This window comes from Cervus elaphus, chromosome 4 (genome assembly GCF_910594005.1).
Source record: "Cervus elaphus chromosome 4, mCerEla1.1, whole genome shotgun sequence".
Taxonomy (NCBI): domain Eukaryota; kingdom Metazoa; phylum Chordata; class Mammalia; order Artiodactyla; family Cervidae; genus Cervus; species Cervus elaphus.
Window position 1 is genome coordinate 38619147 of NC_057818.1, and position 576716 is coordinate 39195862.

At 43.0% G+C, this 576716-nt stretch overlaps 2 protein-coding genes and 3 long non-coding RNA genes across 6 annotated transcripts; 2 read left to right on the forward strand and 3 right to left on the reverse strand.

Moving 5' to 3' along the window:
• Positions 1-68812: 68812 nt before the first annotated feature.
• On the reverse strand, positions 68813-84317 carry LOC122692738 (collagen alpha-1(III) chain-like). Its single transcript, XM_043900576.1, has 6 exons — positions 84052-84317; positions 83459-83679; positions 75257-75264; positions 73814-74273; positions 73257-73510; positions 68813-69061 (listed from the first exon to the last, which is right to left on the reverse strand). Exons 1-6 carry the CDS (start codon positions 84315-84317, stop codon positions 68813-68815), a joined length of 1458 nt encoding a protein of 485 aa, XP_043756511.1.
• On the forward strand, positions 73413-323584 carry ZFHX3 (zinc finger homeobox 3). 2 transcript variants are annotated; one of them, XM_043898963.1, is made up of 10 exons: positions 73413-73541; positions 161921-164727; positions 169601-170097; positions 224078-224309; positions 279038-279145; positions 296353-296486; positions 296638-296838; positions 306775-306877; positions 308115-313550; positions 317647-323584. In XM_043898963.1, exons 2-10 carry the CDS (start codon positions 161967-161969, stop codon positions 319314-319316), a joined length of 11142 nt encoding a protein of 3713 aa, XP_043754898.1. In that variant the 5' UTR covers positions 73413-73541; positions 161921-161966; the 3' UTR covers positions 319317-323584. The 2 variants fall into 2 exon arrangements, with proteins under 2 accessions (XP_043754898.1, XP_043754899.1); XM_043898964.1 differs by lacking the exon at positions 73413-73541 and adding an exon at positions 83853-84230.
• LOC122691914 lies at positions 180664-181912 on the reverse strand. The gene is made up of 3 exons (XR_006340536.1): positions 181784-181912; positions 181542-181634; positions 180664-180893 (listed from the first exon to the last, which is right to left on the reverse strand). It is a non-coding gene; the product is annotated as an uncharacterized LOC122691914 (long non-coding RNA).
• LOC122691913 lies at positions 314017-452802 on the reverse strand. The gene is made up of 4 exons (XR_006340535.1): positions 452614-452802; positions 392098-392161; positions 328909-329051; positions 314017-315344 (listed from the first exon to the last, which is right to left on the reverse strand). It is a non-coding gene; the product is annotated as an uncharacterized LOC122691913 (long non-coding RNA).
• Positions 452803-452911: 109 nt separating this feature from the next.
• Positions 452912-469473, forward strand: LOC122691911. Its single transcript, XR_006340531.1, has 3 exons — positions 452912-453047; positions 468102-468149; positions 469287-469473. It is a non-coding gene; the product is annotated as an uncharacterized LOC122691911 (long non-coding RNA).
• Positions 469474-576716: the final 107243 nt, after the last annotated feature.

The window sequence follows — 576716 nt, forward strand, 5'->3', positions numbered from 1 at the left end:
TTGTTTTCTTTAATGGCCTTCACTACACATATCTCCCCCATTCTTCACCTCTCTTTAGTCTTACAAGGTTTTTTGAAGGTTGAACATTTTGTATCTGACCTACAGCTTTTCCCCAGAACATATTTCTGTTGACCAAAAATCTCAAATTACTATGGTAACTATCAAGAGGCCCGAAAAAATGTATTTGCTTTTTCTGTACTCAACCTACGGCAGAGTCACCACAAATGGCCCCAGAAATTACATAAGAATTACATCCAGGACTTCGAAAGGAGCCACCTACCCCCATGTCATTCATTTCTTTCCATTTTAGTGTGTGTTGGGGGAGATCGAATGGCAGTCCTTGGAGAATAAAATCATCCGTGCAGATTCTTCTTGTTATCTCACAGACAGGGAGAGACTGTCCAGTCGCTGTGTGTGCCTGGTCAGTGGTGCAGGAGAGAGAAGAGGAAGTGCTGAAAAACGGAACAGGAAACAGATGGGAGATGTGATCTCTTAAAACTCCCCAAATTCTGAAAAACCTCAGACAAGCCTGGTTGCTTGAAGATTAGGACAAAAATGAGGTCTGCACATTTACCAAAGAGAGGCCAGCAAAGCCGGCACAGCAGGGAGCCGTGTCACGTGGATGCCAAATCCAAGTTTCGCGGTGCGGCCAGTGGCACCAGAAGGAAGTGAGAAAGTTGGACCATTTTTGAGTTAATTTGGCCCAGAAAGGTGGGGAGCAGACTCATGCTCTTACAATGACCTCTTCAACTCTAACTGCACATTGAGGTCTGAAATCTCTGCAATCATGTGATTCAGCATTAAGTATACTTCTTTCTTTACTAAAAATTGGGAGGTAATTTACTAGGAATGAAACCTATAAGAATGGCCAGAGGGAAAGGACTCAGTCTTCTACATCTGCAGCCTTTAGGGCTCCTGTAAGGGGGGCTCACATATGAGAAAGGAAGTAAAAGGGTATGGAATCAGTGGGTGGGGGTCATTTTCAGTGACCCCCCCCAAAAGACAGAACTATCAAAGAAATCTAAGTGGTTTCATTAACATTCATCCCAAGGTGCAGTGACTTGTCTAAAAATGATTCCTATGCCCAAGTTCAGAGCTCTGGGAGAAATGGTGATGCTGATTGTTTTCCCAGGTTGGAATCCAGACTTCATTTGTTCTTTTTTTTTTTTTTTTCTTTTTGATGGTTTGGTAAGTGGGGCGCAGGAGGAGGGGAGCGAATGCTCCCTAACCACCAGAAAGCCGAACCTGCTTCTTGAGGAGATGCTAAAATCTGACAATCCAGCTGACGTCCTCCTCACAAAGCCCGATAGCAACGCCATCCAAAAACCCCGGACACCCCTCCCCCTTGCAGGCAACTGCATTTCGCTTGTGACCTTGCACAGCCTGCGGTCAGGAAAGAGCCTTTGAACACATCTCCAGAGCAGCGGCGATTAAAGGGTCTTTGATTACTCAGCTCAGCTGGTTCTCCCTTCTCTGTGTTTCCTTGTTCCCCTCTCTTAGCCCCCTTCACGGCACCCAGTAGCTCAGACGGGTTTTGTTTTGTTTTTTTAATGCAACCAATTTTTTTTTCCCCTCTCTTTTCATTTTCCTATAGCATCCTAAACCTCAAGATGCGGTTAACACTAATCCTGATTTATTTAGGGTTTATCTGCATTATTAATTCTAATCATGAAAAAAGTACTCCAGGCCTTGGTTTGTATACAAAGTTTGGGTGTTTATTAAAAAAGACCAGCGATCCTTAGGAAACATATTTTTCTTTAGATATGTTTTAAATCCAAACAACTTTCTTTTCTAGACTGAAAATATTCCTTGAGATGGGTCCCCTCCTTCACAGTTTCATTTATTATTATTTTACCCCCAGTCGGTATCCTTTGAAGCTGCTTCCTGCTTTAATCTGGACTTAATATGGATTTAAACATTTACAATGGAAAATAATTTGGGTTAAAAAAAATAATCTCCCTTGATAACGCTCGAAAACTCCCACAACTGTCACCATCTCTGACAGCCAGGAATGGAATGAGATTCTTGAATATGCATATTGAAGAAAAGGAGAAGCAAGACCAACAGGGTGTGTGTTATATTTTATATTCATCAGCTGTTATGACTGACTGCAGTTGAGTGATATCCAGGGTCTTGACTTGTTGTTTGAATGAATTCATCATCACTCACAAAATATGAACAGTTATTTGGTGCCCAGGATGTACTAAAAATATCTCCACTTGGCGTAAGAGAGGGTTGTCTTCTCAGAGGCAGCAACCTGTATCCATCACTCACAGAAAGGCTGCTCACTAATTAACTCCAGCCCCTTCCTACCCATCCTTCCCGTGTTTGCATTCTTCAGCCTATTAACTGGTATAACACTAGATATAGAAAGTTCACATCACTTTGGGTAGCCGCCACCACCACCACCCCCCAGCCGTAGCAAGACCAGTGTTATCAAGGGAGTTCTTCCTGGATTTGACTCAGGCACACATGAGGATTAGAATATTTTCATGGGAATTTAAAGGAATTAAGATTAGACCTCCAAGTCTACTTTGTGAGACCTCAGCACTTAAGACATGTTTTGATTTCTTGCGAAATGAATCTCAGCTGAATCCAAGAAGCACTCCTCTTCCAGGGATGGAAAATAGCATGGCATGGTTACCATCACTTTCCATTCCTATACCCACGGCAGACATCACTAATCAATCACAGCACCCTTTTCCACTGAGCCAGGGGAGAGCCTCTGTATCTTTCACAACACAAAGCCACCTTCAGTGGATCCAATTTTGGACACATGTTGAAAGCCAATTGTCATTCCTGCTGGGCCCTGAGACTCTTGGCTGATCTCCTGGCTTTTAACATTCCCTTTCAGCCTACCCTGTACATTGCTGCTATCTCCTATTTCTGTTCTTGTTTATATGGGGACATGGTGTGGGGAACAATTCCAGAAAGAGGAACTTTAACCTTTGTGGCTTCCAAAATCACTAGTACTAATGAGGCATACTGGAAACCTTTACTCAGGAGGAGCCACCCCACTCCTGTATCTGAACCCCAGAAAGTCTGTCTCTTATGAACTTCCTTCAGCATCCCTCAGTCACTTGGGCCAGGATGGAAGGTGGCTGGGGTCATCTTCTAGGACTCAACCACTCAGAACCAATTATACCAGAGTCAGGGCCTTCATCTAATTCTTCAAGACCTTCTTCCAATGTGCCTCTGAACACTTCATCAGCTTCATTCCTCTTAAGGCCGCATGTGATGTTTCTTTCTCATCCAGAAAGCTTTCCAGCCTTCACACACCCTCTGTTCCCTGCTAAGATATCTGCCCCAGTTAACTGACTCTATGTCCTTCACCAGTTTTTGCTGTGTACTTTATTCAAATAACATTTACCTCTTTCCAAAGTACTATAAATTCATTATAGAAATTTTAGAAAATGTAGATATACCAAAAAGTAAAAAATCAAATTGACTTATAATGTCATTAGGATATATACATACCACATTGATGTATATACTTCTCTTTTTATGAAATACTTCTTTTTATTGTAAAATATATATATATACTTAAGGTGGGTGGATTTTATAATATCTTATATAGAAATTATACCTTAATAAGCTGATCATACATCTATATATTACACATAGAGAAAAGTATATATACTGTGTATCTGAACTTTACATGCATTTAAAGAATTTTTAAAATATGTTAAATATTTCAAATATATATTTCACATTTAATGTACTCTCTTGAAAAATCTCTAAACTTTATTATCTGTAAATGTTTAGAGCCTAAAAAATGCAACTAAATAACCTTAGGTGATATACCTACATTTCCAGTATTCCAAAGATATCTCAATATGTTTTCCCATTCTTTTTTAAATTTCGTAACAGCTTTATTAAGATGTAATTTACACACCAAGCAATTCACTCAAAGTATAGACTTAATGGGTCAGAGTGTATTCACAGTCATCACATTCAATTTTAAAACACCTTCATGGCCCCAAGGAGAGCCCCCACAGCCACCAGCGGTCATTAGCACTCCCATTTTTCTCCAAACCCCCTCAGCCCTTGTCGACCACTAATCTACTTCCTATCGCTATGAATTTTCATATGTTGGATTTCTCATAAAAATGAAATCATTCAATATGTGGTCTTGTATGACCGGCTTTCACTTAGCATGTTTGCATGTTTTCAAGATTCATCTAGGCTTTGTAGCATTCCCTCACTCATTTTTTTTTTTAACATTTTTAAAAAAAATTATTTGTGCCTGGATCTTGGTTGCAGCACACGGGATCTCAATCTTCGTTGCAGCATGAGGGATCTGTAGTTACGGCCAGTGAACTCTCAGTTGTGGCATGTGGAATCTAGTTCGCTGTCCAGGTATCAAACCTGGGCCCCCTGCATTGGGAGCATAGAGTCTTAGCCACTGAACCACCAGGGACAATACTCCATTATTCCTTTTTATTGCTAAATAATATTCCATTCTGCTTACCCTTTTTTTTATTAAAATATAGTTCTGTTTTTGTTTTAGTGATGTTAATTTTAGTACCTTACTGAATTGATTGGCCCTACATCTCCCATCTATGCACCCTTTATTCATTCCAGTGATGATTTTTAGTAGGATTCTACTGAACTTACCAAAAAATCCAGTTCAGTTCAGTTCCGCAGATATAAAATGCTGGGGATACAGATATAACTAAACACAACCCTTGTCATTCAGGAGTTTGCAGTCTATTTACATCAAATCATGTGAGCAAACCATGTCCATTAGTCTTTCTGATACCTTTAGCTTTTAATTAATATTTTGATTTACATTAATTGGATGTAAGCATATTAATGTTTTTTTCAAGTTGTGTTCTTATGTTTATACCCACACTATTCTGTAAACTATCCCAAAACAGGATCTATGCTCCTTTATTTTCTATTATAATATTAATGACTCTATTATATTAATTAATATTAGCAGCTACCATTTACTGTATATATAATATGATCTACAAAACAGTTCTGTGAAGTAGTCATTGTTATTTCCATTTGCTAATGGAGAAATTGAGGTTCAGAGTGATCAGGCAACTTGCAGAAGGTCATTCGCATGGTAAACGTGGTCTCTAGACCATGCTACCCCCAGTTGCATGGAGGACACTCTAAGCAGCCAGTAGGTGATATTGTCTACCTACCACTCTGGCAGGCAGCTCTACACCTCGGTCTGGGCATCCTGAACTAGTCTGTGGGCATAAAAGCTGAAGTCAGAGTCTCAAATCTTTATCCTATGATATCCGTTAGTTGTGTTCATTCCATTATTCCCTTGACAGTGATAGGAAACCTACCTGCTACCCCACCCTGCCAAAGAACTCCCTCTGCTTGGTACTGAAATCATTGGATGTCGTCTCTGGAATTCATCATTTTTGAATCAAAAATTTGATACACCTAACGATAACAAATTAGGAAGCTCTCAACACCCAAGATGTGCCATTTCACAAAGTAGCATGACGAAGGGCAGGATTTGTGAACTCAGGCCTCCCATTTTGGGTCTCCAGAACTGTCCGACTACCTTCCTAAGACATATTTGACTAGTGTGCTATCATCTTCAACAAGAAGGCAAGTTACCTCTGTGAATCTACATATCACAATGAAAATGCTTGATAAATATTAAATAATAATTATTGTTTCCTTCACATTCGCTGACAGGATAAAATCCCCATAAAGAGTCTTTAAGGTCTAATTACTTTGTAGGTATTGAAACCAAACTGATAGTTGAAAAATTAATTGTGGAGCCTTTGGAGACGGAGGAGTAGGAAGTTGTTTTGAGCAGTGGTGTCACTTTGAAACTCCGTTTAAAAATGTGGAGCAATAAACACCATGCGAGCTGCCAAAAGAGACAGGGCAAGAGGAGACTAGGTGTGCAGCTGGCATTTACTGGCTTCAGCACACAAAATATGTGTTGAGTGAGTGACCAACTGAATTAACTAATTAACAGTATATGTTGCTAGGGATATTTAGAGCAATACATAGATGGACTCTATGATGCACATGAAGGCCCCCAACAGTTGCAATAATATGTAACATTAATATGTAATAATCAACATAGCTACGAGCCAGGCCCTATTTCAAGTGCTTTATATTACATCTAGAGAAGGAAATGGCAACCCACTCCAATATTCTTGCCTGGAAAATCCCATGGTCAGAGGAGCCTAGAAGGCTACAGTCCATGACGTCACAAAGAGTTGGACACAACTGAGTGACTTCACTTTTATATTACATCATTTAATCCTGACAACAAATTGTGAGGCCAATATCCTCATTTTTAAAATGAGAAAGTAGAGGCTCAGAGAAGTTAACTGACTTGCCCAACATCACATGGTTAGTTAATTTTTTTTTTTACTATGCCATTCTCTAATCTCTCAAGAGATCACTGAGTTTCCAGGAACTTCCAAAAGATATCCAGGGATTTTTCCAGTCTGTAGTCTTCAAAGTGGTTCATGGAACCATGAAAATTGCTTCAGAAGTTCCACCAACAGCATTGTGTTTGTTAAACAGGGTTGAGTTTAGCTCCCTGAAGAAAAAGAAATTTCAAGAAGCAAGTCCAAATTTGCTGCTTGAACCTGCTTTGCATGTTGGATTTCCACATGGCGTTTTGTTTTCAAACGAAAGAGAGAAAGAGTGTTCCTTCGTCACAGGTTTGGGGCTGGTCAATGCTTTCTGTAATGGGTCAAATGGCAAATACTTTAGGCTTTGCAGGCCACACCATCTCTATTACAATAACTCAGTTCTACTATTGTGCAGAAACAGCCAAGGACAATATGTAAATGAATGAGCATGGCCGTGTTCCAATAAAGCTTTATTTATAAAAGTAGGGAGTGGGCCATAGTTTGCTAACTTCTGGTCTAGGTCATCCTCCTGTGGTCAAGCGGACCTAAACTTTCCAAATACCAGTTGTCTTGATTACTCACAAAGAGAAGGTATGTAGTTCTAGACCCCCATATTTATTAATGCCTATTATCAGAAAGCCCAGGCCACAGTTTAACGGAAAGGAATCTAAAACGTACTGAATGCAAACTTTGTGTCAGGTACCCTGCTAATGGTTCAACAGCTGAATTAATCCTCCTCATAACTGTGAAGGGTCAAGAGTAGGATTCCCCTCAACAAAAAAGAAAACTGAGACTTGAAGAGGTGAAAATAATAATGAGAGTCAGGCCAGAGCCTCACTGTGTGCAATTCTACCATGTTGACCTGGTTGAAAGCCACATGGCTTGCCCTGTCATGTAATAAACTGGAAGGTTATCAATAAGTCACCCTCGGTTGATTCTTTTCTAGGAAAAACCCTTCAAGTTCACTTTATAAGCTTACTTTTCTCCCCACAAAATGTGTCACCATCTCTATTAAGTCAGAGACTTAAAGAAGAGTGCTACCATATCTGTATGAGTTTCCTCAAGGCATCACACAAGTGGAAAGTAACCTTGCAACTTCAATAAGCTGTTCTCCTATTTATGCTTTCTAGTTTTTTATTATCTATCTTAGCAGGCTGCAATGAGGGTTGTATTACCTGGTAATCCTCCATGATCCATATGTATTTTATAAAGATCCTTTTTTATCTCTAAACTTTGTTCTCTGCCTCCTGTACTTGTCTCTCTTGAACTCATACTATTCTGGGAAATTTTGGAGCTCTAAGTCTCAGTAACTCCCTTTCATCAAATGTTTAATGGTACCACTAACTTAGTTATATGGCACCACTAGATAAATCTAATGTCCTCCTCCTGCATAGATAGGATAGGTTGAAAGTTTGAGGCTGAAATGTTGATGCTTACAACACTAAATCTCTTTAGAACATGCATTTGTTGTCTTCTTTCATATTCACCAAAATGCCTTGGAAGAAAAGGACCTCTTCCATCTATTGTCAATTCATTCTGGATTGGTTTCCTCTCAAGAACCAGTCAGCCCCATTCAACCAGCAGTAGGTGGTTGGTGCTTTCCCACAAGTCAGTGAAGCACCACCTTTCATGGCTCTTGATTCCAAAAAATCCCATGTCCCTGAGCCACCGCAGCCCACCTTCACAACTGAATGGTAACATAACTTCTTGTGAAACAGAAGAGAAGTCCATCACATGTAGAAAACTCAGCCATCAATAAGCAGCTCTGTAAGCGTTTCAGTTGGGGACCAACCACAGAACGGGCTGTCCTTCAACAATCAAACAGTCTTTAGCTGTGATCAGCCGCTTCCATCACCTCTGAGACTGGCAGATTTCCAATAAAGCCAATAGCACCCCCTCCCCCAGGGTAAGGTCATCAGCAGGAGGCAGGCATTGTCGTTCAGCCCAGCAATTTGACAACAGTGTTAGCTTACACTCTATTAGCCAGCAGCTACACCCTGACCCCTGACCCTGACATTGGCCTCAGACGGCCCTCTCCTGAGGTAGACTCTGATCACTTGAGGTGGCCCGCCCTGCTGGTTAGTATGGGAGGAGGCCCGTCAGGACCAAGCCGGGCTCCTCACTCAGCCCTGCTCCCCACAGGAGGCTGAAGGCTTGCAGTACAGAAACAAGCCAGAGTTGAACCCAAGATGGCAAAGGTGAAAGTTCAGAAACATATCCATCAGCAGTCTGTCACCAAAGGACGCTGTGAGAACCATGGGAGCTTTCAGCGTAGGGCTAGCCGTTGTCTCCAGACAGTCCCGTTCCTTAATGGAAAAGACATATCAAAATATGGCTTACAGAATACAAAATAATGGACTGAGATGTACATTATATGAGGGTGTTAGATTGCGATGTACTTTACAGTTGGGGAATTAGATTGAAGTGTTATGCCGGAGTAGTTAGGTTGAAATATGGATTATCCTAGGAATGTTAGCCTGAGATGTGCTTTATAACACAGTTGTTAAATGAAGACGTGCTCTTCAACGCAGGCATTAGTCTGAGATGTGCATTATAGCAGAATTGTTAGGGGGAGATGTGGATTCCACTTGGGGAGGGGGATAAGAGCAAGAAAAAACACCTTGTACTGAATAGTACTCGAGGTTACAAAGAGTCTTACGCATTACATGGATTCAGAGGTTTGAAAGCAGGGGGAATGAGAGCATGGCAAATATGTATGCCATGTATATATAAAATATGCATATAGAATGTTCTTCCCTTCTCCTTTCTGCCCAGCCAATCTGCCACTTTGCCCACTTTTCCTGTTAGGGACTTAAAGGCCTCCCCGCCCCCCATCAATAAAAACATTAGCTCACTAAACAGCCTGACGGCTTTTCCTTCCCTGGCTTAACCCTTCGGGAGCTGGGGTTTCCTTTGGATTTGTAAAGATATTGATCCCAGATAATGTTTGCCTTTCTAACTCTCTCTTCCCTCGACTTGATGGATAGGTTCAGGGCGGCATCTCGGCAGCCAGCTCACCACAGCTACCCAGGGAAAGGGGAGTGGAAAGCGAGGCGAGCGTCCTGTAGTTTAACACCCTCAGAAGGCCTTCCCGGGATAGGCAGGCAGTTATGTGGTGGCTGGGGACAGATGCAGGCGCCGCAGTCGCTTTCAATCAGCGCGGGATTTCACTTTCGATTTTCCTCATTCTTGTCCTGACCCTTCTACCAAAATTTCTTTGGTTCAACTTTTAGACTGTTGTATAATTTCTAATTAATATCAGATGTTCTCTTGAGGCTAGCAGCCCTGAGTCGCCTTTATAAAGTCTCCTTTTCCAGTGAAAGAAGGTGATTTTCTCCAGCTTGGTCAGCGTGGAATGAACACAGGTAGCTGGGTCGTTTGCTGGTGGCCCAGGTGGGAACGACGAGGTTGATAAACCCTCCCCTTAAATGCAAATCATATCCAAGAAAAATAAGTGGGAAAGGATGGGCTCATCCTCTCTCTCGTTTCCCACTTGGCCTATGAAGGTCCACCGAGTGTCTCCCCAGCCGTGTTTTTGTTCTTTCTTCTCTCCCTCAGCTCCGAAGATATAATTTACAGCCTCCAGAAGTCTAGCCGAGCGTGATTGGATGGTGTCCAGCCTTGCCGGAATCAGAGAGGTGAGTTCCAGCCTTCTTGTTTCTCAATGAAAGAGAATGTTATACCAGGTGAGTTAACGCAGTCAAAAGGCTAACCCGCCAGACAAGGACACCAAACAAAACCAAACAGTTCAAAGGAAATAAAAGTGTTACTAGACACCTCTGCATTGTGCCCTGAGGTTCCGGGAAAGAGGCAAGCAGGCCATTCTGCGTGCGTTTTGTCAGGCCCTGTTTGTCTAGATAGAAAAATGGGGCTGAGCTTACTATGGGCGGGACACAGGAATGTGACAGAAATATGCTGCCCAGGTAGGAAGGCAGTTCCATCTCCCCCGTGTGTCTCTGCCAATTTTTCTCTCTTTGTCAGCCTTCCTCCTCCTGGTCTCTCTGAGCATTTCCTGGCTAAGCACTCCTTGACTCCATTCTGGTGTGTTCTTTTTCATGGTGTCCATCGCTGCCTCATTTTCTGACATCACATTTCCCTTAAAAATAGGCTTTGAGAGCTATTTCTAGCCCCTGTCAAGGGATCTGTCCAGCCAGACTCCCACGGGAGGTAGCAATGAGTTTAAAGCCAATCCTGGGGAAGAAAGAAAAAGAGAGAGAGAGAGAGGCTTGGCTTAGTCTCAGACTCCGTTTTAAAACAAATCTTCTGTTGGGTCAAGTGAGATATTTGGGGACTCTCCCTAATTGCATTATGGTTCTCTGGAACACCACCTAAAATCCCACCCTGAAGAAGAGACCACGGAGTATCACAGCAGGATAGTGGTGGCCTGGTGGTTGGAAGCAGCTTTGGAATCTGCACTCCTCTATCACTGAATTGCTCTGGGAATTTGGGCAAAGCACTGGGCTTTTCTAAGCCTCAGTTTCTCCATTCATAAAATGGGCTTAATGGTAGCATTGACCTCCAGGTTATTATGAGGTCCAAATGGCCTAATGTATGTAATGCTTAGTCTGACGTCTGCCACAGGGTAATCACTCAACAGATGGAGGTTGTCAATTTTACAATTTTAGCACCAGGCCAATGCCAACAACGCGCCCATTTACCGTCGGGCTCCCATGGTATTGACTTATCACATAACCACGCCCACCCTCATGCTCATTAACACATCTGGTTTTAGACACATGCTGCATCTCTTAGCCTCGGTCCTTTTCAACAAACCCTGCTGTTTATGAGGATTTTTTCTGTACAGGAAGAGGGACATCCTGGCCAATGAGGGCAGAGACAGATTAGAAGGGCCTTCCTGATGGAATATAACCCCCCTCTTACTCACTGGGAACCAGCCATGATTGTATGTCAAAGGTAACAGTTCATCTCCACCACGGGGATTGGCATTCGGTTCCCAAATAGGGCCTAATGTGATCCGACAGGCCTGATTTCTCTAGATATATATTAAAACAGCATGCCCAGTGCTGATGGCTCCAAGGTCCTGACCCTTAACAAGGGCTTATGACGTAAGGCAACCTGCCCAGGAGAGCCGGCGGGGCCGGAGGCCAGAGGGACAAGGTCGTCGGCTAATGAAGTGGTCAGCATTGAGTTTCTGTCACTCAGCTGGTTAACAGGAAACTGAGAGGGAAGTAGAAGAAAATGGGAACATTTAAGAAACAAAGGAAAAGACCACGTTTCGGCTAAGGCTCCAAAGGTGAACTGTTGTTGTCAGAAGGCAGCGGGGATGAAACACAGCCGGTCGGAGCCCTCCTTGTGGACTTGTTTAGTTTAACCTGACAAGCACACACTGGTTGAAAGGGGATTTGGAAGAGGCTAACTCTATAGATCTTCCCTTGTAGTTCAGTCAGTAAAGAATCTGCCTGCAGTGCAGGAGACCTGAGTTCGATTCCTGGGTGGGGAAGATCCCCTGGAGAAGGAAATGGCAACCCACTCCAGTATTCTTGCCTGGAGAATCCCATGGACAGAGTAGCCTGGCAGGTTATAGTCCATGGGGTCGCAAGAGTTGGACACGACTTAGTGACTAAACCGCCACCACAAGCTCTATAGAAATCCCAAGTCAGAATGAAAATGAGCAGGTACTAAATCAGACTGTTCTTTGGCTCAAGTTGGTTTCAGACATGGCCAGGAAAAGTGGTCAAGAGCACTGGCTTAAGAATGGATTCCAGACTGGTTATCTCTGGACTCCAAGCAGACTGCCCTCTGAGGTTCAGCTTCAGTATCTGGTACCCACCTCAAAGGGAGGTTGGTGGAATTAGATGAGAAAGTTCATGTACTGGGCTTCATGTGCAAATCATCCCTATTCATTCATTCAGTTGGGCACAAATTGTCACACAGATGTCAGCAGTTGTTATTGTTATTCCACATGCTCTTATAGCCTTAGAGAGAGTGGAGTGGCGTTTTAAAAAAATGGATAAATAGTAAGTCTGTTGCACAGAAAGAGGACAGTTCCATCAGTTTTACAGTGACAACTCCTGACGCGTCCAATTGGGGGAGCACTTTCGAACCACTCATCTGGTCAACAAGCTTTAAAGGAAAATACTGCCTGCTGTGTGTTGTGCTAGGTCTTGGGATGGAGTTGTACTGAATCAGAATCGTTCTTTTTTAAGTATTTATCTATTCATTCAGTCATTCATTCATTTGGCTGCACTGGGTCTTAGCTGCAGTACTCAGAATCTTTGATCTTCATTGTGGCATGCAGGATCTTTACTTGTGGCATGTGAGATCTAGTTCCCTGACCAAGGATTGAACCTGAACCCTCTGTATTGTGAGTGTGGAGTCTTAACTACTGGACCACCAGGGAAGTCCCCAGAATTAGTCTTTTTTAAAAAAATTATTTAATTAAGTTATTTATTTATTTTTGGTCATGCTGGGTTTTTGTTGCTTTTGTGCGAGCTTTCTCTAGTTGTAGCGAGTGAGGGCTACTCTTCGTTGCGGAGCACAGGCTTCTCATTGTGGTGGCTTCTCTGGTTGTGGAGCCCAGGATCTAGGCACACAGGCTTCAGCAGCTACAGCATGTGGGCTCAGTAGTTGTGGCTCTTGTGCTCTACGTCTCGGCCTCAGCAGTCGTGCACAGGCTTAGTTGCTCTGGAGCATGTGGGATCTTCTCAGACCAGGGAACGAACCCATGTCCCCTGCATTGGCAAGTGGGTTCTTACCCACCGCACCACCAAAGAAGTCCCCCCAGAATCATTCTTGACTTTGTTCTTCAGAGTCTTGCTGGGGAGGCAGAAATATCGAGACCTATAGCATAAGTGGTAGCCTGTTATAAGAACATGGCAAGGAGTGGGGACAGCCAGCTCTTCTAGAGACGGTCAGAGAGAAGTCAAGAGTTGAGGACGTTCACATCTGTTATATCATTTGATCCTCCAAAGGATGACTTGGGACAGGTAAGACTGCTGTAGCTTTCCCCCTTCATTGTATGTATAAAAAGGTTGAGACCCAGAGAAGTTAACCCTTGCCTCCTTTACAGCAGCTCATGGTAGGACAAGACTGTTGTCCCAGTCTCCAGACTTCCAGAAGGAAGCCTTCTCGGCAGCATCAGAATGGATTGGGATCACTGATAGCCTTACGAGGTCCAAGAACGTTTCTCCTAACTGGCACTCTCCTCAGAGATAATCCAGTTCTTAGACATTTGAATGCACAGAAAGGGCAGAAGTTTTCCATTCCATTTCCTGAGTTATTAAAAAGATTCTTTCAAAGCTTTTCCCTGTCATTTCTGAAAGTGAAGGTCTATGGGTTAGGCAAAGAAGCACTGAATCTCCAGAGAGATGGAGAACAAGGACGCTGGTCCCAGCAGTGCTACGGTTTCCCTCCAGTCCCGGAGCCACGGGTTCGTCAGGTCCCCAGATTAAGAGTTCATATTCCCTGCCCTCTGCTGCCTTGCAAAGGTCATCTAAGGATAAACTGAAAGCATTGATCTGAGGAAACACCTTGAATGTTTAGTAAGGAGTATAAAATTCCAATGAAAATGATCAGTTTAGACCACAGTGGCCTGGGAATAAGGAATTGGAGCATCACTGGGGCAACCAGCTCCCTGTTCCCATCATGACCCAGCAAAGCCCCTTTATCCAGATTCAGTTCCTTATGACTTTTTTGGGTTTAACAACACTAGCAGAGCAGCACAGACACTCATATGCCATTAACCCAAGGCTGATCTCTCAAATATACACCTAACATTAAGCTTTTTTCTGATTATAAAGAAAATATATAACCTCTTTTCAAAGCAATTGGTCAAAGCAGACAGAAAATTAGCATTACCCCAAATTCTACCACCCAGAATAAACACTGTTAACCTGAATGGCGTCTTATCAAATGCTTAGTCTGTAGACGTATACTTGTATGTGTCTTTTATTTTATATCAGTGGTATCATAGTTACTTGTTGTCCAAAGCCATGTACCACACCAGTGAAGTACAGATTTGCATGTTTCTCTTCAATGACTGTGTTGCATTCCAGTGTTAGATGTACTGTCAGTTATTTGACAAATACTCTGTGGATGGGTGGTTATGGTATTTTCAGAAATACTCTAACTGAACATCCTTGTGCTTGGTGAATCCTCCCAGTTATCTGCTTGGCATAAATTCCCACAAGTTGGAATTTGTGGGAAAGCTGTCAACCCAATGTTAAGAAAGAATTCACGTGGAGCATTGGGGTAATAAAAGGGCAATGACCAGCCAAGCTGAAGAGTCCCATTAATCCTAGTGGCCTGTGACGGTTGCAGAAACCCTTCTCCATTCATCTCTGGGGACATGGGTATGAGAGAAGGTGAATCCTCACATCCCTGAGGTTAAGCATCGAGCCAGGAGGGTCTAGAGCTAGATGCTTGTTTTCTGTTACTTCACACCTCCCATGCCTTTCACCCTGGCCTTTGGATCCTCTCTGCCACACTGTTCATGCCCTGACACTCTATCAGCCAGTGGGTTCCATTTTCCCTTGACTGGGTTTTCCTCCTGCTTTTCCCCATATGGGGCCCTGATGAACTCCTTTGAGTAAGAGTAGGCACCGAGACCAGCCAAGCAGTGAGTTGAATTGAGTGATTACATTGCAACGTTTTAATTTGCCTTTGGACAAATTCTCATAAGCTTTCCTGAGAAAATCTCCCATTAGACATAGTCATTTAATTTAAGAACAGTTGGGAGAAGAAGATGAGCTAAGATGACAGATGGAGGAATGCAGATGTGTGTGCGTCTTAGAAGGACTCGGAAGCGCTCTGAGGATTTGGCATTCAGTGCAGCGCAGTGTCAGCCTCTACTGCTTGTGTCCACGGACTTGAGAAATTTTCAAGAAATCATTAAAATACAGTGATTTTTCTCAGAGGACAAGCAGGTTTTTTTTCTTGTCTACAAAATCATAGCAAGGTAGCCCCTGCACACACCCAAAGTCCACCAAATGCAAAAAATAAAATTTGACTAGCCTTGGAGGAAGGCAAAAAAAAGGCTGCTGTTAGGGAGAAATTTCCTTTGGTCACATTGCCACAAAGATCATTTTTTTTTTTTTTTGTAATTCCATGCTTACCCTGGTTTCCTTCAAACAGATTTTCTGAACATCCTAATTTGGTGTTCACATAATTCAATGTCTATTATTGTTTTAGGTACACAGTTATTATTTTAATTATAATTTAAAGCTGCCTAATATACCCTGAGGTTACCGGGCACCTAAAAGAAATAAATAAAAACAACGTGCCATTTTTAAAATCAGCATGTTTATTTGGAAGTCCCATGAGCCGCTCAACTAAGATATCATAAAACCTTCAAATAAACTAAATCAGAAACAAAATAAAATATCCAGTCTTAATCTCCTTAGAAGGCATGCCAGAGAAGGTTGCAGCTAGCTGAGTGCTGGCGTGAGAACTCTCAGAATGACTTTATTACTGAGTTTGGGAACCCTAGTGTATGTCTTTTTTTAAGTTATATAAGTGCTTTTTCAAATTTTTATTATTTGCTTATTTGGCTGCACTGGGTCTTAGTTGCAGTACATGGGATCTTCCATTTTCGTTGTGGCAGGCTGTATCTTTAGTTGCAGCATGTGGGATCTAGCTCCCTGGCCAGGGATCAAACTTGGGCCCCCTTCATTGGGAGTGTGGAGTGTTAGCCACTGGACCACCAGGAATGTCCCCTCAGTGTATGTCTTGATGCCTACAGTCCATGTTGCAGTCTGCACAGTCCTAGTCCTTGGTGTATAATCCTTAGTCAATGAGGAGTTATTGGTCTAGCAATGAATCTGGTGAGGGAAAGAACAGGGCATGCCAGAAGTGTAGAAACACCCATCCACCATGTGGAGGTCTACTTCATCCACATGGTGTCGGATGGCTTCCTGCAGTGGGGGTGTCAATAAAGCAGATGCAGTTCTCATTAACTCTGATATTGTAAATGTGGAATTGGTGAAATATCTAAGTCTAGTGATTTTACATTTGGAAGGCTAAAGACATTTCAAAAACAGTTCCATAATGTTCCTACATGTGAGTTTCCATAACAGAAAACAGTAAAATCATTTTCAAACCATTTACTGCTTGTATTCTGCATGTAATCAGAGCTGTTATGGTTTGTTAAGCAACAGAATTATCTAGTGGGCAGGAGGTTTATGCTGTTCCAAGACCTTAGAGCTACACAAGTATGCAAATCAGTAAATATTATAGAATCCATTGAATAAGCATAGTCAGGATTTCCAGAGGGAAGCACCCATTCCCTCCATCCCCAGAATGGTCTTAGATAGTGTTAGGTGACTCTTTTCGGGACTCAAAGAGCTGGACTGTCAAAGCTGGGTCACTTCAGTTTCTAAGAACAAGGCAGAGAGTAAGTGCCCTCAGGGTGGCAAAGAGAGATCTCCTTCCTTACTGTGGACATAGTAAGAGAAAAAAAAAAAAGAAAGAAAGAAAATGAAGATAAGGCCAAAAGAGAATTTTAAAAAGAAGGAAGTTGATCCACAGATTGGCAAACTGCAATGACAGCATGGATTAAGCAAAGAATACAAGTAAATGAAGTGGGGATAGTATAAGGCAATAGGGAGGGGTGGGGACGGTGGAGAACACGCTCAGCCTTAGGGGGCAGCAGCTGCTCAATTCTAGCCAATGGTTTCTAGGCCCAGTGAAACCAGAATTTTTTATTTTTTCAAAAGAAGCTAGAAATATCCTTTTTTTTTTTTTCACTTGAAATATCTCAAATTTTGAATGTTGGCACTCAATTTGATGTGAACACCAATACAACACATGAACCAAATCAAAGATTCAACATTGCCACATTCAGCTCATGGGCTGTAACTTCATAAACTATATGAAACAGAAGCAACTAGTTGGGAGTTAAAAGGAGCAACAGATTCTGAAGCATGGAACAGAGAATTTATATTAAGGATTCTTTCTTTCTCTGTCTCAGATAAGACAGAGGCTTATCAAGTCTTGCTGCTAATTCCCATCTATAAAGAAAAATATATACTTTTTCTCTCCCATGCTATCCAATGCCCTCGAACCTAAAATAACTTTTAATTTACTTCATCCTTTGTTTCTGATTCTCTTTGTAAATATTAGACTGGTGAATGAATTCTGGATGTACTGAGCCAGACAAATGCTTCCCATCTCTTAATGTTCTGAGATGGGGGTGGGTTGATGCATAAGAAGTATCTGCAGAAGGTGGAAAGCTGTTTTGAACCTCTTTGCAATATTTCTTTTACAGATTAGAATGTATTTAATTGGTTATTTAAGAGTATTATCCTTAGAGCATTTCTATCATTTGAGCTTAAAAATTTTGATATTTAGCACATGGATATTTAGTATCCATCAGTTTTTACTAAATAATGCTGCATTTGTAAACAACCCCCAGGTCTTAGTGACTTAAAGATATATATATTTTTTTCATGTACAAAATTGCACAAAAGTAATCCTTCCATTTCATCTTTCTCCATTTCATCCAAATTAGATGGTTGTATCTTTGTTCCATTTCATCTTTATTCTGAGTCCTAGGCTGAATGAAGGAGCAGATCCTCCCTGGCTTCAAAACCATATCCTGCTAGAAGGGAGAAAAGAAACAACCAGATGGCTTTTAAGGCTTCTGCTCAGAAGTAGCATATGTCACTTTCTCTCACATCTTACTGGTGACCAAGTCACATAGCCAAGCCTGATGTTGATGAAGCAAGAAAGTGTTACCCTCTGACAGGGAAGGGCAACATTTAGGAACAATGAAACCATCTCCCACAGAGGGTGCTTCCTCAGGGACTTTGAAATGGAAAAATAAGAGCAAGTTCCCCAACATCTCCTTTTGGAGAAACAAAACCAGCCCTCAGGCTCCATGCTGCCCTTGGTAGGGACCATCGAGGTCATTTGATTAGTGAATGGTTAAAAGATGGTACCTGAAAAAAAAAAAAAAAAGATGGTACCTGGAGTCAGACTTCCTGAGTTCAGACCTTGGCTCTAAGACATTAGATATATTATTCAACCTTCTTGTGTCTCGTTTTTCCAGTGTAAGCATACCTGCCTATAAGGCTGTTTGGAGAATTCAATGAGTAAAGATATGTATTTATATGTGGAATACTTAGAACAGTGTTTTGCTCATAATAAGTACTGACTATTACTACAGTGATGATGGCTAGAAAGCTATTGGCTCAAATGCATCTCAGCCACCTTGTCACCCCTCTAATATAGCTAGATTACTTCAGGTCATTTTGACTTTAAGAATCCCATATGAAAATGCATGCACTTCTAGAAGGTCTAAATACTTAAGTTTTTATCAACTTATTCCCTGTTGGGGAACACTTTGAAAGCAGGTTTGAGCAGAATGAGATATAGAAGAGGGTCCTGGAGACAGTGAGAGAGAGAAAGCAGAAGTTGGGAAACAAGGACCACCCCCCCCCCATAATAAATTTGCCATACTGGATGGTTTTACGAAGAGCTACTCCAGAACCAGACCAGTGGTTCTTATCCTTGGCTACACATTGGAATCAAGAGGATGCTCAGACCATACCCTAGACCAAAACATCAGAATCTCTGTGGGTGGGATGCAGGACTCTGAACATCTTAAAGCTCCCCAGGCCCTTTTTGTGTAAAACCAAGGCTGATTAGCCCAGGAGCAGCGTGTCTTCCACTCCGAGCACCTGATTGCCTGCTCCTTGGTTCAGAGTTGCTCTGCCGTGGATCTGCCTTAACCCCGGTTTCTCCAGCGTGGTCCAGATGAACTGACCAGGAGAGGAACATTTGCTGACAAAGAGGAGGGAGAGATATGGCCAAAGCTGAGCGTTTGTCTTTCCTTTCCTCCTGATTGATCACTTTATACAATAATAAAACTTTTAAAAGGTTGAACCTGAACTGAGGCTGTGACTGTGACACAATTAATCAAACTCTTGAAGAATCATGTTACATTATGTGCTTCAAGCATTGATCCAGTTCACTAAAAGTTGGCCTGAAATACAACCGAGACACAAGATATTGGATCCATAAGAAATGGCCAGGATGCTGTCAATTGCTTTGAGCCTCCATGTGATATGTGGCCATGCAGCTGGCCAGACATTAAAGCAAGACAAATTTTAACACATCAGAGAGGATGTCACCAGCCCCCACCTTGCCCCAAATTGCTGAAGTATGGAGAAGAAAGGGCTGACTGGAGTATGATCCCCAAACCTGCTATCACTGCAACTAGATAACGATGCTGCTATCCATCCACAAGGCTCCAAGGCTCCCTACCTCGTCTTGAATTGATCACAGACAGTACCAGCATCCCCAGTACTATAAACTCTTCTTCATGGAGGAACATTCTGTGGTCCTCTCTAAAGCTAAGTTTTATAGAATCAAATGCATGCCTCATTTTAACTCACCAGTAATCATCAAGTCAGTAACAGTAACTAGCGTCTCTGAGCAGTGCTTTCCAGTTAGCCAAACACTTAAACATCCCCAGACTCACTTGAGCCTCATAACAGCCCCAAGAGGTAAGTAGGTAAGCCAGGGTTCCTGATCCACATTTTATAAAACAGGAAACTTTCTGGGGAAGTGAAGTGAGTAACCAGGGTCATGGAACTCCTGGTGGAACAGGAACACCCAGGTTTAGGACTTGAATCCTATTGTTGCTGTTTAGTCACTAAGTCATGTCCAACTCTTTGCAATCCTATGGACTGCAGCACACCAGGCTTCCTTATCCTTCACTATCTCCCAGAGTTTGCTCAAACTCATGCCCCTTGAGTCAGTGATGTCATCCAACCATCTCATCCTCTGTCCCCCCTGTCTCCTCCTGCCCTCAATCTTTCCAAGCATCAGGGTCTTTTCCAATGAGTCGGCTCTTCAAATCAGGTGGTTAAAGTATTGGAGCTTTAGCTCCACATCAATCCTTCCAGTGAATATTCAGGGTTGATTTCCTTTAGAATCGATCTCCTTGCCATCCACAGGGCTCTCAAGAGTCTTCTCCAAAAAAAAAAAAAAAAGTTTTCTCCAGCACCACAGTTTGAAGGCATCAGTCCTTCAGTGCTCAGCCTTCTTTATGTTCCAGCTTTCTCACATCTGTACATGATACATCTGTACAAAAAATCATAGCTTTGACTAAACAGACCTTTGTCAGCAAAGTGATGTCTCTGGTTTTTATTATTCTGTCTAGGTTTGTCATGGCTTTTTTTTCCATGGAGCAGGTGTCTTTTAATTTAATGGCTACAGTCATTATCTGCAGTAATTTTGGAGTTCAAGAAAATAAAATCTGTCACTGTTTCCACTTTTTCCCCCTCTGTCTGCTGTGAAGTGATGGGACTGGATGCCAAGATCTTAGTTTTTTGGATGCTGAGTTTTAGGCCAGCTTTTTTCACCCGCCTTTCTCACCTTCAGCAAGAGGCTCTTTAGTTCTTCTACTCTTTCTGCCATTGGGTGGTGTCATCTGCATATCTGAGGTTGTTAATATTTCTCCCAGTGATCTTGATTCCAGTTTGTACTTCAGCCAGCCCATTTGGCGTGATGTACTCTGCATAGAAGTTAAATAAGCAGGGTGACAATATACAGCCTTGATGTACTCCTGTTCCAGTTTTGAACCAATCTGTTGTTCCATGTCCAGTTCTGTTCTGTGGCTTCTAGCAACTTCCAGGCAACGTGGGAGAACACAGAGGAAATCAGCTCTTGCACTGTCCCCAGGCAAAATCTCATGACAGGCACAGCTCCTTGGATGTCTTCTTCATCCACGCACCAGCCTTTCCCTGTCTCCTCCAGTCATCCCTCCCCTTCTGCACTGCCCCCCATTGCATACCCACATTTCCACTAACATCTCCAGAAGTCTCTCTGTGCTCCCCTCTTCAGTTTGTCCTGTGGCCTTAGCTGTAAAAAGATGGATGTGCCCTCAAAGCCCAGCTCACCCTTGAGGCCTAGCTGTATGACTTGGGCAGGTTACATTATGCTTTTGAGTCTCCTTCTCTGTAGAATGGATGATTTCTAGTACCTACTTCTTAGGGCTACATGGAGAATTATATGTGTTATGTACATGAGGCACTCCAAACCATGTCTAACATGTATTAGACACTCACAAAGGACACTTGCTTTGGAACTATTTATATTTAGCTATTAATTTTATATAATAGATATAGCAGCTAGTATCTTTCAAGACCTACTGTGTGATGGCATGTATTACATTGTACTTAGTACTTTTCTTTCATTGATTTCTTTAATTGATTTCTCATGACAACCCTAAGAAGCATGTACTATTACTGCCCCACCTTACAGATAAAGAAACTGAGACACAGAGAGGTTGCATAGAGTCAACAAGGGCTAGACCCTGGATTTGATCTAAATGGTGTAACTCCAGACCCAGAACTCTTTATTCAGACATTATCTCCAATTGGAGGGAGGGTGGGTAACAAACCTTTAATATTGCTTTTTGCCACTTGCATTTTTATTTTTTATTTTTTTTGCAAGTAGAAGTAAGAATTAAAATAAACATTCAGTTCAGTTCTGTTCAGTTCAGTCACTCAGTCGTGTCCGACTCTTTGCAACCCCGTGAACCGCAGCACGCCAGGCCTCCCTGTCAATCACCAACTCCCGGAGTCCAGCCAAACCCATGTCCATTGAGTCAGTGATGCCATCCAGCCATCTCATCCTCTGTCGTCCCCTTTTCCTCCTGCCCTCAATCTTTCCCAAAATCAGTATCTTTTAATGAAAAGAAATAGCTAAAGGATTTCGAAAGGAGTGAATCTGTAAGGGTGAAATATCAGCCATGATCACAAAGAGGACAGACAATAAGTAGGAACAAGGGCTTTCTGGGTCCTGCTAAAATTATACCATGAATATATTTTTTTAATTGAAGGAAAGAATTGCAAGAAAACATTAACAGTGTTAGTTTTCCTGGAGAGGACCAAGCTTGGGTGAGGAGACAGGGTTTTTCATGTTCATTTTGCACTTTTCTGTATGATTTGAGTTTTCAAACCAGCTTTGCACATTGATTTTGTTTTATACCAACAGAATTTATCAGAGCAATAAGAGTATTGCTTTATTTTGTTATTTGTTCTTTTCTTCCATGTATTCTCACAGTAAAAATTAATGAATGTCATGTTTAAAAATTATACTGTAAAACCAACCACCTGCCCCACTCCAACACCACATCCTCAAACTGCTGATCATCTCAATGCAGAGATAACGTGGAGCAGAGTGAAGAACTTGAGCGCCCAGCGAGACGGGTTATAATTAAGTGCCCGAGAATGCAGAGCCATCTCTTGAGACCGTAGGAGTCCTGCTCTCTTCCCAAACATGGTATTTTCCCTGATTTTTTTTTTTCCTCCACCAGAAACTTTCCACTTTAATTATGTGGGTTAGGTTAGAGGAGTTCACCTTCAGAACTTTAAATGCGCAAACAGCTAATCCCTTCCATAAGACACATTTCTGGGAAAGCCCAAAGATAAATGTTTACAGCCTGTGCTGGGAGAACAGAACCCAGTGAATTTCGAAGTGAGTTAAGCATGATGTGCCCACGCCTGAAGAAACAATTTAGAGACTCTAGCCTCTATGTTCTGAAATTCTGGCCTTCGTTCTCACAAAGAGTGGAATCGCTGGCAGTGCTCATAGGTTAGATTTTTTTCCCTCCTTTTCCCGGTTTTGCCTCCAACATGAGAAAGATGGTAATTAAAACCATACTTAAAATATTAAGTCTACTACCTAAAGGAATGAAGTTTATTAAAATTGCTAGGCATTAAGTACAGAAACTCAAAATAGCTGGGGCACGCTCCCCTCGGCATATACCCAAATTACTGGTTGCAAGGAGCCCAGGCATAAAGATGGTATGCACACACACACACATATCAATACATTGATATGTCAATAAATGGAAGTCATTTCTCAAGTAACTAACCTTTGACAAGAAGAGAGCAAAGATGATCCCCCCAATTAAGGTACTTAGAATGGCCAGTTACTCAGAAAAGTTATAAAACAGCCTCAAAAGGGCACAGAGAAAATAAGAACCAATCCTAGGTATCATTTAACTTCTTTGAAACAGCTTCTCTTCAATCCCAGGGGGTCAGTGATGGATGGACGGATGCAGGGTAGATAGAAGGAAATACCGGGCGTGATCCCCAGAACAAAGGCAGGAGGTATGTAGTGTCAGGCTCCTTATTCCTGGGGATCTTATGGTGGTTCAGTTGACAAAAGATGAACACTCTTCCTCCTCCCCATGGGGCTGGCTGGAAGCTACAGGTCAATCCAGGTAAATTCCAACCATGATCGAAGAGTATTCCATCATCATCCTTTTCTCGTCACCCAAGGTTATAAGGAAAGGGCAGTGTGGTGTAGTGGATGAAGCTTGATCCTGGGTTCAAACACCAGCTTTGGATATGAGACAACTCACGTGGCCTCCCCAAGGGTTGTTAAGAGGCGTGCCTGCAGTGCTGAATGGCGGGTGCTCATCGGGCAGCAGGGTCTTAACTGCTCTGGGTTGCTCCACTCTCGAGGGGCTCACTCACACCTGCACAGCCGTCCGATGGCCTGCAGGCTGGCTGTGGACCCAGACCACTGAGAAGGCTCACCAGTAGGAAGAGGGCTGCTGCCCCTCCCCATCTCCCATTGCTCGTTGGCCTGGGATCCCCTCTGTGCAGTGCTTTCTAAGGATTTGGCATTGCAGGAAGCCCAGGAGTATCTTGAAAGGTAGTATGGACAAGAAATGGTTTCCTTATATGTTTGTTCTCAAATTCCTTGAAGAATTTCTTGGAGCACACTACCTAGTACAGAGAAGCTGCTCTATAAATGTTGATGGGGTGTTCCCTGGTGGTCCAGTGGTTATGACCCACTGCTTTAACTGCCAAGGCCCAGGTCCAATCCCTGGAGAAGGACTAAAGTCCCACAAGTCATGCAGCAAATAATAATAATAAATAAGTTAAATAAATGTATGTTTATGAATGAGCCATAATTAGTGCTACCATGTGCCAGTCCCTGTACTCCAAGAGAATCTTAACTATCTTGTTCTAGTTTAACTCCACAAGTGGAAGAAAAACTCAACCCAGAGATCAAACCCAGATCTCCCTCACTGCAGGCAGATTCTTTACCATCTGAGCCACCAGGGAAACCCTTCACATTAAGTGCCAGGCCCTGTACTCCAAGAGACTCTTAACTGTCTTGTTCTAGTTCAACTCCACAAGTGAGAGAAAAGCACTAGAGTTTAACAGAAAAAAGACCAAGCTTTGGAATGATCATGGAATTTCTCAGGCAAGAATCCTGGAGCATGATGCCATTTGCTTCTGCAGGGAATCTTCCCAGTCCAGGTATTGAATCCACGTCTCTTGCATTGCAGGCTGATTCTTTACCACTGAGCAGCCAGGGAAGCCATTTGGAATTGCAATTTGAACTAACTCCCCACCCTTCATTCTAGCCGGGTGACCTCTGAGAAAGTATTTAAATTCTCTGAGCCTCAGTTTTCTCATCTGTAAGGTAAACATAATATCTACCTCCAAGGATTGCTGTGAAAATTAAAAGATAGGTAGGTAGGTAAATAGATAGATCTATCTTTTATGTATATGTGTACAAACACCCACACACATAAAACCGCATAGCACAGTGTCTAGAACCTGGAATACAACATTAAAAAACAGATGAAAAATGGTATAACAACCCAGTGAGATGGGTGTTATTACCCCCATTTTATACAGACGAGAAATTCCTCAGAATAGCATCCACTGACAGAAGTCCATTCAGTCTCTTCCACTGATAAGGAGTTTCCTTGCTTATATCACGAGTGAGTAGGGAATTGATCTGGAGCTTCAGAGATACCCAAGATTGAAGTAACAAACGGAGAAGTTTATTCCAGACAGGCTTAAACCTTACAGAGGCTTGTGGGAAGGGGTGGGGTAGACAGAATAGTGAGAGCGCAAAGGAAACACTAGCTACATTTTTCTCTTCTCCTCCCATACAGAGTGCTTGAGTGCAAACCTATTTGTGAATTTAATCCCAAGCTATGCTGGCAGTTCTGCTATATATTGACCACCTAAGCTGAGAACCAGGATAGGAAAATGGTTAAGAAAAACTGCTCTAAAGTGACCTGGCTAGGCTTGAATTCCTACCTGTCATTTACAAGCTGTGTGACCATGGAAAATTCTTTAAACCTCTCTGAACTTTGAGTTCCACGTCTCTGAAATGAGAACAATAATATTAATAGATCCTTTGCTTTGAGCATTACACCAGTTAATATAGGCAGAGCCTATGCCATGCTTATATGTGGTAAGCTTTCAACGCATCATAATTTTTATTATGGTTGTTACTGTTTCTATATGCTTTATATGAATAGTCCAATCAGATTAGGATGGATTAGGTAATGAACCAAATCATGGTTCAACTACTATGCAACTACTAGACACAAGATTCTAAAACCCAATCCCCTTGTCCCAGTCAGAAATAGTTTCGTTATGCTGCGTAACAAACAGGCCCAAAAGTTCAGCATTGTGATATAGTCAAAGTTTATTCCTCGTTCACACAAATGCAGTTCTGGACAACTGTCCATGTATTAGCTTAACATTACAGGGGGTGTTTGCTCTTATCCATATGAACGCAAGAACCTATGATCGCAGTGGCAAGCAAAGAGCAGGAAAGTTGTGTACTAGTGATTAAATGTCCACCCAGAAGGGACACATGTCTTTCCTGCTCACATTTCACTGACCAAAACAAGTTACATAGTCACACTTAGTTCAAGAAAGAAGCCCAATCCTGAGCACAGGCAAGTTCAGAAAACAAGTTATTAGTGAGCACCAACCCCCCAACACCAGTCTCTAAGCAATGCAAAATTGATTGCACTGTTCTGCCCATGAATGGACAGGCCATTGGTCAACTTTCTCTTACTGCAGCAGTTAATTTTAATACTCTTTACATGCAGAGAAAAGCATGGAAGTTTTAAATGAACTAAGTAATCAGAGACTGTTTTACAAACCCAGCCTGGCTCCTGTCCCTTTCCTGCCCATCAGCATCATTCCATGGTCCATGGCTGTCCTCCTGTGTGCCTAGTCAGCTCACTCAAGACTGAGGCTGCCCATCCCTCCATCTGGGGGCTCCTTTTCTTCCCCCATCCATGACCAGGGCCCTGCGATCTCACCTGTCTATGCCCAGCTCTTGCTTGATATCTCAGTTCTGGAACAGAGATGTGCCAGCCACTACCTGGGAAGGCTCTAGCCCCCCAAATATTTAGTTAGCAGCCATTCAGTTAAGTGGAATTGACTTTTTATCGGCTTTCCTCTGTACGGCTGCCACCAGCGAAGTCTGTTTCCTCCTTTCCTCTTCTCTGCCTGTCAGTACACTCCACATTCCTATCGGCAGCCTTTAGCTCTGATCAATACTAACCGCTGTGTAACAGCTCACGCACGGCTGCTCTGGTTTGCATCGATCAGACCCTTCTTCCAACAGGTAGTCAGCTATTTGAGGCAATGACTTGAGATAAACACCTACTTTTACTTCAGGCTAATTCATTTCAGGTGGATTTCAAGGAGGCTCCGCACCCCATCTCTGTTAGACAAGCTGAAATCATAGAGTCAAGACCAACTCCTCATGTGCTCAAGTTCCTAGGAGGCCTTTCTTCCTCTCCCCTTTTTCCCTCTTCCCTTGTATGTTGTAAGTGCCACTTATAAACAAGGTACCAAGACTTGGGACATTGAAAATGCTTCTTCAGGAAATGTGTCAGCCAGTCATCTCTCTTTCCTTTTAATTGAGATGCATCCGGACCACCGGAAACCTAGGGCTACCATGGAGGCAGCATTGTCGCCAGGCAACCAAGCATCCTTCCACCTTCCCCAGAACTAATCTCACTGTATCCTGCAACCTTGGTCTCTCACCACATTAGGGGGCAGTGAGTTAACCCCCATCCTTGTTCCAGGCTCACCAGTGAATCTGCCAGGAGTTGATATTGCAAAAACAGTTGTTATTTTGCAATTAATTAGGGATTGGTACAACTTCATGGCATTTGCACTATAACTCAAAAACAGGCAAGACTGGATTTTATACATTTTTTTCCCAACATGTACACCAAATGTGGCTGAGTGGTCCATCTGATACCATCATGACCCTGTCACCTGGGTCCCAAACCTCCTGTCTTGTTTCTCTCTCTCCAGCTCATTGGTCCCCTTGTTCTGTTGAGCCTTCCCTTGCATGCAGTTGGGCAGTTCCAGTGTCCTGCATTTCATCTCAATTGCTATCATCTTATTGAAGCCCTCCTCTCCTGATGCTTGAACCACTGCAGTACCTTATAGCCTGGTTTCCCATTGTTCCCTGATTTGTTAGTTTCACCCCACACCTAGATTTATCTTCCTTGCATTCTGCTACAATTGCCTTTCTCTTCTTGAAAATTCTCAGTGGCTTCCCATTGCCTACCAGAATGCAGGTAAATTCCTCAGTCTCTCATTTTAGTCTTCAGTGGTCTGGTCCTTACCTCTCCCTCTAGACTGTCTCTTGCTGTCCTCTAGAAGAAACCCCACACCCTATTCCATCTGGACAATTCCCTACTTCCTCTACAAGAGTTTTCTAGCTCTGTGCCTAAAAAACAAATGTCATGCCCCACACTGCCTTTGAAATGAGTTCAAATCCTGGCTCTACTACTTATTAGCTGTGTGACCACAATTGAGTTATCTAACCTCTCTTGGAGAAGACTCTTGAGAGTCCCTTGGACTGCAAGGAGATCCAACCAGTCCATCCTAAAGGAGATCAGTCCTGGGTGTTCATTGGAAGGACTGATGCTGAAGTCGAAACTCCAATACTTTGGCCACCTCATGCGAAGAGTTGACTCGTTGGAAAAGACCCTGATGTGGATTGGGGGCAGGATTGGGAGCAGGAGGAGAAGGGGACGACAGAGGATGAGATGGTTGGATGGCATCACCGACTCGATGGGCATGAGTTTGAGTAAATTCCAGGAGTTTGTGATGGACAGGTAGGCCTGGCATGCTGCAATTCATGGGGTCGCAAAGAGTCGGACACGACTGAGCAACTGAACTGAACTGAACCTCTCTTTGCCTCAATTTCTATTCTATGAAATAGGGATAATGACAGTACTTACCCCCATAAGTTGGTTATGAAGATTAAATAATGTATGTAAGGCATAAATAATGGTACCTGTATATAGTAAATTCCAAGTAAACATTTCTATCATTTTGTTATTTTTCCCAACCCCTCCAAAGTATATATTGTCCATGAACATTTGCTAGGCCATCCTAGTAAATAATACTCCTTTCCTTTTCTGCCTCTTATAGCCCTTGGTTATACTTGAATGATAATTCATCATAATTACTGGGTGCTGGGTACATGCTCAGTTCTTTTATAGGCATTATTGCTTTTAAATCCTTAGACTGGATACCTACCATTTGCCCCAAATCCACTCTCCCTCTTATTCACCTTGCTTTTTGCCACAAGAAGCTGATCTGTATGTCCAGTGGCTCCTAGTTGTATTTGACCAACAAGGAACACTGAAAAGAAGCAAGCAGGAAAATGTGTGGGTCAGAGTTTTTATTCCTCCAGCTCCTTCTCAGACATGTCACTGAAGAACAGCTTCCTCTCTCAACTCAAGGTCACATAGCTCCTGCCAGGTGGCCCTCTTAGTCCTGCTGTGTCCCTCAGTCTCTGTCATCTCCTTGTCTCTTCACACCTGGGATGATAACATAGCCCTAGGGCACTGCACTCCCCTTTTGGGTCCCTGAACCCTGACTGCACCTTTGGAAATACAATTGTCCCTCTATAAACTATCCTCTAATTACCCCATGTGTCACACTGGTTGACACAGTTCTCATTACAACCCTACAAGGTAGGAACTATCATTTTTACCAAATTTGCCCGAGATTATAGCCCATACTCTGAATCAGTCTATTATAATAAAGAGTAAGTAAGGTGGCTATTTCTCTGTGTACTTCCACACCTCTTCATCAGAATACATTAGTTTGCTTTTCACCACATGAAAAAACACCCCAAAACTTAAAGACTTCTATAACATTTATTAGCTCACCATTCTGGGGGTCAGCAATTTGGACTGGGCTCAGCTGGGAAGTTCTTCTGCTGGATTTGTCCAGGTTTGCTGGCATGGTGCAGTCAGCTGGAAGATTTTCTGAGGCCTGGTGGTCCCTGGTGATGTCGCATGCATATCTGGCATATGGGGGGGTTCCACAGGGGTGACCAGCCACATGTCCCCAGTATCTAGCAAGTTAGCCTAGGCTGCTTCACAGAGTGACTGTTCTAAAATAAGCAGAAGAGAGCAAGCCTCAATGTGCAGGCACTTTTCAAGCCTCTGCTTACATCAGGCTGTATAACGTCTCATGGGTATAACCCAGATTCAAGGCCTGGCAAAATCCACTCCACTTCTTCGGTGAAAACAGCTGCAAAATACTTCAGCCATTCTTTTTTTCATTCTACCACAGGGGCACTTCTTTCTGGAAAGATCTATGCCTTGACAACTTCATATCCTGTATCCTCATAACCCAAGTCAGAAAAGCAGTATGGTCAGGTTCTGTGTTTAGGGGGTGGGGAGTATCCGCTTTACAGCTTGGTGAACATCTGACACTCTTCCTGCCTGTTACCACCAGACTGAAAATAATTCTGAAAGGGAAGTCTCTTAAAACTTAGCATGAGGGAGTGGAATTTTTTTCTAATTAGGCTTCAGCAGAATTTTTAAAAGAATCTTTCTTTTCTTCAGTGGCCTCTCCCTTGTTATAAATCTTAACTCCACCCAGTGGCATACCACAGCCAGCCTTGCTTCTCCTCCCCAGGCCTCCTCACCACTGTTTGCTTGGCAGCAACACTCAGCTCACTTTGCCGCAGACAGCAGTAGGAGAAGTCTTGCTTCCTGCTCGCCTCACTTCCTCCTTTTCCCCCTCCATTCCTCCTGGAGCTCATCCTCTTCTGCTCATTCCTGCTCTGCACCCATCCTCTCAGGATCAGGATTCTGGGAAAGGAGGAAAGGTTAGCCTACAGAACTGCTCTATAAATACATCCCCCCAGGTTGAGCACTGCACACAGTAGCCAAGAGACTCAGCCAGAAAACTGGCCTTCCAGGAAGCCCTAAGACCGACTCTTAATCTAGAAAGTAGCTGTACTTGAAATTTTCACTTTGAAATATCTGTGATATCATGAAATTGATGAGGTCAGCCCTTTATTAATTTATTTCACAAGTACTTATTGAATACCTACTATGTGCCGGGCACTGGAAATATAAAACATGGCCCCTGCCCTTGAGAAACTTATAGTCTGGGGATGGGTGGGAGGAAGATAGAGACATGAAGAGATATATCAGTTAACAAAGTTAAGTGTTGAGTTGGCCAGAAAGCTCCCTCATGTTTTTCTGTTATATCTAATGGAAAAGTCAGAATGAACTTCTTGGCCCACCCAACTCGTACTATGTACGAGGGTGTCATGAGAAGCCAGGAAGCCATTGCACCCGGCCTGGGTGACCAGGGAAGGCTTTCTCAAGGAGATAACACCTGATTAGGTCTAGTCCAGCACTGTCCAGTAGAAGTATATTACTGGCCATGTATGTTTAAACTTCCCAGTAGCCACAGAGAAAATAACCTTGATAACATTTCATTCAAGTCAATATATCTAAGTTATTGCTATTTCACTACCCAATCATTATAAAAATCATTAATGAAATATTTTACTTTTTTTTTTTATTGTACTAAGTCTTTGAAATCTAGTATGTGTTTTATAATGACAGAACATCTCAATTTGGACACTAACTTTTCAGCAGTTAAAGTAAAATGTAGTCCTACCAAAGCAATAAAGTTGTGTTTAATAGAAACGCATTTTGTCTTGTTCCAATTTAAAATTTTTAATCTAAATTAATTTAAATGAAATAAAATTTAAAATTCAGTTTTTCATTTCCTTTAGCCATGTTTCAAGAACTCAATAGCCATGTGTGACTTGTTGCTACCATATTGGAGAACTCAGGTTTTAAAGGATAAATAAATGTGAAGCAAACAAAGAGAGGATTAAGCATTCTTGGCAGGAAAACAAAAAAACAAAACCCAGTATCAGCAAAGGCACTAAAATCATATGGGCTTTGGACTGTGCAGTTTAGTAGTTTAGTATTACTGTGACAGAATGGGCAAGGCTAGTGATGGGGAAAGAACCAAATGTGGAGGGGTAGGCAAGACAATCAAAGCGAGCCTTGAGTGCTCCTGAAAAATCAAGGATCATATCTTTCATGAGAATGTACTTAATATACGAGGGAAGCTGCGCACAGAGAGAAGTCTCAGGTTTAGCCCCTGCCTAAGGCCACTAAACCCTATGTGAAGGAATCTACCCTCCTGGCAGCCTAGGAAGCTCAGCCAGTCCACACCTGATATGATGGAGCTTGGCAAAACAAAGTATAGAGTGCACGAAGTGTATTTGCTACAATCAGCTGAAACATATTTCAGTGACCAGTGGTTAAATGATAAATTATTTACCCCAGGTACACCCAATACAGTGAATAAAGAGCAGGATGTAGACAATAAAACCTTGGTTTGGAAGAAACAGGGGGAAGAGCATAGCATATAGTGTAGAACAGAAATAATTAAGAATCCTGGCAGTAGAAGGAATTCTTTGTATCCAGTATGGATCAAGGAGGATCATCCTTTTCCGGTTGTACTCCATGAGCGTATCTGAGAAAGGAATTGGAAGGACGTGATCTCTGGGAATTATCTGCTTTAGCAGTTCACAACCATTTGGTGCAGGTTTGTAGGCTAGGGAATATCCTAAAGTTTGTCCTAAGATTTGAGCAATTTCAGACTGCTGTCCTCCTTTTATGGAGTTTCTGTGGCGATGCACACCTCAAGAAAAGCTAATGGGCTTTCCATCTATTGCACTGGGTAACAACCACAGCCAGAGGTTTTGTTTGGTCATGCTTTTCAAACCTAGAAATTTCTATTTTCTAGTCAAAAACCTCTATGCTTTATTGATACACCTAGACTACTAGCTTTCAAACTTTTAGTGTATAACTCATAAGAAATGAATTTTACTTCACAACCCAGTATATAATTATGCATGTATGTTATTAATATGTATGCATGTATAACCAAATCACAAGTGTCATGCAGAAGTATTTACCCTCACTGCATGAGGCGTTTCCTGATATTTTCTATTCCATTAGGAATAAAGAAGAACGGAGAGAAGAAAAGCTGGTCACAATCCACCAAATTGATTTTGCAACCTGCTAATGGGTCACACCCAGAGTTTTAAAGCAATACCTTAGTTGAGGCCTAGTTTAATAGCCTCTCCTTTCATTTTAGCCTCTGCTTTGAAGGAAATAAACACCAAACCCTTGGGTAGAGATAGTCTCATAATTTCTTCTATCCCTCAGATTGCTACCAAATACAACTACACAAAGCATGTGAGTCTCCCCTGTCTTAGAGAATGTTTGACATAGAATGTGCTAGGAGAGCCTAGGAGGGAGGGAGTCAGAATTTTTATCATGTCCCAAGCTCATTTCCTGGGAACCCTCTGCCCTCCCTGTTTCTGTATATGGAAATTGAACCCATCTGTAGTAATCAAGACCTCCCTTCCGTATTTTATTCCACTTCCTGTTATCTTTTCTAGAACATTCCTTCCTGTGCATTTGGGGCACTTGCCTCCTTGCCCCACCCCAGTAGTTCACATAGTGGATGTATGTGATTATAGCCCACAGGAGTTCTTGCTTAATTGTAATTACTCACATTAAAGCAACGCCTTGGATGATGCCTCATTCTCTAGGCTGTAATGTGGACGTGGGTGTGGATAGATGTGGGCCCTGCACACTGTGACTGGCCCTGGATTTTTAATTTCTAGGAGGCAGCTTTGTGTAACCTGGTAAAGTTCTCATACTTCCTCAGGGCTTTTGCTAACCCTCAACTAGAACTTGTTATTTCCCAGGTTTATTGACCTTCAGGATATGAGGAACAGTCTTATATTATTCTTATGTTCTTATATGTTATTCTTATATATTATTATATGTCCCTTCCTACAAATATAAAATACCTTCCTTCCTCCCTTCCCTCACCTTCCCTGCTTTTTACCAGCTTCTCTCCCTCTCTCCTTGTTTCTTTTTTCCTCCGTCTTTCTTTTTTTCTTTAATCCTCTCTTTTTCCTGTCATCTTTCCTCTTCCTTCCTGTTATCCTCCTTCTTCCAGCTTGTTGCTTGTCCTAACTGCTTTTTTCTCTCTGTTTCTCTCTCTCTCTCCTTCCCTTATTCTCTCTCCCATGACTAATGTACCTAGTTTGCTGCTGCACTGTGTAATTTGTTTTGTCTTTTTGCATGGATGCCCCAAGACTTTCAGGCCAAGGGCAAACTTTGAAATCCCCTATGACAGTAACACCCAAGGTGCAGGGCATCTGTGAGTGGCTGGGCCTGGGAGCATGTTCCCAGGGCGTGGAGGAGCCCTGCCACACGTGAATCCGGAGGGGCTGCAGACCTCCCTCATGGTCAGCCAGGACCCAGGGAAGTGTTTGGGGACCCTCCACCAGCTCCCCTCAATGCAGAAGGAAAGTGGATGATGGCTGGCGTTCTCTCCTCTTCACTCTTCGCTAACCTCCCCCTTCCCATCTTATTAGGAAAAGTGTTCATTTTTTTAAAAAATCCTTCCAGCGTGGCTTTGTTGTCATTCATGAAACCAAGATTCCCATAGTTGGTTGTATCACAGGTCCATCTCCACCCCGCCCCCCCCCACTTCTCCTCCACTCCTTTTCTCCATCTCCTGCTTTATCAGCTCCTCTGTGGTCTCCGCCTCTTCTTCTCTGACTACCTCACCCTCTCTTCTTAGTGGACATTATTCCTGTTTTTCTCTCTCCTCTCTCTTGAGATGAGATACGGCGGGCAGATGAGAGGAGAAAAAAATGAGGCCCTCTGGAGAGAAGTGTGTCAATATGCCTGGGCATTACCCAAAGCTTGTTCTAGAACATCCATAAAAACAGAGGAGAAGGACATGCAGATACACAGACCCACAAATCTGGGGTCCCGCAGCTCCAAACCTGCTCTCCAACCATCCCCAAGGGATTCCGTCAGGAAGGACAGAGGCTTCTATCCTTGGGAAACCATCACCTGCTAGTTGGCTCCATCACCCACTAGTTGGTATATTTGAGACTTTGCACAAGCATGTTAAACCTTCTGAGCCTTGGCTTTCCTATCTGTAAAATGGAGAGATAGTAATAATTTCTGAAGTTCCAGGCACAGGGTAAAATAGTAAATAGGACAAGTGTTCGGAAAGTGATAAGTTTACAGTGAATATTAATTTCCTACTTTCCTCCCAGAGAATATGGAAACTGCTAAGACTTAGGAAAAATAATAAAGCTCGGCAATTAAAGCTGGTGAGAGCACAACACTTCATGTAATGGTTGGTGCTGTTTCCTGTGGATAGCAGGAGCCTACAGGTCAATTTTTATTCTGGCTTTGCTGTAGTAACTGCATTCGTTTCTTTAATGTTTAAATAGTGCCTGCTTTCGCTTAGCTGGCGTGATGGTTAGACCTCCCATTAGTGTGCTTATTTATTTATTTTTAATTTCACTAGCAATGTGTGAAAGCATTCTCATGGGGAAAAAGCAAAATCAAACAAGATAGGATAAAACGAAAATGCCCCTTGGCCATCCCCAGAAATCCTAATTCAGTCCCAGAGGTAATAACAGCTTGGCGTGTGTCCGTTCAGACCAAAAGGAAAAACTTTCATTCACATGCATATGTGTACCTACAGAAATGTCTAGATTTATTTTATAATTTTAGATATAAAATGTATCCTTACTGTTATTATTTTGCAACTTGGCTGTTTGTTTCTTTACTGGTTTAAAGTATGCTGGAGATCTTTTCTTGTCATTATGTAGAGCCCCATCTCATTTTTTCTACCTACTGCCATGCACCCCATAATCCTTCTAGAATTATATTCTAGCTAGAATATAATAGACTCAATAAGAGGTGTTGTCTTTTTCATCTCTGAACCCCTTAAACCTCTAACATTACCTGTCATATAATAGGTGTTTATTACTATGTTAAGTTATAACTATTTCTGAAAAGATTTTAGATGAATTAATATGCATATCACCACATGCATTTTTAACCATTCCCCTACTGATTGACTTTTAGGTTATTTCTTTTTTTCCTATTACAAACAGCAGTGAACATTCTTATATTTGTTTTGTTGTGCACATATGCGTGGATTTCTCTGGTGTAGGTCCTAAGAAGTAGAATTGCTGGGCCAAGAAAGACATCTTTTTCTAAATATTGATTGCCACAGTGTCTTCTAAAGAGGTGGCACCAGTCTACAGCCCCACATTAATATCTTTGTTTAGGTGTCTTTTTGACAGTATCTTTCCAAAATAATCCTATGTTGCCCTTCTCTGTTTTTATTTCAGGAAAGGAGGAGGTATGATGATTATAATGATTAGAATTAGAATAAAATAAGAGGTGGTACAGAAATTCATTCATTTATTCATTCATTTTTCCAACTATTGATTTCATTGTAGGCCCTGCTATAAATGCTGGGCATAGAAAGATAAACAAAAGCTTCTACACACCCCAGAGGATTTCACAGTCTGGACTGAATACTTAAATTCTTAATTCTTAAAATGCAATAGCATAAAGAAACATGACAACTAAATGCAAGGTCTGATCCCAGATTTGATCCTGGACCAGGAAAAACAATGGCCATGAAGAAAAATACTGGGACTTTTGATGAAATTCAAATGAGGTCAGTGGCTTAGATAATGTATTGATGTTAAATTTCCTGATTTAGATCATTGTACTATGGTTGTATAAGAGAATGTCTTTGTTATTAGGAAGTACACATTGAAGTGTTTAGGGGAAATATACATGATTTCTCCAACTGATTCTTCAGTGGCTCAAAAATATACTTTCATGTAACTCAGAGCTTTCCAGTGGAGCCTGATGACAAAAATGTTCTGTACCTGCTTTGACAATATGGAAGCCAAGAATGTCATGTGACCACCGAGCACTTGAAATACGGCTAATGCGACTGAAGACTTGAATTATTAATTTTATCCAATTGAAATATAAATAGCTACATGAGGCTAGTGGCTACCATGCTGGACAGCAAGGATACAAACAGAGAGAGAAAAAAATACTAAAATAAATAGGATGAAATGTAAAGAATAGATGAACTTGTATAAAGGGAATGAGGAAAATTCTTTGGATTATTCTTGTAATTTTTCTTTAGGCTTGAATTACTTATTTTTAATTAAATAATAAATGCAGTGTAATCTTAGGGAAGTTCAAATTAAAATCTTACTGAGGTATATTTTATTACAATTAAAGTGTCACAAATAAAATTATACTAACCAGGAGCCACTAAAAGGACACACTTAGACATTACTGTTAGGTGTGCAAATAGGCACAACCTTCTATCATATACACTTGCACAAGTACATGAGAAAATGTGTAAGGATTTCATTTTAGCTTTGTTCGTAATATCAAAAAATTGGATGGAGTGGAAATATTCACCAATAAGAGAATGGCTAAATGTATTTTCTTTGTTTTTATTCTAGATTACTATAAAGCTCTTTACCACACTGAGACAAAACAATTTTTTAAATTTGTTTTATTGAATTATAGTTGATTTACAGTGTTGCATTAATTTATACAATATAGAAATTGTAGAGCAAATAGAAACTGTATAGCAAAGTGATTCAGATTTTTTTTTTTTCATACTCTTTCCATTATGGTTTGTCATAGGATATTCAGTATAGTTCCCTGTGCTATACATTGTTTATCCATTGTTGTTTATCCATTCTGTATAAAACAGTTTGCATCTACTAATCCCAAATTCTCAGTCCATCCCTCTCCCAACCCTTCTCCCCCTTGGCAACCACAAGTCTATTCTCTATGTCTGTGAGTCTTTCTGTTTCACAGACAAATAAGTGATATGGTATTTATCTTACTTCATTTAGTATGATAATCTCTAGGTCCACCTATGTTGCTGCAAATGGCATTATTTCATTCTTGTTTACAGCTGAGTAATATTCCATTGTGTGTGTGTACTATGTCTTCTTTATCCATTCATTTATTGATGGACATTTAGGTTGCTTCCATGTGCTAGCTGTTGTAAATAGTGCCACAATGAACATCAAGGTGTATATATCTTTTCAAGTTATAGTTTTTTCCAGATATATGCCCAGTTGTGGGATTGCAGTATCATATGATAGCTCTAGTTTTCATTTTTGGGAAAGGAACCTCCATAGTGTTTTCTACAGTGGCTGTACCAATTTACATTCCCACCAACAGCATAGGAGGGTTCCCTTTTATGTACACCCTCTCCAGCATTTGTTATTTATAGACTTTTTAGTGATGGCCATTCTGACTGATATGAGGTGGTACCTCATTATAGTTTTGATTTGCATTTCTCTAATAATTAGCAATGTCCAGCATCATTTCATGTGTCTGTTAGCCATCTGTATGTATTCTCTGGGGAAGTGTCTGTTGAGGTCTTCTGCCTATTTTTTAATTGAGTTGGGTTTTTTTTTTTTTTTTTTGCTGTTGTTATTGAATTGTATGAACTATTTATAAAAAAAAAAGCAATTTGCTTTTTTTTAATTAAAAAAAAAGATGTTTGGTATGATTGTATGTTTGTAATAAGAACACTGAAACTACACACACACACACACACTCACTCAATCACTTATTCACCTTTATATGCACATAGGAAAAGATTTGGAGAAATACACATGAAACAGTTACCAGATCATTCTCCAGAAATTTCCTCAAGTCCTGTGGAAAGACCACCCAGCTCCATCCCTCGAGTCCTTGGGCTGGGCTGTGGAGGGTCCTCTGAGCGCCTCTTGCTATAACAACAGAGGTGCCTCCAGCCAGCCAAAATTCTCAAGCTGGTGCCCATCAGCTTGTTAGCTGCACCTCTGCGCCTGCCCCACGGAATCTCCAGGAAACGCCCCTTAGCTCGACCTGCCATTTCCAGGCACACGCAGTTCCCCTCCCCGTAGCCACCAGGCCTACGGGGCAGGCAGGGTCATTACTGAGTTCCAAGAAGGGAGTGTTTATTATTGTTGTCGGTTTGATGCTGATCCCAAAAGGACCTAATCAACAGGTAATAAGACCTCATGGGAGCGATTAGAAACCTCAACTTTAACCCTGTTATAACCACAGCAGAGACGACCAGAGTCCTGGCCTGACTCTGCCCTTCACTGAACAGGGCCTGATGGAGAGGAGAGGGATGGGGAAGCTGGAGAGGTACTGGTGGGTGTGCTCGGTGGTGGGCTGAAAAGGGAATCTGGGAGAAGAGGACACATCTAAAATCAAGTCTACCCAACAGCATACATCATCATGCTTAATGGAAGAGCTGTGCTAGGTGCATGAGGTACAAAAACAAATAAGCCGGGGTCCTGCCCCCAAGATGCTCACAGACACAGGAATAAAGATTTGCAATATGACAGGAGCTACACTACAGGATAGGTTTATTCAGGGCCCAGGCTGGTACAGAGGCAGGAATTATCAGCCTTGTTGGGTGGGTCAGGGAGGGTAAACACACCCAGTCAAGTGAGATCTCGTAGTACATAGACGTGACAGCATCTGTTGGTTGCCTGAAGGACTTCCGTTTAGTCACCCACTTGTGAGCAGACCTCCCTGTGTCTTTCAAGCTGCCTTAAATCCTATTTCTTTCTTTATGAAGTTGGATTTAAATAAGTAAAACTTAGTAGTAATTAATTTAAAAACAGATACTTAAACACTTGTTTTTGGTGTTGCAAGTGGCTCTACCTGCCAACCAATGAGATAGAAAGTTAGTCTCATCCATTAGCAAAACTTAACAATGCCTGATAAGATAACACTGTCATGAACCATTTCTCATTACCCACATAGTGACCAAGGGTGTTGTTACATAATCATCACATGAGAACACCCTTGGAATGGAACCGACTGACTACACATAGGCACATCACCATCTTTGTCGATGGATAGCTGATAGATGTTTTAATTACTTCAAGTTCCCAAAGCAGGGCCTCTGTGATGAATGATGGAGACAAGGAAATGAAGTCACATCTTCAAAGGCCAAATCAGCTCCCAGTTTTTTCCAGCTTGCACAGAATTGCAACAGCTTCTCTCGTTAATTGTTGCACAAGATTCTGCATCTTGCATAAAACTAGCTGCAAATGTCACATCGGCCATCCTGATTAGGCCCAAGATCACAATCAGGAGGGTGAAACTGGACAGCAGCATGGCCTCCAGCTCACTGCTCAACCTCTTCTGGCCCTTAGAGAAGAGCAATTTCTACCTTTGCAACCTGCTTAGTCCTGGGTTCTCATTTTGCTAGAACAAAAGTCCTGGACACCAAAACCTGATACCATACAAAAACCAGGGTATGCTTAAAGTCTCAGAGCTGGTAAAGAACTTCAATTTCTTTAAATGAAAAAGAAACATAAAATTATACAGGTTCTTCTTTCACAAACACTCATCATCACCTAGCACCAGGTACTGTGTGTGGGGGAAAAAGAACAAGATCTTTGCCCTTAAAGAGCTTGCCCTCTAATTAAAGGAAACAGAAATGACCAGAGCATGATGAGAAAAGTCAGGCAGTAGCAGAAGTTCAGGGGACTAGGGAAAAAAACCCTCACATGACTTGGGGCCAAGGATCCCAGAAGTCTGAGGAGGGACATTTGAACTGGGTTTTGGATGATGGAGAGGATTCTCTTGGTTCTGGGGCCAGTGTTCTAGGCAGAGGGGACTGTGTGTGCAGAAGCACAGAGGTTGGCGATGGTAGGTCAGAGTGTACATGGTGAAGTGAGAGAGATGAGGAAGCAGAGAGAGACTGAATCTAAAGAAATCTCAATCGTAAAAGTCTTGAAGGCCATGAGAACAAATTTTGACCTAGAAGACCATGGGGGTGTTCAGGTATTTTTAGAATTAGCAAACAGGAAGTGTTTAAAAAAAAAAAAAAACACCAGCCAAGGATATATTTAGGTAAGAATTTGTGTCATCAAACAGAGAGTGATACTTGGTAGTCATGGCTCCTCTGCAGGACACTTCGATCATCCTACATGCTCACACAATGGCCCAATGACAGACATCCTGGACAGGCCACTGCCTTCAGGGAGCACACCATCACGCAAGGGACAGACTCACGTTCAACCCCTCAACAGTGTAATGATAGAAATGAACATGGAACACGGTGGGAGCACTTTGGGGGACAGAAGGCAGGGTCTCGGGGGTGGCCAAGGAAGACTTCTTCAGGAAGTCTTGAGCTGCATGCTGGAAGCTGGCTAGGACTTAGCCAGGTGGAGAACTATTCATAGGACTAGCTACCAGTTCTTAATCTGAAGGTGCAGGAGGGAGGCAGAGACAGGAGAGACCGAGGAGGTGGCACCAGATTAGGAAGGGATGTGTTGGGAGAGATGGTCACCTGTGTGGGGGTGATTGGAGGGTTGAGGTCTGAGCCTGTGGCCTGCAGAGCAGTGGTGTCATGAACAAAAGTAATGTAGTCAGAAAGAAGCCCATCTCAACACGGGCTTGAATGCAGAAGGAATGATAAACTTCTGTGTGGTGCCAAGTTGGATCTCTGTTAGAGCAGCAGTTCTCCACCGGGGCAGTTTTCCCCCAGGGCAATTTCACTTTGCCTAGAGACTCGTTCAGAGGTCAGAGCTCTGGGAGGGTGAGTGCCCCTGGCATCCGGTGGGTAGGATTTGGGGATGCTGCACAATGCACAGGAGAGGCCCTGAAACAAAGAAGTATCTGGCCCAAAATAGTGCTGAGGTTGAGGAACCCTGTCCTAGAGCATCCCCTCAAGTGTGACCTGAGTACTCTATGAGCAAATGGAGAAACAAGGGTAATTCAAAGACCATTAACAAACAGATTGCTTTCCAATGTACAGGTTTGTAGTTGTAAAAATCTTAGGAAGGGCAACAGAAAGCTTTGGTCAGGGTTCTGGGATGCCCACTTACGCTGACTACGTTCTACACCTCCAAAGAGATAATGTCACTTTGCCTGGACTCCTCCTTTCTCCTGTCAACATGTTTGGTGGGATGTCACTTTCAGATCACCCCAGTGCCCTGTTCCTGGGTCCTCCTTCTATACACATGCAAGGAAAGAGTAACCTGACAGAATTTCACCCATGCTCGCTATGCAATAGAACAATAGCCTGTTGTTCATGACAATTGTATTACTCATGCCAGAAGACAGTGTTCCCAACTTTATGAGCAATTCTGGGGGGTCCAAAGTCCACCTAGAAACCCTGGGTAGTTCTTGGATGGAGCTTAGAAATGTACATAGTTAGCTTAATATTTCCAGGAACCCTGATAAGGGGGGGGGGGTCAGGGGCCATAGTTGAGAAATTCTTTCTATAAGAGTGCAAAGGGGTGGGTGAAGAAGGGAATGAAGTAGAGGGGTTTATATCAGATCACACAGGGCAGAGGCAGGCATGACTCTGAGCTGATGGAAGGTAGATCAGAAGAATAGGAAGGTGCTGGGTACCAGTAGCTTTCTGAGGTTTTATCCACAGAATCCTTTCTTTAGAGAATCCAGGGAAGTCTAACCTATAAACCAAAAAACCGGGGGATGTTCTGATTTAAGTAGGGTGAAAGGGCTCTCTTAAGCTTTGCCACTTCCTGATACTTCTAATAGCGAAATTCTACCAAAGATTTGTGAAGTTCATCAAACCCAACAGACTCCAGCAGACTTTATATTAGGAAATACATCCATAACATCAAGTTTCATGACAACAAAGAGGGAAAAAGGCACACCCAGTTGGTCAGTTCAGTTGACGCTTGAGTATCTGATGATATGACCAATGTTTATTCATTCATTTAGTAAATATTTTTTTGAAGACTGGCTGTGGACCAGGGACTGTTCTAGAATATGAGTAGTGTGGTTGGGCCACCTATATGCTGTCTTTCTTCTAATTTTTTCTCTGCTCATCAGTCCAACTCTAAGAAGTTAGGGAAAGAAACAAAATGAAACTCACAATTTGGTTACTTACTCAGGCTTTTAGTGAGCTACTTGATGGTGGAATCCTGGAAATTACTAACAGTGAAACCAACGGCTTCTCTCCAGGTCCCTTGTTTGAATTCTCCTTGCCCTCATCCTCAGGTATAATGGGCTGAGTAGTATAGTAAGATGGTGAACATGTGGGCTTCCCAAGTGGCTCAGTGGTAAAGAATCTGCCTGCAATGCAGGAGGCAGCTGGTGATGCCAGAGACCTAGGTTTGATCTCTGGGTCAGGAAGATCCCCTGGAGGAGGAAATGGCAACCCACTCCAGTATTCTTGCCTGGGAAATCCCATGGACCGAGGAGCCTGAGGGGCTAACATCTTAAGTCCTCAAGACAGTATTCCCAGGGAAAGGAATTCCACTGAGGGACCCCAGAGAGCAGAAGCAAAAAGTCCATTGCAATAATACCGAGGCATGGCCGATGATAACAGCAGACTGAGGGATCCAGGTCAAGATGAACATGTGACCTATCCCTGCTCCCTCCCTACCCACCCCCCCACTTCTGTTTCTGCTTAGAACAGGACACACAAAGCTCACCTCTTAATATTTCCAAATAGTGCCGTTTTAAGAATCTGGCTGGCTAGTGTGTGACAAAAATTAAACAAAGACCTGACAACAAAAATTACCATTCAAAGTAAAGTATTATTTTAGGGTGACATTATTTTTTAAATTCACATTTTTCATTTGTTATAACATGTAGCAGTTCTGTGAACACATAGATAAGAGGATACAATAGATATTTGACAGTGTAGTTCTCAGAGTATTTGCATATCCAAGAGATTATTTCAGCAAGTATACTTAGACTGACCCTATTAACCATTCACAATATTTTGTCTTGAATCCAATTCACACTCTGTAGACATGTCCAATTCACATTTCAGCTCTTAATGCTGTTTTCCCTCTTAGACTTTATATTAGGAAATAAATCCATAACATCAAATTTCATGACAACATCTACTCTGGCTGACATGATTGAAAGAGAATTTCACTCATGCCAGGTTATTCTGTTTCTTAATTTGTTCTTTATCATACCTGGAGAAGCAGCATCTTTTATCAAGTCCAAAATAGAGAATGGAAGCTACTGGTGAAGAATTCACAACTGGCAGCAGCCTCAGCAATGCTGGAAGGTGACTACAAGAAGTACTCTGAGGCAGCAGAGTTGACGGGATGGCTGGAGACTGATTTCCAGGCATGAATAGCTTTGCCACACATGCCCAGGCCAGTTCTGCCAAGCTAACAAGGAGAGCATTCAAGATGAAGGTAGATCATTGCCTAAAACGGGCAGTGAACTTTAATGAGAAAAATATATTAGTCCCTACGTACTAGGGACCCAGTCTCTTATATACCAGTGTTCATAGCAGCATCATTCCCAATCGCCAGAAGCTGAACAACCCATATGGCCATGAACAGATGAATGGGTAGACGGAATGTGGTATATCCATACAGGGGAACATTATTCAGTCATAAAAAGGAATGGCCTCCCATACATGCCACAACATAGATGAACCTTAGAAACATGCTCAGTGAAATAAACCAGACACAAAAGTACAAATACTGTATGATCCCACATATATGAAATAACCAGAATAGGCAAATCCATAGAGGCAGACTGTAGATTAGAAGTTTCCAGGGCTAGGAGCAGAAGAGAGTGGGGAGTTGATGATTAATGGGTTCAGAGTCTCTTCTGGGGATGATGAAAAATTTTGGAAATAGTGATGAGAGATACGCAACATTGTAAATGTAATCCCATGATTAACACCACCGGGTTGTGCAATCCCCAAAAAATGATTACCATAGCATGTTTTATGCTATATATATTTCACTGCAATGAAAAATTAAATAGTTTTATATATATATAATGATTTAATTAATACATATTTTTTAAAAGCTGATATCCTAATGTCAGGAGGTTGAGGACTGTGTTCTCAACTTCTAGGTACAGACAGAGGGAGACCATAAGCCCAACTTCATGTGGTCATGGGCCCCATATGGTTCTCATGCTTACAACCTCCTGACATTAGGATAGCAGCTCTTTTTAAAATCTAAAACCAGACAGTCAGATTTTTTTTTTCATTTATTTTTATAGACAGTCAGATTTTTAAAGAAACCTATGAAAACTGTACCTGGGAAATTAAACAAACTGAAGGTAGAAAATACAGTAAGCAGCCATCTCAGAGCTCCACAATTCAAACTGTCTCGGAAAGAAATCCATTTCTTATCTCGTCCTTGCCCAAACTTCCCGGTGGACATGGGTGTTTGTTTATAGCACATGCTGGTGGCCACCTTTCTAGACCTCATCTCCCATGTGTGGGGCGATGGCGCCTGTCTCCTCTGGCCAAGCACGTCTCCATGCTAACACGCCTGAAACGAGATGAGGCTCCAGAATGTTCTGGAGGCAGAGCTGTAACACAGTGTCACCTTCTCGGCCAGCTCCTGGCTCCACTTTCTTCCCATCAGCTTCAGCTCCTACCTACTGGCGGTTCCATGTTTTCAGTGGCAGGAGAGGGCCTATGGAAGGCAGGGAGGTCTCCTGAGCTCTGCGGCCATGAGAGACCTACTCACCTCTCAGCCTCCAGCTCTTCCTTGTTGCCAGAAGGAGAAAAGGCGACTTTCTGGAATGGTGATAGGAGCCCAAAGGCAGCACGGGCAGCAGGAGCAGGCGGGCGGGTGGGCAGTAAAGTTTCCAGATCCCCAGGGGACATAATCCCATTCTCCAGCCAGGTGCTGCAAGTGAGGTTGGTGGCTTCCAACCTTCTTGGCCCGAGGCCAGAGTTTCCAGGCTTCCCTCCATCCTGAGCTCCTTCCCATCATCTTTCCAACCAGAAGCTTGTTAACTGTTTTCCTGTGCTTTTATCCAGATTTCAAGGCACCCTCTGTGTGTTAAACTTCAAAGAAAGTTTGCTACAGTAAGTGCCATGCTGTAGCAAGGGGAAAGCTGCAAACAGCTCTGTTGAAAATGGTTTTGTTCAAATGAATAGGGCTGGGACTCTTTCCTCTCGCACCCCCCTCCCCACACACACCCTATTTCTTTCAGATGAAATTGCATTTGTGTCTGGATTAAGTTGCCTGGTATCAATCCTGAAATTTTTAAAGATGAAAAGCAGAACAGCCGCACAATATTTAAAATGTGAAATGATTACGGGTTGGCACCGGGCCAATGTTTATGAATCATTGAATATGATCATAAAATCATAAAAAATAATCACCAAAAGGTAAATAAATTACCCAGCTTACTGCTTATTTTCACGTAGGGTCTGACACAAAAGCGGCAGCCATGAATGATTTATACCTGTTTTAACAATAATACTCATTTTACTGAAAGATGGTCAGCACTTGGACTGCTGTGGGCAGCGTGCCAGTTGTCGAAAGGTTAATGTTTCAGCAGCAATACATTAAATTATGAATAATACCAGTCCCAAAATGGAAGGTTATTAGCTCAGTATGCTTAATTAGCCCAGCTAGAACTTTGCCATCAAGTAGCAGTGCCCATTACTGCAGCACTTGCCTTGATGGGGGATGGCAGCTTTGGGATTCTAACGGCAGGAGCCGGGGCAGGTAGAGGTGGGAGGGGTGTGGGCATGTTCTTTCTTTTCAACTCAGGGCACAATTATTAGAAGCATCTCAAAGCTGGTTTTCAGGATTTTGAGCTTTCCCATGGTTTACCCAGGAAGTCTTCCCAGCAAGAAAGGGCAGAAATGACCTGGGAGGGGCATGGTACTTAGTGTTGTGGATACAGGGGATGGTTCACAGGCTGGGCGAAGCCATCAGCATTCATCCAACATGGGCATTTACTGAAAAACTACTGCCTACCAGGCACGTGCAAAGCAGTTAATGAGACCAACAGGTTCTCACATCTAAGACAGGGGAGAGCCTTTAAACAACCAACTATGCAATTAGTGCCTTAATTACAGCCTCGTGACTGCTAAGAGGGGCGGGTTTAGAATGCCGCTGGCACCTGGACTGGAGTCAGGTTAAGGGTTTTTGGAGAAGGCTTCCCGTAGGAGGTACCATTCACTCTGATCTCTAACGGGTGAGTAGAAATGAGCTAGGTGAATCTCCAGGAGAAATTCTTTCAGGCAGGGACTAGCTAAATCACGCCAGAGCCTCCAGAAAGGATGGTGCTAGAGGAAGATGCAGGCTTTAGGCAAAAGGAGTATTGACAGTGTGCTTGCCTGCCAGGCCATAGCAATGCTGTTGAGCACCTCGCTTGTGTGGTTGCATGAGTCTGTGTGTGCATGTGTGCCTACACCTGGCCCACGGCCACCCGTCCTCCACTCCTCCTGCTGTCTTTGCCCTACTAGGTGCTCCCATTTTACACTCCAGGCCCACAGACAGGGGTAGGGCCGGACCCGCCCCTGGCCTTCCTGCTACATCCCTGCTGTCTGCACCACCGCCCAGCTCTACTTAGTACTATTAGTAGCTTGTTTTTCTAAGCCCGAAAATTCATTTTCTTTTCCCGCCTCACTTCCAGAAAAATAAATAAAAGTGAACACATCACTCATTTAAGACGAGGAATGGAATTTAGGTTGCGTTTTTCTTTCTATTTTTATGATTAGTTAGAATTTTCCTGGGAATGCGGCCAGGAGGGCATTATGGTGAGATAATGTCCTGTATTTAATCACGGCTGCAATGGCGAGCCGTGTTCTGTGGGGAGAAGCCGAGTTAACGCATCTTCCCTGTCTTGTGTGTTTTCAGGGTACCGTGGGTAGCCCAAGATGAAGACTGGGCCGAGAGGCAGCTGGGCTCCAGGCCTGTGTGACAACCCACAGGTGGACAGGATGCAGCCATGACTCTCTTCATGCGGGACCCATCAGCCCTGAGAACCCTGAAACCCCCAAAGGAGTCAAGTGCAGGAAGCCCCAAGACTGATCAAAGTCAGTTGCATCCTTGGTCCTGCACCCTATGGACATTTCTGGCATCGTCCATGTCCGCCTCTGCACAGCCCCTTGGCCTGGATGCATTTCTTGTTTTCACGTGGGCATCCCACCCCTTTGTGACCCCAACGTCATGTGCGCAGGGGGAGCTCAAGGCTTCTGAGTGAACCTGGAAGTCAGCAACAGGTAGGACCCATCTGTTCCTTAATTCCACGCATGCCATCCAGAGACCCACAGTCCTCTGCGGCGGGGGGGCGGGGGGGGGTGTCCGTGGTGGTTGACAGTTTTCTGAGTCACTCTTGTTTTCCAAGATGGTTGATCCATCACTGAAGAATGAAAGAATTGCTGGCAGTGGTAAAATAGAAATAGATATCTTAGTGAGATGTCTTAGGGAGATGTCTGGAAGGCAGGAAAGGGAGATCAAATTTAACCTGGAAGAAGGGAGCCCGGAGGATAGGTGGATGGATGCGGATCCACTTTTCTCAGCCAGGAAAACCAGAGCAGGTGGGGAGGGGCACATGGAACCTTTCACATTCACTGTTGTCCTATTAAATGTGGCGTTAGAAGGAGTAAGGTAAGGGCAGTGGAGAGAACAGGATGCCCCGAGCAACCCATAAATAGCAGGGCGAAGACAAAGTGTTTATTACTTAGCTTCATGAAGCCCATATAAGCACTCTCCCGGGGTGCGAGAGCGCGGGAGCATGTGTGTCCAGGGATGGGGAGTCCCAGACCCACTGTTCGCGCTTGGCTTGATTCTATGAAGGCGTCTATTTGATGGAACGTACTGGAACAGTTCATAGCCAGCCCAGCAGACCTTGTGCGGAGACAGAGCTTTCTTTTTCTCTTTCCTTTTCCTGTTTGCAGTGAGAATGAGGCCTTTCTCTTCTCGGCCCTTTGCTCTCCCCAAAGTTGTCTCACGAGGTCACTGCCAGCTGACAGGCTTGCCTTTCAGTGCGAGGTTGGAATGGAAACAATGCCCTGTGTTCTGGGGGGCTGGTGAGGCTCTGGGCCTATTCCTGACCAGGCTGCCCTGAAATGTAAATGGGTTATTGTTTTAGCAGGACTGTCAGTTTCTATAGACAATTTGGTGTATGTGATGCAAGACTTGCTCCTTCTAGTTTGTGTGTATATATATATTTCCATAGACGGGAAAGAGTCCCTGGTTTGATCCCTGCGTCAGGAAGATCCCCTCGAGAAGGGAATGGCTACCAACTCCAGTCTTCGTGCCTGGAGATTCCCAAGGACAGAGGAGTCTGGCAGGCTTACAGTCCATGGAGTGGCAAAGAGTCAGATAGGACGGAGCAACTAACACTTTCAATTTTGTACATACATATATACATACCACCAATATGAGCGGCAGAAAGGTGATTTAAGATCATCATGTTTACTTTCAAACCAGGTTTGGCCCCTCACTCGCTGTGTATCCTTGAGCAACTAACTTACCCTCTCAGTAAGGGTATTAGCAAGGCGTTAGCATCTCAGTTCAGACAAGTCTACCTACAAGATCCCTTCTAGTTCAAACATACTCTGACCCTGTGATTGCAAGATATTACATTACCATGTTCAACAACAAGCGTAAAAGAACTTCCTTTGATTAGCTTATCCATTGACAGACCTGATTTCTAAGAGCAGTCAAGGATGTGTGCTGAATGTTCTATTGAATCTCCTGAATGCTGAAGTTAGTGGTTTGCAGATATGAATGGCAAGAAGTGGAAAGTAGAAGAGATCTGTGTTGTCAAGTTCTGGGATCTTGAAAAATCCTTAGAGTCATACTCAGGATTGTCAGTTACAATACACTTTGTCACCAATGGATAATATTTGGAGAAGTAAGAAGCATTTTCAAAAGCTATATATTGGAGGTTTCTGAATGAGGACCCAGCTCTGAAAACTCTTTTCATTGGATGAGGAACAGCAAATAGATAAGAAACAATTCACGCAAACTAAGGTTGACTATTTTTCATTATTAATAATGGTCAAGTAACAATAATATTGCCTATCAGAGGCCTCAGAGGAAACCAGTAGGACAGGGACAGAACCAAGCCAGGGCCAGCCTCTGGGATGCTAGGAGCCCTCTGGCACAGCCAGCCTCTGGCTGGCACTGGCTGGCCGGCTCTGTGAAAGTGTCACCAGCACAGAACCGTGTGCTGGCCTTCCAGGAAGGTGAGTGACTAGCTGGGCCAAGAAGGAGGGGTTCCCCAGGGTTCTACAGAAGCTTCACTGAGAATCACAGCCCTGCAGCCACTGATGGCCATGGCCCACCCCTTAGTAGATCTCTGTGAGGGGGTTCTCTCCCCGGCTGGCTGGTCAAAATCCCTTTTGGAGGAGGCTGACACTACCATCTACCTGGCTAGAGGTCTTCACTGCTTCTTTAACCTACAATTTTCCTTCCTTCCTTCCCTCCACAAGCACTGACTGGATATATACTGTTTGGCACTGGGGGAGGCCCACAGTCCTCGTGTACTAACAAATGAGTCTGAGCTGGAAGTACTTTCTGCCTCACAAGACAGATAATCACAAGCATAGTTTAGAATTCCATACACCGAGCTGGAGAGCACAGAGAAGGAAGAAAGTAGCTCAGGCTATAGAGGGTCTCAGAAGAGACGTTTATGGTAGATATCAGTAGAGGGGAACAAGACATTCCCAGCAAAGCAAACACAGCCTATTTAGAAACCAGGGCTCGGTATTTTTTGGGTCACGTCCAAGACTTAGAGAAGAATCAACACTGGGGATGAGTTTGAGATACACAGCTTCAAAGCAACCACAGCCTGGGTTCAGGAATATCTCTTCAACTTATACCCTGCAGACAATCGCCTAGGCCTGGACGTTGGTGAGGAGAGGAGTAGGGAATATCCAGACCCTGCCTATCATCAGTAAAAAGCTTGATGATCATTTTCAAAGGCTGCAGGCCATTCTCTCAGAGTGACATCCCCCCTCAGACGCTGCGTCTGTAAGGACGAGAGCTCTGCCTGGTGCATGCATCCTATGCAGGAACGAGTCTTACGACCTGTATCCTGATTCCTAACAGTACAGTCAGTGCAGGGTCCATGGATGGTGTGGGCACCATACACGTGATTTAATCACCGTGGAGTCCTTGATGTTTCTTGCATTAGCTCCCCCACTTTGTTTTCTTTTTAGATTTTAATTTTATTGCAGTGTGATCAATTTACGATGTTGTGTTAGTTTCAGGTGTGATCCAGTTATATATATACATGTATTTTTAAAATTCTTTTTCAGGTTCTTTTCTCATGTATGTAGGTTATCACAGAATGTTGAGTCTCCTGTGCTATACAGTAGGTCCTTGTTGGTTATCTACCTTACATGCAGTAGTGTGTGTGTGTGTGTATTCATCCTAAGCACCTGATTTTTCCTCCCCGCCACGTTGGTAACCTATGGTAATCATAAGTTTGCTTTTTACATCTGTAAGTCTGTCCCTACCTTGTAAATAAGTTCATTTGTAACTTTTATTTAAAATTAGATTTTACATCTGAGTGATCACGTGATATTTGTCTTTCTCGGTCTGACTGACTTCACTTGTTATGATAGTCTCTAGGTCCATCCATGTTGCTGAAAGCAGCATTATTTCATTTTTATGACTGAATAATAGTCCATTTTCGGGCTTCCTTGGTTGCTCAGTGGTAAAGAATCCACCTGCCAATGCAGGAGATGTGGGTTGGGTCCCTGGATTGGGAAGATCCCCTGAAGGAGGAAATGGCAACCTGCTCCAGTATTCTTGCCTGGACATGGACAGAGAAGCCTGGTGAGCTACAGTCCTTGGGGTTACAAAAGAATCAGATATGACTTAGTGACTAAATAACAACAACATTCCACTGTATGTATGCACCACATTTTCTTTATCAACATTTCTCGATCAGTGGACTTTTAGGTTGCTTCCATGTTTTGTTTATTGTAAATAGTGTTGCAATGAACACTGGCATTCATGTATCTTCTCGGATTATGGTTTTCTCCAGATAGAAAACCATCCCATTGTTCAATGATATAGTTGATTTCCTATTGGCCCATCTCTCTCCTTTTTGATCTCTCCTTGCTAAAAGATACACATTGATTGAAGAGATCCAAGTGCATATGTAAAGATGAAATACCACCTTTGCCTTTGAAAGTAGGTGTATGGCTAGGCAGGCTACTGAGATCTAGGTCTATTATACCCACAGGCAGAGGCCCCACCCAACCCTAAGCCTTCCCATGAGCCACATTCTGCCTCTGGCCCTCTCTGCCTACACCCCACCTTCACAGTCCTACCATGGAGATTAAGTAGAATTACCTCCCTCTTAGGACCTAGGTACGGCCAAGACTCTCCAATGACTAGCCCACATGGCCAGCACTCTAGGGATCAGAAGACCAGCCTTCTTGTGATAAGGCAAGCTCCTATTACTGACCTCCTGAGCTTATAGATTGGACAGCCCTGAACTTCAAACCCACTTATTCATGCATTAAATCTCATGTGATTACCTGGATTTGTGGCCCCCACAACCTACTCTGAGGCCTAATATTTGTTTGCCCCATTCATTTCTCCTTTGTGCTTCTTGACACAAAGGAGAAATGAATGGACTAGACTTGACACTGACTTCATAGGCTATATGTAATCATGTAGATGGTAAGTACAGGTATGTGAAATGAAAGAAATTAAAGTCTGGCTTGGCCAATAAAACTTTCTTGTCCCTTACAATTTAAAACATTTCCTGATCTTTGAACCACATTAAATTTCATAGTGTTAGAATTTGGTGACACTATCCTTTACCACTGGAAAGAGCTCAAAGACTGCTTTGACATGAACAAAGTAATCTTGTCCATGAAAGAAGATGTATGAATGCCACTTGCTTGTAGAGCCCCATGTGGTTCTTGTCGGTCATCCTCCATTTAATTAGAACTGCAATCATCTCTCAAGGGGCACCTGGAGGCTTCATTAAATCTATCAGCTTCCCTATGATATATAAAACTGGTGATGTTGAAAATCTTGGCTATATAAAAAATACTAGGAAGTTGGGGAAAATGTATATATCATCTGGGTTGTTGTCGTTCAGTTGCTAAGTCATATCCAACTCTTTGCGACCCTATGGACTGCAGCTTGCCAGGCTTCTCTGTCCTTCACTATCTTCTGAAGTTCACTCAGATGCATGTTCATTGAGTTGGTGATGCCATCCAACCATCTCATCCTCTGTTGCCCCCTTTTCCTCCTGCCTTCAATCTTTCCCAACATCAGGGTCTTTTTCAGCGCTCAGCCTTCTTTATGGTCCAACTCTCACATCCATACATAACTACTGAAAAAACCATAGCTTTGAGTATGAGGACCTTTGTTGGCAAAGTGATGTCTCTGCTTTTTAATACGCTGTCTAGGTTTGGGAGCTTCAGGTAAAATGAGTTCCCGTTATATTCCTGTAGGACCAGGGCTTTCCTGCAGTCAGCATAAGAACAGCATTCTTTCCAGTTGGTACATTTGCTTCATGTCCACCTCACATTCCTGGAACCTTCCCATGTTCAGTTACATCTTTTAAAGCTGTCATTCCGGGCCCTTGAATGACCATGAACGTGGCTCACTGATGCTTCTTGTGTGTTTCTACTAGGCCTGCCTTCCTCCATCTGGGGAAGAGGAAGTTGCCCTCTGAGTGGAGTTCACCCAGGGCCTTTCCAGTAAGCTACTTTGAGGTTAAACTTACAGCTATCAGAAGTTATCTAGAACCTCTCTACTTCCATTCAGGCTGCTGTCCAAACCAGTGGGCTTAGGAGGGCCTTCCAGCCTTGGTACCCCACCTTACCATGGAGCCACAAAGTATCTTATAGTGTTTGTCACCTGTGATTTACAATGGTGTGCTAGTTTCAGGTGTACAACAGTGTGACTCAGTTATACACACATGAGTATCCTTTTTCAAATTCTTTCCCCATTTAGGTTATTACAGAATATTGAGCAGAGTTCTCTGTGCTATATAATAGGTAGGCCATTGTTGGTTATCTGTTGATATTTTAAATACAGTAATGCGTACACGTTAATCCTGAAACTTTTTATTGAGATAATTGGTTCTTGACATTTTGAACCAGATAATCCTTTGTTGGCAGGGAGAGGCTGTCGTGTGCATTGTAGGATATTTAACCACATCACTGGCCTCTCCCCACTAGATGCCAGTGGCACCTGCCCCTCAGTTGTGACAAGTAGAAATGTCTCCAGACATTGCCAGATATCCCTGGGATGAGGAAAAAAAATTCACCCCCTTAGTTGGGAATCACTGCTCTAGGATTCATGCTGTGTGGGGCTTTGTGGCTTTTCCAGTGGAGGGAATGTTCTGGACTGTTTGTGGCAATCTTCTTTGGCTTATAAGAAACAGGAAAGACAAGATATGACTACAGGGAAAATCACTTGACCCAAGGAAACCACAAGACTTAGCACCATTCATTTACAGTTCTCTACCCCCACTATCTTATATCTTCTATATGAGAGTTGCTCAACTGTGTTAGCAGTTCTGATGTGGAGCAGGGAACGGGGGCAGTGGCTAGATCTTCTTGTCCAACCACCTCCTGTCCTGTGGAAACATTTGTCTCTGTCATCACAAGAGGTCTCATTAGAAGGCCCATAAGAAGCTTTATCTGCTTGCTATGCTGCAGTAAGCCAAGGGTTTTCTGAAACGCCCTTTCCTGTGCCTCACTTGGCCATTGCCACGGATTCTAGTAAATCCGCGATGCCTCAGAAACTGTGTCATCATTTCTCAGTGTTTTCAACACACTTCATTTCAAAGAAGGCCTTTATTCTAACAAGCTCATTTGAATGACCAACGACTAAGAGAAACAACTGGACGTGTGGAGATCTGTCCTGGCCCCACTGCTTCCTTCATGTCTATGAAGCATAGTCTCCCAGTATTCACTGCAGGGTCTGCTTCCATTTTGCACAAAAAGTGAAAGTAAATTAGTGGGAATAAAATGCAAAATCCATTCATTCATTCAAAGAAAAGTCACCATTCATTCAAAGAAAAGTTAACCCAAGTTACCATCGTGCTAGTTACTGTATTCAAAGAAAAGTCACCATTCATTCAAAGAAAAGTTAACCCAAGTTACCATCGTGCTAGTTACTGTAAGGTATTTAGAGACACGTAAGACACAAAGTTCAAGAACTGTTTGTCCAGTGATAGAGTCCAATGTGAACAAGAACATTCACAGTACAAATTAGGGGTCCTAGAACATAAGTGCCATAGGTGTCCTGGAAAAGGTCATGGGAAGAGAAAATGTATTCTGTACACTACAGTCCTTTGCCTGGCCACAGTTTCCAGAATACTTGTGTAAATGGCCTGTGAGAATGCGTCTTTGCCGTCTTGGACAGAGTTGGTACAGACCAGTGGATCAGGGAAATACGGAAAATATTTCATGGAATATGGAAAGTGCAAAAAAAAATATCTGGGCTTTCCTGAGGCATTTGGCAAATGACAAATTGTCCATTTATCTCATGGGAAAAGAAGACCCAAGTATGAGTGTGTTAGTAATTAGTTGATAATCGTCATTGGTATCAGTGTGGAAAGAGACACCACCTGATGTGGAGAGAGTCACATCTGGTGCTGTGACTCTAAGGTGTTTCATCTTGATCATGTGTGGTTGTCATGAAGTCATACGTTGAAGATAAAGAACTCAACAGATTTTGATAGGCTGGGGCAATGCACCAAACCTAATGAGATGAAATCTAAAAACAAGAAAATACAAGGGTTTGACCTGGATCCAAAAACCTATCTGCACAAAGGCAGGGGCAGGGGGCCAGGCTTGGCAACAGATGTTGAGAAAGCATTTTTTTCACCAGATTTTGTGTGTATTAGGAATCATCTGGCATACCTGTGTAAAATGTGGGTTCCCAGGTGCCACCCTCAGATTGTCAGATTCAGTGAGTTTGAGGTGGAGCCCAAGAATCTGCATTTATTAAGGCTCCTCGGCCATTCTGTGGTGGAAGGTCTGGAATCCACAGTTTGCAAACTACTATCTTAGAGGTCTGAGTTGATAGGAAGAGAATTCAACAATAGTATTGAGTAAAGTGTAATAAGGAAGACAAAGGAGGTGAGAATCTTGCTCTACTGGGCTTGGCAGAGCAGACGTGAACAATTTACATTTAATCTTGGGCCATGACCCTTGAAGAAGAGAATCAAACTAGAAACAGGGAGGTGGGGGTACTCAGAACCAGGGCATGCAAAGAATAGTTGAGGGAACTGACAGTGCCTAGAGAGATCAGAGAGAAGAGGACAGAAGCAGAGAAGGATGATCTGCATAAACTTGCTCTGTGTGGCCTCACAGAATGACACTGGCATCAGTGTCAGGGGCATCAATTTCAGCTCAGAATAATGACCAACGTCTCCAATAGGCAGAGGTGCACAGGGCTGGAGGTATTCAGTAATGGACTGGAGAACACATTTAAATAATTCTTTTAGGAAGCTGGTGGTAAAAGGAAGAGTGGGACATTGAACAGGTGGTAGGATCAAGGGAAGTTTTGTTTGTTTTATTTCATTTGTAATAGGAGAGAATAGAGCATGTGTAGATTTCCAAATAAAAAGTGGATTGATTATAGAAAGAGAGAAGTGTGAATGAGGGCAGGCATTCAGTGGGGACAGGAGCAGAGAGAGAGGAATAAATGAAGAAGCAGGGGATTGGATGGACCTGGAAGGGTGGTCTCTAAGACCCAGGAAAGATTTGCAGTGGAAGCAAGCAGAATAGAAGAAAGGAGGTAAAGATACAAAGGCATTTTATGAAGGAAAAGAGGATGCCCTGTAAAGGCACCTTAAGGTCACACGGTGGGCAAGTTGAGGTTCTTTCCAATTATGGTTTCTAGAAACAAGGGGTTGAAATGTTATCCAGAGTTAAGAAGGAGTAGGGTTGGTGAGGGCTTGAGGAATGTGGGAGAAGTGTGGAGTAGCAGGTTTGTGGAATTCAGTGAGGAGTCAACAACCATCCCCGATTGGCTTGGCTGTTGCATTGTAGAACTTTCAACTGGTTACATTCAGCTCAAGTTCCTTGCATTCCCAGCAGTGTTGATCAATCCAGAGGCTTAAGTGAAGTGAGCAGGCAGCTGGGGGAAACCTGGGCTGCAAATCGGCATGGTGGACCTAGATAGGTTAAAAAACTTGAATTTCAGGCTCACAAATATTGGTAAATGCCAAGCTTTGACGGTTCCAGGGCAATGGGGTTTTCTTCTTCAGAGCCTCTGAACAAGCACCTGTCTTCATGAAGTGTAGAAACTCCACACTCCAGGGATACTTATTCATAAGTACTTAAGATATCTGAATTTTATTTCAAGGGTGTCATCTCTGTGCCTCCATCTTCATCTTTACAGAACTGGGGCTCTTCTGACTTAGAGATGGCATCGTGTGATGTGTGTTCTAGAAATGTTGGGCTTTTATAAGCCCTGAGATTTTAGGAAGTGTACAGACTCCATGTCCACTGTAATTCATGTTAAGCGATATAAGCTACAAGACTTCTTACATGTTTTCTTCTAGTTTTCTCATTTATTTCCTAGTGGATTCACAATATATTTATGGAAAATAATGGCTCTGACTTGCCTGAAACTTGCAAGACTGACACAGTCTGAAAAGTCACCATAGCTATCTTTGACCTCAAACCCATTCAATATAGAAATCTCTTCAGATAATACCTAAATCGGTATTTAGAGGGGGTGGGGAGACACGAAACAGGCCTGTCAAAGTGGAGTCAAGCCTTGACCATTTGCTTCCTCATTGTTTTTGCATGATCAACTTTTAAGTAGTCCTTAAACGCTGGTAGAAATACCTTCTTTTTTTAAAAAAGTAGATTCTTTGCAGGGCAAAGGTTTTTTTATAAAGGAATTTCATTATTGGCTAAAATCATGGGAGAGTAACTTTGTTTTTAAAAACTTGGCAGGACTGAAAAGAAGCAGGATTAATGACTCTATTTTTAAAAAGCAAAAAGGAAGTTCGTAATGTCCCAATCTGGAACTTTACCTGAAAAAAAAAAAATTACCAAATCATTTCTAGAATAATCTGTAGTGAATACAGTGTTGGGAACTTATATCACTTGACAGAATAAGTCCTGTCAAACTGATTCATTTCCTTCCATGAAAGAGTAACAAGATTTTAGTAGATTGAGGGGAAATGATAAATGTAATCTATATTTTATTTAGCAAGATGCTTGAACCTGTTCCATCCAACATCTTGGTCGATAAATTCAGAAAATTTGGGGACTGGCATTAGATGTCTGGGGGCAGCTGAGCTCCCATCCTGGGGTCTGGATCTAATAGCACATCCTTTTTGAGAGGCTCTGCAGCAGGGGAGAAGTTACCTGATCTGCTTTAAGAGGAAAAAATGACGGCAACTTACTCCAAAATTATCCTTTAAGCCCTAAAAAATGTATCTGATGTGTTTGTCATTCATGGTTTTGATTATTTAGATGTGCTGGGAAGATCGGTTATGAATATATATTTTTATCAAGTGAAATGGATGCTGGCTGCTCACAGTCATTCATACACCCTGCTTTGTACATCCTTCTGAAAATTCCCCAAGAACTTCCTGACAGAATTGGTTCTCAGGCTTCTCTGTCACCAAAGAGGAGGGGGGAAAAATAAGAGGAAACAATAACTCTGAAAGCAAGTGAGATGTGTGGAAATAAATCTGTCAGACTCCGTAATTCCAAAAAGGGAAAGATACTTCTGGAAATTCTATTCCAGGCTAGGAAAGCGTCTGTTGCTAGAAATGGTGATGATGTTATGCCAGTGATTAGTCCTCGGATTTACATATCCCGTCTGCTGCAGGGCGCCCAGGTACTTTCATAACTTGTGTCACTTTTAACTATTAATCTTCACAAGACCCCGCCTGAGGAAGTCTGGTGGGTGCTTGTGTTCCTCACATTTCAGTAACTTTATGGATGGGATTAGGTATATCAGGTACCCATATACAGAGAAAGTGTGTCCTTGATGATTTCTTAATCTCTGCCTCATTTCCCAATACTAACAGACTTAACTCAGAGCCTAATCTTAAAAAGAGTAGCCCTCTATTTTAGGGCTACTCAAACCCCCTTTGTTGAGGGCCCTCTATTTTATGCAGCACTTTCACCATCATTTGATCTTCACATTCCAACCCAGTAGTGCAGATAGGTAAATAGTATTGGGATGATGTTCCCCATTTCTGCCATGCATTGAACACCTGCCACGTGTCAGGCATTGTGCTAGGCATGTTGCATGTATCATCTCATTTAATCCTTCAACAACTCCGTGGGGGTGTGTACTGTCATCTCCACTTTATAAAGAGAAAACACACTCTGAGGATTGACTCCCCAAGGCCATCCAAATTTTAGTGGGCAGAAGCGGGAGTAAGTAAGACCCAAGTCTTATGTGATCTACATTTTAAGAAAAGATCTTGATTCCTCAAGGTGGTTAAAGAGTTCTTTCTTATATTTGTTTCCTTTTCTGTATGCTTTAAAATCTGTTTACTGATTTATGTGTCACACATCACTGCAAGGTGCATCTGTCTCTAGCTCACAATCTTTCTTCATGTCTTGACCATAAGGCACATCTGTCTCTGCTGACCTGCCCCAAGCAGATCAGGAGAGAAGGTCTCTAATTTAGGTACCAGCAAAACACTTTCTGTTCTGTGGTCATTTGCCTTAAGAGAGAGAAATGCTAGGTAGCTAAATCATGTTTTTAAAAATAGACTGATGGTAAAAGAAAAAAAGCAAGCAACTGTCAATCCACTTTGTACTATTGTTATGCCATTTTAGTCCAGCTCATAGGCTCCGCTGTTGAGGTTGGTTCTTTTAGTACGTATTGATAATCATAGGTAAATATTTTTTTTAATAAAAATAAAGAGCCAGATCTCAGAAAAACACGCAGTATAAGTCGTAAACATTATGCATTCGTTCTGTCTTTGTTAAGTATATCTCTATGCCCAGAACTGTTTTCCTCCTGGAATGATTAGCAATTCAGTATCATCACTGGCGTCATCATCACCATCAACATTATCATTATCCTCCTCTTCATCATGGGCACATCACTGAGCACCAATTAGCACTGTGGGCATTTATGGAGATGTGTTCAATGGAAGCTCCATATGCTACCCTTGCAGGGTGGGGCGACCCATAACAAAGAATACAGACCTATTCATAAACCCATGTGCATTTTCACATCGCCACAGGTACTGAGTAGTCAAACAAATGGATCTTAAGGATGCTATTTTGGCACCTGTATAAACTAATCCAGGAAGTCTACCCAGAGAGGGAATATGAGAAACTGGATGAGGTCAGCTTTAACATTGGGCCAGGGGGCAGGATTCACATGAGGAGGTGAGCCTGAGCTAGGCTCAAGGATGGGGAAATCCTTTCCCAGATCCCTTCAAAGTTGAAAGGTGCCATGTTGAAAGATCGAGAACCCATATATATATATATATACATATATATATATATATATATATATATTTTGCATAATTCCCATCATGCTTTCCACTTCTCTCTACCACTGTGGGCTTCAGTGGGGTAGTATAGAAACCTGCCACAGGTGTCTCAAACCCACAGCCGGGAACCTGTGCTCCATCTTAGCTCTTCTGTACTTTAATTCAGGAAGGGCTCCATAAATATTCATGGAGAAGATAAGAATGACATTGAGACTCTCAACACCACTTTATGCGGGTTCTAAAACCACAAAAATCATTTAATTGACCAACAGAGCCATCTGCCTAATTGACAACTCAAAGCAGCAAGTCCTTGGCCTATAACATTTAGAAGTTTAAAATTGGAACTTTCACAATGTATCCAAAGCTTGTCGAAAGTTCTGGATTTCCAGCATGTCTGAAGAGGATTTAGATTCCAAAGAGACAAAATCTATCAGTGGACCTACTAGACCAGACCCTTCTTCTAGCATTGTACCTTGATTGGTGACAGGGTCTCCAGAAGGTCATGATATGACTTCCATAGTACTGGAAAGAAAATTCCTATTTCTCAAGAAATAGGCATGCATCTGAACATTGAAGACCAGTACTATCTTAATATTGTTTTATTATCTTAATTGCCTTAGTACTGTCTTCATATTGTTTTAGTATCTTAGTATTGATTTTACTAGGGTCTTCCAACAGGATGTTGCATTTCTGATTTTCCATATAACCCAGTGGTAAACTTGCCCACAAAAGCATGTTCTTCCAGTAGAGTCCCACCTTTATGCCTATTGGGGATTGTACGCCCTCACCTTAAGTAATGATTACTTAATGCCCTCATCTGTGCATGACTGTCCCATTCCTCCTCTACCTCACTGCCCCATCCCAACCTACAAGGTGTGTGAACCCAGGAGAGCACAGGCTGGGCTGGCAGGTGGGAGTAAAAGGGGAGATGGCCTTGGCCAGGCCAGCCGTTCCCTGTGATTCCCCCCGGTTGTTTCACCCTCCAGTCTCCCCACCTCGTGGTCTATTTTGGAGGCAGTTTCCAGGGACATCACATCTCCACCTGTCTGTAAGGATAAACAGTTTGAGGCTCTCATGTCTTTATTAAACATTTCCTCTAAGCAGCATGCTTTGGCTCTGTGCCCATGTGCACCAAGAAAGGTTTCTGGGAGCAGCTGAACCCCAGAGCCTTGCCACAGACAGGGTTGCTTGTAAAAAATAGTCCTTTGAAGAGGTAGGAGGCACCTGTGCTGATCACTGGCCTTCCTCCCTGCCCCCTGGGTCTTCCCAGCTCCCCCAGATCCTGGCTGGCCAGAAGAATGCGAGAAGTCTCCTGGGCCCTGGGGCAGAATGAAGAGCAGCAGCCTAGAGAAGACCAGGCACCAGTTACACAAGCTGCCTCCGCCAAGGGCTGCTGGGACCTGTGGTCTGGCTGTGGGGTGGGAAGGGCGCCCCTGCCTGCAGAGAGGAAAGATGGAGAAGAAATAAATAAATAAGGCCTGTCTGACCAAACTCCCTGCACCTAAATCTCCAAGCCCACTGGAGCAGGAAATTGAGTGGCTGGATGGAGCCACCTTGCTCTGTCCTCCCCCACCTTTGGTCTGGAAGCTTTTCTGGGCCTTTCTGACTTTTTTTTTTTTTTTTTTTTTTTTAAGAAATGTCCAACCTATAGAGAAAGAGGAAGTGTATTTTTAAACCAGAGCGAAGACTCAGTAGCCACAGATCTGCGAGAGAATGAAAGGGGAGAAAAGGCTTGTTGAAGAAGGGAAAGGAAAAGGGCACCCGAAGTGTGTGTGTGTGTGTGTCCAAGACAGTCTAGGAGACAGCCTACAAGGAAAAAGAAAACAAAGGAAAGTGTGGCACAAGGAAGACAGAGAAATAAGTGGGAGCAGGCGTGAGTGGTGGGGGAGGAGGCCGGGTGGTGGAGAGAGGCCGGACGATGGATGTCGGAATGCCGGCGAGCTGGGAGGGAGGGAGGGAGGGAGGGAGGCCGCACATGTGTGAGAGAGACAATGATGTCAGCATTTCCTTCTGGACTGGTCACGTGATCCTTGCCAGGTAAACATACTGGAAATAGACTCCATAAAGGCCGAGCCTGCTGGGGGAGGCGGGGGCGCTGCCACTTCACCCTTTCCTCTCTGAGGAGTCCTGAACTAGCCGGGTTTTTTTCATGTTTGTGACAAGGTGGTCTCTGAGTAGAACTGCCTTTTTACAAGCCAAGGAATATGACTCAGGGAGGGAAAGCTATTTGCTTTTATAATTAGCTCGAGGAGTTAAAGAGACATTTTGATTTTAAAAAAGGATGGAGGTGGGGATGAATATAAATTTAAGCTCCCATGCTGTGTCTTGGGGGGGGGGCTGGATTGCTTATCCTCATTTGTCTCCTTTGGAAGAGGGTCAGATGGGTCTAGATTAAGGATGGATTGGAAGGCTGCAGTTTAGAATGAAAGGATCAGATGCTGTGATTATCAAGATTAGGAAAAAGAAAATGCTAACAGACTCAAGGTGAATATATTAAAGGAGTTTGATACAGCTCAGTATATGACTGTGGTGCCACCAGAGTAACAGAGACCCCATGAAAGAGATTAGGTGAAAAAAAAGACAACTTACTGTGACTTTCAAACAGAGTTCCTTCCCCCTCAAAATACTGCTTCCTGACCAAAGCAGGGCAGAGCATCTTAAGAGTGGCAAAGGCATATCTGGAAACTGTATCTGAAAAACGAAGTGGGTGAAACAGATAATTTTCCCACCTGGAAAGCTCTAGAATCCACAGTGGGGCTGGGGTTGGGAGAATTACTTGGCTTTCTTCAAATTCCTGGAAATAGGGCCTTTGCATCTATGTTGGAATAGCTTATTTGGGTCATTTTTTGAATAATTTTGAAGTGAAAGGAACTCCTTTATTTTGATCATAATTTTCTATGTCCTTGTGGAAATTTAGCCAAAGCCTGTGAGAGGGAGGGTGGCCAACTATCTGAGTTCTCCAGGGTTGAGGGTGTTCCTAGGATGCAGTTTTAAATCTAGGACAGTCTTGGGCAAAGTGGGACTACCAGTTGGTCACAGTAGTAGGAAGCCTAGCCTCGTGGACATAGAAATAGTAACATAATTCATCCTCACCCTGTTCCATCAACAAACAAAACAATACTCTTTTACTCGTTTTCTACTCATTTCTTCCTCTCTCCCCCATCACTCCTTCCCCTCAGCCTTCCTTGATTCTTTCAGAGCAGGGACCACTGCGAGACAAATTTGAGGATATGTGACTGATGTCTTGACTTGGATAGAATGGAGCTGAGGTGAACAGTTGGGTTTAGTTGTACCTGGAAAAAGGAAGGAAGAAAAAAACATGCCTCCTTGCTGCATCTGCCTCCTCCCTGCCTTCCACTTCCCCCATTCATTGTGTGTCGAGGGGAGGGGTCCATCAGTGCCACAAGTCTACTTTTGGCCCTTGGGTTGAAAGATAGATATTTGATACCCCACTCCGTTAGCAAAATACGTCACTCTGACAAGACTCCCAGGCCAGAGTTATTTTTGCAGCATTATGTAATTGGATTGTCTGGTCAAGAGGACTTCTTAACAAGGCTTTCAGCAACCCCTCCATGGGGGCCTGGCCAGTTTGCTGCCCAGTTACCCACACTTACTCTTGTGCAGTTTCAGCCCAGGTCAACCCAGAGAAAGACAGCGAAGAGATGTCAGCTGTTGCTATTGACCTGCCCACTGCATCCTCTTGCTGCAGAGCCCCTGGAAGGAATGTTTTACTGCCCGGTGGCCAGAGTCGGGGAAGACTCACTCCCACGGCAAACCTCAGTGTCCACAAAGCAGGTACTCCTCTTCTGAGGGGGCTGCAGGCTGGCTGAGGCACAGACCCTCCCCTGTGCTCCCCCACCCCCACCCCACCTGTAACACTGAGCTCCCAGGGCCAGGCCTGGGGGGACTAGGAGACCCTCCCTCCAAAGGCCTGCCATTTGGATGTCATTACCCAGTCTTCTTCCTGGTCTTGAGATTTCCTCATATTTGTTCATGAGTAACTGGTCATCTGATCATTCCTTCCTGTTAACCTGCTGACTCACAGAAGTCACAAATTTGTCTGAGCTTCAGACACAGTAAGAACATTTACAAAGGAAAAAAAAAAAAAGGGTCAGTGGGAGCTTTTCCTGGTGTGGCCAGTGCAGGCCAGCAGATCCAGCAGCATACTGGGCAGCTGTCCCAGGGCCCCAGTATGTGGCCTTCATCTGGGGGGCGGGGGGCTTGTTCATGCTCTCCTGTTTCATTATCACTCCTGCCTTTTGGCCCTAAGACAGTGTCTTCCGTGGCCTTCAGTACCTGTCTCTCAGCATTGGATCCAGTCAGGAATCCATAGCAAAACCAGAGAACCCATCCCAGAGTGTCTTCCTTTTCCTTCCTTCAGCCCATAGCATGGCATCCCGTTTTTATTTTCCCTTGGGTCCCTGATCCTTCTATCTTAACAAGAGGCTGACGGTATAGTAGAAATAGCTTTAAAGCCAGATGGAGCTGGTTCACATTCAGGCTGAGCCTTGAATAGCTAGCTATGTGATCTTAATCTCTGAGTCTGATTTCTCATCCATAAAATGGGACTAATAATACCCATTTCCTAAGGCTACTGGGAGAGTGGAATCCAAAAACCTACAAAGTATCTTCCAGGAGACCCACACACAGTAGGTGCTCAATAAGTGGCAGGCCTTTAGGGAGGGAGGGAGGGGAAGAGAAGAGAGCCAGCTTACCAGGTTCCTAAGAGCCAGTCTCCAACCCCTTCACTCTGCCATCCCTCTGTCCCTCTCCCCGGAAAGGCCCTGTTTCAGGCTGCTGGGGGTGGGGGTGGGGTGGGGGTGGGGTGGGGTGGGGGAGGTGGGGTCAGGGGAAAAGCTGAGAAATGGTCTGCTCTTGGTCCTGGGCTCTCAGCACACCAGCATAGGGTCCCTGGGATACACCCCTGTGCCCCCGGGAATGTTCCTTTTGGGAAATCTTCGCACTCCCCACTGCGCATTATAACCAAGGTCTCCTTGCAGCTCCCTCGCTTTCTGGGCACTGCATTCAGTCTATTAGCTCTGGCTTTGTCTGCACCGAGCTGCAGGGACCACTAAGTACCCCAGCAAAGGGAAGAGGGACACGTATTCACCTGTATGAACTAGCTGGAACCAGCAAGTCCTGCCTGCTGAGGGCAAACTGAGGCATAAACAGCCATGACAAGATGATGAGGAGACCAGGAAAGAGGCCCCCCAGAGGTGGGGGAGGGACGGGGAGAGCTAGCACCCAGGCCCACCTCTCCTGGGGTGCAGGAAGGCCCCAAAAGCGTGACTCTGGCTGTACCTGGAGTGGGGGCAGGGCGGGTGGAGGAGAGCCTGTGGCGGCCACACCACTGTTCCAGCTGGCAGGAAGCCCTTCCCTGAAGACTGTAAGTTTAACCTTTAGCATTCAAGTGTCGAGGCTTAAGTGTCGTTATGAGCAATTCTTCCTGCCGCAGCATTCCCAGACTTGGGGAAGAGGGGTCGGCGCAAATCCACCCGCTTTGCTTTTCCTTCCCAGACAAAAACGAAAGGGAGGGGGACCCACAGGACCCAAAATGCAGACAGGGCGCTCCTCAAGCGGACCACGGCAAACCCTAAGCATCCAGTTCCACCCCCTTGGCCAGCCGAGTTTCTGCAGGCCCGAGTGTCTCCCAAGGGGTCCCTGGCTCCCAGACCCCTGGGACTGTAAAACCACCCTCTGGTCCCCCAAGCCTCCACTGGGAGTGTTGTGTGGGAACTCCACCCCTTGCCCTCCTGGATGCAGAACCCCCCAACTGCCCCCACCTTGATGCCCCCACAGGATGAGCTTGGGGCACCTGTGTCCTGAAGGAGCTGGGCAGCTTGGCCAGGGCGGTAGAGAGCGGGTGCCACCATAAGCGCCGGCGTGGGGAGTGGGAGGTCATGGGAACCGACGCTGGGCCTGGGCATCTCAGGTCGTGCGTGAGCAAGAGGTGCCTCCGCCGCTGCCCCCCTTTCCTTCCCAGGTGGCCGCAGGGGTCAGCACGCGGCCTGGTGGTTTTATGGAGGCGTCCCGTAGGGTCGCAGTGGGGGGGCTCCAGTTGTTCCTTGGGGATTCATTTCCCCGCGGAGCCAGCCGCCAGTGTATTGCGCGCACCTGTGAGGGTTGCCCAGCCCGGGACAGCGGTTCTGCGCCGCTGTAAGTTCCCCAGCTGGCCTCTCCAGGGGCCTGAGCGCCCCGCGCTTCCTGTCAGGAGCTCAGAGCCGGCAGGAGAATAAAGCTTCCCCGAAAGGGGGCCGGGTGTGCCAGGCATGAGGGATGCGAGCCCTGGCTCAGTCAACTGTATGGTCAGTGTCTTGGGAAACTGTCGGGATCCGCGAGGTTTATGGTTCATGGGGAGGAGGGAACAGCGCTCAGTCTATACCGAGCCCCGAGGAGAGGAGAGCAGCCTCGAAAAGCGTGCGCCCCATGCCGGAGCTAGAGGAAGGTGGCGTCGAATGTCCCTGCTGCCCCGCTGGGCCCTGGAATTAAACAGGGAGGTGGCTGCGTCCACAGGGAACCACTGCCCTGCCCGCTGCCCCGGCAAGAGGTGGGGGGTGCGCAGAACGTGCGCGCAAAGTCTAGCTAGCCAGAGCCCCCTGCCCCGCCGGCCTGGCGTGCGCCGGACTCTTCCAAACCCGTGGGGCCGCGCCGGGTTCTCCGCCCGCCAGCCTTAACCGAGCGAGCGCTGGCTCCAAATTTCGTGCCATTCTCCTCGTGCAGGAAGATTAGGTTTGCCTTTTTTCTCTATTTCTAATAGGAAACAAACGAATTGGAAAATTTTTGCTTTGGAAAAATATCTGTTCGATGTCGTTTGGTGCTTAAATTGTCCTTTGAATTTTTTTCCAGCTTCATTTGAAAAAGAAAAGGAAAGTTGATGCGCGCCCCAAACCTTGTTTCTCTTTAAACCGTCCCCTTAGACGTGCAGTCGGTTGCCACAGATGTTTTCTGGGGCAAAGAGAGTGAAATGGAACGGGAGGGAGGATGAGGACTAGGAATCTCTCATTTTAAATCCCATTACTGGCTTTGAGGAGAGGCACAAAAAAATCAGGAAAAGATGGTTCGTCCCCCACTGATTTCCTTCACTTCAAAGATTTCCCTCGCCCCTTAAATCAGAAATATTATGGCGCTAGGTATTTGTCAAAAAAAAAATGCACATGTTTCTTCAGAATATGTACACTGTATAGGTCCCTTTTACATTTCTCAGCAAAAAAAAAGGGGGGGGGGGTTGGATATCAGGCACTCAATTCCCAGGCTATTAAACAAGCCATGCAGGCATCGGGGACTGCTCATCCGCGCATCCCTCCATTAGCGCACGCCTGCGTGTCTGCGTGTCAACAATGCACGTGCTACCATGGGCACCGACTCCCCACACCGTCCTAGCGGGCTCAGGGGGGAAAGGCGCCAGGTCTGTTACCCACTCGCCGCCTTGCACCCCAGCCCACCTCACGTTCCTCTCAAGGATTCCTTTTTCCTGCCTCCAGCTGGCAATCAGAAGCCTTGGTCATCATTCCCCCACCCCGCCCAAGTTATGCTCTTGGAATTCCCCAAAGCGAATATAGCCTGACGAGGGTCTCTTGTCCTCGAGTTGTTCACTTTGTTGCGTTAAGAGGTTAGTTCTCTCTCTCTGCTTCACCCGCCCCAGGCTTTAGATGTACTGCAAACTTCTAGCACCAGGTCACCAAAAGGGGAATCAGCGTTTGCCGCTGGTGTGGGCGGTGCAAAACCTAGGAGAGCCACCAGCTCCCAGGCGCCTCCTGCTCCAAGGTTGGATTTCAGATTTCCATTGCAAAGGTGCGGAGGAAACCGGGAATCCGACTCAAACCCTGGAACTGTCTGGTTGCCCAGCATTTTTACAATGTGCCATGTATTGGAAATGAAGGGCAGGCTTTATCATTTAGAACTATTTCAAGGACCTGGGTGCTCCAAGTTTGGGGCTAATTCTTTAAAGGTTTTTACTTCTGAGAAGTAGGAAAAAAGAATGAAAGAATGAAATATACCCACAATCCATGTAGTGGGGATGGCACTCCAGAGTAGGTTGTGGTCTCTTTTGAATCGGGAGTTCAAAAGGAAAAAAAGAAAGTCTGTTCCCTCCCCCTTGCCCCAGGGATGAAACCTCTCTAGATTCTAGCGGCCAATTTGGTTTGATTTCCGTGGTTTGGAGGCTCTGGCGGGGTAAGGGGCGGTGGGGCTCTGAAGACATCCCTCAGCTGCCTTCTGGACCAGCTGGTCCGCGCTCTTGGCCCTGGAAGCAGAAGCTGAAATCGGGGTGATTCGTCCTCGCTCTGCTCTGGCAGCTGGAGGGAGTGTCTGGGGAACGAGTCGCAGAACCTCCCCGGCCGCGCCCTTGTGTGTGGACATCCTAGCTCCCTTCTCTCCCTAGCTACTCTCCACACCTCCCCCCTCAACCACACACACACCTGCCTTCTGTCCCCCAGGGATCTAGTTCCCCTGCCTGTCATTTCAAGCCAGATCTTTTCCCACCAGAAACTCCTTTTTCTTGGAGTAACTTTCCAAAAGAGCGGTCGTTGTCCTGAAGTCCAGCCTGGCCAGGGTGGATTTGGGAAACTCTTTCGCAGTCAGAGCTCCTTCTCTGGGCACCATATATGTCCCCCTACAGTCCCCAGACATCACCTGGGCTCTGAGACCCATCCCTTGGCGCACCTGCAGGGCGCCAAAACAAAAGGGGACTCCAGTTGCTTTGCTCTTTTCCAGTGAAATGCCTCAGAAATAAATCTGAATTGGGTTTTGGTTATCTTTCAGGCATGACAGATATTTTCACAAAAGTATTCTCCAGGCTGCCTGAGTTGGGGGGGAGGGGAAGCTTTGACCAAGAATATGGGCACAAAGCAAGAAGCTGCCATTAATGGGCACCACTGTGTACATCTGTCCTCCACTGTGAGGAGCACAACCCGAGTCTGAGGAGCTGGTGCCAACATTCAAAGTGCCCCATTCTGCCAAGGGCACCCCTGATTTTTTATAAACGGGGAGCACTTTCTACCCATATCTAGCTGCTCACTATCTGATGCATTAAGAGCAAACTTTCTCATCGGTGGTTGAGGTTCAGGGCACAGTGGTTTTAACCGCAGGACAGACTTGCGGGTGGAGCCGTTCTAGATGCCCAGAGGCACCTAGCCCTGCACCCTTAGGAGAATGGGGGAACTGTTCGATTTGTCTAGGGGTCAGGAGGTAGGCTGCAGGGTGGGGGGAGGGAACGGATGGCTGGAGCGCCAAGTGCCGCTCCAGGCTGTCTCTCTCTCCCTCCCTACCTCATCTTCTGCCATTTCCAGAGGCAGGAGAAAGGTGATCTCGGACTTGACCCCTAAATCACAGCTGCTGGTGGCTGCACCTCGCTCCGGAATGAGCGCAGCCCCTTCCCGAGGCTCAGGCAGCTTAACCCTTTCCTCCCCACGCGCTCAGGGGCCGGCGTCAGCGGCGCCTCTGACCTCGGCACTGCCGAGCAGCCCGCCTCCTCCGCGCGGCACCTTGGATCCCACCAGGAGACCACAAAAGGGCAAGACTGCGGGGCGCTGTAAGGCTGGGGCACGGGCCGGTCGGCCCGGAGTGCTGCCTGAGAGCTGGAGGAAGAGCCGGAGTTAGCGGAACGAAGAGGGATGTTTGGATCGTGTTAACTACCCAGACAGATGCACTTCGGCATGTCTGCATTTATGGAATCCATATGTTGTCGTGGCAAATGAAAGGACAGTAACACGTACATACAATAGACTTAGAATAACAATACACATTCAAAAAGGGACCGCACATTCTTCACCCTGCAACCCTTCTCTTAGATCTAGCTCTGGAGTTGTACGGAGAAGCGTCCTTTCAACCTCCCATGCCTCCACACGAGGTTTTCTTTTTTTCTTTCTCCTCCCTTTTTTGTTTTTGTGTCCCCAGTCCCCCAGCAGCAGAGAACCCAGGGCCCAGAGCTAGGCTCTTTGGGAGTGAAATCTCCTAAGATCCCGTTCCCCTCCCTTCCCCCTTAAAAAAGACTGGCCCATCGCATCTTTGAGCCCAATGTGACCAAATAACAGCTGCTCACATTGCAACCCCAGACTCTGAAAATTGCAGGGGAGCAGATTCTTAATCAAATTTACCATCCACATCTTCAGCATTAAACCGACATTTCTATATTATAGTTGCGAAAAAAGGAGCTTCAGACAGATCTGGAAATGGAAACCCCCAGCCCGAAAGCACACCCCTGTCCAGTACCTGCATCTGCGTACACCTTGTATATCTGTGTGCACATGTACTTATGCACACACAGGGATGCACAGACATCTGAAGTCATTCAAATGTATATTTATGTACTCATTTATGCAGATATCTTTGTGTTTATATATACAACCATGCACTTGAGCGAGAAGCAGGGAAATATACACATCAATGCAATATTTAGCCTACTTTCCACTTTCCCTTCCTACTGTAAATTGTTTAAAAACAGATTGGTCTAAAATTTTCTATCTCCTTGCCAGCTAAATGAAGGATTTAGATTCTGAATTTCTTGGTTCCTTTTTTCATTCTGTACATAAAGTAATCCATATAGATGCTGGATTATTGCCTAAGCATTATTCAGTGATACGAGCTTGGTACCTCTCCTCCTTATAACGAATTCACTCAGTGAAATTAGCATAAGTATTTACCAGATTAAGCTGACATTTTCCTATACTGCAACACGAAATACATTTATATCCAGAATTTCCCTCAAATCGTCTGTACCACTGGAGAAACTGATTTCCTCCATGCCGTTTTGTATAAGAAACAAGCTACAAGTTCGTTTCTAGTACTACTTACATTAAAAAAAAAAAAAAAAACAAATACATAGCATTTCAGTGAGATCTCAACATTTACAAGGAGAAATTGAATTCTGGTACACCCTAAAAAAATAAACAGATTTATGAAGATTTGTGAAGACAGATAAAGAGGAAGCAAATATACTCCTGAGGGTCTGAACAATTTTCCTTACCTGATGTATAATGGAAAAATTCAGAATTTACCAGTCTTCCTTCAGTCAGCTACATTTTACACTGACCTGCACTTTGGACTGAAAGGGAAAAAAAAAAAAAGATTAACTGTTGCCAATGAAAAATTTAAAATAATAATCAGAAACTGGACAAACTGAAGGTAAAAATATACAATGGCTACAATAAAGATAAATATTTATTTAATCAAAGTAGAAGTTGTGTTTGGACTGTAGGAATGTTTCATCCTTCCCTTTAGAAAAAAAAAAAAAAATCAAGCAAGAAGAAAGCCAGAGTCTTTGCAGACTCCTGGAGAGTTCCCATTGTCCAGGGCTATCGAGAGCCCAGAATGGCATTAACCTCACAAAAGACACATTGTGCAGAGGACAAAAAAAAGCCCCTTCTTCTACAATAACTTTTAGCTTTTTTATTTTTAGAAAATGACAAAGGTTTTGCAAGCACTGACTGGTGAAACCTGTAGCAAGCCAGGCTGGACTTGGCTTTATTGATCTACTGTCCCGCATGGAAAGCAGCCAGGAAAAGTTTGAATGGCAATCCAGATTTGGCTCAGAGAGAGGAAACCCCCGATTTCTCTAAACGTATTTTTTTTTTCTAAATAAAACAGCATTATTCCCAGAGTGAATTCAGAAGGATTAGATGAGGTAACCCTGCAAAATCCTAAACCGGTTTTCTCCTCCTAGTCTTGACTAAGAAGCTGTATGCTCTTAAGAGCATTGGGAAATCTCTCAAAATGAAGAATTCCCTTCTGATCAAACAGATTTCCCGATTAATTCCCCAATTCCTTCTAAAATAAATAATCCAGCAAGGCTGGGACAAAATTTTTTTTTTCTACAAAAAAATAAGTTTTAGTGTGTGTTCTCTACCTGATGTTACAGGGTTCATGAATAATGCCTTCAAAAACATAAATGTTTTTACATTTGTTTGCAGATCATTTAAAGTGCAAATTGCATTTTATTTTATTCCAGACATTGTAATTTCAATGGTACTAGTTTATATTTAGAACTTGCATGAATACATACTTGTCATTTAAAAAAATCTATTGCAATAGCAGTGACGCTAAGGCTAGGATTTAAAAGGGAAAGAAAGAAAGAGAGGGAGAGAGAGAGACTCCTGTTCTTCCTGCGTTTGTTTGCTTGCTTTTTGGAGGTATCATGCACCCGCCTAAGTGATGGCTTTGATGTACTAGGAATCGGTACAGTAGCAGGGTCCCTGGATGCTGTCTTTGATTCTAGGGATCTCCTTCCGGCTCTGGTGGGATGTACCGTGCCTAGTCTTTATCTGAAATCCATCCTCTCATTTCAAGCCCTTTGGCTTCTGAGACTCTGCTCCAAACTCTTGGAGGTAGCTGTAAGACTTTTTTTTTCTTTTGGCATTTAGGGAAAGAGTTTGTAATTCCCCCACCCCCCACCCCACCACACACACACACACTCTAGACCTTTCCTCTCTATTTAAATATATTGGCTTTCTTTCTTACGAATTTAGTCTGAAATTATTTTCACTGCCTTTATTACATCCCTGCTTTTGATGGCAAAATAGCTTCCTGTGTTTTGAAAACATCTGCTTTCCAGGTTTTACACGAGAAAATTGATTTTACTTTTCTCTTAAGTCCAGAAAGGTAGAAAGTTGGACTTGTTTCCAAGTCTTTCCTTAAGTTACCCCCTTTCAGTTCTGATTCACTTTCCCCCTTTTATTTCTTCTAATCATCACTCCCCTCTTCCCCCTCCTTCTAAAGAACCAGAGAAGATTGATTGCGTCTTATTTCAGAAGACAAAATTAACATATTATATCTTTTTGTCTAGTCTATGGTACGTGTTAAAGTTTTCTCCATATTTTCTCCATTTGTCCTCTGATTGGGGGGGGGGAGGTAATTTTCTTCCTTTTAAAAAAAATCTCCGATTTGCAATTTAAAGTGGTTTCTATTCTAAGTCTCTGCTCCTTCTCTGTTCTTTCACTTAAATCTTGGCTTTAAGCTGTCCCACTCCTTGAATGCCCCCCCTCCTTCCTCTTTGAGGATGCTCTCTTCCTATTTAATTTAAACATTTCTGCGTTTGCCAAAAAATGAAAGAAAAGGGAAGGGGGAAGGAAAAAACAAGAGCGAAAGAAAAGAGAGAAAAAAAGAAAGGAAAGAAAAAAAAAATCTTAGCCAGGTTCCTATTGTTGGTTCTCTGCATTTCACTTCTCGGTGTATGTGTGTGTGTGTGTGTGTGTGTGTGTGTGTGTGTGTGTGTGTGCGCGCGCGCGTGTGTGTCGTGTGTGTGTGTGTTTTTAATACATGCATAAACTTTTGGTGCCTCTCTCCCTCTTCCTGGGCTCTTCTCCCATCCTCTCTTCCTGCTCTCCTCGCCCTGCTCATCACTTTCCCCTGTTTTTTTTTTTTTCCCTCCCTTCCTCCCCTCTGCCTCCCTCCACCTCCCCCTTTTCTTTTTTGCTGAATCTTATTGATCCAGAAGGTGGCTAATTAGCCCTTCCCGTCGTGCCTGGGTAATGAAGCACATGCGCACTGAATTAATCACAGCCATTTTTTGCAGGAAACTAATTAGCAGAATAAAGATCCAAAGACTTTTTTTTCTTTTCACTCATCAGCTCCCACTTCCAGCGCGTCCCCTCCGACCGCTGCAGCCGCCGCCGCCGCCGCCGCCGCCTCCTCCTCCTCCTCCCGGCCGCAGCCGCCGCCGCCACCGCCTGCTTTGCATCCCAATTACAGCCTAGAGCCGCTGCCGCCGCCGCCGCCGCTTCTCCTCCGTGGCCCCTGCCCGCTCCGGGGGCTGTAAACTCCCCGCCAACCATGCTGCTCGGCGGCAGCGGCGGCGGCGGCTCCGGCTCCCCGGCTGCGGCCGCCTCCCGCCCCGGGCTCCGCCGAGCGCGCTCCAGCTCCGCCGCCGCCGCCGCCGCCGCCGCCAGCAGCGCGTCCTCCGCCGCAGCCGACCCCCGCCAGCCGCCGCTGCTGCCTTGATGGGCTCCGCGGCCCGAGCGCCTCTTTTCGGGATTAAAAGCGCCGCCAGCTCCCGCCGCCGCCGCCGCCGCCGCCAGCAGCGCCGCTGCAGCCGCCGCCGCCGGAGAAGCAACCGCGTAAGTGGCAACTTTTCCCTCTTTTTTTTTTTTCCCGCCGCCGCCGCCTGCTCCTCCTCCTCCTCCCGCCGCCACCGCCCGGACGCGGGGCTCCTCGGGGCGCCGGGGCTGCTTTGCATGGGGCTCGTCCTGCCCCCTCCCGGCTCCCGCGCCCGGCCGCCGCCGCCGCCGCCCGCGCTCCCCGCGCCCGCGCCCTGCTCGCTCGCTGCGTCCCGCTCGCCTTCCCCCTGCGCCAAACTTTCTCTTTCTCTTCTTCTTCCTCCTCCTCCCGCCGCCGCCGCCGCCGCCGCGGAGCCCCGGGCCGCCCCCTCCTCCCCGGCCCCCGCGCCGCCGCCGCCGGCTGCCGGCGACCCCCCGAGAGGGTGGAGGCGCCCGGGGCGAGGCCCGCGCGGCGACTTTGGAGGCGCCTCCGGGCAGGGCCGGCCGGGGCGCGGGCTGAGGGCGGGAGGGTGGCCGGGGTCCGGGCGCCGAGACAAAGGCGGCGGTCGGCGGAGTGGGGGGGGTTTCGCGGTGCCAAGTGCCCCCGCCCCCGCCGCCCCCGGCCCCCAACTTTGCCCCACCCCGGGAGGCGCCGGAGCCCCCGGGCTGAGCCGCGGCGCGGGGCGCGCACCCGGCCGGGAGCCGTCGCCGCGGCCGCCGCCGCCGCTGGCCGGCCGCTTGGCCGGGCGAGCGGCCGGGCGCCTTCCGCGCCAGTGCTCCACTGGCCGGGGACACGGCCGCCAGACTGGAGCCCTGCGTTCCGAGAGAGGGCGAGGGGGCGACGTGGCCGCCCGACCTTCTACCTGCGCGCTCTTCGCCCTGCCCCACTAGCAGCGCCGCGAGCGCCCTGAGGGGGCTCTGCCCTGGACACTAGGGGCTCTCGGGGGCTCGGGGCTGCGCCGCGGGCCGGGACCAGACATCGCCTGGCCGGCCTCTCCTTGCCGAGCTGAGTTGAGAGACATCAGAGGATTCCTTCTTGGTTTTTTTTTTTTTCAACTCCCCCTTTTCTCTTTCTTTTCTTTTTTTTGCTCACGCGAATCTGGGATTGTTTACGTTCCGTTCCCCACTTTTACCCCTCGTCCTGTTTCACTCCTCTTTTCAGTGTATTTTCCCCATTAGATGCAAAAAACACGTTCCTGATTTTTACATTACGCATTTTCATGTACATCTTTTTGCGTATCTGTTGGAGAGTAGAGCTAAGTGTATTTTATGCCGGGTATTTAAATTGTGTATGGAATCAGTAGGCTTTTTGTGGAGCTATTAAAAAATACATTTTACTTTGCAAATTAATCTGTTGCTCAGACTCTGACTTTGGCAAAATGTTGTGCAGTTCTTTCGAATGTGGCAAATTCTTTGATTACGAGTGCTTGCAAAAAATCACCCACTCAACTTTTTCCCCCTTGTTGCTTTGAAGCAGGGTAAATATGACAATTTTTATTGGTCTCAATTATTGAAACTTGATCTAAGGACTATATGGAAGAAGAGGGCTGATTGCCTTTTTCTGGCCTCCAGTTCTCGTGACTTTTAAAAGGGGGATTGTTAAGTACCTTTGAAGAATATGACATACGGTGATCGCTTGGCTGTAATGCAAATTACAGAACATAAATTCACTTTGAAATTAAAAAAAAGAGACTTGAGCCCTTTCAGTGGGGACACTTGAGGATTTATTATGTTTTTTAAAAAATTACTTTTTTTCTCCCTACTTTGGGAGAATGGCTAGCTCCACATCAACTTACTTGGAGGTCTGTGGAAAGAGGCTTGGGGAATGGGAGAGGGGGAGTGGATTGATCACAATCTGCATAATCGATAGGGAAGCGTGCTACAGTCTTGTACCTACATTTACTGTAAATTTCTACAATATTTGCAGCGTGGGTGCCCTAGTGCCTTGCTTGGCTCCTTAGAGCAGATTTAGAAACAGTGCAAGCAGAATTTACTGCCAGCTCTCCGGAATAATATAGAGGAAGTCCACTGGATTGTGGCTCATTTGAAAACTCCTTCATTTTACTGTACATTTTTTCTGGTGAATCTGTTTACATGTGGGGGTTTCCGGTACTGAACCCCCAAAGTGTAGGTATCCTATAGGTTGGGAGTGGAAAGTACTGGCGGGGGGGGGGGGGAGGAAATGAGGGGATAGGAATTCACTTATTGAATTACCACTTCGGCGGCCCTCTGCTTATCTTATAATGTGAAAGATCTTTTAGTGCAAGGAATTTAGAGAGAAGAATCCAAGAGAGAGTATTCCACCAGAGACTGAAGCAGTGTCAAAAGTAAGGATTGCTGTGTGTGTGCATATGAGAGAGAGAGAGAGAGAATACAGACACTTATCTTACAGTCAGGCTTGAAAGCTTGGTGGTAGGTGAATCCATATTTGGAGATGATTTTGAAATAGTCTAGCAAATGGTGCACGAGCAAGATTTCATAAAAAGTGTACACTGAGTCAGTTTTGAAAGGATTGCGGTTTGGGGAGATGAGGTGTGGGCAGGAAAACCCACTGTAGGCCAGCCGCCTTCCTCTGTCTGGGTGTCTCCTCCCTTCCCCCCTGCCTGAGTTCTAGTTTTTAATTACTTAATGCTGAAACGCACAGGGCTTATATAAATATTTGCAAATGCTCTTTCCTATTGATTTCTCTGAATAAACTGCCCTGCTCAGGTCCAGAGAGGAGGCAATTCAGATCTGCGGACTTTTTAAACATACAGAATCTCTGGAGGAGGGTTGGTCTGTGCACGCGTGTGTTTATGGGTAGAATTGTAGACATGAAGATTTTGGGGCGCTGCAAGAAGAGTCCAGGGCCTCTGTGTGGGAACTGGCCCCAAGACCTGGCAGTTCTGACACGTGTGCACGCATGGGCGTGCGTGTGTGTGTGTGTACATTTATGTACTGTGTGGGTGTCTACACTGTGGGAGTCTAAATGCATTGCAGTTACACTACTCCCCCCCCCCACCGCCCCCCATTAAATATGGAGCAGTTTTCCAGGGCTTGGTGACTGCCTTCTCCTCAGGGTCACATTGAGTTTGAATCTGACCCAAGGTGCAGGAGTCCTGCAACAGGGAACTAAAAGAATATACAGAATGGGGTCAGGTCAGCTGCTCAGAGGCCAAAACCCCTACAGCTGCTTTGATTTTGTTTTTTCTGTGTGTATATTTTAGGCTCCTCCTGCCATGTTACAAATTGGGCCTCCCCCTCTCAGGTGTTTGCTCTGTAGCTTAAAGGCACCAGAGCCTCTGCCTGCATAGATGTCTGCTCCCAGCAAGAACAGAAAACCTACAATACCAAATCCAAAACAAAACAAGGGAGGAGGGGGAGGGAAAAAAAAAAAAAAAACCCTATTGAGTTCAGGCAAATAAGGTTGGGTCTCCAGATCCGATTACAAAGCAGCTTTGAATATGCAAGACAGCACACAGGACCAGTTATTCCAGTTACAACAAACTATTAAAAAAAAAAGAGAGAGCGAGAAAAGAAAAGGCATGTTTAGGTCGTAATTTGTTAGTACAAGGAAAAGAATCCCACATAAAGCTGCCTTTCCCCCCCCCTCCCTCCCTTTGCTGGCTTCACAGAATTCACTCACCCTTTCTCGATTTGTCTACTGTATAGGTTCCTTTATTAAAATCTTTGGATTTAGGAAGATCGCTGCAAGCAACGCATTTTCTGTATTTTTTTCCCTTTATCTTAGAGGAGAGTTGGCAGGGGTTCTGTGGTTTGCAGTTACACAATATGTTATCATGTTTTTAATCACTAAATCATTGCAGTGGTTATAGATTTACAGTCTTGGGGTATTACAGAAAGAAGCAACGGTGGCTATATATATATATGCTTTTAAATTACACCCATGTAAACTGAGTACAGTGGCTGTGAATATGGTCGGCAGACTTCATCTCTTCCCCTACCCCCCACCCCCAGCATCTTATTTCTTTTTCCCTCTGTGATTTTTTTCAAATTGTTCAGTCTGCTTAAAATAAACTATACCCCCCTCCTATGTTCCTTTTCTCTTCACACCTCCCCCAACACACACAATTCTTATTTTTTTTTTTTTTATTTTAGAACTCTAACCCCAGATAAGGTAGAATTCAAACTCTTAAAATAAGACTTTGGATCAGGGAGGAGAGTAATAATAATTTAAAAAGTAGATTTCCTAAGAAATCCTCTTGGTTTTCATGCCCACCTCCAGTATAGGGATGGAGGGCCAGTGTGCAAATCTGGAGGTGGGGGTGGGCAGAGGGGAGAGAAGGCAGGCCCGTGGCGCTTGCCTGCCTGGAACCTCCAGTGTCCTGTCACCGTGAACCCACTTTCAGCTTCTGTTTTTCATATTATTATGTAACAGAATCCTTGGCAGCATTAAAAATTCAGTATTACAAGCTGATTGTAATGCTGCCTCATTAGACAGCACTGTCTGGCCTTGTATTAAGTGAAACACAGAGGATGGCTTTTAGATTATAAACACCAATAAATATTAAGGATCAGCAGAGGGGGGACATAGTCAGCTGGGTTTTTGGCCCCTTCTGGTTTTATATCCCCTCCCATCGTCTTCCCTTTATCATCCCTGCCTCCTCCCATGGCACTCCCCGCCCCCCCCCCCCCCACGGTAACTGTCATCCGTTTTCTTGGGATGTTGATATGTCGACCCTGGTGACATTTTAGGAGGGCTTTTTATAGAGTTATCTTGTGTACACAAAAGGTTTGGAAGTTTGTTTTGTTTTGATCTGCAATAAACAGGCCCTTCACTTTGCTGATGTCATTTCCGTTCATATTTGAGTTGTTTATTGTGCTTCTTTGCAGGGCCCTCACATCCCTACCCCCACCTCGCATTTCAGCCAGAGCCTGTGGCTGCCTGGGGAAGGGGGGGACACGTTTCTAAGCTGCCAGGTCTGGGTTCAAAGGCTGAGGGTGCGTGTCACTGCTTCGTCCTAGGGTCCGCCCGCTGGGGAAGATGTTTCCAGCTTCCAATCTGGTTAAACACTCCGACATCCACTTGCCCTGGTATTTTCATGGCATGTAGTCATTCACCTCAGCTTCCTTTCTTTGAAGGATCCCCCATACACACACACCTTGTCTCTGTCTTTAGTACATCCTTATTGTCCACATCTCCATGCAGCAACTCCTCCCTCCAAAAAAAAAAACCCTAATCTCATAATGATGACTTTGATTCAGTTGCAAATCTGAAGCTGACTTTAGGGACTTCATGCTGTGAAAAAAAGAAAACGTTTCCAGGCGTTGCCCCACAGTCTCTCCTTCACCACCTTCTATCCCTGTTTAGTTTTTTTTTTTTTTTTTTTTTCTCATTTTGCGTTTATTTTTCTGTTCCCTGCCTTTTTGTAGACATAAAGGCCACTCTGGTGTTACTGAAAATGACCGCAGTGCCCAGTGTCTCTTATTTCCATGTGATCTACAATCGGAATGGAACCCCTCCTCCAAAAGGGAAAAAAAAAAAAAATAGAGTGAGGAGAGGAAGGAGGAAAAACTGAGTGTGTAGGCCCCCAAGGCTTTCCTCTAATAGGATGATGGGTTTTAGGTTAAAAAAAAAATATTATTGTTTTGTTCTTTTAGCTTTAGAAATAATAGGGAGAGAGGGAAAAGCAGTCATTAGGAAGTTCACTGAGCTGCTTTCCAACTAAGACGGGTGAAAAATGAAGCTGCATTGACACTTGGCTTCATGTGAAAGCCCCAGTAACCTCTCCCCCCTTCCGTGGCCCTGGCCTTTTGTTCCTGGAGAACGGAGCTAAGGTGCTTTTTCTCCCAGACCAAAGGCAGCAGGCAAGGAGTCCCCTTGTGTGCGCATCGCCTTTAGATGGCCTTCTCATGGTTATTGTCAATGCAGACTCCCCCAAACAATTGCTCCAGGGAGACACAAAAGCAAAAACATTTGTCCTATTTTTTTAACCTCTTTGTTTTAGATTTTTTTTTTCCCACCCATTCTTTAAATTTCACAGTTTCTATTTGTCTGCAGAGAGACAAACGGAACAGCATGAAGCAAGCGCATTTTACCGTAGGCCTTACTGGCGATTGGAATGGCCTCAATAGAAATCCAGATTCTCAAAACACCGCCTGACTTGGAGGAGATGTGAAATTTCAGCTTGGGGCTCTTAAGTGAGCTTACCACAAATTTCGGACAAAAAATGCACTAAAAGGAAAAGATAAGACAATGGGATTCTGGGATCATCGGGGGAAGTGTGAAAAGGGTCATCTTTTGTTTCTCTCTTAGGATCCTGCCCTGAAGAAGTGGTTGCTTGGTAGGAAGGAATCACAAATCCAAATGCAATTTGGATTCATTAAAAAAAATTTCTGGTTCTGTTTTATTGTGCTCCTGGTGTATCATTTCAGGGACTGTTTTAATGCACGTATGGCGGGGGCTGTTGGTGCGCACTGTGAATCTGAGGCTGTGTTGAGAATTTTTTTTAAACTATGATTTTATATAGAAAGGCCACATCCCCCTCCCCCCTTTTCTTTCCTCCCTCGTTTCCTTTTTCCTTTCTTCTTTCAACCTGCTTCCCCTCCAAGAATTCAGCGGTGTGCATCAGGCTGAGGGCAGAGGGATGTGTCAGACCGTGGGGATGGCCCATGAGCAGAATAGCCCACCTCTTTTTCCTGAGCGCAGACAAAGCACCTCTCTCCTGTAATGTATGGACCCTGATTTCGATGCTGTCCTTAAGAATCTGTCTGCCTTTTCATTAAAATTCTCAATTTCAAGGTTTAGAAACACAAATGTAAGAATCCCCCTGGGTATAAAAGTCTTGCATGGCAAATTCTCATGGCCCTTTCAGAAATAATATATATATATAAGAGCAAGCTCCTCACCTAATGTTTTAAAGCTGTTTTAAGGCAAGTTCTTTATTTTTGCTTTCTGAAAACTTGGGCTTTTTAACTGAAATTTGAGGAAAGCTCTTCTCTACTACAGTTTTTTTTTTTTTCTCTTCTTTAAATGGTTCCTCATTTGTATCTTTTTAAAATTGTCATTGACGGGCTTAGGTTCTGAGCTGGGGAGGTTGGGGAAGTAAACCAGATAGCATTCCACCTAAGATTTGGGGGGTAAAATTAATCTATGGAATTAGCATTGTAGCAAGAGATGGAGGCCTTGAGGTTTGTGACAGAGAAATGTGAATCAGAACATCTGTTAGGCCTTGGCACACCAGCCTCTAATCCTTCTGGAGGTGAGTGTGGGCTGTTCTGAGGAAAGCGTGCATTCTGTACCATACCCAGGAGGGCCTGGCCACCCAGCGGGTACCAGGCCCCTAAATATAACTGCCCAGAAAGAATGGGGTGAATTCAGGGCATGCAGTGCAGTTCAGCGCCAAATGTTTCCTTGCTTATTTCAGGGACTTTTGTTTTTGTTTTGTGCCCTCTTCTGGCTTTTTCTTTGTTAAAGCCTCAAGGTTATTTAAGCACTAGTTTTAAAAATCAATGTGTATGTATAATTTAATAAAAATAGAAGGCTCTGGAAGAATACCCAAATCTGCCTCAACCCAGTTGTGTTGTGAAGACAAGAGCCCAGGTTTAGCTGCAAGTTAGAATGCTGACATTCGCTGTCTCTTAGCTCAGAGATCACATTTACCTTTGATGAAGTAAAAGGAGCAGCATTGGCGGCGGGGGAGGAGGGGCGGGGAGTGTGTGTGTGTGTGTGTGTATAGGGGAGAGAGAGACAACCAGTTTGGCTGGATGGGGTCTTTGTAATTTACCAGCCAGCTCAGTAAGCGCCAGGGGACTGGCCTCTGACTTGAAAAGTGGCTAAGGGGAGGAGTAGGGAAGGGGTTAGTGTTCCCTGATTTATTTTTAAATGTTTATCCTTTTAGCTGTTGCCAGTTACGCTTTCCAGATGAGACAAGACTAGTTATGGAGAACTGGAAGAGAAGAATTGCCTTTCTGAGAGTGGGTTTATTTGTCAACAGTGTCCGGGAAGGAGCGAGGACAGCGCCCGCCCGTCACTGCTGGGTAGGCCGCGGGTGTCACGTCAGACAGCTGCCCCGGGAAGAGCTGGGGCCTTTCAGAGCCGGGGGACAGAATTTGCAACATGTATGTCAGAAAAACTGTTGATTCCATATGGAAGTGCGAAACTTGCAAAACTCTCTGAAGAGGTATTGTTTTGGTTAGTGAAGAAAATAAGTTTTGGTTGCAGTAACATGCCAACTTGTGTGTAATCCTTTATATTTCTGATGATGCAGAGGCCGTAGATCACCTGCCTGTGGGTTACCTGTTAAGTCTGTGCCTGAAGCAAAGGCAGGCCTGACCAGGCCTTTACCTCGTCTGCAACTTGGTGTCGAATTAAAATAAAGGGAAGGAACTCAGGGTCCTTCTTGGTTGTACCTGTCAGGCCTCTGATGTGGTGGCAAGTGTCTGCCACTTGGGATGGCAATTTCAGACTGCCCAGACCTCCACAATCCTTCCAGGTGTCTAGATGGCTGGATCTTTGGGCTTTCCAGTGTTTATTTTGTTGAAGATACCTATCTGTTGGCCCACCCAGTTTATGATGTCACCGGATTAGGAGGTTTTCGCCTGTTAATAAAAGTTAAGACAAAGCATCAAAATTAGATTTTCTGGGAGTAGAAACATTTTTGTATTGTCTTTATCTGCTGGGCTGTGGGTTGCTTCCAGGTAAGACGTGGAGGCCTGAAGTCTCCACTTGCCTGAAGATATTTCCAGAGACATCTCTGAGTTGTCTGTGCCACGTTACTTGCATTATTGCTAGCATCATCATCTTCATGTATTATTCATAGTCACTTTTTCAATTAAATTATTAATTGGTTTTCTTTAAGGTGTTCTCAGCTTATGTGGCTAAAATAAATAATAGTGTTTTGAAAATACCACCTGTTCTTGGACCTGAAGTCAGGAGGTCTGGAAACAGCTCTGCAGAGGCCATACTCTGGTTTAGAAAATCACCCTCTGCTTGTCCCTTTTCCGTCTCCACTCCCCCTGCCCCCCTCACTCTCTCATGTGTGACAGAATTTGGCTTGCGCTGTCCTTTGTCCCTAATCGGACATGATTCCCTAGAGGCAGTCTTTTCTCCCTGGACTCTGGCTGGAAAAAAAAAAATTTTTTTTTTGGAGTCTCTTTTTTGAAGTAAAATGTAGAGAGGGGCTGTCCTTCCCCAACAGGTTAAGGTAGTTGTATTAATTTGAGCCCAAATTATACTGTGCAGAAATGCCTTCTAGTTTTCATTGCCCCTTTCCCTCCTGCATCAGTGTGTGCTTAACGCTAATGCGATTCCATACATACAGCTCTTTCGCCTCGTGAGCTTATTATATTTCTAACACTTGCACGGTTCATTATTGTGCAGTCAGAAAGGACTCTCAGGGCTGTGGGGCCAGCCGGGGTGGGTGGCTTTCAGAAAGGGCAAAAGCAGGTGCCTTTCTGTGCTGAGAATCCGGAGTGAATTCAGACTGAGCCTGGGACTCCAGCAGGGAGGACAGGGGACTTCCGGTGAGATTTCTGTGGTGCTGCCTTTTGCGTATCTGAATGGAGAAGACGAACCTGGGGAGATACAAAAGTGTCCAGCGATTGCTTTGACCAACTGGAGTGGCCACATTAAATCTGCCCCAGGTGGTAGAATCTCCCTAGGAAGGGACATGACATGCTTTTTAGGCATGTTGTTAAAGACACTAAGGTTAATTGCAGACTGGACTTTTTCTCTCTTTCTGTCTCCTTTTTCTTTCTTTCTCTCCCATGAAAAACTCTATCCTTAAACTCTCAATAGAGAGCAGGGGATTTTTTTTTTTTTTTAATAAGTTTCTGCAGCTGAAAAACAGAAGTGCTCTGTAAAGCAGTTAATAGGTTGGGTGTGTGTTTCAAATAAATTCCTGTCCACATTGGCTAATGTCCGTACGCTGGAGTGGCCTGGCTGTGACGTGGCTGGGGCCCGGAGACCCAGGACTCCGGTTCGGAGGCCCCAGGCTTCTTGTTTTGGCCGAGGGAGCGTCCCTTTCTTCTCGCCCGACTCTAGGCCGGCCCCTGACTTTTGATGAGTGAGGGGTCAGCGCCTGGGGAGGACCAGGCTTTGTTCCCGCCGGGCTGGTTCTTCGAGCGGTGCAGGCCGAGCCGCCCGGAGCTCTGTCTCCGGGCGGGAGGCCCGGCCTGCCCGGAGGCCCGTCCCCGGAGCGCAGCCGAGCGCTGGGGCCTCGCGCGCCCGTGTGTGTCCCCGTGTCCCCGCGGGCGCGGCCGCCGCGGAGCACCCGGCCTGCGCCCGGCACGACTGTAGATGTCAGGCTTTGCCCGGGGAGCCGAGCGGCGGCGGGGCTGTGAGTTTCAAATTAACCTTCCGCTTTGTTGCTGTGTAATGTGGATCCCCGAAGGCCCCCCGCCCCGCCCGCCCCCCTTCCCCGGGCGGTGCGCGCTGCAAACTGCGAGTTGAGCTTCATTTACATAAAGCGATTCCGGGCGGGAGGGCGGGCGAGCCGGCAGCGGGCAGGCCGGGGACGGGGACGCGAGCGCCGCGCCCCGTGGGTGAATCCCCGCCGCGCGCCCGGGGACCCTCCCTCCCGGGGAGGAGCGACCACCGGCCCCGGCCGCCACCATGAGCCCCCCTCCCCAGCCCCAGGCACCCCCGCACCTAGCCAGAGCCACCTTAGAGCCCCGGGGGCAGCGGGAGGTGGGGAGAAGGCCGCCTGGGGTGGTGGGTAAGTTCGGGGCTCCGGTGCCGCTGGAATTTCCCATTGTCGCTTCCGCCGAGGCCCCCGGACCTGCGAGTGCCTCCTCCCTCCGGAGGTGTGCGGAGCCTTTGTGCGCCAGGTGAGTGCAGCCTCCCGCCCCCGGCCGGTCTGCGCAGCCGGCCGGGAGCTGCGGGCAGGTGCTGCGAGTCTTGGCTGAACTTCCCATTCTCTTGGGGCGTGTGGGGGAGGGGCAGGCTGGATACACCTGAACTGCTAGACTCTACTTGGAACCTACCTGGGGTGAGAGCCTCTGAATTCTGCTGGGCACAGAGTAAAGCCCTTCCTCCTTCCCTCCCTTCCATCTTTTCCTCCCCTCCCTCCTGCCTTCCTAATTTTGCTTTTGGATTAGTTCCTGCCTTCTGAATATTTGCGGCGCTGGTGTCATTTAGAAGTTTGAGTTCCGCCGCCGAAAAATGCACTCTCTTTATCGCAAGAGAAGTCACTGGCCAGTTGGAAACAGCGTGAACAGTGCGCTTATTGGGGAGTAATTAAAGGGAGAATCAGAGTTTTGGAGCCGGAAGGCACCTTTGGAGATTGACTAGCAGGCACCTTTGGAGATTGATAGCCCACCCTCTACTTTGAGTTGGTTGGCCCTCTGGAAAAACCAGAGCAGCCTTCATGTCTGTAGGGAGGAGGGGTGGGAGAGAGAGAGAGAGAGAAGTTAGATGTTTGTCCTGTTAAACAGGAGGAAGGCCTACGTTAGGTCAGTAAAAGAAGAAAAAATCTAAAATAATCATGGTGAGCTGGAAGGGAAAGAACTTTCTGGAAAATGGTCCTTTCTGCCTTGGACATACCTGTGTTATAATGATGAGAAAATGCCTGGAGGGCAAAGATTACAGCTCATTGCCTGGTGTAGTCTTAAGAGTGCTTTGCCTGGCACAGTGGTGCATGGTATATAAACTGGCTTAAATGAAAAGAGCTGGCAGATGAACCCAAGAGGGTCTCCCCTCCCACCTTCTATTTGTGCCATTTAACTGGCCTTGAGGACTCTGAAAACCACTGACAGATAATCTCAGCGAGGACACATGGCCCCACTTGGGCACAGAGAGAAAGCTTCTCTCTCAGACCAGGGCCTGCCATGGTGGAATGCATAAAGGCAAAACAAGGAAAACAACCTTGAGCCTTGAAGGTAGATAGTGAGAAAGTTACACGTCATCTTATTTCATCCTATGCTTTGCGATCCTTGGGGAAAGGTCACTAAATAAATAAGAGTATAATTTTGAGCTCGCACTAGCCGGGGAACTTCATTTCTCTGCCATCAAACAGCAGGTGTGAGTTTGCAGAGTTGGCCCCCGGAGTCCCCTCATTCCTAAATTCAGGAGGTGTCAAACCCTCATGTTCTTTTAATGCCTGTGGTTTCTGGATAGGTTTCAAGGGGAAACCCTAAAAATCACAAGCTCTAGTAGACCGGGCTGGAGAGGGAAGCGTGAGTGAGAGGGCAGAGGCTGCATATGAGAGGAAATCATACACCTTGCAGGGTAACCTGATCAAGAAAGGCCGAGACCAGCCTGTTCCTTGTTATCAGAACAGCCATTGGCAGCCTGAGGTTCTGAATCCTTCTTGTTACCCAACCCAAAAAGCAGTTAGGGAACAGAGATGGTGGAATGTAAGGGAAGTCAGCAGACAGGGTTCTAAATAATCTAAGGGTTTCAAGAATAGGGTCATTGGAGAGAGGGCCATACCTGGATGTTTGCACACCTGTATTTGTATTCACTCTCCTTTGCTGAGACCCTGAAGGCCCCCTCTCAGAGACATGTGGCTGTGAAGGCCAAGAGAAACTTTCCCCCTCTCTCTTCCTTAAATTACAGGACTAAGGAGGTTGTCTGCATTTAGTTTCCAGCATGTTTTCAGAGAGCATGTAAGTGCCTCTCAGAATGGGCTAGGGTCACATTTTGCTCTTTTATTTAATTACACAAGTGTTATTTAACAACATGGGGCAGAGGCAGAAGCAAGCACTTTTACACTTTAAAAACAGTCCTTTTGGAATCACAAGGAATTAAGTGACTTAGAGACCTCCTGTCTTGATGACATGGGTCACCTCCCTTTCCCAACTCTCTTTTGAAATGGCTGCATTTTCTTTGGGATAGAGCTGCTATTTTCCAGTTCTCCTGAGAGCAGTTTTGATTGACAGGAAACTATTGAGAAACACTTGCTAACTCTTCCAAAATAGAAAAGAAAAAAAAAAAAAAATCTGAGCTGCTTCCCCAGCCACCTGAAACTTTAATTTTGGTTTCTTCCCCTCTGTCTTTTATTTGCACAAACGAATACTCAGGGAGGGTGGAAGGGACCCAAATAAAACAGAATTCTCAGCAGGCCTCTGTTTGACTCTTCCCAACAGGACGCTGCCGCGCCTGCCTTCTTGCTGCTCTAGGGTTGCATTTAACTGCCATATCAGTTCAGTGCCAATTGGGCTGTCCAGTGGCCAGGAGCTAAACTAAGCAAGATTTCAGTTTTCATCATTATGACTTTAAATGATGATTAGTAAGACACTCCCTGGCTCAAGACACTCCCTGGACAAGCCTGGCTCACCTTGGGTGACCCAGAGGTTGTTAGTTCCTTAGAATAAATCTGTGATTGTAGACTGCTAGTGAAGTCTTATCTGGGACTGCATATGCTTTAGCTTGGTTCCTTCAGTTCTAGCCATTAGTGGTGTCCAGGGGTGTGTCCTTACTGTCATGGTGGGCTATTGTTCCTTTTGGACCTTGGGACTTTGTTTTTTTTTCCCCCTTTCTTTTGAAGTGTTAGTGTGAGAGCCTAGAAATACTCCAGGGCCCAAAGCAGATCTTTACCTAAGAAATAATTTTTATTACAGGGTTGCAACCGTCTCATGTTAAAAAGTAAATATTCAGGTGACTGAGCAACATTTTATAAAAGGATAGGGAGTTGTTCTAAGGGAAACTCAATTGTCTTGACATCCACTTTTTAGAGGAGCTCACCTTGCCTCTTAACTGGAAGGGTTTGCCTCCTGGTCTTAAAGGGGAGGCAGCAGTGACTCTGGCCTGAAGAAGCTTGCAAGCTCCATCTCACACTTGCCGGTATTCCAGAGATAATGTACCTGACACTGAACATTAGTAACCTCAAGAAGTACAATATGTGCTGTGGTTTATACTTGTGTTTGTTATGAAAATCGTTGCTTGCTCTTAGCCTGGCCTATTTCTGTAGTGCTTGGGCCTGCTGGTCTTCTCTGGTTCCCAAGGCTGGTGTAATTAGCCAGGATGGGGCGTTACCTTAAAAACACAGCAAGAAGGCAGCTTCCATTACAGTGGGCTTCATAGGGGTATTGAAGGGTTCTGGTATGAGATTTTGGTTGTTAAAGGTGGTTGTTTTGGAAATCACAGCACAGCTCAGAACCACCATCCTCTGCTTGCGTTAGAAACTGTGGTCAGGGAAATGGGGACTTAGTTTTAATAGAATCCAGGCAAGGGAATCCCTCTGCAGGAGCTAGTCTCAATCAAATATTAAAAGGTGCCTTTTCTGTCCAAAGCAGTGTGCCGAGTCCTCAGACTGCTCACATTGAGGAACAAACACACAGAAGCTGAGATTGAGTCAGACTGCCCCGAGGGAGAGACCCAGGCAAAAATCTTGGCTCATTGGCAGGCCACTCTCAAAGTCCAGATTAAGGAGGAAAACTGCAAAATCAACAACTGTCAGATTTCTCTTCTATATGATTTAAAGTTTGCTGCCAGATTGTTCTCTTTGAACATGTGTGGACTGACAGTCAGATGTTAGAGGGCTTTTTTTGTTTTTTTCTTCAGCTAATAAAGTAAATGACTCTTATATGGATAGGAACTGGGGAATTGACAGCAGTATTGTGCCAAAGCTTCAGAGGCAGTGAGACAGCGTGAATGCTTTTTTTCTGGTTTTCATTTTTTGGGGCCAGGGGACAAGATGGTGAGGACAAGGCAGTGAGTGGTCAAAACAGTGATGGGTGTGTTTCCAGAGAATTCTTTGCCCAAGGAAGGTGGCTTGGCTTATTTATCACTTTTAAGAGGTGACTTTTTTTTTTTGTTTCCTTAGATGTTGTTGCCCTTCTTTAACCCTTAATTCCTGGAGTTTCTTGCTTTTGCAAGAATAAGGGTCTGAGTAAAAATAGGGAAAGAAACAGAGAGTTTGCTAGGTGGCAAATTTGACTTCATTTCAGAAGACTGCTGTGTTGTTGGTTTTAACCCCAGACAGGGGCCTCTTAGCAAAACGCTGGGCCTTAATCTGCCTTTGGGTGAGCCCTTCTCCCTTCGCACGGGAGGGTCGCCATGCAGTCTTGTCAACACCGGGATTAATGCACAGGGGTTTTGATGTGTACCCTTCCAGAGGGGCCTTAACCAGCCTCCGTGTCCTGGGGGTGGGGTCTTAGAAGGTTCAGTTCCTCCCTCTTTGAGTTTGGGTGTTAACACATGTGTCGCCTCCAAGACTTTGCCATCCTCTTCCCTCCCTGAAGTTGGTCTGAAGTTGGTCTAAAATTGGTCTAAAGTTGGTCTAAGGCTTCCAAGGAAGGGAGGAATGGGGTGTGCAAACCATATACTCCCCTACCGCCCGTTGCCCCTTCTGGCTGCTGCAGGTTTGGGACGGAAGCCATCAGCTCCCCTTGTAGGCTGTGCCTTGGGAAGATGGAGAAACCCCGAGATCCCTCTCTCCTCCCATCCTGCTAATCACATAATGGCCTTAAAGGCTTTCTTCAATGATTATCTTGTCTTTAATTTTAAGTGGGTCTTTTGGGGCAACAGTTGGGAGTTTATGGAGTATCTTCTGTCATCTGTAGGCAGACTCTGAACTGGGGAAGCTGGCTCCATTGGACGCTGTGAAAAGACGGCGGAATTTTCATCTGCTGCCGATTTCACGCGCTGTCCTGAAAGTGATTTCGGCCACAAACCTTTGATCTGGGAGTGAAACTTGCCCCCCCCCCCCCCGCCCCCACTTCTGTGCTTCTGGAAGCAGGAGTTGGTGACTACTCAGACCTCCTACTCTGTGTGTGTGTGTGTGTTGGGAGGGGTGTTAGCTAAAGAGAAGGGCTGAACCAACTACTTGTGGGGCTTTGGGAGTGGGCAAAAAGAAAAAGCAGCTTTGCTGCGTTCTTAGTTGTGCCGACTTTATCCAGGAATGTGACTGCAGAAAACTTCTGAGCCTATTGGTTGAGCTAGATTTTGAATGACAACTGTTGCCCATGCACATCTCTGCTGTAGGCTCTGCATTTCTGTGTTACAATTCCAGGAGGCTCTCTGTCTTCTTTGAGTCTCCTTAGTCGAAAGGCCAGAGTCAGATGAGCTGAGTGAAGAAAAGACTAGGGTTGCTTAATTTGATCCTTGATTTCAGGCCTCAGCCTATCCCCCCACCCCCACCCAACCCCAGTCATATAGATCCCTGTTCAAATGTGGGAGCCTTGATTCAGTACATAAAAAGCTCTTTACAAAAGAGTTTAAACTCCTGTAAGCCTATAAAAAGTACAGATGTGTAGTCCTCAACTTACTTACTTTCCACACTTAACGGTTTCTCAGCAGCCTGTTTTGGACAACTTTTCCTGATGAAAATATGCTAAGGAACACATACATGTATGCCTTTTCCCCCCCTCCTCCTAAGCAACTTTTCCTGTCTTTTTTTTTTTTTAAACAGTTTTTCTTAACTGCTCAAGAAACAGTGCAAGCCTCTGCCACCATTTCAGGCCCTCTATTTCTAAAAGGCTGTTTGGCTCAGGGCCTTGGTTCTTAATGTGCATTTGGCTGGTAGGGGGAATGTTTTTTGCTTTCCCTGTAACATCGCCACGTCTCCCCGTGAAACATCTGCCTGGTTGCTAAAGTGTCAACTTGCGGACATAAAGAGGAGGCCCGTGGATTCAGTGTGTGTTAGAAGGTTGATGTCACTGCGAAAGCAACCGGTTTCAGTTGCCACCCCTGCTCTGCCAGGTTCTGGGATGGTGTCACTTTTACACCAGGTACAGAATGATTGTCCAGAGAAGGCTGTCAGTCTGTGTACCTGACTCCATGAGTACATGTTACTTGGGCCCACCTGCCTTACTTTTAAAAGGTAGTTGCAGGTGAGGAGTGTAGGCATGAAAATAATAAGGCTTCACCTCCCCCTAGCTTTTTCAGAGAGGTCCAAGCTGATTTTTCTTGCAACAGATACGAAACCAAAGGTAGAAGTGTCTTTGGGAGAAAGCACAGACCTTTTACACCTTTTGGGAAAGGACCTTTGGTTTATTTCTCACTCGCTGGTGAATCTAACATTTGTCCAGACATTGAAGATGCTGGCTGCTGAAGGAAATCCTGGTGCAAACTCCTCTAAGTGTCTTAACTGGAGGGAGGTGCGGTCTTGCTTGTTGGTGGAAGGAGTGAGATAATTATGAGTATGACAGGTAGGGGCCAGGTCAGGATCAGAGTGCCGCTTATGAGTCAGCCTTTGAAATGGGCATGCTGGTGTCCACACTCCATTGTCCTGGGAGAAGCAGAGAGAGATCAAATGAGGCTGCTCTTTGGGAAGCCAGCTTCTATTCTCCACTCTGCTCTAGCCCAGACCCCTCTGCGGGGGTCGCAGGCGTGGAGGCCCGGCTCTGTTCCAGCCTGGCAGCGTGACTGTGCACCCACCATGCAACCTCTCTGAGCCTTACTGCGTCCTTCCTTTGTGAAACGGACATAACGCACCCCTCACTCCTCGAGTGGTAATGAAACGAAGTAGAAAGCAAGTCTTCCCGGAGCGTTTTCAGTAGCCTCTCCATGAATGTTCGTTCCCATCTGCATATCCTTGCCTTTTTGTTTCTTTTGTCCCCACTGATGGCCCTGGCTCCCTTCTGCTTCCCAACACCCTGGAAGAAAGAAACTCAAAGGTCCAGCATTTCTTCTGCTCTGCCTTTAGGGGCTGGGAATAAAGCCAACTCCTTTTGACATCCTGCAACTGCGTTCAGGAGTGAAAGGGTCTGAAATAGACGCAGTGTCCCCGTCCTCCCCTCACGTGCCCCCCACCCCAAGCTGACAGGCGGCCTTCGAAGTGAGCAGCCCACTCAATGACCCACCTAGAGAGGCCTTCACGGGCTGGCTTGTATATGCTAATAGGCCTGACTTGTCCTGGCTTGTTTGTAGTGATTTGTGGAGGCATTTATATGCAAATACTATCAACTTGCTGAGTTAATTATCATGTGCCCTCCCCCCCACCCCCCTTCCTGCCAAGCCTCCCAGCCTGGCTCCACGGAAAGGGGCTGTTCACGTTCATCCCTGAGCTCTTCCCGTCTTGGCCTTCTCCACGCAGCCCTGTCCTCTTCCTGTCCCCGCGGGGTCGGTCTCAGTTCCTCCACGGCTCTGTCGCCCGGCCCAGGAACCTGTGTGGTCAGGGCTGGAGAGCTGAGCATGTCAGGGGCTTGCCTCATTCAGAGCCTCCATGGGAGGTGTCACTCTGCGTGCAGGGGCTGGTGGGGGGGTGGGGGGGTGGGGGGTCTGGCTCATGTTGCACTGAGCTTTTTTCTTTTTTTAATTTTTATTGGAGTATAGTTACTTTACTGCACTGAGCTTTTAAACCCCGTTTTCTATCAAATAACCTGAAAAACAGCTGCCCAGACCTTTCAGCCCTTGAAACTCAGTTTTCAGTCTGGTGAGAAAGTGAATATTGTTTTAACATCATTATGACTTTCATATTCCCACGTTGTGGGTACCACTGAAACCTGGGCCCACTTCCGAGCCCTGCAGAGAAGCCATTCTGCAGAGAGATGCCCCCCTCCAGCCCCCTGTCCCTGGAAATCTTGAGTGTTAAAAGTGTGACTGTGTGGACCTCAGATCAACCTTGCCTGATTGTGTGTGGGCCATGGTTGACATTGGAGGCTGGAAAATTTTTGTTGTCAGGGGTGTCCCTCATTTCTCCAGGTCAGATACCAGGAGTCCCTGCTCCCCCACCCCGACTCCCCATCAAAAATGTCTCCAGGAATCACCCAATGTCTCCTTGGGAGGCATGGAGAACCACTGGGCTAGAGACTGCATTTGTTTTCTCTTGGATAAAAAGATGGCAGATTCCTGCCGCCTCTGAGTTACACATATTTGTTGAGTGTTCTCTTAAGTTTATGATTTGACCTAGCTGATATCTGTTGTTGCCATTTGCTTAATTTCATGGTCACTTTAGCATTTAAACATTAAGACTCTTTCCTTTAAGGGCACGGCCATGGGCTGGTGTTCGAGGCTGTGACATTTTCGTCCCCAGGAGGGCCATCCTGTAGAAATAGAACTCAGGCCCCATATGGAATTGTCCATTTGCTAGGAGTCACGTTAATAGAAAAGTAAAAAAGAAGCAGGTGAAGTGAAGTTTAAAATGTCTTTTTCCGCACAACGCACAGCATCGGCATGATTTTCTCACCTCACCAGTTGGGATTTGCCTTGTTGCCGGTGCTCGGGAGCGGTAGATGAGCAGTGGCCACCATATTGGACAGCTTGGCCCCATCTGGGATGGTTTTGTGGTGGCCACCATGTTGGACAGGTCAGCAATATCTAGAATGACTGTGGCCCTTTCCAGCTATGGAATCACACCACGGGAGCAAGTTTTTTTTTTTCTTCTTTACTTAAAAAACAAAAAAAAAGGGCTTTGTGTTTATTCTCTGCAAAGTGGGGCCTTGGCTGCACAGATGCAGCTGTGTGGAGCTGTGGCCCAGGGAGCCGGGCCTCTAATCTCTAGGGAAGCTCCCCCGGCCACCGTGGGGGAGCACCCTGGGCCAGCCGGGGAGGAGGGTAAGTAATTCCAAGGGCTCAGTGTACTCTCTCACACCGCACAGACTAATGGTTCGGGTTAATTTTGTGTACAAGGTCCCTTTTGTTGGAGAAGGGGGTGAAAGTCCGCAGCTGTGACCGGAAACAGGGGACGGGCCTACTGGGATGACCTTGTTTTGGAAAGTCTAAATGGAACGCTAATGGCAGAGATCTAAGACGGGTGATGTATGTGTGTGTTTGACTGGGCCTGAAGATAAGGTGAAGAGTATTTTAAAAGTTACTTTAGTGCAACCTCCCAGATAACCATAGGCCGAGGGCCAGTTACAATTTATGGCAAGCTAGTAGTCAGGCCTGTATGTTGGCCTCATTTTATCTTCTGAGTCCAGACTCTGTAGCTTAACTGGTGGTGCTCTCTTTGTTTATTTTATCTTTTTTTTCGGATGGGGAGGGCATTTTGGGGGGGGGGGGGGCGCGGCTGATCAGGTTCTGCAGTGAAGCTTAGCGGTATTTTATTATGCAGAGAGCCATTGGTATTCCTGCTCCGGCGTGCTGTTGGTGTATCACTCCTTGCCATCCCTAATTAGAATGCCGCTGGGTGTTGCGCTGTAGTTTCCAGTAGCCCGGGAGTGCAGGCCCACACCTTGCGTGGTGACACAAGCCTGCCAAAGATGTGACCTGGGAGGAGGTGTGGAGTCCTTAATATAGCCCTGAGCCCCAGGTTTCGTTTCATCTCTGAGGTCAGTCAGCCTTTTCCTGTTGCCTCTGGAGTTCTTGAACCGGTGTGGCTGGGCTGGGCCGGGCCAGCACCCCTGGCGGCACACTTTGCTAGTAAACAAGGCAGCTTTGAGCAGTGAGTTCCCGGCCGTTTCTGGACCACAGATGTGCCAGGGGTATCTTCTGACACCCTACAAGGTCCTTTCATCCCCGAACCGAGCCATTCCCTCAACACCCCCTTTCTTAGACCTTAAAGAGATCCTCAAGTTTACCAAGTCCCCACGACTGGATGCTTTCTCCTTCCTACCCCAGAATTCCAAGGAAGGATTTTGCAAACTACTCCCAAACTTTGTTCGTGAAAAATGTATGTTCTTCAGTTCGAGGGGACTGTACTGCCCATAATACATTTTATAATCAGGTTTGCAGCTCCACTGGCAGCGATGTCTTGCTTATTTCTCATTTGCACTTTGACTAGATACAGGTTTGTGGAGGGGTTCTTTCTTGAGGGGTGATAAGAAGAAAACAGGAAGTTCTTCTGAGTTTGGAACCTATCTATAAAAATAACCTCTTGATTGATAGATTGGAGTAGGTTTGTAGATAGCTTTCTTTTTTTTTAGAGTGGGGGGATGTGGTCAAATGTTCTGAAGGAACATTTCCACGTTACCTATCCTGGAACCCACTGCCATCTGCTTAAAATTTTTTTTTTTATTTTTTCATTTTAAATCCTCAAAGACAAAGGGACCTGGAAGCTCAGACCTGTCCTGCCACATTCCTGAGTAATTTGGTTTTGATTAACCCTAGGAGAAAAGTTGGTTTCTCCTAGCGACCGAGGGGATCAAAGCACCAGGAGGGGCAGTTCTCATACACACAGTACCCACCCCCCACTCCCCCTCCTGGCCTTTTCACCCTCCCCCCTCTTTAGAAAGCCTGAGTAGGAGTTATTTCCACTTTCTGACTCTCAGAGAACTGGAAGTGTATCATCAAGCTTTGGATGGACAGACTGGGGAGAAACAGCCCCCCGCCCCCATTTCTTTCTTCCTAAACTCCTTTTCCCCCCACAAAGCTGCGAAGCACATTCCTGTGCTAATCCTGCCTCTGGAGGAATGCAAATGGCTGTAATTGTGTGCCCCAGGATGGGCCTTCCGCATCTGTGCAGCTTTTCTTCTCTGAGGAGGTGGCCAAAAAGTTCATTTACATGGAGAAATGAGACTGGCCCGGGATCCCTCCTGGTAGGACGGGTACAGTCTGAGAGGCAAGGGGCCGTGTCTGTGTGTTCTCTGCCCCTTGCTCCCCCTTCCCTTCTTTACATACTTTACAGTGTGTGTGTATGTGTGGGGGTGGGTACCAGCATCCTGCTGGGCATATTTTATAGGAAGAGCAGTTAAAAGGGAGAGGTCTGCTCTCCATAGTGAGAAATTCAGCCGGAGGAGGAGGCAAGCCAGCCTTGTAATGGGCAATCCTTGAACCAAACCACAATAAACAACTTTTTACTATTTTTTTTTTTCAAAGCAAAAAGATCGGCCTCAGATGTAATTGATAACATTTTGAAAGAGGGCGTGTCACCCCACTGGCCTTGTCCAGCCTCTAATGCACAGCTGACTTTATTCCTCCTCCTCCCCTACCCCGCCACCCCTTAATCCATTGCCAAATTGAAAGTATAAATGATTTGATTTGGATCCTAAGATTTTTCAGCACAATTAGAAGTATCACTTGGGAGTCAGAACGTTGTAGCTTTAGGGGGGGTGTTCAGAATAGACGAGGAAATTCTTAGTCCTATTCAGGAACACCGAACTGCTGGCTGAGTCTGAAGTTGAAAGCCAGACTGAAGTTTTAGGAACAGTGCTGTCCAATAGAAATACAGTACAGGAGTCACATACATAACTTAAAAGTTTCTAGTATCCACATTAAAAAAAAAAAAACTGGTGAAAGGAATTTTAAATATATTTTCTGTAGCCCAGTATATCTGAAATGTTATCATTTTAACATGTAATCAATATAAAGAAAACTACCAATGAGACATTTTGCATCCTCAAAAAAAAAAAAAAAAAGAAAAATCCCACGTGTATTTTATATTTGCAGCCTTCTCTCATTTTGGACCAGCCCCCTTTCGTCGGCTCAGTAGCCCTGAGGGCCTAGTGGCTGACTATCAGACAGGGTAGAGCTGGCATTTCAGGTTGCCGCCCTGGGCTCTTCTGCGACATTATAGTGATGGAGCTGAGTCACCTCCCGTCTCTTCTGACCAGCTGCCTCCATTTACTGGGGTGCTGCCTTCATATACTGGTGTTCAGGGGCTTCAGGCTGCATCTGAACACGGTTTCCTCTGTAAAAGTCACCCAAGCCTGCTGACATCCTCATGGGATGGTTAGGAGGCAAAATGTGCGATGCTGCCGTGCAAACCTTTCACAAACTGTTTCTCGGTTAGCGGGGGGCCAGTGGAGGTAGCCACCTGGCTCTGAAGGCCATTCCAAACAAAGAATGGCAGAAGTGGCAGCAAGGTGGTCCCAGCCCCAGAGAGAGGGCAGTACAGCTTGCAGCTGTGAGCTCCGGTGTGTTTATGCGTCACCCCCTCTTTGTTTGTGTCCTCAGCATGGCAGGGCTGCAGGGAGCTTCTGGAAGCCATCCAGTTCGCTCTGTCCATGGCGGCTTACTAGTCAGTGGCAGGACAGGGGACCTGGACTTGTGGGTGGTCATTGCGTTCTCCTCTCGGACCTCAATCACAAAGGCTTCCTGGGTTGGTTGGCCTGGGCCCACGTGGCGTGTGGCTTAGAGGGGCCTGTTTTTTGGGGGGGGCTACTCTGCTGCCCATGTACTGCTATTGACCTGGTCCCCAATCCCAACAAGAGACTCCTTCCTCCTCTTCCCCTGGTTGTATTCAGGGTTCTGGTTTCTCACGTTACCATTTTCTTTTCTTCCTTTTGGCCACACTGCAGCATGTTGGTCTTAATTCCCCAACCAGGGATCAAACCCACGCCCCCTGCATTATTGAAAACACAGAGAGCCCTAACCACCGGACTGCCAGGGAAGTCCCTCTCATGTTACCTTAAAGGCCACACAGTGGAGAGGCCTCTTTCACCGTCTGGGGCCAGTGGGCCGCTCTGGTTGGAGGCAGAGAGAGAGAGAGGCAGAGGGTGATAAGGAGAAATCAGAAACAGCCTTGCGCGTGAGGATAAGGGAAGGGATATGATAGAGGCAAGGAGTCCCAGCCTAGACTCATTTGTGTGTGTGTGCATTTTTTTTTTTTTCTTAAAGGCTGGTCATATTTTTCTTTTGTATGCTCCTGAGGGACTTCTTCTCAAAGTTAGACAAGTCTGACTAACAGTGCGACCCCAATGAGTAGAATAGCAAGGATGGCTGTCACCCGGCTTCTGCCGCAGAGAGCAGCTGGGAACCCTGTCCCACCGAGGGGAGGGAGCGTCTCCTTGCTGAGCGGTGGCTGAGCGCTGGGGTTTCCTCACTATTGATCTCAGCATTCCTTAGTCGACGCGTGAGATAAGGACCCTCTCCCTTCGCAGTCGCTGTGTCCAGGGCGCCCAGCTAGCCCTGGCCCATCCCTGGGCCTCCAGTGGGATTTGTGCCCCTGGTAAGCTGAGAATCGAGTGTGGGTTTGGGGTTTTAGGGAAGGGGGGTATCTAATTCCTTCAATGGGCCGACCTCCTGTGCAGGCAGGGGGGGAAAAAAAACTGTGAAAGTGTGAGGTTGAGTGGCTGCGGCGCCGGCCTCTGCTGGGGCTGGAGGAGCGCAGCTGTCTGACCCCGGGTGAAAAGTTCAAATCTGCATTTAAAAGGAGTGCCAGGACCCCCCCCCCGCCCCCGCCCCTTCCCCCCAGTCAAGTTGAAACTATTGGAGTTTAGAGGATATGGTCAGGCCCTGCCCTGGGACATGAAACAGCTCCTGGTTCCCTTCGGCCACAGCCCGATGATGTGGGGACGCTGGGGGCGGGGGTCTCTCCTGGGGTGTCGTTCTTGGACACCAGTGATGTTGAGGGACCCCACCCGTCCACCCCAGTCGCCAGGAGGAGAGGAAAGTTCCTCCCTCTGTCTGGTGCTGGGTGTTTAAGCCCTTTCCCCAGGCACTCTTGGCCTGGCCTTTCCTTTTTCGACCTCCTTCCTCCAAGGCCACTGTGGGTGGTGGAGGCCCTGGCCGGCCAGGTTGGGGGTGGGGCAAGGCCCCTTCTCCAGCGAGGGGCTCTACTCCCCGTCTTGGTCTTGTGGCTTAAAATGCTCTGCTGGGCCCGGACGGGGTCGGGTCTGCAGCCCGCTCCTCCTCTGTGCCCACTGGCAATCCTGAACCAAGGGCGCCCTGTGCTTTTCTGGAAGCTTCTGTGGCCTCTGTGGGTGCAATCCTGATGGGCTGCGTGGGATCAAGGAAGGTGCCGACCTGCCGGTGGGGAGAAGCAGGGGTGGGAAGGGGAGCCCGGCCCCGATGGCAGAAGTGCCAGCAGCAGGCCGTTCCCTCCCCTCCCCCTGCCCTGCTGCCCTGCTCAGGAGGGGGTCTGGCCACAGCCTTGCCCGGAAACCCATCCGCTCGGGCCCTGATTTGTTTACTTGAGCATTAGGTGAATGTAAACAGTTCATCCTCTCCGATTTTATATCCCTAAAGGCTCCGAGTGTGAATACAAATGGGTATTAGGCCCCTGCGGTTTCAATGGCTGTCCCCACCCCCTCTTTTGCTAACTAGCAGGTCTTTAACCCGCCTGGGGGAAGATAAGGTCCTCTGCAAGCCTCAGGGCTTCGGTGACTCCTTTCTCTTTTTTTCTTTGGTTTCGAATGCTGAGACTTAAAGAGTGGTGTTGGGAGGCCTCCATCCCTAGGACTGAACATGGACGAGAGCAGAGAGCACGGCTTCTGGCTTCTGTGAAGGGGAAGCCTGGTTATTTTGATCTCTCATTTGGGGAGGAAGAGACGTTTTCTATGTCCCTGTTACTATGTTAAATGCACTATGAATCTTGACTGTTTGGTCAAGTTAATACTTTCTCACAGATCAGGTGGCATCATATACCTTTGCTTCATTCTTTCTGAATCTTTTTTTTTCCCCACAGTGTAGTTGGATATTCCTGCCGGTAAGAAGGGTGGTCTCTGGGGAAGGGTCTCTCAGGTCAGTTTCACACATCTTGTTTTCTCCCGTAATAAGGTCAGACACTTTTTTTTTTTTTTCTTCAAGGGATCATGTGAACTCCTGAGGGTCATGCCAGGTTACTTCACCCACAAGGTTCTAGAACGCACGTTCTGTTAAGGAGCACCCTCACACCCCCATTCCTAACTCCTCCCACTCCCCTCCCCCCACCCCCATCTCCTTCCAGTAAGGAGCTTCCTTCTTTGCAACCAGAGGGCATTGTGACCTGAAGGAGCAGTCACCCATCACCTCCACCCCTGCCCCACACATTTGCGTTCTGGTTCATGCGTTCAAGGCCGGGGCAGTTCTGGTTCCTGTGGTGGCTCTGAGTCCAGTCACGCCATCACAGGGGCATTTTAATTAGCAAGGCCTTAGTCATTAGTGAGTTATTGTTTTTGTCTGGAAACACTTAAGTACTGTTTACTCGATGTCTCAACGAAATGCAAAACAGCAATTAAGCAGAAATTTGTTGTATGAGGCAGGAACCAAAATGGATTGTCAAAAGCAGGTCGTGGGTCCTCCAAGCCAAGCTGCTCTTCCCTTCAGCCTCCTGAGAACTGTGGTGCAGCAAGTCCTCTCTCTCTTCAAGACTTGCCCCCCACCCCCCACCCAGGGTTATCTGATAGAAATACTGACAAACTTCCTTTGCATCTTCCTGCATCCTGCCTTCACTGATGTGGATGGTTAGGTTTGGTGAAGTGTTAACGTTTACTTTCTTCTTCCTTGGCGTTTCCACTACCTGGATATTTCAAAACCCTTTCCAATGAAGATTAATTATTCACGAAAACTTGCATATCCTTGCTGGAACTTGAGTCTCTTTTCTTTATGCTTCTGAGACCAAGTGCCATGGTTAGTTTGATCGGTACTTCATGAGCCCTAGAGAGGATTGGGTGCTAGGATAGATGTCCCTTTTACTTAAAATCTTTTCTATGGATTGGTGGGAAAGAAGCTAAAATGAAGAATTCTGGCTAAGGCAGACCTGGAGAAGCACCAGAATGTGAAGAAAACAGAGGTGCATGTAAATTGCCTGCAACTTGGATGGGAAACATTGACCCCAAAGAAGGAGTATCTCCTTCCTGAGACTAATAAACAAATGGCATCTGCTTTGGTAGGGTTCTAGCCTACCGAATGGAAAATGGAATCATGTGAGAAGGCTGAGGGGGCTGTTAGGGGGTCAGGTCAACTCTGAGTCGCATTATACCGGCTTCCATTCCAGGAGACAGGTTGATGTAAAAAAACTCTTGGTACCAAGTTCATGATCGGGGACCCCATTTTCTAACTGCTCGGGCACTTGTCTTGTTGCTCCCTGTCTCTTTTTTTCTTCTTTTCCCTTCAAACAATATCTTCTGACTTCCAGATTTCTGATAAATTGATAAGAGGCATTGCGTGAGTCAATAGAGCTGTAGACACTTTGCCAATATAACCCCGGCTCTATTGATCTGCCAGTAAATTAAAGTCTTACTTAGAGGCTGCCGATATTTCTAATCTCCTGCCTCACCAATTACATCCTCCCAGCTACCTGGAAGGGGGACTTGAGCCTTTGAACCTTTATTTGTTGTTGTTGTGAGCAGGCCGCTATCCTTCCATGAGCCTGGGGGCCTTTGCCTGCCTAGCCAGGTAGGAGAAGGGGGAGCGTGGAGGAGAATGAGCCAACTTGACTCCTTGCCTGGGATTGGTTTTTGTGCTCCAAGGTTCATTAGTAAAAATTTCTGAAAAACAAATTCCATCATGGTGGTCACGAACATTTTATCCACAAGCCTGCAGGTCACTCTTACCCTTGACTTTGCCTGGAGTTTGGAGGTAGAAAAAGTTGAGAGTAGCTGCCATTGGAGAGTCTCCCTGGCCTGTTTCATGGCTGTCTCTCACTTGGGGGGAAAAAATGCTGACAGCTTTTCTCTTGCACTGGGAGAGAAGGAGAGTTAGGATCAAAAGCTGGATTATTAGTGTTTATCACTTTTAAAAAAAATGCCCAAGAGTTTGGAAAAGGAGAACAGAGGACGGGTGCCCAAAATAGGAATGGCTGGAGGCCTGTGTATGTGCTTGCTGCTTTTTTTCGGGTTTTGTTCCAGAGCCGTTTTGTGTTCTCACTGGAGCAGAGGCCTGGGGGAGAGAGAATTCCCTTCTTTGTCCTTTGTCACTCTTGCCCACGGCGTCCCCTCTGCCACTCCCCTCTCTGCCTTCTCGCTCACTCATTTGAAGTCGAGTAGCAATAACAAGGGCTTCAAGATGTCACCCTGGAACCGTGAGGCTCATCGAGTCCCCTACCGGGGTGCCCACTTTCCGCAGTGGTAGTAGTTGCAGATAAGCTCTTTCAAGTCCCGTTGATGTGGTTGGCTTTGGGAAGAAATCTCCAGATAAATGCTGTGTTCTCTCTAATACTCCAGAGCGGAAAATCAATGGGAGGGATAATTCCTCCTTGTCCAACACACACCCCTCCTATGTTTCTACCTGGTGAAGTGAAAGTGAAGTTGCTCAGTCGTGTCCGACTCTTGGCGACCCCATGGACCACAGCCCACCAGGCTCCTCCATCCATGGGATTTTCCAGGCAAGAGTACTGGAGTGGGGTGCCATGTTTCTACCCGGAGCAGCACTCAAAAAATTTTTAATGACAAATCCAGTCCCGGAGTCTTATCTCTTCCCCAGCATTCAGCAGGAAGATGCATTAGGACTTGCCCATGCCCCGTTTAGGAGAAAGAACGGCTCAGACCCTGGGACCTGGGGGTCTCCCCTCTGCCTTCCTCCTCTGCTTACCTCTTGTGTGGAAGAGCCGAGCGCTTGAGCTAGGGACCGGGAGTGTGGGAAGCTTGCCAGAATGGTCCACCAGCTGGCCGAGTTAGGGACAGATGGAAGATGTGTGCAGGGGCCCAGGATTGCATGTGAGGTGTTCATGGCCTTGCCTTCTGCTAGAGGGTGACCAGGCTGGTGGCCTGTCTGGAGTGGCAGAGGGACCTGCAGGGCTGGCTGGGTCTCCTTGCCCCGCCTGGAGACAATCTCTCCACGCGTTCACTTGGCTCTCTTGGGCTGAGTGAGTGAAGAAGATGTTAGACAAGGTTCACCCCAGGAGGTTGGGATTGACTTTCTCCTTTGTTTGGATTGCATTGTATTGTAGGAGGTGTTTAAATCTTGTTCACACCTGTCGAGGCTGAGGCCTGGCTTTAGAGAGCGGTTTGTAACAAGACTTCTGTTGTTGCTGAAAAGGTTCCTAGCTCACAACAGAGGAACTTTATTGTAGCAACTTGTTAATGTTCAATTAGGCAAATTCTGGGTGTCCCGGGGCAGTGGAAGGGCGTGCTGGTTCTCCCTGGCTGCCCACAGCCCCTTGTGGGCCAGCTGGATGGGGCGGGGGAGACACAGTCTTGTCCACCGGCTCCTCCAGGGGCAATAGGTGGGGTCCCGCTAGTCGTTCGGAGGCGTCTGAGGTTGATAGCGGGGAACGGAGGAGGTTGATGCCAGCTCTTCGATGAAGCAGTCTCTTCCTGAATCTTGGCACTTGCTGCTCACCCACCCTTGGGTGTGGCACTGGCTGCACCATGCCCGGTTCGCCTGTGGGCTGGGAGGAGAGAGGGAGGACCCCAGGCCCGTGTGTGGCTGCTCCAGCATCAGGCCTGCCCCGGGCAGTGGAACCCTGTTATCTCTCAGAATCAGAGCCTGCCTGGCCACACCTGGCTATGTCTTCTGGCTCTGGTCCTGGCGTGATTCCTCTCGAATGACTGTCCCTCGTTTCGATGGTTAGTGTTTTCCAGCTCCTGATTAGACTGAGGTCTTGACTGTGCAAAAGTAGAAACAGGAAAGCTCGTTTCTCCGGTGGGAGGTTTCACTCGGAGGCGCGTCTGTTCTCATGAACCTGGTGGGCTGGCGGTTGTCTTTTCAGGATGGAGGTGAAGAAGCCGGGGCTTGAAGGGACTGGAGGTGCGCTTTTTAAAAGGGCGAGCAGGAGATGCTCAGAGGGGCCCTGTCCCCCACCAACACCCCGGCCCACAGTCAGGGTGCACCTGGGGCCCAGCAGCCTGGTGGGAGGTGGGTGCGCCCTCCCCACCGCGTCAGGGAGTGTCTGCTGGCGAGGCCTGGCTGTAAAATATCAGCCCCTGTGGCAGCCTCGCGCCGCGGTGTTGAGCGATGAGGAGCGCGGGGCAGCCGGCAGTGTATTAAACACTAGTTGAGCACAGGAGGGGCAGTATATCACAGGAGAGAGATAAGCAAAGTTCTCTGATAGTGGATCAATAAAGGTTAGTGACATCATATCTCAAAGTGAGGGAACCTGCTTTCTGCACAGCCATTTATCAGATCACAGCCTGGAAGGGCCTTAACCCCTCTCTGGCCGGGTTTCTTCTTCCTGAGCACAGAGAGACCGAAACTCCTCCTTGGGCCGCGGGGGCTGGGGGGTTGGGGGGTGGGGGGCGGTAGCGCAGGGCGGGTCACTAATCCCAACACTATATTTAACGACACTGTTAATACATGTGTGCTGGTTTTGAAAATAAATGACTTCTGCCGTTGGTGCATTACCCCAGCAGTGGCTTGGGCGTGTGCGTCTGTGGAAAGTTTCTTAACTTTGAAATTTGTGCAGAAATTCCCAACAAAAGGCAGCACTTCTATAGAAGTGTGGAGACTTGGCCAGTGTGTTTTGGGTGCGCGGCTGTGTTGCGGTTGGACACCTGGGGGCTGGACGTTGTGTTTGGCGCTGGGGGGTCAAGCAGTTTCACTGGACGGGACTATCACAGTTGTAATGAGCCTGGGAATGGTGGTGCCCATTCTGTTTGACTGTGTGGTGGTCTGGATACTTCACATCCCCCAGTGGGCTGGGATCGGCAGACTGCAAACACGCCTGCAGGCCACATCTGGCCCAACGCCTGTTTTTGTATGGTCCGCAAGCTAGGGATGGTTTTCACCTTTTAGAATGGTTGGGGGAGTCCAAAGAAGAATGTTGTTTCGTGACACATGAAAATATGCAAAAAATCTTACTTGTGTCCGTAAGTAAGATTTTATTGGAAAACAGCTGGGCTTGTCCTTTTACATGTCTGCGGCAGCTCCATGCCACAGTGACAAGAGCTGAGCAGTTGCAGACAGACACTGAAAGGCCCCAAAGCCGAAAACATTTACCTGACTTTCCACGGAAAAAAGTTTGCCGACCTCTAGTCTAGCCTCTAAGATCAGACCCGCCGCTAACTAGCTGTGTGACCCTAGGTAAGCTGCTTACCTTCTCTGTCTCATTTGTCTGTAATATGATCTTGTCCCTTACCTCCTCCATGGTGTTCTGAAAGTCAAGATTGGTGAGAGATGGATTTGGAAAAATAGCTTGTGTTTGCGTCGTGTTTATTTTTGAATTAGCAGGCCCTTCAGTATGTAAATCTATCTAAGACTGCTAGGGCGTGGGGACTTGCCTTGTGGAATCCTCGCGTCTGGCGTGATTGTTAGAGCTCGTCTCATCCCTCTGTCCTGCTGGGTGAAGTTTGAGTTTCTTTGTCTCTGAAAACTTCAAGACATGCATCTTCCCAGAGTGAACATCTCTTGCTTTGCAAGGGAACATCAATTTTCCTCAGCGACTGCTGAGATTTTTATCCTTAAAGAGTTGGATCACTTTTCTTTCCTGCCCACCAGTGATTTATAGATGGAGAGAGCAGGCCTTTTCCTGTAGGTCTCCGGCTGTTTATCTTTCAGGTTGGGCCCTGACAATACACGGGCTGGGATGGTCACATCGGCCAGGGCGTTTGGGGGCAAGATGCCAGTTCCAGGGCACAGGGGTGGTTGGGGGGAGCAGAGGAGGCCGGAGATTCCAGCCCAAAGCTAATGGGCTGGTGTCCAAGTGGAAAGTGTATTTTCATTGAGGAAGTGTAGGTATTAGTGGAGCCTGGATTACTGTGTGATTGTGCTGTCAATACTGCCGTATTGAGTCTGCGAGAGCCCGCACAATACGGGGAAACACTTAGCTCACTACTGCTGCTTATCGAGAAGCCAATAGCAATTTACTTGCTGACACTTGACATCAAATCCATTCCCAGAGGTGGAGCTCCCGCAAACTACCACGGAGCTCCCTCCCGTTCCTGGGGCCTTCCCGCCTTGGGGGTCTGCCAGTGTGCTGCCTCTCGGCTTCAGGGGAGAAGACAGGGTGGGCCGGGAGGAAGCAGGGTGGGGGAACGATGGGAGAGATGTTCCTGTTTAACTTTCAGAGCTGACAAGAGGTTTTCTTCTGCTCCTCATCGTTCCTGTCCATGTCTTCTTTCAACAAGTGCTCAGTGAGCCCCCCTCTTCATTCCTCCCCAGGGTGTGAGCTTTCTACATGTGGGAACTTTCTCCTCCTCTTCTTCACAAAAACATTGATTCCTAAAAATGGATACATGAGGAAATCATATGTGGGAGAAGGCCGAGCAGGGTCTCCAAAAGATGGGCGGGCATCTGGGGAAAGGCTGGGAGGATGCCGCGCTGGGGAGCAGAGACACCCCGTGGTACCCCGGGGTGGGGGACAGGGCCTCCCAAGCGCTGATGGGGGGGAACCTGTGACTCCAGAGCTGCCGGGATGGGGCACAGCTGGACACGCCGTTCCTTCTGCAACTGGTTCCTTCTGCAACAGTCTAGAGTCTGTCTGTGGAGTGTGCGGCTGCTTGATTTACAGAGTCTTCACTTGGCCAAGCCACTTAGATGCCTTCTGACCCTGGACTCTTCTCCCAGGAATTGGCTCCCAGATGTGGCTAACTGGATTCTGGGAGACAGAACCTACCACACGAGGATTTGGGGGTGACCAGTCCATGGCTCCCACTGGCTGCTCTGGCCTCGCTGAATGCTGGTGCCTCTGAGTTTTGTCTGTGTGTCCCCAGGCCTCGGGGCCCAGCCCAGAGATTTTTTTTTCCTTGGTGTCTTATGTGAGCTTCTCTGCAGCCCCTTCTTGCTGGCCGGGTAAGAGGATAAGATGGTTGGAGACGCTCTAACCCCATCAGCATCGCTGTGGATGGTGTGGTGGCCACGGGCAGTGGGAGGGACGGCAATGCAGGGAGGTCCACACCTATGGGGTGTCATGAGGCTCGTGGAGACCAGCCGGCAGTTCCCCAGAGTCTGCTGCCTTCACCTGCAAGGTGCTGCCCATGGGAGTGAGTCCTGCTTCCCTCCTTCCTTGTCCCTCCCTTCCCCTGCTCACCCAGCCTCCTCCTTCCTCTGCCAAAGACTTGGGTGTTCCACTCACATCAAGCAAAGCAGAGCAGCGTGGAGGTGAGATTAGGGGCCTCTGACCGTTTTACCTTCTCTCCAGTGACCTTGATCAGACCGAGCATCTGATGCTGATCAAGGCAGCCTTTGCCTCTGTGCTTGATGGTGCACCATGCTGGGAACGGTGTTCTTTAATTATGATCATGCTTTGTGGTAGGGTAACTCTCTCTGAGAAGATGACAGCAATTAAAGGAGGTCATTCTACCCAGTTTACAGATTGGGCAGTGAATGCTGGCGTCGTAACCCACCCCCACCCCAACCCTGAGCGTGTCCAGAAATGGACGAGTCACTCAGAGCTCTTTTGCTTTCTGTCACAGTCTAACGTAGATGAGACCACAGTGCCTTCGGACCAACACCATGATATGTGTTGTCAGAACGACCTTCTCATTGCTCCAGATTCCGGGACTGGTGTGGATGGGGGTCAAACAAGTCAAAATGCGCTGGTGGTGGTTTGAGGTTGTGGAGCTGACCTGTGATTCCACCAGGCTTCCTGACGCTCACTTGCTTAAGCCCCGTTTTCTTTAACACAGAGGGATTGTCTTGAGGGATGCCTTGGGGTCCTTCTCAGGCCAGATTATCATGGGAGGGAGCCCAGAAGGTGCCTAGGCCTGGCTGGGGAGGCAGGAAGCAGTCTCATTAGCACAGTGACATTGCTCCAGTTCTTGGGGGAGGTTGATCTGAATCTGGCTGCTCCTTGGCTGGTGGTCTGGGTGTACTGAACATCGGGGAAGGTCCACACAGGTGGTAAGGCTAGTTCCTGAGCAGTGTGAAGATGGGGAGGCCTTGGCTTTGTCCAGGATGGGTTTAAGGCTTATAGGATCATGTGGGCGCAGGCTCACTCGCCTTTTCGAATTAAGGGTGGGACCTCCCTGCATTCACTTTCCTCTTCAAGGAACTCTCCAAAGTCAGCAACTGTTAGGTTGACACTTGCACTGAAGACCTGTGTTTCAGGAACATGTGGGCAGTTGTCCCGGTGTGCTTATCTCATTTCAACTTAAGTTTCTGGGACTTGGCCCTTTTCTTCAGCTCATTCTCACAGGCCTTGTCCAGGGCCCCATTTCCTTGTGGCTAAATTCCTACAGGTTCTAAGGAATCTCCAGGCTGCCCCCGCTTCTGCCTCTAGGCAGCCTCTGTGCCGGAGATTTCAAAGTCATGGCCTGTGGGCAAAACCTGGGCTAGAGTTGAGTTGGTTCAGCAATATGGTATTTTAAAAGCAGATATATTTCGACATAAGACTCTAGACTGGAACCTCCTCCTGGAAACAGAGGGGATTTGGCACTTCTTAGGCCTTGAGAACAAAAGCCAGCTAGCATGGTGACCTCCGCTTTTAGAAGGGGTGTGTGCTGTTTAGGTCACCAAGAGTGGGCCCTGTCGCAGGCACACCTGGTGTCCGGCCAACTCGCCCACCTGTGCTTCCAGCTTTTAGGTCCGTGCTTTCAGGGGTCGCTCTGCGCACACACCACTACCACAACTCTCTTGGTTTTCAAAGGGGCTGACTTTGCCTCCCCCTCATCCCACAGGGACCCGTGGGGACATTTGGGGTTGTCGCAGCCTGGTGGGAGATGCTCCCAGAAGCTGGTTGAGAGAGGTCAGGGATGCGGCTAAGCCTCCTCCAGCGCACAGGACAGCCCTCCACCCCCGTAAAGAATATGCGGGGTGTCAGCCGTGCCAAGGTCAAGAGACCCTGCTCTCTCCTTCCTCTCGTTCTCCTGATCCAGGCCTGCAGGCGCTTCATGACGCCCAGCACTTTCCATCTGCCTGCAAGGACTCGGGAGCCTCTGGTGCTCAGCCTGCAGACTCCACTGGAGCTCCCAGAGTCCTGGCTGACCTCCACACCGCTGCTGCCCCTGGCCTCAGGCTCCTTCCTGCCCCTTGACCCTGTGTCCACCTTTTCATCAAACGTTTGGGGACATCTCGGGTGCCAGGCACTGCTGGGTGCTGGTGCTGCTGCAGTAGGGGAAGGGGAAAAGGGAGCCAGCCCTGTCCTCGTGGAGTTTAATACACCCTCCACCCCCTCAGTACATGTAATTGGTAAGAAAAATGCAGTGTTTGAAAAGAAGTGAAATGCTACAGAGAAAGAGCCCGGCGGGGGAACAGGGCGTGCTGTGGAGGACAGTGGTTTGCAGGTGAGGAAGGTGACCTGGGAGCAGAGGCTGGAGGGAGTAAGTGATGGAGACAGCTCTGGGCAGAGGGGAGACTCGGTCAGAAATGTCCAGGGAGCAGCAGGAGGCCCGCGTGGCTGGAGCAGGCATGGGAGGGGACAGGGCACGTCCTATAGGCCCAGGAGGTCATGGCAAGGCTCTCCCTTCTGTTCTGAGCCGGGTGGAGGGTGGGAGCGTGGAGACCACAGGGAGACGATTGTGGCCGGCCCAGTGAGAAGTGGCTCTGGCCAGAGCCCTCGTGGGGCAGGGGTGAGAAGCGGCACTTCCGTATGCTGTGACCGCCAGAGCGAAGGGAAGTGTCACAAGCCGAGTGGCTTACAGAATGCGTTTCTTCACGGTCCCTCTGAAGTCTTAGCCGAGGCTCCTCCCTAGCTTCCATCAGGCCCTGGCAGTCCTCTGAATTCCTTGGCTTGTAGCCGGATCCCTCCAGTTCCTGGGTCTCCGCATGGCCTTCTTCGCCGTGGGTCCTCTCCCACTCTCAGCGCAGCAGTCCCGGGGTCTGGGATCCGCCCTCATCCACTATGACCTCTACTTGGTCGTACCCGCAGAGACTCGGTTTCCAGATAAGGTCACACCCTGGGGTTCCGGGTGGACAGGAAGTGCTGAGAGGTGCTGTGCGCACTCACTTCTGAGTGTGTTTTGAAGGTGGGTGTGGGAACGAGGAGACAGTGATGCTTTGGGTGGCGGGAAGGATGGCTGTGAGCTTGGCCAGGGCCCCTCCTCAGCGGTGGCCCCCACCCTTGCCCCAGTGCCTCCAGCCCCACCCAGTGGGCTGTGTCTTTCCTCAGCTCTAAGCCCCATCAGTGTTTTCCTGAGCTACTACATGTGTACTGGGTATCACTGTTGAAGCCCCTGAGTTAGCCACCCAAATATTTAATCGTTTGATTCTAAATAAATTCTGAATAGAAGGGAGAGGTGCTACATCTGTCTGAGGAAGACTGGAAAGGAATTTAAGCGGCTTCATTTTTCAAAGCCCTGGGGCCTGTGTCCCTTCCACTAATCCCCGCAGTTGTTCTGTGAGGTATGTAGGGTGGGGGCGCGTCATCTTTTTTGGAAAAACTGAGAGGCTAAGTGCCTTAAGAGGATCGCCTAGCAGTTGGTTGAGATCTGACTTTGAACTCCAATGGGCAGGCAGGGCGTCAAGTGGAAGAGTGTTGAGAGGATGGAGTCGGGGTGGATCGTAAGGAGATGTTCTCTGCTTTCCGACCCCAGGATGGCTCAGAATCCAGACAGAGGGAGGCCTCAGAAGCAGCCACCTGAGTGCACGGTGGGAACCCAGCCCAGTGGCTCAGCAGGTAAAGAATCCGCCTGCAATGCAGAAGGCACAGGAGACACGGGTTTGATCCCTGGGTTGGGATGATCCTCCTGTAGGAAGAAATGGCAACCCAGTCCAGAATTCTTGCCTGGAGAATTCTATGGATAGAGGAATCCAGCGGGCTACAGTCCGTGGGGTCACAGAATCTTACAGGACTGAGCGTGAGCCCGAGGGAGGGACAACTTTTCCATAGCGAGCACAGTGTGTGGAGAAGAGGGACAGATGGAGACGCGCTCCAAGCCAGGAACTATTCCATGTGTGAACCAGACTTTCTGCAGGCAGTGCTCATGGCGGGTGTATAGGCGACCCTGACAGGACAGTGTGTGCAAAAAGCTCTGGTGTTTTGAGGAACCAGGCACTGGATTCTCACTCTGCTGTTACCTAGCTCTGTGACCTTGGGAAGTAACTGGGACTCCCTGGACCTTGATTTCCTTGTGGGCAAAACAGAATCCATGATAGTGCCCGCCTCATAGGTCGTCCAGAGAATGAAACAAAAGTATGCAGGAAGAAGATTTACCATAGTTCCTGACACTATGACAGCGCTAACAGGCATCAATCGGTGTACTTGTACTTAATGAATTCTAATGTTGTCCCTACTTTAACAAGATTGGGTAAGAGAGAAAAGAACCAATGACCATGCCTGTGACTACTCCCTAAGCTTACTTTTAAACTGGTCAGTATTGAGTGGAAAAATGCCTGACACACATAGGACATTGACAAATCATTGTGTGGAACCCAGCACTGGGGGTCTGAACTGATCAGTTCCACTTGATTTCAGTTTTGATAACCGACAGGCGCAGCCAAAGTCAGCACGGTGGGGTCTGGCTGGGGCAGCTGGTTCCGTCGTGGATGTGTCCTGCGCCTCCCACTTGCTGTGTGTTGCTGCACCGCACCACGAGGCCACTCCCGGCCCTTCCAGGCTGCGGAGGCGGGGGGATGGATGTTTTTCTTTCAGAGTATTAAGATGGAGACCTCTCGTTATGAAACTCCTTGTAGGAAATCAGAACTGTATCTTTTCGATAGAAGGATAGTAATGGTAGGCCTCTTGATGATTTCCCTGGGCAGTCTCCCTTTTGATCTGATCTGAAGTTTGGTCTTGATCACCAAAGAAATGGTCTTCCAATGTAAAGTCTTTGTCTGTGGGTCGTTACATATATTTAAAAAAATTTTACAATAAAGTATGCTGACATCTCTGAAGAGTAATCGGGGCCCTGGTGCCTCTTGTACTGGCGACAGTGGCCTTTCCCACGTTTCTGGGGTTTCCTCTCTCTTTCTCTCACATGCTCAGCTCCCAGACCAAGAATGTGAGGGGTCCATGTGAGATGGGGCAGGGTAAAGTGGATTTTGTCTTTCAGCGATGATAAGGAGCGGCAATAGTCGGTTCCCATGGAATGCCTTCTGCTCTTTCAGAAGGTTAAAGGGCTCAGTTTTGGACCCAAGCAGAGCTGGAACATATATTTCTTAAAAAAGTGTTTATGCCCTGCCAGGAATGGCAGACAGCTCTCTCATTTTTCTTACCAGTGGACTAAACAAACAAACAGTCCTGGTTGTGGCTCCATGGAAGGAGAGATCTTGAAAAGGCTGCAGAGAGAGGGGATGGGGTGGGTGAGCCCAAGCATGTTATGAGAACCGGGGCGCGGGGCAGAGGGGTGGAGGCAGAGAAATCTGTCTAGGAACTGGGTCAGGCCTTAGATTGAGCGTTGTTTCCTGCTAGCACTGATGACTCACGCTCTTCAGGTTCATGCCCTTTAGAGCAGGAAGGTCTACACAAGGAAAATGCTAATCTGAGGCTGAAGATGGGGGTGGTGTGGAGCCCAGGGTCAGTTCAGGTTTGGATGGGAAAGTGCCGCTCGCTCCATGCTGCAGTGAGGCTGGGAGGGGTCTGGGGTGGGGGTGGGGGGTCCAGGTAGAGACCCTTGGTAGGCACATCAGTGGGGAAGGGGCATGTGTGTTCAGATGAGGTGGGAAGATGGCAGTGGCCTGTCAAACACGCGTGCATGAGCGCTCACACACACACACACTGTTGCTGATGGGAGAAGACTCCAGGCCCTGCACACACACACACACACACACACACACTGTTGCTGATGGGAGAAGACTCCAGGCCCTGCACACACACACACACACACAGTTGCTGATGGGAGAAGACTCCAGGCCCTGCACGCACGCACACACACACACACACACACACACACACGCACACACACACACACACACACACTGTTGCTGATGGGAGAAGACTCCAGGCCCTGCACGCACGCACACACACACACACGCACACACACACGCACACACACACACACACACTGTTGCTGATGGGAGAAGACTCCAGGCCCTACACACACACACACACACACACACACACACACACACACACACACACACACACACACTGTTGCTGATGGGAGAAGACTCCAGGCCCTGCACGCACGCACACACACACACACACACACACGCACACACACACACACACACTGTTGCTGATGGGAGAAGACTCCAGGCCCTACACACACACACACACACACACACACACACACACACACACACACACACTTGCTGATGGGAGAAGACTCCAGGCCCTACACACACACACACAAACACACACACACACACACACACACACACACTGTTGCTGATGGGAGAAGACTCCAGGCCCTACACACACACACACACACACACACACACACACACACAGTTGCTGATGGGAGAAGACTCCAGGCCCTGCACGCACGCACACACACACACACACACACACGCACACACACACACACACACACACTGTTGCTGATGGGAGAAGACTCCAGGCCCTGCACGCACGCACACACACACACACACACACACACACGCACACACACACACACACACTGTTGCTGATGGGAGAAGACTCCAGGCCCTACACACACACACACACACACACACACACACACACACACACACACACACACACACACTTGCTGATGGGAGAAGACTCCAGGCCCTACACACACACACACAAACACACACACACACACACACACACACACACACACACTGTTGCTGATGGGAGAAGACTCCAGGCCCTACACACACACACACACACACACACACACACACACACACACACTGTTGCTGATGGGAGAAGACTCCAGGCCCTGCTGGGGTTTAGTGCCATGCCTGAGACCACTTCCCTGGGTGTATAAAAACCCAGTAGGAGTGAGACAGATGTTCCCTGGCTCATTGGGCCCAGGATGAACTGGCCATAGGATCCCTGCCTCATAGGGCTAGCTTTGTAAAGTCCCAAGCGAGTGAATCCCAGCTCCGACTGGAGGCAGGATGAGAAAGTGCCATATGAGTTACTGTTTTGCTCTGATATCCAGTGATGATTCTTGGGAATCTTGGGTGACACATCTAAAGAAATAGTTACAAGAGTGTGATCGAGGTGGGCTCTAGATCTCCCAGGTGCCTGTTGCTGGAAGTCGCAGTGAGAGTCTTTTGGGGGCTGGAAACTCAGGCATGAGCAGTAGGGCACCTGCAAGGCCAGAGGCCAAGTTAGCTTGGGGTTGGCTTGAGGAGGATAGCCTTTGAATGAGAAGAACTGTAGCTTTGGGGATAAAAGCATGGCAGACGAGGACTGGGGAGTTCAGCGCTTAGAATGAATGGAGACTTAGAATGAATGGAGAATGGCTTCTGTCTTCAAGGGAAAGAGCGACTTCAGGTTTCCAAGGTGAGGAGAATGTGACCGCATAATCAAGTGTGGGTTGATTTGTTCAGGAACCCCTGAAAGTTTTCAATGAAAGAAAATTCTTGTCGTTTACTGTCTAATTTTTAAAATAAGATTTAAATTCATGAAAACATCTTCCCTCCCAACCCTCGTGAAAAAGAAAAGAAAAATTCCAGCTAAAATGGGGAAATCCTTCCCAGAACAGAAGGGAGTAAAAGTAGAGACAGAAAGAGGGTCTGAGGAGCTGAACGGGAGCTCTGTGTGGGCAGTAGGCATCTTGTTCTGTTGGCCTCACCCCATCCTTAGCCCACAGGACAGTCCCTGGCACACCTGGGCCACTTGGATGTTTGAGTGGCTGGACTGACTGTTCTCTAGACAGGCACCGACTATGGAATGCTAAGCTGGGAAGACTTCATGTGGGACCAGGTTTTCTAGCACCCTGGCATCAGAGAAGCCAGCTACAGATCAGAGAGGCTCAGGGCAGCCTTATTGAACAGAAGAGAAGGCATTTTTGAGACTGGAGGACAGCCAAGCCGTGGGTGGGGGGGCCCAGGGAAGTGCGGTGGAGAACAGTGTGGGCAAAGCTGTGGTGGCTTGGCGAGGGGGGCCTTTGGGGTGGGGCCTGGAAACAACTTGGAGCACTGTCAGAAATTCCTTCTAAGTATTCCTCCTCCTGTGGCCCGTGGAGGATATTTTCTGGGACATCTTCCCATACCCCCCCCCCCCAATAAAAACAAAAATCAAGACCTTCCCCCCACTCCCTTTAATCCAAGTGAAAAAAAAAAAGAACAAAACACAAAAAAACCCAGACTGTGTCTTGAGATTACACACTAGTTGCCCACCCAGCCTTTTTAGTCTTGCTTTGTCATCTTTAAAGGCGTTCTACCCTAAAGCAAAAGCATACTCACCCACCTCTCTGGGGAGCAGGACTTGGGTAGGGTGCCGAGTGAGCTCACGCTGTAGTGGAGAGGTGCCGCCCCTGAGCACCCTGCTCCCACCCGGGCGGGGTCCCACATCCGTGGGAGGCCCGGAGAACACGCTCGGTTCACGTAGAGGTTACAGAATGGCTGTAAATGGACATGCGTATAGAAGGAGAGGAAATTGCTGGAGTCGGAGCTCTGGTGCGAGGGCTTTCAAAGAAGGCCATAAATTAGTCATGAGAACTAAGGAAGATGGGATTCTATTCCTAGGGCTGCTTTATTTTGTGAGGGGGGGGGTAGGGGCATCAGAAGAAGCAGTAGGTAAAGAGAATCTGGCCAAGTAGCATCAAGATTTTGAATCTTGGGCATGTTAGATGTCAGTTTTGCCACAAGTCACCTTCTCCTGGACTTTGAATATTCAGAGTTGCATCTTTATTATGCAAAAGCTGAATGACAGCCCTGTGTGGAAGGCTGGTAAAACTGTTTTTTTTTTTTTTTTTAATTGTTGACAACTTTGTTTCGAGTAGCGTCTTGTACACATATGCACCGAAATCGCGTGTTTAAGTCCCACTGACAAAGCCTAGTTGTCATGACCCTCAACGTCATGACACAGTCCTCCACCTCACGTTCCTTGTGAAGCATAAACAAAGTGGGCTAGACTGGGAGAGTAAAAGCAGTTTGGAGGAGAGGGAGAATTAAGTAGTGTATGGGATAGAGGGTTCAGAGAATGGAGGATCTGACTTGTGATTGAAGCAAGCCCAAGTAGACCGGAGTAGGAAGAAGACCCAGGTGGGATGCTGCTTGGTCTAAGCAGTGAGAAGAATGTCCTTGGCATGACGGCCCACATGGAGTGCAGATGTGTTTCCTGACTCTGCAGCAGGTCAGTCAGTCCACGTGTGGCCAGTCCCTGTGTGGGAAGTTCTTCAAGGTGCGTGTGCCTCGATTCGGTCAGCAGCGGCCTGTACCTGTGTAGTGTGTAGAGCCCAATCCTGGAAAGCTGGCTCCTGCAGAGGTGTTGGGCAACGGGGGCCGGCTGGCAGCCAGCTTCTGATGTGGTTGGCTGCCTGGCTCACACCTCTCAGGTGCTGGAGAGATGGTGAGATCCAAAGGCCCCAGGCTACCACTGAGGTGGGCAGGATGCCACCACCTTCCAGAGCCTTCCTCTTCTCTTTGTCTCCAGGAGTCACATGGACCAGGGCCCTGGCTTTCCAGGGCTTTGGACTGGCCCACCTGTGGGATCCGTTGGACAAGGTTGGCTTGGCCTGCCTTCAGTCCAATAAAAGAACCTTGGATCTGACCCTAATTCTTCCCTGTAGATATTTTTTTTTTTAGCCCAGTGTCGAATCAAAATGTCCTACACATATATTCTTGAGTTAGCTGCTGTGTTTCTGTTGTTCTCATGGTTTATTGTGGTTATTTGTGAATCTCAAACGCAGTAGGCTGGGATGGGAGTTCTTCTGTCTAATGCTGAGAAGCTCCGCTGAGCACCACCCACAAGTCATAACACTTGCTTGTTGCATCAGACGCCTTTGGTTTTCGCTTTTTGGTGATGAAGAAAGAGAGGATTCAGCTGGCTCTTTGAGTCCAGAGAGAAGGTTGTGTGGATCCCAACAAGGACGACTCATTCTTGAAATTCCAGGGCATTCCTGGTTTTGTGTGTGTGTTGTCACAGTCCCCTTTCTCCAGAGGGTCATATTAGCTTCCGATTGATGCCATTATAAATGACTGCAAACGTTGTGATTTAAAACAGCTTTAATTGACGTCTTAACTGTTCTGGAGTCCAGGAGTCCAAAATCAGTTTCAGTGAGCTAGAGTCAAGGTACTGGCATGACTGGTTCCCTCTGGAACTTCTGAGTGAAGGGAGAATCAGTTTCTTTGCCTTTTCTGGATTCTGCAGGCTGCCCTGTCCCTGGCTTATGACCCTTTCCTCACATCACACCCCCTGTTGCTTCCATCATCACATCTCCTGTCTGACTCTGAACTTCCCCTGCAGTCTTGTTACAGGGACCCCTGATACTGTGTCCAGTGTCCCCTCCCAGGTCATCCAGGATAATCTTAATCCCTTCTGCAAAGTCTCATTTGCCAAAAGGGTAACACTTTCAAAGGCTCCAGCCATGAGGATATGGACATTTTTGGGGACTCTGAGGCAGCCCACCATGGAATCAGTACAGTCTGCAAAGAGGGGAAGCCTCACAGGGACCAGGATGGTGTTGGATAGCAAAGCTCAACCAGTGTCCCTGTGAAAACTGAAGCAAAGGCTGCCTCTTCTGGCAAAGGAGGTTTCCTGGGGTATAAGGGGGAGGCTTTGTGGTGAAATTTGGTAGCCTCCCTTCTCTCCAAAGGCTTCCCCTGGTGGCTCAGTGGTAAAGAATCTGCCTGCCAATGCAGGAGACATGGGTTCAATCCCTGGATCAGGAAGATTCCCTGGAAAAGGAAATGGCAACTCACTCCAGTATTCCTGTCTGGGAAATCCCATGGACAGAGGAGCCTGGCAGGCCCCAGTCCATCAGGTCGTGAAGAGCTGGGAGACGGCTGAGTGACTAACCAACAGCTCCTCCCCAAATGATGTGATCCTGTTCTGGTCAGATTGTGTTGAGGCACCAAGAGTAGAACTTGAGCGAGTTTATAGAGAGTTCTTCCAGAAGAACCCTGATGTTGTATGCTTAAGAACAGAGGTTCAAGGGAGCCCACCAGCACTGAGAGGTCAGTCGGGGGGTACAGTAGACTGCAGGTGTGGGTGGGGTGGAGGACTCCTGTCTGTGATTCTTGCACAGCTTCTCAGGCTGGGTGCCTCCTCTACGTGAGAACCAGGTCTGCTGCATGTTGCTCCTGGGTGCCCAGTCACAGGACCATGGCTGTTTTGGCAACATCAGAGGGAAGCATGTTCATAGAATGGGGACATGTTTTTCGAACCACCATGGATGCATTTTCCTCTAGAGGTGATAGTGCACTTTACTATGGCACTTCATTCCTTGGCTGGTCCCTGGAGGTGGTAGTTTAAACCATGTGGAATTGCTCTTTTTTGGATTGTGTGGACTTAGCACTCAGTTGCTGAGTCATGTTTGATTCTTTGCAATCCCATGGACTGTAGCCCGCCAGGCTCCTCTGTCCATGGGATTCTCCAGGCAAAATACTGGAGTGGATTGCCATTTCCTTCTCCAAGGGATCTTCCCGACCCAGGGATCGAACCCATGTCTCCTGCATTGGCAGGCCGACTTTACCCATGAGCCACCTGAGAAGCCCCTTTTTTGGATTACATGAGAGTAATTAAATATCATCGTGGAGGAATGTGTTAAGTTCTAGGTAAGGATCTTGAAGGTGAAGATTTTGGAGTGACTATAGGTGATTAGGTACCCAGATCATTATCATACCATCTGTGCCAGAATCTCAAACACTTGAGGTCAAAATGATTTCTGTCACACTCCTCTTTTTTATATCCAGCTGCCAAGTTTAAGAAATAAGTGGTTGTACCAAGTTCCAAGGAGGACTTTCAGGATGGAGGCCAGTTGCTCCCATAGCACAGGGCCACTATCCGATGGCTGCCATGGGCTCGGGGCCACTGCGAAGCGTGAAGACAGGTGGAGCTGAGATGGTGATATCAATGCGTAGAGCAGTTGAAAAGGAGTTCAGGGCTCTCCTCCTACTGTTGGCTGTACCTGTTCCACCAGATAGGCAGTGTTGGAGACCTGAGATCAAGTTCTTAGTTGGCGGTGGCTTCAAAGCGTAGTTGAGAGGACCGCTCCTTCAGGCGCCTCTAGCTTTAAGCGGCGGTGACGTCTGTAGCTTGAATGTGCTTGATGAGCTAATAGCATGCCTCTCTCTAAAGATAGTATTTTAGTCACAATGGAAGAGGCATCCTCCCTGGGGCTGGACGGCACAGCCAGCTTCTGCTCCTTGATACAATCTCTCCTGGTGCCCCCATAGTTTGTAGGAAACTCTCAAAAAGGGCTTCCCACCAAACTGAGTTGAAGGGAACCCTAATTCCCCTTGTATCATCCCAGCATTGTTTTGGGGAGTCAGGTGAAATCTTAAAATTCCATCAAGGACCTCATGACACTGAAGTGTTGTGTGTTAGCCAGAGACTCTATGACTTGATTTAAACGACTCCTCATTCTGCGGAGCCCCGGTGCAGGATGGCCTGCGTGCGGAGAGAGTGGTTTCCAGAGACAGAGTGCTGGGCTGAGGGGCGACTTGTGGCTGCCAGTTCTGTCTTTTTAAGAAGTGTCTAGAGTCAGCTCCCCAGAGAGGAGGAGGACAAGGAGATGAGGTAACCTGGTTCCACAGGTCAGCAGGGGAGGCTCTGCCTTGGGGCAATGCGCTGGCTCTCTGATAATGCAGCATTTTCACTTTAATGCATCTTAAATGTGGATTATACTATTAATTACTGCTGGACAAAAAGGGATTAGTGCAGCTGGCCCGCTCTCCCCCTCTGCACTTTTACACTTCCCCTGTGCTCCGAACGGCCAAAGGGCAGTAGGTTTCCCTGTCGCCTGTCTTTCGTTTTAGCACAGCCGTGGCTGCTGAACCTCCTGTGCTTACCAAGTCAAAGGTCAGTGGTTGGGGCTGCGTGTAGAGCCCTGAACTCCATCTGGTTCTTGGTCGGTCAGCGGAGGTGGGACGCTTTCCTTCCCCGGAGTTGGCCATTCTTCCTCGGGCTCTGGGGGGTCTGTCTGGATGGCATGCCCCAGCAAGGAGAGCCTTGTAGCTGTCAGAGGGTCTTGCCAAGTGCTCCTTTCCCGCAGTGCTGTGCCTCCATGGGTGTGCTGTCTCTGGTAGTCCTGCGGTGCCGGGCCCCCACCTTAAGAGGTCCTTCAGTGGTCTAGGAAAGTGGAGGATGGCTGTGACTCCCCCTGTGAGCCTCCTCTGGTCCCCACTGCCAGGGTGGAGATCTCAGTAACTTGTGGTGAACTCGTATCTTGTAATGTGAGACATTCTGAATTCCTAAGTTTTGGTTGTATCATCTTGTGCTTGTATAAAATGGTACAGATTTTAAGAGATCTATGATTACATCCCCCCCCCCAATACTCAGGCTAGTATACTCATTTTTCATCCATATGGAATGAATTTTTTTTAAATAGATGAGGCATTAAATAACAACATCTCAGTAATAATACTCCCAGGAGTACATAACGTGGTAGTGTTTGCAATTACACACAGTGTAATCTGTTGTGTGTACAGGCGTGTGGGCTTTCTGTTTACTGGCATCCTTCATTATATGGTAACATAATATACAGAATTTCCCAGTTGCAGAAATTAGAAAGTGGAAAACAGATTTCTTCCACATAAATTGGAAAACCGATTTACAGAGTTGTTTTTTTTTTTTTCCTTTCCTTTTCCCTTTCATTCTTTGTTTTTTTTTCTAACTTGATATTTCAAAGTTTGTGGCAAATGAGTTGACAGTGATATAATGCTTAAAAATCTTCACTTAATTGAATTAATTTGGGATCTGAATTCATTTCAAGTGATAATGGAGAAGACTACAACAACCAAGATGCATAATATGGAGCATTCCTAAAAGGGGAATGCCATGGTGAGGAGGTGGAGGAAACTAGAAAGTCTGCTATTCTCTCAGCTGTACTTTCAGGAATTTCAGGTTTCAAAATTGTAGCCTGATTGAAACCTGACTAAACTTTTTTCCCCCCCCTTTATACTTTCTTTGCCTTGAAAGTCTTAATTCTTCTGAACTTGGAGATTGCAGAATTAGGGATCATTTCTTTTCCTCTTCCCTTTTCTAGGCCCAGATGTTTTATCATCTTGGATCCAAGTCTTGTTTAATTAAACCAATCTCGAAATTTCATCAAAGAAAGTATGGAAATTTACTTGGTTATATACTTAGTATATCTGGGATGGTTTCATTCCATTTATTGAGAGATGACTTTGCTTTTTAAATTAATTTTTAAAGAGGCAATATACCCATAATAAAATTTTCAGAAGGTACGGAAGAGCATTCCTTTCCCCTCTCCTCCTGTGCTGCCTGCCCCCCAATCACTCAGTTCCCCCAGAAACACCTGCCATTAAATCCCTTGGGTAAGGCATATACTTGGATGCAGCCATCACAGCACTATATAAATAGTTTTTCTTTTTTTAAAAAACTAAGCATTAAGTAGTGTTTTCTACTTAAAAGATTTCCTCGCCTTATCAGAGTTTCTCCATCTTATTTCAGAGATGTATTTGTTCTCTGTAGAATACTTAATATTAAAAATATTAATGAAATCCAGTTACTTGAAAATAAAAAATACTCTCCTGAATCACTTGGGTCAAAGAGGAAGTGAAATGACTGTTACAGAATCATTAGGAAATACTGAGAACTCTGTGTATCTAAATGTATTGGTTATTACCAAAGTTTTATTCAGGGATGCGTTCATGGCTTTAAATCCTTTCATTATTAAATAAGAGAAAATGAAGATAATGAATTAAGCATTCAACTGAAAGTTGGAAAGAGTAAAGCAAGCCTAATAAGATGTAAGTGATACTAATGAATTAGAAAACACACTGAAACATTAAAGTGATCAACCTAAGAGCTATTTGTTTGGGGAAAAAGTCAAGAGAATAGACTAAGCAAGTACCATATCTAAAGAGAAATAAAACTAAAAGTAAGTTGACATGTTAGAAAAAAGAGTTAACAAAAGTTACACTTGAAATAATTATTTTGTTATAAAAATAAAATTTAGTAACTTAAAATACAGCATTTTTGAAAAATCTCAGTTGACGTGTCTGTTCTAGATGACTCAGAAGTCTGAGTCTTTAAACTAGGAACTAGGGAGCAAACTCAGCCCTAAAAAAATTAACACTTCCAAAATGGGCTCTGGATGCAAGCAGTTTCATGGATGAATTCTTTTAAACTTTGGGGGACAAAATAATTAATTGCTCTGTAAACTGTTTCAGAGTATAGAAAAAGAGATAAAACATCCTAGTTGATTTTACAAAGTTAGCACAACTCTGTAAAAAAAGAAGGCTGAAGATTTAGGTCAGGCATGAGGATGGATGCAAAAATGCCAAATAAAACAGTCATAGATTGAATTCAGCAGTATTTTAAAAGAGTTGTGACCACATAGGGTTTATCCCAGAAATGTAACAGGGACTTAAGATTAGAATGTCTAGTCTCCAAATACATTGTGTGAGTAGAACAAAGAAGAAAAACATATATCCAAAAATGGCATTTGGTAGTTCTCTATTCTTATTTCTAGTTTGCTTAGAATTTAAAAAAGCAAAACAATTTTGCTACAAAGAGATTGCATTAATTTGATCAAGAAACGAGCAGCTACAACACTTGGAGATTTAATGGCAAATCAAAAGAGGCAGCATAATGAAACTGGGAATAAAGCAAAGATTGCCCATTGTACTTGTTTCTTTTTCCTGCCTTATTGAATTGGCCAGGATATACAAACCAAAGTCAAATAATGGTTAAAAAGAAACAATGACAATTATTTGCAGATGTTATTGTCTTCCTAAAATACCCAGGACACATTTACATGGAATTAAGTGTGGAGTCAGTTACAAAGTAAAATTTCAAAAATCATTAGTTTTCTCCTATACCGGGAAAACTTGGTTGGAAAATATTACAGAGGTCACACAGTGGGATGGAATCAAATAGAAATGTGTCTGGGAAAGGTAGCATTTCAAATAAATGAGAGGAATTAAAATAGTAACAGCTCACATTTTCCCATACTTGTATGTGCCAGACAGTATGTTAAACACTTTTACATGAGCTCATTTCATCTTCACAAGAATTGTATGAGGTCAGCACTACCTATAGTTCCATTTTATAGATGAGGAAACTGAGGTTCAGAGAGCTACATAACTTACCCAAAGTCCTGAAGGCTTGAACGCTGATCTGATTGGCAGTAAAACCAGTGACCTCCCTCCCTGGGCTTTACTATCTCTAGTAAAGAATTATAGGGCAAATAGGAAAAAATTAATTTAGATAAACAGGGAAAACTGAGTTAGAGCCACTCTTCATAGCGTATATTATCATATATCTACATGAGTTAGAGAGCTGTTAGTAAACCTGAAATCACAAAAGAGCTCAAAGAAAAGCTGCTGCTGTGGCTCTTTAGCCACTATGTTGTGTCCAACTCTTTGCGACCCTCTGCATTGTAGCCCACCAGGCTCCTCTGTCTGCGGGATTTCCCAGGCAAGAATGCTGGAGGGGGTTGCCATTTCCTTCTTCAGGGGCTCTTCCTGACCCAGGGACCAAACCCGTGTCTCCTGCTTGGCAGGCACAATTTTTACCACTGAACCACCTGGGAAGCCAGAAGAAAGTGTGAAAAGTGAAAGTGAAAGTCACTCAGTCCTGTCCACCTCTTCGTGACACCATGGACTGTAGCCCACGAGGCTCCTCTTTCCATGGAATTTTCCAGGCAAGAATACTGGATTGCCTGGTTGCCATTCCCTTCTCCAGGGGATTGTCCCGACCCAGGGTTTGAACCTGGGTCTCTTGCATTGCAGTTAGATTCTTTACCATCTGAGTTACCAGGGAAGCCCATACTAGAAAGTATAGGTGAATGTTAATCTGTATATGGAAGAGGGAGGGACATCAGGCCTGACTCTTCTGGCAAAGAAATGATAACAAAAAAGATTGATGTACTACATTTTTAAAAGTTCTTTATGCTGGACACTGATAATCAGTATTTAAAGACATATGATAAACTGAGAAAAGATACTGAAAACACATATAATTGTCAGTTTGTCCTCAATATCCTTAATATATAAAGAGCTTTTAAAATCAACAATAGAAAAAGATAAAGAGAAAAATGAGCAAAGAATACTAAATAATCAAACTTGAGTAAAGAATAAATTCAGATTGCCTATTTGAAGAGCCAAATGACAGCTCATTATTTTCACTTATTTACTAGGAAGAGTGTGCTTTCTTCTTTGTTTTTCTTTATAGAGCAAAAAAGGAGTGGTTATGATGAAGGAGTGGAAAAATTGGTAAACTCTTTCTGGAGAGTGCTTTGACAATACATGTCAGGAAGCTTTAAAATAAGATTTATTTAAATTTGTAACTTGTATCACCATGAATTTCCTGATTCTCCTTACTCTGACCCACTTCTCCTACCATAGCCTATTTTTGCCTGATAAAATACTAAATAATATTAAAGAAGTTTTGAGTTTATTACCCTTGATTTTCTCTCCTTCTAAAGACCGTAAGCTTCACAAGGAGGAGAGATGTTTGCATTTTCACAAATTTATCCTTAATGTCTAGAATAGGACTGGTAACCCAGTTCCTTCATGTATAATATAATATAGAGATCTCCAGTTGTGCAGAAGATATTTATAAATAAAGATTGTCATTACAGATGTCTATCATAGTGAAAAATAGTAGCCATCTAATTCTCTCACAGGGGACTGATTTAAACTGTGGTGCATCCATATGGTTGATTCTTAATGTGGTTATTTAAAACTCTTGTCTCATGGTTAGGAATGTGGGAAAACAGTGGTGTTAAATGAAAGGAGGCTGTGTGTACTATAGGACTTCAGCTTAAGTTTTAAAAATATGCATAAGGGCAATATTGAAGGATACCTGTAACAGAATATTAACTTGAGTGGTTACATTCAGGTGGTAGAAGTACAGGCTGCTTTTAATTCTCAGTTTTCAGAACCCTGGGTAGTGAGTATCTGTTACTTTCGTAATAAAAAATATACATATATATCTCAATGTTAGTGAGAATGTAGGATCACTTGAATTTTACTGATCTGTGGCTATGCCTAGAAATATTTTAGGGATTTAAAATTTTTCGAATTAGCAAGATCCTAATTAAAAAAAAAAATCAGCAAGAATGCTTCCCACATGTCCTTAGGCTACTTTGTCTTAATTATTTATGATCTTTACTGTAAGTGTCTAGGGCATGTGTTTGTAAAAATAGTGGAAGTCTTAGTCAGTTTTGTGCATGCTTGTGGAGTCCTGCTGGAGATTCAAGAATACCTCTTTCTGTTTAGCTTTCTTGGTGGAACTGGTGCGTTGTCTTCCTGGTATGTCACAGAATCTCAGAGGACACTTGGATTGCACGTGGGCATGAGCTGAGGCTGGGAATTTTCAACTCCCACATTAACCAAGGGGCAGACAGTCTACCTGTTGTGACCCATCAGTGTGGAAGGACTTTGGAGGACAGGTGCAGAGGAAGCTGGCAGGTTAGAGGGGAAACGTCAAGGTGGGGGCAAGATCCACAGCGTTCACAGTAGTGCCAAAGAGAGGAGACCAGGGCTCCTGATGGAGTTTTCCTAGCCCGCAAATCAAAAGTGTGTCCAGAATGTTTGGGCTGAAGTTTCCCAGATCCTTAAAGAGTCACATGTCATCCTGGCCAGCATTTGAGTTCCGTCTCTGCTGCTTTATGACTGTGAGTGTTAATTTCTTTATTGGTAAAAGGAGATTAGACTGGCTCCTCTCTTCACTCTACTTTCATATCTGCATTCTGCAGGAATTTTGTGGTTTTTGGTATTAAAGCTTGTATTTTAGGTATGGATTTGTGATGATGGTGAGGCCCAGTGAGTGTTGTCACTGCCTGTCTGTGTGGGCCCAAATGTGAGCATGAGCGCAGAAATTGCATGGTGAAAGGAAAGTTGGCAGTAAATGATCAGTCTGGCCTAAGTGAGAATCTCAGCCCTGCCACATTCTGGCTAAAACTTTCTCCCTTTCATTTTAACATGGAAAGTGTATTTGTTATCTACTGCTGTGTAACAAACTACCCCTGAACTCAGTGGCTTAAAATAACAGTTATCATTAATCTCTCAGAGTTTCCATGAGTCAGAAATGTGGGTGTGGCAAAGCTGGACCCTCTGCCTCCAGATCTCTCATGAGGTTGCCATGAAGATGTTGAACAGGGCTACGCTCTCATCTGAATGTTTAGTTGGGGAAGAGCCCATGTCTGAACTGATTCACGTGCTTGTTGACTGGACTCAGTTCTGTGTGGGCTGTTGGATAGGGTGCCTCTTTTCCTTGTTGGCGGGGGAACACCCTCAGTTTCTGGCCATATGGGCTCCTCCTCAGAGCAGAACACAGCATGGCAGTTGGCTTCCATTAGGGAGAGCAAGGAGTGTTCAGGAGACAGAGGCTGCAGTGTCTTTGTAACCATGTCTCAGAAGTGACCTCTTTGCAGTTAGAGGTCATTGTGCACAGCCCATGCCAGAGGGGAGGGGACTCCTCAAGGATGTGGATTCTAAGAGTTGGGATCAGAGGGCCTTGACCACCTGAAGCTGTAAAGATTGAGACTGGAGGTGGTTTTTTTAAGGTCTCAAGAATGTCTTATATGCTCAGAGTTACTCCTGTCTGTCTCTCAGGTTTAAAAACTGCTTTTCTTAAGGATAGTCTGTGGGGTTGAGCAGAGTAGGTTAAAACCAGGAGGGCGTCTCATCACATGATCTAATGTCCACTCATTGTCTTCTTACACTGAAGTCTTGAAGTGCCTGTTAGGCCCATGACTCCTCACCCTGAGCCTGCTGGGTGTGGCGTGTCTAGCATAATTTGAGAGGGAAATGGGTATTTGGCTGATGAAAACGTTCAGTGTGTGTTTCCGCGGGTTAGGCAGCCATTCGGGGGAACGCCCGGGAGCAATCTGGGAGCCTGCGGGTCAAAACATAAAAGCCCTCCAGGGCTGCCCCTTTTTGTGTCTGAATGCCACCACCTCTGGAGTCAAGAAGGTCTGCCTGGCACAGCCTCTGGGTGAGGGACACTCCAGCGGGTTGCGCTGGGTGCCAGACATTGCCACAGCCCTCGGAAATGAGTAAGAAAAAAATTCAAAGCAGAGACCTCCCCCTAGAACAAGCTGAGCTTTGTGCAGAACAGGCTCCAAATATGAAAAGACCATTGTTCCCGGATGGCTTTTTAATTAATGCTCACCACTCACACCCATCAGCTCGCCAAGAAGAGCCGCCTCCTTCCTTCCTTTCCCCTCATGCTCGTCCCCTACTCCTCTCCCCAGGGTCTTGGGGACAGGTTGAGGGCCACTCGGAATGGGAGGATGTCAGGAGCAGCATTGGCTGAGAGTGTTCCCCTCCTGCCCCTGCCTGGTGTACTTGCATGGGGGGGGGCCCCACCTGTTGGAGAGCAGCCCTCTGCATTTCCAGGTTCAGGAGCCAGGCCTGTCCCCTGGGGGTTCCTGGAATGAGTCCCGGCCTCAGCCTGTTCCAGTCCTTCCTCCCAAGCTCCGCATGCACCTTCTCTTGCCTAAAGCCAGAGCAGTGAGCCAGAAGTGAACTGTTTTCTGTATGTTTCAGGTTTCCCCTGGTTATCCTGCTCTTAGAGCTGAATCTGGATGGAGGAGCCTATTAAAAAAAAAAAAAAGTCTTTAGCTTTCTAGTAGTTCTTTCTAGATCACCCCTCTATTCCTCTGGGTAGGGCCGATGTAAATGCAGGGGACAGGGCTGAATGGGGAGGCGAGGATTCTACCACTGACCCAGCAATGGCTTAAGGGGGTTGACTGAGGAGTTGCTGCGGGGTCAGTGTGGCTGGTGGCTCAGTGGGACCCTGCCCCGGCCGTGCCCGGCACTGGGAAGCATGCTGTCACAGACCCACTTACACTGTGCTGAGTGTCTCTGCAGGCTGGGGTTTCAGATCTCTGAGCTGTTTGTTGTATTTTAAGTAGCTCTGTGACCCTCTGCAATAGATCTGGACTGAACTTAGCAAGTTTTCTGGTTACCAGTTGCAGAGAACACGGCGTCAACATTTTATCTTCTGTGGAAAATTTTCCTTCTGTTTACAGGCAATTCCCAAACCTGTGGATTTGTCCTGCACCTCCTTGTGCCTTAGGATTCTGCAGACATGACCTCAGTCCTTTATTCTGCATAATTTTGTTAAATAACGTGTAGATTCATCATCTGCGACCAGGGCAGAAACCATTGAGCGTGATCTGGAGTTAGAGATGGGGTCTGTCCTAGTGAGAACGCATCAACAAGGGACTATGGACGTGGGCACCAAGGAGTTAAATATACATCACCCGGAAGATGGTGGATTTTCAAGTTACAGGGTTACAAGGATTTAAAATTAAGAAACCCTGGGGGTTTACTTGAATGGTGGACAAGCCCTGGAGAGAAGATCTGATTGACCAGATAAGTTGTACGCGATTCCTTGAAAAAATCTGTTCACTCCAACCCCAGCAGCTTAACTTCTTGACATGTCACCCAAATGTAATTGTAAATGCCGTGGGAAAGAATCTTGAGTAGGGGTGAGTTCTGTGAAGTCTGTGAGTGGGAAAAACAAGCATGAATTATTACAGCACAGCCAGATTAGAGTTCTGCTTTAGGCTCTCATCGGCAGAGGAAGGCAGTGCTCTTGAGATCCCTGCAATATGGTAGCCACCAGCCACGTGTGGCTGCTGAGCCCTTGAGATGTGTCCACTCGGCGTTGATCTGTGCTGTAAGTAAACACGTATAGGTTCTCAAGGCTTAGTGTGAGAATGGAGGGGTGGTGGAGGGGGAGATAGGTTAGTAACATTTCAATGGATTACACTGGAAGGGATATTTATTTATTTTTGGCCGTGCCACGCAACATGTGGGCTTCCCTGATAGCTTAGTTGTTAAAGAACCTGCCTGCAATGCAGGAGAGCCTGGTTCTATTCCTGGGTCAGAAAGATCCAGTGGAGAAGGGATCGGCTACCCACTCCAGTATTCTGGCCTGGAGAATTCCATGGACTGTATAGACCATGGGGTCACAGAGTCGGACACGACTAAGTGATCACACCTACGCGGCATGTGGGAGCTTAGTTCACTGACCAGGGAGTGAACCTATGCCCCCTGTAGGGGAAGCATGGAGTCCTAACTACTAGACTGCCACGGAATTCCCTGGAAGTGATATTTTGGATATACTGGTATTAAATAAGATATATTTCAATTTTTACCTGTTTGCCCCCAACCTCCTTTTTTTTTCTTTTTTTTTTAACCATGACTACTAGGAAATTTAAAATTACCTTTGTGGCTCCTATTTTCGATGCAGGTTTCAGAGGAAGGATAGCTAAATAAGGGAGACCCAGAGATGTGCTGGTTTGGGTTCTCTGACTGTAGACTCTGAGGAAAGTCACAGCTGGCTCCACTTGGGAGCACTGTGGGAGACGACCTGTGTTTGTATTTGGGGGTTAACCCATCCTAGTCAGAAATTCTTTTAGATTCTGTCCTCCTGGCTGTGGTCAGACTGCAAAGGAGTGCAGCAGAGTCTGTGGCTGGGAGGATGAGTCTCCCCAAGTAACTGGGGAGGCCTGGGTGCCCTGAGATGAGCAGAGGCGGTGGGTCTTAACCATGGCAAGCCCTCAGAGGGGTGGGGGGATGATTACTCAAGAGCTGGAGCGGCCCTCCAGGGCACAGAGCTCTTGCTCAATGGCGAGACCTTTAAGAGAAGACAGCTATTGCTCAAACGGACCTCTGGACCTCTGAATCCAATCATTCCAGTTGCACAGGCCCACAGGAAAGGCAGCACCGGGTAATTCTTCCGTGGTGGTAGACCTTACCCCACTGTTGGCACGGAGCCTGCTGGTGCAGTTGTGCCTTTATGTAAAGCAAAACTGGATTCCTGCGGGTGATTCCCTTTCTCAGCATGTTTGGGGAGGGTCCCTTTGGGAGCAGAGTCCACCGGCTGTCTCTGTGGAGTGCCTGGGCTTGTCCTCCTGGATGGAGGGAACCTGACAGGCTTTCTCACTGGCACAGAATGTCCAGCCTCGCTATGGGCTTCTACCAGTCGAGGGGTCAAGAGTTCACCATACCAGTTGTCAGTAGTAATATCTAGAGGGCTAGCAAAATGAGATTGACCTTAAGCTCCTTTTTAAGTTTCTCTCTCTTGTGATCCTGCATCCAGAGTACTGGTCAAACCAGTCCGTATCTGGCTGATTATTATCAATAAAGCAAACTTAACTCTGTGGCCAGAAAGTTTCTGGCATCCGGCAGCTTAGATTTACCTGGTGAAACTGCCATAGTGACAGGTTTGCATTTCACGAAGGGCAGTGCCTCTTAAATATGAGAAGCTGGGTCCACTGTTTCCCCACAGAGAAGGGGGGGACCCGAACCCCCATCCCTCTTGTCGCCTCACTGCCAGTGCCGAGTCTTTCATGAGGTTGGTCTCTCATAGAGGGTTGACGGATAGTTGTTAGCTGTTGGTGTTTGAGAATGAATGGGTAACTGTGGGGGCTGTCGATTCCAGCCGTGTATGGAGAACCTCCATGGTACTGATTGGTGGTCTGCACACACTGGTTTGCAGAAGGTATAAAGCCGCAGTCCCTGCCTGGCAGGAAACCGTGTCTAGTTGGATTGATAATTATCCACACAAATAATTATGCATATTTAGGGGCACAGGAGGAGCAGAAGAACCTGTGAATAAATATGCATAGTGAAGAGGAAGGCAAGGCTAGCACAGTGCCTCTTGAACAGAAAATTGAGAAATTCCGGAGCCTAAGGGCTTTGGCGGCTGGAATAATATGAATGTTTATTTGCATTTTCAGTTTGCACTGTTCTCCAATGTGCCCATTGACCCTCTTAATAATCTCGGAGGTCGTTTGGTCAGACCAAGACTTTCCCGGTATTGGCTGGTGAGCTGCTGGGGCCCCTGTGAAGTTCACGTGATTTCACCCAGGATCCCGCAGCTGGACTCCATGGCAGGACTCCATGTGGGGCTGGGGGGGCTTATGAGTGTGTTTTCACTTTGCACCACACTACGACCCTCACCTATGGTTTCTGCAGAAGCCTGGCGCGCTCTGGAGGCCTACCGGTAGCCTCAGTGTGTTTCACATGAGAGGAATTGGGGGGGTTGACCTCGGGGAGAAGACTGTGACAGCTGTAGTTATGAATGCGACTGGAGGGACAAAAAAGGTGTCCATTAGAGGGGTTTGTGCCAGCGGTTTAATTTCCTTTATTTCAGAACTGGAAGTTATTTAAATTACTTTATAGACTTCCTGTTTCCTTGCAAGAGCTCATTAAGTCCAGGCGTAGCTGCGGCCTCGCCATCACGGAGCAGCCGGACCCGCAATTCCCATTCTGTCCGCTAGGGCCCCCACGGTGGCAAGGACTGACCCTTTTACTAGATGTCCAGTTATGACTCGACGTCGTCGATGGTGTCCCTCAAGGATCCAGAATTACCCGGTACTCTGGACCCTATAGACTACTTTCTGAACTTGTCCATCCCACCATTATGTTAAGGAGAAGAGGCAGGGTGGTCTCATCTGGCCAGAGGACGGGGGCCCTTGCCTACATCTTTGGTGATCAGATGTGATGTTAACGAGCTGATGTGTGTGCAGTGAAGGCTGCAGATCTCCCTGGTGATCAGGAATACAAGTCAGGGTTAAGTGTGGATTCCCTTAGCCGTCTCTGTTATCTGTGGAAGAGGGCTTCTGACAGGGGTTCCAGAACTGCACTCTGGCTTTTGAACCCTGCTCCCAGGCAACTCTTGAAGAGATGTGTATTTGACTAAATGACTTACCTGTAAACTTGCCAAGAAAATAATTTGAGGTGACTAGGAAACACCCCTCCTGTTGAACATCTGTGACTGTTCCGTCATGGGGACATTCAGGGCTGGATTTGTGGGCAGAATACTAATGAGGAAAGGTAGGTACCAAACAGGCATTAGGAGGGAGCATACATGGTGTCAGCATCCAGAAGCTGTCACTGGCGCCCTGTGTGGACCAGTGGTGATGCCGAGAGCTCACGGCTTACCTCCATCCACCTGGGGGAAGGTAGGGAAGGTGGAGGTGGGATAAACTGCCACATCCAGGCCTTCCTTGACTCCATGCATGTTGTTCCTGGTTTGGAGTTGTGTTCATGCATGTTGTTCCTGGTTTGAAGTTGTGTTCCAGACCATGTATCTCTTTTGGTACTCAGTGGGTACCCTGTTTTGGCTGGTCCAGAAAGTCTCGGTGGAATCCCGCACCTGGGATTTGGGGAGGGACCTCATTCCTTACTATCAGCCAGACAAGAATCTTTCTAAAAAGGGAGGTAATACGGCGGCTTAAGTGTAACCTGAGTCAGACTCGCATGCCTAAGTGAGCGCTGAGTCTTCTGTATTCATTTACAACATTAAGGTCTGTAATTTCTTCATAAAAAATTCTAAAATAATGAAGATGACCTGGTAGGCAAAATTCACTGGTATTTTCTAAAAGCTTTTGATAAGGTCCCTCATAAAAGATTAAGAGAGAACAAAACCACAGTGTGGCGAAAAGTTCTTGTTGTGGATTAAAAAATGATTAAGTGATAGGGAACAGAAGAATTCCGGTGGAGACCCACTGCTTGGAGTGGGGAGAGGTTAATAGAGGGGTGCTGAGGAGTCTGTTGTTGGGGCTGGAGTTATTAAGTGCATTAATTGTTTGGAGAAGGAAATGGAGGGTGAATTAGTGCAGTCGGCTGCAGCGACCCTGGTTTTTGTCACTGGTTTCAACCCAGAGAGTCTGTACTGCCTGGAACCTACTGGGGGAAGAGACGGTACAGGGAAATGAAGGTTGCGGAAGTCTGGCCTAAGTCTTATGGCTTCCCTTGTGGCTCAGTGGTAAAGACTCCGCCTGCCACTGCAGGAGACGCGGGTTCAATCCCAGAGTCAGGAAGATCCCCTAGAGAAGGAAATGGCAACCCACTCCAGGATTCTTGGCTGGGAAATCCCATGGACAGAGGAGCCTGGCGAGCTACAGTCCATGGGTCTGTAAGGAGTTGGACATGACCTAGCAGCTAAGCGACGACAACAAATGGCGTAACTCAGATTGGCAGAAAGTCCAGTCCACACAGACGAGCTGTGAGCTGCGGTGCCCCCTGAACTCGCCACCTCTCCTGAGGAAAGAGGTTCAGACGCTATCAAGGGCAGCTTTTTTGGATCAGACAGAGGAAATGGGGATGGGGTGGGGCTGAAAAATAAAGGGTTTCCTTAGGAAGGATGAAGCAGGCTATTGTGCTGTCCCGTGTCTCACTGGCTTGCTGCATTAGAAAGGAGGGACACCTTTTCAGTCTTTCTGACCATGTTATCTTTTGTGCTGTTAGATTTATTTTTAGAGTCACAATGAGGGCACCCTGCCGGTCACGGACACACTGCCTCTTGAAAGTTCTCGGTAGGGCCTTTGCACACTACTCTGACACACGTTACATACGTGTGTGGGCTGCTAGTGGGGATGGCCTGTTGGATGGGCCTGGTTGAATTACAAGCAGATGATCACGCAGAACCAGGCTACCGGCCCGGCATCTCGAGTATTCTGAGTTTGAGGGGGGGGCGCCCAAGCTGTCTGGGGAGGGGAATGGTTCTGAGCTGAGTGGAGCGGGGTGGGGTGGGGTGCTTGTAGGAGCTGCGGGGCCATCCTGTGCCTCCCGACCGTGTGCGTTTCTTGTTGCTGCCTCTTTAAGGCCACTTGCTGTGTTCCTCCTGAGGCCGAAATGAAAGTTTCTTTTCTTGCTCGGGGCCATCCGCCTCCAGAGCTGGTGCTTTCCTGAAATGGCTCTTCTTCCAGGCAGGCCCTGGATTTCTTGTTTTCTCCCCTCTTCTTTACTTTCTGATTTCCTTGTGTCGCTGTCTCCTAACCTGTCCCACTTTTCATTAAAACCTGAAAGAATGCCGGCCTCCCTCAGAAATGTCGCTTAGTCCCTCCTTTCGGCTGTGAGCAGATGCTCTGTGTGGGTTGGGGTCCTCCGCAGCTCCATGCTCCCCCCCCCCCAACTCCATCGCCCCCTCCCCAGGGTAGGGGGGCAGAATTTTCGCAATCTTGGTCCAGCGTAGTTAGAAGCTGCAATTACTACTTGGTCGCTAATTACCGGGCCTCACATTAGATCAGTTTACAGAGGGAGCTTGGAGCCTGTCAGCAAAGGTCAGCCTGAGGTCCTCTCACTAAACAGCCCTCTTGGTGATAGCTGTACAAGGAAAAAGGCATTAAGAAGGAGGACTGGGTACCAGATCCAGGCTGCAGGGTCTTTGCTGGATGGGGGCGTGGGGGATGGGAGAGGGAAAAGAGCCACAGCTGACTAAAGGGGTCACGGAGGCTGATAACCCTTCTCACAGCCTTTCTCAGAGAGCCTGGAGGAGGGCACAGCCCTTTCATTGAAAGGCTGTGCTTTAGAGAGGGTCAGGCAGACACACCGGGAACCAGGATGTGCCCGCCGCTGGCTTCTCATGCTTGACTCTGTCAGAAAGATCCATTCGGCTCCAGCTTCTGAGAGGGAAAGCAGGGCCTCAGAGAGAGCACCCCAAACGTGGGTATCCTTTTTCTGTCTTTTTATCACCCGAATTACATTATTTACTTAAATTTTTTTTTTCATGAATTCCTGTATTAAAACCGTAAATACCTGCTCTAGCATCATCCCAAGCAGTGATATCAGGGGAATCACAGGTTTGGGCTAGTCATATTTGCTCAAATAAACATTAAGTAGGTAATGATTTGAATTTAAAATGTCTACCCACTCATCATCCAGTGGTGTTGGTTGGACACACTGGGAAATAATGGTGCGAAAGACACCAGTCCGGAAGTGTGAGCACTTGTTTTCCAGGCCAGCCTTACTTTCTCATGAGATGTGAGACTATGGGTGAGTCTCCCCTGCTTCTCTGAGCCTTAGAAATGAGGATTTGGCCTCCGTTAGATTTTATGCAAGTGAAACGATTTTATGCAGATTCTCTCTGTATACGTATGTGTGTATAAAGATTAATAACTGACACTTACTAAGCATTTACTGCGCTAAATACTTCAGTTATTAATCCTTACAACCATATGGGGCACACATGATCTCTCCAACCATTATAGGTATGATAAACCCAAAGTGGGTTAACAGTTTGCAGCTTTTCAGTGGCCTCCGTGCTGAAATGCCAGCCCAGGGCATATGCTTGTAGTCGGTTCTATACTATGCTATACTGTACTGTGCTATATATATAGGTTTTCTTTATTTTATTTTTTGTCATTGACCCACTTCAAGGTGTTAGTTTAGAGCCTCTCTGATAGCTGCTTGTGGGGCACAGCATTAGAGAAAAATCGTTGGAAGTGATGAGTGGAAAGAAGAGGGCGTTCCGATCCACCCATGAGGAGGAGTGGAACGGATCCTCCTCATGGGTGGATCTCTATGTATTCCCTGCTCAGGTGTGGCACAGTCCTGATTGCTCAGTCCCAAGTCGTCTGTTCAACCCTTCACTGGCTGGGACAGACCTGGGCTTCACTGTAGCTCCCTCGCTTCAAATCAGGGCCAGATCAGTATGCGGTCGGCGGGGGCCTGGCAGGCAGATGTGGGGGACGATGCGTTATGTTGATAAAGGGCTTTGCAGCCCCAAGCCCTGGGATTCGGAGCCGTTTCAGAACTCCGTGTTCAGTCTCACTGCAGATACAAAGCGTCTCCCCAGCACCAGAGACTCTGGCACTGCCAGGACCCAGGAGGACACGGTGCTGTCCTGACCCTGCCAAGCAGTCGAGGGGCGGTGGGTGCTGGAGGTTCCCTGGGGGCCCTCCCATCACCTTGAGGGGCAACACTACCGCCTCACCACTGTGGTCCGGGCTTTGAGCCTCTCTCTGGATTGGCTGAATCTGAAAGGAGCTCTGCCACGTTTTGATTTATAGGACAAATGTGCAGAAAGGAAAAGGCCCTTGGGTATTTTGTATGTTAGGGAGTTTGGCTGGGTGGGGAGGTGGGGTTGTCTACTGAGTGGGCTCTAGAAGGTCTATGCACAGAAGGTTTGGAGGTAGAACCCAGACCTCTGCTTCATGATTCCTCTTCTCATCCCGAGCCCAGGGAGCCCCGGGCCTGCGTGTGAGACATGGCTTAGAAAACCATTTTACTTAACTTCCACCCCCTGGGTGCTGACTAACACCACTTCCCCTCATATAACTTCACATTCATGTAATTAACATATAATTTGATACCTGGAAATTCATGCTGGGTGGAGCTGGAAAGGATTACTCAGCTCTTAGCAATTCAGACTCTTGGCTTACAGAATGCCATGTGTTGTGTCCGGGGTCTCCTGTTACTAACTTGCTTTGCCAGTATTCTTGCTACTTAATTCTTCCTTCTGCCTCTGGAAGATGAGTGCAAATGATGACACAATATGATTTTTTTTTTTTAATCATTTTAACAACTGAAGGGCTGTAGGCTGCCTGCTTCTCTAGTCAACATGTTCTTAACTCTCTTCTCCCATGGGCTGGTGGAATTCGGGGGTGCCATAGTTTATTTCACTTCCTGTTTCTTTGTCAGGCAGCACCATCAGTATTAAAAAATGTGCTAAGTAATTATCAGGGAAGAACAAAGATGAAAACTTAGGACGATTTTGCAATTTAAATTTAGAGCGTATGCTGGTGGTTCTAAGTTTTGTTGGAGAAATTCCTTACTATGTTGACACATACTAATGGGACGGGGTCGGGGGGGGGTATCACAGTTCTTAATATACATGATCCCTGCCTATTGAAAGATAAAAAAGGCTGGGTGAACTCTGACCCAGAGTAGAGAACCAACATAGTTGAAGGCCAATCAGGATATCTTGAAAATATATCTAAATGTTCACATACTTTGAAAGAGGATGTTTAGCGCAGTACAGATGGAAAATTGTACCTGATGGGAACTCGGAGGGAGGAGAAGAGTGAATCCCTTAAACCTTGATAGTCACAGCTTCCTGATCCAGTGGGTCGAGAAGGATCCAGAACCCCCCAGAACCCCGGTCCCAGGTGAGCGTGCTCTGTGAGCTACAGGGAAGGTAGGAGTGGGGAGAGTATTCCAGAGACTGGCCGTTTGGTTCCTGCCATGGATTGAGCTTGTGAGCCTTTCAAGGATTGAGAATTTGACTTTGGAAAGCTTCTAAATTTGTTCCTAGTGGGTTTGATTTATTTTGTTGAGGTCAAATTAGTGCTAATGGCCCTAATGGTTTACAATGCTCCTAAATGGTTCTTAGCACTTATGCAGGCTTGGCTGGCCGTTGTGGGCGGGTTTCCAAGTGTGGACCATATGATTCTGAGGGTATATTTTTTGTTGTTGTTGAAGTTACTGTTGAGAGTATAACTGTTTGTGTGAATGACGTTAAAAGGTAACAGCAGAATTAGTCACACTTAATATTCTACTTTCTCTTGGTATCAGATACAGGGATGTGTTTGTGAACATGGGCCCCATGGGCATATGGTGCGTGAGCAGGGCATCCAGCTGGACATTTAGTAGTTGATGATTGTCCTCTGCCACTTTCCCTGGGAGTGTATTGTTCATGAAATGCAGTAATAGGGACGCCTCAGATTTCCTCCTGCCGTTCCTGGTTGCCAAGCAGTTCCTGTAAGAGCGGGTAACCAGGTTAAAGTGATCTCGGTGCATCCCTTCCAGCCATGCTGTGGTATCTGTGAGTTCATGGCAAGGTCTTTGGCAAGGGGATTATACTCCCCATAAAACTGGCTCCAGTCTTCTGATTTCTGTGTGATTGTGAGTAGGCGGAGCAGACAGGTGTCTACAGAGGAGCTGCGTGTCTCTACTCGTCCACAGAACTGAACCGTGCGTGTGCACACGCAGGCAGGCTATGCAGGCAGTGAGCTCCCAGGGCTGCCGGCGCAGCTGACTCGGGAGAGAGTCAGGGCTTCAGTGCCGGAGCTGAGGTCTTGGTGCATGGTCAAGACAGGGGCGTTGGTTAACCATTTCTCCATGCTTTGATGGAAAAGAAAGAAGCTACCCCCACATCATAGTTCTTTGGCCCACCAACTCTCAGAGTAGTGCTCCTGAAAGTAGCAAATGTGGTTTTGAAGGCCTGTCAACTTCTGTCATGGGGAACATTCTGCTCGTTACTGTGGGCCGAGCCAACGCTGTCGAGGGTTGAGTGAAGGATGGGGCCTTCACCTTCTCCTTTCTAATGGAATGGCTACTGGCTTCTTCTCAGAACTCGAGTTCCTTTTTTTCTTCTTGCACATTCTGCAAACACACTTTTAGTCTATTGTCAGGCTTTGGCATCCTGAAGCTACCATACTTATCCTCAGGACCCAGTGAAATTTCCCCTGGAATGGTTTGAAGAGCATTCACGCTACCTGTGAGATGCTTGCCTCTATTGAGAAACATTTCCACATTTGTCTAGTTCATCTTGAAAAATAATATCATAGCATGTGAAAATATTATTACAGTCATTATTAACAGTGCTGTTAATCCAAAGACTTGGGTCTCAAGGCAGATGGCTGTATTTATAACCAAGGAGTTAATTCCACTGTCAATAAAAATGAAGCTGTTGCGTTGGGCGTGATAGAACTCGAGACATGAGCCCAGTGTAGCAGAGAAAGTCACCACTGAGCCGTGTCTGCAGGAATGCATTCTAGAATCAGCGTTTGAACATCTTCAGTTAGTTCCATGGCCACCAAGTCCTCCAGAGAAGTTTTAATTACAAACCAAGGTGATGTGGTTTCTTAAATGTGCTATAACAAATGGATGTTAGCTCAAGTAGCCCTGAGCAGCCCCCTCCATCAATAAAACCCCATAATTATCACATGGCGGGCTCAGAGGAGGAAATCTTCACGCCCTGAGTGTCTAGTCGGCTGGGCTTCCGGCCTCCCTTTCCTGAAGTTGGGGGCAGGGTGAGGGTGTGGAAGATCAGCCCTTTCCTCAGAGGCCCCCGAGGGTCATGACACACCCAGGACAGGCTCTAGTGCTGGCCCGGGAAAGAACATGTTCATAGCCCAGGGGTGTGGCCTGCTTTTTGGTGGTGGCCCAGGAGTTTGGGGGAGGAAGGGTGGTTTAAATGGAAGACCTTGAAATGGCAAATCTTTATTAGTTTTGTAAACAGCTTTAGGAAGCACTGGGAGCATCTTGCAGGGACCCTGCAATTATCATAATAAACAGTTTTATCATCTACTTGGCAATCAATATTGTGGCTTATGCTGCTTTAGTATCTCAGTGGTATTGATTACCTTAACAACTGTGCTGCGGTCAGCTTCCATTAACCCCTGCTCTGCCAGCAGGGCCTGTGCTTTCCCTGGTTGGATGGAAAACTGCTCTGGTCCCAGACCAGCCAAGTGCCAGAATTCAAAGGCTGGCCAGAGTCAAACACAGCTTTTATCTCAAGGCACTCAACAGAAGGAAGGGTTTTAAACAGGGAAGTTAATGCAGGTTTTTAAAGGCATCTTGTGTGTGTGTGTGTGTGTGTTTGTGTAGACAGTGTATAAAACAATTATAGCAGTGGGATTTCAACGTATACTCAGGAATTTGAATGTTAAGATCAAAAACCCTGATTTTTCCCTGCCATGGCCCTGTCCAGTGGTCATGTCCATTCCAGCCCTCTCGCCGCCATGATGGAATTGAGCACTGCAGTGCTGAGGCCCTTATGTAACAGGCATTCCTGGGACATTTGGAGCATTCTGCTTTGAGATCCACAGTTTGCTTTTAGAGAGTAACCACTTACTTGGGGACATCTCATTCTAGGATTCAGATTCCTCCAGACCCAGTGAGTGTCTGAAGTGAAATGGTTGATCATAAGATGACAGAATGCTGGAGATAGATTTTGGTGCCACTTTAGATTACATCACTCTCACTGGCTATCCCCAGTCTCTGGTCTGATTCATGTTTACACCCCCCTTTTCTCCTGATGAAACAAAAGCAAAATGGATTCTTAGCTCTAGGGAGCAAGGGATGGAGTCCCCAGACCCAGCCAGTAGTTAAGAATTAGGCAGTGGAGGTGATGGGACCAGATGCCATGATCTTAGTTTTCTGAAGGTTGAGCTTTAAGCCAAAATTTTCACTCTCCTCTTTCACTTTCATCAAGAGGCTTTTTAGTTCCTCTTCACTTTCTGCCATAAGGGTGGTGTCATCTGCATATCTGAGGTTATTGATATATCTCCCGGCAATCTTAATTCCAGCTCATGGGAAATAGATGGGGAGACAGTGGAAACGGTGTCAGACTTAATTTTTTTGGACTCCAAAATCACTGCTTATGGTGACTGCAGCCATGAAATTAAAAGAGGCTTACTCCTTGGAAGGAAAGTTATGACCAGCCTAGATAGCATATTAAAAAGCAGAGACATTACTTTGCCAGCAAAGGTCCGACTGGTCAAGGCTATGATTTTTCCAGTGGTCATGTATGGATGTGAGAGTTGGACTGTGAAGAAAGCTGAGCACTGAAAAATTGATGCTTTTTTGAACTGTGGTGTTGGAGAAGATCCTTGGGCTGCAAGGAGATCCAACCAGTCCATCCTGAAGGAGATCAGTCCTGGGTGTTCCTTGGAAGGACTGATGCTGAAGCTGAAACTCCAATACTTTGGCCACCTCATGCAAAGAGTTGACTCATTGGAAAAGACCCTGATGCTGGGAGGGATTGGGGGCAGGAGGAGAAGGGAACTACAGAGGATGAGATGGCTGGATGGCATCACTGACTTGATGGGCATGAGTTTGAATAAACTCCGGGAGTTTGTGATGGACAGGGAGGCTGACGTGCTGTGATTCATCGGGTCGCAAAGAGTCTGACATGACTGAGCGACTGAACTGAACTGAACTGAAGTGACAGTCATCCAGAAACTTTAAGGACAAGGTCTTTCTAGCAGCAGTGGGGACGGTGGTGTGTGTGTGTGTGTGTCTGTGTGTGTTGACTGTCTATGTTGTTTTTCTCTTAATAACTACTCTTTGTTTTAAATGAGAAATGTGTATATGTGTGTATGCATATATGTATCTGTATGTATATATGTGTGTGTTTATATATATATTCACATATAAAATAAGTATAAATGATGCTGGGGGTGAGCTTGCACAGCATATCTGGCAACATAACCCCTTTAAACCAATTTTACTGCAAACTGCCATGGGGTCTTTACCTTTCTAGACCAAACAACACAGGTGTGCTGTTCAATCTGAGTGACATTGATCTCTAGTGAGAAGGCAGCAGCTACATCTAGGACTCAGTTTTTAAAGTTGGTGAGTTTCATGGAGTCGCTGGGGAGCAGAGGAGCAGGAGGAGGTGGTGGCAGTAGTTGGACTGGGGGAGGGTGAATCGCTTTGGCAGCTGACATACAGAATATGTCTGTATTCTTGCCCTCCTTGCCAGGCTGCAGCCTCTGGCTTCCTAATCCCTCAAGAGGATCCAGGAATCAAAGTTTATCAGATGGGGAGGAGGCCAGTAGGTGTGTGATAAAGGCAAGGGGCTTGGCTTCAAACTGAGCTTGGAGAAGTGTAAGTAGGTAACAGGCAAGAGGGGGTGCCAGGTGTATGGGATTCCAGATCTTGGAATTTAAGTCCCAGCAAATAAGGGTCCATATAAGAGAGGGTCAGAAAGCCAGGTCACAGAGTCTGGGCAGCAAGATGTAAGGCCATAGACTCTATCTGGTGAGATCTAGGGGAGTAATAGCAAGACATGACCACAGTATCCAGCCACAGGCTTGACAAGCAGGGCTGAGCCCACAGATGGTCTTGAGTAGACAAGAGACCTGTGCGGGTGAGGGAATGGCCCCAGGGAGTAATGGTGGGAAGTTGGTGGGAGTGGTTCTCTAGGCGTGGTTGAGAATCTAACCAGGGCCAAGCTTACCCTCCTGACTCCACCCTACCAGGTCACCATCTCTCCCACTGGGAGGTCGAGGGATCCCCATCACTGTCTTGTTTTCTGCACCCACCTACTTTTGTCCTCAATCTCCCTGCACCCAGACTACCTTGGTTCCACAAGTTGGTAAGTTTTGTTTTAAGCATAATGTTTTTCCTAAGTAGGCTTCCCTGGTGGCTCAGCGGTAAAGAATCTGCCTGCGAAGGCAGGGGACGTGAGTTCCATCTGTATGTCGGGAAGATCCCCTGGAGAAGAAAGTGGCAACCCACTCCAGTATTCTTGCCTGGTTAAGCCCATGGACAGAGGAGCCTGGTGGGCTCCAGTCCATGGGGTCACAAAAGAGTTGGACACGTCTTAGCAACTAAACAAGAACAACATTCTTCCTTAAATATTAGCTACATCAGTCAGTCAGACTCAGAGGGTGGGCAGTGGTTAAGTTGACCCAAGTTCCATTACTTTCCATTATGATCGGGACAGTAGCTCAAAGGGCTCCATTGTGACAGCAGAGGGTAGACCAGATGGCCCTTACTTTGTCACTATAAGCAATATTCATGGTGGGGATGATACCTCCATTTTTTAGTTTTATGTAGATGTGTGCATCTTGATTGGATTATAGTGCAGTAATATTGTGGCCCAAATCACCCTTTCTGTTACCTCACCTCACTGGTCTTAAATTGAACTCTGCATTGATACTAGCTCTTCTAAGCTTGACCTTATTCATGAAGAGCTCCTAGATGTTGACAACTTTTTACTTTTTTCTTTTCACCAATAGCTTTTTGAGCCACATGGTCAGACTTCTGGGCAGCAGTATTGTCTATGTGGTAGAGGATGTTTTAGAGGGAATCACGCTCTATGTAAAATTTCAAGATTTAATGTCTCACATCAAGGTTCTTGGCTGTGTGGAGCAACCCGGTATTCAGTGTTATTTATAGTTCTGCTTTTTAGGTGTGAGCAGAGAAGTGAAAATCTTTTTTTGGGTCTTCGGTATACTCAGGTTTTTTTTTTTTTCTTTCTTATTTAGAAGATGAAATGTTATCTTTGAAGGGTTTGGAAAGATGATTCTTTTTCAGAAAGTGGTGTCTTCATAGAGAAAAGAACCCTGGAGTAGAAACCAGAGAATGGATCCTGGTTCCTGATTTGCTGCTCACCAGCTGGTGACCTTGGAAAAGAATGACTCATAGTAGTCACTCTGCTGTTTTAGAATCTTTTTGAACCTGTAAAATCTGAGTTATGGTTCCTATTCTGTCTACTTAACAAAACACAATTGTTGGTGGTCAAGTGAGAAATGAATATGAGTGTTTCAAAATGTATAAACCACCGTATAAATTGAGGGAGCATTGTTATTTGTTCCTAGGGAAGTTGGTGCCGGGTGTGACTGTTTTCTTGGTCAAACACCAACGCTGTTGTGAAAAAGTGCTTTACAAAGAGTATTTCCCAGGAAGCTGCAGCGTGATGATGGGCGTGTAAAGGCCTCCATGCGGCAGGAAGCCCACTGATCGCTGGCTCAGCCTACCTGAAGATGAGCACAGAGAGCTGGCCCCGGTGGGAACCAGCTCAGTTCAGACTTTACAAAGCAATTAAGGTGACTTATAAAACATTCATACTGAGATGAAAGACAATGAGCTCAAAAACAATGGTTGGTAAATATCGTCTGATTTCGTAAATTCACTGGAAGTGTTTAAAGTTATTTTTTAACCCACTAAAGCAACCAGTGGGGGCTTTTCACTTATCAGTGGGTGTGTTTTTTCTTTATCATGAGTTTGACTCCAAACTCTAAATCAAGCTCTTATGTAATCTTAGGCTGTTACATTGGGCTCATTTTTTTTCTCAGCAGTGGTACTGATAGTTGGCCATGTATAAACGGGTCAGGGACTGTGCCCAATGCGTGATGCCTCTTACCCTTCCTGTAATTAGTGGTCGGATGGTGCCTTATACCTTCCAAGGGTAGGAGTAAGGGTGGGGTCAGCAAATGGTGAGTTTTGAACAAGATTTAGAGGTGGCTGGGGCCTAAAGTACTTCTTTGGAAATCTTTTAGCTCTTCTAAATAAAGAAGAATCCATATTTCCTTGATAAAAGGCTTAGCTTGCCATGAATATGTCAACTCAAGGCTGAGAAGTTTGGCTCTGGCCAGGGCCATTCTTTTTTCAGAAGGTGCTCCTGAACTGGATAAAGACAGAGCTTTCTTTTTTTTAAAGGAAAAAAAAAAAAAAAGTGTATTATGTAAAAAAAAAAAAAAAATATGATGATGAACTCCATCACCTACACTTGACAACAATTTACTTTTTGTTGGATTTCTTTAATCTTTTTGTTCATTGACTTTGATTTTAGAGCTAATCAATGGTATCATGAGGCTTCATCATTTTCTTAGGTGGTAGTAACATTATGTCGACAAAACAAACGTAACACATTCTTGCATGCAATCAGATATCAAAGTGCTCTCCACACTTACCTGATTGTCCCCAGAATAGCTTCTTACAGTTGATTTGTTTGAAGGGGTTTCCAGATGAGGTCTACCTAGTGCATTTAGGTGTTCGATTCTTAGCTCTCAAATCCAGATCAGTCCCCTCACTCCTCACTGTGGCCTCCACCTGTGCCTCCCTGCTAACCATCCCATGGATTTAGAACAACGATGGGGAGTAGGTCCATGTTGTAGAAGAGGCACTGTCGTGGTGTGACGATACATCCTCTTTCTGACTCTGCCACTGACCTTGGACAAGCCACAAACACTCTCTGGGGTCATTATTCTTGTCCATCAAAGGAGACAGTGAGTCTGAATGACCTTAAACTCAAGCCGTCTTATTATGACCTCCTCAAAGGGAACACTTGCTACCTGTTCCTTATCCCAGTTTTTGTGATTGAGAAATTGTTGGTGCTAAATAATCCTGAGTGATTAACTTGTTCTTTTTCTCTTGACCATTGTGAATAGTATACCTTAAACAAGGTTATTATGTTTTCCTCCTGAACTTTCAGAAAGCTTAGAGCCAAGTTTATGGCTCAACGTGTTATTATTGTATGCATTTTTTCTGAAATTTTAAATTTAAACTTTTTTAATGTGGACCGTTTTTAGTCTTTATTGAATTTGTTACACCATTGCTTCTACCTTATCTTTTTTTTTTTTTTTTTGGTCAGGAGGCATGTGGGATATTAGTTCCCCAATAATGGATCGAACTTGCCCCCCTTCACTGAAAGGCAAAGTTGTTAACCACTGGACCACCAGGGAGGTCCCTGTTGTATGCATTTTAAGCCTCGTTTTTGGCTCAGATTTTCTCCACTGTTGTTTATTCTTTCTTCTTTTGCCCTGGCCTCAATTTATGCTATCATGTTGTGTTGTGTATTCTTGTAAGCAGTGTGAATAAATGACTCCATGCTGGATGTTCTCATGTGACTCTGATCTGGTCTGCAAGCTCATTTACCTAGGGTCCCTGTCTTACCTATTTTCTGCTTTGTTGAGCCACACATTAGGTGCTCAGTAAAAACTTAACCAATCGAGTTTAAATTTGACATATTGTCATCACTTGTGCATTTACATTTTTTCCCATTTTAGTGGTGAAGAGTTGTTTGGAGCAGTATTGATTTTTTGAGTGTGGCCCCAGTCCTTCTCGGATTCATCTTTTTATGGCGAAACTGCCAGAGGAAGTCTGGCAGTTTTTAAATGCAGTGGACTGGGCTGTTGATGTTTATTTTTCGGTAGAACTTATCTTTGTCAATATCTCCTTGCTACCTTTTCCCCCCTAGGCTTTTGGTGAGTGAAGCAGTATTTGCTGGGCAAACAGTTGGGGACAGGGGGTTTTAATTCCTGACACAGTAGCCATTCTGTGTATTCAGAAGAGTTCACCTCTGGTTCCAGCCTTGGACACCAGGAGCGCTGTTGTGGAGATGCACAGGGTGATGGAGGTGGACGTACACCTGGGAGAAGGCAGGCCGGGCAGGCAGGCAGTGAGCGAGTTCCCCCCCTGGCTCTCGGCGGCCTGCCTTGCCCTCTGGGGAGGCTGTGCCTGCTCTCCTCAGCAAGGCCGTGGCTCTGGTGGGCTCTGTCCCTTACCCACCCTCCCCCCAGGACCTCTGCTTCCTTGATTGTCCAGGAGAGGTCGTTCCTCCTGCAGCTTTAGGGGAGGGTCCGAGTCTGTGCTTCTTGAGCCCCCGGCACACAGTAGGTGCTCAGTAAACACACGGTAAGTGCCTTCCGGAGCAGCTCTACAAGTGATCAGAGGACATATTTACTTCTGCTAGTGGCCTCCTTTTTTGTTGTTTCTGACACTTGGGAAGGCAATCTAAGCACTGGTTTTGAGGGGCTGTGGTTTTGAAGGCTCCTGTTCTGGGTCCCTGGATGACTTCTGTCTCAACCACAGAGAACCGAGGTGCCCTTGTTGGTTGACGGAGTCCTGCCCATGTTCTTCTCCCAGCCAGACACCTTCCCAGGCCAGCGGCTTGGCCTTGATTCTCTCATCCCCACCAAGGAGACACTTCCAAGCCTCTGCTCCATGCAGACCTAGTCCAGAGGGACAGTGAGACCCTTGGGTGAGGGGTCCTGGGTGTGGCGAGGAAGTTGAGGCTCATGGCTTGCAAGTTTTCTTCTAATGGAATTTCCCATCACTTACTGCCCTGCTGATTTCTGATCAATGAAAATGAAATTGCATCACCTCCTCAGAGGCTCCACGTATGCCTGCTGCTTCCAGCTGTGTCAGTTCCGGTAAAATAATCTCATCAGGCGTGCGAGAGGGTAATAGGAAATAAAAATAAAAACCCACAATTAGCAAGAGGCCTTGCAGCTGAGTAACACTTTCCATCCCGGAGGCAGAAGGCCAGGGAGTGAATGCTTAGGAAAGATTCCCTCAAATAAAAGAAAAGAAAGAAGATTCCTGGTCCTTTTCTTCTCCCTTCTTCCCCTGAACTCTGCCCACCGCGCCCCGCGCCCCCCCCCACCCCCACCATGTGTGGATGGTTTAAAATCATTTGTCCTGCCCTCCAGGTGAGGTCAGCAGAACAGCTGTGAGAGGGACACACACGAGGAAGGGGGCTTTCACTTTTCTTTCTCCCTGGCCCGCCTCCCACCCCAGACAAACACCAAACGAATTACAGAAATTTCAGTTTCTCCCACCAACCTGTGACAGGAAACCAGATGATTGCGGGGTGGGGGGGGTGGTGGTGGCTGACAACTTGAAGCTGAGTTAAGGTTGGTGAATAGGCTTCTCAGAGCTGGTTTATTTTAATTCCTAGACTTTATGCTTCAATTATCAGTCCATTAGGAACCAGACTCCCCACCTCTGCGTTATTCTCTGAAACTCTCAGGACCATGTCATGAATAAGAAGAAGGAAGGTCTATTGAGGGGCATGGCTTGATCACATGGAAGCAGGGGTGTGGGACAGGCCAGCCCTAACACCTCCGGGTAAGGCTTGGGGATGGTGAACCCAGGTATCCGAGGAGAAGCCGTGCTCGTGTGAAGGCCGGTTCAGTGTTTCTGGCAGTTTTTCATAAGTTGTTTGGGGGACAGCATGCTTTCCTCTTGGGTCATCAGGAAATCTCGGACATCTGTTAAGTTTCCTTTAGGAATCTGACTCCCTTTAGGTTCCTGACTCCCATGTAGGTTGAGGATGAGACCCCTGAGAGAGAGATGAGCATGGCTGGGGGGCATGGCAGGGGCAGACCCAGTGGCAGGGGCGTGGAGAGGGGCTATGGTACCCCCAGCACCATAGGGGCTCGGGCCAGTTGCGCAGCTTGCCAAACCGTGTGTTGCAGTAGTTGAGCCATGTTTTTGAATGCAGTGGACATCAGAGGTCGTCACTGGCCACCTCTGGTTCATAGAAGGACAGATTCTGCCTTAGAGCAGGAAGGGTCAGGAATGTGGGGAGCAGTGGTAACCCAGATAACTGTGTTGATGCTGTGAATCCGGCAGCACGTGAAGTTCTGTGCCTCCTCGAGCTAGCACCCCGCCTGGATGGTTACCACTGTCCAGGTTCTTATTTTGCATTTCTGGCCTCTAATGAGAGCAAGCTAGTTGGGAATCTGTATTGATAAGAGGGCCGCTGTGCATATTGTAGGCACTCAGTGAACATCTGTCGTGTGAACGGATAAAAATCATTAAGAGCAGCCAGCGAGTTTTTGGCTAAGTATGATTCACAGGCGTTTAAAGCTAAGAGCACCAGGGCCAGAACCACAGTAGCCTCTTCATTATCATGGTCTAAGAGATGGGCCCTGTTAACCAGCCAGGTTGGGTACCCCCATCTCAGCATGGCTTAACGTTGGGGCCTTCTGGAGCTGCGGGAACAGTTTTCGTCAACTTGTTCTGGCACTGCCCGGGATTAGGACTGCTAGCTGGAAGTTTTGAGGGGATGACCCGAACTCGAGTGGGGAGAAGACAGAGGGTGTCCCTTCAGAAGAATGCTGAAGTTCTTGACGTCAGCATGAATTTTTCATGTGTCTGTGTGTTTGTATAGATATATTTCTTTTTTTTAATTATTTTTTAATTGAAGGATAATTGCTGTACAGAATTTTGTTGTACAGGTATATGTCTATCCTCTCATCTCAGACACTTAGCACAAGGTCTTGATCTACATTGATCACTTTTTATGACTTGAACTGGCAATTCCCCACCAGGGATCAGACCTAACCAGGGTGTTCAGGAAGCCATTAAGGAAAAATACATAACCACACTCATTCCCAAACTCAATTGTTTGGTCTTAGTAGTGCCTGGATAAGAGACTTTCCAGCATGATTAAGCCACGTCCTATTTAACATGGCCTCAATGATTCTTCACAGCAGCCTTTGACCCAAGAGCAGCATCTGGAGCAGTGAGAAGAGAAAGATCATCTGGGCCACTTGTGCTGAATTTGTGAGGGTGCCATTGTTACCCACCATCACTTGCTTCTTCAGGTGGCTTCTGGAAGGCTAGGGCAGTGCAAACTCTTGGATCCTTACGTTTGAAGAAGGAATTTTCTTTTGTTGATTTGCCTAATTACCAGGGCCACTCTTTGAAGTGGCTAGTGGTAAATACATCTCAATCTGTTTTTTTTTTTTCTTGATTAAAAGTAATGGTGCACATAATTGGCTTTCTGATTACCACTTGGGATGGAGAAGGGGCTATGAAGAGTAGGGCACACAAATCAGTTTCACTACTCCCACCCCTGCCACCCACACACCCCGCCACCCAACACCTGGTTGGGTTTTAAGCTTCAGAGTTTGGAAGTCCTTCACATACACTCAGAGGGCGAACAGCATCAGTACCCTCTTCAGTCTGTCTTGAAGTCCGCCAAGGTCCCCATGGCTGCTGGTCCACTTGGCCGTAAGGAAAAAGGAATTGTCAGTGGCTGGGCCGGGGACAGCCTCCATCCCTGCTCCGTTTAGTGGTGCCTCTTGCTCCCTGCTGCTTGAAAAGCTGTTTATGCTAACGAGCCCGGGAAGATCTGAAGCGCGCGCTGTGCCTGCGCTGGTGAGAGGCCTTGTGTGTGTGTTGCCCCATTAATGAGCCTTCCAAGGGCAACCCTTGTTGGTTTTGTCCTGGTGCCAGCTCCCGAGCCGTGTGCCAGGGCGCGCTGCCGATGGGGAGCCCGCCATGTGGCTTTCTTCCTGCTGAGAGGAAAACACACTCCTTTTTCAAAGAGTCATTTTGGAGATGCGCATTGAGGGGGACATTCCTTCCCCAGGGCCACCTCTCACACCTCGCCCTTGCCTGGCTTCCTGACCATCCCAGCATCAGCATGACCGTGTCCGATGGTGGAGCTTGTGGACAGCAGAAGTTCCTCTACTGGGAAGGCTGCAGGACCAGAGAAAGGCAGCTCACAGGTTGATCCTTTGTTCGCACGATCAGATCGGTGTAGAAGAAAGCTCGAGGCCCATGGCTGCTTCTTCCTGCGTCCCAGAAACAGCACGTGCAAACAGAGAATCTGCCCAAGTCAGTTTCTCTTGCGTCTGTGCAGCCTTGAACCCCTGCAGTTTCTCCTGCGACTCAAAAGTTCTACTGACCAAGAACTAGTTCATAAGAATTCAGGAACCAGTAGACTCATGGTCCTCTTTTACTCATGAGCATAGATGGCTTTATAGCTCTTTCCACAAGGAAAAAACTTTGTCCATACCTGATTCCCCTCACTCTGCCCCCCAAACCCAGATATTTAGGGATTTGCTTGGCTTTCTGAATTTCTGTCTCCTTGACCAGTCTATTTAGGATGACTGGAATGAGGGCTGCCCTTGTAGACTTCAAACCTTCCAGATTATTTGGAGTGGGGCATAAGAAGTCACAAAATACTGAACTACTCAGGTGTTGTACCTGAGCCTCCAAATTAGGAGGAATGGGTCTTTGGTGGTCAATTATATGTAACGTTGAGATCAGCGCACTCCCAATAATATTATTTAAGAGAGAGTGCTCTTAATCAAGTTTTTGGTTCATACTACCTGCTTAGCACTGTGCTGGGAGATGAACAGAATTATAAGCTGATTTTCACCTTCAAGCAGCTTATAGTCCATTGGGAGAGCTAAAAGTAACCCAGGTGGTACAAGGAGAAGTTGTTTTAATGTCAGTGTGGTGGTGATCACTGTTGGAGTTCAGCGAGGAGAAATAGTTTGGTGGGTTTGAGTGATCTGAGTGTTGTTCAGTCACCAAGTCGTGCCTGACTCTGCGACCCCCATGGACTTCAGCATGCCAGGCTTCCCTGTCCTTCACTATCTCCCCAAGTTTGCCCAAACTCATATCCGCTGAGTTAATGATGCCATCCAACCATCTTGTCCTCTGTCGCCCCCTTCCCCTTCTGCCCTCAGTCTTTCCCAGCATCAGAGTCTTTCCCAGTAAATCCATTCTTCACATTAAGTGGCCATAGTACTGGGGCTTCAGCATCAGCATCAGTCCTTCCAGTGGATATTCAGGGTTGATTTCCTTTAAGATTGGTTGCTTTGATCTCCTTACTGTCCGAGGGACTCTCCAGAGCCTTTCTCTAGCACCGCAATTTGAAAGCATCAATTCTTTGGTGCTCAGCCATCTTTTGGAGAAGGCAATGGCAACCCACTCCAGTACTCTTGCCTGGAAAATCCCATGGACAGAGGCGGCTGGTGGGCTGCAGTCCATGGGGTCGCTAAGAGTCGGACACGACTGAGCGACTTCATTTTCACTTTTCACTTTCATGCCTTGGAGAAGGAAATGGCAACCCACTCTAGTGTTCTTGCCTGGAGAATCCCAGGGATGGGAGAGCCTGGTGGGCTGCCGTCTATGGGGTCGCACAGAGTCGGACACGACTGACGTGACTTAGCAGCAGCAGCAGCCATCTTTATGGTCTGAATCTCACATCCATTGACGACTATCAGGAAAAACCATAGCTTTGACTATGTGAACCTTTGTCGGCAAAGTCATGTCTCTGCTTTTTATTACGCTGTCTAGGTTTGTCAAAGCTTTTCTTCCAAGGAGGATGCGTCTTTTAATTTTGTGACTGCAGTTTGAATGATAGGAAGGGAGTTTTATTGCCTCTGTGAAACTGGAGCTTGTGCTTTTTAAGGGACGTCCAAGGTTTGGATGAATGTTGAGGAAGAGGGACGCCATCCACCGGGTGTGGGGCTGCAGAAACGGAGGCAAGAATGTGTTGATGGGGTTGAAACTGTGCTGTTGGGGAAGTGAGAGCTGACTGATTCGTAGTGTGGGGTCGATTTTAGAGTGTGTTAAAATCAGTCTGGGGAGCACCTGTTTGAATATTTTGGCAACTGTCTCTTGCATGGGAAAGGCACTGGATGAAGATGACAGTGAGAAGGCTAGGAAGATCTTTCCTGTTTTCTGAACTCAAAGATGGTACCAAGAGTTCCGTCCAGAGAGCCCAGGGCAGTCGGTGAGGGGCAGTTCCGCTTGGACATGTCGAGCCACGCCAAGTGTGGCGTGATGGGAGGCCAACCGCTTACAGACATCTTGTGGTCTACTGAAAGTATGAGATGCACATTCAGGTGATAAGTCAGGAATGGAGATTTTTGCTTTGGGAGTCAGCTCATAATTTCAGTAATTGAAACCACAGAAGTAGTTAAGGTAGTTGATGTACAGAGATAAGAGCAGAGAACCAAGGGAGGTGGTGAAGTATGATGCTGGATAATTCCATACAACAGAGAGGAGAGATTTCTGGGGGTCAACATAGCAGGGTATTTTATCAAGTAACTGGAAAAGCGCACCCACGTATGGTTAGAGAGGTTGGAGGAAAGCCAAAAAGCCATGTAAGAAAAGTGAGGTGGGGAAAAGATTGCAAGGGGACAGTCAGCAGTTCTGAATGCAGGGGAGACGGAAGAAGATGAGGGGGAAAGAGGAAGAGCCATTGGCTACCCTGAGAAGGGCATTGGTGACCTTGGAAAGGGAGCTGCATCTTGGAGGCATGGGACCTTCTAACACCCCTTCCCACAAAAATAGTGTTTAGTACCCCCTCCAGAGAGCCTGAGACTGTGTTCTGGGGTGGGGGGGGTGCTGGCATCTGTGTGTATCTTCCCTTGGGTCTATGGTTGGGTCTGCTGCTCAGTAAAGCTTGAGAATTGCTAATGCGACACAGTCTCGCTCTCTGTAAGGACGTAGAGCTGGTGGAGTCACCTGGCTTTAGGAGATTGGTGATGGGAAAGTGAGGCCGTGGTCACAGTCCACTTGTTGAAAGGAGTTGAGCCCCGAGGAAAGGACAGAGCAGCATCATGTGCCTGACGATGTGAACAGTCAGGTTCCCATTCAGAAGCTTACGTGGGAGTGGAATGTGGTAGCCTGTCAAGTGGGAGGGGGATTGGCCAGTGAAACCCTATGAAGCCCTCCTAGTAATCATCATGGAAAGGACAACACACCCCTGCCGTAGGAATAACAGGCAGTTTACAAAAGAAATAGCCAGTAAGTATCTGCAGATGGGTTCTGTCTTACTGGCAATAAATGGAAGTGAGAATGAAATGCCATTTCTTGCCTGCCAAATTGACAACTTTTTTTTTTTTAAATCAAAATAATACCCACTATTGATGAGGGTGCAGGAAAATTGAGGCTCTTGTGCCAGTGAGCATGTGTTGGAAAGGCTTTCCTAGAGGGCTGCTTGGCCTATGCCAGGCAGCCTGAAATATTCCTAGCTTTTGAGCCAGCAGTTACACTTCCAGAAATGTGTCCCACGGAAATAGAGATGGAACGTTATGGGTGAAAGCCTAGGTTTTAAAGTAGGAAGGAAGGCTTATGGTTTCAAAGGTTGACATTGGTAGTATGTAACTTGTATAAGGTATTAACATTTAAACCTCTAGGCCTCAATTTCCTCATCTGTAAAGTGGTCTGTTGAAAGGATCGAAGGAAATAATGTCTTTTTAAAAAGTTCTTAGAACTCTGCCTGGCCCTACTAAGTGGGTAGTAATTGAGCTACTGCTTATTTTTATTATTTTGCTATTATATGTGCAGAAAAATTTGTGAAGAGTTTATTGTTGTGCAGCATTAACAGCAAAATATTAAGGATTGCTTAAATGTCCAGTAATTATGAATTATGCTGTGTCCATAGGATGCAGTATCTATGTAGTCATTAATTCTAACCTGTGAAGAATATTTCATGTCCTGGGAACACTTCAATGCCTAAATTAAGTTAAAGGGGCAGTTCACTTAAGGAGCAGTGTGATCTGAGGTTGGTAAAGATCTATAACTATAGACATGAAGAAGGAAAAAACCTAAAAACTTCATACCTCCAAGTGGCTCTCTGGTCAGTGATATTGTAGGTGGATTTTATTTCAGATATTGAGTTTTTCTACAGATACCCCAAATTTTTAAAAACAGTGTGTTCATACTGCTTTAGTCAGAAGACATTATTTAAAATAAGTCTTAACATCATGAAATGCCAGACTGAAACTCTTAACGGGCCAGATGGTACATTTTACATCATTTCCTAACTTCTGCTCCACAGCCCAATAGGAGAAACGGAGAGATCAGAAATGGGATCTTTCGAGATGGATTTTTAGGAAATTGGAGTTGAAAAGTTTTGGGTGCTGGCACAGAAGACGTTGAAGTAGTTGTTCACACTTAGCAGGGATAGCAGGGAAGGTATCCAGTTGAGCAGAAAAAGCGCTGGCGGTTGGGTGAGGATGGAAGGGAAGAGGCACCTACTTGCCGGTAGGAGGGGCAGGTGATCCAAGTGGGAAGTTCAAGGGACTGCATTTGCTGGAAGGAGAGGGAGATCCATGCATTATGGTGAATAAATTCAGGTCTGGAGAGAACCATTCAAGCCAGTGATGGACAAAGGATACTGGCCTGTTGTTCTCAGGATATGGGGGAGAGGTCTCAGGGTAGACACTGAAGGAAGTACCTAAGTGTTAGATACAAATATTCATATAGCTGGTTAAATTGCCCCCAATTCTGCGCTCCCCCCCCCTGCTTTATTTTTAAGAAAAACACAGAATCAGTAAAAACTGAATGGTTTCACTTTTCATTACTGTATTATGGGTTTGATCGTTTTTGAGCTTTGGGTGTGTCTGCATACATAGTAACAAATCTGTTCCGGTAAATACCAGCTCCTCTCTCCTGATACCCACAGCCTGGCCTGTTAGACCTGGCTCTGCTTTGGATCTCACGACTTTCTCCTCCTCCCCTGCGTGACTCTGTCAGAGCCAGAATATCGCGGTAGTTGTGGATTCCCTGCAGAATGGACTGAGCTAGCAGTTTTCACTTCCAGGGTGATTTATGTTCACGCTGGAAAGAGCACAGATGCAGTTATTAGCAAACATGAAGCCCAGGGCCTGGACGATTCTCTGGGCCTTCCAGGCAGTGGTCCTCCTGCAACACAGGAGACCTGTTCCAGCATGTGTGTGTTCCCTGATCTCGCCATAGTTACAGAATGATTCTCAAGGCTACAGGGAAATAGCTACCAAGAGGATGGAATCTCGCCTATTTATGGTTTAACACTTACTGACTTACACGCAGCAGCAATATACAAATACCGTTGTTGTGTAAAGCACAGAATGGAATTGGATTTGATTCTTCAGTGGATTCCAGGCTAAACAGTTGAGGGTATTATTTCTTTGCCCCTAGAATGAGGTTTCTACTTATCTCCAAACCTAGGTTGCCCTTGGTGCTCTCTCTTTTTTTTTTTTCTTAGACCGTGGGAATAGTTTATCCATCATTGTGTATTTTGCAAATATGTTTTAGTCTAGGTTAAGCGCTGCCCACTCTCTGTAGGTTGCTGGATTTCTTGCTTTCTGTGGTGGCTATCCTTGCCATTATATTTAGCATTGCTCCTCACCAGGTTAGGGAAATCTGTCTTGAATCAGGATGCCACAGTAAATAGCTTTCAGCATGTGTTATTTGAAATCCTGCCTGAATTAGAATGGCCATTTGTCTTCTCCAACCAGGGAGTTCTATCTAGAACCTTTAGGCTGAAGAAGGGGAAGACCAGTTTTCTCTATCTGTCTGCACCTCCACATCGAAGCCTCCCTCCTGTCATGAAGCTGTGCCAGGAATGGATTTCAGATGAAGATAAGGATGGAGGATCAGGCTGGATTGGCTGTTTATAGGTATTTTGGGAGATTCAACACGTAGAGGTCCCACACTGGGCAATTTATTATTTCTTTTTCATTTAACGTAATTTCAGATGTACAAGAAGAAAGTTACAAGAATAGAATAGAGAATTCTCACATATATTTCATCCAGACCTCTTGCATGTTATTATTAGCATTTTCTCCCTTCTATCTGTATGTTTGTCTTCATGCATGTCTGCACAGAGACACGCTCTCACACATGTATTTTCTAAGCAGTTTGAAAATGGAGACAGCATGCCTCTTTACCTCTAAATGGACCCATGCCTATTTCTTAAAAACAAAGATACTCTTTTATATAACCACACTGCAGTTATCAAAATTAGGAACTTAACATTCATCTACCACTATTTCCCAATCTACAGACCTTAATCAGATTTTGCAAGTTGTCCCAACTGTGCCCTTTATTTGGGAAAAGTCCAGATTCTGTGTTTTGTTCATTGGTCACATCTCTTTAGTCTGACTCTTTAATCTGAAACAGTGTGTCTTTCTGCCTCCTGACACTGAAATTTCTGAAGAGCCTAGGCCATTATGTTGTCCCCAGTTTGGATTTGCCTGCTGTTCTCTTGTGATTAGACTTGGGTTTTACTTTTTTGGCAGGCATTTCACAGAAGGGATGGCATGTTCTTCTTAGTGCATCCTCTCAGGAGGCACAGGATGGCTCCTTGTCTCATTCCTGGTGATCCTCGCTTTGACCACGTGGTGAACGGACGTGCTGCTGCCAGGTTTCTCCAGTGTAAAGTCACGGCTTTTTCCTTCTGTAATTAATAAGTGTCTTGTGAGGAGATACTTTGAGACTGTAAATATTCTGTAACTACTCAAACTTTCACCCACTGCTTTTAGTATTCATTGATTCATTGCTGAATGGGTTACTATGATGATGATTACCAGATGGTATTGTTCTAACTTTATCATTCCCTCTGTATTTGTTAGTGGGACTTCCACCCTAAGCAAGAACTCTCCCTTCTGCCACATTTTAAAAAAAAGAATTATCAGAGTATGGAATCATGGATTCTAATTTCATATACTGGGTTTGTAATCCTTTACTCTCATGTAACTTTCTTGCTGAAATTGTCCCAGGCTCGGGCAGTGAGAGCCTCTGAAGATGCTCCTGGGCCTTTGGGCACACTCTTCATTCATTCCTAGAGCACTTCCTTCTGTCCTGGCTCAGAAAGGTGCTCCACACTCATCTTGCACTCTCCTTGCCTCAGCCCAAAAATTGGCTGGCTCTCCAAGGAAACCTTCCATTTAGAGGAGAAGGATTACACCAGACATTTCTTTAGTTTAGAGGAAAAGAAGGAATGTGTCCAGGGATCATCTGTTTTTTTCTCTCTCTCAGTGTTATCATTTCTCCCAATACGTTCATTTTCCCCATGGTTTTATTAAGCACCTGTTACATTGTGGATGTGGAAGATACAGAGATAAATGAGACATGGATCTTGCTCTCCAACTACTCATAGCCTTATGGCAGAAACAGACAAGTCAACATATCATTACAGCAGTGTGATAACTCTAGAATTGCAATGTGTCACCATATGCAAAACTGTGGGATCACAGAGGAGGAGGTTAAAGCTGATAAAGCTGACTGAATAACCCAGTGGATCACCAGGAATGAACAGAATCTTCACCTTGAAAGAGGCTGCCTGATGTGGAACCTCCTGGCCATAGAAAAATGCCCTTCTCCACGCATGAAACCAGGGTCAGCATTCCACTTGGGAACTCTCTCTAATTAATCCAGAGACAGATTTTTGTTTATATTGAATTGAACTCTAATTTTTAAATAAATTGCCCCTCATTTACTCCTAGTTAAACCCTAAAGCTCAGTAGAAGATGCGGAACTAATCCTCATCGTATGTGGCAGGCAGGCCTTCGCGTGGTTGAAGATGGTTGTCTTGCCCTACAAAGGGAACCTCGATTTTTTTTGCTCTTGAGCTGATCATGGTCAGCCATTCATTAGTCAGTACACCTCTTACCAGATTCCCCCACATGGCTCGTAACACTCTTCATACAGATAGAGAAAACGAGAGGGCTGTGATCCTGCTCAGTTGGAACAGATAGAGGCACCCCTGTAGCCCAGAGGCCACATCTACATCGTTGGCCGTTGTGTCAGCTTTAGGCTGCCTCTGAATGTGTAGTGAAGGAACACCTCCAGGTATGTTTTTTGTTTTTTTGCATGAACTCCTGTTAATCCAAGTCTCTTTCATTCCCTGTTGGTTTTACTGCTTGCTTGAAGTTAAATACAAGGCTTCCTGTTTCTCCTTTCAAATTTTCATCTTGTTTGTTTCAGCCTCTTGTTCCAACTTACCGAGATTTTTTTAAAAAGTCTTGATCCCACCATTTAGCATATCAGTCCCCTCAACTGATGTATGTGCTTGGTCTTGTCCACCCCCTAAAGTTGTCGATTTAAGTGACGGGAACCAGGGAAAAGGCAGGACTTTAAGGCATGTCCCTAGACACATTGACCTTTGAGTGGGTACTTTAGGTAATAACGTCCTCCAGCTATAAGAGTGGGCAGACTTTATTATCTGGAAGACATTTTGCTCCCCTAGATACACAGAAATGATAAACTTTGGGATACGTTATTAAAATCAAAAAGTACCCTCTACTGTGTTTCTCAGATTGTTGAGTCTAAGTGAAGCTATTTTTCAGTTTATTTTATGTGAATTTTCTTACTGAACCTACAGCTAATTGCTGAGTCCTCAGGACCTTTCCTCCCCCAGATGCTATTCAACAACTGTCGACTCTCTTCTAAAACTGTGAGGAACTTGCAGTATATAGTCTATAACACATCCTTTTAAATCTAATATATATACTTAATCCAAAATGACGATACACATCTTCTTCCCCTTTCTCTTGTTTTATATTACTTCTGAGTGCTTTTTCGCCATTTAACCTTATATTTATTTGTTTGCAGTCTTTCCCCACAAGAATGTAAGCTGATTCTTATTGTTGATTCTCTAGCATCAGACACATAATAGGTGGACAGTAAATGCTGAGTTAATGGATGAATACATTTTTCGATCTATAGTTTCTGGAACTGCTTTTTTTTTTTTTCTTGAAAGAAATCAAGATAATGGGCCTTTTATCCCTTCTTTGCTGTTGAAGATATCCAAGTAAGAGTTCATTTTGAACTCTCCTCTCCTCTATCACTCCCAAGTTAAAAAAAAAAAAAAAAGGAGGGAGGAATGTGTCTGTGAACTGGTAGTGTTCCTTTACATAGTCATCCTGATAGCCCATGATCTTAGAACAGACCCTGGTACCTAAAGATTGAATGCGACTATCAGATGTTCTGAAGTTCTCTTTGAGAAACAGACATTAAAGTAAAACAGAGAAGACGGGACTTCACCGGTGGTCCAGTGGTTAAGTTTTGCACTCCCAGTGCTAGGGGTACAGGTTAGATCCCTGGATGGGGAACTAAGATTCCGAATGCCACATGGTGGGGCAAAAAAAAAAAAAAAGAGAGAGGGGGAGAGAAATAACTAAAAAAAAAGACAAGAAAACATAGCAGAATGACTGAGAACACAGGCTCTACAGCCAGAATATGGTTTTGTCATTTAGGCTTTCGTTTGTTATTTGACAAACACTATGTCATTTGTCATTTAGGTCAAGCAACCTCAGTTTTCCCAGCCTCAAAATGGGGCTAAAAATAGCACCCGTCTTATGGAATGTTATAAGCATCCAGGTGGTGTTGGACCCACAGGCCTTACCATGATGCCACACTCAAGAAGTGATGGCTTCCCTTCACATGGTTTTCATTTTTAAAAAGCTTTGGGTAAAAAAGGTGCAGAGGAGGACATGAAGTTGCCTATAACCTCATCCCCTAGCAATTGCCTCTGTAAAGTTTTTTGACGTAAATCTCACGTATTTCCACATGCAGAACCTACATAGGCTTTGTTCACTCAGCATCCTGTGTGATCATTTCCCCACCCACCCCTGCAAATAGTTTCTTTTAAAAGTGATATTTTATAACATCCAGTGGAATGCTATGCACTGTAATTTAGAAAATACCTTGTTTCTCCAGATTATTGCCATCTATTTTTTTTTTCCTGTTACAAACATTGTGATGAATAATCTTCTATCTCTGTGGGTACCTTAGATTGTTTCCTGGAACGGGGGAATTGCTGAGTCAAAGGGCACGTGCATTTTTGAGGTTTTTGACACCCACTGCCAAATCGACTTCAGGAAGGTGGTGCTCACTGAAGTCTCCTGCAGCAGAGCAGGGAACCCCCGGGAGCCCGCCCATTCACTTCTCCCTGGTGATGCTGCTTGGGTTATTCACGGAGGCAACAGTTTCTCCCATCTCTACTCTCTCTTTGTTTTTCTTTTCTTCCCCCCTTTGTTTCCTTTCTTGGTTTTCTGCCAAACAGCCTCTTGTGAAAGGACCGCCTAATTAACCCTGTGCTAATTAACAATTTAAAATTACACAGTGCGACTGTTGGTGTTAATTCTCCAGGAGCTGGAGCAACAGCAGAGCCCCCTCCCCTTCCTCATAACTGCACCCCCTGTAACTTCACCAGCTTCCCCCGTAACTCTTGCATGGAGCCCTGGCCTGTCTCCCTAAGGGAGAGTGATAAAGCTGTCACTTCACGTCTTCTCAGTTGAAAGAGGGAGATGGATGACTTTGTTAATGGGGGGCCCCCGGGATAACAGGGTGGAGTCTTACCATTTTTTAACCATCTTCGAAAAATAAGGACTGAGACTGGCAAAGATGCAGGGGTTTTACAGGGAGGTTCAAGGAAACTCTAACCTGTGAGAGGAGCAAGAATGGGGGAGGGGTTCCTGATGAAAATGTTAGAACTTTTCTGCACAAGAGGACTTTTCAAATGGAGGAAGGCACTCAGCAGAGAGTGCGTGAGTGCTAGGTCACTCCTGTATCTTCCCTTTAACTCTCTTACTGAAGAGATGCACTCTGTTGAAATCTAACTGAATTCTTAAAACCGCCACCACCAAAAAAACCCCCCCAAACCCACGCTGAGTCCAACACTGGTGGTCTTGTGTTTAAAGGGGATTCAAGGGTGCAAATGGCTGGAGAGGAGCAGGCGGCCAGAAGGGGTGAGGGTTTGTGGCGTGTGAGCCAGCCCCAGCCATACCGAAGGATGAGGAAGGGGCGCAGAGCCGGGGGTGGGGGGCCGCCTGTGAGAGCACGGGGACCCGCTGGGTTCCCAGGCTGCCCTCTGTAACTGAAGATCATTGATTTTACGGGAAACCATGTTTACAGACAGAGTGCTGATCGACCTCGAGTTGACTTCTGCCTCCTTAAGTAAGAACTACCTTTTTCTTATTGACTGGCTGATAAACAGAGCGAAAGGAACTGCTGTCCGGGTGGGAGGGTGGGAGAGGGCCTGAGGTCCTGGGGCCCAAAGGTGGGGCAGCGTTAAGAGATTCCTGCATCTCTGTGCTCTGGCCCTCTCCTGGCCGCCCCATCCCTGCACCTCCCAGGGACTGGTGAGTGAGCCCAAGACTGACCCTGCCTGATTACCTGGCAGCACAGGCTCCAAGCACAGAGGAGCAACGATCTGTCCTAAAGCGGAATGTCTCACTCAAGCTTTAGTAATGCACAGCCCCTGGGGACGGTATTAAAAATGCAGATTCTGATCTGGGGTAGGGCTGAGAGCCTGCATTTCTCACAGGCTCCCTGGTGAAGACAGGCTCTTTGGCCCTGAACCATACGTGGCTTAGCAAGGTGGCAAAAGCCGTCTGCTTACCCTGGCCAGAAGGCACTGAGAAGAAGCCCAGAGCAGGTGCTTGGGATCCCGAGCGGGCTCCTTTCCCACCAGCATCTCAGGGGGCTGGTGCCCCCTTGCGAATGAGGGGTCCCCCATGTGTGCTCCCTCATGGGGCACGTGTCACCACCAGAGGCTGTCTGTCTTTGCCCATAAGGTCATCTTTTCTTGACACCTTTTGCTGAGGAATAGAAAACAAAGTTGGGTGACTTTTTAAAAGTCCCAGTCCCTTAACCAGATGATTTATGAAGGAGGAGGAGGAAGAAGAGAGCAGAGCAAGAAAAGCCCACCAATTAATTGGTAAACGCTTTGCAGACTTCTCAGCCCAGTCCAGGCTGGAGAAGAGATTGGCTTTGCTGTCAATACACAAGTCCCTGGTGAAGCATCAAAGCTGTTCTCCTTTATCAATCGTGGCCTCCCCTTCCCGCATGTTCCTGTAACTTACCAAGCATTTATGACATTGATTTTACAATCGGGCTGTTAACCCTCCCGCCCCTTCAGGCCTGCCAACCTTTTTGGCCCAAGCTGTCAATCAGATGTCATCCAGCCAATCACACACGTCCTTAGGGAAGAGCCACCCTGGATTCTCACCTGTATCCCAACCTGAGCCTTGTGAGGATGTCTCATGGCATTTGCTGTTTGGTTTGGTTTAGTGTAGTTGTCTTTGTTTAAAATCAATATATCTTTTCTAAGGTACACGAAACTTTGTTGTAATGGAATTTGAGGTTATAAGCTGAGAGCTGGTGTGTGTGCACGTGTGTGCTTGTGTGTTACAAACAAAACATGACATATTCTTCCAAAAAGTTGTTTCTCCTGAAACTTCTGGTAAACCTGCTTTCCCCATCTTTTCCCGAGAGGGAGCTATTGGCTCACTGTGCGGTGGAGAATCAAGCAATGAAAAAAAGAATGGGAAGATGGAGAGGGGGGAGGGTTGGGTGGAACAAACCCAGCCAAAACCTTCATCCACTGTGTGTGAATGAGATGGTGGGTGGACAAGCAGCCAAGTCTTCTCCAGGAAGGAGGCGTGGTGGGGAGGGTGGCCTGGGATTCACAGCAAGCACTCTGAAAACCTTGCGAGGCGCTGAGTCGCCTGTAGGAGCGGGGCCAGATGGAAGAAATGCTCCTGTGATGTTGTTGTCACAGGAGCAGAGCAGAGGCAAGCGATCTAATGTCTCCCTCCCCAGGGACGTGAGGTCTCAGAGGGCAGATTGAGCTCAGTGGCACTTTGGAGTCGGAAACGGAAAAGCCCCAGGGCTGAAGGACAGCTGCTTGGGTAACGACTAATAAGTAAGAGGCAGGTGTGGAGCTGGGGCTGGCGGAGCCCAGCTGCCATCTCGGCTCACTGTGAGATCCTTGACAGCAAAACCCACCCAGTCAGTGGTGAACGCGCTCCATTCAGGCAGGGTGAGATCCTCCCTGCTGGTGGCGGACTCGGCCCACTGAGTCTCGGTGGATCTTCCTAGAAACATCACGCTCACGTTTTTGCACCTCTATATTTTAAGTCTGAAGCCAGCTGAGTCACAAGCAAGGGTGTTCTGTGGGTTGTAGGGGGGAGATGGGAACTGGGAACACCACCTTTCTCAGTGTTCCAGTGGCTTTGGAGTCATTTTTTAGATCTAGGGTCTCAGTTTTACTGCTTGTAAAATGAGACGGTATTTTCAAGACTGGGACAGGGTGAATGTAGCCATGGGGCCTTTGAGGGGCTTCACAGAGCTCGACCAGGCCTGCATACTTGCCCTTGACCCCTGCAGCCCTCAACCACTTCTCCGTGAATTTCTCAAACTAAAAATGTGGACAGTAAGAGCAAGAGCACAACTTCGCTTCTAAATCAAATGGCATGTCCCCGCCCAGGTTCATCATCCTTTCTCTAAGGGCTGCAAAATCATCTTTCTCCTGTCCGTCTGTCTGTCCCAGGTGTTCCCCTGGCCCACAGACAGTGTGGGCGACAGGGGTGGCTTTGTGTTGCCATCTGTATGTGGTGGGGCCACTGTTCTGTGTCCCAGCAAGTTGAAAACAATCCTCCTCCTGACCCCTGCCTGATCGCTGGGCCCTAACTCTTCAACGCTGTGCTTGCAAAGAACTCAAATTCAAACTGGTCTCCAGGGGTGCAGCAGCTGACAGTCTGGACAGAAAGGGCTTCTCCTGATGCCCCTTTCCCCACCCCCCCTCCTCCTGTGACACCCAGGGGCACCGCCCGCCCGCTGAACCTGGACGGGGTGGGGCGACGGCCCGGGGTCCCGCTGCCCCGCCGTCTCTGTTGTGGGTGTGGAAGACAGAAGCCTGCCAGGGCAGAGTGCTCTGTGCAGGACCTTAGCCTCGGCCCTCCTAACCTCTTTCCTTTCTCTCTCTCTTCCCCCCTCTCTCCCTCCTCTCCCCCTTGCCTCCGCCCTTCAGGTCCAATCCGTACTGGGTGCAATGAAAGCTCCACGCAGGCCTTACCATGGAAGGCTGTGACTCGCCCGTCGTCTCGGGGAAGGACAATGGGTGCGGTATCCCTCAGCACCAGCAATGGACTGAACTCAACAGCACCCACCTCCCCGACAAACCCAGTAGCATGGAGCAGCCCACAAGCGAGAGCCACGGGCCCCTGGACGGCCTGAGGGCCCCCTTCAATGAGCGCCTCGCGGAGAGCACCGCCCCGGCCGGGCCCGCCGCCGAGCCCGCCGCCGCTGCCGCCGCCGGCAAGGAGGTCAGCTGCAACGAGTGCTCGGCCTCCTTCGCCAGCCTCCAGACCTACATGGAGCACCACTGCCCCGGCGCCCGCCCCCCGCCGCCGCCGCCGCCGCCGCCGCCTCCGCCCCTGAGGGACGAGAGCGGGAGCGACAGCAGCGAGGAGGGGGACGAGGAGAGCGACGTGGAGAACCTGGCCGGGGAGATCGTGTTCCAGCCGGACGGCTCGGCGTACATCGTCGAGAGTCTGAGCCAGCTGACCCAGGGCGGGGGCGCGGGCGGCGGGCCTCTCCCGTCCCTCTTCCTGAACTCTCCCGCCGCCGCCGCCGCCGCCGCCGCCTCGGGGGGCAAGCAAGGGGACCCTTCCTGTGCGGCACCCGTCTACCCCCAGATCATCAACACTTTCCACATAGCCTCATCCTTCGGGAAGTGGTTTGAGGGCCCAGACCAGGCTTTCCCGAATACCTCAGCCCTGGCGGGGCTCAGCCCCGTCCTGCACAGCTTCCGCGTATTCGACGTGCGACACAAAAGCAACAAGGATTACCTAAACAGCGACGGCTCTGCCAAAAGCTCCTGCGTATCCAAAGATGCTCCCAACAACGTGGACCTGTCCACCTTCGATGGCTTCGTGCTCTACGGCAAGCGGAAACCCATTCTGATGTGTTTCCTCTGCAAGCTCTCCTTTGGCTACGTCCGTTCGTTTGTGACCCACGCGGTGCACGACCATCGAATGACCCTGAGTGAAGAGGAGCGGAAGATTCTTAGCAATAAGAACATCTCCGCCATCATCCAAGGGATCGGCAAAGACAAGGAACCCCTTGTAAGTTTTCTGGAACCAAAAAACAAAAACTTTCAACTCCCTTTAGTTTCCACCGCTAACCTCATAGGCCCCGGACACAGTTTTTATGGGAAATTCAGTGGCATTCGAATGGAAGGGGAGGAGGCTCTCCCCGCCGGCCCCACTGCGGGCCCCGAGCAGCCCCAGGCGGGTCTCCTGACCCCCAGCACCCTCCTGAACCTTGGCGGGCTCACCAGCTCCGTCCTGAAGACCCCCATTACCTCAGTCCCCCTAGGGCCTCTGGCCTCCAGTCCTACCAAGTCCTCAGAGGGCAAGGACTCTGGGGCAGCAGAAGGAGAGAAGCAAGAAGTGGGTGATCCGGACTGCTTCTCGGAGAAGGCGGAGCCCGCTGAGGAGGAGGCGGAGGAGGAGGAGGAGGAAGAGGAGGCGGAGGAAGAGGAAGAGGAGGAGGAAGATGAGGAGGAAGAAGAGGAAGAGGAGGGCTGCAAAGGACTCTTTCCAAGCGAGCTGGACGAGGAGCTGGAGGACAGGCCCCCCGAGGAGTCTGGGGCCGCGGCAGGTAGTAGCAGCAAAAAGGACCTTGCTCTCTCAAACCAAAGCATTTCTAACTCCCCCTTAATGCCTAATGTGCTCCAGACCCTGTCCAGGGGCACAGCTTCTACTAGTTCTAATTCCGCTTCTTCCTTTGTTGTCTTTGATGGTGCGAACAGGAGGAATCGTTTAAGCTTTAACAGTGAGGGCGTCAGGGCCAACGTGGCAGAGGGCGGCAGGAGGCTGGACTTTGCTGATGAAAGTGCCAATAAAGACAATGCCACAGCACCAGAACCAAATGAAAGCACAGAGGGGGACGAGGGGGGCTTTGTCCCCCATCACCAGCACGCTGGCTCCCTCTGCGAGCTCGGGGTGGGGGAGTGCCCCTCGGGGAGCGGCGTGGAGTGCCCCAAATGCGACACGGTCCTGGGCTCCTCCCGCTCACTGGGCGGCCACATGACCATGATGCATTCTCGCAACTCGTGCAAGACACTCAAGTGCCCCAAGTGCAACTGGCACTACAAGTACCAGCAGACGCTGGAGGCGCACATGAAGGAGAAGCACCCGGAGCCGGGGGGCTCCTGCGTCTACTGCAAGAGCGGGCAGCCCCACCCCCGGCTGGCACGAGGCGAGAGCTACACGTGCGGTTACAAGCCTTTCCGCTGCGAGGTGTGTAACTACTCCACGACGACCAAAGGCAACCTCAGTATCCATATGCAGTCCGACAAGCATCTCAACAACATGCAGAACCTGCAGAATGGCGGGGGGGAGCAGGTGTTCAGCCACACAGCCGGGGCAGCGGCAGCCGCAGCGGCGGCGGCTGCAGCCGCGGCCAACATGGGCAGCTCCTGCGGGGCCCCCTCGCCCACCAAACCAAAAACCAAGCCCACCTGGCGGTGCGAGGTGTGCGACTATGAGACCAACGTCGCCCGGAACCTGCGCATCCACATGACCAGCGAGAAGCACATGCATAACATGATGCTGCTGCAGCAGAACATGACCCAGCTCCAGCACGGCCGCCACCTGGGCCTGGGCGGCCTGCCGCCGCCCGCCGAGGCCGAGCTCTACCAGTACTACCTGGCCCAGAACGTCAGCCTGCCCAACCTGAAGGTGGACAGCACGGCCCCGGACGCCCCGTTCGTGATGAGCGGCTTCCAGCTGGACCCCGCCGGGCCCGTGGCCGCCATGACGCCCGCTCTAGGTGAGGCTGCCCCCATGTGTGTCTGTCCTGACCGATGGGAGTGAAACCGGGGGAGGACGCTTGCGCGGGCCAAGGTCCCCGTCGACTCTGTTGAGTCCCGTGGATGTCATGAATCTTTACTCCCTCTGAGAGTCGTTCTGTGCTCCGCTCAAGCATCTGGTCATCACATCTTTTTTTTTTCCTCTAGAATCCCTTGAACTCTTGTGTTGAGCCTGTGGACAGTGGTTTGGGTTCAACGTAAGAAACATGTGCCCTCCAGCTCCACGGATGTGTGGCGAAGTTTGAGTGTTTCCTCTAGTATTTGGCTCTGGGTCAACTTTTCTACCTGTTCCCATCCCCCCCTTTATCTGTCCCTTTCTCTATTTGAAAAATCACCACAACTCCCCTCAACTGGTAGGTTCTGTTAAACAATTATTGAGATGTACAGGAAAGTGTCACCGCAGTTTTCAATAGGGACAGTTATCTCTGAAAGAGCATCTGAGAACTGTGGTGTAACTTATTTAAATAAGCCAGGTCTGGTTGTGAGCAGACCAGGAGCCACCCACATGTCTCCCAAAGTTCTCCAGTGTTGTTACCAGGATCTTGATGCTTTAAAGAGGCAGGTTCTTTTTATTACCTTGCGTGAGTTGCCAGTGATTAGTATAGTTGGGAATCGGTTGACCTGGGAGACACCATGAGGAGTGATGTGATAGATGAGTAATGGATAAGTTCTAAAATTGCACATTAAAGAAAGCCTGGTTTTAGTATCACATCCTGGTTAACAGAGCCTTTGTTGTCATGGAGTACATGGCTTCGTGCTGGAAGACTGTCTTACCTGTTGGCTTCATTGAGCCAGAATGGGACCAAGAGGACAGGATTTGGATGCGAAAAGCCATGACTCTTCATGTAAAAAGAACCGTGACCACTTCTAGGGAAGAGTTTCTATAGCAAGTGAAAGTACAAACCAGTTTCATGAGCACCAGTGTGGTGGTTGGGCCCCGCCTGCCCCAACTCCACAAGCCTGGTCTCCATTCCCTGACCCAGGTAACCTCTTGAGACCAGCAGTCATGTCCTGAATGACACAAGACCCCCTTACTGACATGGGAGTAAGTCATTCTCGGCAACAAAGCATGAGCAAGCACCTTTATCCTAAAATGGCTCTGATTCACACGGAGGGCTAAAGCTCCCCAGTGGGCACATCTTTATTTGTGTGGTCTTTCAGTGCTAATTGCTGCTGATGAGTTATATTTCACGGCATTTAATTTGTTTTTCCTGCCATGCATTTAAATTTGAATCCTGGCAACTTTAATCTTGTTCTCCGTTTTGGAACATTGACTCGTTGATCCTTTCTTACCAAGCAGTTTGCAGATGTTTTACCCACTGATCAATCATGGATGCACAGGAATCAGTCATTCTGTTTGTCCCAAGAGTGACCCGGGGGGTTGCACACCTATGAGTAGCATCGGTACTCAAAAAGACTGTACTGATTTTAAAGCCTACGGGAATTGGGGTTTTCTTCATCTGGAGATTTAGAATCTTGGGGAAGCAGGTCTTGGAGTAAATCAAACATAGTGTAAGTGGAATGAAGACACAGAAAATGGATGGGTTCATACTGGGTCAAAGTGAAGACTTTTTAATTACCTTGAAAACCAGTAATTCTGACTGAGGCTTGAATTGAGTGGTAGATAAATAGTTTGCTTTTATCACCCACTGTCTGTGAGTCTGCGGGACACCGTGCATCGTGAGCAGAGGGCAGATGCGAAAGATATGAAACGAATCCTTGTGTCCTGCACATACATAAAAGATCCGGACTTTATTTCTTAAAGAGAATAGTGTTCTTTCTTCTAAAGACCTTATCCTGGTAGTCACGGAGGGCCCTTGAATTTCCAGCATCACTGCTTGGCAGTCGAGGTGAGTCCCTCAACACCTCCCGTGCCTGCCTTAAGCCACGAGCGCTGTTAAGATGAGGGTGAGAGTGACGAAAATACTTGATGCCAGAAGCCTGCGTGCCTGTGGGAGTGATAGAATGTGTCCACTTGGACCCATTATTTCAGTCGTAGGAGCTCAGCAGAAGGCAGCGTAGGCAAATACAAAGAGCGTAGCTTTCAGTTCCGTATGCAGCCCGGCTGATTGGTCCTTAGACCTGCTAGGAGAAGGCTGTGGGCGTTATTAGGCATTACTGGGTTCTACAGGGGGAAGTAGTGGTTGTGAATTACACTCCTGCTCACAAGTCAGTGTTCTCTTCCTCCCTTTGATGGAACCACCACTGATCCTGGGCACACATGCATTCTAGACACCCTCAAGGAAAAACTCAGCACCATTGGTCTGGTCTGCTTGAATTTGCCTCTGTCTGTAGGTGAGATGTTAGACTTGAGTCCAGATGACCATCTTTCCAGACATCCATTTGGATTATATTTTAGCACAGCATGGAGCAATGGGTGGCTTGTCAAGGCACCTACGTGTTTCCTGAGTAGCCAGCTGGCCATAGGACATTTGCACCAGGTTAAGAACTCCTTTGATTCTGCTTTTGATTGTAGGAGGTGTCTTTTAATCCCTGTGTCTCTCTGAGGATGTGCTCAGGGCAGAACTTTCTGCCATGGTGTCAGTCTCCAGCCTTAAGGTTAAATGTTGGGGGAGATGGGGTCCCCCCTTTTCCAAGACCATCCGTCCGGTGTGACTCAAGAGTAGGAATCCACTGAGTTCTCAGTGCATGCTCTCTCCCCGCACCTGACCTGCCTGTGAATTGGGTGAGGTTTCTCCACTTCTTGGGGACTGAATTTGTTCCTTCCAGCCCTGTGGATGTGTGGGATCCCAAGCCCTGTATGTGTTTCTCCAGGGTATAGTTCTCAGAGGGAGTTTTGGCTTTCCGATCATCCCCATTTCACTGCTTCTCTGCTTCTGTCTTGGATTTGTATTTCATTTTAAGAGCTTGGGATGGCAACAGGGACTTATTTTGTTTGTGTGTTCCGAGGACTTCTCACTTTCACTCAGGCACCAAGCAAGTGACAGCTGAATTTCTCTTTGGAGTGGTATTGATGTGTTGAGGTTAAATTTTAAAACTGAAGAAGATTTGATGCTTCAGGTGGTCGACATCAGAAACAAATATATGTTTGCTCCTTGTCTTACCCTCCGGGCAGTTTCTGCTTTCACTGAACATGGAATGTGTTTTGTGGATGCTGCCTGGCCTGCATCCCTATTAAGGGATGGAGCTTTTAGGCTTTTCCCCCCCCATCTCTTTTTCTCTCTTGTCCTAAGAAGAATGTCATAGCTATGGCTCCTCTCACCAGGGGAGATGGCAAGAGAGAAGGCAGGCAGAAAGCTTCCAGAGTCTTCTGGCACGTATATGCAAAAGATTTCTGTGGCTTGCTAGACTGTCCGCAGGCTTCAAATCCTGCCACTCTGCTCAGTCGAGCCTGGACTGAGGTCCTCACTCAGAGTACCTCGTACAGCAGAAGTAAGAAAAAAAATTTTTTTAAATAGTAATATCTTTTCTTTGATTAGCCACTAAGTTGGATTCTAATCAGTCCATAAAAACAAAAATAAAAAATCTTCAGCCCAACCACATGTGAAAGGTCAGGTTTAAATATCAGCTGGGGAGTGGCAGGGGGAGACACAGCTCGAGCGTGTGTGCGCTTAGGGGAGAAGCAGAAAATAGAAGCCGACGCTCGGCGTTCTGCTTGACTGTAGGCTTCTAGGTAATGCAGGGAAGGCTGCTCTTTCCAAGCCTTTCTCGTGACAGAAATAAGAGCTCACAGTATTAACTTGCCGCCAGTGAGTGAGAGCCGGCCCTTGGTTTATGCATGGTCGTGATGGACTGAGAAAGAGCCGGGCTGGAGAGGGAGGAGCAGAGCCATCTCAGACCCCGGTTTTCCAGGGCTGTGAGCTGACCTTTGCGTTTCACTGCCCGTCTCCACCCAACTTCCCAAACCTGTAACATTTTGGCTGCTCTGTACCCTGGCTGTCACGGCAGATGTTTGGGCCTCTGTGCGGCGGGCTGGGTACCCTCTAGAGGTTCAGCAAGGAGAAGATTGGATCCTTGTCCTAAAGAGGCTGCACCTGTATTGAATGGCTGAGATAACGCCAGAGGGGAGCATGATGTGCCCCAGAGTAGACTTATGTTCCACGCTGTGTCGGGCTCATGGACAGGAAATGATTGTACTCTTGGGGAGGTGTGGGAGGAGCCAGTGCCTCTGAGAGGCAGGTGTGGTAAGGAATAAGGAGATCATTCTGGAAATCTCAGATTTAGAGCTGCACTGTCCACTACGGTAGCCACTAACCTAACTGTAAATGAAGTAAAAAAAAAAAAAAATTGAAAAATTCAGCTCCCCAGCTCTATCTTAGCCATATGTCAGGTGTCCCATAGCCATGCGTGACTAGTGACTTTCATGTTGGACAGTCCAGATACCCAAGGTTTCCATCTTCACAAAAAGTTCTCCTAGGCATTGCTACTGCTTAGCCCAATTCTGATTTGCCGCAAAGACTTGGTGCCTTAGAACGCAGCTGTGACTCAGTTCGGGGACTGAAGCTTCAGATTCTCTTACATCCAGTGAGTGATACTTTTATGTCTATGTCTTTTCTTGGATCTGAGTGAGGAGCTGAATTCAAACATTTAAGAGATTATATGGTTCCCACCTTCTTCTAGGCATTCTTTTACAAAAGAAAAAAACAAAAACAACACAACCTTTCGCAAATTTCAGAATGTCCATGAGAGCGATCTGACCACGTCAAGCTGATTTTCGTTGTACATTTTCCCAGTGGATAGCACCTTGTGATGCTTGAAATGTGATCTTTCTTCTGCTGGAACCTGGGTCAGGGATGGTGGAGGGTGGGCAGTGCCTCAGGTAGGGCCACTTCGAGCCCAGCCTCTGATTCTCTCCCTTCTCTTTCCCCACAGTGGGCGGTGAAATCCCCCTAGACATGCGGCTCGGGGGCGGGCAGCTGGTGTCGGAGGAGCTGATGAACCTGGGCGAGAGCTTCATCCAGACCAACGACCCGTCGCTGAAGCTCTTCCAGTGCGCCGTCTGCAACAAGTTCAGCACGGACGCCCTGGACCTGCTGGGGCTGCACATGAGCGTGGAGCGCAGCCTCCCGGAGGAGGAGTGGAAGGCGGTGATGGGGGACTCGTACCAGTGCAAGCTATGCCGCTACAACACCCAGCTCAAGGCCAACTTCCAGCTGCACTGCAAGACGGACAAGCACGTGCAGAAGTACCAGCTGGTGGCCCATATCAAGGAGGGCGGCAAGGCCAACGAGTGGCGGCTCAAGTGCGTGGCCATCGGCAACCCCGTCCACCTCAAGTGCAACGCCTGCGACTACTACACCAACAGCTTGGAGAAGCTGCGGCTGCACACGGTCAACTCCAGGCATGAGGCCAGCCTGAAGCTGTACAAGGTAAGCCCCGGCCTGTCTCTGGAAGCAGTGGAGCAGATCCCCCGGGTGACCATGAGGCTGGGGGCAGATGGACACTTCGTGCCATTAACTGGAGGGACTGGCGGCTGGCTGAGGCCCTGGCATTGGGAGGGGGTGCTGATGACACAGTGGAGGGCTTCAGCTGGGAACTGAAGGATCTCTCTGTGGGGTGCCTCATTTGGGGGCCAGGTTGTATTTATAGCAGCCCATACTATACATTGTTCCACATACCTTCCTTAGAACTGACTTCTTTCCTAACTCACAATTGCCATTTCCCTAGTTCCCCCTTTACCTTTGTGCTTATATGTTTTCCCTGCAGGCTTCCTGTCCTCCTTTTCCATCTGGTTATTCCCCCCAGTTTTTAGCCTCTGTTCCCTGAATGCCCCCTGGGGTGCTTTGTATATTCGTTCATTCATTCATTCATTCATTTAAGAGATACACATTGAACCCCTCCCATACCCCAGGCCCTGTTCTGAGTCTGCTTCCATGCACAAGGCAGACAAAAAGTCCCTGCCCTCCCAGAGCGCCCATTCTTTTGGGGGGGTGGGTGATAGACAAAGTAAATAAATTATATGGTAGGCTAGAAGGTGGTGAGTACTATGGGGAAATTCACGGTCAAGTGAGGGGTCCCTTTATTCTTTTTTCCTGTCTGCCATGTTCTATGCCTCTGTTCTCTTCCTCAAATTTTCTTTTTTTTTTGCTGGGCTTCTCCTGCCTTCCTTCTCCTCCTAAGTCCTCTCCACTTCTCATTCCTTCATATCCCTCCTTCCTCACCCCAGCCCTCCTTTCTCACCCCTCCCTGCCCCCTTCCTTCTTCCCCTTAGTCCATAGACGGTAACGAGGAGGAGGTGCTCAGATACTGTAAATAGTCCTTCCACTTGCACGGCAGAATTGCTCCAGACGTTTCTATTGATTTTCACTGGACTTAAAGCCTCACCTTTTTCTCTAATCATCCCATAATGGCTTTAGTATGAACAATCAGGTACAAATCGCCATAAATCTGCCCAGCCTCCCTCCACGTCCCTTCCACGCCCTCGCCCTCTCTCTCTGTTTCCCTCCCTCTTGTCATCAGTCTCTCTTTCCATTCACACTGATTCCCACATCTGTGGGCCACTGAGTTCCAGGTTGCCCCTCACCCTGAGCTCCTTGAATCCCCTCTCTGCTTACAGTGATTTTAAACGGAGACTCCAAATAAGACCCTGATCCTGTCCCCACATCGGCCTCTGCTGAGATTGATAAGTGCGATTCGTTTTATAGTCACTCATTCTCAGCTTGTCCAGAGGCCTGTGTTACATGGATGAGAAACCATGTTCGGGAAAGGAGGAGAAAGCAGGCACAAGGTGGTGGGAATAGAATATTCTGGAATTGACTGCTGACTCAGGCATGAATGGGCTCAAGGGGTGCAGAGGGGAGGGTCTAGACACCAGACAGCCAAGCCCACCCTGTCCTCTGTGAGCTGGTCCCTCAGTGGTTGGCTTCCCTGAGTGTCACCCTCGGAAGGAGAGGCTCCTGGCCATCAGTTTAAATCAGAGGTTCTCACTGGCCACAGGGTGGTGCCGGTGTGGTCGCGAAAACCTGATGGAGATACCCATGGGGAAAAAAAAATAGAGTTTCTTAACGACTCAACTGAGCAAAAATTAGTATGAAGGACTAGGTGCAGCCCTGGAAGGTCGTTTGCAGCTTCGAATGCTGTCCTTTAGAGGTGGCATGAAGCTGGCCTCTTCCATCTGAGGAGAAGCATTGCCTTTTAGGTTATAAAATGGGTGGGGGTAGTCACTAACTGTCCACACTAAGGCCTCCAGCAGGAGCAGCCTTGGCTTTGCTTCATTCCAAAGGGCCTGGAACCTGGGGATTCACTGACTACATCCCTTGCTGGTCCCCACCCCTTGTCCTTTGGTCTCACTTGAGGGTCGGGTAGAGGTGGTGTTCAGGGCAGCTTGAGTGTCACCATTTGCTTTGCTCAGCTAGCCCCGGATGCCCGTCCTCCCCTGCCTTGTTCTCTCATCTGCTTTCCTAAGTAAAGATGGAGGGGTCTCCTGCTCAGAAAAGGCAGTGTCGCAGAAGTGAAGGTGTGGGGATGCAGGGTGGGATGCGGGGACCAGCGCCCGGAGGAGAGGTGCCCGGGCAGTGTGTATGGCTGGCACCCGCCAGGGGTGACCTCCACCCACATTCAGGACAGAATCCCCCCGGGTCAGGAGCCGAAGGTCATTAGTCTGGTCTCATTAGTCCTTGGGTAACAAATGTCCCCGTGACTCTGCCGTGGGGGGCGGGGAGCTCTCCCACCCACTCCCAGATGTGACCCGGAACCTTACCATTTCAGTGCCCGCCTTGAGGCCTTTCTGCCCTGCGATGTGACTAAGATAAACTTCTCTCGCCACCACGGGGGTCCCTCGCCCAGGGTCTTGTCGTCAGTCCTGGGATTTGGGGTGGGGATCGGAGGTGGTTTGAGAGTCAGCTTTTCTCTAGGCCCTGGTGTGGCCTGTGGTAAATGGAGATTGATTGCATGTTATTTTTCCTCTTGCTAATGTAATCCATTAGCCCAGCACATGCATAATCAGTTTAGAGCACAGTTAACTGGATATAATCGAGTTCTTTACTGTCTGCTAGAGAAACAGCTCCAGATGCTGCTGACCCAGGGAGGGCCCCCAGCTTCTCACACACGGCCCTCCTCACTGCCCGCTTCCCCATGGCCCACCCTCGCCCCTGCCCTGCCCCCACCCCGCCCCACCCCATCTTGGTTCCCTGGCAAATTGCTCATGGATCGGTCAAGGAGATGCCCATGCTTGCCTTCTGCTGCATCTACTCAAGTAGCCGTGATGTCTTCGACTTCCTCGCGGGTCTCCCACCCTCTCCTCTTCCTTTTCGATGCTTGAGGAGACAGACCAGCGGGCTCAGGGGACACTAGCAGAAGTGTGGCTTTCTGGTCTGTCACTGGGCCTCAGACAGGTCCAGAGCCTCTCCCTCTTGGTGTCATAAATCCTGGCGCGTATGTTGCTGGATTAGGACTGAGCCGTCTGAAAGCATGAGATAATTTCTTATCCGGACACAGGAGAGGGTTGGGCTGATCAGCAAAATGGGGAAATGGGCGATACTATCTCTCTTGGCTGGGATTGTCTGGTTAGTTTGGATTATTGTTTGAGAGCGGTTTTTAAATCAAGATTAATGTTCATCGACTTCTTCCTGCCTCCTGGAAGAAAAAGAAAGTAGGGTTCAGGTGGAGAGCCCCTGGCATCAGAAGGAAGCTGTTTCCTTTTTTCTTGGCTCCCAGGTTAGTTTTCTGAAATGCTTGTGATTGAATTCGTCGAGTCTTTAAATACATTAAGTCCTCCTATGTATGAACAAGTTCCACTCTGAGAGGGTGTATGTAAGTCCAACCAAGTTAGCCTAGGTACCCAGCTAACACAGCCGGTGATATAGTACTGTACTGTAATAGGTTTATAACACTTTTCACACAAACATTAATAATACATTTTTTAAAAAACACAAGAATAAAACATTTTTAATCTTACAGTACAGCATTATATACTATAAGCTGTAACAGTTTACTATTACAGTACACCATCTGGCATCCAGGGGCGGGCATCAAGTGAACAGGCAAGAAGAGTTACTGACGGAGGAGGGCGAGGAGGTGGGAGACGGTAGAGCTGAAGGATTGTCAGCAGAAGGAGATGGAGGACCGGCTGCAGTTTCCCTCATGCCTGACGTTGATGGAATGCATGTTCACATCTTTGAAAGTTCACAACTTGAAGGTTCGTACGTAGCAGACTTATTGTAGTGGCGGCCCTGGTCCAGCCTCCAGCAGTCGTATGTCCACACCCTCGCGGCTGCCCTCGCGGGCACTGTGATTGAGCAACACTGCAACCCAGTGGGCTGGCTAGGGACCCCAGTCAGGCTTGGAAGCCGAACTCTTGGGTTTTTTTTGTCTACAGCCATTCATCAGAGACGGAATGAAAGTGTGTTGTGGGTAAGGTGCTTGTCTCTCATGAGGGCTTGAGGTCCGGAAGGGGAATTCTGCACCTGACTGCTTTCCCACTTCTCCTGAAGGACTTGCTCCTGTGCCCCACTCCTTCCCCCCACAGCAGTGTGGGGTACCCTTGCTTGGCTTAAATAGTGGGGGGCACCTGGTACTGATAATGCCTGCCCTCCACTCTCCTCTACGCTAGTGCAGATCATGAGCCAGGGAGTGGGCTCAGGGCTCACGTGAGCCCTTCTGTATTTATCTGGACTTCCCTGCTGTCCCTGGCGAGCTCTTTGGAAGTTGAAGTGTTTTCTGCTTGGGGGAGGAGGGTGCCGAAAGGGCAGCTGGAGATCAGTGCACACCTGCCAGCTATCAGAATCTGGGTTTCACGTTGATGTTTTTCTTCACCTGAGAGTCATTGGGATGGAAATCCATCAACTTGAGCAGATAGATTAAGACCCCCACCAGAATCTGTTACTCCAACAGTTCCCAGCTGAGTTTCCTTTGATTGGGCCCAGCCCTAAGTTTTCATATTAATCTTAAGTTATACACAAAGAGGCTTGTCTTCCCCCAGAGTTGGATCTGGACCCCATGTGGGTTGTGTCGGGCCCCCCAGGCAAACCGAGGGGGAGATACCAAGTCTCTTTGGCCTAAACTAAGAAGTAGAGGATGGTACCAACTGACTGAAAAATAGGTACCCAGATTCTCTACATGGTGGACTTCGATGCCGTTCGGATCATTTGAGGTAGAAGGAAGGAAGAGACCCCCCCCCCCCCAACCAGACTCTGAAATACTTCGGAATCTGCCTTCCCAGTTGTTTCCCTGATGTGTAGGAAACTCAGGGTTCACTCTCCCAGCAGGGCAGTAAGTTCACCAAAGGATGGGTGGACAGATCAGATGTATAACAAGTCACACAGAGATTTGGTCTGAAGTTTGCATTCTTCATGGCCTCTTATGGGGTCTTAGGCATGCAGCTGCACACTTTGTGCCCACAGATGGTGACTGGCAGCCTCTGTCCTGCCCCTCCCGCCGCCCTCCTCCTCCTCGCCGCCCTGGTGTGGCTTCGCGTTTGAAGCCCTGTCACAGGTGTCATCTGGTTTACATCGTCACTCTGGAACCAGTTTCCTCAAGCCTTGTTTTCTCATTAGCGCGACTATTTTTTTTTTTTTCCTAAGTGCATACCTCTGCCTTCTTCTCTCTATACTTTGGTGCCTTCAACCAAAAATGAAAGGCGGGGAGTGTTTTCCTGTGGCTGATTTAGAAGGTGTGAAAGGCCAGATGTTTTGGTAAATCTTAGCACATTTCACCTTCATGCCTTCCATCTCCCAGCGCAGCTGGGGGTCTGAAGTTCATTTCCCTCACTTGATGGCTGGGCTCGTGGGGTGGGGGCTCCTGAGGCCGGACTGGGAGACTGCGTGCACGTGGGCCCCCTGGTCACCACTGGAGAGCTGGGTGAGCCCTGGCAGTGGTTCTGGCCACCAGCTAACTTCAGGGTGTCTCTGGGAAGGTGGAAAGATTGAACCTTTTTTTGGAGGCAGGGCTCATATTGGGACAGGTTGAACCCTTCAGTGCGGTAGAACTGTGGCCAACACGTGATAGAGGGATGCTTGGCCAACAGATGGCCAGTGGGTGCAGTGTGAAAGGTCAGCACCTCGCTGCAGCCTTGCCCTTCCTCCAGAACCATGCTGCGCCTGAGAATCCCTCCAGTGTACCATTTCATTCCACACGTTCTCTCAGCTGATTGGCTGTAAGCCAGGCTTTGCCTGCTGGTTACTGGGCTACAGAGACTTTCACATCAGGAAGGTTGGATCCCTTTTACCTTTTGGCTCCACACTTTAGATACCAAATAATGGAATCGAAATCTTACTAGGTGTGCCTGCTTTTAATATGTCCAGTAGTAAATATGCCAACTTGGGAGTTCCCTGGCAGTCCAGTGATTAAGACTCAGTGCTCCCAATGCCAGGGGGCACGGGTTTGATCCTTGGTGAGGGAAGTAAGGTTCCACATGCTGCACGGCATAGTCAAAATAAACAACTAAATATGCCAGCTATTGAAAGACCAGTTTCATAATCATTTACATGCCAGTTCCTCCTTTCCCGCCCCCCCCCCCCCAAGTACTTTTAATATTTTTTATTTTCTCTCACCCTTCCTGAATCCTTTTTGTGGATGGTAAAGAACTGATGAGACTCCTTCAGAATATTATTATTCTTATTTGTTACAAAACTAGCATTCCAAGTTTACCTCAAGTGTAAATGAATAATAAAATGTGGATTCCTTATTTTTTATAGTAAAAATTATTAGTATGAGTAACATGTGTTCACTGTAGAAAATTTGAGAAATCCAGGGAAGTATAAGAGAATATAATCATTTGCCTAATCCCATCAAAGAGGATAACATATGTTTTCTTTCTTTCTTTTTGATTTAACAGGATGGGTAAGGCATCTTACAAAATTGGAATTATGTTGCATGTACACAGTATTACACCTTAGCCCTTTCTCATACCTTTAAGTACTTTTCAATTCTCTTTAAAGGGGAAGTCCTTTTTCTACTCTCCAACTCTTAAGATACGGATCACAAGTTATCTGCTTATCTCTTTCGGGGTTATTGGTTTTTTTTCCGTATGCTTATAGTGATAGAAACTGTGCGTGAGTGTATACATACATATTATCCCCTTATGAAATCTCTTAGACACACTGCTTTTGGTTTGCTTTTTTCATGTAACCTATCATCCTGAAAATCATCTCAGGTCATAACATATCGATCTAGCTCACTCTTTTTAGCGGCTGCGTAGTTTTCCACACACTGACCAGGCCCTTGCTGACGTGCATTCATGTTACCTGCAGTTTTGAGCTTATGGTAGGGAAGTCTGTCCACACTCGAGCTGTTCCAAGAAGGCCCGGTGGTTTTAGGGTGCTGTGCCCGTAGATAGAGTCCTCCCTAATGGCCCTTCAGAAAGAAGACCCTTTCAGAATATTATTAACATTATTAAGAATATTTTAAACACTAAGTTTTAAGTATTTTAACTCTTTTAAACATTTCAAGTTTTATTAAGAACATTTTGTCCCCTCCCTATAATAGATGATATTAAAAAGCAGAGACATTACTGCCAACAAAGGTCTGTCTAGTCAAGGCTATGGTTTTTCCATATGGATGTGAGAGTTGGACTGTGAAGAAAGCTGTGTGCCGAAAAATTGATGCTTTTGAACTGTGGTGCTGGAGAAGACTCTTGAGAGTCCCTTGGACTGCAAGGAGATCCAACCAGTCCATCCTAAAGGAGATCAGTCCTGGATGTTCATTGGAAGGACTGATGCTGAAGCTGAAACTCCAGTACTTTGGCCACCTCATGTGAAGAGTTGACTCACTGGAAAAGACCCTGATGCTGGGAGGGATTGGGGGCAGGAGGAGAAGGGGACGACAGAGGATGAGATAGCTGGATGGCATCACCAACTCGATGGACATGAGTTTGAATAAACTCCGGGAGTTGGTGATGGACAGGGAGGCCTGGTGTGCTGCAATTCATGGGGTTGCAAAGAATCGGACATGACTGAGCAACTGAACTGAACTGACTGATAATAGATGATGTTCAAACTCCCACATGGTGACCAACACAGTCTTATTTTTCTGTTTGCATCCCGTTTGTGAATTTGTCCCAGTGTGCGTCTCTTTAATTATTAGGGTGAAGATGTTTTCATGCATTTATTGTCCATCTGAATTTCTTTAGTGACTTTTCCATTCATAGACTTTGCCCTGTTTTCATTCATTCTTTCATCTATTTTGGTGGGTTGGTCTTTCTTTCTGACTGATTTGCAAAAGCTGTTGGTTTATCGGGGCCAGCAGTTCCTTCTATGCCGTGGATATTGCAGTAGTTTCTGTGAGTCTGTTATTCATCTTTCACTAAGCTTATAATATGCTTCAGCCTACAGAAACTTTTCATCTATGTGTTGTCCAGTCTGCACATCTGTTTCTTTATGGTTCTGACTCTTTCCCCAGGGAGGCTGTCTTGCTGCTAATATTATAATAAAAGTAATCACTAGCTCCTACGTGACAGTTACCACTAGCAGGTATTGTCATACCTGCTTTACAGGTATTCATTGATTTATTCTTCTGTTGACCCACCTGTTTTCAAATGCGGGAACTGAGGCAGAGGGCGCTCTTAAGTCACCAGCAAATGAGTGTTGTTGGAGTCGGTCTTCAAACCCAGGCAGGTTGGCACCACTTGATTGATAGTTTCTTTAGCACTTTCTCCCCACATTTAAGACTTTACTCTGTGAGAGGTGTATACGGTATATTGTAGGACTCTGTATTGTATGATTTAGAGCTACATTTTCTTTCAGATTGGATGGTTGGTTGGTCAGCGGTTTCTGAAATAGCTACTCTTCCCTTGCTGATGTGAGAAGCCCTGTTCATTGTCCCCCATTTGTAGATCGTACAGAGCGCCCCTGGATACTGTGCAGGTTTGGGTCAGTCTGGGCATGTTTACCAAGTATTGCTTGTCAGAAGCACTGAGGTGCAAGAAGTGGGAACAGAGATAGCCGTTCTCGTTTCCAGGCCTGTGAAGCCCCGTGGATGACATTTCTTCCTCTCCCACATATTCTCTGGGGTGGAATTTCTTGGATTAATTACCTTCATCAAATTCACCAGGATGAGGGAGTCTCTAGGAGAGAAGAGGGCTTGGGGCCAATTTTTTTTTTGTTTGTTTGTTTGTTAGTGAAGACTGTGGGTCTCACCATTTATTTCATAGAGAAAGAACAAATACTGAATGTCCAAGAAGTTTGCTTTAGTGAAGTTCATATTGGGGTAGTGTGGAGATGGCACGGCTGTGTCTGCTGATTTCTGGGAGGGGCTGTTTTCAGCTACTGGTGACAGGTCTCCTTCTGGGTTCCAGAGAAGATGGACCACGGCCCTTCACCCCGGCTTGAGGAGTGGGGTGGTCTAGGAACTATACCACTTTGTTGAAACACTTAACCCTCCCATCTCCCCTCTCCCTCACCCCCACCAATCCTTAAGCTCCAAGCCCTAGACCTTCTTGGGAAAAAAGAATCTCAAATTCTCTATCCCCCACCCTCACCCCAGCCCCATACTCCTAGTGGAATTCTTTGCATGGATGCCATCTGCCGTCTTAGGGGTGGTCTGTGACCCTTAGGAGAATTTTGCTGCGAATATTCCATTGCCTCTACATTCCAGAGTAATTCCATGTGCTCAGTTGCTCCAGGTAAACCCCGTCTGGAGGAAAGCTGTGCCAGCTCACAGTGGGCAAAGGCATAAACCCAAATTTGAGTCCTTTCAACTTGCCCAGGACTTGGACTAAAAGGGCAAATTTGAATACATTTAGTCCCAACAGGTGTTTCTGGTTTTTTATTTTGAAAGGGAAATTATAAGGGAACAATTAAGCATTGTCAGGAACATTGTTGGAAGGCAAGAGTTTTTAAATAATTACATAATACACCTGAACCAAAGCCTTGAGTCTTTTTTTTTTTTTCTCAACATAACATGAAACTATAAATACTATTTATGTGTAGGGTGGGAAAGGCTGTTGCTATGAAAACCATTTTGGTAGCACTGAGTCATTTTATACTTTAATATTTAATAAACTTAGGTTTCCAGTGCTTTTTTTTTTTAAGCAACCAGGTTGTAGGGTGAAAGTTAAAAATGTTACAGACCAAAAAAAAAAAAAAATTCTATTGCTCACAGAGGTATTGGAGGCTATTGAAACCAGCAACATCAGACTGGTGACCCTGTGGAGCACTGAAAACAGCACAGGGACTCTCCTGGTGGTTCAGTGGTTAAGAATCCACCTTCCAACGCAGGGGACATTGGTTCCATCCCTGGTCGGGGAACTTAGATCCCACATGCCATGGAGCAAGTAGGCCCATGTGCCCTGGAGCCCAAGAGGCTGACGGCAAAAAAAATACACACACACACACACACACACATTGTGTGTGGGTCTGAGCCGCCAGGGAAGCCCATATATATATACACACACATATATACACACATATGTATATATGACTTACCTTTAAAAATACCACTGCAAAGACCAGTGGTCAAGGTGCCAAATTTAGCAAATAAAAATATGAAATACCCAGCTAAACATAAATTTCAGACAAAGCCACATGATTTTTATTGTAAGTATGTTCCATAAAATAATAATCCTATTTCATATCTGAAATTCACATTTTCCTGGGCATCCTATATTTTTGCTGGCAACCCTTCCTCCAAATGATGAAGAAATTCTCTCACAGTCCTACCAACTGGCCCGACGGGAGCATGAAGAGAGATAAGTGGCTTCCTTGTTGGTAAAGCCTTTTTTTTTTTAATGGGTCCCAACAAAAGAGGAAAATTACAGAAGCCTCTAATGATGATTTCCAATTTTTGTTATTTATAGAAAACTGTCATATCAGATTTTCGCATTTTCTACATTAAATAAAGTGCTTTTCCTATAATGAAATCTGAAATGTTCTCCAGAGCTATTTGTTAAAATTTGTTTCTCAATAATTTTTTCATTATTCCCTTATATTTGAAGTGCTCTCACATCACATGGCGAGATGGATGACAGCCTGCCCAGTTCGGTGACTTGCGGCTTTGTCCAATGCTTCCACTGTCCTTGCTCTTGCTTGGCTCCTCGGACCTTTTCCTGCAGCTGTAACTTGTATGTAGGTGGTAGAAATTCACAGCCCTTGAGCACTTGCTGTTTTACTGGTGCCTTCCACATTCTGGATGTTCATAGGAGATGCTGAAGCGGCGTTGAATCGGGACTAATCATCAGGTGTGATTAGCAAACCTTCTCTAGGGTCTGTGTCCTCATTCTGTAAAAGCCAAACTATTTAGAAGGTTAGAAATGTTTATCTACTGATAATATTTGATTTGTAACCTGTTAATTAGCGGAGCAGGTTCCCAGGCCCAGGACGGGGACCTCTAAAGCATACCTGGTCTCTTAGGTCAACACTTTTAACCAATGTTTTCATTTGCCCGTCAGCCTGTGCATTGGAACTGTGGGGATAATTTCTTGTCTCCTTGCAGTCCCTGTTGAGCTTCTCTCTCTCTCTCTCAACACAGGCTCCTTTTTGAAGCTTGTTGGGCCCCTGTAGTCACTTCTGAGCCGACCCCTGGACTTGTCTGGGTGTCCTGCCACATTGCGTTGTCCCTGTTTGTCTGCAGGAGAGGAGGCCCCAGGGCCCCTGGTTCCAGGCTGCGAGTGTCCCTGCACCCGTCTCCTTGCTGCACGCTGCTGCTGCAGGCTTGGACCCCAGCAGGTGGGGCACCATCCCCTGGCTTTATCTCTAGGACACCCATAAATGAGGAGGGTTTTCCTTCCTGGGGGTCAGCAGCTCGTATGGAGTCTGATTTTGTGCTGAATCCTGAAGTAGGACTTTTTACTCAAGCTGATAAATCTTGTAACCTGTTACTTAAACACCTCTTCGGGGTAGGGAGCTTGTAGTGAGCGGCAGGCGCTGGGAGCATGTTTTACCTCCAGTGTCTGTACTCTGTGACGAGGACTCCAGTTCCTGTCTGCCTTTCACATTGCTCTTTTTTCCGAGTCTTCGTCGCTTTGGAAGAGTGCCTAGAGAACATGAACAGACATCAGGTGTACTTCTGAATTAGGAGGATGTCATCGTTCCAAAAACTTGGGGCACACAAGTTGTCACATGTTTCTCCTGCACCCTGGGCCTGTAGGGTTCAGGAAAGTAAAAGATCACCCCCGTTGCTCACCTCCAAACCAGGATGGTCTTCAGGGTAATTGTCCCACTCTTGCTGGGCCTTCACGTGTCTGTATTTCCCTTCTCCTACCAGCTCTCTCATTTTCTAAAATCACCGAAGATGGAGCCTGGGGAGCATTCCTTAGTTCCTCCTGTCAGCCGAGCCAGCAGGCGTGGGTCCCGGCACTGCCGTTTCCTCAGTGTCCTAGACGTGAGTCAGCCAGTGTGACTCCGCAGCCAGCTGTGGTTTAGGAAGCACTGTGGGGAAAGATTTGGCTGGAGGCATCTGCTTGCGTGTGTTCTTCCACTTCTGGTTCTCGGACTAGGATCCAACCATTTGTATTTATTTTTTTTTGCCCAGTCTGAGTTCCTGTTAGTGATGGCCACAGCTGCCAGTGTGGAAAGATGCAACTGTCTCTCCAGGGACCGGAGTTCTGTAAGCTTGTAAGCTTGGTCCAGGCTCATCGTGTCCAACTTTGAATCCACACCCGCCCACCCTTCTCATCCCTGACCTCTTGCTGTGATCGTATTTGCATTTCTGGGCCTTTGGTTCTTTGAGTTTATCCAAAGTCCAGGCTCGGGGCATCTGTGGCTTTGTTACGAGGTCGTGAGTCCTCAAGTCATTCTTCCTTCTTGACTTTTCCTCTCTGATGTTCTAGGACCCACCTCAAAAGTTCTTGAGTCACTCCTCCATTCTCGCCACCTCCCACTAACACTGTCACATACTTTTCCCCTTTTGCCTGGCCTGCTCTTTCTTCCTCTTGGTACATGGCAACTGGAATCCAGTCTCACCTGGGGAAGTCTCAGACAGCAATGACAAAGCCCAGCTCCACTGAGGGAGACTAATTACACAGCTAATTAATCCAGCAGATGTCACCGTAAATGCTCGTTTCTTTCTAATTTGGATCCACATCTTCGAGTTAGGCTTTGGGCCCTGATGAAAGTGTCTTTTTTTTTTTTTTTTTTTAATTCAGACTTTAAGGGATAGCAGTTTTCCTGGCCTGCCTTTATGTTCTGGTGACAGATCCCTGGTTTTCCAGAGAGCTCTCTCCCGTTACTGCAGCCACAGATGGTTTCTCCTCCCCAAGTGTGTGTCACACCATTTGGCACCAGGCTCATTCTCTGTCTTATGTGTCAATTTGTTTCTCCAGGAAACCTCTTCAGAGTACAGGCTGCCTTAACCAGTGAGTGTCTCTTGAGAATGCCCCACGACACAAGACAAGGAGACACCCACAGATGGTTACTGATTCCTTTCCCACCGCTCTCCTGTCTTTCCCAAAAGCAAGTTGGTTTGTCACGAAAGTAGCCGAAGAGTATTTGAAAGGTGCCGTTTTGATATCGGATGGTGAAAAAGTATAGAACACCCATAACTTGGCGAGTGAAATGGAACAACTCACAGATAGGACCAAAAAGCATTCTGGTAGTCGGGGAGGGATGTTGGGAAGCAGGAGCAAGGTAGTGTTTGTGGTCCCTCAGCCACTCAGTGATAGGAATGGATCAGACAGGCTGCAAGTCTTGGTTTTCTGCAGGTGACCTGGGGGCGCTGTGGACCTCCCAGGGTGTCCTCAGGCTCAGGCTGGCAGCCTGTGCCTGCCGAAGCTGACTGGCTCCTAGTGGGGGAGTATTGCCCCCCGCCCAAGGCCGTGATGACTGAGTTCTCCCTGCTAACATCCCCTTGCCCTCCCTTGGTCATGCCCACCTGTGAGCGAAATCACCATGTCCCATCCTGGCTTCTGTGACACCAGTCTTCTGGTTTCTCTGGTCCCTTACTGGCCTGTCTCCTTGGTCTCCTTGCTGGCTTTACTTCTGTTATTTACAGTAAATGCTTAAGACTTCAGAACTTGGCTCAGACCCGCTTCTTTTTTCCGTTGATAGTTTTCCCCCAACAACATCTCGCTTCTGGTGACACCGGAATCTGCCTTGAGCCTTGCACTCTCCTTCCATCTGCTTCTGTACTGGGCGTTTCTGGTTGAATGTTTGATAGCTGACCCCCAGACTTGGTCTGAAGAGACGTCTTGCTGACCGTATTACTGCCAAGCCCCCTCTCCCCCAGGCTCCCCCACCTCAGTCAGGGCTGTCGCTAATCTACTGTTCACTCAAGCCTGAAAGCTGGGCATTATTGTGGCCCCCTCTTTCTTTCACTCCCCTCCAGCCAAATCATCACTAAGCCCTGTTGGCTCCACCTTCAAAACATGTTTCCCTGTCGTCTGTCCCCGTGTCAGCTCCCTCCTTGCAGCGCCTCTTGCCCTTGACTGTCCACTCTCCATGTGGTAATTTCATGAAGAGGAAAATCAGGTCATATCACTCCCCTGCAAAGACCCACCAATGGTTTTCCATCCCTCAAAAGACAAGCCAGCCTTTCAGTGCTGGCTTATAAACCTCCCTGTGACCTAGACTCCACCCACCACGCCAGCCTCGTGTTGTAACCCTGCTTCCCTTCCCATGACACTTCAGCCGCACCAGCCTTCTTACTGTTCCTTCAACGGGCCAAGCTTGCACCTCCTGCTGGACTTTTGCACTCGAAGTCCCACTGCCTGGAGTGAGCATCCTTGACCTTGACACGCATCTCTGGTCCTCAGAAAGGTAGCCCCTAACCACCCACTCCCAAGTGGTTACTGAGAGGAGCTCCGTCTGAGCCTGCTTCTCTGCATTGACAGTTATTATCTATTTTTCTTGTTCGTTCATTTATTTATTTGTCTACCAGAAGATCGGCGACCTCGGTTGTCTTATTAATGGCTGTATCCTTGGCATTTAGAACAATGTCTGACACCAGCTCAATAAATACTTACTGAATGATAAAAGTACTTGCAGAATGTGCCTACAGTTTCCTTCAGTTCTAAGATCTAGCGTAGCAGCCCGGTCTGAACCCCTGACTTTACATAGTTGTCAGTCCAAAAGCGTATGTCAGAATAAACTGGATGTCCTGTGTGGACCAGAGCTTTCCGGAGCTGTTTATAATCATTCTATTAGCTGTCAGTTTTGTGCAGCTTTTTTTCTGTACTGACCCACTGAGAAACAGTCCTGAGACAATTAGCTTGTGTCCAAGTACTTTGAAAATTCTCACTTGCAGCTGGTCTTGGCTCTGTGTCCCCATGTTTTATCAGCCAAAATCACAACTCTTTCTATCAGCAGTCATAGAGATTGATGCTGAGGTAGAAAAAGTGATGGTAGTTTGCTCCTGCTTCATAGTATAGTCAATTTTTACAGTGGTCTGTCTCCTCTACTCAATCGCAAGATCCTTTACAGGAGGATCTGTTTATTCTTACCCAACTTGGTATCCTTCCCAGTCCTACAGGTGTCAGATGGATGGTCAGTGTCAACTGAAGGTTTGATACCCAAGGACAAAAAGCTTAAACATAGAAACTTAAAGACTAGGTTCTTCTGTTTCCTTCAAATCTGCGCTGTTCACTCTCCAGCTCTTTGCTTCTGAATAATGCTAGTTAGCCCCAGGAGAACCACATGGCAGAATGGCTTCCCAGTAAGAGAGAAACTCTGTTTCCTCCTCTCTTGCCCCATGTTCAAGCCATAGATCTTGGAGTACCTTTAAGGAGCAGGATAATGTACTAACTTCTTTGTGGCTATGTTTCTAAACTTTGTAAACTTTGTTGACTAGTGTCCAAAAAGAGATACATTTTAATAGGTGACTAAGCACATATGGGAGAGAGATTTTGTATGTATAATTGAAACAAAAGTTTTACAAAATAGTTTTATGCTTACTACCTGAGCTACATTCTGATACTTCCTTTTTTATCCTATTCCCTTGGTTTTTACACAAATGCCAGTTGCATTTAGGACATTGATTTTTATGACCCCCTAAGGGCTTCTCTCGGAGAAGGCAATGGCACCCCACTCCAGTACTCTTGCCTGGAAAATCCCATGGACGGAGGAGCCTGGTAGGCTGCAGTCCACGGGGTCGCTAAGAGTCGGACACAACTGAGCGACTTCACTTTCACTTTTCACTTTCATGCATTGGAGAAGGAAATGGCAACCCACTCCAGTGTTCTTGCCTGGAGAATCCCAGGGACGGGGGAGCCTGGTGGGCTGCCGTCTATGGGGTTGCACAGAGCCGGACACGACTGAAGCGACTTAGCAGCAGCAAGGGCCTCTCTGGTGGCTCAGACATTAAAGAATCTGTCTGCAATGCAGGAGGCCTGGGTTCCATCCCTGGGTGGGGAGGATCCCCTGGAGGAGGGCCTGGCAACCCACTCCAGTATTCTTGCCTGGAGACTCCCCAGTGGACAGAGGAGCCTGATGGGCTGCAGTCCATGGGGTCACAAGGAGTCGGACATGACTGAGTGACTAAGCATAGCAGAGCAAGGGATTGCAGAAAAGGGGTGAGGGGGGCTGCCTGGCCCAGCCCTCAGAGATTCTGATTCATTGTGGGTTTCTAATATGTAGTTCCAAAATCAGAACCACAGCCCCGAAGGATCAGGACCTATAGTTTGAAAAACACTGTCACGCAGGATATATAGAAGAGTTGATTGGTGCTGGCAGATGTGTACACGAAAGTTACCCAAGCCTGGAAGGAGGTGGAGGGAGGGAGGAAGCACCTCCGGTGGTCAGATCAGAATAGACCTCCTGGAAGAAGGAAGGCTGGAGTGTGCTTGGACCAGCTTTGGAAAGGGAGTGATCACGTAGATGGGCAAGCCAGACAGAGGACAAAGGCAGATTCATTTCTTCTACATACTAAACCCGAGGCCGTAATTCTAAACTGATTTTAGTGACTAGCACTTCCTTTCATGCACTTGTGGTTACTGTAACTTCTCAAAAAAAAAGAGAAAAAAATCATTTGTGAGCCAAACATTTCATACTGGTAACACAGTGGAATTGGGGCCTTTTTAGTATTTTACTAGTAAGAAAGCCCACTCAAATAATCTGTTCAAATAATAAAAAAGTAGTTTTTAAAAAGTACCCCATGAATAGGGTTCACTGATAGCTCAATTGGTAGAGAATCCGCCTGCAATGCAGGAGACCCCGGTTCAATTCCTGGGTTAGAAAGATCCGCTGGAGAAGGGATAGGCTACCCACTCCAGTATTCTTGGGCTTCCCTTGTGACTCAGCTGGTAAAGAATCCACCTGCAATGTGGGAGACCTGGGTTCGATCCGTGGGTTGGGAATATCCCCTGGAGAAGGGAAAAGCTACCCAGTCCAGTATTCTGGCCTGGAGAATTCCATGGACTGTATAGTTCATGGGGTTGCAAAGAGTTGGACACGGCTGACCAACTTTCACTTTTCACCCATTAATGAATCTTGAACTGTAGGTAATACTCTGTGTGCTGAAGTACTGGGGAGAAGCAGTAAAGTTTATTCATGTCCGCAGTTGACTTTGAAATGCATCAAAGTGGAATCATCTTTGATAGATGGATAAAAGGATGGATATACAATATATATAACAAAGTATTTTATTTTTTAAGTTATTTTTTAAAATATTATTTATTTGGCTGTTCTAGGTCTTAATTGTGTCTTGTGGGGTCTTCAGTTGCAGCACTCCAACTCTTGGTTGTGGCATTTGGGATCTAGTTTCCTCACCAGGAATTGAACCCAGGCCTCCTGCATTGGGAGCATGGAATCTTAGCCACTGGACCACCAGGGAAGTCAGTCCCGTATTGTATTAGTATTAGCATCAGGGTGAGAGGCATCTACTCTGTTTGTTTGTTTTGAATAAACCTCTTCTCTATTATTGAAATTTTCATGATATAACTTTGAGTGCAGAATACTAAAACCTGATGGCTAGGTGGTATTTCCACTGTGAAGTCCACATATGGAAGCTGCAGGTTCGCTGTGAGTTCTCTTTTTCACCCACACTGTCTTCCCATCCAGCTTCCTATGAGAGTATTCTGTTGTGTCTCTCAAGATTGGGCTCAGGGATTTCTGCTTTTTTGCAGAAAAACAGAAGCATGAGGCAGAAACACACCCAACTGAGAGGTCTCAAACCGTGCAGGAGAGGCGATGGGGGTAGAACAGGCTCTTGGTCATTCCAGAAGTGTGAGATGCTCACTAGATGCCAGGCTCTAGAAAACTTCAAGATAGGATGCCCATGTGTCTCAGGGGGAAAATCAGGTAGCTCTTGGGGTTTTAAAGAGAGAGGCTCCCTGGTGTCCATTCCAGAAGTTTCAGATGCTCACTAGATACCAGGTGCTAGAAAACTTCAAGGTAGGATGCCCACATGTCTTAGGGGAAACCCAGGTAGCTCTTGGGGTTTTAAAGAGAGAAAGAGGCTCCCTGGTAGACTGCCGGGATTTGAATCTCAACTCCTGCCCTTGACAGACGTGCGACTTTGGACATGGAACTTAATCCCTCTGTCTTCCTCTGCTGTGAAAAGGGCTCCTGAAATGACCTGCCTGGCAGGACTGTTGAGCAAGTCCAGTGTGATCCTGCCTGGGATGTACCTGCATGCCATGCAGTCAGCGCATGGCTCCGTGCAGTGTGCTCTCCTCTAGGAATGTCACTTTCCTGCCTTAGATTTTCCGTGGTCATATGCAGGCCACATAGGGAAGTCATTTTATAATTGGTTTTCATTAGTTTTGAACTTTGCACACCTTGGGTTTGGGGAATAGAAAGGCTGGTGGGTTGTTTCGGTTTTCTAGAAGGGAGAAAACATTTGTCTTAAGAGATGTGACCAACGTGTAGTGAAGACTTTGGGCAAGTTACTTAACTTTGGGTAATCCGCTGTGGTCCCATTGGAAGAAAGAGGGGCCGCGAGGGACCACTGAGTTCCCCTTCAGCACTGAGAGTGTGTGTGTGCAGGAATTTTTTTTTTTTTTTTTTAAGGAATACATTGGTCTCTTCTGTAATGGAGCAAGAAGTTAACTAGTGAAGTACATAGGAAAGTTAGAAAGTGGTCCAAGTCCAGCTTTATTTTTGCTACTTCTTCTTTGACCTCTTCTCTGAGCTGTGAGAGGAATGAGCAGTAAAGTTACTTGTACTGACATAATTTTGTAATATACCTGCCTAACCTGGGGACTCTAGAATTTGATTTTTTTTAAAGCAAGGCTACCCCACAAGCCCAAATAGACCCACATTTCCCTTATGTGACTGGAATTAGGTGCAAGTAAGAATTGAAGTTTTCCCCATTCCCTCTTGTGTATATACATGTATGTGTGTGCTTAAGTCGCTTCAGTTGTGGTCAGCTCTTTGCAATCCTGTGGACTGTAGCCCACCAGGCTCCTCTGTTCATGGGGATTCTCCAGGCGAGAATACTGGAGTAGATTGCCATGCCCTTTTCCAGGGAATCTTCCCAACCCAGGGGTCAAACCCTTCTCTCCTGTGTCTCCTGCATTGGCAAGCTGGTTCCACCACAAGCGCCACCTGGGAAGCCCATATGTATGCATATACGTACATACATTTTATATATATGGTTTTCAGATTAAAAAGCTAATGCAAATTCCCACTAAAGAAATTATTATATAGAAATGCACAGCACAGAGCATGAAGATTGAAAAGTGAAAGTTACATTCTAGTTAAAGGGGAATGTATTTGGTTTTGGCGTCTCTCTAATGTCTTGTATTTGTGTCTGTTTATGTTTTGTAACCTTGGCGATACCACAGACTGTCGTAAAGGGGGAGCAGCTTCTGAGCACAAATGAAGTATTAGCCAGAGCTGCAAAGCTGCTTTACCTACCTTGCCTAAGTGGGTTCATTTCTATTGAGAACCACCATGTTGGTGGCATGGATGGCGTAACATTGCCTTAGGAGTCTTCCTTCAGTGTTTACATTCGTGGCCGCGCTTATAGCTGTACCATCCTGTCCCATTCACTGGAGCAAACACCTGCAGTCAAATGCGCAAACCGTTTCTGTGGCAACCATTTGTTATCCATTAATTTACAATATTCCAAAATTTTTCTCCAGCTAAAACTTTTTTTTTCTTTAAACTGTGCATTCCTCTGCTCCCCTTATTTGTATATTGGAAGTTAATCTCCTTGGCTACTCAAGTTATGGATGTTTTCTCCCTACCTCTCTTCTTTTGAAAGCTGATTTTTTTTTTTTTTGGGGGGGGGTTTAATGAACGAAATGACTAAACCTGGGACCTCTGATTACAGCTCTGAGTCAGTAAGCAGGAGGAGAGGCCTCTTTCCTTGGTTTTAAAGAAGCAAGACCTAATGTGAAACAGTCTTTAACACCTGAAAATGATGTGCAAAAAAGTATGTGCAACAGAAAAATCTCGCCAAGCTCATTGCCTGCCTGATGGCTAGGTCAGCATGAGCTGACCTGGCAAGTACACTTCAGAAACAGAGCCACTCTCTGTCGTTTGAATGGTGAGTTGAATGACTACTCTGAGGACTGAACTTGTGAAACGCTGAGTTTCATGCTGGTGTCCACAGGCGCATGAGGAACGTGTCCATGGCTCATGTTAGGAAAGACCTATGGAATGGAATGCAAATCAACGGCAGTAACATGCTAAGTTTGCAAATTTGGACACAAATGAGGAAATGCAGAAGGAAGTTTTGCATAACAGCACTCACTTCACATGTGGTGATTATTGCCACCAAATGCTATATTTTAATACGTAGGACGTGGGGCATTATCATGTGCCACAATTATCATTCCTTGGGTGAAATTTACATTTTATAACTATCGTATGCAGATCTTTTGCATTTCTTACACACTCTAGGGGATGTTTCTGTCACTTATCGTCAATGTAATCATAACCTTCCTTATTTTGGAGACATACACACGTTACTTTCTTCTCTAGTAGGATTTATGGGTATTTCTAAATGTTATTCACTCTGAGCTATTTCTCACAGTTGGCAGTGGCAGGTGAAGGCAGACACCAGTTTGGTTTTGTTGCTGGAGAGCTTGAATTGCTGTTGTCTTCCTAGCTATTTCCGTTTTGAAGTGTTCTCACTGTTTCTTACACAGTTGGTGTCCTGGTCATTTTGGGTATTAGGACTTGCTGGCTTCCACATACTTTGGACTCGGAAGCCACTCTATAAGAGCAAATCACATGGAATTCCACCCCCCCCACCATCTAAAAAATAAATTTACCTTTGTTTTTCTTTGTTTTTCTCCAGTTTTAAATAGTTTGAGTTTTTAAAAAGAATCTTAAAGGAGTACTTTATCAGATAGCACTCCTGTCTCATGGGATGATAGCAAGAAAGAGCTCATAAGGGCAGTAGGTGTGAAGTATGTTGTATATACATACATATATGCACTGTGCTTAGTCACTCAGTCCTGTCCTACTCTTTGTGACCCCATGGACTGTAGCCCGCCAGGCACCTCTGTCCATGGGGATTCTCCAGGAGAGTGTACTGGAGTGGGTTGCCATGCCCTCCTCCTGGGGTTCTTCCCAACTCAGGAATTAAACCTCGGTCTCCCACATTGCAGGCAGATTCTTTACTGTCTGAGCCATGAGGGAAGCCCATATATGTATATATATGTGCATGTATATATGCATATAATAGATGTTTATATATTTAAGTGAAGGTTTATTTTCCTCTTGTCCCTCTTTTTGTGTTGGGGGTCTCAGAGCCCAGCGCATTCCTGTGACTGTAGTTGATTCAGCATAATTGATGCGGTCTCATTTCCCACAGCTGATGAGGATTATATCAGCTTGGTTTAACAGTCTCGTTTTCTGCTCCCAGTGCACACTTGTTTTAATGTGTTTCAGTTAATGAGGTAGAAGAGAGAATGAGGTGTTACTGTTTATACACAGACAGTGAGTTTGTGCGGGGAGCCCCACCACAGCCCACGTGGCCCCAGGCGTCCTCGCGGGCAGGGCCCACAGAGTGAAGTCTCCTTTTTGGAACATGTTTATTTGTGGCTAATGCTGATAATGATCAAAAGCTTTCCCTGACACTCTTTATAATAGCGCTTCTTGGTGTGTCTCTTATGTGTCATGATGAGAAGGTATAACTTGTCTCAGAGCTTGGGGTACATTCAAGGGCATTGATATGGCCAACTGCCCCCCAGCCCCGAGAGACACAGGTTTGATTTTTGGGTTGGGAAGATCCCCTGGAGGAGGGTACAGCAACTCACTCCAGTATTCTTGCCTGGAGAATCCCATGGACAGAGGAGCCTGGAGGGCTACAGTCCATGGAGCCACACAGAGTTGGACACAACTGAAGCGACTTAGCACACATGCCCACCAAAAAACTTTGTTAAACTCCCAAATTTCATCCACCAACCCGACAGTCCTAGGTGGACCCTTCCCCAGGTAACTATCGATTCATTAGAAATAATGCAAGTGAAACTATTTTCAGAAGTCCAAGAGCATCCACGCCTGTGGGCAAGGAATACTAAGTCCAAAACAGGCGCTAAGAGTCTGTGTATTATGAGCCGTCGGTCAGAACAGTGCTATTGGTTAGGGATGATAGGAGAGGTGGAAGAAACTACCAGGGTGATTTTCTGTGAGTCGGGGATCTGGTTTGGGTCATGACTTTGCATTTGCTCCTTCAGGAGGCGGGGCCCTGGTGCTTGGAAGCTGGCATATTCAAGGGGCAGATTCAGCCACCCCGCCTTCTGCTTGGTGAGCAGACTGCTGCTGCAGGGCAGTCAGGAAACCATGGCTGGGGGCTTTTGCATGTATTCAAATCTCCAGCTTCTGGGCATGTGGGAAATATAGGGCGTGCACAGGTGGGGGCAGCAGCGAGGACCTTTCCCTCGGGGACCCACCCCCCTCCAAGCCATTTTGAGGAAGGACACACGCTTGGGCCGCCCACACCTTCTCCTGCCATGTTTCACTGAAGCCCGTTCCTTCCCCCCCCCACCCCCCACAGTCAAGGGCCCTAAATGGTTAAAGCTGTCCCCCGGCCTTGGCCTGGTGCCAGCCCCCGTGGGGCGCTGCACTGGCTGGAGGCCCCCAGCACACCCAGGCTTCCCGAAGGCGCAGCGGCCCTGGGTTTCAGCAGGAATTAAACAATTACTAAGTCTTAGTCCTCCCCACCTTCCGTGGATTGACTCTATAAATTGTCAGCCTGTTGACATTTTAATGCGAATTATGTCATGTGGTATCCCCTTTGATTTCGACATGCCTCAGTTTGTAAATACATGAGCCACTGAAAGGCTTGTGGTTAGTGTACACTCCGGAGGCCTCGGGCTTTTTGGTGGGGGAGAGAGCGCTGTGGAGCGCGCAGTGCTGGGAGCCTGCCCGGCGTGGAAAGCCTTTCAAGCTACCCAGGGCAGCTCAGAGGGTGGGTGGGCGGGCAGGCATGCACGGGCCCTGCTAGGAGCCCCAGCACCCTGCCTCTGCCTGCCCCCCTCCCCGCGCCATTCCAGGCCACCAGGAAGGCCAGCACTGCCTTTGGGACCAAGTCACAGGGTATCTTTCATGGATGGCTGAGCACTTCCCCAAAGTCCCCGTGCAGCTCTGCTCCTCCCCCGGTCCCCAGGTCCCCAGCACCTGGAGAAGAGCTGACTTGTTCTAGGTAACTGCAAACCAGGAGGGCAGGGGAGCATTCCCCTGGAGAGAATTCCACTCCCCCAGTGGGGAAAGTGGTTCCAGAAGGCTTTTTAAAGAAGCGATTGACGGAGATTGTGAAGTTGAGGAAGGAGAGAAGGTGTAGAGTGAGGATTATTAAGGTATCGTGAGGAAAGGGGCAGACTGGCCATTTGTATTGGAAGGAAACGGGAGATTCCAAATGTTCAAAAAAAATCCCCAAAGTGAAACCAAGGGAGGAAATGTTGAGATGGATTTTAAGAGGCCATTTTGCCGCAAGAACAGTCCAGAAACCCTGTGCTAGAACTCTGCTCCAGCCCACTGTGCTTGACACCCTGTTTTCCAGCTTCTGATCTCTCCCTACTGGAGACTTCCCTTTAAAATTAATAACCCCAGGAGTTGACTTCTTGACAATGTTTTGCATGTAGTATGTCAGTGTTCACAAAAGCCAGAATTAGCCATTTTGAGGTTGGATGTGTTGTGCTTGGAGGAGATTGGCCACGATGACGTCACTGATAGAGCCTAAGGATGGACCAGACGGAGGAACAGTGGTTTCTGCTTTGAATGCAATCATTCCTTCTCCGAATCCAGCAACTGCTGGGCCTGCTGTCTGTGTTACTGTTTGGCTGACTTACAGAAATGTCATGGGATCCTTAATGGCCATGGGTGGTCGGGACCTATTTCCCACGTGCTGAGTAATTCTAGTTTCATGTGTGAATAATGCCCATATTAAAGCAATTTGAGCTACACATAATCTGAAAAGGAGGAAGGGACCCAAATAAGTTGATCACATACACTTGCAGCTCATCGATTTCTCTGGTAACTTCCCTGAGTGCTGGGGAAAGTTGTTGTTGTTTTTTGTTTTTTTTTTCTTTCTTTGGATTCTAGATTTTAATTCATTTTTGGGAAGTTGTAACACAAACAAGTGATTGGGAAGTGGAGTTACTGCCGAGCTCCCTTCTTTTGCCTCCTCTCTGGATTTATCTGGCTTTTATTACTTGGTGAAGGATATGAGTAAGAGGGTGGAATGGAATGAGGGAGACAGGGAAGAAAGAGTGTGTGTGAGTGAGAGAGAAAGAGAAATATACACTCCTTAGGAGCACTGTTTAGTTGGTTATCATGAGAAATCATACTTGGTCCCCTTCCAACATCTAGCTAGAGTTTAGTAGTAAGACTATATGTGAAATAAAATGACAAGAGATTAGAATCATATGGCCCATAAGAACATTACTCTTTCCTAATTAAAAAAAAAGAAAGTCCCAATTGGTGTTCTTTTCCAAATTAAAAAAAAAAAAAAGTCAAAACCACAGTGGCTTCCAGTCTTTAAAATGAGCCCTGTGCTTTGAAAAAAAAAAAAGATCATAAAATGTTGTTTGCAACAGGTACATCAGTCTTGGTTACCTACTTCCTCTATTTTGCAGTTAACTGTTTATATGGGAAATGTTGGAAACACGCTTTGAGACATAAATTTAGGGCCCTTTTCAACAACCTGACGTGTATTCTATAGTTTGTCTTGACGAGGGAGGTTGGAACTTGTGCTTCTTGTCATGTCTTTCTTGTTTTCCAGAGGATGTAAAACTTAGGATCCCTGCCCACCCTTGGCAGGTGCCCATTCCAGCCCCCTAGAAAATTGATCTGGAAAGGATTAGGCCACATGGAGACAGTTGGTTTCTCAGCCTGTAAATGAGAATTCTGGGTGATCATAGCATTGCAATTGAGGGGATCAGTGAATTTACTTTTGTTCATTTCTTCCTTCTTCCTCAGTCTTAGTTCTTCAAAAATCAAGGCAACCCACAGTGTAATGGAAGGACCCAGGAATGGGGTTAGAGTTGGGGGCCATATTTTGGCATAGCCGGGAACTGTCATCTTCAGGACTGCCAATCCTTCACCAATGGCTGGTATCCTTGACATTGCCCCTGTGGTTGGGGGCAATTCATTTTGACCTGTGACATGTTCATACCCCATGAAATTTTCTAATGCTCTGTAGGCTGTAGAACTCTCATGCCCATAACAGAGTTAGCAGCCCTGAGATTCTTTTTATTGGACCTTTTTTTTTTTTTTTAAAGTCTAGCTAGCTAGTTAGCTAGCTGGTGGAATAATGATGAATGAAAATGCAGTGGGCCCTCGATGACCGAGCTGAACTTAGGTTCATGGACAGTGGCCGAGGCTTGCTCAGAAGGAAGAAGCTGGCCAGCCTCTGGGCAGCCAGGGAAAATGGGCAGGGACTGACCCATTTCTATAGCACAGCAATGGCTTTGTGTTCACTCCACATTCCAGCTCGTTCCAGCCCCACAGGTTATTTGCATAGCACACAAACAGCGGATTGTACAATGCATTACAGGTATCGCCGGCCTTGGCAATGGACCACGGACATGAATGGGATCTGTGTGTCCCTGTTGTGAGACCGTCCCAAACCACCCCTACGACTGCCTGGACAGAGTCCAGACTTGCTGGGGGGTGGAAGGGGGATGCCTGACCCGTTGGCATTCTCACTTCTGAAAATGCGTTTATAGAAAGGGTGGGAGGAGATGGGATGAAAATCCTGCGGGGAAAGAAGTGTCCTGAGGAAGAAAACCCAGGAGGTTAGTTTAATAAGAAGAGAGAGAAAGGGGACGTTCAAGGGAGGCGGGGGATGCATGAGAGTGAATGAGAAGAGTTTCTGACAATTAACTAATTCTCCTTGCTCTAACCCATGACAGAATTAATCACACATTAACACACTGACAGCAAAATTAATGTCATATGCAAATTAATAGTGCGGGCTTGGCATTCAACAGCCTGTTGGCTTTTTAAGGCTGGCGTTGTTGTTGCACTCTCCGGCCCCAGCCCATAGGCTGGTGCCTTGGTGCCCCCACCACCAGCCCCCGTTCTGCCTGAAGATCCCCGGCTCAGCTCTGGTGGCACTGAAGCAGCATCCCCTCCGCTGACGAGAAACAACTTACAACTTGAAACAACTTACGGCAAAACCCATCAGCCAACGGCGACTGTTTGCTTCTCGAGGAGGGAACAGAGTCAGGGAGGAAGCAAGTGATTGGTTAGGAGCCGTTCGGTGCTTACCTCTGCCATAGTTTTCCCAGCAGTGACTACCGCCGTGGGAAGGCAGAGGTAATTTTCTTGAAACGCTCCGAGGAAGCTCCTGCCGTGTGGCTTTAGAGGTGCCTCCACAAAAAGACGCCTTGGGTTGAAGTGTTGTGTAGAGTACAGTCACATCTAAAGTCATTCTAGTTTTGGTTATGCGCTACTGAGTTGAAAATCGTCTTCTGTGGTTCCAAGGGGTTTAACCTATTGAAACCAATTCTAAAGGAGAAAAAAAAATCACCACCAACAGTCTGTTTCAGAACACTCTTGTGGCTGAACTTGAGAGCCCAGGGCAAGTGCGAGCCAGCCCTGTCAGCGCCGATGACTAACCCACTTGTGAATTTGCCATCGGGGTAATTATTATTATGACGCTTCCTGAGTAATAGCACTGTGAGGCAGGCGTTACAGGGAATATACCGACATGAACCTGCCTGGGAGGCACTCTGGGAAGGACGAGGCTGCTCAAAGGAGGATAAAAATGGTCAACTGTTGATGTTGATGTGGAATGAGTATTGGCATTTTCTTAGTGGTGCTTTTTCATTAGCTCCCACTTCATCTACTGCCAGGGAGAAGGGACCTGAGATTGATGAGGTCAGGACAGAGATCTGGGGCACAGCACTGCTGGCAGAGGGATAATGTTCACTCCTGGGGGTGTTGGTGCTTCTTTCCATTGCACGTCTAAAACGACCCTGGAGACTGACTGCCTGGCCTGAATCAGGGCCCTGGACCTGGAGACCCTGGAAAATCATGAATGCAATACCTGATTTCATAAATGGAACAAGGGGTTTGCCTGTATCAGGGTTACAGGTATATCCCTTATGTCCCTGATACCCGGATGAATGGATAGATGATAGGTGCCGTTTATGTATATGTATTTAATATGTAAATAGATATGCATATAAACACATACGTGTATATATTTGCTGTAATTTTTATGTACAATATGGTACCTTAGGTACTCCTAAATCAATCAGTCCTTATAGTGTCTTCACCATATACTCATATCTGACTGGCTTGGTATGGACAGAGCAGGGAACTAGACTGACGAGTGTGACTCTGTTTTGTTCTTAGTTCTGACATGCACAAGAATCCACCTGTTACTGCAGGAGATGCAAGAGATGCAGGTTTGATCCCTGGATTGAGATGATCCCATGAAGAAGGAGATGGCAGTCCACTCCAGTATTCTTGCCTGCTACATCCCATAGACGGAGGAGCCTGGTGGGCCACAGTGCATGGGGTTGCAAAGAGTTGGACACCACTGAGTGATTAAACGACAACAAAAATGACCTGTTCCAGCCTCAGACCCTGCACAGGTGCCTTAATAGCATCTGTAAAATGGGCTCATTTGCCTCCCAGTTATTAGGATTGGATAAATGTGATAAATTTGATAAATGTGAAGGAGTTCCAAAAATGGTACAGCACATAGCAATTGAAAGCAAATTTCTTACGATTTGTATCTAATCATAGAAAGCAGTTTCACAGACAAAAACCAGGCAATGGGAAAACATCTGGGGCAACAGTGCATTGTGGCCGCAAGCGCCGCAAAATGTGCTTGGCTGCACCCGTGCTCATCGGCCTCTCACCTTGACTCCAATCCCCGGGTTCAAGGTGGTGACCCGATGGACCTCATCGCTGTGACTCAAGGGGGCTGGTCTCCACATTGTCCCATTCCTGTACGTGCTGTAGAGTTAGGTTTGTCCTCATTTCAGTCGTCATGTCTCCCACTTGGCTATCGTCGGCATGTTGGATTAAGTAGAACGTGGTGAACTTAGGCTGATAGAAGGAACAGTTGACAGTGGCCAGAGGCAAGGTCCTCTAGCACGGATGGGCCTGAGCTGGTGCCATGGTTGGGAGATGATGGGAGCTCAGCCTGTTTAGCAGAGGGGTCGCCAAGTGGAGCAGGCTTGTCAAAATAACTGCAGAGGGAAGAATTGGGATGCAAAGAGAAGAATCAAGACGTGGGTGTCTTGGGCATCACTGCCTGGGATTAAAGTTCTCAGGACAATGGGGCATGCACTTCCCCTGACATGTGAAGAGGAAATCCGGCCTTTCTATTCCGGGGTGGCAGGCATGAAACAGCAGGTGTGGCGGAGTTCTGCAGACGCCGCAGGGCCGAGGAGAAGGAAGTAAGACCACCTCAGTTGCTGGGGCCCCAAAATGCCTTTTGGCGAAGCTTGGTTTGGGGGCTAGGGACCCTGAGTCTCCCTGTGCCTAACTGGGAGCTAGGCCTGCTTCAGTTTCGCATCTGTGCCTATGGCCATTTTACTTTTCTCCTGGACACTGCCTGCTGCCGGCAAGTGTTGCTAGGAGACCGGCGGAGACCCATCTTCTTCCTTAGGACAAGGCCTTATCCAGCTTCCCAGGGCCTGGAATCAGCATGCATCACAGCACGTGAGAGCCAGTCTGGATACATGGCCCCTCTCTGCCCTGGTCCTTTCCTTCCAGATGCTTCACCTTCTTTCTGCACGTGGTGGCCTTTGTAGCATAGAAGCATCCAGCAGAGGCCAGGCCATGTCCCCCATCTCTGTCATGCCTGTCTCCTTGGTATTCAGATGCTTTATCAGGGAGCAAGGGTGGCCCTAAATCCAAATGACAGTGAGATCCCCTCTAATGATTTTTCTAAGGCCTTTCTCAGGCCACACCTGAGCAGCCCAGCCCCTCTCAGCCCTGTCTCCCCCTCTCTACTGCCTCATTGTCTCTTGCAAGAGCCCCCTGTATTTCCGGCTCCTTGTGCCTTCCAAAGGAAAGGGAAGCTGGAGGAGTTTGGGCCATGGAGTCCTGGAGGGAAGTCACTGTCACATTTCTGTGAAGGGCTTGTGCAAGTCCCTGGCGGCCACATCTCCCAGACGCTCTGCCAGTTGTCGCCCTGTGCTGGGCACTGGGGCAGGAGGAGAGGACCGGCTCTGTAACTGAGACCTCGGCCCTGGAGTCAGAGGCGAAGAGTGTCCATGCATTCTGCAGGGAGGTTTTCTTCTGATCTTCGATGGGTTTGCTTTAAAATCTTACAATGTTGTCTTCTTCCACTTAGGGAAGCTGGTCTGCAGGTTCCACACAGACTGGCTGTTTTCCCTCTAAATGTTTATCATCTTCCTATTTGTGAGGGGACCCAGGGGCCCGTGTGTCCTGTTGGTGAGCATGCAGAAGAGTGTAATTTTCTGCCGATGTGTAGTGGCCTTAGGTCTCTGATGAAGGCACTCTGACTTCTGGTTGTTGATATGCTTTTGAAATGCTCCTCATTATGCCATTGCTTATGTCAGGTTTTCTTTTTTTTTTAAGTTGGTAAACTGGTCATTTGGACTGTATAAAATCATTATTGTAAGTCCTTGCTTGTGGATTATTATGCAGCTGTTAAAAATGATGGTGTGTATGTATCTTTAGTTGGAAAGATGATCTCAACATAGTATAAAAATGCTACATATATAGCTTATTTCATTTATGTGAAATTGTGAAGTATTCTGCATGTAGATTAGAGATGTTTAGATGGATATTGGCTAAAAGTGAAAGTGAAAGTTGCTCAATTGTGCCTGACTCTTTGTGACCCCATGGACTGTAGCCAGGCAGGCTCCTCCATTCATGAGATTCTCCAAGCCAGAATACTGGAGTGGGTTGCCATTCTCCTCTCCTCTCCCAACCCAGAGATCGAACCCAGGTCTCCTGCACTGCAGGTGGATTCTTCACCATTTGAACCACCAGGGAAGGATTCATCTTAATGACAGAATTTGGTGATTTTTTGTTTGTTTGTTTCTTTCAATATATTGCCTTCAAAAAACCCCAGATATTTCTTAAAACGTATTAAAGATTTCACCTTACCAAGGGTTATGAACCTGATTGTGCATCAGAATCAGCTGGTGAATCCTTTCAAGTATAATTTCAGTTTTGCCCATGAGTTTGAGTCTTTGAGTCTGAGTTGGAAAAATATTAATACAGGGGATCTGTGTTTCTAACAAGCTCCTGGGTCTTTGAAGGGCATTTAGGAAGTACTGACTCTGATGAAGGAATGTCCTATAGAGATACCCCTAACCAATGATCATCGAGATCTCTGAATATTTCCACTTTCTTTACATGCAGGACTCTAGGGGCCATCTCTAATTGTTAGACTCCTCTCTGTTAAGATACTGTCTACTCTGTTACCTGCAAGGGGAGAGGCAGTTGTTTCCTGTTCCTCTCTCCCAAAAGAGGAACATCTTCCTGCTGATGCTATTTATCATAGTAACCAACTGTAAATGATGACTGTGTGCATCTCATAACAGGCTGCTGTCAGACTTAGCCATATCTGCTTTCTCTTGCACCACTGAGTATTTTTCCACCACTTGTTTTTCAGTAGGTGCACAGGGAACCCCAGCATGAAGGTGCCACCGTTTTTATGGAGCTCTGTGCTCCCACCTCATTTCGTCCCTTGGCCCCATGTGTGTTCCTTCTCCGTTCCACTGAGTACACATCTCTGATGTTTCTAATTTTTCCCATGAAGTGGTTTCCAAGCTCTTTATCATCCCCGTCACCTGCCTCTGACGTGTTTGCTTGTGGACGCATCTCCAGGGTGACAAGACTTATTATGGGATGTCTTCTTGGTGAAACCTCACTGGATGGTTACAGAGTCTCCTTCCTTGGTAGAGATACTGAATCATTAACTTTCTATCTTTTTCTTAAGGAGCCACATCAAATCCTTGGCTTCTATGGAACGTGGGGTCTCCTGAAAGGAGCAGGTTGTACTGCTGTTTTTATTTTTATGGAGCTGACAGTTACCAGGCCTCCCTGTCCTCCAGACCTGAGGACAAGACTTGACATTTAGGCTGTTTTCCTTCATCCTCTCGATTCTGTTTCTCAGCCCTGTTGGTCACCATTCCACGTGTATAATATCTGGAAATGTGACCGTAAAGTCATCCTCTTCTATAGATATTTTTTCACTCTTATTTTTGAGTTCAAAAGTATTTCTTGTCTATTTTTTTTTTTCACTTCTAGAAATGCAGAGAAGCACTAAAGAGAAAAACCCCTAATCTCACCACCCAAAGACAGTTTTAATTTTAAGCACTTTGGCATACATAATTTTAGCTTTTTCTGTACAGGTGGGATATTATTATTTTGTAGAATTTGAATGATACTCTATCTTGTAACTGGCTTTTAACTTTGCAATGTTTGTTTTTTTTTGATGTCATTAAATATGGTTATACTACATGATTTTTAACAACTGGATGAGGCACTGCCATAGGAAGATGCCACGATTTATTCAGCTACTCCTCCACTTAACATTCATATTGTTTCTAGTATCTCACTATTGTAAATAATATTTTGGCAAGGGTATAACGTAAATAAACAAATTAGAAGAGCTCTTTCTGTATAAAAAAAAGCTAAATAAACATGTGTTTGTTCTCCATTATGATTTCATTCCACCCCCCATGCTAATTCATCATTGTCTTTTACTGTTGATATGTGTGAGATTCCCAAGTTAGAGATTTTTATATACTGAAGTCTTTTCATTTCTGCTTCCTTTACCTCTGTGAAGGTTATAAATCCCTTTCCCCTGCCCACACCATGTTCATGTAAACATTTGCTGTTAGTTCTTCCATGGTGTTTTGACACTAAACTTGGTCATCCATCTGGAGTTTATTTTGGTATATGTCACGAGGCAAGGATTCCTCCATGTTTATTTTTTTCTCAGTTAGTTATCTTCCCAGCCCCACTTATGAAGCAACCCACCCATCCTTTCCTTCTGCACTTATATGTGCCACCATATCACACACTAAATTCTTATTTGGATCTGTTTCTACACTTTCTCTTGTTTCATTAATTTGCCTTGACTGGGACCCATACCGAACTATTTTATTTAGTTACTTTAGTTGTGTAACTAAATACTGCCTGGTATTAAGGTGTTGTCATTCTCATCAGTCATCTTTTCAAAGTGTCTAAATTTCACCTGCTTACTGTTCTCTGTGACTTTTAGACTCCGTGTGGTTGCGGGGGGGAGGGGGTGTTGATGGGCAGAACCCCTGTCTCTATTCAGATCCTATTGGAAATGTTAGATGAGAGCGGTCCACTGAGGTCACTGTGATTGCCTGTAGACATTTTTCTCCAGGTGGGCTTTCATTCATGATCAGTGTCCTTTCTGCCACATTCCTAAGCACAGAGACACCTTACCATGCTAGAATCAGATCACCCTGTTTCCAGATTTTTCACAAGGATATCATGAGAGACATATCAGATGTCATTAATTTCTGATGATCCACCAGTTCAGTGTTAGTAATAAGAGCAGTAGTGACATTACTTGAGGGGAAGATAAAGCAGAAAGTCAAGGAAAGAAAGATGTTAGCTTCTTGTTCTCTACTTGGTGAATATATGTTTACTTCTCATGATTCACTACTTTTCTAAGTGCTTACAAACATCTGCTTAAGTGACTTTAGATGTTTGCCAACATCATGCTCCAGTCCATAAGTTTTAGATTTGGGGGCCGTTAAAAATCGGGAAATGTGCCCCTCTTGAATACGATTTTATTTTTTCCAACCAAAGTAAAGCATTGAAATGCATGAGAAAGAATACATTGAAATGTTACACAGTTCCCTCTAGGGTGGTTGGTGATATATCTGTTTTATTTTAGAACAGCCCTGAGAACCATGGCCTGGCACATAGTAAGCACTCAGATATCTGCTGTTAACACTCTTCTGCATTGAATAAAATGTGTACACATGCTTTTAAAATGCACAGTGAGACTCCATCTTGAGAGGAGGTGTTCTGTTTTCCCCTTAAGATCTAGCTTGATGGATATGTTTAAACTGAGGCCGACCACGCTGATCTGGAAAACCTACACTTAGACAGCCATCAGGGGTGGCACCTTCTCTTCCCTGTTCTGTGCTTCTAGGTGTTGATGAAAGATCTGCTGTCTGTCCATGTGTGAGATGGGATAAGGGTGGTGTTAGAATTGATGTGGTTCTATGTTAGTGTCAATCTTAAAGGCAAATTTTTGCAGGTGAATCTGTTGGAGAACAGTACAAGCGAGAGTTAGATGGAGAAGAAATGAAGGGGATATTTAGAGAAGGCAGTGGTGTGGGGTGGGCACCCAGCAAGGGGGAAAAGGAATTGCTCCCTGCTCACTTCATCGTTTTTCTCTGTGATGAAGGGTAATGATAAAGATCAGTGTGGGAATTTGAGTAAAGTGGGCGATCAGGGGAGAGAGGTAGCTGTCCACACATTCCTGGTTCCTTTCTTGTTTTTCTAGAAGCAGTGCATTTCCCTATTTTCTTTCTGGTGTCCGGATATCACATCATTAACAGTTGGGATTAAACAAGCCCATGTTGTAGATCAGGCAGGTCATGGGCCCAAGTGTCTCCCTCCCCACCCACCCACCACACATCTGGGTGGCTGGCTCTTTGTGAGCTGGCATCCTCTCTGCCCCCAGACAGACAGACTTGCTCCAGCCCCTGACCTTTGTGCTCTGTTTCTGACTCCAGAAGTGTCTTCTGAGGGTGTCACAGTGAACCCTCAGAAGAGGAGGAAAAGTGAATGTGGTTGGGAAGAGGCAGTTCCAAGCTGGTCTCTGTGACAGATGGGCTGGGGTGTCGGTAAGCACTGTGGTCCGTGAATTTTGAGCATCTTCTGTACCTGGGGACCGAGAGAGTTCCTTTGACCTGCTCAGGTGTCTGGCGTTCCCTGCCTCACTCTGAAGGTAGAGGAGGACTGTCTTCTGTTGAAACCCTGACCTCTTCCCGCCCGGAGCATCTCGGTTTTGTTGGGCCACTGAGCCCTGCAGTGCGGATCCTCGGGAGCCACTGTGACTGCTTCTCTCTCTCATTGGGTCTAGACATCCTGCCCCAGGTCACTCTTCTTTGTGAATTACACTTTGCTATGCATTTGACTGTCCTGAACTTGTGGAACTGTATGTTGAGAAGCAGGATTACAGAGAGCTCTCTAGACTGCATGACCTCTAGAGCCAGGAGGCTTGAGTTCAAATCCCGCCCCACCATTTAATAACTGTGTTCCATGAGCAAGCGATTGTGCCACCTTTGTGCTACTTCTCCCCACTTGTCACTTGGAGTCGATTAATATAATGTCAAAGCCCCACTTTCATCAGGCTGTTTTAAGGATTAAATGAGTTAGTATGTCTAAGTGGGCAGGACATTGCCTGGCACAGAGTGAGGGCTCTGCAGCTGTGGGCGTGCATTCATCTCTGATGTTGAGAATCTAAGTATTCGAAAGAAAGGCAACAATTCTAACTTTCTAAATAGACATCGTCCTTAGATACTTCTTTTTAAATGAAGAGAAGGTTGTCTCTTTTAGAAAATTTTTAAATTTTATTTAACAGCATAGTAGCCAGAAGGTGGAGCTTCATTCCCTTCCTCTTGACCGTGGGCTGGATTTAGTGACTTACTTCTGATGAATCGAGCATGGGAAGGAAAAGAGATTAACTTGCCAGTGGGGCAGCCTGACACGACCACCTTCTCAGAGTGATGAAAGTTAACCTGACCGGTGATTAGTCAGTCATGTTGACGTCATGCTCCCCGGAAGTGATGCAGTAACCTCAGTCAAACTGTGAGAAAACATCTGACCAATCAGAATCGAGGGACGCTCTACGGACACCTGATCAGTTCTGTCCAAAAGTGATGAAGTCACCAGACATAGGGAGGAACCGGGATGGATTGGAGACGTAACATCTAAAGGCTGGGTGGCATCCTGCTTTGGATCCTGGCACAGAGAAAGGGCATGAGTGGAAAATACCATAAATGTGCAAAGTCTGTTCTTCAGTAACAGCTTTGTGCCCACGTCTGGTTCTTGGTTTTGACAAATGTCCCAGATGTTAAGACGCAAAACATTAACAGCAGGAGAGGCTGGGTGAGAACACGTGGGGACTCTGTACCACATCTCTGCTGTTCTTCTGTACATCTAAAATTATTTCAAACTAAGAAGTAAAACAAACAAACAAACAAGTTTAAAAAACCCAACTCATCCTACCTGTTTGTTTGAAAAATGTCTTGAGTTTTAAAGAACATGAAGAGCGGAAGGCCCCGCACTGCGTCTTGTTCTCTGTTTCCGTGGCTCTCAAGGGCAGTGACAGTGAACAGGAGTGCTCCTCCTATAGACCTCCTCCTAAGGGCACGTAAAGTCGAGTCAAAGTCACTCAGTCGTGTCCCACTCTTTGTGACCCCATGTACTGTACAGTCCATGGAATTCTTCGGGCCAGAATACTGGAGTGGATAGCTGTTCCCTTCTCCGGGGCATCTTCTCAACCCAGGGATCAAACCCACGTCTCCCGCATTGCAAGCAGATTCCTTACCAACTGAGCCATGAGGGAAGCCCAAGGGCATGTAAACATTTGCATTAAAAATCGTAAAAAAGCCTTAAAAAAAAAAAAAAGCTCCCATTCTGCTTATGTGCCTTAGACTGTTGGAAACCTTTTCATTTTAGTACAACTATTTTCCAGATTCCTTTTCGGGCACATTTTGGCTCTTCCAAAAGATTTATTTAAAGCGGCATTTGTTTAACCAGTGCTTAATTTTATTTTCCACTCCGACTTCTAACCCATCCAGGTTCCATTTATATTGCCTCTGCCCTTGCCAGTCTTGAGAAAGCCTCCCGAATTAGCATCATCTGAGAATTTAATTAACTTGCTGTTTACTAACCCTCTCCTTTCAAGATAATTAATGAGGATGTGAAGTGACACCAGGCCCGACACGGCTCCCGAGCGGCACCTGAGCGACCACCTCCCCGGGTGGGCCCCTCGGGGGTGCCAGCTCCCCCCTGTTTACCTTCAGCCCTGTGGCCACACTGCGTGCAGGGGCCGATGTCCGGAGTTTGCTCAAAACCGGGCTCTTCTGCCTCACCTTTTATCCACCCGTTTTTCTGCTGCGTTAATTAAAAACCCTCATTTTACTTAGAATGGAATGCTTATTTTTGTGTGTGCTATTCCCTGGACAGAGTCTACATTACCGGGCCTGAAATTAAACTAGCTGAGAGAGTCAAGAATTACAGTTCCCTTTTGTTTTCTGCAAAAGTGGCAGCAGAGCATCTCCCTGCCTCCCAACTTTATGCTTGATCCGGAAAGTAAGAGGTGGTCCTCAGCCTCGAATTCAGTACTGTCTCTGAAACTTTCCCTGATGATGGACATGTTCCATATCTGCTACCACACAGCAGCCACTAGCCACAAGTGGCTGTGAGCACTTGACACGCAGCCTGCGTGGCTAAGAAGTGGAACTTCACATTGTATTTAAGTTAATTCAGACATACATCATCACAAGTGGCTAATGGTTAGCATATTGGACCACCACTGTCGATACTTCTTTTTTAATCTGCCTTGGGTTATCTATGGCAGGTCTGAAATTCCCGGCAGTTTCTCTACCCTCCCCAACAACTTTCTTCTCTGGTAGAGAAGGTAAACTGATTTCTCCATCACATTCGGCAAGCTGTAATTAGGAAGGTAAGTTTTCCAAGGGAAAAAGATGTTACTTTCTAAATCCAAATGTAAATGACTTGGATTATCCGTGTCACTGAGCGCTTCATTCATGCAGATAATTGAGAATTGACAGTGTCCTTTTCCCTCAATTACTTCCCGATCGTTCCATGTGTTACAATGGGAGGAACATGGAGCTGTTTTTAAATAGCTATGTTAATGTCCTCATTAATTTTACCTTTTCCTACCAATTAACAAATATTAACTCCAGTGGCAGAATTAAGTTGGCTTCCCTCATGAAGCCACATTCACCCTGAACACCCTTCTCACCCGAGCGTGGTGCAGCTTAGCTTTCCGCCTTTGGTTTTTTCAGTCTGCTGCCCCCAGTAGAGGCATTGGTTTTCGGGGGATCTTTGCATTGGGTTATTCACAGTGTAGCACCACCACCGTGGATCCAGGATGAGAAGACTGGGGGTTAGCTTGCGTGGCCCCCCACATACAAGCCCCATTCTCATTTATAAGTGGCAGAGACAAACCCGAGCCTACAGGAGCCATGCAGGCATCCTTCCATGGGTGCCGGTGCTGGCTGGGGAACACCTGCCTGATCTTACCCAGATAACTGTGAAGCACAGTCTGTAAGTCTTGGTTGAACAGCAGAGTCACCAATCATAATGTGTTAGTCCTGAAGTTAAGAATTTTTTAAAACTCAGAGTTTTGAAGCTCATACCCACAGTCTCCCCAGTCACGGCCAGTTTCTCTTCTCTGACCTAGCGCTCTCCTCTGTCCATGAGACAGTGAAGAAAGGCATCTGTGTAGCCCTTATTTCGCGAGGTAGTTGTGAGAATCAGTTGAGCTAATGAAGCACCAAGCCCTTTGAAGTCTGTGCAAGGCTAGATAAACATGGATGGTGTTATTGAGAGAATGTTTAAATATTTTATTTCTCTAAATCCAGACTTCCTGATTACTCATTGTTGGATGTCAAGATCATTGCTGGCATTCTCCTTTCAAGAGATGCTTAGGAAACAGAAGCGTGGTGTGCAGGAAGATACACGGGGACGATTGTGACCTGATTTTTCACCTTTTCATTTTGCTCCCTGGGCTTTTTAAACACAGATTATTTTCAGCTGCTAGAGGGCACAGAGGCTGCCTACTTTTTTTTTTATTGTCGTTAGTAATTCCATCATTAGGTTGGTTAAAAGTTGAATCGGTTACAGGTATTGTTTAGTTCTGAATAAATGTATAACCTTAACTGTTACTCACGTGGTGGTGTTCACAGTGGTTACAGACTGAGATGTGGAACTTGAGAACAGGTACTGCCAACTGCAGAGCACGTTCACACACATGTTCTTACGTTCAAATGTCTGAAAACAAGGATGAATTGTTCTGGAGTGACTTCATAATTCCAAGTTAAATGGTACTTGAATTACTGTTGACCTTCACTTTGAAACAGCTTACTTTTACAACAGGTTTGCATGTCTGGCTCTTACTGGGGTTTGACGAGCTGGAAGGAACTTATTTTGCTTAAAAAAGTGTGTGTGTGTACACGTGACTGTGTGTTCACCTCTCTTCATTGATATTCTGAGTGATTGGGTAAAGCTTTCACAAAGTTTTACATCCGAGGTTAGCACATGGCTACTACTAGATGGACAAATCCAGCCAGTCGCTTGTTTTTATGAATAAAGTTTTATTGTAACACAGTCCATCACTGCTTTTATGCTCTGGTGGCTGAGTTAGGCAGTGACAACAGAGACCAGATGGCCCTCAGCCTAAAATGTTTACTGTCCAGATGTTTACAGAAAAAAATTGGCCAACAGCTGATCTAGATCATAAAAATATGTCTTTTAGTGGAAGTTGTATTTTTTTTTATAAATTCGGGTGAAATTGTGGTTTAAGAAATTGTTTTATCCTGGTCCTTCCTTAAAAATGCAGTTGTCAGCTCGGTCTGCTCTGGTTTATTTCTGTGATCTCGAGAAGTTGCTTATCGGATGTTGGATGCAGTGACCCTGGTTTCATGGTAACTAAACCTGCATCAGCTTCTTGCTAATGTACTGCTAGTCATTTTATTCAGTAGACTGAGTAGCTTTCAGTGTTTCTATGGGAAGGACACTGCTCATTAGTGAATATGTTCAGCCTTCAGTTCAGCTAAAATCTGAATGCCTTCTCAACCTGAAATAGGCAGTATTATTCTAAATGTTAAGTAATCGAGCTGTCCACGAAGACAGAGTGCTTCCCGGTCGTTACAAGCTGTGCACCAGCCTCATTCCTCACCGTGATGCCGTGAAGTAGGTTCTTCACGTCGCCATCCAGATTTTATCACCGGAGCGGGAAAGGGTGACATGCTGAAGGTCACATAATGAGAAAGCCCACTGGCAATTTGTGTCATCTGTGAGTCATGTTGGCGCTGGGAAATGAAGCTGGCACCAGTGGGACTCACACCCAGGGGCTAGCCGGTCCTCCTCACCGGTTCCTGCCCAGCAAGGCCGACGATTTCATTAGCGAGGTGAGTGAACGGGTGATCCCGTAATTAATTCGTCTCTGTCTAGACTTAGGACCCCAATGAAATCAGATGGTGGGGAAGGCTTCCCAAGTCTTCACATGCCCCCCTCCAACTGATTCTCATCACCCAGCAATGTTTTTTCTTTTAACTTTGCCTGACCTTTTATGAAGTACTTTCCTATTGATTTACTCTCTGCATCCTCATGGCCCTGCGTCGTATGATGGCCTTATTCCATTTGATAACCTGAGGAGAGAGCTCGGTGTCTGAGCACCCCCTCCCCCGCATGGCCCCCAGCTCCCAGGCCTGTGGTCTTGCTGCAGAATGACCTGAATGACGTGCGTCCATAGGAAGGCACATGGTCCCTGCCTTCAGGAGCCTTCCAGTCTCATGGGGGAATATGGCACATACGTAAAGCTGGTAACTGGTCTTCAGGGTCTCAGTGGGAAAAGATGTGCTATGAGGTGGAGGCTTTGAGGTCAGAGAAGAAAGAATCACGGTGGACTGTGTGATGCTCAGAAAGGGGAGCGGGATTTGGCTGAGCTGGGAGGAAAGTATGCACGGGAGGAAGTGGCATGAGCTAGTATCTCTCTCTCTCTCACTCACATAACACAGGCACACACACACACACACACACACACACACGCTGGAGCTGGGGGGAGGTACGCACGGAAGGGAGTGGTGTGAGCCAGTATCTCTCTCTCCCTCACACACACACACACACACACACACACACACACACACACACAACGCACGGAAGGGAGTGGTGTGAGCCAGTATCTCTCTCTCCCTCTCACACACACACACACACACACACACACACACACACACTCGCGTGCACACACATGAGGCCACTGAGGGATCGAGTTCAGGAGACAGCAGAGCTGGCTGAAGATGGGGTGGTGCAGCAGAGGGGAAGGTGAGAAGATGCTCTAATGAGGACCTTTCTCATGTACAGAGAGTGATGGAGACAGTGATTAGAGAAGATGAATAGTACCTCTGATTGTTGTGTGAGGAAACAGGAAGCAGGAATGTAGATAGACAGATGAGGAATGAAGGGTCCAGAGCTGGCAGAAAGACCCCCACTGTAAACATATGTGTCACCAGAAACCCCACTGGCTGTTGGTTCCTCTGGCCTCATGTTATTATAGCGTCATCTGGAAAGGTCATTGAAAAATATTTATTTTAATACTTTCAGCCTTTAAAAGAATGTTCTATAGTCTATATTAATACAGAGCAGGCTCCTGGATCTGAGATTCTACACAGCTGCCAGCCAACACGTTGAGGTGTGGGGAGTGACCAGCCACATACTTATACTGGGGCCCCAGGAAGCAACCGCATGCTGGTCTGTATCCACGTGTCACCCTGCCCCAGTCGCACAGTCCCTACTAACGTGCAGTGTGCATCAGAGCGCCCTGGTGCCCCAGGGCTGGCAGGATCTCAGCCATCCTCTCCCTAGTCCTGCCTTTCTCCAACATCCCCCCAACCCCCACCCCTTACACCCCATCATTTTGCTCAAGGAAATTTCCCCAGCTTCCAGTTTTATAGATGCAGTTTTCTGAAACTTGGATTTTACTGCAGAAGATCCCTCACAATTCTCCAGCAGGTTTTGCGAACCGTCATCTGTCCAGAATGAAACTACCTGTGCCCCCAGCAGACCGTCTCCTGTGGGTCCCACCCATCTCACACTGGCTCTTGGACCTGCTGGGCCAGAGTCAACTTGCTGAAAATGAGGAAGGAATGTTTTGGTCAATGTGGGCTGGTTGGTGAAAACCCTCCCTAAACCCACCATTTAGAAATACGTTTTGAAAAATATAACTCACTGACTGGCCTCACAGCTACATTCTTTTGGGAGGTTGAGAGTGGAACCAGGAGGTGTGGTATCTCTGGACCAAATCACTCAGAAGACCCTTGGAAGGGTCTGCTGTAAGTGGGGCCAGCCAGTCAGAAGGCTGAGGAGCCTGAAGCTCATGCATAAACTGGAAAGGGAGGGGGACACATCCAGGTATTCAGCGTCTGAGCCCAGGTGGAGAATGGTTCCTTCCTCAAAGGTCTCAGAGCTTGAAAACTGATGAAAAGTGTAACATGTAACCAGTTCCTTGGGGTCCAGATAGCAGCGGGTCTCAGCATATAGGAGGACAGGAAACTTGGGAAGAAAATAAAGATGTATGGGTGCGTTTGTGAAAAAACAGAAACCTCCTCATCCTGGTGCTTCGAATCTGGAGACAGTCCAGTTGCTCTGGCAGGCGTGGGGTGGGACTGCCCACGCAGCCACCTCCTTCCAGATGTCTGAGCACTGTCATGTCACTCCGTTGGCTTGTGGACATTTTCTGTCAGAACTAACCTGGGTACTAAACTGTTTTCAGCTACAAAGGTGCCGTGGACACCTGCACTCATCCTGGGAGCCGTCTCGGCTGAGTGACTTGGCCGCAGAGGTGTCTGTGCTGTATGCTCTCTGCCCCTGTCTCTCTGATCGTCCAGGTGTGCTGGCTGCTTTTTGGTATCCCCAAGTCTCACAGCCCTTTGTCAGTTCAGTAGTAAAAGAGGATGGCCACGTTAAAGCCAGGTAAACACAGCAAAGGGTGTAGACGAAGCAGAGGGTGGAATGACAGTGACTGAGCTGGCCTCTGACTGGGGAACGTTTGGCTAGTTTGGTGGGAGAAGTACAGCACTTCGGCGATCCATAGACCGAAATTATGATCTTATTTAAACAAATGGTGTATATTAGCGAACATATTTATCCCTTGGCCCCAGTGTCCCACCTGGACTGAACACTCCCACGTGGGAGTCCAGGGGAGCATCTGCTGAAAAGAATGACACGTGGTGGGCGTGGGTGGGACCACCTGTGCTCTGCCATCCCAGAGGCGGGGAGATGGGTTTCTGGCCCAGGTGTGAAGGGTGCCTCTTGCGTGCTATAGCTGCCTTGCAGCTCGTCGGCCCGTGGAGGGTAGTTTGGGGAGGGTCTCCAAGCAGGAGAGGCACCGAGACCAGAAAGGCCAGGGCTGGTGGGTAAGGTGGGAACAGCCAGGCGTCTCATGGTGTGTGGGGTATGGCGTGGGGTGGAGGCTGGACATCTGAAATGGAGGAGGGAATCGGACCCGACCAGCTCGGTCTGGAGTGACAGCTGAGGACCAAGAACAGCAGTAGAGCATTAGAGGAGCAGCTATTCAGACTTGCTGCCAGCCATCTTTCAGTCCCTACCCTGGGTCAGGAGCTGTGCCCTGAACCAGGATTGAAAGTTCTCCCCGCCTGTGAGATGCTGTCCGTGGTGTGGCAGAGGAGTTGGATGTGGTTTGAAGCACAGATGAGTCCAGAGTGGATGCTGCTACAGTGGGGTTTGCGGGCCCAGAGGAAGGAGGGGTGGAGCTGGGAGCTGGGAAAGGCTCTGGAGAAGGTGTGGCTTTTGCGCAGAGGAGGGCTGTGATCTCTCCAGCTGTATATTTATTTTCTTTCTTTCTCGCTCATCCCCACTTCAGTCTTGTCTGACTTTTTGTGACCCCATGGACCATAGCCCACCAGGCTCCTCTGTCCATGGGATTCTCCAGGCAAGAATACTGGGATGAGTTGGCATGCCCTCCTCCAGGGATCTTCCCGACCCAGGGATCAAGCCCATGTCTCTTATGTCTCCTACACCGGCACGGGGGTTTGGGTTCTTTACCACTAATGCTAGCTGGGAACATGGTCTTTTCTGGAGGACTTCCCCAGCAGTCTGTCCTCCTGGCCAGTCACAGCAAGAACAAGTGTGCACACGCAGGCACGGCGGCCTCCGAGGGAGGTAAGACAGCTCTCCAGGTTCCCAAAGAGCCCTCCAGGTTATCTCACGGGAATTCAGATTCCTGCGATGCCTGTGCAAATGGCATAGATGCTGGGATGGATGAAGTGGAATTCTAGACTCTTGCTTCCTCCCCATCTTCGAGGGCTCACCCATTCTCAGGACCAAGACTCGATCTCGAAAACTGACGGCACCCGTGAAGAGTAGCAGACTTGTTATTGTCTGGCTGGGGTCTGTGGCCTCCCAGCGTGGTCTCCCTTGTCTCCTTCTGGGAGAGGCCCCTCTTGTACCTGGGAGATGTCCTGCCGGGGGTGCGTTCACTAAGAGTGACAGCCCCAGGGAGGCCAGCAGACAGCCGGAGATCCTCAAGCTGTCAATGGGTGCTCCCGGTCCTCGAGCTCTTGCCTATTGGAATGATTAACTGACGTCCTCCACTCTGCTGGACAATTAAGGAACACAGGAAAAGGAGGGAAAAGTCTTCAGTTGGACCTAATTTGGCACCATATTGTTTTCTGTTAATCTATTTTGTTTTCTGTCCGTCTGTCCCCAGGGACGGGTGCCTTGCTGCTTGCTGAAGCATGCATAACTAATGTCCTCATTAAGGGCTGATCTGTTTACCAAGGCCAGGCGAGGAAGCCAGCCTGCCAAACCCAGGCGCAAGCTGGGGGCCGTTGCCTCCCTCTGGGCCTTAGCCCCACCTCATTAAGCTGGTCCAGGCTATTGATTGGGAGCCTGTGTTTGGAAGAGTCTTACTTACTCCATGCATTATCTTGACAGATTGATCAGACCTGATTGAGAACCTCTTAAAGAAACGAACAGCTGTAATGGGAAAGTTGGACTCTGTCATCCGTTAGGATGATTCTGGGAGCAAGAAGAACAAGTCTGACATCTTGGAGCAATTGTATTTACAATTAACATGGCTGAAAACGATTGCCTCTATTGATCCCCCCTTCCTGCAATTACAGCCCCATTGTTTACATTCCAGCACTTCAGTTATAAAAAGGAAATTCAATAATTATTGCATTATTTAAAGTTAAAGTGCCACAGAGTTTGCTGGCTACGCTTGCTGGTTGATTTAACGTTCAGTAAAATCCATGCTGAGCTCTCCATCTTGAGGCCGAACAATATCGGCTTTTAATGAGACTTAAAAAGCGGGGGAAGGAGAGCAAAACCTAGAGCACAGGGTGTTTGTCTGGGTTATTTATGGGGGGGACCGAAAGGCAGGGCAGAGAAACTCGCCATGTCATCTTTCGCGAAACTACATCCCCTCTTGCCAGCCGTCTCCTGGCCTCTCGACTCCACTTCCTCAGAGAAGCACTTCTCTCTTTCCACTCTCTCAGTCCCTTGTCCCCGTCCCACAAGTGTAACTTCTCCTCAGCCATCAACAAGATCCACAGAATTTAAGGAGAAAGGGTGAAACATCTTAGCACCCAAAAGGAGCGACATGAAAGGCATTTGTTTCAAGGGAGTTTTTCTCTTCCGTGCAGTCATTTTCCCATTTTCTGATTTGAGGGGAAAAAAATGAAATAAAAAATGAAGCCCCCCCCACAACTTATGAGGAAGAAAGCCCTGCGTGTGCTCACTGCCCCCTGCCCGTCTCACCCTGGCAGCCCTGACCCCTCTCATAACGAGGGTGATGAGGGTGTTGGTCAACAGATGCTGGGAGCTCAAGAGGTGCCTCCAGGTTGGAGCGTCACACTCAGACTCCCAGCAGCAGCAGCTGGAAAGTTCAAGAGCACGGGAGGAATTTTAAAGACCGTTTTATTTTTCTCATATTTGGTGGAAACTCTCCGGCGGGCTGGGTTCCAGCAAGACATCTGGACAGGTGTGCTCAGCGGGGTGCCGAGCTCGCGAGGAAAAAGTGATGCCTCATGCCTTGCCATCAAGAGTCACGCTTTCAGCCCCAGCCCCAGGAAATTTGAGACTGCAGGTGTGAAAGGGGAGAGGAAGATGAATGGAGCCAATTCCGACTTTTATGAAGTATCTGGAGCGGGCCGGTAGCAGGCAGCTGCTTCCGTGGGTCTTTTTCATTAAAGAGGTGAATTCTTGAGTGCTGGCACTGCGTGATTTATCGAGTGCAGTTTGCTAGCATCTGAAATGCTCTTTGGGAAACGGTGGGTGATGCGGAGATTTTAGGCCTGGGCAGTTTTCCTTCTTGCAAGGAAATAACCTTCATCGGTTCCGACTTGGGTCTCTCCTCCGTGGCAGCCGCTGTCCCAAGCAGCTGTTCTCAAGAGTGTGATCCCAGACCACCAGCATCAGGGAGACGGTCAGGAGTTCTCCCTCCCTACCCCGAACCCGGACCTGGTGAATTAGAAACCCTCAGGGTGGGCCCCAACGCTCTGCGGCAGGACACCCCACCTCCCGCCCCAAGTGCTTCTGAGGCACGCTCAAACCAGAGGACCGCAGAGCTGGAAGGTATCTGTATTTTTAACTGCTGAGCCCATGGTGTGTACCTGCCAGCCAGGTGTGAGGAAGCGACATCCAGGCCCAAGGTAGAAAGATGACGCCTGTGCCAAACGTTTGGGCAGTCCTCCCCGTCTTCTGAATCTTTTTCACATTTGTTTGCTCGTGTGGTTTTCACAATTGCCTCCGAGGAAGACAGGGCAAGTATAAACATCTGTGTTTCACAGATGAAGTAACGCACCTGTTTTGACCACCAGACAAGTATTTCTTTCTTTCTTTTATTTTTTTCTTTCTGCTGTGTTGACTGTCATGGGATTGGAGATACAAATAAGCAAATCCTTCAGCACGGATTTGGGAAACCAGGGATGTGCCTGTTTCAGCTCAGTTCTCCTTCCTTGGTCCTCACCTGGGGTGTTTGCAGATGTGCTAAAGAACAAGGTTTCTGATTTCTCATTATTTGGGCGCCGACAGACAGACAGATCCAGTAAACAGATGTGGTTCTGGAGCAAGGGCCTGGGGTGAGGTTCCTGACTCTGCCGCACCAGCTGTGTGACTTTGGGCAAATGACTTAAAATGAGAATTAAGCGCCTCTTGTAAGGAAGAAGTCAGTCCCATGCATGTGCAGTTTACCCTCTGTTTCATAATTTCTGCACATCGAAATTTCTTTACTGTCAACAAGCAACCCTTCTTTGGGACTGGGGGTGTGGGGTGGCGGTTCCCAGGGAGGGGGCCGGACAGACTGGGCACGAGGAGGGAAATGTCAGATAGGTAAATTCAGTAGCATTCATTCCTGTCCCTAATCCCAAAAGCCTAACCAGCTTGGAAAGTAATGATAGTTATAATAATAACCTTATTAATTATGAAGGTGAACCATACAGCAGGTGCCGTGTTAAGCACCTTTGTATGAATTATCCCATTGACCTCTCCTACTGGTACTATGAGGGGGTCCTGTTATTGTCCCTGTGTTGCAGATGAGGAAACTGAGGCCCAACCCATGTGTATATCTTGCCCAGAGTAGCACAGAGGGAGGGTTTTCCCCGGCCTGCCTTAATCCAGAGTGCTTCGTAAACCACCGTTTCGGCAGCAGTGTGACATGGAGTTGATTGGGGACCAGCTTGAGTAGCATGAGTACGGCGGCCTTTGTTTCATGTGGGGACTTAAACCCGTGGGAGCTGAAGAGTAGCTCCAGGGAGGAAGCGTATCTTCACGAATGAAGAAAGTCACTGTTCCCCGTGCCCTGTCTTAACGAAGGGGTGACCTTCGGACTCAAGGAGCCTGGGCTCGTTCCTGGAGAATGGTTGGGTTGATGCCATGTATTTCCCTTGGCTTCCCAGCTTATGTACATGCTCATTTGACCAGCGTGGAAACTAGCTCTTATCTTGCCTGAGACCCCGTGCTCTGATGGGCCCCCTCCTTTAGGAAAGATGCCTGCACGCCCTGAGAAGCTTTGTCTCTGGTCATGCCACACCCCTCTCTGGAGTTTTCCCAACAGAGGAAAATGAAATCTGTTAGTACCAGCATTCCACAAGAGCCCACATTTGGATTTTTTTTCTAGAAAAGATTCAAAGCCAAGTCTGATACACCCTCTCGATGGTTGCAGATTCATGCTTATTTTACTTCTAGAATTTATTGTGCTTCTCTCTAAGGACCATTCATCTTCTTGAGACTTTTGAATGAGGAGATGTCATTTTTGCGAGCCAAGAGATCCAGGGTTGGGAAGCCTGAACTCCAGCCTTGGAACTCGGATGCCGAGAGTGAACAGAGCTTGTTCCAGGGCGTGAGGAGTCTGGCCTAGAAACCAGAAAATAGGTCAGAGATTGATCTAAGGGAACGTTTTTACTTCCTTTCACTTTCTCTTGTAAATTGTGGTCGGGGCTTATATCTTAACGCTGTCTGCTGGGCTCCTGCAGTGAAATAGGACTAAATTAACATGTGCCAAGGTCGAGGGCGTGAGTGGGTGAAAAGCCAACATGAAACAGAAAATGCGTATATATTTAGGTTGACCTTCCGGAAGCTTTCCTAAGAACGCGGCATTAAATCTGGAACGGTAACACCACCCCTGATTAAAAAATTAACCACCCCCCTTCCAGGTTGCGTTACACCTAAAACAGTTTCTTCTTAGACGTTCGAGGTGAATGCCTGGGTCTGGGGCGTCCTGGGTCACATGACAGCCCTCTGCACTCAGCGCAGCATCGCCGGACAACCGTGGACCCGGCTTCCAGCCCCAGGGTTCCAGTCCTGTTTTGTCCACACTCTGTGGGAACTCATGGGTGGGGGGAGAAGTCACGTGACCTCTCAGAGCTTTGGGTTTCTCCAAGGACAGGCGCCAAACACCGCCCACCTCGGGCTGTAATGAGAAAATGAAGTGTGCGAAGGTGCCTCCTCAGCAGTACCTGCCAAGCAGGGTTACGATGATGAATTAACCCCCCTCACGTCTTCCTTATTCCATCTTAGTGGGTAATTAGCGGGCTCACTCCGGACCCTCATCTTCCTGTCCCGTCTCACCGGAGGTGTTGGTGAGACTTCTACAGCCCTCGCCCCGAGCCCCTGGCTTGCTCTGGTTAACAGTTTTCCCCTCCAGAGGTCTGATGGGACAGCAGCCTCTTCCATCAAGGCCTTCCGCGTGTGGGTTGGGGGGCCCGTCCCCCTAGGTGTAGGTCACCCCCAGGGTCGCCCGCGTGCCCCAGGAGGAGTGGATCCCTGGGAGCTGCTTTAGCTTATCCATCACGGAGCTTCACCGTTTGATCTGCCCTCAGGGTGCGGTTGCGATGTATCCGTGGGAGAATGTGGTGAGCCGGGTGGGCGTTTGTGTGTTCCTCATAACAGGTATTATTCCCCGAGGAAGCTCCCTTTGTGAATCCTGTGTGTTTTCATTTGTGAGAGTGTGTGTGCGAGTGTCAGAGTATACTTTGTCCATTTCTACTTTAAAGGGGAGGCTTTGACAAAACCTGATCAATATTTTGCATTCCATGCATGAAGAACCAGATGTTAGAAGTTTCCTCTTGTTGGGGAGGAGGAGGGAGCCGGGGCCCCTCCAGATTTATAGAAATCGATGTTCTCTGACAGAAGTTGGTTAGTTTTCCTGAGAAACAAGTAACAGGAACACATTTTTTTGATTTTTGCGATGAATTATTTTCTAACAAGAGCCCTCTTCTCATCTCTTTGACTTTCAGTCGCTGGCCAGGGTGGACGAGCCCAACATACTAATGGGGTGAAATCCCACAAATAATGCCAGCCGGCTCCTTTCCTTTCTTTTTTAATTATTCATTTCCTTTTCATACCCACCCTCACGTGCCAGGCTCATTATCCGAGATGCCTTTTCCTGTATTGAGGTCTTGTCTTTTCCAAGTTCTTCCCCTGGAACCAGACCCACAAGCAAAGATGGGGGACCCTGGACGTCTCCAGGTCAGGGGCACGGGAGTGTCACCTGCCAGCTAACCCCAGCCCAGCATTTTATGGATAAAATATAAATGCTCCAACAGGATCGAACAGATGGACAGGACAGGGTCCCTGGTTGGCACAAGGGGGTCCCCCTTGCTCATTTCCAGCGCATGTGCTGCTCACCCAGCGCATGCCAGTCCAGCTTCTATGCGCTCGCCAGGAGGACCATCTGTTTTCTGCTGCACGGTGGTCATTTGGAGAAGTTGGAGTTTGCAGAGTTCTTTCCCTGCTTCCATTTATGAGTCAGACCGGGTACTTATTTCCTTTTTGTGGGTCCTTGTACTTCTTTGTGCTTTCAGGAAGTAAATCCTATTGCCACATGTAGAACTCTCTTTCAATGGAAACAACTGTACACTTGCAGTTCACGTAACCCAGTGTTTTGCAGGCACTTTTTTTAAAAGTTTTTTTTTTTTTTTTTTTTGATGTGTTGCATTTTTCAAAGCCTGCACTGAATTTGTTACAGTATTGCTTCCGCTGTTTATGTTCCGGTTTTTTGGCCATGAGGCATGTGAGATCCTAGCTCCCTGACCAAGGATGAAACTGGCACCCGCTGCATTAGAAGGCGAAGTCCCAACCACTGGATTGCCAGGGAAACCCTTGCAGGCACCTTTAAAACCAGACCGTAAGACTGGGGAAACCAGGGAAGCCCTCGGCGGTTCAGGATTCAAGGCTGTAGGAGAGGCTGGCTGGACAGAGTGCTGGACTGGACCTTGGTTTCTGCTCTTCCTTTGGCTGAGTCAGTCTCCCTTCCTTGGCTAATTTGTTGGTCCTGCTTCTTCATTACTCACTGATTGGTTTTCTTGAGTGATCAGTGATCTTCCTGTGCCACCGGAGGAAGTGTTCTCACGATGATATGCACGCCAGAAGGTTGCCCTCCTCATATCCCTGGGCCTGTCTGCCCAGTCACCACCATCACTGCCTTGTTACTTGCAGGGTCAGGCCCTCGGGTAGGGCATAGTTTGTGTGTGTATGTCTGTGTGTGTGTGTGTGTTTACATGGTGTGTGCGTTCATGTGTTGTTGACGTCTAGAATTGAACCAGACCCTACACAGTGGGCTCAGGGACCAGTCTGCTTTGGGCCCCCATGTAGTACACCTGTCTTACAGCACACTGACCACAGTTGAAGTTATTCTGCTTTCTTATTCTTTGTTTTCTATTTTTAAAAAACCTTTCGTTTTTTATGGCTGCATCAGGTCTTGCAGCACGCGGGGTCTTCCTTTCAGCATGTGGGGTCTCTTGTTGCGGTGTGTGGGTTGCTCCCCTTGCTCCCCAGGGCACGCGGGCCCTGTGGTTTGGGGCATGCTGCAGGCTCTCTAGCTGAGGCTCACAGGCCCAGCAGTTGTGGTGCATGGACTTAGTTGCCCTGTGGCATGTAGGATCTTTGTTCCTCAACCAGCAATGGAACCCGCATATCCCTTGCCTTGGAAGGCAGATTCTTAACCACGGAACCACCAGGAAAGTCCCCTGTTTTCTTTTTTAGACTGCACAACTGACCTGCTAGAAGAGCACAGAAAGAAATCTTGAGCATAGAGTTCAGAATCTTGAGCACAGAGTAAAGAAATAAGTGGAAACAGCCAAACAAGACTTGGGTCCTCCTACCTGAGGCTGGGCGAGCTCTGTGATGGAGGGGGAGAGGCTTGGGGGAGTCCAGTATCTGTGTGGGAGAAGAATTTCCTGCCTGCCGAGAAGAGCAGGAACTCTGAGAGGAGGCAGCCCCTTCACTGAGTGTTCCACCGAGGTTTGTGCCTCGGTGGATTCTTCATATATTACAGTGAATTTAATTAAATGCATTGTGATCCCAACGGAGTGTATCCTAATTAGCTGGGTCAGGAACAAATCATTCTTCCTCCTTCTCCAGATGAAAACATCTACTCTCTCCCTCAGGAAAAGCATTTCCGGGGTGACGGGCTGGCCCCGTGGAGTCAGTCTCTCCAGTCCCACCCCTTCCTGCTGCTTCTTACTAGGCAGGTTCCCAGGGTGGAATTCCAGGGATAGGCCAGCGCATCTTGGGAGGGAGAGGGGGCCTGGACCCACCCAAGGCCTGGGAAGGGACCAGATGGTGAGGAGAAGTCAGGACCCTGTTGCTGGCTTCGGAGCCCCGTTTGCTCCATGTTGGACAGCCTGAAAACTGCCCAAGCGGGAGCTTATAAGGTGTGGTGAGAACAGGAGCGGTCATGCGCAGGTAGACCCCCAGAGACTCCAGTTGTGAGAGGAAGTTTGGGTTGGGGTATAACCTTTATGAGCAGGTGTTTCCTAGGAATGGAGAAGTAGTTTATTCTGGATTTCCATGTGTATGTCTTGGAGAGTGAACTTGGAGTGCATAAGCAAGCTAGGAATTTTGAATTGAGCTTCTGTGCAAGTCTCTGACAGGGGACCCTAAATGTCCGCTCTACTGGGCTCAGAGGGCGAGGCCGTGGCTCTGTTTTCCGCATTTTTTGCTTTTATTCTTATCTCTACCATTTGTATCAGGAACCCATTTTCTTTCCAAAATGGTTCTCACATAGCAGACCAAAAGGATTCCTGGTGGCAGCAGAGATTACCAGTGACTACCAGGAGTCAAGTGTGGTAGTTTAGGGGCATCATCATTGTATCAGTTACTTTTCCAGCAGGAGTCCCCAGTGTGATGTTTATTTTATAAAAAGTTGAGGATTTATACAGCCCTGTCACCCAAGAGCCCCTGAGTCTGAGGATGAAAGACATCTGACATCTCAGCTCCCATCCAACTCTTCCTGGCTGTGTTATCCTCTCTTCTGGCTCAGAGACTGGAAACCCCAGACGTTTGGAAAAGAACCCTCACATCCATATTAAAATTTCATGTTTAAGATTCAGAGCCTTACTGCCAGGGAATCCTGTTTCATGGGAAGGTAATGGGAGTTCGGGGTTAAGGCTTCAGTGATCCTTTCTGTGATTTCGTGGTTTCCGATACCACCAGAGTCCCTTGATAGGACTTACCGCTTTAGAGTCCATGGTTATATTCCCTGTTATCCTTCATTCGTCAGTTTTTGTTGAAACTTTAATAAATGTAATTCACTGGGTCTTGGTGATCCAAGACGGCCATTCCTAGCTCCTGTACAAGTTCCCTATTCCTCAGTGGCAACCCTGACGCTTTCTCCCAGGAATATCTGGGTTCCATTTTTGGCTTTCGGGGGTCCCTATGGAGAATTTGAGGAGAATCAGCGTGGGCAAGCTCATTTTGTTTTCCTTTCCATCCAGCCCATCAGTCTCTTTCCCCAGAGTCCCACCCTCCAAAAAATGTAGCTTTGGAGCTTTCCATCCTTGGCAGGGAGACATGTCAGAGGGGGCAAACTGAAGAGAAACCATTAAAAAAAAAAAAAAAAACCAGCACAAATTTATTTCAAGAAAAGTAGCTTTGTGTTTTTGGTGGTTATAATCTGACAGTTAACATTGAGCTTGCTTGTTATTCAGTCTCTTTCTGGTTGTGATTGCTGTAGGCCAGCTCTTACTGGAGGCGGGGCCAGGGGAAGGCATATTGTTTTGCTCCAAGGCTTTGCACTTGAGTGTGTTAAGTCACCCATTTCTGGGAAAGAAGGGATTGTTCTCTGCTGATACCTGTGAAGCCCTTCACTGTGTTACCTTCAAGTTGGCCCCAGAGCAAAAGTAAATGTCATGTAGCCAGTTTACATTGACGAGGGCCTGCACCCCCTCCCCTTCTTCAGCCCTCTGTTGGTGCATTCATATTTCCTCTTTCAGTAAGGTTCAGACCTGCTTCTGGGATGTTCACACTTTTTCCATGAACATAGGATGTGTGCATGTGAATACATGAGCCTCAAAGCTGTGTCATCCAGTAGGAACAACTGGGCCACTCTTGTTAGTATTGAGCAGAGTGCAGGGCATTGACTTCTGTGCTTCCTGAGTGTCTCACAGTATAATCAGGACAGGACAGAGGTCCAAGCAGGACCAGAGATGGTTACCAGGCGTGGGCGTCAAATAGAACAAGTGTGGTCAGAAGGGAGAGGAGCAACAGAGAGCAGTCCCAAGGCTTTATTGTGGTTCCTTGGGCCAGGCTCAGGGGACTGGAGGTGGGAGTGAAGGCGAGGAGAAGGAAGGAAGGACAGGTGGTAACATGAGCCCGTAAAATACATGATCTCAGTTTCCTCCTCCAGGAGGATACTGGGGGCGGATGCTGCCAGGTTCTAGTTCTCTTTCTCCCATTAACTAGCTGTGTTACCTTGAGTCAACCACTTAAAACTTCTTGGGATTTTTTTTTTCCTGCTTTATGTGTACCCACTAGAAAAATTTCCTCTTCCCCTAAAATGAGTCATTTGAAACGAAGGAGGTGGCCTTTCTATACCAGGAGCATGTCAGTTCTCTAATTCTTAATAGAAAGGGTCCGTAGCTTTCCATGTGTTCCCACAGGGACCCCAAAGGATGTGAATATTGTGCTTGGATACAAGTCTTCTTCAAGATGCAGAAGTCTGGGTTCTGCTAACTCCATGGCCTCCACTGGTTTGTGTACCATACTTTATCCCTCTCGTGTCTGCTTCCTGCCGACTCCTGGGCTTCCATGTTCTGGAATCAAAGTTCTGTATCGACACAGACACAACCCAGAGTGTAATTTTGACCGTCTGAGCACTAAGTCAAATGACCTTGAGAGGTTGAGTGAGAACTGGTCTGGACAAATTTATTTTTCTTTTCTTCCTAATTTAGGGGAAAACCTAATTTCAGGTACTCCTAATAAACTAGTTCTAAATACAAAAGCTTGAATCATCTTTCTTGTGAAATAGCCACACAGCAACTTTGGTGCTTCGTTACTGACCTAAGATTCTGTGCAGGTAAGGTGACCACCCTGTAGACCATCCCCTAAAACAGGCGCTCGTCACTTTTTCCATGAAGAGCCAGATAATGAGATTTTAGGCTTCGCAGGCCGCATAATCTCTGTTGCAACTGTTGAACTCCATCCGGTGTTCAGAAGGCATCCATCGATGATGCACAAACCAACACATTTTGTGGCTGTGTTCCACTGAGACCCTATTTATAGAACCAGGCAGCAGGGTGCACTTGGCCTGTGGCCATAGCTTGCCGAGCCCAGTTCCACATAGAGCAGACACTTTGGAGATAAGCGGAAAGAGTGAACCTCTGATTATCGTGCCAGGAAGCCCAGTTTTATGCTGGGAGGGTCGGATCCATTGGCATTTTCAGCACTCTGACACCCCTGGGGGAGGCAGGACGAGAGTCACCTTGCTCCCTGTCCTCATCAGGCTGCTGGGGGAAGGGCCCCCTGGGAAAACCAAGTCACCCCGGAAAGGGGTTGTCGGGCGGCCGGCAGGGCGGGCGGGCAGGCGGGCAGGCTCACGGCGGGGCTGGGCTCGGCGCGGCTGACCAGGGCACGTCCCTCTCTCTCACCCTCGCAGCACCTGCAGCAGCACGAGAGTGGCGTGGAGGGCGAGAGCTGCTTCTACCACTGCGTTCTGTGCAGCTACTCCACCAAGGCCAAGCTCAACCTCATCCAGCACGTGCGCTCCATGAAGCACCAGCGCAGCGAGAGCCTGCGCAAGCTGCAGCGGCTGCAGAAGGGCCTCCCCGAGGAGGACGAGGACCTGGGGCAGATCTTCACCATCCGCAGGTGCCCCTCCACCGACCCCGGTGAGTGGTCTCGCGGGCCACGGGTGACCGCTGGGCGTGGGGGACGCGCCGGGACTGCCACTTTCCTCTTACTTTCAAGTGTTTTTAGAGGAACTTAGCACCGCTTTTCTTTGCACGTCATGAGCCCCTGCCCAGTGAGCAAGCCAACAGACCATGTGTCGTCCCCTCTTCCCAGGTGCGTCCGGCGTGCATTCTAGATCCCGTCTTTGGGTTCAGATCGACATAAAGAAAATGCTAAAGTATGTCTTGCTCAGAATTGAGATTGGGCAGTTTGTGGCCTCGAGTCTGGTCTATAAGAATGAACTTCAGAGGTGATCGAAGCAGCAAGTGCTTGTTAAAAACATCGTGACTGTATCCGAGTGCCCCAGCTATTCCTGGCTCAGAACTGCCCCTTCCTTCACAGAGAGCATGGGGACCTTGGTGTAGCCCTTGCCTCGTGTCTGCTTCCCACCTGTCCCTTAGCCTGCAGTCCTTTCTCCTGTCTTCCCCATGTGACTTACTCCCACGGGAACCTCATACAGTAGACTGTCCCCTCTCTCTTACTTTTTCCAGCCTCCTAGTCCCTTTCTCTCCACTTGGGAGCATAGGACAGTTGCCTGTCTCTTTAAAAACCATACAGCAAAAGCTCTCGCTTAATCCTGGGCCCCACTGTCTGTCTACAACAGAATCTTCAGATTCTTGAAAGAACATTCTGTGTTGGTCCATCTCTAGTTCACACGTCAGCCTATCAGAGCCTGTTTCCTCTCGTCATCAAACCGTGCTTGACAAGGAACCTTTGACCCTGGATGCACCCAGCCCAGTGGCTACGTGCTGGGCTTCTTTCTTGGTCTTTGAGATTTCTGTCCAGTGCCTTCTGGAAGCGCCCGTCCCTGGCCGTGTTTCTGTCTTGTTCTTCGGCGGCTCCAGACCGTCCTCCACGCCCCTCCCAGGCTCGTGGTCCTCGGTCTGCCCCACAGGCCAGCATCGCCAGGCACTAGGCCTGGCCCTTGGCTCCCAGCCTCTTGAAACTTTGCTCTCCTGCCGTTGGCACATGCCCTTTGGGCAGCTCCCTGGGTTTTTCACTGGGGCCACCTCACAGGCCCCGGTTCACGACTTCTCCTGCAGACAAACCCCTTTGCTCATTCTGATGGCGTGTTGCCACACGACCTGGCCAGGCTGCAGACTCGGGCGGGCCTTTTGGTCTCTCCGTTGCCTGCAGCACCCTGTCAGCCATTGAGCTGTCATGGCTGTGTGGGGTTTTAATCCTAATGTTATCAGATTGCACGTTTTTACAGTTTTTAAAGGCAAAAAGTTATATAAACCTTACTGTGAAAAATGGCATGGCCCTCCCCAGTGCCATTCCCCAGAGAACTGGCTTTCAAGTTTAATTGTTCCTTTTGCTACTCATGGCCATGTTTCTTAACATGCCTCTACTATTGTTGCTTGAAATTTTTTTTTTTTTTTGGCTAAGTGTTAGACATTACCTATTGGCTTTCTACACTGGAAGATGAGGATTTTACTAGTATGCCGTTCTGCAAGCCCACACACTGAAACCTACTCACACATACCCCATCCACAAACTCACATTCCCACCCCACCCCCACTCCGTACACACCCTCTTGCACACAGACTCGGTACCCACACACCCCAGCCCCTCAATACATTCTGTCTTCCCCTCTGATCTGTCTTCCATTATGATTAAATAATAATTTGGGGGCATATTAATATTCAGTATTTTCATTATTCTGACTCTATAAATATTAATCACAGCTGAGCCATGTGGAGTTTTATAATTTCATTTACCTTCTTGTACAACTTTTTGTTTTCTCTGGTTTTCTAGGTACCTATGATTAATTCATGGCTAACCCTCTGCCAGAGTAGACGTTTTCTCCGCTCTGAAGGCTCTGCTACATCACTTTATCTGTTAGCTTCGTTCTCTACTGGAGGCATCGCTCCAGAGCCCCCACGGACCTCTCTGCCCACAGCTTCTGTGTCCATCACCCAGCTGCCTCTCTTCCCCCTTTTTCTGTATAGCTGGAGCTAGATTCCCCAACGATGGGATACACCAGAATTCGAGAATGCTTCCTCTCTGCTTGAGTAGAATAATCACAGAGGAGGGGCCAGTCCTCCTGGCAGTCAGTATGAATTGTCGCTTTGGGGAAGTCCTGCGTGGGGATCAGGGTGATTTTTGTCACCCCCAGGTCACTGCAAGATGGACTGTGCCTTCCCGCGTGTATCATGGATGCCTGTTTTGTTTAAAGTTCATTCTCCACCTCTGGGGCTTGTGTTTCATGTCCAACCCCCTGGTTCTGCCCTGGGATGGGGCCCAGCACCCACAGACACGCCAGGGCCCCAAGACTGGAACCATTGTGCCATCCGGCTGTGGGGGTCCCTGCTCCCCACGAGCGCATTTTGGCCCATCTGTTCCGCCACTCTCTTTATTCTGCTATGTCATTTCACGGGGTTCTTCTTCCTCTACCAATATACTCAGACCTATTTATTTCAGGGTTTAATTTTTTTTTAACCAGCTTTGCGTACGTCATTGTTTTAATCTTCCACTAAAAGCTGGTCCCTTTTGCCCCCTCAATTCTTTCTTTCACTCTGTTCAGAATTCCCTTTTTATTAATGAGGTGCCCCAAACTAAATAGTGTACAGCTGCCATTTCACCCGGGGTCTATGAGCTGGAACAAACAGTTCCCTGTTTTATAATGTAATACTTCTATTTATGCAGTCGCTGTGGAATTGCGTCCTTACACCATTGCCTTCTGGGTTTCTCTCATTTAATGCGTATTAGTGTTTTTTTTTTCTTTTCCCTCTCCGAAGTGTATGAGCAACTTTCATCTAGAGGATAGACTTCCTTTCTGTATTTCAGAATCCTTTTGTATTGTCTTCGGCCTGGAGTCATGTTTTCACTCTCCACCCACCTCCCTCCCCACCCTGCACCGCCCCTCCACCCATATGCTCTAGCTCAGTGTACACTCTTGAGTAATGACAAAGGCATAAATTACTAGGTAATGTTCGTATTAACATGAACAGTAACTCGGTTCTGTTTTAGAAACCCCTTCAAGGAAACTCATCTTAAAGCATATCCTCCTCCCTCGCACCGGGAATGGACTCTTATAAACTTCTTGGAAGAATGTCTTCAAGAGAAGGGCCACGTGGGCCTGGTAGAATTAAGGCACTGAAAGTCATCATCTTCTGGTTTTGTAAACACAGACTTCATAAAACAGGTGTCCCTTGCTCCGCCACGCTCAGAGACACTGCATCATCCTTTTATAGATGGAAGGTTCGTGGCTGCCCCGCTTGGAGCAAGTCTGTGGGTATCATTTTTCCATCAGCATTTGCGCTCTTTGCATCTCTGTCACGTCTTGGTAATTCTCACAGTATTTCAAGCCCTCCACCAGCAAAAAATATTTCGACCCCTTGAAGGCTAAGATGATGATCAACATTTTTTAAGCACTGAATTTTTAATCAAGATATTAGTTTTTTATTTGTTTTTATTAATATATTTAAGATACTTTATTTTTTCCCCCGACCTTACTAGACTACCATATAGTGTATAAATATAACTTTTATATGCACTGGGAAACCACAAAATTACGTGACTTACTTTGTTGCCATACTTGATTTATCACAACATCTGTGAGGTGTGCCTGTAATTCCCACTTCTCTCCTCTGGAACATAAAGGTTGGGGCACTGATCCTCAGCGGGCAAGGTCGTCCATGTGCTGTGAGGAGGCCTCAGGGCGTCTTTGGGCACCTGTCGGTAGCCCTGCGTTCTGACTCTAAGCCACGTGTAAACAGTGGTTCTGTCTAAGGTTTTCATTCCTGGCATTCCGTCATCACCTGGTTAAAAGATGGTGTTCTCTCTCCTTTCCTTTCCTCCTGTCTTGTCCACACACCAGAGAGATTTACACAAAAGCCACCGGAAATAACGTCCTTGCCTTCCCTGAGCCCAGGGCCTCAGAGCTCAGCCTCCTGTCACCTTCTGCAGTGGCAGGGCTTCTCTTGCCGAGGCTGATGGAGTGGACTCTCCCGTGATTTCTTCCCTGGGGGTGACAGAAATACCACTTATTCAAACCTTACTTGTTAGCTTAGTCCCACATGTCTTCCAGTCAGTCAGGTTCACCAGGTGGTCCGCCAACCCACATGGAAGTGCAGAGAAGGAGAAATTGCAAAGGTCTCCTCTGCCTTCAGAACTTTGTGGCAGTGGCCGAGAGTCACACCCACCACTGGCTCCCTAAGCCCCTCATGACCAGCCTTGAAGCATCAAGGTCCTGCCCTGCTCCACCAAAGGGCCGAGTCTTGGTTGTTGACCACATGCTAATACCTAGTCCACCCTCCTGGACACAGTCCTGCTTGTGGTCAAGCATCACCCTTACTTACATCAGTGAGTCATATAGTATATTGGTTTTTTTTTTTTTACCAAGTGCAATGGTCTTTGTGGTTATGCTTGCCACCCTCACCTCTGTGCTAGAAACACAAACACACACACACACACACACACACGCACACACACAGCCTTCCCATTTCAAAAAGAATGTCTTGGAAATGTACATTTCACAGAAAAGAAGGTAACCAAACTACCGAGATTTGTGCCTTCCCAACATTTTTTGTGTGTGACCTGGTCTTTTGATTTTGGCTTGAGTGTGTTTTCTGCAGGACCAAGTATTCTCTTGACTGTGTTGGGATTTGGCCTTCCTGTTTCATTCCCACCCCTTCCCACATGCACACAGATAAAGGTAGACAAAGCTCTTTGCTGCGGTGACACCTGGGTTACATCTCCCAGTGGTTGGCTTCAGCTCTTTGCTTCCCCTTAGTTGACCAGAAGCCCTTGGAAGATGGAAAGCACCCGTAGGTGGATCATGTGTAGGATCAGCTTCCCTGTTTGCTTATTAAAAAGGCATTTCTGGCTCCCGGGTGAAACTGTAGTTAATTTCGCTCTATCAGTGCCCTGGGCTTCCAGAAGACAAGAGGCACTTTGTGTTTGTGCCCTCAGCCTTCCTCTGTTTTCCTCCTTCTGTTTCTTTTACCCTCCCCTTAACTACTTCTCACACGGGGACATAGCCCTCCAAACATTGCACAGAAGTAATGACCTGACTCTGCATGGAGCACCTACTCTGGGCAAGACTTTGAGTTGGGGGCAAGGCTAAGGCCGTCTCTCAGCTCTTGGTGTGGATACGTTGGTCTAGACGCCGGCACAGGTGTTCAGGGCAACCGGATGATGGCTCAGCTTACGGATGGCGCGCTCATTCAGAATTTAGGGGAGTATTTTGCTTGGAGCAGAAGACGGCAGCCTCCTTCACTGACACATCTTTGGCGCTCAAGGTAGTGAATTCCTGGGGTCAGGGAGCCGGCCAAGTGACGATGTAGTTTAGACGACAGCCTTTACTCAAACACTCACTGGCTTCACTTGATGGATGATTTTTTTGAAGCAAGTTCCGGGGAGTTGTACTTAACTTGTACAATTTAAGAGAATAAGAAAATGCACTGTTTTCTAGTTCGTCATTTGTTTTTGTTTTGATCTTTTAAAACTGGCATAAAGCTGCCCTCTGAATATTAAGTGCTTTTTTTTTTTTTGGTAAATAGCTAAATTATATGCAATTTCAGTATAATTTTTCTTATAACACTAAATTATATTGTGACCAGTTCTGCAGTTCTAAAGTATTATTTTTGTAAAACCAGCAGAGTTTTTCCTCTTTCCTTTTGACTATATGTCTTGTCCATGAGGCTTGGGGAAGCATAGGGATAAAGTAATGCTGACCAGAAAAGTTAAATATGTTAAGGGCATCAAAATAAATTGGGGTGACTGAAAATTTGAGCACTCATGGAGGAATAGAGAAAGCATGACTTTATCTGTTTTAAATCCATTTCCTGATAAGGGACTAGTGGGATGAGAATTATGAATTTCAGGGTGCTTTTTTAGAAAACTGCTTTTCAATGCAAGGCTAAAGAGACTTTGTTATATATTGACATGAAAAGAGAATATAATATTATTGAATGAAAAATGGAGTTTGCCAAATAATGTATACTTTGATTCTGGTTTTTTTTTTTCTTTTTTCTAAAGCTTTTAAAATAGCCATTCAAAGCAAAGTTTGTAATTGGCATTTCTGACTGCTTCATGGGTGGGATCTGTTTATATGGAATCTAATAGAGTGCCAGGCACATGGCAAGAGCTCAAATAGTGGACAAGCTCTTTGACAGAGATATTAGCAAAATTACTCACAGGATACCAAGGGGTGAATCTTACTTGTCTTTTGTTCATGGAGACAGTTTTCCTTTTGTCAGTGTAAAGCACATGTAGTTTGATTACCGTCTGATTCGCTTGCATTTTGCATCCACATGAAGAGGACAGGAGTACTTCTTAGGCTGTCTACAGTCTTGTTTTTTTGTTGGAACAGAGTTCCTGATTTGCCTTAATTAGTCCTCTAACAATCTACAAAGGTCAGCGCCAATTGCCTGTTCATTTACATTTGTAATTGTGATAGCTTCTGATTACATATTCCTTGTCTTAGTCCTTCCTCTAAGTATATGCTAGTGTGTTTGCTCCTCCTCTCACACGTGTGTGTGCACACACGTGTGCATGCATATGCTCGAATAGATGAAGTGCACACACACCACACACATCCCCACACACCCACCCCTCCCCCCGACCAGTGTAGACGCTAAGGGTCCACCTCTTCATACAAGACAGCTTTGTAGTGATAGCACCGCCTTCCCTGCAATGTCAGAGTCTGTTATGAAGAAGCATCTTGGAGAGGCTGTTGCTTCTAAGTTAGGAATATCCTGAAGCCAGAGTCAGGGCAATTACACGGATACCAGGCAAGACCTCTGAGAGCCATTATCCAGGAGCTTTTTTGACTGGAGTCATTGTTGTTCAGTCACTAAGATGTGTCCCACTCCTTGCAGCCCCATGGACTGCAGCATGCCAGTCTTCCCCCTCCTTCATCATCTCCCTAAGTTTGCTCAAACTCATGTCCATTGAGTCCATGATGACATCCAACCATCTCATCCTCTGTCGCTCCCTTCTGCTCTTGCCCTCAGTCTTTCCCAGCATCAGGGTCTTTTCTAACGAGTCAGCTCTTTGCATCCAGGGGCCAAAGTATTGGAGCTTCAGCTTCAACTTCAGTCCTTCCAATGAAAATTCCCACTGAGCTTGTTTCCTCTCTGTCTTCTCCAGAAGAGATAAGTATATGCGCCAAGATGTCCCACCTTTTAGAAATGATCTGAGATCTGGCTGCAGTAGCCTGAATTACAGTGATTATCATTCATTTGCCCATTTGTATTCTGTATCCACCATTTAGTAGCTGCTTTATTTTTACGGGAGGTTCGAAGCTGTCAGGGTTTGGGGTTTTATTTTAGTGTCTGGCACTGGAGTGTATGTTCCCCTGTATTGTATACTGGGCTGTATGTCTGACTATACATTGCCTGCCTGGTTAGCCCTTGTTTGGGGTCCTTATTTGGGGACTCAAGTCCTCATTTGGGGACTCGAGCTGTCTTGCATGCTGTTCCCTCAGTAGGTAGTGGTGGGTTCCCTCACGGCCACCCCACACTGCCCACTCTGAGAGGTGCTAACACTGCGGCTGCTCCCTTCCAGAGAGGGTGATACCAAGTGGCCCAGCAAAATGTAGATGAATGTAAAAAGGAGAGACCATGAGTCCTTTTGGTGGGTATTGAGGGTGAGCATTAGGAGTCTCCTGTTTAGGGCTATGAGCATGCCAGAGAGCTCAGAAACACAGGGATACCCTCGGGAGACAGAGAATGTCATGTCCCACCAGGTGTTATGTCAGGGAAACCTTTGTGGGGGGTCCCCTCTGAAAGGGGGGGTCCAAGGAGCTTGAACGAGGGAAACATGTCCCTCAGGCGAGCGTGGGAGCCAGCCAGCGGGTTGGGGTTGGAGTGTGTACCTGGGTGGGTTGGGGATGGCTGTGGTGGTCATCACCTACTGTCCCCCATCTCGTGGGCACGTCTTCATTCCAGCCTCTTCCCTTCATACCATCCCGTGCTGCTCAAATGTACTTTTTCAAGAGAAACAGTGAGTTGAACTTGTTATGCCTTCAGAAATGCCCAAAGAATACGTTTCTTGGGCCACTTACACTCTATATTAATAAACTTGCTCCTGACCTTGGTAGGGGGCCAGGGAGGAAAGTGGAGCATGCATTGGTCTCTCTGCTCACAGAAATAGCTCAAAGCCTTCTTCTCAGAGTCACGGATGTTAAGGAACCCTCTTCAAACTGTGACCCAATTAGGAGAATTATAGTCCTGCATGATTTTTTTTTTCCCCAAACACTGACTAGCAGTGGGAAGTTTTCTGACCGCCCACATCAGAGTAGGCGCGGTCCAGAGCCTCCTGGTTCTGGGGTTTCTCGACCCTCTGAGAGCGATCAAGGGAGCATCTCCAGGTTCTCTGCCTGCTCCGCGCGATAGTCACGAGCCCCCTGTGGCTGTTTAAGTTTAAATTAATTTAAGTTCAGTAAAAATTTAAAATCCAGTCTCTCCGTCATACCAGCCAGATTTCAAGTGCTTCTTAGTCACATGTGGTTCACAGCTGCCTTGGTGGAGGGAACAGATTTATCGAGCAATTCAGGAGGTTGTAATGGACAGTGCTGGCCAGCCGTGGGGCACACGATACGCTTGCCCTGGCGCTGGGCTCCTCACTGGGATCCCGCTGGCCCAGCCCGGATATGGGCCGCAGTTTCCATAAAACTCTTTGACTTCCGTTTTAAAGAAACGGGTATGGTCCCCAGTCGCCTCCTGCTTTTCGTCAGGCTGTGTAAGGTGTATTCTTTTGTGCTTTCCCATCTCTGTTTCTGCCATTTCCCCCCCGCTCCTCGATTTTTCTCCATATGAGAGAAACATGTTTTCAAATAGGCATTTACTTTTGGTTTTGCCACTTAAGCCTAATCCATTAGCAGTTTTGAGGGAGTTGGAAAGGACTTTGTCAAGATGTAGCCTTCAGAGTGGATGTTAAAGGGCTTTTTATAGTTTTACACTTACAAATTATCTTGAGACCTTTTGTGTGTTTGTTAATAAAAAAAGAGCTATTTATCACTTTTAAAAGATACTTGACTTCTGCTGTAATCAGAATATTAAAGGTTGGATAGTATGTGATTTTTCTTGGAACAAGCCTGTCTGTTGTCTTCACTCAGTTTTATCCAGATCTGTCGTCATCTCATGAAGACAGAAATATGTGCTTCCCTCCCACCATTTTGCTTGGTTTAGAATCCTCTCCTTGGGTCAGACTTTTTCCTTTCAGACTGCCTGAGTTTGCTTAGAGCTGCCGTAATGAAAAGCCACAGGCCGAGTGCCTTAAACAACCCAAGTTCATTTTCCTGCAGGTCTAGAGGCTGGAAGTCCAAGATCAAGGTGTTGGGAGGTTTCATTTCTCCTGAGGCTGCTCTCCTTGGCATACAGAGGGCTGTCTTCTCTTTCACAGCCTTCACTCTGCTCTCAGGCCTGTCTTTCTCTCTCTGTCGTAATCCCCTCTTCTTATAAGGACACCAGCCAGGGTGCCCTAATCCATTCTAACACTCATCTTTAACTTAATCACCATCTTAAAGGCCCTTTCTCCAGATAACAGCCGCATCTGAGGTTCTGGGGCATTACAGCTTCAGTGTCTGAGTTTGGGGAACACATTTCAGGCCATAACCATCCACTGCCTGACATCCGAGTTCAGTGTCTTGTTCCTTTTTGGATGTGGAGGAGGGCAGGAGGCAGAGGCGGAGGGCGATGGGGAGACCCTGGACCTCCCTGCCGCGGGGTCAGTGCCTGCCAGTCCCTCCGTAGCTTCCTGCTCCCAGATCTCGGTCCTAGGTGCGGGCCTTGGTCTGTGAAGAAGCAGAGCAAGCTTCCTGGCAGGGGGCTCTGGAGGAAGTGCCCCCTGGTTAGGTCAGAAAAGAGGTCAGAGTGCTGTGCCCGCTGAGTTCATCAGACAGGGAGCAGCGCTCTGCTTGGCTTGTCCTAACACAGCCTCCGTTCAGACCTTCCACTGGTGAGTCCCAAGGGCACAGCCAGCCCGTGGAGGGACATTCTCGTGCCTGTGAAACTTGGCGACCTACGCCTCAGGACAGCGTGCCCTGCTGTACGCCAGGGGAGAGCGGCCTCAGGAGAAACGAAACCTGCCAACACCTTGATCTTGCACTTCCAGCCTCTAGAACTGTGGGAGAGTGAACTTGGGTTGTTCAAGGCACTCGGCCTGTGGCTTTTCATTACGGCAGCTCTCCAGTACGCTGTCACGTATGAGGCTCATGTGCGAGGATTCACACAAGGAGCCTCTCCTCTCTGTTACCCACTGGCACTTTTAAGGACAAGCACAACCCCCTTGTGGATTTGTGGATGGTGTTTAGTGATCCTGTTTTTTGTTTGTTTGTTTGGGGGTGATTTTTTTGCTCTGGTTAGAGTAAATGCCACCCCCCCTTGTCACTGTCTGTGACCTGCTTTGGTAGAGAATTCCACACCATGTCTATTGGTTGAGCGTCCATCTAGAGGATCCCAGTTGCCACGAGTACTGAAGGATTCTGACTCCCTGGTTTTGCTATGTCTGTGCTGAGTCCTCCAGACCTGACATTCTAGAAGGGCCCTGGTGTGTAAGCCTTCACCCTTCTCATTAGGGCACACCCCTCACGTGTGTCCCTAGGGCAGGTCCGTCCTCACCCCCCAACCCTCATCTTTCCCAGATGCGAGCCCAGGATATAGGCTTCACAGCTGACCTCCCAAAGGGCCTTCCTCTGCGAGAATGTAAAGCAAGGGCATGTTCATGGCTTCTCAGCCATCATAGGTCTCAAGTCTCCAGGTTCCCAGATGGTCTGCTTGTTGTAACACGTGGCGGCCATACCAGACAGTGCAGACGGAGGGCATCTCTCTCGCTGCAGGAAGTCCTCGTGGGCTCTGCTGCTCTCCGTCAAGGCTCTTCCTGCAGTGTCTTGCCTTCTTGCTGGGGGCTGACAAACTCATTCAAGGAACCAGCAGCACTTTGCCCCAGAGACAGGGTTCTTCATGTCCAGAAAGGACTGTGATCCACTGCCGGATCTTCTCAGGGTAGAACCAGGAAACGTGTAAGGCGGGGCGCGAAGGGGCGGCAGTCATTTGTGACTCTCCAGCCTGCCGAGTGCAAACCTCGGTCTTCTCTGAGAACTGGCAGTGATTTAAGTGGTTTTCCTAATATTCAAAACCTTTGATGATTTTCCTGTTCAAGTCAGTCCCAGTGGCACTGGAAACCCTGCAGTGTGGAAGGGCAGCCCTGCTCTGGGGGGCCGGGACTTGGGGGTCTGTGCTGGAGTGACTCCTGGTCTGTGAGACTCGGGATGAGGCTGTGGCCTGGTCATAGGCTGTGTACGCCTGTGTCCACCCCAAAGTTTTCATGCTAATTTTGTAGTAGACACGAGTCTTCAATTGTTAACAAAACTGGCAAAAAATTCAAAACTCTGTAGGCAGTTAAATTCAGAGCAAAATAAAAATTGGGGCTGATTTTGGAGTTCAGGAGGGAGAGCAGGGCTCAGGAGGGGGGCACGTGCCGAAGAGTTTGCAAATGAAGAGGCAGAGATGGGGCCCAAGTTCGGGAAAGATGGACTTGACTTTCCCTGCCTCTTTTAGACGAGAATCGCGGCTGGGGAAAGAGTGGTTGAGTCCAGGCGTGGAGTTCTTTAGCCCTGCAGACATGGAGTTCTTTAGCCCTGCAGACATGGAGTGTCCTGAGTGTGGCCCATGGTGCTCTGGGCTCTGGGAAAGCTGCCAGCAGGCAGTGAACACAAAGTCTGGACTCTTCCCTCCAGTGAGGGGGAGACAGACGCCAGATAAACAAATAGAGGATGTCAGGTGTGCATATAAATACAGAGCCAGGCGGGGCAGGGCAAGATGGGTCAGTCGTCTTACATAAGGTGCTCCGAGAAGTCTCCCCGGGGAGGTGACATTGGAGCTGAGCGGAGCGGCCCTGGCAGAGGGCCCAGCGGGTGCACAACCCCTTGGCCAGTTGGAGGGGCAGCGGGAAGGCGGGCAGGGGGTGCTGTGGATGCTGGCAGGCTGCAGGGGAGGGGGAATCGGATTTTGCTCCCATCAGGATGGGAAGGTCGAAGCAGGGGAGTGACAGTGTGACTTGCACTGTTGAGGCTTCCATGGGAACTTGCCCTGCACAACCCCTGTTGCACAGGGGTGACTGGTCCCTCTCCCCATCGCCCCCAGGAAAAGGAGCCCCTCGGGCCGGGAGGGGAGGGCCACCGCGGGGTGCAGTGTGTGCACGGTCCTCGTGAGCGGGGATGAACGTGAGGAGAACAGACTGCCGAGCTTGCCCTGCTTCGAAGCCACTTTCTGGGATCAGTGGCATTCTTTGGAGCTCTCTGGTTTAGCCCAGGGGGTCAGTGGTTTTCTCATAAAACAAAATCTGTTTCTGGTGACTCATGACGCAAGTGCGAAGAGCAGGACAGACTTGGGTCCTTTAGACTTGAGGATGTGTTGTCTTTGCTACAGCATAAACAACTGGAAACTGGCTCTGCTTGGGGTGTGTGTCAGGCTGACTATAGCAAAGTAAGAACCATTCTCTCCTCCTTCCCTCCACCTGCCGATGGGCGATTCCACATTTCACGCAGAGCCTTGGTATGTCAGAGGGCAGTGCGTTTTTCCCGGACTGGAATTCCGTTCCACTACATAGTATCATAATGCAGAAAGCGCTCGGTTCCCAGGCACCTGTATTCTCTTGGCGTCCCAGATGCTGCGTGTCAGAGGTCATTATCCTGTTCTGGGAGGGCCGAAGACCTCACTCTGACTTGTGTGTCTGGCCAGCCTTTGACAGACAGGCCTGGTCTATTTCTGCACCCGTTTTCCCCTCCATAGGCATGTGCCCAGACCCCAGGCAGATCTGAAGACGTCCTCAGAACACATAAGACCACGGAGATTTGTACCCCACTGGTGTGTTTTCTCTGGGCTTTGTTGTAATCAGGAATGCAGACTGGGGTGTGTGTGTATTTCCAGTCGATGGTGTGCAGGCACACAGCCTTCCTTGAGTCAGAATTACACGGCTAATTGGGAAATGGTGCTTCTTTTTCAATAAAAAGGGGCCACGCCTCCCCCCTCAGGGTCCTAGTCTTTCTGGGATTGTCAGGCTCCCATGGAAAGGCCCCTGGAGGGAAGGACGTCGGTTATATATATCACGGGATATTTGGAAAGAATGTTTCAGCCACACCTGGCTGCCGTGTGTGAGGACAAATGTAATTTATTTTAAAAATTTGGCCACAGGCAGCCTTTTCTGTCTGTTTCTTTGGGGCGGGGGAATGAGTGGGGGATTGAAGAGAGGCAACAGAGTGATGGTTTGCATTTGTTTTCTTCCAGATTTGACTAGCCAGCAGAAGAGAGATTATCTCTAACGGATATGAAAGGTTTAATCATTTTAATTTTGTTTTTATTAAAGTTTATCATAACTTTTTCCCCCAATGTGCCCTGGTAGAACAGAAGGGAGAGAAGAGGAGGTAATATAAATATACACAAACCCCCAAGCACTTGGTTAATAAACTCTCTTGGGGCGGGCCTGTGTGGGGAGGAAGTGGCTGGCTGGCTGGGGACAAGTGCTGACCCGGGCATGCCGTGACAACCCTGAAAACGTGGTCGGCATCTCCTAAGCGTCCCAGCCCCTCTTCAGCAGATACTTGCCATGGGGAGCTCAAGGCTTTCATTAAGCAGAGAAAGAAAGCTTAATTCTTGTCTTATTCTATCATGATCCTCAAGTGGACTGGATCCCCAAGCCATTTCTAGCTATAAAGAAGCCTGAATTTGTAGAGAATAATAGAATTCGTTTCCATTAGATTCTTCTGCCCCTTATCATAACAATGAAAATATGTGAACCTGGATATCCTGAAGACTTACTTTAGGTCAGAATCCTTCAGATCTTATCTCTCTGTGTTTTATGGAACAGCAAAGTCGGGATAAAAATAGTCTTTCGTTTCAGGGTAGGAAAACTGTCCTATACATGATGGTGAAACGGAGCAGCTCGGATCCTAGATGAACAGGGTGTTGGCTCGTTTTCCGTTCAGGGCAGTAAAAATAAGCTTATGTCAGAGTCAGTTGTCTCAAATCACCTGGGTGCGGACTGGAGTCCCTGTGACCTCAGCGCTGTCTTCTCTCTCCTCCATGACTGGAAAACCCCATGGAGGCAGGGATGTTGCATGGCCTGAGAATGAGGAAATGGTGTTCATGCCTGTGTTCACGAGGCTGGAAGTCGTCCCTGCACACCTGAACAACTTTTTAAAGCAGCAGAATGAAAGCACTGTCATCTCGTTAGCTCACCTCACCTGGGATACGTACCAGTCCTGAAGTTCTGGGCCACGTTCAGGCTTTATAGCACTTTCTTTGCCATTATTATGGAAGGTGCTCGGTTCATCAGTAGAGAGGCAGCTTTTCTAGTGACGGCGGCGCCTCTAGTTCCTTGAATCAAGTAGAAACTGCAGAGAGGAGGCTTTATTTCAGCTGCTGTGTGAGTGAATGGCTGGGCCCCACACAGGCCATGTGGGCAGTCACGTGCTCCATACAGGTTCTCTTGGGGGCTTCTATGAGGAGCGTGGTGGGTGGAAGGCTTCCCAAAACAAGCCTCCCTTCTGAGAAAGAAACCCAGAGTGCAAAGGCTGTCCCAGGTGTGCAGGCCTCTGCCCTGCCCTTGCGGGTGCGCCCCATGTGGAAGAGAATGCCAGCAGCCCAGCGGCCTGGTGTTTTGGAATTCTTCTATGGGAGTTCCGTGAACTAATAAGGGGCAGCTTTCCTGGTCACTGTCGATCAGGGCTGTGTGAACGGTACAAGTGCACAAATGTAGGCCCATATCATTCCCTGAAGGCTCTTACCCCCCTGGCTAAGCTGCCCTCCAGGAGAGGGGAGACCCAGATATTCCCTCAGCTGCACTTTTGTCTCAGATTGAACTGGATGGCCGCAGAATTTCTGGTTTGTGTTTGAGGCCTTAATCTCATATTTTCAAAGCTTTGTATAGACTATGAAGATAGTAGAAGGTGGGGAAACAAAGAATACGTATATTCTTCTATCTCATAGCTTTAACCTGTGAGCCACAGAGCCACCCCAAAAGTGCCTTAAGCAAATTAGGGGTTCCATTTTCCCTCACATAAGCAGAGCTTGGGAGGAGGGCAGTCTAGTGCAGGAGTGAAGGCCCCGCAGGTCAGCAAGGACCCAGCTTCCTTCCGTCTTTCCTCTGAGCCATAACCAGGGTCTCAAGGATGACCGCTCTCCATCTGTGCTCTGGGCAGGAGGAAACAGGAAAGCTCACTTGCTACCCTAGTTTGTCCCTTCCAGGAGCTTTCCCCAAGCACCCAGTTACTTCCACTTGCATCTCATTGGCTGGAATTTGGTCACATGACTCTCTCTGGACTCACAAGAGACTGGGAGATACTGATTTTAACTATAAGGGGGTATTGCCGCCCCGAATAAAGTGAGTGCTCTGTTCACAAGAAAGAGCAGTTGTTAGGAAGGCAATTAGGAGCCTCTGCCACCCATCTTTTAAAAGATGAGGAAGGATTAAGTAAACTGTGTTATGAAAATGTAGTGGAGATCTGGGTGGCCATTAGGAATAATGTTCTTGATTAATATTTAAGGACATGGAAGAAAGCTCAATAGACAGGGAAGCAAGACCCAAAATCATATAATTGTCCTAGTTTCCTTTAAAGTATATATAAATATACTGAGATGTTATCACTGATTATGGGCAGTTTTTACTTCCTTCACACTTTTTTGTATTTTCAAGATTTTCACCAATAGGCATTTATTTGCTTTTATGATCAGGGGGAAAAAGGCAAACTTGAAGTGTAAGGAATAGAGAACTTGGTAATTACTATCTCGTGTATGAAATATACTTGATGGAAAAAATAAAATGAGTAATAAAGGGGAAAATCTATAAACCTGTAGTGATAATGGAATGATGATGAGTAACTGTAGTGCTATGGATTCATCAAGAACAAATCCCATCATACTAATAAGATAAAAGGAAATAATGTACATCAATTCTCATTGCAAAGGGAAGTTGTATTGTGCAAATGCAAACTTATATTCTGGAGGCTGTAAATGTACTTCAGAGGCACCCGCCATTCTCTTCAAGCATGCTTTCAAGGTGACTTAGGCAGGGGCTGTTCTTTCCCCTATTTTACTCTGGAAATTTGGGTGGGGAGGTGTTGAGGTTTGTAGCTGTTGAAGCTCCAGTTCATTGTAAACACTATTTACTGTGGAAGAATATAACAGAATAAGAGAAATGACGCCTGCCTATCATATTTTGGGAGGATTTCACCCACCCACACACATGCAGGCGTACACACACACACACGCACATGCACATGATTAACACAGTTCAAGGTGGTCCGTGGTAATCACCAGATAGTGGGGCAGGACAATGAAGACCCTGGGCCTTCCAAAGTGTGAGGAATTCTTGGGTGAAATCACTGGGGCAGCTCCAAGGAGCAGGTGAACCTGATCGTGATAGCTGCAGGTAGAGTAAGATGCTTGGGGTTCTAGGCAAGTTCAGGAATTTGGTGAGGGCCAGGGAGCAGGCCGTTCAGCTGGAGGAGGAACCCTGGGCAAGGACCACAGGCTGCAGACCCATCTCCTTCCATTGATTGTATCTAGCTTCTTCCACTTGCCCCTGCCCCACACCAGTAGGCCCCTGTGAGAGGCAGATAGAATTGCGAGTATGAATATCACAGGTGTATTAAAAACAAATATATCAAGGACTTCCATGGCAGTCCAGTGGTTAAGACTCTGTGTTCCCAATACAGGGGACACAGGTTCCTTCCTGGGTCAGAGAACCGAGATCCCACATGCCACCTGGTGCTACCAAAAAAACAAAAACGAACAAATAAACAAAGCGATACATCAAAACTACTGTTTCTCCCAAAATCTCCTAATCAAACTCTGAGTCTAAAGAGAAATTCTTATATGTGTTGAATCCTGACTACAAGAAAGATAATATATTGATTTCTAGGCTGTTTGTGCTGGTGCTGGCAAGAGTTCTGTTTTTATCCAAGATTTTCATTGGTGACTTGAAAACAAATAGTAAATGAAATTTGCATACAATCTAAAGTATTTATACAATAACGTGTGTAATTGCCAATACTAAAGAATACAGAAAATATATCATTGGACTAGAGATGTTAAGAATCTTACTGCATTTTCTTTTCAATTTGTACTTTTTTTTTTGGCCCATGGTTTTCCAGCAGTTAGTTGTGATGTTGGTGTTTTCATAAGAGGGGGTGAGCTTACCTCCTTCTACTTGTCTCTGCCTCTCAATTTGTACTTAAAAGTTTTTTGTTTTTTTTTTTTGATATAATTTCAGACTTACAGAAAAGTAAAGATTAGAAAGAATTCCTGTATATCTTTACCCAGATTCCCCAAGTGTTAACATTTTAGCACATTTGGTTTATCCGTCTCTCTCCTTCTCACACACTCTCACTCTCTACATGCCTACTTGGGACGCATACACACAGATATTGTTATCTTTTCTGCCCATTTCAGAGTCATTTTCAGACATGGTGCCACTTGATTGCTAAATATTAGTGTATTTTCCAAATGTATATTTGGAAATGTATATTAGTGTATATTTCCAAAGAACAAGGGCATTATCTTACATAACTGCAGAAAAGTTATCAAAATCAAAAAATTAACATCAATACAGAAGCACTAGGTAATCTGCAGGTTTTCTTCAAATTTTCCCAGTTATACTATTTATATGAAAAAAAAAAAAAACTAACACAGATCACAAGTTGTATTTGGATGTCCAACTCTTTTTAAAAGAGTCCTGTAATCTAGGACAGTTTCTCGTTCTTTCCTTTGTCTTTTACAGACTCAACATATCTGGTGAGGACAGGTTAGTTAATTTGTAGCGTGCCCTTCAGCTTGAGCGTGTCTAACGTTTCCTCATGATTGGAACCGGGCTTTGCATGTTGATAGAAGGTCCCCAGAAGTGACGTTGCTTTTCTTCTAGTACACTGCATCAGGAGGGACATGGTATTGATTTGTCTCTTTATTGGTGATGTCAACTTTGATCAGTTAGATGTGGTGACAAATACTGATTAGTTACGTTAGTGAAGAGTTAGTGGTTACCAGTGATTACTTATCCATTGTAAAATTACTATTTCCCCCTTTGTAACTAATGATGATCTAGTGGAAGGATACACTGAGTATATTTAATAAGGAATTGAATTTTTAAATGGAATTATTTGGAAAAATATATAGCTAATAGAAATCAATAGGAAGAAATGTTTGGCAAAAAAGTAGTATAGTCATTAAAGTTGACTTTTAAAGCTTGTAATTTTGGGGAGGGAGGTGGGAGGGGGGATCAGGATGGAGAACACATGTAAATCCATGGCTGATTCATGTCAGTGTATGGCAAAAACCACTACGATATTGTAAAGTAATTGGCCTCCAACTAATAAAAATAAGTGAAAGAAAAAACAAACATACAAACAACAATAAATTAAAAAAAATAAAGCTTATAATTTATCAGTTTCTAGATGATGAAGTAATTCAATGATCCAGAATACTGAAGGAGTGAAAAGAATTCTCAGAAGTGTCACTTGATGGTAGAAGTGAATGAGAAGCATTGAAAGTAACTAAAGAAGTGATCCTAGTGAAAGAAGGAAGCATAGCATTAGCTTGGCCAGATCCTGAAGAGCAGAGTCTTAGGAATGTGGAAGTTGGGCCTATGATAAATCTTAACTCAATTCTAATTCCATTTTTTAAGGAAAACGAGCACCTCTTGATCTCATGAGTGGGCTCAGAAGTAAGTGGGCCCCTGGTCTGGGGGTGCCCGTCAGGACAGGGTCAGTAGACACGTGCAGAGTGCGGAAGGGAAGGGGGGCTTCTGTGTGTACCTGCCACTCGGTGTTTCCGCTTCCCTCCGCTCCACAATGCTTTAATGTGAGCCTGGGAAGGGCACTGATGAGCGTTCACTTCCTCTCAGCTAAGCCTGAGAAAGTCCTCGGTCCTGGTGTCCTGCTGTCCATCTCCTCTCTCTGAGGGGCGCGGGGGAGAAGGCCCTTCTGTGCCCTGGGGTGGCTTGAAAGCACAGCCCCCCTTCACCTCCCACTCTTTCCTCTGATGGGCTCTGGTGGAACCACAGCCTCCTCTTTTTCCTTCTTCATGTTATCAAACTGCGGTTAGCGTTTCCTCCTGTCCACTGTTAGAATCCCTGCCCCTGTCTTCCTTTCCAGAGGTGATTATTCCTTCTCTCATCTTCAAGGCTGCACAAACAGTAGGGCCCTTCCTCCCAACCCCTTAAATGAACAGAGATCAGGTGAGCCTTCAGTGGAACAAGGAGATGGAGAAGCCGAACGCGACGTGCTCTGTGCCCAAGGTGGCTCACTGTCTGACAGAAAAAGATTCTTAAAAAGACCACTGCCATGGACCCGGAACTCTGCTGATAATGTAAAGGGCGTGGGGATGTTCTCCGTGGCCCTACCTTGAATGTGAGCAGATGGAGAAGGTGGAAGTAATCCCTCAGTGGGACCAGCATGAGCCGAGTTCTCCCCGAGAAAGGGAGCTCAGACTTCCCTCTAGGGGAACCGGGAGCCATGAGATGCTTAGCAGAGTCATGTGACCTCACCCTCTTTTAGGCAAGTAATACCGGCTCCTGGGTGGAAGATGGAAGGGTTTGAAAGCGAAACTCATGTGCCGTGACAGATGAGGATCTGAACTAGTGGAAGCAGGGAGTGTGGGTGGTGGCCCGAGTGAATGCTCAGTGCTATTGAGGTGGTTCCATCTGGGAGACATGGAGAGAAAGCGGCTAAGGATGGTTGTACAGTATCTGGTACGCTGGTACTCGGGCACTGGTACTCCCAAGTAGGAGACAGCAAGAGATGGAGGTGTGGGTGAGAAAGGAAGTTACCACTGAACCGGCTTCATCTGCCTCATCTCCCAGTTTTCGTAATGAATATAATGAATATAATTCTTAATCTCTACTGCAGAGCCTTTCACGTAATTATAATTATGTACTGTTTATTTATCTCATACTGTTGTGAAAAGATTTGACAGCCTTGTCTGGCTGATTATTTAATATCTGCTTACTGTTCATCCCCAGAATTGTAGACGTCTGTGTAACATGGGACCGCGTCTGATGCTGCTTGGGTGGCACCTGGGCCGGGCCCTGTCCTGCTGAAAGGCAGCTCAGCCAGTGAGTGTCCTTCTTGCTCGAATCCTTTGGGTCCTGCGGTTGGCCCCGAGCCTGCCCTGCCCCACACATGCGCTCTGCTGTGTCCTCACTGCTGCTGACTCTTGCCTGTGTCTCTAAGCTGCCGCCCCCTTTATAGGATTAGTGAGAACTCAGCCAGGTTTGTGCCCTGACTGGGGGCACCTTCAGAAGAGGAAGGCTGCCACCTTGAGAAAGAAGTCCCTCCCGATCACGTCCGGCATCTTTTTGTTTCTGGGAACGATCATCCTCTCGCAGGATCCACTGCTCTCCACCTTGACCAGAAGTTGGGCAGGACGTGACTCCATGAGCCAAAACAAATGATCCATCCAAAACAAACGTGGATTACAAGTTTAAACTGCTGTTGGCAGCAAGCCAAAGAAGAGTTGAGCTGTCGTTGGCTCCAGGGGGCCCTAGCTCGTAGCAGCATTACAGTGTTGCTCCTTACGGCCTTGGGGGTTGGGCAAGTCTTATCTTCTGAAGGTTGTATCTCCCCACCCTCTGATAGAAGGGGGCGCCCTTGAGAAATGCTTGTCTTCCTCCTCAGGGTGACCCAGAATGCACCGCTCTGCTTTGATGAGATGCGCATTTCCATTGTCCTCTCACCTGGGCAATGCCATTCTCGATTTCCCCCAACCCCGCTTGAGGAGGACTGCTATTTCTAAATTTAGTGAAGCCACTCATGTAACATTCTACCCTGCCATCATTCACGGTGTGGAGCAGGACCAACCAACGGTGTGCTGCTTTCAGCAGAGTCACGGGTCACAGGGATCTGGAGCATTTAGGGCTGGGGCAGAGAATCCCGACCTGACAGTCTTACGCTGTGTTCGTGAGACTTGACACTGAACCCACCAGGCCATTTTGGCTCAGCCTGTAGCTGGGAAACATGAATTCATGTCATGAGGTGCATTCTTAGTGTACACGCAGCCCCCCTGCAAACTAAGGAAAGCTAGACATGCTTATTATTCTTGAAATTGCAGTGTCTATATAAGGGGTTGGGAAACCCCACACCTCTAAGGATGAGACCCCCCCCCCTAAAAAACAATAGCTATTCCTATTTTGCAGAATTTCCTTCTAGAAGGGCTATGATTTAGGGAATCTGAATGTTGAATGCTTCTTCTGTCATTTCCAGGTCATTTTTCTGACTTCAGGTAGAGCTGGGCTGCAGGTGGTGGGTTTGTACCTGTGTCCTTGATGGAGCAGGGGGAATGGAAGTGGGTTCCATGAAAAAAAAGTCTTTCTTGTACACTAAATGTTTTCAAAGAGATGAGATCACTTTGAAGCAAAGCGTGGGATGGGGTGAAAAGGCCTTGTGAGTAGTGGAACTGTGACCCTGGGCCACAGAGCATTTGACCACCGAGCAGTGGAGATGCGGGCTCACTGGTGGAACTGGGAAGAGCCCGTCCCAGCAACAGGAACACTCGTTCGTTCTGGGTTGAAGGTGACCCTGACCTTTCTACTCTGACCCAGCATCCACCTCTTCTGCTTCTGCGTCTCCTCAATTCCAAGGAAACACCCAGGTTCTCATCCTCTCTTTCCCAGCAAACACGGGGGCTTTCAGATCAGACCTGGTTTCGAGACCTTTTAGAAGTCGCACGGTGGTTTAGATCCCAGCTTTTCTGAGCTGGCTGACTTTGGTCAAGTTACATAATCCAGGCATTCGTGACCCTTCCGGGTAATCTGATACACGAAATGGTCCCTCAGCTCAGAAAAATGCCCGGATGTGAAAGATTCTATGTGTTTACTTCCGGGACTCCCAACAGCACGCCTCTGAAGCATCAGTTCTTTTATCTGCAAGCGAGGGGCACTCATTCACAGTTTGGGGTCTGTCTCTAATTCTCTTGTGCCAGTTAAGTGAGAGAAGATACATAAAAGGTTCATCCTTCACACGAAGTCCAGCACACAGCCCAGGCACGTCCTTTTGTCCCTCATTCACTCTCACTCTCCTCTGTCCCAAACGCTGTGCCTTGGCCTCCAGTACATTGGCCAAGGGAGGGTTAGTCTCATTTCATTTTTGGATCATTTGTTAGGATAGAACCCCGCCAGATTTTTTTTTTTTTTTTTGTCTGTCCACAATGATTTCTTTGTTTCTTTCTTCCCTGCCTCCTCTTAGGGCATCTCATGGCCGGAAGCATCGCGTTATCTCTTTGGTTTGCAGCTCTCTTATACCCGTTTCTTTCCTGCAGGAGGGGGCTGAGCTCAGAGAAGCTCCACGTCCACCTCCTCCACTCCTGCTGTCCTGGAGTCACACAGACTCCCCAAGGTGGTGTTGCCTCTACTCTTGAGGGCAGTGGAAGCCCTGCTCCAGATTTCATGCTTCAAACAGGCATGACTGGCGTAACCGTGACCTTGGCCCACGGAGCATTCGGCTCCACCGATCAGTGGAGACGCGGGCTCACTGGTGGCACTGGGAAGAGCCTGTCCCAGCAACAGGAACACTCATTTGTTCTGGGTTGAAAGTGACCCTGACTTCAACTGTAAACCTGATATTTCCAAAAAGCTTGCCCTGTGGATGATTTTTTTTTTTACATTTTTATTTAATTTATTCAGGCTGCACTGGGTCCTTACTGCAGCATGCAGGCTTCTCTGGCTGCAGTGCCTGGCCTCTCTAGCTGTGTCACACATGCTTAGTTGTGGCATGTGGGATCTGGTTCCCTGACCAGGGATGGAACCCGGACCCCCCTGCATTGGGGGCACAGAGTCTTAACTGCTGGACCACCAGGGAAGTCCCAGTGTGGATGACTGACAGCTTTCATTCTTGGTTCAGAATCCGGCTTAGGCCACGGTGGTTGGAGCTAGTAGTCCTGGTGTGCGCCTGCCAATGTGACTTGGTGATGTTGATGCCATTTGCAAGGTCGGCTGCCTCTCTGCCAGCACAATTTGGTGCTTCCGTCACAAGATTATAGGAAGGTGTCAATACTTTATGTCTTTTGATATACAGGAATCTACTGCCAAGATAGTGTTTAAACTATCAAAATGGCAGGGGGATGCTTTTGTGTCCTACCAAGATGTGGGGTGAACGCCCCCTCAAAACCATGTACAGATGATACACGGGAGCGTAGTACTGTGAACTGCTGTCCAGTGATTTTTATGGTCATGCTTGTACCTGTGCCTGTATGTTTTCTGATGTTTATTTCATGCAGCTTCCTCTGTGCCAGGCACCTTCAAAGCCCTGGGGACATGGTGGTGAGCATGGGGTGGCAGGCTAAGGGCCCCGGCAACTGCTGTGTCCTGGGAAGGGGAGAGGCAGAGGGCATGAGGTCACTGGACCTGCCTTTTATAAGCAGGTCCTGAGTTTGGGGTTGGAGGGCTATGGAAGGAGATGTTGAAAAGTGGCCTGATATGATTGGACTTCCTCAAAGTTTACCTAGTATACAATTTGTCACACATTCCTGTCCTCATAGAGCTTACTGCTCCAGAGAAGACAGAAAATGAGACAGAAACTAGTTACATCTGTTCTTGTGCCAAAGTTTTAAAACTTATGGACTTCCGTGTTCTTTTGCCTCTTGCTGACTTCACTTTTTCAGATCGGGTTTTTCTTTGATGTGATCTTTCGGTCCCAGTCTCTGCTTTGCAGGGAAGCATATGGGGCTTCCTCGTGGGTATCCGGTTGTTCTCTTGCTTTTGTGAGACCGAAATACCTCACAGGTGTAAGGAAATGTGTATATGAGTGGGGAGTGGTCTCATTTTTCCGACTGGGAAGAGAATTCTAAGACCCCACTTGGGACCCGCTCTCGTGTCTGGGGCGGCATGGATGCCTGCGTGGCCATGCTCGTGCCAGCCACAGTACCTGGGCCTGTCTGCGTCTCAGTTGCTGTTTGCCCTTGTCCTGGGCATGAAATTAAAAGACGCTTGCTCCTTGGAAGAAAAGTTATGACCAACCTAGACAGCATATTAAAAAGCCAAGACATTACTTTGCCAACAAAGGTCCATCTAGTCAAGGCTATGGTTTTTCCAGTGGTCATGTATGGATGTGAGAGTTGGACTATAAAGAAAGCTGAGTGCAGAAGAATTGATGCTTTTGAACTGTGGTGTTGGAGAAGACTCTTGAGAGTCTCTTGGACTGCAAGGAGATCCAACCAGTCCATCCAAAAGGAAATCAGTTCTAAATATTGATTGGAAGGACTGATACTGAAGCTGAAACTCCAATACTTTGGCCACCTGATGCAAAGAACTGACTCATTTGAAAAGACCCTGATGCTGGGAAGGATTGAAGGTGGGAGGAGAAGTGGATGACAGAGGATGAGATGGTTGGCATCACCAACTCAATGGATGTGAACCTGAGTAAGCTCCAGGAGTTGGTGATGAACAGGAAAGCCTGGCATGCTGCTCTCCATGGGGTTGCAAAGAGTCAGATACGACTGAGCGACTGAACTGAACTGAATTCGTCCTGGGGATGACGTTCACTTCACTCTGTTACTAATGTGAGTGGTTCCACCACATTCTTGGAGGAGAGACTTTAACGTCCCTTTATCTTTGCTGATATTACTCTTGGTAGAGAGATTTGGATCTGCAGAAGGAGGACATGATGTATGACAGACAGTCTATGACAAGACAGCCCTGTGACTGTAGGGACCTGTAGCTACCAAGGTGCTTCCAGAAGAGCAATGTAGATGTTCACAGCGCAGGGGACTTATGTGTCTGCCGGCCGGACGTGGATCAGAATTGTTTGAATGGGAAAGGGACGGTGGTGGGGAGCAGAGAAAGCCGGCTGGCTAGCTGCAGTCAGCGAGGTGAGAGAAGGTGAGGAAAAGCGCAGGTGGTGTCTGTAGCGTGGGAACCCTTGCAGGGCCATAAAGGCAGCTTGAGAGACATCAGAGGAACAGCCAGGCTTGGGCAAAGACCTGGAAAGGAAGGGCGACTGGGGGTTTAACCAAAGCCTGTCCTGTGCAGGAGGGAGATCCTCAGGCTGGCGGCTCCAGAGGTGACTTAGAAGTTTGCAAACTATGAGGGATGCAGAGAGGGACAAGGTTTTATTTTTGGTTAAGTGATGAAAAGGGAAAGCAAGAGTGAACTTAGCAAGTCTTTTACAGTTGTTAAATATGTGGATGTGCAGCTTCCCAGAGGAAAACGGAGACATTCGAAGTAATCCGTGATGTATCAAGAGGAGCTCTCTGAGCACCACCCCAGACCCACTCCCTCAGGGTGCCCTGCTCAGATGGGCTCCATGTCTCCCCTGCTCTCAACAGAAGGTCGATTTTCTAGATGGGAATCTGAATCTCTTAAAAATAATGGACAGCGTGCCTAGTGTGATTAATCTAAGTGGGGAAGGCTGAGAGGGAGGGACTTGATTTGGAAAGAAGAGGAAAAATTTCCACTGGTGGAGAACCAAGTTCTTCCTGCCCTGTGAGGGGTCGCAAACATCTGTCACGTGGGAGAGGTGGGCAAGGAAGAACTCTCAGCCCCCGTCAGGGCCCCCAGTTAGGGCCTTTAAAATAAGCTTCTCTCTTCCTGGTGTGTGTGGTTATTCGTCACCTGTCTCTGCACCCTAGGCTCCGAGCCTCTTGCCTGCAGGTCAGCACCACCACTGGGGCTGGGTCTTCCCTAAATAAACCCTCTTGACTTCAGGAATATGAACAAGCAGCAGCTGGACAGATGTTTTCTTACATGCCTGAGCAGAAGTGTCTGTAATCAAAGTGCCCCGTTCCATCTGACCGGTGTCCTGCGTGTTCTCGTGTGACTGGGCAGCCCTTTGTAGACTGCAGAATGGTGCCCTGGACTCTGCCTGGGTTTTCATGAAGATGGTGAGCTTCAGCCTGTGGCTTCATGTGCTGAAATTCATGTGACGTTAACGCTATATTTTAAATTCTCATGGTGTCTACATTTCCCTCCATGGGAGACAGGAAAAAAAAGAGTGGCCTTGTTGATGGACCAGCAGATTTCCAGAGACTTTCACCACAACTGTAGAAGGGAAGTTGCAGGTGGAAAGCTGAGGTGGTGATGGGCGGTGGACTTTCGTCTCGTGCCCCCATGTGGCCTCGCCGAGAGGATGATGGTTGTCATGGAAACCTACACCCACAGACAGGCCTTTGCCCGGTTTCCACCCACAGGGACTGGAATGGAGAGAATGGCTGAGTTGGTGAGAGGGAGAAATAAAAGAGGATTGGTCCAGCTGTTTATTCATCTGAGTTGGATATTTCTGGAGAGAGTAAGTCAGCATCTTTTTGGTAGAAATGCTTCTTATAAGAAAACGCACACACACACACACACACACACACACACACACAAGCAACTTCAAGGTGAAAGTTCCCTTTTTGGAAACATGAAGTTTCATTGTCTGGTTGGAGGTGCCCAGTCAGCGTAGGGGTCAGGGGGTTGCATACAGGGAGAAGGCAGCGGGGAGAGCCTGGGGGGTGGCTTGGGAATGGCCCCGCGTGGCAGCCCCGCCCATCTGCCAGAGAGGTGGCCTCGGGAACCTAGTGTGAGAAGCAGACAGAGGCTGACGCTGAGCCGGGCATAGCTTTCTAGATTAGCTCCCTCAAATGGCCCTGTGTGGACTGGCCCGGGGCTGAGCAGGAGGCCAGCTGGCTTTCTGGAAGAGGAAGCCTGCCCTGCCGGCCGGGCAGGGACTGCACTGTTCACGCCTCTGCCCTCCCCCTTGCCCGGGTTGGGGCAGCTGGTACATAAAGGGGGCAGCCTGTCCACGTCTCTCCTTGCCTCTGCACAAATTGGAAACGACTAACCTTGCCATATTTAGTGCAGCGCTAACGGCCACTCGCCTCTAAGGGGTAATCATGCAGGCATAAATTCGGAAAGTTGCTAAGCTATGAGCGGTCTTATGAGCATTAAAAGTGTCCTCTTTGCCAGAAAGGTCATTCATAACTTGGCTACCCTGCTGATGTACAGTCAGTGATATTGATTGATTAATGTATAAAAGCACCAGATCCATTTGCTTCTATGAAAGAGAATAAAGTGCAGTCGACTCTCTCTGTATTTTCACCTCATCCTTTTGTTTGAAGGACATTTTTCCCCCTTCTTTTTGTTTTGCCGGCTAGGTTTAAGGGGGTTACAGAAAGCCAGTTTCTGCCAAGTAATGTGTTCACAAAGGGAACATTGATTCACATCAGTGTCGCTTGAATTACCCTTAAAGGTTTGCCAAGGAGTTGCTCTTACATTAACCTTCTGTTCACGAAGGAAGAAGTAAATATATAAGTCATAAAGTCAAGTTCATCGCTTTGGATTTAGTTTTGGACCCGATCTAAACTAACGTCTTCCATGGCTGATTGGGTTGAAGGGCATTGCCCAGAAAGTCCCGTGTTCATTTTGTGGAGGGGTACAGGCTGGGTGGAGGGGGGTAAAGGGAAGCAAGTCCAGCCCCACTGCCTGGGCCCTCCTGGGAACCAGATCAGGGAACCACTGCTGAGAATGTACTTCTGTTTGGCTGCCTTGTGTTCAGGCTGAGGCGCTGTGGTCCCTTCCTTACGCTCAAAGCAGTTCATACAATCAGGTGGTGGAAATAGCAAGAAAGACCTTTCTTTGTCTGGAAGATGAAGGATTCTGGAAGGTGACTGGGCTTCTCGAGTTCAGTGGGATGAGTTAGCTACCCAGTCTTGAGAGCCATCCTTGACTTTCCCAGTTGTGTACAAGCCTAGCAGGGCGGTAGGCTGCAGTTGGGAAAAAGAACTCCTCTGTTTTTTGTTTTAACCTCAAATTAAGTGTGTTTAGTTATACTTGTTGTTGTTTTAAATTTTCCATTATCCAGGCAGTCTGGAGAGTTTCCTGTTCTTAAAAAACCAAAATGGTGTTGGTGGGCTTTGAGACCTAGAGCATATTGATCGCCCTGTAATTTGGGGAGCCGTGGACATTCTGTAGGGTAGAGCATTTTGCCAACTAATGGGCTCCTCCTGAGGTTTCTTGCAGTGACTTATGAGAACTGTCTGGAAGATAGCCCCGCTCTGGGCACGTCTGAGGACGTCTGTCCATGTCAGCTGACTGGCCATCTCGGGTTCTTCAGCATCTGATGAGACCATTTGCAGAGTTGGAGGCATTTCCAAACAGTGTCTGAAGGAGGCTGCGAAGCCAGCGGAAGGTGGAATTCTGGAAAGTAGGCTGCACTGAGCTTGAGGGAAGTGCTGTCTGAAGCATGGCCTGCAGGTGCCAGTGTGGAGCTCCTGGATTGGCTGCCCTGGTGGGGAATGAATGCTGGTCAGTCGGCCTGTCTGTCCTTCTAAGACTTGGTGAAATCTCCTTTACTAAGGGGCTGTTACCAGATACCAGAGCTGTTACCTGATAACAGCTTTTACCCCGAGCTGTTCATTCACGGGACCCAGCAGAGGCTGGCCACCTTCTTTCTCTCCAGGCTCCTGCAGATGCTGGAAGAACCAGTTTTAGGTCAGTTTGCAGCTCTTGAGCTCAGAGCATTGATGGCTGGGAGCCACAGAGGAGTTTTCTCTGGGCTTAGGGAGCATCATCAACACCTTAGTCTTCCCTGGGAGTCTGGGCCCTGGGACCCAGATGCACCTTCCCTCTGCCGTGGGCAGCCACCACCCAGCGGTGCAAAAGTACCGAACGAACAAGCAGTTGGCTTCTGTTTCCCTACCACTGGGGGTTTGGGAGTCTGAAGGTTTCTAAGCACCTGAGAATTCCTCCTAGCTCAAAGAAGGCTCCTGGTGAGCTCGCTGCAGCTGGCCTGTGCTTTGGTAGAGGGCCTTCACCATCTGGGGGCATCCCCAGACACTCTTGAGCAATCAGGCTGCTGACGGCGGTGGTCCGCCCACGGCAGGCGCTCTGTCAGTCTCAGCGCTTCTTGGCTCCAGAGCGAGGCAGGCAGCCGCAGGCAGACGGGCCCAGGGTAGCTCTGTAGTTACATGTAGGCCGTCCTGGGTTTCTTCCCCTTCACAACAACCAGAGCTCGAAATGCTGGTTGCCAAGCTCACCCCAAGACACTGGGGAAGTGTTGGCCCATATGGGGAGCCACACTAACTTTATGTAATTGTTTAATTAAAACCTGGGTTTTCTAATTGCAGTCTAAACACACACGCCTTTTGTTCGTGAAAGGCAGCCCTCTGTGCTTGGTGCTCTTGTGCACAGCGTTTCTTTCCTGTTTTTATTTCTTCCAAGTTGAACATCGCCGTTTAAGTTCCCACCGTGGGGAGCTGGCAGGTGGCGTTTCTCACCACTGGGGGAGACGTGCCAGAATCCCATTTGTCAGTCCTGGTCCGCATCTTCTCTTGGCCGCGGTTGCCTTTCTGATTTCATGTTGCATCGAATCAAATCGGTAAGCCCCTTCCAGGTATACCTGCTGGAATAATCAGAAAGCCAGAGAGAAAACCCCCCAGGTTTCTCTGGCATAAGCATTGTTTTCCATATTCCTGGTTTAGGAGTTGAAACAGATATGTTTTCATGTTTGCTCTTTAAAGGAGAAAACCTCCCCTCCTCGAGTTCCAGATGAATCCTGGCACCCTTTCTGCCCCCTCCTCTCTCTGCTGAGGTGATAGGAGCTGGCTCAGAGGATATACTGAGAATGAATCCATTTTCTTTCCTCTGTCTCTGCAGAATAAATTAGAATTTGCCTGATTTAATAAAATGGCTTCATCTCCCTGCCGTCTCCCCCATCTCCAGAGTGTTCCTTCCGTAGTGGCCTGCTCCTCTATAATGGATCTCAGCGCCGTGTCTCCTCATTGCAGGGGAGTGGTCTCACATGTCGTGTGTTCCCTTGCACTGTCCGACGGGCATGGTGTCACACGTGTGCGCACACACCAGCTTTGGGGGATCCTCGTGGCTGAAGGCATGGAAATGTGTCCCCAGCCCTCCTCCTCCCCATTGTCAGGCACGATGGTTGTAATTGATGTAGAGGTCAGTGCAATTTGTCGTCCGCCTGTCATTAGCCTAGCCTTTTGGGGTTGACGTGACCACCGTGTAGAATGTGTTTTGGGGGGAAGAGAGAGGTTGAAGATGGAGGTTTGCAGCATAAATCTTCTCACCCTGCCCCAGCCCGGCCTCTGTTTAATTGGAACATGTTTATCTCTGTGGATGGTGGAGGGCTCTGCTGTCTCCCTGTTACTCTCAGATGGACAGATGGCAGTTTGTTGTTGAACCTGGGGATGGTTCTTCCATTTGGACCTCCCCCTACCCTCAAATTTGTGTTTTAATGTCTATTTCCTAGGTTGGTTTTTTCTTCCCCCCTTTCCTTTCCATTCTGACACTAATTATACCAGCCGCGTCGGGAGCCCTCACTGCTGGGAGGTACCCAGCTAAGTGTTAAGAAGGGTTTTAAAAACAGGCTGAACTCTTTCTTAATGAGGCTCAATCGGGCTCTCCTCCGGGTGGTTTTGTTTTGCTGATCTGTCAGTTTTTCAAGGATTTAATTGCACTTTTTTTCGTATTAGTCTTTGAAATTGGCCTATACAATCTTGCTATAAAATAGCATTTTTTTTTTTTTTTTTTGTAACGCAGAAAGTTAGTAGCTTCTCTCTTCCCCTCTTTTATTGTTGCTGGGAGTTTTTACTTTCCCCGTTTATCTCTCCGGACCATCTTCCACCCATCACCTTTGGGAGCCAGCAGTAAGTGGAGAGCCCAGAATGGAGTGGCAGGAGAGGGGCCACAGAGAGCCTGACGTCCAGGCCTCACGGGCAGTTTTCCCCATTTCTTCAACCTCCCGTCTTTGGGACTTTGATAAGGCAACTCAGCTTATGTCTCTGCTCCAGGGTCTGCTCTGGGTCAGGGCGGTGGGAGGAGGGGTCACAGCCACTGTCTCTTTAGGCCGGAAGTGACAGATTCCACCCACTGGTGCCAGGTCAGCTAACCAGCATCTGGAGTCCTCAGCCACGGGAGGGAATCGAAGGAAAGGAAGAGTGAAAAAGACAGAAGTTGCCAGGCAGGGGAGGGGGCGGGGGAAGCAAGGCCATATCCTTTATGCTATTATCTTTATGGCGTCGAGAAACATGCTTGAAGCAATCAGCGTGAAATTCTTAATTGCTTCGCTTACTTCGCTCTCCTCATGGGACAGATTGTGCAAATGCCGGAGCTGCCAGGACCCTCATGTTAGCGCACTGTCCCTACTGCACACACTATTTTTAACTAGTGCTTTGTTTTGCAAGGATGCACAAAGCTTTTTCTTTCCTTTTTTTTTTTTTTCCCCTTCCCTAGGATGCTAATAAACAGCAGAGGCAATAAAGGGTTGCTCTAGCCACCCTGACAGCAGCCACACTTATTAGGCTGTGTGTCTCGCTGTCTCCTCCTGCCACCCTGCCTTCTGCTTCCTCTCTCTGGATTTCTTCATTCCCTCCCATGCAGTATGCTTCTGAGCTTTAAAACAATTTTTTAAAAAATTTTTTTAAATTTTTGCTTCTGAATTTATCCCGTGAACCAACCAACTTCCCTTTTCCCCTTACCACCCTCCTGAATCTTATTTGCATCCCTCTCCTCCTCTCTCTTCTGATGTGTATCTTCCTCTTTGAGATTTCCAGTCCCCTCTCATGAGGATGTAAAAATCCAAGAACCAGATCTCAGAGATTTCAAAATAAAATAAAAGTAAACTCTGCTTAAAAAACACTTTAGCAGGAAAGCCAGGCTAATTGTAAATCAATGGGTCTTAAAATGCAGCATCGATCTCCAGTTAGAAGTTTGAAGGGGAAAGCAGTAATTACTGCACCAGAAGGTAGTTTTTCCTCTTAGTAAGTTCTGGGCAGAAAGAAGGCTCATTAGGGCAGCACTTCGGAATCAGAGTAATTAGTTTAAAAAGTACTTTTGTGGTGTTATTCCCTCGGCTAGAAATTATTGGAGTCTTCACAGATTTATAGCTCAATTCTGATAAAATTTGATTTATTATCATGTTTGGTGTGGAAGAATCTTGATACAAAATCACTCAGGTGAAGACTCAGGAAAGTGTGGATTGGAGCCTTGGGAATGAAGAGTCTTTTTAGAGTAAGTGGCATTTGATTCTTTCAAGATTCCTCCTGTTCCCTGAGAGTACTGAATGTGGCCAACCTGGGATCCTAACATGGGAGCCCACTTAGACCAGTCTTGGCCAACCTCGTCAGTGAGCAAGTAGAAATCTCAGTAAAGGAGGTGATTTTCCTGTCCGAGTGCACGTTGACATGAAGGTTCGGTGACCAGGTTGGGTGTGACACAGCCGTCCTGTGCCACCCAAGGTGGGTCTGCTGGAGCATAATTTCCATGAGGGCAGGAATATCTCCTTGTCCAGTTGAATCCACAATGCCTAGAATGTAGTAGGTACAGACTAGTGGATATGTTTCATGACTTGATGAGTCAATAAATGAACAGACAAATTTTCTTTTCTGTCTTAGCTTCTAAACTCTTGTCTTTAGGGGGAGAAAAGTACGGGCTTTTGTCGTGAAAGTAATGTCTCTGCTTTTTAATATGCTGTCTAGGTTGGTCATAGCGTTTCTTCCACGGAGCAAGTGTCTTTAAATTTCATGGCTGCAGTCACCATCTGCAGTGATTTTGGAGCCCAAGACAATAAAGTCTGTCACTGTTTCCATTGTTTTCCCATCTATTTGCCATGAAGTTATGGGACCAGGTACCATGATCTTTGTTTTCTGAATGTTGAGTTTTAAGCCAGCTTTTTCACTCTCCTCTTTCACTTTCAGCAAGAGGCTTTTTAGTTCCTCTTTGCTTTCTGCCATAAGGGTGGTGTCATCTGCATATCTGAGGTTATTGATACTTCTCCCTGCAATCTTGATTTCAGCTTGTGCTTCATCCAATCTGGCATTTCCATATGATGTACTCTGCATATAAGTTAAATAAGCAGGGTGACAATATACAGCCTTGATGTACTCCTTTCCCAGTTTGGAACCAGTCTGTTGTTCCATGTCCACTTCTAACTGTTGCTTCTTGACCTGCATACAGATTTCTCAGGAGGCTGGTAAGGTGGTCTGGTATTCCCATCTCTTCAAGAATTTTCCACAGTTTGTTGTGATCCACACAGTCAAAGGCTTTACTGTAGTCAATGAAGCAGAAGTAGATGTTTTTCTTTAATTCTCTTGCTTTTTCTATGATCCAGCGGATGTTGGCAGTTTGATCTCTGGTTCCTCTGCCTTTTCTAAATCCAGCTTGAACATCTGGAGGTTCTTGATTCACATACTGTTGAAGCCTAGCTTGGAAAATTTTGAGCATTACTTTGCTAGCGTGTGAGATGAGTGCAATTGTGCAGTAGTTTGAACATTCTTTGGCATTGCCTTTCTTTAGGATTGGAATGAAAAGTGACCTTTTCCGGTCCTGTGTCCACTGCTGAGTGTTCCAGATTTGCTGGCATATTGTGTGCAGCACTTTCACAGCATCATCTTTTAGGATTTGAGTTTAGATGTATAATAGTTGTGTATCAAAAGAATAATAAAGCAGAGCTGATCAACACTTTGGTCAAAGTTAAGAGTTACGGAAGGGAGTGAGATAGTCCGGATGAAGCTTGTGTCTTGTGTATTTTGTTTGGTTCCATTACTTTTCCAATCTTCATGGGGAGGAGTAGTTCCAAATGGTAACAGTTTCCAGCAGCCTTTTAGCATTGTAGTCTAAATGCAAACATTGTTTGACTCAGAGGTCTACGCAAAAACTAGTTAACTTAACTGTACAAGTTAATGCCCTGGCCTCCAGTGTGTTAAATTTTGGCATATGTCACAGTTGAGTATGTTTTATTATTGCATTTAATAATAACCATTAGCATTTAATAATAACCAGTAATTTAATAACCAACTTAAAATGAAACTAGAATCAGGATTTGCAGAACCCCTGCAGCATCCCAGGGTTCCCCGGAGACAGTTCAGGCACCGTTGCACTACAGAAATCTACCTCAGACATACACTGGGTCTCTATCGTTGTAGCAGCCTAAGGCTGTCCTTGCTGGAAAAAACCACTAGGGGTGTTGAATGACTGGCGGAGGGCCTCCGGTCTGGGTATCTCCCCATCACTTGGATTGGCTACGGCTGCCACGTAGAACGCAGCCTTCTGTCCCACGTGAGGAGTGGCTTTACTGGTGAAAGGGATCCCGGCCTTGGCTCTGCAGCCTCTGCCCTCCTCTCTCTGCTGTCTGTCTGTCTCCATCCTCAGAGAGGGTCGCCCGTCAGGGCCTTCTCTCTCTGGCCTCTGCGTTGGTCTGTTCAGTGCTTGCCTCCATCCTGTGAATATGGAAGTACTAATGGTCCACGTGGAAAAATGTCACTTTCTATTTATAAATGAGAGGAAATATTTCTACTGTTTATGCTCGAAGCCCCGAGCCGTGCTTTCAGACTGAGAATTACGTCGTGGCCTCATTGGCCTCCTGAGCTCTGTCACCGCTCTACCCAAAGCTGCCTTCTTCCCCACCCCCACCCCCCTTCTGCTTTTCACCACTTCTGGTTGCCTGTACCCTCTCTCCTCGAGTTAAATGTTTGTGCTTGCAAAGTTTATTAATAGCACCAGCACCGCTGAGTGGAGTAGTGATTTGCTTCCCCTTTTTAATTTAATTTATTTTTGGCTTTTAGTAACAAATCTGGAAGAATATTTCAAGCTGCTCCCTTTTGAGGCAAACTCCAGTTAATCCCTTTAAGCACATCTTGGGGGTCAGGCATTCCCGGAGTACCCTCTCACAGTCATAGGCATCGCAGCTCATCCCCTCTGTGGTAAATGTCCTGGTGATCACTGTTCCTCGGAGGGGTTCCAGCTCCGGATCCATGGTCTGTTCCACCACACACTCCCCATCCCCGAGCCTTTTCTAATATAACCTACCTAAAAACTTGTCACCACCCAGGGAAATTTTTTTTCCCAGCTGTGACTTGACAGTGATATTAGTGCTGTCTAAACAATTCACTGTGTGCCTTTCAGCAAACATCAGAATGCCAGTTGTGGACGTCAGTTTTCTGGTGGTGATGGTGGGGTGGAGTGGGGTGATGGTAGGGTGATGGCTCCTAGGAGACAAGTCCTTCCCATACCTGGAGCTTGGGTCATGAGGTCAGGGGAACAATTTCCTACCGAGCCCATCTATTGTAGGTGTTGAGTGATGTGGATGCCGTTAGGCGCGGTCGGCAGGTGGGATTGTGGATCGGGGGTCTTGGATGGCTTCCCCAGGTGAGCAGAGGGTCTGTGACGGTGGCTCGTGTCTTCAGGCTGGTCCCATCATTGTCTGGCGTATTGTCTAGTATCCAGTCTACAGACCTAATCACCTCTCCTGGTGCCTTGTCTGGAAGCTTCTCGTGGCCCCTGCCGTCCTCCTGTCTGCTCTCACAGTCCCCGCCCCTCACACCGGTCCTTCTGTCTCATGTGTCCTAAGAGAGCCATCCTTGTGTCACCTTAGAACATGGAGAGCTGATTTTCAAATGGAAGTGGACGCGGGGGTAGGTGTGATTTTTTTTAATTTTTTGTCTTGATAATTGAGCCCCAAGTGGCAGAGAGACCACCTGGAGGTCAGTTGAGAACCGGAGACTCTTGAGTGAGGGGGTGCTCTTGACATGGCTCTGTCTTCTACCTCTGAACAGCCCGGGGAGTGGACGGCAGCCGCTGGCAAGGAATTGATTGCATTAATTGATATGCCAATAAGAGAGCTTGTTACATCCGCCATTGGTTAGGAGGCCAGCTAACAAGTCCACTGATCAATGGCACCAATAAAGATTTCATCCATTAATGAGCAACATGGTAATTAATGTTATCCATAAACCAATTAGCCTGGCTGGCCAACGCGCTGGTTTGCACCGTGAGAGGCAGTACCTAAAGTGGCTGGGCAAACACCCTGTTCCACATGGCGTTCCATGCGGACCTCCACGCAGGGTCATGGGCTGTGTGTGAGGGAGCCGGAGACCCTGGAAGGCTTGCTCCTGGTGGAGCCAGTAAGGAAGACCTGGAGCATTGAGAGCCTTGGCTGAGCAGAGAAGGCAGGTGGGGTCCTCGCTGGGCCCCAGGCTGGGCGCAGCTGCGCCTGCCTCGTCCCCATACCTGCTGGGCGGAGAGTCGGCCACACTCGTCTCTTCCGACTCCTCTGGCCATAGAGCGTTCCCACGCGAGCCTCTCAGGGGCTGTTAGGGGCGTAATGGAATGACTGCACTCCCGGGTCACTCCGGTCCCAGCTGGGCACGTGCTCCCCGGGGACACCCCTTGTCAGTGGCTCACACGCATAGCCCTGTGCTCCCGGAGGGCGGGCCGTGGCCTCTTCTGGGAACCATGAACGAGTGGTGAAGTAATTAACATCCCCCCCCAACCAACCCCAGCCCCCTGCCTCCGTGTTGCGCTAGGAAGAAACATTTTGCTAGAAGAAAGAAAGAAGGAAAAACAGAGGATTGGAAGCTGTGCCTCTTTTCCTCCCCACCCCCCACCTTGGTTTTTTGAAATGACATCAGTGGCTTGTTTGCCAAGCATAACCTGGCAGCCTGGCGGCTCTGCCTGACTGCCTGAGATTTCTGGGGACCGTGCAGCTCGCCAGCTCCAGCCGTGGCAGCGTGCCAAGGTGACGTTCCGTGACTAAGCAGAAACGAGGGAGAGGGAGAGAGGGAGGAAGAAGGTATGTGTGGTTGGGGAGCCGGGGGAGAGAGTGGTCCCGGGGCCGGGTTGGCGTGGGGAGATGTAGAGGCACGTCCGGGGGCATCCGATCAGGAGGGCGGGTGTCGGGGGAGCGCACTGGCAGGCCAGGGACTGTCCCTGTGGCCCTGGGTGGAGGCGGGGGGGAGGGGAGGGCAACAGCCACACATTGAGCCTGGGTGGTGGCCAGAGGGGTCTGACTTCAGAGGGAAGCGAGTGAGCCAAAACGAAGGTGACAGCCCTCAGGGCCTGGAACTACTGAGAAGGAGGCTTAGGGAAGGTCTTCTCGGCATCAGGCCGATACTCCTCAGCGGAGTTTCCTCTGCATTGTTAGGTATTGACCCTCCGAGACCCCTTGTGGATTCCCTAATTGAAAATTAATACTAGATCAATGCCATGGGCAATTTGCATATTGATCATAAACAACTTTTAAGGCACCGAGTGTGCTGCAGATCAATAGGGCTCCTGAACAGGCTGCAGAGGGAGTGCCTCCCAGTACAATGCACTCCGAGAGAGGTTAATGATTCGGGAAGTTCCTCACCGCTCAGTGCGGGGAGTGGCCCCCACACCACACAGCGTAGCTGGCCAGAGCAGTTAGTCAGGGCCTGGGCGCCCCCCACCCCACCCCGCCCAGCCACCCGGTCCCCAGAAGAGGGGAAGATGGCTGAGCTGGTGCGATACAAGGGCTGGCCACGAGTGTTTTTATGGTTGCCTTTTTTGGTGATGGATGAAGTCTTGGGGCAGTTTATTCTGGGAAGCGTACTGTAAAAGGCAGTAGCCAAGTGAAGGCTCCAGTCATTATTCTGGCCCCTTCCCCAAAACACAGTTCTCCCCAAGACTTGAATAGAACGACCTGAGGAGGGGGCTCTCTTCGCCCAGCCGCCTCCTCCGTCTTCCCATCCCCAGAAGCCTGAGCCAGTGCTCATGTTAGGCAGTATTTTGCATCCTGTTCTGTCCCCTTCCCGGTTCCTGGCTTGGGGCTCCTCGCCCATTACTCAGCTCTGTCCCCTGCCTCATGTCTTCTTGTCCTGCTCTAGTGTCAGGCCTTGCCTTTCTGGTCCGTCCCCGGGTGCCCTGTGGGTCCCCAGCAGGCCTGGAGGGTGCTCCTCCAGGTGGGCCCCGTCACCTGTCCTCCGTTTGCTTCTTTCGTTTTCTTTCTTCTCCCTCTGGTCCGTATCTGGCTCCTCCTGTCTCCTGGCCATAGAAGCAGAGTGTGGACGGGTATCCTGTGGGTGCTGGGGATCCCCCATTAGCATTTACAGCAAAGCTCAGAGCACTTGAGAGCCCAACTACTGATTCTCTCTTCGCACTCCCAGGGTACTCTGAGAAGGCTGGTCTGAGGATCGGGGCCAAAGGCAACCTGGAAAGACCAGTGACGGCTGTCTGCCTGCACCTGGCTGCCTGGCTCCAGCCCCGAGACAGTGGAGGGTGGTGGTGCGGGTGGTGGTCACTAGGGGGAGACACCTCCTAGTGAGTGGAGCAGACTTCTTCCACAGCAGCCCTGCTCCCACCCCTCACCCCAGCCCCCCAGATTCATCTGGTACTGAGAAGAGCTAGCATTAGAATAGTGGTCCTGTCAGGGTGACAGAGCTTTAGATGGCAATTAAGTTTGCAAAATGCATCGAAATTCATTGATGTGAAGGGGCAATGTGGTTTCAGAGAAGGGTGTCAAATTTCCAGGTTGGCGCTGCAGCCCTTCTGAGCCTCCAGCCCTTCACCCCATCCTGTTCTGTCACCTTCGCAGGGAGGCGCTTTGGACACGCTGGTGTGGTGGGCGCCTCTGGAGTGCGGCTGCCGGGCCCATCATCATGCTGCTGCATCAGGGGGTGATCAGTGTTCCCTTTCTCTTTGTGGCATTGCTTCACTTCAAGGTCAGCTCCTCCCCACTCCCCAGGAAAGGAAAGGCTCAAGGAGATTCTACCTCTGTCTGCATTTATATATTATACATACACATACAGAAATACAGTAGCTTTTCTGCTGGGAATCCCTCTCAGGGCAGCCGTCAAGCTGTATAGATGGTCCACACGTGCACAGCCCTCTGTTCTGCTGAAGGGGATGAGCGAGGACCCAGGCCACCCTAGATTCGACCCAGCAAACAGAACAGCGAGTCCAGGGTCTTATCTGCCCAGAGGGAGGGCTACCGAAGGCGGGGGCGGCTTCGTTGTGGTTTTCACACAAGTACCTTATGTGTTCGCAGTGCCTCTGGTCTGGTTCACAGCTGTATCCAATGCCCAGAACAGGTGCTCTGTGGATACGTGGTGGGTCGGTGGGTGGGCAGATGGCACAAATACAAGTGTAGCTTCTTCAGGGAAGCCCAGTTAGTCTCAGTTCTGTGACCTTTGCCAGGTCTTCCACCTCGCTGAGCCTCAGTTTCCTCATCTGGGAAATGGGGGTAGTAATCATATCTGCTTTGGTTGAGTGATGACTGTCCCACTACCATTATGATGATTATTAGATAAGAATGACGAGCACGTGGGAGCTTTCAGAGGTGGCTGTTGTTGGTTTCCATGCTCAGGCTCTTTGCAGTGAAGGGTTTTATCCAGGCAGCAGAAGAAAGCAGCGGGCATGCTGTGCTGATCAGTCCCACTTGGCTAGTCCCTTCCTCCTCCTCCTTCCAGTCAGGGCCCTTGTGATTATGTCACAGAAGATGTCATCCTGGCCAAGGGCTCCTGGGGCAGGATGGGGGTGACCTGACGTGGAGCCTGGGAGCCCACGGGGTAGGGTGGGTGGAGGGTCGGGGGAGACTGGAGGGCCCACAGCAGCTAGACTCGGGGCCAGGTGTGGCTGCAGCCCCACAGCCTGGTGGCAGGTGCCGGGCCGTTCCCATGCATGTGATTCCTTCATTACGGAGCCTTTCATTGACTCGGCCACACTGTGCTGATGAACTGAGTCTGGGGACAAGAGCACATAATTGACGGAAATAAATTCCCATCACAGGCCTGGCTGCAGCCAGAAGGGAGTGTCCACCTGTGTGTGTGCGTGTGTGTATGGGGGTGGGCGGGCAGGTGTTCGCGTTATTCCCTGGATGCACCTCCCCTGCCCTCCTTCCCTTCCAGAACCTTCCTGGCACTGCCCGTGGTCCCAGTGAGCGGCCGTGCCTCTGTGTCCCCTGCTTGGAGCCTCTTGCGCCCTGTGCCGCAGTCATTGCATCACCCTGAGGGACGCGAGCCTGCGGGGCCTGGGGCGGGGGGCGCCTGTTCACACACCTATCCTTTCTCTCGTTCAATCCGTCTCCCTCTGTCCATTTGTTTGTTCACCTTCAGCGCTGTCTGCGCTCTCTGCTTAGATCTCCGTGAAGACAGTGAGCAGGGAGCTATGGGGCTGCCCTTCTTAATTGAAATCGCATTTCATTCATCTGGGAAATGAGGCAGAGGAGGGGGCGGGGCGCTTGTCCACCAGCAGCTGATTCGACAGGAGGCCAGGCTTGAAGATAACCAGCCCACGAACACACAGCACATCTTGGAAAAGAATTTAGGAACTAGAGCCATTTGCATAAAACTAAACTAAAAACCACATAACCAGCCACGTGGTTTTAACCACCACCACAAAAAGAAAAAGTCCTACTGTAATGCATTTTCTCAAAACCAGGAAATTAGTGGCTCAGGTCACCAGGGCACCTGAAGCTGGTCATTACTAATCAGTTGTTTACAGCAAAGAGATTTTTCTTCGTCTCCCCCAGTGTTTTCTGGGCCTTCAAAAGCATTTCCTGGAATCCTGAGTGAAGTCAGTGTGTGTACCGGAGGCTGGTGATACGCTGGGGTGGCAGGTTGCCTCAGTGACGAAGAAGCTCGGGTGGCGTGAAGGCGGAGCAGAGAGAAATAGAGGGCCCTCACTTGACACCCTCTGACCTCAGCCAGTGGAGCTGAATGCTGGAGAGCTGGGACTGAAATTGCAGTCACTTTAGATTATTTGGAGTGAGGAGAGGCAGGGAAAAAGGGTCTGTTGACTACAGGAAGCTGAATTCTTCCTCTGCTGAAAAGCTTATTAGTGGAAGGGGAAAAAGCAATTACTTGACTTTTGCTAGTTCTCTCTGGCAGTGATCTGGGGCCGCGGTGGCCCCTTGGCCCTCCCCCTGGAGCCAGGGGCTCTCAGCCAGGCACCCACCCTGAGCCATTTTGGGACAGTGCTTCTGGGATCCCCCTCTTCCAGAAAGTGCATGGTGGGGGGACAGATAGAGAAGGAGAGGGAAGATGAATGAACGGGAGGAGATGCAGAGAGGCAGGCTCCTCTCGTCTTTAACGTGACGCTTTTCTTTAGGTACCATGTTGCTACTGACAAGTTAACAGGGCACCATCTGCTTGGAAACATGGATACTTGTGTTCTTAGGGGCTGGTTTGTGGTTCATTTTGGTCAGGGTGAGACCATTTTATCCATGCTGTGTCTTTTGTCTCATCATTTAAAGGACAAGTGGAAGTTGCTTGAACCACTGTGGTACCACTATTAGAATCCATTTTCCTCAACATCACAGCTTTAATTGAGGAAGGTTCCCAAGGAGCAGGCTGCCCAGTCCTTCTCACGTTTGGCTACACAAGTGTCATCAAGACCGCTTGTTCCCTCTGTGGCTGGTGCCCCTGGGCCTCCCTGGGAGACCCTCGTTTGGGCTGCCTCATTGAGTGGTCTTGGAGGCCTTCCTTTCTCCAGGACCTGGTCTCCTAGTTTGTAGAACTGAGGTGCTGCAGCTCCTCCAGATCCCTCCAAACAAAGGCAGGTCCTTCTGATGACCGGGTTGCTGCAAACACCATTATTTCTCTTTCCTGAACCTGTTTTTACCTTATTCGTGCTTTTATGCCTTCTCTTGTTTGGACTCCCCACCTCTCTCATATTTTACACATTTACATTTATATCCTTTTAGAATTTCTAAAACACACATTTTTTATTTAACCACCTTAATGGTATTGAAATAAATTTTACACACCTCTATTTTTTAGTCCATTGACCCATTTGTCTTTCTTGCTTCTGTCTCCGTTCTTCCGCTTATTTCCTTTAAGGCCCGGTTTTCAGTCATTTCCCTTCTCCTGGAAGAGCTCCTGTGCTTTCCACCCTGTCACCAAAGGTTTTTAGTCGTTCAGTCAGTTCACAGACTCTTTTCAGAAATTGATTTTTTTCCCCTGCTGTACTATGTATTTAAGATATGCTCTCACCTAGGTTATTTTTTAAATGTATTCATTTTTGACTGGAGGATAATTGCTTTATGACACTGTGATGACTTCTGCCGGACCTCCCCACGAATCACCACGGGTGTACGCATGTCCCTTCCCGCCCCGCCCGGTGGTCGTCGCAGAGCCCCGGTTTGAGCTCGCTGAGTCACACGGCAAACCCCCACTGGCTGGCTGTTGCGCATGTGGTACATATGCGTCTGTTTCACAGTTCTCTGTCCACTCATCCCGCCCTGTGTCCACAAGCCTGTTTTCTATGTCTGCATCTCCATTCCTAGCCTGCAGATGGGTTTCTCAGTACCAACTTTATAGATTCCATATATATGTGTGTTAACATATGATATTTGTTTTTCTGACATTACTTCAGTCCGTATAATGGGCTCTAGGTTCATCCACCTCATTAGAACTGACACAAAAATGTGTTCCTTTTTATGGCCGAGTAATCTTCCACTGTACATGTGTACCACAGTTTCTTTGTCCGTTTATCTGTTGATGGACACCTAGGTCGCTTCCATATCCTAGCTGTGATCGTGCTGCAGTCAACATTGGTTACCTAGGTTATTTATTTTTTACGTTTCTCATTGGTTACTAAGTCCTCCTCGTCACTCTTCCTCCCTTCTATGTTTAAAGATGTTGCTCCCTAAGTGCGGAATCATTCAATTTTTCTTCCTAATCATCGGACCATCTAATCTTTAATGTTGCACTGCTTTTTGACTACTTTTCATTCACACCTTTGACTGGTTTTTACTACTTTATACTTAGAGAATGAAGCAAAAATTTTTTTCTTGGTGAGGGTTTCTTTCCTTATCGGCTCTGCATAGGATCCATAATTCACTTAAAAAAATTATCCACTTCTGAAAGTTTAGGTAGGATTCTAACTTAAGCATTTCCCCTTCTGGTACTTTCTCCAGTTGCAGTGTGCACACAGAAGAACTTAAACCTCCAGAACTGTTTCTTTAAAAGTAATTGTGGGCTGCAGACTTTATCCCAACTGTCCCAGAAACCGTTTGTCACAGAATCGTGCTTTCTGCCCAGATCCTTGTTGACATTCTTATGTCATGGCAGCATTTTCATTCTCTTTGAATTCGTGTTTTAGTTGTTTACAAATGTCCCCGCCATTAAAGAGAATGGTGTGAGTCTAGAATTTAAATTCTTTGTTTGCCTAGATGACCATAACTATGTGTCTTTGTGCCTTGAGATATATTGCCACACAAACTTGGCGGTGTGTAGCGGAGTGGGTGCCTTCTTTTTAAAGGACACCAGCCTGTTCTTAGGTCTAAGAAACATCTAATGGGAAGTAAAGCTGAATAGATGCTCCCAGGGTCCTAAGGCTGAGACTAAAATACGGTTAGTACCTCTGGCAGATTCCTGGATGGGTTGCTATAGCTAAAATCACTGTGAGAAGGCAGGTGTGTGTGGGGGGGGGGGCTGTTGTCAAACCCTAGAAAAGGACCATTTCATTGTATAGGATCCAGATTTTTAGAATATGGAGTCTTTGTATTCAGCCATTGGCATACCTTTGGAAGTTTCTCAAAAGGAGGAAGATCCAAGAATTTTCTTTTCACTTTGGACACAAAAGAGCTGTACAAGGTGCATGTTAAAATGCATGATGATGGATTAATCCTGGTGTGGCTGGCTAATACAGTGTTTATGAATTTTGCTTGTATGTTCATGAGTTAGATTTGTCTGTAATTTTTCCCCATAATGCCTTTGTCAAGTTTCGTCATAAACGTTATGCTGGCATAATAAAATAGCGAGCTTTAAAAAAAAATGACCACAATTTAGCAGTTCCATCTGCTTTTTCTCCCGTTAATGCAGGAAAGCTCTTGAGCATAAATCTCTGGGTTTTCTCTTCACCTCGACTTCCTGCTTCACTTTGTTTGCAGTTTCCTAGGAAGTGTCAACTAAAACACGTTGCTTCTGTCACCCAGTTGTTTCAGACTGAAGCATGTTTGGGGACTTGATGGTTTTGGGGGGCCGGCCCAGTTTTGGACTCTCCACGTGGAGGCGCACCCCTCGATATCTCGAGTGTGACTGTAAATGCTCACAGCAGAGACAGGCTCTTCACCGCTTGCACCAGGCCGTGAGCCTGTGGTAGACACCTGGGGACCCCCAGCGTCAAAGGAGGGGTGAAGCTCTCCTGAGCCACCTCCGGCTTCATGTGCGTTTTTAAGGCTGCATCCTGGGACATGCCAGGCCATTACACATGCAGCAACCTTTGCGCAGCTTGGGTCTGGCCAAAAGAGGGCAGGGGGAGCCAGTGCTTTTCTGGGCACAGCATTGTCTGAAGTTGGCCTGATGTCTGTTTCCCAGATTTGGTTTGGAAAGTGTAAGCCTTTGTTTGTGCTTTGTTTTTATGAATCAGCTGGTTTTCCCAGCTGTGCATATAAGTGGCTTGTGATGATGCAAAACGAAGCTCATTGACAATCAGCCCCTCACACCGCCCTCCACAGACAAGCGTAGACTAATATTTCTGTGTGCACCCTGTGCTTCACGGGGCAAAGCTCTTTCCTTAATAGGCTGGAGCCCCTTTGGACGGTATGGACATCAGCGTGAAGCCACAAAGGGGCTGGAAACTCAAGCCCTTCATTTGTGTGTCATGTGACTCCAACCCCTGGCGTCTGGTTTCATCTTTTTCAGTCGACTGCTATTTGTTTTGGTGGCCAGAAACAAAATGTTCACCTGTGTTTCTTTTGGTTTGCTTTTTCACATGTCCAGCCCCCAGTATTCCATCTTTTCCTTCAGTGTTGCCAAATTCTGTCTTCCCCGCACTGTAACGCCTCAGGTCTGCATGGTCACCCCCACCCCCTTCCTTCATTCCCGTATAGATTGCGTCCATCAGCAATGGCGTTCCCGTCATGAGAGCCCTCCCACAGGTCTGCTTACACCCATTGGTTCTGATCACCATCATCTAATACCACTTCTGCACATCCTGCTCATTTCCCACACACCTTCATTTGTATATGGATACGTAAGTACACTTATAGGCCTGCCCTGATTTTTTTTTTTAATCTATGTAATTCCAACATTTTTTCATGTAAAAATAAGTAAGTTAGGAAACACATCATATATGTGTGTGTGTGTGTGTATATATAGTTTACATTAAACATAAGATCTCTCTCTGACAAGCCTAGTCAGTTTTGACTCAGAAGCTGATACCAGCCTTCTTTAATGGAAACTGTTAATTTTTTCTTTTTTTATTTACATGCTTTCTATCACTCATGTGTGTTTATCCATCTTGTCTTCACCCTCCAACCATGGAAGCCTGGCAGTGTTTATTTCAAACAGGGTGTTATTGAAAGACAGATGCTTGTAGGGACTGCTCAGGCCTCACACCTGGAATGTTAAAAAGCTTTCAGGCAGATCAGTTGGATTGAAAAACGTCCCTTGCCATGGGGTAGGGGGGGAATGGGCAAGGGGGGAAGCAGTACCCCACTTGACAGCTTCCCTTCCTCAGCCAGTGGTCATGACCCCCCCACCCCGCCCCCACTTCTGACTTACATCCACATCCTCAGAGGATGCTTTCAAATCTACAAAATGGTTTATTCCGAAGGCGCTTGGGAGGCCCTTTTTCCTCCATCAAGACCCTCCTCCCCTCCTGCTCACCCTGGCTTTTCTCACCCTTGCCTATCAAAGATTCTGCCCGTAAGACGGGGCTGTTTACTCTCCATCGTCCTCTTTCGCAGTAGTAGTCCACTGAGTTAGAATCATTATTTTTCTCCATGACTTTGTCTTTAATGGAAGGAGGAGAAAACCACCCTTCTTGGTTTCAAGGACCTTTCTATTTTGCTTGCCCCCTTCTTTCCAGAACATTCCAGTTTGGTGCGAGGTTAAACTGTGCAAAATACTGTTTGAAAGAAGGGAGAGAAAGAGAAAAAGGCTTGTCAAAATGCATTTGTTAGATCACGTTTTAAACGAAGTACAATTGAAGGTAGTTTTTGTCCAACGAAAGGAAAAACCCCTGCAAATGCTCTGAGCTCCCAGAGAGCGCGCCTCCTTTGTCGTCGCCCTGACATTGAAGTGTAATTTTTCATGGTTATTTGGACTGGAAAATGGTGGGGGGGGGGGGGAGGGGAGAGATGGGCTTGCGATTATTTCCCATAAATGACAACACAATCACATCACGCTCCGCTACAAACATGCTCAGGGAGTTTGCCTTTTTTACATTTCGTGTGTGGAAGTCGCAGCAGCAGCCAGGGCTCCGTAGAAACCCAAGGGGATTAATCCCCCTGAACCCGGTGTTCCTCAGAGTTCCAGCTCGGAGCAGGGTTTCTGGTTTAGCGCGGGTTCCCCAACCAAGTCAGGGATGGGTTTGGTATTTTAAAACCCGGAACACACATCTTTCAGTTATTTAAAAAAGGAAAAAAAAAAAATCTTCCTGGGAACAGCCACCAGGCGAGTCAGCGACACGTTCGTTCTGGCGAGCTTTGTCACCGCACGCGGCTTTCATCCTTTCTGCGTTTCCGCAGGGGGCAGCCCAGGTGCTTTGGCTGAGAACACAGATAAATGGAGCCGGTTGCAATCCCGGCTCTAGGCGTTTCCTCCCTTTTTCTCCTCTCGTGACCCCCACCCACCCCCTTAATTCCAGCGAGGTTTTGACAAACTGTTCAAATGACCGAATGGCCTGGCCCGGAAGTGGGAAACTGGCAGGACCCTGGCGGGCGACGGTGCTGTGTGCACAGCCCAGGGCGGGCGTTGTGCTCCAGATGGCCCAGGAGATGCCCCCTTGTATACACGCTCACGATGGACATGAAGCATGCTGGCGTGGGGCTCCCCCAGGCGAGCCTTCGGGGCCTCACCTTCTCCGGCAGGGGCTGTGCATGCAGGCTGCAGCTTCCCAGGCTCCCTCAGGCCGCCCAAGCCCCATTTTTCTTGTTTCTATAAACAGTGGCAAGATCTTCAAATATACAAAAGCATAAATGGTCTCTATTCTCCAATTAGTCATTTTAATAATACCCCGCATTGCCTTCAGTGTTGACTCTTGCAGCCTGGTGCCAAAGCCAGGGGTGGTGGGGCGGGGGCAGGGGCAGGAGAGAGGCGCCTGGCCAAGGGGGCCACTTGCTTCCTCACCACTGGCGTGCCTGGGTTTACTGGGTTTTCCTGCAGAGCCTCCCCCGGGCCCTTGTTGAGGTTGCTGGGCCTCCACCGCCTCGCAGGCTCGGTCCAGAGACTCTGGGCCCAGCGGCCCCCAGTATACTTGGTGAATGAACCCAGCAATGAAAAAAATTCTTGTGGAAAAATGATCTCTGAAAGGAAAAGAAGATGTCACTGGAAGGCGGGAGTGGGTCTGATCTTCTCCATGTCCTCTATTCCTCTCCTCCTCACATCCTCTTATCTCGCAAAGGACCGGAACTTGTTTTTATAAATGTCATCTTCCAGAGGGCAGTTGCATTTAAAACAGCTAGTTAGCACTTTGGTCACTTTTTTTTTTTTTTTTTTTTTAAACTCCTTGGTGTGGGAAGATGCCTGTGGCTGACTGGCGACCCTTCACTCCAGCGGGTGGAAAAGGGTCTTCAGCAAGATGGCCTGGCCAGGAGAGAGCTTAGATGGGGGAAAAAATGGGAAATGCAAAGAACAAGGGTGAACAGGATGGGGAGACACACACCCCCTGTCCTGTGCTGTGTGCTCCCGACTCAGACAGGCTGGGGTGCAGGAGGTCTGAGTGCTTGGCATCCGCCCTGAGAACGTACTTTTCACCAAACACCGTAGTCTCTGTTAGCGCCCTGGAGTTCTCCTGTCTCTGGAGAAAAAATGGCAACATACCCTGAGAAGGTAGGAAAACATTTCAGGTCCCGAAGGCATAAAGCAGCACGCCAGCCTTGGGGCCCCCGTCTGCTCCCTCTTCCTACCCTCATCCTTCACCCCGGTAACGATTCCCACCTGGACTGTCACAGTCGCTCAGAATGTTTCACTCACCAGCTTTGATTTAGACCATGGACCCTTCGTCTTGTGATTTGACTTCTTCCTCAAGTAATCTTAACCCTGTTAAGATGTAGGAAACAATAGCCAAAGTTTGCCAACAATTAGAAATAATATTCAGACAGATTACCCACAGAGGACCTCCAGGGAGGTGTGGAAGTTCCCTCTTTTGTGTGCATAGTGAGAACTTGTGGTCACCTCCACCACAATGCAAGGTCTAAGGACTGGGGTGTTAGAAGAACAATTTGCATTTGTGGTAGGCAGAAAACAACCTGATTTAAGGGAAATTTTCTGGGGCTGTGGTATTGTCACTCAGAAGACCTAATTGCTTGAACTGCCTCTCAGGCAGTTTCCAACCATGTCATCAGGACTGGAAAGACCTCATGGAGTAAAACCACAGCATCAACATTTGAAAAAGTGTGCTTGGGGATGTTGTGGAGTAGAATATTGCATCCTGAGTCTGGGAGTCACTGTGCATTTGAGGTGTAGCCTAGGGCACATGGAGTGTCACCTACTGTAGGACCTGAGGTTGCTGTTCAATGGGATCACACTTGCCAAAGTGTCAAGAGGGAGAATGGCTCAGTTAGCCACCCACCCCAGTGAGTGCGGCCACAGGCACCTCACCTCTCCCTCCACGGCCTAGAGAGGGTGACGAGCTGGGGGCAGCAGAGGCATCTGTCCGTCAGCATTGCAGGTCACATCCTGTTACAAGTTATTCTTGCAGCAGAATTTTAATGCACTGGATATTATTCAAAATAAGCGGTCTAGACCTTAGCCATCATCTTTCATACTGTAGGATTTGATTTGACCTCTGTCTGCAAAATAAAGCGTGCATACTTTTCTAGAATATGTCCAGCCGTTAGAGGTTTCCTGTGGAACCACAAGGGGCCGAGAGGGTTGGGCAAGCTGGACTGTTTGGCCCTCATTCTCCAGTTGTTCCATTTGGTCCCACAAGAGGACAGGGATCGGCCAAGGTGTCCTGTGGGGTGAGTCTGTAGTTACAGGTACAAGGGGACAAGACACAGTGATGGAATCCCCTAGCCACCCACCATGGAGGCTCCAGAACAAGTGGCCGCCACCCTCCGTGTCCATCCTGCTGGTCAGAGTGTGCCAGGCCTTTCCCGCCTGCTTTGGCGCTTGTCCTTGGTTAATTAGGTTGAAAATGAAGAAAGGAAAAGCTTGAACCCTATCTTCAAAGTAAGCAGATTGGTTATTTTGTTTTTCAAAGAAGAGGTCCAATATACAATTAAAACTTGTTTCTGGTAACCCTCATTCCAGGAAAGATGAGCTTTTAACAAAAGGCTTTTGACAGCTGCAGGCTATTTCATTTTTTTTAATGCCGAATGAAAAATCAATACATTTTTCTGGGTTATACATATTCAGAACGGGCCTGATATTTCCATTATAATGGAAAGTGGGTGTCTGCGCATCTCGCCTGTCAGAGCTACACCACCGCGTTTTCCAAGCCACTGCTAAATATTTCAAACCTGATTTGATTGTGGTTCATGACAGCTAATGTTTCTCAGCTCTTGAGCCTGCCGACAGGCAAACGCACTTTAGTTCACCCCCCACCCTCAAACATAACTCCCCCCAAAGAAAAAGGAAAGAATAATTTCATTCTTCAGTGTATCAGTGTATTCTGTAAGTAATGTGATCGCCTGAGTTCTGGGAACAGCACCCTGGTTCTTAGGAGAATTTCCAAATTCCTATCATCAAGGCCCCATGGCAGGGCTTTGTCAGGTTTGGAGGAAGGTTTGACTTAGTCTTCCCTGATAGCTCAGTTGGTAAAGAATCCGCCTGCAATGCAGGAGACCCCGGTTTGATTCCTGGGTTGGGAAGATCCACTGGAGAAGGGGTAGGCTACCCACTCCAGTATTCTTGGGCTTCCCTTGTGGCTTAGCTGGTAAAGAATCTGCCTGCAATGTGGGAGACCTGGATTAAATCCCTGTGTTGGGAAGATCCCCTGGAGAAGGGGAAGGCTTCCCACTCCTGTATCCTGGCCTGGAGAATTCCATGGACTGTATATGTATAGTTCATAGGGTCGCAAAGAGTCAGACACGACTGAGCGACTTTCACTTTGACTTAGTCCACGTTATCCTGTTAAAGAGTCAGGAACAATTAGGACTAGTCTCAGGTGTTGATGGACTCCCCTTCCTTCAAGCCTGTGATTTGTAAAATACTGCCCTCGGCCCTAGTTATTTGGTGAACGGTGTCCTTTTTCAGCAAAGGGCATGTCTTGGGCAACACGCTCAGCGCATGGTGGCAGGTGCTGACTTCGTGCTGATGCCACCTCTGTTTTTGCTTCAGCCTCGTGCTTCTTCCACAAACCAGTTTCCAAGTGGTTCATAAAATCACTGCGAATCCACATGGGTTGCTAGTTGGCACATGCACTTCCTTCAGAAGCAGATGTTACCACAAGTCGGGAAATCGTACAGTCATCCTCACCAACGTGATGAGCGTAAGGTGTGTTGAGAGAACAGTGTGCATTTGTGGCAGGAAAGCCACCTTAATTGAAGGGATGTTTTCTGGAGCTGTGGTATCATCACCGCCCCCCACTCCCCCGCCAAAATCTATGCTGCCCTTGGAACCCTTCCCTTTTAGAATGTATTATCTGAAGAAAAAAAAAAAAGAATGTATTATCTGCTGAAATGGGGCTTCCCTGGTGGCTCAGCAGTAAAGAATCTGCCTGTAATGCAGGCAACCAGGGTTCAATCCCTGTGTTGGAAAGATCCCTTGGAGAAGGAAATGGCAACCCACTTCAGTGTTCTTGCCTGAAGAATCCCATGGACAGAGGAGCCTGGCGGGCTGCAGTCCATGGGGTCACAAAGAGCTGGACATGACTGAGTGACTAAACAACATTTGCTGAAACCCTCATACCTGAGGGCTCTGCCCTTAACCAGAAGACATGAGTGAGTGCTGTCTGGGAGAAGCAGTTGTACGAAGAGGTAGTGATGGAAATAGGTTTTTGAAAGGCCTTCCCAGTGTTTTATGTGGAAACTGAAGACGGAAGGGACAATTCATTGGAGATTTGCTTCTGTTTCCCTGAACCTTTTAACATGAAAATATACCCGAACAGGAGGGGTGCTCTGGTCTGAGGGCTGCGGTGGAGTGTATCCATGAGGGTGGGCGTCTGCAAGGGGTTTGGAGGCACGGCCTTTGGAGTCTTGTGAGCAACAGACCATCTCATCTGTCTGAGAACGTGCGGGGCCTGCTGCTATGGCTGGAACAGGCCAGGCATGGGGGGCAGAGATGACCTCCTCACCCAGGCCCTGGCTGTGCCCCTGAGAAAGCATTCCTGGTGTGTTCCGGTTGGGTTCTGAAATAGCGTTCAACTGTTTGGGGAGAAGATGGTTTTGATTTGTCGTTTTTTTTTTTTTTTTTTGGCCTTAAAAATGGCACAGTGGCTGTGGTGTTTCTTGGGGAAGAAAAGTAACTTTGTCTTCTGAGAGAAAGACAGGATTTTCCAGATAAAACTGGATCTTCATCCGTCAGGTCTTTGCTTGTTCCCACCATCTGTCAGAAGCTGACATTACTGGCGGGGGGTGGGGGGGGGTGGTGGAATGGATAACTTCTGTAATGAGCCCGGCCAGTTGCCACTGACTTAACTGTGGACGAGAAATGCGTTCCGTGAACACCTCCCCTCTGCTCTGTGCTCTGTGAGCACGTGAGTATCAAACACACATTCCTAAAGGGAGCGTGGCTACCAGGCCAGCCCAGGGACAGAGCTGGACGCCATCCTGCCCCTGGCTCCCAGTGCACGGGGCCCCAGGCCCTGCCCGTGCGCGCCCAAGGCCCGGTCTCAGGGACGATGCTGGAGACTTTGGGGACCAACAGAACAGACCCTGTCTGCACAGCACTGTGGGTCGAGCTGTCCAGACGAATTCATAGTTTACATCTCTGTTTTTTAATCATATCTCTACCTTTATTGGTATTCAGAGCTCACAGTTTTCTGGTTACTGTCAGCCTGGGCTTTCATCCATTTTAAAGAGCTATTTTTCCTCTTGCTGTTGATGATGATGGTATAAAGACAGATGGTGTAACTGCTTATGAATGTCCTATTTTATTTCCCCAGGACCAGACAGTTCACTTGAAGACATATATTATTTCCACATGCTCAGGTTAGGCAGCCCAGACAGTGTCTGCCTCCTGCAGCTTGCTGCCCTTCCAGGGCTCGCCTTGCAGAGGGCGACACCTGTAGGTCACACGCGGAACTACAGGGAAGCGCCTACCGGGCTGAATGGGACCTGGTTTTCTTAGCTGGGGGTGAGGACGCTGATCTGCCCATAAAGGAAGCTGGCTTGTCCCGGAGTTTCTTAATCATTTCTTCTTCTACAAAGCATACAACAGATTTTGGGTGTTTAACATACCAGAAATGATAATATTAAATCTAAACACTCAGAAGAGGAAAGTGAAAGTGAAGTCACTCAGTCGTGTCTGACTCTTTGCAATCCCATGGACTGCCAGGGGGAGTCTGTGGACTGTCTGTGGAATTTTCCAGGCAGGAATACTGGAGTGGGTTGCCCTTTCCTTCTCCAGGGGATCTTCCTGACCCAGGGATCGAACCCAAGTTTCCTGCATTGCAGGCAGCCTCTTTACCGTCTGAGCCACTAAGGAATCCCTTTCAAGAGAAGAGGACTTGATTTTTAACTCTTTAAGAAGAAAAAGATGCAGAAGAAATTCCTGAGTCAACCTTGGTCCTTCACCCTCTCACTGGAGCTTGGTCACTGTTGCTTTTCCACGCTTAGCAGGGCAGGGAGGGAAGAAAGCAGAGACCCAAGCAGGCTCATAGAACAAGGGCCTGGGAACAGTCACAAAGCGCCATGTGGTTTCCTTGCTTGTTGCATGAATGACGTGCTTATTCTTCAGTCTGTCTCTGGATGGATTTGTTTGAAAAGGTTCAAAGAACTGGGGTCAGTGCCAGAGTGACCGTGAGTTCTTAACTCTCTGCTTGGATGGCTCAGCCCACATAGTACACAGGAGAGAGGTGCTGGCCTTGGAGCTGGCCTCCCAGGGGCTAAATTCCTTCCCACCTCTGCAGAGCAGCACCTTCCAACACTGCTCATCACATCGGGGTGTCCCCTGTGTGTAGGTGTCAGACTCGCTCCACCTGGGGTGGTGTGTGTGTCCTAGAGAGGAGGGGCCATCTCTTTTCATAATCGCATTTGATGATTGTATGGGTACTTGCAGGTATTTTGTATCACAGGATGTTTTTGGGCAAATGAGTATATTTTAAGAGACCTAGTAGCTACTTTTGGTAGACCCAACTTAATTCTGATCAACTGAATGCTGGTATCACCTTTCAGAGATGGATTTTATAATTATAGTGCTGAACAATTTAATCAAAAGCCAAAAATATGCATTGACTATTTGGTCTGAATTAAGAGGGCACCTATAGCATACTGTGTAACTTGTTTATTATTGCTCAGCTAACACTTTGTATTTTTTCCCTCCAGTAAAGGCTGTAGCGTGTTAATATGGTGCTGTATATCTGACTGACTTCAAACCATGGTTGCATGCTTTTTCTTTGTTTGAACTAGGGGTGGGCGTGGGAAGACTTGATGTTAACTTGACTGTGCAGTGAGACAGAAAGGCGACATAGAAATTATTTGCGGAAGCCTCTTAGTTGAAGAGGAAAACAAGCAGTATCTCCTCTCATGCGTGTTCCCCATGACTGACTCTTACATGCCCTCTCGGCGGTAATGAAGAAATGTTCCCCGACCTCTAGTTCCATCTTCCAGCTCTCGGTCTTTCGTTGTCTTTTTGGGAAGAGTTAGGAAAATCTGGCTCTAAATAGATACTTTCTTCCTCAAATGTTTGATAAATCCTCTGAGGTCAGTTTAGTTTGAACTCTTTTTACTCCCTTTTATAAAATGAAATTCAGACACTATTTTCTGGAGGGTCGTTAGTGTCACACCTTGAAATGTTGAAAAGTGGAGTTGGGGCTAGAGAGACTTAGGGTGATGTCAGAATAACCCCAGGTCCGTGGGCCAACACCCTTAGTCCCATGGATCTCAGCTAGCAATGGCCTTGGGTGACAGACGTGGGCTTCAGTGTCTCCACGCCCAGGAAGGTGTGCTCTTCAAAGTCTATAATGATTTCATCGTCAGCCTACTTTGGTTTGCTCGCCTTATTTATGCATTTAGCCTGTTCTTATTGAGTGTTTTAAATAATGGTCCATAGGGCCAGGAGAACAAATGAGAGATGCCCCACTTCCTTTCCCTCAGCATCTAGAGTGTTTTACCCTCTTTGTCCCCACTTCGGCAAGCAAGTGGCATTTTACTTTGTGATTAACCTCATGTTGGAAGTGACCATTCTTTTTCTTTCACTAAAGTAGTGTGTGTTGAGCTGGAGAGAATTTCCTTGGTTTGTTTTAAGCCAGTAGTGGGTAGAGAATGGAATGACTTCAAACAGGGAGTGGATGATTTGGATAAGGAATTGTTTCCCTTTCTCTACATATCTAGCTTCTCGCCACTGATGCCTGGCCAACCCATAGATGTTTGTTTCCTGGACCTCTTCACACTGATGAAATCATATCACTGATGTTCTGTGACTCTTCAGAATATGAATGACTGTTAAAAAAAAAAAAAAAAAAAACAACCCTCCACAATCTGGCAGGTGCTCAGGCACCGCGAAGCCTTATGCGAGGTCTAGTTCAACGCCAGTTCTCAGTGTGGTCAGAGCTAGGCAAGAAGCAAGCCTGTGGCACTTTTTGAATCTGCAAGTGTTAAAGACTTGCATGGGATTTCAGAACTCAGTTGGAGTTATTTCCTCAACAGGATTGGCTTTTCAGTAAGAAAAGCTCAAACGAGGTATTTGGAATCCATCTCAGAATACCGAGTGTCTGCACGTCTAGACCAAGTTGCAGTCTCCTGCCAGTGAGCGGGAAGGAAAGCTCCCCGCAGCACCCCAGACCGTGCACATCCTTAGTGCGGTCGGCCTCTCAGGGGTCACTGTGTGGCTGGGGGACAGTCGTTGGCTGCCTGTGTTTCATGGTGGGTACTTCTTTGGAGTAGCAGCCAAGAGTCCTCCATCTTCTGTCTACTTTTAGTCCCTGACATTTTCGTTTTCTTCTCTTATAGAAGAAGCCATTGAAGATGTTGAAGGGCCCAGTGACGCGGCTGCTGATCCCGAGGAGCTCGCTAAAGACCAGGAGAGTGGAGGCGAGAAGGACCAGAGCAAGTGGACAGGTAGTGTGTGTGGCTGCCCTCCAGCCCGCATGTTTCTCTCCTGGAGGAGGGAGGCAAACAGGCCAGGGGGCAGGCGCAGCCTTGGTCCACTCGGAACGGCTCGGCTGGTTTTCTGCGGGTGGGAGACAGATTACATTCTTGCTTTGTTGCAGTGGTCACCTTCCTTCTCCTATTACTTGATATTAAGCAATTTTAAAAGTTGCTTCAGTCGGCCACAAAGCCAGCTTACTGATCGAGCAGGCATCCAGGTGTCTGGCACTGTCCTGGGGGCTGCTGTGTTTTGCGGTCACATTTCCTTAGCACCTCCTCCCTGTTGTTGTTTTTGCCCTTGGTGTGATTCTTCCTCCATGGAAGGTCCGGGGCCCTGTCCCACTGCTCGTGAACCCAGTGAAAGGACTTGCCACGTGGAACTTGATCATCACCCCCAAGTCTCTAAGGAGTCAGCAGTGTGGAGGGTGGGCTTCATCCTGCATTTGGGGTCCCAGGCAGCCTCTTTGTATCCCTGGTGTCCTGCCTTGGCCCAAAGGGGAGGCAGATGGAGTGGCGAGGCAGGGGGACGTCTAAGCAAAAGCAGAGGAAATGGAAGAAGTTAGGAAAGGAAGTGCTATTTCTGGAAAAGGTGGTGTTGAGAAAAGTGGGGAGTGGCCTTCTCTCAGGATGATAGGGTTTCTGTGTCTAGGGAGAGACTTGGGGAGACTTAGAGGAAAATCTTGGTTCTTTTTTGAGGAGGAGCAGATGGTTTCTGAGAAGACTTATCAGGCCAGAGACGGCTCCCAGAAACACCACCGTAATTAGAGGAAGTGATATGACAAGCCACAGAAATCATTGTCTTTGGTCAACCTGGTTCTTACTGCCTTCCATTATTAATATTGTTATACTTCGATTTTTTTTTTCTTTTGAGAAAATATTTGCCTTCTGGAGTTCGTATTGGTTGGGCCTTTGTTACTTTTCCAGGCATGACTGTTCTTAAATCACGTTCAGTGTTGGCCTTTACTATTTAAACAAGATACAGAATCTTGGAGGGAGGCCAGGGGAGAGCAATGAAAATGACTGAAAGCTGAGCAACACTGCCTGGGAAGAAGCTGAAGGAATCAGGGCTGTTCAGCCTAGAAAAGAGAAATTTGAGTGTGACAGCATCTAGGTATTGAGAGGGATGTGTCACTGTCCTATTTTCCTGGGCGGGCTTTCCCTTCCATGCTGCACATCATCCCCCTTTGCACTGGGCACCGTGGTATCCAGAGGCCTGTGCTTGAGCTAAAGCCAAGGGCCAGGGCGAGCCCCCTAGGAGGAGCTGGAAGGTAGGCCCAGGGACGAGGGGATGGGCATCCACACTCAAAGGCCCTAAGCATACAGGGGAGGGTTGTCCTGTGTGCCTCCCAGGGATCAGGATCCCAGACTGTGAGGTCTACACAGACTTGGCCGACAGCAGCATAGAACACACATCTGCCTGGAGGAAGTGAGCTGGGTTAGGGGGGTTTTGCAGACACAGTCTGAAGTCTGAGTTACCGTCCAGGCCAGTCCATCCTTTGTTTTCACGATCTGGGTGCCTGGTTTCCAGTCCTGCCCCTGGGATGCTCTGACTCAGTGACCTTGCTCCACGCACCTTTTTGTGCCTCAGTTTTCTCCTGTGAGATGGGCATTTAAAAAACCCCTATTTCCATAGCATTGCTCTGAGGGTTACTTGAATCTGGGAAGTTTGGAACAGTGCCTGGCATGAGGGGTTTTTTTGGTTTCATTTGTAGTTTAGTTAAATAAGATGAGGAAACCCAGTGGCACTTTCTCTTCGGATCCTCCCATTTGAATGTAGAACTGTTGCCAGGCAGTTGTTTTGAGAAGCTGGGGGAAGTAACATAGGATTTAGTGGGCTTGTGCAAACGGCAGGTGGTGCATGCTTCCTGCATTCTGTGAGCAAAGGACCCTGAGAGAACAACAGAACCATTTGCAAAGCTCCTACTGTGTGCTAGGCAGGCACTTGGTATGTGCTTCTCTTATCCTTAGACAAGGTTAGGGTAAACTTTGTTGAGGGCAGTTCCATTAAATCATTCAGAATGATTGATGGCAGGAGGAGACAGAGGATGAGATGGTTGGATGGCATCAGCAACTCAATGGACATGAGTTTGCGCAAACTCCAGATGGTGAAGGATGGGGAAGCCTGGCATGCTGCAGTTCTTGGGGTCGCAAAGAGTCGGACATGACCTAGCGACTGAACAACAAACAACATAGTGTTTGTAATTCAGTAGGAATATGTCTTCACAGTACTGGTGGACAATGCCGGGCAGTCATGAGACTATAGGAAGACTTGAAATAAGCACTGAGAAGTGCCAATGTCTTTAATAAGACTCTACTTTCTCATTCAGTCATTCAAGCAACAGGCCATAGTTAATCTTTATCTCTAAGACAGAGAGAGAATGAATAACTCAGAGATGCATGTTGCCAGTTGCACAGAAGCAAGGAAAGAAGGGAAAATTCTTCCATGACTCCTGCAAACAATTCTTTCTTGACCTGAAGCATAATACTGTCTCTGTTGTTTGCGGGTGTGATGACAGGCATTATTAAGGTGCTTTGGGCCGATTTGATCTTGGAATCAATACAGGTACCAGCAGCCTCTCCTGAGCTTTCTTTGGGATCCTTAGTATTTTATAAAAAATGCCTGTCTGTCCCATTTACTCCCTAAGTTGAGCTGTTCCTCTCTGATTAAATGTGATGGGGAGTGCTTCCTCCCAGCAAATAAATAAGCAGCGATTTCACAATTTGTCCTGTTGATTAGTGGCTGCTCAGGATGCAGATTAGTCATATTTGAAATGGGTCTGGATAATTGGCATTTTCTCAGCTATTGATTATGTAATTCAAGGGTTTGTGCAGGAACGGATAATCTTTACTAAAATTTGTTATTTTACTTTGGGATGGGACTCCTGATTTCCTTTTTGATGTCTGCTGCGCTTCTTTCCTTGAGGAATCAGGTCTTTTACCTTGAGTGGCAGCAAGACAAGCAGGAGAGTGACTTGAATCACGGGAGCATCAATCCCATAGTCAGTGGTTGGGTCCCTACCATCTGTGTCCCACAGATCACAATTTCCTTGAGATTATGAGCCTTGCCTTCAGGGAGTGTAACACTCCACAGGAATGCCCAGTCACCAAACAGTGTTGCTACAGATCAGTGCTGTGGCGTGAGCTTCCTGTATCAAGAAAGATGCTCTGCATCTGCCCTGCACAGTGCAGCAGCCACTGGCCACCTCTGGCTGTTGAGTATTTGACACGTAGCTGGTACCCCAGAGGAGCTAGCTCAGCTTTACATTTTATTTCATTTCAATGAACTTAAGTTTCAACAGCCTGTGGCCAGCAGCTAGCATATCAGCCATGCAGATACTCGGGAGGAGCAAAACTAACCCTGGAAGACTGTCCCGGTTCTCCTGTTACTTTCCAGCTACTCCTCAGGCTACATCAGGCTGTAACTGTGAGGCAGGCACCGGTCTCCAGCTCATGCCCAGCTGGTGAGCGGCTCACAGGTACCCATCTCCACCGCCCTTGGGTTGGCCCTGGAGGCAGGTGCAGCTTCATCTGCCGATACCAACTTGCCATGGTTTTCTGTGTGTCCTGCTTTGTGAGGAAGAGTTAGGCAGCACTGCCTTATATACATTATTTCATTTGATTCTCACCCCCTACTCTGTGAAATACAATAGATACTGGAAGGACCCACTCCCTTGTTCCCCCTTCCACCATTTTCCAGGTAAGTAAGTGGAGTCCCAGAGAGCTCTAGCAAGTTGCCAGAAGGCATACAGATGGGTTTGGGTTTGCATAGGGGCTCTTCCATACATTCTAATATAGAGTGCTAAGTTTGCTGTACTCCTCTCCAAGAATGCTTTTTCAGTCTAACCATTTGATCCAGTTTTTACCCCCATTCTGAGTGTAGAGAGTAACACTCAATCTTCTAAAGTGGTGCAGTGGAAAACAGTAACATGACCACCACCTGTACGTTCAGCTTGAGTGGGGCTGTCAGCCATGAATGTGCCTCATAGTAAGACAGCGTGATGCTCAGTCTGAAAGCAGGTTGGTGAAATGGAAAGACCTCTATAGGTTTGGAGTCAGGAAGCCCACCAGTTAGTGAATGACCTTGGCCTCTGGGAGGCTTGGATGCCTCCCCTTGAAAACACAGACAAGTGACACCCATCAGCCACAACCTGGGTTCCATGATGGGCTGTGGTGGCACATGGACAAGCCCTTGGTAGACACTTGAGAGTCACATCTACTCAAGGCAAGTGTGAAGTGCTCCTCTGGGTCCCTGGAGCGTGCAGGAAGGGTCTTTGAAGCAGAGCCTAATGCACAGCCATTTCCACCATCCAACTCTGTGGTTTTCTCTTTTAAAACGTGAAAGTGATCGCTTGTTCTCTTTCAGGAGTGTGGATTTGAAAGTGCATGCTGTAGACTGAAGAGCCCCCAGTGTCAGCAACTGAACAATAATTAATGCAGTGATTATCCAATCAATCATTAATTGCTATAAATTAAGTGATATACAATTAATGTGATGCTTTATCACCAATAATTAGGAGAAAAAATTGAACTCTTGGCAAAGAATCATGGCAGGATGGTTATTTAAATCTTATAGCCGCCATGGTTTCCAGGCTTGGAGCACTAGGCCGGGTCTAGTTAAGCTAATCTGAGACAGGATGACTGAGCGTATCAGTGCTTTAAACAAACAAACAAACAAAAGATGGGGCAATAATCCAACTTAAAATGACAACATGGTAACTTCAGAAATCCCTTACTGAAGTTCATGTTTGCATTTTTGTAACATTTGGAGTTAGAATTGTAGTTAGAGCTTTGCTCTTCAAGGGGAATGGCCTGAAGGGATTTTATTTTATTAATTTTTTTCAATCCATGATGCTCACCTAACACACAGCAATTAGTGCAGCGGAGCATCCCTGATTTGAATCTATGGAAGATTGCTATTAAAGGGGGGTATTAATGGGCTGGCAAGGTCTGGACGACTGTTAGGGAAAAGTGTGTTTATGGAATATGCTGCTGGCAGGCATGATTTCAATCGGATTTGACATGTTTAACATAAATGTATAGTGTACGGCTCTTGCTGCGTATGAATAATTCCTGCAGACCCACTGCATTTCTAATTACTGAGGCTGAAAAAAAGCAGGTCAGGCACATCCTGGTGGAAATCTATTACCAGCCCTCCCCCTCTTCTCACTGTTGTTTACAGCTTTGTATAAATAGGAATGCCATTGTATGGGGAACTGAGTGCCTGAAATGTAATCTGTGGCAGAGAAAGGAAAGAGGCTGAAACAATACTTTAAAAAAAAATTGAGTTCATAAAGACAAAAGGAGGTATGTGCTGAGAGGAATCCTCTGTGCTACAAGGAGGCAGAAGCCTGGGGCTCACCGCCTTGGTTCTGCCACTGTTTAGTTACGTGACCTCTCGTCTCTAGAGCTCCGTTTCACAGTTTGTAAAGCAGGCGGTTTGGACTCGGTGGGTTCTTGCATTTCTGGGACTTCTTAAAACTGTGAATGGAGGAGGGACAGTTGTACAGTGGTGTAGAATCTTGGAGAATCTTCATTCCTAAGGTCTGAATGCTCATGACTTGCGAGGATGTTCCTGGTTTCCAGCTAGTGGAGAAAGCATGGATTAGGAGTGGATTAAGAGTTCACACGGCCCCTTAGTCTTTTCCTGTGGTCATCCTTTCTTGGTAGGACAGTCTGCGGGGTCGCAGGGTCGGACGTGACTCTGTGACTGAACGACAGACACAGAACACCCTTGCTCTCGCCTGGCCCCTGTCACTGGGCACATCACCCAGACTGTTAGAGCTGGTGATGACGATACCCCTGGCGAATCTTTGGAGACTCTCGTGTTACCTCTGAGTGGATCCCCGTGTCCCAGCCCTGTTGCGGGCTGGAAACCAGGCCCTTCACCGCCTCTACGAAAATCATTGTGGTCTGATTCTGTGTCCTTTCAGAATCTGGTTCCATCTCTCTACCAGATCCTAAAATAAATTTGTCTTTGCAGTAGGGTACATGAGAGGGAATGCTGGGAGCCTGGTTTGCATGGCCCCGTTGTGGCTCCCATCCTTGCTGATGGAATCCATTTTTGGTTTTCCATTTCCACACGCAGATGGGAATTGTGTGGCTAAGTCAGCTTTTCCCTTCCCCCATCTGTTTTTTTTCCCCCAGGCCACTTTCAGTATAACTTGAAGGCTTAAGTCACTGCAGGCAGATTTCTGTCTCACAGTTGAAAACAAACCATTTGAACTATTTTTATGTTGAGAAGCAAAAATAGATACAGGGTATGGTGTATATCTGCACTTGCCTGAATTCCAGTAATTCAAAGGTCTCAGCTTTGAGAATTTATATTTAAGTCATAAGAGAGATAGATACCACATCAATTGAGCAAATACTCTTTGTGCAGATGTGGGATATGCAAAAAAAAGTAGTTGGAACTCACTTTCTAGAAAGGACATCATATGCAAGCATATAACTATGGTAATGGTGTGATGAGAATTATCATCAAGGTATAGTTAGAAGGCAGTGACCCTGGAGATGAAGGAGTAGATTGTTTTCATGGCTGTAGAAAATAACTTATAGGTTTGCCTATTATTCCTGCAGCTTGGCCATGTTAATCTTCCTACTTTGTTTCAGTGTTAGGTTTTGTCCTGATGGGGGAAGCACCTGTTATTAGAATCATGACCATGTTCTAAAAAAGAAAAAAAACACTGTAGTGCCTTTCTCATGGGATGTCAGAGCACTTTGATTAGGTTCTCACATTCTTCCCCGGGTGCAACATTATCTTTACTTACCAGGCTAGAGAACCAAAACTCATCAGTGGAGAAGTCCTGGCTGTCAGATTTGTGATCAAACAGTGATTTGCCTTCTGGGTCAGGGTATATTCCCTGGATTATAAAGCTGAAGAACCACGTGACATAGGAGTGTTCTCTCAACTGTATGAAGATTGGAGAAGACTTGAAGACCCTGTTTCTCTAGTTGTCAAGCAGAATTGTCAGCTCTTTATGGTTAGGGGCACATGGCATTCATTCATATTTTTGTGTGTGTTTTGTTTTTTAGAGACATTTCTTAGTGCTGCTTTAGGTTTACAACAAAACTGAGAGGTACAGAGATTTCTGATATACCCTCTGCCCCATCCCCAATCATAGCTTCCCCCATTATCAACATCACTCACCAGGATGGCACTTTTTTAACCAATGAAAAACCTACACTGATCTATCCTAATAATCCAAAATTCACAGTTTACCTTATGATTTACTCTTGACATACATTCTGTGGGTTTGGACATATGGCTATCGCTGTAATATCATACAGAGTGTTTTTATTGCCCTAAAAATCTTCTGTGCTCTACCTGTTCACATGTCCCCAACCCCACACATGCATTTTTGTAATCTCCTAGCAAGTGCTTAATACCGTCTGAATATTTCATTAACAATCAGCTGGTGAAATAGCATAACCATAAACACTTTTCAAGTGCAAGTTATTCTGTTCTGTGCCTTTTAGATATTAAGCCCACGGGGTGAGTAGGAGTCTGCCGTGTCGATTTACGGAAAAGGTGGACGTAGGATGCCTGTGCTTGTCCTTAAAGCCAGGCCTCTCCCCTCACCCTGGTTCTGTGGCTGCACATGCACCTGTATTATTTCCGAGAGATGCTTCCAAAGATGAAACTCATCGTAACAAATGTTTGTACTCTCACCATGTGCTTGGCTCTGGTGGGCTTCATGTGCCTCATCTCTCCTCCTGGCCTCCCAGCAGCCCTGTGAGTGGACACTGTCCTCCCGCCATCAGACGTGGAAGCTGCAAGTCCACTGTAGTCAGTTGAAATGCCCAAGTTCACACAGCAGGACTCCAGCCAGGTCGTAGCAGCCCTGCAGACCGTGGGCTCTGTCCCTTAGCAAGGGGGCTGGTGCCTTTGTGTAAAGAAAACTTGGCCAGGGAAGATAAGAGTTCTCAAGGAGTCCCCCGCGGTACCCTTGAGCCGTCTCCCCCACCCCTTCACACACTTGTCCCTCCTGGACCCTTGGAGGCTGTAAGCAAACGGAGCTGGGGGGTGCGGCGGAGAGTGAGAAGCTGTTCGGTGTGGGCTCCCCGCTCTTGTGTGCAAACTCCGGGGGGGACATCTCCAGTCTGCTCAGTGTTGGAAACCCACAGGGGGAGGGGGCTGCTGTTCCCAGTTTTCAGACCTTCCAGGGATCTGAGTCAGTGTCTTTCTGCCCCAGCACAGACTGTCAAACTCCTGCCGAACCTGGACAAACCAAGAGCAACCCTTGGCGGGTCCCAGGCAGGTAGATTTGTCGGGGGGGGCGGCAGAGAACTGAAGTGCGGGGCTCTTCATGTCTGTCATCATGCTGGACCCAGATTGTGTGTGTTACACGAGCGCCGTCTCAAAATTTAGTGAAGTATCTTATGAAGATAAAGATAGGTTTGAAATGGAGAAAAAACCTGGAAGAGTGTCCTTCTAGCCTGGTCTCTGGGAGCCTATGCTGCACTGGGGCTCAGAGGCCCTAACTAACCTCATTAAGGTTGGATCTGATGCGGGCGGGATGAGCTTCTGTTAATTAACTGTGTTCTGGTCCCAGCATGACCCACATCGTCTCCCGTTTTGACCTACATCTCACACCTCTGGACTTTTTGCTGTCAATTCAAGCGTCTCTAAGGTTCTCCCTGTTCTAGTTTTTTCCCAAGTCCATGGTTGTCACAATCTGCAGTGAAGCCAGAGGGCAGAGTGATGATGCAGAGCCCAAGGTACCCCCAACTGGGCACTGTGACCACAGCTGCAGGGGGCGTCTGTGCACAGCCCAGCGGGCTCTGCCGGGAGAAGACGGCAGAGCTGACCAGAGCCCAGAGGCAGGCAGACGGATTTGATACCTCTCAGTGAGGACTTGGGTCTTGGCCTCTTTGGTCCCTGCCTGCTGGCCCAAGCCAGGCTCTGGGTGGCAGCCCCGGGCTCAGAAGTTATTATTATAAGTACCCCGACAGCTGCTGTTGGTCTAAACGAAGTGGTGGCTGGTGGCTGGTGGCTCTGTTTTGACTGGTGGTTCATTCATAAACTTGACACAGAGGGAGCAAGGTATCTTGAAACTGAATTGTGGGATGGCCTTTTGGGAGCGCAAATCAGTGTAGTTAAGCAGCCTTATGCATATTTCAACATGGAATTAGTACAACAGATTGATGCCTCTGATGTGGGACTTAGCACAGTTTTTTCCCCGAAGATGGAGACAAGCCACAACAGCCGGCACTCAGCACAGACCCGCCACTGCACCCTGGCTGCTTGCTGGGACGGTGTGGCGTGACCCCCGTTCCCAGAGTGCTGACTTGAGGACACGGGCCAGGGTGGGCCTCTGCACCCTTCCCAGGGCCCAAGCCAAGGGAGCCTTGGCTGGTGTGGCCTGCACATGCCAAGACCAAAAAGATGCTGCCTCCTCCTGCAGAGTGGAGAGAGCCTAGAGGTGTTTGTCCTGTTCACAGAGGTTCTCCAGGACACGTGGAAAGACCAAGACTTTGATAGCAGGGCAGCCTGTCGTCGTTCTGGGTTACACAGCTGACAGAACATGTGGAGGTTACTCCCTCTGAATTTCTGGCTTTGAAAGTGTATTTGTGTTGGCTTAGAGCAGGCACATTCCCTGAGGGACAGCCATATTTAATCTTTCACCTTTGGCCTAAGGGGGAAAACATCGAGCTTTGAGACCAGGCCTGGATCTCATCCCCACGTGTGGATGATGAGAGTATCATTTGCAGCAAGAATCATTTGAAAGTGGACTCCCTGATTGCCCGCACCTGCCAGGCCCCCGTATTTCATTCTAGTCTAGCCGAGAAGTGGTATGAACCCTGCTGATTACAGAGAGCTTCACCTCTGACGATGGTTCTCAAGAGTGTGGTGGGACCATCGGCATCACCTGGGAACCCACTGAAATGCAGGTTCTCTGAATCAGACCTGTTCCAGGGGGTGGGGGCTGCCTTCTGTGTTTTAGCAAGTTTTCCAGGGGATTTCTGACTCACTTGAAGTTGAGAAGTTGGGGCTCTGGTCTCTGTGACAGGCATGAAGTTTGAGACCTATTTCTCCTTTAGCTGGATGGCAGACTTATGAGTCCCCGGCATATGAGGGAGGGACTAAGCTTTCCTATAAGACAGAAGTGTACAGAGGAGACACGAGTCCTGGTCTGGCCAATGGATCTAGATCATAGGAATGGGAGGGGGGAGACATGTGGTCATGATGAAGAGTGATCAGAGACCTAGCGCTCTTTATCTCAACCCTGGTTAAAAAGTAACACTTGGTGAAGGGGAAATAGACCTCCCTGTACTATTCTTGAAACTTCCTATGAATCTATATTTCCAAATAAAAATTAAAATAACAACAGCAAAGAGTTTCTGGATTTTCAAAGTGTTGAGCTATCTCGTTCACCTTCAAGTTGGTAGAGAAAACTAATGAGGCTTTCCCCAGCAGCAGTCACACCCGTATGTAGTAGAACTCAAGTTTTCTTTGAAATCCTCCATGGAAACAGGAAGCTATACGTGATGAGTCAGTGAGGCCTGTGTCTTGCTCCACCTACCTAGGTATGCTCGTCTGCCTTTCTGAGTAGGTGTCAGAATTTCTCTATCTAGAGATGTACAGAAGCAGCGTAGCCTGCAGTTACTCAAACTGGGACTGTGTCTTGAATAGAAGGTTTTTCACCTCACCAGGCTGGATTCTAGGACAGAGTTCTTGGGGAAGGGCCTTAGCCGGGATGTGAAGACCCCCGCTGGCTGTGCCAGTGCTCACCGTCGCCTCACATAGTCTCCTGATTCCTCTTTGAAATGACTTTAAGTGCTCAGCTGGAGGCAGAATGAGAACCGTGCATATTCAACAACTAAGTTGGCAGCAGAGTAGACCATTTAGAGGAACTGTCGTTCTCTATAGTAGGGAAGGGAGAGAGTTTAGCCAGATCTCTGGCCACTTATCAAGTGTAGTAGCTCCGCAGGAGATGCAGCACGAAACCCTAGCCTCTGCTCTGGGGAGGGAATTGCAAGCAGATGGCAAGAGCGGCCCCACAGCCAATGACAGTGCGGAGCACAAAGCATCCTCTGGAAACCATGCAGTTCTGCTTTCTAGAGGGGAGTGTGGGGCCTCTGAAAAGCTGGGGCGGGGGGTGGCCGTGGAGAGAGCTCACTGCCCCTTGCATTGTATTTTCGTTATGAGCCAAATGACCATTTTCAGGTCTGGTGAAGCTTCTGTGACTAGCGTGCTGGGGTCATTATCTCAAACTCAAGCATCAAGTCTGGAGTTGTACGAATGTGTTTTTGTCTCCTTAGTCAATGGAGATAGATAGAAAAGATTGCTGTAAATTTCTGGGGCAGGTGGCAAGCTGGTTTACGGAACACAAGGCGATGAGAACCTCTGGCTTACGGAAAGTAGCATGAATTAATAATCATTTAATTGGCTCCTCCATTATGTTGCTGGTTTGGGAGATGGAAGTTTAGATGGAGGGGCTGTCAGTGGTGCTTTAGCTCAGAGGCTGATGGTTGAGAAGTGGGGGTGGTGGCTGCCTTTGGTCTTTCACAAGGATGACACTTCAGGCAGCCTCCCAGGCCTTCACCAGAAGGAAGAGGGTCGGCACTTTGGTGGAACACCACTTCCACCATGCCATGAAGGGAGGAAGTGAGCATGAAGACCCCCGCTGGCTGTGCCAGTGCTCACCTTCACCTCATAGACTCCCGATTCCTCTTTGAAATGACTTTAAGTGCTCGGCTGGAGGCAGAAGGAGAGCTGTGCGTGTTCAATGACCAAGTTGGCAGCAGAGCAGACCCTTTAGAGGAACCATCGTTCTCCACAGTAGGAAAGGGAGGGAATTTAACCAGATCTCTGGCCACTTATCAAGTGTAGTACCTCCGTGGAAGATGCGACACGAAACCCTAGCCTCTGCTCTGGGGAGGGAATTGCAAGCAGATGTCCAGCAGTGTGGACGCTCGGCACATGCCCTGATCTCCTCAAGGGAGGACTCTGGCCAAGTGCAGGCCTGTGACAGAGAATGTCCACCACACAAACAGCACCGCTGATGTGGTGAGTGGAGAGCAGGTGAATTTTGCTCATGAAACTAAAATTTCTGGTACTTTTCTTTTGATTATCTTGGAGGGCGAGTCAATGTCTTGGGTAATGATTAGAGAAAACCAAACACTGCATACTGTAAGGTTCCATTTCTGTCCCATTGCCATGGTTTCTTCAGGTTTCTTTTTCAGGAGGCAGCAAATCCCTGCCCTCCTTGGCTTGAGTTGTACAACCACCTCACTAGGTGAGAAAGTCTGCAGGCTGTCCATGGTCTTGTGAGTACAACGCTCAAGTTTTCTGCCACCAAAATTTCAGTGACTGGGATTTTAGTTATTAGTGAGGATTGGAATTGGGTGAGAATTTGTTCTATAAAAAGTGGTTTTATCAAGTCAAGTTAAAGGGGCTGTGTATTTCTACCATACCTGACCACTTGATAAGCCCCCTAGATGATATTATTCTTGCCTGTTCTTCACAGTTAGTCACCTCCCGCCTGAAGCCCCTTACTAGGCTTGTTTTGATTATTCTGTGTGCTTAGAACAGAGTAAGACCATGTGTTCAAAACTGCAAATAAAACTTGCATGAATTCAGATCAGCTCTCTTCTGTTCCTTGCTCCCTCTAATTAATATGGCAGGAGAAGTAAATTTTTAAGTAATTACTTTTAGAGGTTAAATACTCCCTAAGCAGATATGTTACAAACAATGGATACCTGTTTGTTGATGTCATAGAAGTGGTTTTAGTTTTTCCTGAGGAAGCCATGCACTGACTACTGTCTTTCCCTTTGAAATGAAATTCTGCCTGGAATGTAGAGGAACCTAAGAGAATAAAACAGAGAGTCATGAATCAGGTCTGCCTCCCTCAGCATCTGTCTTTGTCAGATACAGTGGCCAGCGCATCCCAGTTTAAGGGGGAATGGTGGTTTTTGGCCCAGACGGTTGATTTTGAATTTTCTGTCCTCCATAACCACCACGCGCTGGTCCTTTTTGTGCCTCACCAGTCAGTTGGGTGGGGCAACCTCAACTCCTGACAAGTTGAACAAGTATTTTGCTCACTCCTTCGAAAGTCTGCATGGTAAGGAATCCACAGCTCACATTGTCAGGCTGTGGTTGGGGTTTGACCCAGCATTTCGCTGTCCCAGCATCCCTCTTGCCTGGCTTTACAGAGTATGTCATCCATGGCGCGTGTGCTCGCGTGATTCCTGGCCATGTTTTTAAACCCTTTGAAGTGCCAGGAGCCCAGCATGTTGCCTTTGGAAGATTCATTGAGATTTAACACATATTTTCGTTATGACACAGCTGCCAAAATGAGGAAAAATTGCTTTAACCAGCAAAGTAAAAAATACCACCCGAGGTTTTGCACAGTATGGATCCAAATATCCACATTTTCATGGACAGTTGAATTTAAATTCTAAACACTTTAATTATAATATTAAAAATAATATAACTGCATGACAAACGGAGGAAATGGGGAAATGGTCTATGATGCCATCACCTAAATATAGCAATCATTTTCATTCAGTCTTTTTTCCTAATCCCTATTTTTTACAGAGCTGTATCATGGTATAATGCACATTTTATCTTTTTTGTTCCTTCAGATTAACATTCTCAAGGACTTTTCCACATTGCTGCATTGCTATCATATGTAACCTCATTTAATAGTGAAGAGGCTGTCCCATGGTTTACTTAACCATGCCTTTTTGTAAAAGATCTAGATTGTTCAGTTTGGCTAACTGAATAGGTGGCTAACATCCACTCCTGTTCAGTTTGTCTTTGTTGAAGAAGCCACTACAGGTTGTAACCCTTCAAGTTTTGACCAGTATAAACCAGTGGGTCTAGGCACTGTTTAAAATTACAGCTTGTCTCTGGATGCATGTTTGTATCTTAGTGCTGTGATGTCATAGTGGCCTTCAAGTGACCACTAATTAATTTTTTAACGAATAAAATGTTTTCCAGACTTGTGACATTTCTTAGAATTTTAAGTTAGACTTTTGGAAAGTCTTCAAACCACATTGCTTTCTCTTTTGATATTTGCACTACCTCATTTACTGATGGCCTACAATGTATGCTAGTGACAGAACTGAAGTAGGAACTGACTTTAGGACTCTGGCCCTTGAGAAGTTGTTCAGAGAGAAGCTTGAGAAAAGGTTAGACTGTCATGGCCAGCAGTAAATCCTGTTCCAGCCTGCTGACGGAGAACTTGCACAGCTGTTTGCCCATCTACAGAAATTTTATAAAGGCTTTGGCACCATGGTTTGATAGGGACTGACATTTTAATGTCTGGGGTCAGGCTAGGAGGATGCCTGTCAGCCTCATTAACCTAACTCTTTGGAGCATTCCCCACATCACCCAGGGATGCACAATGGAATTATAACTGGGTGTTAACAGATTCTGATATGAGAAAGGCACAGCTTTATCTTTAGAGAAAAAGCCTAGGTGGCTAACGTCCACTTCTAGACAAATCTGATCTAATAAAAATGCAGATTGCTCCAGATAGAAATGAGATGAGCCCTGGAAGTTTTTACACCAATGGATGCAGGGTTTCACATTAGAGCAGGGCTGCCGTGTTGCTCCAGAGAAAGAGGAATGAGTGAGTGAGTGATTTTATTTTTTAAAAACACTTTAGAAGGACTCCTTAGCTTGAAGCCTTTAGAATTCCAGAGCAATATGAGAGTATGGTGGTGGGGTGGCGGGGTGCGGGGGGAGATAATAAAAGTCCCCTTCTTTACCCAAAGGGAAAAGAAGAGTGGCTTCTGAAACCAGAATTCTCACCTCTGCAACCTCTTCACAATTCATTACACGTTCAGCGCTGAAGGAAGAGGATGGACCCTTTGGTCATATGAGGAAACTAATGCTGCAATGGGTTAAACTGGGTTTGCCTTTTTCAGTGAGTGAGGCGAGTCTGGTGGGCTCAGCCTCCTACTTGTTCACCCACACTGCCCGTCAACTGCAGGGCTGACAGTCATTCTGGGCAGGGCAGGGGGGTGGGTAGCACAGATGGAGGGCACTGACAAGGTGGCATCATTGTCCTTTAAAAGCAAGTCTTGTTTCAGGTCAGGCAGACTGACTAAAAAGAGGAAGATGGGTGTTCACAGGAGAATTCTGTATCCTGGCTCGCCCCTAGAGGAGGGGAGAGCATACGGCAGCTCCTTCCTAACTGTAAGCCCTGAATCCTACAGATTGGAGGTGGAAGCGAGGAAGGTGGAGGATGGCTGTAACAAACAGGCATCTGAAGTATCACCTAATGCCTCCACCACTACCACCCTATCTTTAGGAGGAATTTGAAGAGCTAACGCATAGAAGACAACCAATAAGCAAAAATGAAAAATGATGGAGAATAAGGAATCTTCTGGGGGAAGGAAGATCTCAAGTCCCTGAAACATTAATTAAAGACTCCTGTTGTGGGAGTGTGCAGGTAGCAGCCCGTCACACTCAGAGTGTCTAAAACCCTTGACACAGGGTTTCGAGGGATCAGGTCTGAGGGGGTCTGGGAGATGGGAAAGTGGGCCATGGGGGAACCAGACTAGAATGTTACAGCACCTAGTTAATCGGCAGCCAGTCCATCACATTAAATATCCAGCCGTCATGTATTACCTTTCAAGTGAAAATGAATAACTCCCATTAAGAGCAAAATGGGTTTGAAGTCGATTCGAGACAGATTAAAGTACTGTTATGAATGTGTGTGTTGGGAGGAGGAGGAGGGGTCTGTATGTAATATGCTCGTCCTTGTACTTTTTAAATAATAGATGTTCTACAAACTTATGTAGACCAGGTTACCAAGATACTGGGGTTAAAGGTCACAAGATGTGCATTCTGGGAAGAGCATCCACTTCCTGGAATACTTCCTGCATTTCACTTTTTTTTTTTTTCAAAATTATTGTGTGGCCTTATGATTTTAATGAACAAAATTGATTTTTTACAACTGTTTATTAAAGCACACATCTGTAATGACAGCATCTTGTGTATCCATGTCAGAACAAATCTCAAAGCTGGAAACACGTGCTGGGTAACTAGACTGGATGAGACAGAAAGCAGTCTGACCAAAGAGTAGAAATGAGGCTTTCCATACCAATGACTTCTACATGGAGTCAGATGATTTTTCAGTGAGGGCAGCAGGCAGTGGGTATGTCTTGTCTCGCTACCATTTTTAGGATTTTTCTTCTTGCCTCTTGTAATGAGATTCTGAAAAATGGAGTTCCCCATCCAAAACAAGTGAGAGGGCCAGCCTTAAAGCTACTGACCAGGTTTCGGAATGACCAGATGTGACCACTTGAGGATTTGTGTTTATGCGAGAGGAGCCCTGCTTATTTATCCTGGTTAAACCTTGTTAGTCCAACTGTTTTCTCATCCAAATCTTACAGATCTCTTTCCATGATTCAGATAACTCCTTCTGCCACTATTCTGTACCCAGTGTTTGCTGCTTAAGTCTCAGGTGACCCTCCTCCCTCATTAGTGTTTTGTCTTTTTGGTGACATGGCGGGTGAGAGGGCATGGTCTGGGCAAGCAGATAGGAAACTCTCTCTCTGAACCACCCACTCTGAGTAAACTCTTGTGTCTGGAGCATTGACTCGTTTCTAAGTTGGATTGACACCCTGCCTAGTTCCACTCTTAAGTTATATCTCCCTGCCAAAAGCGAGTTGCTGAACCAAAGCTTGATTTTTCGCATGTGAAGAGATAAGTGCAAAAAAATCAAGCTTTGGTTCACATTGATCAGGTCTCCTTTGATTTCAAGACCTGTGACAATAAAGTTGGGAGCATACCGTTGATTACATCTATGAAAGTCTGTCTGGTTCTTGGGTTGACTCGTGGTTGGCAGAGCAGTTGGTGAGACTTCCCCAGCCACTCTCATGAGCCAGCAAGTTGTGTCCTGATCGGTGCGGAGGGGGGTCAGAACAGACTGAATGTAGGTTTATCCAACTCAGAGCTTCTTAGTCCATTTCTTCACCTTTTTTCCTTGGTGTTCAGTTGTTAAAGTTGTATAGTGACAGAAATCCATAGGCAACAGAAAGCAATGCTTGCTTCTTTCCCAGCGTGCCCAATAAACCCATCCAGATGCTCATCCTCCTTTAACTTGGGTGTTTCACAAACACCCTGAGCTATGAATGAATGTTGACTCTCACCCAGCATGCACCCTCTGGGAGCTGGCCTGGCCTGGCTGCTGGATTACATCTTCCGCTTTTCCTTCCAGCATCATCAAGCCAAGCAGAGAAGGAGCTGACAGATTCTCCTGCAACCTCCAAACGCATCTCCTTCCCAGGTAGCTCGGAGTCCCCTCTTTCTTCAAAGCGACCAAAAACATCAGAGGAGACCAAGCCGGAGCAGGTGAGGCCCGGAGGGGCTGTGCTGTGGGAGAGTATTTCAGACACCTGAGGGGAGCGGGACGGGGAGTGCAGTCTCGGTGGGCGGGCGTGGGACGGACACTGTTGCCGCGGGAACTGAAGAGTGAACCGGCGGGCGGCTGTGTCCCCCACAGATGTACCAGTGTCCCTACTGCAAGTACAGCAACGCCGACGTCAACCGGCTGCGCGTGCACGCCATGACGCAGCACTCGGTGCAGCCCATGCTCCGCTGCCCCCTCTGCCAGGACATGCTCAACAACAAGATCCACCTCCAGCTGCACCTCACCCACCTACACAGCGTGGCGCCCGACTGTGTGGAGAAGCTCATCATGACGGTAAGGCGGCCGGGAGCGGCACCTCAGGGCTCTTCTCTCCCCAGGGGTCAAGGGTGACACTGTGACAGGGACAGGATGCTGTGCTGCTGGATGCCAGAGCCAGGACAGAGTTGGAAATGTCAAAGATGGTCCTGTGACCTCTGTCAGCCTTAGTCTTGGCATGGCCGTGACCCAAAGGGCTCTGTGTTCTCCGCATCCCTCATCATCCTTCCCCCTCCAGATGCAGAGGCCTGGGGGGAGTTAACTGCAAGTTGTTATTCAGGTTCTCTAGGCCTTTACTGAGCAAGTCATATTCTAGGTTGTTCTTAGATTCATTATGTTTCATTTCATCCTCACAGCCACTGTCTAAAAAAAGGCCTGACGCGTTTACATTATGGCTGAAGAAACTGAGCCTCAGAGAAGTTAATTGGTGTGATGCCACTTTTAGGTGGCAAAGTTGAGACTTGAACCCAGATTCTCCCACTCTAGGAATGCAGCCCTGTGACAGGGGAGTCCCTCGGGTGGATGCTTTCGTTCTCAAGGCAGGAAGATGCTCAGTTGGGTAGTACGTGTCGATTCATGAACAAGGGCTTTGCATTTTGAACATGAAGTTGCTCTACCTGTGGGGCATGGCTCTAAGTGGCCACTGGAAACATGGCCCCAAAGATTACTATCAAGATTTAGATATAACATAATGTGAAAACTTTTCAAAATTCTGCAAGTGATACTAATGTTTGTCCTAAGTGATGTTTTGTCATGAGGAATATACATTTGGTGCTGCGTCAAGGGAACTTTAGCAGCCAGTGGGAAACTACGGTGACTTATGTGCTTCAAGTGTAACTTTCCATGGGTATTTTCAAATAGACTGGTGAACATTTTGAAAGATTCTCTGTAAGTGGAAACTTCCTTTTGTGGATGGTGGGTTTCTATGTTACAAGTTTCCTGGGAATTCTCTCCAGCCTTGGGATTTTCCTCAGGCTGTCATACTGGGTTGGCCAAAAAGTTCATTCGGGTCTAAGTAAAACTAAAAGACACATTTTTCCATTTTCATCAGAAACTAATGAACAATGTTTTCCTAGCTGAATGAACTTTTTGGCCAACCCAGGACTTCCCACAGCTGACCTGGAACCGTGGGAGCCTAAAGAAACAGGAAGAGATGTGAAGAGGGAGGCAGTTTCAATACATTATTCTTTTGCTTTGGTGATTATTTTTCCTGTTTAATATCACACTGGTCTAGGAAATATGAGCCTGTAGTAATCTGTATGATTGGTTTACATTAGACAGTGTTTCATTTATATATTCTTAAGGACCAGTATATAAATTTTATCTCAAATAGGCCAGTTTATCATATTAATTCTTTTATTTTTATTTATTTTTTAAATTTTTTTTGAGTTTTTTTAAAAAATTTTTTTCCCATTTATTTTTATTAGTTGGAGGCTAATTACTTTACAATATTGTAGTGGTTTTTGCCATACATTGACATGAATCAGCCATGGATTTACATGTGTTCCCCATTCCGATCCCCACCTCCCGCCTCCCTCCCCACCCGATCCCTCTGGGTCTTCCCAGTGCACCAGCCCTGAGCACTTGTCTCATGCATCCAACCTGGGCTGGTGATCTGTTTCACCCTTGATAATATACATGTTTCCATGCTGTTCTCTCAAAACATCCCACCCTCACCTTCTCCCACAGCGTCCAAAAGTCTATTCTGTACATCTGTGTCTCTTTTTCTGTTTTGCTGTTTGTCATATTAATTCTTTTATAACAGCAACAGTGTGGTACAAGGTATCAAGTCTGGTGATCATTAGAGTCTTCTTCATTTAACAACAGGATGTTACTACTGTGTTTGCTTGGGTACTAAATTCCTAAGATACTTGGGGGTGTTACTCAGGCAATGATTCTCAAATCCTTTTTGGGGGAGACTGGTGAAAATGATTCAGTAGCCTTACTGGGTATTCTATGCATGCTAGTTTGACATTTGTTATTAAGAACTCTTTAAAGTATTCTGCATGTACAAAATTAAAAAAAAATTTACTTGGCTGCACCGGGTCTTAGCTGCAGCAGGATCTCCAGTCTTCATAGTAGCATGTGGGATCTTTAGTCGTGACATGCAAACTCTTTTATTTGTGGCTTGTGGGATCTAGTTCCCTGACCAGGGATCAAACCCAGGCCCCCTGCATTGGGAGCAAGAAGACTTAGCCATGGGACCACCAGGTACGTCCCTACACGTACAGAATTGTGCGTATAATGCCAGGGAGCATAAGGATACCCACAGTTCACCCACGGAGCCAGGTTAATAAACCCTGTTTGAGAAGACTTCCCCAAGAACATAATTGTGTAGGAGAAACGTGCTCCCTAAAGAGGCTGTGCTTGGCACCTGTTCAGAAACCCCTGTATACCTACCTCATTTTCCCACAGCACACAATGGAGGTGCTTTCTAGACATTTCTAAAAAAGTGTGCAAATTGTGGGAAATGTGCTGACTATAGGAAGTTCATTTGCTAGCAACAGGAGACAGTTAATGGATTCAGAAACAAAGTTGAAAGTTGTGGGAACTGTAATCATGTAAGGGTTTGACATTTGACTGAAGATGCCTGTAAGGTCAGTTTGGTACCTCTCTTTGCATGAAGATGGAGTTACTGCATGGCTGTCGGTATTGAACTGGTTTCTTAAGTTATGAGGACGTTTTGCGTCGAGCTAAGTGAAGCAGTTCCTTCTCCATCCTTTAGCAGGATCAGCAGGAAAAAGACAAGTAGCCAAGGTTGGAGGGCAGTTTGTGGCCATACTTTGGGGTGAACCCAGGCACCCTATTTGAGGACTGGACTGCTCATCTTGATCTTTACCCTAACAATTAAGTAGTTACCACTGTCCTCCCTCTGAAAAGCATGGTGTTAAAATGAAATTTTGAAATTGTTTTACAACTGTTTATAATGAACCTGTGGTTAAAATCATGCCCCTGGAGGCTATTTTTATGGCAGTTTTATTAGAAAACTGTCCAAGGGGAAGTATTGGTTAGACTTTTTGATGGTATATCTGTTTGTTCCTGGCCATCTAGAGCAGGAAACTCTGAAAACAGCATGATGAGATATGCCCCTCAAATCAGAGCTCCATTTTCTAAACTGTATCATTAAGGAATGGTCAATGTCCAGTCATTCATCCTCCCAGAGGGGAAAGTGATGTTTGCTTTATCTCTGTGTGGCTCAGATGAATGGCAGTGAGAGGAGTGAACTTCTTCCTTGCCAGATGGTTTGACTGAATGCACTGCCTTTGGTGCAGACTAGGAAAACCTGGCACAATCTACCAAACAGACACCTCCTGGCAGATGTGGGGTGTGTCCATGGTATCTGAAGCTGTAAATTCTGGTAAATATTTTTTGCTGTCTGGGTCCAAGTTCTCAGGATCTGGCTTGAATTGGGTTTCAGTCTCTCTAAAAGTAAATTCCACCTTGATAAATGGAAATAGATTACTTTCTATACAATGTCTTTCCATTCAGTTGTAAATGGAGAGTGTTTTGAGGAGGCTTCATTTAATAATACCTTATCAGACAGCTTTCAGGAACCTGCAGTGTCTAATATGTCTGTTGCTATGGTAACAGCTGCTTGCTTATGCTCTGCATCTCATATCTGTGTCCTCCATGGGCCCCCTTCTTTTTACCGATGAAGGGGCTTGAAAAATATTCTCCACTGGGAACAATTGCAGCTCTGGCCCTCTGCTATGGAAACTGCACCCACAGCACTTCATTCTGCTGGGCCTGTGGGAAACCGAGCTCCAGAGGGTGTCTTCACACATCATAAGAAAGAAGGAAAGAAAGCTGTAAGGCTGAAGGCAGTGAGAAAGTGCCCCTCCAGGCCCCACTGAGCGGCTGCCCCCGACGCCAGTAACACAGCACCTCACCTAGTGACGGAGGAGTTCGCGTCTGAGTCAGTGACGGGGGTAGAGGAGACACTGCCTGTGCCACCTCTTTCTGTTCACTTTTCTAGGGGAGGAGGGTTGGCGGGGGGGGGGGGGAGGTTTAAGGGGGCCAGGTTTCTAGCCCCTAAATGAGAATAGGAAAGACCACCTACAATAATTTTCAGTGGTCCTGAACTATTCTAATTGATCACTGTCCTTCTAAGCGGCAGGACACACTACTGGGATTGCAGTGCATTAACACAGGGAAACTGTCTTTGTTCCTCCATCACTTAGCAAAGTGTGACCTCATGGCGGAGAATGGGGCCAAGTCTGGAGCAGCCAGCAACACCTTTCTCTAGCCCTTCGTCTTTGTTCCCTTCAGTAGTTCTTGATTATCCTGTGTGTTTTGTACATGCACTCATTTCCCCTTCACAGCTCCTGGACCCAGGCTGCCTGCAATTCCACAGCTCCCACCCCGCCACACCTCACCTCACCCCACAGCTCTCTGACTCCTGTGATGTTTCGGTCAGCATCTCTCTCTGTGCTCACCATGTGCCTGTACATCTGCGTCTCCAGACCAGGCTGGCCGCTTGGCACCCCCTGCACCGGGGCTCTCAGGTGGCCACTGGCCCTGAGGCTGGGGCACCCACTTGGGTACCAGCTCGCACTTTGTCTCCATCTCAGAGGAAGGTAATGAAAATAATCGGGCTTCATTAATTCCAAGTCCTGTGAGATGATAGCCATTTGGAGCCTGTTTGCCAATTAGATGGTCTAAATTAGAAGTGACCTTGGTATACTGCCACTGCTTGCCTCTCTGAGTCTAATGAAGCTTTTCTCTCCAATTCAGTCTCCTTCTCAGCTCTCTTTTTTCTCTCTTCTGCTGTATGTGTTTGTGTGTGTGTGTGTGTGAGAGAGAGAGAGAGAGAGAGACAACTGCTCATGTGTTTCCTGTTCTCCCACCTATCTCCTTTTTTCAGTCTTTCTGATTCTTAGATTTTTAAAATCTGGTTCAGGGCTACATTTGTTTCTCACCCACATGAATGTTAATATTGCTCTACAATTTTTCCTCATGAGTTTTAGGTTAAAAAAAAAAAAGACAGCCACATAGATGACATTTTAGAAGGAAAACGAGACAGAGAAATGGCCCTCTGGACACCAGGGTCCAGCGCCCAACCTGGCACAATTGGAAGGCAGTAAAAAAAAAAACAAAAAAAACCTCTGAGGCTTTGCTGCCAAGTAGTGCCTGGCTTGCTGGCTGCAGGCGTGCAGACAGCTCCTGCATCCTGGCAGCCATTGAGGTCAGAGGAGGAAGTAAGCAGCTGGACCCTCACTGGCACCATCAGCTCTAGATCCCCCACTAGCTAGAATGCTAAGGTCTGGAAGCACTGGCTTTTAAAGAATAGGACCAATGCCTCATTCACCAGGTGTACAGACTAGCCAGGTCTCTGTTGGGAAGGCCTGTGTCTGAGGTTCTGTCTTTCCGTCTGTCACCATTCCCTCTTTCTTTCCCTCCATCTGAGGCTCTTCAGTCTGTTGATTTTTTACTGAAAATGTGAAGGATTTCAGCCTCTTTGGGAGTCTAGGTTTTGGCAAACCTGTCCTTGCACTTGGAATAGTGAGCCTTTCAGAAAGCAACTCTACTCAGGCGAGCACTGCCAAGGCTGTGGGGATGAAAGTCTCAGAGAAGTGAGGTGCAGTACTTGAGTCTGAGAAGATACCTTTGCTTGCCAGCATGTGGAACCTGTTGGTTGCATTGATCTAACCTCAGGGTGGCCTTGAGGGATGAATTTGCATGAACAGTTCCGTTAAGAATTTAGCAAAACTTATATACCCCTTGGTTGCTCAAGGTGTTGTGTTTGGCCATTTCACATCCATGACCCAAAGAAAGCAAGGAGTGTGGCAGCTCCTTATAATCCAGCTTCTTCCACTAAGAAAGAGTAAACATCAGCGGCCCCTCCTGGATGTCACAGTGGGAACCAGACCCACATCTAAGACTCTGGCTTTTATAAGATGAGTCCTTGAAGCTTTAAGGCCCACTCACGTCATAGAAACTTGAAAGGCATTAAATTGTAATCCTAAATAATGGTGAACCAAACAGGAGGTATTTACAAAGCCATGTCAACTTTCCTAGTAGTTCAAGGGCAATTACCTGAGTCCAGGAATTTCTCTCCAGGGAGCCTGTGATTTCCTGAAATTATCTGCAATAGTCTGTTTGAAAGTATTTTTTCTAGGAGCCTGCCACTTTCATCAGATTTCCTAATGAGTTTATGATATCTAAAAGGTTAATTATTCTGGATGTGAGCTTCTTGGGCCCAGGGACCTGGTCTTGCTCTGTCTCACAAGCAAGTGGCACAGGGACCTTGTACAAAGTTTAGTGTATGATGGTCAAATGAATGGACAAGCAGAATCACTTGAGGCCCTTCCTTCTCATCAACTGAGTTGTTTTGGAATTGTTTAAGCGTGAAAATTTTTTGTATCAGTGTAGAATGCTTCTACTTCTATTGTCATATATGAGAATTGCTGAAACTTGAAGATTTCTAGCATCAGCGCAGAACTCCCCATTTCTCACTCTATGTGAGACCTGTTTACTTGTTTGGAAGGTTCTATCCCTGCTCAGATGATACTTTGTTCCTGTGTTCTCATCAACTCTGCAAACCTGGCTTGGCTCAGAGAAGCAGGAAGAAGGCGTGTGCTATCCAGACCGCCACCAATCAAGAGAGACTCAAATTCTGAGGAAGTCATTGCCCTAAGAGATTGAACTTTCTTACCTGAAAAACTTGGACTTTTAGTTAAAAGTCTGTTTTCATAGTCTTAAGTCCCCTTTATACATTAGTGACAAGTATGGGGGAATGTAATTTAACATACTCATTGTGTATGGTTGTAAGATTACTGGAAGAATCAATCTACATGGATGTCGATGAAAGACAAGTAGGTGTTTGGACTGATAGTGTGGTCTGGCCAAACCTTAATCTCTTTGGCATTTGAGTCTGTGGTTGGGGGTGCTGGGACAGTGTGTGTAATGGCATCCAGTGCTTGGGGGGTTTGCAGCTTGGACACATTGGGTGAGGGAGAAAGGGGGCTGGTTATACTGTGGGCAGGTTTGGTCCCTTCACCTGCGAGTGTGCTCCGATGCTCCTCGTGAAAGGAAGGCCTTTACAGAACTGTGCTTGGCACTGGTGAGTGACCGCCTTTCCCAGGGACCTCCAGCCTGGCTGGGGTGGTTTGAGCCTTCCATGCTGCGTGGCCACCAGATCTGATTGGGAGACAAGGGGTGCTGAAGGAACTCTGCCCTTGGCCGACTTCTGTCATCTTCTGTGAGCACAGCTCCTCAGTGAGCCCTCGGCAGAACCGTACTTTTGGCTGTTGACCAAAAAAGCATGGAAACTTTGAGTGACAGGATTGAGAAGTTGGTAGAAGGAGGAGTGGACACAGACACAGGAACATTTAATGCCCAAGAGCTTACATGGGGCCTGTCCTGCATAGCAAAGAGGCTGCCATTGCAATCTCTCTGTTCAGACACATGGGCAGATAGATAGACCCCATCAGAATTTCTAGATCCTTAGGATTCCCTTCAGGAGTCTTCCTCTCAGTCTCCTGGGAACTTCTTGTCCATTAAGATTTTATATGCTGAATCTTTTTTGTTTGCTTGCTTTCAGGGAGAGGTTGGGTACACTATAGATGAGAAGATGCAGGTAGATAAAAGTAATTACTTAAACATATACGGGGCAAGACTTACAGGTTTGGAGGCCCAGATTAAGATGCAGAGGAGCGTGTGAGGTTGATGATTATATTTCGGGGAGAGTTAATTGATGGAAGGTGAAGGCAGACAAAGAACCGCTGCTTACTGCCTTCTTGAATCCCAATCAGGAATTATGATTAAAGTCGCGGCGAGACAACAGAGGGCTGATGAATTGGTGTCTTTTTTTTTTTTTTTCTTTTTTGCCGTCATTCACACTTGATTGACTTCAACCTTTCAAGTGCAAAAGTCTCTCTTTTCCATTATTATTCATAGCCATCTGAGTTTTTCTAATTAAAGTGTATGAAAACAATTACTGATCCGTCGTACTGAGTCTGTTAGAGGGGATGTCTGCCTTACTGTAATGCGTATAAAGAGCCCACAGTTTTCTATAATGATGTGCAGCTGAGGTGTTAGATAATTTTATTCTTTTTTACTCTGTAGGGCTTTTTTTTATTTCTCATGATTCATTTTTCATAATTCCTAAAGATCCCAGGAAAGGACTGATCCTGCAGCTACAACTGAGAAAGGAGGTGGGGGGCAGTCTTTTTTTCCTTTCCCTTTCTCCCCATCTTGCCCCCAACCTCGTGCTCCCCCTTGGTTGAGGACTATAAATTAATCGGTGACCTTTCACTTCTTGGATTCCCGCTGGACTCCCCAACCACACTGGTCAGAAATGCTTTCTATTAAAAAGAAAATAGATGGAATGAGTTTGGCAATCTCTGCTCTATTCCTAACGATTCATCAACAGCTAGCCTTAACCAGCTGCCAGTGAGCTTTGTGTGAGGGTGCAATGTCTGGGCAAGAGGGGTTCTGTGTCACTCACGTGCACCTGCCGCACACCTGCTGTTCATAAACACGGGGCTCCTCAGAGCCCTTCTCCAGTGCCTGTTGCTTAATTTCTGCACCTTTGGGCATCTGGGTTGCTGAGATTATCCTAACACCCTGAAATGTAAGGGGGAGTTACCTTTTTGGTATTTATGGGGACAGCTGTCCAAGTTTCCCCTTGAGGTGGAACCTACCACTGATGATTCTAGTGAATGCATCAGCAGCGATTTTGAACAAGGCCAGAATCCTTAAACCATTAGAAATTAATAGTAAGATTTATTTTAAATATTTAATTTTGAACAGTAATCTAGATGTTCCGGTCTTTGCAACAGCAAGAGAAGATACTATCTCAGTGGTCATGTTTGATGAGGAAACAACGTCTCCAGGTGGGCTGGGTGCCATGTAGAAAGGCTAGTGGTGACTGTATGTTTCTGTTCCTGTAACCTCGGGGTCAGTTTATGTCTCAGGCTGCATTCAAACAGGGGACGATTTCTGATTCACCTGGGAATATACTCAACTACCTTGCTGTCCTGTAGCAGGCAAAGGGGCACTGCTTCTTTTTAAACGAAGATGCTTTTAGCCTTATGTTGCATACTGAGGGCTTCTTATCACATTAATGGAAGGCAAATGATAACGTGTTTGGACAAGTTTCTGGCCAGATGGCAGGACAGCCTGGAGAAATAAATCCCTAAAATCTGACCTTAAATTGTAGCTCTTTTGACCCAGGTTGCTATATTGGGCAGCAACAGCCGTGGCCGAGGTGGGGCTGCCCTGCTGTAGGATGCAGGACACCCTCCGGGCTACCACACAGGTGGGGGCTCCCTCCAATGCTGTGTGCCTCAGGCAGAGACCCTGGGAGAAATCCTGACTGCAGTGAGTCGTAAGAAATGCTCATCTGCACTTGATCTCAGTTTATAAAGGGTTACAAAATGTTGTTTCCTAGAAAATCTGCCAGTGTGTCTGCATGTCCTTAGCCTTCCCTTTGTTCTCCTCTCTTCTTCTTACCCTTTCTCTCGCTCATTCCCCTCCTCTTCTTGCCTGAATACATTTTGAAAATAGTACTACAATGCTCCCTGCTTCAAGATTACAGTGTACTTTACTAGGTATGATTTAATTAGGGCCCTTATTATGTTTTCAGCAGCTTAAGGTGGGCCTTTCAACTTATCTACCTAATTGGTTGCACAAGAAGTTTCACAGCCCATGACAAAACATTGTCAGTGATCAAAGTCAAAATTCTGCATAAAGGAAAAATATTAATAATAAGATTATTCTTCAAGTGTGCACTGCTAATTATGTCCAGAATGTAACCGTAGAAACACTTTTGACTGATGTGAGCTTTGTCTAATAAACATGAATCTTCAGTGAGCTATGGAAAGTGACACCTCCAGTCTTAACACTGGTGAAGGCTAATTTTGCTTATTAAATAATTTCTACACATTTTCCTATTTGGGTCTCTTTCCTCTCCTTTTGACTTGCCTCGTGTCTCTGCCGCTTGCTCTTCAGGTGACCACCCCTGAGATGGTGATGCCCAGCAGCATGTTCCTCCCAGCGGCTGTTCCAGATCGAGACGGGAGCTCCAGTGTGGAGGAGGCAGGAAAGCAGCCTGGTTAGTGTCATGACTCTTGACCTTGAGAAGAGAAAAAGAATGTTCATAGGGCAAGAGTGCCGCAGATTCCTTACTGTACTCCTAAGCTGAATGTAACTTTTCAAGGGATGAGGGGCACTGTTGTCAGCACTGGATACTTGGGCTCTTAGTGGGTATCTGTGCTCTTCTTGTGGTTTGAAGTGAGAAAAGCTCAGGTGAGAACCAGTGAGGTTCTGGTGGACACATGTCCCCTTAGACTGTACAGTGAGGAAGTTAATGACCAGAGACTCAGTCAGTACACACACAACTTACCATCCCAAGCCGTTACATATTCCCTCTCTGAGGACTTAAACATGAGGGACTTGTGGAGCACACGGGTGATCTCAGGGCACTGGATTAGGTATCTTTCTAGGTGCTGTATCTGCACAGAACTGTTCTCTGAGACTTCCAGGACTGTCTCATAGGAGGCAGCAGAAAAGAACATTTGGAAGGGACGCTGTTGTAAACATAGATGCTGGTGGTGCCCTGTGGTGAGCCCTCACTGGGTGGGACCTCTGTTTATGAGTCTCTCCTCCATCACTGACATCTTGTCAGCAGCTAAGATTTAAGTTGGGAAGAGCTCTGCCCCACCTCCTCCCTTGTGATTTCTCCATACTAGGCAGTGTACCACTGACCTGAAAAAGGGTCAGAATATTTATGGGTGTGATGATCTCACTGTAGAAAAAATTTTTAATGTATTTTCATAATTGGCCACTTGAACATGCATTGCTTATTGAATAGAGAGGATAGTCAGAAGTCACATTGTAACAGGAAATTTAATGCCTAAGAAATATATCCATAATATATCCCCACATCCAAAATTTCTTGTTACAACGGACAGCAGTCCTTACAAATGCCCCACATCTTAGCAGCACACTAAATCACATATTCTACAGTTTAGATCCACGTAAAAGGGGTATCCTTTTATTTGTTGAGAAACTGAAACAGATATTGTTTAAAAGACAGATCTGTGTGATGGTATAGGCCTACTAAGAGTTGAGACTTTCTGTATTTCCTTTTCTTCCTCTCTTCTTCCTATGTGCTTATATAGCATGTGCTCTCTGGGGGCAGGCGGGGGGGGGGGGGGCGCTCCATGGAGAGTGTGTGTCTGCAGGTTGGGTACTTCCCTCATCATCAGATTCTGTGTTCACAAGGCCTTGCTAGGCAGGCAGCTCGAAGCCCTCTTTATCATTGGGCTTGATTTCTATTTTCTTTACAGAAACCTCAGAGGATCTGGGAAAGAACATCTTACCCTCTGCGAGCACAGAACACAGTGGAGATTTGAAACCCTCTCCTGTGGACCCGGGCTCTGTGAGAGAAGATTCAGGCTTCCTGTGCTGGAAGAAGGGGTGCAACCAGGTTTTCAAAACTTCCGCCACCCTCCAGACGCACTTCAACGAGGTTCACGGCAAGAGGCCCCAGCTGCCGGTGTCGGATCGCCACGTGTACAAGTACCGCTGCAACCAGTGCAGCCTGGCCTTCAAGACCGTGGAGAAGCTGCAGCTGCACTCTCAGTACCACGTGATCAGAGCGGCCACCATGTGCTGTCTCTGTCAGCGCAGTTTCCGAACTTTCCAGGCTCTGAAAAAACACCTTGAGACAAGCCACCTGGAGTTGAGTGAGGCCGACATCCAGCAGCTTTATGGCGGCCTTCTGGCCAATGGGGACCTCCTGGCAATGGGGGACCCCACCCTGGCCGAGGACCATACCATAATCGTGGAGGAAGACAAGGAGGAAGAGAGTGACTTGGAGGATAAACAGAGCCCGACGGGCAGCGACTCTGGGTCGGTACAAGAGGACTCAGGCTCAGAGCCAAAGAGAGCCCTACCTTTCCGCAAAGGCCCCAACTTCACCATGGAAAAATTCCTGGACCCTTCTCGCCCTTACAAGTGCACCGTCTGCAAGGAATCTTTCACTCAAAAGAACATCCTGCTCGTGCACTACAATTCTGTCTCCCACTTACACAAGTTAAAGAGAGCCCTTCAAGAATCGGCTACCGGTCAGCCAGAACCCACCAGCAGCCCTGACAACAAACCTTTTAAGTGCAACACTTGCAACGTGGCCTACAGCCAGAGTTCCACCCTGGAGATCCACATGCGCTCTGTGCTGCATCAGACCAAGGCCCGGGCAGCCAAGCTGGAGGCGGCGAGCAGCAGCAGTAATGGCACCGGGGGTGGCAGCACAGCCCCCTTGAGCTCCTCCACCCCGAGTCCTGTGAGCACCAGTGGCAGTAACACCTTTACCACCACCAACCCAAGCAGTGCTGGCATCGCTGCGAGCTCCAGCTTATTGAGTCAAGTGCCCGCTGAAAGTATAGGAATGCCACCCCTGGGGAACCCCATCAGTGCCAACATTGCATCCCCTGCAGAGCCCAAGGAAGCCAACCGGAAGAAGCTGGCAGACATGATTGCATCCAGGCAGCAGCAGCAGCAGCAGCAGCAACAAGCACAGACACTGGCCCAGGCCCAGGCTCAAGTTCAAGCTCACCTGCAGCAGGAGCTGCAGCAGCAGGCGGCTCTGATCCAGTCCCAGCTGTTCAACCCCACCCTTCTGCCCCACTTCCCCATGACCACCGAGACCCTGCTCCAGCTGCAGCAGCAGCAGCATCTCCTCTTCCCCTTCTACATCCCTAGTGCCGAATTCCAGCTCAACCCGGAGGTGAGCTTGCCGGTGACCAGTGGGGCTCTAACGCTGACGGGGACGGGGCCAGGCCTGCTGGAAGACCTGAAGGCCCAGGTTCAGATCCCGCAGCAGGGCCACCAGCAGATGCTGCAGCAGCAGCAGCAGCAGCAGAGCCAGCTCCCTCTGCCCCAGAGTCACCCTGCCCTCCTACAGCCCGGCCAGCACACTGAAAAGAAAAACAAACTGGTTATCAAAGAAAAGGAGAAAGAAAGCCAGAGAGAGAGGGACAGTGCCGAGGGGGGAGAGATCAACTCGGGACCAAAGGAATCACTGCCTGATGCCTTGAAGGCCAAAGAGAAGAAAGAACTGGCCCCGGGGGTTAGTTCTGAGCCCTCCATGCTCCCTCCACGCATTGCCTCAGATGCCAGAGGGAATGCTACCAAGGCCTTGCTGGAGAACTTCGGCTTTGAGCTGGTCATCCAGTACAACGAGAACAAGCAGAAGGTGCAGAAGAAGAATGGGAAGACAGAACAGGGCGAGAACCCAGAGAAGCTTGAGTGTGATTCCTGCGGCAAGCTGTTTTCTAACATCTTGATTTTAAAGAGTCATCAAGAGCATGTTCATCAAAATTACTTTCCATTTAAACAGCTAGAGAGATTTGCCAAACAGTACCGCGAGCACTACGACAAGCTGTACCCCCTGAGGCCTCAGACCCCCGAGCCGCCGCCCCCGCCGCCGCCCCCGCCTCCACCCCCGCTGCCGGCAGCGCCGCCCCAGCCAGCATCCACCCCGGCCATCCCTGCGTCGGCCCCACCCATCACCTCACCCACCATCGCCCCGGCCCAGCCGTCCGTGCCGCTCACCCAGCTCTCCGTGCCCATGGAGCTGCCCATCTTCTCGCCACTCATGATGCAGACGATGCCACTGCAGACACTGCCGGCTCAGCTGCCCCCTCAGCTTGGACCCGTGGAGCCCCTGCCCACGGACCTGGCCCAGCTGTACCAGCATCAGCTCAATCCGAGTCTGCTCCAGCAGCAGAATAAGCGGCCTCGCACCAGGATCACGGATGACCAGCTCCGAGTCCTGCGGCAGTATTTTGACATTAACAACTCCCCCAGTGAAGAGCAGATCAAAGAGATGGCAGACAAGTCTGGGTTGCCCCAGAAAGTGATCAAGCACTGGTTCAGAAACACGCTCTTCAAAGAGCGGCAGCGGAACAAGGACTCCCCTTACAACTTCAGCAATCCTCCTATCACCAGCCTGGAGGAGCTCAAGATTGACTCTCGGCCCCCTTCACCAGAACCTCAGAAGCAGGAGTACTGGGGGAGCAAGAGGTCTTCGAGAACAAGGTTTACTGACTATCAACTGAGGGTCCTGCAGGACTTCTTTGATGCCAACGCTTACCCAAAGGACGACGAATTTGAGCAACTCTCTAATTTACTGAACCTTCCAACCCGAGTCATAGTGGTCTGGTTTCAAAACGCCCGACAGAAGGCCAGGAAAAATTATGAGAATCAGGGAGAGGGCAAAGATGGAGAGCGGCGTGAGCTTACAAATGATAGGTATATTCGAACAAGCAACTTGAACTACCAGTGCAAGAAGTGCAGCCTGGTGTTCCAGCGCATCTTCGATCTCATCAAGCACCAGAAGAAGCTGTGTTACAAAGATGAGGACGAGGAAGGGCAGGATGACAGCCAGAATGAGGACTCCATGGATGCCATGGAAATCCTGACACCCACCAGTTCCTCCTGCAGCACCCCGATGCCCTCCCAGGCTTACAGCGCCCCAGCACCCGCAGCCAATACGGCATCCTCTGCTTTCTTACAGCTTCCATCAGAGGCTGATGAGCTGGCCACCTTCAGTGCAAAACCAGAGGCGAGTGATGAGAAACCAAAGCAGGCTGACCCTCCCAGTGCACAGCCAAACCAAACCCAGGAGAAGCAAGGACAACCAAAGGCAGAGCTGCAGCAGCAAGACCAGCCCGAGCAGAAGATGAGCGCTGCCCAGCAGAAGCTCCCGCAGCTGACGTCCCCCGCACCGGTACCTACGCAGCCTCCTCCACAGGTGCCCCCCCCTCAGTGCCCCTTGCCCCAGTCAAGCCCCAGCCCCTCCCAGCTCTCCCACCTGCCCCTCAAGCCCCTCCATACGTCAACTCCTCAGCCGCTGGCCAACCTACCTCCTCAGCTAATCCCCTACCAGTGTGACCAGTGCAAGTTGGCGTTCCCATCGTTTGAGCACTGGCAGGAGCATCAGCAGCTTCACTTCCTGAGTGCACAGAACCAATTCATCCACCCCCAGTTCTTGGACAGGTCACTGGATATGCCTTTCATGCTGTTTGACCCCAGTAACCCACTGCTGGCAAGCCAGCTGCTCTCTGGGGCCATACCTCAGATTCCGGCAAGCTCAGCCACTTCCCCTTCAACTCCCACCTCCACGATGAACACTCTGAAGAGGAAGCTGGAGGAAAAGGCCAGCGCAAGCCCTGGAGAAAACGACAGTGGGACAGGGGGAGAAGAACCTCAGAGAGACAAGCGTCTGAGGACAACTATCACACCAGAACAGCTAGAAATTCTCTACCAAAAGTATCTCTTGGACTCCAATCCAACTCGAAAGATGTTGGATCACATCGCGCATGAGGTGGGCTTGAAGAAACGTGTAGTCCAAGTCTGGTTTCAGAACACCCGGGCCCGGGAAAGGAAAGGACAGTTCCGGGCGGTGGGCCCAGCGCAGGCCCACAGGAGGTGCCCTTTCTGCAGAGCACTCTTCAAAGCCAAGACTGCCCTGGAGGCTCATATCCGGTCCCGTCATTGGCATGAAGCCAAGAGAGCTGGCTACAACCTAACTCTGTCTGCAATGCTCTTAGACTGTGACGGGGGACTGCAGATGAAGGGAGATATTTTTGATGGAACTAGCTTTTCCCACCTACCCCCAAGCAGTAGTGATGGCCAAGGTGTTCCCCTCTCACCTGTGAGCAAAACCATGGAGTTGTCTCCCAGGACTCTTCTGAGCCCTTCTTCCATCAAGGTGGAAGGCATGGAAGATTTTGAAAGCCCCTCCATGTCCTCAGTTAATCTAAACTTTGACCAGACTAAGCTGGACAATGATGACTGTTCCTCAGTCAACACAGCGATCACAGATACCACTACTGGAGATGAGGGCAATGCAGATAATGATAGTGCGACGGGAATAGCAACTGAAACCAAATCCTCTTCTGCGCCCAGTGAAGGGTTGACCAAAGCAGCCATGATGGCAATGTCCGAGTATGAAGATCGGTTGTCATCCGGCCTGGTCAGCCCAGCTCCCAGCTTTTACAGCAAGGAATACGACAATGAAGGTACCGTGGACTACAGTGAAACCTCAAGCCTTGCAGACCCCTGCTCTCCAAGCCCTGGTGTGAGTGGGTCAGCAGGCAAATCTGGAGACAGCGGGGATAGGCCCGGGCAGAAACGTTTTCGCACTCAAATGACCAATCTGCAGCTGAAGGTCCTCAAGTCATGCTTCAATGACTACCGGACACCCACCATGCTGGAGTGTGAAGTCCTGGGCAATGACATTGGACTGCCAAAGAGAGTTGTTCAGGTCTGGTTCCAGAATGCCCGGGCAAAAGAAAAGAAGTCCAAGTTAAGCATGGCCAAGCATTTTGGTATAAACCAAACAAGTTACGAGGGACCCAAAACAGAGTGCACTTTGTGTGGCATCAAGTACAGCGCTCGGCTGTCTGTACGTGACCATATCTTTTCCCAACAGCATATCTCCAAAGTTAAAGACACCATTGGAAGCCAGCTGGACAAGGAGAAAGAGTACTTTGACCCAGCCACTGTACGTCAGCTGATGGCTCAACAAGAGCTGGACCGGATTAAAAAGGCCAATGAGGTCCTTGGACTGGCAGCTCAGCAGCAAGGGATGTTCGACAACGCCCCTCTGCAGGCTCTCAACCTTCCTACGGCATACCCGGCGCTCCAGGGCATTCCTCCTGTGTTGCTCCCTGGCCTCAACAGCCCCTCCCTGCCAGGCTTCACTCCATCCAACACAGGTGGGTTCTGCTCTCAGCGATTTCTCCCAGTAGTAAAGAGCCACCACACAAAACCTGAGTGCTGGGCAAATGGGAGGCTCCACATTGCTAGTTCTCTAACTGCAACAGAATCTCAGGTCCCTTCCACTGAGTCTCCCTAGAGCTGTGGTGTACATGACCCTTCCACTTCCCAGTTCAAGAATGGGGACCCTGGAGTTGGAACGAGCTCCTGAAACCATACTCCTGCCTGGTGTTCAGCACAGACCAGGGTGTGTGCTGTGGGCATGAACTGGAGGGTTCTGGTGTACTAGATCCTGGGGTGTTTTTGAGACAGCAGTTTCCATTATGGATCCTTCCATTCAGTCTTTGTGAAAATGCAGATCCCTTCTAGAAATCTATTGAAAATATAAAACATTTGAACATCCTAGCTAATTTTGGGTTCTGCCCTCTGGAAACAGGTTGAAGAGAATTTAAATCAACTCTCTGCTGTCCCCTGAGGTCCCGCCTCCTGTTTCAGAGACCTGCTCTCACAGGAGAGAGGCTACCAGAAAGTAGCTCTCACAAGGTGGAGCCTTACTCCTGGGGTTCCCTTTGATTCAGAAACACAGTAGTGTGTTAGTTTGGGGTTTTGGCTGCACCATGTGGCATGTGGGATCTTAGTTCCCTGTCTAGGGATTGAACCCACACACCCTGCAGTGGAAGCATGCAGCCTTAACCACTGGACCACCCTCTAGTTTCTAATTAGACTACCTCCATACTGGAATGCACTGACCAGGAACTTGTATTGGGCAATGTGGTTCTGAATTATGATGTGTTTTATAGTTGTCTAAACCGACAATGTTTATTTTTAGGGGTGTTCAATCACCTCTTCGTTTCCTTCTGCCCATTTCCCTTTCTAATGCAGAGTCACATACTTGGTACTCGTTTTTCTACCTCATTGGGAGTTCCACAGTTCTTCCTGTGTGCCTCTCTTGTTCCTCCTCCTCCTCGTTCCTCACCCGTCTTCTCTGGATCCAGCTGCCTTTCCTAAATTGGACCCTCACCTCTAGGATCCTGTGAGGCTTAGCACGAGTTAGTAAGTCCCCCACAGCCTGTACTGACCAGGGCGCATTCTCCAAAGCAGAGCCCCTCAGTGTGCCTCCTTACCTCCGAAACGTCCCAGTTCCCAGGGGCTCTAGTGGTTCAGCTGCTTCCCAGAGCGGCCCTTCTTTCTGGTTGAATTAAATCCAAGTTTTATAATTTTGGCAGTGGTTTTACAGGACATGAAGCTACCTCATTCCTAATCCCACTTTCTTATCCTAAGAGAAGAAAGCATTAAGATGTAGAAGTCGCTGCTTACCTGTGTTGACAAGTAGTGTCACAGGATGATGATAAGAGTCAGCTAGACATAAGCCAGGAAACAGGCGATGGGAAGTGGCTGAGTACTGAACTACTCCTGTAGCCTGGGACCTTGGCAGAGGGGCTTGGGAAGGCCCAACATTTCATAGTAATGAGAAAGAATCAGAATGTCTGATCTGTTCCCCTTGTCTTACAGATGAGAAAACTGAGGCCCAGAGAGGTCAAGACCATTCAGCAAGCTAGGGCAGGAGCCAGAGCTCCCGCCCAGGCCTCCAGGCTCCCAGTGCTATGCACTGGGCTCCTTCCACAGCACCCAGTGTGAGCCAGTCAGTCAACGGGTATATGCTTAGTGCTCCTCAGGTTCTGATCACTTACAGTGGACGCCAGGTAGGAAGATATGCTCTTAATCATTCAGGGCAGCTAGGCATGCCCCAGTTACCACCACCGACTGAACCACAGCTCCCAGGAGTACTGCATCTGCAATTAGGAAAGAAAGGACTATGTCAGGCCCAATGGTAAGCTCTTTCCATGACCTTCCATTTCCTCCCCACACCCATCTACTGTGGAAAGCCGAGGTTCCAAGCATCACATGGCAGACGTGTCAGCCACAGTCCACACTGCGTCAGGAGTGGACTCAGCCACTCCAGGAGTGCGTGACTCAGCCTCAGGGAGGTGAAGTGGCTTTGTTTGGTTCTGACCTTACAAATGAGAAAACCAAAGCCACAGGATTATTGTGAGAATGTACTGAGCTACTTTACTGAGTGAACACGCCTAGTGCAGAGCCTGGTAAATAGCAGAGGTTCAGTACTATTCCTTAAAATTGAATCTCTTTTGTCCTGCCATTTCTTCTCTGGGAGCCTGATGCCATAGGGACGGGGCAATGAGGAGGCATTTCTTCTCTGCCCTGCTGAGCACCTGGCTCTGGCTGCAGCTCCAACCTAAAACCTAGAGCAAGCCTGTTGCCTCGAAGTAGACAGAGCCATGTCCCAAGTGTGGAATTCATTATCTGGTCTGTCCCTGCCTTATTTGTGCTACCTTAACTAACAAACCTTTACTGGGTTTTTCTAGTGAGACACATCTTCTCTGATTTTGGTCCCTTAGCTGCATTCAGGAAACTGGATGACTTAATCTCAGCTGTCCCTTTCTGTCACTTTGGAAGCGTTAGTTAATGATGTCATGTGATGCTGAGGGAAGCATCCTCCTCACTATCCCGAAGTTAATGCATGTTTTTTCTGGGATTGGCAACTGGAGGCAACCTTGTTCTCCTCACCTGAAATGTGAGGGTTTTTAATGCAGTGTGATAGCCCAGGGAACCCTATGCCACTGGAGCCAGAAATCAACATTGTCTTCACCTGGGTCTGGCCTTCAGGAATGTTTACTCTCATGAAGACAGTGACTTGTTTGGAACCCCCCACCCCAACTTTCTTGCTGAAGGTGGTCCAGATGAAGAGAAGGGATGTCTACTGTCTAGTGTCTTGGATGTGGTCAGTGCTGTCCTCCACCACTTTGCTAGTCTACATGAACCAGCAGCAGCCTTCCACCCTGGAACAGAAGAGTCAAACCAGGAGATGACTAAGGGTCAGGGAGGATGGCAGTCTCTGGGCTCGGTGAAGGCTTTGCAGGTGTGGTAGGTTAGGCCTGAGTGTGACTGAGAATGCAGCTCTACCCTACATGAGCCTAGTGCCACGGCCTGCCACCCATAAGCAGTGGGGCCTAAGTTGTGATGTGTCAGGAACTGCTGGTGCCAGCACTTTGGGCTGTTCCATTTCTGACGTTGCTTTTCCCTCTTTCTGTGTCTGGTTTCCAAACCTTCCTGTCAACCAAATAGGGGCAGGAGAAGAAAATGCTCATTTTTCCATTGGACTCCAGAGTCCTACTCCTAGATGGTCATATTTTTCAACAGATTTGTTAAAGCAGATCAGCTGAGTCAAAGCAGTGGCTCTGTTTACCTTGAATGGATTGTTCTCATTTCTTCCCCTTCTTCCTCCTCTCTCTGCCTCCTAACACGTCCATTCAGCGGCAGCAGTGGAGGTCACAGAGGCACATGTGTGGAGCCTGTTGTGTTTATTCATGTGGTCTTGGTGCCTGACTGGGTTTCTTGCTTTTGTTCTCTTCTCCATACTGTATTACTTCTACAGGGCTTTTGATGAAGGCCATTGGTTCAAATGGGTCCCAGCTGGCAACAGCTAGTCTGAGGGCCTCCAGACTAATTGCCTTGGGCAGAGTGAATGGAAAGGCTTCCCTGGTGGCTCAGTCATAAAGAATCTGCCTGCCAATGCAGGAGACGTGGGTTCAATCCCTGGGTTGGGAAGATCCCCCGGAAAAGGAAATGGCAACCCATTCCAATATTCTGGCCTGGGAAATCCCATGAACAAAGGAACTTGGTGGGCTACAGTCCATGGTGTTGCAAAGAATCAGACACAATTTAGCGACTAAGCAACAGAGCAAATGGTAGCTGGGAGCATGGCAAAGAAAACATGACCCAGTGGGATGGGTGTAGCACATTGGGCTGGAAGGTGTTAGGAGTTGTTCAGCTGATAGGGACAGGATAGGAGCTGACCCAGGGTGGGGTCCAGATTAAAATACAGGTTGGCCAACCCTGGGCCTGGTAAGATAGCTCTGCCGAAACGTTAAATCAACAGAGAGGATCCTTTAAGTTCAAACTCTGAGCTCTTAGACCCTGTGCCAGTGACACAGACGAAACCTCCTGAGCAAAACCTCCCAAGCGTCAGCCTCACCACCCAGACTGACATGTGACTTCTGTCTCCATTCCTTTCAGCTTTAACGTCTCCTAAACCGAACTTGATGGGTCTGCCCAGCACAACAGTTCCTTCCCCTGGCCTCCCCACATCTGGATTACCAAATAAACCGTCCTCAGCATCGCTGAGCTCCCCGACCCCAGCACAAGCCACCATGGCGATGGCCCCTCAGCCAGCCCCCCAACCCCAGCAGCAACAGCCACAGGTGCAGCCGCCGCCGCCAGCAGCCCAGCCACCACCTGCACCACAGCTCCCGCCGCAGCAGCAGCCGCAGCAGCGCAAGGACAAAGACGGCGAGAAGGTCAAGGAGAAGGAGAAGGCACACAAAGGGAAAGGGGACCCCCTGCCTGTCCCCAAGAAGGAGAAAGGAGAGGCCCCCACGGCGGCTGCAGCCACGCTCTCAGCGCCACTGCCCGCCATGGAGTATGCGGTGGACCCCGCACAGCTGCAGGCCCTGCAGGCGGCCTTGACTTCAGACCCCACGGCGTTGCTCACGAGCCAGTTCCTCCCTTACTTTGTACCAGGCTTCTCTCCTTACTACGCCCCCCAGCTCCCCGGCACCCTGCAGAGCGGGTACCTGCAGCCGATGTATGGCATGGAAGGCCTGTTCCCCTACAGCCCTGCGCTGTCGCAGGCCCTGATGGGGCTGTCCCCGGGCTCCCTGCTGCAGCAGTACCAGCAATACCAGCAGAGTCTGCAGGAGGCCCTCCAGCAGCAGCAGCAACGGCAACTACAGCAGCAGCAGCAGCAGCAAAAAGTGCAGCAGCAGCAGCAGCCCAAAGCAAGCCAAACCCCAGTCCCCCCGGGGGCTGCTTCCCCAGACAAAGACCCTGCCAAAGAATCCCCCAAACCAGAAGAGCAGAAAAACGCACCCCGTGAGGTGTCCCCCCTCCTGCCGAAACCCCTCGAAGAGCCAGAAGCAGAAAGCAAAAGTGCGGACTCCCTCTACGACCCCTTCATTGTTCCAAAGGTGCAGTACAAGTTGGTCTGCCGCAAGTGCCAGGCTGGCTTCGGTGACGAGGAGGCGGCGAGGAGCCACCTGAAGTCCCTCTGCTTCTTCGGCCAGTCTGTGGTGAACCTGCAAGAGATGGTGCTTCACGTCCCCACGGGCGGCGGCGGTGGCAGCGGCGGCGGCGGCGGTGGCGGCTCGTACCACTGCCTGGCGTGCGAGAGCGCGCTGTGTGGGGAGGAAGCTCTGAGTCAACATCTCGAGTCGGCCTTGCACAAACACAGAACAATCACGAGAGCAGCAAGAAACGCCAAAGAGCACCCTAGTTTATTACCTCACTCTGCCTGCTTCCCCGATCCTAGCACCGCATCTACCTCGCAGTCTGCCGCTCACTCAAACGACAGCCCCCCTCCCCCGTCGGCCGCCGCCCCCTCCTCGTCCTCGTCCTCCGCTTCCCCCCACGCCTCCAGGAAGTCTTGGCCGCAAGTGGTCTCCCGGGCTTCGGCCGCGAAGCCCCCTTCTTTTCCTCCTCTCTCCTCATCTTCAACGGTTACCTCAAGTTCATGCAGCACCTCAGGGGTTCAGCCCTCGATGCCAACAGACGACTATTCGGAGGAGTCTGACACGGATCTCAGCCAAAAGTCCGACGGACCGGCGAGCCCGGTGGAGGGTCCCAAAGACCCCAGCTGCCCCAAGGACAGTGGTCTGACCAGTGTAGGAACGGACACCTTCAGATTGTAAGCTTTGAAGATGAACAATACACACAAATGAATTTAAATAAAAAAATTAATAACAAACCAATTTCAAAAATAGACTAACTGCAATTCCAAAGCTTCTAACCAAAAAAAAAAAAAAAAAAAAAGGAAAAAAAGAAAAAGCGTGGGTTGTTTTCCCATATACCTATCTATGCCGGTGATTTTACATTGTTGTCTTTTCTTTTCTCTTTTAATATTAAAAAGAAAAAAACCCTTAACCCTGTTACATTGTGTCCTTTTGAAGGTACTATTGGTCTGGGAAACAGAAGTCCACAGGGCCTCCCTATGTCTTTGGAGCTTAAACCCCTTGTATATTTGCCCCTTTCCAATAAACGCCCCACGTTGATAGCACAGAGGAGCCCGGCATGCACTGTATGGGAAAGCAGTCCACCTTGTTACAGTTTTAAAAAATTTCTTGCTATCTTAGCATTCAGATACCAATGGCTTGCTAAAAGAAAAAAAGAAATGTAATGTCTTTTTATTCTCAGGTCAATCGCTCACACTTTGTTCTGTTTTCAGAATCATTGTTTTATATATATTATTTTTTGGTTTTTTTTTTTTTTTGGTTTGTTTTTATTTTCGTTCCAGAAAAGATTTTTTTGTTTTGTTAATTTAAAAACGGGCAGAAAGTATTTGAGAAAAACAATGTGAACTGCTTTAGCTTTCTGGGGATTTTAAGGATAGCTTTTCTGCTGAAGCCAATTTCAAGGGGAAAAGTTAAGCACTCCCACTTTCAGAGTAAAAAAAAAAAAAAAAACCCACACAGAGTGTTGAGGACTTGTAGCTTAAAAAAAAAAGTTTTAAAAACTGACTTTCTGTATTTATGATAGATATGACCATTTTTGGTGTTGAGTAGATTGTTGCATTGGAAATGAACTGAAGCAGTATGGTAGATTTAAAAGGAAAAAAAAAAACCTTTTGTGTACATTTAGCTTTTTGTATGGTCCAGCTGACAGCTCCTCATTTGATGTTGTCTTGTTCATTCCTAGCAGATAGATTGCAATCCGTTGATTTGCCTAAGCTTTTCTCCCCTTTGTCCCTTAATTCCACTTTCTCTTTCCTCCTCCCACCCTATAATCTCCCATTTAAGGTAGCTGCCTTCATTTCTTAGAGGGTAGCTGCAGAATTATTTTATAAAACTAAAGAAAGAATTTCAAAGGGTTCTAGGGGTCATTAGGATCCTCACAGATTATTTTTGGTTGGGGAGTTGAAACTTTTTAAAGGCATATAATTCTAGTTATCTACGTCTGTTAGCCTTGTACATTTAGTTTTTATTTATCCTTCTTTTGGGTTTTTTTTTTCACCTGATTTTCCCCCTCCTTGTTTGGTAGATGCTTCAAATATTCTTTTCCTGAACTAAAGCATTCGTTTCGGTTTGTGTAATTGGGCTGTGTACTTTTCTTTTCTAAAAAAGTTTTTGGTTAGGGGTTTGGTTTCTGTGTTTTTGTTTTGTTTTCTTTCCTCTCTCAGAAAAAGAAATTTCATGCTTTAAATAAAATCCAAAGACACACCCTTTCACTGCTGAGGCAGAAAAAAGGGAAAGGGTTCTTGTTACTTGAGAATTTGTTTCTGATTTAAACAAACAAGACTTAGTTTAATAAAAGAAAGAGTAAAACAAAAGATTCCCAGGTTGTTATGTGCTTCTTCTGCAAGCAGAGAGGCAACTGTTAATGAAATTCCATATACCAAAAGACACATTTTTCACTTCAAAGTTTTGTCCTTGTGTTAGGCAGTCTGAGCGGTGAGTGATCCAGAGCGCAGCCAACAAAGAAGCAGATAGCACTTGTACGTACAGAGAGCAAAAAAGGAGCCGTGTGTGAGGCACTTGTGTTTATGTTAATATCCATATTCCTGTAACATGCAACACAACGCAACATACACCCTTTCTCATCTTACAAAAAAAAGCGGTCTGAACTTTGAAAGGAAAACTTTGTGCTGCTATAACGTAGATTTTGGAGACAAATAGATGCTTTGCTGTTTCACTTTCATAGCCAAACATCAACCGAAAGAATCTCCCCTGACCCCGAAAGTTGAAGTCCTTCTCCCTTTCATTCTCTTCCTTATGTTTCAAAAGGGAACTTTGAAGACTGTGAATGCAGGTTCCTCTGGTCACCTTTGGGCTTCTTTCCCCAAATGAGTGCGGAAGCCACTCATCGACTTTGCAAAAAGACTGGAGCATTCCAAGATCTGAAAATGGATTTCTTTTTTTCTCTTTTTCTTTTTTAGCCGGGACTATTTTATTTTTATGAATTTGTTTTTAGTTTAATGAAAGAATAGATCCTGAACTGTTGTATATATTTCTAACTAGGCTGACTGATGCACAGTGCAAATCCCTTTTTTAATTTTTTAAGTAGAAATACTAAAGAATACCGTCTAACTATTCATACCAGTATCCAGCTGTAGCATAAGGTGTCAAAACAAGTACGCAAAATATTTGCTGTTTTAGCAAGCTGTTTCTTTTGCCAAGAATTCTTGTATTTCTCCCTGTGTTTGAGATGAACATTTTTAAATTTTGAAGTTGTACAGTTTTGTTTTCCATTATTTTATCTTGTTTGTAACTCTATGAAATATATATATATTTTTTGCCATTTAACTGTTGTATGTTACTCTGTGTCTGTATCATATAGAAAAAAAATTGTTTTTGTTTTTGGTTCTCTATGTGATACCAATTAACAATTTAACACTAGCTTTACCTATCAAATTCTGCTAGGTCTTTTCTGAAAACTTTGTTTTTAAAAATGATAACTGCTTGGTAATAGTGCAATTTCTACCCCTTTTCCTCCCCCCTCAACTTTAAGTTCATTTCCTTGTAATTTTGCCACCTTCTCCCCAATGGCTTTTTTTTTTTTTTTTTGAGCTACTATGCCATCCTCCCTCTGTGAGGCAGAGTGACTGTCAGTGTTTTGGTATGCCATGCCTCGACCTGTGGGTGTGTTTGGCAACAGCAAGGTGGTTGGGTAGAGTGGCTAAGCCTGCTTCCACCCACCAATGTTCTCCAGAGGGGTTATGTGAGTGTTTCAACCTGGAGTGGGTTGCATGCTTAATGCTTTCCTCTACAACTGTACCACCCACGCGTATGTTCATTCAAAAAGAAAAAATAATTCTTCTCAGCATTAACCCAGAAGTAGCAAAGCAGTCAGTGATGGTGAAGCTTAGAGGTCAGACAAGAGCTAGTTGATGTTTGTGGGCTGACATCCACCATGACTGTGACCAGAATCATTTACAAAGCATGAATTCACTACAATGCTCAACTGTTTAGACTGGTCTCACTCAGAGAATTTACTCCTGTAGGTAGCTGAATAGGATATCTCAACTCACTTTTAAAATTAGTTTTTCACCTCCATTAACACTTCATATTTTGGTTGGTTGGTTTTTTTCTGACTTTCCACAGTGTGGGTTGGTGCTGGCCACTATTCAGTCACAGCACAAAATGTGCCCACAGAATGGGAGTTATTTCTTCCATCCTCCAAAAAGAAACTTAAGAAGGAAACACACACACACACGGAAAAGTTTAATAAATCTAGGAAGGTTTTTTTTTTTTTAATTAAAAGCTATTTAAAGATATGAATGTGGCCAAAGTTTTACACAATTGAAAATAAAGTAAAACAGACGGCATGTGTTTAAACCTGAGTTTATCAGGCATGGCAGGAAGTTGCAGGAGAGAGAGGCAGTGACCCAAGCCAGTGCACTTGATGTTCATGGACATATATTTTTTTTAAATAATAAATTAAATTAAAACATTTTAAATAGAAGCATAAATTGAGTTGGTTGGTTGTTGGCGCTGAGATACTGCCCACTGTGAAACAAAGCTTTGACTAGTTTTTTTGTTTATTTACTTTCTTCGGGGGGGGGGGGGAGGGGGGCAAGTTTGGGTAGGAAAGAAAGCATACATGAACGTGACCCTGAGGTGAAGAGGTATATGAACAGCCTTTGCAATGTACAAAAAACAAAAAACAAAAAAAAAAACAAAAAAAAAATAGAGCAAGTGAAACCAAAAATGATGTTCTTGGTGTTTTTCTATAATGTAGTCTTGTTAGCTTTTTTGTTACTGTAACAATGCTGATCTCGAACTGTACCAAAATACATGGAGACTAACAGAACCACATGGAACTTTCAAACTGAAAAAAATTTGTCACAAAAACTTTGTTGTCATAGTTAAGTTGATTGTAGATGGTAATTGAATATACTCCTTTGAAAATATTTCATCAAGTATGTTTCCTGCTCATTGTGATACATTAAAAAAATATGAGCAAATGTTCTTGTCTCTGTCACCAGATTTTGTGTGTGTGAGAGAGAGGCTGATGGTTGATCCTGAGGTTGTGTGAGCAAGGACACTTACTCCAGGGTACACAAGCTCTTTGATATTTCTGAGTGTCCTTGTCTCTCCTGGCACTTAAGAAGGTGCAGGAAGTGTTGGTGATGGAGCTGACTAGCTTATTTCCTTGAGAAGGGTAAGCCTGACAGCTTGGATGATATTTGGCCCCAAAGAGTTCTAATAACATTGATACTTTTAATTCACATGTTTATATGTGAATTTTAGGTACCTGGGACAACAATAAGCAAGGAAGTTTTGCTGACGGCGAGGAAAGAGGTAAGATTAACCTCTCTGAAATGGGAATCAGATCCACTGTTTACAATGCAAGGATACAAAAAGTGAGTTGAATTAAATGAATGATTGACTACATTTACCTTTCCTAGCAAAGGGCTTTTAAACTCTGTTACAGTAGAATCTGAGATAAGAACAGTCTTCAAAACAGTAACAGCACTAGTAATTCCTATATACAAGAGGAAATTTGGTCCTCTTAACAAAAACCCTCCCATCCAGCAGAAAAGGTGCGAAATTCATTAATAAGGAGTACATCCAAGATCAGACCCAAAGGCCCTTCCACTCATCTCTAATTTATAGCCAAAGCCCGTAAATAATTTACCCAACTCTAGCAGTGGGCCTGGATGGCACTGCAAGAGAGCTGTCTTCGTGCAAGGTCTGCAGCATCGGTCCTCAGCCAACAAGGGTATTTTTGCTATACCAGGAGTTGAACTATGAAACCTGCTTCTATTGGCTCAGACAGTCATTGTCTACGAAGTCTTTTCTCTTAGTTCCTACTAAAGGCATTCAAGAAGCAGCAGTGACCCTATTAACTCAACATCTCAAAGGATGCTACAATGGGTAAAGGCATCCCTAGGAGAAGCTGGTTCCCTCACTGGTAGCTGGAACCTCTATGCCAAGCAGGTAGTGTCACTGTCCCTATGGAAACTCTGCTCTTTCTCCAGGCACTGTACTTTCTCCTGGGTGTTCCTGCAGAGGTACATGGCTTCCATCTTAGTATGTGTTCTTGGCACAGTTAGGTCACTGATCTTTCTTCTGACCCCACAGAAAGGTACATACAGCATGATAAAAACTGTCCAAACCCAAAGCCACATCTGCCTTCCTAGGCTATAATTACTTTAAGATCTGGCAGGATCACACTGAAATGTTTTAAACGGAACTAGTTTCCAGTGAGGTTTTTGCTGCTTCAGCTCTTTGCAGGAAGGTGACTACAATTCAAATTCTTCTTAAGATAAATTTTTAATAAGAAAATAAGACAAAACCTTGGTGATGGTTAGGGCTTTTGTATCAGAAAAACCTCCAAGCACCTAAATTACATTGAGAGAGGGCTGGGTAAGGAGGGACTCCTCCTGTTACTAGAAAAGTTTTACACAAAAAGGAAAAGAGGTCTTCCAATCTGGCTTCAATATCATGTTCATGTGGATATTAATCTACTTGGAATTAACAGTTTTCCCCCTGGAAAATGTGAAATGGCAACATCTTAGAATGGCTAATACGTGCTAGTCGGGTAGCTGTTTCTAATTTTGCTTTAAAGAAATGTCTGTAGTGCCTAACTCCTGTTATAGACTAATGAATGACCTTACAAATCTCACTTTTAACAACTTTAGACTTTAAGTTACAAGAGCACAAGCAGTTTAAGAGTCGAGCTGAAGGATGAGAAGTTTGCACCTGCTGCTCTGCTCTGTAGCCTTAATTACAGGACAGACATGCCCGCTCAGTCTCTGTATATTACTGCTGGGTGTGGACCAGCAAGGCTCTGGCAAAACTTGCAAAATTAGTGCTCTCAGGGCCATTAAAGTAGCCAAAGCTTTCCATTACCTTTATTTCATAGCAAAGATGGTAGGTATTTTCCTTCCTTCTTTCCTCCCCCCCCTTTTTTTTTTCAGAGAGAGGCATATGTTTTTTAAATGTCTTAGCCAGTTACCGTAGATTCCTCTCAAGCTATCTTCTGGAGTTTTTAAAGTCCAGCTACAAAAAAATTGTTCTTTATCCTTTATGACTGCTTTATTTCTTATCTGTATGGAACAAAGAGGCTGTTTAATCCAATTTAGGGATCTCTTATTAACACAAGAATGGAAGCTTTCGGATGGACTGTTTTACCCTTGGGGCGAGATCCTCTGGCCTGAGAAACTAGTGCTCAGAAACAACAAAGCAGAGCGCATGAGAATGGCAGACACTCCGTCCCTGTAACACGGAGAGCTGCTTAGGACTCTCACTGCCTTGCCCTCCAACACGGCCCCCTGGTGCCTCGCTGCTGTCTCTTAGACCCCCTCTGTGACCCCTTCTGTGGCATGGCACTTAAAATACATTGTGAAGGTTTGCAAAATTACTTCCTGCTTGTTCCTCAAAATGATCTGTGAAGTAGGCAAAGTGGGCGACGTCGATGCCAGGTGCCCAGGACGGTGAGGGACGAGGGAGGGGAGAAGGCGCTGACCGTGCGTTTCAGCCTCTGTCCTGTGCTCCTCCTCCCTCTGCAGTTCTGAGAGGGGCTGAGAGAGAGCAGGGGTCAGTCCGGCGGGCTTCACCACTGTGACCTGGATGGCATCACTTACTCCCAGTAATATGAGGGTAAGGGTGCCTGCTTCATAGGCTTCTTGTGAAGATTAAATAGTTAATATCCATAAAATGCTTCAAACCCTGCCTGGTGCATACTCAGTGCTGAGTATCTGTTGCTCCTACCATCGTCAGTATTAACTCTCCACTTGTTTGCTGTAGATCCCTTGGAATCACAGGTCTCTAACTCTGGCTTTACTTCAAGAGTGTGGGGACTGCAATCCCATCAAGCCTTCACCTGATGCATGTTTATAGCTGATATGTCCCTGTCTGTACGTATCTCAGAGGCCACAGAGACTTCAGGGTGTTTCTGCCCATGCGTTGTACAGGAGGGCTGTACTGAGTCTGCGCTTCATTCTCTCCATGCCCAGCTTCTAGTGATTAATATGGTCACAGAAAAGGATGGCTTGTAGTTTGCTTCTGTTTGCCAGAATAGGCATTCCTGCCTCGTCATGCTGGTGGGTCAACAGCTTAAATGTCTGGGATTACAGAGACAGACTAGAAGCAATGGAATAGGTTGTCACAACTTGTCCACTGCCATTGCCTTTTTTGAAGGTGGTTTGAATATACAGGTTGGGAGCAGTAGTATCTAAAATGAGACTAGGAGAGTAAATGACTCGTACATGAAACAAAACTGAAAAAGGAAAGCACCAAAAGAATGCAGCAAGATCTTTCCAGCCCAAAACACAGGAAGAGCTTTAAAAAAATTACTATTATTCTAGTAACCAGCAAAATAAACATCAGGAAGAGGCATGGGAACAGCTGAGTAAAAACTACACTAGCATAGAGAAAAGACGTGCGTGGACTATTTCCATGATGGCCTCTGCATGTACGGGCTCCTCAGGGACACAGGTTTTAGGGGGCTATGGCTCTGTGAACTTTCTCCATGTTTAGTCAGAAACAGTGATGGTATTGGAAATAAGATTGCTGATATTGGTGTGAGAGGGCTGGTAAAGGCTATGGTGGATGGCTGGTGAGCCATTTTTCCTTTTCTCTGAGGATAACAACATATAAATGAAGCTTTGGTATACTGCCTGTAGATAGGACATTATCATATAGTATCTGCTTTGATTTCTTTGTTATATGGTTCTAAGTTTGATTTTTGAATAGTTTTCAAAGTCTGATTTGTAATCAGTTGAACTTATTTGTTTCTTTCAATAGTGTAAAGATGGTGTTCCACTGTTGCCTCATTTGAATTGTTGCCAATAGGAAATCTGCCATCCTTATTTTTAGTGTATTTTTTTTTCTCTAGATGAACCCTCTACAGGGCAGGAATAGAGACACAGACGTAGAGAATGGACTTGTGGACACGGGAGGGGAAGAAGAGGGTGAGACAAAGTGAGAGAGCAGCACTGACACATATACACTGCCATGTGTAAAAGAGACAGCTAGTGGGGACATTTGTCTCTGCACCACTGGTTTCGTCACATCACGTCCTGATGTGCTTCGGTGCAGTTTTAGTTATGTCTCTGTGCTTGGGATTTGTGGGAGCTTCACGCATCTGTGAAGTACCACTTTTTGTCAAAATTGGAAATTCTTCAAACATTTTTCAAATCTTTTTTCTCTTTCCCTCCTTCTCTCCTTCGCCTTCAGGGATTTCAATTATATGTGTATTAGGTCATGTGAAGTCAACTCATAGCTTTCTGAGGCTCTGGTCTGGTGAGGTTACTTTTTCACTGGCAAGGTGTGGGGGCAGGGTACTCTTTACTCTGTGCACTTCCGGCCCCCCTACGGTGGCTCCTACAGGGAACAAGTATGCTTCACTTTTGATCTTTCATGTCTCAACTTCAACTTCTGAACATATCAGTAACAATAACTGCTTTACTGTCATCCTCAGCTAATCCTAAGATGTGTGTAAGTTCAATGTTGGTTTGATTATTTTCCTTATTATGAACTGTGTTTTCTTGCCTCTTTACAAGACTAGTAATCTTTGATTGGATACCAGTTATTGTAAATTTTACCTTGTTGGGTGATAGACATTTTTGTATTCCTATAAACCTCCAGTTTGTTCTGGGATGCACTTATGGTATATAAAACTAGTTTGAGGGACTTCTCGGTGGTCCAGTGTCTTAGACTCTAAACTCCCATTGCAGGGGACCCAGGGTGGATCCCCGGTCAGAGAGCTGGATCCCACATGCCACAACAGAGATCGAAGATCACACATGCTGCAACTAAGGGTTTATACACCACAACCAAAGATCCCACATGCTGCAACAAAGATCTACGATCATGCTGCAACTAAGACCTGGCCTGGCACAGCCAAATAATTATTAAGGAAAAAAACCAGTTCGAGCCCTTCAAATCTTATGTGTTAAGTTTTGTTGGGCAGGACCAGAACACTAATCAGGGGCTAATTATTCCCCATTACTGAAGAAGGACGCTTCTGAGATCTCTGCTCAAATGTTCCATGAACTTTTCCCCACCCTATATGTGCATCAGGTGCTGTTCCCTCTTTTGAGCTGGCTCTTTCCCAACCTGAAGTAGTTTGCTAACATGCATGCTTAATGAGGACCCTATGAAGATCTCCAGAGGTTGCTTCTATGGTACTCTGTCCTGCAAATTCTAGCTGCCTTGGTTTCCCCAGACTTAACTTTCTGTCAGCTCAGGGGATCTGCTGGGTTCCACCTATGTTCCTCACCCTGTGTTGCAGGCTGGAAACTCTCTTAAGGTGGTAAGGTGAGATAATCAAAGGGCTTACCTTGTTTCTCCTCTCCCAGGGATCGCTGTTCTTCACTGTGTGGTGTCCAGTGTCTCAAGAACCATTCTTTCATCTATTTTGTCTTGTCTTTCTGGTTGTTTCAGCTGGGGAAGGTACATCTGGTTGCTACTGCTCCATCTCAGCTGAAAGCAGAAGTCAAGTTTACTTTTTAGATAGTGTGTAAGAGTTCTGTGTAACTTTCTAAGTTGTTACCTGTATTTATGAAATTTCCCAAAAGGTCTGAATTAACTTAGGAGTCTGATTTCCCCAACAGACTTCCCTGGACATGGCAGATGCTGACTCACTCTTAGAATCAAAGGTTCCAACTACTTCATCCTTTTGCTTAATTATGTGATGGGGGTTAGAAGAAAGGTAGGTAAATGCATAATTGTAGCCACTTTTTACCTTGCCATAATGCCACATAGAGTGGAAAAACCACTTCCAAGGTTTTGAAGTTGTAAGTCAGCCCATGGAGCAGAGATATGACTGACAGTAAAAACACTATTTCAGCTCTTCCCCCTTGATATAAGGCTTATCACTATTCATAAAGTTACTTCCAGTCTTAGAAAAAAAAATCACTTTCATTTCAATGACATCCTTCACACAGATAATTTTTCAGGCTAACCAAATGTGGCTCAAGGAAATCCATTAATGTGGAAGTATGATTCTCACTCTGAGATGAATTCATTGCACTAAGTAATACAGAAGAATGATAAAAATCAGGCTTCAGGGGGAGGAGCCAAGATGGCGGAGGAGTAGGACGGGGAGACCACTTTCTCTCCTACAAATTCCTCAAAAGAATAACTGAACGCAGAGCAAACTTCGCAAAACAACTTCGGATCGCTAGCTGAGGTCATCAGGCGCCCAGAAAAGCAGCCCATTGTCTTCGAAAGGAGGGCTGTATAGTTGGAGAAGTCCTGAGACTACAGGAAGAAGAAAACTGAAATCCAGAGGCAGGAGACTTAAGCCCAAAACCTGAGAACACCAGAAAACTCCTGACTACATGGAACTTTAAGTAATAAGTGACCGTCCAAAAGCCTCCATACCTACACTGAAACCAATCACCTCCCAAGAGCCAATAAGTTTTAGAGCAAGACATACCACGCAAATTCTCCAGCAACGCAGGAACATAGCCCTGAACATCAACATACAGGCTGCCCAAGGACACACCTAACACATAGACCCATCTCAAAACTCATTACTGGGCACTCCATTGCTCTCCAAAGAAAAGAAATCAAGTTCCACGCACCAGAACACTGACGCAAGCTCCCCTAACCAGGAAATCTTGACAAGCCAATCGTCTAACCCCACCCACTGGGTTAATCCTCCACAATAAAAAGGAACCACAGACCTCCAGAATACAGAAAGCCCACTCCAGATACAGCAATCTAAACAAGATGAAAAGGCAAAGAAATACCCAACAGGTAAAGGAACATGAAAAATGCCCACCAAGTCAAACAAAAGAGGAGGAGATAGGGAATCTACCTGAAAAAGAATTTAGAATAATGATAATAAAAATGATCCAAAATCTTGAAAACAAAATGGAGTTACAGATAAATAGCCTGGAAACAAAGATTGAAAAGATTCAAGAACTGTTTAATAAAGACCTACAAGAAATAAAAAAGAGTCAATTAAAAATGAATAATGCAATGAATGAGATCAAAAACACTTTGGAGGGAACCAAGAGTAGAATAACGGAGGCAGAAGATAGGATAAGTGAGGTAGAAGATAAAATGGTGGAAATAAATGAAGCAGAGAGGAAAAAAGAAAAAAGGATCAAAAGAAATGAGGACAACCTCAGGGACCTCTGGGACACTGTGAAACGCCCCAACATTCGAATCATAGGAGTTCCAGAAGAAGAAGACAAAAAGAAAGGCCATGAGAAAATACTCGAGGAGATAATAGCTGAAAACTTCCCTAAAATGGGGAAGGAAATAGCCACCCAAATCCAAGAAACCCAGAGAGTCCCAAACAGGATAAACCCAAGGCGAAACACCCCAAGACACATATTAATCAAATTAACAAAGATCAAACACAAAGAACAAATATTAAAAGCAGCAAGGGAAAAACAACAAATAACACACAAAGGGATTCCCATAAGGATAACAGCTGATCTATCAATAGAAACCCTCCAGGCCAGAAGGGAATGGCAGGACGTACCGAAAGTAATGAAAGAGAATAACCTACAACCTAGATTACTGTATCCAGCAAGGATCTCATTCAGATATGAAGGAGAATTCAAAAGCTTTACAGATAAGCAAAAGCTGAGAGAATTCAGCACCACCAAACCAGCTCTTCAACAAATGCTAAAGGATCTTCTCTAGACAGGAAATACAGAAAGGTTGTATAAACATGAACCCAAAACAACAAAGTAAATGGCAACGGGACCACACCTATCAATAACTACCCTAAATGTAAATGGGTTGAATGCCCCAACCAAAAGACAAAGATTGGCTGAATGGATACAAAAACAAGACCCCTATATATGCTGTCTACAAGAGACCCACCTCAAAACAAGAGACACATACAGACTAAAAGTGAAGGGCTGGAAAAAAATATTTCATGCAAACGGAGACCAAAAGAAAGCAGGAGTCGCAATACTCATATCAGATAAAATAGACTTTCAAATAAAGGATGTGAAAAGAGACAAAGAAGGACACTACATAATGATCAAAGGATCAATCAAAGAAGAAGATATAACAATTATAAATATATATGCACCCAACATAGGAGCACCGCAATATGTACGGCAAACGCTAACGAGTATGAAAGAGGAAATTAATAGTAACACAATAATAGTGGGAGACTTTAATACCCCACTCACAACTATGGATAGATCAACTAAACAGAAAATTAACAAGGAAACACAAACCTTAAATGACACAATGGACCAGCTAGACCTAATTGATATCTATAGGACATTTCACCCCAAAACAATCAACTTCACCTTTTTCTCAAGTGCACACGGAACATTCTCCAGAATAGATCACATCCTGGGCCATAAATCTGGTCTTGGAAAATTCAAAAAAATTGAAATCATTCCAGTCATCTTTTCTGACCACAATGCAGTAAGATTAGATCTCAATTACAGGAAAAAAATTGTTAAAACTTCAAACATACGGAGGCTAAATAACACGCTTCTGAATAACCAACAAATCATAGAAGAAATCAAAAAAGAAATCAAAATATGTATAGAAATGAATGAAAATGAAAACACAACAACCCAAAACCTATGGGACACTGTAAAAGCAGTGCTAAGGGGAAGGTTCATAGCATTACAGGCTTACATCAAGAAACAAGAAAAAAACCAAATAAATAACCTAACTCTACACCTAAAGCAATTAGAGAAGGAAGAAATGAAGAACCCCAGGGTTAGCAGAAGGAAAGAAATCTTAAAAATCAGGGCGGAAATAAATGCAAAAGAAACTGAAGAGACCATAGCAAAAATCAACAAAGCTAAAAGCTGGTTTTTTGAAAAAATAAACAAAATTGACAAACCATTAGCAAGACTCATTAAGAAACAAAGAGAGAAAAACCAAATTAACAAAATTAGAAATGAAAATGGAGAGATCACAACAGACAACACTGAAATACAAAGGATCATAAGAGACTACTACCAGCAGCTCTATGCCAATAAAATGGACAACTTGGATGAAATGGACAAATTCTTAGAAAAGTATAACTTTCCAAAACTGAACCAGGAAGAAATAGAAGATCTTAACAGACCCATCACAAGCAAGGAAATCGAAACTGTCATCAAAAATCTTCCAGCAAACAAAAGCCCAGGACCAGATGGCTTCACAGCTGAATTCTACCAAAAATTTAGAGAAGAGCTAACACTTATCTTACTCAAACTCTTCCAGAAAATTGCAGATGAAGGTAAGCTTCCAAACTCATTCTATGAGGCCACCATCACCCTAATTCCAAAACCAGACAAAGATGCCACAAAAAAAGAAAACTACAGGCCAATATCACTGATGAACATAGATGCAAAAATCCTTAACAAAATTCTAGCAAACAGAATCCAACAACATATTAAAAAAATCATACACCATGACCAAGTGGGCTTTATCCCAGGAATGCAAGGATTCTTTAATATCCGCAAATCAATCAATGTAATACACCACATTAACAAATTGAAAGATAAAAACCATATGATTATCTCAATAGATGCAGAGAAAGCCTTTGACAAAATTCAACACTCATTTATGATTAAAACTCTCCAAAAAGCAGGAATAGAAGGAACATACCTCAACATAATAAAAGCTATATATGACAAACCCACAGCAAGCATCACCCTCAATGGTGAAAAATTGAAGGCATTTCCCCTGAAATCAGGAACAAGACAAGGGTGCCCACTCTCACCACTACTATTCAACATAGTGTTGGAAGTTCTGGCCACAGCAATCAGAGCAGAAAAAGAAGTAAAAGGAATCCAGATAGGAAAAGAAGAAGTAAAACTCTCACTGTTTGCAGATGACATGATCCTCTATATAGAAAACCCTAAAGACTCTACCAGAAAATTACTAGAGCTAATCAATGAATATAGTAAAGTTGCAGGATATAAAATTAACACACAGAAATCCCTTGCATTCCTATATACTAACAATGAAAAAACAGAAAGAGAAATTAAGGAAACAATACCATTCACCATTGCAACAAAAAGAATAAAATACTTAGGAGTATATCTACCTAAAGAAACAAAGGACCTATACATAGAAAACTATAAAACACTGATGAAAGAAATCAAAGAGGACACAAACAGATGGAGAAACATACCGTGTTCATGGATTGGAAGAATCAATATTGTCAAAATGGCTATTCTACCCAAAGCAGTCTATAGATTCAATGCAATCCCTATCAAGCTACCAACGGTATTTTTCACAGAACTAGACCAAAGAATTTCACAATTTGTATGGAAATACAAAAAACCTCGAATAGCCAAAATAATCTTGAGAAAGAAGAATGGAACTGGAGGAATCAACCTGCCTGACTTCAGACTCTACTACAAAGCCACAGTCATCAAGACAGTATGGTACTGGCACAAAGACAGAAATATAGATCAATGGAACAGAATAGAAAGCCCAGAGATAAATCCACAAACCTATGGACACCTTATCTTTGACAAAGGAGGCAAGGATATACAATGGAAAAAAGAGAACCTCTTTAACAAGTGGTGCTGGGAAAACTGGTCAACCACTTGTAAAAGAATGAAACTAGAACACTTTCTAACACCATACACAAAAATAAACTCAAAATGGATTAAAGATCTAAATGTAAGACCAGAAACTATAAAACTCCTAGAGGAGAACATAGGCAAAACACTCTCCGACATAAATCACAGCAAGATCCTCTATGACCCACCTCCCAGAATATTGGAAATAAAAGCAAAACTAAACAAATGGGATCTAATGAAACTTAAAAGCTTTTGCACTACAAAGGAAACTATAAGTAAGGTGAAAAGACAGCCCTCAGATTGGGAGAAAATAATAGCAAATGAAGCAACTGACAAAGGATTAATCTCAAAAATATACAAGCAACTCCTGCAGCTCAATTCCAGAAAAATAAATGACCCAATCAAAAAATGGGCCAAAGAACTAAACAGACATTTCTCCAAAGAAGACATACAGATGGCTAACAAACACATGAAAAGATGCTCAACATCACTCATTATTAGAGAAATGCAAATCAAAACCACAATGAGGTACCATTACACGCCAGTCAGGATGGCTGCTATCCAAAAGTCTACAAGCAATAAATGCTGGAGAGGGTGTGGAGAAAAGGGAACCCTCTTACACTGTTGGTGGGAATGCAGACTAGTACAGCCGCTATGGAGAACAGTGTGGAGATTTCTTAAAAAACTGGAAATAGAACTGCCATATGACCCAGCAATCCCACTTCTGGGCATACACACTGAGGAAACCAGATCTGAAAGAAACACGTGCACCCCAATGTTCATCGCAGCACTGTTTATAATAGCCAGGACATGGAAGCAACCTAGATGCCCATCAGCAGATGAATGGATAAGGAAGCTGTGGTACATATACACCATGGAATATTACTCAGCCATTAAAAAGAATTCATTTGAACCAGTCCTAATGAGATGGATGAAGCTGGAGCCCATTATACAGAGTGAAGTAAGCCAGAAAGATAAAGAACATTACAGCATACTAACACATATATATGGAATTTAGAAAGGTGATAACAATAACCCTATATGCAAAACAGAAAAAGAGACACAGAAATACAGAACAGACTTTTGAACTTTGTGGGAGAATGTGAGGGTGGGATATTTCAAAAGAACAGCATGTATACTATCTATGGTGAAACAGATCACCAGCCCAGGTGGGATGCATGAGACAAGTGCTCCGGCCTGGTGCACTGGGAAGACCCAGAGGAATCGGGTGGAGAGGGAGGTGGGAGGGGGGATCGGGATTGGGAATACATGTAAATCCATGGCTGATTCATATCAATGTATGACAAAACCCACTGGAAAAAAAAAAAAAGACACACACACACAAAAAAAAAATCAGGCTTCAGCAGACACTAGTCATTCTTGCTAAAGTCCAATCATGTTTTTGTTTACTATTTTGACAGAAAATTGATCCTACTTAAATTGGAAATATAATAATACATCCATGATAAATGAAAAGTTTCAAGTATTAACTCATAACCTGCTTTTAAAAATTCAAGATTTGTTTCAGGGTACTTTTCCCACTATACTTATCTGCAGATAATCTGCTCCACTAACCAGTCCACCTTCAAAGCACACCCTGTACTCTTCCCTCTATATTTAAAGGCTTAACTAGTGTCATTCACTCCATGACATCTATGTCATCACATCTGTCCAGTCCTTTTTCTGACCTCTCACAGCAGCACATGCCTTGTGTGGCACTGATTTGTGTAGGTATAAATGTAGCTGGCCTGCTATCCTACATTTACAATTTGAATGACCAACTAAATGAATTAAAGAACGAAGCAAAGGGTATTCATCCTCATCCTTCACCTTCATGGGAGGCAAGGTCTCAAATGAGTGAGTACAGACATTAATAGAATTGTATAAAGTGAGGATGGAAAAATTCAAAATTTTTTCAGTCCCCAAACTTTCTGCAAATTAAAGGGAAAGGGACATTTTTCAGCACAGAGAAATGGAAAATAGAAATCAACTTTTTAAAAAAAAAATTGGGTTGGACAGGATAAAAACTATACTAGACAAATGGTTTTTCTAGGAGAGAAAATAATTGCAGTTAAAAAAACAGTCTAGGAATTTGGAAGTACTAGTTGAAACCCTTTGTATCTGTCTCCAAACTGAAGGGTGGTATTAAACAGTTGTTTGAAGGAGTTACAAGGTTTTTTTTTTTTTAAGTAAGTGCAAATGTTTATAGAATATTTGAAAGCTAGGCCTCACCCCAAACCTGGGGGAAAAAATCAGAATATAATCCTAATAGAGTTAGATAATTATGAAATTTCAAATTTGTTTCCAGTTTTTGCTACCTGGTTTCTTTGGTTGATTCATCAGAAAAAAAAGATGCATAGAATATTTTTTATGATTTTCTATCTGTAAAAATCTCATACTAGTACAGACATTTCCATGTGTCATTCATGTATAAGTGCAACATAAAGAAGTTGAGTACAGAAAAAAGAAATGCAGAATTCCAGAACTCCATTTAATGAGCTGAGCTATACAAGGCACCCCTCTAACTTTGAAGACTATTTTGTTATCAAAGAGCTAACCATGAGTGCTTGCTCAGTTGCCTCAGTCGTGTCCAACTCTCTGCGACCCCATGGACTATAACAAAAAAAACAAAAAAACAAAAAAACCTTCTCACAGTCAAATTGTTTTATCTTTGCCAGATGTAAAGAGGAAATCTTAAAAGCCATCAGGGAGAAAAGTAGCTTAAGATTACCTGTAATTTCACTGGGGTATGTCTCAGTGTCAGGTTGGTTCATTTATTTTTCTTGGTATGTCATGTGTACTTTCAATCTGACAATATTTTTCCATTCTGGAAAATGACCATATCATTGTGTTACTGATTATCACTTATTATTGAATTTAATTCTGTTACTCTATTTTTCACATATAGAATTTTGTTTTTTTCTGGCCATACCATGAGGCATCTTAGTTCCCTGACCAGGGATCAAACCCTAGCCCTCTGCATTAAGGGTTCAGAGTCTTAACCACTGGACCACCAGGCAAGTCCCATATATAAGATTTTTAATTAGATTATTTTCTTCAGTCATACTTAGTCTGCTTTTGTTTCATAAAGAGTTGTCATTAATATCATAGGCCATTAGACTTTAAGTAAATCCATCTGATTATTAAGTTGTTAATTATCTTCGTAAATTTTCTTTTTCATGTGATTGGGAATTTTAATTTTGGAGCTTATGTGAAAGGTTCCCCCCTGCCTCAAATTTCTCTTTAGTCGCTTATTCTTCTCTAGTGGCTTTGAAATTGCCTCTGCACTGGCCTTAACAACTTGGTAAAAGTTATGCATGAAACATTCCGGGCCTGCTCCTTTTCCTGGGGAAAGGGAGAATGTTTATTTGTATAGCTCTTTGATGAAGACCCCCTGGAGAAGGGAATGGCAACCCACTCCAGTATTCTTGCCTGGAGAATCACCATGGACAGGGGAGCCTGGTGGGCTATGGTCCATGGGATCGCAAAGAGTCAGACACAACTGAACAACTAAACAAAGCACACACAGCAAGACATGGAGAATAGGGAGTATAAGGAGAAAGGAAGAAAGGGACAGAGAAAGCATATGGGAGAGAGCTCGTACGAGAGCAACTGAGAGCACCCACTGAATACTGAGGGAGTGATGTGCTCAATTCAGCACCACATATACTAAAATTAGAATGATACACAGGATGCCCACACTCCACTTCTCATCAGCATAGTGTTGGAAGATATAGCCATAATAATCAGATAAGGAAAAGAAAATGTATCCAAATTGGAAAGGAAGAGGTAAAATTGTCATTATATGTAGATGACATGATAATCTAATAGAAAACCCTGAACACTCCACACAAAAAATACTAGAACTGATAAACGAATTTAGCAAGGTAGCAGGATGTAAGATTAAGTACAAAAACTGTTGGGTTACTTTATATTGATTATGAAATACCAAAAAGAGCAAGTAAAAAAATGATCCCATTTAAAAATCACATCAAACCCCACCCCCACCCCCCAAAAAAAAGATCCTAGGAATAAACCTAGCTAAAAAGGTGAAAGATCTATATACTGAGAAATAGAAAACAATGATAAAAAAAAAAACTGAATATGATTCAAAGAAATGAAAGGATATCCTATGTTCTTGAAGTGGAGGAATTAATATTGTTAAATTGCCCATACTACCCAAAGCAATATACAAATTTAATGCAGTCCCTATCAAATTACCCATGACATTTTCCACAGAACTTTAGAAAAAATTCCACAGAATTTTAGAACAAATAATCCTAAAACTTACATGGAAGCACAAAAGGTCCAGAATTATATACAGATGGCAAATAAAACAAATGAAAAGGTGCTTAACATCACTAAAGTTCAAAGTGAAGTCACTCAGTCGTGTCCAACTCTGCGACCCATGGACTATATGGCCTGCCAGGCTCCTCTATCCATGGGATTTTCCAAGCTTGAATACTGGACTGGGTTGCCATTTCCTTCTCCAGGGGATCACCCTGACCCAGAGATCAAACCCAGGTCTTCCACACTGCAGGCAGACTCTTTACCATCTGAGCCACCAGGGATGGCCTAACTACTTATTAGAGAAATGCAAATCTAAACTATAATCACCTCACACTGGTCAGAATGGTCATCAACAGAAACTACAAATAATAAATTCTGGAGAGGAACCGTACTACACTGTTGCTGGGGGTATAAATTGGTACAGCCACTATGGAAAACAGTATGGAGACTCCTCGAACCAAAAATAGAGTGGTCATATGATCCAGCAATCCCACTCCTGGGCATATATCCAACAGAAACTATAATTTGAAAAGATATATGCACCCCAATGTTCACTGCAGCACTATTTACAATAGCCAAGACATGAAAGCAATCTAAATGTCCATCAACAGATGGCTGGGTGAAAGATGTGGTGAGTGTACACATACATACAGTGGAATGTCAGACATAAAGAAGAATGAAATAATGCCATTTGTAGCAACATGGATGGACCTGGAGATTATCATACTAAGTGCAGTAAGTGAGAGAAAGACAAATATCATATGCTATCACTTATATGTGAAATCTTAAAAGGAATGATACAAATGAACTTATATACAAAACAGAAATAGACCCACAGACACAGAAAACAAACTTATGATTACCAAAGGGGAAAGGGTGGAGAGGAATAAATTAGGAGTTTGGGATTAACATACACATACTACTATATATAAAATAACCAACAAGGAACTACCATATAGCACAGAGAACTATACTCAATATTTTGTAATAACCTATAAGGAAAAATAATATGAAAAAGAATTTATATAATATATACATACTTTACATATATCATATATGCATGTATAACTGAATTATTATGCTCCATTCCTGAAAGTAACACAACATTGTAAATCAACCATACTTTAATTTTTTTAAAAATGTAGAGGGAAAAAAGGATTGAGAATTGCCAAAGCAATCTTGAGGAAAAAGAACAAAGCTAGAAGCATAAGCTTTCCAGATTTCAGATAATACTACAAAGCTACAGTAATCAACATGAAACTGGCACAAAAACAGACACACTTATCAATTGAACAGAATAGATAGCCCAGAAATAAACCCATACACCTATAGTCAATTAATCTTTTGACAAAGGAAGCAAAAATATACAATGGAAAAAAAAGTCTCTTCAACAAGTGGTTCTGGAAAAACTAAACAACCACATATAAAAGAACAACATTAGAATATTCTCTAACACCATACCCAAAAATAAATGCAAACTGGATTAAAGACCTAGATGTAAACTGAGGTACTATAAAATTCTTAGAGGAAAACATAGGCAGAACACTCTCTGACACAAATTGCAGCAATATCCTTTTGGATCCACCTAAAGTAATGAAAATAAAAACAAAAATAAATGGGACCTAATTAAATGTGAAAGCTGCACAGTGAAGGAAACCATAAGCAAACAAAAAGACAAGTCACAGAAAGGGAGAAAATAGTTGCAAACAAAGTGACTGACAAGGGATTTCTTTCTAAAATATACAAGCAGCTCATGCAGCTCTATGTTAAAAAAAAAAAAAAAAAGCAGCAACCCAATCAGAAAACAGGCAGAAGATTTAAACAGACATTTCTCCAAAGAGGACACAGATGGCTGAAAAACACCAGGAAAAGATGCTTATCACCACTACCTATCAGAGACATGAAAATCAAAACTTCAATGAGGTATCACCTCACACTGGTCAGAGTGGCCATCATTAAGAAGTCTACAAACAATAAAAGCTGGAGAGGGTGTGGAGAAAATGGAACCCTCTTATACTGTTGGTAGAAATGTAAATTAGTACAACCATTATGGAAAACAATATGGAGGTTCCTTAAAAAACCAAAAATAGAATTACCATATGATCCAGCAATCTCACTCCTGGGCATATATCCAGAGAAAATTATCATTAGAAATGAGGGACTTCCCTGACAGTACACTAGTTAAGACCTCACATTTCAATGCAGGGGGTGCGGGTTCAATCCCTGGTCCGGGACCTAAGATCCCACATGTCTCAGGGCCAATAACCAAAACTTAACAGAATCAATACTATAAAAAATTCAATAAAGACGTTAAAAATAATCCACATCAAAAAAATCTTTTAAAAAAGAAATGATACATGCACCCCAATGCTCACTGCAGCACTGTGTACAGCCAAGACATGGAAGCAACCTAAATGTCCATCAACAGAGAAGTGGATAAAGAAGACTGTGATACAAATATACAATGGAATATTATTCAGCCATTAAAAATTACAAAATAATGCCATTTGCAGCAACATGAATGGACCTAGAGATTATCATGCTAGGTTAATAAGTCAAACAGAGAAAGACAAATATCATATGACATCATTTATATGTAGAATCTGGTTTTAGAAAATGTTACAAATGTACTTATTTACAAAAGAGAAACAGACTTACAGATATGGAAAACAAACTTATGGTTACCAAAAGGGAAATGCCGTCTGAGGGGGAGGCGGGCAGGAGGTTAAAATCAGGAATTTGGGATTGACATATACACACTACTATATATGTGCTTGTCTGCGTAATCATGTCTGAGACTCTGTGACCCCCTGCATGGTAACTCAACAAGCTCGTCTGTCCATAGAATTGTTCCAGGCAAGAATACTGGAGTGGGTTGCCAATTCCTTCTCCAGGGGATCTTCCTGACCCAGGGACTGAACCCGTGTCCCTTGTGTCCTGCATTGGTAGGCGGATTCTTTGGCCCATGGAGAGTAACCAACAAGGACTGTACTGTATATCACAGGGAACTCTACTTAATAGTCTATGATAATCTATATGAGAAAAGAATCTAAAAATGAAGGTATATATGTATAAATGAAAAACTTTGCTTTATATCTGAAACACACACAACATTGTTAATCAACTATATTCTAATGATCTTTTTTTAATTGGTGCAGCTACTGTGGAAAGCAGTATAGAAGTTCCTCAAAATATTAAAAACAGAACTACCATATGAGTCAGCAGTTCCACTTCTGGGTATTTATCCAAAGGAAATGAAATCACTATCTCAAAAAGATATTTGCACCCCATATTTACTGCAGCATTGCCAAAGACGTGAAAACAATCTAAATGTTCCTCAGTGGGTGAATGAAAAACAAAAATGTGATGTATATATACAATGGAATATTACTCAGTTTTAAGAAAGGAAATCTATTTGTAACATGTATGGTAACCTTGAGGGTATTATACTAACTAAGTCAAAGAAGGACAAATAAAATAAAGCTCTAACTTATATGTGGAATTAAAAAAAAAATGAACTTAGAGATACAGAGAACAGATTGGTGATTGCTAGAGACTGGGGAAGTGGGTGAAATAAGTGAACTAAGTGAAGGTGGTAAAAAGGAACAATCTTCCAGCTAGAAGATAATTACATCCTGGGGATGTAATATATAGCATAATGACTATAGTTCTATTAACAACACTGTATTGTAAATTTTAAAGTTGCTAAGATAGTATATCTTAAAAGTTCTTATCACAAGACAAAATCTGTAACTATGTGAGGTGGTGGCAGTTTCGTCATTAAGTCATGTCCAACTCTTGTGACCCCATGGACTATATAGCCCACCAGACTCCTCTGTCCACGGGATTTTCCAGGCAAGAATACTGGAGCTGATTGCCATTTCCTTCTCCACAGAACCTTTCCAACCCAGGGATCGAACCTGTGTCTCCTGCATTGCAAGTGGGTTCTTCAGTGACTGAGCCACCAGGGAAGCCCTAGCTATGTGTGGTGATGGATTTCTTTTATACTATCAGTATTCATTTATTTATTTTTATTATTGAAATGTTATTGACATAATGTATTAGTTTTAGATGGACATAATGATTTGCTGTATGGATATACTGCAAGTGAATGCCACAGAAGTTCAGTTAAAAACTATGTGGTGATGGATTTTAACTAAACTTTCTATGGCATTCACTTGCAATATATCCATCTATCAAATCATTATGCACACCTAAAACTAATACATTATATATCAATTACATTTCAATAAAATAAATACTGATGGTATAAAAAACAGCTGTGTAGTTTTTAAAAAATACATAAATTTAAATATACAACATTAGCATTTAGGTTAGGAGAAAGTAAATGGAGTTAAAATCCTTTATACTTATACTGTCCATGGTGCAATTGAGAGTACTAATTCCCACTAGCCTTTCATAGGTTAAGAATGAAGGGTTTAATATTTCTTTTTTGGTTGCTCCATGAGGCATGTGAGATCTTAGTTCCTTGACTAGGGATTGAATGCCTGCCCTCTGCATTGGAAGCATGGAGTCTTAACTACGGCACCACCAGTGAAGTTCCTCTTTTTCTAAGTTTTATGTATTTATGCAGGTATAGTCAAAATAGAGCATGGGAAGCGCTGAATGTGCAATCAGTTCAATAAATGGTCTATAAATTAAGAAGGCATTCTTGCCATAGAGGAGAAATCAGCCTTCAGAAAAAGAAACAAACATTTAAGTTTTTAATTTTCAAAACTGTGTTAGCAAAATAAAACACATCCACTAGCCAAACCTCAAACTCTAGTGCCTTAAAAAAAAATCCTCGAGTACTAAAGACTTATTTTTAAGTCAGATCTGCAGAGGTATGATCTACACACAGTCAAAATCATCCTTTTCAGATGAAGTTTTATGAGTTTTGACAAATGTATATGTTATGTAACACCACCAGATCAACATATATGATATTTCCATTACCCTTGAAAAGGTTCCCTCCTTTGGTTGACAATCCTCTCTCAACCCCCATCTCAAACAACATTTATCTGTTTTCTTTCCCTATAACTTTGCCTTTTAAGAGAATATAACATAAACAAAAGTATACAATATGAGGGCTTCCCTTGTGGCTCAGCTGGTAAAGAATCCGCCTGCAATGCGTGAGAAAAGAAAGAAAGTGAAGTCGCTCAGTTGTGTCCGACTCTTTGCGACCCCATGGACTGTAGCCTACCAGGATCCTCTGTCCATGGGATTTTTCCAGGCAAGACTACTGGAGTGTGTTGCCATTTCTCTCTCCAGGGGATCTTCCCAACCCAGGAATTGAACCTGGGTCTCCTGAATTGTAGGCAGACGCTTAGACCTGGGTTCAATCCATGGGTTGGGAAGATCACCTGGAGAAGGTAATGGCTACCCACTGCAGTATTCTGGCCTGAAGAATTCCATGGACTGTATAGTCCACGGAGTCACAAAGAGTTGGACACAACTGAGCGACTTTCACTTTTATACAGTATGTAGGTTCGTCCAGTCAAGGCTATGGTTTTTCCAGTAGTCATGTGTGGATATGAGAGTTGAACTATAAAGAAAGCTGAGTGCCAAAGAATTGATGCTTTTGAACTGTGGTGTTGGAGAAGACTCTTGAGAGTCCCTTGGACTGCAAGGAGATTCAACCACTCCATCCTAAAGGAAATCAGTCCTGAATATTCATTGGAAGGACTGATGTTGAAGCTGAAACTCCAATACTTTGGCCACATGATGTGATGAACTGACTCATGTGAAAAGACCCTGATGCTGGGAAAGATTGAAGGTGGGAGGAGAAGGGTACGGCAGAGAATGAGATGGTTGGATGGCATCACCGACTCAATGGACATGAGTTTGAGTAAACTCTGGGAGCTGGTGATGGACAGGGAGGCCTGGCGTGCTGCAGGCCATGGGGTCACAAAGAGTCGGACATGACTGAATGACTGAACTGAACACTATGTAGACTTTTGCATCTGGTTTCTTTCACTAAGCATAAGGCTTTGGAGATTCGTCTATGTTGTTAAATGTGTCAACAGTTCCATCTCTATTTTTCATAGAATAGTGTTCCACTGTGGCTATACCATGATGTAGTTACTCATTCAACGGGTGATGGGTATTTGGGTTTTTTCCAGTTTGGGACAAGTTTTGATAAAGTTTCTATAAACATTCATGTATAGATTTTTATGTGGGCATATGTTTTATATTCTCTTGAGTAAATATCTAGGCATAGGATTGCTGGGTTATATGGTAAATGTTTTATGAAGACCTACCTACCAGACCTTCTAGAACTAATACCAAAAAAAGATGTCCTTTTCATCATAGGGGACTGGAATGCAAAAGTAGGAAGTCAACAGATACCTGGAGTAACAGGCAAGTTTGGCCTTGGAGTATAAAATGAAGCAGGGCAAAGGCTAACAGAGTTTTGCCAAGAGAACGCATTGGTCATAGCAAAAACCCTCTTCCAGCAACACAAGAGACGACTCTACACACGGACATCACCAGATGGTCAATACCGAAATCAGACTGATTATATTCTTTGCAGCTCAAGATCGAGAAGCTCTATACAGTCAGAAAAAAACAAGACCAGGAGCTGATTGTGACTCAGATCATGAGCCCCTTGTTGCAAAATTCAGACTTATATTGAAGAACGTAGGGAAAACCACTAGACCATTCAGGTATGACCTGAATCAAATCCCTTTTGTGATTATACAGTGAAAGTGACAAACAGAATCAAGGGATTGGATTGATAGAGAGAGTACCTGAAGAACTATGGACAGAGGTTTGTAACATTGTACAGGAAGCAGTGATCAAAAGCATCCCCAAGAAAAAGAACTGCAACAAGGCAAAATGTTGTCTGAGGAGGCCTTACAAAAAAGGTGAGAAAAGAAGGGAAAGGAAAGGAGAAAAGGAAAGATATACTCATCTAAATGTAGAGTTCCAAAGACAAGCAAGGAGAGATAAGAAATCCTTCTTAAGTGAAGAATGCAAAGAAAGAGGAAAACAACAGAATGGGAAAGACTAGAGATTTCTTTAAGAAAATTAGAGATACCAAAGGAACATTTCATGCAACAAAAGGCACAATAAAGGACAGAAATGGTATGAACCTAACAGAAGCAGAAGATATTAAGAAGAGGTGGCAAGAATAAACAGAAGAACTGTACAAAAAAGGCTACTGTCCACAGGGTCCCAAAGAGTGGGATGTGACTGAAGCGACTCAGCATGCACACATGTTGGATGATAAAAAAGCAAAAGAATTCCAGAAAAACATCTACTTCTGCTTCACTGACTACACACGCCAAAGCCTTTGACTATGGATCACAACAAACTGGAAAATTCTTAAAGAGATGGGAATGCTAGACCACCTTTACTGCCCCCTGAGAAAGCTGTATGCAGAACAACAAGCAACAGTTAGAACCAGATATGAAACAATGGACTGGTTCCAAATGGGGAAAGGAATATGTCAAGCTGTATACTGTCACCCTGCTTATTTAACTTATATGCAGAGTACACCATGCGAAATGCCATGGTGGATGAATCACTAGCTGGAATCAAGACTGCTGGGAGGAATATCAATAATATCAGATATGCAGATGATACCACCCTAATGGCAGAAAGCAAAGAGGAACAAAGCCTCTTGATGAAGGTGAAAGAGGAGAGTGAAAAAGCTGGCTTAAAACTCAACATTCAAAAAACTAAGGTCATGGCATCCAGTCCCATCACTTCATGGCAAAGAGAAGGGAAAACAATGTAAACAGTGACAGACTTCATGTTCTTGGGCTCCAAAACCACCACAGGTGGTTCAGGACTGCAGCCATGAAATTAAGACGCTTGCTCCTTGGAAGGAAAGCTGTGACAAACCTAGACAGCATATTAAAAAACAGAGATATTACTTTGCAGACAAAGATCTGTACAGTCAAAGCTATGGTTTTTCCAGTAGTCATGTATGGATGTGAGAGCTGGACCATAATGAAGGCTGAGCACTGAATTATTAATGCTTTTGAACTGTGGTGCTGGAGAAGATTCTTGAGAGTCCTGTGGGCAGCAAGGAGATCAAATCAATCAATCCCAAAGGGAATCAACCCTGAATATTCATTGGAAGGACTGAGGCTGAAGTTCCAATACTGTGGTCACCTGATGTGAAGTGCCGACTCATTGGAAAAGACTCTGATTCTGGGAAAGATTGAGGGCAGAAGGAGAAAGGGATGACAAAGGACGAGATGGTTGGATAGCATCAACCAACTCGATGGACATGAGTTTGAGCAAACTCTGGGAGATAGGGAAGGACAGGGAAGCCTGGTGTGCTGCAGTCCATGGGGTCTCAAAGAGTCAGACATGACTTAGCAACTAAACAAAAACAACAAAAATGGTAAGTGTAATATATAATTTTATAAGACACTTCCAGTAGACAGAGTCTAATATACCTCCAGTTATCCCAGCCTCCTAATATGTATGCCCTGTGCAATATGCTTTCCTTATGTGTAGGTGGAACCTGCTTCTAAACAACAAAACACAGCAAAAGTGACAGGATGTCACTTCCATGATTACATTACATAAAATTTTAACTTTTGTCTTATTAGCAGACTTCCTCTATTCTCTCTTCTTGGTTCTGATGAAGTAAGATACCATATGATTTAGCCCATTAGCAAGAAACTGAGGGCAAACAACAGCCAACAATGCATTGAGGCTCTCAATCTGATGGCCCACAAGGAGCTGAATCCTCCCAACCATCACATGAGCTTGAGGTCAGACCTTCCCTCAACTGAGCCTCAGATGCAGTCTTGTTAAGAGACCTAAACAGAGGACTCAGTAAAGCTCAGCCCAGCATCCTGACTCGTAGAAACTGTGAGATCAAACATGTGTGTTGTTTTAAACTGCTAAATATGTATAATCTATGTAGCAACTGGTGACTAACACACAGTTTCCTAAAATGATAACACCAACTTACACTCCCACCAGAAGCAGGAGTCCTGATTGCTTTGCATACCCACAAGTACTCAGGAGTGTCCATTTTCTAAATTATAACCATTGTAAAATGTGTATGGGTATCTCACCGCAATTCTGTATTTTCCTTATGACTAATGACTTGCACGATCTATTCATTTGCTCATTTGCCACCTATCTTTTTATTTTATTAACATTGTATTTTGAATACCAAAGCTTTAAATTTCAAGTTAAATTTGTCAACTTTTCCTCCATAATATGTAGCTTCTGTGAGCTGAGAAATCTGTGCTAAGGTCACTTTAGAGTTTTCAAGATTTTCCCCTACATCTTCTAGAAGTCTTATAATGTTAGATTTTACACTGAAATCTATGATTCATTCTGAGTTACTATTTTTGTATAGTATGTGAAGCATGGGTGGGGGTTCTTTTTTTTTTTTTTTGCATACAGATGTCCAGTTGTTCCAGTACCATTTGTTGGAAAGACTGTCATTACTCCATTGAATAACCTTGGCATCTTTGTTGAAAATCAAGTGACCATATATGTATGGCACTATTTCTGAACTTCCTATTCTGTATCATTTATCTCTACTTCTATCCAAATTAGCACTACATTGTCTTGATTAGTACAGCTTCATAATAAGTCCTGAGATTAGGTACCAGAAGTCCTCTAGCTTTCTTTTACTTCAAAATTGCCAGTTCCCTCTAATTTGATGTATATGATTTAATATCATACCCACCAAAAACTGAATAGGCTGCATTGTAGCCAATTCAAAAAGCTAATTCTAAAATTTATGTGGTGTTATGGTCTAAATCTTTGTCTCCTCCCAAAGTCCATATGTTGACAACCTAATGCCCAAGATGGCAGTATTAGCAAGTGGAGGTCTTTGGGAGGTCATGAAAGCACAACACTCATGAATTGGATTAGTGTCCTTTATAAAAGAGACCCCAGGGAGCTAGTTCACTCTTTGCCACATGCAGATACGACAAGAAGTCTGCAGCATGGAAGAGGGCCCTCACCTGACCATGAGGGCTTTCTGATCTCGGATTTCTAGCATCCCAAACTGGGAGAAATAAATTTCTCTTTGTAAGCTATCTAGTCTGTGGTATTTTGTTATAGCAGCCTGAGAAGACTAGGACATATGGAAATACAAAAGACCAAGAAGAACCATAACACTCTTGAAGAAAAAGCATATAGAATATCTCATTCTATCAATATAAAGGCTTATTATAGAGCTATAGGAATGAAAACAGCGCGAACAGGTGCATAGATGGACAAAGAGAACACAGAAGAGAGAGCCCAGAAGCAAACCCACACATATATGGATACTTAATTTATGACAAAATTCAGAGTAGGAAAATAATGGTCCATTCAATAAAAGGTACTAGAAAAACTGGGTATCCAAAGGTAAAAAATATGAAACTGGACCCCTCTGTAGTATCATTTTCTGGTGGATAATTGACCTAAAATCTCTTTTAGCAAATCAATATTAAAATTTTAGAATATAGAAGAATGTTTTCATGAACTTGGAGATTTCTTTCTTAAAAAATAATTTGAGAGAAAGGGAGATGCTGACAAATTTGACTGTATTAACATTAAGAACTTCTTTGGCATATCAAAAGACACTAGGCAGAATATGAAATATTCTGGAGGAAGAGAAAGCAACATGTATAACGAAGCAGAGTACTAGTATTCCAATATACAAAGAACTCCTACTAAAGTCTTTAATAAAACAACAGGAAGTGGATAAATGGGCAAAAACCTCAACAGGCACTTCACAAAAGAAGAAATTCAAAAGGCCGATTAACATGTGAAAAGATAATCTCAGGGGAACAGAGATTAAAGGCACAAAATGATTCTGATGTCACATATCCACAAGATAGCTAAAAATCTGACAGTACCAAGTGTTGCTATAGATTTTGAATTCTCTTAAAAACTAATGTGGGCATGTAAACTGGACAACACTCTGGCATTATACAGTAAAGATGGAGATATGCATGACATATAACTCAGCAATTCCACTCTTATTTGTATACCCTAAAGAAACTCATCCATAGGTACTCACTTGCAACACAAAAGCATTCTTCTAGCAGCCCTTTTTGTGAAGACCCCAAACTGGAAATTCTTTTATTTATATATCTATACTTACAAAGTAAAACTTTAGAGAAAACACAGAATGTAATTTACATGGAAGCCAGGACAGTGATTATGTCAAGGGTGTGATGAGAAAGGGGCATGTGGAAAAGAGAAGGTGTTTCTGGAGTTCTGGGGTTCTATTTCTTAACCTGCGTGATAAATTTTTCCTTTATATGATTCAGTTAAGCTCTACTTTTAAGTTCTTTAAGCCCTTTTCTGTTTGTGTGTTTTCCACAGTAAATATACAAGATGGATTTTTAAATATTCAAGATGCAACACAGGTTCTATAATAGAGTTTATATAATACACAAATAAATAACAATTACTTTATACATATATAAATCTATATGTATAAGAATGTGAGTATTGCACAATGAATATCTGATGGATTCAAAAGATACTAATAACACTGGTTGCTTTTGAGGAAAGTGGGAGTCAGGGTGGGAGAGAGACAATTTTCATTGTATTCCCTTTTAACTGTTTGAATTTTATCCCAAATATACTACTTTTACAAAATGTGTTTTAAATGTTATTTAAAACATAACAAACAACAAAAGAAAAATCGCACCTTATACCAAATGAGCTTAGTATTACAGTGGGCCAAGAAAAGTGGGTCCATGTCAGGTGCACCCCAGTGGAGAAGAGGCTCAGACGCAAACGCTGTCTCATGCAGCCACACTGTGTCTCTGTCAGCCTGGAGCCAGCTCACAGCCCTGGTGTCACATGTTCTGGCACAGTGAACTGTGATGAGCTCCATCACACATCATGCTAGTGATGAAAAAGTCACTGTGGTCCTGGGCACAACGGAACCCGAACCTCTATCAATGTTAAGAACTTTGAGGCTTAAAATTGTGTCACTGACCTATTTTGGGTTTGATCTTGATGTTTTAGGGGATGAAGGTATCTCTCTCCCATAAACCTGGCGATTTATTCCCACGCTTATCACTTGGACATCACGGCAAAGCAAATCCACTGAAGCAAGTACCCAGAATCAGGAGGTGTCTGGCACACTTAGAGAACTTAAACAGTTCTAAATTTTTCTTAGAATGTTCTGTTCTTTCAGACTACCGTAAGTGAATTATGATGTGCTTTTTAAACACTCAAAAAAAAACTTTTCTGAATGACAATAGGCACAGGAGGAAAAACTGAAACGATCAGACTATTTTGTTTAGTAATTTAGTAAAAAGTTAATAATTTCAGTAAGGTTTTAATGCAAGGAATATGAAAGAAAATTTTAAACAATAGTTAAAGCTGATATAGCTGAGAATACTTCACTTAATCCTCTTTCTAAAGGCCCATTATATCTTATGTTTCCATCCAGCTCCATTCTCTTGCCTCCTCCTTAACTTCCTGTCTCAAATCCTTTTTTCATAAGGACTATAGGAAAAGAAGAGAAGCAAAAAGCAAATGAGAAAAGGAAAGATATACCCATTTGAATGCAGAGTCCCAAAGAATAGCAAGGACAGATTAGAAAGGCTTCCTCAGTGATCAATGCAAAGAAATAGAGGAAAACAATAGAATGGGAAAGACTAGAGAGCTCTTCAAGAAAATCAGAGATACCAAGGGAACATTTCAGGCAAAAATCGGCTCAATAAAGGACAAAAACAGTATGGATCTAACATAAGCAGAAGATATTAAGAAGAGGTGGCAAGAATACACAGAAGAACTGTACAAAAAAGATATTCACAACCCAGATAATTACGATGGTGTGATCACTCACCTAGAGCCAGACATCCTGGAATGTGAAGTCAAGTGAGCCTTAGGAAGCATCACTACGAACAAAGCTAGTGGAGGTGATGGAATTTCTGTTGAGCTATTTCAAATCCTGAAAGATGATGCTGTGAAAGTGCTGCACTCAATATGCCAGCAAATTTGGAAAACTCAGCAGTGGCCACAGGACTGGAAAAGGTCAGTGTTCATTCCAATCCCAAAGAAAGGCAATGCCAAAGAATGCTCAAACTACCACACAATTGCATTCATCTCACACACTAGTAAAGTAATGCTCAAAATTCTCCAAGCCAGGCATCAGCAATACATGAACTATGAAATTCCAGATGTTCAAACTGACTTTAGAAAAGGCAGAGGAACCAGAGATCAAATTGCCAACATCTGCTGGATCATCGAAAAAGCAAGAGAGTTCCAGAAAAACAACTATTTCTGCTTTTTTGACTATGTCAAAGCTTTTGTCTGTGTGGATCACAATAAACTGTGGAAAATTCTGAAAGAGATGGGAATACCAGAACACCCGATCTGCCTCGTGAGAGAGCTGTATGCGGGTCAGGAAGCAACAGTTAGAACTGCACATGGAACAACAGACTGGTTCCAAATAGGAAAAGGAGTATGTCAAGGCTGTATATTGTCACCCTGCTTATTTAACTTACATGCAGAGTACATCATGAGAAACGCTGGGCTGGAGGAAGCACAAGCTGGAATCAAGATTGCCAGGAGAAATACCACTAACCTCAGATAGGCAGATGACACCACCCTATGGCAGAAAGTGAAGAACTAAAGAGCCTCTTGATGAAAGTGAAAGAGGAGAGTGAAAAAGTTCACTTAAAGCTCAACATTCAGAAAACTAAGCTCATGGCATCTGGTCCTATCACTTCATGGCAAATAGATGGGGAAACAGTGGCAAGAATGGCTGACTTTATTTTTTGGGGCTCCAAAATCACTGCAGATGGTGATTGCAGCCATGATATTAAAAGACGCTTACTCCTTGGAAGGAAAGTTATGACCAACCTAGATAGCATATTAAAAAGCAGAGACATTACTTTGCCAACAAAGGTCCATCTAGTCAAGGCTACGGTATTTCCAGTGATCATGTATGGATGTGAGAGTTGGACTGTGAAGAAAGCTGAGCGCCAAAGAATTGATGCTTTTGAACTGTGGTGTTGGACAAGACTCTTGAGAGCCCCTTGGACTGCAAGGAGATCCAACCAGTCCATCCTAAAGGAGATCAGTCATGAGTGTTCACTGGAAGGACTGATGTTCAAGCTGAAACTCCAATACTTTGGCCACCTGATGCGAAGAGCTGACTCATTTGAAAAGACCCTGATGCTGGGAAAGATTGAGGGCAGGAGGAAAAGGGGACGACAGAGGATGAGATGGTTGGATGGCATCACTGACTCAGTGGACATGAGTCTGGGTAAATTCTGGGAGTTAATGATGGACAGGGAGGCCTGGCATGCTACAGTTCACAGGGTCGCAAAGAGCCGGACACAACTCAGCAACTGAACTGAACTGATGTGTACACACTCCTCAGTTTGCATGCTTTTTTTTTTACTTTTCTTCTCCTCTCCCCTCCCTCTCTACCCCCTTCTTCTCACCCTCTTCTCTTTCTCTCCCTCCCTCCTTTCCTTCCATGTATGTGGTTTGGGATCCCATTTATAGTGACTGGTTATAATGCCTTTCCCTACAATACACTGAGGGATACGCATTTCTTTTTCTATATTTTAAAAATTCATGTAAAATAGTCATGCTGCTCAAGCCTTTTAGTAAATGTTCTTTTGGTAAAACATACCATATCATAGTGTGATAAAGATAAATGAAAGAAATCTACAAAAGGAAATGAAATATTTTCTGAAACTTCACTTTCTTTCTAAAGAATAATTTATATCATAGTTTTTTTTTATATAAAGGTCCATTAGATATAAAGACTGCCTATAATAACATATTCTTGCATGTGATTCTCTAACAAGAATTTACAAATGATTTCCTACATTTTGGTATCTAATTACAACCACTGCAGCTACAATTTATAAAGATAAGCACTCAAGATCAAAGCATCCCAGATTATTCGGTTTTAGGTTTGGACTCAGCACTTTAAAGCCATGTTCTTCTTTACGGAGTGCCAAGAACTGAATCACTACAGATTCTTGGCTCATGTGGTTGTGAATTTCATCAGTGGTCATTCCTTGTTTAGAGACAAGTAAGATTCAAAGGCCAAGTGTATTTTTTTAAGTAACCACCTTGTTCTTGTCTTGTCTACCATAACTATAAGAAATTATGAATAGTGTCAATCTAGAATATGGCCTCCTCTGATTGCCCAAGAAAAAGAGAAACTAAATCCAAGTGCTAATAAGATATTCTAATCTATAAAGCAACAGATCTTTCAGGACTCTAGGAAATAGCTGGAGGGCTGTCAAGAGGAGTACCAAACCCAGTCAAGATATCCAGAACATCCACTCTGGGTTAATCTGATAGCTTTCACAATAGGAGAACATATCAAAAGAAGAAAAAGAAGCCAGCAGACATACTAGGGACAATGGAGTATCATGTCTATTTATACTTATCCAGTGGCCCATTCAGATAAAACCTCAAGTTTTTAATGTTTTGACAGGACATTTGCCTGAAGTCTTACAGGACATCTGAAAAGGACCTTGGTCCTTATTAGCAAATAATTTTCTAGTTGCCGAACACGAACAGAAAATGACTAGCTTAGACCACTTCTGCCCTTCCTTCTTGTTTGTCTAGGGTGTTGCTGGACTCTCTTGAGGATACAGCAACTGCTCCACACCTTAGAGTTTGTGCAAACATGAGGACAGAGCAGTACAAGAAATCCTTCTTATAAAACATATTTCTTCCCAGAGAAGTCTGTGTTTCTTTATAATTGTAGGCAAAGGAGCTTGGGATTTGACAGACTGTAAAACTTGACAAAGAGTTTGCAATCTGCCACATTCTAGTGCTCGAGGCTCCCAAAGCAGCCATGTAGCTCATCTGCCTATCCTCCAGCAAGAACTGTCCTCTGATGTGTCGGAAAGAAGGGTGGCCATCGTGTGCAGACCCCTTGAGGACTGGCCCTCTATTTGGACAGCTGCACAATATTGCAATCTTTGATACTCCGTCTAGAGACAAAATTTTCTCAGCTGTGCAGGTACCAGGTTATCCTGGAATACAGTGAAATAAACCACGAAGCATTTCTTTTTGCTTATTGGACAGAAAAAAATGACACTGCTTCCTTAAAATATGGTTTGTTTCCCATTTCTGTTACCTAACCAATTCTTCAACATGGGGCTGGAACTGACTGAGACTTCAAAATGCTTTGTTAGTCGTTGTTTTCCTAAGCAGCACAATGGTTTGCTCCCTTTGGAGGCAGGGGCCCCGTGTAATGAGCTGATGCTTCTGTTAACTCTAAGAACCTTTAATTATTTCCACCATTTTCTCCATGTGATTCCTTCACTGACTGTGTGAATCAGAGGCAGGCTGCTGGTTGTCAGAGACTGAAAAAGTCACTGGCCTTCCTTGTTGGCAAGGAACTGAATTCTGCAGTGTCTGAATTCATGGCCAGAGCATCCTGTCTTAGAGTTAGTGCAGCACCTTCTGTTTTCAGTTTACTGGTGATCAGGGCACATCACAAGAACTTGGAATATAGCTAAAGCCAAATCAGACTTGACAGAAAATTATTAGCAGGGTACAGAAGGAAAAAAGATCCCCCTTCCTTTCTGTAATCAGGTTAATATGTGCATGGAATGTTTCACTTTAAAAGGTAGTGTGTTTTGGCAAAGCTGGTTTCTTAAGTAGAATTTCAGTTCCCATTATGCGAGGCTATCCATTGCTACTCTGGCAGGGCCTTTGATCAGTGAACTCGGTGGGGGAGAAGGGCATAGGCATATTAATAACTTCAACATGTGGCCCTTCAGCCCAGCTGTACCCTTGTCTTGGAAAAAGGCCAACTGGAAAGGGTTTTCTTAACACGACCTATGCATGCATATTTTGGAAAGGGGTAAAGGGAAGATAAGGGTTCAAAGAAGAAATAAAATCTGGTTTTATGGTGGTTCGTTCTTTTGTCCCGGTTCCCTCGTTGGGGCATTTTGCTACTACATATTTGAATCCTATGGATGCTGGCTCCATCCTCGACTTTTACTATCTTCATTTTTTCTGCTATAATGTTATAAAGATTAAAGCTGTTGGTTTAATTTACATACCAGCTCAGGCAAAGTTAGGGACAGGCAGAAAGCTCTGTAAGTCTACAGGGGTGAGAGATTAATGGGAACCAGGTGCCTGAAGTGGGAGCCCGGGGTCCACTCTGCCAGGGCCGGGTCCTCTGCCCCTTGCCTACTGCACTGGTACTTCTGACTTTTATTTTAACAATCATAGGCTTTAGGCCTCATCGATTTATGGCCACAGACTAGAGCCTAGCCTACTCTTTTAGTGTGTTTCCTTGTATTATTTCATACCATCTTCCTTTCATCTTCTTCTTCTGGGATGCCCATTTGTCTGGTCCTGAAAAGGTTCATGAGTGACTCTACACCACAGCCATGGAGAGCAGGCTTACCTCCTCACAAGCGGCTTTTCAACAATGACCTCTGCTGACAATCATCTCTTGTTCCCTCTCTCCTCCTCTTCTTCTTTCAATTTATAATACTGTTACCATTTCCTTGATCCGAATCATCCACATTGCTAATCCCCTAACTGCCTGATACCAACTTGCCACACAGGATTCAGTTCAGTTTAGTTCAGTTGCTCAGTCGTGTCCGACTCTTTGCGACCCCATGAATCGCAGCACGCCAGGCCTCCCTGTCCATCACCAACTCCCGGAGTTTACTCAAACTCATGCCCATTGAGTCGGTGATGCCATCCAGCCATCTCATCCTCTGTCGTCCCCTTCTCCTCCTGCCCCCAATCCCTCCCAGCATCAGGGTCTTTTCCAGTGAGTCAACTCTTCGCATGAGGTGGCCAAAGTACTGGAGTTTCAGCTTCAGCATCAGTCCTTCCAGTGAACACCCAGGACTGATCTCACACCCGATTAGCAAGGAGTAATCCCAGGGATGGGACGTGATACCCAAGGGCACTGTATTTATTACCCTAGGATACAAACATGACTTCTGTAACAAAGGCCAAAATAACAATGATTTAAACAAGGTAGCAGTTACTTTGTGTGTCATGTTCACAGTCCAGGCATGAGCAGCATGGGGCTGAAGAGGTGGCGCCATCATCTCAGACACCCTGACTCCCTCTCTCCTACTGCTTTCTTATTCTCATCACACAGTTTCCATCATTTAGTCTAGGATTGCTTCTGCAGCTCCTGTCCTCACATTTCCATTCCTGCTAGCAGGAAAGGAAAAAAGAGAGGGGAGGGCATACACTTCCCTTTTTAAAAGTATGAAGTACTTAGTACTTCTCTTATTTTACTGGCTAGAACCTAATCACCTGGTCACAGTTAGCTGTCATGGAGACTGGGACACAAATTCTTCAGCCGCTGGTCTTCTTTGCCATAGAAACCTGCTTAGGATTTTGTTTCAGATAACTATGGGCATTGTGAAATTGTGAGAGTTATAAACTGTACTAGCACAACTATGCTGTTTTCTTAGAAACGTGAAAATTAGAAGAACAGGTAATAGAATGATGGTTATGTTTTGTTTTTGAACTATTGTTCTCTTTTCACCTCAATCATTTATTTAATCAACAAAGTAAGCATGCCAGATACTGTACAAGACTCTGGACTTACAAAATAGCCTTTAACAGAGGACTTGTCTTTGTGTATCTTCCCATGTGAAGCAGTCAGACAAAAAACGCCAATATGCATGAACATGGACCGTCAGGGGGACTTTCAAAAGGAGTTCGTTTGGCAGACAAAAGGAGAAAAGTGAAGTAGAAAAGGGATAATTAAAAAAATCTTATATGTCAGAATAAGAAGATTCAAATTTAACCAGTAAAAGGCAATAGTGAAATACCAAAGATAAATTAGCAAGAAATAACATAAATAGATTTCATTTTTAAGGCTATGATCCTTCTTTAAAAGAGATGCTTCATCAATTTGACCATATGAAAATATTTTTGAAAATCTACTTGGTGAATAGATTGCATCAAGATGGTGGAGGAATAAGACATGGAGCTTACCTTCTCCCACAAAATACATCAAAAATACATTGACATGTGGACTGATTCTCACAGAACATCTACTAAACACCAGCAGAAAATCTCAGACTCCCACAGGGGTGAGAAAAATCTCCACATAACTGGGTAGGACAAAATTAAAAAAAAGAAAAGGAAGAGGGGAATTGGGAGGGCTTCCTTGGTGGCTCAGTGGCAAGGAATCTGCCTACCAGTGCAGGAGAAATGGGTTTCATCCCTGACGCAGGAAGATCCCACATGCCACCGAGCAACTAAGTCCAAGCATCACAACTGCTGAGCCTGTGCTCTAGAGCCTGGAAGCCGTGACTACTGAAGCCCTCACACCCTAGAGCCTGTGCTCCGTCCGCAAACAACAGAAACCACTGCAACGAGAAGCTTGCACACTGCAGTTAGAGAAAAAGTTCATGCAGCAACAAAGACCCAACACAGACATTGAAAGTGAAGTTGCTCAGTTGTGTCCGACTCTTTGCAACCCCATGGACTGTAGCCTACCAGGCTCCTCTGTCCATGGGATTTTCCAGGCAAGAATACTGGAGTGGGTTGCCATTTCCTTCTCCAGGGGATCTTCCCAGCCCAGGGATTGAAGCTGGGTCTCCCAACACAGACATTAAATAAGTAAATAAAAATAAATAAAACGGGTGATTAAAAAAAAGAGGGAGAGAAGGGAATTGGGATGGGAGCTACGCCCCTGTGAGGGAACTGTGAAAGAGGAAAGCTTTTCACACCCTGGGAAGTTCCCTCACTGGCAGGGAGATCAACCAGAACAGAGGGCGAACTTCGGAGAAGAGTGCAACAACCAGTTTGCAGGGGGCAAAGCGAAGAGAGACCTGCATAGTTGGTCTGTCCGTGCTGCCACCTGACACATGCCCCAGCGTGAGACATGCCCGGCTGGGGTGGGCAGGAGCTGGTGCTGAGGCTCGAGCTTTGGAGGTCAGACACAGGGGAAGGACTGGGGTTGGTTGCCTGGAGACAGCCTGAGGGGCTAGGGTATGGTGCGCCACAACCAACGGAATGAGAAAAGAAGCTTGTGTCCACCAGAGAGGCAAGGTGCCGTTATTGGGGGGCACAGGAGGAGAGGGACAGGACTGCCACAGGAGTCTTTCTCTCCATGTGCTCTCAGGGGGCAGGGCACTACCTACATAGGCTCCAGTGGCCTACTGAGATGCCACTGCCATCTCAGCCTCCAAAGGCAGGCACAGACCGCTGCCACCACTGAGGATCCCACCAATGGGTGGCAACCACAGGCCCTGCCTCCCTGGGAGTGTGCAAAGGCTGGGCATCTGCACACCACCTATCAAGGGGATAAAGCCCAGCACAGGCTGAGGAAACAGATGGCAAGCATCCAAACCAAAAACAGCCCTCAAACCAAAAATAATTATTAAACCCACATAAGCTGTGCAGGAATACTAATACACATAATACTAACACACATAGCTCTCTAAGCCTATGGTATATAATTCTTTCTCCTAAACTTACAGAGTAAGAGAAATAAAAGCAAAATGAAGCAGCAGAGGGGGCACTCCCAGTTAAAAGACCGAGAGAATTCTGTTGAAGGAACAAACAATGAAACAGACCTCTTCAATATAACAGACACCAAGTTCAAAAAGTAGGCAATGAAAATACTGAAGGCATTAAGAAGGGCTATCAACAGAAATGCAGATTCGTGCAAAAAGGAACTATAAACTATAAACTATGAGAAGCCAAGAAAAATTAGAAAACTCATTTGCTGAGATGAAAGCTGAGCTAAAGGCTCAGAATGAATAAGCAGAAGAAAGGATAAGTGATCTGGAAGACAGAATAATGGAAATTACACAAAACAGCAGACAGAAAACCAAATGAAGAAAAACGGAAAGTAATATAAAAGAGACCTATGGGATAATATAAAGCATGCCAATCTATGCTCAATAGTGATTCCAGAAGAAGAAGAAAAGAGAATTGAAAATGTATTTGACGAAATTCCGTCTGAAAACTTCCCAAACCTATATAAGGAAACAGATATCCAGATACAAGAAACACAGACTGTCCCAAACAAGTGAACCCAAATAGACCTACAACCAAGACTTATTATAATAAAAATGGCAAAAGTTAAAGAGAGAATTCTAGAAGCAGCATGAGAAAAACAAAGAGTTAATTACAAGGGAATCCCCATAAGGCTATCGTATGATTTCTCTACAGAAATGCTGCAGTCCAGATGAAGTGGACAAATATATTCAAAGTCTTGAAAGGGTAAAGTCTGAAACCTAGAATACTCCACCCAGCAAGATTATCATTTAGAATAGGAGAGGAAATAAAGAACTTCTCAGATAAGCAAAACTAAAAGAATACAGCAATACTAAAACTACCCTAAGGGAAATATTGAAAGGTTTTCTCTAAATAGAAAAGAAGCAGGGACATAAAGGAATGGGAAAATCACAATTGGAAACTAAATCACTTAAATTAGCCAGTATACAGATCAAAAAGGAAAAAAAAAATTGTGAAAGTGATGATAAAGACAAGGAACAGCAAAAGGATAAGCACGAAGATGTGAAAAAGGAAATCAACATCATAATATTTGGGGAATGACAGTAAGAAAATGTAAGAAAATTCTTTTCTTAGGACACATTTGAGCCTATATGACTATCAGTCTAAATAAAACAAGCAGATATATTTAATATGAAGGAGTTAACACACTTGAAAAGCACAAACTAGAACATACAATAGACATACACAAACAAACAAACAAAAATCCAACTCAAGCATAAAAGGAAATCATCAAACCATACACAAAAAAAGGAAAAAGAAAAAACACAGAATCAACTAGAAAATATTTAAAATGGCAAGAAACAGGACTACCTTGTAGCTCAAACAGTAAAGAATCTGCCTTCAATGCAGGAGACCAGGGTTTAATCCCTCGGTTGGGAAGTTCCTCTGGAGAAGGAAATGGCAACCCACTCCAGTATTCTTGCCTGGAGAACTCCAAGGACAGAGAAGCCTGGCAGGCTACAGTCCGTGGGGTCACAAAGTGTCAGACACGACTGAGCAACTAACACACAGGTAACTAAGAGTAATATTGGGCTTTTCCAGGTGTTTGTGGTAAAGAACCCTCCTGCCAGTGGAGGAGACATAAGAGACATGGGTTTGATCCCTGGGTTGGGAAGATCCCCTGGAGGAAGGCATGGCAACCTACTCCAGTATTCTTGCCTGGAGAAACCCATAGACAGAGGAGCCTGTGGGCTACAGTCCATGGGGTTGCAAAGAGTCAGACATGACTAAGTATGTATGTATGCACACATGAACCTCAATTTGAAAAACAGAAATTTTCAGGCCTGAATTGACCTAAGAGCTTAAGGAAAAGGAAAAAGCTTGGCATGATGACTCAAATATGTCTCGTCTGGGCCATAGAGTATGTGATCATGATTAGTGAAATCAGGAGAAACACATGTATCAGTTACCTTAAATGTCAATGGGCTGAATGCTCCAATCAAAAAACACAGAGTGGCAGACTGGATAAAAAAACAAGAGCCTACAGTATGCCACCTCCAAGAGACCCACCTTAGGGCAAAGGACACACATAGATTGAAAGGAAGGAGATAGAAAAACACGTTTCATGCAAACAGAAATGACACAAAAGTGGGAGCTGCAATACCTGTATGAGTCAAAACAGACTTTGAAACAAAGGCCATAAAGAAGGCCCACCAAGACTGAGTCAAGAAGAAATAGATAATTTGAACAAAGCAATCACTAGAAGTGAAATAGAATCTGTAATCTAAAAAACAAAAGTACTTCCTATAAACAAAAATCCAGGACCAAATGGCTTCACAGGCAAATTCTACCAATAATACAAAGAATTATATCAATCCTTCTCAGCTTCTCCCAAAATACTGAAGAGGACAAAGCCACCATCACCCTGATACCAAAACCAGACAAAAATACCACCAAAACAGAAAATTACAGGCCAAAATCTTTGATGAATATAAATACAAACATTCCTAAGATACTAGCAAACCAAACCAACAGCACATATAAGAGACTGTACACCACAACCAAGTTGGGATTTATCCCAAGTTCACAAAGGTGGTTCAACATATGCAAATCAATCAATGTAATATAGCACATTAACAAAAGAGAAGTCAAAAACCACAATAAACTGTCAATATATGTAGATGACATGATACTATATATAAAAAACCATAAGGACTCCATACAAAAACTACTGGATCTAATAAGTAAATTTAGCAAAGTAGCAGGATAAAAAATTAACATTCAGAAGTCAGTTGTATTTCTTTATACTACAACGAAACATCATAAAGGAACGTTAAAAAAAAAAAAAAACACTCTTAAAATCACATTCCCCGCCGCCCCCCCCCCAAAAATACTAAGGAATACACCTGACCAAGGAAGTGACTTATTCACTGAGAACTATAAAACACTAATAAAGGAAATTAAAGAGGATTCAAAGAAATGGATAGATAGTTCATGCTCTTGGATTGGAAGAATTAATACTGTAAAAAGAGCAATACCACTCAAAGTGATTTACAGATTTAATGTGACCCCTATCAAATTACCCCATGACATTTTTCACAGAACTACAATAATCCAAAAATTTATATGGAACCGTAAAAGACCACTTTGGCCACCTGATGTGAAGAGCTGACTCATCTGAAAAGACCCTGATGCTGGGAAAGATTGAGGGCAGGAGGAGAAGGGGACGACAGAGGATGAGATGGTTGGATGGCATCGCCGACTTGATGGACGAGTTTGAGCAAGCTCCAGGAGTTGGTGATGGACAGGGAGGCCTGGTGTGCTGCGGTTCATGGGGTCACAAAGAGTTGGACATGACTGAGCGACTGAACTGAACTGATAAAAGACCAAGAATTGCCAAAGCAAGCCTGGTTGAGGGGGCGGGGAACAAAGCAGGAGGCATAACTCTCCCAGACTCCAGACAGCACTACAAAAGCTACAGTAATTAAAACAGTGTGGTATTGGCATAAAAACAGATATATGGATCAATGAAACAGAATAGAGTCCAGAAATAAATCCATACACCTGCAGTCAATTAATCTTTGACGAAGCAGGTAAGAAATAAAATGGGGAAAAAGTCTCTTCATCAAATGCTGCTGGGAAAGTTGTACAGCTACATGTAAATGAATGCACAAAACACACAAAAATAAACTCAAACTGGCTTAAAGATTTAAATATAAGGCATGACACCATAAAAATCCTAGAAGAGACCATATGCAAAACATTCTCTGACAGAAATCATGGTAATGTTTTCTTAGGTCAGTGTTCCAAGGCAGCAGCAATAAAAACAAACAAAAATAAACAAATGGGACCTAATCAAAGTTACAAGCTTTGGAAAAGCAAAATAAATCATAAAAATAGACAACCTACAGAATGGGAGAAAATATCTGCAAATGATGCAACAGACAAAGGCTTAATTTCCAAAATATACAAAGTTCATACAACTCAACAAGAAACCAAACAACCCAATCAGAAAATGAGAAGACCTTAATAGACATTTCTTCAAAGAAGATACATGGATGGCCAGTAGGCAAATGAAAAGATGCTCAACATCACTAATTATTAGAGAAATGCAAATCAAAACTACAAAAAGGTACTGCTGCACACTGGTCAGAATGGTCATTATTAAAAAGTCAACAAATAACAAATGCTGGAGAGCATGTGGCAAAAAGGGAACCCTCCTACATTGCTGGTGGGGACATAAGTTGGTGCAGCCACTATGGAGAACAGTATGGAGGGTCCTCAGATAACTAAATGCAGAATTGCCATATGATCCAGCAGTCCAACTCCTGGGCATATATGTGGACAAAACTATCATTCCAAAAGATACATGCATCCCTATGTTCATAGCAGCATTATTCACAACAGCCAAGACATGCAACCAACCTAAATATCCATTGACAGATGAATGGAAAAAGATGAGGTACATATATATAATGGAGTACTACTCAGCCATTAAAAATTACAAAATGCTATTTGTAGCAACATGGATGCAACTAGAGATTATCACACTAAGTCAAGTAAGACAGAAAGAGAAAGATGAATACTGTATGACATCACTTCTTTGCTGAATTTAAAATATGGCACAAATGAACCTATCTACAAAACAGAAACACATTCACAGACATAGAGAACAGAGTTGTGGTTGCCAAGGGGTACGGGGGAAGGATAAGGACTCCCGAAGGATTGGTAGCGTGGGGTTAGTAGATGCAAACAATGACATTTAGAATGGATAAACAACAAGCTCCTACTGTATAGTACAGGGAACCAGGTCCAATCTCCTGGGATGAACCACAGGGAGAAGAATATAGAAAAAGAAGGCCTGTATGTGCATAAGGTATGTATGAGTCACTCTGCTGTACAGCAGAGACTGACACAACGTTGTGTACCAACTATACTTCAATACAAAAACATTTACCTGGCCCCATCATGAACAAAATCAAAAGATCAACAACAGTGTGAGAAAGATAGTAATTAACCACGTATATGACAGACAACAGAGCAAACCAGTCAATCCTAAAGGAAATCAGTCCTGAATATTCATTGGAAGGACTAATACTGAAGCTGAAACCCCAATACTTTGCCCATGTGATGCGAAGAACTGACTCATTGAGAAAGACTCTGATGGTGGGAAATATTGAAGGCAGGAGGAGAAGAAGATGACAGGATGAGATGGTTGGATAGCATCACCAACTCGATGGACATGAGTTTGAGCAAGCTGCAGGAGTTGGTGATGGACAGGGAAGCCTGGCAGGCTGCAGTCCGTGGGGTCACAAAGCATTTGACATAACTAGTGACTGAACTGACGACAGACAAGGGGTTAATTTCCTCAGATAATACAAAAAACAAAAGCAATCTAAAAACTAATAACACAAAACTATCCAAAGAAATGTACAGAAAAAAATAAATTACTAATGAATTTATGTATTGCTGAAGCCTGGCTTGGAGAATTTTGAGAATTACTTTAGCATGTGAGATGAGTGCAATTGTGCAGTAGTTGAGCATTCTTTAGTATTGCCTTTCTTAGGGATTGGAATGAAAACAACTGACCTTTTCCAGTCCTGGGGCCACTGCTGAGTTTTCCAAATTTGCTGGCATACTGAGTGCAGCCCTTTCACAGCATCATCTTTTAGGATTTGAAATAGCTCAACAGGAATTCCATCACCTCCACTAGCTTTGTTCGTAGTGATGCTTCCTAAGGTGCACTTGACTTCACATTCCAGGATGTCTGGCTCTAGGTGAGTGATCACACCATCGTGATTTTTTGTTTTCTGTGTATTCTTGCCACCTCTTCTTAATATCTTCTGCTTCTGTTAGGTCCATACCATTTCTGTCCTTTATTGAGCCCATTTTTGCATGAAATGTTCCCTTAGTATCTCTGATTTTCTTGAAGAGATCTCTACTCTTTCCTATTCCATTCTTTCCTTTATTTCTTTGCACTGATCACTGAGGAAGGCTTTCTTATCTCTCCTTGCTATTATTCTTTGGAACTCTGCATTCAAATGGGTATATCTTTCCTTTTCTCCAATGCTTTTTGCTTCCCTTCTTTTCACAGCTATTTGTAAGGCCTCCTCAGACAGCCATTTTGCTTTTTTGCATTTCTTTTTCTTGGGGATGGTCTTGATCCCTGTCTCCTGTACAATGTCATGAACCACCGTCCATAGTTCACCAGGCACTCTATCAGATCCAGTCCCTTAATCTATTTCTCACTTCCACTATATAGTCATAAGGAATCTGATTTAGGTCATACCTGAATGGTCTAGTGGTTTTCCCTACTTTCTTCAATTTAAGTCTGAATTTGGCAATAAGGAGTTCATGATCTGAGCCACAGTCAGCTTCTGGTCTTGTTTTTGCTGACTGTATAGAGCTTCTCCATCTTTGGCTGCAAAGAATAAAATCAATCTGATTTTGGTGTTGACCATCTGGTGATGTCCATGTGTAGAGTCTTCTCTTGTACTGTTGGAAGAGGGTGTTTGCTATGACCAGTGCATTCTTTTGGCAAAAGTCTATTAGCTTTTGCCCTGCTTCATTCTGTACTGCAAAGCCAAATTTGCCTGTTACTCCAGGTATCTCTTGACTTCCTACTTTTGCATTCCAGTCCCCTATAAGGAAAACGACATCTTTTTTGGATGTTAGTTCTAAAAGGTCTTGCAGGTCTTCATAGAACTGTTCAACTTCAGCTTCTTCAGTGTTCCTGGTCAGGGCACAGACTTGCATTACTGTGATACTGAATGGTTTGCCTTGGAAACGAACAGAGATCATTCTGTCGTTTTTGAGATTGCATCCAAGTACTGCATTTCGGACTCTTTTGTTGACTGTGATGGCTACTCCATTGCTTCTAAGGGATTCCTGCCCACAGTAGTAGATATAATGGGCATCTGAGTTAAATTCACCCATTCCAGTTCATCTTAGTTCGCTAATTCCTAGAACGCTGACGTTCACTCTTGCCATCTCCTGTTTGACCACTTCCAATTTGCCTTGATTCATGGACCTAACATTCCAGGTTCCTATGCAATATTGCTCTTTACGGCATCAGACCTTGTTTCTATCACCAGTCACATCCACAACTGGGTGTTGTTTTTGCTTTGGCTCCAACCCTTCATTCTTTCTGGAGTTATTTCACTGATCTCCAGTATCATATTGGGTACCTACCGACCTGGGGAGTTCATCTTTCAGTGTCCTATCTTTTTGCCTTTTCATACTGTTCATGGGGTTGTCAAGGCAAGAATACTGAAGTGGTTTGCCATTCCCTTCTCCAGTGGACCACATTCTGTCAGATCTCTCCACCATGACCTGTGCGTCTTGGGTGGCCCCACATGGCATGGCTTAGTTTCACTGAGTTAGACAAGCTGTGGTCCGTGTGATCTACTGGCTTTAGAAAAGGCAGAGGAACTAGAGATCAAATTGACAACATATGATGGATCACTGAAAAAGCAAGAGAGTTCCAGAAAAACGTCTATTTCTGCTTTATTGACTTTGCCAAAGCCTTTGACTGTATGGATCACAATAAACTGTGGAAAATTCTGAAAGAGATGGGAATACCAGAACACTCGATCTGCCTCTTGAGAAACGTGTGTGTGGGTCAAGAAGCAACAGTTAGAACTGGACATGGAACAACAGACTGATTCCAAATGGCAAAAGTAGTAAGTCCAAGCTCTATATTGTCACCTTGCTTATTTAACTTATATGCAGAGTACATCATGAGAAACGCTGGGCTGGATGAAGCACAAGCTGGAATCAAGACTGCCGGGAGAAATATCAGTAACTTCTGATATGCAGATGACACCACCCTTATGGCAGAACGTGAAGAAGAACTAAAGAGCCTCTTGATGAAAGTGAAAGAGGAGAGTGAAAAAGTTGGCTTAAAGCACAACATTCAGAAAACTAAGATCATGGCATCTGGTCCCATCACTTCACGGCAAATAGATGGGGAAACAGTGGAAAGAGTGGCTGACTATTATTTTGGGCTCCAAAATCACTGCAGATGGTGATTGCAGCCATGAAATTAAAAGACACTTGCTCCTTGGAAGGAAAGTTATGTCCGACCTAGAGAGCATATTAAAAAGCAGAGACATTACTTTGCCAACAGAGGTCCATCTAGTCAAGGCTATGGTTTCTCCCGTAGTCATGTATGGATGTGAGAGTTGGACTATAAACAAAGCTGAGCACCAAAGAATTGATGCTTTTGAACTGTGGTGTTGGAGAAGACTCTTGAGAGTCCCTTGGACTGCAAGGAGATCCAACCAGTCCATCTTAAAGGAGATCAGTCCTGGGTGTTCATTGGAAGGACTGATGTTGAAGCTGAAACTCCAATAATTTGGACACCTGATGCAAAGAGCTGACTCACTGGAAAAGACCCTGATGTTGGGAAAGATTGAAGGCAGGAGGAGAAGGGGATGACAGAAGGTGAGATGGTTAGATGGCATCAACGACTCAATGGACATGAGCTTGGGTAAACTCTGGGAGTTGGTGATGGACAGAGAGGGCTGGCATGCTGCAGTTCATGGGTCGCAAAGAGTCAGACACGACTGAGCAACTGAACTGAACTGAATGGAATTTATTCATCAGTAGTATGCTACAGGAAATATACATAACCTCTCTTAAAAGAAAATAAAAACTTGACATATTATGTCCAAATTTGCTAATACATCTTACATATGGTGTATTATGTGAAGATTGTGGGAAAGAGGCACTCAGAGCAAAAAGTATTAAAGTAAAAGTAGCACTTTATAATAAAGAAAGGTAAATAAACTCTAAAATAGCTCCCAATGATCCCTACTTCCTGGTATTGATGCCCTTGTGTATACTATGGATTTTTATTCAAATCATAAAAAAGAAGGAAATCTTACCATGCAAGGGCCTTACACTTGGTGAAATAAGTCAGACTGAGAAAGACACTGTATGATCTTACTAATATATGGGATTTACAAGAACCAAACTTGTAGAAACAGAATATACTGGTGGTTGCCAGGAACAGGAAAATGACTGAAGGGTGTAAAGGGTACAAACTTCCATTTATAAGTTCTGGGGATCTAGTGCAGCATAGTGACTACAGTTCACAATACTCTATACCTGAAAACTGCTAAGAAAGTAAATCTTAAAAGTTCCCACTATACACGCACACTAACAATGGTAACTATGTGGAGTGATGGGTGTGTTAACTACCTCACTGTGGTAATCATTTTGCAATTGTACATATATCAAATCATTGTATGTATATCTTAGATTTACACAATGCTATATTTATATCTAGAAAAAACAGACATTGAAGAAGACATAAACAAACAGAAACACATCCCAAGTTCATGGACTGGAAGACCATATTGTTAAGATGTCCATACTATCCAAAGTGATCAATAGATTTGAGCAGAATCTCAATGACTTTTTGCAGGAAAAAACTCTAAAATTCATATGGAATCTCATGGGACCCAGATTAGCTACAAAAACAAAAACCTTGAAACAGTACAGTAAAGTAAGACTCACACTTATGATGTCAAATTTTACCACAAAGCTACAGTAATCAAAATAGTGTGGTGCAGACATAAAGACATAAATATAGACCAAAGGAGTAGAATAGAGTGCCCAGAAACAAACCCTCACATGTATGGCTGTAACAGACCAGACTGTGTCCCCTTTCCAAATTCATATGTTGAAGTCCTACCCTTTCATATGACTGAATTAGAAATATGGCCTCTGAAGAACGATTAAGGTTAAATGAGGTCATAAATGTAGAGCCCTGATCAGACAGAACTGGTACCCTTAAAAGAAGAGGAAGCGACACCACAGCACTCTCTCTTCCACGTGTGGACACAGCAAGAAGGTGGAGATCTGAAAGCCAGGAATAGAGCTCTCACGAGACTCTGACAAATATATGGTACTGCTTATATGTGGAATCTAAAAACAAGGCACAAATGAACTAATTTCCAAAACAGAGAAGGATAAATTGGGAGACTGGGACTGACATATACATACTACTACTGATAACTAATAAGAACTTACTACATAGCACAGAGAACTCTACTCAATACTTTATAATGGAAAAAGAATCTAAAAAAGAATGGATACACATATATGTATAAATGGTTCACTTTACAGTACACCTGAAAGTAAAACAACATTGTAAATCAACTATACTCCAATAAAAATCTTTTGAAGAACAGAAAATCAACAAGGACTTGGCATATAGCACAGGGAACTCTACTCAGTATTTAATAACCTAAGTGAGAAAAGAATTTGAAAAATAAATGTATACATATAACTGAATCACTTTGCTATATACCTGAAAGTAACACTACATTGTAAGTCAACTATAATCCAATATAAAATTTAAAAATTCATTTCTGTTGCTTATCAGGATCCAGTAAATCTGCATCACTGTAATCCTAAAACTTGTAATCCTTGTGGTGAAAACTTTTTAAAACTTTCCAAATCTTTGTCTTTTAGAAAATGTTAAATTTATGCTTTCCCTTTCAGTGATGGATGTCCAATCATACAGAAGCACTAAACCTGGGCATGTAAACATTCTTGTGATAATTAACATTACCACATTGATTTGTTCAGTTAATGTATCTTATTAATATCATACTGGAGTCTAAAAGTCATGCAAGGAATGTTCCATTAAAAAGCAAGTTTAGAAACAATAAAAGCTTAATTTGTGTTATTTAATAATAGTAATATTCACCCTGGAGGTCCAATCAACTAATTAGGTATCCTTTTTAAAACACGGAAAATTTTAGACAGTTCCTAAGAGAGAAAGAAGGTCAGTCAGTCAGTTCAGTCGCTCAGTCGTGTCCAACTCTTTGCGATCCCCTTGGACCGCAGCACGCCAGGCCTCCCTGTCCATCACCAACTCCCGGAGTTTACTCAAACCCATGTCCACTGAGTTGGTGATGCCATCCAACCATCTCATCCTCTGTCGTCCCCTTCTTCTCCTGCCTTCAATCTTTCCCAGCATCAAGGTCTTTTCAAATGAGTCAGCTCTTCACATCAGGTGACCAAAGTATTGGAGTTTCAGCTTCAACATCAGTCCTTCCAATGAACACTCACGACTGATCTCCTTTAGGATGGACTGGTTGGATTTTCTTGCAGTCCAAGGGACTCTCAAGTCTTCTCCAACAGCACAGTTTAAAAGCATCAATTCTTTGGTGCTCAGCTTTGTTTATAATCCAACTCTCACATCCATACACGACTACTGGAAAAACTACAGCCTTGACTAGACGGACCTTTGCTGGCAAAGTAATGTCTCTGCTTTTTAATATGCTGTCTAGGTTGGTCATAACTATCCTTCCAAGGAGTAAGAGTCTTTTAATTTCATGACTGCAGTTACCATCTGTAGTGATCTCAGAGCCCAAAAAAATAAAGTCTCTCACTGTTTCCCCATCTATTTGCCATGAAATGATGGGACCGGATGCCATGATCTTTGTTTTCTGAATGTTGAGCTTTAAGCCAACTTTTTCACCCTCCTCTTTGAAAGAAGTTTGTCAGTGGTAAAGAATCCGCCGGCCAATGCAGGGGACGCAAGAGACATGGGTTCGATCCCTGGGGTGGGAAGGTCCCCTGGAGAAAGAAGTGACAACCCGCTCCAGTATTCTTGCCTGGAGAATTCCATGGATAGAGGAGCCTGGCAGGCTACAGTCCATGGGGTCACAAAGTGTCAGACATGACTGAGCACTGATGATAGAGAGAGAAAGAAGATTCAAATTTCAATAAAAGGACTGAATACTTCAGTTTGCTGGAACAAAGTGAAACAAAGAAATGTTCCAACATCATTTTTTTCCCTGGAGATCAAAAGGCTTGGACATGGACAGGAGCAAGGAGAAATTTTCCTAAGTTCTGACTCTGTGAGAGAGCTATTTCTTGATTGAATAAAGAAGCAAATAAGGCTAAGAATTAAAGCAATCTGGACAAAGGATAAAACAGGTTCATAATGACTTTTTCCTTTTCCTTAACACATTTCATGACAGTTTTGCACATGTGGGAATATACTGGCTTCTTTAGCACAACTTTCATTTCAGACTTGGAAATTAAAGAGCTCATCTATATGAACAATATGTGATAAAACCGAAGTTAATGATGCATTACAGTAAGTCACAAATAATTTCAAAGATTCAATAATATACACTTTATATACATGCATATTATGACAGATTGCTTTTTCTCAAAGTTTGGTTCACACTGTGCCATATATCCTAGTGCTCATGTTTATTTTTAAAACCTGTGGTCCAATTTCCTTTGTTTCTCTTTGTTGTCTTAGTTTGCTCAGTCTGCTATAACAAAGTACCATAGACTAGGTGGCTTACAAACAACAGAAATTTATTCCTCACAGTTCTGAAGGCTGAAAAGTCCAAGATCAAGGCACCAGCAGATTTAGGGTCTGTTGAGAATTCACTTCCTGATTCACAGACAGCTGTCTTTTCACTGCGTCCTCAGATGGCAGAAGGGATGAGGGGCCTCTCCGGGGTCTCATTTGTAAGAGCACTAATCCCATTCATGAGGACTCTGCCTTCACTACCTAATCATCTCCCAAAGGTCTCATCTCCAAATACCATCACACTGAGGATTAAGTTCCAGCACATAAACTTTGGGGGGGACATAAGCCTTCAGTCTACAGTAATTAAAAAAAATTGTCCTGAGGCTCAAGTTTCTTGCATTTTCCTATGTTTCTGATACTACTCTATCTCACCTGGGGGTTCTTCTTTTTGTCTCTGACCCTAAGGGCTTAGACTGTAAAGAATCTCAGGCGGTGGGGGTGGGGGGGCAGGAGGGGGTTCTCCCCGGAGATTTACAGTCTGAGCCACCAGGATTACAGGTAACTCAGACTGTAAAGAATCTCTGTGCCATGCAGGAAACCCAGGTTCAATCCCTCGGTAGGGAAGAACCCCTTGGAGAAGGAAATGGCAACCCACTCCAGTATTCTTGCCTGGAGAATTCCATGGACAGAGGAGTCCAGCAGGCTACAGTCCATGAGGTCTCAAACAGTAGGACATGACTGAGCGACTGACAGTTTCACTGGTGTTAACGGGTAGAATGCAACCAGCCAGAAGGGTCTGACTGATGACAGTGGATATAAGGTTCTGAGGCAGGATAGCAGTACCCAGTGATAGACTTCTTGGAATCCACATTCCTCTACTTTGGGCCTGTTTTGATATCAAACTTCCAGATGAACTGTTACTAGTTTTGCCGTCACTCATTCTTACAGAACAATGGATGCTACTACATCTCTCTTCTAAAAAGAAAAGGAAGAGAAGAGTATTTCTTGGAAGCATCACACGTACTGTATATGTTATTCCCATTGTTCTCTTGATCCTCATTACAGAATTCATTTCCAGCCTTCCATGACTGGCAAATTTCCTGCAGAGCCTTCTCATATCTCCCTGGAATTTCACTTGTCCCAAAAGGTAATTAAGTCATCTTTTTTTTTTTTTTAAAATAAAAAGTAGGACAGTGGGACTTCCCTGGTGGTACAGTGGATAAGAATCTGCCTGCCAATGCAGGGGACAGGGGCTCGATCTCTGATCCAGGAAGATTCCACATGTCATGGAGCTTAGTAACTAAGCCCATGTACTGAGCCCAAGAGCAACAACTACTGAAGCTGCATGCCACAACTACTAAAGCCTGCATGCTCTAGGGCCAAGAGCCACAACTAATAAGCCCACATGCTTAGAGCCTGTGTCCCATAATAACAATAGAAGCCACTGCTATGAGAAGCCCATGCATGGCACCAAAGAGTAGCTCCCATCAGCCGCAACTAGAGAAAGTCCTTGAGTAGCAACTAAGACCCAGTGCAACAAAATTATTTTTTAAAAAAGTAGAACAGTGAATGCCAAAAATTTATAAGAATTGCTAGATAATTAGTAGAAACATCAGTTTCTACCTCTGACCTATTAGAATCCATGAGAGGGACTCTGAAAATCTTTACTTTTAATAGAAACCCCAAGTGATATTTTCACTCGGTGACTTTAGGACAAACTGAAGAAAGTCGTAATAATTCTGATTTAAATATGCGGTGACCACATAGTTTACCATCTAAATAGGACACTCTCAAAAGGAAAAGCAGGGCTATTAATTCATTGGCCCAACTGGCAAAAACTGGGTCAATTCTGAGCCAATCAGAACATATGGTCATTCAGGATATAGATCACTATCTTCATCTCCACCTAGGTCCTTTATTTTTTTGTAACAGTTTTGTGGAGACATATTTCATGTATCACACAATTCATCCATTTAAAATGTCCAACATACTTTTTTATTTGAATATAATCTAAGTTTTACAATAATCACCACAATTAATTTTAGAACATTTTCATCATCCCCGAAAGAAACCCTGTGTCCTTTAGCAGTCACCCTTACCCTCGGTGTTCCTTTCCAGGCTCTAAGCAGCTATTCATTCTTCTTCTGTCTCTGTAACTGCCTATCCTTGAAATTTCCTAGAAATGGTGTCATACAACATATGATCTTTTATGACTTGCTTATTTCACTTAGTGTAATGTTTTCAAAGTTCCATCTTGTAGCATGTATCAGTACTTGGTTCCTTTTCTATGTTTAATAATATTCCACGGCATGGATATACCACATTATATTTATTTATTCATCAGCTGACGGACATTTGGGCTGTTTCCACTTTTTGGCTATTATAAATAATATTGCTACAAACATTTGTGTTGAAGTTTTGTGTGGACATATATTTTGATTCCTCTCAGGTATATACCAATGCCACCTCCCTGTTTTTATCACCCCTACCTTAGAAGACCTTAATGAAGAGTTTTTATAAGCCTTTATAGAAAAGCAAGCAATAAGAAGGATTCAAAGTAGAAAACTGTGTTACTTAGATTAAGTGAAATAGCTATTATGTTTCAAAAACATATTTATTCCCTTTCTAGCAATGACCCAAATGTTGAGAAATTAAAGTGTTTGAGAAGGAGACACTAGGTAGGGAAGAACCAACATTAAGGATCAGTAAAAATCCCTGCTGGGCTACCAAGGATCCTTTCAGAGTTTAAAGTCATTCATTTAAAAGCAGATGGACTAATATATCAAAGCTAGTATAATAGCTGCAAAAACCTCTTGGGTCTTTGTCCCCTGACCAAATATTTGCATTCTGTGTCTTGAATCAAAACTTTTAATTTCTAGTGCTAACGGTTTACTCACTGATGACTTCTTTAATTTGATCTTTTTCTTTCAAATGCATGACACAGGCGAAGTTTTCAGGAGATGTGTTTAACCTTATAAAGATCTACACATAGGTGTAATGGTCTTATGTGAGGCGAGACACAGTAAAGTTAGTTGTGTTAAAGTAAAATCAATACCTACAGAAAAGAAAATTAGAAAGGAAACTGCTGGTTTTCCTTTCCTTTTTCTTCTTTCCTGTCACTCACTAGGCTGTACAAGTTTGGAACTCTAAGAATCATTATATTATAAAAGTCTCCAGGTTTCCGTTCTAATGGGTTCCAGGTTTTCCTGCTAAGGGGATGAAACTAGCAGACTTAGTAAATCCTTATTTATTTGTCCCAAAAGGCCAGGCGGTACCCTTTCTTCTCAGTGCTGGTTTCTATTCACTCACTGCCTCTTCTCAGGTTCTTTTGCTGCTCATCATTAATCTTTCAAGCTACAGCTGGTAGATTCAGAACAAAACCATCAGAGGAACTGAAAAATGAAATATTTACCTGCAGAAGTGGGGAAAGAGGCCTATCAAACTTGTCCTTTCAAGCAATCACATTTTTATTTTATTCACTTTCTAGATAGAAGATAATACACACATACACATGCATGTACATATATATTCCCTCTTTGTGTTAATATTTTTATTATTTATATATATATATATATATTTTACTATCTATCCGCATTTGTAATGAGGTGTAATATATAGTGCTCAGTTAGTTACCATGGAGACACCGGTCTTCTGTTTCTTATCACAGAGTCACACCATCGTCTGGTGTCAGCGAAGGAGGGATGACAAAGGCCTCCCCAAGAGCCTAGCTCTGCAATTACTGAGCAATCAAGCGCCTCTTTTAATAGAGCACATCCAGGTATATGTGGCACCTCAGCACTGTCTTCTCTTCTTCCTTTTTAAACTTACATAGCAGGAACAGTTACCAAGTAGAGATATCTTCCTCTGTTAGATGGTCTGTTTATTCAGGATTTCAATGACATTCTTTGGTTTACTTAATAAAGCAGACTAGCGACCATTCTCTTTATTTTGAATCTCCATTTTTTAAAACTTCAACAAGTATTTCCTTCCAAAGGAATACACTGATTTTCATTTTAAGTGTTAATCTGTTCTTATGGTTTGCCATTAACTGATGAAATGAAGGAGTGGATAAAAGAAAATCATAGCCTCTAAATCTCTTCCTACTCCAGAATTTTCCCTAACTTCTCTAACCAAATTGCTAAGGCTATTAACAAAATATTTTAAAATGGGAATGATTGTTGCTCACTTTTTATCTTCTAGCGGTGGCATACATGAGAAACTAGAAGAATCAAAGACATGTAACTGGAGAAACAAAAAACCTAGTTTTCCGTCAAGGATTTTTAACTTACTGGGGGGTTGGTATGACTTCTCCAGAGGTGACTCTGATGCTCCAACTCAGATGTTCTAAACTCACTTAGAAATTTGGGAGGAGGAAGAAGATGGTGGAGAAGTAAGACAGGGAGAATGCCAGCCTCCCCACAAACACATCAAAACTCATCAAGATATGGAACAACTCCTACAAAGCAACCTCTAGGCGGCTTCAGAAGACCCCAGGCCTCCAGGCGGGCAGGCTAAGCTCCCTGGAATGACATAGGAGAGAGAATGGAGACATAAAAAGGGAAAAGATGGAGAACTTCTGGGTGGGAGCTTGTGCCCTGAGGGAGGTAGGGAGGGAGTCGTGAAGCTGGAAGAGTTCCCATGCACTGGAAAGCTCCCTCACAGGGAGCTTTTTATTTTGGAGGTCCGAAGGGGGAGTTGCGGACTCTCAGAAAGCAGGACAAAGCTAGGACTTAAAGGGCAGAAATCAGAGAAAGCTTCACTTCTCAACAAAATTCTAGCAAACAGAATTCAACAACAAATTAAAAAGCTCATACACCATGATCAAGTTGGGTTTACTCCATGTTTGCAAGTGTTCTTCAATATATGCAAATCAGTCAATGTGATACACATTAACAAACTAAAAGATAAAAAGCATATGATCATCTCAATAGAAGCAGAAAAGGCCTTGACAAAATTCAGCACCCATTTATGATTAAGAAAAAAAAAAAAACACTTCAAAAATGGGCCCAGAAGGAATGTGCCTCAACACAGTAAAGGCAATATATGATAATATATGATAAGCCCACAGCAAACATTATTCTCAATGGTGAAAAATGGAAAGCATTCAATCTAAGATCAGGAATAAGACAAGGTGCCCACTCTCACCAATATTATTCAACCTAATTTTAGAAGTCCAAGCTATAGCAATTAGAGAAGAAAAAGAAATAAAAGGAATCCAGATCAGAAAAGAAGTAAAACTCTATTTGCAGATGACATGATACTATACATAGAAAACCCAAAAGAAACTGTCAGAAAATTACTAGAGCTAATCAGTGAATTTAGCAAAGTTGCAGGATACAAGGTCAATACACAGAAATCACTTGCATTTCTATATACTAATACTGAAAATCAGAAAGAGAAATTAAGGAATCAATTCCATTCACCACTGCAACAAGAAGAATAAAATATCTAGGAGTAAACCTACTTAAGGAGACAAAAGAACTGTATATGGAAAATTATAAGACATTGATGAAAGAAATTAAAGACAACATAAACAGATGGAGAGATATTCTATATTCTGGGAAGGAAGAATCAATATTGTGAAAATAACTATACTACGAAACGCAATCTACAGATTCAATGTGATCCCTATCAATTTACCAATGACATTTTTCACAGAACTAGAACAAAAAACTTTCATAATTCATATGGAAACACAAAAGACCTCGAATAGTCAAAGCAGTCTTGAGAAAGAAGAATGGAATTGGAGGAATCAACCTTCCTGACTTCAGATTATACTATAAAGCTACAGTCATCAAGACAGTATGGCAGTGGCACAAAAACAGAAATATAGACCAATGGAACAAGATAGAAATCCCAGAAATAAACCCATGCACCTATGGGTACCTTATTTTTGACAAAAGAGGCAAGAATATACAATGGGGCAAAGACAGCCTCTTCAATAAATGGTGCTGGGAAAACTGGACAGCTACATGTAAAAGAATGAAATTAGAACACTTCCTAATGCCACACACAAAGATAAACTCGAAATGAATTAAAGACCTAAATGTAAGACCAGAAACTATAAAACTCTTAGAGGAAAACATAGGAAGAACACTCGATGACATAAATCAAAGCAAGATCCTCCATGACCTACCTCCCAGAGTAATGGAAATAAAAACAAAAGTAAACAAGTGGGACCTGATTAAACTTAAAAGCTTTTGCACAGCAAAGGAAACTATAAGCAAGGTGAAAAGACAACCCTCATAATGGGAGAAAATAATAGCAAGTGAAACAACTGACAAAGGATTAATTTCCAAAATATAAAAGCAGCTCATACAACTCAATACCAGAAAAACAAACAACCCAATCAAAAAGTGGGAAAAAGACCTGAACAGACATTTCTCCAAAGAAGACATACAGATGGCTAGCAAACACATGAAAAGATGCTCAACATCGCTTATTATTAGAGAAATGCAAATCAAAACTACAATCAAATACCACCTCACACCAGTCAGAATGGCCATCATCAAAACGTCTACGAACAACAAATGCTGGAGAGGGTATAGAGAAAAGGAAACCCTCTTGCATTGCTGGTGGGAATGTACAGCCACTATGGAAGACGGTATGGAGATTTCTTAAGAAACAAGGAATAAAACCACCATATGACCAGCAATGCCCTAACTAGGCATATACACTGAGGAAACGAAAACTGAAAAAGACCCAAGTACTCCAATGTTCACTGCAGCACTATTTACAATAGCTAGAACATGGAAGCAACCTAGATGTCCATTGACAGATGAATGGATAAAGAAGCTATGGAACATACATACAATGGAATATTACTCAGCCATAAAAAGGAATGCATTTGAGTCAGTTATAATGAGGTGAACGAACCTAGAGCCTATCACACAGAGTGAAGTAAGTCAGAGAGAGAAAGTTAAATATTGTATACTAACGTATATATATGAAATCTAGAAAGATGGTACTAATGAACTTATTTGCAGGGCAGCAATGGAGAAACACATATAGAAAACAGAATTATGGACACACGGGGAGGGAAAGAGGAAGAGGGTGAGATGTATGGAAAAAGTAACATGGAAACTTACAATACCATATGTAAAATAGATAGCCAATGGGAATTTGTTGTATGACTCAGGGAACTCAAACAGGGGCTCTGTATCAACCTAGATGGGTATGGTAGGGAGGGAGATGGGAGGGAGGTTTGGGAGGAAGGAGACATGGGTGCACCTACAGCCGATCCTTGTTGATGTTTGACAGAAAAAAAACAAAATTCTGTAAAGCAATTATCCTTCAATTAAAAAATAAATTAAAAAAAAAAAGAAATTTGGGGTGAAACAGGATGTACATATATGCCCTGAAGCATTCTAATTGGCCTCTGTCACTGTAGATAGGCTTCTTACAAGAACACCTAGGTTTTGCCTTGTGTAGTATCTATAATGTTATAAAATGAACAGCTGTTTCTGATTCCATTCAGAAGGTCTAAAAGTTTGCTAACATGGCCTTTTTCTTGGAAGGAGGAATGTTCAGGTATTTTAAAAAGCATGATCATTGCTGGGTGGAGGAAAATGGAAACAATGAAAAACAAAAAATGTCTATGACATGATCACTGCTCTAAAAAAAAATCTTAAAATCTAACTGGGAAAACAAGCCTTTAAACTTACATGCAAGGTCCAATCATTTGAATTAAATATCCAAAAGTATCTACCAGCCTTGTGGGGGGGAGGGGGACAAAGATCAATCAAGTCCAGAGACAGTAAGATTTACTGGAAGGCATGAGATTTAAGATTGATCTTGAAGGATGGAAGAAGAGAAGAAAAAAAAACATCTAGGCAAGGAAAACAGCAGATGCTAAAATGGGGCAGTGGGAATGGTCACAGTCTCCTCAAAGGACCACGGTAATGTTAACTTCACTGAAGCAAACCATTCTTGAGTTTCAAGAAAACTTTGAATCAATTTGGATGATGATGTTAGTCTCTTCCTATTATACCATCACCTTCAACTCAACAAAGGCTCTGCTATTCTCCTTTTACTAGAAAATAAAGAGAGAAAGAGAGAGGGAAGGAAGATGTGGGAAGATAGGAGGGGGTCGGGAAGGATGGGAGAGGAGGAAGGAGAAAAAATTTTAAAAGGGGAAGAGGGAGAGAGGGAGGGAAAGGAGAGAAAGAAAAGGAGAACAATTGTATTCAAAATGTCATAATAAAGAAGCAAAAAGACATTGCCAAATTTTTTTTTTTCAGGTAGAGAACCAAGTCAGCTTTCCCAGGCAGAGTATGAACACATTCTGTGTTATATGATCCCTGTATGCCAGGAATGTCATTAATTAGACAGAAATGAATGACTGGAGATTTGCCAAATGCAGCTCAGGAGATCAAGGGCTACATACACACACGTTTTCACCTATGCTCTGGAATCCTTGGCATAGCTACACAGTATGTATAGCTTTGTCAGGAGCTTGACAGGAGCCTGAATTAATACTAGGTTTCTAACAGAGCACTGACTCCTGGCATAGATGATCTCATAAATATACAATTTCTTTCAGCTGGACACCAAATAGAAAGACATGTGATTAGTGGCATGAGTTAGGGGAAAAGCCAACATAAAAGTTTACGGGTGCTCCTTGAAAAATTTGCAGCAAACGTTTACTGGGAGGTGACTGGAAGCAATGAAGATGTTCACAATTACATTACAGTAAGTGCTCCATAAACATGAACTATTCTATGTGCCCGGTACTATTATAAACACACTGTGTGCATGATCTCATGTAATCCTCACAATCCAAGATGAAGAGTAGTTACCTCCACACATTATGTATGAGGAAATCAGAGTTCGAGTTATGTAACCCGTCCAAATTCACATAGTAAGTGACATTGACCTGATGGAACACAAATGGCCTGAATCTGTTAAAACGAAGGCAGAATAAACTTCAAACACATAATTACTATAGTATGGATTTCTTCAGCATTTTCCTCTCCTCCATTTCCTCTGAAAAGATTATAATGAAAAGGTATATGAGAAATAATCTTCAGTTCCTGTGTTAATTTTATCAAAAAGTAATTGCTGGGGGTAGTATTTACGCATAGTCAAAGTTAGAGGAATGAAGGCATGATATTCAAAGGTAAAGATTTCTTAGGACACTAAGGGAAAGTTGTAAAACAGTGAAGATAATTTTGTTCTTTAAAATGGTTCATCTTGTCTCTTCAGCTATGAAGGGACACATAAAAATAAAAATTCATAAAAGATTTTAGCATTTCTTATCTTCTCTCAGTCATTTATCATTCTGTGGCTGTAAGGTTACAAGTTCCAAGGAGCTTCACTTACTTTATGACCTGGCCTTCCTGTCATTTCTTGAATAAGTCAGGCTTGTTCCTATCACCTGGAATTTTACAATACTTTCCCTCCACTTGGAATTTATGGCAAACTTCTCAACACCCCCAGCTCTATTGAGCTATCAGATCCTCAGGTTGACCTTTCCTGACTAACTAACCTATTTTAAGATTTTCTCCTTTTTCCCCATCCATGACTCAATCTTCCTAACACTCTATTTCAAGAGCCTGCTTTCTTCTCCTCAGAACACCACTTTCAGAAGGTCTTTATTAATTAATCCACTTTTAAGTTACGCTTTATTTACATGGTTATGTATAAAATTGTGTGTTTTAGTCATTAGTGCTTTTCCAGTACTTATAAAATTAGTTGGTATATACTATATAGTTGGTAAACATTTGCTGAATGAATGAATACCACTATATTAGTCAGTGGGAATGGGATAATCCTAAATGAGACACATTTGGTCATGCTTCACTATTTAGAAAGTGCACACATATTCATCAGTAATCAATATCCTACAGGAAGTTATTCTGCATGCCAACTAGTTATATTAAAACACCTATAATGCAGGGTGTTTTCTATCAGGAGTCTTATTTGCTTGAAGGCCCTCAGCTCAACTTAAATGCTTGGTGTAACTGTGTGACCAGTTACTACTGAAATTCCTTTCAAAGCATTGGCTTAAGAAGGACAGTCAGTAGAATGTACAGAGTAACAAAATGTGTTATTTCAATGAATTTTGAAGTTTTTATTGCCATTTCCAACAGACAGTAAAGTTCCTGCTTTCATTTGCCAAAAATGTCCCTGAAAAAACAGAGGTTTTTATTTCTGCTTTTTGAACTAGTACAAATTATACTGTCCAGAGTAGCTACAAGGTAACATCATGTACTACAAAATGAGTATTTGTGTTCCCCCCAAATTTGAATGTTGAAACCTATTCCTTCAATGTGGTAGCATCTGAAGCTGGGGCCTTTGAGAGATGACTAGGTCATGAGGGCAGAGCTTTCATGAATGGGATTAGTACCCTTATAAAAGAGACCCCAAAAAACACCTCACTCCTCCCACCCATGTGCAGACAGAGAAAAGGCAGCCAGTGACGATCCAACAAGCAGGTTCTCATCAGACACGAAATCTGCTGATAACCTGATCCTGGACTTCCCAGTCTTGAGAAGTGTGAGAAATAAATTTCCGTTGTTTATAAGCCACCCAGTCTATGGTATTTTATCAGCCCAAACAGACTAAGATGTCACAGCTAAGAAATTAAAGCTAGCCAATCAGATCAGGTAATTTTTTGTTTATAACCCAGAGTTACTTTGGAATTTTCTGAGTATTCAAGGAGAGAATGGTAACCAGGGCTGAGAATTCAGTCTTACACTTTGGATGTTCATATGTTTCCTTTGATGATTTATATAGGAATTTGCAATGTGCCCATCATGGGTTTCATCCCATTCCATTTTCACTAACCTGATGTTATACTGAAATATTAGCAGCTTGGATCTGTCTCTTGCTTCTTAATTTCCCACTTCTGGGCTTGGCAAAACCCATATTTGGATTTGGGAGAAGATACAGGTAGCAAATGGTTAACCTTAAACTGAGAAGCAATTATGTTTCAGAAACAATTACTGGCATTTTTGCTGCTGAATGATTTTTTGTATGTTTTCATTTGCAAAATGAGGCTTAGGTAACAAGTACCAAGAAGAAATTTCTATATTAGAATTGACAAAGAGGACCCACTTCCTTCCATTATCTCCAATGGAAGTCTCAATGGTTTTGGTTAAACTGATACTGAAAGTTTTTCCTACTGTCTTCTCTTTTCAACCAAAGGAAGAAACTACAGTTCACAAAGACTTCCATCAAGATTTCTGCTCTTTATTCATCAAGGAGTTCTGTTTCATTTTTAGGATATCACACATTGTTTCAAACCTTTTTTCACTATGGAAGTGAAAACAGATGTTGAGATCCTTGGACATATCTGGTGGAAAGAAACCCCACTCCTGCTGTAGTCCAGTATAGTCTCTGGTCACAAGAGCCCTTCCTAACTGAAGGCACATTACTAATCATTCTATTTTGTGGGTTATTGTGAAAATGTATATCCCATTATGTATTCATTAACTGATAATTTTTTAAAGATTTATAAGCTGTATGCTTATCTTGGAAACATTTCTAGCAATTTCACCTTAAAAATTTGCATTGTGGTTCATATATCTGAAAAGGATGTCTCTAGTAAAACATAATGTTCAATGCTTCATGTGAAATTCTCCTAGAAAAGCTTTTGGCCCTTTATTATCATTCCAGGGCAGGTGTAAAGTGAAAAAGCTGATAGAATCAGTGCATGGGGCAATATTTAGTGAACTGCACAAAGGCAAACAATATGGTAAGCAGACCCATAATAAATCCACTGTTATCAGGATTGCAATAGAATATAGAAAAATGGCAGTGCAAGAATGCTCTTTTGAATAGCTGAGCAAAACCTTTCAGATTACCCAAGTGTAATAAAAGCCCCAGCTTTAGTAGTCACTAAAGTTGACAAATCCTGGCTTGAACAATCTCCCTCCCTTTTTCCATTTTAAGTAGCTGGTATATTTTTAAAAGAATATAAAAAACAAATACTAACAAAAAGAAAATCAACAAATTGTGACAACATCCAAGAGGAACATATATTACCAGAAAATAAATAAAAGGCCAAACTCTAGTCCTTATCCTGTGAGTACTTTTACCTTAATTCTATAAGAATGTCTGCAAAAAATTATCATTATAAATTATGACTTATTTTTAAACTTTTTTTAATTTATGTTTTATTGAAGGATAATTGCTTTACAGAATTTTGTTGTTTTATGTCAAACCCCAAAATCAATCAGCCATAGGTATACATATATCCCCTCACTTCTGAAGCTCCCTCCCATCTCCCTCCCCATCCCACCCTTCCAGATTGATGTTTCCCTTCCAGTTTGAGTTTCCTGAGCCATACAGCAAATTCCGCTGGCTATCTATTTTACATATGGTAATGTAAGCTACCATGTTACTTTTTCCTTACATCTCACCCTCTCCTCCCCTCTTCTCAAGCCCACAAGTCTATTCTCTATGTCTGTTTCTCCACTGTTGCCCTGTAAGTAAATTCTTCAGCACCATTTTTCTAGATTTCATATATGTATTAGAATATAGTATTTATCTTTCTCTTTCTGACTCACTTCACTCTGTGTAATAGTTTCTAGGTTCATCCACCTCATCAGAACTGACTCAATGCATTCCTTTTTATAGCAGAGTAATATTCCATTGTGTATATATACAACAAGTTCTTCATCCATTCATCTGTTGATGGACATCTAGGTTGCTTCCATGTTCTAGCTATTGTAAATAGTGCTGCAGTGAACAACGGGATACATGTGTCTCTTTCAATTTTGGTTTCCTTAGGGTATATGCCTAGTTGGGTGATTGCTGGGGTCACATGGTGGTTTTATTCCTAGTTTTTTAAGAAAACTCCATACCGTCTTCCATAGTGGCTGTACAATTTACATTCCCACCAACAGTGCAAGAGTGTTCCCTTTTCTCCACACCTTCTCCAGCATTCACTGTTTGTAGACCTTTTGATGAAGGCCATTCTGACAGATGTGAGGTGATATCTCACTGTAGTTTTTTGCATTTCTCTAACAATAAGCAATGTTGAGCATCTTTTCATGTGTTTGCTAGCCGTCTGTATGTCTTCTTTGGAGAAATGTCTGTTCAGGTCTTTTTCCCACTTTTTGATTGGGTTGTTTGTTTTTCTGGTATTGAGTTGTACGAGCTGCTTTTATATTTTGGAAATTAATCCTTTGTCAGTTGTTTCACTTGCTATTATTTTCTCCCATTATGAGGGTTGTCTTTTCACCTTGCTTATAGTTTCCTTTGCTGTGCAAAAGCTTTTAAGTTTAATCAGGTCCCACTTGTTTACTTTTGTTTTTATTTCCATTACTCTGGGAGGTAGGTCATGGAGGATCTTGCTTTGATTTATGTCATCGAGTGTTCTTCCTATGTTTTTTTTATATGTTTTTTTTTATAATGGGCATCAGTTATTATACAACCAGGAAAGACAACATGACAACAGAAGAATATAGCTCGAGCAAGGTACACACTAGTAGGTGATCTTTTTTAAAAAATTTATTTATTTATTTTAATTGGAGGCTAATTACTTTACAATATTGTAGTGGTTTTTGCCATACATTCACATGAATCAGCCATCAGTGTACATGTGTCCCCTATCCTGACCCTCCCTCCTATATCCCTCCCCATCCTGTAGTTAAAATATTTAGGGAAAAAAGAATCAGAGGATTGTGAGGTTAGAAGAGGACCCATTAGAATCTTCTTGAGGGACTGGAGATATGACGGCAGAATAGAAGGACTTGAGCTCACCTTCTCTCATGAAAACACTGAAATCACAACTGACGAACAACCATCAGCAAAAAAACCTGGAACCTACCAAAAAAGATACTCTACATCTAAAGACAAAGAAGGAGCCACAGCAAGATTGTAGGAGGGGCGCTTTTGCAATATAATCAAATCCTGTCAGTTGGGTGACACACAAACTGGAAAATAATTATGTCACAGAGGTTCTCCCACAAGAGTGAGAGTTCTTAAACTCATGTCAGACTACCCAGCCTGGGGGTCTGGGATCAAGAGGAGGAAGTCCCTAGGGCATTTGGCTTTGAAGGCCAGTGAGGCTTGAGTGCAAGAACTCCACAAGTCTGGAAAAAAACAGACTCTTCTCTGACCCAGGGCAAAGCAGTGACTCCATGGGAGCCTGAGCCAAACCTATCTACAGGATTTGGACAGTATCCTGGGGTTGGTGGAGGTTGGCTATGGCCCAGTGCAGGGTCAAGGTCACTGGTGGTGGAGGCCTCTTGGGTATATTCAATGGTGTGAGCTCTCTTGAAGGTTGTCATTTTGGCACTAAGATCTGGCCCCATCCAACAGCCTACAGGCTCTAGTGCTGGAAAGCCTCAGGCCAAACAACTAGAAGGGCAGGAACACAGCCCCACCTATCAACAGACAGGCTGCCTAAAGTCCTTCTGAGCCCACAGTCAACTGTAGATGCACCGTTTGACATGACCCAGCCCCTAGAGGGACAAGATCCAGCTCCACCCATCAGTGGACAGAGATCAATCCCTCATACCAGGAAGTCTGAACAAGCCTCAGAACCAACCTCACTCACTAGGGGGCAGACACCATAAGTAAGAACTACAATCCTGCAGCCTATGGAAAAGAGCCCACAGACCAGAAAGCTAGACAAAATGAGATTGGAGAGGAATGTAGTTGAAAAAAAGAAAGATAAAACCCCAGAAGAACAAAGTGAAGTATAGATGGGCAATATGCCTGAAAAAGAATTCAGAGTAAGTATAATAAAGATGATACAAGATCTCAGAATAAGAATGGAGGCACAGAATGAGAAGATATAAGAAATGTTTAACAAACAGGTAGAAAATTTAAACAACAAACAGATAAACAATACAATGACTTAAATGAAAAACATACCAGAAGGAATCAACAGCAGAATAACTGAGGCAGAGGAAAGGATAAGTGAACTGGAAGACAGACTGGTGGAAATCACTGCCACAGAACAAAAAGAGAAAAGAATGCAAAGAAATGAGAACAGTCTAAGAGATCTCTGGGACAACATTAAACACACCAACATTCACATTATAGAGGTCCCAGAAGGAGAAAAGAAAGAGAAAGGGTCTAAGAAAGTATATGAAGAGATAATAACTGAAAACATGGGAAAGGAAACACTCACTCAAGTCCAGAAAACACAGATAGTCCCATACAGATAAACCCAAGGAGGATTATGCCAAGACAGACATCAATCAAATTAACAAAAATTAAAGACAAAAAGAAAATGTTAAAATCAACAAGTCAAAGCAACAAATAACATCTAAGGGAATCCCCTGAAGTTATCAACTGATTTTTCAGTAGAAACTGTGTAAGCCAGAAAGGAATGGTATGAAATATTTAAAGTGATGAAAGAGAAAAGCATGCAACCAAGAATACACAGCAAGGCTCTCATTCACAGAAAAATCAAAAGCTTTACAGACAAACAAAAGCTAAGAGAATTCTGTAAAACCAACCCAGCTTTACAAATGCTAAAGGAACTTCTCTAGGTGGAAAAGATAAGGCCACAACTAGAAACAAGAAAATTACAAATGGGGAAGCTCACTGGTAAAGGTAAACATACAGGAAAGGTTGGAAATCATCCACACACATATTTCGAGAATATAAATGCAGGTTATTGGAAACACATTTGAAAGTAAGAGACCAGGAACCTAACACAATCTTGTATGATTATAGAGTACTATATCAAAACCTCATGGTAGCTGCAAACCAAAAAACTGCAATAGATATACACACAAAATAAAAAAGAAAGATCTAAATCCAACACTAAAGACAGTCCTCAAGTTACAAGAGGACAAAATACCAATGTAAGAAAAAAGACTTGCAAAAAAAAAATCCAAAAATAACAAAATGGCAATAAGAACACACATATCAATAACTAGCTTTGATGAAAATGAATTAAATACTCCAACCAAAAGACACAGAATGACTAAGTGGATACAAAAACAAAACCAGTATATATGCTGTCAACAAGAGACCCACTTCAAATCTAGGAACACATACGGAATGAAAGTGAGGGGAAAAGGTATTTCATGAAAATGGAAATCAAAGGAAAGCTGAGTAGCAAAACTCATATAAGGAAACATTCTCATTCACCACTGCATCAAAATAAAACAAAATACCTAGGAACAAATCTAGCAAAAGAGATAAAAGACCTATACTGAAAAGCATAAGGCACTGATGAAAGAAATCAAAGATGATATAGACAAATAGAAAAATACAACATGTTATTAAACTGGAAGAATCAATACTGTCAAAATCACTACCCAAAGCAATCTACAGATTGACTGTAATCCCTATCAAATTACCAATGGCATTTTTCACAGAATTAGACAAAAAAATTTTACAATTCGTACGCAAACACAGAAGATCTCAAATAGCCAAAGCAATCCTGAGAAAGAAAAACAAAGTTAGAACAATCAGGCTGCCTGATTTGAGACCACACTACAAAGCTACAGTCATTTTAAAAAGTATGGCTCAGAAAAAAAGTATGGTTCAGTTCAGTTCAGTCCCTTAGTCATGTTCAACTATTTGTGACCCCATGAAGTGCAGCACGCCAGGCCTCCCTGTCCAACACCAACTCCCGGAGTTTACTCAAACTCACGTCCATTGAGTCGGTGATGCCATCCAGCCATCTCATCCTCTGTTGTTGCCTTCTCCTCCTGCCCCCAATCCCTCCCAGCATCAGGGTCTTTTCAAATGAGTCAACTCTTCGCATGAGGTGGCCAAAGTATTGGAGTTTCAGCTTCAACATCAGTCCTTCCAATGAACACCCAGGACTGATCTCCTTTAGGATGGGCTGGTTGGATCTCCTTGCAGTCCAAGGGACTCTCAAGAGTCTTCTCCAACATCATAGTTCAAAAGCATCAATTCTTCAGTGCTCAGCTTTCTTCACAGTCCAGCTCTCACATCCACACATGATCACTGGAAAAACCATAGCCTTGACTAGAAGGACCTCTGTTGGCAAAGTAATGTCTCTGCTTTTTAATGTGCTGTTTAGGTTGGTCATAACTTTCCTTCCAAGGAGTAAGCGTCTTTTAATCTCATGGCTGCAGTCACCATCTGCAGTGATTTTGGAGCCCAAAGAAATAAAGTCTGACACCATTTCCACTGTTTCTCTGTCTATTTCCCATGAAGTGATGAGACCAGATGCCATAATCTTCGTTTTCTGAATGTTGAGCTTTAAGCCAACTTTTTCACTCTCCTCTTTCACTTTCATCAAGCGGCTTTTTAGTTCCTCTTCACTTTCTGCCATAAGGGTGGTGTCATCTGCATATCTGAGGTTATTGATATTTCTACTGGCAATCTTGATTCCAGCTTGTGCTTCTTCCAGCTCAGTGTTTCTCATGATGTACTCTGCATATAAGTTAAATAAGAAGGATGACAATATATAGCCTGGATGTACTCCTTTTCCTATTTGGAACCAGTCTGTTCTATGTCCAGTTCTCACTGCTGCTTCCTGACCTGCATACAGGTTTCTCAAGAGGCAGGTCAGGTGGTCTGGTATTCCCATCTCTTTCAGAATTTTCCACAGTTTATTGTGATCCACACAGTCAAAGGCTTTGGCATAGTCAATAAAGCAGAAATAGATGTTTTTCTGGAACTCTCATGCTTTTTTGATGATCCAGCAGATGTTGGCACTTTGATCTCTGGTTCCTCTGCCTTTTCTAAAACCAGCTTGAACATCTGGAAGTTCATGGTTCACATATTGCTGAAGCCTGGCTTGGAGAATTTTGAGCATTACTTTACTAGTGTGTGAGATGAGTGCAATTGTGTGGGAGTTTGAGCATTCTTTGGGATTGCCTTTCTCTGGGATTATATGGTACTGGCACAATAACAGAAATACAGATCAAGAGAACAGGATAGAAAGCCCAAAAATAAACCCAGACATGTATGGCCAATTAACCCACAACAAAGGAGGCAAAAGTATACAATGGAAGAAAAGACAGTCTCTTCAGCAAGCAGCACTGGGAAAACTGGACAACTACATGTTAATGAATGAAATTAGAACATTCTCTAACACCGTACACAAAAATCAACTCAAAATGGATTAAAGACCTAAACGTAAGACTAGATACTATAAAACTCTTTAAGGAAAATATACGCAAAACATTCTGTGACATAAATCACAGCAATATCTTTTTTATCCACCTCCTAGAGAATGAAAATAAACAAATGGGATCTATTTAAACTTAAAAGCTTCTGCACAACAAAGGAAACCATAAAGAAAATGAAAAGACAACAGAAAAAATGGGAGAGAATATTTGCAAATGATAATCTCCAAAATTTACAAATAGCTCATATAGCTCAATTAAAAAAAAAAAAAAAAAGAACCCAGTCAAAAAATGGGCAGAAGAGCTAAACAGATATTTCTCTAAAGAAGACACACTGATGGCCAAGAGGCACATGAAAAGGTGCTCAACATCATTAATTGTTAGAGAAATGCAAATCAAAATAATGATGTATCATCTCACACCAATCAGAATGGTTATCATCAAGAAGTCTACAAATAATAAATGCTGGAGAGAGTATGGAAGAAAAGGAACCTTCCTATATACTGTCGGTGGGAATGTAAACTGGTATAGCCACTGTAGACAACAGTGGCTTAAAAAACTTAAAAGTAGAGCTACTATATGACCCAGAAATCCCACTCCTGGGCATATATTTGGGAAAAAACATGGTTCGAAAAGATATATGCACCCCAATGTTCCTTGAAGCACTGTTTACAACAGCCTTAAAAAACTAAAAGTAGAGCTACTATATGACCCAGCAATCCCACTCCTGGGCATGTATTTGGGAAAAAACATGGTTCGAAAGGATATATGCACCCCAATGTTCCTTGAAGCACTGTTTACAACAGCCAAGACAACAAAGCAACCTAAATTTCCATCCACAGAGGAATGAATAAAGAAGATATGGTAAATAAATACATTAAAAAGAATGAAAAATTGCCATTTGCAGCAAAATGGATGGACCTAGAAATTATCATACTAAGTAAAGTCAGGCAGAGAAAGAAAAATATCATGATACCACTTCTATGTGGAATCTTAAAAAATGATACAAATGAATTTATTTTAAAAACAGACTCAAAACCAAACAACTTAAGGTTACCAAAAGGCATGGGTTGAAGGGGGAAGGATAAATTAGGAGTTTTGGATTAACACACTACTATATATAAAACGAAGTGAAGTCACTCAGTCGTGTCTGACTCTTTGTGACCCCGTGGACTGTAGCCAACCATGCTCCTCCGTCCATGGGATTCTCCAGGCAAGAATACTGGAGTGGGTCGCCATTTCCTTCTCCCGGGGATCTTCCCGACCCAGGGATTGAACCCAGGTCTCCCGCATTGTAGGCAGAGGCTTTACCGTCTGAGCCACTTAGGGGTTAAAGTGTCTTTACCATCTGAGCCACTTAGAGGTTAAAGTGTCTGCCTGCAATGCAGGAGACCTGGGTTCGATCCCTGGGTCGGGAAGGTCCCCAGGAGAAGGAAATGGTGACCCACTCCAGTATTCTTGCCTGGAGAATCCCATGGATGGAGGAGCCTGGTTGGCTACAGTTCACGGGGTCACAAAGAGTCAGACACGACTGAGCGACTTCACTTCCACTTTCATATATAAAATAATCAATATGGACCTACTGTACTGCACATGGAACTCTACTCAATAGTCTATAAAAACCTATTTTGGAAAAAATCTAAAACTATATATGTATATACACATATATATATATGTACAACTGAATCACTTTGCTGAACCCTGAAACTAACACAACATTGTAAAATAACTATACTACAGTATAAAATAAAAAATTTAAAATGTTAAAAATAAATAACATTTTCATTATTCATAGGAAAAATTTAATCTCCTTCCTTTGGCTGGGAACAAATATACACAACTAATTCTAGGTAAACTAAGAACATTCTTCATGTTTAGTCTCTCTTAGGGTTGGAGATTCTATCATTCTTTTTTGTCATTCAGACAGCCCTTATGCTACATTTAAGTCTATTTCTCTTCTGTCCTGAAGATGGACAAGAACTGGCAACCATGGTTTCTATAACAAGAGCCTTCCTGTACCTGAAGATAATGTTTAATCACTGATCAGTTTTTTTATCTCAAGAACAAAAAAGGTAACTTTTTTAAAGTGTTACAAAAATATGATTTAATGTTGATATACATGTAACATCCAAGAACTCTAAGGAAGAGAGGGAAGAGGAAAGCAATAATCAAAAAGAAAGGAACAGCAGGCCAGATGAAATAGGAAATAAAAGCTACATGGAAAGAATAGAGAAAACATCCTTGACAGACTCCAAAAATAATATCTGAGTGCTCATCATTTGCAAGGCACTATGTAGAGGGCTTTATGCCGTTGTCATACAGCTAACACTTAACTGAACGTGTACCTCATGTCAAGCATCATTCTATGCACTCTTCATATATGAAGTCACGTAATGTACAGTCTTTACAACATCCCAAGGATAGGATATTCCCGTATTTCAGATAAGGAACTGAAACAGAGGCTTGTAACATCTTTATATTCTTGGTGCATTCTTTTTAAGGACATCATTATTCCTATTTTACAGATGTAAAGACTGAGTATCACATTAAATAACACGCCCATGATCAAAAGAGTTGGTAAGTGAGAGAGCTGGGTTTTAAACTAAGAATTCTCTGATTCCAAAGTACTTTCTGACTACATGTTTAACTTGAGAAAAAGAAAATACTAGTAACAATAAGCACAATAGAGTATATCACATGCCAGGCACTATTAAGAGAGTTGGGAAAATGAAACTCAAACACAGGAGGTCCTGTTTCAGAGCTATGTTCTTACCACAACACTATATTGCCTCTTGTAATCAAAATATATAATAGGAGCAACTGTTTGGGATCATGAAAAATGAGAATGGTCTCACAGGTAAATATATGCTGGTACTGCCATATAACTAATACTTGTTGAACACTTACTAAATACTTCTGGAAGACACTGTAACATGCGACCTAGATCCCCCTCAGGAATGAAGGACTTATTGGACCAGTTGATGGGAGTTCTAAAAGAAGACAGGCCTCAACTACCAGGTCTCATTGGAAAAACTTACCTGTGGGGTTGGCTGGGATGCAGCGCAGCTCATTTCCTACAGGTGTTGATCCAAAGAGTAATCCCTAATAAATAAGAAACATCCTGAATGTTAACTTTGACCTGAGAGTTTGTTTCCCTAGGAACCCAACCTGAAACAACATTTCACAGAATCTCATTTAACTCTCACCATCTTATGAATCAGATGCTATTATTCTCATATACTCATTTTACAAATGAAAAAACTAAGGTTTAACTTTCCCAAGGTCATAGAGCTGGTCAAGGATGGAGACAGAATCTGAAAAGAAGTAGAATTCTAGAGGCTGTACCCTAAACTTCTACAAAACTGTGTATATAGAGACAGACTCTATATACAGACTGTTTATGTGGAGACTTGTCATTAGTTCAACATGTATTTAATGTGTAGGGGAAAGAGGCACTGTGAGGACTCTAACATCTTAAAGGGAAAAGATATCTAACATTTATGTTTAAAGCACAGGCAAGAGTAATGTTAGCAGTTGGGATGACCTGAAATGTAAACCAGGTGGCCTGAAAAAGAAGACTGATCAAGAAAATAGTCAAACAATTTTTACCTCTATGGCTTCCACAACTTATTTCTTAAGAAGAACAAACGAAGGGCCAAAAGTTAAAAAGTTCCCATATGAAAGAGGAGAGGAAAATGTTCAATTAAAGAGAAACCTTACACATTAAATAATCTTAAATTCAAAGAGAAAAGGTTTCACTCTCCAATGTGCAGTGTTTCTCATTTGATACATCTGTCTAGCATCTTTCCTCATATGAGAGAAGTTGAAAACACAAAATGCCAGCATATGGACTGGACTTTAATGAGAAGTTACAGGGTATCAGTTCAGTTCAGTCGCTCAGTCATGTCTGACTCTGTGACCCCATGAACCACAGCACGCCAAGCCTCCCTGTCTATCACCAACTCCTGGAATCCACCCAAACCCATGTCCATTGAGTCGGTGATGCCATCCAACCACCTCATCCTTTGTCGTCCCCTTCTCCTCCTGCCCTCAATCTTTACCAGCATCACGGTCTTTTCAAATGAGCCAGCTCTTTGCATCAGGTGGCCAAAGTATTGGAGTTTCAGCTTCAACATCAGTCCTTCCAATGAACACCCAGGACTGATCTCCTTTAGGATGGACTGGTTGGATCTCCTTGCAGTCCAAGGGACTCTCAAGAGTCTTCTCCAATACCACAGTTCAAAAGCATCAATTCTTCTGCACTCAGCTTTCTTTATAGTCCAACTCTCACATTCATACATAACCACTGGAAAAACCATAGCCTGACTAGACGGACCTTTGTTGACAAAGTGATGTCTCTGCTTTTTAATATGCTGTCTGGGTTGGTCATAACTTTCCTTCTGGTATATCTGTTCACAATATTCTAAGAGATATGGGGCAGTGTTAAAAGATGGGGTGGGGAGAGAGGAGTTAAGGCCATAGTTATGGCCATAGCCATAGCTTTTGCCTGAGTTATGCTATTCAATCACAGATTTCTTCCAATGTTAAAAATTTCCAAGTACTATTAGCCATCTTAATTTTCTCACTTTTTCCAGGACAGATAAGATTCAAGACATAAATCCCTTGACTCATATGTAAGCTTAAATTGTATAGAATCTACTTTTTAAAACTACACTTTTTTTATGGGCATGAAAATTTTCCTGTATTTCCAACAGAAGGAAGAGGAAAATTACAACTGAAAAAAACCAAATATTAAATTTATTCTCAGTGCTCACATGTCCTGGGCACATTTTTTATTTTACTCAAAACCTAAAGCAAATTTAAAATACATTCAGAACATGAGAGGGCCTGAAAAACCAAGTTCAGAGAAAATGGGATGCAGTTAGCAAAGATTACATGCATCAGTGAACTGTACTAAATTGAACACTTTTAAATGCCAGAGATTTTCTCTGTGAAACTGGGGGGTTTGAAAGGAAAATCAATAATGTTGGGAAAGAGAAACCTTCTTCACACATCTCTAATTAGTCATGGCAGAATCTGGTGGATTTCCATATTACAACTGGATCAAACTTGTGAAATTGGTTTTGATCCCAGACTCATTCAGTACATCTTCTAGAAGCTCCACTCAAGACAATCAAAGGCTTTTCAACCTTGAATGATCACCAAGATCACTCTTTCAATGTTCATCCATCCTATATTATGTTCAATGTCTGTCTAATGTTGCCTCCAGCAAATCTCCCTGGAATTACCCTGAAAGAGCTCCATTTATAAGAACAGGCAAAGACTCTTCAAAACTGGTCAGCTTCAACTTTAGCTTGAGTCTTCAAAATCTATATTAGTAAGTGAAACCAGGCATAAAGAGGCATAGTTCTTCATATCTTTTATTTTTTTAATAAGTAAAATAAATATTGGCCATATTGTTTACATTAGGGCACAAAGTCTTCTGTAAAGTCACCACTTAAGTCTAATCAAATAGGTGAAGGGTTTCTGTATTTTTCTAAATAATCAATATCAAAGCTGCTGATGCAAATTTATTTGAACCCCAGGGAACATATCCTTTGAAATTCTGGGAAATTTTTAAAAACAGTGTGCAAATCAATAAGTGGACAAAAACATCTCTGTCAATGTGTTCATTTTTATTTGGAGAGGAAATATATCTTTAAATGTAAACTCTCACTCCCTCTATGAACCCTTTCCCCAAATTATTTCTTTTACAAAAGAAATTCATGACAGTCAGCTGGACATGAAACAGTCTTTTTGGCTATAATTAAAAGTGGTGTAGATGTCACCTCCCTGAACAGGATGACTTCTCAAGCCTGAAAACCAGCCTTCTCAGTCTTCCTGTTTCTAATCTTTTGTAATACTCTCATGCTTTTCTCTTTTCCTATCATTTCATCCAGTTTTGGAGCTTTAGCCAACTGGTATGGTTTGAGGGCATTTTCAGAAGGGATTCTACTGGCCTGGTTTGGTTGGTATATGCTGCTTTGAATGGGATGCATCTATGAGATTAAAATATATTTTTTCACTACTACCTATTTTCACAGTCCACTGAGCAAAAACACAAAGCAATTTTTTCCTTCCCTCATTCTCCCTTTCTCCCTTCCTTCTCTTTCTTCCCCTGTGGAGTTCAAATTAAAGAAAGGTGAAAATTGAAGCTGTTGTAGGCAAGGCGATTGCAACATGCATATTTGATTTTTATGATGGATCTAAATTGCTGAATAAGGCCATGGAACAAAGGGAGACTGCAGCTTCCTGCCCATCACATGCAGCCACTGAATGCAGAACAAAAGCTTCGGCCATTAGGGGCTCAGCAGGGAGACACATTATATAAATGACTTTGTCTTTTCTGCCCCCTCCCCCCCTACTGGGTGCACTGGACAGGGATGGGGGTGTGGGTTGGGAGTATGTGTGTGTGTGTGTGTGTGTGTGTGTATGGGTGTTATGATTTCCCAGGGCAGGAGATAATAAATCCTGGAAGCAGCAGTGGGAATAGAAAACATACAGCATGTTATGATTCAAAAAGGCCATGCTTTACTCACTGGACCAGTGCAGCTCTCAGCACTGTGGTGAGAGCATCACCTGAGACAACCACTTCCCTGAGGAAGTAGGTGTCTTTCCAGAACAACCTGTAGCTTTTCTCTTAACTATTTTGTTTCTTTCATCAGGAATGATGAAACACACAAAAAAAAAACACTTAGAAAAAATATGAAGGCCTACTGTTCCAAGGTAATTGCCAGACCTGCTTTAAGAACAAACTGACATACAGTTCATTGTGACAGTAGTTTCCCAGGAAGGTACTATTCTTAATTCTTCCTTCCAGACTCAAGGTTTTTCTTTGGCAGAAAAGGAGAACCATATGCCAATAAAAAATCATAAGCTATCACATAGCTGAGTCAACCTGTTTTTAAGAGGCCTCCTGTGGTGGTGACTTGAATAGATGCTACTGTTTTTCCTGGCTTGAAATAGCAGTAATCCTATACATATACATTCAACAATCTTTGTATAGACTGTTCTGAAGGATTTTAGTAATCTTCAGAGAGGTGAATCATTTTATTATTTCTAATATTACTGTAAGAGACAGGGATTAAAAGAGATTCTCTCGGCAAGTTCGAGGTCGAAGCACAGAGTGATTACCCACACTGAAGGTGATACAGAACACTGGAGGCAGGCTAAGAATGAAACAAGGCCACTAGGTGCTCACTGCAGGCCTAACTAGCGTGTACGTTTCATGAGAGGAAATGACTCAATGATATGTTTCTATTTTTTAGTACAATTCAGAAATTAGCATGTTCTGACAGTCCTACTCTCAAATGTAGTAGAGAAAGCAGTCCCACTGCTAACCAAAGTAACTGAAAGTCAGTGTCAAGTGCTACAGAACTAGAACTGAGGGTTCTTGGTGAGACTGAATTGCAAAGACAAACTCAACGTAAGGGCATATATATCCTTAAGCAATCTAACGATGATGGAGTTGTGTAAAGCTAGCTAAACAAAATGCCATGAGATAACTGCCATTCGTCATACACCTTATCTCTCTGTCTCAAAGTGGGCAATTCATTTGAAATAAAGTAGAATCATATCACTTACATGAAAGCTGAGGGACAGACCGTGGGTTGTTACTGTTAAGTAATTCAGTTGTGAGCCACACAGGTCACCAAGCAAACTTTTACAAAAGTTCTTTTGGACCTTACTTTAAGATGGTTAAATTCCTTCTAACTGGGTAGGAAAAAATCTCTCAATAAAGACTGCTTAATGGATTAGGATGATATTGAGACTTATGCTTATCAAAGGTTTAAGCAAATGGGATGAATAAATGCTTAAAGGGAGTCCCCTAACCTACATGTTCAGAGGTGGGGGTTAGTAGTAAGGATAAACAGATGGATCAGTATATTGGAGAAAGTGAAAGAAAGTGAAGTCACTCAGTTGTGTCCAACTCTTTGCAACGCCATGGACTGTAGTCTACCAGGCTCCTCTGTCCGTGGGATTTTCCAGGCAAGAGTACTGGAGTGGGTTGCCATTTCCTTCTCCAATATTAGAGAAGAGAAGGCTAAATAGTTATTCATTTCTTTAGTCATCTACTCTGTTATCAGATATTCATTAAGGGCCTACTAAGATTCTGCCCTAGATAATAATTCTATATGTGGTTAGGGGTGGTGGTAAAGATATTAAATAGTTATACAAATATCTATGTAAATAAAAATCTGGCAAGAGATATGAAGAGAAAGAGCAGTGCTCTATGAGAATATTAACTGGTAGGACCTATCTCCTCAGCAGGGGGTCAGGGATGGCTTTAATGAAGACAAGACAGTTAAGCTAAGCCAGAAAGAAAAAGTGAGATATGCTCTAATTACATTTTCATCTTCTGAGGTACATCTCAAGATGTCAATTAAAAACGAGTGTTAAGGAAATGATGTATTTCTTTAGGTTTTCTTATACACTATTGGTGAAGAACTCACCTGCCAATGCAGGCGACCTAAGATGTGGGTTCAATCCCTGGGTCGGGAAGATCCCCTGGAGGAGGAAATTGCAACCCACTCCAGTATTCTTGTCTGGAGAATCCCGTTGTTACTTCGCTTAAAAGTAAAACAAAATACAAATTTGGCAATTTAAATTAATTTTAGAGTAAAAATCAAAGGCCAGAAGGCTACAGCTGTACTGTACAACATGGCAGCCACTAGCCTATTTAACTTAATTTTAATTCAAATTTAAAATGTAAAATTAAGTTCTCCAGCTACATTAGCAACACTTTCAGTGTTCAACAGCCACTAGAGGCTATTAAAATTAAATTAAACTAAGCACTGAGTTCAACTGTACTGGCTATAGTTTTGAGTGCTCAATTTCAAGTGAACAGTGGCGATCAATGGACAGCACATACAGAACATTCCTATCACTGCACAAACTGCTATTGGGCAGCATTACAAGATAATCGAGCACCTTATTGATGCTCTAATTTCACTTTCTACCATCCTTGTTTATACTACCCTAGCCATGCTGGGATGTTTGTTGCTCCCTGAGTATACCAGGTATGACCCTGCCTCAGGACCTTTGCATAGTTTAGTCCGTACCTTCCTCTCCAGTCACATATAACAGTCTCCAGCTGCTGTCTGTATTCTTAGCCATGCCAGTTTTCTTTCTATATTCCTCATTTTCCAGGTCTCCTTTTTCTCTGGGCTTTGCAAATATTACCTTTCCTTGGGAGGCTCCTCCTTCCTTACTTTACCTTTCCTTCAAATATCAGCTTATTTATTATCTTATCATCAAGAAAGCCTTTTCTGACTAGGTCACATTCTCCTCTTACAAACTCACATCCTTTTCTTGCATAGTGTTTATTATAGTGACAGGTTTACATTTATTTATGTCATTTTTTATTCATATCACACTCTTCACATCCACTGAGAGTTCCATGAGAGCAGGCACCATGTCTGTTTTTGATCGCTGATGCATTCTTAAAAGGTAGCAGAATGCATAGAACAAAACAGAAGTTTAATAAAAATCTATGATTGAATTATCAATGAATGAATGCTTGGGGAAAAATAGCCAATGGTCAGTAAAAATATACATGCTGTCGTGCTGCTTCCATGCATGTCAAGTACCCAAATTTTAAGATTATATATAGTGAGCAAAAATGAATGATGGGAAATGTGGTGTCAGAGTGTGAAATACTTCCTTTAGATTGAAAGAAAGCAATGCTCTCCCAAGTATTAGGCTTCCCTGACAGCTCAGTTGGTAAAGAAACCTCCTGCAATGCAGGAGACCCCGGTTCAATTCCTGGGTCGGGAAGATCCCCTGGAGAAGGGACAAGCCATACACACTCCAGTATTCCTGGGCTTCTGTTGAGGCTCAGCTGGTAAAGAATCCACCTGCAATGTGGGAGACCTGGGTTTGATCCCTGAGTTGGAAAGATCCCCTGAAGAAGGGAAAGGCTACCCACTCCAGTATTCTGGCCTGGAGAATTCACTTCACTACACTGCTCTCCCAAAGGATACTATAATTAGTTTAGGCATAACTTGCATTCTTTTTACTTACCTGAATTTTCGAGTATTTCTCCATCATCAAGCATTGGTATTGTAAGGATGTTATTTTTTAACTGCAACATCAAAAATTATACTTCAATGCATCACAAAGCCAAACTACCTATGAGGTACAGTAGTTAAAGTGCTTCCCTTGTGGCTCAGCTGGTAAAGAATCTGCCTGCAATGCGGGAGACCTGGGTTCAATCCCTGGGTTGGGAAGATCCCCTGGAGAAGGGAACGGCTTCAGTATTTGGTATTCTGGCCTGGAGTATTCTGTATTTAGTATTCTGGCCTGGAGAATTCTATGGATTGTATAGTCCATGGGGACACAAAGAGTCAGACATGGCTGAGCGACTTCTCTCTTTTCACCGTGGTTAGAAATAAAAGTGTTTTTTTTTTTTTTTTCTCCCTGCCTGACAAACCAGAGATGAATTCCTCATTCTGAAGTTTGTTGGTTCTGTGACCTTAAGCATGTCACTTCACCTCGCCTCTCTGAACTGGGCCTTTTCAATGAAGACAACAATAGTATTCACTATATAGGATGGTTGGGAAGATTAAATAAGATAATGGATATAAAACATTCAACAAATGGCAGCTTAAAACATATATGCTGAAATGGCCATATTTAAAGTGTCATGGCTAGGTGAGCAAAGATCTCAATAACTAGTTCATTTCTTAATTTGAAAGTAAAAGATTTTGGGTTACACATTCCACGTTTGGCTTCTCATACTGGATATGCTCCCAAGGTACCTTTCTTTTGAATGTGACTGGTCCACATACTCTAGGAATTCAAGTCAGCACCAATAATTAAATTTATTTATTTATTCAACAAGTACTATGTGTCTCCTGTAAATGGGTTAGGGATGATAAAGTTAGTAAGATAAAATATATTACTATATTTCTTTCAACCTAAATAACCTACACGATGCCTAGGTGAGCACCTAAGATGAAAATTTAGTTACCAACTGTCACAAACTATTTGCATTATGCTGGTACAAAAGTATTTGAATAAATGATTTTTATAGATGTGAAATGTACTTTCATAAGGATATTTCTTAGCACTGTGTTTATACTATTGAATATTTAAGTGCCCAATAATTGTGGATTAGTTACATAAATGATAATAAATCCATATAATGAAATACTATATAACTATTAAAAATGCAGCAGCAGCAGTATATTCACTAGTAAGGAAAGATGCTTATGACACATTGGTAAATCTCTGTTTAGATTTTAAACTTGAAAAGGTTTCAAAGTTGCATGTTTAATAAGAATCTATTTATAAAAAAAACTCCATAGTGTATGTCTATATAAGCAAAAAGACTGGAAGGACAACATCAAAATGTCATCATTTCCTATAGCAAGTTGTTCACAAATATGACTAAATATTAAAACTAAGAGAGGAATTGAAAAAATAAACTGACATAGGGTCACAATTAGAAATTCTCATTTAACTGATTCTCTAAGGGGCCCAGGTGTCAATATTCAAATAATGCATTCTAGGTGTTTCCAATATGCATCTAGGATTGAAAATACTTTTTCCTAAGTGGTGGGACTATATTTTATTTTATCAGTTTTTCTAAATTATATATATGAGTATTATAGATTATTCATGCAATAAAAAGTTATGTCACAAGCAGAATACTGTTAATATTATTACAAGTTGCCAAATACTGAATTAGGATGTAGAGTAAGGTTCCTCATTTTTTAATTCTTGATTTTAGCTAGTTATCTCTTTTCTTTTTTTTTTTAAATGATGAGTTTATGATGAAACTTGCCTGGTAATAAGCATCAATTTTATTATATAAAGGAACAACTTCTGGCTTTATTGATTTGTTGAATGTCTGTTCATTATTTTTTTTCTTGTAATTTCTTTTGGTTTTGTTCTTTTTTCTACCCTCTTCAAATGGATGCTTAGATCATCGAGTTTTCGGCTTTTCTTATTTTCTAATATAGCCAAAATTTTCCTTCTAAAAATGCTCTTTCTCTTCTAAGCATGATACTCTTCTTTAGTTTAAGTCCACGGTGATCTAAGAATATACTGTTCTTTTTCAATATTTTTACTTTTTCTGTAATTTCTAGCGACAGAACTACAGTCCAGTTTTTCAACTATTCTGTGTGCATTTTAAAAAAATGGGTATTAAAAGTCAAACAGAGAAAGACAAATGCCATATGATATCACTTACATATGGAGTCTACAAAAAAAAGATACAAATGAATTTACTTACAAAATGGAACAGACACAGAAAACAAACTTATGGTTACCAAAGGGGATAAATCACAAGTTTGGGATTAACTGACACTAACTGTACATAAAACAAACAAAAAGGACCTACTGTGTAACACAAGAAGCTAATATTCAGTATTTTATAATAACCTATAACAGAAGAGAATCTGAAAAAGAACATGCATCTAAATATATCTAGTCACTTTGCTGTACACCTGAAACCAATACACTGTAAATCAACTATGCTTCAGTTTCCTTAAAAATGGGTATTATGTAGTTGTAACATGAATTCGGAAGTTTTACAAGACACAACTGTTAAGTGAGTTGTTCAAATTTTCCTTCTATTAATTTTTGTCTGTTTATTCTAAAAGTCATTGAGAATGGTGTGTTAAAATCATTCACTATGATCATGAGTTTCCGTATTTCTCCTTTTTGTCTCATAAATTTTGTTATCTATAGTTTGAGGCTATGTTATTAGAGACATACTTAGAATTACTTTAGCTTCCAGGTAAATTAAGTATTTTGTCAAGAAATGTCACTGTTTACAACTAATGATATTTTAAATGACTTCATATAATCTTAATACAGCATTCACATATTTCTTTTGGTTACTGTTTCAATTTTGGGGGACACTGTATTATTGACCCTAGTTCCTCACCCCTTCTAGTGTCTACATCCTTTGCCATGGGACTGCTCTTCATTCCACTAGAGGAGGAGTACCTCCCTGAGCTTTACATTTGGGTTCAGTCACAACATTTATTTTGGTCTTGAGATGTTCGTAGCTATACTGCATACAGAGACTTGAAATGTGCTTGTTCAGTTGAATTTGCTCATGCTTCGACCATTGTCATATCCAGTGGCTACCACTCCTTGTTCCCAGTGCAGGGGACCTGGCTTCAACCCTTGGTCAGGAAACTAGATCCCACATGCCACAACTAAGAGTTCTTATGCTGCAACTCTCAGATGGTAAAGAATCCATCTGCAGTGTGGGAGACCTGGGTTCGATCCTTGGGTCAAAAAGATCCCCTGAAGAAAGGAATGGCAAGCTACTCCTGTATTATTACCTGGAGAATTCCATGGACAGAGGAGCCTGGCGGGCTACAGTCCATGGAATTGCAAAAAGTTATACCCGGCTGAGCGACTAACACTTTCACTTTCATGTCACAACTACAGATCCTGCACGCCACAAGGAAGACCAAAGATCCTGACTGCCATAACTAAGACCTGGCACAGCCAAATAAATACATATTTTTAAAAAATAAAAAGAAGAAAAGTATGCCCTGGTTGTACTGCTTGTCCAAGGAAGAGGACCTAATCTGGACTCAAATTCCAGTTTGCAGCCAAGCTATGCCTATCAACTCATCCCAAGATGTATGAGAAGAAATACTTTTGTTTCAAGCCACTGAATCAGGGGCATTATTGTGGCAAAAGTGAACAGACATAGATGGTAAGATATAAGTGGGGTGCTCCAGAAGTAAAAATCTATTAATAAAATATAAAATAGTAGATTTGGAACCAGAAAGCAGGTAGTGAGGAAACTATAAGAAGAAGCTGTAAAAATAGCAAGGAAATCTTTAGTGAAGACTGGGAAAATTATGACTCATGTAATGGCAAAATATTTTGTAAAAATTTTGCATAAGATTACCTGACAGAAAATTATGTAATAAACATAGGGTAGCTAATAAAAGACTGGGGGAGAATTTGAGGGAAAATATTAAATGCACGAAATGTCTTGTTTCTAGTTGTATTTGGTCAGATAAGAAAGCGGTAACTTGATGAAAACAAAATAAGTGATCTCTTTAGAGGTAGAATTAAACAGACTACAAATCGAGCAGACATTTCAAGGTTAGAAAACAAAACTTTCTTATCAAATAAAAGCTGAAGCCATTAAGAAACAGCTTCAGGGAAAAGACCAAATCCAGGGTACCAAGGAAAGAATAAATCAAGGGTATGGCTATTAGATCTTATGGTAAGACCCCTGGAAGAACTGAGGTGGTTATCTTGCAGGTCATCTCTACTCGGGGAGAAAAAGGTGACTTTTAGAAATATAAAAGGCACAGTCCCACAAAGGTGTGATGCACAGCGAGTACCTGTAATTCAAATATGGAGAGAAGAACATGTCTCAAAAAGAATTTTGGGGGTGGGAGAGGATCAAGATGGGGAAGGAGTAGGACATGACACTCATCTTTTCCCACAAAAATATTAAAAATACATCTACAAGTGGAACTATTCACACAGAACATCTACTGAACACTGAAGGAAGACCTCAGACTTCCAAAAGGGCAATAAAACCTCCATATAACCAGGTACAACAAGAGGAAAAAGAAAAAAAGAAGGAATTTGGACAGAGCCTGCCTGTCAGGGAAGGAACTGTGAAGGGGGATAGTTCCAGCACCCATGGAAGTCTCCTCATTATGCGGAGATCAGCCTGGATGAACGGGGAACTTTGGAGCCTAGGAGAAGAGAAACAACTGTCTGCAGAAGGCAAAGTGGGGAGTAACCTGCACAGAAGGTCAGCACCAGTGCCCTGGACTCCCCAGCTTGATAGACTCATCTGTTAGTGGGGATGGGGGTTGGAGGCTGGGTCCTCTCCCAGTGTATGGAGAGAACCAGAGCTGGCTGCGTTAAGGAAACCCGAAGACGCTGGAATGAGGCAACTGGGGGTGTACTCAGAAGGAGCCTGGGCCACCAGAGAGGCAAGGCACGACTATTGAGGGGTGCATGAGCAAAGGGGCAACTACCATAAGAGGTTCCTTCCCTGTCAGCACTCCCAGTCAACAGGTCACTACCTACAGGAGCACCGGGAGCAGGCGTAAGTTGCTGCCACCACTGTGGGCTCCAGGAGCAGACACAGACAGCCACTATGAGACCCACAAGCAGGCACCAGGCACTGCCCCTGCTGGCACACACAAGCACCACCGTACCTGCACACCCCTTTTCAAGAGGTTCACGGCCAGCAGACACTGAGGAAAGAGGCTGCAAACATCCAAACTAAAAACAGCCTCTCGATTCTAGAAAAGTTGGCAGAATAGAAGGACTCCAGCTCACTCCCTCTCACAAAAACACCGAAATCACAATTAGCTACTAAAAAACCATCAGCAAAAGAGACTGGAACCCACCAAAAAACATTTTACATTCAAAGATGAAAAAGAAGCCACAACAAGAGGGTTCTTTCACAACATAATCAAATCCTATAAACACCTGGTAGGCAACACACGGACTAGAAAATGATTCTATCACAGAGGTATTCCCACTTAAGAGACAGTCCTGAGCCTTACATCAGGCTCCCCAGCACGAGGATCTGGCACTGAGAGGAGGAACCCATGAGCAACTGGATGTGAAGGCCAGTGGGGCTTGAGTGCAGAAGCTCCACAGGGCTGCGGAAAACAGGGACTTCACTCTTGAAGGGTGCACACAAGGTTACACATATACTGGGACCCAGCACAATACAAAGCAATAAGCCCATGGAAGCCAAGGCTAGACCTACTTACTAATCTTGAAGAGTCTCCTGGGGAGGTGATGGTCAGCTGTGGCTCACCATGCAGGCAAGAACACTGGAGGCAGAGACCCCAGAGAATACTGCTCAGCGTGAGTTCTCCTAGAGGTCACCATTTTGGCATCAAAGGATGAAGACCTTGCCCCACCTAAAAAACTACAGGCTCCAGTGCTAAAATGCCTCAGGCCAAACAACCAGCAGGACAGGAACACAGACCTGCTCACCAGCAAGCAGGGTGCTAAAGCCATACTGAGTTCAGACACCTCTAAACACACCCACTGACTGAGGCCTGCCCACCAGAGGGACAACACCAGTTCCATCTACGAGTGGACAAGCATCAGTACATACCACCAGTAAGCCTTCACAAACCTTAGGACTAACCTCATCCATCAGAGGGCAGACACTAGAAGCAATAGGAGTGACAATCCTAAAGATGCAAAAACAGTCAAATATATATATATTTATGTTTATATATATATATATATTCAAATATATATTTATGTTCAAATATATATATTTATATATATATATATAAAATTAGCAACCAAATCCAACAATACATTAAGAGGACCATATTTCTGATCAAGTAGGATTTATCCCAGTCAGTTCAGTCGCTCAGTCATGTCCAACTCTTTGCGACCACATGAACTGCAACATGCCAGGACTCCCTGTCCATCACCAACTCCTGTAGTTTACTCTAACTCATGTCCATTGAGTTGGTGACACCATCCAACTATTTCATCCTCTGTCATCCCCTTCTCCTCCCGTCTTCAATCATTCCCAGCATCAGGGTCTTTTCTAATGAGTCAGCTCCTCGCAGCAGGTGGCCAAAGTACTGGAGTTTCAGCTTCTGCATCAGTCCTTCCAATGAATATTCAGGACTCATTTCCTTTAGGACTGACTAGTTTGATCTCCTTGCAGTCCAAGGGACTCTCAAGAGTCTTCTCCAACATCATAGTTCAAAAGCATCAATTCTTTGGCGCTCAGCTTTCTTCACAGTCCAACTCTCACATCCATACATGACTACTGGAAAGTCAAAACTACTTCTAGTTTTGACTAGAAGGACCTTTGTTGGCAAAGTAATGTCTCTGCTTTTCAATATGCTGTCTAGGTTGGTCATAACTTTTCTTCCAAGGAGTAAGCATCTTTTAATTTCATGGCTGCAGTCACCATCTACAGTGATTTTGGAGCCCAAAAAAATAAAGTCTGTCACTGTTTCCATCATTTTCCCATCTTTTTGCCATGAAGTGATGGGACCAGATGCCATAATCTTAGTTTGCTGAATGCTGAGTTTTAAGCCAGCTTTTTCACTCTCCTCTTTCACTTTCATCAAGAGCTCTTTAGTTTTTCTTCGCTTTCTGCCATAAGGGTGGTGTCCTCTGCATATCTGAAGTTATTGATATTTCTCCCAGCAATCTTGATTCCAGCTTGTGCTTCATCCAGCCCAGCGTTTCTCATGATGTACTCTGCATATAAGTTAAATAAGCAAGGTGACAATATACAGTCTTGACATACTCCTTTCCCGATTTGGAATCAGTCTGTTGTTCCATGTCCGGTTCTAACTGCTGCTTCCTGACTTGCATACAGATTTCTCAGGAGGCAGGTCAGGTGGTCTGGTATTCCCATCTCTTGAAGAATTTTCCACAGTTTGTTATAGTCCACACAGTCAAAGGATTTCATATAGTCAATAAAGCAAAAGTAGATGTTTTTCTGGAACTCTCTTGCTTTTTCGATGATCCAACGGATGTTGGCACTTTGATCTCTGGTCCCTTGTCTTTTCTAAATCCAGCTTGGACTTCTGGAAGTTCATGGTTCACATACTGTTGAAGCCTGGCTTGGAGAATTTTGAGCATTACTTTACTAGTGTGGTGAGATGAGTGCAACTGTGCAGTAGTTTGAGCATTCTTTGACACTGCCTTTCTTTGGGATTAGAATGAAAACTGACCTTTTCCAATCCTGTGGCCACTGCTGAGTTTTCCAAATTTGCTGGCATATTGAGTGCAGCACTTTCACAGCACCATCTTTTAGGATTTGAAATAGCTCAACTGGAATTTCATCACCTCCACTAGCTTTGATCATAGTGATGCTTCCTAAGGCCCACTTAATCCTAGGGATGCAAGGATTCTTCAGTTTCCACAAATCAATCAGTTTGAAATACCACATTAACAAACTGAAGAAGAAAAACCATATGATCATCTCAAAAGATGCAGAAAAAGTTTTTTATAAAATTCAACACTCATTTATAATAAAAACTCTCCAGAAAGCGGGCACTGAGAGAACCTACCTCAACATAATAAATGCACATATGACAAACTCACAGCTAATATCATCATTATTAAAGGTGACAAGTTGAAAGCATTCCTTAAAGATCAGAAACAAGATAAGGATGTCCACTCTCATTACTTTTATTCAACATAGTTTTGGAAGTCCTAGCCATGGTCAGAGAAGAAAAATAATTCTCTATACATAGAAAATCATAAAGATGCTATCAGAAAACTACTAGAGCTCATCAAAGAATTGGGTAAGACTGCAGGATACAAAACCAATACACAGGACTCTCCTGCATTCCTGTACACTAACAGTGAAAAAGTAGAAAGAAAAACTCAGGAAACAATCCCATGTACCATCACATCAAAAGAATAAAATACCTAGGAATAAACCTACATAAAAAAGCAAAGGACCTGGATTCTGAAAGCTGTAAGATGCTGATGGAAGAAATCAAAGATGACACAAACAGGTAAAAAGATATGCCATGTTCCTGGATTGGAAAAATCAATATTATCAAAATGAGCATACTACGCAATGCAATCTACAGACTGAATGCAATCCCTATCAAATGACCAGTGACATTTTTCACAGAACTAGAACAAAAAGTTGTTTAAATCTGATGGAAAAACAAGAGACACTAAATAAGGAAAGCAATGTTGAGAAAGAAAAAAAAATGGGGCTGGTAGAACCAGGCTCCCTGACTTCAGACTATACTATAAAGCTACAGTCATTACATGGTATTGGCACACTAATAGAAATAGATCAATGGACAGGATAGAAAGCACAGAAATAAACCCACACGCCTGTGGTCAGTTAACCCATGGTACACAACTGAGAAAAGACAGTCTCTTCAAGCAAGTGGTGCTGGGAAAACTGAACATATTCATATGAAAGAACAAAATTAAATGTTCTCTAACAAAATACACAAAAACAAACTCGAAATGGATCAAAGACCTAACTATAAGGCCAGACACTATAAAACTCTGACAGGAAAACATAGGTAGAACACTCTTTGACATAAATTGCAGCAATATCTTTTTTATTTACCTCATAGAGTACTGAAAATTAAAAAATAAAAACAAATGTGAACTAGTTAAACTTAAAAGCTTCTGCACAGCAAAAGAAACCATAAATAAGGCAAAAAGACAACCCTAAGAATGGGAGGAAATATTTGCAAATGAAGTAACCAACAAAGGATTAATCTCCAAAATAACCAAGCTGCTCATACAGCTTTGCTTCAAAACAAACAATCCAATCACAAAAAACTGGCAGAAGATCTAAGGAGACATCTCTCCAAAGACATACAGATGCTACATGAAAAGATGCTCAACATTACTAATTATTAGAGAAATGCAAATCAAAATGTGAGGTACCACTCCATACCAGTCATGGCCATCATCAAAAAGTCTACAAATAATAAATGCCAGAGAGGGTATAGAGAAAAAGGAACCCTCCTACACTGTTTGTGGGAATGTAAATTCATACAACCACTATTGAAAAGAGTATGGATGTTCTTTAAAAATCTAAAAACAGAACTACCTTGTGATCCAGAAATCCCATTCCTGGGCATATATCCAGAGAAAACCACAATTCAAAAAGATACATGCATCCTAATGTTCATTGTAGCACTATTAAGAAATGTAAGCAACCTAAATGTCCATCTGCAGAGCAATGGATAAAGAAGATGTGGTACTTATATACAACGGAATATTATTCAGCCGTAAAAAGGATAAAACAATGTCATTTGCAGCAACATGAATGAACCTAGAGATAATCATTCTATGTGAAGTCAGTCAAAAGTAAGTCACAGAAAGTCAAATATCATATGATATCACTCATATGTGGAATTTAAGTTAAAATACAATACAAATGAACTTATTTACAAAAAGAAACAGACTCACAGATATGAAAAACTAATTTTTGTTTACCAAGAGGAAATGAGGAGAGAGAAGGCATAAACCAGGAGGTGGGGTTAATATACACATGCTACTATATATGTGGCTTCCCTGGTGGCTCACTGGTATAAAAAAACCCGCCTGCCAATGCCAGAGATGCAGATTCAATCCCTGGGTTGGGAAGATCCTCTGGAGAAGGAAATGACAACCCAGTTCAGTATTCTTGCCTGGGAAACCCCATGAACAGAGAAGTCTGGTGGGCTACAGTCCATGCGGTCTTAAAAGAGTCGGACATGACTTAGAGACTAGACAACAACAACTACCATGTGTAATACAGGCAATCAACGACCTACTGTACAGCACAGGGAACTCTACTCAATATTCTGTTATAACCTATATGAAAATACAGAGTGAAAAAGAATGAATATCATGTACAGGGTTGGCCAAAAAGTTCATTTGAGTTTTCTGTAAGATGTTATGGAAAAATCCGAATGGACTTTTTGGCCATCCCAATACTACCAAATCACTTCGCTGTGTACTTGAAACTAACACAAAATTGTAAATCAACTATAATCCAGTAAAAATGTTTTTTAAAAATTGTGGGTATTGTTTTTGGAATATAGTTGATTAGAATAGAATCTAATATGAAACTCCAGGCAGTTTTTGAGAGAGATAAATCAGTAGAAGCACTGCCATCTTGAAATAAAACAAATTATTATATAGTGAGGTGTAAAATGGAGAAGGACATGGCAACTCATTCCAGTATTCTTGCCTGGAGAATCCCATCGACAGAGGAATCTGGTGGGCTAAAGTCCATGGGGTTGCAAAAGTTGGACATGACTGAGCAACTGCACAGACAAGATGTAAAAAGACTTCTGGACACCACTACACACCTATCAGAATGACAAAAATCCAGAACAGTGACAATACCAAATGCTGGCAAGAATGTGGAGCAACAGGAATTCTCACTGATTGCTGGTGGGAATGCAAAATGGTACAGCCACTTTGGAAAGCAGTTTGACAGATTGTTACAAAACTAAACATACTCTTATCATATGACTCAACTGTATTCACTGGTATTTACTCCAAGGAGTTGAACACCCATGTCTACAGAAAAATGTGTGATACAGATGTTTATAGCAGCTTTACACAGAATTACCAAAACCTGGAGTAACCAAGAGTCATTCATTAGGTGAATGGATAAATAAATTGTGGTATATCCACACAATGAAATATTATTCAGTGCTTAAAAAGAAATCAGTTATTAAGCCATGAAAAGATATGGAGAATCTCAAATGGATAATCATTAAACGAAAAAAGTCAATCTGAAAAGGCTTTCTACACACTATATGATTCCAACTGTATGCTGTTCTAGAGCAGGCAAAAACAACGCAGCCAGCAAAAAGATCAGAGGTTGCCAGGAGAAGGGGAAGGAGGAATGAACAGGTGGAACACAGAGACTTTTTAGGGCAGTGAAAATACTCTGTACATATAATGGTAGAGAGCTATTATTATACTTTTGACCAAATCTATGAAATGGACAACACCAAGAATGAACCCTAGTGTACACTACGGGCTTTGTGATAATGCTATGTCAGTGTAGGTTCATCAGATGTAACAAATGTACCACTCTGGTGGAGGATAGTGATAATGGGGTAGAACTATGCATATGGGGAAGGGTTATATGAGACATCTCTGTACCTTCCTCTCAATTTTACTATGAACATAAAACTGTTCTAAAAAATAAAGATCTCAAAAAAAAAAAAAAAAGACTTCTGTGGCAAAAGGATTCTGGGAAGATAATGAATTGAAAATACTATACCAGGAATCTCTCTCCCCACCTAGGTGACAACTGCAGTGACAGAATATGTCTAATGTAACTATTTTGGAACTATGGAGTCTATTTGAAGGCTAGTAACTTTCAGATGAAGGCTTGGATAATAAACAGCAGTCAATTTTGTTATAGCAGCAGCAGCCATCCCACACTGCCTAGCCCCATGGCAAGCAGCCTTGCTTATGTTCCACATAGCAGCTCGTATGTAGCCTGTGAGAGTCACGCTGGGCAATAGGGAACCTGTCTCCAAATATTGGGGACATGTGCTCCAATTGCTGCCTGGTGCTCCTCATAGTGGAAGGACAGATGAAGATTTAGGCAGCCACTGGCGTAAGCCTATTTTCCTCCACCTGAAGTGACTGCCAGCAGATTTAAAGGACTCACACTCTTTTCTCCCCCCTTATTTTATCCCCTTTGGAAACCACATATTTAGGAAATTCAAAACCGACTATATATACAGAATTTAGAAAGTTATGGCATAGGCCCAGCAAAAGATGCAGGCATAGAAAAGACCCAACACAGAATCATGTTTTGTCATGGCATCCCAAGATCACTAATACAATGGTCAAAAGATCTCAACAAGTGTGCCGAGATTGTTCAGTAGGGGAAAGGACAATCTTTTCAACAAACAAAGCTGGGAAAACTGAATATTCACATGCAAAAGAATGAAGTTAGACGTTATTTAATATTATGTCCAAAAATTTTGAGTTCAAATGGATCAAAAACTGAAACATAAAATTTAAAACTATAGAAGTCAGAAGAAAATATATGACAGAAGAGTCATGATCCTGGATTTGGCCATGATTTCTTAGATATAACACTAAAGGTACAGTAAATAAAATATAAACAAACTGGACTTTATGAAAATTAAGAACTTCTGTGCATCAATGGATACTATCAACAGAGTAGAAATTCAGCCTATAGAAAAGGATATTCATTATGAAATCTCTGCTAAAAACTATTATCTGACTCATCTGTGTAAGTCTCTTTCTATTGGGTGTTGTTTCTCTTGATTTTCTATCATCTTTTCCTGTCCCTGATTTTTATTCTGAATGAGCACCAGTCAGTGTATATAAACAACTGCAGAGAGAGTCAGTAAACTAGGATTATTTTATCTTCCACTATGAAAGACTTAACTTTATTTCTTGGAGTGGGTAAAGACACTAGCAATTTTGTGTCATCTAAATCAGAACAAAATTTGAAATAATGTGAAGCTGGTTTTCAATCCCTGGGTAGGCTGGCCTATTTCAGGTTCATCCTTCCTCTTAGACTTAATCAAGTATCACTCCCCCTCTTTGTAGGCTTGAACTCCAGGTTTTCCCACAGGTTTCATGATTCTGAGTATCTCTATTTAGCTTCTCAGTCTTCTAGCCATCTTTATTAGAAATGACAGATAACTTGGATCTGCAGGAAATGGCAGACATGCCTGGGGAAAAGCACTTCTAAATGCCAGATTCATCTCTCTTGCATGAACTCTGAGGTGGTCTTACAGGTTTCCGCTATACTGTTAGCATTAGACAGCCTTAAACAGATTTTTTTTTTTCTATTTCATCCAGCTTTTCTAAGTATTCTTAGAAGGAGGGATGGTTCATTACCTGGTCTGCCATCATTACAAGAAGCCAAACTCCATACCTTGTCTTTTAAAAGCACATTTAACTGTCAAAGTAAATTTTCACAAACTGGTCTGCAGATCATTTATTTAAGTATCATCTATGATGATGGTTTAAAATGCAAATTCCTAAATCTCTCTCTGAGTCAGAAATACATTTTTAGCCCACATCCCAGTTCACTGAGTGTCTATACGTGTATTAAAAATTACTGACTGGAGAGACTTTTATTTATATAATGATAATTGATCATCCAGTCATAAAGTAACTACTTTAGAGAAGAGCTAAGGGAAGTATTTGTCTCCTAAACAAAAGCTCTTAGTATAGTTTACATCTTTAAAATGTTACTAGAAGAAAAGAAGGACAAATACTAAGCAAACTTCCATAGTATCAAAACAATCTTTCTTAAAGGGGTAAGCAAATATATACTGGCAAAATTTGCACTTAAAAAAAAATGTTATCTTTCTGATCTTTTTCTTAAATGTAAACTTTTATTTTAAAACATGATTAGGAGATCTGTATCTATGTGTAAAATATGAAATGAAAAGATACAAATCAAGACAAGCTCATCTCATTAATAAGATCAAGGTATGTTATAATAAGAAACTATCCAATAACTGAAACCATTTTGTCTTTTCTATACTAATTCAGGCTTTTTATTAAGTGAATTGTTAGATCAAAGAATTATAAGATGAAGATAAATGGTAAGGGTAAACAATACAGAACATATTTAAAACTTAGCCTAATAAATCTTGATTAAAATTTCCTAATGGTAAGCTTAAAATTTCATGTTTAGGAAAAAATGATAAACAATTTTATTCTCTTACATATGTAACCCCCAGTGGCATGTCAGACACCTTATATTTCTCCTTGAAATTTTAAATGTTTATAGCCAGTTCTCATTTAGCTTTTGCTTAGCCAAACCTTATACATTAACTTCTATTAAACCTGACTGAGATATGAGTTTCTTTTAACTCCTCAATGTCTGAAAATATGTGTCATTAATTTCTTTTTATTAACATCTTCAAAATGCAACACAATTTTTCTTGTACAGTTCTGCTCAAAGAAATAGAAGCACATAACTATATTCCTTCCAGTTATATGCCACATGATTTTTCATATACTTACTATTTTACCAGGTAGGAACATTTTAATCCATTTCTATTTCCCTAATATCTGTTTCTACCTATTACTCATTTTCATAAAGTTTCTGCACAGTCTTTGATCTTTTAACCCAGTCTAGCCATAAAACTTCCCAGCACTCTATTCATCCTCTTAGAATCTTCATTTCTAGCAAAAAAAAGGGGAGAGATGACCTTCAATTGTGCTGCCAATTCTCATGGGACTTTGAGTCACTGATAGTCTGCCTCTTAAAACCAATGTGTTTCCCCCCTCCTGCTCTGTAACTGATCTCTTGAATAAAACTTTCTATGATAATTTTTACAAAATCCAAATCCAAACTATACGTTACTAGGGAAAAAGAGAAAGCCAATAAAGCAAATAACAAGGTTAAAAGAGAACAACTCAACTACTGAGGGAATCTGGGACCATAGTGATGGCCAATCCAACTTACTCATGCCAAGCGTATTTTGCTTTGGGATGAATAGGATGAATTTGCTGTTTATTAGATTCTGAATTCTATGTATAATTTGTATCATGCTTTGCTCTCTATCCCTCAAATACTACTCCTGAATCCATAAATCAATCCTCAGTAAGAAGCATCTGGGCATCTACAACACTGAGTTTGATGATGACAGTGTGGGTTTAAAAAAAATTTCATGTTGGTTAACTTAACACACATTTTAGTTTATGTGCTCAATTGTCTTGTACTTCTGGGACTGCCCTTCTCATTCCAGCCCAATTTATGCTTCTGAATATTAAAGTCAGGGAATCTATCAGGTCCTTTCATGCAAAGACTGGGTCACTCAACCATACCTGAAGGACTGTATTTACTAAGGTTTCCAGTAACAGTCTTTAGTTGTCCTCATGAAAATAACCTACACTGGGGAGAACACTACAGTGTAGAGAACATTAGCAGAGTAATCTTTACTAGTTATAATGTGAAGTGGGTGAGAAGACCTTATGCTGGAGTGAAGGCTAAGAGTCAATAAATGAAACCATTAAGTAAAAAATACCTGATATCTAATTTGGTAAAAATTTCATGCCTGAGGGGAAGTTAAGTTTAATGTATTTGATTCATACTTTTTAGAGAAATAGTATTAAGAGAAAAATCTCAAGAGGATACTGTTAAAAATCAATGAAATTAAAATGTTGAGAAAAACTTGCTAGGTGAGAAACCCATTGCTATGGCCATGAAATTTCATACGTCTCACATTTTCTTTCTTACACTCAAAAAAGAGCCTAAGACTTGATTTAAGGGCTTAGAAGGTTTTCTTCTCTCCACTCTGAAAATGAGGAGATAGAAGAGGTAGAGAGAAACAGGACTGTGTCCTCCCTTCTCTCTATGATGCCATCTTCAACATAAAAAACTAGATGGTGGCTCACCAAGGAATGTCTGAGTAAAGAAAATCAAAACAAGTCTGTAAGATACTTGAGGCATTTTAATTACACTTTTTGTTTGCTGCATATTTTTTCCTTTGTTCAGGGACTTGCAGTGGGAAAGGAAGTTGTGCCCCTGAGAAAGAATTCTCAGTATGCACCATGATTTGTGCTGCATTTGAGGCCTCTGCTCATTAAGAACACCTATGAGTTTCTTCTTTGTTTTTTAAGAGGGCAGAATCCAGTAATAACTCAAACGCCCAGACCTCTCCCCAGACATCATTTTTAACAGTCCAAGAGGAGCTGATTCAAGGTCAGAGGTCATAGACTGTGCTCCATTTGCCAGCTGGCAGTAAGCTCCAAGGACAGAGGGTGCAAGAAGCGTGACGATTCCTCAAGATGCTCATTCACAAAGCATAGAGAGTATCCCCACGGATACCTCAGAAATACTCATTTTATCTCAGTTTGGTGGGTTGGGAGAAAAGTGGGTCAATTTTCTGGAGTAGCTTTGCAGAGCTTCACATGCTATGAACCCATCTCACTGCAAGAGACTTTATTTTACACTAGCACAATAAAGCTTAAGAGGATAAAAAAGTTTCTGTTATAGATAAACATCTGCCCTTTGATTCAGAAGAGAGCAATACTGATTAAAAGGCGAACATCTGGAACCTCAGTTAAAGCAGTAACAGTGGCTAGTGTAAACACTCTATCTAGAATGATAAGGAAACTTTCAAACAGAAGGTAATGGTGATATTAAAATGTTGGTCTACAATTATTTTGGGTGAATTCTTTTCTCTCTCAAACTTCTTCCTCAGTTTTTGTGCATTAGCCCTGTACCACAATTCAGAATTTGACTGTTTTTCCTTCTGCAAATGGCTAAACTGAGATGCTGTGTGTTTGAAATGGAAAGTGACAAGATATGACCGAAGCATTGGAAATCAATCCAAACTAAATGTGCTTCTTAACTATAAGTGAACAGTTGAAAACAATCCTCTTTTATAGCCATGGAGATAAATACTCTGTTTTTATTAGGAAAAAATTGCTTTGGACTGAATAAAGTCATTTGATTAACAAGTCAAAGCAGATGGTTTATTGATATTTCAGAAAGGAGTTTACAAGGTCTAGTGAAAAAAGAGACCCAGCTCTGAATTAACAAATTACCCTGGTATATAGGACATTGACAGTTCACTGCTAATAGATTTATGGGCTACTGCTGAGTGTTTCAGCCCTATTTGGTTTATTATGGTAAAATATTGGGTCATGGGTAACCTATAGCCTTATTGCAATATACTATATTGACCTCTGACCTTTAGGACCTGACAGCAAAACTATGTATTAGATTTTTAATTTGTCTTAATCTAACAGGATCAACATCACTACTGTGCAGTTTATTTTGAAGAGGCTATTCAGTGTAACTAACACAGCATGGTGGCTTAGGATTTGCTAGAACTCAGTAAGCTAGCTCTCAGGGGTTATAAGAGTCACATGGTAAGATCCAGAAGTCACTGGCAAAATGGCATGCTGTATGAGTTAAAAAAAAAAAAAAAGTGCCTGTAAGGAATCTCATTGTTCAACTCAGAAGTAATTTTTTTCCCCTGGGAAAAAAATCTTTGTATCTGAATATAAATCTTCTGATTTCAATAAACATAATTTTTTAAAAAAATATAAATTCAATTTTTTTATCTCAAGAATTTTTTTTTAATCTGCCTGGATATTTGATACTGTCTGTTCTTATCTCATGTTTTCTATTCTTTGTCTTTAAGTATTTAAAACAGTAATTTTATATTCTCTGATAATGCTATTATTGGAAATTCTTAGGAATCTACTATTGCTATGTTGTATCTGTTAATTTTTAGGATGGACTACTTTCTATATTTTCTAATTTTGGGTTATGCACTTATTTTTGGTGGGGTTCTCTCTGTGGGAATCCTTGGATGAGGGTATATCTCTTCAAAACTTTTACTTTTGATTTTTACAGGTGCTTACATGGATCTTTCCAGCCCCGGTTGACTTTTTATGTCAGTTTCTTAGCCTGGGAATCCCTGAACAATACAAGTAAGGTAAATCTGATCCCAAATCAGAATGAGGGCAGGCCCATGGCAGTGGATACTAAGAAACTAAATAATTTGTTTTCACTTTGTTTCTTTCTTTCTCTCTCCCCATCCTCTTAATCCAGAGCCCAGGACTAGTTAGACAACTTTCCTTGAGCTCTTACTGTCCCCAAAAGAGGACTTTTTAACGTCCTCCCTTTCACCTGGATGTAGTCTTCGGAGGATTCCGGTTTTACATACGGCAATCTTACCTACAATTCTGTGCTTTCTGAAATGTAGCTCTAAGTCCTGGACTTGAAACCTGAGATCTTTGGATATAGAGACTGGCAAACTCCTCCAGGCAGCTAGATGTTAGCTCTCATTGACTCAATTTCTTGATCTTTGTTTTAGGCTCCTGGGAAATGATTTTTCTTATTTTCTTATTAACCCATTTATGCATTCAAGAGGATTTTTAAAATAGTTTACCTAGAAATACTCTATCTTTTCATATAAATAAATAAAGTAGAAGCAGGTAGGAAACTTGAGGCTCAGAAAATTTGTCCTACCAACTTTACTCACTTTATACTTATGAAAAACCTGATTTATTGCATTAGCCTACATATCTCACAATTGCATGTTTCTTCTATTAAGTCTTTTTAAAATAATCTGGGTATTGTGCTTGATATTTTGGAACTAAAAGACAATATTTGAAATTAAAAGACCCTGTTCTTTGGGAAAAAAGTTATGACAAACCTAGACAGTGTATTAAAAACAGAATATCACTTTACCAACAAATCTCCATGTAGTCAAAGCTATGGTTTTTCCAGTAGTCATGAATGGATGTGAGAGTTGGACCATAAAGAAAGCTGAGTACTGAAGCATTGATGTTTTTGAAATGTGGTGCTGGAGAAGACTCTTGAGAATCCCTTGGACTGCAAGGAGATCCAACTAGTCAATCCTAAAGGAAAAGTTCTGAATATTCTTTGGAAGGGCTGATGATGAAGCTGAAGCTCCAGTACTCTGGCCACCTGATAGAACTGACTCATTAGAAAAGACCTTGATGCTGGGAAAGATTGAAAGCAGGAGAAGGGGACGACAGAGGATGAGATGGTTGGATGGCATCACCAACTCAATGGACATGAGTTTGAACAAACTTTAGGATATGCTGATGGACAGGGAAGCCTAGCGTGCTATAGTCCATGTGGTCGGACATGACTTAGCAACTGAACAACAACATAAAAAAATGCTATCCATGAAATACAGAACCATTTAAGTGACTTGGTTTATGCAAATAATCAAATCAAATTTCATAATAAACATTTAGCTTGATATGATATTTTAAAGGAATTTTACATGGATCATTTCAAATATGGAAATCACTGTATTTAACAAACTCAGATACATTTTCGAAACCTGCAAACCTTTAAACATTTCTAATTTTTCATAGAAGCAATGACCAAGCAATAAATACAATATTCAATCTCAATAAATACAATAAATTCAACCTCTGTGACTCCCATATTCCTTACAGCCATAATACTGGATGCAAGATTTCCTCGTTGCCTAATATATTTTAAAACTATAGATTACCTAAACAAAAGATAATGAAACAGAAGTGATAAAAGATAGGACTAAGAATTAAAGTTTTGATAAATATCTATACTCCTGGCCAAACAAAATAAAGGTTGAAACGGGCAGGACTTCCCTGGGGGCTCACTGGTAAAGAATCTGCCTGTCAATGCAGGAGTCATGGGTTCAACAGCTGATCCAGGAAGATCCCATAGGCTGCAAAGCAACTAAGCCCATGCACAACGATCAAGTCTGTGCTCTAGAGCCTGGGAGTTGCGACCACTGAGCCCACGTGCCGCAACTACTAAAGCCAGAGCACCCTAGAGCCTGTGCTCTGCAACAAGAGAAGCCTGCACACCACAACTAGACAGAGGCTCTCCTCTCTGCAACTCGAGAAAAGCCCCCGATAACAAAGACTCAACACAGCCAAAAATAAAATTATTTTTTAAAAACAGAAGTGGGCAGAAAAGGAAGAAGCCAACAATAAATAAAATTAAGAAAAACACTGATGAGTTAATAAATTTATCATTTAGGTTTTCATCCAGGAGATCACAGCCTTGTTTCAGAAAATGCTAATTTTATGGCATGTTCTTCAGTATAAAATACTTAAATACTTTTTCTCACTCTGGACTTTTGGAATTAGAACTTAATACAAAAATGAGAGAAAAACCACATATTGATAAAATAATTCAAGGACTCAAAAAGCTGTTTTTGAAGTACATGAAATGAAGTTATTGTTGCCTTAACCACATGACGTGTGAGACTATATCAAGGACATTTTTCTGAGCTCTTCTCTCAAAATTTTGCTTTGAGCAAAAACCCTGGATAGTAAGGGGAAAGGATTCACTTAGCAAAAATATATTTCAAATTTTAGTTTTGTAGCTATTAAAGTAAGATTATTGAACTGAATGGGAAAATAGGTAGATATTTCTATTCCTGCCCATTAAATTATCCCAAATAGCTCTTGCTTAGTAACTCAACTTATCATTTGGGTTTGGGATTCTTACTCAGCATTGAAAATTAATACTCATCTGATAATTTCTTCTTGTGTTTCACAGTCTCTGGTTCAGAACACACACACACACCCCTTACAAACTTTATACTGGAGCTTATACTCAATTGTACCACTAATTTATTGTTTTCTGCTCAGTACCCCCCAAATGTGGTGGTGGTTTAGTCACTAGTCATGTCTGACTCTTGCAATCCCATGGTCTGTAGCCCACCATTCTGTTCTGTCGATGGGATTCTCCAGACAAGAATATTGGGATGGATTGTCATTTCCTTCTCCACGGGATCATCCTGACCCAGAGATCGAACCCACATATTCTGCATTGTAGATGATCTCCTGCGTTGCAGTCCTGCTTTACCACTGAGCCACCAGGGAAGCCCAAAATATTAAGAATGAAAGTATAGCAGTTTAAAAAACAAGTCCAAGAAGTTATGACACTTTGTTGCTAAAGAAAGCAGCAATGGAATGGAACAATAGCTATGGTCTTTCAAAAATTATACCACAAACTCAGTACTAACTCTGGTACAAGAACAAAAACTCATTCTTACATTGTGAAAATTTGTCTAAAAGAAAATGAATCAGGTGATGTTTTGCTTTGGAAAATAAGAGGAAAAACGCTGAGTTATTCTGAGTTGGTGGAAGGGAAAATATTAGAAATCAGAAAGTACAGGTTAATTTGTACCAAATTCGAGCTCTAGAAGAACCTCTGGAGAAGGGAAAGGCTACCCACTCTAGTATTCTGGCCTGGAGAATTCCATGGTCTATATACATAATCCATGAGGTCGCAAAGAGTTGGACACAACTGAGCGACTTTCACTTTCACTAGCTCTTCAGTGTTAAACATTATCTGCATCTGATGCTGTTTTCCTCTATTTCTTCGCATTGATGACTGAGGAAGGCTTTCTTATCTCTCCTTGCTATTCTTTGGAACTCTGCATTCAAATGGGTATATCTTTCCTTTTCTCCTTTGCCTTTCAGTTCAGTTCAGTTACTCAGTCGTGTCTGACTCTTTGCGACCCCATGAATCACAGCACGCCAGGCCTCCCTGTCCATCACAAACTCCTGGAGTTTACTCAAACTCATGTCCATTGAGTCGGTGATGCCATCCAACCATCTCATCCTCTGTTGTCCCCTTCTCCTCCTGCCCCTAATCCCTCCCAGCATCAGGGTCTTTTCCAATGAGTCAACTCTTCTCATGAGGTGGCCAAAGTATTGGAGTTTCAGTTTCAGCATCAGTCCTTCCAGTGAACACCTAGGACTGATCTCCTTTAGGATGGACTGGTTGGATTCCCTTGCAGTCCAACGGACTCTCAAGAGTCTTCTCCAACATCATAGTTCAAAAGCATCAATTTTTTGGCACTCAGCTTTCTTCACAGTCCAACTCTCACATCCATACATGATCACTGGAAAACCATAGCCTTGACCAGGTGGACCTTTGTTGGCAAAGTAATGTCTCTGCTTTTTAATATGCTATCTAGGTTGATCATAACTTTCCTTCCAAGGAGTAAGCGTCTTTTAATTTCATGGCTGCAGTCACCATCTACAGTGATTTTGGAACCCAAAGAAATAAAGTCTGACACTGTTTCCACTGTCTCCCCATCTATTTCCCATGAGGTAATGGGACCAGATGCTATGATCTTAGTTTTCTGAATGTTGAGCTTTAAGCCAACTTTTTCATTCTCCTCTTTCATTGAGAGGCTTTTTAGTTCCTCTTCACTTTCTGCCATAAGGGTGGTGTCATCTGCATATCTGAGGTTATTGATATTTCTCCCAGCAATCTTCATTCCAGCTTGTGCTTCTTCCAGCCAAGTGTTTCTCATGATGTACTCTGCATATAAGTTAAATAAGCAGGGTGACTCACCAATATACAGACTTGACATACTCCTTTTCCTATTTGGAACCAGTCCGTTGTTCCATGTCCACTTCTAACTGTTGCTTCCTGACCTGCATACAGGTTTCTCAAGAGGCAGGTCAGGTGGTCTGGCATTCCCAGATCCTTCAGAATTTTCCATAGTTTATTGTGATCCATACAGTCGAAGGCTTTGGCGTAGTCAATAAAGCAGAAATAGATGTTTTTCTGGAACTCTCTTGCTTTTTTGATGATCCAGTGGATATTGGCAATTTGATCTCTGGTTCCTCTGCCTTTTCTAAAACCAGCTTGAACATCTGGAAGTTCTTGGTTCACGTATTGCTGAAGCTTGGCTTGGAGAATTTTGAGCATTACTTTACTAGCGTGTGAGATGAGCGCAATTGTGTGGTAGTTTGAGCATTCTTTTTAGGATTGCCTTTCTTAGGGACTGGAATGAAAACGGACCTTTTCCAATCCTGTGGCCACTGCTGAGTTTTCCAAATTTGCTGGCATATTGAGTGCAGCACTTTCACAGCATCATCCTTCAGGATTTGAAATAGCTCAACTGGAATTCCATCACATCCACTATCTTTGCCTTTAGCGTCTCTCTTTTCACAGCTATTTGTAAGGCCTCCTCAGACAACCATTTTGCCTTTTTGCATTTCTTTTCCATGGGGATGGTCTTGACCCTGCCTCCTGTACAATGTCATGAACCTCCATCCATAGTTCTTCAGACACTCTATCAGATCTAGTCCCTTGAATCTATTTCTCACTTCCACAGTATAATCATAAGGGATTTGATTTAGGTCATACCTTAATGGTCTGGTCGTTTTCCCTACTTTCTTCAATTTAAGTCTGAATTTGGCAGTAAGAAGTTCATGATCTGAGCCACAGTCAGCTCCCGGTCTTGTTTTTGCTGACTGTATAGAGCTTCTCCATCTTTGGCTGCAAAGAATAAAATCAATCTGATTTTGGTGTTGACCATCTGGTGATGTCCATGTGTAGAGTCTTCTCTTGTGTTGCTGGAAGAGGGTGTTTGCTGTGACCAGCGCATTCTTTTGGCAAAACCCTGTTAGCCTTTGCCCTGCTTCATTCTGTACTCCAAGGCAATGCGCCTATTATTCCAGGTATTTCTTGACGTCCTCCTTTTGCATTCCAGTACCCTACAGTGAAAAGGACATCTTTTGGGGGTGTTAGTTCTAGAAGGTCTTGCAGATCTTCATAGAACCATTCAACTTCAGCTTCTTCAGCATTACTGGTCAGGGCATAGACTTGGATTACTGTGATATTGAATAGTTTGCCTTGGAAACGAACAGAGATCATTCTGTCATTTTTGAGATTGTATCCAATTACTGCATTTTGGACTTTTTTGTTGAATATGATGGCTACCCCGTTTCTTCTAAGGGATTCTTGCCCATGGTAATAGATATAATGGTCTTCTGAGTTAAATTCACCCATTCTGGTCCATTTTAGTTTGCTGATTCCTAGAATGTCAATATTTACTCTTGCCAGCTCCTGTTTTACCATTTCCAATTGCCTTGATTCATGGACCTAACATTCCAGGTTCCTATTCAATAATGGTCTTTACAGCATTGGACTTTACTTCCATCATAGTCACATCCACAACTGGGTATTATTTTTGCTTTGGCTGTGTCTCTTCATTCTTTCTGGAATTATTTCTCCACAGATCTCCAGTAGCCGTATTGGGCACCTACTGACCTGGGGAGTTCATCTTTCAGAGTCCTATTTTTTTGCGTTTTCATACTGTTCATGGGGTTCTCAAGGCAAGAACACTGAAGTGGTTTGCCATTTCCTTCTCCAGTGGACCACATTTTGTCAGAACTCTCCACCCTGACCCATCCATCTTGGGTGGCCCTAAACAGCATGGCTCATAGTTTCATTGAGTTAGACAAAGCTGTGATCCAAGTGATCAGATTAGTTAGTTTTCTGAGATTGTGGTTTTCAGTCTGTCTGCCCTCTGATGGAGAAGGCTATGAGGCTTATGGAAGCCTCCTGATGGGAGAGACTGACTGAGGGGGAAACTGGGTCTTGTTCTGATGGGCAGGGCCATGCTTAGTAAATCTTTAACCAAATTTTCTGTTGATGGGTTGGGCTGCGTTCCCTTCCTGTTATTTACCTGGGGCCAAACTATGGTGGAGGTAATGAAGATAATGGGGGCCTCCTTCAAAAGGTCCCATGCAATCACTAATACACTCAGTGTCCCCAACCCTGCAGCAGGCCACTGCTGACCCACGACTCCACCGGAGCCTCCTGGACACTCACAGACAAGTCTGGGTCAGTCTCTTGTGGGGTCACTGCTCCTGTCTCCTAGGTCCTCGTGCACACAAGGTTCTGTTTGTGCTCTCCAAGAGTCTGTTTCCCCCATCCTCTGTAACTTCTGGCAGCTCTATGGTGAGGTTAAAGGTGACCTCCTCCAAGAGGGCTTATGCCATACCCAGGTCTGCTACAACCAGAGCCCCTGCCCCTGAGGCAGATATTAAGAAGAGGTGGCAAGAACACACAGAAGAACTATACAAAAAAGATCATAATCACATTGTGATCAGCAACGTAGAGCCAGACATCCTGGAATGTGAAGTCAAGGGAGTCTTAGGAAGCATCACTACAAACAAAGCTAGTGGAGGTATGGAATTCCAGGTTGTGCTATTTCAAACGCTAAAAGATGATGCAGTGAAAGTGCTGCACTCAGTATGCCAGCAAATTTGGAAAACTCAGCAGTGGCCACAGGACTGAAAAAGTCCCAAAGAAAGGCAATGTCAAAGAATGCTTAAACTACTGCACAACTGCACTCATCTCACATGCTAGTAAAGTAATGCTCAAAATTCTCCAAGCCAGGCTTCAACAGTATGTGAACCGTGAACTTCCAGGTGTTCAAGCTGGATTTAGAAAAGGCAGAGGAAGCAGATATCTACTGCTAACATCCATTGGATCATCGAAAAAGTAAGAGAGTTCCAGAAAAACATCTACTTCTGCTTTATTGACTATGCCAAAGCTTTTGACTGTGTGGATCACAATAAACTGTGGAAAATTCTTCAACAGATGGGAATATCAGACCACCTGACCTGCCTCCTGAGAACCCTGTATGCAGGTCAGGAAGCAACAGTTAGAAATGGACATGGAACAACAGACTGATTCCAAAAAAGGAAAGGAGTACGTCAAGGCTGTATATTGTCACCTTACTTATTTAACTTATATGCAGAGTACATCATGAGAAACGCTGAGCAGGAGAAAGCACAAGCTGTAATCAAGATTGACAGGAGAAATACCAATAACCTCTGATATTCAGATACCACCATCCTTTTGGCAGAAAGTGAAGAAAAACTAAAGAGCCTCTTGATGAAAGTGAAAGAGGACAGGGAAAAAGTTGGCTTAAAGCTCAACATTCAGAAAACTAAGATCATGGCATCCAGTCCCATCACTTCATGGCAAATAGATGGGGAAACAATGGAAACAGTGACAGATTTTATTTTGGGGGGCTCCATAATCACTGTAGATGGTGACTGCAGCCATGAAATTAAAAGACACTTGCTCCTTGGAAGAAAAGCTATGACCAACCTAGACAGCATATTAAAAAGCAGAGACATTACTTTGTCAACAAAGGTCTGTCTAGTCAAGACTATGGTTTTTCCAGTAGTCATGTATGGATGTGAGACTTGGACTATAAAGAAAGCTGAGCACCAAAGAATTGATGCTTTTGAACTGTGGCGTTGGAGGAGATTCTTGAGAGTCCCTTAGACTGCAAGGAGATCGATCCAGTACATCCTAAAGGAGATCAGTCCTGGGTGTTCACTGGAAGGACTGATGTTGAAGCTGAAACTCCAATACTTTGGCCACCTGATGCAAAGAGCTGGCTCATTTGAAAAGACCCTGATGCTGGTAGAGATTGAGGGCAGGAGGAGAAGGGGACGACAGAGGATGAGATGGTTGGATGGCATCACCGACTCAATGGACATGAGTTTGGGTAAACTCCAGGAGCTGGTGATGGACAGGGAGGCCTGGCATGCTGCAGACCATGGCATTGCAAAGAGTTGGACATGACTGATCAACTGAACTGAAGGTGATATAGTGGTGAATGGGACATGAATATATTTTTTATTGCCTCTCCCAGTTTTCTTTCATGAATGGTGGATAGCTGGACACAGGCATTCTTATGATTTGCTTTGCAACCTTTCTTCAAACCCTCTACTGTAACAGGTGGCTTCCCAGATGGCTCAGTGGTAAAGACTCCATCTGCTAATGCAGGAGATGTGGGTTCAATCACTGGGTCAGGAAGATCCCCTGGAGAAGGAAATGGCAACCCACTCCAGTATTCTTGCCTGGGAAATTTCATGGACAGAGAAGCCTAGCAGGGTTATAGTCCATGAGGTCACAAAAGAGTCCAACATGATTTAGCAACTCAAAAATAACAACTGTAATAGGATCTGCAGAAAGAATTTTAAAAGGCTGAAAGATAGTTTAGTGTTTTCTCTTAGTCTTCTGTCCTCCATCTCCATAACACATTCCACAAGCAGTAGGTACCTGCCAAGTGAACTAATCCTATTATAAAATATTATTTTTGTTTTTTATCCTTTTAATCTATCCGTTGTCCTCAGTTCTATTTAAAGGCTTTAGATTAACTCTGCAAATCACTGTTCTGGATTTCTGTCTTCTCTTCACATTTTACTTTTGTCGTTTATTCCTTTAAAAGCTGCTATTTTCTATCTCTTCACTTTTCTGTTTGTCCATGAGAGTGGTATTATATAAAAAGAGAATTGTAGAATTTCAGTTTTTATTCTCTCAAAATTTTATTCAAGAATTCTTACTCTTTGGAAAAATAAACCCCAGTTATCAATATGGCTTTGAATATCTGGGTAGATAATTTTTTCTGGTAAATGAAAATGTTTATCTTGTATTGAAAATTAAAGTGAAACTATAAAGTAGTAATAGGACTTAAATGATACTCAAACTAAAATGTAGGATAAGAGGAGACGTGAACAACTAAGAAGCTGAACATATTGCCAGGTGACTCTGAAGCACAATCAGCTGTGGCTCAAGGACAGAGCACTGACAATGTGACACCAAGTCACAGAGTTAGCCTTAAACAACGGAGAGAAGCACACCTAAGCATTTCTGCTTCATTGAATCCACCTCTAACGAGATCATAGATGTGTTTCAGAAAGGTAGTGAAGCATTTCAAATCTGTGTATCTTTCAGATCTGAACTGCTTGTCATGACTAGGGTACCTCCAATCCTTCATCCTTTTAAGCAGCCTTTAGGAGTTGAGATATGCTTATAGAGGAATAGACAATGGACTCTAAAACCCAGTTTTAAGAGCAAGAGTTGTGATAAAGGGCAAAGGCAGATCTAAGTGCCAGTCTAAGTGATGCACTAAATAACTGTTTGGGTTAACCAAATCCACCAAGTAGCCCTAGGAGAAACCATAATGCCACCCCAATTTCTGCCACTCCCAAATTGGCATAAATTTCCTTTTATTAATTACCCATGGTTTGTCTTTGATCTTGAGTTTTTAACCTCTTAAGATAAATGAAAGCATATTTAAAGGTAGGAAAAAACCTAAGGGTTGCAGCCACAAGTTAATCAAATTTATGATGTAAAAGAAGGTTGCAGTTACAGCTAGACACAGAGGGACACTACATTTTTGAAAAGCATATGGTTAAACTGAGGACTATTATAAATGAAATGAACAAATGAGAAATGAATTTTAAAAAACAAGTGTATAAGAAATAGAAAAGAGGGTATAATATGCTAATCATCAAGGAAGGCAGACTTATTTTTTTTTTTTTGCTTCTTTCATATAATTTATTTAATTGTAAGTGTATATAATTTAATTGTTAATAATGGGTGCAAAATTCCTGACAATTTGATAATAAGTTATAGGACAAGCAAGCTGGTATGAACTAGTACCAATACACCTCTGAAGTGTACCCAAAAGACACCCACAGGGGCTGGACTTTTTTTTTTTTGTCTGTTATTTCCATCTCTTTTTTTTTTTTTTTAATTTTATTTATTTATTTTTTCAGTGGGTTTTGTCATACATTGATATGAATCAGCCATAGATTTACATGTATTCCCCATCCCGATCCCCCCTCCCACCTCCCTCTCCACCCGATTCCTCTGGGTCTTCCCAGTGCACCAGGCCCGAGCACTTGTCTCATGCATCCCACCTGGGCTGGTGATCTGTTTCACCATAGATAATAAACATGCTGTTCTTTCGAAACATCCCACCCTCACCTTCTCCCACAGAGTTCAAAAGTCTGTTCTTAAAATAGACAAAAAACCAAAACGAACTAATGCTCAGTATGGCAGTTAAAAGAAATCAAAAGGGATTAAAAATAGATTCAGAAAAGACTGGGACAGGACCACTACAAAGAACAACAAAGGAGATTTGGCAGGAAAATTAAATAGCTCTTTTCTTAACTTTCTGCAAAAAGGTTAATAATAAAAAAATAAAGAACATTATATAAGACACCAGCAATTGAAGTCAAAGTTGAAAAAAAAAAAAAACAAAACCACAAACCTAAAGGGTTAATAAAGAAATTGGAAAGAACAGTTTCTGTAATTGTATTTAAATCTACAGTTTTGTATGAAGCAGTCTCAAGAATGAAAAACTATGGAACGCTCATAAAAAAGCTTGGAGTCCAGGGTTAAATCCATTATCAAAGGACAAACAAAAAACAAACAGACAAAAAGATTCTACTTCCACATTCCCAAAATAACAGAATTGTGTTATATAACCTGGCATAAACTCCATGGAAACTATAAACTCACTGCTAATTCATATGTAAAGAGTGAAGAGAAAGATGACTAACTGATTACTAGCAACCCTAATTTTTCCTAAATAATCCTTATCAAATAAACCACATAGGCTTGTCATAAAACTTAGATTTACCTAATGGCAATTTAGAATGGAGAGAGCAAGAATATTTGGATATCATCAGGCATTTTGCAATAGCTACTTATTATTTTAAAAATCTCTTGTGATAATGAATAGATTTCAAAAACATAAAATTATCGTGGGCTGATTTCTATATGACAGAGTCTGTAAAGGTGACACTGAAGTCCCAGTATTTCATTTTCATCGAATATTGCCTGATTACATGCTGTTGTAATGAATTGAGTACAAAAGAAGGTGAAGTAAAAGTTCATCATAGTGTATGTTAAAGTCTGATTAATAACTCGGGGATAAAGAATAGTTATCTATGGTAAAAGGAATAATAATAGAAAAACTGGGAGAAATGGAGTTAAACTCCACATTACTTTCCCTTTTTATCAGTGTCTAAACTAAGCACTGGCTCTTGTTTTAAGTTAATGGAATATATATCCTACTTCTAGATTTTATGCACAGGGAAAAAATGGTGACTTTTGAAATCTCTTATCAAAATTTTGTGGAAAAGAGAGTAATATGGGACAAAATGAGTTGGGAAGAAAAAGAAGACATTTTAAACTGACATCTAGAGATATCTGCAGTACTCACGGATGCTTCAGAAATCCATATGGGGACATCAGTTTGAAAGATATTATAGATTCTATTATGAATACCTCTATAAATGTAAACATCCCTGTGAAGGAAAGTAACAATAACTCAAGTGAATTCAAATTATAATGAAAGAATTAGAAGATAAACACTAGATGAAGTTTTGCAAAAGATCTAAATGTTGTTACATTTTGTAACTCAAAGTTTAGCGTATTACTTGCTTTTTTTTCTATATAGTATAGGAAGTGGATTATAATTATACAAAAAAGTGTGTAGAGATCTTATCTCATGACTAGAATATGTGAATGACAATAATAACGGAATGGAAATCTAGTGTCATAATCAGGACAATTCTGTAACTGTTTTAATATCTGCATAGTCTAAATAAAAGTATGAAAAATAAGGGGCAATAATCTGAAATTAGGAAAAAATTCATAGGGAAATTCTCTAAAGAGACAGAACAGCTGAGTAATGTAAAAGACAAAGACAAAAAACCAAAGAGCCAGATTCAGAATAAATTATCTATTTGTTAAAGTGAAACAGTAATCATATTGTTAAAATGATGAATTTCTGAAATAACTAGGCAAACTGAGGCAATCAGTAATTCTAACCTTACTTTTCATAGAAGCAGCAAGAAAATATCCCCCATAATCTTTCAAGTAGTCCCTGATAATACTTTTTAGAATCTAAGACAAACCCATATGGTAAGATAACACAAATGTAGATAATAACCATGGCTCCCAAACTTCAGTGACCCATTACCCAAAAGCAGTAGTAGAACCTGATAAATTAAAAAAAAAAAATTTACACATCATGAATGTCAGATACATAGTAAATTATAAGGACTCCTAGAAATCTCTAACCTTCTGAGATTTGAAGTGGTGAACAGCTAACTGACTTCCACAAAACATACTTTGGCATTACATCTGGAAGCTGAATACCATGCTAGTTGAGCAATGAGTATGACCAAGTATGAGCTTCCCTTGGCTTATGGCTTATGGCTAAGCTGGTACAGAATCCACTTGCAATGCAGGAGACCTGGGTTCGATCCCTGTTTTGGGACGATCCCCTGGAGAAGGGAAAAGCTACCCACTCCGGTATTCTGGCCTGGAAAATTCCATAGACTGTATTAAGTCCATGGGGTCACAGAGAGTTGGACACAACTGAGCGACTTTCTCACTCACTCACTCATGACAAAGTATGGCAAGTCTTATGTTTCTTAGATCATAAAAAGACTCTTTGTCTTCTATTATAACTATATTGATTATATTCAGAATGGAAAGTTGGAACATATTCTACCAAAACTCCAGGTCTAGCAACAAATTTTTTGAGCTGTATCACATCAACTCCTTTTCCCCTGAGGTCTTTATTTCTAAATTACAGATGTACATACAAGTGTTTGTATTTTAACTGTTATCAAGACTGAAGGTTTATAACTTCAGAGTTACTACAATAGCAAAAAGAGAGTATTTCTCACCTTTGTGAACATTATAAAGAATCCAGATTGTCTTATACTTTTGCAGTAGTAAGGACATTGGAAATAAACATATTCTACATTTAAACAAAACTTATCTGGACGTTTACAAATATAAAATACAGTTTAACAACAGAGTTTATTTAAAGATGCCAGAGTTACATGGGATTATTCCAATCCATGGCTATGTAAAGGCCAATATATCATAGGTGATGACAGATGCAGTAAAGCAAGAAGGATGATGAAAAGGGACCATGATAGCTAAGCTTCAGAGTGAATGAAACACACAAATATCTTAAGACTTCTTAGAGGGTGGATATGGATTTTGACTCATTTATTATGGAGAGAATCGAAAGTCACAGGCTAAGGCAATGGGTCTCAGGATAAAATTTGAAGAGTTGGGAAGTCTATTTGCCATATCTTTTCAAAGGTGCTTCCAGGTGGTGAAGCCAGCAAGAGAAATCCACCACCCACCATGATGCAAAGATTAAAGAAAAATCCAGAGAAATCTGGAAATCTGCAAAATGAATGGGCTAATAAAATCCTGCTCCTGTAAAAAGAAAAGGAAACAGCCAACAATTTAATTTCATTACTGGTTAACCAAGTTTGCATTTCATTGTAACAAACATCTTGTTGTTCAGTTTTTCTGTTTTACAATTTATCATAAAAATTATTTGATGAAAATACAGGAAGCTGCTAAAGGCCAGATCAAGGCTGTCATTCTAATGAAGAATATTTGGGAAATGATTGCAACAAAACATAACTGACCCTACCTAAGACAATGGACATGGATTTGGGTGGACTCCGGGAGTTGGTGATGGACAGGGAGGCCTGGCATGCTGTGGTTCATGGGGTCGGAAAGAGTCAGACACGACTGAGCGACTGAACTGAAGACAAGAAGCCCTTCCCAACCATAGTCAAAATGGTTCCTGATATTTTGACTATAACATGGCAAAAGATAAAAAAATACGCTAGGCAGCAAAGAACTCATTGTCAAGGGAACAGTCTTAGTTTGTAAGGAAGAGATACAGATCTTAAGACCTAAATAAGAATTTTAAAACAGTAAACTAATGGCATCTAGGAGACATGGATACTGAGGAATATGAAGCTTTCTAAAGAAACTAATTACATTCTGCTGCTGCTAAGTCACTTCAGTCGTATATTCTAGACAAGCACAATTAGTAAATCAGATTCTTCTACACTTTAAATTGATGGACATGATCAGTTTACTTTATATTGTTGAAGTGACTGTAGAAATATCAGATATGCCTATGACAGATGGGTGAGAATAAAATTATGACAACTACTCCAAGAATATAAAGGAGGCAGCTTCTTGGAGTTTGCTATAAAAATATCTAAGATAATAATGAACAGTATGAACTGTTCAGGTACAGAAGCATCATGCCCCTTTTTATTTGTCATCATGAAGTTTTTTAAAAGATTAATTTTAGAAGTGCTTATGTCTAACCTTTTAATCTCTCCATCCTTCTGGTACTTGAAGTTCTGAATGTTATGAGAGTTAAGAGTAGGCTGTCTAATAATGAATAATGTAATAAACAAACATACCACCTAGGCAACTAGAACCCAAATTAAGGGTGTTCTTATTGTACTTTATATATTCTTGCTGTAATACATGTGAAATTTGCTGTATTTTATCTTGAAGAGCTGTTCAACAGTGGGGAGGTTTATTGAAAGAAGTGAATAGGTAATATTCTATTTTGTTTTGTACAGATTTCAAGACAACAAAAATTGTGTCTGTACTTACAGGCATTCAAGTAGCCAAATGATTAACACAAAATATCCTCAAAGAATGAGAAGGGACCTTGGAAAAGATTTGATCCAGTCCTCCATCCAATGTAGCATTCTCCTCAGTTTCTCAAAAACACACACAAGAAAAACCAACTTATTTTATCATTCAACACTCTTTCACCAACCATGTGGGGGTGGTCTTTTCTTCAAGTCTGTGAGCCCATGATAAGGAGTAGTTTAAGACAACATCTCAAATATCCTCTGTAACTCATTGATTCTCATATTTGTTGCCACCTAGAACTTATTGAGCTTAAACATTATGTATACTCTCATGATTATGAGTATTTTTTGAATATGTAAGTGTGAAAGTTAAATAAGTATTCTTATTCTTCAGCCATAAAAAATGAATATTCATATACTTTTTTTGTGTTAAGAAAACTTTTTAAAAGCACAGAGACTTTCCAAGATGACAGACGAGTAGAACGTGGAGTTCATTTCTCCTTATGGACGCATCAATAAAACAGCTACAAGTGAAGAATTCTAACAGCATCTGCTGAACACTAGCAGAAGACCCCGGACACCTAAATGAACAAGAAAGATCCCCATGTAACTAGGTAGGATGAAAGAAAAGAATAAGGTAAAAGGGAGAGGAGAGGAAGTGGAATGGGACCTGCACCCTTGGCAGGGAGCTGAAGGTGAGGAGCAGGTCCTGCATCTGGGGAAGCCCCCTCACCAGCAGGGAGATCAGCTGGGACATAAGGCAGCTTCAGCTCAGAGGGGAGCCCAGCAATCCTCCTGTAGCAGGCAGGACAGAGTGACACAGATGGTCTGTGCCACAGCCCCAAGAGCCCCAGCCTAAACCTCCTGTCCACCAGTGCACACAGGGGCTGGGTGCTGGAATGTGTAGTTTGGAGAGCAGACCCAGGGAGGGACTGCTGTTATTGGCTGCAAGGAGACAGCCTGAGTGGATGGAGGTGAGGAGCTCTTCAACCAGAAACGCTCATGGAGGAATCCTAGCTCACCAAAGAAGCAAAGCACCATCGCTGAGTGTACAGAGCACAGGGCTGCTGTTGCAGCTCTCTCCTCAATGCCGGCCCTTGCCTCCACGTGCACGAGGACGGGCTTTGACTGTAGGCAGCTTGTATGCCTCTGCTATCACCCCCTTCACACACACACATCATACCCTGCCACCCCGTACTTCTACACCAGCACCATCCCACTGGGGTGGTCCACTTGCCCAGATTGCCATGTGAGGGCCCGCAGATTCCAATTGCTACATCAGCACCTTCTCACCTAGGATCCTACCTGCCTGATAGGCTTATCTGCTCTAGCAACCTCTGGAACAAACCCCCATGGGAGGAATATAGGCAGAGGTGGGACTGAAGTCATAGCTGAGACCCAAGAGCCGTGTGATTATGGATAGAGAGCTGAAATCTCTCCGTGCTGTGGCATGAACCACAGAGTTACAGCTCTGCTGGTGGCTTCCTAAATTCACCACCAGTGAAATATCTGAAAGGACAGCAAGCGCTCCTGCAGCTGAGACAGGTGTGGCTTTAGCAACTGTCGGCCTTGTGGGCACACACACACAGAGGCTGAGCAAGGCCAGAGTCTGCACTGCCTGGATGAGAGCTCCCACTGCAGGTCCGGGTACAGGCTACTGCAGGCCCCTGGGACCTGACCTCACTGGATCTGCCCAAGTGGCCTGGTGAAAACAAGGCCTGAGCCACCAGGGCCAACTGCCAACATACGCACAGTTAAGGTGGGACTGCAAACACTGCTAACAACACTATATTTTGTTAGCCCACACAAGGCGGGAAAGGGGATACAACAGAGCACAGTCACAAGTGGACAGCTCCAGAGAAGGAATATTCAGAGGCTTCTCTCCCAGAAGGAGTGCTCCAATCCTGCCTATCTCACACTGCAGATCAGAAACACAGCTAAAAACAGGTATGGGGGCCTCTATTCCAACATCTATGGAGCAGACACTGCCCCTGGCAGGGCAGTCACAACCACAGAGCAAAGAGGAGGCCCCATTCAACATTCAGGGCAGGCTCTGGTCACCACACCACCAGTCAAACCCCCCATCAAGGGGATAATGGCACAACCCTCTGGACCAACCTCACTCACCGAAGGGCAAACACCAGAAGCGAGAAGAACTACAATCTTGCTTTTTCAAAACCTCATGGGAAATACAAACCAAAAAACTACAATAGATAAACACATAAAAATGAAAAAGCAACCCAAACACAACACTAAAGATGATCATCAAACCATAAGTGAAAACAACAAAAGAAGGACCTGGTGGCCCAATGGTTAAGAATTCACCTGCCAATGCAAGGATCATGGGTTCGATCCCTGGTCTGGGAAGATCCCACATGTGGCAGAGCAACTAAGCCCATGTGCGAAAACCACTGAAGCCAGCCTAGAGCCCATGCTCTGCAACAAGAAAAGCCAACGCAATGAGAAGCCTGTGCACAGTAACAAAAAGTAGCCCCCGCTTGCTGCCAAAGAGAAAGTCCACAGCAGCAAAGACCCAGCACAGCCAAAAATAAATCTAAAATAAATAAATCTTTTAAAAAAAGAAGAGAAGTAAAAAAGACCTGCAAAAACAAACCCAAAACTATTAAGTAAATGGCAACAGGATCACACATATTGATAATTACCTTATGTAAACAGAATTAATGCTCCAGCGAAAGACATAAAATGGCTGAATAGATACAAAAACAAAACCCATATACATTCTGTCTACAAGAGACCCATTTAAGATCTAGAGACACATACAGACTGAAAGTGAGGGGATGGAAAAAGACACTCCATGCAAATGGAAATCAAATGAAGTAGCAATATTCATTTCAGATAAAACTGACTTTAAAATAAAGACCGTTATAAAAGACAAGGAAGGACTACCTAATGATCATGGAATCAACCCAAGAAGAAGGTATTACAATGGCAAATATATATGCACCCAACATAGGAGTACCTCAATATATAAGGCAAATGGTAATCACCATAAAAGGGGAAATCTACAGTAACACAATAACACCGGTGGACTTTAACACCCCACTTTTTATCAATGGACAAATCATTCAGACAGAAAATTAATAAGGAAACACAACCCTTAAATGACATTTTAGACCAGATACTTAATTGGTATTTAGAGGACATTCCCTCTAAAACCAACAGAAAACACTGTCTTCTCAAGTGCACATGAACATTCTTTAGGATAGATCACATCTAAAGTCAAAAAATATGCCTTGGTAAATTTAAGAAAATGGAAAACATATCAAGCATCTTTTCTGACCACAATGCTATGAAATTAGAAATCAATTACACATATGTAAAACAGATAGCCAGTGGGAATTTGCTGTATGATATAGGTAACTCAAACCAGGGCTCTGTGATAACCTAGAGGGTTAGGATGGGATAGGAGGGAGGTTCAAGAGGGATGGGACAGGTGTATACCTATGGCTGATTCATGTTGATGTATGGCAGAAACCAAAACGATATTGTAAAGAATTATCCTTCAATTAAAAATGAATAAATTTTTAAAAAAAGATTCAACAACAACAACAAAGAAATCAATTATAGGGAAAAGAACTGTTAAAAAAATGGAAGCTAAACAATATGTTACCAAATAACCCATGGAACACTCAAGAAATCAGAGGGGACATTAAAAAATACCTAGAGACAAATGACAACAAACACATGACAATCCAAATCCTTGGGAGGCAGCAAAAGCAGTTCTGGGAGGGAAATTTATAGCAATACAATCTTACTTCAAGAAATAAAAATCTCAAATATCCTAACCTTACACCATAGCTTTAAAGCTATGGTTTTTCCAGTTGTCATGTATAGATGTGAGAGTTGGACTATAATGAAAGCTGAGAGCCAAAGAATTGATGCTTTTGAACTGTGGTGTTGGAGGAGACTCTTGAGAGTCCCTTGGACTGCAAGGAGATCCAACTAGTCCATCCTAAAGGAAATCAGTCCTAAATATTCATTGGAAGGACTGATGTTGAAGCTGAAACTCCAATACTTTGGCCACCTGATGCGAGGAGCTGACTCATTAGAAAAGACCCTGATGCTGGGAAAGATTGAAGACGGGAGGAGAAGGGGATAACAGAGGATGAGATGGTTGGATGGCATCACTGACTCAATGGACATGAGTTTGAGTAAACTCTGGGATTGGTGATGGATAGGGAGGTCTGGTGTGCTGCAGTCCATGGGTTCGCAAAAAGTCGGACACGACTGAGCAACTGAACTGAACTGAACCTTACACCTAAAGCCACTACAGAAAGAACAACAAACAAAACCCATAGTAGAAAGAAATCATAAAAAGCATAGCACGTGAAATAGAGATGAAATAAAGACAAAGAAAATAATAGAAAAGATCAGTAAAACTAAAAGGTAGTTCTCCAAGATAAACAAAATTGATCAACCTTTAGCCAGACTCATCAAATAAAAGGGAGAGGACTCAAATCAATAAAATTAGAAATGAAAAAGGAGAAGTTACAAGGGACCCCACAGAAATACAAAGGATCATAAGAGACTAGTACACACAACTATATGCGAATAAAATCAACAACCTAGAAGAAATGGACAAATTCTTATAAAGGTACAAACTTCCAAGATTGAGCAGGAAGAAATAAAAAAATGAACAGACTAATTAAAAGTACTGGAATTGAAACTGTGATTAAAAATCTTTCAACAGGGCTTCCCTGGTGATCCAGTGGTTAAGAATCCCCCTGCCAATGCAGGGGACATGGGTTCAATACCTAGTCCAGCAGGGTTCTACACGCTGTGGAGCAACCGAGCCCATGTGCTGTAATTACTGAGCCCACACTCTACAGTCCACAAGCCGCAACAACTAAGCCTGCAAGCCACAGCTACTGAAGCCTGAATGCTCCAGAGCCCGCATGCTACAACTAGAGAAAGCCCACGTGCAACAATGAAGACCCAGTGCAGCCAAAAATAATTACTTAATTTAAAACATTTAAAAAACAATATGATACTGACACAAAATCAGAAATATAGATCAATGAAACCAGATAAAAAGACCCAGAGGTAAACCCACACACCTATGGACAAAGGAGCCAAGAATATACAGTGGAGAGAAGACAATCCCTTCAATAAGTGGTGCTGGTAAAACTGACAGCTGCATGTATTAGAGTGAAATTAGAACACTCCCCAACACCATACACAAAAATAAATTCAAAACAGATTAAAAACCTAAAGGCCAGATCTACAAAACTCTTGTAGGAAAACATAGAATATTCTTCATCATAAGTCACAGAATTTTTCGACGCATCTCTTAATGAAAATAAACACAAAAATAAATAATTGGGACCTAATTAAACTTAAAAGATTTTGCATGGCAAAGGAAACCATGAAAAAAATTAAAAGACAACCTTCAGAATGGGAGAAAAGTTTGCAAATGAAATAACCTATAAGTGATTAATCTCCAAAACATACAAACAGCTTATGCAGCTCAACAACAAAGAAACAACCCAAAGAAAAAATGGACAGATGATCTCAGTAGACATCTCTCCAAAGAAGGCTTCAGTTCAGTTCAGTCGCTAGGTCGTGTCCAACTCTTTGCGACCCCATGAATCGCAGCACGCCAGGCCTCCCTGTCCATCACAAACTCCTGGAGTTTACTCAAACTCATGCCCATTGAGTCGGTGATGCCATCCAGCCATCTCATCCTCTGTTGTCCCCTTCTCCTGCCCTCAATCCCTCCCAGCATCAGGGTCTTTTCCAATGAGTCAACTCTTCGCATGAGGTGGCCAAAGTATTGGAGTTTCAGCTTCAGCATCAGTCCTTCCAATGAACACCCAAGACTTACCTCCTTTAGGATGAAACGGTTGGGTCTCCTTGCAGTCCAAGGGACTCTCAGAGTCTTCTCCAACACCATAGTTCAAAAGCATCAATTTTTCAGCTCTCAGCTTTCTTCACAGTCCAACTCTCACATCCATACACGACCACTGGAAAAACCTCAGATGGCTAAAAAGCTAATTATTAGAGAAATGCAAATCAAAACTTGCTCCTTGGAAGAAAAGCTATGGCAAACCTAGACAACATATTAAAAAGCAGAAACGTTACTTTGCCAACAAAGGTCCATTTAGTCAAAGCTGTGGTTTTTCCAGTAGTCATGTATGGATGTAAGAGTTGAACCATAAAGAAAACTGAACACTGAAGAATTGATGGTTCTGAGCTACGGTGTTGGAGAAGACTTTTGAGAGTCCCTTGGACTGCAAGGAGATCAAACCAGCCCATCCTAAAGGAAATCAACCCTGAATATTCACTGGAATGACTGATGCTAATGCTCCGATATTTTGGCCACCTGATGCAAAGAGCTGACTCACTAGAAAAGACCCTAATGCTAGGAAAGACTGAAGGTAGGAGAAGGGGACAACAGAGGACAAGATGGCTGGACAGCACCACTGACTCAATGGACATGAGTTTGAGCAAGCTCCAGTAAATGGTAAAAGACAGTGAAGCTTGGCATTCTGCAGTCCATGGGGTTGCAAAGTCAGACACAACTGAGTGACTCAACAACAGCAGCAGCGACAAAATCAAAACTATATGAGACATCACTTCACACAGGTCAGAATGGCCATCATCAAAAACATACAAGCAATAAATACTGGAGACGGTGTGGAGAAAAGTAAGCTCTCTTATATAACTGTTGGTAGGAATGTAAATTAGTACAACCATTACTGAGAACAGTATGGAGGTTCCTTAAGAAATTAAAAATAGAACTGCCTTATGATCCAGCAACCCCAGTCCTGGGCATATATCCAGAGCAAACCATAAATTCAAAAAGATAAACGGACCCCAATGTTCATTGCAGCACTATTTACAATAGCCAAGACATGAAAGCAACCTGTCTCACAGAGGAATGGATAAAGATGTGGTACATGTATGGAAAGAAATATTAATCATAAAAATGAACAAAACAATGTCCTCTGAAGCAACATGAATAGACCTAGAGATTGTCATAATGAGTGAACTAAGTCAGACAAAAAAAAAGGTAAATTATGATATTTTTTACTGTGGAATTTTTTTTTTTTAAAAAGGTACATTTGAGCTTATCCACAAAACAGAAGCTGTGTTACAGATGTAGAAAACAAACTTATGGTTACCAGGGTTAAGGGAGGGAGGGATAAACTGGGAAATTGTGACTGACATATACATGCATGCGTGCACGCAAAGTCACTTCAGTTGTGTCTAACTCTGTATGATCCGAGGGACTGTAGCTTGCCAGGTTCCTCCATCCATGGCATTCATCAAGCAAGAATATTGGAGTGGGTCACCATGCCCTCCCCCAGGAGACATATACATACTACTGTGTATGAAATAACTAACAATGACACACTGTGGAGCACAGGCAACTCTGCTCAGTGCCTCCGTAATGGCTGTATGTAAAAAGAAGCTAAAAAGAGTGGATTTATGTATAGCTGGTCCACTTCGCTGTACACCTTAAACTAACGGAACGCTGTAAATCAAGTATACACCAATAAAATTATTTTTTAAAAAGACACCAAATGCAAAAACAGCATCTATTTTATAACACTTTATAAGCATATGTGGTCATCCTGAAAAGAGATTTTTTATTTTTCTACATGACTCCTTGCCAATGGATGATAACATCTTGGGGCAATCTGATTCATGCTATAATCATTAGAATATTGCATTGCTATAGGAATTCTGATCTATTTATTTTGGTTGTTATTTACTTAAGTATTAATTCCAATACTCTCCTCAGATGTTACTTTTGCTTACGCTCTTTGTTCTGTGGCTGCTGGTAGGGGCATATGCATGTATTTGTAAATAAGGGTTGGAGCATTTAGATGAAGATGTGACAAAGGCAGAAGTCAGTTTTAATGAGCAATCAAGGAATCCTATACATAACTGAATATAAATTAAGAACACATTAGAAAGAAGCAGTTTGTAAATTTAATTTGGGATAGAGGGGAGAAGATTAAAGAGTTAGGTAAACTGCTCTGAGGTTTAACCTGAGTTATATATCTTGAAGGAAGGGTCACCTATATGGGATATGAAGTAGAATCAGCAACTACGAATGGCAAGACTAATCAAATAGCTCAGTATAATTTGCTGAAGGTGAATATACTTCTCTGTAGTGTTCACAGCTTAATCATTTTTATTACTACTCCTATTGTGTTGATGGCAGTTAGGTAACAACTTGACACAGAATGAGTTCTGTCTTTTGATGTCATTTTATCATTAGTATGAAGAACAGACTCTTCTGCTCTTTCTCTGTAGCAAGCAGTATGCGTAGCCATAATCTTCAAAATCACTATGTCATAAATTCGTATCTACTTTATAATTCATTTTCACCCTTAGGCCTTTTGATAATTTAATGACTTTCAGATTTTGCTCCCTCTGAATACCTATTTTATTGTTTTTCTCCTAAAGCAGTTGTAGTTTCTATTTAGAAGGGGCAGAATCTCATTTTGTTGTTTCCACTCCATATTTCTGAGCTCTCTGGGTACCTTTATATTGCTTTGCTGCTCTTACTGTTATTTGCATCACCTGCCAATTTAATATCATCTGTGAATTTCATTAACATTCATTATACTCCCTCTTCTACATCATTAATGCAGCTGCTATGTAAGATAGGACAAAATACAGATCTCGGCAGCACCTACACATATTACCCAACTTGATCCATTTCCATTTATGGTTTATCAATATTTTTTATGATTCTGCAGCCAGTTTTGAATCCGTGTGACTTTGCTTATATCCAGAACAATCTGAATTAATTGTGCATAGATGTCATGAGACACTGCATCATAGGCTTCACTAAATTTGATAAATATATGTACCATATTTTTTAATTTACTAGTATTATATGTAGAAAACTGATATTTTCAGTTTAGTTCAATGTTTATAGTTCTAGTAATTGCTACATATTTACTTTTAATATTAGAATCACTATTTTCATATAATGAATACTGATGACACAATGGTTTTTACTTTTTTCATGTGCTTTTAACTTTTAATTTTAGAATAATTTTAAATTTACAGAAAAGTTACAAAGATTGTAGAGTGCATTCCCTTATATGATCTAGGACATCATATTGCATTTAGCAGTCATGTCTCCATAATCTCAATGATACATGACAATTTCTCAGTCTTGTCTTTTCATTACCATGACCCTCCTGAAGAGTACTGGTCAGATATTTTATAGAATGCCCCTCATTTTTGGTTTGTTTGATGTTCTCTCACAATAAGACTGGGGTTACAGCTTTTTGGGTAGACTATCACAGAGGCTAAATACTCTTTGCATTTCATCATACTTAAGGTATAGAGCATTAACAAGATATCACCCCTGGTGATGTAAACTCTGATCACTTGTTTGATCACTTGCCAGCTTCCCCTGGAGTAAGTTAGAAATTTTCCCTATCTATACTCTACCCTGTGCATTCTCTGTGAGGGTTATTACAATGCCCCTAAAGGAATAAAAATTTGATCTTGGGGGGAAATTTTACTCTATTATGCATTAAACATTGATATTCATATAATACATAAACAGATAAAGTATATTTGTGGTATTAAAACTTCATCAGGAGTGTGGGGGAGAGTGTCAAAAAAAATGTTCATGTGTGTGTTTGTGTGTGGGGGAGGAGGTAGTAAAAAAGAGAAAAAGGACTGGCAAATTCCTCTCTATTCATTGGGATCAAATTACTAAGTCCAGCCCATATCCAAGCAGATGGAAATAAAGTTCCACCTCAAAGAGGAGGGAGTATCTGCTACATATGCTATTTGGTATTTTTCTCTAAAAAATATTCTTTTCAAAAGTCAACTTTGGTCAATTTTCTGTTAATAGTTTGAGTCTATGTATTAGTCTGGGTCTTCCAAAAAGCAGATGCAAAGATGGGATTGAGCATGTGAAACACTTATTAAAGGATTTACCTGTGAAAGGCAACAAAGAGGGAGCAAAGGAGGGCAAGAAAGCCTTAGGATACCTGTGAAGGAAAAATGGAAAGAGAGAGAACTGGGTAGGAAGAATCTCAGGCTGCAAAACATCTAAGGTTTTGGACCAGTCAAATGGGAGTCCTTTTGACAAAATATTCCATTAACACAGTCCCTTATCTTATAGGAAAGAACCTGGATTGCAATCGTCATCATATGGACTCATGGCCTGGAAGGATCACTTGGGAATCATGGCCTTGACATGAATATGGGAATGGGTTCCAAAACATACCAGTACCTGGGTCCACCAGTCAATTACGGTCCCTGAAGAAAGAGGTGGAAGTAGGACATTTTCATGCCCACCACAGCCCATAATTTTACACCATATTAAAATATCAGAAATTATTTTTGAAAGAATATTATCTAATTCTTTACCCATTCTAGGAGATGTCTTTTTACTTCTCTAAATATAGCTGCATACACAATATGCTTCAGCTGAATGCCAAAGTATCGATGCTTTCCAATTGTGGTGCTGGAGAAGACTCTTGAGAGTCCCTTGCACAAACTAACAAGATCAAACTAGTCAATCCTAAAGGAAATCATCCCTGAACATTCATTGGAAGGACTGATGCTGAAGCTCCAATACTTTGGCCACCTGATGTGAAAAGCCAACTCATTGGAAAAGACCCTGATGCTGGGGAAGACTGAAAGCAGCAGAGGGGGTGACAGGATGAGATGGTTGGATGGCATCATTGACTCAATGGATATGAGTTTGGATATATACTCCGAGAGACAGGCTTCCCTCATAGCTCAGTTGGTAAAGAATCTGCCTGCAATGCAGGAATTCAATTCAGTTCAATTGCTCAGTCGTGTCCGACTCTGCGACTCCATGAACCACAGCACGCCAGGCCTCCCTGTCCATCACCAACTCCCAGAGTCCACCCAATCCCATATCCATCAAGTCAGTGATGCCATCCAACCACCTCATCCTCTGTCGTCCCCTTCTCCTCCTGCCCTCAATCTTTCCCAGCATCAGGGTCTTTACCAATGAGTCAGCTCTTCACATCAGGTACCCCAGTTCAATTCCTTGGTCAGGAAGATTTGCTGAAGAAGGGATAGGCTGCCCACTCCAGTATTCTTGGGCTTCCCTTGTGGCTTAGCTGGTAAAGAATCTGCCTGCATTGTGGGAGACCTGGGTTTAATCCCTGGGTTGGGAAGATCCCCTGGAGAAGGGAAAGGCTACCCACTCCAGTATTCTGGCCTAGAGAATTCCACGGACTGTATAGTCTATGGGATCGCAAAGAGTTGGGCATGACTGAGCAACTGAACAATAGCCAACAATTTCTTAGAAACCATACATTTGTTTTTTCCATTTAAAAATACAGATTTAATGATACTTGGTACTCTTAAGTACTGAAGTACATTCAACTCAATAACTCTTGACAGTGACAATTATAAATTTTGACTAAAAGAAAACAACAATTGGAAGGCACTGTGGAGCAATCAATAGCAGGTAGAAACTGAAGGGGATATAACCCTTGAAAGAAGAGTAGCCAATAAATAAGATCTATATTTTTCTAATTTTTCTGCTACGATTACCTCCTTGTCTGCATAGTGCACATGGAATAGTACTTAAACAAAAAGCAACAGTTTGGGGGACTGAGGGATAAAAAGTTTGGAGTTTGAGGCTATAGGAGCAGCTAGAAGTTGAAACTGAAAGCCGCCATAAAGGCGAAGCCACTGGGGGCCAAGAGGGAAAGGTGGCAAAATCTGCATAATATCTCTCCTCAGATCCTTGGCTGACTCCTGAACTGTGCATGTACAGAGTGATATCCATGAAACCTAGAAGAAAGTTACAGACAAAAGACTAAAAGAACTAAGTAGAAATTTCAGCAGTTTTTGAGTGATGATGAGTCAGAGTAAAAACATGAGGAATTCCAGTCAAGATATAAAAACCAAAATTAAAAATCAAATGGAAACACTAAAACTGAAAAATATAACATCCAAAATGATTAATGAAATCACTGAATGGAATAGCAGGTTGAACAGTTTAGAAGAAAGGATCCATAACTTTGAAGACAATTCAGCAGAAATCATCTAAACTGAAGCACACAGAAAGAAAAAGTATGAAAAAAAGGTAGCAGATCATTAATGATGTGTATGTTCAAAATTAGGCAATCTAGCATGCTTAAAATTGGAGTCCCAGAGGAAAAGGAGAAAGAGAAAAGTACAGAAAAAATATTTGATAAAATACTAGACAAACCTGCCAAAATTAATTAAAATATAAGTCTACAGCTCCAAGATGCACAGCAAACCCCAGGCAGAACACATGAGAATAAAACCACAATTTACAGACGAATTAACACCTATCCTGAACTATTTCCCCTCCCCCGCAAAAAAAAAAAAAAAACCCTCACAGAGGAAGGAAGACACCCAAACTCATTCTATGAGGCCACCATCACCCACTACCAAAATCAAAGATATCACACAAAAAGAAAATTATAGGTAAATATCACTGACAAACATCCACACAAAAATCTTCAACAAGATACTAGCAAGCTGAATCCAACAACATGTTACACAGATCATGCACCGTGATCAAGTGGAATTTATCCCAGTGAATCAAGGATTTTTCAATACCTGCAAATCAATTAGTGTGACATACCACATCCACAAATTGAACAACAAAAACCAAATGATCATTTCAATAGATTCAGAAAAAGCTTTTGGCAAAATTCAACACCCATTTATGATTTAAAAAAAAAAAAAACAACTCACCAGAAAGTGGGCATAGAGGGACCCTACCTCAACATAATAAAGTCCACATATGACAAACACACAGCAAACATCATTCTCAATGGTGAAGAGCTGAAAGCATTTCCTCCAAGATCAGGAACAAGACAAAGGTGATCACTCTCACTTTCATTCAACACCACTTCTGAGCTCACATGCTGCAACCACGGAAGCCTGCACACCTATAACCCGAGCTCATCAACAAGAAGCTGCCACTCGCCACAACTAGAGAAAGCCCACGTGCAGGAATGAAGATCCAGCACAGCAAGAAAGAAAGAAAGCTAGAAAACTCTTATAGGAAAACATAAGCAGAACACTCTGACTTAAGTTGCAGCAGTATCTCCTACAGTAATCAAAATAAAAACAAAGATAAACAAATGGGACCAAATTAAACTAAAAAACCTGTGCATAGCATTGGAAATCATAAACAAAAAGACAGGGCTTCCCTGGTTGCACAGTGGATAAGAAACTGCCTGCCAATGCAGGGGACAAGGATTCGATTCCTAGTAGGAGAAGATTCCACATGTCAAAGAGAAACTGAGACTTTTTGCCGCAATGACCAAGCCTATGTGCCCGTGCACTCAAGGGCCCATGAGTGCAATTACTGAGCTTGCGTGCTGCAACTACTGAAGCTGGAGCACCTGGAGCCTGTGCTCTGCAACAAGAGAAGTCACCGCAATAAGCCCACTCATAGCAACGAAGAGTAGCCCCCACTTGCCACAACTACAGAAAGCCTACACAAAGCAACAAAGACCCAGCACTGCCAAAAATAAGTATTTGCATTTTTTTTTAAAAAAAGAGTGCAGCAGAGCCCACATCTTGACTACATCCCAGGATGGCAAAAACAAAAGAACAGATAACCCACAGAATGGGAGAAAATAATTGCAAATGAAGCAACCGACAAAGGATTTATCTTCAAAATTTACAAGTAGCTCATGTCCATCAAAAAAAATGGAAAAAAGACCTCAACAGACATTTCTCCAAGGAAGACGTACTGATGGCCAAGAAGCACATGAAAAGATGCTAAACATCACTAGTTATTAGAGAAATGTAAATCAAAAGTACAGTAAAATATCACCTCACACGAGTAAGAACAGCCATCATCAAAAAGTTTACCAACAATAAATGCTGCAGAGGGTGTAGAGAAAAGGAAACCTTCCTACACTGTTGGTGGGAATGTAAATTGGTACAGCCATTATGCCAGGAGAAATATCAATAACCTGAGATATGCAGATGATACCACCCTTATGGTAGAAAGCAAAGAGGAACTGAAGAGCCTTTTGATGAAAGTGAAAGAGGAGGTGGGAGGGGGGTTCAGGATGGGGAACACCTGTAAATCCATGGTTGATTCATGTCAATGTATGGCAAAAACCACTACAATATTGTAAAGTAATTAACCTCCAACTAATAAAAATAAAGGGAAAAAAAAGAACACCTCTTTTCTCTCAACAGTGCTGTAATTTCTAAAAAAAAAAAATAAAAAAGAAAGAAAAGAAAGAAAGTGAAAGAGTTGGCTTAAATCTCAACATTCAGAAAACTAAGATCATGGCATCTGATCCCAACACTTCATGGCAAATAGATGAGGTAACAAGGGAAACCATGAAAGACTTTATATTCTTGAGCTCCAAAATCACTGCAGATGGTGACTGCAGCCATGAAACTAAAAGACACTTGCTCCTTGGAAGAAAAGCTATGACCAACCTAGACATCATATTAAAAAGCAGAGACATTACTTTGTCAGCAAAGGTCCATATAGTCAAAGCCATGGTTTTTCCAGTAGTCATGTATGGATGTTGAGAGTTGGACCATAAAGAAGGCTGAGCACCAAAGAATTGATGCTTTTGAACTGTGGTGTTGGAGATGACTCTTGAGAATCTCTGGGACTGCAAGGAGATCCAACCAGTCAATCCTAAAGGAAATCAGTATTGAATATTCACTGGAATGACTGATACTGAAGCTACAATACTTTGGCCACCTGATGTGAAGAACTGACTCACTGGGAAAGACCCTGATTCTGGGAAAGATTGAAGGCAGGAAGAGAAGGGGACGACAGAGGATAAGATGGATGGGTGGCATCACTGACTCGATGGACATGAGTTTGAGCGAGCTCCGAGAGTTGCTGATGGACAGGGAAGCCTGGTGAGCTGCAGTCCATGGAATTGCAAAGAATTGGACCTGAGCAACTGAACTGAACTAAACAGTCATTATGGAGAAAAGTGTGAAGGTTCCTTAAGAAACTAAAAATAGAGCTACCATATGATTCAGCATTCCCACTCCTGGGCTCATATCAATTAAAAAAAAAAACAAAAACATGGTTTGAAAGGATACATGCAACAGAATATATATAGTGGCACTATTTACAATAGCCAAGACATGGAAGCAACTTAAATATTTATCAATAGATGAATGGGTAAAGAAGATGTGGTACATATATACAAAGCATACTACTCAGTCATAAAAAAAGAGAATGAAATAATGCCATTTGCAGCAACATGGATGGATCTGCAGATTATCTTAATAAGTGAAGTCAGAGAAAGACAAATATTGTATGATACCACTTGTATGCAGAATCTAAAAAAAACTGATACAAATGAACTTACTTACAAAACAGAAACAGACTCACAGACTTAGAAAATGAATTTATGATTACCAAAGGGGAAAGATGGGGGGAATGGACAGATTGGGAATTGGGGACTGACAGTTATATTTAAAACAGATAACCAACAAGGACCTACTCAATAGCACAGTACTGCTCAATATTCTGTAATAATCTAAATGGGAAAAGGATATATGAATATGCAAAACTGAATCTCTTTGTTGTATACCTGAAAGTAACACAACACTGTTAATCAACTATACTCCAGTATAAATTTTTTTAAAAAATGCAAATTCATGTGCTTCACCCTGGACCAAGCAAACAGGAGTTCATACATAGAGTCCAGCAACCTGCTTATGAAATAAACACCTCATGTAAATTTTAGCCACACTGTTTTGCGAACTAGTGCCTTATATAAAGTTTACCTAGTTCTGTAGACTCTTACCTTTTCAACATTTCTCATCTATTTCTCTCCTTTCCTATGGCCTCTACTCTAGTTTAAGGCTGCTTCACTTCTTAGATGGACTTGTGTAATAGGATTTCCTTGCCTCTAGGATATTTTCCACTCTAATTCATCCTACACACAGGGGCCTTATTAATCTTACTAAATCACAGCTCCACTCATTTAATGTGACAAGAACTTATTGAGAGCATACTATATACCAGGTGCTTCAAGGCAGAAGGTTCTAAGTGGGGCTGATAATCTGAATCATTAAGCAGGAGAAACGTTTTAAAAACAGAGATTCTCTACCACTTCTCCAGGCCTACTAAACTAGAATCTACAGAGCCAGAGTTGAAAAAAGTTTACTGTTAAAAAGTTCCAACCTAATACAGGGTGCTCAGTTTGGTTCTCTCTGATGACCCAGAGAGGTGGGATGAGGCAGGGGAGAGAGGTTCACAAGGGAGGGAATATATGTACACCTATACCAGTGTTCTTGCCTGGAGAATCCCAGGGAGGGCAGAGCCTGGTGGGCTGCCGTCTATGGGGTCGCATAGAGTCAGACACAACTGAAGCAACTTTGCATACCTGATTCACGATGTATAGAAGAAACTAACAGAACATTGTAAAGCAATTATCTTCTAATTAAAAAAAAAAGTTACCCAGGTGACCCTAATACTTTTAAACAACACTGCTGCTGCTAAGTCACTTCAGTCGTGTCCAACTCTGTGCGACCCCATAGAAGGCAGCCCACCAGGTTCCCCCATCCCTGGGATTCTCCAGGCAAGAACACTGGAGTGGGTTGCCATTTCCTTCTCCAGTGCATGAAAATGGAAAGTGAAACGTGAAAGTGAAGACGCTCAGTTGCGTCTGACTCTTAGCGACCCCATGGACCGCAGCCTACCAGGCTCCTCTGTCCATGGGATTTTCCAGGCAAGAGTACTGGAGTGGGTTGCTATTGCCTTCTCCCTAAACATAAGACTGGAGCATATAAAGATTAAAATATTCTTGAGTATTTCAGATTATACTGGGGAAATGTGAACGCATGCAAATAATATATAAGACATTTGTTGTTGCTTAGTCACTAAGTCATGTTCAACTGTTTTGTAAACCCATGGCAATGTAACCTGCCAGGCTCCTCTGCCCATGGGATTTTCCAGGCAAGAATACTGGAGTCCTGTTTCTCCAGATACAACACATTGATTAATGCTGTATTAGAAGTACCAAGTGCTATAAAAAAAAGAATAACTCTAACTGCATTAAATAACTTTAGTAATACACCAACCTTGAAGAAATCTTTTCCTCCTTTAATTTCCCACAGTACTTTATAACTCTCCTATGGTCTCATTTTTATCTTGCACTATAATTATTTTCATATATGTGTCCTGTCCTCTCCACTTGTACTTAAGATCAGAGCCTTGACTTTATCAGAGCACATAATCTCAAAGATTTTTTTTCAGAGTTCTAATTCACTTATGGGATAAACCTGTACCACTCAAAATACTAAATTTTGTGCATTTTATGGTGGTGGTGGTGTCTAGTCGCTAAGTCGTGTCCGATTCTTTGCAACCCCATGGACTGTAGCCCAGCAGGCTTCTCTGTCCATGGAATTTCCCAGGCAAGAATACTGGAGTGGATATTGTTTCCTTCTCCAAGGGATCTTCCCAACCCAAAGATCGAACATGCATTCACAGACAGATTCTTTACCTCTGTGCCACCTAGGAAGCCCACGCATTTTGTAAATTTAATCAAAAACTGGATGTCCTTGTAACAATCAGATATATGTGGACAAATTTATGGATTTAACCTCAGTGAGGCACTTAGTACAATTCCTTCAACAAAGCAGGTACTTAAAGTTATGTGTGAACCAATGGGGTCTGGAGAAAACATCCTTTGGATATGGAAAAACATACTTAATATGTCCAGTATCCACTTAAGAGGTTATAGATTCCAAATGAAATATGCTGGTGGTTTTTGTAAACCAGCCCCCTGTGGGCCAAAACCAATCAGCCTGCTTGTTTTGTTGTTGCTGTTTGTTTGTTTGGATGACCCAGGATTGTGTGGCATGCTGGTGTATGTGTGTGGGTTGTGTTTTCTGTTTTTTGACAAATTTTAATTTGAAAGTCTTTGGCAAATATTCTCTAATTTACCACAGGCTCTTCCATTCCCTGGGCTTCCCTTGTGGCTCAGCTGGGAAACAATCCACCTGCAACGTGGGAGATGTGGGTTCGATCCCTGAGTTGGGAAGATCTCCTGGGGAAGGGACAGGCTACCCATTCCAGTATTCTGGCCTGGAGAATTCACAGAGTCGGATACAACTGAGCAACTTTCACTTCCATTCCCTATTATCTTACACAAACTTAATGTACACAATTATGTTATCTACAGGTCTAAAGATGAGAGTGCTAAAGGACAACTACTGCCAATCATTTCTGCTTTTTGAATGCTGATTATTGTATGCACTGAACTGTGTACCCCCAAATTCATATTCTGAAGTCCTAATCCCCAGTACCTCAGAATGCAACCAACTTGGAGATAAGGATTTTAAAGAGATAATTAAATTAAAATGAGGTCTTTTGGATGGGCCCTAATCCAGTAAGACTGATGTTCTTATAAGAAGAAATCTGGACACAGGTGGGCGTGAATTAAAGACCATGTGAAGACAAAGGCAAAACCACATGCCAAGGAGAGAAGCCTCAGAATGAAGTTATCCCTGCTGACACCTTAGTATTGAACTTTCCAGCCTCCAGAATTGTAAGAAAATAAATTTCTGTTTTTTACACTCTCAGTCTGTGGTATTGTTATAGCAAACCTAGCAAACTAATGTAGCTGCCACTATATTTAATATTAATCCTAACAGTGGCATTTTTACATCAGAATTATGTTTACTGGGACTTCCCTGGTGGTCCAGTGATTAAGTCTCCGTGCCCCCAACGCAGGGGGCCCAAGTTTAATCCCTGGTCAGTGAACTATATCCTACAGGCTGCAACGAAGAGCCCACACCTGGCAATAACGATCCAACACTCGGCAATGAAGATCCCCCAAGGTGCAATTAAGACCCGGCACAACCAAAAAAAAAAAGAAAAAGATTAAAAAGAATGTTTACCATGTTTAAGTCATTCTGCCATGTACAGTGGTGAATAAAACTCTAAGTAGCTTAGAATCCAACAGATAAGGCAAGTTATATGTAAGATACATTCATCAACATAAATGAGAAAAACATTACCAGGCCTAAAGGGAAAGAAAAAAGCCAAATAAACAGTGTATTTTTAATTCTATAGATGTTCTGAAGGAGACAGTTAACTATTAGATACAGCTCAGAAAAACTCAGAATTTGACCTGGGTATTGAGAGATAAGATTCAAAAAAGCAGGAGTAAGAGGACATTTAGGTAAGACGAATGGAGAGTACAAAGCCAAATGCTACTACAGACAACACTGTTTTCCCAAGTTCATCTAACTTAGACTCAAGTCTCCTTTCTAAACTCTATAGTCACTATACACTTTTAAATTAAAGTTCTAAATCCTTATAAAATTTAGGCATTTCCCCCTGAAGATAAATAACAGTGTAACTGACTTTTTCAGTACAATACTGACATCCAAAGGATAGTCTAGTTCATCTCTAATGCCTCTTGGGCTTCTGCTGAGAGTTGGTTTTATTTTCAAATGGTCTATGAGGGCAATAAGCAGCTCACAGAACATTCTCTTTTGAAATCTGGCCATTTTTTGATCTCTCGCCTATCTATCAAATCTCATCATTTTAGATGACTCTGCAACGCAGGTGGCCTATGTTTCCTTAAGTGCTTCTTCTTCTGAAGAATGTTACTCAGGTCGTTAATGTTTCATACCTAAGTATTCTAATATATTTAATTTTTTATTTAATGAAATTTCTAACCTCCAGGCTGAGGAAGTTATTCAGAATGTTTCATCCAAGCAGCTGGAAAAGTGCTCATTAGCAGGGAGTTTTGAAGTTGGAATTTTAAGAAAAGGGTTGGCAGGAACCTAAACACATAGATCTAAGCTTTCATAAATGTTTCCCTGTCTTAAGTGTAAAGGAAGAAATTCTTCTTGATAAAGCAGATAAGTTATGAACTTTTCCTTTTAGATTTTGGTGACAAGAATTTAACAACAACTTTTGTTAAAACATGTGTTTCAAAGCTCCTAAGTTTGTTTTTTTTTTTAAATAATTGTCTGTAAAAACCCTTATTTTTCCTCCATCATTTCAACAGCGCTTACTTTCTTCCATAAAGGAGAGACTGAAGTGAGACCATTATCGCCAAGAGATACACACTGAACTAAAGGATCCATGCTTAGCATCTGGTTTCAATTATTTTAGATTCAAGTGATTCTCTATGAAAGGAGGCACCTCAGATGAATTAGTTTGATTCTTGTAATGGTTTGAACTCAAAGAACCTGCCCATCTTATACCATCTAACTTGAGATTTATGGGAGATTAAGAACTTAAGTTAGAGAAGCTTCTAGATGGTTACATAAAATTTTTAAATTAAAGGTCTTTAATATACCCGGTTCAGATGAAATTTGCGGGTCCTAAAGAACTAGAATTTTAAATTTAATTGTAACTCAAATTGCACCCAATATTTCAAGACTACAAACTGCGTACAATACAGTAAAAATGCACACGGTAAAACTTTGCTAAATGTTTAGAAATCCAAATTTTCACTTTTTTCTTTTTTTTTAGTACCCGCTCCCTGGTGACAAAGTGGACTCAAGTTTCCGTTACCCTCAAAAAACAAGGGGCTGGTGTTATACTACACGCTTACCTTTGGGAAACAACTTGCACTTTATAACTGGACGGGAAAATCTTTTGGTGAGCGAGAAGCCTAAAGGAAACGAAGGATAGTGGCGTGACCGTGGCTCAGGCCCGCGGTTACTCCTGAGGAGACCTCCTCATCCCCAAACCACAGTGATCACCTAACAAGACCGCTTTTCCCGCGGACTCTCGCCTTCCGGCGGTAAGTCACCGCAGCACCGGAAGCCGTCGTCAGGACAACGCTCTTCTGCCCACCCCGTCCCTTCGTCCCGCCCACCACCTTGTACGTCTGAGGCCAGCGGGGCTTCCATTGGTCCATCTGTCCTTCACTCTGGGAGAAGTTCGGAGCGCTAGGCTCAGGAACTCTGATTTGAATTTGTGGCGCGGACAGTTCACGAGGTGACAATGGTTCTGGCCGTCTTGCGGGAGCCAACAAACTCGGTGGTGAGAGACCCTGAGGGGAGAATGACTAAAAGGGCGGCCGAGGAGCAGGGGCGCTGCGTTAAACAGGTCGCCTAGAGATGGGTGACTTCAGTCGGGCTGGAACTTCCCTTCCTGAGGCAGGCTCACCGTTCTCCTCCTCACGGCCTCTAGATTCTTCCCTCACGACGTTTTCCTCGCGTCTCAGAGACGACGCTCCCGCCCCGCTTCTGTCGCTCCTGGAGGGAGTCTCCCCTCCCTTTTCTTTCACGAACTGGTGTCTCTCACCTTCTAACCCTCCTCAGTAGCAACCCTCCAACTCTGACGTGCTTACACCTCCCCCAAGCGCACTTGACTCCCGCCTCATTCCTACCCTCCTACGTCTTTCCTAGTTATATTCCGCTCTTCATCACCCACACTGTCAGGAACTTTCTACCTGCCCGTGATAGGGTGGGAAACTCCCGAGCGACCTGGGGAGCGCCCCACATCTCACAAACTGAGTCCAGAACTTTCCTTATCAAGGAATAGGATGCTGCTGTCCACTTGTTCCCAACTGAGACGCAATAAAGTTCCCGTGGAAAGCAGCAAGTGCAAGCTCTGTATAAAAGGATACAGAAATGTAAGATCTTGACCCCAAGTAACTTACTGACTCTGAATGAGCGGATTCCTGTCGAAAACATGACTATTTTGTTCTTGCTCGGACCCTGTTGACACATACATTTCATATTGGCATTGTGAGTACTGTCTGGATCTTAGAACAAACGCAATAGATCTTTTGGAGTAAAATGAAACTCTGAGGCTTGATCATTAAAAACATTAAAAAGCGAAACAAACAAACTCCCATTGAAAAGTCTTCTCTTCATTAACCTTCTGTGTCTATTATGATCTGACTCCCCTCACTACGACTCCATCTATTGACTTTCAAGTTAAGATTCAGAACCACTTTAAGGAGTTCCATAGTATGAATGAACATTTTGTCTGACATCCCCTGTCTATAACTATGAAAATCCTCTATTTTCTTTCTAAATGATAATTCAACTTGATTTTCTGTATCTTTTCCAGTCTCTGGAACCAAGGTTTAACATAGTTTAACTTTCTTGGGGTTGGGGGAGATGGAAAGGCATAATCCCCTTTAAGAAGCAAGAAAAACCTTCAAGCTTTTGTGTACAATATGATACATATAGGAAAATTTTTTGTATCAATTTCAGGGAGTTTTAAATCTATATGGAAGAACTCCAGTCAAGTATTCTAGAAATGTATTTCTATTTCTTAAAAGTAGAAAGAAACAGCCAAAGCAGCTAAATGTTCTACTTCTTTAAAATGGCCATCATTTAATTTCTGAATTGAGACTTGTTCTGAAGAAAGTGGAAAAGTGAGAAACCCTGAAGCAGTTGTATTAGCACTTTCAAATGAGCACTGGGTTGAGAATTTTAGAGAAGTCACTGAAGTGCTTTCTAGAATTGTAGGAAGGTCATTCACAGTTGAGATTTTGTATCTTTTTACATTAATTAGGAAAATACTTGATCAACCTAAAGACTTAAAGTAATTTTTGTGCCTTAATGTTTTGGATGCCTTATATTAAAATGATTTTTATTGTGGAATTCCAGTAGCTTGTCCTGAATATAATTTACATCATCAAGTGTTTTTTTTTTTTTCATGCACTAAAACTTTACTTCACCTGAAACTCAGTTTGTGTATTATGTGTGAAAAATGATTTTAACTAAAAAATTTTTGTTGCTATTTGGAAAACATGCTCATGGGCCAAATCTGGTCCACTAATCTGTTTATGTAAATGAAATTCTATGAGAACACAGGTACATCCACTTGTTTACATGTTGTCTGGCTGATTTTGTGCTATAGCATCAGAATTGAGTAGTTGTGAGAGAGACTATATGAGCTTCAAAGCCTAGTATATTAACCATGTGGCCCTTAATAGAAAAAATTTACAAGCTCTGGAATAAGACATCCTTTCTTCACTGAATGGGTAATGTCATGTTCCCATACAGTTTCTATAAATATATGTTTGCCTTTGTTTTTGAACTAGTTTAGTCCATTTCATTTGCCTCACCCTGCACATATAACATGGTGTTTTAATTACCTTATCTCTGAAAGAAGACAGTATATTCTGTAGGTTAAACTGCTCCCCTTACTCCCATACCAAGCTGTTCTCTTATTTATTCTTGGCGCTTTGATTTTCTATATTAATTTTAGTGAGAAATCTTCTTAGGTTTTGACAGGAATTGCTTTGATAGGAATTAATGTGTATATTCTACATTAATTTGGGAAGAACTGTCATCTTTACCGTATTCATTCTTTCCATCCATGAACATAGTATATCCTGATTGTTTTTATCTTTTAATGTGATCTTAAAGTTTTTTTTTCTTTAGAGTGTTCATAAGGAAGATTGGTCTTTGTTTTGCTTTATTTTGATTTTCTGATTTTAGCATTAGGGCAATGCTGTCTGACTACTTTAAATGATCTGAGATGTGTTATATTCTCTATTTCTTAAAAGATTTTGTATAGGATTAGTAATATTTTTTGTTAAAGATTTGATAGAAAACAGCATGCATCCATCCAAGTCTGGCAGTTTCTTTGTGAGGAGGTTTTAATGGAATTAACAAAATGAGAGTAAATTTTATTAATATTTGCCTACATCTTACCATTTCTGGCACTCTGTTTCTTCTTGTGAAGTGTTAGTGTCTCACTTGTTGCCCAACTCTTTGCAACCTCCCCAGGCTCCTCTGTCCATGAAATTCTCCAGGCAACAATACTGGAGTGGGTAACCATTCCCTTCTTCAAGGGATCTTCCCCACCAGAGATTGAACCCAAGTCTCCTGCATTGTGGGCAGATTCTTTACCATCTGAGGCACCAGAGAAGCCCATTTCTTCTTGTAGATCCAAATTTTCATTTGTTTTCTTCTGTCTGAAGAAATTCCTTTAACATTGCTTATGGTATGGCTTGTTGGTAATGGATTCTGTTTTTGTTTTGTTTTTACTTGAAAATGTTTTTGGTTAACTTTCATTTTTGAAAGATTTATTTATTTGTTTTTGGCTGCACTGGGTCTTCATTGCTGTGTGTAGGCTTTCTTTAGTTAAGGTGAGCAGAGCCTGCTTTTCATTGAGATGTACTGGCTTCTCCTTGCAGTAGCTTGTCTTGGCGCGGAGCATGGACTCTAGGACCTGCAGGCTCAGTAGCTGCAGCTGCAGCCCACGGGCTCTAGAACACTGGCTTCGTAGTTGTGGTATATAGGCTTAGTTGCTCCCCAGCATGTGGAATCCTCCCAGATCAGGGATCGAACCCATGTCCCCTGCACTGGCAGGCAGATTCTTAACCACTAGACAACCAGGCAAACCCAAAAGATTTATTTTTAATCTGGATATATAATGTTTTTAGTACTTTAATATTCTATTGCCTTCTGCCTTGTGTTGTAAGATTATTTGGAGTCATTCTGATCTTTGTTCTCCTGTATGTAATTTTTTTTTTCCCACTCCCTGATTTCTTCTTTTTTAGAAGTCAGTTTTACTTTACTGAGGTTTAATTTACATATGGATTAAAGATCTAAATGTAAGACCAGAAAGTATAAAACTCCTAGAGGAGAACATAGGCAAAACACTCTCCGACATAAATCACAGCAAGATCCTCTATGACCCACCTCCCAGAATATTGGAAATAAAAGCAAAACTAAACAAATGGGACCTAATGAAACTTAAAAGCTTTTGCACTACAAAGGAAACTATAAGTAAGGTGAAAAGACAGCCCTCAGATTGGGAGAAAATAATAGCAAATGAAGCAACTGACAAAGGATTAATCTCAAAAATATACAAGCAACTCCTGCAGCTCAATTCCAGAAAAATGACCCAATCAAAAAATGGGCCAAAGAACTAAACAGACATTTCTCCAAAGAAGACATACAGATGGCTAACAAACACATGAAAAGATGCTCAACATCACTCATTATCAGAGAAATGCAAATCAAAACCACAATGAGGTACCATTACTCGCCAGTCAGGATGGCTGCTATCCAAAAGTCTACAAGCAATAAATGCTGGAGAGGGTGTGGAGAAAAGGGAACCCTCTTACACTGTTGGTGGGAATGCAGACTAGTACAGCCGCTATGGAAAACAGTGTGGAGATTTCTTAAAAAACTGGAAATAGAACTGCCATATGACCCAGCAATCCCACTTCTGGGCATACACACTGAGGAAACCAGATCTGAAAGAGACACGTGCACCCCAATGTTCATCGCAGCACTGTTTATAATAGCCAGGACATGGAAGCAACCTAGATGCCCATCAGCAGATGAATGGATAAGGAAGCTGTGGTACATATACACCATGGAATATTACTCAGCCGTTAAAAAGAATTCGTTTGAATCAGTCCTAATGAGATGGATGAAACTGGAGCCCCTTATACAGAGTGAAGTAAGCCAGAAAGATAAAGAACATTACAGCATACTAACACATATATATGGAATTTAGAAAGATGGTAACGATAACCCTATATGCAAAACAGAAAAAGAGACACAGAAATACAGAACAGACTTTTGAACTCTGTGGAAGAATGTGAGGGTGGGATATTTCAAAAGAACAGCATGTATACTATCTATGGTGAAACAGATCACCAGCCCAGGTGGGATGCATGAGACAAGTGCTCGGGCCTGGTGCACTGGGAAGACCCAGAGGAATCGGGTGGAGAGGGAGGTGGGAGTGGGGATCGGGATGGGGAATACGTGTAACTCTATGGCTGATTCATATCAATGTATGACAAAACCCACTGAAATGTTGTGAAGTAATTAGCCTCCAACTAATTAAAAAAAAAAAAAAGTCAGTTTTACTGAGGTTTAATTTACATATGGTAAAGTTCACTTTTTAGGAATATAGTTCTATGAGTTTTGACAAATATAAACAGTTGTAAACTACTGCCATAATCAAGATAAGGAATATTTCTGTAAGTTTGTAAAGTTACCTCATGATCCTTTATCATCATTTCTCAGGTCCCATACCTATCCCCTAGCAACTACTGATCTGCTATCTGCCACTGTAGGTTTGTACTTTGAGAATATCATATTAATAGAATTCTGTAGTATGCAGCCTATATCTGACTTCTTTCAGTTGGCAAATGAATTTAAGATTTATTCATGTTGTTGCATGTATCAGTTTATTATGTTTTGTGTGTGAGTAGTACTCCATTATACACATGTACCATAGTCTGTTTATCTATTAGCCAGCTAATGGACATTTGGATTTTTCCAGTTTTTGGCTGTTAGTGATAAAGCTGCCATAAACATTTTCCTACAGGTTTTTTGTGGTCACAGATTTTTACTTTTGCTGGATGACTACCTAGGAATTATATGATAAATGTTTAACATCTTAAACTACTACCAAACTTTTGCCCAAAGTTTTCATTTGTTTTCCAATAAACAGCATATGACAGTTCTAGTTATTCTACATTCACATCAGCTCTTGATCTTGTTAGTAGTTTGTACCATTTAGTATGTCAGTTTATATTTCCCCTTTCACCAAAGACATTGCTATTAAATTTTATTACTATCTGGTGAAATAATCTTTTGTTTTTAATTTCTATTGTATGATCAAAATATTTTTATATTGTTTCTACTTTATGGAATATATTGAAGCTTTCTTTGAGACACATGCATTTGGTCAATTTTTATGAAAATTTCATATGTACTTAAAAAGGAAATTACTTGTTACAGGAGTTTAAAGATATTCACATAGCTTGTTTAGTTTATATATTCCTCATCCTTTTATATTTTTTGAATACTTATATTGAGTTTGGTATGTTGATGTCTTTTTGTTTTCTTTATTTTTTGCATCTTCTTGATTCTATTTTATCATGGTACTCGCTGTGTTATTTGGCACATAGATATTCCTATTATATATTTATTTTGAATTGACTTTTAGATCATAATGTTCTTTTTAGTATGCAGTGCTTTTGGTGTTAGTTCTACCGTGTCTGATATCAGAATTGCAATACCTACTTTCTTATTGCTCTATTTGCGTAGAATACATTGTCTAGCCCTTGTATTTTTAATAATTGAATTATTCTATTTTAGATGAGCTTCTCTAGTACATTTTAGAGTTGTTTGGCTTTGTGAGTTAATTCAAAGTTGTGAGTTTTTTCTAACAGGAGTGGCAAATCAGTGTATATTTATTGAAATGACACAATTCTAACAAAATATTATATTAATATATATGTATATATTATGGGGCTTCCCAGGTGGTGCTAGTAGTAAAGAACCTGCCTGCCAATTCAGGAAACGTAAGAGATGCAGGTTCAATCCCTGGTGGGGAAGATCCCCTGGAGGAGGGCATGGAAATCCACTCCAGCATTCTTGCACGGAGAATCCCATGGACAGAGGAGCCTGGAGCACTACAGTCTGTAGGGCCGCAAAGAGTCAGACACAGCTGAAGTGACTGAGCAAGTACACACACATGTATATGTTACTACATTTTCTCACTTTCATTTTGTATAATGTTCCTCCCTTTTTGTATTTTCCTTGGCATTTTGGAAGGTTTGTATTTTTGTTCTAGTGGTTATCTTGATATTGTTATTTATAATGCCCTTATTTTTGTCCCTCTTTTGCTTACTTAGGATTTCACTGTTCAATTTCATCAGTTTAAATAAAATAATTTGATTCCTATCTTCCTACTATCTTCATTTATAGGTTACTGCTCAGTAGTCTGATACCAGGTTGATTTTTCTTCCTTTGCAAGTGATCCCAAATATTTTTTTCTATCTTTAAAGTCTAATTATGTATTTTTCATAGATCTCAGAATTGTTTGTGTCAGTTTTCCCAGGCCCTTCTTAGACCTTTATAATATTCATGTGTTTTCTTATTTTGTTTTTTTTTTATTAGTTTTAAATATTAGCTCCTTAATTTTATGTATGTTGGGTCCTCTTTTTTTCTCTGGTATGTTATAACATTTCCCTGAACCTTATTATACTCTCCCTTCATTTTGTTTTATTCCCTTGGTTATATTCAGGCTTTTGTTCAGTGCCCCTTATATTTTCATTCAATCCTTTTCTCTCTTGAGTACTTTATAATTTATTTTTGGTTTCTAAAATAATTTTTGTCTTCTCAGTTTCTTTCATGAGACCAGTTATCTCTTATTTCACATCTTCTGAAGTGAAGATTTTTGCCCAATTCTGTTCTATTTCTGTTCTGAATTATTGAATATTTGATTTAAGGTTTTTGAAAAATATAAATACTGGTTTAACAATATATGGTTCAATTTGAGACATTGTTGTAGTTTTCTCTATGGTTTCTTTTTCTTTCTTCCTTTCCTTTTTCTTTTTGGAGAGGAGTGTTCATCAGCTGAAGAGTTTTTGTTCTTATTTTCTATATTATTTCATAATAATTTTTTTACTGTTGTTGCCTACTGTTCTCTGATCCATTTTAAAAGTTTTGTTTTTCTTGACCAGTGATACTAGTTTGTATAGAAAGCTGTGAGAGGGTTTACAAGGTTTCTTAGTTCAAAAGCACCCTATTCTATTTCTATAATGAAGGGCAGTATTTTAAATTTATGGTGCATTTGTTTGGAAGGTGAAAAGGTTTTCCTTTCTTTAATTTTGTGCTTCCTTTTATTTCTGAAGGATCATTTTTTATTTCTCTCCTGCTTTCTTCTTTCTCCTTACCACCAAACATCCAAATAATATCACTTTTAAGTCACTCACTGTCCTCTCCCCTAGAAGCTGTGCTTCCCTAAGACATGTGTGCATGCGTGCTAAGTTGCTTCAGTCATGTCCAACTCTTTGCGACCCCATGGTCTGTAGCCCACCAGTCTTCTCTGTCCATAGGATTCTCCAGGCAAGAATTATGAAGTGGGTTGCCATTTCCTTCTCCAGGGGAACTTCCCTACCCGGGAATCAAACTCTTGTCTCCTGCATTGCAGGCGGTCTCCTGCATTGCAGGTGGATTCTTTACCGATTGAGCCACCAGGGAAGCCTGAGTGCTGAAACTTAAAATTTTTTTCCCCTATATGTGATTACTACTAACAGTTCTGCTTAGCATGTCTGCCTCCTGTCTGAGGATTGACAAATGACTTAATAAAGCCCGTGCTGAAAGTTGAGCTTAGCTTTCTAAACTTCTCTTTTATACTTCTTGACTGCCTTTGGTAGCTCTTTAATACCTTCACATTGTTGTTTTCCATATTTTACCTACTTTCTATAGCTATTTTTTACTGGGAAGGGTTAGTCTCTACTGAGATAATGTGTGAAAACCTCTTGACTAGGTTTTAAAATTTCAACTACTGTGTATTTAATTTGTATAAATGTCTTGTGAACATTTTATGTCATTTTTGGTTTTTTTTTCCTGTTCTGTGAAGATGTTTTTTCCCTTTAAAAATTATTATAAACATATTAAACAGGGTTTTATATAATCTATTTGTGATAATTCCAAGAAATGAAATCCTTATAGGTTTGTTTTTACTGGTCCTCTTTCACAGTGCCTTGTTTACTTGTGTATTTAATAAGTTTGTTCCACCAGTTAACATTTGTGTTTGTTGCATTTGGCTTCTTGGAGTGTGACTAGTTGCATGCTATTTTATGTTTGTTTATTTATTTGGACCCATTCAGGTGATGTGAATTTGGTGCGTACATTTACTTGAGTGCTAGATTGTGGTTGCAACTTGTTGCCCTTTTTTCTCCTGTTTTGGTCATTTCCAAGACAGCTTTCCTTATAGTACCTTAAACCCAGACTGTTGGATCACCTTTACTTTGAGGGAGTAACCGATTCTCAGCTTCTTGGGTGGACAACCTCTTGTTAGACTCTTAGGTGGTATTTTTATTTGTCTTCTTTCCTTCATTCCAAGCCAGATCTGTACATCTTAACTCTGTTTAAAATGGACAAAAGCAGATTCAGCACACCACCGCCTTCTCTGAATTTTCACTTTCATTTAGATTTTTGTATTGGTACTTCTTTTTTTTTTTTTAAACTATTCTTATCAACTGGGATGATTTTAAAATGTCTTTGTTTATTACTTTGCATTTCAATTGTTTTCATTATAGTCCATGGGGTCACAAAGAGTGGGGCTTCCTTGGTGGCTCAGCTGGTAAAGAATCTGCTTGCAATTAGGGAGACCTGGGTTCGATCCCTAGGTTGAAAAGATCCCCTGGAGAAGGGAACAGTTACCCACTCCAGAATTCTGGCCCAGAGAATTCCATGGACTGTATAGTCCATGGGGTCAAAAAGAGTTGGACATAACTGAGTGACTTTCACAATGATGCAGCCAGTGCAGATACTCTTGTTCTCTACATTGCCTGAAAATTTGATAAAATTTGGAAAGAAACCTTTCTTATTTTCTTACCATTGTCTTTCCACTATACATCCACATACCCACACCCTTGCCTACACACTCACACCTTTAAAAGGAGCTAGATTCTTCTACTTTTTAAACTTTCTTTTAGGGAAAACCTTTATGAGATTCATCTGATATTGTCTGTAAGGTTGAGTTTTATTTTTTGGTGCTGGACTGTAATAATTACAGTTATTACCAGTAACATTTTTTAAGCTCTGTAAAGGCCTTGAATAGTTTTCAGAAGGTAGAAATTTAGGCTACAGTCAATATATTAATATCTGGGATATTTATCTTTATTCTAAGAATTTACTTATACTCAAGTCATATTAGCTTTAACAGTGAAAAACACGTAAAGGTTTAACATGAAAAGCAGGAATAATTTCCCTTTCTGTTTATGTTCTATCCCTTTCTATCTATGTTCTATCTAGCTTTTCATTTCCTGCATGGTTAGAAATTTAGTAAATTGATGAAAGTTTTTTTGTGTGAGTTTGTATAATCATGTGATTAAGTTTTGTAAGTAGTTTCAGAATTTATTTTCTCTCCTAAAGCCTGAATGTCCCAAAGACAAAGACTTGTTTTAAGATGATTTTTAAATAGTTTTCCTTTACGAAAAATTACCTAATCAACGTTAGTTGATAAAGATAGATATTTTATGGTAAAATATTTTATAACTTTAATGTTCCCTTACTATTTGGCTTTATAAATAAATATGAAAAGTGATTATCTCAGAACACTTTTTAAATTCACTTTCTTCTTTCCCCAGAAAGTAGCAAAGTAAATAAAACTGTCATTCTTTTCTAATCTTCATGAATAATTTCTCACTGGCCCTTGGTGAGAGGCAGTTTTCAAGGCCATCCCATGGTATCTACAAAGATACAGTTTAGACCCTGCAGTTTATGCCTCTGTGAAAATGCTTCTAAATTACAGAAGTGAAGAGAGCTTACACTTAATCTTTGGATAATTTCAGTTGTGGACTTCACAATGAAGCAGCAAGGGGGGAAAAGGTTGCCTGTTAGAAGCATAAAACCTACTGATTGTATCTTGGCCAGTGTTCCCTTTTTTCCAGTAAGCTGTCTGCTGTACAGAGGTGTATAACCCTAATGGCTTGTTGTATGCCATTAAAAGGTATTGTACACTCATAAAAGAATGACATTTTGATCAATGCTGTTAAAAGAATTACTGTCTTGACACAGAAAAGCTTTCCTGCTGCAAGTTTAAAAATATGCCTTTAAAAGCTTTTTATTGAATACCTTTGCATCCCTCAGAAATGTGCCATTTTGGCATAAGGTTACTCAGAAGTATTCCACATTGTAGCTTAAATACAACATCTACTATTTACCTTTAAAAGTAGCAGAGATAAACAGGTATTTTCCTACAACTGGAGCTTGAAGACATGATAGCATCTTAAACCACTGTATCAGATCTAAAAATAGAATTTTTGTACAGAGAAAGCTGAAAACTAAATTATTCCTTTTTATTTTGTGAGGTATTGATTTTTTTTTCATGCTGTTTTGTTTAAACTTTGTGGTTTTAATTTCCCTTTGGATTTAGGAATCATGCCTTTCCACCCAGTTCAGAGATAGATCTTTTCTAATCACCAGGGAATTGATTCTCTTAAATCATGATATGTTGAATGTATTTTTCTACTGTTTCTTTTCCTTTTATTATATTTTTGATTAGGAACTTATGAAAACCATGTCATAATAAACATATGTTTTTTTCTATATACAGTCTTCTACAGATTTTCAAATGTACTGATGCTATAATTTTATCTTTATTTCATTGTTTGTAATACTTCTGCTATTACCTAACTTCTGACTTTATTTCATTGTTTGTAATACTTCTGCTATTACCTAACTTCTGACTTTATATCATGTTTTCTGACTTGTGAACTGAGAGGTTTAAAATTTAATACTCTGAAAGCAACAGATTTTCTTAAATATGTCACTATAGAATCATTTACTTGCTACTTATAATATCAGTCAGTCAGTTCAGTCACTCAGTCGTGTCCGACTCTTTGTGACCCCCATGGACTGCAGCACTCCAGGCTTCCCTGTCCATCATCAATTCTTGGAGCTTACTCAAACTCATGTGCATCGAGTCGGTGATATCATCCAACCATCTCATCCTCTGCCATCCCCTTCTCCTGCCTTCAGTCTTTCCCAGCATCAGGGTCTTTTCTAATGAGTCAGTTCTTCGCATTAGGTAGGCAAAGTATTGGAGCTTCAACTTCAGCATCAGTCCTTCCAATGGATATTCAGGACTGATTTCCTTTAGGATTGACTGGTTCGATCTCCTTGCAGTCCAAGGGACTCTCAAGAGTCTTCTCCAACACCACAGTTCAGAAGCATCAGTTCTTCAGTGCTCAGCTTTCTTTATAGTCAAACTCTCACATCCATACATGACTACTGAAAAAACCATAGCTTTGACTATATGGACCTTTGTCAACAAGGTAATGTCTCTGCTTTTTAATTTGCTGCCTAGGTTGGTCATAGCTTTTCTTCCAAGGAGCAAGCGTCTTTTAATTTCATGGCAGTAGTCACTATCTGCAGTGATTTTGGAGCCCAAAAAAATAAAGTCTCTCACGGTTTCCATTGTTTCCCAATCTATTTTCCATGAAGTGATGGGACTGGTCATAGCAAACACCCTCTTCCAACAACACAAGAGAAGACTCTACACATGGACATCACCAGATAGTCAACACCAAAATCAGATTGATTATATTCTTTGCAGCCAAAGATGGAGAAGCTCTATACAGTCAGCAAAAACAAGACCAGGAGTTGACTGTAGCTCAGATCATGAACTCCTTATTGCCAAATTCATACTTAAACTGAAGAAAGTAGGGAAAACCACTAGACCCTTCAGGTATGACCTAAATCAAATCCCTTATGACTATATAGTGGAAGTGAGAAATAGATTTAAGGGACTAGATCTGACAGACAGAGAGCCTGATGAACTATGGACGGAGTTTCGTGACATTGTACAGGAGACAGGGATCAACACCATCCCCATGGAAAAGAAATGCAAAAAGGCAAAATGGTTGTCTGAGGAGGCCTTACAAATAGCTGTGAGAAGAAGAAAAGTGAAAAGCAAAGGAGAAAAGGAAAGATATTCCCATTTGAATACAGAGTACCAAAGAATAGCCAGGAGAGATAAGAAAGCCTTTCTCAGCGATCAATGCAAAGAAATAGAGGAAAAAAATAGAATGGGAAAGACTAGAGATCTCTTCAGGAAAATTGGAGATACCAAGGGAACATTCCATGCAAAGATGGGCACAATAAAGGACAGAAATGGTATGGACCTAAGAGAAGCAGAAGATATTAAGAAGAGGTGGCAAGAATACACAGAAGAACTGTACAAAAAAGATCTTCACGAGCCAGATAATCACAATGGTGTGATCACTCACCTAGAGCCAGACATCCTGGAATGTGAAGTCAAGTAGGCCTTAGAAAGCATCACTATGAACAAAGCTAGTGGATGTGATGGAATTCCAGTTGAGCTATTTCAAATCTTGAAAGATGATGCTGTGAAAGTGCTGCACTCCATATGCCAGCAAATTTGGAAAGCTCAGCAGTGGCCACAGGACTGGAAAAGGTCCATTTTCATTCCAATCCCTAAGAAAGGCAATCCCAAAGAATGCTCAAACTACCGCACAATTGTGCTCATCTCACACGCTAGTAAAGTAATGCTCAAAATTCTCCAAGCCAGGCTTCAGCAATACGTGAACTGAGAACTTCCAGATGTTCAAGCTGGTTTTAGAAAAGGCAGAGGAACCAGAGATCAAATTGCCAATATCCACTGGATCATCGAAAAAGCAAGAGAGTTCCAGAAAAACATCTATTTCTGCTTTATTGACTGTGCCAAAGCCTTTGACTGTGTGGATCACAATAAACTGTGGAAAATTCTGAAAGAGATGGAAATACCAGACCACCTGACCTTCCTCTTGAGAAACCTGTATGCAGATCAGGAAACAACAGTTAGAACTGGACATGGAAGAACAGACTGGGTCCAAATAGGAAAAGGAATACGTCAAGGCTGTATATTGTCACCCTGCTTATTTAACTTACATGCAGAGTACATCATGAGAAACGCTTGGCTGGAAGAAGCACAAGCTGGAGTCAAGATTGCTGGGAGAAATATCAACAACCTCAGATATGCAGATGACACCACCCTTATGGCAGAGAGTGAAGGGGAACTGAAAAGCCTCTTGATGAAAGTGAAAGAGGAGAGGGAAAAGTTGGCTTAAAGCTCAACGTTCAGAAAATTAAGATCATGGCATCTGGTCCCATCACCTCATGGGAAATAGATGGGGAGACAGTGGAAACAGTGTCAGACTTTATTTTGGGGGGCTCCAAAATCACTGCGGATGGTGACTACAGCCATGAAATTAAAAGACGCTTACTCCTTGGAAGGAAAGTTATGACCAACCTAGATAGCATATTAAAAAGCAGAGACATTACTTTGCCAACAAAGGTCCGCCTGGTCAAGGCTATGGTTTTTCCAGTGGTCATGTATGGATGTGAGAGTTGGACTGTGAAGAAAGCTGAGCACTGAAGAATTGATGCTTTTGAACTATGATGTTGGAGAAGACTCTTGAGAGTCCCTTGGACTGCAAAGAGATCAGTCCTGGGTGTTCATTGGAAGGACTGATGCTGAAGCTGAAACTCCAGTACTTTGGCCACCTCATGTGAAGAGTTGACTCATTGGAAAAAACCCTGATGCTGGGAGGGATTGGGCGCAGGAGGAGAAGGGGACGACAGAGGATGAGATGGTTGGATGGCATCACCGACTCGATGGGCATGAATTTGAGTAAACTCCGGGAGTTTGTGATGGACAGGGAGGCCTGGCATGCTGCGATTCATGGGGTTGCAAAGAGTCAGACATGACTGAGTGACTGAACTGAACTGATGGGACCGGAAGCCATGATCTTAGTTTCCTGAATGTTGAGTTTTAAGCCAACTTTTTCACTCTCCTCTTTCACTTTCATCAAGAGGCTCTTTAGTTCTTTGCTTTCTGCCATAAGGGTGGTGTCATCTGCATATCTGAGGTTATGATATTTCTCCTGGCCATCTTGATTCCAGCTTGTGCTTCATCCAGCCTGGCATTTCACATGATGTACCCTGCATATAAGTTAAATGCAGGGTGACTATACAGCCTTGACAATCTCCTTCCCCAAGTTGGAACCAGTCTGTTGTTCTATGTCCAGTTCTAACTGTTGCCTCTTGACCTGCATACATATTTCTCAGGAGGTAGGTCAGGTGGTCTGTTATTCCCATCTATTTCAGAATTTTCCACAGTTTGTTGTTATCCACACAGTCAAAGGCTTTGGCATAGTCAATAAAGCAGAAGTAGATGTTTTTCTGGAACTCTCTTTCTTAACATACTTATAAAAATTGACATTTAATCCCAGTCTAATGAGCTTTATATATGTAGGCATATTTTAAGATAGATGACACTGAATTTTATAAAGCATGTTATCTTTGTCATCTATTTTATTTTTAAAAGCAGGTGTTTTGGTGGTGGTAGTAATTTTTATTATTCACTGCCAACTAAGTGCCTGGTGATTTATATATAGTATTGATAAAATTAAAACTTGGTGCAATTTTTATGTCTCATGTTCTGTGCTAAAGTACTTTATGTGGCTCAAAAAGGTTATATAACTTGGTCAAACAAGCAGGTTGTGGTTTTAAAATTCTAAGTTTGGTAGTGTGACTCCCAACTTGTACTGTTCTAATCATTTTTATATGTTATTTGTTCTAGGTGGTATTATTCCCACTTTACAAATGAGGAACCTGAAGATCAGACAGAGTAAGTACTTTGGCTGTTGTTGCATAAGGGAGAAATGACAGAGCTGGCTCTGTTAGACTTCAAAGTATATTTTCTATGACATGATATTGGGTTGGCCAAAATGTTTCTTCGGCTTTTCCTATCAGATAACTCTAGTAGTGCTTAGTTGTCTTTAACTTCATGTGAAACAATTTTGTTAGATTGTATTGTGACAGCTGTCATATCAGTGTTCATTTAAAAAAAACACTTCACAAAACTCGTGAATTTTGTGTACCAATTTTAATATTGAAGGTGGAAGGAAAAAGTAATGTTTTGGGCATATTATGCTTTATTATTTCAAGAAAGATAAAAACACAACTGAAACGCACAAAAAAAGATTTGTTCAGTGTATGGAGAAGGTGCTGTGACTGATGGAACATGTCAAAAGTGGTGTGCAAAGTTTCATGCTGGAGATTTCTCACTGGACATTGTTCCACTGTCAAGTAGACCAGTTGAAGTTGATAGCAATCAACTCGAACATTAATTGAGAACAGTCAGTGCTACACCATGAAGGAGATAGCTCTCAAAATATACTCAAAATGTCCAAATCAGAAATTGGAAATCATTTGTACCAGCTTGGTTATGTTATTTACTTTAATGTTTGGCTTTCACATAAGTTAAGTGAAAAAACCTTCTTAATTTCTTGGTCTCATTTCTGCATGCAATTCTCCACTTAAACTTAATGAAAATGTTCCATTTTTAAAACAAACTGTGATGGGTGATAAAAGGTAAATACTGTACAATAATGTGGAACTGAAGAGATCATGGGACAAGCAAAATGAACCACCACCAACCACACTGAAGTCCAATCTTCATCCAAAAAGGTGATGTTGTATATACAGTAGAATTTGAAGTGAGTCCTCTATTATGAGCTCCTTCTGGAAAACCAAACGATTGATTCCAACAAGTACTGTTCCCATTAGACCAAATGAAAGCGGCACATGACAAAAAGCATTCAAAATTAGTCAGAAGAAAACACATGTTCCATCAAGATAATGCAAGACTGCATGTTTCTTTGATGACCAGGCAATACTGTTACTTGGCTAGGAACTTCTGATTCATCTGCTGTATTCACCAGAAGTTGCACCTTTGGATTTCTGTTTATTTCTATCTTTACAGAAGTCTCTTAATGGAAGAATTTCAGTTTCCTGGAAGATTGTAAAAGGCACCTGGAATAGTTCTTTGCTCAAAAGGAGAGAAAGTTTTTGGGAAGATTGAATTATGAAGTTGTCTTCATAATGGTAGAAAGTAGTGGAACAAAACAATGAATACGTTGTTCAATAAAGTTCTTGGTGAAAACAAAAAATGTGTCTTTTACTTTTATCTAAAAATACCAAAGGAACTTCTCGGCCAATCCAATACTAGTTATTTTTCCTTCATCTTTCTTGTCACATTTCCCCATAATTATCTTTATGTTTTCGAAGATAATTTCTATTAGAAATTTTGGAAAAGGAATTTGTCTCATGATTTTCCTTGTGATTTGGAGAGAAGCATATTAACAGATAATTGCAGTAGGTGTCAGGAGACTTGAATTCTTGTATTATTTCTGATTCTGGCCATATAACATGGGACAAATCACCTTTTCTGGGTCTTATAAAATGAGGGCATTGGATTAGATGATTGTAAAGATTTCCTCAAACTCTATAATTTGACTCCAGTTTGATTTAATTTTTATACTTGTTCTTTTTAGTACAGTTAGAACTTTACCACCTGTATTTTAGCCCATTAAATATTATACTTTATTAAAGTAGCAGGGAACTTTGATTTTTATTCTCTTCTTGTACTATTATATCCAATATTGAAATTCAGTAATTGGAAGAAGTTCCATGTAAAGAAGTAATTAATCTTATTATAAGGACACCTTGTAAACTATTGAGAATTCTCTTAGTTTTTACATACAGAAAGAATAATTCTGAAAATCTTAATATTATAAAAGGAAATAAGTTGTTTTTAATAGAAAATGTTTCCATCAAAGAAGACAGGAATGGGTGACTGCCTCCTTCAGTGCACTTGCAAGTTCTTACCTGTACAATATACTAATAGCAATGATAGTAATAAGTAACTTTTATTGAGAATTAATTTTATGCTAAACATTTTATATACATTGCATCATTTAATAATAATGAAAACCCTATAATAGAAAGTAGAGAATTGATAGGTCAAGTAATTTCTCTTAAAGCCACATTGTTGGTAAGTGGTGAAGCTGAGATTTGAACCTATAGAAAGCCAGAGATTTTCCTCATAGTTGTAAAACAGAGCATAATTGTAAGAGGTTTATGCTTATCAACATATGAATGAAACATGAAACTTTTTAGGAAAGGGTAGGTCTGATGGCTTGTGATGAATGGCTGTTTCTACATTCTCAGATTTGATCACTGCCAGTTACATATTTTATTAATATAGTCGTAAAACATGTAACGGCTTTTAGATTATTTTTATAACACCACTTATTTTCTAAAGAGTTAATAAATTCATTGTAAGTTACAGGAAACCATTTTGGGGGGCTTGGGATGGTGAGTGTATGGGGGTTATGTGTATGCTTATGTGTATACACATAAGCACATACATGCAAGGTGCATGGATTGGGAGCTGTACATTAGGGTACTAATCTTCCCAGTTTGCCTAGGCTTGGGTTTCTAGATCATGAAACTTTCAGTGCTAAAACTAGGAAACTTGCAAAAACAGGTAACAGGCAAGTATGTATCTACATATGCATGTATGTGTATGTGTGTGTATGTCTCTAATGCAATGGTAGTAGATGAGCTACAAGGAATTCAGATTTTGCAGAACATAAAACAGCTCTGAATTCAATGCCTAGACTGATACTTGTCTGTTTTATTAGCAGAAAGCTCAGTCTCCTGTGTTTTCCCCGTTTCGGATAACCTTTTCTTGTCATGAAGAAATTAATTTCTTTGTTGGAATCATTTCACATAAACTTGATAGCAGGAGTCCTGTTATTGAGGCAGCTTACACAGTGATTTGCTAAGTACAGCCTCTTCATAAAAGGTGAAGCAGAAGTCGATTTATCGATCACTACCAGGATTTCAGTAACCTGTTGAACTACCTGATTTTTTTCCCCTTCTCATAAAGCCCACTATCTTTATTTCTCTTTATACCTTGCATTTAATTGTTTCCTTTGGAAACATTTTTTACATGTATTTTCACATCATGTAAACAATTTTTTGTGTGTATTTGCTGTTTTATGGAGTTTGAACTGTCTAAAAAACTCATATTAGTTAAAACACATGAAATTGCCAAGATTTGGCTGTTTTTGAGATACAACAATGGCATCATCATATGACCCAACTAAAACTTAATTCAGCTTTTGGTTATGTGAAAACATTGGGCTACTAACCTAAATCTAAGCAGAGTATTCCATTGAAACCCTGGTTAATATTACGGAGGAAGTGAGATGAACTTTGGACTTATTACTCTATGCTGCTGATTTGCTGAAATTACATTTTAAAAGGTATAACTCATGTGGAAAAACTGAGTGTTGCACAGCCATTAATATTAGACAGGCATTTAAAAATTTATTTTACCCAAAGGTTAAGACCAAATTTAACCACTTTTCTTTCTTAGAATTTTGACCCATTGTATTAATTTTAAGCTATAATGGGTAATGTAAATTTTCTTTTTGGAAGAAAAATGCTCCTTTCATTGAATTTGATTTAAAATTGTTGCAAAATTTAAAATTCTGTTTAAAATTGTTAACAGAAACAAATATCAACCAATAAGATTACTTTCTGTGCCTTTTCGATAGTCTGATTTTGAATTTGCCTTCTTGGATTATTTAGCTTCTAGAACAAACACAGGATGTAACTTAATTTTTTTTTTTAAGAAATGTAGCCAGTTACTACTTATCTTAGCCTCATATACTATCATAATTTTGAGACTCTTATGGTATGTATAAAATTGTACATGTGAATTTTTTATGTTAAAAGCATACTTTTTTTTCTCTTTTGCCCCTTTCATCCCACATTTGTATAACACTTGGCTCATAAAAAGGGAAAGGATCCCTTTATGTTTCTAAGTTGTGCATACAGTGGAATAAACCAACTTGAGCAATGATTCTACCTTAGAAAAATAATAAGCTAATATAGGATTTTAAGGAATTAACTTTAAGACTAGTATTTTGCAAAATTAGAACTCATATCTGCATTTCATTCTTCTTCCCATCATGATATTCCTTAAATATTTTTGACAGTGTCTTAGTATATCTCTTGATCTACCTCTGTCATTGATATTTTGAGTGCCCACTATTGCTGAAGTATTGTACTCAATCTTATGTATATGTTTCACAAACTACTTTGTGACTATTAAAGAGTAATATGCATGAATTGTGGTTTGGTAGATTTTCTCAGGAATAAAGTATCATGATTATCAAGACTATTTAAAAAAATACCTTCCTAAGACTTTAGAATAGAAATCATTTTCATTGTTATAAGTTAAAAGATAATTGGCCCAAATATAATGAAATATGTTCTGTTGCTGTAATATATCTAACTTGAGTTTATTCTTAAACTGTTTAGCTTGAAAAGCTAAAGAACAAGTAAGTATAAAGCAGGGATCATCTAGATAAGATGGGAATTTGATACTATAACTTTTCTCAGAGACTAAATTCATGGGGCAGTTGACTAGAGGATGTGACATTTCTTTGATCACAAAGATTCATATATTGTAAGTGTATAGTTAAGTAAATTTTTATAATTTGATGATACCTATGTAACTTCCCTGGTGGCTCAGAGGTTAAAGCGTCTGCTTCCAATGCGGGATACCCGGGTTAGATCCCTGGGTTGGGAAGATCCCCTGGAGAAGGAAATGGTAACCCACTCCAGTGTTCTTGCCTGGAGAATCCCATGGATGGAGGAGCCTGGTAGGCTACAGTCCATGGGGTCGCAAAGAGTCAGACACGACTGAGCAACTTCACTTCACTATGTAACTTAGCACCTTAATCAAGAAACAGAACAGCTGCACCCTGAAACCCCTATTAGGGATAACTTCTAAACTAACATCAGGTTTTATTTACCCAGCTAAACATTTAGTTGAGTATTTAGTTATCAAGATTTAAAACTGCCTGAAGAGCAAGACTACTTAATTTGCACAAATTATCCAGATAGTTACATTTTCATCTTTGATATACTAGCTATGTCAATATTCAGTTTAAATCTACAGAATTTTAAATGTCTAGAGTTTTCTTAGTTGTCTTTATGATTCCTGAACAAGGATTTAGACAATTTCTGAATGTCATCCCGATTTTTCTGATTAACTCCATTGCTTGGATAGTGATTGACAGTCAAAACTGATTTGATTGGCCCCTTAAGTTCTCTGTTTTGACCTGCTGAGATTACAAAACTCAATCATATGCAGAGAATTTGCCATTCAGACTGACAGTTCTGTCAGGTCAGATGGTAAGATCATTATGCATGCAGCAAGTGCATTGTTATTGCTGTGTGGGTTTGAGGTGGGGGGGCGGGTGTTTTGGTTTTGGTTTGTTTTTTTTTTCCCTTGAAATCTAGATGGAAGCTCTGGTCTATGAAGGTGAAAAGCTAGAACATCAGTCTATCTCCATTTGTCTTTATTTTTTTTTTTTTGAAGGGAAGGATTTTTATTTGTTTTCCTCACTTCTGTGCTCGATACATATAGGTCTCAGTAAATTAGTGTTAAGTAAATGTATTCATTTTACATGTAACAAAGGCTGTGTGCATCCTCAGTTGGTTCAGTCATGTCTCACTCTTCATGACCCCATGGACTGTAGCCTGCCAGGCTCCTCTGTCCATGGGATTTTCCAGGCAAGTATACTGGAGTGGGTTGCCATTTCCTTCTCCTCCATTTGTCTTTAGTTTCACTGTTATTTCCTTGTGCTGAGCTATTCCAGTCGCTAAGCCCCAAACTTAGTTTTTTCACTAATGTTTGTCAAAGAAAGATCTGTCCTCTTTGAGAGATTAAAATGAATAATAAATAGTCTTTTGATGCTATTGGCAAGTGGCTTTCACAGTCCACAGCAAATCTAATGAGCTACATCTGCCTGCTTGGAAAATTCAGCCTTTGATCATGTAAAAGGATTCTCAGAATATAAACATGAATTTCTGTGTATATTAAAACACTATCTTGACCAACTTACAAATGTGTTATAAATTGCTTATCTTAAAGCTCAACATTCAGAAAACTAAGATCATGGCATCCAATCCCATCACTTCATGGCAAATAGATGGGGAAACAGTGGCTGACTTTATTTTTGGGGGCTCCAAAATCACTGCAGATGGTGACTGAAGCCATGAAATTAAAAGACGCTTACTCCTTGGAAGAAAAGTCATGACCAACCTAGACAGCATGTTAAAAAGCAGAGACATTGCTTTGTCAACAAGGCCCATCTAGTCAAGGCTATGGTTTTTCCAGTAGTCATGTATGGATGTGAGAGTTGAACTATAAAGAAAGCTGAGTGCCAAAGAATTGATGCTTTTGATCTGTGGTGTTGGATAAGACTATTGAGAGTCCGTTGGACTGCAAGGAGGTCCAGCTAGTCAATCCTAAAGTAAATCAGTCCTGAATATTCATTGGAAGGACTGATACCTAAGCTGAAACTCCAATACTTTGGCCACCTGATGTGGCCATTGGAAAAGACCCTGATGCTGGGAAAGATTGAAGCCGGGAGGAGAAGGGGACGACAGAGGATGAGATGGTTGGATGGCATCACCGACTCAATGAACATGATTTTGAGTAAACTCTAGGAGTTGGTGATGGACAGGGAGGCCTGGAGTGCTGCAGTCCTTGGGGACACAAAGAGTCAGACATGACGGAGCGACTGAACTGAAGGTATTTTGTAACAACATTCAGTGGTATTCAGTTTCAACTGTAATATTTACTTTTTGCAGAAACCAGGAAAAATGAATAATATAAACTATTTGACAAAGGTAGTGGGTTTATATCAGGAACTGAATTTTTGGTATTTTAGTTCTACAAGGTCAGTTGTTCATATTTAAAAGAAAGGATAATAGTGTGAATTGTAGATAGAGCATCAAGTTCCTTCTGCATATCAACTAGGTATACCATGATGTGGGAATAAATTGTATCTCATGGAATCATATGACAGAATGTGATAGACTTGTGATTTATGGATAACCCAGTATATATAAGCACAGTTACACTCAAGGTTTGCATCTTCAGTTCTTTTGATAGTCAGAGAATGGAGACTGATCTCTTACAATGCTCATGTAGAAAAGTAACAATCATTTCATGTAAGCTCATACAAGGCAAGTATTTCATCTCATGGTTGAAGGAACCCCTTTTTATGGCTTGGGTAATAATATTTTATTAATTTAAATAAACTGTAAATTTAATGTGTCAGTCTCAAGAAGGTTTTTTTTCTTTGAAATGGCTTCATCACTTGTTCAAAGTGATGATTTGAAAAGTAGTTGATTATTTTCATGTCAACTATAAGAAAACGTCATGAAAAACCTTGCCTGACCTTCCACATAACTACCTAGTGACCTCTGACAAGCAGTTTTTCCTCTGCTGTGGTGTTTGGATAAACGGGGTATCATTGCTCTTGAGAAAAAGAATGAAGATAAAAAGAAATGCAGAGTGCTCATTCAGTAACTTTGTACACATCAGTGGAGTCACTATTAGGAACTGTAATAGTTACAACTATAAAACAGAGCAATAATTCTTTGAATTTAATATGAGAATTTTGATACAAGGAGGCATGAATCTTGCACAGGCCTATTGTGGCATGTGGAATGATTTAGGGAATATGGAGAATCAGCACACAACACAGAACAAGGACAACAAAACATGAGCATCTGAAAGAGGATCACGATGGGAACGTACCCTCATTCATACTTTGTTGTTCAGTTGCTCAGTCGTGTCTCACTCTTTGTGACCCCTTGGACTGCAGCACACTAGGCTTCCCTGTCCTCCGTCATCTCCCGGAGCTTACTAGACTCAGGTCCATTGAATCAGTGATGCCATCCAACCATCTCATCCTCTGTCGTCCTCTTCTCCTGCCTTCAATCTTTCCTCGCATCTAGTGAATTGGCTCTTCACATCAGGTGGCCAAATTATTGGAGCTTTAACTTCAGCATCAGTCCTTCTAATGAATATCAGGATTGATTTCCTTTTGGATTTAGTGGTTTGGTCTCCTTGCATTCCAAGGAACTCTCAAGAGTCTTCTCCAACACCACAATTCAGAAGCATTAATTCCTTAGCATTTAGCCTTCTTTATGGTCCAACTCTCACATTCATACATTAGCAGTGGGAGTTAACATTGGAATCACATTCTATAATGTTTATAATTTTTGGAATAAGCTTGCTGTGTATGTTGGTGTGTATTAATTGATTAGTAAACTAAAAAACAAAAAAGGAAAGAGGTGGAAAGTTGTGACTTTTCCAAGAGCAGAATCTTTAAAAAGCTAGAGTACAGAACAGAAAGAAGAGGAAAGTAGCAGATGCTAAGGAGGATTCTTCATTAAGATTATAAATTGCATAAGACACTCCCCTGCATTTCATCCTAGTATTTAATCGGATCCTCCTTTCACTGCCTTCTCTTTGTGACCCATTTTTAACAACTTCATTGAGATATAATTCAATATCATAAAATTCATTCACTTAAAATACAGAGTGCAATGATTTTTTTTGTTATTCACAGAGTTATGCAGCCATCACCACAACCAATTTTAGAACACTTTATTTTCCCAAAACAAAACCCCATACTCATTAGCAGTGTCTCCCAATTCTCTCTCAGTCTCCCAGCCCTAGGCAACCACTTATCTATGCAATCCAAGTTTTAAAAGTTGTTGATTTGAAACTCCCTCCTGCCTTCCAAGGACATTCTACTTCAAGCCATTTGATTGATTACACAGGTACAATCAGAAAAGCACAATTATTCTCTTTTTTGAATTAAGTCTTAAAAATCAGAAAGTGAAAGTGTTAGTCATTCAGCCATGTCAGACTCTTTGTGACCCCATGGACTGTAGCCCACCAGGCTCCTCTGTCCATGGAATTCTCCAGGGAAGAATACTGGAGTGAATTGCCATTCCCTTCTCCAGGGGATCTTCCCGACCCAGGAAGCAAACCCAGTTGCACTGCATTGCAGGCAGCTGCTCTACCATCTGAGCCACCAGGGAATCCCAAAGAAGGTGGCAAATAACTGCATTCATAGGTATAGCTTCTTAAACATGGCTTTCAGATGGTTGTTTTTATCATAGATATAGACCTGTTAAATATACCCCAACTCTGATCCTTAACTTAAAGATTCAGAATATTGATTTTGTCAAAATCCTACCGTTTTGGGCCAAAATATTCTGGCTCATTCTGACAGCACTCAAAAGATACTAATGTGTGACTCAGAAAAAAATTAGTCAATATAATATAAAATGTATATGCTCAGGGCATAGGACATTGTACCCACCTCCCCCACCCCACCCCCTGGCAAACAGCACATTCTCCTCCTATAAGTAAGTTTTAGGGCAAGCTAAAGTGTTGTCAGTAAGTTGCCTCACATGTATGGAACTAGAATAAGGAGGCTAGTTACATGGTTTAAACTTTGAGTGACACTATTCTCTTAATCATACTGAGAATAATGCTCCCTACCAATCCCCATGGATACCTGTGTCCTAATCCCTGGAACCTGTTACCTTATACAGCAAAGGGGACTTTGTAGATGTGATTAAGTTAAAGTATATAAGATGGGGAGATTATATGGTTTATATAGGTGTGTCCAGCCTAATCACCTGTTCTCTTATAATTGGAGAACTCTTTTGTGGTGAAAGGGTGATGGGATAATGGAAGAACAATAGAAATGGCAGTCAGAGAAGAGCTCAACCCACCATTGCTGGCTTTGAAGATGGTGGCCAGAGGCCATGGCCATGGAATGCGGTGGCCTCTAGCAGTTCGAAGAGGCAAGGAAGTAGATTCTCCTCTAGAATCTTCAGAAGGGAATACAGCTCTGCTGACTCTGGTCTTAGACCAGTGAGACTCATGTCAGCTTTCTGACCTATGAAACTGTACCATAATGAATTTGTGTTGTTTTAAGCCACTAAATTATTTGATTATAGCAGCAATGAAAACCTAAAACACAGACCTCTAGATTTCTTATAATATGAATCTGGTCAGTAAGCCTTGGGCAGGCACACTCTCTCCTAGAATACTGCGTGGGTGGGCCTTGCCCCTGTTTGCCTCAGGAGCTCTTTCTTTATATCTCAGGTGTCTTCCTCAAAGCCCTTTCTTGAATGACTTATTTATTAAAATGCATTTAATAAGAACATGGGCTTGAGAGTATGGGCCTGGGTTCAATTCTGGCTCTGCCATTTTACTAGCTGGATAACCTTGGACAGGTGACTTAATATTCAAAGCCTTAATTTTTATGAACAAAGTGGGAATAATAATATCTACCCTTTGGGATATTTGGAGATTAAATGAGATAATATATGTAAAATGGCACAATGTTGATAAATAGTGATCCCCTAATAAATGATTGCTGGTATTATCTTCTCTTAAAGGCTAGAAGAGATTTGTCAATAGCATGCATTCTAACACTTGACCAGGTATAAATATATTAAGAATGATTGTTATGGCCATTGGATTTATGTGACTGTTCCACAGGATTCTGTTTATAGCCCTCTGACTCCTGGTACCTAAGCCTTTTAACTGAAAAAGGCTTACTCTTGGAAACTTTAATAAGTAAGTTAAAACCACAACCATGAAATTAAAAGATGCTTGTTCCTTGGAAGAAAAGCTATGACAGACCTAGATAGTATATTAAAAAGCAGAGACATTACTTTGCCAACAAAGGTCCATATAGTCAAAGCTATGGTTTTTCTAGTAGTTGTGTACAGATGTGACTGTTGGACTATAAAGAAGGCTGAGCGCCAAAGAATTGATACTTTTAAACTGTGGTGCTGGAGAAAAATCTCGAGGGTCCCTTAAACAGTAAGGAGCTCAAACCAGTCCATCCTAAAGGAAATAAACCCTGAATATTCATTGGATGGACTGATACTGAAGCTGAAGCTCAAATACTTTGGCCACCCAATGCAAAGAGCAGACTCATTGGGAAAAACCCTGATGCTGGGAAAGATTCAAGGCAAGAGGAAAAGAAGGATATAGAGGATGAGCTAGTTGGGTGGCATCACTGACTCAAAGGACATGAGTTTGGGCAAACTCTGGGAGATAGCGAAGGACAAGGAAGCTTGGCATGCTATGGTCCATGGCGTGGCAAAGTGTTGGACACGACTTAGCGACTGAACAAAAACAACTTTTGATTTATAGTGCAATATGTAATACCTTGCTTGTAATATTTCCTTTCTCCTTAGAGCTAATGTGAAATAGAATGCATTAAGGAAAACCTGCAATTCTGTTTCTACAACTAAAAATAAATCCCTAATGACTGGAGTTATTTCTTCAGTTTAAATCCCTAGTGTCTGACAAATGGCTGATATATAATAGGCAGCAGTGTTTACTGAACTGAACTAAACTGACCTCTAAGCAACTTATTCTTTCACAATCTGTTTTGAATTCATCTATTTTGTAGCTACTCTTATTTAGGCCTTGGCTAAGGTCTGGTGCCTTGGCTACTAGAGCACTTTTGAATGACTCCTTCTGCACCTTGTCTTTCTCTCATGATCTTCCACAGAACCACCAAACCAGGCAATGACTGTTGTATACTATGTGTGCATGTGTGCTAAGTCACTTCAGTTGTGTCCGACTCTGTGACACTACAGACTGCAGCCCCACCAGGCTCCTCTGTCCATTGGATTCTCCAGGCCAGAATGCTGGAGTGGGTTGCCACACTCTCCTCCAGGGGATCTTCCCAACCCAGGGATCAAACCCACATCTCTTGTGTCTCCTCCATTGGCAGGCAGATTCTTTACCACTAGCGCCAGTATACCCTCTTCAATTTAGTCTTTATCTTCATCACATTGCATATTTCCTCATAAACATGTTTTAAACTCAATGTTTCCCAACTTTTTCATGGCATACTACACTTAGAAAATGATGATATTAGTATGGTATACTAGGATAGGAAGCAAACCATCTTAGGACTGGAGGTTTTTATTCTAAAAGCTGAATCACCCTCTCAGCACAGCCTTTACCTAATTTGGGCACCGGTATGCCTTGATATACTTATTGGAAAGCACTGCTTAATCTAGCATTTTATTTATTTTAAAAATATATTTATTTTATTTATTTGATTGTGTTAGGAATCTTTTTTAGTAGCAGCATTTGGGATCTAGTTCTCTGACCCAGGATCAAACCCAGGCCCCCTGCACTGGGAGCACAAAGTCTTAAGCCACTGCACCGCCAGAGAAGTCCCTTAATATCATGATAGACTGACTGCAGTTGGAATTCATTTTTTTACATAGATACTTAATGAGCACTGCTTGTGTCCATGCTAAGCTCTGGGGAATGGAATTGAGAGCACTGTATCAGGTATTCTACATGAGACCTCAGTTCCAGGCAAACGAATCTGTTTACTGGTCTCCAAATGGGACTTCCATGTTCCTCTCATACCTTTGCTCGTGTCTTTTACTGTTTTTGAATAACTTGTATTTCCTTTGTCATCTATATGAATCTTCTGTCTTCTCTGTGATGCTATCCCTAATACAGTTAAAATATGGCAGTTTTGTTTGTTATATTCTTTTCCATTTGATTGCATCATTAACTCAAGTTTGGTGCCCTCTGTAAAGCCTGGATTCCTTCTTTATGTTAATTCTTATTCACTTACTTTCTGTGTTATATTTGTCAGTATTTTCCCTTTATATATATTCCTATTGTTCTTAAAATGATATTTACCCTACTCCTTCCCCCTGTAACTTTATATCATATAAATTCTGATAAGTATTTAATACTATTACAATAAATACAAAACAATGTTCATTGTGCCTATGTTTTTATGAAGTAATAGGAAATGTTTTTCAAGTCCATACTTGGACCAGGCATTATTCTAATACCTTTATGTATATTTAACATATTTAATATACATTAAATGATTGGATATATGTTAAATGGTTGGATGGCCTCACAGACTTGATGGACATGAATTTGAGTAAGCTCCAGGAATTGGTGATGGACAGGGAAGCCTGGCGTGCTGCAGTCCATGGGGTTGCAAAGAGTCTGACACAACTGAGCAATTGAACTGAACTACACTGAATGTATTTAATCTTCACAGCAGCCCTATAAATCTAAAAATGCTGTATCTCCACCTTACAATGAGAAAATTGAAACACAGGTAAATTAATTTGCCAAAAGTTGCTCAGTATTAAATATCAACACCAGAACTGAAGTATAATTTGTTACCGTGGGCAGTGTTGACACTGAGCCCATATTGATAACTATTCTGTAATACTGTGCTGCAAGAAAACCAAGTTATATATATGTGAGTCCTGGTGGCTCAGCGGTAAGGAATCTGCCTGACAATGCAGGAGACTTCGGTTTGATCCTTGGATCAGGAATATCCCCTGGAAAAGGAAATGGCCATCCACTCCAGTATTCTTGCCTGGAAAATCCCATGGACAGAGGAGCCTGGCGGGCTATAGTCCATGGGGTGGTCCAGGGGGTGGCAGACTCAGACATGAGTTAGCAACTAAACAACAACAAAACAACAAACCAGAAGATACTTATACCTAATGCTAAATATCCCCACTATTGTGAGTTAGGGAATATTACAGATAAGAAAAGAGATTATAGTCATAAGAAATGTACGATCTGGAAAGGATGATATCTATAACATACAATTAGCAAATGATCAGTGTTATAAAAATCTACAGTTAAAAGGAATATTATTTATAGAGCATTAACTGTATACGTCAAGAAATGAACTGGGTACTTTACATGTATTATCACATTGAAGCCTCACCACGACAGTACTGACTAGTTGCTATCCTCTCTATTTTATAGATGAGGAAAAAGAATCAAAAATAGGTAGGCTGCCCAAAAGTTGCCGAGGTGGGAACCTGGGCCCGTGTGCCGTTTGCTCTTCACTGTGCTGCCCTGCCTCTCTGATGCGGGGTGTCCTGGAAGAAGTACAGGAGATGGACAGACAAGCCACTGTTAGAATAGAGCTGTGCTTAATAATGGAAACTACTGCTGTGATCTTGGTACTTTTTGTCTTAAAGTGAGAATTTGAGGAAGGAATATAACCAGTATTCTGGAATAAACCCAGTAAAAGCATTATTCATTTTTGCTAAACCATTACCTTGTGATCTTGGCTAAGCTTCTTTCTTTTTTGTGCTTTAGCTCTATCTTGCACAACATATAGTTGATAGATATCTATTTATATCCAAAAATGTTTTATGATGTTAGGAGCAGTGTTCAGACTCTGGAATTAAGTAGCAAGTACTGCGCAAATATTAAGTTTCAATTCTTAGTCTTAATATTAAAGTTTGACACCACCATGTTTTTCCTTTATAGCATCAGACCTTTACTTTGCTATGTCTTTTGTTTTCTTCCCGACACTGACAAAGAGATTTGTTCATAGAGAACTGACTCTGAAGATGACACACTTCATTGTATCTCAGTGGCTTAGGCTCCACATGCAGTTTCTTCTCTGTCTTTAATTAAACTTGTTTTTTTTTCAGTGCTATAGCTGGGAGCACAGTGTTGACACAACTCATTCTTGTACAGAACAGATTAAAATGTCAGTGTTCTAATGTTCTCATCTGTGGGAAAAAGAAAATATTTGGGATATTTTATTTATAACTTTTAAAAGACTCCTCTGTGGAGAAAGATTACTTGTAGGCTGGAAAGCCATTTGACAGTTAAAGGGACAGACTCTATTTAATATTAGCCTAACAGAAAAGGGGGAAAAACTACGAAAGCTTACTAAAACTCTTTTCTAGGGATTTAGAATCCATTTTTCTTTCTGTTTCCTTAATTTTCACTTAATTGTATCTCTTAATTTCCTAGTGTTCTGCTTAATCCTTCTAGATGCTGTGTATGCATATATTAATATTAATATTATATTAATACATTAATATTAAATATATCAATATTTTGTAGAAAAGGCAGTCAGTTGGTCATAACAGTAAACACGTATATTATGTGGAAGAGGGCTACTAGTCAAGGGAAATGCAGTTAGTGTATTGAGCCTTTAACCTTCAAATCACAGGTCTGAATGTATTTATTTTTACAATGGAGTCATTAATACTTGCTTGCTAATTATTGGTGGGGACTTCCCTGCTAGCTGAGCTGGTAAAGAATCTGCCTGCAATGCGGGAGACTTGGGTTTGATCCCTTGGTTGGAAAGAGCCCCTGGAGGAGGGCATGACAATCCACTCCAGTATTCTTGCCCAGAGAATCCCTATGGACAGAGGAGCCTGGCGAGCTGCAGCCCTTGGGGTTGCAAAGAGTCAGACATGACTGAGCAACTAAGCACAGTTATTGGCTAGCAAATTCACCAACCATGCCACAGCTTGAGACTCTTTCCTACCTATCAGGCATTCACAGGGTATAAGCCACATTAATTAATGCAGGGTGCCATGCAAATTTTAGAAGTCATAGTAAAGAGACAGGCTTGCTGCAAACCGATAAGGTAGGGACTTAATAAAAGAACTAAGACTAAGGGAACACTTGTCTCTATCCGAAATAACATTTTAAGTGTCTATATGTATTGATGTATTGACTGTCTAATCTACATAGCTCTATAAATAGGTAATATAATATCATTTTCACTTTGCAGATGGTAAACTGAGGCCTGTAAATTTAAGGTAACTTGCCCAAGGCAACACAGGAAATGAAGAAGCTGGATTTTGAATCCAGGGAATTTGGTTCTATAGCCTATTCTTTTTGAGAGTTTCTGAAAGTTTATCAACTTCGATATTGTACATTTAGGAGCTTTTACATTGTTAAACCAACATGTAATATTGAACAGATGAAGAAGATAAATAGTGTAATCACAAGGAAAGTCCTTTCTTATGTTCATGTGCTAGATGGTGTCCAGGCAAAATTTCTAGTCTTCTTTGGGTGTATCTTAACTGGCAAAGGAATTATGAATTGTTCTGGTTTGCCCGTATAAAGACAAAAGGTAGCTTTCCAGAAAGGCAGACATTAGCATTCCAAGTGCCCACTCCATACTCCTGGTTTTGGAAGTTGGCTGCCCTCTAGCAGATCATCTGCCTTTCAGACCTTATTTAGAGATTTGCTTGATTTGAGTTGTCCCCTGGGTTAACAGCTGTGGAATCTGTATTTCTTTGGCATTGCTCCCTTCTATGTAAATTACAGATGTTCTCTAATGCCCTTTTGGGTTGCTTTTGGGAAAAAAAAAGGAAAGACTAAAAGCTTTTTTCTTTTCTTTTTTCTTTTTAAAGGAATCTAGCCTAGGTTCCACTCCAGTATTCTTGCCTGGAGAATCCCAGGGACAGAGGAGCCCGGTGGGCTGCTGTCTATGGGGTCGCACAGAGTCGGACACGACTGAAGTGACTTCGCAGCAGTAGCAGCAGCAGCCTAGGTTCTAAGTAGGAAGAAATACATTTACTGAATTTTTCCCCATTTATGTTTCCCTTCAATCTTTGAAACTACTCCTTGCAGCCCTGCTGCTATGGGATCAATTTGTTGGCAAGGGTTATTCAAACATGAGCAGAATTTGTGTCCTCTTTGGATTAAAGTGCTAAAGCCAACAATAACAATTTTCATGTGGGAACTGGTGCTTGATATCCAAGTCAGACTATACTTGGTGGTCTGTAATTTACTCCAGATTAAAAACAAGAATTTGAAGGGGAGGAGGGTCTTTTCCCAGGTTTTTATTTGTTTTTATTTCAGTCTTTTTGTTACTTTCTTTTTTAACCTGTTGTTTTTACATAGATATTGTTTTAGAGGTAGTTTTTTGCCTCTTGATTTGAAGGTGAAAGGAATACGGTACTTGAACTGAGACGTATAATAGAGTTCTTTTTTAAAAAAATTAATATTTATATTAAGGTGTAACTTAAAAGTTGAGTGAACAGATCTGCAGTATACAGCTTAAATGAATTTTTCCATATATGTAACTCATTTCTCTCTTTCCCACTTCCATTTTATTTAACTTTTACTCTTTTATCTTCTATGGTTGGAGGGAAAAATCACGTAATATTGAAGACTGCTATACTTAGTGTAGATTTTTGGATTTAACTTCATTTGGAACCTCTAGCATTATGTGGCAGCTCTCTGTGTTTCCAATTCAGCTCTCTTCTTTTTCTTTCAACAGTTATTTCAAACTTTTGTCACTGTCCTCAGAGTTTCTTTCTTATGAAAAAAACTTTTAGCATGTGACTTCACCTATTAGGTCACCACAAAAGTTGAGGCATTCAGAAGGGAGCTCCCTTATCTCCATGTGGCCTTCTCATTGCTCCCCTGTATTTATATACCCTTATCCATTCTTTTTGTCTGAAACTGATTACATGCCTTTTGATCTCAGTGATTCACTTTATCAACTTATTCCCTTTTTCCCCCTTAGCTTCTCTGTTGACTTCTACTCAGTATATATGCATGGTTAAGATGTCTTAATTAAATAAACAAGTTAATATGAAGTTTGCCCATTGACCGTGGACCACCCTCCTTTCTTCTTTACCTCACACTCAAGCTTCTTGACTTTTCTCACTGTTTCCACTTCTGATCTCTCATTTGCTCTTCCTCAACAGTAGGATGGCTTTTTACCGCTCTTTCTCCACTGAAACTGCTTCTGCCAGAATCACCAGTTTTTAAATTTCCTTCTTTGATATTTTTTCTCTGATTTTTTTCCTTCTTCCTCTCTAATCCCTCCTCAGACTCCTTTTGGGAACTCTGATTATTTTCCCTATCCCTTAAACATAGGAGTTTTCCAAGATTCGGTCTTTATTTGGCCTTAACTTCTATTTTATGCATTTAGTGGACAATCTGGTCCACATGCACAAGGTTTTAGTTATTGCCTGTACCTCCTACATTCTGAAACTTACTAATTCTATTTTGAATCTCTCTCTTGATCTTCGACTTTCAGACTCACAGTTTATATTTGGACATGTCATAGTCACATAGGAAAACCTAACATTATTATCTTACCTCAGCATATGCCTTCCCCAGAATAAGCCTGCTTCTGTTGTGTATTCTCTATCCTAGTTGGTGGCACCATTTGCATCCTTCTTTATTTCATAAGTTTTTTTTTTCTTTTTGTTTTTAAATGTTTTGTGCCAGGCTCTAAGTTCTGGAGTACAGCACTATAGAGATGTTATGAGATAAGGTCCTTGCCCTCTATCACAGAGACTAATAGGAGAGAAAACACATGAACAGAGAATAACATCACGATTTAGTAAACACAATGGTAGAAGTGTGTGCCATAGACATTTATATCACAAAAAAGAACATAGAACTCAAATAGTGGACTCAGGAAAAGCTTCTTGGAAAAGGTGATGCCAGAGTAGAGTCCACAGAAGTAGGAGCTTCCTATGACTCCTCCTTTTCCCTTTTCTCCTCCATTAGTTGCTGAGTCCCATTAATTCTAGATGCTTAATGTCTTCCAAATTTGGTTCATGTTTCCCATCACACCTCCTGTTGCCTTAGTTCAGGCATCTTTGGGATATAGCAGCAACTTTCTAATGTCCTTCCTTTTTCCGCTCTTTGTATATTTGTTTTTTCAGTCTCTACATTCTCATGATTTATAATAGTGTATTTGTGCTGTAAATTGTTGTTTTATGCTTCATTGCCTAAATAAACCCCCTAAATACAATGGTGCTCATGGAAGCTTTATATTGAGTACTTTCTGACTTTCTTCCTCTTCCTGCTCCTATTTTAGCATTTTGAATGCTGCCATTGTTAGGTATAGATATATAAAACCAATGTGCTTCATATCATGTGAGTGGTCTGATTAGCAAAAAAAAAAAAGTATGTTATCTATTTAGCCTTGAAACCAGAGTGTTCAGTGTTAATGGTTGTTGGATAACATTCCTTTGAGTCAGAAAAGTATAGCATATATATTAGAATTAAGCAAGACTTTTCCTTTAGCAGAAATCTCTCTTTTAACACTAACAACATTCAAGTTAGAATTTTGGCTTTGGAGTTGCCAGGAATAACTTTACATGGATAATTAACCAGACTGAATAACAGAGCAAAAGAATATACTTTATTTCCACACCATGGTAATAATAAAACTGTTACTAATTTTGGAGCTGCACATTATTTCCATAGTTGGATATGTCTTAATAAGGGAGTGGATTCCTCTCACTAACCTGAAGTCACGCCAAAAAACCTGCTTCTGCATAAAGAAGGTTTAACTTATTTTCTAAGCTAAATGATTTTTCACCATAGGATGTTTGGGTACATATTTTTCTTGAGGCTACAGCCTAGAATCTGTTAGTAGGATGGTAAGGTTGAGAATTCCTGCTTTGGTTGATTCAGTGCTTTACAACCTGAACTGTTCCTTGAGGCAAGCTATTTCTCAGTTCCATTTTCCTACCTATATTCTGAAAATAATAATTAAAGATACCATATCTATGAGGTAACTTCAGTGTTAATATTCTACTTGTTTAAAATCAGGGAATTTTTTTGCAGTGGGGAGAAGGAGAAACTACAGGGAAAGAAAAGTACAAATTTAATTTAAAAATTTTATTTTCCAGACTTCTATGTAGTAGTGACATTTAAAAATAAAACTAGAGAAAGTGTTCTCAGTGATAGTTCTTGGTTTTCATTTAACTTTTGGTTGAGGATATTCAATGTCCTATCAGTTTCTGTGCATGTTTAAATAAAAGATCACCAAAGTGTTCAAATTTTGATCCTTGAGATGTTTAGGTACTTATTTAGATAAAGGCTTAGTTATGTATTGCCCTCAAATTTAATTGTTTGGTCTGTGTTCACTGGAATTTTGAAGCAAAATCAAAAGGGTGCTAAACACTATATAGTTTCTCAAGCAATACCTGCTATTTGTATTTACATTGAAAAGCTATTTAGCTTAAGGGAGAAAATTATAATATCCTGGTAATTACTTTGTTCTATCTGTACTGTCTTGATAATGAATTATCTTATTCAGATAGAATACGGCAGCTAGCATATGATCTCATTTTAGCAATTTGTCAGTTGAACCTAATCATCTTTTATAGGTTTGTGTCAATTATATATTCACAATGAGAACGCCTCACAAAAGGCCTTCTTTCCAAACTACTAACATCTTCAACTAAAGACCAGAAGGCATCACTGACTACCTATTAGCTGATATTTGCTAATAGGAATTATCTGCTATCTTTTTTACATATGTCAGTGCCCACTGTGAAAGGAACTGGAAGCCACTTAATCAATAAGACACTCTTAATTTTCTGCCTTCTCTCTTTTTATATACTATTGAGGTATAATTTATAAACAGTAAAATAAATTTTATTAAACAAATTACATATACATGTTTTAATTTAAAGTTATTTATTTTTATTTAAAATTGCTTATTAAACAAACTTACACAAATTTTGTGTACACAAATGTAAATATTAACCCAATTTACGTGTAGAGTACTTACATTACGTCAGAAAGTTCCCTTGTGCCACTCTTCTGTCAGCAAGGAGGTGAGTGTTTCAGTTCCACCTGAATGCCTGCTTTCTTGGATCACTAGTGGTACTAACTATCCCTGGCTGTTCCCCAGGAGATAGACTCTGAAAGGCGGTTTAGCTTGCAGAGTGTTTATTAAGGAGTGCCCTTGGGGTCAACATTGGTGAAGGCAGGGGAAGAGACCAGGGCTGGGTAGCAGGAGAAGTCAAGCATTTGGAAGGTCAAACACCAGCCTGGACTGACCCTGTGAGGAACTCTTGGCCTTGATTGGCTTTTTAAAGTTATCTGGAGCTGGGGCCAAAAGATAAAGCCTTTATATTCCTATTTTGATCAGCTGTTGGATGCAGGCCACCCTGAGAAGAGACCCAACCTTAGGGAATATGGCTTCCTCCAGCTGACGCCGTTGTAGAAGGGCCTGTCAGATGATAGCTGATCACTCTCCCAGCAGCTGGATAATAAGTCCTTTATCTAAGGGGAATCTGAAAAGATTCTCACATTTTCTCCCACACTGTTGTTAAAGAAATTCAAGCTGCTTGGAAACACAGGTGTTTTTTATTCAAGTCTGGAAGGAGGAAACCAGAATTAGAATAAAGAGTAATTGATAGCAGTTAAATATGAGAACATTCATAATTACATGTATTTATTTAAAACTTAGTCTAATAATATTTTGAATATGTTTTAGGATTGAAGAAGTATCTGAGATAAATGGGCACATTTATCCTTCATTTTGGCCACCTACCTATATTTAGGTGTATATGAACCCCTTTCTTATATTTGAACCCCTTCTGTATGAGGCCAAGCTCATCTACCACAGTAGAGGCTGAAAATGCAACATTATTGAAAGGGATACAGGCATCAAACCTAGGCTCTGCCAAACAGACAGATTTTGTAATCAGACCTGGTGATGTGAAGGACTAGGACTTTGTCTTCAGTGATGTGCTGTGCCAGCAGAACAGTGAGTAAAGCCTTATCCACTTTCCAGAGATGGCCGTGTTTCCATCCCCAGGCTCTACTTTAGTGGAGTCAGCAGTGTAAACACCCAGAACCAAAGACAGTAGTTTTCTCACCATACTGGGCATGCTTCTTTGGGCTTTTTTTCTGACTGGGTAACCTATGTGCTTGATTGACTGGGATTGGTGTCAGTTTTTTGACTTCCAAACTGGCTGATGTAACCTGTGTACTGTGTGTGCTCAGTCGTTAAGTCATGTCTGACTCTTTGCGATCCCAAAGACTATAGCTCTGTCCATGGGATTCTCCAGGCAAAAATAAAGGATTGGGTTGCTATTTCCTTCTCCAGGGGATCTTCCCGACCCAGAGATAGAACCCACATCTCCTGCATTGGCAGGCAGATTCTTTACCACTGAGCCACCTGGGAAGCCCGGCTAATATAACCTACCCCCACCCCCGCCCCAACCAAATGTTCTAGGCAGTAAGATTAGTATGGTGAAAAGAAAGACAAGGTTAAGTGGGGAGAGACTGAGCAAAAGACAAATTGACAATATAATTCTCGGTTATGATGAGGAGCATGAAGGAAGTAACAGGGAAGTGAGATTAATAAAGGAAGGGGATGTTGGTGATGGGGGGCAAGGAATCCTTAAAGAAGTCTAGGAAAGTAAAATGACTACCGAAACCAGTAGACTGAGAGGAAGAGTAAACTGGATGAATGGTGAGTGTGATGTAAAAGAATTTTGCAGCCAGAGACAAAAGCAAAATGAATGAGGATGAACTTTACTGTTCAAGGAACCAAAAGGAGCATAGTAGTTGTCAGTTGTGTTTGTTTAGCTAATTTAATAGTTTCTCTTTTTAAAGAAAAATATATCTTGATATGAAAACCTATGCTATAATTGATTTCTGTCTATTAACTCTGGAGCAGCACCGTTTGGATCAAAAAGCTTGTCTGATTGACTATATTAGAATCACCAGGGAAGTTTTCAGTAAGTATGGATTTCTGGTAATCCACCCATAGAGAGTGTGAAAGTGAAAGCTGCTCAGTTGTGTCCAACTCTTTGCAACCCCGTGGACTATACAGTCCATGGAGTTCTCCAGGCCAGAATACTGGAGTGGGTAGCCTTTCCCCTCTCCAGGGTATCTTCCCAATCCAAGGATTGAACCCTGGCTTCCCACATTGCAGTCAGATTCGTTACCAGCTGAGCCGTAAGGGAAGCCCAGGAATACTGGAGTGGGTAGCCTAGGAATACTGGAGTGGGTAGCCTATCCCTTCTTCAGCAGATCTTCCCGACCCAGGAATCAAACAAAGGTCTCCTGTATTGCAGGCGGTGAAGAATCCACCTGCAATGCAGGAAACCCAGGAGATGTAGGTTTGATCCCTGGGTCGGGAAGATTCCTTAGAGGAGAGCATGGCAACCCACTCCAGCATTCTTGCCTGGGAAATCACATGGACAGAGAAGCCTGGCAGACTACAGTCTATGAGATTGCAGAGTCGGACACAACTGAAGCGACTTAGCACACAAATATGCATGAGGAAATTGATGTCGTTTACTGTATTTGTTTTGCTTCTAAGCCTTCAGCAATGATTCTGTATAGGCATTAAAAATAGGACAGATAAACTGATAATCAATGTTAAATCTTTTTTTCCCAACTTTCTGATATTAAAAAAAAGGAGATTGCTTTCTAGAAAGAACCAATTTTTTTTTTTCTGAAATAACTTTAAAAATAAAATTGTCAGTTGTAGGAATAAATATCCCACCAGAACCCTCATATATAGATATAGAGATTTGGCAGTTATTTCACCATTATTTGGAAGATTTATCTATGGAAACATTATTTTTGCATTTCAAGGGAATGACTATTTTTAATATTTTAACTTAGCTGCTATCCTATTCATGAATATTAGGCTTAAGGCATTGGAACATCTGGGAACCAGAGTTAGATTTTTAATAAAGTCTAACTCTTCTCTTCCAAAAGCAGTAGCTTTAGTGACCATATTTTAGGATGGGAGTCACCACTAAGAAATGCCAGTGAATGTCAGTGGGTAACATTGGGAAGACAACAAAGAAAACTACCATGGGATAAAAAAATATAAGAGAAAAAAAGAAAAAGTGAGAGGTGGTAATGGTAGAGCCCTTCAGTTGTATCTAGTGAGAATAATCAAAATAATTTAGGGCCATTACAGGTTTCAGGATCTGCCTGCAATGCAGGAAATCCCGGTTCGACTCCTAGGTTGGGAAGATCCCCTGGAGAAAGGATAGGCTCCCCACGCCAGTATTCTTGTGCTTCCCTGGTGGCTCAGTGGTAAAGAATCCTTCTGTGATGTGGGAGACTTGGGTTCGACCCCTGTGTTGGGAAGATCCTCTGGAGAAGGGAAAAGCTACCCGCTCCAGTATTCTGGCCTGGAGAATTCTATGGACTGAGGAGCCTGGCAGGTTACAGTCTATGGAGTTGAGAGAAGTAGGACACGACTGAGCAAGTTTCACATTCACTTCACAGGTTTCAGGCACTAACCAACAAATAGATAAACCCAGCAAATCTCTACTGTGATTTGTCAGTTGGTTAGTCCCTTTGGTCAACATCACTAGCATGCTCCTGATTTCCTCTGAATGAATGGGTGATGTAAGGGAGATCAGGAAATACTTGTTGATCATACCAGCCAAATATCTGATGCCTGGCTTAAGTGTTTTGCTTGATACTTTTTTTTTTAACTGAACTTTTTATTCTTGAATAACTTTAGATTTACAGAAAAGTTGCAAAGATAGTATAGAGTCTGAGTATACCTCTTACCAGATTTCACTTTCCCCTCAGGTTATCATCTTACATTACTCCTTGGTTTCTTTTAATCCTCACACAACCTTTGAAAAAAGCTACTATTATTTTGTTTTCTGTAAGAAGAAACTTAGGCCACATTGTGAAGAATAATTTATTAATTCAACAACTATTTGAGTGTACTGTGTGGCAGGCATTGTTTTAGGGTTGACCATGGGCATACACTGGTGTGTAAGATGGTATGCCTGCCTTCATGGAATTGTAATATTTATGTTGTTTGTTCTGTATAACACTACATTGAACTAATTACCTTTTTGTTCCTCTGGGAAGTCATTATAGGAAAAGCGCTGAAATGTTTATCTCATAAGTGAATGGTATGAACTGTCACCCCACCACCTAGTTTTCCTCAAAATTATGGATGTAGTTAGCTCCAGACCTCTACACTTAGCCACTTTCACAAACTGCTCCATATGTTAATATATATGCCAGTTTGGATTTCTGACCATCTGTATACCTGGTTATATTTACTGCTGTACACTGTCATCCTCTAAAAATCCTTTGTTGTCTTATAACCATTGACTCTGTAGGTAGTACAGATTATGTGAAAACATAATTCTCAGCATCAGAAGCCTGGGTTGGATTTTTAGTGAGGGAATATAGCCTTCAAGCCCTGTTAACAGTAATGGGAATCCCATGACTACCTCACCACACTCCTTGCAGAAAATACTACTATTCCTGAGGGGTCACTGACCTTTACATCCATTACAGAGGTATGGAAGGAGCAGGGTGGAAGAAGTTCCTTAAGTAACAGGTTAGCCAGAGAGAGACAGAAGAATAATCAGAGCACTTAAAAGCTGGAGGAAGCTTGTGAAAGAATGGGGAAGTGATACCCTTGTAACAGGGATCCCTGCTGTTCCCTATTTTCAGCGTGGCAAAGCAAAGCAGGCCCCTATGGACTCTAATACTAAAGAACGAATTACAGGCCTGAATACTAATGTGGCAGTGCTAATGATTTCATCAGTGACCGTGGCCCTTGTCATTCCATTTTGGGTATACAGGAGTTTGTGTGTGTGCATTTGGGCCTGTTAACTTATTAAATAACCTATTTGGCTTACAAAATAAATTGTAGTTTTTCAGGAATAATTTACTTACTATTAATTTGGCAGTGTGGGAAATGCACTTTATATGTTTCTGCAATCATACTGACTGAATAAACGAATAGGTTACATCATTATTTCTTGTATTTATTCCCATGTATTAAACACACTGTTCTTAGCCTAGTCCTTTTTCTGTCAGTCTTTTAGATCTTTCTCCAAATTATTCTTTCAGAAACTGAAATTTTTACTTTTTCCCTCTAAATTCTTTTTCTACTTTCTCCCATCAGCCTTTAATTCATTCTCATACATTAGTTTTTATAACTTTCTAGAAGCAATCATATTTCCCTTTATTTATATATACATTTTTCCTGAAATCTAGATTTTAATCTTTATATTTGTGACTTTTATTGTCTTTTGTGGCAGTAATGATTTTTGTGGTGATTTTTGTGGCAGACTCCCAGTTGTCATTGGAGATGTTATAACACTATTCAGGCTAAGAAATATAATAATGAAATGAACATTTGTTCTAGACATGTATTTGTTGTTCCTCCAGACCAATATAAAATATTTAATCTAAAGTTCGGTTAGTTTTAGAAGAGACATTTTACATCTTTTCATAACTTCTCGTCTAAAATATTCCTGAAGAGTTTATGCTCTCTCTCTCTCCCAACTGTGCTTTTCTGACATTAATGTCCATAGAGTTTAGTGTCTCATCAGTTTTCTGGAATCTCATGGTTTTCTCAAACCTAATTTTTGTTTCATACTACTAGTTTAAACTTCTCTAAGTTTCTCTCAAGGAATCCTTGAAGGAGTTGGAATTGTTCTTGAGGCACTCAGGAAAGTATGTGATGTGAGTCAGCATTTCATTTCATTGAAGAGAAGTGATCTCGCTTTAAGGTGAAAGTCACCCCATTCTCTTCATACTCTGCTAAATACCAAGCTATGAACAATGAGAGACCACATGGGGATGGAGATACGGTGTTATGCTATGGTAGGTTTCACTACACTACACTGCACTACTTTACAATAAGTGGAAAGTGCAAGGATGGGCTACTGTTGTCAATTTATGTGAAGATTTGTGTGAGAGAAACGTAACTGGAGGAGGTGGAAATCGTCTAAAAATTTTCTTCTACCTAAGGGTTCCTTTTGCTGTTGACATTAATTAGCAACTTTGAGCTAGTTGTGTGCTGCCCAAAATGAAGTGGAAATTAATAATTTTCTCTAAATTTGAATTGTTGTCTACATCTTTTGGGGCATAAATCTGTTTTTTTTTTTTTTTTTTTTAATTCTTCTACCTAGAGCATGGTCCTTGTGCAAGAGACAGAATTAGTATTTCTGTTAAGATTGAGACTACTAAGAGATTTCCTTTCTTTCCTACAAAAGAATGATTTAAGATCACTCACTGAGGCTTCCTACATTGTCTTATGTGCTAGCTACTGCTTGCTGAGTTAAGATTACCAATTTCTATCTAGTGATTTTATCTTCTAGAAATCACAAAAGCAAATAATTCTGTTGCCATTTTTCTCAAGGTGTGTACATGCCTTTCAAATATTTGGTTGGAAATAGAAGACTGTTCCTGTCTTGCTCATCTGGGTAAAACTCATTTACTGTTTTTCCTTTTAAACTGTTAGCTCAAGTGACCTTACACACGAGTCCCAGCTGTGCATTAGCATTGCTTGGGGATGTGTTTGTATCTTTTGTCTAAAAATACCCAGCCGGTAGGATTCATGATCCATGAAAGCTAATTGAAACAATTTCTCTTCAAGTTTTGGCAAGCGAAGCATGCATTATAAGCATTAATATCTATAAATTGAATTGTTAATGAATCTAGACACTAATAATGAATGCAATTTTGCAGGCTTAACTAGAAACACTAAAATTATCAGGATCTGGAACAGAATTTTCAATCATTTTTGCTTATTAAATAGCAAAGCTATGCTTTTAATACGCTAATCATTTTTATTTGACCCCATAGGAGTAGCTCGGTTGATTAGAAACAGGTTTCTAAGTGCAAAACAATGTTTCTTTTCTCTTACTCTTTTAACTACCAAAGCAGTGAAATTTTAAGATGGATATTTGATCTCATAGTCTGTGTCTTCTAATCACATTTGTACATACATTCAATACTTTATGAAATATTTACTTACTCCATTTCGCCTGTATTAAACTGGATGTCATATAAATGTGTGCCTATACATATATGCGTGTGTGTGTGCATGCGCATCCTCTTCAGTTTTTAAAAGTCAGTGTCACAATTCGCTTAAACAAATGGTCTCATTTTGCATGAAAGCATTTGAGAAGACTGCATTATCAAGGTGTAATAGAATTTTGAGCTTCATGGTTGCCTAATAGTGGTATTATTTTCTGAGCCTATGGTATATATATTTTCATTTGAATATGACCTCCTAAAACTTTTGCATAGACCCAGTTTAAATTGCAGCAAAATCTAGTACATAATGTTAAACAGCAATAGAGAGTTTTCTCTCCATTGCTTGAGTGACTTGAGACAGTCAGCCATGCGCTAAAGGGCACATTTAGTGCCTTTCCATGGCTGTATACTGAATAGTTCCCAAGTGGCCAGAAAGAGTTAAAGCACCTTTCTGTGTCCTTTCGCTTACTACTCAGGAATGATTTAACCGCTAGGAAGAGTGAAAGGGTACTAACTAGGAATATGTGACATCTCTCTCAATGTTCTCATGGAGGTGACTGAAATTAGAACTTAAAGTACCTTTTCTGATTGCTTCTTTCCCTACAGATCTAAATAATATTGACAATTGTTTTAGGTTGAAATAAAGAAAACTAAGAAACCAAAGTGTAGAAGTTGAGTCTAATAGTAATTTTTGCTTCAGAGGTTATAGGTTGGAACTTCTGTGGAAAGGTGGCCTAGAAGGGCTGTTAGAATTCTTGGATATTTTTTTTTTCTTCAGCATTATTGCATATTCCTTTTGAGTACCAAATCTAAGAATCTATAATACATTTAGAAGAAGGGAATGTATGACCAATGTATATCATTCATATTTTCTCAGGAATATAGTGTGTATTATCACCTATGAAATTGTTTTCAGGATTTGTCGACCATCAAAGATGTGATAATTACAGGCATGTACTTTTTTTTCCCCAATGACTATTTACTTTAGTTAACCAAATTTCATACCTCAATTCTTATATATGTGGCTTTATCAAAAGGAAATCAAATAAGTCTTAGAGCCTTTTGTACCCGCTTTTTCCAAAAGCTGATGATCAGTCTATACATGTGATTTAATCAGCCAAGAAAATCTTCCTAGCCACAAAGCCCAAGAAAAACACAATCAGCAAAACAAAATCCTTCCCCAAAGAACTATTTAGAGAACGCTCATTTCTTAGTTAATAAACTTTTACTACTTCCTAACATTTTGATCACACTTTTAAAATGTTTTTTTTATTGAATTTACTCTTTCTTTTCCTCTTAGAAATAAAATTTGGGTTGACTATATTTTACGTATCAGTAAATCTTAACTAAATGAGTCCCTGGATTATAAGCTTGTCTGGATTTGACTATCTATTTTTATTTTCAAAATTATGTGATTTTAAAACTGTACATACCAATCTAAGTTCTGATATCAAAATCTTCTCCAAAATTGCCTAAGTCAATTGGCATTTATTTGATATGGCTACTTGCAGCACAGAAATAATATATGTTCCTGAATAAGCAAGAATTTTTGCTTATTCCAGACTTTTTGCTATTATCTGGTCAATTTCATCTAAATGAATTCCACAGACAAATCCTAATAGTTAAGATCAACCTATTGTAAGCAATCACACTCAGGACAGAGTAGGAATCTTCTACTTTTCTTTCTTATCCAAATATTTAAAAAAATTTTCTACATCAGTTCAGTTTTCTTGAAGTTTTTGCATGTGATAGTTTACATTAGAAACATGACTTAAAATCTTTACTATAAAATTTATTTCTATGTTTAGCTGGAAGGAAATGTGCCTGTTATCACTGCAGTATTTGATTTTTATGCTAGTTCTGTTTTTCAAAAATATTTCTTTTTATATCTGTGGTGTTATAAATAGAAGGACTAAACTCTGTGTTACACTGAATAACATACCTCATTCCAGAGCAGAGAGGGGTTGAAGTGATGTCTCTAACACAAACATTTTCTCTTCTTCTAAGTGCTCTAAGAAGATAACATTCTATAAAGGAAATTTAAAACAGAAAATCAAACTTGAACTTAAGAATAATTCTTATTGCAAGCCTAATTCTTAAAATATCTTCATTTTCATCTTAAAATATATCCTCATTGTCATCATCTTAAACTGTTCCTCTCCATTAAAATAGTAAGACTTGAGGCTTTCCAATAAAAATCTGTTCTGCAATGCTTATTTTAAAAATGCAATGTTAACAGAGTGATTTTAAACCAAATCCTGAGCTATATCTAATGGTTTTGGTTAGACATGACCGATAATCAGAACTCTCTGTAGATCCTCAGACCTTTGCTTTTCACAGTATCTTTCCATGACTTACATAAGACAAGACACCAGTAGGGACACTTACACATTGCTTATGTGAAGAACCCAGCAAAACAGACACATACTGGAATGGGTAAATTATTTGACTTGGAAATTATGATTACTTAATACCATGGAGCTTCCCTATGGCTCAGATGGTAAAGAATGTTTTGCATGAAATGCAGGAGACTCAGGTTCGATCCCTGGGTCAGAAGATCCCATGGAGAAGGGAATTGGCTACCCAGTCCAGTTTTCCTGGTGACTCAGATAGTAAAGAATCTGCCTGCAATGATGTTAATACTATTCTATTCTCAGAAGTTCATACTTCTTCCATCATTAGTGTGCAGCTCTTGTTTTTCCAGTCAAAATAGTTCTGACTGTAGGCATTATATCTACATCCCAAGTAAGGAGAAAAGAGAAATAGCAAAGAGCAGAATTCATCTTGCTTGGCTTGTGTTTATCAAGAATGTGAAACTGTCCTCAGTTCAGTTCAGCTCAGTCGTGTCCTACTCTGCGACCCCATGAACCCCAGCACGCCAGGCCTCCCTGTCCATCACCAACTCCTGGAGTCCATCCAAACCCATGTCCATTGAGTCAGTGATGCCATCCAACCATCTCATCCTCTGTCTCAGGGACTTTCATTTATATCTCATTGGCCAGTACTGTCACATGATCACTCCTAGTTGTGAAGGAACTTGAGGAAGTGGGTATGTTTTTATTATTGAGGTATAATTGCTTTACAATATTAAATAAGTTTCAGGTATATAACATAGTTATTCACAGTTTTTAATGATTATACTCCATTTATAATTATTATAAAATATTGGCCATATTCCTTGTACTGTTCAATTTATCCTTGTAACTTATTTATTTTACATACAATAGTTAGTACCTTTTAATCCTCTATCCCTATCTTGCTCCTTCCCCCTTTCCTTTCCCCACTGGTAACCACTAGTTTTCTGTATTTGTGATTCTCATTCTTTTTTGTTATATTTATATACCCACATATAAGTGATAAAATGTAGTCTTTGTCTTTCTCTGAGTTCTTTCATTTGGCATAATACCCTCCAAATCTATCCATGTCATTGAAAATGACAAAATTTCATTCTTTTTTTTAATGGCTGACTTGCATTCCATAGTGTATATATGTGTGTGTGTGTGTGTGTGTGTGTATACACATACACACCACAAAAGAAGATGTGATATATACTGTGGAATATAGCAGAGTGTGTGTGTGTGTGTGTGTGTGTGTGTGTGTGTGTGTATACATATATATATATACTGTATATATACCGTGGAAGGTGAGTAATTTTAAAAAATTATTTTTTCTATTTTTTAACAGGCAATACAGTCTCAAACTTAAAACATCGAAGTATAGGAAGGTATATTAGTGAGAATCTCTCTTTCAAATCACATCTCCTTCATTTTTCCAACTTCATATACATCCCTCCCCCCCCCCCACAAAACAGGTAACCATTGATAATAGTCTCTTTTTATCCTTCTAGAAATTTAAAAACTGTATATGATTCAAATATGTGTTCTTTTCTCCCCTCCTTTTTAAAAATCTTAAATAGTATGTGAAATAAGTATTTTTAACTGGCACCTAGCTGTCTCAACCAAACTAAACCAAAAGAACAAACCAGTATTCTTCCAATAAAGAAGGAAGGGGACTAATAACATCTTACAGGGACTATTTTATGCATTTATTTTCGTCTGAGTTGAGTCCAGTATTATACAGATAGCTCTGAATCTGTTGATTCTATTTAGCAACTGACAAAGGCATAAGTGTTCTTCAGAACAAGATACCTGTGTCATCTGTGTAGCACAGCCCTATATAGAGTTGATCAATAAATGTATAATATAGAGCTCATGATATCTTTTACCCCATAACTGCTCCTCTTCAACTCAGTTAATGAAGCTACCGTTTGGTAAATTATTCAGACCAGAAACTAAGTGGTCATCCTGGATTCCTTTTTATCCTGTTTCCAGATGTGTCCCCTTCTCTTGTACGCCACATCCATTAAGTCAGTCACTCCTGCTGACTCTACCTTCAGAAGATATCCCACATACCTCACAGCCTCCATCATCTCTATCCTGGGCCTGGCCACTGTACTTGTCTCCCTACTTGTTAATTCTTGTTAATTATCTGGCTTTTCCCACTAAAATATAAGTTTCATGAATGCCAGAACTTTGTATTGTTTATTTCTTCATTCAGCAGATGTTTGTTGAGTACTTGTTATGTTCAAGATCCTTTGCCATCAGGGGTGATCAAAAAAAATGGACAAAAATTACTTCCTTCATGGAACTTTTATTTGTGTGCATTTGTACATGTACATTTCTGTAGGCAGGGGGATAAACAATCAACAAAGGCGTAAAATATATAGTAGTTTAACCTTAAGTACTTCTGTTATGAAAATAAATAAGGAAAAGGAATGAGGATCACCCAGATGTTGATAGTTTTCACTTTCTCTTCATTGTTTTCACTAGTGTTTATATCAAACCACCTAAAAAGCAGTGCCTTTCAACACCAGACACATCTGTGGGTTTCTGGACGTTGAAATAAACTGTGTATAGCTCAGTTTCAGGTATAGTCCTTCTGTCTCCCATTTTTTTTGGCACCAGTGGAATACCAAATAATGTTATCCTCCATGGCAAAAAGCAGGAGTATAGAGCCCAGGCCTAGCAATGCAAACCATTTTAAGTATCTGTTTGAATCATGTCCACTAACTTCCCATTGGCAATATTGATTGATTTCTGGAAGTTATTTAAATATTCTGAATATGAATCCTTTGTTGGATGTATAGGTATACATATTCAGTCAATTCAGTCGCTCAGTCGTGTCCGACTCTTTGCAACCCCATGAACCTCAGCACTCCAGGCCTCCCTGTCCATCACCAACTCCTGGAGTCCACCCAAACCCATGTCCATTGAGTCGGTGATGCCATCCAACCATCTCATCCTCTGTCGTCCCCTTCTCCTCCTGCCCTCAATCTTTCCCAGCATCACAGTCTTTTCCAATGAGTCAACTCTTCGCATGAGGTGGCCAAAGTATTGGAGTTTCAGCTTCAGCATCAGTCCCTCCAATGAACACCCAGGACTGATCTCCTTTAGGATGGACTGGTTGGATCTCCTTGCAGTCCAAGGGACTCTCAAGAGTCTTGTCCAACACCACAGTTCAAAAGCATCAATTCTTCAGTGCTCAGCTTTCTTTATAGTCCAACTTTCACATCCATACATGACTACTGGAAAAACCATAGCCTTGACTAGATGGACCTTTGTTGATAAAGTGATGTCTCTGCTTTTTAATATGCTGTCTAGGTTGGTCATAACTTTCCTTCCAAGGAGTAAGCATCTTTTAATTTCATGGCTGCACCACTGCACCATCTGCAGTGATTTTGGAGCCCCCCAAAAATAAAGTCAGCCCCTGTTTCCACTGTTTCCCCATCTATTTACCATGAAGTGATGGGACCAGATGCCATGATTTTACGTTTTCTGAATGTTAAGCTTTAACCCAACTTTTTCACTCTACTCTTTCACTTTCATCAAGAGGCCCTTTAGTTCTTCACTTTCTGCCATAAGGGTGGTGTCATTTGCATATCGGAGGTTATTGATATTTCTCCCGGCAATCTTGATTCCAACTTGTGCTTCCTCCAGGCCAGCGTTTCTCATGATGTATTCTGCATATAAGTTAAATAAGCAGGGTGACAATACACAGCCTTGACGTATTCCTTTTCCTATTTGGAACAAGTCCATTGTTCCATGTCCAGTTCTAACTGTTGCTTCCTGACCAGGTCAGGTCAGGTGGTCTGGTATTTCCATCTCTTTCAGAATTTTCCACAGTTTATTGTTATCCACACAGTCGAAGGCTCTGACATAGTCAATAAAGCAGAAATAGATGTGTTTCTGGAACTCTCTTGCTTTTTCAATGATCCAGCGGATGTTGGCAATTTGCTCTCTGGTTCCTCCACCTTTTCTAAAACCAGCTTGAACATCTGGAATTTCACGGTTCACATGTTGCTGAAGCCTGGCTTGGAGAATTTTTTTTTCCATTTATTTTTATTAGTTGGAGGCTAATTACTTTACAATATTGTAGTGGTTTTTGCCATACACTGACATGAATCAGCCATGGATTTACATGTATTCCCCATCCCGATCCCCCCTCCCACCTCCCTCTCCACCTGCTCCCTCTGGGTCTTCCCAGTGCACCAGCCCTGAGCACTTGTCTCATGCATCCAACCTGGGCTGGTGATCTGTTTCACCCTTGATAATATACATGTTTCGATGCTTTCTCTCGAAACATCCCACCCTTGCCATCTCCCACAGAGTCCAAAAGTCTGTTGTGTACATCTGTGTCTCTTTTTCTGTTTTGCATATAGGGTTATCGTTACTATCTTTCTAAATTCCATATATATGCGTTAGTATACTGTATTGGTCTTTATCTTTCTGGCTTACTTCACTCTGTATAATGGGCTCCAGTTTCATCTATCTCATTAGAACTGATTCAAATGAATTCTTTTTAATGGCTGAGTAGTATTCCATGGTATATGTACCACAGCTTCCTTATCCATTCGTTTGCTGATGGGCATCTAGGTTGCTTCCATGTCCTGGCTATCATAAACAGTGCTGCAATGAACACTGGGGTGCACGTGTCTATATTACAGACATCTTTTCTTGGGTTATGGCTTACCTTTAAAGTTTTTTTTTTAATTGTGCCTTTATTTATGAAAGTTATTAATTTAATGTGATCCAATTATCAATGTTTGTTTTTTTAAATAGTGCTTTGGTCTTTTGTTTAAGGAATCTTTTCCAGTGTAATATAAAAATGTTGTTACAAATTGACTTCTAAAACTTTTGTAGTTTGTCTCTCACATTTAGGACTGTAATCTACTTGGCAGTGATTTCACATATGGTGAGAAACAGGGAACCAGGTTAATCTTTTTCCATATTGAAACCCAACTGCCCCATTGCACGACTGACTAGTTTTACCTTTTCTCATTGATCATGAATGCCAGCTATGTTAAAAGTGAAGTCTTTTTATCAGTGTGTCTGTTTATTAATTCTCTCCTTTGTTTGTTGGTCTCTATACTATTACATCTTTATCTTGGCTTTTAATAAGTGTTGGTGTTTGGAAGAGGATTTTTGGTAGGAGAATCCCCCTAACTTGTTCTTCTTCATGAATATATTGGCCATTCTTTGCTCTTTCTTTTTGTATGTATATTTTATCACCACTTGTTAAATTCAAGGAAAAGTTTATTGAAATTGTTTTACAATTAAAGATTAATTCGGAGAGAACTATTTTCTTTAAAATATATAACCTTTCTATCTCTAAACATTTGCTATTATCTCCATTTATATCTTACTGTCTTTTAATAAAGTAATTTTTAATAAATCTTTTCTATATTTTGTTATATTTATGACATATACTTCTTGTGTTGCCATTGTAAATGGTTTGTTTTATTGGGAAATATTTTAAATATACAGATAAGAATAGAGAATAATGTAATGAACACCTATGAACCTGTTCCCAGCTTTGTAAAGTATTAGCACTATGGCTGATTTCCCGCTGCTGCTCATTCTCCTCCAATTACACATTATAAATACAATTACTGTTCCAACTGTGTTCCTCTGCTATCTCATTCTCTTCCCTCCCTCCTTCTCTAGTGTTTCACAAATCCAGTGTTATCATTCTTATACATTTTTTTAATATTTCCACCACATGTTTATGTATTTGTTAGCAATATAAAGTATCATTGTATTTTGTAATGTAAATGGCTTGCTGTCTATTATTAAAACAGTACTCTAGTATTATATTAGTAGAAAGTAGCCTGGAAAGAAGGTCTTTCTACCTACAGTATTAGTAATTCTTATTTTTCTCCTGGGTTCTCACTAAAACATTACATCTTTGGGACTCATACTGTTTTTCTCTTTGAGAAAGCTCTAGAGAGAGGAAGGTATAAAATTTTCAAATGAAGGAATATATTTGAGCATAATCATGTATGTTTTGGACTGACATTTCCATTTCATATGAGACATATTTGAGTTAATTATCTTAACTCTAACTCAATGAGGTGAAATTTAGGTATTTTTGACTCTTGCCTCATTCACCCATAGCCCCATTTCTTAAACACTAGGCCAGAATAAATAAGTGATAAACAAATAAAATGTAACCTAAATAATACATAGTATATTCCAAGTCCCCCAAATTAAGATCAGCATGATTTTATACATAAATTTTCACTTTAGCTTTGACACTGAGGATAGAGAAGAAAAGTATAAATAGTCACTTTTTTGTGGATAATTACTGATGACTGGAAGTAAATTGAAGAATTTCTTGATTCATTTATAAGTCACATTCAACTTTCCCTAATTATGGATTTATGGTTTCTCAAAGTTCAAACAAATTCAAGTGATGTTTTGCCTACTTTGAGCTAAATATCAACCCATGTTCAGGAAATGACACATGGATGCACATTTGCTTTTGTTACCTACTAATGCCATGCTTATTTGTATGACTATAGGGACTAATTACTGTCCTTCCTAAAAACAGTGTAATAATTTACCCATGGGTGAAGGAAATCAATGGGGAACTTAAAAGGAGTACTTCAAGGAGAACTTTAAACATAAGATAAATTTTAAATACTAAGACTTCTGTCACAACACTTTTTCTGTATTAATGATACTGTTAGAACAAATGAGTCGAACAAGAATTATTTATTTTATGGGTGATTTTGATAAGATGAGTATAAGTGCTTTATGCAAAGATTTATCTAGATAGTAATTCAGTTTTTGTAGCCTTTTATAAGATATTCTACCCCAAGAGTGATAGAATTCATGTTTCTGTTTATTAAAATAGAAAAGATGTTTAAACTACAGCCCCAAAAAGTTAGTTGTTTCATAGGATAGGTCAGTAAATTTAAGAAAACTGAAATCATGTCAAGCACCTTTTCCAACTACAGCATTATGAGACTAGAAATCAACTAAAAGAAAAAAACTAAAAAAAAAACACAAACACATATCTTTCAAATTAAAAGAAAATTAATGAAAGAAATTTTCATCAATTAAGAAAAATGAAAATTAATGACATTTTTCACAGAACTAGAATAGATAATTTTTGAAACATTTGTATGGAAACACAAAAGATCCCAAATAGCCAAAACAATATTTAGAAAGAAGAGCAGAACTGAAGGAATCATGTTTTCTGACTTCAGGCTATGCTACAAAGCTAAAGTATTTAAAACAGCATGGTACTGGCACAAAAACAAACACATAGCTCAATGGAACAGAAAAGAGAGCCCAGAAATAAACCCACACCCTTGTGGTCAATTAATCTAAGACAAAAGAGACAAGAATATACAATGGAAAAAAGATAATCTCTTCAATAAGTGGTGCTAGGAAAATTGGAGAGCTACTTGCAGAAGAAGGAAATTAGAACATTCTTTAATACCATATTTTTTTTAAAAAAGCAACTTCAAAAAATAATTGGGAAAAAAATAAAAATAAAAAAGCAACTTCAGAGTGGATTAAAAACATAAATGTGAAACTGGAAGCTATAAAAGTTTTAGAGGAAAACATGGGGCAAACACTCTTTGATATAAATTATAGCAGTATTTTTTTGGATCTGTCTCCTAAAGCAAAGGAAATAAAAGCAAAAATAAACAAATGGAACCTAATTGAACTTAAAAGTTCTTGCACAGCAAAGGAAACCATTGACAAAATAAAAAGACAACCTACTGAATGATAGAAAATATTTGCAAATGATAAGAGATTAATATCCAAGTTATATAAACAGGTCATGCAACTCAACATCAAAAAAAAAAACCTCAATTGGAAAGTGGGCAGAAGACCTGAATAGACGTTTTCCCAAAGAGGATATGTGGATGGCCAACAGGCACGTGAAAATATGCTCAATATCACTTATTATTAGGGAAATGCAAATCAAGACCACAATAAGATATCACCTCACAACTGTCAGAATGGCTATCCAAAAGAACTGAAATAGCAAATATTGACAAGGAAGTGGCGGAAAGAGAACCCACATACACTGTTGGTGGGAATGTAAATTGGTGCAGCCACTGTGGAAAATAGTATAAAGGTATCTCAAAAAAAAAAAAATAATAACTGCCATATGACCCAGCAGGTCCTCTGCTGGATATATATCTGAAAAAACAAAAATGCTCATTTGATGGGTGGAAGAGATGTTTCTCCAAAGAAGACATACAGATGACCAACAAACACATGAAAAAAATGCTCAACATTGCTCATTATTAGAGAAATACAAATTAAAACTACAATGAAGTATCACCACACACAGGTCAGAATGGCCATCATCAAAAAACCTATAAACAATACGTGCTGGAGAGGATATGGAGAAAAGGGAGCCCTCTTACACTGTTGGTAGGAATGTAAATTGATGCAGCCACTATAGAGAACAGTATGGAGATTCCTTTAGAAACTAGGAATAAAACTACCATATGGCCCAGCAATCCCACTGCTGGGCATATACCTTGAGAAAACCATAACTGAAAAAGACACATGTACTTCAGGGTTCATAGCAGCACTATTTACAATAGCTAGGACATGGAAACAATCTAGATGTCCATCAACAGATGAATGGATAAAGAAGATGTGTATATCTATCTATCTATCTATCTATCTGTATATATATATATATATATATATTTAATGGAATATTACTCAACCGTAAAAAAGAACAAATTTGAGTCAGTTCTAGTGAGGTGGATGAAACTAGAGCTTGTTATACAGAGTGAAATAAGTCAGAAAGAGAAAAACAGATATAGTACATTAATGCATGTATCTGGAATCTGGAAAAATGGTATTGATGAACCTATTTGGAGGGAAGGAATGGAGATGCAGATATATAGAATGAACTTGTGGACACAGTGAAGGAAGGAAAGAGTGGGGCGAATGGAGAAAGTAGGATCGACATATATACACTACCAAGTGTAAAATAGATAGTTAATGAGAAGTTACTATATAACAGAGGGAGCCCAGCCTGGCACCCTGTGATGACCTTGAGGGGTGAGATGGTGGAGGAGAGGGAGGCTCAAAAGGGGGATGATTTATGTATAATTATGGCTAATTTGCATTGTTGCATGGCAGAAACCAATACAACATTGTAAAGCAACTTTCCTCCAGTTAAAAAATAAAAATACACATGTAGTCCAGTATTCATTGCAGCACTATTTACAACAGCCAGGACATGGAAACAACCTAGATGTCCATCGACAGATGAATAGATAAAGGAGTTGTGGTACATAAATGCAATGGAATATCACTCAGCCATAAAAAGGAGCAAATCTGAGCCAAACTGAGGTGGATGAACCCAGAGTCTATTTTAGAGAGTGAACCGAAAGAGAAAAAGAAATATATTAACACATATTTATGGAATCTAGAAAAATAGTACTGATGAGCTGATTTGCAGGGCAGGAATAGAGACACGATGAACTTGTAGACACAGTGGGGGAAGGAGAAGGTGGGACAAATAAAGAGTAGCATTGGAATATATACTTCATCATGTGTAAAATCGATGGCTAGTGGGAAGTATTAACACAAGGAGCTCAGCCTGGTGCTCTGTGACGACCTAGAGGCATGGGATTGGGTGGTAGGAAGAAGGCTCAAGAAGGAGGGGGTATATGTATACTTATGACTGATTCACATTGCATGGCAAAAACCAACAAAACGTTGTAAATAAATTATCCTCTAATTTAAAAAATATTTAAATGCTCTTTTGAAAAGATACATGCACCCCAGTGTTCATTGCAGCATTATTTGCACTTGCCAAGATAAGGAGGCAACCTGCATGTCTGTCAGTAGATGAATATGATAAAGATGATGTGGTGTGTGTGGACTACTACTCAGCCATAAAAAAGAGTGAAATTTTGCCATTTGCAACAACATGGGTGGACTTGGAGGGCATGATGCTAAATGAAGAAAATCGTACAAAGACAAATACTGTATATCACTTATATGTGTAATCTAAAAAATACAACAAACTAGTGAATATAACCAAAAAAAAGCAGACTCACAGATATAAAAAACTAGTGGTTACCATAGGGGAGAGGAAAGGGGGAGGGCAGTATGGGTGTAGGAGACTAAGGTACAAACTATTATGTATAAAATAAGGTACAAGGATATATTGTACAACAAAGGCATTTTAGCCAATATTTTATAACTATAAATGGACTATAACCTTTAAAAATTTTAAATCATTATATTGTACACTTGTAAATTGTATTGATACATCAATTTTTGTTATTGTTTTGCAACCCCATGGACTGCAGCATGCCGGACCTCCCTGTCCTTCACTATCTCCTGGAGTTTACCTAACTTCATGTCCATTGAGTCAGTAATGCTAAAATCTTTATTGATTATGTCAACTGTACTTCAGTTTAAAAAAAAAAAAAGTTGTTTCAGAAGAAGGTAATCAGAGATGTGAAGTTATTCTAGAAGATAAAATAGAACCTGGCTATTTAGAGAACTATATGTAGAATCACACTATTCCTATACTTCTGAACACAGAGGGTAACTTTAATTTTAAAATCTGGAGAATTGAAACATTTTATACAAGGAAAGGTCAATGTTTTTATTTTCCTTCCTGAAAAGTGTTTTATATGGGTTCTTGACACAGTGAAAACACCACAATAGTAGTTCTGACTGCTAACTTTTGTGACTACACTGTAAATGTAGTCATGAGACAACTAGTATACCATTCCTTTTATTCTCCATCATAGACACAGAGCAAAGGATACATGGAACCGTGGATGGAATCGGCAGGCTCAAAGAAAGATGCCTGAATTTGGGCAACTTTATCAGTAAATAGAGACTCCTATGAACAGCTTGTTCATCTGTACCTTTTTAATCCCTTTAGGAATATAGCAAAGGACTTTCCATGCTAGCTTTAGACACAACCTTAAGGGTAAAGAGAAAAGGCCGTGGAAGCTCCCGTTTGTTTGTTTGTTTTTGACTATCCTATCTAAACAATGGCCTGTTTCCTCAAAGGAGACTCCATATATAGAAAGTCAAATCTGTAACCTATCAAGGACCTCTGACTTCAATCCTTCTTGCTTTTCTTCTCCTGATTTGTTATTTCAGGATATTTATCACCTTTTTTTTTTTAACTGAAAATATTTTGGAGGGAATCTCCCGATAGGCCAGTGGTTAGGACTCTGGGCTCTCACTGCCAAGGGCTTGGGTTCAACCCTTTGTTGGAGAACTAAAATCACATCAGCCACGCAGCATGGCCAAATATACATATATATTTATACTTGAATAGGAAATGCTGCCACAGTATTAAATTCTGAGAGGCAAAACAGTCCTAAGTAAAACATAACATTACCCTTATGTTCAAACCATTTAGGTCTCTTCTTCAGAAGCAACTACTATTACCAGTTTCTGGTGTGTATTTCCAAGATATTTTTATGCACATGTAAATATATAAAAATACATGCATATACACACATTCTTTAAAAAGCACACACCCATACATAGTATTCCTTTTATTTTGTTCTTCACCTTGCTTCTTTAAATTAAGACATTTCAGATCATACTACAATAGTTCCTAAAAAGTTGCCACATTAAAAAACAAATGAAATTTTATACAATTGTTTAGGCAGAATTGCATTGTGTTGCATATGTGCTCAGTTGTGTCTAACTATTTGCGACCCCGTGAATTGCAGCCTGCCCACCAGGCTCCTCTGTCCATGGAATTTTCCAGGCAAGAATGCTGGAGTGGGTTGCCATTTCCTAATCCAGGGGATCTTCCCGACCCAGTGATCAGAACCCTCATCTCCTCCGTCTGCTGCGTTGACAGGCAGATTCTTTACCACTGCACCACCCTGTTATATAGATGTCTTTGCAGTTCCTTCATTTCTGACATTTAAGTTGTTTTCAGGTTTTTTAAATTATAAATTCTTTTATGATGGCTATTACTACTTGATGATGATTTTATATATATATCTAGGAACTACAAGATTAGAATGTATGTGCATTTTGCTGGTTTTCTGTCTTACTGCTGTTTTTTTATTTGGATGATGTCCACTCATACATTTATTATTTCCTCCTTTCTGCTTGCTTTGATTTAAATTAGTGTGCTTTTTTTTCACTTTTTCAGATAGAAGCTTAATTGATTGCAAATTGTTTTTTTCCAATTAAAGCACTTAGAGCTATGGATTGCCCTTCAAACCCTGTTTTAGGTGCACCATAAATATATGATATGTTATTTTTGTTATTCTTTAAAAATATTTTATGATTTTCCTGTAATTTCTTATTTGACATAAGTGTTATTTAGAAATACGTTGCTTTAATTGTCAGTACATAGAGGTTTCTGAGATATCTTTTTGTAATTGATTTATAATTTGATTTGGTCACAATACAAACTGTATATTTTCAATGTTTTAAAATTTATGTGACTTCTAAAAATTCACTGAGACACAACCTATGAGTTGGTTCCTTCTGTACTTGAAACAAATGTATATTCTGTAGTTTATGAGTTTACTCTTCTATTACTGTTATTTAGGTCAATTTGGTTTTCCAAGTTTTCTATTTCATTTTTTATCTCATATTCTTATCAACTATTAACAAAGAGATACATTAAATTCTCTATTTATGGTTGTAGATTTATCTATATCCTTATTTATGTCAGTATTTAGAAATGTATTTCAAAGCTCTCTTAAGAGATGGAACATGTTTACCATTGTTATGTCATCTTAATGAATTGATCTTTTATTATTATGAAATGTCTTTCTTTGATAATATTCCTTGTTCTGAAGTCTATTTTGTCTGATCTGAATATAACCAATTTAGCTTTCTTATGCTTAATTCTTGCATGGTATTTTTTTTTTTTTACTGTTCTTTTACTTGTAATCTATCTGTATTTTTATAATGTATGCGCCTTATAAGTATTGGTTCTTGTGTTTTTTATTGGCTGACAGTTTCTGACTTTTAATGAGAATATTTTGTCCACTTAACATTTATTGATAATTTAACTTTGAATAAGTCTTGGGTTAAGCCTACCATCTTGCTATTTGTTTTCTATTTGTCTTACCTCTTCTTTTTTTTGGGGGGGTTTTGTCATACATTGATATGAATCAGCCATGGATTTACACGTATTCCCCATCCCAATCCCCGCTCCCACCTCCCTCTCCACCCGATTCCTCTGGGTCTTCCCAGTGCACCAGGCCCGAGCACTTGTCTCATGAATCCCACCTGGGCTGGTGATCTGTTTCACCATAGATAGTATACATGCTGTTCTTTTGAAATATCCCACCCTCACATTCTCCCACAGAGTTCAAAAGTCTGTTCTGTATTTCTGTGTCTCTTTTTCTGTTTTGCATATAGGGTTATCGTTACCATCTTTCTAAATTCCATATATATGTGTTAGTATGCTGTAATGGTCTTTATCTTTCTGGCTTACGTCACTCTGTATAAGGGGCTCCAGCTTCATCCATCTCATTAGGACTGGTTCAAATGAATTCTTTTTAATGGCTGAGTAATATTCCATGGTGTATATGTACCACAGCTTCCTTATCCATTCATCTGCTGATGGGCATCTAGGTTGCTTCCATGTCCTGGCTATTATAAACAGTGCTGCGATGAACATTGGGGTGCACGTGTCTCTTTCAGATCTGGTTTCCTCAGTGTGTATGCCCAGAAGTGGGATTGCTGGGTCATATGGCAGTTCTATTTCCAGTTTTTTAAGAAATCTCCACACTGTTCTCCATAGCGGCTGTACTAGTTTGCATTCCCACCAACAGTGTAAGAGGGTTCCCTTTTCTCCACACCCTCTCCAGCATTTATTGCCTGTAGACTTTTGGATAGCAGCCATCCTGACTGGCGTGTAATGGTACCTCATTGTGGTTTTGATTTGCATTTCTCTAATAATGAGTGATGTTGAGCATCTTTTCATGTGTTTGTTAGCCATCTGTGTGTCTTCTTTGGAGAAATGTCTGTTTAGTTCTTTGGCCCATTTTTTGATTGGGTCATTTATTTTTCTGGAATTGAGCTGCAGGAGTTGCTTGTATATTTTTGAGATTAATCCTTTGTCTGTTTCTTCATTTGCTATTATTTTCTCCCAATCTGAGGGCTGTCTTTTCACCTTACTTATAGTTTCTTTTGTAGTGCAAAAGCTTTTAAGTTTCATTAGATCCCATTTGTTTAGTTTTGCTTTTATTTCCAATATTCTGGGAGGTGGGTCATAGAGGATCTTGCTGTGATTTATGTCGGAGAGTGTTTTGCCTGTGTCCTCCTCTAGGAGTTTTATAGTTTCTGGTCTTACATTTAGATCTTTAATCCATTTTGAGTTTATTTTTGTGTATGGTGTTAGAAAGTGTTCTAGTTTCATTCTTTTACAAGTGGTTGACCAGTTTTCCCAGCACCACTTGTTAAAGAGGCTGTCTTTTTTCCATTGTATATCCTTGCCTCCTCTGTCGAAGATAAGGTGTCCATAGGTCCGTGGATTTATCTCTGGGCTTTCTATTCTGTTCCATTGATCTATATTTCTGTCTTTGTGCCAGTACCATACTGTCTTGATGACTGTGGCTTTGTAGTAGAGTCTGAAGTCAGGCAGGTTGATTCCTCCAGTTCCATTCTTCTTTCTCAAGATTACTTTGGCTATTCGAGGTTTTTTGTATTTCCATACAAATTGTGAAATTCTTTGGTCTAGTTCTGTGAAAAATACCGTTGGTAGCTTGATAGGGATTGCATTGAATCTATAGACTGCTTTGGGTAGAATAGCCATTTTGACAATATTGATTCTTCCAATCCATGAACACGGTATATTTCTCCATCTGTTTGTGTCCTCTTTGATTTCTTTCATCAGTGTTTTATAGTTTTCTATGTATAGGTCTTTTGTTTCTTTAGGTAGATATACTCCTAAGTATTTTATTCTTTTTGTTGCAATGGTGAATGGTATTGTTTCTTTAATTTCTCTTTCTGTTTTTTCATTGTTAGTATATAGGAATGCAAGGGATTTCTGTGTGTTAATTTTATATCCTGCAACTTTACTATATTCATTGATTAGCTCTAGTAATTTTCTGGTAGAGTCTTTAGGGTTTTCTATGTAGAGGATCATGTCATCTGCAAACAGTGAGAGTTTCACTTCTTCTTTTCCTATCTGGATTCCTTTTACTTGTTTTTCTGCTCTGATTGCTGTGGCCAGAACTTCCAACACTATGTTGAATAGTAGTGGTGAGAGTGGGCACCCTTGTCTTGTTCCTGATTTCAGGGGAAATGCTTTCAATTTTTCACCATTGAGGGTGATGCTTGCTGTGGGTTTGTCATATATAGCTTTTATTATGTTGAGGTATGTTCCTTCTATTCCTGCTTTTTGGAGAGTTTTAATCATAAATGAGTGTTGAATTTTGTCAAAGGCTTTCTCTGCATCTATTGAGATAATCATATGGTTTTTATCTTTCAATTTGTTAATGTGATGTATTACATTGATTGATTTGCAGGTATTAAAGAATCCTTGCATTCCTGGGATAAAGCCCACTTGGTCATGGTGTATGATTTTTTTAATATGTTGTTGGATTCTGTTTGCTAGAATTTTGTTAAGGATTTTTGCATCTATGTTCATCAGTGATATTGGCCTGTAGTTTTCTTTTTTTGTGGCATCTTTGTCTGGTTTTGGAATTAGGGTGATGGTGGCCTCATAGAATGAGTTTGGAAGCTTACCTTCATCTGCAATTTTCTGGAAGAGTTTGAGTAAGATAAGTGTTAGCTCTTCTCTAAATTTTTGGTAGAATTCAGCTGTGAAGCCATCTGGTCCTGGGCTTTTGTTTGCTGGAAGATTTTTGATGACAGTTTCGATTTCCTTGCTTGTGATGGGTCTGTTAAGATCTTCTATTTCTTCCTGGTTCAGTTTTGGAAAGTTATACTTTTCTAAGAATTTGTCCATTTCATCCAAGTTGTCCATTTTATTGGCATAGAGCTGCTGGTAGTAGTCTCTTATGATCCTTTGTATTTCAGTGTTGTCTGTTGTGATCTCTCCATTTTCATTTCTAATTTTGTTAATTTGGTTCTTCTCTCTTTGTTTCTTAATGAGTCTTGCTAATGGTTTGTCAATTTTGTTTATTTTTTCAAAAAACCAGCTTTTAGCTTTGTTGATTTTTGCTATGGTCTCTTTAGTTTCTTTTGCATTTATTTCTGCCCTGATTTTTAAGATTTCTTTCCTTCTGCTAACCCTGGGGTTCTTCATTTCTTCCTTCTCTAATTGCTTTAGGTGTAGAGTTAGGTTATTTATTTGGTTTTTTTCTTGTTTCTTGATGTAAGCCTGTAATGCTATGAACCTTCCCCTTAGCACTGCTTTTACAGTGTCCCATAGGTTTTGGGTTGTTGTGTTTTCATTTTCATTCATTTCTATACATATTTTGATTTCTTTTTTGATTTCTTCTATGATTTGTTGGTTATTCAGAAGCGTGTTATTTAGCCTCCATATGTTTGAAGTTTTAACAATTTTTTTCCTGTAATTGAGATCTAATCTTACTGCACTGTGGTCAGAAAAGATGACTGGAATGATTTCAATTTTTTTGAATTTTCCAAGACCAGATTTATGGCCCAGGATGTGATCTATTCTGGAGAAGGTTCCGTGTGCACTTGAGAAAAAGGTGAAGTTGATTGTTTTGGGGTGAAATGTCCTATAGATATCAATTAGGTCTAGCTGGTCCATTGTGTCATTTAAGGTTTGTGTTTCCTTGTTAATTTTCTGTTTAGTTGATCTATCCATAGTTGTGAGTGGGGTATTAAAGTCTCCCACTATTATTGTGTTACTATTAATTTCCTCTTTCATACTCGTTAGTGTATGCCGCACATATTGCAGTGTTCCTATGTTGGGTGCATATATATTTATAATTGTTATATCTTCTTCTTTGATTGATCCTTTGATCATTATGTAGTGTCCTTCTTTGTCTCTTTTCACATCCTTTATTTGAAAGTCTATTTTATCTGATATGAGTATTGCGACTCCTGCTTTCTTTTGGTCTCCGTTTTCGTGAAATATTTTTTCCAGCCCTTCACTTTTAGTCTGTATGTGTCTCTTGTTTTGAGGTGGGTCTCTTGTAGACAGCATATATAGGGGTCTTGTTTTTGTATCCATTCAGCCAATCTTTGTCTTTTGGTTCGGGCATTCAACCCATTTACATTTAGGGTAGTTATTGATAGGTGTGGTCCCGTTGCCATTTACTTTGTTGTTTTGGGTTCATGTTTATACAACCTTTCTGTATTTCCTGTCTAGAGAAGATCCTTTAGCATTTGTTGAAGAGCTGGTTTGGTGGTGCTGAATTCTCTCAGCTTTTGCTTATCTGTAAAGCTTTTGAATTCTCCTTCATATCTGAATGAGATCCTTGCTGGATACAGTAATCTAGGTTGTAGGTTATTCTCTTTCATTACTTTCGGTACGTCCTGCCATTCCCTTCTGGCCTGGAGGGTTTCTATTGATAGATCAGCTGTTATCCTTATGGGAATCCCTTTGTGTGTTATTTGTTGTTTTTCCCTTGCTGCTTTTAATATTTGTTCTTTGTGTTTGATCTTTGTTAATTTGATTAATATGTGTCTTGGGGTGTTTCGCCTTGGGTTTATCCTGTTTGGGACTCTCTGGGTTTCTTGGACTTGGGTGGCTATTTCCTTCCCCATTTTAGGGAAGTTTTCAGCTATTATCTCCTCGAGTATTTTCTCATGGCCTTTCTTTTTGTCTTCTTCTTCTGGAACTCCTATGATTCGAATGTTGGGGCATTTCACAGTGTCCCAGAGATCCCTGAGGTTGTCCTCATTTCTTTTGATCCTTTTTTCTTTTTTCCTCTCTGCTTCATTTATTTCCACCATTTTATCTTCTACCTCACTTATCCTATCTTCTGCCTCCGTTATTCTACTCTTGGTTCCCTCCAAAGTGTTTTTGATCTCATTCATTGCATTATTCATTTTTAATTGACTCTTTTTTATTTCTTCTAGGTCTTTATTAAACATTTCTTGTATCTTTTCAATCTTTGTTTCCAGGCTATTTATCTGTAACTCCATTTTGTTTTCAAGATTTTGGATCATTTTTATTATCATTATTCTAAATTCTTTTTCAGGTAGATTCCCTATCTCCTCCTCTTTTGTTTGACTTGGTGGGCATTTTTCATGTTCCTTTACCTGTTGGGTATTTCTTTGCCTTTTCATCTTGTTTAGATTGCTGTATCTGGAGTGGGCTTTCTGTATTCTGGAGGTCTGTGGTTCCTTTTTATTGTGGAGGATTAACCCAGTGGGTGGGGTTAGACGATTGGCTTGTCAAGGTTTCCTGGTTAGGGAAGCTTGCGTCAGTGTTCTGATGCGTGGAACTTGATTTCTTCTCTTTGGAGAGCAATGGAGTGCCCAGTAATGAGTTTTGAGATGGGTCTATGTGTTAGGTGTGACCTTGGGCAGCCTGTATGTTGATGTTCAGGGCTATGTTCCTGCGTTGCTGGAGAATTTGCGTGGTATATCTTGCTCTAAAACTTATTGGCTCTTGGGAGGTGATTGGTTTCAGTGTAGGTATGAAGGCTTTTGGACAGTCACTTATTACTTAAAGTTCCATGCAGTCAGGAGTTTCCTGGTGTTCTCAGGTTTTGGGCTTAAGTCTCCTGCCTCTGGATTTCAGTTTTCTTCTTCCTGTAGTCTCAGGACTTCTCCAACTATACAGCCCTGATAAGAAAACTTCTATGTTAATGGCTAAAAGATTCTCCCCTGTTAGGGACACCCAGAGAGGTTCACAGAGTTACGTGAAGAAGAGGAGAGGGAGGAGGGAGATAGAGATGAGCAGGAGGAGAAAAAGGGGGACTCAAGAGGAGAGAGACAGATCTACGCAGCTGTCTGTTCCCAGAGTGTTCTCCGTAGCCCAGTCACCTACAAAGATTCACAGAATTGGATTGGGAAGAGAAGGGGAAAGGAGGAAGTAGAGGTGTTCTGAGGTAGAAAACAGAGAGTCAAGATTGGGAGAGAATAATCTTCGGTTTAAAAATAGGGCTTCTCTTCTTTTTTTTTTTTTGTAAGGTTATAGTGTATTGAAAATGAAAAGTAAGGAGTAGTAGAGGAGTACTAGAGGACTTTAAAAGAAATAAGAGAAAAAGGAAAATAGAAAAGAGAAAGGAAAGAAAAAAAGGAGAAAAAAGGAAAAAAAAAGAAAAAAAAATTTTTTTTCCCCCTAATTAAAAAATCGTAAAAGTCTATGGAAATGAAAGTTAAGGAGTAATGGGGGAGTAATAGGGGATTTTAAAGGAAAATAAAAGAGAAAAAATAAAAAATAAAAAAAGAAAGAAAAAAAAAGAAAAAAGTAAAATTATATCTAGGAGTTTCTCTGGAGCTGTTGTGGTCAGTGTGGGTTCGGCTCAGTTTCAGACAGCTCCTCGTTCCAGCTTACTCTTCTCGATATCTACAGGCCCCTTCCGGTGTAGTCAGTGTTTTCTAGAGGGATTTTAATCTGTTGCACCAATCCCTTCTGAAGCGGTTCCCTTTGTTTATTTGGCTTCTGTTTGCCCGTCTCTTCAGAGCCTCATTTCTGCCCTGACACAGGCGGGCGGAGGTGGACTCTTATTCAGGTAGCTAGTTCCTTCGCTCTGCGGGGAGGGGCTGGCGCTGCAGGGAGGGGCTGGCGCCACGGGGAGGGGCTGGCGCTGTGGGGACGGGCTTGTGCCACCGGGACGGGCTGGCGCTGCCGGGAGGGGCTGACGCTGCTTTCTCCGTCTGCGCTGCTCAGGCTCCCGGCTGTTCTATATGGAGCGCGCCCCGCGCTGCGCGAGGTTCCAGCCCGCGGGTGTTCCACAAAAGCGCGGAACGAAAAGCTGCACCTGCTCTCAGTGCCTTCCCCATCAGAGCAGTCCAGGCAGCGAGGGGCTTGGTGGGCGCACTCTCCCCAGGTGTGGCGCTCCCACTCCCTTCCGCGGACCCAGTCTCAGTTTCCGCTGGCGCCAGTCGGGTGCCTGCGCCTTCTGCCCTCCGAGTCCCCAGCCCCAGGCCCTGCCGGCGCCGGTCGGGTGCCTGCGCCCTGTGTCTCTCCGCGACCTTCCCCTCCCCACTGCCTCCTGCCTCCGGCAGGGCTGGGCCGGTCCGCAGCCTGCGAGTTCTCTGGATTTTCTCGGTCTCTTTGTTCTGCGAACGGCCAGCAGTGTGTTCGGGCAGGTTAATTTACTCTCTCTCTTTTGGTCTCCCACAGTTCAAGTTGGCAACTCACAGAAGCTCCCTCCGATTGTCCTCAGGGCACTCGGGCCGGACCCTACCCCAAGCAATGCCGCCTAAGAGCTCCCGGGATGGATCTCCGTCCTTAGCTCTTTTGTCTCACTTTTTATCTTTTATATTTTGTCCTACCTCCTTTCGAAGACAATGGGCTGCTTTTCTGGGCGCCTGATGACCTCAGCTAGTGATCAGAAGTTGTTTTGCGAAGTTTGCTCTGCGTTCAGTTATTCTTTTGATGAATTTGTAGGAGAGAAAGTGGTCTCCCCGTCCTACTCCTCCGCCATCTTGGCTCCTCCCCCTTACCTCTTCTTTTTTATTTATTTATTTTTTTTGGCTTCCTTCCCTGCCTTTCAAATTCATGGTTTTTAATATATGATTTTTCCCTCTTTCAGCTAATTATCCATATCTTTTGTATTATTATTCTCAGTTCAGTTCAGTTCAGTCGCTCAGTCATGTTCGACTCTTTGCAACCCCATGAATCGCAGCACGCCAGGCCTCCCTGTCCATCACCAGCTCCCAGAGTTTATTCAAACTCATGTCCATCCAGTCAGTGATGCCATCCAGCCATCTCATCCTCTGTCGTCCTCCTCCTGTCCCCAATCCCTCCCAACATCAGGTGGTTACTCAAGAATTTGTAATTTCATCTTTAAGTTATCACAATCTGCCTTCAAGTAATATACTACATCACATATAATTTGACACCCCTCTATTTGTTTTTGTTAAACTTTCTTTATATCATATTATAAACTAACTTTACGATGTTTAAAGACATTAAGATATGAAAAAAATGTAGTTTGTATTTACCCATACAGTTTTTCATTTGCAATGCTTTTCATTCTTTGTGTAGATCTGGTATTTCCCTCAGCCTGAAGAACTTCCTTTAACATTTCTTGTAGTACAAATCTTCTGAAAACAAATGCTCTGAGCTTCTGTTTGTCTGGGATATGGAATTCTTAAAAAGCCATTTTAATCAAACTGCAGCTTTTAGACAACACCGTTGATGCTTCTAGATAAAATACCTATTTTACTTGCTTACCTTTATTTTACCCTGCTCTTTCTAGCTCCCTTTGAAGACAAATGCTTCATTTCCAAATTACAAGATGACTCTATCAAACAGTTTGGAAGATGATAATTTCTTTAACTGTCACTTCACAGCCTCTTTCCTCTTTTTATCATTTCTATTATTAGGAATACCAGTCTCTGTCAAATTTAATGTAGAAGACCAGCTTAGAAAGTCTCTAGTCCCATCAACTTTGAAGAGTTGGTCTGGTAAACCTAGCCATTTCATTGCATTACAGTCTGTCCTTTGTATCTGTGGGTCCTGCATCAGTGGACTCAACCAACCACAGATCAAAAAATATTTGAAAAAAATTTCAGAAGGCTCTACAAAGTAAAACTTAAATTTGCCACACACTGCAACTATTAATATTTACATAGCTTTTACATTGCAAAGTAGTATAAGTAGTCTTGAGATGATTTAAGGTATGTTGGGGACTTCCCTGGTAGTCCCTTGGTTAAGAATCCACCTTGCAATGCAGGGGACACACGTTCCCTGTGTTAGGAAACTAGGATCCCACATGCTGTGGAGCAACTAAGCCCTTGCGTTGCAACCACTGAGCCTGCGCACCACACTTGAAGAGTCTGTGCACTGCAACAAAAGATCTGCATGACACAACGAAGACTCCATGTGCCCAATCTAAGAACCAACACAGCCAAATAAATAAATATTTTTAAAAATAATAAAGTATATGGGAAGATCTGTGTAGATTATATGCAATACTATGCTATTTTATACGAGACTTGAGCATCCATGGACTCTTGTATCCATGGGGGACCTGAAACAATATCCTCCCCCATGGATGTTGAGGGATGACTGTGTAGCTTTTTTTAAGAAAAGGCAACACTAGGGCATGAAAAGGCACTCTGAAAGACTAGTAGAAGTGTATTTAGAATTTATTCTAATATTGGCTATAGTGATCAACAGTTCTATTCTTGTACATGAGCAGTTGAGGCCTTAAAGGAAAGTTAAGGGAGGAGTTTTCAAGTTACACAAAATTCATTTCCCTAATTTACAGTTAATATTTTTTATCTCTTGCTGTCAAGAAATTAAGAGAACTATATACTAACCAATCTTATTTTCATCAACTTTAGGACACTGTTCTTCAACTGCCAGTCTTCCCTCACTCTATATTAAATCTATCAGCAAAAGCTGTCAGGTTTACCTCCAGAATATATCCCAAGTCTGACCATTTTTCTTCACTTCTAGTGCCCTCCCTTAATAAAAATATTTTGATCTCTTATCTAGCCTCTATGTAGTAGCTTCTTAACCTGTTTCTTTTCTTTTACTCTTAACCTCCTAAAAGTCTTTCTCTACACAACAGCCAGAGTCATCCTTTTAAAATCAAAGTCAGATCATATTACTTCTCTGCTCAAAACCTTCTAATGGTTTCCCTTCATGCTTAGAGTAGCAGCCAGTCTTCATCATGGTATAGAGTGTGCCCTGCATATCTGGTTCTACCTCAACATCCTGCCATTTTATCCCTCACTGATTCTGCTCCAGATGCACTGTCTTTTCCTTGAACATGCCGAGCATGCTCCATTTTCTGGGCTTTATTCTTATTGGTTCCTCTGCCTGAATGTGCTCCCAGATATTTTCAAAGTTGGCATCAGCTATTTAATTAAGTCTCTCCTCAGAGCCGTATCACCAAACACTTTTAAAGTGGCAACTCTCCCACTTTGCTCCCTTTCTAGCATAGAAAGATAGCTCTTTGTCAGTAATAAATGAGAGACATCAAGAATATAAGTCAGGCTAACTGAGGATTTCCAGCAGAAGCCCCTTTCTGATCATGTATGAAGTGCACATGTACATTATATGTGTGTGGATTTTATGTTTCTTAAGGAATTGATGGATCATGGAGATAGCAAGGGAGTTTCGGAAAGACTTCTACTTCATTGACTATGCCAAAGATTTTGCCTGTGTGGATCACAACAAACTGGAAAAGAGATGGGAGTATCAGACCATCTTACCTGTCTCCTGGGAAACCTGTATGAGAGTTAAGAAGCAACAGTTAGCACCAGATATGAAACAACTGACTGGTTCAGAATTGGGAAAGGAGTAAAACAAGGCTGTGTATTATCACCCTGTTCATTTAACTTCTATGCAGAATACATTATGTGAAATACCGGGCTGGATGACTGACAAGCTGTAATCAAGATTGTCGGGAGAAATTTCAGCAACCTCAGATATGCAGATGATACCACTGATGGCAGAAAATGAAGAGGAACTAAAGAACCTGTTGATAAGCGTGAAAGAGAAGAAAAACATGTGAAAGAGATGTGAAAAAGATGACTTGATGGATAAGGAAGCTATGGTACATATACACAATGGAATATTACTCAGCCGTTAAAAAGAATTCATTTGAATCAGTTCTAATGAGATGGATGAAACTGGAGCCCATTATACAGAGTGAAGTAAGCCAGAAAGAGAAAGACCAATACAGTATACTAACACATATATGTGGAATTTAAAACGATGGTAATGATAACCCTATATGCAAAACAGAAAAAGAGACACAGATGTACACAACAGACTTTTGGACTCTGTGGGAGAAGGTGAGGGTGGGATGTTCAGAGAGAACAGCATTGAAACAAGTATACTATCAAGGGTGAAACAGATCACCAGCCCAGGTTGGAAGCATGAGACAAGTGCTTGGGGCTGGTGCACTGGGAAGACCCAGAGGGATGGGATGGAGAGGGAGGTGGGAGGGGGGATCGGGATGGGGAATACATGTAAATCCATGGCTGATTCATGTCAGTGTATGGCAAAAACCACTACAATATTGTAAAGTAATTAGCCTCCAACTAATAAAAATAAATGAAAAAAAATAGAATAAACAGTCACATTTACAAAAAAGAAAAAAAGATGACTTGAAACTCAGCATTTAAAAAACTAAGATCATGGCATCTGGTCCCATCACTTCATGGCAGATAAAAGAGGAAAAAGTGGAAGCAGTGGCAGATTTTATTTTCTAGGGCTCCAAAATCACTGTGGATGGTGGCTGCAGCCATGAAACTAAAAGACGCTTGCTTCTTGGAAGGAAAACTGTGGCAAACCTAGACAGTGTATTAAAAAGCAGAGACATCACTTTGCCAACCAATGTCCATATAGTCAAAGATATGGGTTTTTCCAGTAGTCATGTACAGGTGTAAGCTGCTGCTGCTGCTAAGTCACTTCAGTTGTGTCTGACTCTGTGAGACTCCATAGACTGCAGCCCACCAGGCTCCTCTGTCCCTGGGATTCTCCAGGCAAGAATACTAGAGTGAGTGGCCATTTCCTTCTCCAGTGTATGAAAGTGAAAAGTGAAAGTGAAGTCGCTCAATCATGTCCAACTCTTCGTGACCCCCATGGACTGTAGCCTACCAGGCTCCTCCGTCCATGGGATTTTCCTGGCAAGAGTACTGGAGTGGGTTGCCACTTCCTTCTCCAACAGATGTTAAGACTTGGATCAAAAAGAAGGCTGAATGCCAAAGAATTGATGCCTTTGAATTGCGATTCCAGAGAAGACTCTTGAGAGTTCCTTAGACTGCAAGGAGATCAAGCCAGTCAGTCCTAAAGGAAATCAACCCTGAATACTCATTGGAAGGACTGTTGCTGAAGCCGAAGCTCCAATACTTTGGCCACCTGATATGAAGAGCTGACTGACTGGAAAAGATCCTAATGCTGGGGGAGATTGAAGGCAAAAGGAGAAGAGGGCAGCAGAGGATGAGTTGGTTAGATAGCATCACTGACTCAGTGGACATGAATTTGAGCAAACTCTGGGAGATAGTGGCGGACAGAAGAGCCTGTCGTGCTGCAGTCCATGGGGTGGACTGCAGTCCAAGAGTCGGACACGACTTAGTGACTGAACAACAACAAAGGAATTGGTTCATTTCCTAATGTATAATTATGAATTATATAACTGGTGAAGTTATTAGAAAACTTAGCTAGTTATTAGGAAACTTATCACAGAACTTTATAATCTACCTATAGTGAATGTGTATTCCTGCAATATAGAATACATTATTTATGATTCCATTTTGTTTCCACCCTTGCTTTTCCCTCTTTTGTTTCACATTTAATTTATGTTCTGGCGTTATGTAATTTTTTTTTAAACTGGCTTAAATTCTTTCTGGAACAAGAGAGGATATAAACAAATAAACCCAGGAGTTATAGCATTGCCCACAGACGTTAAAGTTGGTAGAACTGCCAAATAAAATGAGATCAGTTCTGTTTTCTCTGTAGTCACTGTTTTTAGTTGAGTAGGGAAAAAATGCATGGTAACATTAATAACCTTTAATATGCATTTTTTTTCTGGGAGAGAATTTGATTTTTTTAGGGTAGGAAACATCTGTGGGATAATGTGTCCAGCATATCTCTTCTGCAAAAATTTCTCCCCATTCATATGCCTAACATGACTTTTGGTCCCAGATGTGTAGTTCAGGAACTATTTGCCCAAGCTTGGACACAGTTCCTTACCTACCCAGGCAAAGTTAATTTGTCTAGGGATAGGCCCATGACTCATTAATTAGGTCAATGAGAACCTCCCCTAATAATTTTGAATTTAGGACTAAAACACCATTATTGAAGCTGTGAAATGTACAACACTCTAACTATAGGCAGCCATGTTTTTCTTTATATGGAAAAAGGCAGACTGCAGTGATGATAGAAAACTAAGCTGGCCTGTGGAAAGAGATATGAGAAAGACCCTTTATAAGTTTCCAGTATATCTTCATTTTGTACAATTCTTCCTTGTACAATTTTGCTAAGCCAGTTCAAAATTGTCATCTATGACCGGAAGAGTCCTAACTGATAGTTAGTCATAGGCAAGGTGAGTGGGTAGTAGGAAGTACATGTGGGTATAAAATCCATATCCTAGGAATTTCCAGGTGGTCCAGTGGTTATGGTTCTGTTCTATCACTGCTGTGGGCCTGGGTTCAGTCCCTGATCAGGGAGCTAGGATACCCCAAGACTCGCAGTGTGGCCATATCCTTACCCTGAACTACCTAAACCTCAGAGTCTGTCCAAATATAGAAAGCTCTTATCCTAAAATTGGGAAGGTATGCAAATTGTTGAGTAGTTAAGAATATGTAACACTTCTCATTAAAACACTTTTTTCCAAACTTAGACTGTTTCAGGTTTTTTGTTTGTATAATATTCTTATTTCAGAATCACATGCCTATGCTTTTATAGGCAGTAATGAAATCAGAGATAATAGTAACATTAGCCTGCATTTGGTCATTTGGATGGAAAAAAAACCCTTGGAATAGAATGAAGTTTTGTGTAATATACCTTGTATCATGTGACTGAATGTTAGCCAAGTTCCCAGGGACAAAGCTTTTATCGCTGGCAGAGTATAACAGCAAGAACTTTTCGTCTTCTGTTGCAATCAGCACTCTGTGTTTAATGTTTAAAAATATTTGGCAAACACAACAGAAGCAAGGTTGTAGATGTTACCTTTATTGGACTTTAAAAATTAATATAGTGAAACAATGTTCTGGTTTTTGCCCTCTCGCCATTGACCAGATTAGAAAGAACCCAGAGTACTTTTTCTCAGCTCTATTTTGTTCTTAATGAAGGTAGTGGTATTAAGAAGAAATTATTTGCTCTAAACGGTACTGGGATCAGTTGCATTTTTAGTGAATTTTTTCTGCATATATAATCTATGTACAATAATATATAATGGTTTTTTACATATAAGAGAGATTATTCCAATAAATATAGCAGGTGCAAGTATACCAGACCTCATTTTAACCAATAATCTCAATTTTTTCCCCCAAAGATGCTAGATAAAGAATAACTGATTCATTTTTATCTGCTCTTCTAAGCCCTTGACAATTTCTAAAGGATGTACAAATGAAACAGCAAAACCGCAAAACAGAGAATGCAAACTGGACTACCTGAAAAGCAAAACTTTTCTGTTTTTTAAGTAGTTAAAGGGAAAGCCCCTATTTCTTCAAGCTTCAGAATTAGATTGATGTCATCAAAAGGTGAAAGAGAAAAAAAAAAGGTGAAAGAGGGTCTTCCTTGAGAATTAATGACTTTTGACCTCTGGGATTAATGTTCCAAGTCACCAATATATGTCACAGCCAACTCCATTGAGAAAATTCTATCCTTTAGGTGCTCTTAACAATTTCTACCAAGACAGAAGTCTAGGAAACCAACTACTCTTTTCCCAGTGTATCTAGACTAGGACTTCTTTGGTAGCACCAACAGAATCTGTGCAAAGATCATTGTCCTTAATTCCTACTTAATTTGCACCTGGAGCCTAGAGCATCTGGCATGCACAATTATTAACATAAGAGTTTAGACTTAGATCTTAAGTAAAAATCATTACACCTCTCTTTGAGAGTGGTTTAACCTTGAGAGGCCTTCCCTGGTGGCTCAGATGGTAAAGAATCTGCCTGTAATGCTGGACACCCAGGTTCAATCCCTGGGTCAGGAAGATTCCCCTGGAGAAGGAGATGGCAACCCACTCCAGTATTCTTGCCTGGAGAAAACCCCATGGACAGAAGAACCTGGCGGGCTACAGTCCATTGGATCCCAAAGAGTCAGGCATGACTGAGTGACTAACACTTTAACCTTGAGAAAATTATTTAGCTTCTCAGTCTTACATTTCTGATCTACTACAAAATGTTGTTATGAGATTTTATATCTGAAGTATCTTCTGTAGTACCAGGCATTTTTAGTTTCCCTAACGTTCCTTAGTTCACCATGTTCCATATTTCTGCCTCACTTGATCACGAGTCCAAATACTAGCCGCTGTAACAGTCCTTTGTTCTGCCTTAAACTGTCATCCAGGTAATGCTCTGTGTTTGGTCTCATGATCGTTCAGTGCTTTTGCTCCTCTTCAGCTCTTCCATTGTAACTGGTGGAACTGGTCCTCTGAGAAAAAATTACCCTAGGTCCTGAGGCTTTTCTCAGAATTATTCCTGTACTGACTTTATTTGGAGCTACACCAAGAATTTGACTACGCCCGATACACTCTAGAGTGGAAGCTATATGTCTTCTTCATTATATATTCATATGCCTGGGACATTGGTTGCTCAGTATTGTTCAGTTTTTTGGTTTTTTTTTTTTTTTTTTTCTGTAGCTTCTGATTCATCATTCCTCTATCCTCACTAAAAATAATCTCTGGCACCTATCTTTTGACAATATGACTATCTCGCTTTCTCATTTTTTTTCCCCAACCTCCAAGTTACTTTTCTGTTTTAATTAACAAATTATACCAGAATGGGAGTCCTTTGGCCTAATGTCATAGTATTCTGTTCTACATGCCATCACTGGACCCAGTGAAATGTTCTGTCTGATAGGTCTCGATGACTCTATCCCTGAAATATTATCTGATACTACACAAAATCTGGAGCTATTGCACAAGCAGTAAATTATTTTCTAAATATATTCCATCTCAGTGCACCTAGGTGAAAGTCTTAACAGTTGCACTGCCACAACATACCAGGAGTCGCTGATCAGTAGTTTGTCCTTAGCCAGTCAGTGAGTGAATCAGCTCCAGAGTCTTATCCTTAAAGTATGCTTTGTAGGACCACTTGTATCTCCAATTCTGTTAGGTTGGGTCCCCTAGAAGCAGAGCTCAAGAAAGAGATTCTTGTGCATTGATTTAGTAAGAGGCCACTCTTCAAAAGAAAGTGAAGAAAATAGGAAAGGGCAGAGGAAGAAGCTAGACAAAGTTGTGGTTTCAGAAGTCTAGCTTCAGTTTGATCCCATGGGGAGCTCTAGAGAATGAGTGGTACCACGCAATTATTCTCTTATTGGACAATCCCTCCATGCATCCAACATGATGTGTTAGCTTTTCTAACCCTGTATTTGTTATTCAGCTGTTGTGGGCCACCCTAGGTACTTGACTCCTATATCCAGTAAAGAGACTCTCATTAACAGAGGGTAAGATTGGTGAGGACTAATTTTAATTAAGTTCCTAGTTTTCCAGTGTAGAATTATACCTATATCTTGTTTAGCAAGAGCCCCAATTATTAGACATTTTGGTTGTTTTCATTTTTTCTATTGTAAACCAAGTGAAGATTAGCATTCTCTAAATAATTGAGCACATGCAATTTTGTAAAAAGCAATAACAAGATAATGGGAAAAATATGAAAAAACCCGAGACTCTATGTCACACCTATATAATATTAAGAAATAAATTTGAGTTAGGTTTTGGTTTAAAAGATGGAAAGGTTAAAAGTTGTTGCATGGGTATAGAGATGAGAAATAGAAATTAAAATGGAACCCAAAACTAGAAAAAGTAGAAGTTTACGTTTGTTAGGGAATAAGTGTGGTTCTCAAATTTAGGTACCCACACACATTTTCTAATCCCTTAAGAAATATATTGACATGTAAGACTCGGCTGAAGAGCAAGTTGAGGGATCCTCTTGTTGATTTAAGCATGTGTAATTGGACCTATATACCATAATTAGGCCATAATAAGTAATTTAAGAATATGTTGTTGTTGTTGTTATTCAGTCACTAAGTCATGTCTGACTCTGCGACTGCATGGATTGTAGCCCACCAGGTTCCTCTGTCCATGGGGTTTTTCCAGATATGTATGCACCCATAAATGAGAAAGAGGCAACACAAAAAAGTGGTCCAAAAATACGTAAGTTAAGGGGAATGCATTGAAGAAGAAGCAGAAGGAGAAGAGAAAGTTGCATGTAAAACTAACACTAGGGATTTTGGTAAAGGAAGGATTGAAGAAAAAATGATTGCTTTCTTCCAATTATTGAGGCCATATCACAAGATATTCATTATTCATGCAGGAAAAATGAAATATTTAGAAAAGAGAATGAATTAGTATAAGATGGAAATGGATAACTAAAATTCCTGAAATATTTAATTCTTGAAAAAAATACATCTCAGCTATAAGGATACTCAGAGAACTGTATAAACAAAAAAGAAAAATATTTTCATAAAATTCATAACAGCAGTTGCCCCCTAAGAAAAGCAGGTATGCAATTGGAAAGATGTATGTAAGTAGCTGCTAAGGTTACTAGTGATGGCATTTTTTAATCGAGGTGGTGGGTACACACATGTTGTTTTTAATATTCTGTCTTCAAAACACACTTAGAAGTCTGACATGTTTCCTCATAAAAATAAAATTTAAAATAGGTTTCAATACAGGAAAAGAATTTTAAATAACCAAAAATTAGAAAGAAATTATACGGACTTCCCTGGTGGTCAAGTGGTTAAGAATCCTCCTGCCAATGCAGAGGACAAATTCAATCCCTGGTCCAGGAAGATTCCACATGACTTGGGGCAACAAAGCCCCGGGGCCACAACTACTGAGCCTGCACTCCAGAGCCCAGGAGCCGCAACTACAAAAGCCCATGCACCCTAGTGCCCGTACTCTGCAAGAGAAGCCACCTTAATGAGAAGCCTGTGCACCACAATGAGTATCCCCTGCTCATGGCAACTAGAAAAAGCCTATGAGCAGCAACGAAGACCCAGCACAGCCAATAAATTTTTTGAAAAAGAAATTACAGTTAAAAATGTAAAGGAGGAACAAAAGAGTTTTACTCAGTTCACATGAACCATATTGACCTTGGTTCAGCTTATCAATTCCAAAATAACTTAGAAGCATGCTAAATTAATCCCTATTCATATATATAACAGAATATTATCATGGTAAATTGGTATCTAAACTTTAAACTCGTTACACAGCAAACAGAATTTGGAATAAGATATCTTTGTAAATTTACATCATGAACATGAGAACATCAGAATGAGGCTTCCATGCTGTTAGACTACATTTATGAAAAATGTAGCAATTTCTGGAGGATAAAAAATTGTTACTAAAAGCATTGTCATTCTCCCAAGAAATAATGATAATAGTGACTTAGCACTAATATTAAGAAATGGCAGTGACCCTAAGCATGATTCTGTTTTTAGTCCACCATCAGCCAATTCTAAAATAATGAAACAAATATTAAGTGATAAAAAAGTGGTATGTTCTTAAGACTGCAGAAAGACTATAAACATTGAACAGCATTAGACTCTTAAAAAATAAACAAATCATAGGAAAACTTTATTAATGATTTATAAGAGAGGATACACATCATGTTAATTAAATTTACAGATGATACTAAATTGGATAGTGTTGACAAAACCAGTGAGGGCAGATAAAAGGGACCTAAAGTGGTTAGAAATATGGGCAGGAAATGAAATGTGATTCAACCTGGAAAAATGTAGCTAATACATCTGGGGAAAAATAATCAGAAACACAGCCATTCAATTGGCAGGATATACAGTACTTGGAAAGCAGTAGTACCAAGAGACTTTGAGATGATAGTGGGTAGCAAATTATATATGATCTAGTAATGTAACATGACAGTAAAATCAGTCAATAAGATTGTAGTCTGTATATGCAAAAGGTGGAAGATAAAAGTTATTTAAATGGTGCTGCTAAGATCACAACAAGAATGCCAGTTTAGAGCATAAATACCTCAAATAAATAAATAGAGTTGTGTTCAAACTGGACAATAAATATGTAATGGGCTTCAGACTTCAATTTGTCAAAGAAGATTAAAATAACAAAACATACATTTGTCCATCTCTGACTGAGTCTTGTTTTGATAACATTTCACAAATATTTGAAAGATATAAACATCATGGAAGCCAAGTCATTTTGAAAGGTAGAACAGGGGGTTTATAGTCAAGTAATGGGATGAAATTAAGTAACGGAAATTTAAGACTGAATCGGGGAAATGTTTCCTGACAGTGAAATCTATTAGTCTCTGGAATGGATTCCCTAGAGAGGTAAGGGGAATTTCCATTGCTCTAGCGATTGGACTAGATCAAGGCTTGGACAACACATTATCTTAAAAAAAAAGAACAAGTAAAAACTAATTTGATCAGTTTGCATTGTCAGGAATGCACACAATAACATTGCTGGGTCTCATCCAATTGTCTTAGATGGTCTCAGACTTCTCTGACATGTTATGGCCTACCATTAAAAACTGCATGTTATTTTTTAATGAATGATTTCTAAAAGACCAAATTCATACTTTCCAGCTCATGGATTTCAATTTCCTGGATTATTATTTTTTCTCTTCCAAGTCATAGGAGTGCAAGAAAAGAAAACACCCCTCCTTTTCCCTATTGATGAGCTTTGGCCTTAAATATTCCAAGCTTTTTGGATCAAATCAGATGAGGTAGCTGAACTCTGAAGTCTCACTTATACCAGTGCATTGAAAACATATTTTTACTGCAGTTTTGCAACCACAACTATGCAATATATAAAAATTCATTCACTTCCTTTTCTGAGTTAATCCACAGAGAGATTTTTACCAGATGGTGTCCTGGAGGTACTATTTACTTTTAGCAAAGCAATATAACTGAGTTTGAAAAATATAAAGTATGCACTTCATCCCAACATTAAAACATTCTGTCAGTTGTACTTTTAAATTATCTGGCCTAAAGTTTCTCTGTAATTTTGCTCTATGTCCCTGGCTGAGTGAAATAAATGTGGAAAAAAATTTTTAACAGATAATTTTAAACCAAAGTGTGATTCTTCCAAGTAAAAACAAAAACAAATTAAAATTAAATTATATACTAGACTTTGAGGTAAATTTTATATATATATGTGTGTGTGTGTATACACACACACACACACACAAATATCTATGTCTGGTGGCTTAGACGGTAAAGAGTCTGCCTGCAGTGTGGGAGACCCGGGTTCAGTCCCTGGGTTGGGAACATCCCCTGGAGAAGGAAATAGCAACCGATTCCAGTATCTTTGCCTGGAAAATTCCATGGACAGAGGAGCCTGGCAGGCTACAGTCCATGGGGTCGCAAAGAGTCAGACACAACTGAGCAACTTCACTTATACTTTATATATATATACACACACATACACTCTACATATTTTACCTTATTATTAATAGTCCTGTTATTATCTCTAGAGAAAGAAATAAAGAAAATAGAGGCTCTATCCTTGAAGTGCTTAACAGAATAGCTGGAGAGAAAAATGTGAGAAGCAAATATAGGTGGTATAGATAAATATTAGTAATTTCATAAAAGCATTTATATGGAATTGTGTGAATTATGCAAAAGGTAACAAATAGATTTGATTTAGTGGAGTGGAGAATCTGTTGAGGTTTAATAAGAAATGAGCTGGTTAAATGGGACTACAGTGTTGGAACAGACATAGTATATAGGTTCTCCAGAGGAACAGAACCAATAGGATGGAGAGATAGAAATGTAGATATTTAGGAAAGGAAGGGGAAAAGCAAGGAAGAGAAGGAGGTTTACACCACCTTTCTTTCTGTCTGTCTATCTATTAAATACTGTGATTATGGAGGCTGACGAGTTCAAAATCTGCAGAGTTGATGTTCTAGTTCAACGGCCATCAGACAGGAAGATCAGATATTATAGTTTGGTCGTAAGCTATGAGTGTAAAGAGAGACTACTCATTTGAGTTTAAAAATAGTGTGGTGGTTTAAGAGTTTTTAAGTGAAAATTCAGAAGTTGAGATTATTTTGCTTTATTTAAGTTTCCGTAAATGATTTCTTTTGCCTACCTCTGAACAATTTTGAAAATCACAATTTTATTCTACTTTGAATTTTAAATTTAAAAATATTTTTGAGGGAAATACATGATCAGTTCTGATTTTGGTATAATTAAAACAATGTACACTATGTCATATATAATGTAATAATATAAATTTTAGGTGTTAACAAGCCATCTAGGGACTTCCCTGGTAGTCCAGTAGCTATGACTCGGCTCTCAACGCAGGGTGCCTGGGTCCGATCCCCTCTCAGGGAATTAGATCCCACATGCCACAAGTAAAGACTCTATATGCTGCAACTAAAAAAGCACCCTGCATGGCACAAAGAGCCTGGTGGGGTACAGTCCATGGGGTCGCGAAAGGGTCGAGCGTGACTAAGTGACTGAACACACGCGCGCGCGCGCACATACCCACATACGCCACAACGAAGATTAACGATCCCACAAACTGCAACTAAGACTCGGCACAACCAAGTAAATAAATATGAAAAAAAAAAAAAAAAAGCCATCCATGTAAAGGTGAGTTACAAAAGTTAGGTACAGTGAGTTGAAACCTACCCATTTTTTTCTTCTTGACTAAGTAAGTTGTATTGCTCCAGGAAAGCAGCTCTTCTAATATCACAGACTAAGGATACATATTTTTTAGTTTTGGGGTGTTTATATATTTTTTCTTGTTACAACAAAAATTCAAAAGTCCCTAATCCTACTAGGTGAAAAAAAAAATAGCCTCATGTAAAGTAGAGCTAAATCTTGACTTTAGAATCTGCCTGCAATACAGGAGACCGGGTTCCATCTCTGGGTTGGAAAGATCTGCTGGATAAGAGAATAGCTACCCACTCCAGTATTCTTGGTTAGTTCCATGAATAGAGGAACCTGGAGGGCTACAGTCCGTGGGGTCCCTCGCAAAGAGTCAGACAGAGTCAGACACGACACTTTCGCTTTTTTTTTCACTTGACTTTAGAACAATTCACACGTCTAAACAACATGCCTTAAATCTAATCCTAGAAGCAAAATTCAAACTGACATGAATAGAATTCATATGTTTGTGTATTATGAATGTGAAACAGTTCTGAGTTACGTGATAGCTTGCTGAGGAGCAGACAGTTCCATTTGCACAGTCTTTACTTAGTTGTATTTACTTATTCTTTTGTTGCTTTTTGCTGTAACTTCCAACTTCCAACCTGTAAGAGCTTTCTTAAGAAATATTGAAGAAAGGGCAAGAGTCTGAGTGGGAGGAGTCTAAATCTCCACTTTGTTTCAGCCAAGGCAACTCCGGATTATTTTTGCTTTATCAGGTTTCTTAAAAAGCTCTCTTTTCCACTTCTTGGGGAAAAAAAGAAGTAATTTTGAAAACCACAATTTTATTTCACTTTACTCTTAAATATATTTTTGTCAGAGATTATGCCTAAAAATAAAGGGGGGTTTTAGATATTTCATAGTCTATGTTTTGCTGTTAGGACTAGAACCCTTTTATAAACATAGTTATGAAGTATGATTACACTTATTTAAACATAATTTTTGAGATATAATGCATATACCATACATTTCATCCATTTAACATGTACAGTTCAATGCTTTTGATTCACAGTTATGCATCCATCACCGCAATCAATCTTAGGACATTTTTATCACCTCGGGGAAATAAAAACTTATGCTCATTAGCAGGCATTCCTTATCTCTGCCTAATCCTCCCAGCACGAAGCAACTTCTAATCTACTTCATGTCTCTACAGATTTGTCTATTCTGGACATTTCATTAAATAAAATCATACTATATATGGCCTTTTGTGACTATTTTCTTTCAGTTAACATAATGTTTTGGAGATTTATCCATGTTGTACCATGAATCCTTCATTCCTTTCTATTTTTGAATAGAAATATTCCATTGTGTGGATATTGTCATATTTTAACTTTATGGTTTAATTTTTGCACATTCAATTTACTTTCAAATTTGTAGAAGCACATTATGTAGAAGGGTAGAAGACTACTTTTAAACCATGTGAAGTTTTCAATTCACTCAGATACAATTGTCATAGATATACAAGGTGGTATGCTAGACATTGTAGTAGAGACGAGCAAAAGTTACAGTGATAGCTATCTTAAGAATACAATTTTGGGGAACGTCCCTGGTCTAGTTGCTAAGACTCTGGACTTGCAAGGCAGGGAGCCCTGCTTGGGGAAGTAGATCCCGCATACCACGAATAAAGATCCTGCATGCCCCTATGAAGATCAAATATCCTATGTGCCATAACTAAGACCAGGACAGTCAAATAAATAAAAATAATTATTTTAAAAAAATACGATTATCTGGCTTTCTAAACGCCTTCCCATGTTTTCTGATAGTCTCACCACAGTATTCTGTGGACAGGCATCATTGTTGTTAATCACAAAGAATTAGGACTTCATGCAAGTAGTTAAACCTTTCTAAGTTTATTTATCTGAGAGATAGAAATAGCATGTATAAAGTGTTTAAACAGGACCTGAAATATAAGTATTTCTTAGTAAATATTCTAAGATCAGAAAACTAATTCATTTTTCTCCAGGACCAAGTTGTTTAATATGTAGCCACTAGCCACATTTTGGATGCTCATAGCCATATGTGGCTAGTGATTATTGTGTTGGACAATACAAATATAGAACATTTTCATCATGTGGAAAGTTCTATTTAAAAACACTGCTATAGAACCTTAAAATGAAGCATTATGGATAGTACATATGTATGACTACCAAATAAGGGAGAAAATTCTAATTTTCTGATTTAAACAGTATAATATTTGCTCGGTGTGAACTGGAATCGCTTCCTTCTGAAATGGTCAAAGCCCTGGAAGAAAATGCTACTTGAGCTAGACCATGAAGTGTAGGTATACACAAAGCAAGGGGATCATTTAGTAGCATAAGATTCAGCTATCTACCAAAAGCACAAGGACTTTAAAGAAAAAGATTCATGGGGAAGAGAAGAGTCAAAAATAACATCAACAAATTAGAGATTACAGGAGATTTTTCCTTGCATAGAGTGTTTTGTTCTTTCTATCAACATTAAAAGTCATCACCATTTAAGAAGAGAAATGATATGTTAGGACATAGTGATATTATAAAACAGGTAAAATGCATAGGGTGGATCATAGACTGGGAGACTTTTTCAGAAGGTGTACTACAGATCAAATTTGGACTGTCAGTAGCCTGAGTTATGATAATGACACAAGAACAGAAAGGAAGGTTTGAATGTGAAAGGAGAACCAGGGTGATTGTTTCAAATGGGAGAACCTTGATGACTGACTAGGATTGGAGAATGAGGAAAAGAGAGAAAATAAAAAGAACTAAAGTGTGGAGCCTAGAAGAACACTACATTAGGGTGGGCAGTTTAGAGTAAAATGTGATGTTTACTTTTAGATTAAAAAAATTAGAGTTATTAATAATTTGCTTCTATCACAAAGATGAAATTAACTCATTCCCAAAGATGACCATCTACTTTCAAGAGAACTAATATTATTTGACAATCTGTTATATACCAGGCACTTTATGGAGTGGTAACATAGTTTTTCCTTTTTAATGTTCATAAATATCTGTTTGGTATAGGTACTAGTTACTATTTATTAATATATTTTACAGATTAGAAAAATTGAAATTCAAAGTGGTTAATGAGAAGGAACCAACTGCTTTTAGAATCTGCCTATTTTGAAGTGGGAGTCAAAGTTGATAAAAGCTCAAGAAAGCAATTTGTTAATGTTTTGGAAATTGCTATACATGTGATTTCTGATCCAGAAATTCTACTGTTAAGAATTTATCCCAAAGATATATATTCATACCTACATGTGAAAGTTTCTATGTACAAGAGGAGTCCTGGCAACATTATCTATAAATAACAAAAAGAGTGCAAATAAGATACATGTCTACCAGTACAGGACAATTTAAAGAAACTCTGATGTAATTCTACCTACAATTCCTCATAAGTAGGGGAGTGTTGTTATAACACCAGAAGTCATGGTGATTCTAATATGATTTTGTTTAGCATATTAATGCTTTGCACCAAGTAAGAGTGGCTTCAAATGCTTTTTTATCTATGCTATCTAGCCCATTAATAATTACTGCGACTTAAACATTGCCCCTGACTGTTGAGGAGCCTACAGGCTGGAAGTTGGGGGAAAAAATGTCTTAGTTTCGGTTGCTCAGGAAAGACGCTGAGACAAGAATTTGAGTAAAAGGATTTGACGAGTGTATTTTGGAGGTGATCCTAGGAACACAGAGAAGTGGGGAAAATAAGTAGTTAATAAAGGGTGCAATATCAAGTTAGGAGTCCTGTGCAAAAATTATGGGTGATAGTGGAGTACAGGTGCTCAAGAATTATTCTCAAATATTGGTGTAGATTCACATTAAATCCCATCAGTCATTGGTAGAGAGCTTTAACTGCTTTTTTGTTTTAATTCTCCTGCCCTTCTAACCATCTGTGTATAATATACACTTCTTTAGGCCTTTAAGATGGGATAAAATCTGGCGCTACAAGATGCAAAACTGATTGCCAGTGCCTAAAAGACTAGGAGAGAGAAGCTGCCTTAGTCCTCATGCCTGCAAACTCCCATTCTTCTCTGAAAATATTTTTCTCGGCACCCTGATTTTGTAGAAATTCAGGTGTTACAGACTGTCGTAGCAGAAATACCTGTATGTATTGCAGTTATGCTGCTTAGATTGAAGATGTGACTTCCTGGTTCAGGCAGAAATACTTGTACTATGTTGCTGTTTAAGAAGTTTTTTCATGGGGCAGCCCTATCTAAACTATTGGAAATTTTGGAATTAGCCAAGCTAATACTGGACTGGGCCAGGTTCAATACATGATACAGGGTGCTCGGGGCTGGTGCACTGGGATGACCCAGAGGGATGGGATGGGGAGAGAGTTGGGAGGGGGGTTCAGGATGGGGAACACATGTACACCCATGGCGGATTCATGTCAATATATGGCAAAACCAATACAATGTTGTAAAGTAAAATAAATAAATAATTTTTAAAAAAATACTGGACTGGGTTGCTGTTTCCTTCTCCAGGGAATCTTCCCAAGCCAGGAATCAAACCCAGGTCTCCTGCATTGCAGGCAGGTTCTTTATTGTCAGACCAGAGAAGCCCCAGAAACAGCTACTCTCCAAAGATCTATGCTAGAGTAAAATTGAGTAAGTGCCAAGCCAAGGACTAAATTTCTCAGCCTCTTGCTGTCTTCTTTAGGGCTTCCCTAGTAGCTCAGCAGCAAAGAATCTGTCTGCAGTGCAGAAGACATGGGTGAGATTCGTGAGTGAGGAAGATCCCCTGGAAGAGGTAATGGCAACCCACTCCACTATTCTTGCATGAGAAATCCCATGGACAGAGGAGTCTGGCAGGCTGCAGTCTGGGTTCACAAAAGAGTTGGACACAGCTTAGTGACCAAACCACCACCACCACCACTATTTTCTTTAGCCTGTTCTCTCTTTCAGTTCATGATAACAATTCTACTTCCCTTCTCTTTACACTAAAACTTTAATATCTTTTAAAAGCTTGATTTTATTCTCATTAAATAGCCTCTGTACATCTAAAAGGACCATATGATTTATTTCCAGTAGAATTTGTGCAGTATGATCTGGTGACTTCTAGGTAAGATGGTTGGGAAGCAGTATGTCTTCTTGACTTCTAGGTAAGATGGTTGGGAAGCAGTATGTCTTCTTTTGTTTTCCTCTATTTTCTGTTGAAGTGAAAACTCGAAAATCCTGAGCAGCGGCAGAACTTGGGCTCCTAAAGCACACATGGAAGCTGCCCACTGAACATTTGGACTATTTGTCATGTGTATATAAACTAATCTTTTGTTAAATCACAGAGATTTCAGGGTTTAGTTATTGTAGCAGCTACTGTTACCTTAGCCTAAGAGTATGTTGCCATTTGAATATGTCTGTAAAACTGAATACTTCAGTATATGCTTCCTTCAGTATAGAGTATGATTGAAGAAATAGACAAGAAACTAAGAATGATGGGTCACCCTGGGGGTGTTGATTTCAGGTTCAGTGTGTGAAAGAGACTTACTTTTCATGTTCTGCCTTCTAAAACGTATTGTTTATATGTCATATATGGCCAAAAGATAATGAAATGATAAATATTGGAACTTAGAAAGGAAACAGTGAGAATATTAAAGGTACTGGAGAAATAATGAATAATTGAGAAAGGAAGTTCAAATGCAGTAGGAGGAAACTGAGTCAAAGGCATAAGTGGAAACATAAATCAAGAAAGGTTCCTCATCCTCTGACATAAAAGGTAGCAGAAATAACAGTTACATTGCCCACAACAAGACAAATGCAAGTGAAAACTGTACTGAGACACAATTTCTTATTTATCAAATGTACAAAACCCGCAGTTTGCATAATCCCATACCTCTTCACTAGGTCATTTTAAAGTCAGTCTCAGGCATATTATTGAATCTATAAATATCCACAAGTATTTCATTATGTATCTCTAACACAAAGGAACTATTTTTAAATAATCATTATTACACTACAAATGTTATAATTTCTTATATATGAAAGAAATTTAAAGAATATTACTTAGAGTTCATTTTTATGAACATTACCTTATATTTCAGCTGCTCCATTTGCCTCTCTGCTTGTAAAGTGTGAGTTTATTATGGGGCTTTGTAGCACATTTTATTGACAAATTTTCATTTGTAAATAACATTCATCTCAACAAAGATGCAAAAATATTGCAAAGAATTACCCAGGTACCTAAATTGTTACATATTACCATATTTGCTTTCTATCATTTCCTCTCCACCCTCTGCGTGTGTCTGTTTATAAATAAAAATTATGTGTGTGTATTTATGTATTTTTCCCAAATCATTTGAGAATAAATTGCAGACATAATGTTTCTTTACTCCAAAATACCTCAGTTTGTACTTCCTAAGAATATTCTGATACATAAGCACAGGAGAAATTTACATGATACAATACTATTATTTAATCTACAAACCTAATTCATATTACACCTATTTTTCTTTGCAATAGCATTTATAGAAAATAAATTTTTTCAGACCAGGATCATACATTGCATATATGTCATATATCTTAGTATCCTTTAATCTGAAATGATTTCTCTGTCAGTCTTTGTTTTTCATGCATTTGAGATTTTTAAAGCATGCAGGGTAAATATTTTGAAGGATATCCTTCAATTTGGATTTGTCTGATGTTTCCTCATAATTAGATTCAGGTTATGAATTTTTGACAAAGATAACACATAAGTGATGTGTCTATCTCAGTGTATCATATTTGGAGACATTTGATATGTTTTTGTCCCATTTCTGTTGATGTTAACTTTGATCATTTGGTTTAAGTGATAGTTGGCAAGTTTTCTCCATTGGAAAGTTAATTTTTTTTCCCTTGCAATTAATAAGAATTTTGTGGGGAGATAAATTGAGACTGTGAAGACATCCTATTCCTCCTAAAACTTTCACCTACTAGTTGTAACATATATTGATGATATTTGCCTAAATCTAGTATTACTTTGTTATTTGTCACATAGTGATATTCTGTTTTGTAAATAAGTTCAATTGTATTATTTTTGTTTCCATGTATAAGTGATATCATATGGTATTTGCCTTTCTCTGTCTGACTTACTTCATTTAGTATGATAATCTCTAGGTTCATCCGTGCCTGCTAAGTCGCTTCAGTCATGTCCAACTCTGTGCGACCCCATGGACTATAGACCACCAGGCTCCTCTGTCCATGGGATTCTCCAGGCAAGAATACTGGATGAGTTGCCATGCCCTTCTCCAGGGGGCCTTCCTGACCCAGGGTTCAAGCCTGCATCTCTTACATCTCCTACATTGGCGGGCAGGTTCTTCACGACTAGCACCAGGTTCATCCATGTCACTGTAGCATTTCATTATTTCATTCTTTTCATGCCTCAGTAATATATATATATATATATATGCCACATCTTCTTTATCCTTGCATCTGTTGACAGGCATTTAGATTGCCTCCATGTCTTGGCTGTTGTAAATTGTTCTGCTGTAAGTATTCGGGTGCATTTATCTTTTTTAATTTGAGTTGTATCTTTTCCCGATATATGCCCAGGAGTGGGATTGCTATCTCATATGGCAACTCTATTTTTAGTTTTTTAAGGAACCTCCATATTGTTTTCCATAGTAGCTGTTGCAAATTACATTCCCACAAACATTGTAGGAGGGTTCTCTTTTCTCAGCATCCTCACCAGCATTTATTATTTGTAAAATTTTTGATGATAGCTATTCTAACCAGTGTAAAGTTATAGCTCATTGTAGTTTTGATTTGCATTTGTCTAATAATTAGTGATGTTAAGCATCTTTTCATGTGCCTGTTGGCCATTAGTATGTCTGTAGAGAAACAGCAATAGACTCAGAGACATAGAAAGCAAACTTACTGCTAACAAAGGGGAAGGGAAAGTGGGGACACATTAAGAGTTTTGGATTAAGTACCCAGGACTATATATAAAATAAACAGTAAGGCCCCACTCTGTAACACAGGGAACTATATTCAATGTCTGATGATAACATATAATGGAAAAGAATATGAAAAAGAATATATATGTGTGTGACTATGAATAACTGAGTCACTTTCTGTACACCTAAAACATTGTAAATCAGCTATACTTCAATTTTAAAAACATATAACCATCTGGAAAAAATAGTTATTTTCTAACTCTATTATTCCTTCTGCATTTATTAGTTTACATTCTGCCCTAAGGAAGAGTTGTTCATTCCCTCTATTAAAAAATAAATTTACATCAGTATGACTCGTGCATTTTACATTTGTTAAATGCTTATACTGTCCCAAATTTAGTCAGTGGAAAACTTTTCAACCTGGCTGTTTATGTTCCTTTGAATGTCTCCAGCATTTTTTGATCATTTCTTTTCTTTCTGACCTAACAAGATGTCCCAGGTATCTTACACATTCTTTCTCTCAATCCTTCAATAAGCCATTTCTCCAAGGAGTCCTAGTTTCTTTTAATGCTTAAAATCAAAATTTACATACTAGAAAATATTACCATATTTTCAATTCTTCTAGGCCCAGTATTGACTATTAAATCAGGTTAGTATATTGGCTCTTAAAAATTAAAATTTGGAAATTTAAACCTGAATGCACCTTATATCACAAATAGATTGTAAGGCCAGTGAATACACCATTAGAAAAAACTTTAATATAGTGTTTGAGGATGAAGGCTTCAGAGTTGGATAGCTCTGGGTTCAAATTTAATACCACCACTTAATAGTTTGTAATTTCACTTTAGTTACCAGTTAATTGGGAATGTGTGTGTGTGTGTATATATATATATATATACATATATATATATATATATAATTGGGTTATTGTGAGGATTTAATGAGATATCAAGCTAATGACAAAACTAATCTCAAAAACAACAGAATAATCTCAATTCATTTCCAAGGCAAACCATTCAACATTACAGTAATCCAAGTCTATGCTGCAACAACTGATGCCAAAGAAGCTGAAGTTGACTGGTTTTATGAAGACCTAAAACACCTTCTAGAACTAACAACAAAAAAGGATGTCCTTTTCCTCATAAGAGACTGGAATACAAAAGTAGGAAGTCAAGAGAGAACAGGCAAGTTTGACCTTGGAGTTCAAAATGAAGCAGGGCAATAAACTGGTCATAGCAAACATTCTCTTCCAACAAAATGAGAGACAGCAATACACATGGACATCACCAGATGCTTAATACCAAAATCAGATTGATTATGTTCCTTGCAGCCAAAGATGGAGAAGCTCTATACAGTCAGTAAAAACAAGACCTGGAGCTGACTGTGGCTCAGATCATGAGCTCCTTATTGAAAAATTCAAGCTAAAATTGAAAAAAAGTATGGAAAACCACTAGACCATTTAGGTATGACCTAAATCAAATCCCTTATGATTATACAGTGGAGGTGATGAACAGAGTCAAGGGATTAGATCTGGTAGACAGAGTGACTAAAGAACTATGGACAGAGGTTTGTAACATTGTACAGGAAGCAGTGACCAAAACCATCCCCAAGAAAAAAAAAGCAATGCAAGAAGGCAATGTGGTTGTCTGAGGAGGCTTTACCAACAGCTAAGAAAAGAAGAAAAGCAAAAAGCAAGGGAGAAAGGGGAAAATATACTCAACTGAATGCAGAGTTCAAGAGAATAGCAAGGAGAGATAGGAAGGCCTTCTTAAATGAACAATGCAAAGAAATGAAAGAAAACAATAGAATGGTAAAGACTAGAGATCTCTTCAAGAAAACTGAAGATATCAAGGGAGCATTTCGTGCAAGGATGGACATGATAAAGGAGAGAAATGGTATGGACTTAATGGAAACAGAAGAGACTAAGAAGAAGTGGCAAGAATACACAAAAGAACTATACCAAAGAGATCTTAAAAACCCAGAAAACCACAATGGTGTGGTCACTCACCTAGAGCCAGACATCCTGGAGTGTGAAGTCAAGTGGGCCTTGGGAAGCATCGCTATGAACAAAGCTACTGGAAATGATGGAATTCCAGCTGAGCTATTTCAAATCCTAGAAGACAGTGCTATTAAAGCACTGCACTCAGTGTGCTAGCAAATTTGGACAACTCAGCAGTGGCCACAGGACTGGAAAAGATCAGTTTTCATTCCAGTCCCAAAGAAGGGCAATGCCAAAGAATGTTCAAACTAACATACAGCTGCACTCATTTCACATGCTAGCAAGGTTTGCTCAAAATCCATCAAGCTAGGTTTCAGCAGTATGTGAACTGAGAATTTCCAGATGTACAAGCTGGGTCTCAAAGAGGCAGAGGAACCAGAGATCAAATTGCCAACATATGTTGGATCATAGAAAAAGCAAGATAATTCCAGAGAAAGCATCTATTTATGCTCCAATGATTATGTTAAAGTCTTTCACTGTGGATTGCAACAAACTGTGGAAAATTCTTAAAGAGATGGGACTACCAGACCACCTTACTTGCCTCCTGAGAAACCTGTATATAGGTCAAGAAGCCACAGTTAGAACTGGATATGGAACAAATGACTTCCAAATTGGGAAAGGAGTATGACAAGGCTGTATATTCTCACTCTGCTTATTTAACTTATATGCAAAGTACATTATGCAAAATGCTGGGCTGGATGAATCACAATCTGGATTCAAGATTGCTTAGAGAAATACCAACAGCCTCAGGTATGCAGATGATACCACTCTAATACCAACCTAATGGCAGAAAGTGAAGAGTAACTAAAGAGCCTCTTGATGAAGGTGAAAGAAAAGAGTGAAAAGGCTGGCTTAAAACTCAGCATTCAGAGAAACTAAGATCATGGCGTCTGGTCCCATCACTTCATGGCAAAAAGAAGGGGAAAAAAATGGAAGCAGTGACAAATTTTCTTTTCTTGGGCTCCAAAATCTCTGCAGATGGCGACTGCAGCCATGAAATTAAAAGACACTTGCTTCTTGGAAGAAAAACTATGACAAACCTAGACCATGTATTGAAAAACAGAGACATCACTTTGCTGAGAAAAGTCCGTATAGTCAAAGCTATGTTTTTTCCCTACAGCTTTTCTGTACAGATGTGAGAGCTGGACCATAAAGATGGCTGAGCACCAAAGAAGTGATGCTTTCGAATTCTGTTGCTGGAGAAGACTCTTGAGAGTCCTTTGGACTGCAAGGAGATCAAACTAGTCAATCCTAAAGAAAATCAACGCTGAATATTTATTGGAAGGACTCATGCTGAAGCTGCAATACTTTGGCCACCTGATGAGAAGAGTGGACTCATTAGAAAAGACCCTGATGCTGGGAAAGATTGAAGGCAAAAGGAGAAGGGGACAGCAGAGAATGAGATGGTTAGATAGCATCATCGACTCAGTGGGCATAAATGTGAGCAAACCCTGGGAGATAGTGGAGGACAGAGGAGCCTGGCATTCTATAGGCCATGGGATCTCAAAGAGTTGGATATATCTCAGGGACTAAACAACAAAGACAACAAAACTAATGACATATAACATACATTTAAACATTGCTTTTACGTTATGAATAACTTTATACTTAGCACAGTATGGAACATTATATTCAGGAAGTACTTGTTGAGTTGGATTGTAATGCTCTTCTCCCTTAATGATAACATACAGTTTTTAGAATCACTGCAATGTTCCTGAGCAGTCTCTCAAACCATGAAAAAATATGGAGTGAAATAATTTATAGACTTTATTGAGACAAAAGACAAATTGGAGTTGATCTTCAGCTTTAGGATGTTCTGAGTTGATAGAAACTTGAGTTAACAGTGTCTAGATCAGACTTGTTGGATACAGTCAGAAATAATTTATGAAAACAGTTTATGCTAAGTTAAGCCTATATGTTCCTCAGAAGTAAATTTCCTCAGGTTTACTCTCATAGAATTTTATACTTTACCAATTTAGGAGAAGAGAATGAAAGCAAGAAGCAGGGGGAATAGCATTGAATTTCATATAATAATAGAAATCTTGCAGTTTAATATATAAAGGAATAGAAAGGAGAAATTTATTATAATCACATTTTCAGCTGGTTCATACTTGACATTACAATGTGGGAGTGTTCAACTAGATTCTCATCAAGTTCCGAAAGATGGCAAGTTGACTGCTTTTGCAGCCTCAACTATTATATATTTTTTATTCCCCAATAGTTATGAACCATTTCATATTCAAAATACAGAAGTGGCCACTGTTAGAAATACTATTATTGTCACTAGCATTCACTTCTACCCTGCCAAATCAGCAGTATATTGAATGTTTTGGATGGGGATAAAAGGGCAAGCCACTGCAACCATGGTGTTGGCTAGTCACATACACTATAGCAAAGAACAGGCTGGAGAAGGTCCTTTTCCTTCAGCATAACTCTATAGTTCATAACATTTTTTCACAATTATTTGAACCAGCAAACAAAAAAAGAAAGAAACCACCCAACTAAAAATATGCAAAGGATTTGAAGTTTTTCAAAAGAAGGCATACAAATGGTCAATGAGCCCTGAAAAGGTACTCAATATCATTGTCATTAGGGAAATCCAAATGGGAATCACAGTGAGATACTACTTCATTCTGACTTATAAATACTAAAATGAAAATGACAAAGACAAGTGTTGACAAGGATATAGAGTAATTGTAACCTTACTAGTGGGAGTCCTACTAATGGGAATTAAATGCCACAGCCACTTTGAAAAGGGGCTTCAAAAATTCTTACACTGAATTATCATATGATTCAGGAATTCTACTTCTAGGAACAGAATAACCAAAAGAAGTGAAAACATATTCACATAAAACTTGCATACCATGTTCATAATAGCATTTTCCATTACATCAAAGAATGAAAATATACTGGGCAATACACTGGAAAATTAGCCTAAACAGATGCTGGGACTATATAATAATTGACTTCCTAGAAGCTGATGGAATCTGGGTAGATTCTAGGCAGTTAGGCATTACGTTGAGAGCAGTTATATTGCATTGGGTCTTGAGGGAACCCGGCTTCTGCAGTTAGTAAGGTCCTGTATGACTGATGTTTTTCTGGACTATGAGTTTGGTGAGGTTTCAGTATGAATAACAGGTCTCTTCTCTGTGCTTTTAATGATTCTTATACAGAAACTGTTTAGCCTTGTTTCTGTACTGGAACAGACTCTGAGCCTCTTAAGTATCTCATCAGTAACACATGAAAGATAAAATACTTAGGAAGTGACTCTGTTTCAGTGTTTCAGCCAGTAAGTTTAGTCTCAATATTTCTGGATTCTTTTTAAGTTTTACCCCTGAAAATGAGAAGAGATTTTTTGCCTTAATTTTCAGTAACTATAAAAACATGATATTAATGCCAGTTTCATAGATGTAACGGGTATCATTTACCAAATGCTTTGAAATTCTAGGGCTTCCCTGGTGGCTCAGACAGTAAAGAATCCACCTGCAATACAGAAGACTCAGGTTTGGTACCTGGGTCAGGAAGATCCCCTGCAGAAGGGAATGGCTACCCACTCTAGAATTCTTGCCACTAGAATTCCATGGACAGAGGAGGCTAGTGGGCTATAGTCCATTGGGGTCGCAAGAATTCGAACAACTGAGCCACTTCCACTTTTCAGTTTCACTTTCTGAAATTCTAAGATAAAATATTTAAAATTATATTCCTTAACATATCTAATAAAATATTTTTAAGTGAAAAGAACCCAAAGAGTCATTAACTGATGAATGGAAAAGTAAACTGTGATATCTCCATATAATTAAACATTAATTCACCATAAAATGGAATGAAGTACTGATACATGACATAACATGGATGAATCTTGGAAGCACTATGCTTAGTGACAGAAACCAGTCACAAAAGGTCATATGTTGTATGATCACATTTACAAGTAGCATTGTGTTTCTTAAAGCATTCAGCTCTTTTGGATAGAGATGACTGTTAAATATTATACTTGTTTCATATGTATCTTTGGCAAGTGAAATAATGCCAAATGGAATTACTCCATATGAATATCTGTGAAAGGTCGAAAGTGAAGATTTCCTATTTATTTAGTTGTCATATGCTTTGCAGATAAAAAGGAAAACTAGAGGAATTTCTTTTAGTGCTGTGCAGTGTGAAAGTTCATAAGGTTAGAAATAATTTTCATCCTGACTTAAACTCATAGGTAATTTTTTAAAAAGATTTAATTACAGTTGTCATTTTTGTGATGTCTACTGAGAAAACAGTAGAGAGAATACCCCCACTAAATGTTCTTATTCAGGAATAATTATTATATTCTTGAAACAATGACCTTGTCTGGTGACACTTAGTGGTAAGGCCAGAGAGCATCTGATTTTCAAAGTGTTTGAATTCATGCATGGTAATTTCACCTTTTAAAAAAATTTAACATTTTGACTAAATGAGTCCTTTGACTTTTAATAGTACTCTAAGGCTGGCTGAAATGAGTAATATTTGCTCTTGATATATTGATTGAAAAATCTTTTTGAGGAGCTTTACTGTTTGGGGAAACTTTAAATTTTGCGTATATTAAAGTATATTAACATACTATATAAAAGAGACTGATATAAGCAATACCAATGTGCCTATTTTACATGTTAATAAATTATCATTTTGTCATGATTGTTGCAGAATTTTTAAATAATAATAATGATACATTATAGGTACAGTTCATGTCTTCCCAAGTCTCATAACCTTCCTTCTCAGAAGTAGTTCCTACCTTGAAATTAATGAGTTTTAGTCCTAAAAATTTTTACATTGGTATTATACAATTAAGTATCCAAAATTGTTGATAATTGTTGATAATATGCTTAATATTTGGATTATAAATGGTATCACTCTATGTTTGTCATTCTGCAGTTTGCTTTTTACCTCAACATCCTTCTTTTGAGATTTATTTTCATTGACATATTTTTATGGTATTCCATTTAAAGAATATGCCCCAGATTGTTTCTCCATTCATCTCTTCATAAAAATTTGGATAATTTCTCTTTTCAGCTATTGCCAACAATGCTACAGTGGACATTCTTGGGCCTGTCTCCTTGTGCTTACTTGTAAGATTTTTTGCCTGACTATATCGAAAAAGCAAGAGAGTTCCCGAAACACATCTATTTCTGCTTTATTGACTATGTCAGAGCCTTCGACTGTGTGGATCACAATAAACTGTGGAAAATTCTGAAAGAGATGGAAATACCAGACCACCTGACCTGCCTCTTGAGAAACCTGTATGCAGGTCAGGAAGCAACAGTTAGAACTGGACATGAAACAACAGACTGGTTCCAAATAGGAAAAGGAGTACCTCAAGGCTGTATATTGTCACCCTGCTTGTTTAACTTATATGCAGAGTACATCATGAGAAACGCTCGGCTGGATGAAGCACAAGCTGGAATCAAGATTGCTGGGAGAAATATCAATAACCTCAGATATGCAGATGATACCACCCTTATGGCAGAAAGTGTAGAGGAACCAAAAAGCCTCTTGATGAAAGTGAAAGATGAGAGTGAAAAAGTTGGCTTAAAACTCAACATTTAGAAAACTAAGATCATGGCATCTGGTCCCATCACCTCATGGGAAATAGATGGGGAGACAGTGGAAACAGTGTCAGACTTTATTTTTTTGGACTCCAAAATCACTGCAGACGGTGACTGCAGCCATGAAATTAAAAGACTCTTCTCCTTGGAAGGAAAGTTATGACCAACCTAGATAGCATATTAAAAAACAGAGACATTAATTTGCCAACAAAGGTCCATCTGGTCAAGGCTATGGTTTTCCCAGTGGTCATATATGGATGTGAGAGTTGGACTGTGAAGAAAGCTGAGAGCTGAAAAATTGATGCTTTTGAACTCTGGTGTTGGAGAAGACTCTTGAGAGTCCCTTGGACTGCAAGGAGATCCAACCAGTCCATCCTAAAGGAAATCAGTCCTAAATATTCATTGGAAGGACTGATGCTGAACCTGAAACTCCAGTACTTTGGCCACCTCATGTGAAGAGTTGACTCATTGGAAAAGACCCTGATGCTGGGAGGGATTGGGAGCAGGAGGAGAAGGGGACAACAGAGGATGAGATGGCTGGATGGCATCACCGACTCGATGGGCATGGGTTTGGGTAGACTCTGGGAGTTGGTGATGGACAGGGAGGCCTGGCGTGCTGTGATTCATGGGGTTGCAAAGAGTCAGACACGACTGAGCAACTGGACTGAACTGATATACCTATAATTGATGATAGAATTACTGGACATATGTGTATATTTAACTTTATTTGATGTTGTCAAATTGTTCTTCATGGTGGTTGTACCAGTTTACATGTCAGCCGCATCCTCAGACATTTTACAAACACCCTATTGAGATATAATCCCTATCAAGATCCCAATGACATTTTTTGCAAAAGTAAACACATCTAAAATTTACATACTTCTAAACTTGTTGTTTAGTCACTAAGTTATGTCCAACTCTTTTGTGACCCCATGGACTATAGCCCACCAGGCTTCTCTGTCCATTGGATTTCCCAGGCAAGAATACTGGAGTGGATTTCCATTTGCTACTCCAGGGGATCTTCCCAACCCAGGGACTGAACCCACATCTCCTGTATTGATAGGCAGATTCTTTTACCACTGAGCTACCAGGAAAGCCCTGTATTGGAACCACGGAAGACTGCGATAACCAAAGAAATCCTGAGAATGAAGAACAAAGCAGGAAATGCCACACTCCCTGATTTCAAGTTGTAGTGTCAAGTTATAGTAATCAAAACAACATTGTACTGGCATAAAAGCAGACAAATAGGCCAATGAAACAACTGAAAGCCCAGAAATAAACCCAAGCAGTCAACTAATGTTTGACAAAGAGCCAAAAATACTCAATGGAGAAAGACAGTCTTTTCAGTAAATGGTGCTGGAATAATTGAATATCCACGTGTAAAAACTGTAACTGGACCCCTATCTCACACCACTGACAAAAATTAGCTTGAAATGGATAGGAGAATTAAATGCAAGACCTGACACTATGAAACTCCTAGAAGAAAACATAGAATTAAAGCTGCCTGATATGGGCCTTGGAAATGATATATTAGATATGACCTAAAGCACTAGTAACAAAATAAAAAACTGAGACTGTATTAAAAAGCTTCTGTGCGGGAAGGAAACCATCAACAAAATAAAGGTAACCTATGGAATGGGAGAAAATAATTTCAAATTGTATATCTTAAAGGGGATTAATATACAAAATATGTAAAGAACTCATACAACTCAATAGAAAAAAAGAAAGGAGGAAAAAAGAAAAACCCACAAGCAATCCAATCAAAAAATGGGCAGAGGAACTGAATAGGCATTTTCCAAAGGACTTGGAATATTTTCCAAGCAAAGAGAAACTAAAGAGCCTCTTGATTAAGGTGAAAGAGGAGAGTGAAAAAGCAGGCATTCAGAAAACTAAGATCATGGCATCTGGTCCCATCACTTCATGGCAAATAGATAAGGAAACAATGGAAACAGTGACAGATACTATTTTCTTGGATTCCAAAATCACTGCAGATGGTGACTGCAGCCATGAAATTAAAAGATGCTTGCTCCTTGGAAGAAAAACTGTGACCAACATAGACAGCATATTAAAAAGCAGAGACATTACTTTGCCAACAAAGGTCCATCTAGTCAAAGCTATGGTTTTTCCAATAGTCATGTATGGATGTGAGAGTTGGATCATAAAGAAGGATGAGCGCCAAAGAATTGATGCTTTTGAACTGTGGTGTTGGAGAAGACTCTTGAGAGTCCCTTGGACTGCAAGGAGATCCAACCAGTCAATCCTAAAGGAAATCAGTTCTGAATATTCATTGCAAGTACTGATGCTGAAGCTGAACTTCCGTACTTTAGCCATCTGATGCGAAGAGCCAACTCATTTGAAAAGACCCTGATGCTGGGAAAGATTGAAGACAGGAGGAGAAGGGGACAACAGAGGATGAGATGGTTGGATGGCATCACCGACTTAATGGGCATAAGTCTGAGCAAGCTCTGGAAGATGGTGAAGGACAGGGAAGCCTGGCATACTGCAGTCCGTAGGGACACAGAGAGTCGGACATGGGTGAACAACTGAACAACAACAAGGACTTACAGATGGCCAAAAGGTACGTGAACATGTGCTCAACATCTCTAATCATCAGACAAATGCATATCAAAACCACAGTGAGATATTACCTCACGTTTGTTAAATTGGTTATCATCAAAAAGGAAAGAGAGGGTGAGATGTAAGGAGAGAGTACCATGGAAACTTACATTCCCATATGTAAAATAGATAGCCAGCGGGAATTTGCTGCATGGCTCAGGAAACTCAAACAGGGGCTCTGTATCAACCTAGAGGGGTGGGATGGGGCGGGAGATGGGAGGGAGGCTCAAGTGGGAGGGGATATATGTATACCTATAGCTGTTTCATGTTGAGGTTTGACAGAAAACAACAGAAGTCTGTAAAGGAATTATCCTTCAATGTAAAAATAATTTTTAATAAAGGAGAGAAGAGTTAATTAACAAGGCTTCCCAAGTGGTGCTAGTGGTAAAGAACCCACCTGCCAATGTAGGAGACATAAGAGACTCGAATTCAATCCCTGGGTCAGAATGATGCCCTAGAAAAGGAGATGGCAACCCACTCCAGTATTCTTGCCTGGAGAATCTGATGGACAGAGGAGCCGGATAGGCTACAGTCCATCAGGTCACAAAGAGTCAAACACGGCTGAAGCAACTTAGCATACAGCACGCACAGCAAAGATGTGTAGAAAAGGGAACCCTGTGCACTGTTGGTGGAAATTTAAATTGATGCAGCCACTGTGTAAAACAGTGGAAAGGAAGTTCCTCAAAAAGTTAAAAATAAAACTATCATATGACCTAGCAATTCCACTTCTGTGTATTTATCCAAAGGAAGATACTTTTGGTATTTATCTCAAAAAGATACTGAACCCTGTATTCATTGCAGCATTATCTACAATAGCCAAAACATGGAAGCAATTTGTATCCATCAATGATTGAATGGATACAGAAAATGCATTTACACACACACACACACACACACACACACACACACACACACGCACACACTGGAATATTACTCAGCCATAAAAAGAAAGAAATTCTGCAATTTGTGACAATATGAATGAACCTGGAATGCATAATGCTGAGTGAAACAAGTCAGACAGAGAAAGACAAATTGAAAAAAAAAAAAAAAGCCAAACTCATAGAAAAAGTAATCATGTGTGTATTTACCAGAGGTGGAGGGTAGAAGGATGGTGAATTGTAGGAAAGTGCTCCCAAGGTACAAATTTCCAGTTTTAAGTTTAATAAGCATGAGGGATGTACTGTACAACATGACGGCTGTAGTTAACACTGCTGCATGATATAGAGTAAAGTGGTTAAGAGAGTAAATTATGAAACTTCTCATCACAAGGAGAAAATTTTTTCTTTTTATTGAAATATACTTGATGTACAATGTGTTAATTTCTGCTTTACAGCAGAGTGATTCAGTTACACACACACACACATACATTCTTTTTTTAATATTCTTTCCCATTATTGTTTATCACAGAATATTGGATACAGTTCCCTGTGCTATACAGTAGGACCTTATTGTTTATTCATTTTATATTGATATATAATAGTTTGCATCTGCTAACCCCAAACTCCCACTCTTATCACTCTCCCATACCCTTTCTCCCCCTTGGCAACCACAAGTCTATTCTCCTTGTCTGTGAGTCTGTTTCTGTCTCATAAATGTTTATTTGTGTCATATTTTAGAGTCCACATATAAGTGATATCATATGGTATTTGTTTTTCTCTGATTTACTTCACTTAGTATGATAATCTCTAGTTGCATCCTGTGTGTGTGTTAGTCACTCAGTCGTGTCCAATTCTTTACAACCCCATGGACTGTAGCCTGCCAGGCTCCTCTGTCCATGGAATTTTCCAGGCAAGAATGCTGGAGTGGGTTGCCATTTCCTTCTCCAGGGGATCTTCCTGACCCAGGGATCGAACCTGGGTCTCCAGCATTGCAGGCAGATTCTTTAGCATCTGAGCCACAAGGGAAGCCCCCACGTTGCTGCAAATGGCATTTTTGCACTCTTTTTTATGGCTGAATAGTACTCCATTGTGTATATATACCACAGCTTTATCCATTCATCTGTCAATGGACATTTAGGTGGTTTCCATGTCTTGGCTGTTTTCTTTCTTTTCTTTTTATTGCATATGTGACATGATGTTAGCTGAGTCTATTTCAATAATCATTTCACAATATACACAATGAAATCTCATTTCACAATATTTCAATAATCATTTCACAAAATGTGAAATATCATTTCACAATAATCATTTCACAATCACAATCAAATCATCATGCTGTGTGTCTTAAATTGATACAGTGATGTATGTTAATTATTTCTCAATGAAACAATAAAACAATATAAATCAAAAAGATAACAAAAAATTTTCAAGGATGATGTTAAGATACATTTTTTCTGAGTGTCCACTTTCATTGTATTGTACTGTAAGGTTACTTGTGATTGTATGGCTTTGGGAACTTTATATTTTTAGAATCGAGTTAATTTTTATAATTTTACTCTCTAAGGGAAATACTAAGAAAGAAGAGACAAATGTAATTACATAAAGACAAAAGAAAGGCAGAGAGTTGGCATTAATGAATTCAGTGATATCTTTGGAAGTTTTAAGGAAGATTCCTCTAGTAGAAATCTGTAGCTGAAGAAATAAAGTTAAATCTTGTATCTGCCAGCATTTATTAACTAACTGAAATATGTAGGTATTTACAGTAATTAAAAAAGAAGCTTCACCCACAGAGTTCAAAAGTCTGTTCTGTATTTCTGTGTCTCTTTTTCTGTTTTGCATATAGGGTTATCGTTACCATCTTTCTAAATTCCATATATATGTGTTAGTATGCTGTAATGGTCTTTATCTTTCTGGCTTACTTCACTCTGTATAAGGGGCTCCAGTTTCATCCATCTCATTAGGACTGGTTCAAATGAATTCTTTTTGACGGCTGAGTAATATTCCATGGTGTATATGTACCACAGCTTCCTTATCCATTCATCTGCTGATGGGCATCTAGGTTGCTTCCATGTCCTGGCTATTATAAACAGTGCTGCGATGAACATTGGGGTGCACGTGTCTCTTTCAGATCTGGTTTCCTCAGTGTGTATGCCCAGAAGTGGTATTGCTGCTGAAATGTTGTGAAGTAATTAGCCTCCAACTAATAAAAAAATTAAAAAAAAAAAAAGTTAGTGTGCTCAGCTAAAAAAATATATATGGAGTATTGTCATCTAGGAAGAAAGGGATAGTGGAAGTTTGAAAACAATATTTTATTATGTCACTACCAACTATTCCACATTTAAAGAGGACACATATCGAATATTTTTTTTCAGTAATTCCTGATTTTTGCTTATTTTTGTGGATGTTTTAGCAAGTGTGTATGGAGTATGTGTTTTTATATATATGTATCAGTACATTTTGTTATGACTATAGCTGATAATACTGGCAAATATTTTCCAAATAGGTGATTCATTCATTTCACAGTGCTTTGTCATATTGATATCATTACTCATGAGTTTATTGAAGCTCTCATTATTTCCTTAAGTATATAAATATTAAGCAATTAAAAATATTAATAAAGGCTAGCAAAAAAAAAAAAAGAAGCTTCAGATGTTTTTACCCTATACAGGATAACTGAATTTAAGGATAAAGAATAATAGTGACTGGACAAAAGTAGTACTGTAAAGGGTTTTAAATTGTAAGAAATCAAGAATTAAGATAGCAGGTGTCAGAATCAAGTGACTAAGAAAGAATTATGTATGCCAGTGTTCTACTAGAGTTTCAAGAGTTTTAGTGCTAGTTTGGAGTGAAGCATTGGATGCACAAGATTTCAGTTAGGGTTTTAGTGATGAAATAAGTAAGGAAGGAAGAGAATAAATTTTAATGGATTGAAACTATCTGCTGAAATGAATCTCCTTCGTGCCTTTCCTCTAATTGTAGGAGATGGTTTATTGGAAATCTCAAGTTTGAACTACTCAGGTCCTGTATCCCATCCCTCTAGGGCCAGCTCAGCCCTTCATCCTGTCAAAGCAGATAAAACAGAACAGCCTGCAATTTGCTATAAAGGGGTCCTTGGGATGAAGCATTTTAATGTCCGTAAAGAGTAGACAAGACCTTCATTTTTAAAGACTCCCATGGAACATTTCAAATGGCATGGATTTGTCTTGATACCCTTTGCCAAAATTAATAGATTTGGGCTACAGACTTGGAGAAAAGCTGAGCATTTAGTTCTGCTTATTATCCAATAATGTTTTGCTATATTTGATCTTTTTTTTGCCAGGATCCCCTAAAACCAACAACGCATTAAGTAAGGAATACTAAATAAGAGGGCTACTAGTTTTTAGACCTGTGTCAACTAAGCATAGGAGGAATATAGAGTTACAGCAATAGTATTTTAGAAACTAAAAATCAAGTATAATGATCTAGAGAATAAATTAAATTGATCTAATTTGACCCATTGTTTTTAAAAAAAATTTTACCTCTATTTATCGGTCTGTGGTTGAACTGCCTTTCTGGTTCCAAAAGGCTACTCCAACCAAGAGCCTCCTTTTGAGGAAATAACGTGGGGTAATAAAATACCAAGTGTGTTATTTTGGATTCTTCTCATGCTTGAGAACAGAAATATCTTAAGCTTTGATAGAATGGCGCAATTTTATATTTTCCATTTGACTACTTTAAAAGGTTCATTGTCTTTTAATTAAACTACAGGGGGGAAGAGCAGAGATTAAAAGATGCAGTACTATAAAGGGGATGGCTTTTAGCTACTAGTACTTGAGTGAAGACACTACAATAAAAGCAAGATGGAGTGCAGCAACAAGTTTTGTGCCTTGAAGCCTCCTCCTGTTTGACTGTGGCAGTAATTTGAAGTTAATTTGTGCAGTTTCTTAATAAAAGACTGTGTTTTATATTCCTTGATTCTCCCCAGCATCTTTTCTCAGCTGTTCTTTTATCTTCCCTTTCATGAGACCCTGCTGCAGCTTACAACTAGATATGATAATGAGGTAAACCAGTTTAGGTGAGAAGCTTTGACCAGGCTCAGTACATGGATGTTTCCTATTCATCAACATTTTTAACTTTCCACAAAATAACCACCTCAAATAGCCGCTGCCTCTAATCTCCCATATTCTGTTCTTACTGATGAGTGGAGGTCTACTTCCTCCTGTAGTGATTTGTAGTTTTAGCATGGAGTGAATGTTTGGGTTTCTACATTTGGGAATATTATTGCCTGGTAGTTCTTATTTTCCTTTGTCTGCAGGAAAAAAAATTTTTTTTCTTTGTGTCTGTTTTTCTCCCTTTGCTTTCTACTCCCCCACATGTCCCCAAGTCCTTCAAGCCAATGAGGCTGTGGTGACACCTTCTGGGCAGTGCTGGGAGTGAATTGCAGCCGTAAGTTCCATGTTGGTGTTAACATACCAAAGATTTGGTGTGTACTACTAAATTTAGTTTGCTTCATCAAAAGAACTGAAAAAGCATTCTGCTTCTGCTCAGTTTCTAGAACCTGTTAAATATCGATGTCATTTATTACAACGATCAGGATTTGCAGTTAGCTAAATAAAATGGCAGTGAGTATGCCTGCTTAATAAATGTAAGGATATGGTACTTGGTTGAGCCTAAAAATAATGTTAACAGAGGAAAAGTTAATAATTACCTGTAATTAGAATATCAGCACTGTACACTATTGGTTTTTTCCATGCTCTGATGCAACATTATCATGGCAGCAGAATGTGCTATAAACAGTCTCGGTGGAAACAGGGTCATCCATCATAACCATCCACTGTTGGGCCAGCATAGGATGAAGTTTTCTCTAGAGATGTTCTTGTCCTCCCATATTGCTCGTTAGTTTTAAGAAACATGTAATAATTCTTAGTAGGTTCTATTGGATCCTTGCTATCTTCTGATCAGACTCCATTCCTTCCACCTCTACTTCAAAATTAGTTTAACCCTTGTATTAAAAGATTTTAAATTGTGCTTTTTCATACACTGATGAATACAATAACGGTTTACTGTTACCAATTTATTTATTCATTTTTTAGCTGGCCTTTGTTTGAACACTGAGCATGCTAAAAGCTAGTTTTAAAGGAAATCACTATGTAGTACTACCAAACCTTATGAAGGTTATTATGAAGCAGTTTTAGAGAACTCAGGAATCTTTCCCCTGTTTTCTTCAATAACTGAGTAGCAAATGCAGAAGTATCGGACAACAAAGCTGCGACTAGCTGTCAAAGCAGCCATGAAGCTCGCCACCTCTATAACATTACCTTGGGGCAGTGTCAAACGGGGAGGCACAAGACTCTAGACGTGAGGACAAGGGCGACTGCACGCTGGTCACACAGCACTTCAAACAGCACCGTGTGCTCCTTGCATCATTCCTTGGTCAAATACTGCGTACTCCATAAATGAGATATGCACCTGTATTTACTATAGAAACCAATATCCCTAATACTACTACATAATAAAATCGAGGCATGTACACATGCCTGCTTTCTAATTTTGATTTGCAAACAGATGGTAAATAGCTGAGAAATCAGGGGAAATTCTTTTCTGAAGTTAAAATAAAATAAAGCTAATTCAGAATACTAAGTGTGTGAATAAGTAACAAAAATCATGTAGTAACTGTGGAGATGATGGTTTTATTTGAAGAGTGGGGGAGGGAAGAGAAAGCTAGAAGGAAGCAAAAACACAATTTGGCCTAAAATTGAATTTCTCTGATAAGGCATTTCAGAAGCGGCTTGTCTTATTCACTCAGCAGCAAAATAATCATATGCGCTTTAATAATCTTTATTTTACAGGAGTATGTTGCCAGGGTAACGGGATGTAAGCAGGGGAACAGCACCTTGCAGATCACAAAGGCAAATCTGTGGAAAGAAATTTCACTGAGTTTCTCTTTTCCTTACCAGTGTAATAACGACTCTTATTTTTCCTGCAATATTTAATAATCTCACATAAACAGTCTTTTCCCTTTCCTTTCTCTATATCTGTTTAAACATGGACAATAACATAAATCTGGAACTGTCAAGCTCAGTGGGTTAAGCAAAAACACAGATGTTATATCTTTAGCATTTTTATGTAATTACTTTTTATTACTGTTTTACTCCATCTCCATCCCTCCCAATCTTACTGTTATTTCCTTCTCTTCTATAAACCAATCTGATGATAGTGTGCCAAGTAGGGTGGGCTTGAGGTGGGAGTTGGTATTAATATTTGGCTACATTAATCAACATTTTTTATTAGCTAAGCTTGGCTGCATGAAGATTTTAAAGAGGCAGAAATTGCAACTTAAAACATCTATCTTTTCGTAAGGGGGTAAATCGAATTATAGCAAATAGAGTGACAAGCATTCAGGCCAAAAGCTGCAAAAATAATGTTTTCATTACATTTATGCACAGGCAAACATACATACACATACATACGTACATAAGAGAGGAGTGAAGAAGGAAAGGAAGCAATGTTAGATTCCTTCAGCTTTCCACTGGGCACTGGAACCTCAGTTTGTTCTAGGAAATTGGCTGGTTGAATTTATGGCTCAAACAAAATGAAAGTTGCCAATGCCTTTCAAAAGAAATAGAAAACTAGCCATAAGAATGTGACTGCTGATCATTTGATTGGATCAGATTTATGACAAAGCTATGGCTTATAAATGTTTGCCTGTCATTATTCTTGCCAAAAGCCATAGGCTGTGAAAGTGCATATAGAAACAAAGTAATATTAGGCTGTGGGGCTGGAAAAAAATTTTTAAAGAGCCTTCATGAAATTAGATATGAAAATCTGTATTCAAATCATGATTAAAGGTTTGACTTCTGCCAAGAGTTTTAAGTTAATGCTCTTAGCTTTAACATGCTCGCTGTGAACCCAAGTTATATAGCTCATCCAGTTCTTTATCTAAGTCTATAAGATAATCAGCAACCAAAAACAGGTGCTGAAAAGCCATTCCTGGATGGATATCATTATACATTATATTCTTTCTGGGTTTTGGTGAAATTTATTGAAGTGTAGTTTTTATTATTTTTATTCCTAGACATTACTCTTTCATCTTAGATAACCCTGCACAAATACTTAAAATTTTCAAGCTAATTAAACCAATCTTAAAACAGGTAATGGTAAAAGAAAAAGTAAAATATTAAAAGGCCAAAGACTCATTAAAATGGCAAATTGTAAAGGAAACATTCCATAGTGGTATGGATATTGTATCTCAGATGTTCAGAAAAATAGAAGGTTACATTTGAAATAGTAAGATTTCTGATGTTCCAGAAATCATTTTAAACCCAAATGCTACAGGAGCTTGATTATCTTCAAGCATCATTGAATGTTCTTGAGAAAAATTTTAAACTCAACAGAGTCCATTTAAAATTTTACTCTATATTAAAAGACTTGGTTTAAACTCAGCTCGTGATTATTCATTCTACATAGAGTCAATTTATTGGGAAGGGGGGGGGGTTTAGAGCCAATATTTTCTTTGATAAAAAATATCTATTGACCTCTATAATGTCAATTATTTCTTAAGAGCTTATAAGTTCCCTTAGATAATGTAGCCAAAAGAGAGGACATTTTTCTATCCTTGGGCTTCTATTTATTTCTTAGATTCAATGTTCAGTGGAAATATGGTTAGCAACTTGGAGCACAGAATTGCATGTCTGTTTTCCTAGAATTTGAGCCATTGTTTGTTCTTGATACATAAAAATCACCAGTAACTCTACATTTTTAATTGTTTTGAAGATGAGCATATGGTTGGCAAATGAAAGCATGGTGGTAGGTAAACATTGTTAATTTAGTAATCTTACTTCAGCTATCATAATTTTCAAATCAGCTGCTAGTATTTGCTGTTTCTTATTTGGTGAAAAGGAATTATTTTTCCTTGCTGCCTAAATTTCATGTAGTTTGGAATTCTCTGTAACAAGATCTTAAAATGGGACTATCCCCGTTTGTTTTAGCTGAGTTTTAAGAAAAGATGTGAAAGTAAGATAAGGCACCACCCTCCAGTTTTTATGTGAAGAGGAGGGAGAAAGCCAATTATGTGATTCTTAAGCCACTTAACCATGTCATGGATATAAAAAAAAATTGGGAGGTTGGAAATTAAGAAATGGAAGATTTTCAGAGAGAGCTGGTGTGTTGGGTGTCCCATCACACGTGCAAGGAGGAGGAGTAAAGATGCATCTCCTTTCATCTGAATCCAAGAGAGAAGCTCTGTGGCAATGACCTGGAAAGCCAAATAACTGACCCCTGCATATTCAGAACTGCTATCTGACTAGTGCCTGAAAAATCTAGATCCTGATATTGATTTGTCAGCTGCTTTAAAAGTGAAGTAATGAAGAGGTAGCTGTGTTAAGTAACCTACATTTTCAGTTTTTTTTGGAGCAAATGTTGCTGAAGTATATGTCATGGATCAGAGTTTGGCCATATGCACAAGAGAGATGATCCAAGGTTGTCTTAGATCCATAGAACGTCTGGAGAGGAGCCCAGTGATTCCAATAAGTGAAGCGAATTGCCCATTTTGGCAGTAAAAGTAAGCAGAAAGAGAGCTTCACCCAAGTCAAAAGATCTGCAAGTGAGAGTCAGACATCCTCTTTACCACTGCAAGCATACAAGCAGGACTGAACTGGGAAGGGAAAGTAGCTCTAACATTGAAATTTAAAGTTTTTATTACCAGACTAGACTAGATGTATTAATTGTTACATATTTTTTAATACTTGTCAATGAACAGAAACACGAAATCTGCCCTAAATTTCATGCATGGGTGTGGGAAGTCCCATAGAATAAATTATCATTCTGAAAGGCAACAGTAACTTTTTTATTATTACACTTGTTCAATTTATGATTTTGTGTATGTGTGTGTGTGGCAAAAAAGAATAAAAGAGCTGAATTACTGGGACTTCCTTGGTGGTCCAGTGGCTAAAACTCCGCATTCCCAGTGCAGGGGGCCTGAGTTCGATCCCTGGTTAGGAAACTAGATCCCACATGCTGCAACTAAGAGTTCACATGCTGCAACTAAAGATTCCCCACAGGTCACAATTAAAAGATCCCGTATGCCTTGACAAAGATCCGGCACAGCCAAATAAATAAATGAATATTAGACAAGAAGAAGAAGAGCTGCGTGTTGGGAAATACCATTACGCGTTTCTTTTAATCTCTAGCTTATTATGTCTATCTTGGCAGCCAATATCTCTACCCATCCATACCTCAGTGAGAAGGTAGTAAAGCCAGGCAAAAAAAGGAATAGTAGACTGGAAGTTTTTGATAGATTGTTTTATCCATGTGATTTTATCTCTTTTCCAAAACCCCTCTTACAGGCTTCCTCAATTTAAAATTTTGCCACGTCTTTCTTTGTCTAAAACTTAGGAAGGGATATTAAAAATCAAGGGGCCTTGAATAACCAGCAAACTGTATTATATATTACTAAACACCAGAAAGTTAATGGTAGTATTTCTAGAAGGACACGATCAAATTCTTAATTCAGTATATGGATTAAGTAAAAACTAGATGTTGTAAGTGAATGCAGTGTTTTCTAAAGGCTGTAAATAATCTTTAATAAATTTTAAATACATAAGAAAAATCTCTAAAACATTATCCAGATACATATATGCTATTTTCATTACTGCTTCCAGTTTGGTTTCCTGGGGATCCCTTGGCCTCTGAGTTTTGCTGGGCTTGGTTAGGCTGTAGCTATACTTGTGCCTTTTATTTAATAGTCAGATGTTAGAAAAAGTAATATTAAAGTGGGAAATTCACAGAACTCTTCAGAGGGCCTTTGGTAGAAAAACTGGAAGCTGATGCTGATGATGTGCAGATGACAAAGGAGAGATGATGTGAATATCATAAATTAGGTCTCATCAGGCCCCCTAGGGGTGAACCTATAATGCTCTCTACAATAGCTACTTTCTCTCTTGACCTTAAGAGAAATTACGTATCTCAATTCAGACAAAGAAATCAACGTATTTTCTAGTCTGTCTCTCCCTCTTAATCAATTTTTACATATGTTTAATCTCAGTGCTCTTAAATTATTTAATAATTCTTATTAGTTGAATGAGATTTTGTTCATCATTTGCAAAGTGTTTATGTTACAAACTATGCTAATATCAATGTTTTTTTCCTCTGAAGTTCACTTGTTGTATACAAATATATTTGTATACAAATACATACAAATATGTGTACTTACTATAAAAATAATACAGATACTACTAAAAATTGTTATTGAAACATATAATTAGGGAAATTGACTCTTTATTAAACATGTCTAATTGTGCTTATAATTTTATCACAGTGAAGCACACTGAAATGATCTCTGACCAGTTCAAGTCTTGACTCAGCCAACTTAATAGTTCTGAGACTTTGGGGCAGTCAAAAGTGTTTTCTGTCTCTAACCTGTATTATGAGAATAGTACTTCTTACCCTGCTTAAATGACAAAGTTATTGAAAAGATCAAGATTAGGAAATATATAAAGGGTAATGTGTATCTAAATAATATATTAATAGCTATATTTTTACATATTTTATTCTTTTTCATTATATGATTTAGTCATATTCATGATTTTTTTCATTATTATGATATTAAATGCACAACAGTATCCAATTGTGCTTCCTCCTTTCCACTGCTAAGAATTGAGTGAAGATAAAGTATGTTTTCAGTCAACCAGAAGATTTATCATGTCCCACAATTAAAGGCAAGTCTTAAATTTGAGGGAAAACAGGAATTTCAGTAGTTTTCATTCACTCAGAAAAATGGAGTCAAAGCTGTTAGAATAGGGACATAGCAAGGAACAAGCTTATCATAAGAATGCTGAAAAAAACTATAAAGAGCTTTCCTGAACATTCTATTTAAACATCTAAGCCTGAATTTTGACTTTTGGATAACAAATCTCACTATCTTTGTATCTTTTTTTCCTCTTAGCATGTTTAGGGGCTATTGCTAAACATGAAACAACAATTTTTAGAAATAGTATAGTATCATTGACCCTGAGAATCCCTCCCTCATCCCTCACATCTATACTCTTTTAATCACAAGTGGTTGGACAAATTTGAGTAATCTGATGTTAGAAAATTGATGGACAAGTTATTATCTTGGCTATAGTTTTAGGCCAGTATAATGTGTGATAACCAAAATGTGCTAACCCTTCCAAATAGGAACGCACCAGAAACATTAGCCAAAAACCAGGGATAGGTGACTTCTCGAGACAACCATAAGCACTTGTCCAGTTTCCAGTTTTAAGAATCATAAATGAAGAACTTCTGATGTGAAGTTAGAAAACAAGAACCTTCTAACATCTATGCTTTGTTCATAAACAAAATTTTTTAAATAAAAGCATTGCATACTCTTATTCCTTTAGGGCAAATCATATTTATAATATTTCTTCTCTCATCAAAGAATAGTATAGCCTTATAAGACATTTTCCCCTCACAAATTAGTTTAAGGCATGTATGTACAGGTCAATTAAGAAGACCTGGTAAGTAATTCTTTTTCAGGTTTTAAAAACTATTTTTTTGTTCATTTTAATTAAAACTTTATTGTGTCTTCTATATGAATGACATAGAAAACATTTTCCAAAGGGTAGGAAAGATATGTTCCATGAAATCCAGAAATTTGCAAGTTAGGAAATTATTTCTATGCTACATTTAGATAAGAGAAATTTCCTTTGTTTCCTGTCCTCAGTCTGAATTCATATTTCTCTAACTTTGATATATTTTGTATTATGGAAAAGGGAAAAGCAAATTTTTACTTTATTGTTAAAATGATTACTTTAACCATTATGATATGAACCATCTACTTATTTTATAGATGGTTAACTGAGATACTAGTAAGATTGTAATTGTATGTCTGGGTTGCAAGTCAAATCTTTTGATTCTCAGTAGACTGGCCACATACACTGGTATTATTAATTGTGGGCTTTTTGTGACTGTTGTGTTTGTAATGGTTGCTGATCTCTTGTTGTAGTTACAGGGTGGATCTTGGCATGACCTACTTCAATATAATTCTTATTAGTGACTCCATTGAAGTGTTAAATGATAAATCCTTTCAATTTTTTTCTTTAGGTAATCCTAACTTAACCATATTATGAAAATAGAAATAGCTCTCTAAGGAAGCAGGAGGGGTGTGTGTGTGTGTGTGTGTCCTTAGTCCTGAAGAGCAGATACTTTGGGCTTCCTTTTGTCTCTAGGAATGTTATTTAAAGCTATTCTTGACATTTTCCTTGTAGTGCAAGGATTTGTAAAAATGCTTTTCATTTCAGGGCATGAATATAACATGCAAATATCACAAGTCTTAAATGATCCAATTTCTTACTCTTAAAGCAGAGTGGCTACACATCTTTATCCCACCATAAAGTATCACGTTGAGGGTGATATACTCCACTTGTGATAAATCATGTCAGAAAGAAACTAGCTTGTCTTTAAACTAAGTGTCAGTTCAGTTCAGTCGCTCAGTCATGTCCGACTCTTTGCGACCCCATGAACTGCAGCATGCCAGGCCTCCCTATCCATCACCAACTGCCAGAGTCTACCCAAACCCATGTCCATTGAGTCAGTGTTGCCATCCAACCACCTCATCTTCTGTCATCCCCTTCTCGTCCTGCCCTCAATCTTTCCCAGCATCAGGGTCTTTTCAAATGAGTCACCTTTTTGCATCAAGTGGCCAAAGTATTGGAGTTTCAACTTCAACATCAGTCCTTCCAATGAACACCCAGGGATGATAAGTGTATATACACCTAAATTTTGAGACAGTGGGAATCATCTGCAAATATTCTCAGTGATGAGCTAACAAGTTCTTCATAGAAAGCAAAGATAACTTTATCTCTTGGCTAATTATGGACCTCCAAACCTAGGTCAAGAAACACCTGGAGTAACAGGCAAATTTGGCTTTGGAGTACAGAATGAAGCAAGGCAAAGGCTAATAGAGTTCTGCCAAGAGAATGCACTGGTCGTCATAAACATCCTCTTCCAACAATACAAGAGAAGGCTCTACACATGGACATCACCAGATGGTCAACACCAAAATCAGATTAATTATATTCTTTGCAGCCAAAAATGGGGAAGCTTTATACAGTAAGCAAAAACAAGACCGAGAGCTGACTGTGGCTCAGGTCATGAACTCCTTATTGCCAAATTCAGACTTAAATTGAAGAAAGTGGGGAAAACCACTAGACCATTCCGGTATGACCTAAATCAAATCCCTTGTGACTATACAGTGGAAGTGAGAAATAGATTTAAGGGACTAGATCTGATAGGCAGAGTGCCTGATGAACTATGGACGGAGGTTCGTGACAATGTACAGGAGACCAAAATCAAGACTATCCCCAAGAAAAAGAAATGCAAAAAAAGCAAAATGACTGTCTGAGGTGGCCTTACAAATAGCTGTGAAAAGAAGGGAGGTGAAAAGCAAAGGAGAAAAGGAAAGATATACCCATTTGAATGCAGAGTTCCAAAGAATAGCAAGGAGAGATAAGAAAACCTTCCTCAGTGATCAGTGCAAAGAAATAGAGGAAAACAGTAGAATGGGAAAGACTAGAGATCTCTTCAAGAAAATTAGAGATACCAAGGGAACATTTCATGAAAAGATAGGCTCAATAAAGGACAGAAATGGTATGGACCTAACAGAAGCAGAAGATATTAAGAAGAGGTGGCAAAAATACACAGAAGAACTGTACAAAAAAGATCTCCATGACCCAGATAATCACGATGATGTGATCACTCACCTAGAGCCAGACATCCTGGAATGTGAAGTCAAGTGGGCCTTAGGAAGCATCACTATGAACACAACTAATGGAGGTGATGGAATTCCAGTTGAGCTATTTCAAATCCTAAAAGGTGATGCTGTGAAAGTTCTGCACTCCATATGCCAGCAAATTTGGAAAACTCAGCAGTGGCCACAGGACTGGAAAAGGTCAGTTTTCATTCTAATCCCAAAGAAAGGCAATGCTAAAGAATGTTCAAATTACCACACAATTGCACTCATCTCACACGCTAGTAAAGTAATGCTCAAAATTCTCCAAGCCAGGCTTCAGCAATATGTGAACCGTGAACTTCTAGATGTTCAAGCTGGTTTTAGAAAAGGTGGAGGAACCAGAGATCCAATTGCCAACATCAGCTGGATCATCAAAAAAGCAAGAGAGTTTCAGAAAAACATCTATTTCTGCTTTATTGTCTATGCCAAAGCCTTTGACTGTGTGGATCACAATAAACTGTGGAAAATTCTGAAGGAGATGGAAATACCAGACCACCTGATCTGCCTCTTGAGAAACCTGTATGCAGGTCAGGAAGCAACAGTTACAACTGGACATGGAACAATGGATTGGTTCCAAATAGGAAAAGGAGTACGTCAAGGCTGTTTATTGTCACCCTGCTTAGTTAACTTATATGCAGAGTACATCATGAGAAACGCTGGACTGGAGGAATCACAAGCTGGAATCAAGATTGCTGAGAGAAATATCAATAACCTCAGATAGGCAATGACACCACCCTTATGGCAGGAAGTGAAGGAGAACTAAAGAGCCTCTTGATGAAAGTGAAAGAGGAGAGTGAAAAAGTTGGCTTAAAGCTCAACATTAAGAAAACTAAGACAATGGCATCCAGTCCCATCACTTCATGGCAAATAGATGGGGAAACAGTGGAAACAGTGGCTGACTATTTTTTTTGGCTCCAAAATCACTGCAGAAGGTGATTGCAGCCATGAAATTAAAAGACGCTTACTCCTCAGAGGGAGAGTTATGACCAACCTAGACAGCATAGTAAAAAGCAGAGACATTACTTTGTCAACAAAGGTCCATCTAGTCAAGGCTATGGTTTTTCCAGTAGTCATGTATGGATGTGAAAGTTGGACTATAAAGAAAGCTGAGCACTGAAGAATTGATGCTTTTGAACTGTGGTGTTGGACAAGACTCTTGAGAGTCCCTTGGACTGCAAGGAGATCCAACCAGTCCATCCTAAAGGAGGTCAGTCCTGGGTGTTCATTGGAAGGACTGATGTTCAAGCTGAAACTCCAATATTTTGGCCACCTGATGTGAAGAGCTGACTCATTCGAAAAGACCCTGATGCTGGGAGGGGTTGGGGGCAGGAGGAGAAGGGGACGACAGAGGATGAGATGGTTGGATGGCATCACCAACTCAATGGATATGGGTTTGGGTAGACTCCAGCAATTGGTGATGGACAGGGAGGCCTGGTGTGCTGCAGTTCATGGGGTTGCAAAGAGTTGGATACGACTGAGCAACTGAACTGAACTGAAATGAAACCTAGATCACTGTAGCTGAGAAAGAGTATAGAAAAGGAAATTTCACAAGAGAAATGGATTCTCATCATTATAACCAACTATTTGTTACGGACTACCTTCTCTCCTCTTCTTCTCCACCTCCCCATCTCCCTGTACATCTTTCCATTTCAGAAGAAGTGAACATTTTTATGATTTTTTTCTCTTATTAAGCTCCACTCTCTCTTAAGTGAATAATAGGTGACAACCTAGTTGTGCGAAGGTAGTCTTATGTGCCAGAGATTCTTTAGCTGTCCTGCCTAGTGAGGTTCTACTTCTTTTCTTTCTCTCTTTTTAAAATCTCCTTTAGCTGGGGAAGAACTATTTTATAATCTACTTTAATTTTCACAAGGAGAGTGAAATACTTTTAAATAAAGTTGTCTTTATTTAAAGAAACCATCATATTTTCAACAGCTTAAATTAGATGGTTTACTTTCTTCCCTGGCATGGGAGCCTAGATTCTCCTGTCTTTTGAAATGGAAACTGTCCTAACCCCATAACCTCAACATCACTGTGAGTAAAACTCTTCCTAATTATATGACTGTGTTGTATGCACATTAGCATCACTAATCAGCTTACTGCAGTGGAATTGTATCTTTACTACTGATGTTCGTAGAATGTCCATTGATATAACTGTAGCTCTGTCCCAGTGCTTGGATGCTAGTGTATTTCAAACCACAAGTCAGAAATTCATAGTGCAAACCACAGTATATGGAAAAATTTTAAGCCATGTATAATTCTATGTCACTAACTGGAGTTTCCATACAGTTTTATTTATCCTAAATGTTCATAGTTCCTAATGTTATATTACTGTGAATCTTTAGCTTAAAAATTAAATGACAATTTGATCTCACTTGTTTTCACTGTATTTTTGTTTCTTTTCTGATTGATAGGCAATCATCTCTTCTGGGGAAAGATTTCTTAATCTGTGTGAAAGAATAGCTGATGATTTCTGAAAATCACTTTCAAAAAGCCTGTGTAACATCATCATGATTGGCAACAAATAAATATTTGTTAATGCCCATTGAATTCTTGACATTCTACTAAGTTTTGCAGAGATTTCACTGAAGATAAACAGTGGTATATAACATTCAGGGTTGAGCAAGGTGTAAAGGGGAAAAGATTTATGTGAATATAACTTTATACACATATAAGTTTAAAGAAAATCATTCCATAATTAAAATGTATGTTTTGGAAAATATGTGGTATATCCCTAATGCATACAAACATGGAATATGATGAAAGAGGGATATATGGAATAATTTCTACATTTACTTTTGGAAACTAAAAGCCTTATGTAAAATCTTTCTCAAGTTAATGAGATACCAAGAATAAAGCATAATATAATAGGACCAAATGACACAACTTTATGATACATTTGACACAGCCTTAATTAGTGGAAAGTATAGTCGAGTATAACTATTGAAAGGAGAGTTTAAGATGTTAAAAAACAATAAAAATAAGATATTTGCAAGTCCATTGGCAGTAAAATGGCATGGCAAGAGTTTCATATTAAAAAGATGACTGGCAATTTTATATGAGGCAAAAAGAAAGGAGAAAGAAGTCAAAGAGTGGATTACCATGACTACTGTAGTAGTCAAAGTGAGAAAATTATACTAAATGAAGTCCATAAAACAAATTAACAATTTTTAATGAGGGATTTGAGAAATAAAAGTTCAATTAAAAGAATTAATGAAAAAAAGGAATACTGATAAAAATAATCATTTATTCATTTAATCTCTCACTGACACATTTATTTGCACTGCTCTCTGCCAGCCACTGTGCTCAGGAGTATGTAAAGAATAAAAAGATTTATAAGAGAATTCCTGGACTGGCAATCTAGTATTAAGTTGAAAATTCTCCCACTAGCCAACATGCAGAAGTGGTAGCCAAACTGCAACAAATAGCATTTTGAGTCTATAGCTGTGCTTGTCAGAGAGAAGAATCCTCAAGACCTAAAAATGGAGTTTAAGTTTGAGTAGTAACATGGGCTACCATGGGAATGGTTTAGGAGTAGGGAAATGTCCTGACCCACAGATATAGGTCTAATAGCCAGTCAACTGTGGCAACCTAGGGCTTGTTTTTTTTTTCAACCCTACAACTTTTATCAGAGGATAGAATTTTTTTTTCTAATCTGCTCTCCTGTGTAGACAGCCACAAGATTTTTTTTCTCAACATGGACTGTGTATCTAAATGAATTAAAAAGCTTCCCTGAGAATTTCTAACCAACAGTCATACCATTTTTTAGATTTGAGGTCTAAATTTACACTCCTTACAATCCATATGTTGAGAAATCAACATAAAAATAGTAATCGAACATAAATACTGCCTAGGTGCCTTACAAGAAACTTAGATAAAAGGTATTCTAGAAAGAAATACCTTCAACCCAGGCTACACTGTATTTCCTCAGAGAATGCACTGCTCAACACTTTCCAAAAGTTACAAATGTGCAAAGATATATCCAATATGAGTAAGAGTCGGTAGACCTAATTATACACTAGGGTTAATCTCTATTAACTTCAGGTAATTCAATGGGGAATATAAATAAAAAAGAACAAAACATTTTCAACAAAATGCCAAAATATTAAAGTATAATATTTAAAGATGAAAAAAAAATTGGCCAGTGAAGGAAGAATTGACAACTGGAAGAGAGATCTGAGAAAATTACCCTAAAAGGAGTACAAAATTATAGAGATAAAAACAATGAAATGGAGATTCATTGACATGGCAAATAAAATCAGAAGGTCCAACATAATAGGAGTTCCAGGTAGAGACCATGGAAGAACAAAAGAAAGAATATTTGATCATGAAGTTATTGAGAGTTTTCCCAACAGTTTTGCAAACAGCTAAGTTTCTGTAATAAAGATTTTAAATTTTTATTTATTTATTTTTTATGGCTGTGTTGGGTCTGCATTGTTGCACGGGCTTTTCTCTAGTTGAGGCAAGTGGGGGCTACTCGTGGTGGATGGACTTCTCATTGTGACAGCTTCTGTTGTTGCTGAGCACAGGCTGTAGGGTATGCGGGTTTCAGTAGCTGCAACATGTGGGCTCACTAGTTGTGATTCCCAGGCTCTGGAGCACAGGCTCAATAGTTGCAGCACATGGGCTTAGTTGCACCTCAGCATATGGAATCTTCCCAGATCAGGGATCAAACCCATGTTTTCTGCACTGGCAGGCAGATTCTTTACCACTGAACCAGGGAAGCCCTATAAAAATTTTTTTAACTTTAAATATCTGGAATAGTTTCTCTTTTCCTGACTGACCCATCACTGATACGTAATCTTATCTAGGCTATTATTTAAGAATGAGAGCATAATAAATAAATTTTCAAAACAGATAGGTGAAAGTGTTTATATACTTATAGACTATGAAAAAAATAGTAACTTCATATAACAGTAGAATGATCCTTGAAGAAAGAATGGCATTATTCTGAGAAAAAAAAAAAATCTCAAAAGATCATATAAAGTGTGATTCCATTTATGCATCTTGAAAATGATAAAACCGTAGTCAAGGAAAGCATATTCATGATTGCCAGAAGTTAAGGGTGGGCAGAGAGGACTGGGGTGACTATAAGAGAATAGCATGAAAGAGAACTTTGTGATGATGGAACATTCTGTATCTTGATTGCAGTCATGGTTACATGAATCTACATATGTAATAAAATGACACAGAAGTATACACAGATAAACCAATGTAAATCTCCTGTGTTTGCAGTTTGCTAGAGTTATTTATGATGTAACATCGGTGGATACTGAATAAAGGGTACATGGGACCTCTCTATATTATCACTACAACTTCTTTTTAATCTATCATTATTTCAAAATAAAAAGTTCTCTAAAAAGGAAAAATAAAAGTAGGACTGGAACACTGAATAATAAAAATACTGAATAATTAATAATTTAAGCCTCTTATATTCCTTGTATTATTTGAGAGGAACATCTATTGACCAATTTTAGTTTTTGTCAGTTTTCTATAGTAAAAGTTTAGGTATATCCATTAAAAATATCCCCATTTTACAAAAATTCATCTCCATTTTGCTTAGGAGAGACATACTTGACACATTAGGACACAGAGATTAGAAGTAAAAAGTAAAAGGAACGCATGAGGTAAACACTAATAAAAAGAAAGTTAATATACTGATAGCAGATCCAATGTTCTTTAAGGAAAAGGCTTTACTAGAAACAGCCTACTACAAATTATAAGATCAAAAACTCCAAAGGAAATATATAAGGAAAACTTGTATGCACCAGTTAACTATATACAGCAAAAACTGACAGAATTGTAAGAATAAATAACAACTCTGTACTTATAGTGGGAGATTTAATACCCTTCTCTAGATAATTGCTCAAGCAGACAAAATTATTAGTAAGGCTAAAAAAGACTTGAACAATTAACAATGCGATCATGTTAACAATTCACTAAAAGTTAATAATTATTCAATGTGCTAATGAATAGACTAGCACAGTGATTCCCATACTTAATGAATATATTTTTCAAATAAGTATGTGATGTTTGTAAGAATTTACGACATATGAGGACACAAAGCAAGCCATAACAGAAGTTTAGTAAAATCAGTATTACACAAATTGTATTCTCAATCCAACAAAATTATAAATCAAACCCAGCAAAATAATCTCAAACCTCTCTTAGCCTTGGAAATTTAAAAACAGTTCTAAATTAATGAGTCCAAAATAAAAATTGCAATAGAAAATTGAAATTATTTAGAATGGCATGATAATTTAAGATATTATTGTATTGTAAATATTTTACAATTGTATTGAAATATTATAATATTTCAGAGCTTGTGAGGTGAAGCTAAGGAGGTACTTAAAGCAAAACTTATAACTGAATATTCAGCTTGAGAAAGAGTAAACAAAGTAAAAGGAAGGAAATAAAGAATAGAAATTGAGGAATTAAGAGAAAGATAAAATTAAAAGATTTTTCTTTGAAAAGAATAATAGAGAAACATGAAGCAAAACTGATCAAAAAAAGCAGAAAGCCATAAATAATTAGGAATGAAAAGGGTATGTGCAGACAAGCGTGCTCAGTTGTGTCTGACTCTGCTATCCCATGGACTGTAGCCTGCCGTGCTCCTCTGTCCATACGATTCTTCAGGCAAGAATACTGGAATAGGCTGCCATTTCCTCCTCCAGGGGATCTTCCAGGCCCAAGGATCAAACCCACATCTCCTGCAGGTCCTACATTGGCAGGCAGATTCTTTACTACAGCCACATTTAAAAACATAAGGGAATACATTTAAGAATCAAGGATTACCTAGCTCTTTTCCTTGGAGTTACAAATAATCACCACAGCTGACTTTTGGAATGTGAGCTCTGTTTATACCAGGCATCACTGCTTATATTAAAAATGACATTTGATGAGTAAATCACTTTGGCCTGGGAGAGCTGTAAACACACTGTTAATACCTGGTAGGAAATCACAGCTTTAAACTTCTCTGAGTGTAATGACTTTAAGCTATGCCTGTAAGATTATTAAGGGAAATATTAGTTACTCCTTTGTCCACCCAGTGTGATTTTGTTCCTTCAGATCTGAGATTAGCTCTTTTTTGGCTTGGTAGCCTGTTACGATGACTACTCCTACTCAAGAAAAATGCCTGCTATTGCCCTGCCAGTGTGCTGTGTATCCTGGCCTGTATTCTGCTAAAAGAATTTATGCCAAGAATGACCTGAAATAGTTATGTGCATCTAACTGTAGGCTCAGTCCAGTTCAGTTCAGTTGCTCAGTCATGTCCGACTCTTTGCAACTCCATGGACTGTAGCATGCCAGGCTTCCTTGTCCATCACCAACTCCTGGAGCTTGCTCAAACTCATATCCATTGAGTCGGTGATGCCATCTGACCATCTCATCCTCTGTCGTCCTCTTCTCCTGCCTTCAATCTTTCCCAGCATCAGGGTCTTTTCCAATGAGTCAGTTCTTCATATTAGGTGGGAAATGTATTGGAGCTTCAGCTTCAGCATCAGTCCTTCCAATGAATATTCAGGACTGACGTCCTTTAGGATGAATTGGTTGGATCTCCTTGCAGTCCAAGGGACTCCAAGAGTCTTCTCCAACACCACAGTTCAAAAACATCAACTCTTCAATGTTCAGCTTTCTTTATGGTCCAACTCTCACGTCCATACATGGCTACTGAAAAAAACCATAGCTTTGACTAGATGGACATTTGCTGGCAAAGTAATGTCTCTGTTTTTTAATATGCTGTCTAGGTTTGTCATAGCTTTTCTTCTAGGGAGCAAACATTTTTTTAATTTCATGACTGCAGTCACCATCTGCAGTGATTTTGGAGCCCAAGAAAATAAAGCCTATCACTGTTTCCATTGTTTCCCCATCTATTTGCCATGAAGTAACGGGACTGGATGCCATGATCTTCATTTTTTGAATTTTCATACTGAGAACCCCAACAACAGTATGAAAATAGTAGGTTAAGCTCAGAAGACTTATCCTAGTTGACATAAGCTACTTTATGCCAATAAACTTGAAAGTGTAGCTGAAAAGGACAATTTTCCATTTTACTAAAATAAAACTTTAAAGAACTGACCCAAAAGCCATTAGAAAATACAAATAGAACTGTAATTCTAAGAAGTTAATATATCTGTAACTTTTTAAGAAGTTAAATTTTTTGTTCACTAGAAGATATGATAAATAGTGAAAATACAATCCAGAGAGACTAGGAATTGATTTTGATAACATGTATTAATGGACCTCTTAGGTGGTGCTAGTGGTAAAGAACTCGCCTACCAATTCAGGAGATTTAAGAGATGCAGGTTCGATCCCTGAGTCAGGAAGGGCATGGCAACCCACTCCACTATTCTTACCCGGAGAATCCCATGGACAGAGGAGCTTGGTGGGCTGCAGTCTGTGGGGTCACAAAGAGTTGGACATGACTGAGGCAACTTGGCATGCACAGAAAAGGGCAAAAATGATCATACCCTATGCTAGAGCAGATCCCACTTCTAGGTATTACCATAAGGAAACTCTCTTATACACACAGATACGTACAAGAATGTTTGTTACATCATTGTAAGAGTGAATAGTTACAAGTAAACTATCCATCAAAGAATAAATAAATATCCTGTGATCAGTTAATGTAAAAGCATATTATAACCCAGTTTAATAAATCAACTGGAGCCATTTGCTGTGACGTGAGCAAATATAGTAAGCAATGTAGAGTATAGTAAACCAAAATATAATGTGTGCATTTTGACGTCATTAATATAAAGTTTTAAAATGCAGAGATAGTGGCATATGTAATAAAAGTAGGAAAAAATGCATGGGAATTTAGGATAATGCTTACCTCTAGTAGGGAAAGGGGTTGGGATGGAGAGGACTGCACGGGCACTTCAATTTTGTCTTTCAGGTTTCATACCTTCAACTGGGTGCTGGTTAAATTTCTCTTGACTTTCTTAGAAGCATTAAGTATTGTATTAAAGAAATATATAATGTGCAATACCAATTTTTAATGTGCCTTATTATAAGAATGACTATAAGATGATAACAAACTATTATATTAAAAGACATTACGTAATCACCATAAGAACAGTAAAAAGAACAGGTGTACAGTTTTAGGTAAATGAACGATGCTTCTCTGTTAGGGTGATAAAAGAAAATTTCATGGAGGCATTTGATCTAGGTAAAATTCTGATAGACTTGTTTTTAGGGCTCTATTTTGTCTTTTTCCCTTTATTGTGTATTTAGTGAAATCCCTATGGTATATCTGCAAAAAGATAGTTTGCAAAGCATGGGGTGTGTTTTAAGATAAGGCAATTAGATTGATTTGAGAGGGTTAATGGTTTCGTGAAGCAAATAGTGAACAGTAGGTTATAACAGATCAGTTAGGGATAAGATTGTGATAGATTTTGAGTATCCGGTTTTGAAATTTAGACCTTATTCTTTGGGACATTATTTTTCAGTTTTTTGTTTTTAACTATGATTCATAGGATACATTTACATTGTGACTCAAAACACATGACTGGGGGAAAAAAGTTTCACGAAAGATCATGCACCCTTTGAAAACATTGTTAGCAAGTGGAAAGCAACTGAATGACTTCAAATAGCAATGTGAGATGGAAAAAATAAACCAAACATATGTCTGACTTTATAGTCTGCAGTCTATTTTAAAGTGAAAAGATTCTGGGTATAGGGAGATCAGCTAAGAAGCAGTTGCATTAGGCTAGACCTAATGGCCTTGTTAATTGAAAGGCAATTGAAAGAATTGTGAAGGAAAAAGTAGCAGAACTTGTGACTTTGAGAGTGCTGAAAGAACTTTTACTACCAAGTGTCAGAACCTTTAACAAAAATGGAAGAAGGTGGCATCTGGTCTTTATCCTGAGGTGTACAAATTCTCATGACACTGTGAATGTACAGACTGTGACCCACATTTGAGGTTGGTGGTCTGACTTTATGTTAATGAAAGTCGTGCAGTTGTGTCCGACTCTTTGCCACCCCATGGACTGTAGCCACAGGCTCCTCCTTCCATGGAATTCTCCTGGCAAGAATACTGGAGTGGGTTGCCATTTCCTTCTCCAGGCAAATGATTCAATAAAAATACTGAACACATAGGGCATTTACTAAGGTACTTAAGAGTCCTAATATGAAGTTAATATTGGAAATATTGCAGGAAGGGGGACCCCTTACAGCACCTAAAAGGGAGCTCTTGTTCTCACACTCACTGGGAAATGAATTGTCCAAGGAGACACATGTACTGACAAAGCAAGAGACTTTATTGAGAAGGAGTGCTCAGGTGGAGAGCAGGAGAGTAAGGGAACCCAGGAGAACTACTCTGCCTTGTGGCTAGCAGTCTCGAGTTTTATGGTGATGGAATTAGTTTCCAGGTTGTGTTTGACCCGTCATTCTGACTCTGGGTCCTTCCTGGTGGCTCACACATTGCTCAGCCAAGATGGATGCCAGCAAGAAGGATTTGGGGAGATAGTAGGACACAGGGCATCTCATTTTGATCTTTCCTGAACTCTTCCGATTGGTGGCAGTTTATTAGTTTCATGTTCCTTACCAGGACCTCCTGTCATAATATAACTCAGGCAAATGGTTTTACTATGGTACCTGACCAGGGTGGGCTGTTTCAGTCAGTGTGTTTCCCCTAATGGAAACGAGTAATTTGGGAATTAGTGGTGAGGCCGGTGGTAGATTCACTCCCCAGGGAAAGCAATTGGAGATTCATCCCCTATGGTCTGAAACTCCAAGTTGAGCAGGACAGTTAGCGTAGGAGGCCAGGCCCTGCCCAGACCATATATTTCTCATTCTCAAAATCAGGAGACCTCCCTAACCACACAGGTGCAGAAAGGCTCTTTGGAGTTCAAAGAGAAGGGATGTCAAGGGATGCTCTACCCATAGGCCTTTTTGGTAGACTCGCTCTTGGCTAAGAGATAGTGTATGAACATATAGTAGGATCCTGAGATATACCAAGCATGGACTGTGAACCAGGCAAATCAAAATGATTAGCCAAAGGGTCCTGGAAGAAATGCCCCAGAAAAGTAAATCAAACTGCCGTGAGGGTGCAACTCAGTGACTCTCTCTCTCTCTCAGTCTGCCATGTGTCTATCCACATGTACTGTACTCCCTTTTCCTCTTAATAAATACTTTACTTGCTTCACTACTCCTCATCTTTGTGGAAATTCTTTTCTGCAAAGCCAAAGGGCTTTTCAGTGACCACTGGTCATGTTCTAAGATTTGGTGCTCTCAGTGCCTTGACCCGGCCTTAATCTCTGGGTAGGAACCCAAGCCCCACTTCAAGACGTTGCAGGCCAAGGCCACCCATGATCAGTGGCATCATGGAATAGTGAAAACTAGCAAGGTTAAATAGACTGCAGATAGACATTTTGTCATTACTTAAGTAACGGCAGCTAAAGCAGTAAGTGTAAACTAGATGGGAACTGCATATGGTATTTAAAGTAGTCTGTACTTTAGAGTGAAATACAGAATTAAAAGATGGTGAAGCACTCTTCTAATATGATATGAAATAGAAGATAAAAACAGAATTTCTGGGAGAAAAGAGAGAATGACCCAAGTGCAGTTACAGGTTGAGTCTGAAGCAGTTTGTAAAGGGGAAATTTTATAACAGCCATCATGCTGATGATTTTCTTTCTTAGTACTGCAGAAAAGCAATATCACTTTTTTCTTTTTAGTCTTCTGTTTCTTCAATAGTGAAAGGCTTCTCTTGTGGTTCAGATGGTAAAGAATCTGCCTGCAATGCAGGAGACCTGGGTTCAATCCCTGGGTCAGGAAGATCCCCTGGAGAAGGGAATAGCT

Coding starts and splice junctions, on each gene's coding strand:
- LOC122692738 (XM_043900576.1), bottom strand. CDS start 84,317: ATGGGAAGTTCAGCCAAGACTCGCAGCACCTGCCCGCAGCTCCCGGCC. Junction 83,680..84,051: donor TCTAAGGTGGCTCTGGCTAG/GTGCGGGGGTGC, acceptor TGCCGGGCGCAG/GCCGGGTGCTCCGCGGCGGC. Junction 73,511..73,813: donor CCGCGGCGGCGGCGGCGGCG/GCGGGAGGAGGA, acceptor CGGCGGCTGCAG/CGGCGCTGCTGGCGGCGGCG.
- ZFHX3 (XM_043898963.1), top strand. CDS start 161,967: ATGGAAGGCTGTGACTCGCCCGTCGTCTCGGGGAAGGACAATGGGTGC. Junction 170,098..224,077: donor CCAGCCTGAAGCTGTACAAG/GTAAGCCCCGGC, acceptor TCACCCTCGCAG/CACCTGCAGCAGCACGAGAG. Junction 279,146..296,352: donor GGACCAGAGCAAGTGGACAG/GTAGTGTGTGTG, acceptor TTTTCCTTCCAG/CATCATCAAGCCAAGCAGAG.